We start from the raw sequence: 564,924 nt of genomic DNA, 5'->3' as shown, positions 1-564,924 counted from the left end.
CTTGAGATGACATTTCTCTTGTGATTTGTGGCTCTGAAGGATTCAGCTGCCACTGACTGTCAAATCAGATTATTTATGTAGCTCACGATGTCCTTATCTAGTCATCTACTGTTTTGCAATTTTTTTTAAAGACCCGCAGAGTTTATTCAGCTCCGTGGGTCTTCTCCAACGAATCAAGTTTGTTGGAGAGATGGTGCATCTGAAAGTTTTCGGACTGGGCTTAGGTAACCCTGGTGTAGGACAAACAATATTGTCTGTGCTTGACTGGCCTGATATGGCCATGGGTTTTTATGTGCTGTAAATCCTAATCATCAAAATGAAGAGGAAGTCTGAAAATATATCACTATGTGTATTGAATCTTCTTTGAGTGGAATAACTATAATATAACATTTCAGTGACATTGTAACTCATGGAGGTGCTTATGTCATGAGTGTCAAGGAAGCACTCTGGCTTCAAACTGGCCGAACAGGTTCCAAACAATACTGTTTAATAAAATGGCAGCAGAACATCCAAATCCACAAGGGGGCAGTAGTGGACAACAAAAGACAAAGGGCCGAACTTGTGCAGGTCAACTAAAGTTGATACCACAGTAAGGTGTTGATTATTACTGGTCCGCATTTAGATCATGCCGCACGGCATTTGTTTCAGGAAAGGGCACATTGCGACACATGTTTCATATTAAGTCTTATGGCTGGCAGCTCCGATTACAGGTTGGCCAACTGAGTGAGACTCAAACGTTGCTCCTTAAACAATCCTCGTTTCAGCTCCTGTAATTCCCTGTGCACTGATAAGTTAATGGAAATCAGATATGAGAGGACTTTTAATGGGGTGAAGGGGAACTATTTTGGTCTCTTTTGTACAGCTTTTAGACCCCCACATAAAAGGTCTTTTAGGGGTGGCGGTGCATTATCTTGATTCTGTCTGATGCAGAAGTTGATAGCTTGGAGAAAAGGGCCACAGTTGTTGTCGAGTGACGCATTCGCCGAGGCCGTGGGTTCAGAGGCTGTCAGTCTAAAACAGCTCTCTGTGGTCCAACTGCCGAGTGTGATGGTCAGCAATTACACCTGGAGGGGCTTTGTGTGTGTATGTGTGTGGGCAGCATCTTGGACAGAGCTGCTGCTGCTGGCTGATTGATGTGGGCTGCATGCAGCATCGATCCAGTGCTGTGGACAGCTTCTCCTATTAGCTGTGTTTTGGTCATGTTGGGTCTGGGGTTTTGAAAATTTCAGGTGGCAGAGTCGGAAGAAACTCTTGTAGGTGTCCGTCACATTGAAGAACCCCTCAAAAATGCCTACCGGCATTTTCGGTGGCGGGGAGAAAGAAATAAGGACGATTCTCCGAGCAGATCATCCTACCGGTGGTCATTCTTAGCTGTAATTTCACCCCCACTTCAGCAGAAGTTTACTCACTCTAAGAAGGATTTTCAGGCACTTGATCTCCCTTAAAACGAAAGGGAGGCCAGTCATGGGTTGGGATTTAGCTTTTGACGAAGCCCCCTTTTAATTGGAGGTGTTCAACTTGTGTGCAAGTGAAAGTGTTTATGTGTCTGTGGAGCTTTTGAGCCCCACAGACTCACAGAGAGAAAATGCATCACGGATAAATGTCAGTTTACAGCACGCGGGGAGGGAATTAGGAGGTAATCTTCATCCGCCAGCCTTTCTCTGCACCCGACATGGAGGCAAAGCCGACACCAGACGAGGGTCCAGTCTTCCCGGGGTGTGTTTTGGTGTGAACCACAGGATGCAACTGAGAGAAATCAGATTAGGAGAGTGTTTCGTGTGCATGAAAGCAAAGGAATAGGCAGTAATTTGGGCTCCCACGAGAAGGAATTCTGGCTTTGGTCGTTTTGCTGAGAGAAGTGACTCAAGTGTAAACATTTCAGCATTTTTTTAAATTTTTTTTTCCCCGTTGGAGGCCGGAACTTCAAAGAATTTTTCCAACTTGAATATGGGAACTTGTGTGGGTGTAGCTGAGTAATCAGGATGCTGACTGATTTGCATTGAGACCATATCCTTGTCATTTAAACGAGGTGGGAATAGGTGTCGCACCCCAGGTCAAACACCACAATTTAAATATCTTTAGAATGAAAAGCTTGTTCAGAGGATGGAAACTCATGTTTAATCCAGTTTCTAGCCCAGTGGGAAGCCATTTTAAATACAAAAGAGCTTATTCAAGAGAGACCAAGAGTTTAAAATGCCCCCCCCCCCCTACAGTAGGTGGCAGCACAGGGTGGAGCATGCAAGCATTCAAGTGGTTAAAAGGCAAAAAAACAAATCATTTCCACAGATATCTTACAGCTTATTTTCCATCTCATATGAGTCTGATGATTTCATACCACCAAATTAAAAATAGGCCTATGAAGCACACAAAATGAGACAGAGACTGTTTTTATGTAAGAGCTGACTGCTTTCATAAGCTGCTGAGTCACATAGAGAGAAAATAAACCACAGAAGAAATAAGGACCTTCTTTTTTCCTGATATCAGAAAAATTATAACTGTTCTAAATGTGTGATTAGACAGAAATACGGAATGCAAGTATGTCAGAAAAAAGCACTTTATTCGATTTATTCCATAATATTTCTATTCTACAAGGACATAATCTAATGAAAATCTGCTATTTCATTGTCTTTTGTTATCAGATTTTTTATTTCTACCTTTATCTTTTTATCATTTCTTTCTCTCAAACAATGCAGAGGTCAAGCAAACTTCTGCATCCACACAGAATTGCTCTGACTGGGAATTTATGATTTCTCTTCTTAAACTCAAATTATCATAATTGGGCAGCTTTTCAAAATATCTACTAATTTTAAAAGCATGAAAAGAAATAATCGTAAAACCCTTCCTAAAAATGAGAAAAAGGTCAACATTTATTTAGAAATCTAATACCTTGTACAGGTGAGCGAAATGCAGAAATCTGCAGAACTTAATGAAGAAATTAGAGATGAAAAATATTTTTTGTGGACCTCTAAAAAAGTACGTTAAAAATGTAAAGGTGTCTTAAGATATTTTGAGATAAACTTGATGGTTAAGACGACATATTTTGAAAGCTAAAGGTAAATTTAGAGATGAACTAACAGTTAAATTTAAGAGAGAAGTGCTTAGAAATTTGATAATCGTATTTAAGTGAAGATACTTTTTATTTGAAATCCTAGTATGAGAAATGATTTTTCTTTATGTATTAATTTCTCTCTTTCTTGAGTACACATGAGACTGAGCAGCTTTTGGAATATTAGCAAACATGGATTACATTTTCAGACACCGAAAAAGAACGAGTTATTATTTCAGTAGACAGAGTGAGGTGAGGGGAGGTCTGTGTCCTGTTGGCCGTGTCCGTTACAGCAAAATGACAGGAAAAGTGCCAAGGAGACATTCAGGTGGTCGTGGCAACCTGCCGACACTCTGAGTGACCATGGAGTCACAACATGCCCGCAGTCCTTCGAGTTTCAGCAGACTGGGACTCACGTGACTCCAGATGCTCACATTTGAACAGATGTCTGTTCAAATGTGAGCATCTGAACAGACGCATCTGAAATAGTCGAATAGTTTCGACTATTTATCTTTTAACCTAAAACATGTATAGGAGCCAACAGATGGAGGTGCTTTTTTTTTCTGTGGAAAAGAACGTGAATGAATTATTCAGATTGCCAGTATGCACCTTTGTTTAGCAAATACAAAATCAAAACAGAAATGCAAATGTTTAACTCTGTTTTTAACAATACTGTTATTCTATTTTTCTTGTACCTTGCAATACCCTATATGTTTTATAAAAGAGAGCAAAAATCAATCAGCTCATTAGTGCCAGGTACGTTTTAGAAATTTGTTATCCTTCAGAACTGTATAGATTCAAGGAGAACATCTTGTGAAATAGGATTGTGTTAGACTCAGCAGCTCATGTTATGTTAACCTCTGAACTGCCTATGCTTATCTTTAAGTGAAGCTCAACCTTTGGCCGTCTGCTAATGGTTAATCAGACATATTGCAAATCTGTTGTCGTCCTCGTCTCTTTCCAACTGGACTTTTCCTTGTTTGTTTGTCAATTTTTACTATCTAAGGTCAGGCTTTGTGATGCTCCATTCCAGGAACAGCAAATGGTTGACTCCACACAGAAAAGCATGTGATCATTGTTCCACTGATCAGCTTTAGCAATGCGGGGTTAAAGGTTGAACTCGGAGCCAGTTCAGCAGTATTGGATTCGTCCTGCAGCAACATTTTGGGTCACAAACATCGTGCCTCGATGGGGTTTGATCAGCAGTTTAACTTTTGTGCTGATGTTTCTGGATGTAACATAAGACAGTCATTCAGCATAGGAGACCCCGTTTTTTACTTTTAATTTTGGATTGCGACCTAAAAAGAAATAAGCTACCCAGTGCACTGGGCAGACACTGAAACATGCAGGCATGCAGTCACACAGACAGAAAAATGGGGCAAGGAGAAGGGGGAACTGGCGTTCTCCATGTGCACCCTTTGGGAATTAACCCCTCAGCAATATGGGCTCATTAGTCAAAATGGTCTGAGGCGAGGAACTGAGGGCTGTTTGAACCAAAATCTATTTCCATCCTCTGCTGCCCACTTTGCATCTTCTCTCTGCAGAGACTGAGCAGAGGACGTTAATGGAAGTTGACCCAGCAGATTCAGGGAACCGGACAGGTAGACGTTGAACGCAACATGGACACTGTGTCCAGGGGTGGAATCTGCCGAACGCAGCCGCAGGAATCTATGTCAAGGACAAAGAAGAAAATATAATCTGGTTTAGTAATACAGCTATTACACAAGCACGCGCCCGCATGCCCACACACACTCTCGGAGGAAAATACTTTTTATTTGTTCACCTGCAGCACCAGAAGAACTCTGACTCGGTTTTCTAAATTTCACACCAGTAATCCGGACTCGTTTGATCTACCTCAAACGAGGCAACTATGAATGCGCCTCTAAAATACCAGGGCTGCGTTTTATATGTGGCAGTAGCTGTTGGTCACATCAGGGATAACTGAAATTAATGACAGCTGAAACGTGTGTAGAGATTCTGTCAAGATCGGAACACAAACACGTCTGAAAAGCAATACAGAGGGAGTGTGTTGCACATCATCTGTTTCAGTTATTCCTTACTCAAAGGAAGTAAGGAACACAACTTACTTCCGAACACTTTAGTTGTTTGCAAGTCTTCTAAAAATAATCTGTGACGCTCATTTTTATAGCTAACTGCAGCTCTAATTGAAAAACGTTCCTTATAGTCGTGGTGCCACAGAGCGATGAGTCACATTTAGAGTCGACAACAAAGCACAACATTGTGTGCTATGTGGATTGTCTTTGCTGCGTGTTATCTCATTGTCTTTCCTGGACAGAAACAGTGGCCACACTGTTTCTGTGGCCACACTGTGGCCACACTGTTTCTGTCATTCACTTTGTGTATTCTTTGTTTCTCTTTCTCACAGAACGTACTCCATGACTACGGCGTGCTTCTGTGATGTTTCTGTTTCCTCCTGAGACTGGACATTTCTTTCCACTGTCACCACATGCAAGAAAGCCTGACTCACAGTCTTTGCTCTAAGTCTTTTGTAGAGTTGAGGTCAGCGCTCTGTGCCGACCGTCAAGTTCCTTTCACACCTACATTAGCATTCTTTTGGACTTTGTCTGGTAGCATAAAAAGAGGTGGAAATACTTTGGTTCCCTTTGTAGATTCTAGTATAAAAATGTTTAACATCAAGAAGAAAAAAAGATAAAATGCATTATTTAGCCATTTGATATCAGCTTTTGCTGGTGTCATTTCTTGACTTAGGCTAAATGGCTTCCCACTGTGGGGAACAACATGTAAGGGGAAGCACAAGCATAGACATTAGGTGTCGTCTTATGTTGGATAGTACTATTTAAAATACATTTTCACAAAACACAAGATTACTGTCGAACAGATAAACATTCTTTAACGATGGCAATTCCACATAAGGTTCCTGTTTTTCTTTGTAGAATAAATTTTTGGTGAACCGTGTCTTGTAAGTAGTGAGAAATTGAAAAGGAGGGGCAAGAAGAAGGGATTAACCAAGGTAGCTGTTCACAATAGCAATCACTACGGACTGTAGGACCCAATCTGGAAGATGGCAAAAACAAAATCTTTAAACTGAGAGATTTTCTACTTAGAGTCCTTCTGAACCAATATGGAATGACGTTAAATTAAACAAGTGGTTCATTTAAAAGGAAGACTCAACCCATGTCTACCCAGCTTAAATTAGGACTTTTCTTGCTTGAATCAGTTTCAGCTAAAGGATCAGGCCTTAAAACTGCTTCTTGTTAGAAATAAAATTCAATAGTTTATTAATACCTCTTACTTTACCCTTCTGGCCATAATTATTAGCGTAGGAGAAAGATAATCTTTGTCATTATACATTAAACTGTCGGGGCTGCAGCCACATTTAGTCACATTATTAGAAGCCAGAGAAACAAGTAATGAAGGCAGACCAGCAGCATCATGGTTTCATTTCATATTAGCTTTTGGATCGTGGCGCTTTGCAGCTGCAGTCTTTATTTTTAATGACACGACTCTCTGCTTTTTGAGAGAGAGCAGAGAAATTGGTGTCAAACAGGAATACTTTTATCTTCTTTTGACCGCTGGATCAGGCGCATTTCTCGGCAAATCTTTTAATTAGTCTGAGCGGCGCAGTGACAGCGACACACGGGCCCACTAAGCGCTGTCACTGCAGAGGAGGTGCAGCTGTGTTCTTTGTCAGATTATTGTTGATGGCAGCAAAATGTAAACAACAGATGGTCGCGTTAGCACCTGAACAACATGTCGGCTCCAACCATTCAGCGCTCGGCCCCGGCCTGTAGATACAGTTCCTCTTTGGGCAGCAGCAGAACCTATTAGAAAAATCACTCTGCCTTTTCAGTGGGCTCATTATTACCTGGGAGGATGTGATGATTGCAATATATTTAAAAGGAATACCCGCTCGTCTATCTGGAGCATATGGGCTTAGAATTATTAATGTTGCTTAGTTATGAGTTCATGATCTTGTCTTGTGGAGTTCAGTTTGCCATTTGCTATTTCATACCCTCATAGTTTTGGATGTTTTGTTATCTGATACAAAATGAAGGGGTCGTGTCAAAGGTTAAGCACAATTTGGTTAGAACAATGATCCATAGCACACAAGAAAGTCAGCATGTGAATGAATGGCTCATAAAAAAGACAAACCAAAGGATCTGGTTGACCTAGTCAAAGTCTGGTCCTGCATTCGATTGAGCTGCGGGGTGATATGGAAAATCCCTAAGAAACCCTCCAACGTGGCTGAAGTAAGACGATGTTGCAAACAGGAGTGGGATAAGACTCTGTGCTTTTAGTAGTTACGTTTACATTGACAACATAATTGCACAAGTTGGAATATAAAAAAAAATTAATTCGCTTAATGGAAACATGCTAGTTTAGAAAAAAAAAACGTGCTTTTCGCAAAAACGTTTTTGTACTAGGATGAGGAGGTTTTTCGACTGCGTTGAAATTAGTGTATTTCGCAAAACTGCGACAGAAACAATCTATTTTGCATCACAAAAGTCATGTGATTAACAACCATATGTTACAACTTGTGGAAAAGATGAAGAAGATGACAGGAAGTGGTAGGAGGTCATATCCTAATGACTTATGATGCCACCAAATATATTCACGCGCTTTAACTGTATTTCTTATTTATTGCAAACACTGCAATTGCAAAATTGTTTTTTCAACATTAGTGGAATATTGACAAACCTCGTCGCACATTTGTAATGGAAACGCAGCTACAATCAAAAGATGTTGGTTGATGAAAATTCCAAATGGCTTTCAAGGTTTTCACCTTTACATGAACTCAAAGTAGAGACGTATTGCCCTAATTCTCCAGTTTGGGATAATAATCTGTTCTCTTTTTGATAATAATCTTTTTTTTTTCTTTTTCCTTTTTGTTCTGCGGATTAGTCTGCAATGCTCAAAGCCCTTTAGGAAAGGGGGGTAGGGGGGAAAGTCCCACTAACAACATTTTACCGAGCTCTGAGGAAGACCTTTGATGAAAACATTTGAGCTGAATCCTCCTGTCAGCAGCAGCTCCTTTTGTTTTCACTTTTACCCCGACTTTGTTGTGCGCCTGGATAGAAATGAGGAGTATTAAGCTTGAGTCAATATGGAGCTCTGAGTTTTGGCAGCGGCTAATAAGATGCAGGGAGATCAATATGATGAGAGAGCCAGGGACGACGTGAGGCTGCCACCCCTCCCACCCATCACCTGCGACAGGGCACGCTGCCTGACAGCTATTTGTCACACGGTGCACACAGAGACACTGTCTTCCTCTCTCACCACTTCGCTCTGTCATTGCCAACACTACTGAGTGTGGGTCTAAGGCACACACAGGAGAGTCCATACCGAAAGCCAAATTTGAAAGGTATAGATGTTCTTCTACGACAAATGCCATCAATAACCCCTCTGATCAATAAGTGCTCATAAATCCATGAGTGAAACAATAAGCACAAGTCATGAAAACATTTATGGCAGAAGATGAGAGCCTCAATGATGAAAGCTGCAGAATCGATTGAGCTTATTCTGCCTTGCAAGTGCCAGGGAAAAAAAAGAAAAAAAAAGAGCCAGGAAAATTGATTTTGTAAATTCTCTCTGGTAAAGAATGACTCACACTCTCTTGCCACCTCAGATGATGTGTCAGAAAAAACAGAAAAGTGACAAAACGGTAGCGTGTAACACACAATGCATCTGCACTTTTGAATGAAGAAGCACCTGCAGCATCTGAATATTTATGCCAACGCACAGGAAATTGGTTGGTTTATAAATGCCCTGTCTGTTGGCAGACATTTAGGAGCTAGAGTACATCAGTGGTGAAGTTGCCTGTAACACAGTTCTCCCCCCCCAAGTATACTTCACATGCCTGGATCTAAATTTGTTTGGTTCTATTCTGAGACTTGTGTGGTTCTCTCCAAACCCTCCCAGAAGAAATGTGTCAGCCCGTCGATGGAGATCTGCTTCAGAGTCAGTTATCGTTGCCTCTGCAACCGGAACGCTCTGCTGCCATTAATTTGATATCATGCTATATGTTTGACTGACTGGACGTCAAGGGGACAAAGGCAGACAGCTGGATCCTATACCGTCACGTAAAATACTCTCTGCCTTTAGGTGGCAGCGTGTTCTGGCAGTGGGATCACTGGACGTGTCGGAGACCTTGTGTTTCAATTGGTTCCAACATGGAGCTACCGTGACATCTGTGCGCCCCACATCCCCGACAGTTGCAAGCTATGACCACTTGGCCTCATGCAAATACTCCAATGTAACACCTTTTAAACTCATTGCGGCAGGTTACAGAGAGAATCCTGCTCCCAGGTTATTTGAAGCATCTGCTGCTTGGTTGTCCATTAGCCAGCCACCATTTGGTCTGCCTAATACAAATAGCCAGTGACAGCCAGCATTGTTACAACGCTGAGCTCTTTGCTGACAACAGATTACCCCTTCACCTCAATAGGCAGGCATGATTATCACTTGTGTCTCATTCAACAGCTCTATTGTATTTTAAGATGCAACTTCTTTTTGTAAGTATTTTGAGACATTTTTGTAACGATGGAACCGCATGACTCTTGTCTTTGAAGTGCCATTCAATTGAGCTTCTTGTTGTTAAATAACTCTGAATCCATAAATGTAATATAAATTATTTCTTGATTAAAATTCTAGAACACACCTCCCACCCTGCTGCCACATCAGTCCAGTGCTGCTCATGTAACGCAATGTGTTTATCTCCTTGACATCTTCTGTGTTTGATGAAAATTATGTTAGGTTAGAAACTGTGTACTAGAATGTAAAATTCTCTCGTTCTCATCAAGCACTCTGATAATTCATGAAGGCATCCCCCAGGGCTCTACACTGGGCCACATTTTATGTTTTTACATGAAATCTACCTATGATATTGTCTATTATGCTGGGCTTCGAAAGAATAGAGTACAGATGAGAATGCTGTTACAGTAAGTGCTAATGATATTGAACAGATATTAGTCAGCTGTGTACAGTACAAAAGGATGCATCCAATTCAACTTATTTTGCAAAACTCGTTAGATGTTTCAAGTCGTAAGCGTATAATCACAATTAAAATAAAGTTTATGATATATTAAAGACTGTGTTGTAACTCTGCCATTAAAAATCCAGCCCTAAGATATTTATAAATGTAGTTTCTTTTGTATCAACTGGATGGGGCGTGGGGTAAACTTTTTACTGTCCTTGAAAATCAGTCGCAGGCTGCACAAAATAATTCAAAGAGCTGTTCTACGGACACCCCTGCTTTAAACCATTGTCACATTTAAAATGGACTATTAATCAGTCACGGTTGTGCAAAGTATTCAGTCCATGGGAAAACATTTGAGATTGTCTGCAGGGCCCTCCTCAATTGCATTTGTGTATTGTATTGTTCCTCAGCAGTACACGACAATAATCACAGATCAAACCTGGCAAAAACAATCAAGCACAGCAAAAATAATCGGCAGAATAACAGCGATAAGCAAATTTTCATTTTTCAGTATTGTTGTATTTTGACTGGTCAAGAACAGTGTTAAAATAGGACGGATTGAAAACAGAAAAATGGCCCTCTTGCCGGCCATAATCCAGCTGGAGTTCAGCTTTGCCGTTTAGTCTGATTAAACCTAGTCAACATAATTTGTTTATTCTTCTCTCCGAGCAGAGAGATGTCTTGTATTAATAAGAGTCATATGGATGTTAGCAATAAGCTTTAGTGAAACACAATTTGCTTAAGCACTTTAAGAAATGTGAAGATAGCTTACTGATTTATAACTCAATGTTTGGATTTAATTCCCCCATTAATCGGATCATTTAGCTCAGATTCAATTAAGCTCTATCTTTCTGCTTAGGTGTATCCTTTATCGCCCAGCGTTGCCGTCATCTCTCTCCCTTTTTTTATTCTTTCACATTCTACAAGTCTGTTTCCCTTGACAACCATATCCACTGTTCACAATTATGCACATGAGGTGGATCTCTGGGACAAACAGAGGATAATAAACAGCCAACCTTCTCACCTAAGCTTGTGTTTGTCTATGTGAAGTGGCTGAGGTCAAGGCAGGAGTTTAATTGAATGTCACAGCCCTTTTCTTTTTCTTTTTCTAAATATTTTCGATGAAGGTCGTTTCAGAAATGAACGTGATTGCACAGCGGGACACACGTAATTCAGATTTAAGCCTCCCACTCATCCTGAAACGGACAGAACTGCAAATAGATTGACATTTTCCTCCTCCCTGCACATTCATTCCTACACTCTGGAAGGATCTATTCCTGTAGCGTCTGCAAGCGAAAGTCATTTCTGGTTCGTCAGCACAAATACAATATCCACCACCAGTCACCCAAACGGCGTTTTTTTTTTCTATCCTTCCCACTCCAAACTTTCATTTCCAAGCAGAACAAACAGTCCTTTCTTTCTTTCCTTCTTCCTTTCCCTCCATCCATTTTTTCCCTCATTCATCCGTCAGCGTAATTGCCCTCTCTCCAGAAATAGAAAGGAGCTGCCACAGACTGTCAAAGAGCCAGTGGTTAAAGTGTCCTTCAGGAGACAATTCAAACACTTGGGGAGTTTAACTTGGTTCTGAGTAGTTTGTGCTATAGGTGTTCACACCTCAACTATGTTGGCCCAGTATTTTATTTTTCCCATAGTTGCAGATGTTATGCAAACCTTTCATCTTCAAAGTTAGTTCTTTAAGATGACAAAAATATAGGAAAAGTCCAGCTATTTTACCAGAAAATGGCTTTAATCTGAACATAAATCTCACAAGGAAGAAAATACTGATACCTCATTGTCAGTATTATTGTTGTACTGCATTAGTTGAGAGCTGTCTCAGAGAAATGACTGAAAACATGACGAAAAATATAACGTGTTGCGTCTTTTAAGAGGTTCCTGAGTCAAAACCATCAATACACGTCCAGGAACCTGCCTTCAAAGTAGCTAAAGGCATTTGTAAAGATTGAAAGAAGAGTCATTAAAGGAATGTTTCTCTCTTTTCTCTAATGTTTTAAAGCTTCGGGCCGACACAGATAAATACCTGGTTGTCTTAGCTCCTATGTTTTGGGGCTCGCTGAACCATGAATGGCTTTGTGGAGAAAAACCAGAACAGAAAGAATTCAGTGATTTTGTCTTCAGTGAGCTCCAGTTCTACCTCTATAGGGAATCTGAGCAGACAGGAAAATATCCACTCGATATCTTCCTGTCTATTCTGACCTCTGGATCTTCTTGATCCACTTTGTGGAATCCTACCCAACAATGTCCCACCTAGTGATCTGGTGAATGACTTCCTCCTCACCTGTTCTGTTCTGACAATCTCACATCTCTTCTTGTCGCAGACACTTCTGGGAACCAGCTAAGATTAAATTATATTTTTTAATCTGCTACATCTCTCTTTGGGTTTTCAGAGTTGGTTTTAAGCCCTGCGCCTGAAAATTGCCATTTAACAATTTATAGTTGTCAGGTATAAGGTTAAAAATATTCTAGTGGTTTAAAAACATTTGCAAGGCACCATTTCTTCATAATGTAACTTTAAAATGGGGAACATCATTACTCTGGTCAGTTTTCTGTGTGTTCATACTTTTTTTTATTTCAGGAATATTATTTCACCTTTTTTATATTCTGATAGTTACTTTCTAGCTGACTCTTGACAGAGAATTGCTACATTTCTGTTTGGAATCCTGGCGGTTCAATATCCATCTATGATTTTTTTTCTCTTATCCAAAACCAGGTCATGGTACAAAAGGAATCCCAATATCTGTCTCCTCATTGACATTCAGGAATATTATCCCTCAACAAAGTTGTGGTTCTGCCCATGGGGTGTCTTCCATGGGCAGAACCAAACAAAATGACTACATTTTGTTTGTTATCATTGTGTTTTTCAGAAGCCACGAATTTTGGCGCTTCTTACCCTTCTAAACCAAATCCACCCTTTGGAGAACACTCCTTCCTTGGATTCAGGATCTCATTCTTTCAGTTCTCACAAATACTCCGATTCAGAGCACAGTAGATTAATTTGTTTTCTAGAAACATCGATCACTGCTGCATCCTCTCTTCCAAGCAGTCGGTCTGAACTTCAGCTTTCTCCGCAGTTGCAACCTTACGTGTTTGGCCATTTTCCCCCCACCATTGAGTCTGTAAAATGTATTATGTTGAACCAGACATTAGCTGCTGCAAGAACACCTCCCTCGACAGAAGCAGCATGGAAAGTGTTTTCTAAGATCTCTCTGCTCTGCTGCTATGTCTCACTTTGCCTTCTCCTCCTCCTCCCCTCCTCTGCTGTTTGTCTTATCAGTCAGTTTTCCTTACAGCCACTAGAAAAAAAAAAGAGTAAAATGAGATTTACGTTCTACTCTTTCAACTGATTTTGTGCTGCATGTACGACTGCAGGGTAGAGGTAGTAACACAGAGCTCTCACGTGTTGCATAAGCTTGTGTTTGTGAAGGGAGGAAGCCGTCACCATCACCCTCTCTGTAAAGTGTCTCATCTCTGTCATTAGCCAATCTTGTGAGTCTGCCTCTCTGCCAGCCTTGCTGCTAAAATGCTAATGAGACCTACACACTGCAATTACAAAAAAATAAATAAACACACACACGCACACACCCCCGCAGACACACACGCCAGTGCAGATACACACATCGCTCGTTGTCACCCATTAGGGGGCATTACAGCCCCCATGTTGAGCCCCTGCTTACATCAGCAAGCAGACTCTGGGTTATCATATTAGTTGGAGACTTTTCATTAGACCGATTAAAGTCTAGATGAGAACATTTGTTGTTGGTGTTGAAGAGATGTGAGGGAAGGGGAGGAACTTCATTAAGAGAATGAAAACATGAATTAAAAAAAAACATTAATTGCACCTTCTGATGAAGTTTTTACTCCAAGCTGATGGGAAGTTGAAAGATTTGATTTAATTCACTATCATTTGAAATTCTAGACCAACTAGAAAAACCCAACGATAACAAACAAAATGTAATCAATGAAAAACCAAACCGTTTTGAATCCTTCGACAGGGACTGAAACGGAGAGGCAAACTGCATGTGACAAAAGGCCTCCTCTGTTCTGGCATCAAACCGGGGACGTCACAGCCACATGATAGGCGCCTTCAGCCAGAGCAGCCACCCACACAGGGATTAATGTTTGGGGAAAAAAAAAGTGATGTGGCAACGTACACGCAAAAAAAAAAAAAAAATGTAGTTCAAAGTGGCCACGGATGATTACAGACTGTCAGCTCAATACTCTTTGAGATTCCTTAAGTATTCTAGCAGAAGACAAGGAGGGTATTGAATAAAGAATATAAATTAGTCCCAGTAACACAAAAGTAGAAATATTAAATGATCGACAATGCATAGAGATATATAATTATAAAGAAAGGAAAGGTATACCTGGTAGTTTATTTCTCCCTGTTTGAGGTCTTGTTCTGAATGAATTATTTTCACATGTCTGCCTTCACACACATTTGAACTTGAGTTGTCAGGTTATCGTCCAATGACTGTTGCAAGTATAAGTGGGTATAGATAATAGATGGATGGATATTTGAAAAACGTTTAGCCATAGACAGGTGGTTTGTCGTCATGGTAGCAAGCCAGCAATAAGTGAAAGACATTTTTTTATAAATGTCGGAAACAGTTTGCATTTTGTACACCTATCACCATTCAAGTGTTTGGAAATGTTGAATTTTTTATGATTTTAAGGGATGACCTAATACTTTTGGCAATAGCAATTTATTAATTTCCAATTCATCTTTTAAACCCTATTTGGCAGCCCTCTCGAAGCTACCGCTAAAATATTCCCTCTGGGTATGTTCTGATAGATTTTTTGCCAATATTTGCTAAGTAAAATGTTACTCTTCTTTTCGATTATAAACGACATGTTTCTATAAAGGTTTTATTTTGGTGGTAAATGGCAAGTACAAAAACATTTTCCATTTTTCTGTACAAAGGACAAAACAGTTCTTATTTAGTTGAGGTTCTCAGGAGCGCCTGGATTGGATAAGTTACATTTTTTAGGTTTTCTGCACAATTTCTTTGCATTTACACTTTTGCCAAAGAATGATTTAAAATAAACCTTAGAGCAGTGTTTTTAGTCAGTTGGAGGTATAAATAAATGTGTCAGAGCACAGAGGTTGTTCAATCTTGTTATATGTTTCCAACTTAAGAGATACGAAAAGAAAATTCTTAATCACCAGGCTCAATATTCAGCCTTTTAGCATTTGCTAACTTTGTTCAGCTTTATTTTGCATGAGTGTTGGACCATTACGATTGTTTTAGCATGTGACTTCCAAGTATTTTGATCCATTAGTCGTAAGGTCTGTGCAGCTGGTCTAAGAAGCTGTATCAACTTATTTCTGGCAGTTATGTTTCAGCATTATTTGTTTTAACCATAGGCTATGTACAAATCTAATTTAGTTTTTACCTCAGTTGAACAGAGAAGACCAAAAATTATCAATTAAAAAAAAAAATAAATTGTCAAATAATAGGAAATTTCCAGTCCAAACAAATCCACAATAAAAATGTGTGTTAAATCAAGGGCTGAACTGGTCCATGTCTGATCCAGGACTGGCTTAGCCACTCAGCAGTTTTCAGAGGATGCCATCCATTTTGTCTGACTGAAGCCAAAGATCATGTGCTGCAAATATTTGCAAAAGTGATTATTTATTTATTTTGTAAAATAATAAGATTAGATTTAACTTCCCCAAATGTTTTCATAATCCCCTTCAGTGATCCAATGAAATCTTGGATTTGTTCTATTTCCCCATCTACCCACAGTTTTAACCTGCTATTAGCCCTGCATGCATGCTACAGACCTAGAATAACCCCATATAATGCTGCACCTTATGTTACGTCATGAAGGTTTGATTTCTCTGGATTAAACGGAATCTGATTCAATGGCTTCACATGCCAACATCTCCGTTTTGCACCTGATTCAAAACCTAATTGTTCTTATTTGTATTGCACCACAAGTTCATGCTCTCTAATCCTCTTTTTTAATCACAAAAAAGAGGGTTAGGTTTGTACATGATGGTGAAAGGTTTCATTTATGCTGATTAATCTGCAGGTCTCCGAACATATCCCGCTAAATAATTCCTCCGTGGCAGAACAGCGTGAATCTCACACTTATGAGGCTACATTTTCGGGCATTTCTTATTCAAAACGTTTGACCCTGGCATAAGACTCGCGGTTGTCAAGAGTGTTTGGCCAGGCATTCGTGCTGTTTCGTGTGAGACAGAGGAACAAAATAACCCTGCTAGCATGCAGTTGCCAGGTAAAGCTCTGCAGGGATTTGACTTTGAGTGTGTGTGTGCATGTGTGTATTTTAGAGAAACTGCTAAGGGAGGTTGTGCATGGCAAAATGGTTTTGTTGACTGTGTGGAAAATCAGTGACATGTCTCCTTCTCTGCCTGCCTCTGCAGTGCCTAGAGGCGGGCCACGTGGCTCACATGGTGGCGCTCTGACTCAACGTCTTTGACACTCGGTCCTCTTCTCACCTGATTGCCTCCTCTCTCATCCACTTGTGTTTCCTCTACCGCTATCTCCAATGTCCTCTTGTGCCTCTCTCTGTTTTCGCTCCTGTGTTGACAGAGGCTGAATGGAACACCATCTGCCATGGGCATGCTGCTGCGATGTGGTTTACAAGAGGAAATATTTTATCAGCATTGCTCCTTGCATAGACTCGGACCCGGCACGGCTGCACAAATCCAGGCACAGGCATGCCAAAGTGTGAACATATGAGAGTTGATGCAAGGCTGCTATTCAAATCTGAACCCGGAGTGTAATGAATTTCATTATGATATAGACAAACTGACGTAGGGGGGTGGATGAGGGGGAGGAAGGGTTGGTGGGTGGGGGTAGGAAACAGAAGCCAGAGCGAGAGTTGTTTAATTCTGTCTGAGATGGAAGCCTCAGCCCCACAGTCAGAACATGGAGGCTTGTCTCTTCTAGTTCTAGAGAGCGAAGTGAAATGCCCCGTGGAGGAGATGCTTGGGCAGCAACCAATAGAAAGTCAGTGTGAGCCGAATTCACATGCCTGTGTCAGAGGCGTGGGATTTTTAATAAGGGTATTTAAATCAGGGGGAATTAGTGCGTGTGTGTGGACAATTTGAGTGTCTAAATGTGTGCAGTATTGAAGAAAACGTGCATAGATTGGCCCTAAATTACCTCTACAACATTTACACACTCCTCCATGGGCTGCCACCTTATCGTGGTGGAGGGGTTTGAGTGTCCCAATGATCCTAGGAGCTATGCTGTCTGGGGCTTCATGCCCCTGGTAGGGTCACCCAAGGCAGACAGGTCCTAGGTGAGGGACCAGACAAAGAGCAGCCCAAAGACCCCAATGATGAAGGAAAACTTTGGACTTGGTGTTCCCTCGCCCGGACGCGGGTCACCGGGGCCCCACTCTGGAGCCAGGCCTGGAGGGGGGGCACGATGGCGAGCGTCTGGTGGCCGGGCTTTTACCCATGGAGCCCGGCCGGGCTCAGCCCGAAGAGGAAACATGGGCCCCCCCTCCCATGGGCCCACCACCCGTGGGAGGGGCCAAAGGGGTCGGGTGCAGTGTGGGATGGGTGGCAGCAGAGGGAGGGGACCCTGGCGGTCCGATCCTCGGTTGCAGAAACTGGCTCTTGGGACGTGGAATGTCACCTCTCTGGTGGGGAAGGAGCCGGAGCTAGTGCGTGAGGTCGAGAGGTTCCGGCTAGAAATAGTCGGTCTCACCTCGACGCACGGCTCTGGTTCTGGAACCAGTCTCCTTGAGAGGGGCTGGACATACTTCCACTCTGGAGTTGCCCAAGGTGAGAGGCGTCGGGCAGGAGTGGGCATACTTGTTGCTCCCCATCTCGGCGCCTGTACGTTGGGGTTTACCCCGGTGAACGAGAGGGTAGCATCCCTCCGCCTACGGGTGGGGGGACGGGTTCTGACTGTCGTTTGTGCTTACGGGCCGAACGACAGTTCAGATTACCCACCCTTTTTGGAGTCCTTAGAGGGGGTACTGGAGAGTGCTCCTCCTGGGGACTCCCTTGTTCTGCTGGGGGACTTCAACGCTCACGTGGGCAATGACAGTGAGACCTGGAGGGGCGTGGTTGGGAGGAACGGCCCGCCCGACCTGAACTCGAGCGGTGTTCTGTTGCTGGACTTCTGTGCTCGCCATGGATTGTCCATAACGAACACCATGTTCAAGCATAAGGGTGTCCATATGTGCACTTGGCACCAGGACACCCTAGGCCGCAGTTCGATGATCGACTTTGTCATCGTTTCATCGGATCTGCGGCCGTATGTCTTGGACACTCGGGTGAAGAGAGGTGCGGAGCTGTCCACTGACCACTACCTGGTGGTGAGTTGGCTCCGGTGGTGGGGGCGAAAGCCGGTCAGACCTGGCAGGCCCAAACGTGTTGTGAGGGTCTGCTGGGAACGTCTGGCGGAATCCCCTGTGAGACGGAGCTTTAACTCCCATCTCCGGCAAAACTTCGAACACGTCCCGGGGGAGGTGGGGGACATGGAGTCTGAGTGGACCGTGTTCCGTGCCTCCATTGTCGAGGCGGCCGATCGGAGCTGTGGCCGCAAGGTTGTCGGTGCCTGTCGCGGCGGCAACCCTCGAACCCGCTGGTGGACACCTTCGGTGAGGGATGCCGTCAGGCTGAAGAAGGAGTCCTATCGGGCCTTTTTGGCCTGTGGGACTCCGGAAGCAGCTGATGGGTACCGGCGGGCGAAGCGGCATGCGGCTCGGGCGGTTGCTGAGGCAAAAACCCGGGCGTGGGAGGAGTTTGGAGAGGCCATGGAGAAAGACTTCCGTACGGCTTCGAGGCGGTTCTGGTCCACCATCCGGCGTCTCAGGGGGGGGAGGCGGTGCAGCACCAACACTGTTTATAGTGGGGATGGTGTGCTGCTGACCTCTACTCGGGACGTTGTGGGCCGGTGGGCAGAGTACTTCGAAGACCTCCTCAATCCCACCAACATGCCTTCCACTGAGGAAGCGGAGCCTGGGGACTCTGGGTTGGGCTCTCCAATCTCTGGGGACGAGGTCGCCGAGGTGGTTAAAAAGCTCCTCGGTGGCAGGGCCCCGGGGGTGGATGAGATCCGCCCGGAGTTTCTTAAGGCTCTGGATGTTGTAGGGTTGTGTTGGTTGACGCGACTCTGCAATGTCGCATGGACATCGGGGGCAGTTCCCCTGGATTGGCAGACTGGGGTGGTGGTCCCCCTGTTCAAAAAGGGGGACCGGAGGGTGTGCTCCAATTATAGAGGGGTCACACTCTTAAGCCTCCCTGGCAAGGTCTATTCAGGGGTCCTGGAGAGGAGGGTCCGTCGGATAGTCGAACCTCGGATTCAGGAAGAGCAGTGTGGTTTTCGTCCTGGTCGTGGAACGCTGGACCAGCTCTACACCCTCGGCAGGGTCCTGGAGGGTGCATGGGAGTTCGCCCAACCAGTCTACATGTGTTTTGTGGACCTGGAGAAGGCGTTCGACCGTGTCCCTCGGGGAGCCCTGTGGGGGGTTCTCCGGGAGTATGGGGTACCGGGCCCTTTGATACGGGCTGTCAGGTCCCTGTATGACCGGTGTCAGAGTCTGGTCCGCATTGCCGGCAGTAAGTCGGGCTCGTTTCCGGTGAGAGTTGGACTCCGCCAGGGCTGCCCTTTGTCACCGATTCTGTTCATCACTTTCATGGACAGAATTTCTAGGCGCAGCCAAGGTGTTGAGGGGATCCGATTTGGTGGCCTTAGGATCTCATCTCTGCTTTTTGCAGACGATGTGGTCCTTTTGGCTTCATCAGATCGTGATCTGCAGCTCTCGCTGGAGCGGTTCGCAGCCGAGTGTGACGCGGCCGGGATGAGGATCAGTGCCTCCAAATCCGAGGCCATGGTCTTGAGCCGGAAAAGGGTAGAGTGCCTTCTCCGGGTCAGGGGGGGTGTCCTGCCCCAAGTGGAGGAGTTTAAGTATCTCGGGATCTTGTTCACGAATGGGGGAAGAAGGGAGCGGGAGATCGACAGGCGGATTGGCGCAGCGTCTGCTGTCAAGCGGGCGCTGTACCGGTCCGTCGTGGTGAAGAGAGAGCTGAGCCAAAAAGCGAAGCTCTCGATTTACCGGTCGATCTACGTTCCCACCCTCATCTATGGTCATGAGCTTTGGGTCATGACCGAAAGAACGAGATCGCGGATACAAGCGGCCGAAATGGGTTTTCTCCGTAGGGTGGCTGGGCTCTCCCTTAGAGATAGGGTGAGAAGCTCAGTCATCCGGGAGGGACTCAGAGTAGAGCCGCTGCTCCTTCACATCGAGAGGAGCCAGTTGAGGTGGCTCGGGCATCTGGTCAGGATGCCTCCTAGACGCCTCCCTGGTGAGGTGTTCCGGGCACGTCCCACCGGGAGGAGGCCCCGGGGAAGACCCAGGACACGCTGGAGGGACTATGTCTCTCGGCTGGCCTGGGAACGCCTCGGGATTCCCCCGGAGGAGCTAGAAGAAGTGGCTGGGGAGAGGGAAGTCTGGGCCTCCCTTCTGAAGCTGCTACCCCCGCGACCCGACCTCGGATAAGCGGAAGAAGATGGATGGATGGATGGATGGATGGAATATTTACACACAGGAGCTATTTTCTGCCACTGTCGCAGACTATTTGCGCTACTCCTGCCTGTACTCATACTGAATGCAGACGAACTGGGCTGCTCTTTGTCTGAATTGCTTTCTCATGTAGTTTTCTACACACAGTCCCTTTCAAAGGTTTTCACATCGTCCACTGTGCAACCGCAAGCTTGATTTCATTATATTTTTTTCCAATGAGAACATTGAGAAGTTTAAAGAGAAAAATATGTGTCTTTCAAATTCTATTACAGAGACAAATCTAAAAAGATTAGTATGCATTTGTATTCAGTCTTGCATAATTAAACTTTGTACGAATACTTTTTACAATTACAACTTTGGGGTAGTAGTCACCTACAGACTCACATGTTCAAAAGACTCAGTTAGCCATATTGGTTGGCGAACATCTGTGAACATCAATTTTCAGTCCTGCCACAAATGTTCAATAGGATTTGGGCATGGACTTTAACTGGACCATTCTACCAAATAAATAGACTTTGTTCTAGACCAATCCACTGTACCCATGGCGATATGTTTCGAGTTGTCACCCTTCTGAAAGCTAAACTTTCACCTCAGTCACAGTTTCTGATATAATTTCTTCCAACTTGTATCTAGCTCCATCTTTCCCTGCTGAAGATGAGCATTTTCAGAGTGTGATGCTGCTGTCACCACCCTTGGTCACATGTTTGCTTTGTCACCTACATGGCTTGTGGTTAACTGCAAACAGAACTTCTGATTCTTTTTTTTTTTTTTCAAAAACAACCACAGATTGCTTTTCGGAAGTAAAAGCATGCATCATTAGCTTTCCACTTTACAATATTGCACCACATTGAATGGGTATATCTCATAAAATCCCAATAAAATACGCTGACGTATGTGATTGTCATATGACAAGATGTAAAAAAGTTAGAGTGGGGTGAAAACTTTTGTAAGGCACTCTATTTTTATTTTTGGCTTGCTTGAGTCACCCGACTGAGACATTAGAGAGAAAAAAAAACATTAGCAGAAAAGCATGTAAATTAAAAAAAAAAAGAAATCAGGGCACTGACTTAGAAAAGGAAGAGAGTTAGTGCAGCTTCTTTTCCTCTTTTGCATCTTTCGGATTGTGCACAAACACACCCAGAACAGAGATATTGACATGTGTGTCTTTCAAAGCAGCCCTCATTACTGTGAACATTGCTATTGAACAGTGACCATTAGGCATAATCAATCCCAGAGCTGTAACTGATCTGTTCTCCCACAGTGCGGCAACCAGACATGAAGAAATGTTCAGGGAGATTTCAGAGTAATTGCAGAGATTTTAAAACTCTGCAAACTCTGTAATAATCTACACAAACTACACAAGAGTTTCCAGGGTTCAGCACCCTAAGGACTGCATGGATTGTAATGCATTCTAGTTTGATAATGATCACTATTATCATGTAGCACATTGTCAACAAGTAATAATATTTTGGCAGGGCTCTGTAATCAATCTGCTTATGTACTGCAACTGACTTGTGCTGCTGTATGCCTGAAGCAATTTTGTCAAATAATAAAAACTGTCCAAGTGAATTATTCGTTTCTTCTAAATTTCTTTTAAACTTGGGAAATATTTTCCAAAAATGTTTTAGAAACGCTTGTGGTCCCTCGGATAGTTAAATAAAAATCATTGCTGTGTTTGTTGCATTACTTTTTGTTTTTATGGGAACCTCGAATGATAAAATAATAGGGTTTTGAAACATAATATTATTTGTAGTAATAATAGTAAAACCTACGGAAGAGGATTAGGGCCACCGAAAAAAAAAAAAAGAATTCTGAGATTAAATAAAGTCAGAATTCTGACTTTCTGACTTTAATCTCAGAATTCTTTTTTTTTTTCCGGTGGCCCTAATCCTCTTCCGTAAAACCCAGAATATATATTTAACTTAATTAAATTATTCTGCTTAATTCAGTTGAAATTAAAAATAGAGAATTCTAAATACCCAGGGCCCTGAACACACCATCCTCGCCAGAACTTCCACTGCTCAATTAGATGATTGCGTCAGGTGATGAGCTTCCGTTTAGCTTTGTTTGGTTCTGTAACTCCGTAGCAACACACTGTAAAGTGAGTTATTTCGTCGAAAAAGACGAGTGAATATCAAATATTTGATGTAATTTGGACATATTTATTTGGCTTCACATATTAACATCATAAATGGTAAGTTATGCACTAGCGCAGTAAGCATTGTAGTTTAGTAGTTTAGTTCAAAGGTGAAAACATGTAGGCAGCTAAAGAATATTTCACCTCTGTTTTTCAACAGTCGGTCCACATAAACTAACAGAACTCTGCAACTAATTACTGGAGCCAAAAAGCTGCTCTGGAATAAACAGAACAGCAGGTGCGACTATATAAACATCTGTCCTGGATTTATCCCGTGTTGCTAATCTTGTTTTTAGGATCTGCTAAACCAGAGGTGACAACAGGCCAAGTGAGATGACAGAGTGAGCAGAGGCTGCAGGTGAGTGCAGCTAGGTTTCAATTATGGGGGCTGTAAGTGAGCTATATTCGGACTGATATGCTTTTCACATCATTTTATGGAATACCACATTTGTTTCAGAAGTAGCTTTTATCATACAAGTGCCACTTTATGTACTGGCCTGCAGTGAGCTGTGAACCTGTAAATGTAATGAGAATAATGCTTTAGGACCAAATTTTTGTTCATCAGTTTCAAGCCGGATGCTTTAAATAAATCTTAATTTCTTTCAGTAAGTTTATTTCGCTCCTGAGACTGTTACTGACTCAGAAAAGTGGTGTTGATGCTTGTTTGAGCTGAGTCACTGAAGGTTGGTGGCCTTCGTGGGGGGGTCACAGGGCAAGGAGGTCTACAGCAACGCTGAAGACCTCTGTGACTCTTCTGTTGTCTTGTCTGCCTTGACATTGTTTTATTTGCTTTCCAGTGATACTGGCACACAAGTTGTGTCAAAGAAAACAACTTAATCTGGAAGATGATTTGAAAGATTTTTAAAGCTGGAATTGATTTAAAAAAAAGATTTAGATTGTGTGGAAATCTAAAACCATAGACGATGATGTTCTGGCGTTTTATTCGTTATACTATGTAACAGTCGTGTTCATAAGTATAAAAAACACACATATCAACAGTTGAAAACAGCAATGATTAATAGGTTTAACATGAAGATTTTGAGTTGAATCCTGAAATAATAAAAAGAAATGGAATCAGCACATTCTTTTGGTTAATCAAGAATATAAGCATGTATTAAATGAGTTTTTTCTGATTGTTTTAAACACACATTTTAGGGGGAGGTGTTGCCTTGCTGATGGTAACGTGAATATTAAAACATAAATACATTTTTTTCCCATCCTATTAACACGTGCACACATTCTTTAATGCCGGTTTATGTGGTAGTGATTGGTACACCGTGTTCTGCATCCCAAGGATGTATGTAGGTGCCAGACTGAACTAATGGAAGGAAGCTGAATCCTAAGCAAGGATTTTCTTAATGGAAAACTAATTTTCTACAGTAGAAACATAAGAAGCTGATCAAATGCTTAACAAGACCGTCTATTTTATGTCAAACCAAGGAGATCTGAACAGATAATCCAGGGTATGTCCTTACTATTGTGCTGTTTTTAAAATAGTATGCGAACCATGGTTACCTGATAGTGTACTTATTGAGTGTAAGTGAGAGCAGATGAGTGAGTCTTATTACACAGGCAGACCGCTGCAGCTGCCAATACAGTCTCTCACTGCTCTAGGTTAAATCAAATTTAGTTGACGATTTCTTTAAAAATTAATCAGCTCCAAAGTGTCAAGTTCTCTTGTACCATTAAATAATAATTTAGATTCTATTGCCAAACAATACGCATTGCACACCTTTAACGAGATGCAGCCACCGTCCAGAACATGTCACGGATAAAACGGTAACATACACGTTTTAAAGAAGTATTTTAGTGTTTGCTGTCTATCTCTGTCTCTAAACAACAGACCAACACTCGCATACCAACATCCTTTGGGAGTCAGGTCTAAGTTTGGATGCTGCTAAGTCTTGGCAGGAAACCCTACACCTCTCATTGTCCTCAGGACGCATGCTCTTCACATGACATTTGAAGATGGTGCATTAAGAGGGTGGATGATCTCAGCATAGATTATTAGCAGTGCATATTTGTCTGTAGATTGTGTGTGTGTGTATGTGTTTAATTAAAAGTTAACTGCATTTACCAAGTGCGAAGGTAAACATTCTAGGTGTGAGGCGCTGGATGCCACGGGGTTGAGGAAGAGAATAAATAGGAGCACTTCACAGTGAACTCGCACTGCTGATGGTCAAGGAGAAGGTTTGCATGGGTTGCTGCAGGGTAGTGTGACATTTGTTCAAAATAACCATTGGCTGATGTGCCGTCCTGCAGCTCTGAGTGTGTTGCCAGGTGATGTCACTTCAGATCTGCCTGTGTCGAATGAAAGCTCAAAGGTGACATCAGCGTTTGTTAAATCCTTGAGGTCAGACAACAGTGGGATATTTAAAAAAAAAACAGCTTCATAGCAATCCAAGCAGTTTTATTTCCACAACTAATTAGGAAATGGAAGCGTTTCCATAACTACTGTTGGATGCGACAGAAATTTGTTGGGATCTGGGGGAAGACCCAAACTGTTTACCCTGGCATGCAACAAAATTGGTTAAGCTATTTAGTATCAGTCCTAAAAGTACAAATTGCTGGACTACCAGCATCTCTGTCCATGGTTTTAAATGGCCACGGGCTAAAATGATGTCAGGCAAGAACTCAAATAGAGCACCTTTTCCAAACTTGACTATAACAAGCACAAATTCAAACTGTTCAGCCTAAATTTAAGACTGTATTTTTTCTGTCTTAGAATGCATTTTAGGTTCAGTTTTGACACAAAAGAATAATGTAATATTTTCCATGTTGAAGTCTGTATTCCAAGGAGTTCATGATAAACTAGAGTAACTGAATACATAACTTTGTTGGCATTAGGAAAAACAATCAAACATGTTAAATACAACAGATCAATCTCATGGCACTTCAGCTTAATTTGGTTGGAACAAGATTTAAATTAGCTCTTTGCTTTGACTCAGTTTCTGAAATGTTCAATAAAAATAGAGATGACATGTTTTAACAAATATTTCTTTGCACTCACTGCAGTTATCTCTTTTAGCCCAAGTAGGATTATAAGCATATGATTTGCCATTTGCTTCATTTTAATTACCACTGAGAAAAGATGGGTGGATATTAACTCCATTTCGCCAATACTGTTGTTTATAGAAATATGTAAATATAGAAAAATGGGCTGTAAAATGCCCATTTTTATTAGTTTGGGTCTTGGACACAAATTATATTGATAAAACAAGACAGGCTGATGTTGTTGAATGCCTTCCCCAGTCTAAAGTCACCATGTGGCCATCAGTAGGGGGCTGATGGTCCATACGAGTTCTCAGTGTGTTGCTGAAGCTAAAGTCTGCGAGCCTAAATGAGTGTTTAGAGGTAAACACATGCCGCACGTTGCTATTGATAGAACAACCAGTACTCTTAGGTGCATGCTGAGCAGAACCAATCATGGCAGAAGACTCTCGTGTGTTCTTGCCTTTGTTTTCTTGATTGCAGAAAACGATGCCCACATGTCATCTTCTGATGAATTCGTGTTTACTATCAAGCAGGACGGTGGCAGCAAATAACATTTTCTAAATGATACCTCGTCACATATCCAGGAGCGTGCAGCTGTCAGTCAGTGCCGTGCCGTGACACTTTGAGTGGTGCTGTTGCCATGGTAACGGTGTCCTGATTTCAATGGGTCTCTGCAGCAATTTCTTGCAATGCAGTTTTACTATTTTTATTTTGTTGCTTGGTGTCAGATCTTTAGTTGCGTCAGCGTTGATGTCAACAAATTGACCTGAAGAAAGTCTTTTAAAGCGTAATTGCAGGCGACTCTACAAGTTTGATCCGACTTTAGACGGGCTGTGAAACGTGGTTTCATGTTGTCCTGAGAATTTCAGGCAAAGGATTTACTTTGCTTTGTTTTATTAGACCAGAAATTTTAAACTATGTGTGCATCTCGATGACAGAATGTCTTGGAAAAGTGGCTAAATGAAAAAGCCAACCTTTCTGAGTGCTGCTTGCAAGCAGATTAATAAAGCTGTAGAAAAAGGTGCACAAGTAACATGGAGAACTGCAGCCTAGATGAAACGGTAAATGGTAACATCAATGCCATAACAGAAGATTTAGGATTTAACCTGTAAATCAGAGATCCCATGTCTTTAACAAAAATGGAGAAGTTACTTTTGATCAAATGTTACAGCAAGCCTTGCTGATTTGAGTATAACCCTGATCAGGGCTCCTTTTTGCATGAGTTATAATATCGATGCCGTGTAGCATGGATGTAATCAGTCTCTCCCTCAAACTCTTAAATTGGGTTTTGTTCACAATCCTCTTAACCATGACTGCGACCCTGTTGCCCATGCGTCATGTCTACCACACTTTTTCCTTCCATACGACTTTCCATTAATATGTTTGAATACACTATTCTGTGAGTAGCCAGCTCCTGACATTTTGTGACTTACTCTCCTTGTGTAGGATGTGATTAACTTTCTGCTGGTCAATTTTCAAGTCAGAAATCTGCCTCATAACTTTAAGTTGTAGCATTTTTCTATTGAAAATTGCTGCTTTCTTTTCATCTGTATGAGTAAATGAGGCTTTCTTCTGTGTTGGCCTTCAGCACATCCACTTATAGTTCAGTTTTGATGACTGCACTTGCTGAAATCAACATTAAAACCTCATTGAATGCCTTTCAAAGGGAAACTGGTGCGTGTTTGCCTTCAGATAGGTAAAAATCACTTAGCTTCATCTGTGGAGGATTTATTTTAAAAATCCAAACACACAAAGTCTGTATCTCATGAAAGGAGAGTGAATGTACTGCGTTACAGCTGCAGCTTAACAAAAAACCTTCATTGAAAAGCCACTGCATAATCAAATGACGCCAGCAGTGTCTAACAAAGCGCCTCACTTTATTGTTTGTCAAGGTAGCATCTTTTCATCAAAGATGAGAAGCACAAGACTCTGCAGCGGGTCGGAACAATGCGCTCCTCCATCAGTTAAAAGTAGCATGACTTTCAATCACTGCATCTTGCCAGAGTTAGAATAAGATAAGGTTTGTTCTAAAATATGGAGTGCTAATTAGCACTCCACATAATCTTGCAAGATTACAAGATTATCCCCTATGTAATCTCTCCAAGATTACATAGGGGATGAAGTTTGGAAAAATGGATGTTGATTTACTTTTAGATGCAATCTGTCCTTATGCTTTTAAGCTCAACTTTTTCCTTCTATGGAAGAGGTCAGTTAAACATTTACTTTTAAGAAGGAAAGGAAAAAATGTCCGACCCTTTTTTTCTTAATATGCATAAAGTCAGGCAAATACTTTGGACTCTGAAATCTAAATAACATAAAGTTAACTGAAACAAATTAGCACTCCACATTTTAGGTTTAATTATTTAATATAAAAATCATCCAGCCTTTCATTTTTTTTTTTTTCTCCGAAGAGTTTTTGCGGCGTTAGTGGCTCGTATTTTTTTGACAGTAAGCAGGGTGAGGAGAGGGGGGATGACATGCGGCAAAGGTCGTTGGGACTGGGAGTCGAACCCGCGACGTCCGCGTCGAGCACTAAGCACCAAACGTGGGGCTTGCTAACCCCCTGCGCCACCACAGCACGCCCCATCATCCAGCCTTTCAGATACATTGTAAAATCCCATTGTCAAATATCCCATTTTATAATGGGATATTTTCATGGACTGATGACTTTAAAGGATGAAATCTATTGGCTCTCAGCTTTGGCTTAAAACCCAATTCACCTCAGACGGAACCAGATTTGTTACTTATTAGTCAGCTTTCAAATACATATGATACTTTTCACTCTTTGTGTTTGGCTCAATTAAAGTTCTCATTCCATCTGTAGGAGACAAAATGTGTCTCTGGGGGAACATTTGTCTCCAATTGCATTGTTGTGTATACAGATGCCAATACGACTTGCACACTTGGATAAGTCGTGGAGCATGTGTATGTAGTCAGGATGTTTGCCCCCGGATGGAGGTGTACACAACAGCAAGTGGTTCCAGCTCTAAGAGGAGTCAAACAAAACAAAAATTTCCTAACAGATGCAACAACTACTTATCCCTTCCTCTATTTTTAAATTTTTTTTAATAATCCGTGTTGTTATCAGATGTGCCGTGCATATTGCGTCTCTATGAGGCACAAACTTAAACCCAAAATGAGGGCAGAGGGAAGAATGGTAATTTGAACTAATCCCTTTTTAATGATGTAACACATATATGGCAGCCGCTGATATGCCCTAAAGAATCCAAAATAGGAAAAAGAGAAATACAATCATATTGCTCAAACTTTATTTCTAACAAGTTGCATTCACAGGAAGCAAAATATTCTAAACTACTTGAGATCAATTTAGAAGTTTTAAAGGCATAAATCTAATATGGAGTGTACATACGTCAGTATCATAAGTATTGAAATCCTTTTTTTTTGGTCTGTATTTTCTTATGATCTGCTGATTTTCACTTATTGAATTTCAGTTAGATATACTAACTTCTAAATGATATTCTAATTAGTTGAGATGCATCAGTATTCCCTAAGATCATAAGTTGATAAAATCAGTTTTCTACTTTTTTATGTCCTATTCCTCTGTCAATACTTTGTGTACTTCAATTTTTCAGACTAGAAAAAATTACTAGTTTGTAGGTCTTCATCTGTCATTAGCTTCAAACATTTAATCATCTAAACTTGGAGCACATCAGTAAAAGAGGAGCATCTGAAGAGTACTTAGGACTGGCAGCCTCTAACCCTGTCAAAGTTGCACTCTGTTGAATGTCACTCTGTTCATTTGCTCTATTTTCTTCACAGAACATCCATCAGGGGAGTTGCTCTACATTTTATTCTTAGCATTTATTCTCTCCAGGCCACAGAAATTATGTTCTTGATGTGAGAATACCAAAGGTTCATGGTTCATCTGTCTCCTACATCGACCGGCGACCACCCACCATCCATCCTCTACCTCTCCTTTTTAATGTCAAAGGATGTCAAATTCCCTAATGCACAAAATCGCTTGGTAGTTCCACATGTATACTATAGCCATACTTCTCACCAAAACTGGGCCAAGCACAGAGAAATAACACATACAATGGCCCCTGCTGAGTCTAACTTACACAAACGCATGAACTCATTCACACTTGATTCACCCCATAATGTGTGCTGCAGGTGTGTGAAGTGAGTCCATGCCAAGAAAGCACCTGTGTCCATCGATTGATCCGATCCATTTCTCTTTCTAGCTCATCTCCACTACTGAGTTCACCGCTATTTCCCTCAGTGTCATGGTGACATGTAAAGACACATGTGGCGTCACTATCCTTGTGTGTTCTTGACGGATTATCAGTCCTGAAATAGATCAACCTTTTTGCTTTTCGCTTTCCATTACCTCGCAGTTCTTTTTTGTCTTGTGTATTTATCTCTCTGTCTTTGTTGATCTATTTGAACACAGTTAGTAGCAAAATCTAACGCTGGCGGTCGTTATGTGGATTTGTATCAAAGGTCTAAAAGTGTTTTGTCTTGGAGAGATTACATGGAGGATAAAGGGTTTATGAGGATGTGGTTAACTCTTACTGACTAAATAGATTTGATCTGCAGAGCGCTATCAACTCCTAGTGCACATACATATGTGTGTAGGCCAATGCTATGAAATACTATTTAAAGGCATTTATTTCATGGATGATGAACTACGATAATCAATGATTAATTGATTTCTGGAGTTTTTGCACAAATTTACTAGGCATACCAGTAAATTTAGAGGGTACTGAAGCTAATCTGGTATCTCATTGAAGGTTTGGCACAGTATATCTATATTTAACCTTAGCATCTTATGAACTATCTCAAGAAGGGCAGAGAAATAGACCACAGAAAGCAGTAGAAGGATCAAGTGTCTCAGTGGACAGATGTAGAAGCCAAGAGGACGGGAGCAGAGCTGAAACTTAAGTGCTTGGCACTCTGACAGTGGGTATTGTCAACAAGGAGACACCCCTCCCTTCCTACCCACAGTGAGCCCCTGAAAACTAATTACCAGCATGTCAGATCTTTAGCTAGCTACAGCTATTGCCACAGCTAATGTGACACCCAGCCTTCATCGCAGAACAATGCAGCAGAAATGTTGCATCCTGGGAGCAAACACATGGGGAAGAAAAGCCTTGTCTATCACAGTCACTCAGACAGCATTCACTTGCAAAAAGAAATGTTTAATTGAGTCGCAACGTTCACTTTGGTCCTTTTTGTCTGCCCCAGTCCCTGACATTATAAAGGAACACAGTAAAGATGTTGTGTAATCCTGAAAATGGTAAGGTAGTTCAGGAGTTCAGTCATTTATCATCTGGCAAGTGTTTGATTGTGACTCTATTTAGAATTTCACCAGGTCTATGTAATACATTTTTGCATTAAGTTGTCCTATGTTTTTTGTACTAGTCGGAAAACGTGTGTACTTTACATTTTTTTTTAATGTTCTGATTTGTGAAACATCCATCCACCTGTTATCTTTTACTCAGTCAGTGCTCTGGTTACAGAAACAGCACCATAAACAAAGAAGCCCACACTTCATGGTTGCTTTGCTTTGCCTGACTTAAGTTGTTTTTGCTTCCAATCTTTACTGTATCATTTCAGGCCACAAAGGTCTGGGTCTTGTGATAAAACCTGTTGTCACCGGTCAACTGGGGGTGGTGTCAGTTTTAACCCTATCGACTCTCGACACACACTGCAAATTCACACGGACACATCCCCGACACACAGACCCTGCCTCCCTGTACTCATGTTAACATTCAAAGAAATGAGGATAATGGTATAACTGCATGTGTGGCTTCTAAGAATGCCTTCAGGCTGCATGAATGTGTGGTTTGTGGGGCTTTTTTTTCCTCGTGTGGTATTTGCTGTTAACAGGGAAGACGGCCAGACACATGACAAGTGTGTAAGTAAGTCCAAGAACCACCTGCGCCCCAGTGTGTGTGTGCATAAATTTATTTCTTTAGGTAGGTGTGCCTTCATGTTGAAGGGTGCTCGCCTCATCACTTCACCCATCACTGGATGTTCTGAGATGATCCAGCTATTCTTGCCGGTTTTCCTGTAGTTAATTATTGTCCTGCTGAGTCATTATAGCGGAAAATGCTCAAAAGTAATCTACTTGTTTAAAGAATTGTAATGCTATATTTAAAAAAAACAAAACTTTAGTTTTAAGATTTTGCATTTTTGTACACAATCCCCTTGATGTTTTAAATTTTAAGAAATCTTAAACTGTGGGTTTTATTAAAAAGAGTTTTGTAGTATATGTCATACCAAGATGTTTATTAATGAGAGGAAATGAGATGGACATCTCTCAAGAGGATAACATGAAGCAAGTATTTATTGCATTCCAAAAAAAAATTCTACTTCAAATTATTTATTCCCTTTTAAGTCAACACAGCCAACTTTTTTGGCAAACACTTTTTGCTGACCAGCTTTTTGCCTGTCCTGAATAATTACTTCTTTTTTTTTCCGGAAGGCTTTAATTTGTAACGTTAATACTTGTAGCCTCAGCACATATTTAAAGCAATATAATTAAGAACTATTTAGCCAACAAAGGCTAAAAGTAAGACAAATCAAGAATGTAAGGACACATGGAGAGAGTGACTGACTTTCTCTGAGAGCAGTCTTTGGAACACCTGCTCCCTCTGACTCCACAAGGCCACGGTCTGTGGCCTGTGTTACAACATCTCTCAGAAACTAAGAGCAACGATTGATATGAACATGAAGGCATTGTTAGGACTCTGCTTCAAAAGCTGCAGGCTGCATTTTGATTCCTCTGTTTTATACAATCACGCATCCCACGGCCTGACAGAGAGCAGGAGCTAGGCTGGTTATTACTCATCTTGAGCGGTACCAAACCAGGCTGTAGATATGAATCATAAAGGTGCAAATGGAAAATCCTAGCGGCTATTTTTACTTGCATGCATCCAATTGCAAGATTTGACCTAATTTCAAATGAGATATTGCAATTGTATTGTTTGTGAAGGTCTAGTCAGCTTTTGTTTTTTTGCTTTCTTTTTTTCCCTGGTCAAAAATGTAATTGACTTGTCCAACCCCCAACAAACTTGACATGGCCGATTAGTATACCTGTATTTGTCTAGTCTTTTGCATAAATTCACCTAATAAAGGCGATTTAACAATTGAAGATGTGGAATACTTTAGTATTCTGTCCTAAACATTTAGTGGACACTAGAAACATTACAGAACCAAAGCAAACCTGACACATTCCTCCTTTGACCATTTCTGTCCTCTCAACCTAAAAGTGTCATCTCTCCCTTCTGGTCTTCAAAGTTCTGGGTTTCAACCGTTTTGGAAACGGGCACCAGTTAGACATGTTATAAAGGTGCAATATAATTTAAGTTTTCTTTTAAAAAAAAAAGTGCAAGTAAGTAAGTTTTAAGGCACAGAAGGAAATGTGCCTCTTTTTTTTCTCCATAAATGATGCACAAGAGTTAGACTTCAGAATCTTGGGGTATTCCTGAATGTTTGCACATCCTGTCAGAAACGAGGAAAGAGGAGACGCTGTGTCACATTTGGACAGTCTAGCACGATATGTTTGGTTTTCACAGCAATCAAAACCAAAGCAAAACCAATGTCTTTTTGGCTGAATCTGCATTGATTCTGCTGCATGGAGGAAAAAATTACCTTCCAGCTACTTCAAGTAATGACATTCATTTGCGTTTTCACTCCCAGACAGATCCTTGGATTTGACTATGAATAAGCTGACCTAAATATGATGGAAAAAATGTGTTTTTTATGCTTGTCAAAACTTAATTTCTCTCATACTCTGTGGGTGGGGAGCCTCTCTCATGTAATGAACTAATTTACAGTAGGTAAGAAGACGAAGACAGAGTGCGTCAGCACTGATGATGCAGATAAATCCTATTGGATGATGAAGTCTCAGCTAACATCCAAGATGAAAACTGCAGCAGAGCTGTACAGCTTTGCTATTGTTTGATTGTAAAGATATTGATGACCTTTCCAGCTCTACAAAGTATTGATTGGATCTTGAAACCAATTTTAGCCCAGATTGGAGTCTAACAGTGCCCTTGTAATGTAATATGGAATGCATGTCCCTCATTTGTCATGCTAACCAGACTTATGAGTTAAATATAGAGTCTTCCGGTTTAGCAGAGCAGGGGTTTAAGGTCTATTTTTAGCATTCGGGGCAGCACATGCAAGCTTTCTTTTGTCAAAGCAGATGATGACATTTCAGAAAATCTGAACTGTTTACTGCAGCATACAAAGAACAACATAATCACAATGGATCCATCTACAAAGAGCAGAATTGTCAGCACAGAATCATCTCTTAAAATACTTTCAGTCATTAAACATTACTATCCAATAATCAAAGGTAGGAAAGTGTAAAGATAATTGCCACGTCTTACCAGGAATTGACAATATTGCAGTGTGTGTGAAATGTCATAACCTACCGAATATTGTTTCCAAGCAGTCCTTTTCAATTGCAATATTTCACACATCTGTATTGTGATGATTGTGAATTTCTATATTCTGCAACTAAAAAAGCAAATTTACCAATAACTAAAATAAAAGCAGTACTATGGTGCTTTTACATAATTAAAAATTACATAGTTAAAAATTCAGCAGCTTTTAAGTACAGTAAAATAACATCACATATCAACAGCATTGCATGTGCTACACTGATAAGTTTATTTTATGTTCATTCTTCCATTTTTGTTTCTCTCCAATAAAATTTTTTAGAAGCTTAACAGCCAAATGCAATTTGTTTACCCGTTTAGCTGTACTGCATGTCTGTCAGATCAGTTTTTTTCCGGGAAAAATCTGTAAAGTCTGTGAGATCTGTACGGGTCTCTAAATTGATCATAAGATCAGAAGTTTTCCCTCTTCCTGTGATTCCGTTAAAACCCCGGGAGATGAAAGCAGCGTTTTAGATCGTCACACTGTCAGGAAGGAGACGTAGTGGGGAATGCTAAGGAAAATGATTATTTAATGCTAAAATACACTTAATCTTCCCACATGTGTTAATCACTCGTATTTGAAAAAACAGGCTTTGGGTGACCTTTCGAAAGAGGCCCGAGGAGACAAGCAGACGCCTTCAACTGTTTGTTTAAGAGCATACAAAAGCCATAAAATTAGCATCTCCATGGAAACGGCAGCTGGAATGTGGTAGGAAGAAACTCCAGGAGAGTCGGCGAGATTTATAACAGGACTTCGGTGCGGGGGATATTCGTGCAGGACTGGGGGTTTCCCTCCGATTTGCTTGGACAAAAAAACAGAGCACCTTCGAGGCTGAACCAGGTCTCTGATTGGTCAAAACAACAGAACGCCTTTTTTGCATATATTAAATAGGGAAACACCCTTTTGGTTTATAGTTTCAGGTCAACACCGGAGAAGGGAGAGTTTTTTACCATCTTTTCTCCACGTGGGCGCCTTTGTCTGTCTCTGTGTTCGTTTGTCTTCCCTTGTGTGTTTTTATTTTCATGAGAAAATGCATATCTCTGTTCCTCTGCAGCTTTGTTGTTCATTGCTTTTTATGAGATTAAACTCTGTATTTCTGTGACGTCATCGTGCCTTGCCTTCTCCTTGCCAGCGTGATGTCATCCGCTCGCGACCCGGCTAACAGGAGGAGAGGAGAGCCATGCCTTTTCCAAAATTAAGCTAACCTAATAACTTTCCTTCCTTAACAGGAACCAATTCAAGACAACTCCTGGTGTGCTGGAGGGATGATATAAGACGTCACTGGGGAGGAACTGTGACAGGAGTGTTGTCAAGGTCAGTTGATATACAGTTAATATGAACTAGCATTACTGCAGAGTATACTATATTACATAGAACCACCTTTTTAAAAACACCTGGGTCAAAAATTGAGGAATAAAAGATAGTAATAGTTTTCTTTTGCTTTTGTTTGAAATGTTTCCCATCACATGCCGTTAAACATTAGTAACAGTGATGCATTGTTCATTTAGATTTGTGTTTTGGAGACAAAGTAATTGAGAAAAATCAGATTATGTTAGATCAACACAAAGGATTATGTTGCTGGGTCAAATCTCAAGCCGGTGCTTGGTAATCCATAACAGATTACATTTTAAAAGGAGCCAGTATCATGGGCGGATGGATCTGCAGTGGAGATTGGAAGCAGTTTGGAGATGAGGGCCCTGTCAGCAGGACTGCAGGAGAAGATGATAAAAATCGGTTCCGACCGCGCTCAGTTCTCACATCCACCTCCCACCCAGTGTCTGCATCTTCCTCACCATTATGAGTGTAGTGGTGGGATACAGCAAGGAGCAGAGCAGTGGGAGCGACGGGGAAATAAGATGTGAAAAAGAAGAAAAACAGATATCAAGACAATTTTTCTTTTTTTTTAAGGAACCTGCTCTTGTTGGTGGGTGGTGTTTTCGTGTATTAAAAGTAACTTTATTTTTCTAGTTTGGCAAAAACACATTTAAGAGTACCATACTCCAGATGCAGATGCCGTTATTGAATTCTGCAGTGATATCCGTTATAGTTGACCTGAATGGTCACTCACTTTTTTTTTTTCTTCCATCACAATGTCCCCACACCTATTTGAGCTGTAGTTTCTCAGCCACTAAATATGCACTTTAAATAAGATGTCCTCCCAAATATTGCAGGAAAGCATTTCTTTATTGCACATATTGATTTTGCTTTTTCAATTACGACTCACTATACTGTGCTACGGCAGTATATTTTATAAAAGTTGAGCTGTTTCCTCAAGATTGAGGAAACAGATTTAAAATATGCATAAAAGTGCACTTTGGCCTAAGTGTTTTGTTTTTTATGCTTTCAGAGATATGCATTTATGTAGGCGAATTGTAACAAAATTTTAAAAACCTTCTTTTTTTTTAAATCATGTTGCCCACGGAGATGAGGTGTGATTTTTGAGCTGACTGTGGGACAGTAAAGCAGATCTTTAAGATCTTTATCCTCACAGTGTTGCTGAGGTATCCGTGGAAGTTCATGTGTGTTTTGTGGACATGTAGATGGTTTACGGCTGTGTTTTATGAGAGGTTTTGTGTTGGGAGTGCTGTGGAAATATGGAGTACTCAGGAAAATTTTAAGGGATGTCTGGTCCCTGTGTATTCCTTGTGTTGCTGGGGATACAGATTTGTCTGAGCTTCTCTACCAAACCCGTTGCCTGCGACCGGATCTCAGAAAAGCGACAGACACTAGCTAGATGGATGAAAACAAGAATTCACTGATCACAGAAGAGTTGCAGTCTCTGAGTGTCTCATTCCTAATTGTTTTCGTCATGTCTAACTTTGGTTCATTGTATTTTGAATATTGCATATCCTTTCAGTGGACCAGATCTTATTTGCAGTGTCACTAAACAGTTCTGATTATCTTATTCGTAGTTAAAAGGGAGGAAATGAGGCTCCGTCGCCTGCCAGCTTGGGACTGTAGTCTGTAAGTAAATTAAGTTGATGTTTTTACCCCGAGGCTAAAATTAGGACGCGCATAACCGCATGAAAAGTATATTGTTGGAATCATGATTACATAATTCTGCAACATTCTGAACTCAATTTCTCAAATGACGCTGCCTCTAAAATGCATCAGGAGAAGTTAGAGTGGGCTGCATGCTTGACTGCATTTGTGAGCTTGTTCATGCATTCCCTGTTCGCGTATACAGTTATGTTCGTCTCTCTCTCTCTCTCTTTCATGATTCAAATGCAAGTTTGCAAAGATTGCGGGTAGTTTGGGACTTAATGTGGCTTTCACATTGGATTACGATCACGTCAAACTGCCCCTCCAAGGATGACGCATACACCATCTCTGTCACACATAAAAATACAAATGTATTCAAACACACCACTGAAGTCAGTTGTACTCAATTGCTTTAAGCTAAAATGTCGGAAAGCAGGACTTTGAATAATTTTCATCCTGGGAGCTGTTTTGCTCAGAAAATTATCTATTTATTGAACTATCCAAGACACATTAGTGGAGCAGGTTTCAAACTATAGACAGCTGGCCAAAAGGGAGATGCAGCTGCACAGAAAAGGCAGCCATAGGAAAGCTGGTGTAACTTAGGGTTAAGAATTAGGATGGGTCAGACTGAACAACATTCATAGACTTTGTTTCACAGTTCACTGGTAAGACCTGGAGTCATAGGTCACAAAGGTCAGTGGTCACACGCAGCAAGACAGAATGTTTTATGGGTGGGGGGGTGAGCTGCCGGTCAGCACCTGGTAAGATCCAAGGAGGGAAAAAGAGACCTTCTTCAAACCCTCTGAAGAAGGTTCAGCATGTCATCTGCGTCATGCAGACGACATGCTGACGCAGTCGTCATGTCGTCTGACTTGGAAGAAAAAAAAATTTACTTGGTTAATGTAAATCAACATAAAAACATGTTTTGAAAAAAAAAAAATTGGATCCTTTTAATATTCAACTTAACAACCATACTCACCTGAATCACGTCGGTTGTCATATTTTGATTGGATGTATTGTAATTGACTCTTCAGTTGTATCGTAATGCGTGTATTGATTCAACCAAGTATACTCAGTCTAACAGTCCTTCTTATAATCCATCATTTTGAGTCCAACCTGAAAACTTGAACAAGTGAAGTTTCCATTGAACTTCTGTGCTGCAGTAAACTGTTGGTACAAAAGAGATGCTTCTGTTTGTCCAGATGTCTGCCTTTCTGCAAAACTGCATTTATTTGGATTACCTCTGACTGCAGAGACAGTGGTGTCTTGCTTGGCTCTGCCATTGTCTGCAGACAACTGCTTGTGACCTGCTTAGGCTTCATGTGACGTCTGCTTGGCTGTTGTCTTGATGCCCACCAAATCCATTTACTGCAAATTCTACCCACCTGCCGTCTCTTGCCGTTTTACATTTCATTTATGTGCTGGAATTAATTTGTTTTTCTGTCAAATTATTTAGTATGCATTTTTTGCAATCGTTTCCAACATAACACTATGAACATAATGATGGTTCAGTAGCTTTCTTTCATATGTGCTTCCTGTGTCCACACATTCGCGTAACTGAGAAATGTGCAACATAAATGTGATTTTTATGTGTGCTCATGTGGCTTTATTTGCATATTCCATATTTATGCCGCAGCATGCAAATCAGATAGGCAGCATCTATCACATTTCTCTCACACAGGGAGAGGGTGAGCAGAAAGAGCCTGGAGACGGGTCGTACCTACAGCTGCACAGGACACCTGTCTCCCCTGTAGCTCTGTCGCCGCTCTAAAGCCACGCATGTACACGTCATCCGGAGCACACAATCTGACAGTCTGCTCAGCGGTAATTCCTTCTGTCTCATCACCCCCCACTGACTACCAAGAACCTTCAACAAAGGTGAAACGGAGCATCATGGGGAGTTAAGAGAAACCGCATAGCCTTTCATTCAGTTCTAGTTGCTCAATAAGAGATCATGTTGTACTTCAGGTCATTACTTTCACCAATGCAAGATGCACGCTTTTGAGCGGTTGTGCCGAATAGTCGATGCGTGGTCACATGGTTTTGAGACGTTCGTATTTGCTCACACCTTTCACACCTGTGGACACTCTTCCCACTTCAAGATACATCAAGCATTCTCCATTTCTTCCCAGCAATTTGACAGTCTTTGAATTGTTTTTTTGTTTTTTTTTAGAATTGCACAAATGTACTTAATTCTGCACCATGTCTGATGAATTCTCCTCAAATGTATTCATGCAGCCAAAGCATTCATTGATACAAATGATGTACAACTAAAAATTTTATATGTGTAAAGCTGAAAAAAACATCATTTAATAGTAATAAAATAATAAACCATAGGAGGAACAATGATTTAAAATCCTAGTTTAATAATAATAAAAAAAAACTTATATTGTTGAATATTATTATGATGATATTCCTTATGATTACAGGATTTGGACATATTGATAGAGAATTTTCATAGTATAATAAACAGAGTCTTTATTGGTGGGTTTATTTTGTATTGGTGTCATTCTGTTCTGCTATGAAAAACGTTTTGCATGTTCATACAATTAGGATTGTGCTCCACAGTTTAGGCAATGGTACTTCATATGGCCACGATGCTGAAGTTTGTATCTCATTCAAACTCATATTTAAAACCACTGTAAAAGTTTGGAGTAGTTTTGTTCCAGGTTTTGCTCTTTCTCCTTGTGCTCCAGTACAAAGTGGTGTAACATGATCTAAGCATTAACACCATCATTTAATTCCTTCAGTTCCACTTCTTTTTCTCCTCTGCACCATATAATTACATTTCTTTCCATTAGACACCTCACACACACACCACACCCTTGTCTCAAGGCAGTAAATGTCAGACTCATCACTTTAATTAGGCACCACTGATTTAAATATCCTTCATATCACACATTTAGTCTGCTGTAATAAAGAGCCTGAAGACAATAAACTTCCACTGCCTTTCACACACCTAAATGATTGTTTCTCACTTTCATGAAAGAGCCTCTTTTAATTAGACTGTTATATTAATTACATTTGTGTCACACTCGATTAGCTGTTCTCCGTGATTGTGCATCATAACATCGTTTCAATATCAGTTAGAGGATTTTTTTTTATGTTTTTTTTTTTTTTTTTTAGGGAGCAATGTTTACTTTGCTTTTCCTCTTTGCATACCCTGTATGCATCCTCAGTCCAAAGGTCACTGGATAACAAAATCATTCCTGGGACTACATAATAATTGGCTTATTCATGAACTTCCTTAAATAGAACCTTTCGGAGCGCTGTCACTCAACCGCTTCCATTCACATTTCTCTCTCTATTTCCAACTGTCCTCTGAGCAAGGCGTTTTATTTATGGCTCAGCATTTATGTGGAATAGATTCACTTTGATGATGCAAAGCTCCAGTGGAGAAGACTTGCCATCTATTTTTGTGCAAAAGCACATGGGACTCACGTGCCGGGTAATAAAACGCCCTTGATGTGTGCCCTTTGTCTCGCAGCAAGAAAAAGCCGCACATGCATGCATAATAGGAGGGAAACTATTTTGAGATTTTTTTTTTTTCTGTTCTTTTGACTGTTACTCATTTGCCTGCTGGTGGAAAATAGATGTGAATCACTCACTGCGGCGACTCTCCAACTTCCATTCACTCTCGATGCTCCAAATTCTTTTGTTAGTCTGCTCTTATTTACTCCCATGTTTTTATATGTGGTTTTTTTCTTATTATTATTATTTCTGTCATATGTTGTCCTTCAGTTTAGTCAGAAATAGAATGGACTTTGCTACTGAATATTGCGTACTGGGCTCTAAATCCTTCAGAGCCTCTTGTTTGTGGTTTGACGTAATTCGACTTGGAGAATTTGAACAAAAACCTAAACAGCCACTGATAATACGGGGCAGGTGCGTCTCAGTAAATTAGAACATCATTATAAAGTTTAATAATGTTTATAATTATTTGGGATAGTCGCTATATGAGTCAGTTAGGAGTGATATACAATGTATGTATTTTTTTATAACATCTGAATGCATTTTCTTTGTTTTTTAGTGATTAAGACTTGCAGCAACATTTTCAAAATGCTCCAAAGTATTTGTTTGGATACATTTTTATTTCCTTCATTAAAATGGAAATGACAAAATAAAACCGACCCACTGCAGAAACTATGCAGAAAAGTTTTCGCTTCAAACCAAGTCTCAGTCATGTTTCATTAACGTTAGATTTGATTCACCAATGAAACCAAACTCAACTATAAAATCTAGAGCTTGATGCTCTGCATGACCCAGACCCTGCAATCCACAGCGCTGCAATGTGGCAAGGGATTATCACTGTTGATGCTGAGTTTTGAGGGCAAGCTGGAGACTGAAGGTGCTGCCAGTAAGCCTCTTTAACCTTTATCAGACTGTGGATAGCATCTCAGATGAACTCAAAAGACAGAAAGAAAGAAGTGAGAGGAGTGGGAGGGATAACGAGAGTGTTAAATAGAGTAAAAGAAAGCAGCACACAGTTTGTTGTAAAGCATGTCTCCCTCAAGGAATGAAAAGTTCATGGTTGACAATAAAACAGAGATTGTGTGGGTAGTGAGTACAAAGTCAATGAATAGCCTCTTGTGTTTGTATAAAAAAGCCAAGTCCTGTATAGCTCGTCCATTATGTTGAAATGTTTTCCTTTTTTTTTTTTTTAACCCTTAGAACACTATCTTTATTTTGTTCTACTCCTGGCCGTTTAGTCTGGGTGGCTGTCAGTCTATCAGTCTGGTCTCCTCGTTTCACCGCCCCTCTGCTTCTGCGCTGGACTGATAAGAAAGTGGCTGCCCCGTTTCGGAGGAGAAACCATGGCAACGTATCAGCCACGTGTTGACATCGCAGCGCGTTAAATATAACTGCTTCTCGTGCCATACAACTACTTGTTCTGTCGTTGATCCTCGCTTGGCTATAAATACATGCTTTCCTTCCCATAATTGCAGCTCTAACAGGCTTGTTTGCTTGGAGGCAGGTATAGGAAATGTCTGGGAGAAGTGAATGAGTGCACCATCCTGCAAATCTATCTGCGTTTCAACACTGTGAATGTATACGTTCGCGGCTCATCAGTTTTTCTCATTACAAACCCAATTAAGGAGTTCAGTGGAGATCACAAAGCTCTTTGAGATTATCTCATTAAGGACTTGCCTCAGAATGACCTCCCATATAACAGACTATAATGGTCTCGCAATGCAATTTGATGTTTTAACGTTTTGCTCTAATTAACAAAATGCACGACCAGCAGACTTCCTGTTGCAATTTAAAGAAATTGTTGGTTTCATTGGGGAATACCTAAAGTTAGATCATTGTTTTTTTTTTGTTTTGGTTTTTTTTAGGTAAAAAAATAAACAAACAAACTCAACAGCCAAGTTAAGAGTATAAACATGGGAAATGGAGGAACAGACATGCTCGGCAGTGTTCATAGACTTAAACTCTTGAAGTTTATTCTGGTTTTAAATTGTTGTTTTTTGTTTGTTTTTTGTACTACATACAAATTATAATAAGCCCCCTAAAGAAAACAACAAAACTTTGGAATATTTGTTGGCATAATGACTTCAAACACTCAAGACCTCACCTCAAAAGAAAAGCAACTTCAGAGCCTTACCTCTTAAAAGAAAAAAATATACAATTCTTATCTTTATGCAAGATTAGAACTAAATCCACATTTCAAACACAATTAGAGAAATCTTGCAGTTAAATTCATAAATATAAAAAAGTTAATGCATCCACAGGTGTGTCGTCTTGCTCAACAATGTCTCTCTTTAGGTTTGGTTCAGTCTCCATTACTGCTTTGGGGTTTACCTCATATGTACCACAGCTTCAGAACATGTAAGTATATATCATACATAACATTATGTAGTTCATTGTTTTGCAAGAACAGCCTTAGAACCTTGAAAGTGTGCTGTACTGCTTTAACACCAAGATGGTTGCAGGGGATTCTCTAACTCCTGTAAGTCAACTCATTGATAAACTACAATTATTTTCTGAATGATTTTTGCTTCATGGTAGGGCATGTCATGCAGGCTCCATTTAAGGGTGCTTAATGGAGTCTGTGGTAGGAGTCAAATGAACAGACATGAATGACACAACGGCTCAGATACCAGGCAACCTTAATCCATTCATTCATGGTGTGGATCTGATGTTGCGTTTCCTGTTGTTGGCATTTTTCTGTCAGAACCAGCTTTACCTCCTTTACAGTAGTTCATATGTTGGACTGGAATATGAACATCACCCTTTATAAAAATCCTTTCAAAGCACTGGATGGGTACCTGGGCATCCTGTAATCACTTCTATTCTGAGTTCAAACTTCCGAGTTGGCGTCATCTTTACCCTAAAGCTTATATTTTAGACAAAGATTTTCATCTGGATCTGCCTAAACTTTTCACTAGAACATTGTCACAAGTAAACTGAAGCAAATGTTACCTTCCATTAAAAGGCAACGATTGAATTACTAACACGCTGGATCTTGTCTTAAAAGTAAACGTTTTTTCCTGAGCACAGCTGTCCTTAACTGTCCCTGGTGTTCATTTGGGAGTTTACAAGAGGAAAGTCTTGCTTGTTGTGATTCAGTCTCTTAGCAGCCGCCTCATGTTCACAGCCCTGCGGGTCCCCATAGGCCAGTGTAGGACCATCCAATCAGAGATGGATGCCAAAAGGCTGCCGCCTTGCTTCCTCCAACCGGTAAATGGTCTCAGTCCGGGAAATGCACTTGTGGTAGAGTGAGTGTGCATATACGGTCTGCAGGTGAATTTAATTTAATGATTAAAAAGCTCATGACAATGTAATTTACCTTGTTTGCCTTGTCTGGTGATGTGATCTCAATGGTCTAAACAAACCACTGTGAATTATTGAACTGCAATGCTTTGGACGGCAGCTGAAGGTTTGAAATACCTTTATGAGGACATGACAAATATTTTTAAACATTCATTTTATTTTTTAAATTTAGAAGTTGTTTCTATAAAGACAGCTGCTCATCTTTTCTTGGAATTCAAAGTAGAACAAAGTAATGGTTTCTCCTTATGTAGTTCTTAATGCACAGACTGAGTTAAACTGAATGCAAAATTCTGAGTAAATATAATCAAATTGAGTAGAGAGGAGTTACGTTCTGAACGAAGGAATTCTTTAATCTTTACATAAAAAAAGAATCAAATATAACAAAACCTATGTGGCTTAAGCTGCTAAGGAAAACATACATAGCAACATTTTTCTAACAAAGAGGAATTGAAAATGGTAACACCTTTTAATCATAAATAAATGAGGAAATGATCAAAACCCAAATGAAAGCCAAACTCAAACACCCGAGGATCACAGCAGATATGTCACTATATGCTTTATTCGTTTAATATATTTGGCTCATTCTTTTAAATCTTTTTCCATCGTAGCAAAAGGGGAGGGAGGAACGCAAACACTGATGTAACTGGAATAAATTACAAGACAGAATAGAACACAGAAATAAGTGGCAAGAAAAACAGAACTCGATTTGTTGCCAGTCATTTGATGATTTATTGAGTACAAAGGGGGAAGTTAGTTCAGAAAGCTTTTGTTTTGATGTAATACATTGAATAATAAATGGCAAACTGATTTTGTGCACCCAGGCAAGCTTTCACAATAAAAGTTATTTGATCTGAGCCTTTGGAGTGTGACAAAAAGCCAAAAGCAAAAGAATCCGTTAAGGGTTAATACTTTTTCAAGGCAATCTACTTTATCGCGCCTCAATTGAGTTGATGAGCTTTGGAGTGGAACAAGTAATATGACATTAATGTTGTATCAATAGGGTCTTCCTTTAATGTGCCTTAGGAAATAATTGCTACAAAGTTGTCATCTTTCAACAGCTTCAGAACATGGTAAAACCGTCTCACTAATATCATGTTAACCTTTTCATTTGAAGCCTGTGGACATGGCATCATGCCATCCCAAAAGGTTACAGTCCTGATTCCCAGGAACTTTGATGTTCACATGAAAAGACAGTGGTTAAGATTTGCTATAGATGGACAGATTGAGAGATATGGCATTTTTAAGATAAGCTGAGATTTTGACTTAAGCTCCGAATTAATTTACTTTTTTAGATTTTGTTAAACCCCCATCATACTATAGCATATCTGACTTGCAGTTATTAAACAGGTTATACGAGGTCATATTTCATGCTGTTGCTAACATAATTTGACCTCCTGACGAGCCATGTATTTTTCTGGACATGTCCAGATTCCAAGGCATGAATGTCACAACTAAAACATAATTTATAACCCAAACGCTCCATATTTATGAACAATATTGAGTGCGGAACATTTGTCAAGGTAATGACATTACAAAGGGTCTTGATCGTATCCCATGCATACTCTCTGTGTGCACAATTGAAAAATCTCTCACTGCCTCCAAGAAGAGAGTAATCCAACCCGCTTTCTGATTAATTTAACAATTGACAATAATTTGATGACAAATTAGTGATTGAAAGATTGGGTGCCAGTTTGCTATTGCTTATCTGTAGGAGTCGTTTTATTTCACTACTTTGACTAAGCAAATAAATTGTCAACATTCAAATTATTTTTTTTTAATGAAATTGTAGAATCTTTTGATGTCTATCAACTGGGATTAGTCCACAGGGGTTCTGCTATTTTCCATAATCTTGATAATCTCCCTATTTTTTCTGGGCGTTAGCATTGTAATCATTACGATGTACATTATGTTTAAACAGCTTGAATGTATGGGTTCTGAAATATTGCATGCAAGCAGTCCTATGTGATTTTAAAACCTAATATATCTGCTAGATGATTTTTTTTTTATTGACCTAATAGAGTAGTAATAATTTATCTCATTCACAAACTTTTTGCTTTTTTGTTCAGGCAATCCACAGGAAAGAATTTAGAAATGCTCTTCTGAAAAGTGCTACTCATTGGTATGTATAGGACTCTGTTTAAGAGTCAAAACAAAAATATGATAGAAATTGTTTTTAGAAGGTAGGATTGAAGATAACCTCCAACAGAATCCTGGACACATCCTGTTATTCTGCAGCCCCTTGCAATCTGGTCTCATGGCTGAGAGGGATAATTGGTTGCGTCACTGACAACAGCAGGGCTTCACCTACCCAGCTTTCACTTAAGCTGCATTGCCTGTAAATTGCATAGTGAAATTGCCTTCTGAGGAAGTCTCCTCTGTTATGCAGCGCCGTCTAAACCCATATTCATTCTTTCCTGATCCGAGGTCGATGGATTCCATTGTGGGCTCCTGGTGATCACTTGAATAAATATGAGGCACAGTTTGAATGCAATCTCAATGTTAATTCGTGGAGCTTTTCTGTGATCCAGTTGGTATACATTTATAGTTTCCCCGATTTGCATAGTATACATTAGCAGCCGTGCATGAAAATGCTTAGAAAATCAGGTGATGATGAAACTGTGTCTGCGTAGCTCTGTGTTTAGTGGCATTAAAAACCCCTGTGACCTCAGCTACCCTCTTTTACGTATAATTTCCAGATTGTCTGTTATTCCTCCTAAATGCTCATCCGGCTTTAATGAGTAATTCAGAGACCTGCATGCCCCGGTTTAAGCCTCTCTCCATGACTTAGAACATGCTGGACAGTAGTTATTAAGAGTTTAGGAGAATGGAAAACAGGGAGTGGTGATGATAAGCTGAAGGACGGGTGAAATGAAGGGAAAGGGCGGGGGTGTATTTTATCCAAATAATAAATCTAAATGTGGTTTATTGTAACCAATAGTGTCAGTATAATACTATGTATTTTAAACTGGAGTGTAAAATAAAACCAGTATTTTTAGGAAAGATACCCCACTATTGTCCAAGGTAAAAATGGCAGCTCTTTTATTTGCGGCAGGTTCTGTGAATTGCAAAGCTTTGGGTCTGATGGAAGCACTTTCCCACAGTCAATAATGACCTAGTATTGTATGAAGCCAGGGCAGAAGACTGTTATTGCTTATCCACTTAATGTAAGGTTTTAAATTGAAATTATGGACTTGTCTATTTGTCAAACACAGGGTCGACGACTATAAGACTGTTTTTTCCAAAGGAGTTAAGAATTCTGAAAGTTTTTAGAAGACTTAATGTTTCTGTGTCACAATAAGGGAACAGTCCATTTCTCAATCTGACTGGAACTACAATCACTTTACGTAAATGATTTATAGCAAATTTCCATCCTACAAAGTTGATCTGGCGTCTCATGTAGGGCGGCGCATACAATAGAAGACATTATGAGGCCTCCAATTTTCCTCCTTTGTTTATGTTTCTGTTATTGTTCTAATTTAACAAGAAGCAAAAAATCCACTCTTCCTGCTAACTACTGGTGTGGTGTGATTTTTTTTCCCCCACATTTTGTCAGATAACCAAATAAACTTTTTTGGAATTTTACTTTACAGACCAATACAAAGTAATGCATAATAGTGATGTGGGATAAAAGCAATATATCCCATCTGTTATGTTTATCTGATTGCTCCTCGTTTGTGTCGGGTGGGGTCTGGTGCCAGTGGTCTTTGGGGATGGGCTTCTCAATATGTTTTACAACTAAAAACAACAAAGTGGCATTTATAGTTATTTCGTCACTTTATTTAATATTTTGTAAAACCACCTTTACGTTCCATTGGAGCTGCACGTCATTTGGGATGCGTCTCCATTCCACCTTGGTCTAGAGATTGTTTCCCATTTGTTTTCTGCAGAATATCCCACAGTCAGTCAAACTGGATAGAGAGCAACGGTTAAACATCAGTTTTTAAGTCTTGGCAAAAAGCATAAATTATTTTTGAGCCATTCAACTTTCCACAACTTCTCTTTTTACACTCGCAATAAAACGACACACACATGGCTTCACACCTTTAGATTTTTGTTTACAAAAAATAGTTAGGAAAAAATGTATCATTTTCCCACAACATATTAAAATATGTGCAACTTTGTTGGTCTCTGAGAGAAACATCCTGAGAAGTTCAGCATATTTGAGTTTGTCATTGTAATCTGAAAAGTTTGTGAGGTTGGAAAGCTTTTGGAAAGCACTTTGACTATATATGCCATTTGTTTTAGCAAGTTGAACTCTCCTGGCTACTGTAGCACTGTACATTTCCACTGATGAGATCCAAAATGCAGCCACAGATTAGACATCCAGGAATCACTCTAAATGTTTTAGAAAGTAAAGTTGTAAGAAGAAACGGATGAGGGAAAAATCCTCTTGCATACCTTCCGCAAACTTGAAAAACAACGACAAAAAAAACAAACACTATACATATACCATATTGTTACTTTCAAAGTTTCAGTTGATTTGTAATAGATAGTATGAAGCGGACAGGCTTGCAGAGGTGATTTAAGTCCTCATTTCCTCCAGGAGATTTATCGGTGGAGGAAAAAATGCAGCGACTAGACGGGAATGACCTCCATCTGGGATTATATGTAATTGAAAATGTCCAACTGAAAACCACTGTTGGCTAAATGGCATAATGACTTCAACTCAGTGGCAAAGGGCACTTGCTTGTATTTTCGAGTGGGTAATGTTGGAGAGGAGAGAAAGTAAGAGCAGGAGCGCTCTTGTTCTCCCTCTGAGGGGATTTCTCCTCGTTACTCCTGCAGCTGCTCCGCTCGCCGACTGAGTGGCCCCCTCTTCTGCCGCAGCCCTTCATCTCCCCGAGGTCACATGATTCTTTTAAAACCCCACCTTAGGCCCTTCAACAACTTGTCATCGGGGGTTACCATGGTGACATATGTCATCAGGACCAATGTGGCGTGTTGGAGGTTTATTTTTAACTGCCAGCTTAGCGGGCTGGAATGAGGAACGAGGCGAAGCTGTCAGGAGGTTTGGGGGTGGGGGGAGTTCTGGGGACGTTTAGGAGCTTCCAGTGGGGCTTCCCAGCTTGTAGTGAGATCATGCCAAGGGTGTTCTTGTAGGAATGTGAATCATCTATCTACGTGATCTGTTAATACAATATTATGTCACACTGGAACCTGGAAAGTCAGTTAACAAGTAATCCTGACAACTGGAGAAGGGGGAATTTAAAAGGCTCCGAGTGGCAGCCCGGGATAATTTGTGGGTGCTTTTTCCACTTCCTTTGACACCGAATCCTAAACATCAGCACCTGTTTTACTCGAAACTCTTTTCAGAGGAGCAGGTTTTTGCATCTGTCTGCGTACTAATGTTCTTGTTTGTTGAAGCTACTCGTTTTCAGAACTTTTAGGTCCTAGTAACTGAAATAGTTTCCACGCGTTGTGGTTTTCCATTACACACCCTTTTCAGGGAACCATGTGAAGAAATGAGCCTAATTAAGATTCTCCACTGTGTCACTAAAGCCACCCGGATATTTATGATTTACTGCTGTTATGCTGTGTGTATGTGCCTTTCCAGTGGAAATTTCTTCTTTTTTTTTTTTCATATGTCTTGTGGTCAAAGGTGAGAGTAGGAGTAAAACCTTGCTATCTTGTCAGGGGTGTGTTTATGACTTCATGCACTCGGAGACCTACAGATACCTGAAAGAATTCCAAGTAGTATTTCCAACTCAAACTCTTTTATCATAATAATTCATCTTTTTGACGTAGACAAAAAAGATGAACTAATAGGCATGAGTGAGTTGTGAGGGGAATTCAGATCCTATTAATAAGCTCAAGGAGTCCCTCCATTGAATCACATCCATAAACTTGTACAGCAATCCAGATGGTCACTTTAGCACAGTGCTGATATTACCAGCTTAAGATTGCAAGTTCCAAATCTACATTCAGTTTAGTGCTGTAAAAAATATTTGGCATTTACACATTTTGGCCTTTTTCATTTTGATGAACAACCACCGTTTTTGGTGTCTGATCTTGAGTGGCTACACCAAAGATTCAAGTCAGAAATCAACAAACTAGAACATTAACATGAAGTTCACAAAAAAGTTCTTCAAAAAAAAGTATCATGCTTCAGTCTAATGAAACTCAAGACAGACTTCTTGAGTTCTTTTATGTGTCTGGAATACCACCATACTGAGAGTCAGTATGGTGGCTGACTCTCAGTATGGTGAGTATCATCAATTTTATCAAATGGATGATAAAACGTGGAACAGCCAAAAAGTCATCCAGAAGGTCTCAAAAGAACCCAACACAAACTCCAAAGATCTCCATCAAGCTCCATCAACTGTGTCAGTTGAGATCATGATTTAACAATAATGCTGTGCGAAAATGGAACCCATCAGAGAATTTCAAAGTAAAAAACTCTGCTGACAAAAGCAACGAAACACACCAACACAAAAGTTCCTCTTAGAGCTGGCAGAAACTTTAGTCAGCATTTCAGAAAAATGATCTACTGTGGTGATGGTAGTGTGAAGGTCTGGGGCAGCTTTGTTGCTTCCATACTTGGATGATTTGACGTAATTAATGGGACCATGAATTCTGCTCTCTAGCAAAAAGAAAATAAACTTCTTTTATACTTGATAGGAGAAGTATCCTTGACCTTGGTTTTCTTCTTTTTTTTAATTTTCAAGAGAAACTATGGTAACTCAAAGTGGAGCATACAGTTGGTTATTGAACTATGAAATGTTTAGAGCCAAGAATATTGCTTTGTCAGAGTTTGAACACAAAAAGTTGTCACCAGAATTCTAAGTCCTCTGTGAATAGAGTTGGTGTTAGCATAACTGTGAAAATAAATACTTATGGTTCCTGAAAATACTGCCCAACTGGAGGATGTAAAGGGAGAATGAAAAGTAGAGCTCAGAACCTTGTGGAATAACGTATCTAAGTTTGGGGAAGGTGAATTAGACAGAACCTGAAGATGAACAAACCGTAGCCTGTTGGTTAGATATGATTTAAACCACTGGAAAGCAGTGACCTTGATCCCAAATAGGTGTTCCAATCTTTATTATAAGAAGCTGTGCTTGTGGGTGTCAGATGCAGCTCAGAAGCCCAAAGATAAGCACCAACACCATTGTGTGAAGCAACAAGTAGATCCATTGTGTCCCTAATTAACGCATAGAATCGCTGCCTATCTCTCTCATATATTTTGACTTGCACTGTCAGCCCAGTTTTACGAATAATTATGCAAAGTAGCCGACTTAAGAAAACACTCTGAATGGGTTTACACAATAGATTGAAGTTGTTTTTTTTTCCAGACTCATTCTGTTACTTGATCTCTGAACCCTTACCACAAAACCTTTGTTTTTGACTAACTAGTTGAGCAACCACACGCAGCTCAAACCAGATTTTGGAAGAGATTGTGAAATATTAATTATCTATGTCAGTGTTTTTTTTTATGAAGCTATGTGAGACTGTTTTAGTAGGGGTTATGATATCAGAATAGTTGCCAGTTACCAATTTCAAACTCATGTTTAGCTCAAGTTTAAATAGTTTCTCTCATTTCTACAGTCTTTTACTACTCCGCCTTAACTTTTGATAGTTAAAATCCTCATTTGAAATTGGATTTAACAGCTTAAAAGTAAGAAACGAAGCACAAAGAGAGCCAATAATTTAGCAGTTAAAGTTAAGAGTGACCATTCTCTCAACAATTGTCATCACTATGCTTTATGCTGGTGAACTATGCAGCTGTTGTGTAAAACATGACAGCAGGGAATGGAAGCAGCTGGGAATCTCAATTTTCACTTTAGACAAACCTCAAAAGCCATTGCAAGTCTAAAGTTTTTTCCTTCTCTTGAAGCCAAGAAGCCATTTGTTTTATGAACTTGTGGCCAAAAGTATTTAAAACTGTTCTCTGTAGATGAGAGGAACTCTGCCCTGGTCAGGCATTCAGTTTGACGAATCTCACTCCGTTTTCCTGCACAGAAACTATTTCAGGAAAGTAGAAGTGATCAATCCATCCTTTTTTTTAAATGTGTGAAGCAGCCACACACAAGTCTGACACTATCTCATTAGAAGGGTCTTTTCTGTTCAAACGCACCATTTTCAAACATAAAGCAGCAATGCTGTGTTGTTGCATATACTATTTAATTGGTTTATTTGGTAGGGACAGACATACAGCGACATAGACAAACTGAACAAAACAGCAGTCCCATGTTTACGTCATAGTGCAATAGCAACAGCTAATTCGCAGCACTTGTCCCCATCTCATCAACTGTGCATTTTTTCTATTTTCCAAACACAGAAAATGTGGTTTTATAGTGCAGTTAGGTTTACTTTACTTTTTATTATCAACACTTGATTGTTCTAGAAAGAATAAATAATTCGACTTAAATTTTTTTTTTCTAAAGAAAACTTAGCCTTTTCACTCATTGTTACTAAACATGGCTGGCATTGTATTCTGCATTTCATTTTATCCTTTGTTCTGTGTAGATCCAGCGGCCATGACCCGTTAGTTATAACAACGAAGAACAAAAAGATGGAAGGTGTGCTGTAGGGAGAGTGGCACTTTAACTCTGCTGATGCAGAGATTTTTGTGAAGCGTTCCTTTGTGCCCCGAGGATGTATGTGATTTTAGTTTAATAGCGGCAGGCTTCCACAGAAGAAACTTGCAGCAAAAGGCCATAGCAAAAAGAAAAAAAAAAACATAACTCCCGTACTAAAGCTGGACTAAAATGCTCTTATTTCAGTTATCTCCCTCTCTTGCTCATCTAATGGTCCGGTCCATGCTTACTGATGTCGACTATGTTGATGTCAGAGCAAAGAGCTCAAAGCGGCTTTGGTGGCACGCTGAGTGCAGGGGGTTGGGGGGAGCGATCGGTTGAAGGTACGACATAAAAAGAGAACAAGAAATACGAACACTTTCACATGGCAACACAATGAGTGAAGCATACAAACACTTGCACATCTTACGCTGCAGTTTGTCTTTGGCATATCATCCTGCAGATAAGGATTAAGACACCGCCGCAGCATGGTGCCAGAAACAAATAGCCTGGAAGCAGAAGTCCTGATCAGATCAGCAGAGTGAGGCTCCTGAGAGGAGGTCTGTGTTATGAACCGACAGGAAGTGCCCGTGATGTAATGGTCACGCATGCCACGCCGCAGCCTTTCGCAGCGCAACACAGCCACTGAACTGCAGGCGGACGTTTGTCCTTGAGCGCCGGGGCTGCTGCCCACACATTGGCTGAATAAACATTTGCAAAGGGATTTCAGTGATTTGAGTAAATAACTGAGGTGCCTGACTATTGGGTGGAGTGGTGTTTTACTCCCATCACATTATTCGTCCAAAATGCATGTTTGGAAGGATTTAAAGAAGCTTGAGCTATTGGATGAAATGATTTTGAGAGCTCTTTTCCCCGGCAGTATTAGCACACGGCTTCCTAAGAGGCAAGCTCAAGTACTGACATCAAATTAAAGATAAACTTTCATGGAAAGAGTAGAAAATGGATGCACAGGTGTATCTCAATGAATTACCATGTCATCATAAAGTCAATCTGTTTCCCTATGATAATGTGCATAGTGATTCAACACAATAGAAGTTTCACTTTTTGAACAGAATTAAAAGATTTTTTATTATTCTTGTATACTTGTAAATGAGTGCACCTGCCAGGGTTACACCTGCAGCGCTGGATGGAGCTTTAAAGTGTCTGAAAACCTTTTTCTGCACAACCTCAACAGCAGATCACAGACTTCAAAAGAGCTATCGGTATTTGTCACTCATGTTTGTTAAAGCAAAGCATCCAGGGTTTATGAGTTACATCACAATGAGCGAGATAGAGTTCCTAGATATATATATATATATATATTTTGTTTCGCAGCAATTTAAATGTAAGTTTTTTTTGTTTTGTTTTGTTTTTTGCAATTGTTCTGAGTGGAGTCAGAGTTCTGCTCATTAGGACAAACAAGCTGTGCTGCAGAGATAGCATAAGGGCTATTCACTCCTCCCTGGCACTGAGCTGATAGTAATACCAGCCTGAACTCACACACTGCTGACACACAAGCATCATTCACCTGCCCTGTTCCCCATTTACCTCGGTGCATCACTGCACTGCCAGCAAGGTAACACGACACAGTGCAGAAACGACACAAATGGACAGGGACATCACAGCCCTCGGGTCTTCCCCGGCTGTCAGTCTTATTCACACCTGGTGGATTTTTAATTTTTTTTTAAAACCATTGTCTCTAGCAATATTCCCCGTCTGTGGCGGTCTCCCGCCCAAAGTAATGACCTCATCTGACAGCACAGCTGCCAGTGGGCAGCAGACTGCTTATGAAACCAGCCCATTCTATCCCTAAAATTCTAAGGTTGTGCAACTGGAGCAGGAGCAGCGTGGGCTCGTGTGTGCAAGTTTTATATTTTTTTATTTTTAATGTGGTTGAAATTCAGGGATTATGCAATAGGGCTGATATTGTGTCTGCCAGGGGGAAAGAAATCATAAATTCTGAGCTCCATTGTTCTATTAAAGGACTTTATTTCATACGCACAAACATGTACATATGACCTCACACACATACTCATTTTGAAGTCTGACCATATGTGAATAATAGATAGCAAAGTAATGTGTCAAAGTCCTTGGTGTGGCCTGGAAAGAGAGTGGAGATTAAATGTGCACCAACACTGACCTCAGCCAGGTCATATTACACACCCACAAATGCACAGATGCACGCAATCCCATGCATGCAGTCTGCTATGATGGCATTGCTGACCAATAAAATAAGCGGCAGTAACCAGAGCTCAACTTCAGTATAGATTTTATTTATTTATTTATTGCATTTCCCTTTATGCTTTTCTGAGGTTGGTCACAATTTGACTGAGCTGCGGAATAAGCATATTTGTTGTTGAGTCTAAACCAATTTTTGTTAAAAGTAATTAGGGATGAAAACCAGCTGCTCAGATGTGTTTCATGTTTGAAATTCTGAAATGCAGAAAAGCTGCAGCTGCCATAATACTGAAATCCTTATCTTTGTGCTTTGTGTTGCGTTTTGTCTGCTTTTACAAAATGAAATGGCCAGGAGGGAATTAAATTTTTCTTTGCAACATAATCTTCTAAAATCCATTTTGCACTGAATGTTCAGCACAAAGAAAGTAAATTTGTTACACTGAAAACTGACGTGCCATGGTTCTGTTTGACACAGACAAGTTGTTAAACATGCAACCTATGAAAACATTATTTTTTTCCAACATTTACAATCACAACTAAAGAAAATTGGCAGTAATACTTCTTAAATCTCCATTCAGTTATGACGATTCCATTATTATTTCACCCTTGCTTGTCTCTTTTCCTATATTATGCATTATGAACATAACTCACCCCAAATTGTTACACCTTGAGATCTCACTATTCTTGTGCTTATTTTTCATCTTTCTGCTTCTTCTCACCTTTTTAGCCAAACACAACAATGACCTGCACATTGATCTGCTCTACAGAACATAATTAGCTCTCCAACGCCTTCGAAGTCTTCCTGTTTTTTAATTTATTTTTTTATTTTAGAAAAAGGTCATGAATAATGTAACAAGTTTTGCGTCATAATTTGTGCGGGCAACAATGTTGGCATGTTAAGCCAAGGCACCTGATCCTTTCTTCCAATGACATGATGGAATATGTTAGCGGGTGTTAGCTTTCACCAGGTGAGGCTGCAATATTGATGAAGAGGGTGAGGCGGTTTTTCCACTGCCTCAACCGCGAGCAGCTCCTCCTTTTGTTGACGCCTCTGTCAGCATCTGATACGGACGTGGTGCCTGGGCTGCGGCGGCGCTGCTGGGTTTGATGGGTTGATAAGTCGGGCCAACTTGGTGAAGTGGACGGAAAGGGAGGAGCTGGGCATTGCATGGTGTGTATTTTCCATCTGTCATGAAAGTGGAGCAGCTCATTATCACAAAGTGCTCTCTGTTGATCTGACCTGAAACGACAAGCGTGAAGGTGTAGGTTTAAGCAAATGTTCATGTAGTATTAATGCGTCCTAGTCGGATCGTTCAGATGCTGTTTGTTCTTACTACCAATCATGTTTGGGAGTTCAAAGTCAGTGTTTTGGTCCCATTTATTTAAATAAGCTCTTTGTTATGAAGATTAGGTTGCCTGGTTGGGGAACTTACATGGCTCATCTTCCCTTTATGCAGATGATGTGATTGTCTTCTAGACATAACCTTCAGTGTGCAGAGAAGCAGTTCAAAGCTGTGCGTAAAACAGCTGGGGTGAGTTCTGGCCTCTCGAAGTCTGACGTCATGGTTCTTAACCGGAAAAAGGTGCACCACCCCCTATAGGTCAAAGGTCAGTCTCTGACTCAGGAGGAAAAATATCCTAATGTCTTATTCAGGAGTGATGGTAGGATGGAACAGGATATAGTGAGGGATATAGGTGCCACAGAGGCAGAACTAAACAAAGGGACCATGTATCCATCTGGAGACGGACAGAGAGACGATTTTCATCTTGAATGACATTGACTGGTTGGAAACTGAAGAGTCTGATCAGACCTTCAAAACCACTCATATACCATATAATTTCATGCTAACCAAAGTACTTTTTGTGGAAATATTGCCACTATTGGAAGAAATGTTGACATGTGGTATTTTCAGAATCAGTAAGATGTTTGAAAATTAAGTCAGAAGTAGCTCAACATTTGAAAGGAGATAATTAAATGCAAACCATATTTTCGTGAAAGTTTGTGGACTGTTACCTCAGACAGTTAGCCTTGGGCAGGCATTGTCCTTCATCTTCTTCTTCTGTGCTGTTTTGCATTTTGCCATTTTGTTTGTTTCATATAAAAGGTAGAAAAGGGAACCATCTGCAACAGAACTTTGGTTTGCACCCACATCACGGATGTTGCTTATTTTAAAGAATTGGCAAAGGATGCACCAATATAACCTATTTATATAGACTGTGAATGCCTTAGAAAGCTGTTTGGGTGAGGGATGTCTGGGTTTTCCTCAATAACAGATATTGAGTAACAAGTAAAAGAGAATGGATTAATCAATCAGCAGTATAATGCTATTTCTACTTTTCCATCCATTATCAACTAACAAATATATGAAAACATTTTTCTTTCAAAAGATGAGACGTTGTTTGTACTTTTCATCCCAGCTGTCCATCAATCTCAAAAGCTGGAAAGCAATGCCCTGGTTATAGCAGTTAGATTATGTATGCAGCAGTAATGTCTTGATAGTCCAGGTATAACCTGAAAGATAATTTCTCCTAATTTGTCCTTTGGCTTTATATTTTTTCTAGGTTTTGTGGCTGTGGTGAGGCAAGAGGTACTTGTCCTCTTTGTGGATACCTTTCCTGTACATGATGGAATAAATGTAAGCAATTTCTCAAGTGCTATTTCTGTATACTTAATCCACAGGGTTTAATGTCCCTGTTCACAATTCAGCATGCAAGTTTGTGAATGCTTTGGGGCACAGCTGAAGCATTGTCAGCCTTAAATAGGGCTTCTGACAGTGTAGGAGAGGAGCTGAGAAAAAATGGAATCTCAGCAGGGAGATTGTGACAATAGCAAATTAAATCTGAAGGGACCTTGCAGACCGATTATAATAGAGCAACTAGATGTCCATCTGAAGAAGTGGCTTTTTCCTTTTATCATCCTTCAACAACAGACAAGGAAAGTAGGGGTTACTTAGATTTTTCTAAGATGCTGCTTCTTAAAGGAGCTCTAAAATTGCACTTAGACTATCAAAATCCAAGATCCGAGGTCACAAACTTCATGAAAACGATTTGCAGCCTCTTATGAATCTGTCAGCAGGCTTTACCACTTGTGCCTCCAGTGGAATTAACTTCCCATCCTTGCTGTACCGTGATGATTGATTTCAAGGAACTGCCTGCAATCCTGTCCAAGCTGTAGCTTGCAAAAGAATGATTTTAATAACCAAGTTTTAGGATATCTAGTCAAAAAGGTGCCATGCAGGATGTTACTGGTTATTTGCAGTGTGCTTATCTCTACAACACCTGAGCCCTGGCCATCACACTTGATGGTTTGATTAGTAAGACAGTAAGACAGATGGCTTGTTTTATGCCATGCTTGACCGTTACATGAAAACTGGAGCACAGCCAGGTTCAAATAACCTTTTATCAAATACTATGTCAGAGCCAACAAAACCTGCTGTAAACAGCAGCAGTTTTTAGCTCTTTTTCTTTTTTTTCTTTTTGCTTCAGAGACCAAGCTATAAGTTGGCCAATGACACATATTCTTTCAGTTCCTCCATTATAAAGGAGAAGATACATAGAGAGACTGGGCACCTCTTAGTAACAAAATATTTCCCATATTTGTCATTGCTAGTTGTTGCGTTGATTGTGACAACACAGCTTCATTAATTGATTGTTGTTGGTCTCAAAATGCAATTGTGGCAGTGGACCAAAGCAAAAATGGACAACAAACATTAATATTGGTGGTTGGTGAGAATGCTTGTATAACAAAAGCAGAACCTGCAATATTGGTACAAAGTTGAATCTGTTCCAGGTTGGTGTTAGATGAGCCTAAGGAATGGACCTTGTCACGATTCTCAAGACCTAATCGTGGATTTTGTTTTTGCAGATGATGTGGTTCTGTTTACAACTTCAAACAATTCAGACTGCAAAACTGGATTGTTTTGCATACCACTATGAAGCACCAAGGGTTAGCGGTGGCTCCTGCCATTATTCAACAGGATAACTGTGGTTTGCTTCCTCCAGGTTCAGGTTCAGTCTTTGCCTCAAGCTGAGGAGCTAAAGTATCTTGGTGTCTTGTTCACGAGTGATAGGACGGAGTGGGAGATATATGTATATGTATGTGGATCGGAACCTTGCCTGTGTTGATGCTTTACTCTGATATTGTAAAGAAAGAGATTAATTAGAACCAAAGCAACCATCTCCAGTCTGACCTGATCAATTACAATTGGATCATGTCGATCATAACTGAAAGAAAAAGATCTTCATTACAAGTTGTTGAAATTTTATTCCTCTCTAGGAACGCTAAAATACTTAGAGATATGATGAGAAACTATCTTCAGGACTTGTCCTGATGAATTACAACAAGTCATTTTGTGTATCTAACTTTATTTTATGGGTGTAATAAGTAGTGCTGAATAGTTGCTCAGTCTGTTATAGACTGATTGTCAGCTGTCTGTCTACCAGGCAGCTGTTTTTAATGCAGCTGTTGGATGTGAGTGATGACAACACGCATGCCCACTAGGGAAGCATACAGAGCTCTAAATACAGCAGCGGTTTACTGGCTTCCTATTTGTTTCCTTATCAGTGCTGTCTCTCATCACTTTTGACTAACAAAGTAATCCACTTTTGAAGTTTGGCCAACAAAACACCCAAGCCTGATCACTCCGATCTCTTCTTCCTACTTCTCATTATGAATACTACTTCTCAGGCTGTTTCCTTTTGTTTCTATAAACAAATATTACGTTGGCAATTTGGGCCATTCAATTTTAATTGAGGTCAATTGAGATCATCAACTTATCTTTCTTGTTTTTTTACAAGCACATGATAGGGCAATGTGTCAGTGCAGTGACTGTGGCTAAGGGTAAAGTGTCTTTTTTTTCCTCAGATAAGGCTGTAGGTTGAGTTTTTGCTTATTTTGCCGTTTTAACAGGGCTGTAAAACATAGTAATGATGTCTTACATTAGTGTAAATATCTGTGGTGTTCTTGCATGTAGTGTGGGAAGATATTTTCCATAACAAGGAAAAATCCTGAAACGGCGAGGAGTTGCTTGACTGAGTGTCAGTTCATTAAATGGACTGCAGATCCTTGGCCTTATTGAGAGCCTTTGTCCTTGTGCTGTGGGTGAGCCATCTTTCAGGACTGGGTTCATTGAAGGCCCTAGTTATGAGTCATTTGAACTTTAAATATTGTGCGGGTGGGGGGAAATGGGTCAAACCTAAGCCACTAAATAACCTTTTTCTGCTTTTAATAGCTTCGCTTCCTTTTCCCATTAAAGATCAACAAAAAACCCAAAAATGTACCTGCTGCACTGGCATCAATAAATGTTGTTGTGACGTTGAGTTTGACTGATTTAAAGGTTAAGCAAAAATCAGCATGGGAATAATTCTCGCTACAGCTCCGTTCAGCTGACCTGGGTTAACCCGTTTGTGTAATGATTGGAGTCGAATCGTAGGATGATGGTCACCACCATAAAAATTTGGAATAAATGGGATTGCATGGTTTGTACTGTTGCTTTGCAGCATGTATGGGTATTTTTGAAGACTTTAAAAAAAATGTTTTAAATTGCATGTTTTGTAGAGGAATATAATTATATGTGCATTAAAAATCTCTTCTCGTTTGACCATGAGCAGATGGAGTTCCGAGTCTTATTTAAACCCTTATTTATATATTCTATGAGTTTAGGCACCTTTAATTTCCTCCATAGTTTCAATGTTGGACTTTGTTTAAAATAGCTGATAGAAGAATTGCCGTTCAAGTTTATCCAAGAGAATGCAGTTAAATTCTGGACTTGCATCCAATTGAGATTCTGTTGCATGTTCTTAAACAGACCGATCATACTTGCAAACTATCTAGTGGCTTGATTAAGATGACTTTTTTTCACAACACTTTACTCTCTTGCTCAAAACTTGCTCCTAATAATGAGCCCCAGGACTCCCAACAGAGGACTGCACATAAACACCCTGCCTGTCTCGGGTCGATCTGGACGTCCTCCTAATTGCCCTGAAGGCTTACTGGACCTTGGCATTCTCCTCACTCAGCACTTGGAGTTTAGCTGCTCGTCTGCATCAGGGCATGACAGCAGCGTTACTGCTTCGCTGCAACACGTTAACACTAGCTGCGAGATGAGCAGTGACACCAGGACAGGTAATGATGTAAGTGTCTGTGCCGTCACTCTGGCTCAGACTCCCTGTTTAGACATCATCTTCTCTCTATCTTTAAGGACTGATGTTGAAGTACTAAACATAACTCCTAAATACAAGATTTTTTTATATATATATACTGTATATACATACAGTATAACAGATGAAAATTCACTACAGTAAACCCACTGTTTCTTTTAACAGCTGGAAGTTCTGGCTTTGTGAAAGGTGCTCACAAAATTACAGAAAATTGTTGCAATTACAGGCTTCTTGTCATATTGAGTAAGTAACAAAATAAAGGTGCTTTTATGCATGTCTTGCAATGAGCCCGATGGTAAAAGAGCAGTTTTATGTTTAATATTTCCATCACTTTTGTTTGCAAAGTCGGCATGTTTAATGTAATCAGTTTGCCAATTCCTTTTTTGTGTGTGTTGTTTTCTGCAGAATAAAATGGCAGACAGAAGCTTCTGCAGAAATGGTTGTTTCATTTTTTTGCCAGGGTTTTTATTTAAGACTGTTTGCACCTCGTGTCAGTGGATGTTCTGAATAAGATGGGAAGCAGAAGACTTAAGAGGATGTCCTGTAATAAACTAGGATTTTAGAGGAAAAATGTATACAGATGCATGAAATAGGAAGTTGTGGATCAGCCAGCAAAGATAACAGGCTTGAAATACTAGGATTAGGTTGTGTAAACAATTCTGAGTTTTATGTGACACTTTTTTTCCCTCGATTGTGCAGTAAAACATCACAAAACCGCCTCGTCTTCTTTCTATAAATCTATTTAACACATTCAGCTTAGTGGGTCCATTTAATGTTATAAATCATGGGCAGTTTTCCCGTTCTTTAAAAGTACTGGTAGGCATGCATCCAAATTTGTATTACAGATATATTAAGTTGTACAGTCAAAATTATCCATACATATCTAGTTCCCCTTTATGTAATTTGTTTCACTACTATTATATAAAAGAAACATGTAACGCCGCATCTATTGCATTAAATAAGAAATTATATTTTAAAAAAACCCGAAATAAATATTTATTTTTCTGAATATTGCAGGCTAAAATAGGGGAAATGGTAACAAAATCAAGTTATTAAAATATCTGCTTACCTGTTTTAAGATTTTTATTTCCCAGAATCCCTTATTAAATTTATCCCGATCACTTTTCAAGAAGTTCAGGAAGGTTGCCCTTCTCTTTAATTTAATTTCCCCAGAACAAATTGGAGGTTAATTCCTCTAAAGAAAGACAGATCAAATTAATGTAAATCAGTTGCGATGATTACCTCTTCAGATTGCAGGAGAGCAGAGCTAATTAACCCCTTCATACATTCTGTTCCTTTCAAACTGCATTTCTTAATGTTCTTTCCTATGTACAAAAAAAACTTCATTGCCTACTAGTTTCCTTGCTGGATTTTCAGCATTGTCATGCACCTAGAATTGTAAATTACTCCTCTTGTTTTTATGTGAAAAGGCTGCCAGACTGAGTTACACATGTTGCCAAGTGATGTGTCTCTGGCTTTGTATTTTTTGAGTTTGTAATCCTGAGAAACGCACTACAACTTTGTTTGAAAACACAGAAAAATATAAAACGATGATAGACATATCTACAAAATCACATCAATTTGTCAGTTCACAGCTCATATTTTATGTCTGCTCGAAGAGATTTTAAATAATTTGTTTACTGCAGTATGTGGCAAAAAATACTTCAGCCAAAATAATATTGCAGGATTTTAAAAGGTTTTTACTCTGCAGCAAAAAAAAAAGAAAAAGAAAATACGACCTTGGCCTGTGAACAGATTTTATGATAAGAAGCAAGACTGTGAATGTGGTGTAGATTTCTCCAGAAGATATATTTCTTATCCTTTCATTTATTAAAAAAAATCTGTAAATGTAACAACTTTTCTTAACCTTTGATATGACTAATTCAGCTATGCTATGTGAAGTGATCAAAAGTTATGTTAGAAGTTGAAGAACTATCCTGCCCATCACATAAAGAGCAGTAAATTGCAAGAGTCCACTTTTGGCCAAATTCATATGAAATGTTTTAACTTTCCATGGAGTTTTGTAGTAGATTAAGACATGCTTAACTGATTTGTAAGGTCATATAGCTCCTGTTATATCTGCTTTGGAAAAAATGGTAGTCATTGCACTTTTAATTAGTAAGGAAGATTTTCTTAACTCACTGCAACACAACAGTGCCTGTACCTGGAAATCTGTTGGAAGCTTTCGGGTTGTCACGCAGCTCTGAGTTTAGTATATAAAATGATGCCCGAGCATAGAAAACATGATGGCAGTTATTGAAATATCAGTAAGTTTGAATATTCGTCACTCATTGAAAGCTGTACCACACATAGTACCTCATGGCAGCTATTTGTGAACCTGTTCACTTAGTTTTCTAACACGTAAAATGAAGAAACACTTTATTGGTTTGCACGTCTACAACCACAGTTGGCAACAAATGGAAATTTCAATTGTTTTTCCAGCCTTCAAGAACACCGATTACAAATATAGATACACACACACACTATACATACATTTGTTTTGTTTTTTTGTTCTCTATTGTGGCAGCCGCATTGTAATCTATCATGAAGAGTGATTAGGATTAAACTGATCAATGCATGATGAAATATCCTCTGTTCAGTCGGTTGGCTTTGGAAGAGAAAATTAAATCTGTACTCTTAAGATCCCTGTTTTTGCTGTTTTGGTTCAAAATGTTATGTAAAAAAATATTTAGCATAAGAAACCTGAGTGGGAAGGTTTCCATTGACAGGACAGTTTTTCATTCAGATTTTTGCTGTGCCCTATTAACAGAAAAATAACATTATGCTTGAATCCTCATGTCATTTCATGATGCCTTATAAACTGTGTTTTGCTGTGGCTGAACTATAATCTGTGCTCCGTCTATAAAAGAGGGAGAGTAATCCTGGTGTGTCTGATGCTGGAGGACTTATTTGTGTGCAGGCGTGTCGGCGTGTGTGTGTGTCCATGCGCTCTTGTACTCCTTCCCATGTTTGAATGTAGCATTCAGACCAATATCCTCTGTTTCTGTCACATATGCAACAACACACACACAAAGCAAGACTGGATCTGTTAAAAGCCCCTCAGCCCGGTGTCATCCCCCTGCTTTTGTGCTGCTTATGGGTTCTGATTGTCCTAATTTTCATTTTAACCATATTCTCATTTAACTTTTTTTTTTTTTTTTCCACCTCTTCTATGATGTTCTTCCTTCTCTCCTGGACTGTATGTGCCCTTTAACAGCAGGTCATATGGAGTGGACGGTTGCCGTGCCAACAATCTGATGGGCTGTCAAGCAAAGTGCCAGAAAGCCTGCATGATAGCTCAGTTAGAATAATCCACGTCTGCATGATTTTGAGAGATGAAGCCTTATTTTGTAGTAAATTCGCTTTGCCTGAGGGGCGTTCTGCGTGAGAGAAACTATACGTAAATGTCTATGCATATCAGTGCATAACACATGACAAACTGAGACTTAATAAAAGTAGCGAAAGTTATAGAGTGAGGCGGAAAAGTTGAGAGAAATATTTTGAGCATTAGTGTCTGGAGGGTGGTAATGAAATTTGCCTTGACTTTTTCAGAAGATTAAAAATCTTAAATCTTATAATTGATTTTACTTATCATCACTGTTGAATAACCTAAACCGACTGATTTTATACACAACAGAGTATAAAAAACAAAAATCAACTGGTCTTAAACACGATGTTTCAAGGTTTTTTCCAATATTTTTGTGTGACATATACACTTATGTTTAACAGATTGTTTTGTTAGAAGTTCTAATTAACTTATCACAGTTTTAGCTCTAAAGTCCTTCTTGATTTTTTTTTTTTTTTTTTTTTTTGGAAGGGGGATTAAACATCTGTACAATAATGCGTCAAAGATCTGTGTTGATGGAAAACAAAAATCAGTTTATCCTAAATTTATTTTGGAAAATTCCAGAGCTAATGTGTTGTGTACACTAACTGAATCAAGAAAAGCTTTTCATTGTCTACTTTTCCTAAAATAAATTACTTGGTTGGATTCTAAGTAGTTTTCCCTTTCAGTATGTGTTTAATAAGTCCCATCTGGCCAGCAGACAAACATTGATGGAGGCAGAGGGGAAAAAAAAGAGAAAGAAAAAGGATGCATGCTGTGAGATGAAATAAGAAATTGAACAAAAATGTCAAGTCTAAACTGGAAGTACAGAGAATATACAAATTTGTATGCGTGATAGTGAGGCAGAGATGGAGAGGCAGATGGAGCGGGGAGGGGGGAGCAAATTTAGTGACATCATTGGACTTGGTTTGTGTCTGCATGCATGTGTTGAGAGTAGATGTGAGTGTATTGGAGCCTGTGCTAGTTAGGGGGGAGGGCTGCGAGCAAAAGCAGTGACGTATTGTAATCTGCAATACTGAGAAGCCCAGCTGTGCTGAATCTGGGCTTATGTTACGTCATGCAAACTCACATATGCACACGCAGAATATCATGAGTCCTGCAGGAAGGCAGTTAGTGTGGGGAGAGGTCAGGAGAACTATTGCACGTGTGTATCGCGATTGGAGGGCATCATGCGGTCCTTACTTTGGCACGTATCACCTTGATTGCCAGATATCCGTTGACGACGAAGCCTTTCTCTCCCCGCAACCTCCTACCTACGTTCAGCCACTCTCATATGTGTTGCCGTGCACCCTGGAAAGGGCGCAGCAGTGCCAGATGGAGTCGTGGTCAGCCTCATATCGACAGCCATAATTTGGGCCCCACTTTCTCTGGCAACAATTTACCAAGGACTAAAATAACACTCCCTTTGACTGGAAATATGCTCCTCTACCCAACCTTCTGATGGCACAATCTTTACAAAGAGCTGAAAAATACCTATTTACAGCTCCATGACCATATTTGGTGGTAACCTTTGGAAAAAGAAAAGAAGAAAAAACATTCACCTCAGATCACCCTCCCATTTTTTTGATGTTTGCTTTAGCTTCTTTAACCTCATGGTCTTTGTACTTTTGATAAACATCAAATGGCTCAGAGAGAAGAAAAAAAACCGGTAACAAAATGGCTTTACGGTCTGAGAGGTCCAAGGCATTCCAGCTGAAAAGATGAGTGTTCAGATGCGTGTTAACCCACTCAGAAAGTTTATTCACAGCTGCTGTCAATGCATGTTTAGCCTTGAGGCTGCCGCATAAGATCATTAAGCGTGATTGCATAATTATTTTTACTGTACGCATCACACATTAAGCTTATTGATTAGTAGAACAGAATGCGCAAATATGGTGGTGTTGCCCATATTTTTCTTGAGACTACAAGTATGATTAGCACAAACGTTAGACAACATTTGTCCATTTTTCTTTGACTAAACCTGTACAGATCTGGCTGACAGTTTTAATATCCATTGGATGTAATATCTTTTGGGGGTTTTAACTCTTCAACTCTTACAACACATATCTTAATTTTTTTTATATAAATATTGGGTACAGTTTGAATCAATTGTGAATTTTCAGAGTAAAAATTGTACAAAGAGCCACATAAAAACTAGCCTTTCACATTATATTTTGGGATAATTTGAGCATCTTTGCAACGCTCTTTCACACTGAAATCCTCTCTACACATTCACAGAAGTCTGATGTAAGCATATGATATTCAAGCACAGGTGTAGGCAGAGCAATCCTACAGTCAGTTCATGGTATAAATCCCTACGTCCCATATGGAAGCATCATGCAGGGTAGATGATTTTCTGCAGCAGGGTCAAGGAAGTTGGGTAGAGTTAATGAGAACAAGATGGAGCTAAATTCAGAGCAATCCTGGCAGAAAACCAACAAGAGGTTGTAGAAGATTTGTGTCTGGGTGGAGGGCAACCCTCCATCAGGACACAGCCAGACCTACAATTAAAAATATTCAAAATCTAAATCCAAGAGGAAGCAAACAACATAATGAAATATTACAACCTGACAGTCAGACTCCAGACTGAAAATCTCTTGGTATCTTTCAGTCTCCCAGCATCCAGCACAGCTGTTCCATGGCACAATTTGTTTTGCTTAAATACGGAATCTTCTCCATTTCTGATCAAATGTTGGGTTTCAACGGTTATAAAACATTCATATTAATAAACCTCATAAGATGTGGATGTGTTTTTGTCTCTAGTGTTTTGATATTTGTGTGTAAAAGAAGACTCCTCTAATCCATGGTTTCACCTGTGTGTGGTTTTAGTGGCTGATGTTTGGCATGCATTGACTGTTTTTACTGAGTGTTCTTGTGACGACATGTATAGTGGTTCATGTGGGGATGTTTCTGTCAACAGTTCTTTTGAAGCCAGCCATAAAACTCTGATCTTTATCCAGCGCTTTAGTGGTTTGTCAAACATATGTTACAAAAAATATCTCAACCGTGCTATCTGAATGTAACATATTGATGATAATAAAGTACATATTTTTGATGATTGAGTCACTGGCTGGATTTCAGACCCTAAATGTATTTATTAAGCTTGTTTATTTAGTCAAATGTGCTGCGTAATCGGTGAAGCAGCTTGCAAAATGCTACATTTACAAATTAAATCTACATTCTTGAAGTCATGTGAGAGAATATTTTTCATTCTTGGATGTAAACTTGACATAGACAACTGATTTTGCGTTCAATCATAACTTATTGGCAACCAAAAAATATGTTTCTAAAGTTTAAAAGTTTGGAAATCCCATTATCTTTAAAGATATTCTAGGCATAAATAATTTGAACTTTGTGCTAATTACCAATATATATTTAATGTTTATATAAAATGGGGATAGCTGGTAAAGGGGCTAATACATTCAAAGTCTTTAGATCTTCACATGTGCTATTTGTGCTACTGTTGCCCCCTATTTATTTGAGGTATATCATTTATGCCTTAAGAGCTGAATTTGTCTCTGTGATATTCAAAGGAGAAGTGTAGGAGCATTTTGCTGCTCAGCTGGCTGGCAGTGTGCAGCAACATGTTGGGGATGGGTAGGATGATAAAAATCCTGGATGCTCTTCAGAACTGGAGAAAATGGCTCACTCTGATACTTTACCATCTTATTAAAAGAGTTTGAACCATCGGAGCAGAGTGGTGGTGGCTTTGAATCTGTCTTTTTGAAGCCTTGTTATACCTTGATACTTGCCTAATACACAGAAACACATTTTATAAACAATCTTTAGGCTTGTGGCTTCTCTCTTTATTGTTTTTTTCCATATCTAATATCCACAGGGTATGTTTACAAGCACATTGCTTTGTAATGCCGGGGGGGTGCAAAAGAACTTGACTTCCTAAAACCAATCCATCTTTTATTTTGGATGCTTTCGCTATGACTCATAACTACTCATTTGAGCACTTTCACTTTGAAGGAGTTAAGTAGGCACTGTGTTTGGTTTCGTGCCAGCTTAGTATCTGCAGCTTTGGGTCGTGCCTGTTTTTCTTCCACTGCCTCTCGCTGGAGTCTGCAAACACTCCCAGGAGGCCAGCTGTGAACAGCCGAGTCCCCTCTTCGCTTCGCATCCGACTGACTCTACGGTGCCTTCAAATTGTGTACAGTGTCTGTGTTTATGTCCATAACAGGCCATAAAACTATGAATGAGTGCATTGAAATCTTGTTCAAACACACAGCAAACAATGCATTAAGATAGCTAGAAAACGATGGCCAGTAATATTCAGAAAGCATGTTGTAAAACCAGACATAGAAGCATGATATCAAATACTACTATAGTAATGATCTTATTTAAAATCTTACAATACACCTATTTGGTTGTTTATACATGTCTTTCATATTTTGTCAAAATAAATTAAGACTTCTTAGCTTAGTTTCTACATGTTCTGAGATTAATAAGCAACCTGGTGTTTTAAATACAATCACATTTTACAAATATAATGCACAGATTCATGTTGAAGCTGAATTTTGAATTTGTAGAGGCTAAAGATTCCTAGAAATGTGGCCTTTGTCATTTTCTTACATGGTCTTTGCATTGTCAATACCATATTACTGTAAATGAATACATGTGCTGTGATTTTTTTTTAAATGTATTTTTTTTTTATTCTGTTCATTCATTTTCAGTTGATGTAGAAACCGCATTATCCTCAGAATTTCAAGATAATGTAAGAAGAGCAAACAAATTGAGCTTTTAATGGACTCCCGCATGTTTGGATGCATACATAGAACAAACAAACTACAGAAGTGAAATGGGTGAAGCAATAAAATGGAAACGCTCTTATCAATAAGGTGAAAAAAAAGCCCTCACATCTCATTAAGACATGTAAAACTATAAGATTTGTATTTTGGAAAATAATCATTTTTGGTTGGTGTGGCATTGCTGAATACAAGGCATCTCCCATGAGACTATTTAGCCACATAGCACACAATGTCCCTGCCTTGTTTTGAAAAGTCGTGAGTTACTGCCTCGAGATTCTGAAATTGTATCAATTTTGATCCACCGAGTGGACAGAAAGGGAAGGATGAATGGAGAAGAGGAGGCTTATTCATTACCCAGTGAAAGAACGCTGCATTACTAGATGCAGATCATAATACACACACTCTCTTTTCCCAAGAAGGACAACTTTCCCCTCAGGAACCGACTGTACTCAAAGGTTGCCTGTTTATTTGATTGCTTTCCGAGCTCAACCGTCTATCAGACACGGCTGTTTTGCCTCCTAATTCGTGCATGTATCCATGATTTCAGCAAGTTAAGCCAGGAGCATCTTAATACATAAGAATGTAATTGAAAATACATCCAATTTCTCTTAAAAATGCTCCAAAGACCCTCCATTTTGTTTAAGTCAGGCCAGTTTGCTAGCCAGTTAAGCATGATAATATCAGGTCATCAAAGTAGGTATTGGTACTTTTGGTAGTGTGAGCAGGTAAAATATCGTTATTTCCACAATTGTAAGCAGAGAACAGCAAGAAGTGCTGTAAAATGTCCTAGTAGGTGACTGTTTTGATTTGGATTTGATAAAAGCAATTTGGAGCAACTCCAGCTGATGACATGGTTCCCGTATCCCCGCTGACTGGAAACTTCTAGATGTCAAGCAACTTGGATTCTGGGAGTTTGGTTTCCAAAACAAATCCAAAATTTACTTTAATCTGAAAAGTTGCTTGTGTACCTATTCTGGTGACACTTTTTCCTTCCACTCAATTTTCCACTTCCCCACAACATATGGGGGAAGTGGGGATGTTTCAACACTTGAAACAATGTTTCAAGTGTTGCGCCACATGTGGAATTTGACAGTCGTTGCTCATAACTCAGACACATCTGTGTGTGTTGGCTGTTGAAACACTGCATCCAGATCTCAAAGTCTTCTCCGGACTCTGAGTATCACTTTTGCTCGTGCACAATTTTCCACCGCACTTTTTCCTCCCACTTAATACATCTTCTGACAGCACTCTGAAGAGTCTGCTTTTTCCACAAAAGACCTTTGGCGGCCTACCCTCTTTGTGATGGGTCTCAGTGACCTTAACAGTGACGGCAACATTTCCGAAGCTTTTTCTAATATTCTATATTCCTGTGAAGTTGAATGTTGGGGTTTCAGCAGTCAAAGGGCATAATCAAGAAAAACTGTGTTTTACAATGAGCTGAACTTAATATTTTAGATGAAATCTTTAAAATGTGATCCAGAATACATCAACAACAATACAGAATCTGACTCTTTCCTTTATTATAATAGCTTCCTGTCATTAGCTTGAGGGGTGGAGGTGATCAAAATAGATGGACACTGGAATGCTATTCACATGGACAGAGACAGTAAGGTCGTTATTGCTCTGCCCACAGGAGAAAGACCTCTCCCAGGTCTCTTAAGTGCTTCTCCTTCTTCTTCTTCGCCATTATCCGGATCGTCTTGTCACCGCCGGCTGAGTAGAAGAAAGGCTCCATCACAGCACAAGTGGTATTGAGATGTGTCAAAGTCGCAGCAGGAGATGCCTGTCATGGTTGTGGATTTCTGATAGCCCCGTGTCGCAGGGAATCACATTGACTGTCCTTGATGAGCATGAAGGGATCAGAACAGTTTATCTTTAGTGAACATAATCTGCCAGCATTCCCTTGTCCACGATCACAAGGAAGATGGCTGCCGAAAGTTTCCAGGCAGGGCTTAAAAAAACCAAAAAACATTTCTTCTTTATCTGGGAGAGAGAAGCAGAGGCTGCTAATGGAGTTTTATGACTCGAACGCTGCCATACGGACTCCACATTTCAGCCCACAGTAGTCACGCTTGACTGTGTTTGTGCTTGCAGGCTGTGTGCTCACATACCATAATTAGTGTAATGAGTTATTTATAGCCAGCTGTGGAATTAGCTGTGGAATTGCCAGCCGGCCTCGGGGCTGATTAAGTCACTTGCCAATCAATTATTTATGGCTTCCTGAAGACGAGTAGCTTGTCGTCTTTTGTATGCAGTGTCATGGCAACACAACAGGAAGCAGAAAACCCGCGGAGAGGAAGCACACCCTGCGATGGAATCGGCCGAGTCTCCCGTTTGCACCATTCTTGCTCGCAGAGCTCTAATATAAACCATACTTTTATTAGCACCCCTCTATGAACTCACTAGGCCCAATAAAAGGTGTTTATGTTCTGTTTGAGAGAAAATAAATTGGATGATTGAAAAAAGATTAATCCCTGTTGGGGAGACAGAGGAACAGTCTGAGCATAAAAATTCAGCTTTTCTCATGTAATCACTGAAACCAAATAGAGGAGATATTAATTTATCATATTGGCAATAAACTACTCATTAAAAATTGGATTGTTTACTATAACTCTCCGCAGTTCCTCCCCATTTTCTTTGTTGTTGGGAGTTGAATTTTACTTTTGCACTTTTGCATGTTAATACAGTTGGCATAAAACTTGCCCAGAGTGAGTATTTTAGGGTAAATTTCAAGATTAACTTTTTTGGTTGTGCTAAGTCTTTCATATATCTTTTTATAAGAAGAAAAAATACAGTTTTGTGCCATTGACTCGTAGAATTTTTAAAATGCAAGTTTTCTTACCGATAACTCTATTTAGCTAAATTCATGATAATTTGTGGAGTTAGAATTAGCAATAATTTTTTTCTTAAGTTTTTAAGATAAAAACTTAATCTCTCACCCACCTATTCTCCTCCATCTTAGAAGGTAATTCCACTTTAACCTCAAGTTTGTATTCTGCAAAGATGTTTCCGCTGCTCTGTGTTTATGTGAAGCTGGATGGTTTCTGGAGTCTCCATCCACATTCTGCACACGAGATCTTGCCTGGTCTAACACGTTAATCCAATACTTTTTTAAAAAGAACATTATTTTGCATACAAAGGACCCAGGTGAATGACAAAATGGCTGTGACGTTTAGGAAAGGAGCTGAAAAAGAGCTGTTTATAACTCTCGCCCTACCGGACTGTTTCTGATCTGATGCAACTTAACTTCTAATCCGCATTGCAGAAAAGTATTTCCGGTTATATTGCAGGCTTCCTGTGAGGAAGAGTGAATCACCACCCTGCCAATCAAACTAAAAGATTTCTTTTTTCTTTTCTACTCACTCGGGTAATATGTAGATACAAGTTCCTGTCGTTACATTTCCCCTCCAAAATTACGACAGGTAATCAAATAAAAAAATATTTTTGCCTCTGCTATTGTAGGTGCAAACCTCCCAGTCTCCTACCAGCCAGAAAAACACTCTCATGCACCAGTCAGGCATGGAGATAACACACACCAGCTCACCCCAACCACACCAAGACGGTTCTGTTGTTGCTGGTTTTTTTCTTTTCTTTTCCCCATAATAAAGTAACCAGATGAAGTCGATCCTTTGCATGTCAGCGGGGCTAGAGTGACGCTTTGAGATGAATTTCAATCAGTCTGTCTCACTCCCACACAGCTAGTTGGCTTCTGGCTGTGTGGGAGGTCCACAGGACATTGCCACGGGCTGCATCTTCACAGATCTGCCACCCAAATCAAATCAAAAATTCTCTGCTGTCGCCTTTTTCCATCGTTAGTTTTTGTGTTTTTTGTTTTGTTTTTTCTCTTATTTGCACAAAATGCAAAGCTTTAAGTTTTCAAAGTTCCCCCAACACAACATGCGGAAAACCTCCTTGCAGCACCACAGGGTTGTGAAAAGTAATTGCCCCCAGTAAATTTAGCTTCCTCAAATGATCAAGCATGAATTGCATTTTGTATTTTCTGAGGTTATCGTTGTCTGACATGATTTTGTTTATCTGAAACATTAAAGTTTGACGAAGAAAAAAGCGATCCTTAAGGGTGCGAATACTTTTTTTTTTCCACACCACTGGAACTCAGGGAAGCATTTTGTTACCAAATTAAAAAAAATATAGAAGTAATTCCATTTTGAACAATAAACTCAGCAATTGTTGCTAATCCACATATAAGCTGAGCATTTTGTTTTGAAGATTGACTCAACAAAGCATTATCTCTTCATTTTTTTTCCCCTTGTAAATGATTGATGGCGTTTCTGTCACTGAAGGACATCTGTTGGCTGGAAGCTCATCAATCTCAGGATGTCTGCTTGCCGCCTAACCTTGGCCGTGTTTCTCTTTCCTACCTGCTGTCCGCGTGTTTGCGGTCGGCTCATCACGTTCTCATTTTCGTATCGTTTCTGGAGGATGTAGAAGCGGGACTGGGCCGCTTGAAACATTTATATCCACCGCTACGAGATAGAAGCTTGCTGAAATGCGGCATTGTTTGTTCCGACGTTCGCAAAACAAGCACAACACCTATGCATAACCGAATACAAGTGCAAACATTCAAAACAAACAGGTTTATTGTGACTATTCTGAAAGAGTGCTTTGTATGTTCATGTATGCATATGTGTACATAAGAGAGGACCTTTATCTGCAAGGACAAACATGTCTTCTATCACAGGAAGTGATCGCCTGCAACTATTCTTAGTAAGTACACATAAATCAAATCTTCTTAGCTCTCAATATCTGTAAGGACACAGATCCTATTCACAATTATATTTGATTCACAAATACTAATAGAAAACATGGGATATTTTTGTTGGAATCCTTTCGGTCCTGCAGAGCCAGCTGGATTTGTTGTCGTGTCTCGTAAAAGTAAGTCTTAGCCCTTAAAAGTTTCCTTTCGTTACAACAAAATTCTGTGTTTTGGGATTTTATGTGACTGATCGACATAAAGTGGTGCTGCCGTGAGGCTCACGACTTCTATAAAGAAGCTGCAAAGATCTGCTTAGGTGGAGAATCTAGGCAGTTGTGTTGTTACAAGTCTGACCTCGGAGGAAGAGTGACCAAAAGAAGTTTGAAGTTTGCCATGAGGTCTGGTAAACTTTGAGGTCTGCGAACATTGTGTTCTGATCAGATAAAATCAAAAATGGACCTTTTGGCGTAGCTTCAAAATGTTACGATGGGAAACTAATACGGAATATGAAATTGCCCTTTGTAGATTTTGGTTGCATTATTTTAAAACTGTGCATTGCTGTATTTTACATTTATGTGCTGCCTTGCACTGGTTTTGCAGTCCCAATGAAAGGCTATAAAGTGTGTGAAAATGTGAAAATCTGTAATCAACACATACAGTACATGCACCTGTTTTATCACACACTTTTTGTCTCCTGAAAAACAGTCGGCCTTTATTTTTGTATCGTCATTCATTTTCTGGAACTATCCAAAACAATTCAGCTTTTTTTTCTTTTTTTTTTTTACATCTAGTAAAACTTAATTGTCGTGTCTCTTCATTGTCATACATTGACATTGAGCTGGTTCACATTTCTCTTCAAAGCGCTCTCACAAACGTAAAATGTGGCCTTTACCTCTGACATGTTCTCTGTGGCAAGTGAAGAGCGACATGTCCAATCAGCTGCTGGCTTTGTTTGTTACTAAAATTAAAATAAGGGAATTTTGACTTCTCATAATAAGTCTCAGAATTTAAAAATCATTTATTAATGTGCACTCATGCAGCTTTGAAAGAAGCCTCCAGATACACAAACACATAAATAGTCATTTCTCCTTGTTCACTCCAATAAAATCAATCGGAGAGAGTTCAAGGCAAGTGTACGATGGGAACGACAATGTCTTGGCAGTCATTATCCAAACCGAGGGGGCCTGGTTCTCATTACTGTTTATCCTCGCAGAACCTACCAGATCTGTGTACACATATGCACACAAGTTATACTCATGGGTGGCTTCTCGCTAATGTGGGACCTGGTTAAAATGTTTTTGAGTGGAAAACACACAGTGTCAGCACAGCAGCTTATAAAATGTCCCCAGAATTCCTGTATCAGCAGCTTGCAGCCGTTCTCAGAGGGAGGATGAGTGCAGTCTTAAAAATGTATTACACACCATTTGTGCTGCGTATTTCAGCAGCCAGGATGTCACAGCATTTACGTGTGTGTATGTGTATGTTTGTGTGTGTGTCTCTTGCCTACTCCCTCAAAGCTCTATGAATGTGTTGCCGCCTTTTGATCTTCAAATTTAACACTTTCACATAAATGATTGTTTGGTCCCCCTTACAGTAAAAGGAAGAACATGAGACACTTTTCTGGCTTGCTTAGCATGGCCAACCCGCTCACTGCAGACATTTTCATGCATTCACATGACAAAAACTACAGTTTTGTGTTTCATTTGTAATGTACTTGACATGGAATAAGAGTCGCCCGGTTCATCGCCTTGGAAACAGCAGGACGGCTGGTCGAGCTAGCAGCTCTGCATATTAGTGACGTTATCAATTGGGTTCAAGTTAGGATAGACTCAGTATGTTCACTGGCTTCCAAATGTATTTATACTCATTGAGCTGTTTGCACTTTAATGTACTTTATTGGGATTTTACTGTATGTTTTTTTGATGAATAATGTTACATAGCGGTGAATTGAAAGCAATACTTGACATTGTTTTCAAACTTACTCCGAAATCGTCAAAATTTGGCATGCGTTTGATTTTAACTTCCTTTGCAAATTGAATAACTCAATGCTCGTAATAAAGTGACATTTCTAGTTTGCCAAAATTTATGTGGGGGACACGGCAAACATGTTGAGGATTTACTTAAAGATGATCATTTGGCCGACATGCTGCTGTTTAAGAACTAATCTTCTGTATCTGTTCTATTATAATTGGACTCTTGTCCAAATATTATTTTTCTTTTAACATAATCCAAAATTATTTCAAAATATTACAGTTTAGGTTGCCAGATTTGTAGGGCATATTGACAGTGTTTTTATGTGATGAGCAACTTTTGCTCTTTTTTTGTTTGTTTGGATTATTAGAAAAATACTCATAATCTTCAAATAAACCTTATCCAACAACCTTGTGCAGAATTTGACCATTCACTAAAAGTTGGGTTAGAACAAGTGTGAATTTTAATTTTAAACATCAGAAAGCAACTGTTTGTGTCCAGTTTGGTAACTATAACTACTGTAATTTATATAAAGATTTTCCACCTTTGAGACTATCTTACGTTCTGATCTCATATTGTAATACTACATACACTTCATTAAAATCTTTGAACTTTATGCCAGAAAGTTTACTCTGGCAATTATTAATATCTCAAATGTCCTCTGTGCCTGTGTGTATATTTACTTATGTGTTGGAATGATAATGTTAATGAGCAGCGAGCATGTGCCTCTTGGTTATTTATAAAGTGTTTTGTGCTCAAGGGTATGCGGGCCTCCCTCACTATCTTGTTACATTCATGTCCCAGTGAGGACACCCAACACACTCCTGTTGCTTTCCAGGGTTATCCTGAATCTGACAGGAAACGCATAAGCCTTTGGTTACACATTGCTTTAGGTAACCACCAGTTAAAGAAGTTGTTTTTGGTTTGGTTTGCTTAAATCATCATCTTGTGTAAGGTTTCTTTTACGTAAAAGCACACTATTTTGCTCATGAAAAGTAAAAGTGCATCAAGAAGACAGTGTGGACCCCAGAATAAGTAATAATAGATCTTGAGTTATCTGTTTTGAACATGGATGAAATTTAAATGGTGAAACTCTGGGAGTGTTATCATGGTAGCAGCTTGTTATGGTGTGGTCTGGTCAAAGTTGTAGGAAATGAAGCAGAATGAAGCACACTGCACAGAAAACCTTGCTTGCACGCCGTTGTGCTTATAAGATGATCAAATTCTTCTTTACATTCTGGGTGGAACTGATGGTAGAGGTGCGGAATCCATTATGGAAGACGGAATGGTTCAGATGTGATATCAATGGCAATAGCGTTGTGGTATGGTTAGGAAAGCAATTTGAGATAAACCTACTCAGTGAGTACTAGACGGTGTCATCATAAATGTTTCACACTGGGGCGTGCTGTGGTGGCGCAGGGGGTTAGCACGCCCCATGTTTGGAGGCCTTAGTCCTCGACGCGGACGTCGCAGGTTCGACTCCCGGTCCCGACGACCTTTGCCGCATGTCTTCCCTCCTCACCTCCCTTTCTGTCTGCCTACTGTCGAAAAAGTACGAGCCACTAGCGCCGCAAAAACTCTTTGGAGAAAAAAATAAATAAATGCTCCACACTGAACTGATGTGATCCAGCCATGTTCAGAGTTGTCCTGGATGAGGCCCAATCATCTTAACTGGCCTTAAAAGGAGCCGAGGAATGCGATGTCCTTTCCTGGGACAGAGTTTGCTGGTCACAGTGAATCTTGGCTTTTAAGATTAGGGTTCAGCTGGCAGTAAATTTTGTAAAGGTTACAATAACTTTTAAAGGCGTTATGCACAACAGACTGATGTGCTCAGAAATTAATGATGCACACTTGTATGTGTGTGGTAAGTTGACGTAGACAGAGCTGTCAAGCTGTCAGTGAGTGATGCTACCTTTGATTCTATCGCAGGGGTCACATCATCTCTACAGGTGTGCTGCTTCCTGTTGTGTTCCCATGGTGACAGTGCATACAATAAAAAGGAGAAGCCACTCTGGTCTGTTCATAGCAATAAGCTATGTTTGTCCTTCGTTACCACACCATACAGAAACAAATATACACTTTACACTCCACCAGCACCTTGGTGGCGTTTGCTCCATGTCCAATCAGTTGTGTGCACCAAACCTGCGTTTTGAATTATATTGTTGCAGCGCGAATGACGTTTGAGTTACGGGTTTATACGGGTTAAGCTTCTCTGGCATACAAGTTAACTTGCTGGAAAATAGGACACTGTATTGAGATATTTACCAATCACATCACCGTGGATTACCAGATGCAGCCACAGCACATCAGGACATTAGATATGAAAATTAACTGGAGGATTTGCAAACAATAAAAACCTTCCCCCTGATGTCTGTTGGTGCTCAGCTCGGGCAGTGCAGGGCTTCGCACTTGGCGGGAGAAACTGTGCTGATCACCAGAGTGCTGCCATGGATTTTTGGGTCTTTCTGAGGACAGAAGATGTGTTACTTTTGCTAACTAGATTTCACAGGCAAGCTGCTTCCTTCATTTGACAAAACTTTCAGTCTTGAGAATGTGAAAAATTGCACTAATCAGATGAAATATTTCACACTGACATATGAATTATTTGTTCTGCCGTGTCTCCTATCCCAGCTTGTTAACTCACAGGCAGCCATTTAAATCATAATTTCCTCTTTGCTCCAGCAGTCTTTTGTACTTGAAATATTTATTTTTTAATCCACTGCTTCTGTGTCATCTGCACTTTGTTGGGGGAGGTTGGATGAACCGACTGAACTGGGAGCAGTTGAGATTTAAGGCGTTTCATTTTCCCTTGCTGCTGAAGGGAAATCGAGCTTTTCTTAAGCATGCTATTGACTTGGAAGTTCCACTTACGGCATTTTCATTTACAGCTACAGAGATTTTGCTTTTCAAGATGAAAACATATAATCAGAGATTGGAAATAAAGTAAGAAACATTTCTGTTTGTTTGCTCCCACAATTCTTGTTCAAGGAGGAATCTGCCAGTGGTACCTGGGGGAAGTTTTGTCTGTGTGACTCATCAATCACAGTCAGTTGTTAATCAGAGGATCCTTGCTTTTGACAAGTTCAGTCCAGCTGACAGGGGAATTTTTCATCTTGCTGTGTAATCAGAGTGAAGATGTCAAACATCTGTTTCTTCAAAATATTTCATTTGTCGGGGCCAAATGAAGGGTATACCACATATAGATTGGTTTCTCATGAATCGTTTATCCAACTAGCAGATTATAAATGACTGTGTGGTTCAAGAACCGATACTAGCAGCTGAAACTGTGTAAAAATTAAGTTTATGTGGGACTTTAATGCCTTAAGGAGTTATGTGGTCTTGAATACTCTTTAAAGTATAAATTTAGCTTTATTTTCTCCATTGAGCAGCATGGAGAAACTAAATTGTTTCCCATTCTCTTAAAAAGAAAAACCTAATAATGCCTATATGCAGTAGGTTTGCAGAATTTCACTTTAACACTTATCAGTACTTAATTTATTTTTTTTTATTTGCTGACTGAATGCCATGACTTTTCTGGTCCCTAGACAAATTCATACAGTGCACATGTTGCATTGTGCCTGTGGTTCTCAAACCAGGTTTGTTTGAGATTTCAAGCAAAGAACTTGTATAGGTTTTTTTTTTTAATGTTTTAGTTTTCATTTCACAAGTAGATATTGAAGTCCACAAACTGTGCTTTTTGGAAGCCCAGATACAAAAAGGCAGTGAAATTGTTCTATACTGCACTTCTAAACTTAGAAATGTTACTGAGGAGATGTATAAAATTTGAGAATTGTTTTTAGAATTGCAATAAATACATGTTTTCTGGGGGGGGTTTCTGTTCCACTCTTTGCAGAACCATGCATATTTTCTGAGAACTACCTACAACTTTGTTTTTTTTTATTATCTTGAATGATAAGTGAATGAATAACACAATGACTAATACACATCTACACATCTGCAGCCAATCGGTGCCAAGGAAAATAAATGTAACTCATAGATTGGATGATTTGTAATCGTCAGCCAATAGTGCATCAAGCAGCATTGCGCTTACATATCTCAGTTTCTGAAGCTCTATTTCCTTTTGAATATTGTAGATATGGACTATGGGAAAATCCACAAATAGGCCGGATTTTCCATGAATAACTTGGTCACATTTCACAGAAAAATCAACATTGACTGGCATTGCAGAAATTGAACTTATTATTTTTTTATGTAGGGAAACTAGGTTTGCATTGAAAAAATTGGAACCACTGAAATGCTGTGAGATGGTTATGCTTTTACTGAGCATCGCATGCAGAAAAGTGACATGTGAACTGTTCGTGCATGCTTAAGAGCATGCTACTATCCGAGTACAAACTTGTGACTCAGGATGATTTATGTTTTAATTATGATCTTATGGGGTAGAAACAAAGATGTAGGAGATGCAAATCAGTCTTATTATTTCCCTGTGTGTGTTGGGTAATAATACATTTGCTGCACAGTCTCAAACTACCCTGCATTTGTGTCAAGATTTCTTTTCTTTTTCTTAGTTTAGATAAGTGTCAGCTACATGTCTGCGATGTCACAGTCCTCCTCCACAGCTTTCGACTGCTGAAAATCACAGCCATCAATGAAAGCCTGTCCCATTGTTACAGTTTGCTTTTTATCTACTGAGAACTGATTATATGCTTGTTCCACCCCATTTGCTCTCATTTTTTCCTGACAGGCACACTCGCTCTGTATCAACACCTATTTCTCTCAGGCTGACTCATGGTTCACATGGTATTGCTGCCAGAGCATAATCAATTTACAGGCAGATTTGTGCCCACACACCAGTGTTGGCTGCTGGAAAAAAAAAGAAGCAAAGTATGAAGTTTTTAATACAGTTCAATTCAGTTCACCAATTATCTAGAAATGTCATCTTGGGACTCCTTAACAAGACAAAGGGATCCAATTCGGAGGCGGTCAAATCCAGCACTGAAGTGCTGATGTTTTAGACATTTTCCTAGTCCAGCATACCTTTAACAAATGAATGGTTCATTAGGAAGATGCTGCAGAACTTGAGGACATGTTAAAGGTCATAAACATTGCACCAGAAGTAAAATAATATGACATGAAGACAATCACCTAATGTTAAATGTAACACATTTTTAACGAGCCACTTTGTTGCTTTAGGCACTTTGACTTTTGTCATGTTTAATCATCCTCAATTTAATTATCGTTTACCTGATCCCCATGTTCTTGTGTTTAAGAGTGTAATTGCTCCATTCTCCTCCATCTGGTAATGCTCCCCTGCAGTTAATTGGACTTATCTGTCCATTATTTCAACTAATCAGCTCTATGAGTATATTTGCCCTCTTTCATTCACTCTTTATGGAGCAAGATGGCGTTTAACCATCTTTCTCCTGAGTTTCTAATTCGTCTTATGTGTCATGTTTTGGCTTGTTGATATTCTGTTGCTGTGTTTGTTTTTCATTGAGTAAACTTTGGACTCCTAATTTAATAAACTATCATTTCTCATATAATTCTACCTATCTCCTGCCCTTGTTTGGGTCTGCAACTGAAGTTTATTCAGTTCATAAACTGAATTAGCAATATTTACGTAAAAATCAAGGCACCCTGACCTTCGCATTCATCCCTATAAGTCACTGTATTTCCATGAAAAATACATTGTTGCTCTTCACTTTCTAGTTACTTCCCTAAAAAGAAAAAAAATGTCAGTCTCAGGCCAATAAACTTTTTGATGTTCCTCTACAAAGCCTTTTTTTCTGTAGGCTGGAACTGGTAACAAATCGCAATATGTTACAAATCAAATTATCAGTTCATTATGTGAAAAAAGAGTGAAAAATGCTTTCAGGCACTTCAGCAAACTGTTACACATTGAACAAATCATTAACAACAGTTTTTTTTTTTCCCCCAGAGGTCTAGTTTGTAACCTGTAGCAAAACAGTAGAGGCTGTAATGTCTGAACTATTCAAGCAGTTGCAACCAGAACAAGATTTGTCACCATCAAGTCATTATTTTTCAAATGACTTGCAATGTGGATAAGTCCTAACTGTAACATTCCTATGTTATGGGCAATGCGATCATATAAAGGTCGCACTTTAATGAATATTTGTATTTATATTCTCTGAATACTCCATAAAAAATAGACATTTAAAACCAAAAGACCTACCTGACTGATGCTAAAGAGAAATCATACCTCAAGTATTGCAACTAAAAAAAGTAAAAGCAAACAACTTTATAGCTAACAGCAGTTCAACAAATTTTACCTGGATTCACCTTCTTTGAGTCTTCACATCTATCCAGGAGTAAAATATAATCTGGGACAAAATGGCAGCTGACCTGTTTTGGAAACGATTCTTCTCCAAAAGTTGTATTACATCCAGACATTTTACATTTGTTGATGTGTCACATTGCTTAGATAAACCCACAGCTTGTAATGCATCATTTTGTTTTTGTGAAAAAGTTATGCATTTGAAGGGTCAGTGTTTATGCAACTCTTTTCTGATTTATCTAAGCAAAGTGTTACAACCATGAATGTTGCAAACAGGCATTTGGAATCCATCTATTCTCTTTTGCTCTCCTGCATTTTACATCCCTGCCACAAACCCTAATCACATGAAGTATGTTGGGAATCCTTTTCTTCCACACTCTCACCTAAAGCGTCAGCAGCACTTGCCCACACACCAATGACTTAGCTTTTGTGCTCCCGAAGAAATCAATCGGTTGCTACTTAGAAGTGAGAGCGATTTAATTAAATAAATGGAGGACATCGGTTCCAGAGTTGGGGAATACACATGAAATGGACAAGAGCGTGGTGGACAGCACAATCTGTCGTTTGGATGCCCACCCTCAGTGCAGCTGTGAGTCAGTCACCTTTTGAAACACTTCTGACTCCTGAACGCCTGTGGGTACGCCTACACACACACACACGCACTCTCTCCCACAGTCCATCAGGTGTGTGACTAAGCATGCCATTGTCTGTGTAACAGAGGATGAGCCTCAGTAGTTCACTTGTCTCCCCATCCTTGATGTTACACTAACATTTGCACATATTTATACATGCACACACTCTTATTCTCCATCTCTCTATTTCTCTCTCACACACACGTGTATACACCCCCCCACACACACGCACACACACACAAAGCCCTTCCCTGTTTCCCATCTGTCACCCTCTACTCAGCAGACAGCCGTGTCGCCTGTCAAAAGTGCTGGTCATTGATTGCTACTGTAAGAAGGAACGAGTCATGTGGGATTGGGTTTCCAAAGACTGCAGCAAACGGCATGGCTGGTGTGGGGAGTGGCAGCTGTTTGCATATAGTGCTTGTTTTATATGGACCAGCTGTCTAAAAGACCCCATTGTAAGTGGTTACAGACTGATCTCTCCCTAAAAAACGGTCTCTAGAATTAGTAGATTCATTACAGTCAAAAACTATACAGAAAAAACTGGCTTATGTTTCATTTGATTACCTTTTCCAAAACCCACACCACGTTTCAGTATTGTCCGCCAATCTGAATTGCCGGACATAATTCAAACTCTTGTAAGTAGCCTCCTACGTCTCTTTGCCAAATTGGCAACCTGCCTGTGTTTAGCGAGTATTCCATCCTGTTTATCTACTGTTTCAAAAAAGCAACTATAGCTCTTACAACTTTGCCTGATTTTACTGAAGACCTTCAGAGACTTAAATAAAGGACTGTATTATTTTTACTCTTCTCAACAAGGAAGAGATCCAGTTGTCCAACGTTGTACTTGAGGGTAAAGCCAAATCCAGACTAGAAATGCGTCGCTCATGTTCTTCAGTTGACCACGGGATCAAAAATAGAAACAGACATATAAAACCTAAGAAACCCAAACATTTTCCATTTGCTGGTGTAATAATTAAGCAGTACAAACCAAGTTAATTTTGTAATTTAGGTGACATGATTTACAGCAGTACCAGTCTCTTAAACTGCTACTCCTAGCTCCATTGTGGAAAACTGCCATCATTTTAAGTTTAATTTAATGGCAGTTTCATTATATGCATTTTGCTGCAGATGTTAAGATCGTGGAATACAAAGACTGGAACCTTCCATCGTCCTCGTAAATGGATCCCTGGAGTAACCATATTGATTTATTTGAGTAACCCCGTCTTAGCTTTAACGCTACACGGTCATGTCTGGATGAGCATCATGTTCCATGTTTTCTGAGAAAGGATCACTGGCTGACAACAGAAGGAGGAGGAAAAGGAGGCTAAAACCGGAGTAAGTCTCCATGTCCCGCTGCATCCTCAGGTTACTCACCGGCTTCATTTATTATTGCTGGCCCTCATCCATTATGAATTAGCAGGTACAATGCCCCATCGCTTTGGAACCGATGCTACCATTCCTTCCCTCCCCTATCTTTGCTGCTAAGGCCACAACCATCACCGCTGCCGTCCTGCCAGAAACCTCCACCGTGCAGGAGCTTTTCTGCCATATCCCTGGGCTGTGACCTACATAAAAGGAGAACAGGGACGAAGTCTCGCAGAGGTGGAGGAAAGATCAGGTTGGTGAGACAGAACAGACAAGGGAAAGAAAAACAAGGAATGAAATAATGCTGAGCAGTGATTCAGCGGGACGTAGATAAGATTTAAAAAATATTCCAGTGTTATGTGGACTTCACATCTGTTTTATCTAGCTTGGTGTTCCTTTCAGTAAATCATTCCCATTCCACATCAGCACAGTTTATACCTTAAGCAAATAGCCTGTCCTTAAGGATAGCAATTAGCATCTACTAAAAGTGGCACAAAGCCATCTTGCAGCATTTCGAGGACAGTGTTCCTGATAATAACACTAATGATGACATGCAGCTCCTATCCAGTCTCCAACATGACTCTCCTCTGTCCTTTTTTTTTTACCATTTATAGCAAGGAGATCCTTGATGCTGTTGCTGCTGCTCTGGGGAATGTATTTAGTCACTGCTCCCCTGCGTTTGACAGCCAAGAAGCATATGTTTGACATTGGGAAATAAATTGTAAGGAACCCATGTTTTGTTACAGCCTGAAACACATCAGTGTCCTGCTGTTTGCTTGTTCAACCCTGAAGTGAACAATATAAACTGTTAGCAGCAAAAAATACACACATATATTGCAGGGAATCTGGACATCCTCACCACAAGTTCATTGGTTTGTTCAATTATAATCCGGCTAAAAAATGTTTGCCATTTCACAGATTTCTGCCTTTTTTTCTTGTGACTCAGATCAATAAAAAATCTGTTAAAAGGGGGTCTGATGGAAAACCTGAGGATTAGTGGTGGGACTCAATTAAATGTTTTAATCAAGTTAATGACAGGGTCGGTAATTAATTTAAGTTTAATTGCACTTTAATCAAAAATCATATGTATCAACAACAACAAAGAAACCATTTATTTTTAAAACCACATTTTTTGCTGCTAAATTATTAAATAATACAACCCCATAATGAATGCATATGTGTTTTTAATCTATTATTCAGGTTGTTCAGCCATCAAGCGTTTCAGGAACCTCTGATAATTCATTTAACTTCTGTGAAAAAGTACTGCTTTATAAATGTGGACTGTGAACGCTGACAATAGTGGTGGGGACGTCTCTGCTAGCTGCAACATATTTACAATTACTTTCATGATAGGCAGACTCCTTATTGTGCACAACCATAGTTTTTCCAGCATCCCATCATGTTGTTTGTTTGAAAGCAAAAATGAACAGTCATCAGACCTATTTGTGGTGAGTGAAAATGCAACTTTCCAAAAATGACTACCAAACAAAATTGAATAAAGAAAAAAAATGATTCACTGAAAACAGATTTTTCTATTCTGCTCAGGTTATTTGTGTTTTAATTTTAAGGTTTGTTTGTTTGGATTCATTAATGATAAGCTGGAAAAAACAGCAAAATTAGACGTATGTTCAAGGAGCAGATTTGAGTAAACCAAAGATTTGAGATGATGTTTGAGGTCAGTGGAGCTATGATTTTCAATTCCTGAAGGATTTATGTAAAGTCAAGCCGACACAATATCTTCCTTTGCAGCGATGTCCTATAATTTTCCCTTGACAGGTTTTATTTCTCCAACTGCAGTCAGTGCTTATTACAATATGTCCTGCCAAGGTGTCCTTGAGCAGAATCCTATAAGTTACAAAGGAGAACCTTGTTAGATAAGTGTCTGAAATATTCATGCAAAAATATCTCATCCCAGTCCTAGCTCCTTTTGGACAGCTCTGCACAATCTTTCCTTTTTATTTTAGGGTGTGGGTAAAGCTCTAGCATTAGCTCACAGTTGCCATTACTTACTTGGATTGTGCACTCATGGAGAGTGTGACTCTTGTGGGTCTTTTTCTAACTGGGCTATTGGAGCTGGAAAGTAGGATAGCATATTAACTGGGTTATGGTAGCAGTCTACTTCAAAGATCCCCCTAATGCCTGGTCATTTTTTAGAGAAGCTCTCCATTAGATAAAAATTTGTGATTGAAGTTTACATAAAGATTTTACAAATAGACATTTTTGAGTATGGCTGCAAACATTTTGTCTAAATCCTCCACTGACTTTGACTTGAAATATGTCAACCTACACTGCATCTCACATGAACTACTTTCATGTTTAGTTCACATTGATTCAAACTGAATAATTCATGTTCTTGGTGTGCCACTCAAAAGTCACATCTCCTTCAACTAGTTGAAGTTCATTATTCAGTTTTAGTCAAGATATCCTTGAAATGTTTGGAGATCTAACATTTAGAACATTTTGACATATTCTCTTATTTGTTCTCTTTGGCTGTGTGTTTTATTCTCTACTGTTGATAATATGCAGTATGGACCACATCTTTAACTTTGCTTTAAATTTTCTCCAGATCATGGGCTGGAATTTTCCTAGAAGCCTGAATGATTTTAGTGTCTTTCCTGAAAATGGTCACTTCTGTAACCTATGCTCAGTTAGATAAAAAAAACAACATGGATGTAAAGGTGAGTCAAATTTCTACTAGTCATTTAATTTTCTTTTGTCAACTAACTAAAAAAGCTAAAAGCAGAAAAGTATGTTTGGTCTTGGTCAACTTCAAACCATTACAAGTTACTTTCATCCTGTTGTTAATTGACAGAGTCTCAGAAGTCTAATGTGTAAATATCAAAAGATTTAAACGAGTTTATGGATATTCAGAACTTAAATTCATAAAAAATACTTCAATAAAGTTAAATTGAATTGTTATGCAATGCTTTAGGTACATGTTTACCACTATAGAATAGAGAATGGAAGGAACTAAATAGTAACCTCAGAGTAGAAATATTAGCAGCCTGAGTTCTGCCCCTGAAGACATAAATATTATTTGGAACCTGAATTAAAGCTGATTACTGTTTTTGGAAACTGATGCAAGAAAGTTGATTTCCTTTAGTTTGTATAAGTAACATAAAATGTATTCATATCACATGATTTATCTCCCAACCAGAAAAATTTAGCAATTTCAAGCTGACATGTAGAACATAATAAAGCATGTAGCATATCTTGCTCATATCTAATTTAATTCACAAACATAAAACTGAAAATTAGATTATCAAAAATATCAAATTAGCTCTGCCTATTTGAACTAACAATATATTATTGTATTATTTGCATTTCCTGTGCAAATAGAAAACATGGAATTTTTCATTTTTTGCATCATTGCTTCTGGTTAATTCTTCATCTGAGGAAGCATTCTGTCAAAAACAATTGAGTGGATGGGAAAAAAGAAAAATCATCTTCAGGCCTTCAAAATGTCACACCTTTTATGAATGTTATTCTTCACCCATTTTTCCCTCCAACACTGAATGTGTGTGAGTGGGCCAGTCATCTGCCACAGCAGTATTACTCAGTTCAGCTCACAGGACACTTTCCCGAGTACTAGAAACAAAGGCCAGCCTGTTTCTATGGTTTCTCACATACTGGAGATCTGACTGGAATTTTTACATAGTCAAGGCTAATGGATAGACTGGGTCCAGCGCATTTAATGAATACCGAGATGGATGTATGATGATGGAGAGTTTAACGGCCTATCTCTGAAGCAGCTTACAGGGCCTAAATAACATGTGCCTTTGTGCAACTCATTAATAACGTCCAAAAAATGCGCCGAGATGCTTCAAAGGTGCCCAAATCCAAACCCACTCACAAAGCTATGCCCTTCTGTAGGTCAAAAATAAAAAGTCCACCTAAACGACTTTAACAAATATGCCCTCTTTTCTCCAAGCTAATGATGTATCACAGCAGTGATGGATGTTTTTCTAGAGGCATAACTGTGGTAAACTCCTGCTGTGCCCTTCACATGACACGCTAAATCAAACTTTCCATTAACTACTGGCCAGCGAACTTAAAAGGCATATATCAACACTTTTTACAACTTTTTCTGTTCATCTGTGTTCAGCCTTGTAGTTCACAATAGTTGCATTCATTCCCATGGACACAATCGAGAATTACGGCAAATAAAATACAGAATAAATGGGGGATGGGGAGTTATAAAGGAGGCACGTGAATGCCAAAAACGTTATGAGCTGTGCTTAAGAGTGATGATACACTGAGAATACCAAACTCCAGCATGATTGCATAATATAAGGTTCACCTAAGATAATATAAGTGATAGGATAGTCTCAGGTTTGTGTTTGAGTTCCAGTGAAAGTTAATTTTAACACAGTGATTTATAAAGGAAGTATAGAGGAGGTTGGGAGAAATGCTTTAGTGCAGCGGCTTGGAGACTTAGCAAACTGGGACTCTGGGGAGGGATGTAAAAGCACTTTTCATGAACCAAGTCTTCCAGCAGCAAATGACTTGTAACAAAAAACAGTAATTCAAATTGAATTTGATGCTTTCTGAATGTCTACTTACAGTAGATACAGGGACATCTAAGGAAAACTAGTGTGTTGGCTAATGCAGCTTTACTTAGTTTATTGATGTATGCTGCCCCTTTTTAAATAATTGGTAAACTGAAGGTTAAATTTAACACTTAAACATTTTTACACTATTCTGATAAGTGATTTTGGCTACAGTTTGACTGGCATTGTTGTACTGATGTGCAACGGCATCCATAGCTACATTCCTTCCAACAACTCATCTGTACTGCAGAGACCAGCAGTGATTGTGCAAGTTTCACTTTTATGCACACAATCAGTTTGTGCTTTATTTAGAATGACTCGACAAGACATCGAAGGTTCTGAGGACACTACATAGTTGTCATACCTTTCACTCTATTTGCAGTTTTCAACAATACATTTAGTCCTAAACATCACTTCAAGCTAATGCTATAAACGTTGTCCATACAATACAATCAGACTTTATCCTCAGTCAGGAAATAAATGGATGCTTAAGAAAAAGGAGGGAAGAGAAATGGAAATATTTTATAAAAATGACTCATTGTGTAAAAGGATTTTTGAAATCTAGATGTCACCAAATGTAAATATGCCTTGGAATGATTTATATAAATATAACTGACATCAGCAACTCATGGAAAAGGTCACAACTGCAAAAAAAAAAAAAAAAGAAGAAAAATTCCACCTGCTGAGAAAAACAAACTGACCAGCAAAAACTCTGCAAAATGTGAGTAATGGTTAGAGAAAGTTCAACACATTCTTTTTAAAACTGTCTGTGAGTTGACTAATTTATTTCCAGTGCGCACTGTTTTCTTTAAACTTGACCAGACCTCATGCACTTCCTGAATTGCAGTGAACCAGGTCAGCAACATCATGGGGTTGAGGTTTTTTTTTGTTGTTGCTTTGTTTCTGTGTAGTTGCATTAGAACAGTCTTTTTCCAAACCACAAGGCTGCAGCAGTCAGACTTCACACATACTGTGTTTGTCACGTAGCTGATCACACTCCTAGAGATGGCTGAATTGAATTGACAATTAAATTTTTTGTCAGAAAGTTGTCACATGCACTTTCTTTGTGATTTTAACCAACAAATCTAAACAACTGAACTCATTTTTATCTAGAACTTTGCAAAGTTCCCTCGTTCTGATTTAAATGTGGAATTTAAAAACAAATCGTGATTTACTTTGGCATTACAGTGCCTTTTTGTTAAAGCGAAGTGAGCTTTCCCCAGGCAGATCCAGGGTAATTGGAACAGTGGTGAATGATAGACTGGAAGGCGAACACACACATGCACACACACATTTACATAAGGACCCACACAGGTCATTACATTTACCACTAAGCATCTCCATAAGCCCAAGCGGGCATATCTGACATATCCATCTGCTCCGGCGGGATCAGGCTGGATCTACCTCTGACTTCCTAAATATGGGTAAGGGGTATGCCAGCGGTAACATTGATGGAGATGTGATATTGTAATAATCACAGGGTTCGTCACAGAGGAAATAAACCAGGGGTATTATTTTACACCCATTTTCATATTTACTGGAGCAACATGCCACTTGTAATTTATTTACGTAAACCAGAATTATTTTCACTTTAGTTTAAATTCTTGTTAGTTTTTTACCTCCTTTTACATGGATTCATCGAACATGGGTTTCTGTAAGAACATCAAACATTGTTTTTCACACTTCTTTGAAGACCTTTACTTCAACAGTCAAATCTGGATTAGAAACCTAATTTATGTATTACCTGATTAACTACAAAAATTTTGTTTTAGCCGTCTAGCAATGGCTAAAACGATTCTACTCAAGCTTGTAGAATCAAAAGTTCACTTATTTAGAGCTCGACAACATGTAGTAGGCTAAAGAATGTCAAAAAGCAAGTGATCATAGCCTGATATAAAGAAATGAAAGAAACTATCTTATGTTAGTCAGTGTGAACTGGGTTGCAAAGCCATGTCTAAGGCTTTGGTCCTCAAAGAAACGAAAATGAGAACAACTATTACCAGTGGAGAAAACATGAGGAAAAAGTGAAGCAGTGGTGAACCTTCCCAGTAGAGGTTGGGCTAAAAATACTGCTCCAAGAGTGCATTGATGACTCATGCAGAAGGCCACAAAAAAAACAAAAAAAAAAACCAGAATAACATTTGAAGTCCTACAGGCCTCCCTTACACCATTTAATGTTGATGTTTAAAATTCGACAACTGTTAAATTTCTCACAACAAAGCATTTCAGAAAGAAATTATACCAACAGTCAAACATAGTGGTGAGAATGATGGTCTGAGGCTGCTTTGCTACTTCATCACCTGAGCAGCTTCATGTGATTAGTGTATGCTTTAGATCTGCTCTCCAGCGGTAGTGTTTTAGGAAAGTCCATAACAGTTACATGCATCATCTGTATTGCATGCACTGAAGAGATTACTAAAGTCAGCACCCAAAATGGGTTTATTTATCAAGGTCCCAATAGTTAATTCTGGTCTGTTTTGTCACTGAAAGTTGCTCCTTCTATGCATGCCAGTAAATTGCTTCTTAATTTACTGGCATTGAGAAGTTTTATACTCTTTTTCCCTATAAGCTTGCTGACTTAGAAATGTTTTCAGTTTGTTTATCTCACATATAAAACCATCATTTCTAGTTTTTGATACCTTACATCATGCTACATCTGCTCACACATACACAGGGGTTCCTTTGCATCATTGGCCTTAGGTCCCAGTCTGTAACCCTGCCTCACCAAACCTTTTTCCTTTCCCAGGGGAAAGCCCCTATGTGAAAGAAGAAATGGGGAGTAAAGGGCACCAAGTTCCCACTGGATCTCCTCCTCCGTGCCCCATCTGTGCCCAGCCAGTGCCACTGTGTTTCAGCTGCTCCAAAAACTGTGTGCTGGCTTGAGGATGCATGTGCTTTTAATGCTCCCCTCTCTGTACATTCTGTGGGTTAAGCGAATAAAAATAAAAAATCTGATGTGGCACTGTAATTAAGCTGCCATTAATTGTTTTGCCTTGTCCCCAGTGGCACCGCTCAGACTTAGGGGGAAGGAAAAGGCAGATTAATGGGGCTGATGGTCTCTACGCCTTACTGAACAACTAAGCACAGTGAAAGCGATTCTTAATTACTGCCTGTTGCCTCTAAATTACCCAAAAGTCATCTGACAGGAAGCTAATTAGCCCCTAACAGATCAGATGTTTCTATAAATGCTGTAGTCCGATCAAAACCGTGAGGTATTAACTTTGCATAACTTCTGGCAACTCGTTTTTTGAGATTTAACCGCAGCAGGTGTTTGAGTCTTGCCTGTTTGCCGTCTTCACTGTAGCCGGTTTCTAATGGCAGCGTTTTCCACAAACACTGCGCTACGTCTAAATGTGGAATCTCAGGTGGTTTCCTGCCTTGGCGTGAACAGAATCAAGACTATTTATATGCCTTGTATCATATGACATGTCAAATTTTCACTGCCTGAAATACTCTTTCCAGCCTCACCAGCAGCCAGTGTGAATGTAAATACAGGAGATATTGATGAAAACAAAGCGAAGAGAAAAAAATGCAGGACAGAGAAGGAACCCCACAAAGCGCCCTTCTATGGCTGGTTTTCGCACACGCAAATTTTTGCGGCAATGGAATCCTATAACCATATACAGGCTCTTCAACTCACACAATCTTATATTGCGCTGGGTGGGTCACCGCCCTTGCAAAGTCTGACCTCAATAGGCACTTGTGGTGAATTATTGTTTGCAAGTGGAAACTTGGCCAGATAATCTTCCTGCTGCTGGCTCAGGGCAGAGTGAGACCACTGTCTCCTTGCCTGCACGCGCACCCTGTGCACACAGCTTTTGTTTTGTCATCTCTACTTCCAGGTCACGCTTATTTGCTGACTCTTTACCTTTTTTTTTTTTTTTTTACAATAACTCCTTGTGTTTGCACTTCATCTTTCTTTTTCTGCCTCTCCTCCTCCGTCTCGGTTTCCCTCAAAACCTACTTCCCAACAACTCTGGTCTTTATCCTTGAAGGCCACTCACCTCTCCGCGGCTGTTCCTGCCAGTGCCGAGCAGTAAATTCCTGGGCTGGTAGGAAACACAAATATGCACAAACCAAGGGGTGATCAGTTCAATCAGAAGGGACCCTTCATCACCCCCTGCGTCTCCTGTTTCTCCAGGCATTCATTCATACAAAGAGTCTTTGTGGAACTGGTTCTGAGGGATTTTCTTGAGATCTCATTCCACATGCATCATACGTATAATTCGCGTGTTTGTGTGTCTGGTTGCTTTGCCAGTCAGCATGGTGTGAATGATGATCATATAATTGGGGTCTCCTTCAGCAGACATAAACCAGTGTTTGAACCAAAAGAAAAATGTGATTACAGTGATTGTAGCAGACTAATGACATGTTGGTTGAAGAGGGTTTATTATTAAAATGATGATGACCCATCCTTAATATAAACTTTGTCTGACTGATATAGCCACTGCTGTGGTTGAATGTGACTGAACAGTTTAGGGTGAAGTCCTTTAAGACTCATGTCAGCAAGATGATGTCGCATACAAGCTAAGAAGTTCAGAGTACAGAGGTGTGCAAAAGGATTCATATGACGTAAACTTTATTCACATTTTGTCCTTATGCAATCACAAACCTTAGTTGTTTTGTTGGACAGATCAATACAAAGCAGCACATTTGTGAAGTGGGAGCAAAAATGCAGTTTGTTTGCTCTTTAACAATGACTCAAAGTGTGGTATACAGTTGTTTCTAGCCCTTTTTATCTCCACTGATAACACACAGTTGCCTTAAAAGTCAATGAACAAGGGACACACAGTAAGTCAGGGATAAGGTTTTGGAAGTTTAAAGGAAGATTTTATTTTAATGGTTGTCCATCCACCAGGGGTGTGCAACATTTGGTCATTTACATCTTACATGTTAACTCCTAACAACTCTTAATATTTTCTAACAGTTAAAAAATAAGAATGTCTTAGTCAAAAATTTAAGTAAAATTCTGTGAAGTTTTAACTCAAGGTTTGGAGAAAAGAATACTTTTTCAAGGCACAGTGTCAGTGAAGAACTTCTGATTCCCAAACCGTCATCGGTACTGATTCTTGAAAATATGTAATACTATTTTTACTTTTCCTTTACAAAGGAGGAAGCTGCCCCTCTCGCAGCCTCCACGTCAAACTCTGTTCCACATTGCTGAGCCAGTGGAAAATCTGATGTCCGCTCAAGAAACAAAGTGGTGAAGAAAGATTGGCTGACCAAAGGACAAAATGTTCATACGGCACGTCTTCACTGATAGGGACCGGCTTATGTAACCCAAATAATGAGGCATCTTCTTGTTCCCATTTTCCACTTGCCTCGAGGCACATGATTTCCATGAGCATTTCCAACACAGTAGAATTTATAGTTAACTCTTTGGAAATGACAGATTTTGAGGCTTCGTTTTTCCATTCTTTTTGGCTTTTCCATCGTGCTTTGTGCAAAGATCTTCATCAATTCAAAGCCGAAATGCAAGTAGGATGCTGCAGCAAAGTCAGTCTTGGTTAGAATAGCAGACGCATTCATGCTGTGTCAGTTGCGAGACACTTTCCAACTGAACCTGCAATTATTTGTCAAGCTATCTCGTCTCATGGTGTGTAGCGCTCTACCCCAGCAATTAAAGTTCTATGTTAGGAGCAAAAAAAAACACACATACTCACCACAAAAGCAATCTTGGTGCCTACAAAAAAATGTTCTAAACTTTTTAGTTCTCCACCGTTATCTAAAAAAACCATGTGATTCTTTATCAACAAAAAATATAAGTTTGTTTTGAGCGTGTCTGCGATTTACACTGAATGTGTCCACCAGCCCCCTAAGGGTATGGCATGCCTCATCACGAATGCTTACTCAGACTGCATGAACAACACATTTGCATGCACAAAGGACGGTGACACTTGACATTTACTGTAGTTCACAAGACGCTCCAGAGCATCTGGCAAATTTTCACAGAGAAACTAAGTCAACAGCGAGGTTCATGACAACAGCTGTGGAGGGAAATAATCAGTCTCGACCAATTTAAAAGCAACATGGCTCTTGAAGTGTTAAGTGTCAGTAGAAAATATTTTTATCTGGATTTTGTAAATCTTAAAAAAGGCAAACTGCAAATATTTACGAGGGCTCATCTTCTACCTTAATTCTATGAGTTAAAGCTGTTTACATGGATTAAAATTGAGTTTGAGGAGGCTAAGCCAGTGGTTCAAAAATGTTTTGTAACAAGGATCAGATCAACAAATACTAAGAATTAATTGTTTTTCAGAAAGGAGAACAAAGGTTCTCAACTCCTTGCTATGTTTGATTGGAATAATGATTTCTCTTCTCTTGCAGAATATTCTACCCTAATCACAAATGATGGCAGTTGGGCGCCATCCTCAAATTTACAGCTTGCGACCGAGAACACGATTAGATTTGGTTTGATGTTATTCCCAGATCCCATATTTGAATTTCACAGGTAAATAATAACCATAAGCACTTGTTCTTGGGTCACTGTTGTCTGTTTCAGTTTAGCTATAGATCTGTTGAAATGTTTTCCTCTACACATTGTGTTTAGGGTAGTTTTCTATTTCAAGCGTAGCTTGTTTTTGGGTGAAAAGCATTTTTATGGGGGTGGCTTATTACCTCTGCATCAAAGTTTATAAGCTTTGTGTACTTTGCAAATTGTTCAGCCAAAAACAAAGTGCAATCCAAGTACCACAGAACAAGAATCTTGGAGCTAAACTGAACAAGCAATCAGTAGCAGCCCAAGGCCAAATCCAACTAAATTAATCTATTTTTAAAACTGTAACCAAAAACATTGGTGCCTGACAATGAGGAAAGTGTTACGGAAAACTAACAAGTTCTGCATGAGGAGCACTGTTGACATTTAGATTTTAATGGCCTCTGACAATCACTTGCATTATTGCTTTCTGCCTGTTTTTTTTTTCTTTTTTTCTTTTGCATCTTCAAATTAAATTCCACTCATGCACTTGTTGACTTTGTGGTCAGTTATAAGATTAGGAGATCAGGCCCATAGTTGTCAAACAGCTTATTGTCTTAAGTTTCACAAGTACTGGGAACAGGCCACTGCTAGTTTAGCTAAGTCTGGAGATCACAAGTTAATTTCGTTAATCTGGGGTTTTTAGGCGATTACGTTTCTGCCAGTAAATAAAACTCGATATATAATCAAGTCTTTTGTGGCTAAAAAGCAGCTTGTCTCCCACACATAAAGTAAAAATGCGCCGCTTAAAGTCTGCATCTGTCTTCTTGCTTTCAGTTACTTCCATGAGTTCTGCAGTATTTGAGCATGGGATAAAACGGGAGGGATAATGCAGGAACTGACAGACTTATAGGGAGAAAGACAGAAAACGGGCGGCTTCACTGTTTTGGTTGGAGGCATCTGCTCAGGGTTAGCAGACATAAAACTGTACAGACTGGCACTTTGGAAGCCAACTGAACCGCTGAGGGTAAGCTATATTAAAAAAAAAAAAGAAAGTAGTAGCGGACATAAAAATTGATTTATGCTTTATCTTTTATGCCACCACTTTGAAAACCTTGCAAATAAAGCCGTGCAGATCAGCTGAGGCTTACATCGCTGCTGCTGTTTGTGAAAAGGAAAACATCAGCACATGAGATGGACTTTGCTGAAGTTTTAGAGCAGGAAATTGACAGTTCAAAAGGCACACGGGCAGGTACCTAACCCACTCAGGCATGACTGGCTCCAGCATTTCACAGTTTGTTCAAAAGTTTATTACATCTTTTTTGCTAATCTGCACAACTAGACTTGTGGTTCCTCATTTTGCTTTTCGCTAAGCCATAGAAGTCGAATCACACAGTTATTGCGCAAGACTGCCCAGTGGGGGAAAAAAAAGAAGAAAATATATCTTTTTTCCTGTTCTTCTGTTCCCCTTTGACATAAATCTGACACAGAAATTCTGAAGTGAAATTTTCCAGTGTCAAGTTGTACGTACACAAGCACAAACTCATTGACCTTTTCAGATGTTTACACATCTGAAAAGATATGTGACTCAGGGCTATTGTGTTAATGATGAATCCCATTATGTTAAAACGACTAGCGTAATATACAGCAGTTTGACCTTAGCTAAAGTTTGTTTTCTATAGTGGGATCTTAAACCCATCTATTGGCTCACTTGGCTCACTTAGAAAAAGATCATTTCTCAAGCTTGGTCTTTTTGTGAATAGAATTATTTTTCTTTTGCACATTTTGAACTCGAATTTTAACTTTAAAAAGAAAAAACGGAAATTCTTCAATTATTTTGGACTTTAAAATGCTTACAAATACACCCTCAATTGATGGGTAAAGGAAGCAAGTGAGATGATAAGAGTTAATTTATTTGAGTAAATCAATTCAGAAAGTAAAATTTTAATACAGATTCATTACAAACAGTAATATTTTTCATGCATTTACTTCTGTTAGCATTGTGATTGTAGGTTACATTGATGATGGAAACCCAGTTTGTTTTCTTTAAAACTTAGGTGAATGTTGTATAAGACCAATCATTTTTTTAATACAGAAATACTGTGTAGGCTTTCCACAAAATGGAGAACCCGACAGTTAACCTCGACAGAAAATCCCTTCCCTTGAGGCTAATCTACAAAAGGCCTTTATTTAAAATAATTTTTTTTTTTTAAATACTGTTTTTTTCAGGCATATTCATGGAAAATTAAGTGGATGGGGAAACTTGTGGTAGAAAATCATGCACAAACAGGAATGATTGCTGCATTAAAGAGGTTTGCATGAGTGATTTAAGACCTACCACACAGATGCATCTGTTCTCATCACGTCCTCTCTGAAAATGGAACACATCAACTCAGTTCTAAAGTTCCTACACAGGTTCTCTGCATCTAAGAGAATAGACTTTAACATATTTTGATGCCAAGCCATTTTATAAACAAACAAAAGGATTTTTAAGACCTGTTATTGGTCTTCCAGACTGCTGAGGTCTTCCTGTTCTAGTCTTCTCTGCATCTCCACAGTCAGAATCAAACATGGAGTAGCAGCATTCAACTTTTGTGGTCTTCTACCTGGAAAAAAACTTCCGGGAAAAACTGCAAAACTGCCGAAACACTGAGTTGCCTTACATAAAGGATCAAATGTTTAGATTGATCAAATGTTTGATTAATAATAAGTGGAAAATAGATTAATTCTTAACTGGATAGCAATTTTTCATTTGTATTCTCTGACCGTATCCATTCAGTAATGGCTTGTTATAAGCCATAATCATTACAATTAACAAAAATAAATGCTTAAGTCATACTACAGTGTATAATACATCTATACGAGTTTATTTTTTTTAATTGAATAACTGAAATAAAATAAGCTGTTAAATCATATTCTGATTTTTTTCAGGCGCATGCACCAGCAATCATTCCTAAGTGTAGAATATACTTGCTCAGTTAGTGTTTGACTGGTAGCTGAAGAGATTGACGGCAGCTCAGATTGTTACTTGGCGCTGCTCTTCGTGCTGCAATGACCCAGTCAGGGTTATGTTTGCCGAAAATGCTACTTCTCGTGAGTTCTGGGTAATCGCGAATAATGCAGGCATTCAATAGGGAGCAGGAAAAAAAAAACCCCGCGCTACATCATGGAAACAGTGACGTCAGGTTTGATTAAGCGTTGAGGGAAGAGTCTTGTGTTGCAGACAGCAGGACTGCAGAGACAACACAGTGATCTTTCTGTGTGTGCTTTTCACTGGCTGCCTTAAATGATGGAGGGAACTGCTCAATAATCCTGTTATTATAAAGCGATACGGGAGCGAAGAGGGAATACGAGGGGATCATGACGTAACCGTTTCCATAGGCGACTGATATGCTGGCTCGACCAATGGGAATCCACACCATTGGTCCGTACCCATCCTCCTTTTGACGTGCATCACATGTCCCTGGCGGTGTTGTGACAGCAGGAAAGTCGGCAAAGCAAGTTGATTCCCCACAGTGTACTTCCGCCTTCGTTTAAATCCACGTTTGAGAAAGGTTTTCGTACGTAAGTGTTCCCTTACATTGTAAATCTAGTCTGGACAATAAAATCAATAAATTAGTTTGAAAGTTTCGAGATCCAGGTATTAAAAAAGGTTTAAATGTAATTTATCCTCAGAGATGGATGGAGTGCAGCGCATAAACAAACTCAAAATGGGAAAAAAGAGGCTTACAGTATAGCGAAGTGTTGTTTTTTTTAATCTAAAAGACAATTATGTTTATTTATATTTCTGTTTATTTGATTTTACAAGTTAATTGTATACATTTATTGATTTACAGTGTGGTAAAGAGAGTTATGCACCAGTTTGCCTCTGCTAAGTAGAAAAAAAATGTCGATTAGCTTTCGATATTGGAAACTTTAACCATTTTAATGGAATTAAAAACAAGCACACTTAGTCACCTTGTTCACTTTTAGCTCAATTGTAGCGCCATCCGTTTTCATTACTGCACCAAATGGTTTTCTGACGAGCGGCGGTCGAAGGGGAACTCTCTTGACGTGTCAGAAGTCTTTGGTTGTGGCTGTGACAACGCAGTGGGCGGGGCCTTACCTCAGATCGGGGCAGAGAGTCTAGTCTTTGGTGAGACTGAGGGGGAGTGAAGAGAGAAACGGACAGGGATTGCTCTCCAGAAAACGGGAGTAAGTATATTTTTCTGGTTTATTTCCTTAACAGGGTGGCAGAATGGCCACGTGCTAGGAGAGGCTTCCAGGTGTTCGGAAGCTGCATTCAAAACCAGGTGCTGTAAAAAAAATCTTCATTTTGGGTGTGCAGTGATCAACGAGGGCCAGCGTCTGAAAGGGTAACTGCCTACTGTACCGAAGCTAACACCGTTAGCTATCGTTATATCTTGGTTCGATACTGACATTGGGCGTTTCATTTGCCAACCCCAGGTGGCTAGTAGTAGTCGGCGAGGATGCTGCCATCTTCCATTTGCTTGTGCTTAATTTTACGTGACTCCTACTCAGCTCTAGTGTAAGTTTTTGGACTTGTCAATCAATAAGAAGCACATTTTTTTGTGTGTATATCCCTCATTACAACCTGTATCGGCTAAGGCATGTGAGCTAGTCGGCTAACAGTCGAATGTTGAACGTCAGCCAGGAACGGCTTTTTAACGTGTTAAACGTTAACGTTAAACTCACGACGATTACTTGCTTGCTTTAACGGTTCGTGTGCCGTACACTCTCTAACTGCGCTCTAAGCTGAACATTTCCCGTGAAATGTATTGAAATTTAATGGGTTAAACAAATTAACACTAGGTTACTCCATGTAACGTTGTCTGACTCATTTTGACGTCTATACATGGAGGCAGTTTGTGTTAGATATATAGCGTGTTGCCGTTGCTACCTTGTAAATTCGGGGGACAGTGTTCTGTGGATTCCGAGTGCAGGGCAGTCCTCGCAGCTGTCTGTCACCCCAATGCAGCCGTAGTAAACCTGTTTTTGTAGAGGAATAATCTGTGTTATTATTATTTTTTTAGATATACTTTCACTGATAAACAACACATCGAGTCCCTTCTCGAGCTGTCCCCCTTTTACTGCTTTCCGTTCAGGTTAACTTCACCCCTACCGATATTTTTCTGCTCCTGGCGATCAACCGTTATTTAACGGTTGAGTTACGGTCAGCATTAACATTTAGGAGCAGCGGACCTTGAGACAGCCACCCCTAAAACTTTTGCGACTTAATGGAAGCAATAGTATCGTATAGATTATCTGTCGAAATCGAAATGGACTGCAGCCACCGGGCACCTTTTGGTGTGCAGTTGAAGGGATCACTCCTTATCCAATTAAAAAGCACCCGGGCTTGCTTCAGCGCCAGCGGTGTCCCCCTGTGCTGCGGAGCAAGCTTCGTAATCACCCTAAAATGCATGTTTGTTTTTTTACGGTTAAAATGTTACCCTGCGTTTCAGTTATCTAAGGTCTTTTAGTAATCCTAGAGTACAGCAGTTATCTGTGGACTCATTACATAATTTGTAATGACAGCCAAGCCAGAATGTCTTGAAAGTCTTTATTATAGAAATGATAAACTACTTGGATTTAGTGCCAGTCCAGAACAGGAAGGTCTGAATTAGACTTTACAATGCTCTAAGAATAGCTTTTAGATTAATTTATTGCCGTTCTCAGCATGTAGAAATTTAAAAGTTGTTTATTGATTCACTCAGATCATCAGTCAGATCCTCTGAGCTCTTTGACTTCAGACTGTCGCTGTTTGTCACTCAGCAAAGCCAAACGATCACTTTTCTTATTTGTTGCAGTACAATCTCTTTGTTGTGACTTAGGATGGAGAACTCCACTCACCTTGACAGAGTAAAAAGACAGCAGTCGCTCCATTTGCTGCTGTTTTTCTTTAAAACGCCTGATTACTGCTAATGCGAGGGTTTGTTTTGGAAGTTACTCGTCACACCAAAGTGAATTTGGGGATTTGACAGAACAATTGTTTTAAAGTGTTGTTATTATTATGTTGTAGGGGTGTTGTGTCTGGAATCAGGCTGTTTCAGTGTCATGGTGATAACCTTGAGGAGAAATGCAGCAGTTGCACTCTATTAGGACAGAAATTTAAAGCAAAATGTGTAACATGAATTAAGTGGTCATACAATATAAATATAATCTAACATGTAAATGACTTTCTTTTTATTATTTTGATATAGTTATAGCAAAGATAGAAAATAAGCACCATATATGTAGTTTTTGAGTCCTTATTGGTAGCTGTTTCAACTAATTCAGACAGTTCTCACTTTTCAAACAATGCTAGGGTGAACTACTCATGATGAGATGGAGAGTTGATGAGCTCATGTTTTAGAGTCATGTCTCAAATTTACATCGTGAAAACGATCCATATAAAAAAAAGAAAAAACATAAATCTTCATTTCTAAGTGCTGAGTAAAGGGTATTGTTTTAAAAATCCCGGTCATCTTATGAGTAAGGGGACATTGAGTCATGTGAAGTAGCACTGGAAACTAAACATAGTGTGTTGTTGTTGTCATGACAGAATGTGTGGTACCATGAGACAGAATGTATTCAGGATCTCATGTGTTGGGAGTTTTGCTTATCTATCGGTGGAGACTGTAGGGCCAAGGTTATTCCTAGCAGTGGTATTATGTTACATGTCTTTCAAGTTACCCATTACTACTCATTCATTCAAATCTTTCTTAACGTATGGTTGTAGGCATGTCTGGTGGGTTGGTTTCTAATGTCTTTGGAGTAAAAGGTCTATACTTGAAGGAAAAGGAACAATGAATACAACTCCGATGATTTATTCAGAGATGTGTTTAGATTTAATAGGTTTTTTTCCCCCAGACTATTTACATATTTAACATGTTTTTGTTACAGTATTTTCGGGGGAAACATCTTCCTTTCAGCATCACAATTGAACAGAATTAAAGCTCTTTTAAAGTCAAAACTCTTAAAATCCAAGCTTCTGAGTTCTCAAATATTCATATTGTGTATCGGGTCACAGAAAAGTGTGCAGAAAACATTTTCTGCGTGAGCTGTCAGGTGGGGCAGCCATCACGGCGTTGGATTAGTTTCATTCAGCGAAACACTGAGTGCAGGTGGATGTATTAAATCCTTTTGTGTGGAGTCGAGGTGTTGTCCACTTGAACAGGAATTTATTTGTAAAGTACTCTCATGAAATCTGTTATGTCATAGCACTGAGTTCTGCTCGCTGTCATTTTCTATAACCAGTGTTGTTGTTTTTTTAAGAAATTAGTCCAAACCTAATGCCTTAAGGAATACAAACAAGCACAGTGTTGTTGTATTAATTATTTCAAATGTTAGTTGTAACTTATGAGGTACTTCCAGTCCTATGACCTTGAGACTCTGCAGATTTTTCAGAAAACGGCTTGTGTGACTCTGGTCGTCACAAGACTGGACACATTGTATAAAGATGATGCCGGCATCGCAGAAGTACGGTGTCATGGTCGCCCTGTTGGACTGTAATGAAGTGATGCTTGTGTCCACCACCCACCACTTAGCAGGATCCAGTCCCCACACACACACTAACACACGGAACAATTCACGGTGGATTATGGGAGAAGTTGAGTAAAGCATCCCTGAAACTATAACGATTCAAGTGCTGTGCTTCACAGTTCTGATGCTCTTTTACTGGAATGTTGTATTTGGTTTATGCCAAACATGTCCTCTGTTGTGGTGTCTAAATAATAAAATTTTAGATTTATTTGGGGGGAAATAACCTTGTTCTACACGTCTTATTGTCTATGCTCTCTTTGGCAGTAGACTTTGACAGGGAATGTTGGAATGATCTGAAGAAATTTATTTCAGGGATTTGAAGCTTGGCTTGGAAATGATGCTCTCAGCTTTTTGAAAATGACGTTTTAGCAAATAACTAAATAGTTTTGACAGCTACTCATTTCTTTTTTTCTTTTTTGATGTCCCGTTCTTAACCACATTGATTATTTACAAGATATTTTAGTCAAACAGTTCAGGAAATGGTTTACTCATTTGGCTAAGTAGTTTGACGATAAGAGATTTTTCTGTCACTTCGGGGAACAATTGCCTGTTACCCCAGATGAAAGAAATGCTGGAGAGTGGCGAATGTGTTGCTGATGACGCCTCTGACTGTGCTCTCTCATGGATGCCTGACAGCTTTTTCAGACCTGTGGAGAAGTTCCAGTCTTCGGGGTGAAGCAGCACTCCCAGCTGTAAGCAGGGCGGCACAAGGAGGGCTGGGTGTCTCTGCCTGTGCCCTCCACATTTACATGGCGTGACCCAGTTCAGCTACGACTCGCTGCGGGGGGAGGGGGCGGTCTGGGCGAAGCTAAAAATACCACATCTCGCATTAGGCAGCTCCTCGGCAGAGGGATCCCTAGAACTGCTGCCCTCGACTTGCGCCGAGTTGTTGGCACGTGGAGGTGTTCAAACTGCCAGAGGGTTTTCCTTAGCGTGGATGAGAAAGACCACTGCCGTCCCGTCGGCTGGCCGGCTTTCTCTCGCGCAGCCTCTGGGTGGAGGAGGTCTTAGCGAATGTCTGATGTGAGATAACGCTTGAGAGTCACAACTCTTTGCGCCTCAAGGCAAGTCCTCCGACAGACAGGCGAGGCTGAGGCAGGGAAGGGGTTAACTCCAGCCACTGTCATTCAACCATACCACGCCAGCTGTTGGCTTGGAGATCCAATCACAATGATTTTCCACTGTTGTGACATGTGACCCGCTCTGCAACCCTAAACTGAAGCGGCAAAGCAAATGTTGGCACGTCTTCATCTTGGCATTGTTGACGCTTGTAAAGTGTGATCATGTAAAAGAAGGCTGATAAAGTAAGATAAATCAAATGGATCCAGGTCAATAAAACAATTAAGATTGCATTTATTTTTACCAGAAGAGCTGAGATCTTCACCGTTTGTATTGGAATTTGTGCTACATTGAAGCTTTGTGGCACATCCTGTTTTATAAAGCAGTGGAAACTATTAAAACTTAGAATCTATTTTGTAAAATGATGCTGGATGAATGAACTCTAAGGTGCAACATAACAAAAATAGCAATCTTAACCACAATATTAAGACACCCTCAACAAAGCACGAGCCACAAATATTCAACACCTTTTTTATGTGGTAAAAGGAGAAACCACCGTAAGAAGTAATGAGTCAGTCTAGGCAACAAGTTCAAGACCGTTTTCTGGACGTGGCCTGGAACGACCACAAGGCCAAGAAAAATACTCAGCCTTATTTTTCAGTGTGAAGCAAAACAGCAGTTGCAGGAGCGATGAGTTTAACTGAATTTGCATAAAAATATAAAGCATGTATGATGTGATAGAATAGTGTTTGTTTAAAACAGAAAATGAATAATTATTCCTAGGATACTACTGCCATGATGATATCTATATAGATTTAATATTCAATACATAAGTGTTACAAAAATGCGTAAGTATTTTTGTAGTGTAAACACCTAAATATTTAATTATATGTGGTGATGTTCTAGTTTATTCTCCATGGCTGTGTGTTTTTGCTACTGGAAATAATTGTGGATGTCCACACAATGGATAAATATAGCGGCTTTTTTTCAGCCAGCTGACCAGTAGTGAGCAGCAACAGTGGGGTCAGGTGCAGTTCTGTTATTCTCTGGTTCTTACAGTTGGAGAAAACTTCAGTCTTGTTTTTTTTTGTCTTTCAGGCATATTGTAAGAATTTAAACCCTTGAAATGAAATGACAGAAAATTTTAAGTTTTCAAACATTAATGTTTAATATGATGGCATAACCTGATACAGGTAACTAGTCCAGAACAAGTAGCAAAGTGACTTGGGTTTACCTGCTGTTTGAATCGTCAGTCCAGGCAGATATGTCCAAATCCTGTTGACTGGAAACTGACCAAACAAACCTGCTTTTTAAACAGTGCTGTGAAAAAGTGTTTGTCCCTCTAAACTCAGAAATAACTGTTATGAACCAACATGCAGAGCAATTATTTTTGTACATAGGGCCAGGGTGGTTTGACTATCTTTTGCCCTTAATGAATGAAAACATTCAAAAAGTGCTTTTTATATTTACTCAGATTATCCAATATTGAAATTTGTTTTATTATCTGAAACATTTAAATCTGACAAGAAAAAGCAAAAACAGAAATCTGCAAGGTTGACTCTGCTAATGGTACACATTAGTTTTTCACTAGGGAGCTGCAGCATTTTATTTTTATTTTATTTTTTATCAGTTTAAGCAAATTGGGCAAACCATGCATGAATAACTCTCAATGTACAGCCAGAACAAGGTTGTTGTTTTTTTTAAGTTGTTGTAAACACTCGACCCTGTTCAGCTGCAGAAATGTGTTGAAGATTTGCATAGATTCCAGTTGTTACCATTGACATATTTTTACAGTCTGTTGGGTTTTATTTAAAGAACCACATTTGTTCCATGCCAGCTAATTGCTATTACTTCAATCTGTTTAGCTGAACCCTTTGACCAAGAACCTTGTATAAAAGCTGCATTGTGTTTTCATTAGATTTCCAGATGGGAAGGGCTTTTTACGCTCGGTCCAATTGAGTTTCAGATGCGTCTTCTCTTTCACTTCTAATGCTATTTGCCCAACTGGACATATTGCATCTTGGCTCTACCAAACTAATGTGAACACACATGTTGACAATCTAAACTTCATAGATGAACCATCAGAAATGATCTGAAACTGAATTTTATTCTGCTGTTGAATTAGCATATTTTTAAATTAATTGTTTTTGACGTGCGTTAGGCACCTGGTAGTGCACTCCGCACACAACGGAGTGCACTTGTGAGGGCAGGAGCGTCGCCCTCGTTTTGTAACACCCCTATCTGTATGAGTTTATTTATATTCCGTTTTAAGCAGGGCTGTGTGAACTACATATGAAACGTAGTTGTCTCTCTGCCAGCGCAAGGTTGAAGAATTTAAAAGGATATCTGACAGTTTAACCAAGTTACCTGGACTTCATGTTGGTTTCAGTAAAATCTCATTAGCGCAACTTTTAAATTGATTTAAGAAAATTCTGCAGGTATTTATTCGAGCCCTTTATCTCCGTGAAATTTTTTTTTTCTAGTTTTGTATGTAATGTGATTGGCAGCTCAAATATTGACAGTCATGTTTTCTTCCCCGTTGATTAAATGCACCAAAATGAAAATTTCTTCTGTATTTCTAGCAAATACCCGCTTGGTACATATTGTTTCAACTCATTTTTTAATGAGTTGAAACAGATTTTTATGCTAAGCAATGATAAGAAAGCTTTTCTAATTTTCAGTTTTCTTAGGCTATAAAACATAAAAGAAAAAAAAGTGCTTTGATGGAGGTAGCAGTTTGAGTCTAACAAAAAAATGAAGAAATTACAAGATTAAGCCTCTTGAAGCGCCTTATCTGAATTATGAAACTGAAAAGTTGAAGTTCTTGGCTCTGATGCATTTAATGATTAGAAAGTATTTGACCTGCTGATCACTTATCAGAAAGGATCAAAGAAAAAGTGACCATCTTTGATCTCTGCATACCTGATTGGATCGTCCCCGTGATCCTGTTTTATGTTTCTCTTCAAATTCAGCATAAAGATACTTATTTTTTCGGTTAAGAATTTTAAATATCTCTTCAGGAACAACTGGGTGGTTTTTGTGCGGGGGTGTGCGTGTGTGTGGGGGTATGTGTGTTTGATCCAGGGGTGAAGAAATTCAACAATGATGCGAGAATCTAGAAGTCATCTGAACCGCTTTTATTATTTCCATAAAAAGCTTGGTTTCATCCTGCTTTCATTTCTCTTCAGCCTTGATTACATTTCAGCATAACTCTATGCCTGGAAGAGCAGTTTTTATAAAGCATTTTTATACAATAAGAAATTAAATACGTAATTCTTTCATATTTTCTCTTCAGACCTTGATAGAAATGTTCAGGGAAGTCTCCCTAGTTACTGTACAGTGATGCATATTTGTCTGAACTTTATAAAAACAATTCTAATGTCCTTCGTTTTCATGAACCAGCCTCATTGTGTGTGGCTAATTAAGTGGTGGGCTGTAGCTTTGTAGTGTTAGAGTAGAATCTGGCTAATCAGGAAGTCGTGATGATGTTTTAACAGACGACTTTTCCTGAGGTAATTACACTGCAGAAAGTATTTAGGATTTTCTGATTCTGTAGTGCTGCATTATTTGTTTGTTTCAGTGACAAGCCTATAACCTATAATGTTTTAAATTAACTTGTCTAGATATCGTCTAAGATTGCAATATTTCAGTTGTTTCAGTGATAAAAGTGAACATCCTGTTTGGTAGGAGGGTGAAAAGGGTAAAAAAAACATTTTTGAAATGTAAAATCAAATTCTGAATTAAGCAGAAGTATGATATGTTGAGTAGTAGGAAAAACATATTCCAGATTAGAGCAGAGCTTGGAAAAATATGTAAATTGTACAATGGATTCTGAAACTTAACCGCTTAACCAGGCTTCAGCATCTCTACTACTAAAATAAATACCTCTTTTGGACATTAAGAGAAGTTAGCATCCATTCAAACAGCCAAAAATATTACTCCTATGCGGAGTGTAAATGCCCAGCACTTGAAATATAATATCTCTCCAAATATTGCATGCAGTGCTTGGCGTTTCTGAAATCCGATACATTGTGCAGCTCTACTACAAACACCATTGTTTGCACTCTGGTCCTGCTGCTGGGTAACTAAAAACAATTAAACAGCTATTTCAAAATAGGACTGTTTTTTTTCTTCTTCTTTTTTTAGGTTAATTTTTTTCTCTTTCTTTTTTTATAAACCTTTCTGGCTCGTAACAATTAGTGACTCCTCAAGATTATATTGATCAGAGGGAGCTGTGTAGGTGGGACATTCTCATCTTTATTCAGATTGTTTTTGGCGTCTATGGGATTCAATGTTACCACAGACACATTTCTTTTGTCAATCACATCACAGGATGAACTCTACAGCCTTGTCACATGTAGCACAGCTGACTGTTCTCTTGGTTAAACTTTAGTATCTCGCGCTGACAGTGAAGTTTCTCCTTATCTGGTGTCTATTGGTTGGACTTTGTTGGGTTATTGGTGAACACACTGAATCTTGTAAACCTGCATTGCTGTCACCTAATAGATTTTGTAGCTGTGCTTGCTAGTGCATTTACAAATATGAACAATTTTAACAGAACATTAGTTACTGTAATTTGAATTGTCTGGATACAACAGAGAGCATTGTGTAAAATGGCAAAGAACCCTTTTTTCCCCTCATTGAGATCAAATTAGACAAATTTTCATTTTGATGTTTAATTTGGAGATGTATTTGGAAGACCCATTTTGTTCAAAGTGTTACTCACAGTTGTTCTCAGGCTTACAATTTCCCACCTTTTTACTCCATATATAAAACTATATAATTCTATACATTTTAATTGTAGGTTTATCAGGCCATATCTAAACTCATTACACTTTTTAAAAAATAAATATTGTAAACACTGTAATATGTAAGAGTACTATTGTATTCAGATTCGTAGCTTTTTTTTTTTCTTTTTTTTTTTCTCAGAGTTTTTGCGGCGCTAGTGGCTCGTATTTTTCCGACAGTAGGCAGACAGGAAGGAGGGTGAGGAGAGGGGGGAAGACATGCGGCAAAGGTCGTCGGGACCGGGAGTCGAACCTGTGACGTCCGCGTCGAGGACTAAGGCCTCCAAACGTGGGGCGTGCTAACCCCCTGCGCCACCACAGCATGCCCCTGATTCGTAGCTTTTGACTCTGATAGGCATGTGTTTAGCAAATGCCAAATTCCACAACAAAAATCTCTAATGTTAGCGAAGTTGAAGTAAAAACACACTGATGGTCTGAGGTCATCAAGCTGTGATTTGACTTCACCGTTCTGTTTTTCATTTGTGTGGTCCTTCATGGAATATGATTTTAAACATCAATATTTTAGGCGCCAATACTTGTTACACCTTTAGAGGGTTTATGGGTAGAATTATATAAATTCGATTTTCCTTCCAAACTTTAAAGATTATAAGTGTCCACTAAGACAGTCTTTCAGCCTTTAAAGAAAGCACAGATTAAAAGTAGGATTAGCGCACTTCTGTTGAAAAAGGCCCGTTAACCAATTAACATCAATTATTACCAAAAGCTAATAGTGTGCCATGTTATCCTCATGTACTTTGATTTAACAAAGACAGCATTATATTAGGAAAATTTAACAGTCAAAAATGTTGTAAAGATGTAATTTAGTTGTGGTTGAACAGAAAAAAAAGTTGTATCATTTCCTTTGCAAGATGTCTCAGCAGTCCTGTGGTTTAGTCTCGAGTTTCTCTTCCTTTTAGGCAGATTCTAAATGTTTCTTGGTTTAATAAAGAAACTGCAAATACATTTTATATTTTAAATCAACAGTTAAATATTAGATAGAGATGCATGCATACAGGTTTATCTATAAACAGAAGAGTATAGAACTTTAGTTCATGGGAAAAATCTTTGATAATCTGTTTAGAATTACAGGTAAATATTTTAACAGATAAGTTCGAGGGGGCGGGGGAAGTCTACTCTTAATCTGAGAAGAGAACGAATTACTTGCAGGCACATTATGTTCATTAAAGGTATTTTAAAATCATTATAGGACTTCTAATTGATCAAATTAAAAATGTTATTGACTTGTTCTGCCAATTACAAACCAAAAGGGTTATTACACTTGTGGTGCTTTTAGAACCACTCTGGGAATTTCCAAAAGCGAGAATTTCTGTTGTTCGAAAAGCAGATGGCTCATGATTCCTGCTTACTGAAGGTTTTGAGGTGCTTGACAGTTTGGGGCCTCCTTTGTTGCATGTCTTTCCCTTTCACAGTGCTGGAGAACGTTTGAATAGAGAGCATTTCCACACAGACGGGCAGGCCAGTTTAGCATTCAGTCCAGTGTGGCTCGGCATTGAATTCATAAAATAAGCAAAGTCTTCTCTCAAACCGAAAAGCCATCTGGATGGTAGCAACTGTTGCTCCAGAACCTGTACGCAACATGTGGCTTTCGATGCATCAGCACAGATTACCAAGAATATGTGCATAAATTAAACAAGTGACCATCACACACCTTGACCTTTTACAATAAACCAGATGGTCTGTTGTCTTTTTGGCCTGAAGTTTGATGTGTGATTTCTTAAAAAAACAAAACAAAAAAAATCCTCAGTTGTCATGAAGGTTTATTCTTTTCTAGTTCCCCTCAGTCAATGTTGGATGAGCTTCATACGAATCATTTCTAGTGTGTACTGTTTGCAGACTGATTAAATGCAAGATTAAAACTCAGTTGAGCTTTACCCTCCTTTTGTTTTAGTTTTCTCCCACATGGTCACATGACAACCTGTTCATCGATATGGTTGGTCAGAATAATATTTTAATATTTTTCTAAACTAGTGAACAGCTTTAATTTCATTGTCATGTTTGGATCACTTTTGAAACTGGCATATAAAATGAGGATTTTTTTCAAATTCAGTTAAAGTTCACTTTATTTGAGTTCTTCTAATGTAGCTCCCATTTGGGCATTGGAAACACAAGGAGACAAAAGTTGGCCTGTAAACTTAGAGCATAACCCTTCGAATAACAAACATATTTAACGGAAACAAGAAGCATGGTCAGAATAAGTTCAACATGGGAAAAGGATTTTATATTCTTTTAGATTTAAGAGAATGATCTAAATGCAGTTTATTTTTTCTACATTTTAAATTTGCACAGATTTTGAGGGAACTTATTCTTAAAGGGACAAAGGCATAAAAGGTTATAAATGAGTTGTAAGACATATCCTAAAAAAAAAAAGAATATTCTCCACAATGGTGGCGCACACATGCAAATTTAAAATATTACTGACCCTCTAAACATGTGAAGCATTCTTGTGATTAACTTGTTTTTCATCTTTCGGGTTCACAGACAAATATAGCTGGGTATGATTAGCAAAACAGTGGAAATTATTACTGGGTCTCCTGACAGTATTGCCTGAGGGAAGCATTGGTGCTTCTACGGAAACCTTCAAAACTCGGTTTTGTATTTTGCAAGATTCTCTAACATGAAAAAGCCCCATTTTATCAGCATTTCACCGCTGTGGTCGTAATAGCCGTTAATGATGAATACAGTTTTGCAGCTGATTGTGTGGTTGTGTACATAAAGGCTCATCAGTGTTTACGGGGTTTAGTTGATGGAGCCATACTGGCCATGTTTCTCACTTATTTTTAATTGCCACATTCATTCAGCTTTATGCGATCACAAGGTAATGAAAGGTTTCGAAATTAAATGGATCACTGATGGATGAACTTCAGATTTGCACATCTTCTTGGTACATTAGTTTGTTTTTTAGTCGCTTCTTCCATTTAGTACATTGACATGCTAATTTAAATAAGTTATAGCAATCTGTATGCTTTTGATTGGTAAATGTGAAATGTATTTGCAGTGTGCTGGTTATTTTAATTGCCTTATTTTTTAAAGGATTAGTTAGTTTTTTTGTATTAGTTTTACAGTTGTAAAACATTGTTTCAGAGCTGTAATTGTTGTTTTGCTGTTTTCAATATGTAAACCTGAACTTGTTACCTGATTCAGCCTGTTGCAGTTCTTGTATCTCTAATTAATATTCCAGTCTCTTCAAAACAAAGTTATTACCATAGTATCAAACGCTTTGTTTACATCTTGTAGATTCCCAGTTATCCACACCATGGCAATCCTGTGTGCTTGACTAAAGTCAGTCACCCATCTGTTTTTTCCCCCCAAAATCTCAGCTTTCCTTCACTTTTTATTATAGGTTCTGAAAGGACTTAATGACATAGAACAAATTCAAGAAATGCGTCATTTATCTGAATTTTAAACCAAACCAAGACTTGTTCACACGAAGAACAAGTTCGTGTGAATAACTTGCAGCATGACACAAGCCATGCTGCATCCAGATCTGTGCAAAACAAAGCTTTCTAGCGGTAAACATAACCAGTCTACAAGACGACAATGCAGCCTGGTGGTTTGACAACTATTTTCACACTGAAAGAAAGTTAATTGGTCAGCAGAATGCCAAAGTTATTTGCAACCAGAACGAGTAATTTGCTTTGTTTGAAGTTGAATCAGTGGAGAAGTGTGACAAGTACCAATAGAGCTTTTGTAATACAGGACTATTTGATTTGAGGGTATTTTATAACTTTGGCCCTTACTTGATTATGAGTTCAATGTGTGAAATCCTTGTTATGTTTATGATACTATTTGTGGAAAAAAGAAGTTGGTTGTATGGAGTGCTTATTCTACAAAACAACATAAATTCACATAAATCCTCAAGAGTGCAAAGATCAGCGACAACTATCAAGGTTGCTGTTTGTTTGACCCTTTTCTTTTTCCTGACTTGAAGCAAGTCTTAATTACGAGTATGAAAACAAAAAAAGACTGGCCCCCAAAGATGCTCTATTCAGGCTGGGAATATGTTTTAAAGATTCCAATCAGCCTTGCTTCATACCACAGCTAAACGCTTTCGCTTTTTTGAACATTGTGTATCGTATGAGCTATGTAAATAAATTGTTTTCATAGTTGTAAGAAGTATTCAGTGAAAATATCACTACCTTCCTGCTTCTAAAATTAAACTTAACAGTGTTAATGTTCACTCTCTGATAGTTTGCTCTTGTCTTTCAGATCTGCTTGCAAGGTGATCTCCGGCTCTGCGGGCGTTCTTCAGTCACCATGAACGATTAGGAACTCAGCTCTCCAAGGGATATAATGGCTTGTTTTGTAATATCCCTACACCACCACCTGACATGCGACTCCAGCTGCCTGTAAAGGGCCCGTCAGCTGTTTATGGGAACCATCAGTGTATTTGCACTCTTGAGGATTTAAGTTTTTTTTCCCCCTCTCTTTAAAAAGGGACAACACTTTTCTATTTTAGCCCCACTGTCGGGTCAAAGCAGCAGCGCTTTGCAAAAGACTGAGTTGGCAGCAGGAAGCAAGGCAATGGCGAACAACTCGTACAGTGGGGTGAAGAACTCCCTGATGGAGGCCAACCATGATGGGGAATTTGGCTGCACACTCAAAGAACTGCGCTCCTTGATGGAGCTCAGAGGCGCTGAGGCGATAACCAAAATCAGTGAAACTTATGGAGATACTCAAGGACTCTGCAGCCGTTTAAAAACATCAGCTATAGATGGTACAGTATTGCTTTTTTTCCTGTATTTTAAAAAATAACATTTCTAGTAGTGACAGCTATTTAGGAGGTGATAACGTGCAAAAGTATTTTCAAGGCGACTTGTTGCTATATTATAATTACCTTGTCTACACTTCCTTGGAAATGCTCACATGCCAGACAGGTGGCCGGGCGGGCCGGATCTGACCCGGGACCTATCCCGGTCTATTTCAAGGCCGCTGGTTCTGTCCCTCACACCCTCCTTTCACCCTCAGTGTGTATGTGCATGCGTCTGTGTGTAGGCTTCAGACAGACCAGCTGTTTCCCTGGGCACAGCACCAGTCTTCAGGCAGGTCACACTCCCACGTGCGGCAAACCAAACAATGAAGCTTTCTGGGTGTTATCTTTTTGTTCAAGTTATTTTACAGCACCATAAAACAGTTTGTGCTGTTTCTAAATATATTCAGCTTGCAGAATATCCAACTGGGGTGTGCTTGTCATTGGCCCCCCTCCCTCTCCTCTTACCTCTGTATGAATTTGTCTCTCCGTAGACGGTCGGCCTAATCGTCAGAATGACCTTGACTGAACTCTTATGGGAGGGGATTTTCAGTTTGATCCCAGATTAAAACGGCACCACATATTCACTGTAACAGCAACAGTCGGCTGCATGCAGTGCCTCAGAGCAAGGAAAAATCTTCCTGGCCTCCTTCAATCGGACAATAATGTGATAAACACTGCGCTTTACTGCAGCGGAAAACATTTCTCATCGCAGCTACAGTCATTAGCTTACTTTGTGAATCGTGACCTTTCATTTATTGATAGTGGAAGTGGTGTGCCCTGTTTACGTTTCAGCCTTTTTATCAGCCTAGAAGTCTCTGAGCTGTGTGAAGTATGGGGAAAAAAAAGAAACTGCAGGGAAGGAATTTAGTGGTTGACAGTGTGAGTTGTCTAAACATGCATGTCGCTGTGTCGTGTTGCTGAACGTTTGGTACCGTCGTATTACTATAAGTGACATTGCTTGTTTTGTAAATCTATTTGTCCTCATTTGCTCACCACTCTGTGTACTGGTATAACTTAATGAATTAGAATGTCTCAAATCTTAATTCTTTTCACTAATTACATAAAAAAAATAATTCTTATTGTTATTCAAGGGTTTATTTCTGTAAATTTTGACTCTTACAGTGAATGAATAAAAAAAACAAAATTTAGTTTCTTAGAAAAAAATAAAATGAATTTCAATACAGTATATGCACTCAGTACTTAAAATGTGCTCCTTTTTTCTGAAGTTAGAACATCAGTGTGACATAACATGGAGGTAATCAGCCTGTTGCTCTGCTGAGATGTAATGAAAGCCCAGGTTGCTTTGATGGAAGCCGTCCTCTTGTCTGTGCTGTTGGATCTGTTGTCTCCCACTTGAAAATACTTCACAAGTTTAAAGCAGGAACTGGTACCTTTGGCATTGTGAGGAGGTGGCTAGTCCTGAAAATAAAATCATCTCCATTCAGCTTGTCAACAGGGGTGAAGCATAAAGTGGTGATGTGCTGAGTTTTGGGCCACAAGCAACCTGGTTTCAGTGCCTCTCCACATTCTTGGATCTTCATTTTAGATGAAATGCAACCTTTATTTTTATCTGAAAAGAGAACTTTGGATCACACTGCGACAGTTTACTCCCTTTTCGCCTCACCCCCAGTCAAGTGGCTTTGATGTCGCCTCTGGTTCAGAAGTTGCAACAGTTGTAGCCTGTGTCTATGTTCCAGCTCTTGAAGCTCCAACTCCAGTCACAGTCTACGCCAGGCAATCCTCTTGCTAAATTGTTGAATGGATTTTGCATCACATTATGCGTTACTAGTCCACTTGTTTCTCCCACAATTTCCTTTCTCTTAACTTTCTGTGTATGTTCTTGGATACAGAACCCTGTGAATAGAGCAGCCTCTTTATCGCTTGCGTTTTGTGGCTCACCGTCTTTGAGGGCATTGGCATAACGGTCCAACAGTAGCCACCACCCTCAACACTCGCCCACTCATTACAGGGCACTTTTTCCTTTCATGTGTAAGTTGATTCACCAAGACGATGGGTCCTGTGTGCTTTCAACTTTCATATCTGCAATTACAGATGTAAAAGGGTGTGGCTTTTAACAGTCAATGTAACCTACGGGGTTTCCCCGAGGGGAGTTCCCTGGGGGCAAGCTCTGTCACAGTTCTTATGCATGCTGTCCAAATGCGTTCACTGCTTTAGATCTGAGCAGAGCAGAGCACCATCCATGTCAAATTATCTGCATCAGATCATACTATATCTGTTTTGTGGGCTCTCTGCTTCTGCCTCTGTCTGTACTTTGCACCAAATCAGTCTTTCTGTAATTCCTCGTTACCCCTCACAGTTCATAGAGGTAACGGGTTTAGTACTACCACCCACAGTGGATCAAGGGTGTAATGTTGGTGGCTCAGTTTCAACCCTCAATTCGGTGTTGAAATGTTTTAGTTGATCTCGAAGTGTAAAAAAAACTGTCAACCTTTATCAAAAGGTTGGCAGGATAACTGCCTAGTTGGCAGTCTTCCCCACTATGTGTAGACCTTAATAATATCACTGTTATGTATTATTGGCATTATCTGAGAAACTATATTTTTGGGTTTTATTAGCTGTATGACATAATCATCTAAACAAACCAAAATGCTTCAAATATGTGTGTAATTCACATTTTGGAATATAGCTGTTAATTAATTGAACATTAATCAAATTTTGCCAATTTTTAAGATTGTCTGTTTCAATATTCACTGCATCCCCAGTTTTTTTTTCTAAATCCTCAGGTTTGTGAAAGATTATTTAGAGAAAGTTGACTAGCAACTGTTGAATTGATTTCTTTTGCTTCACCCGTGTTGACAATTCGAGTCCCCAGCTACTTCTTAATTCCAAACCTGACCAATTGTTTTTTTGCAGTTTTACTCAGTTTCAGTCCATTCAGTCATTATTGGCATGGGAAATTAAGGCATCATGTAAGATTATAGAGGCTTGACAATTGAAAAGGGATTTATAATTAGTTGGTCAGTCATTTCTCAAAGCTCTTAAGCCAATCCTTTGCTAATCCTTAACATTTCCAAGCTCTCTCTCTTTTTTTCATTCAGTGTATGATTGAGCTGCTGTGGCCGTTAATCAGTGAACTGAAATTCTAACTTTTGACATTTTAAAGTTCAGGGCTTTATGTGGGACTAAATGTAATTCTTTCCCTCCAAAAAAGCTGGAAGTCACATATTCCCCTAGAGTAAATTTAACTTTAATTGCCCTTAATTTGGTAATTAACATAGTGGTGCTCTAAGGAAATCATTCTTACTAGACATGGGCTGGTATGAGATTTTAAGTGTATGAATAACATGAGCAAAAATACATTGATGTTGTAGTATTTCCAGGTGGTGGAGGGACAGCGCTGTGTTAAGGCTCAGCATTGTCAAGCCGATGTGCCGAAATCATCACAGTCTGGTGACGAAAATCTTGTCATTTTGTTTTCAGCCTCATGTCGTCCACCTCTTTTTGTCACAACCTCCCCAGCCAACATTTTGCTCACCCCAGGGCTTGTGAAACTACTGTACGATTGGTCAAAATTTCATGGCTATCTTTATGTGGAAAACAGCTCCAACTACTCACCATCCAGAAAGCAGTTTTCTAGCCAGAGAGAAGAATGGATAGTTTTGAGTAGTAATTATCCCAGGCTGTGAGGTAGCAGGTACTGTTGGACCAAAGCACAAACACCTATTTGGTTTTGGTTTGATGAAGCAGGCAAGCGTCTTACTGATGCCTTCTGTTCTTTTTTCTTTTCCAATAACATGCTAAATAAATGAGACGTTAAAGTTCATCGGCCATTATATCCTCCTCTGATGAATTTGTAGACATTCCTCTCTTTTTACTTCACTGTAGTAAACTACAATCAAGGCAAAACACTTTGTTGTATACTGCAGTGGGAGGACTTTCACTGGAGCTTGGTTCGTCTCGTCTGCTTAAAACGAACGTCCTGCAACCACCTGACCACATGACTGTGAAAATCCTTTTCATTACTTGTCCATTTTCCCTGTTTAGAACATGAAATGTTCCCACAAGAAAAGCAACATTTGAAGTGTCAAAAGCAACTTATTGAGATGTCGACTCTTAAAATCTGCCCCAGTTGACAGGACACAGTGTCTTGTAAAAAGGTTGAGCCTATCAATACATGTAGTCCTGCAACGTGACAAGACCCAACTTTACTAGTTCACTTCCTCTTGCTTCTAAAAGTTCTTGTTGTATAAGTCAGTTGTCAGCTGGGCCTCTACAAACCCATTGTTACACGAGTGAGTATTTAGAATTTAAAGGGGAACTTGCATGTTTGCTATTCAAAATCAGTTTTCACGGAGTTTAACATGTGGAACTCAAAAGTTTTCTGTGGCATTTGTGGAAGTTGTCATTCTGGGAAAGTTCTTCTGTGTGAGCTGAGTTGCCAAAAAAAAAAAGCATGTTCCGTATTTGACATGTTCATCAAATATACTTATTGTTAGACTTTTAGTAGCAATTGCTTTTACTTCCTTATTTTTCTCCTTCACATTAATTAATTTGACTTTTTGTGGTCAAATCGGTCAATCTGCTTCTATCATCAACCATCTATCACATGATGGACAGCATGTGATAAAAGCAGGTTCCTTGTATCCGATAGTCCATATGCTCCTCCCTCCCCACCAATTCAATTGGAAGGGCTGCTAAATGGTAATTTCCTCAGCTGTAGTTCAGGTTCATCGAGCTTGTCATCAAGTCTGACTTCAAAATACTATGAGTATGACTTTTGACAGTGATTATTCATAACCTATGTCTGGCTGTTGTGTGAAATTGAATACAGTGATTGGGAAATGTTTGAATGATTGTCATGGGTTAAAATAAGTAGACTCATGCTGTGTTCATAGGATTTAAAAGGGAAAGTTCCAGCCAAATTAATGCATTTCATTGCGTAGAAAGTAAACGTTTTAGAAGAAGGTTACAAGTTTGGAATAAAACAAAGTCAGAAAAGGAGAACATCAGCAACCATCTTGGCGAAGCAATGCTGCGGTTCTTAAATTTGAGAAATGTTACCCATTTTATTTATATGGTTTTGGGATGGCATTATAGTGGAAATCAATTTAGACACAATGTTCCAGTTGTCCCAAGTATTGAAGTCTCAGCAAAGTCACCCCATGTTAAGGACATGCTGTGCTCAGGTCTCCAAAAATGCTAATTAAATGTTACAGATTTGTACAGACCTCACTTATCTTTTTAAATGATAAAGTTTGGCAGTGCAACTAAAAAGATTTGGTCTGTATGGAAGAATGTCTTTTTTGTCTAGTAGTTCTATCATTTTGTCTCTACAGGGTAAAACCTCAGCAGTTTGAAGTTGCTCCATGTCTGAAAAATTACTACCAACACCTGAAGTTCAGAGACCTGTTGACTGAGCAAACCTCGGCATTAATCCTATTGTTATGTGTTAATGACACATAACAATATGAAATAATTAAGTATGAAATAATTCTCTCAATGTGTGTTTGCAAATTAATGTTTAAAGATGCACATAGAATAAACCTCAAGACCTCAAATAATGTCACATCTATCTGGCTAATCGCTCTCTCTCTCTGTATCACCCACCACTTCTACCATCAAAGTTTTGTTCTTATCAATGTCCACTTTTAACTTTTTCCTTCTGGGTTTTAGTTCAGACAGCCTCGTCCTCCTATGAAGTGCTGCAGACATTAGAGCTAAAGATTTTATCCAGTTTATGAATTGTGAATAGAGCACACAACAGAGAAGATTAAGCATTAAATTTTATCTCCATTGATCAGATTCTTTCCGATATCTAGTGAGAGCTGCATCTTCGTGTTTGTCCTTCTTTACTGTTAAGAGGCCGTTTTTCTGTGTTGTTTCATATTCTAGTTTGCGCTGCTTTTTTATCTCTTGTTTTCTATGAAAGCTGCTGTTAAAGTTAGAGTTTAAAGTTAAAGTTAGGCATTGACAATGTGCTGTTTTGATAAGATTTGGGTCTTGTCATTTCCAGAAATTGTCAGACAGTTTAAGTCTCTAAGTAAATAAACTGGTTTTTGCACATTGGTAAATGGAGCGTCATTATAGGGGGCAGATTTTTATTTATTTATTTGTTTAAACATGTGAAAGACTAACTGAATTCACATTACATAATACCAGACATCGCTATTGGAAACTCATACAGACAAACAGCAGTAATTCCCATAGCATGCATAAACATAATGTAGGAAAATGACTTTTCATTCCACAATTCCTACTCCTCAAAATAATATTGCTGTCCTTGTATACCTTACTAACATGTTGGGTTAGAAGATATGGCTGAAAAACCTATGACTTATAAATGTTTCATATCAGTTGCTATAGATAATTGTCTACCAATTATTATGGATTAGTTTTTTTTTTCTAAATATCTGCAGTTCTGCCACACTGGTGATATGACCCCCTCTGTTTTATCCACAGTTTTCACTCCACGCCGGTTTTTCTTTTTAATCAATTATTGAGCATGGTGGCAAAACCTTAATGCCGCTGCGCAAATTGCTTAACAGGTTGTTGCTAGATAACCAAAGAGTGAGTGAATTAGTTGATGGCCGTGAGAGTTTGGTCAGCTAAAGTCTTTCTTCTGCCTACATCAACCAGAATGCTGTAGAGTTCAGGATCGGAGTTCAGTGAAATTATTGAACATTCAATCAGATGTAATATCTATTGATTGATGTGTCTATCATGACATATATGACTGATTTATTTTCCATTCCTACTAACATATAGCTGCATACACCTAAGACCAATAGTGTCAGTTTAGAGTTTGGGCCTAGACTGTATTAGACCCAGAAATAGGCTAAATAACAGTTTTACATCCTGTAACTGACTATGGATTGACTACCTTTTTGGTTATGCTGGTTCTTTGCATATAACGGCCCCTTTGCAAAATTATGCATATGATCATAACTGTCCACTCCAAAGAGCCCTTGGATGTGAGGGTGTACATATTTGTCTGTCTTGTGTGTGTCGATTATTGGTAAATTGTCCCGAGGGGACCCTTGTTACACTAAGTGTAGAAAATTGATGGATAGATAAATGAGTCTCTGTTTAGATGGAATTTTTCAGGTGACTAATTTCTCACTCTTGACTAAAATCACCTTCCTCTGTTGGGTTGGATGAGAGACTGTGTGATTTAAGTAATGATCAACTGTGACAACTAAAATGAGGGTCCAAGGCCAGACATGGTTTTTATTTTAGTTTTTTTTTGTGTATCCAATGGAGAGATAACACCTTGCTCGTCCTGTCACTTGTATTTATTGCTCTAATACAAAAGGAAAACGGGGTGTAAAATTAAACTGGGTATTAGCTGTCAGCATGTTTTCATTAGAGGCAAACAGAATTAAAGATGATGGTGAGAGACAGCCAGGGAGTAGCAACATGCAGCTAAGCTGGATAAAACTCAGCTGCTTTGTTCTATTTTTCCTTGCTGGTGAGTCATCACTCCCTAACCTCCTTTAGAAAAGTGTTAGTAATTGCGTATAATTTCAAGTGAAACATGTAACCAATAATGCAGAATTCATTTTAGTTTTAGAGACATGATTGAAGGGAGCAGATTAATAAGCAGGATTTAAAAAGAAAAAAAAAAAGAGGCAGTGGCATGCTAATGTCCCTTTAGGTCTGAAAGTGAAAAGCAACCTTACGTTGCCTCACACATCTCCAGGTTAGATCCGAACACTTATGTGCAAATCTCATCCAGGTCCCTGCTTGCTGCTGGGTAACTGAAAAGAGATTGTGAAAGCGGCTTCTCACTCTGCAGACTCGGATGTGGGATATATTTCCTAAACTGTCCGGTTGCGGTACGTTTGCTGATATGAAGCTGAGGTTCATAACATCCCCAGGATGACACAAGTTCTGTGATGCTAGACATATCCAATAACTGGATGTGTTTTTTGGGTTACTGCAGTTGACTTCTTTCTGGTACACTTCAGGCTGTGTAGGAAGTGAACTGGAAACCTGTGCAGCAACTCTGAAAAATGAGAAGCTTGCTTAGATACAGTGATTGAAATGCATGACCTTTCTGGTTTGTCGTGGTTTCCTCAGACTGGGCTCATTTATAACCTGTTAACAAGTTATAGAGCTTTGGAATATGACTTCACTGCTCTAGACGTAGGGATAGGAGCGCCATCTTCAAGGGCTATAAACATAACCGACAAAAACGACTGTCTCACAGATATTTTGAATCTAAGTTACTTAAAATAATTTAGCAATGGTACGAACTTGCTGCGTTATTGGATGTAATGTCCGATCACACGACCAAAACAGTAAAAAGATGAAAAACAGACTTTTATTTCACTGTTTTCCTGCCTGTAAACAACGCGAGGGGGCTGAGCTAACGAAAAGGAGACAAATGGCATGGGTATCAGCGGTTGAGACGTTTCGTTAGTGAGCTAACGAAAAGGAGACGAATGGCATGGGTATCAGCGGTTGAGACGTCCTGATGTTACGTTCTCCAACATCCCAAAATATCTACAAGTTTGCTCCAGACATGTCCATTCTGGTGAGTGTCTAAATTCACTTTGTTGATGATGTGTCATAATTCTTTGCTATGATTTTGTCCAGGTGCACTCATGTTCAGTTATGTTGAGTTCATTTAAGTGGGTTAACCTTGTTTAGGTCGGGCTTATATTTTTTATGTACCATAGTCCGAGTTTTGTCAGTGGACATCGAGGTTATTCCATTATTGTGAAGTAAACTATTTAAGTTTTCAAGTGTTATCAAATTTACAGTATTAATACTGATGTGTGTTCCGATATGTCCTCATCAAGGCAAACCGACGTATGAAATGGATTAGATCAATCCAGACTGGGTTCCAATGCTGAATATGGGTCACTGCGAGGTAAACTCCACAACATCGGACCGACATGCACATCAATTAAAGAGGCGATGCAGCAAGACCGTGGTGGATCAACAAGTGGGGAGCAAGTTACAGAGACTGTTTTCATTATTTACCCCTGAAGAGGTAAATAATGAAAACACAGTAGTGGAGGCTATAGAAGAGGAGCAAGTTCGAGAGGCTGAGGAGGAAACCCAAGGAGAGGAGCTCAGCAAGGCTCGGAAGAGGAACATGAACCATTTGTGTTGAAATATGTGTTCAGTTGGAAGTGGCTGTTTTCTCTCATTTAATAATTTAATGTGGTAAACATTCATGAAATGTTTGTTTCAAGCACTTCAAGTTGCATGTAAACAGGTGATGAAATGAATCACATTTTAAGTAAAAATTTGATATTCAAAATATTTCAGGTAATAAACATACATGTAATAAAAGATTATATTTTTAAATAAACATTTTATGTGATTAAAGTAAACAATTATATAAAAAGACATTTTGCAGTAAACATTTAATGTAAACAATCAAACCAGATGAAAGAGCCCATCTTTAAACATTTAATGTGTAATTAAACAGTTCAGAGTAAACAATAAAGGTGACAAGTAAATGTTATGAAATAGATCACACTTTAAGTAAATATTTGTTGTATTTAACATATTTCATTTAAGAAGTGAACATGTAACGAAATAGATCCTGTCCTAGAATTTTATGTAATTGAACATTACAGGTAACAAATGTGATGATCATTTCAGGTAATACATTTTATGAAAATTAAAAAAAAATTTTTTTAAATAAAATTAATTAAAAACTAAAAAAGGGGTCAAAATGTAATAAAGATGAGTGTGCTTCGTCTATACAGTCTAGTAGAACAATTTCACAGTGATTTTGAGTTAATGGGGTACACAGTTTGGAAGCTATTGAAGAAAACATATTTAATCAAATTTAAAATATTGAATATGACTTAAAATTTTAATAGAGGATAGTGTGCCTCGTGTAATAGCATGAATTACCACTTTTTTGTATCAGTTGGTCACAAGACTAGGCATTTATTTACAGGAGTGTTTGGTTTGGAAATTGACGGCCCCCAAGTGAACCTCCAAACGCTTGAGGAGAGAGCGGTAGAGAACAGCTGGCCGGAATTAGCGTTCATAAATCGGATCAACCTTGAGTTAAACGCCCCTTACTCTGTGGAGCGCAGATATCCAATGTCCAACTTGAAAATGACTTCACTGCAGTCGGTAACACAATGAAAACTCCGGAATAAAGTTTGTTTTGGTCTGTGGCTTTTAAAGATGGCGTAGAGCGACTGCGCGAGACGTAAACGTCATACGCAGTGACGTTGGTTGGAAGCTCTATAGATGAACCAATTTCATGAAAGCAATACATAATCTCATTTTAAGATAAAAGTATGTACTTAGTTACTTTTAGAAATACTCATGATTATAATTTGATTTTTAAAAAGTAAACATGTTTAACATGGTTTCTTTTTATGCATTTATCCCTGTAAGCATGTTCACTTGCAAGTGAATGCATCATAAATAAATCACAGCACTTCCATTTGAAAAACTGAAGATGGAAAATTATGTGTTACGTCCTCACCTAGTGAGAACTGCAAACAACATTCCTACATGAACACACTGCTATAACATCACTGTTATTTTTTTTCTTGTTATATATATATATATATATATATATATAAATATAAAACTATAACAACCAACTGTTTGTCGGTCTAATTTATATTCCAGCACTCATAGTGGAGGGTGATGTGTGTGTTGGGAACAAGTTCACTAAATGTTGCGGATGTAAAGTCACAACACCACTTAAATGAAATGACTTTAATGACTATGCTTGGTTTAATGACTTTGATCCCAAGCTTTTTAACTCGTGTACTTTTTTAAATGTACTATTAGTAACTTCTCTAATTAATAAACATTGTTGTTTCTCAGGACTCGCCGGCAAAGTTAAAGGAAGGAGATAAAAGCTGCTACAAGAGCTAAATGCCTTAATGTGCTGGGCATTCTTTCCTTGGAAAGAGGATTCTTCAACAGTTTTTTTTTTGGGTTGGGCTGTTGAACACAACCAAGCTGCCCATATATATATATAGATATACTGTATAAATTTTACCAGCACCATACCATAGCAACAGCACGTAACGGCTATTTGCTAGGTTTGCAGTTGAGTGGCCGTTTTGTCTGACAATATAATGCATTTATTCCCCCTGTGGTTACCACAGCACACTACCAGCAGTTTAAAAAAATTCTGAATAATTATACATTAATACTGAGAAGTGTAACAAGATTTGGCATGAGGTTAATAACAAAAATGCCTTAATACTCTCCTAAATTGTCTCACAAAGTGCTATAAAGCTACTCCATCAGTGATTTGTTCAGTTGCTTAAGTTTATGAAGGTGTATTCTCTGAGCTTGATGCTATTATTTTAAAGTAAGGAAGGAAGTAGTTTCCTCTTTTTGTTTCTAAGCCAGTCAATAAAGACTGTTTTGTTTGTTTTTTACATCACAAAACCACAGAACAAAATTGAAATATGGGAGCATTTTTGGTATCTGGTTTAAAATGAAAAAGTTATACAGTAACAGATGATATTCAAATGATTATTTTTCTTTTTAACACTGGTAAAACTACAACTGGAAAGCCTTTATTAGCCACTAATGACGCTAGAGCTGACTTACATTTGTTCTCTTCTTGGCCACATCTGTCTATGAACCCTGACTGCCTACTATAAAAGTATGCAGCCGGTCATGACGGAGCTTGGTGTAGCGTCATTCTTTGCATATGTGCGTACGACAACAGAAAGCAACAGAGTCTTTAAAGTTGTAATCTCCTGCATCTTTATACAAGATTCCTCTTGGGTTATGTAAGAATCTTCAGCTGCTTTTCCAGTTCCGGCATTCAATAATGTATTTTTGACAAGAACCTCAATCTCAGCCCACCCCCATCTGCCTGTCAGTTGCAGTTTTATGTCACTACTTATGATCCTGATTTTACCACACCTCCTCTGCTCCACGCTCACACACACACACACACCCACATACTAGACCTCCATCTAGTCTGTACAGTCAGTCGCCCACGCACAGCCAGCATGAACAGGACTAAAAAACTGTCATGCATCATCAAAAGTGTGGAGTCTCTTCTGACTATATAATTGTGCTTTGAATATGGAGGCATTTTGAATGGGTTTCCGCAGAGCGTTCCCTGCGCAAATGGCTCAGTGGTTCTTCAGCCAAGCAGACAATGTGTCAGCGGGACCGCAGTCTTCACGGGCACCAGAGTCTAAATCTGATTCAGCTATGAGTCAGTTGCTCATTTCATTAGAAAGTCAGTTTGTGGGGTCAGACCTGACCTCAGGTCTCACATTGTCTGGAATGCCTGAAAGAGGTGAAAGTGTTTGACTTATCCACTGAATGTGTGTCACTGTCGGAGGGCATTGTCTCCTCAAAAATGCACATGACTCTTTTCTATCTCGCTCGCTGCCAACTAACTGTAGTAAGATTCACTACAGATCTTTCATGCTTGTATTTTATTTTACTTGTGAAATCTCAAGAAAAAAAACCCATTTATTTGAGATACTTTTTTTTCTTTTTCTTTTTTTTTTGTCTCTCTTGCAGGTCTTAGCGGACAGCCAGCGGACATTGAGAAGCGAATAGATGTGTTTGGACAAAACTTAATCCCACCCAAAAAACCCAAAACTTTCTTACAATTAGTGTGGGAGGCGCTACAGGATGTTACATTAATTATTCTTGAAGTGGCAGCCGTAATTTCACTAGGCCTTTCTTTTTATAGACCACCAGATACCGAAAGACAACGTAAGTAAAATGTGATTGATTTGAACGTATTAAAGATACCTTTTTTTGTTATGTCATATTTGTAACTGTATTTACGCTTTTTTTTTCTTTCAAATTATGAAACTAATTTTTCTCAGTGTATTTCAGTATTTAATGTTGGATATGGATTAGTAAAAAAAAAATATTGAGCCCTTCAGAATTCTTGTTTTTGCATATCAGCTAGTAAATTTTGTCAGACATAATTTGTACAAAATGCAGCCTTCAAATTCTTTATTTAAAAGAAAAAGCTGCTTAAACCGACCTGGCCCAATATTAAAGTAATTATCCCCTTAACTGAATAAATGTTTGTCTCTCCTGTGACGACCAGCCTCATAGCACATTTGATAGAACTAGCAAACAATTTATGACATCACTGTGCTGGAATCTGACTGATTTCTTTTGTTTGTTTGTTTTTCTTTTTACACAAATGACCTGTTTTAAGCCACAGCATTTCAGTTGAATTTAAATCCAGATTTGGTTTTGGCTGGTTTTGCCAAAAATTGTTTATATATTTTCAGCCTTTCAAAGGTGGACTTGCTGTTGTGTTTGAGAGCTTTGTGCCTCCTTGCCAGAGAACAAAATTTATGGCTCCATCAATTCCGACTGAAGCAGAAAAGCAGGCTCGGACCATAACACAACAATCATCTTGTTTGATGTTCTGTTTCTGAAGTGCTGTTAGTTTTACACACGTGACGGGACAAAAACCTCTTCAAAGCCCAGATTTTGTCTCATCAGTCCACACAATATTTTTGCAAAGGGATCATCTGGATTTTTTTTTTTTTTTAAGCAAATACGAGACTGTGGTTTTCACTTTGAGGCTCTCTCATAGATGTCATTTTTGCCCTGTCACTTATTGTTAACGTGCAAGGTTGTCAAAAAAGAAAAAATAAATTAACAAACAGAAGAAATCTGTAGAGGGCAAACCTTTTGTTTTTCACAGCACCGTATTAATAAGTGTAGGGAAGATTTGATCGCTGTGTCTCTGCAGATTGTGGGAAAGCTGCTGGTGGTGGACATGATGAAACTGAAGCGGAGGCAGGCTGGATAGAGGGAGCCGCCATTCTTCTGTCAGTCATCTGTGTTGTGTTGGTAACAGCGTTCAATGACTGGAGTAAAGACAAGCAGTTCAGGGGCCTCCAAAGTCGCATTGAACAGGAGCAAAAATTTTCTGTTGTCCGAGGAGGACAAGTTATTCAAATTCCTGTGGCTGAGATTGTTGTGGGCGATATTGCACAAGTAAAATATGGTAAGAGGAGACCGGTCGCAATTTCTTTTTTTTTTCTTCTTTTTTTAGTTAAAGTAAATATAAAACAAGCTGAGATTTATCCTTGCTGTGTTCTAGGTGACCTCTTACCTGCTGATGGAGTTCTTATACAAGGCAATGATCTTAAAATTGATGAGAGCTCACTCACAGGGGAGTCGGACCAGGTGAAGAAAAATCAAGATAAAGATCCCATGCTGTTATCAGGTAATTTCTAGTCTTACTTTAGCATTACTGTCTTGTAAAAGTATTCATGCCTCTTGGATGGTAGGGCTGAAAAACATACTACAATTTAAGCGTTTCATATCGATTGATTTTTTTTTTTGTCTTAATTATCAATATCGATAATTAGATTAGCTTTTGTTCTAGTTATTGATATCAGTAATTGAATCAGTTTTTGTTTTAAATATTGGAAAATTTCCCAAACTGGTGGTGTTACCTTAAACTGCTGCTGTGAATGTTGCTCAACTGATTGTTGCTAGGTAACCAAAGAGTGAGTAAGCTAGTTGAGAGGTTGAGCAGCTAAAGTCTTTCCTCTGCCTACATTCCCCAGATTGCTGTGCTGATCCAGATTAGAGTTCAGTGAAATTATTGAATATTCTGTCAGCTGCGCTATCTGTTGATATTGATAACATGCCTATTATGATATATATTATTGATTTATTGTCCAGCCCTAGCTTGAGTCTACTCACATTTTGTCACAACTTTAGTCACAACTTTCAGTGTGTTTCAATTTAACCAAAGCAGACTGATTATATTCAATGCTATTAATGCATTGAATATATTTCTGACTTTGATTTGTAAAACATTCTGCGCCATCTATTTTTTTCTTCCATTTTAATTATCCACAACCTTGAAAATTAACATAATGCACTTTGAAATGTTTGGGTGAAAAGCAAAAGGAAATGTGAAAAGGCTCAGTGAATATGAAAACATTAGCAGTTTTTAAATGTTCTGTTGAAATGACGTGTTTATCTTGGGAAAGACAAACTTTATGAATCATCTGGTTTCTTTGAAATCGCACCACAGATATTACTTGCTTAGTATTGAATCAAAATATATTTTAACATATTTTCAGTTGTTTTGCATGCTCGCAGTGGTTTGCTGTGCAAAATGACACTAATCACAATGCTTGTTTAGAAGAGATTAACTGTTTTTTGTTACACTTTTTACTATGACTGTACTAATATGGTAACAAAGGGCTACAATATTTGTTAGACTAAACCTTCCTAAAGTATAATCTAAAATGACAAATAGGCAACGCTATTAATTAAAATAGCTTTTCCAAAGGCTACTTCACAATTGAGGCAGAGATTGTAAAAGAAAATTATCAGTGTAAGAATTTTTATGGCATGCAGTGTAGGTATCATTGAAAAGGCCTGTGTCATTTAAAGACTTGTTAAAATAGAGTGAATTAGTATTTCTATCATGTGTCTGAATGTAATTGACTCCAAGCTGTTGGTTACTAATGCCACAAATGTAAAAGGTGGCCACTTCTGTGCTCAGTTTTTTCCTGCAGATAGCTTTTTGCTTCGTTTTGTCTCAGTTCAAACCCCAGTTGACATTGTCTGTCTGAGCGTATATAAATCTTTTCTCAAATGCATTTTAGGTTACAACCTCTTTCACAAAAGTAGGAAAAGACAGAGAATTTATTTACGTTCTTCTGACCTACATCATATGATGTTTTCCTTTTTTGAGTACATGAAGAAAAATCTCCAGAGGAATTTGGAGCTGCTACATAGTTGCAGCGTTTTAGTTCTCTGTTTCAATCGGCACAAATGAAAATGGCTGTTTGATTAAAATGACTTTGATTAAAGGTTTGCCGGGTTTATGCATTAGCAGCAGTTTCTTTCTGGATCATTATTTGTATTTATTAGCTCCATTTTAAAACCTGCATTTATTTATTTATTTTTTCATGTGCAGCTTAATGTGTCACATAAAAACCCGGCAAACGCAGTTTCTAAAGGAAGAGGGAATCTGTGCACCGCAGTTTCAGCTTAACATTTGTACCTAAATTAAAGGAAAAGGCAAAGTCAAACGATGAGGCTATAAAAAGTGTATTTAAACAAGAATAAAATCAGCCAGAGGCACAACAAAAACAGTTGCCAATGGTCTACTGTTTTTACCTTTGATGCTTTTACTGATGCTTTGTTTTCTGTTTAAAGGCACTCATGTAATGGAAGGCTCAGGGAAAATGTTGGTCACTGCTGTCGGTGTGAACTCACAAACTGGGATTATCTTCACTTTACTTGGGGCTGGCGAAGATGACGACGAAGATGATGAGGAGAAAAAGGAAAAGGAGGAGAAGAAAAAGCAGAAAAAAAGTTTGTGGCATTCTTGACTACGTCACCTTTTTATTTTTAGTTTTTTAACCCAGTGTTTTTCAAATTGGGGGCTACCAGAGAGTGCTAACCCTCTTCCCTCAGAGGGATACTGGGAAGATGGGGGGGGGGAGCAAAAATCCAAAAAATAAATTAATCCCATAATTTTTATTTTATTTTCACTTTTTTCATTACAATTTTCATATTATGTTATTCTATATTTTTTTATTCATTAATTCTTTTAATATAAGTTAAAATAATTTATCTAAATGTTATTTATGATGATCATTTTCTGATTTGCTGTCAGTCCAGTTCATCAGACTGATGGAATTTTCAAAATGCCTACTGGCTGATGAAGCTAAACATTGTCAATACACTCTACTTAAAAACTTTAATTTTATTGATTGGACAAAGACATATTTTAGTCAAATGTGAATCATCAGTAATAGACAGTTACAGGATATCTAGATGGAGCTAGAAAAATGCATATCATAAAGTCTGAGTTACAGCAGCTGTAATAACAGTTTTTATTTTCTTCACAATATGACTTCTCAATAATATCTAACATGCAGGACTTTATAAGCACTGCACTTTCACCTCTAATATGAATGGCGTTCAGGATACAATATAATGTCGGAAACCTGACTCAGAAGCAATATAAATGTTCTGATTGTTTTTGATTCGTTAATGATCTCTTTATCCCCTCCCGCCTCATTCCACCCTATTCCTTCCCTCCCGTTCCGCTTTCATCCAATTCCCCTTTATCTCCATTAGACAAGAAACAAGATGGATCAGTGGAAAATCGAAAAAAAGGTATGCTTCATACCCACAAATGCTGATTGATTGCCTCATATTAACAAAGCTACGCTGTTAATTTGGCTCCAACTGTTTTTATGCAATTTTATTTCATTTCTTTTGCGGGACACTGTGTCAGGGTGAAGTTAGTACGGGCTGTTCCGGGCTGTCCGGTGTAGCGTCTGGCCCTCCCCTCTCCCTTCCCTCGTCGTTCCCTGGCACATTGTGCTTTGAGCAGCAGGTGCTATTGAATCCAGTTATAGCGATTAGTGGTGAAGAGATTAAAGCCTTGCAACAATTTTGGGGCCAGGACATCTGCTTTCCCACCCATGTCTCTCTTCAAGTTGTCCCTCATGATTTTTGTTGGGTTTTTTTTTTAGCTAAACTCTTCAGTGGGCAAACTGTAAGAGCTCCACTGTTGCAGTTGTAGATTTAAAGCAATGATATCTAGGCTGTTTTCTGCTAATTCAGATAGCGACCCAGCCTTCTAGCCCTGCTGGGACTTTATGATCGGTCTGTGACCAGAACCCTGGCACTGCTCTGCGGTGCACAGATTCCCTCTCCCTGCCAGGAACCAACAGTAATCCTTTAGACTGAGATTACAGCCACCGTGTGAGTGCAGAGGAAGCCAGAGTGCACAGCAGCTGCACCACCGCTGTGCTTCTAATGCATACAGTCAAATCCATAGCCAGGTTACTGTCTATGGTGGAATACATTAAAAAGAGCCTTTGGTGAATTACGTAGGAGCGCTTTGTGCTTCTAAAAACAACTCGGATCAGCTGTAAAAGACTTCTCAACAGGGCACAATGATTTAAAAAAAATGTGTTTTAAGTTTAAATATTTTGTCATTCTTCCATTTTGACTCTGCTGCATGTAGTAGTAACATATTTTTAAAAACAGCTTCTTCTTCCAAGGAATGCAGCCACAACACTAGTTGTTTACTTTTGCCAGTATTACCTTTAGGAGAAAACATTCTGGCTTTCCACAGCATACTTCTTTTTCCTTTTCTTTTCAAGCGTTGTACCACTTTGAATTTAATTGATAAATCCTATGACTATTTTCAAGACAAGTAATGAAGCAAATGTACTATTTTGATAATTGTATTTAATCTGTTTCTTAGAGTTTGTAAGTGAAGTATGTTCATAGTAAATTGCATTACTTATTTCAAATTACCAATAATTAATGAGCGGGACATTTTATGGTTTTGATTTCTTCATTTCATGATTTAAAGATGACATAAAATTTGATATATTGGATATCACAGCTAGCCTGTGCTTTCTTTACACTTACACTTACTTTCTGACATCTTTACACTTACCCACATCAATTATGATGTGTTTTGGGTATGAGACTAATAAATATTCTAGCACTCAACATTTTGTTGCTTCCAGTTGCTGGTAGTTGTTGTATTTTTCTCTGTGGCTTTAAACTGTAATAGATCAGGCAGCAAATCGGACAGACTTTTATTGCAAAGTTCAGAGAAGACAAAAAAAAAATTATTCCACATTAAACTTTGAATATTTGATGTCGACAGAGTTTATCTATATGCATACCAAATTCTGCTGCTTGCTCTGTGTTTATGGTGGCACAGTTCAGTCCATTAATCTGTTTGCTTTGTTCGCTTTGCTGCAGCAAAAGCACAGGATGGTGCTGCTATGGAAATGCAGCCTCTCAACAGCGATGAAGGAGCTGATGCAGAGGAGAAGAAAAAAGCCAGCTTGCCAAAGAAAGAAAAGTCTGTTCTCCAAGGAAAATTAACCAAGCTAGCTGTGCAAATAGGAAAGGGAGGTGGGTAAAAAAAATCAAAAAAACTTTTTGTCTCAGACGTTGTTCACCTGTAGATCTGCTTGTGATTGGGCTTTGATTTCTCCGCAGGGCTGCTTATGTCAGCCGTTACAGTCATCATCCTGGTGGTGCTGTTTGTGGTGGACACATTCTGGTACCAGGGCCTGCCTTGGGTCCAGGACTGCACACCCATTTACATACAGTTTTTTGTGAAATTCTTTATCATTGGTGTGACCGTTCTGGTGGTGGCTGTTCCAGAAGGCCTGCCACTTGCCGTAACTATCTCCCTAGCATACTCCGTCAAGGTAAATTCTGCTAAGTGACCTTTAGTCAATGCTTGACCAGCTTACACACACCCTTATTAAAGCAAGCAGACCAGACTGTCGAGACGTGGCAAACTGATACCTTTAAGCCATGCTGTGATCGCCTTTGTTTCCCGACAGAGTTCGAAAGATTTTCCTCCTTCTTCTTACAGAAAATGATGTCAGACAACAACCTTGTGAGACATTTGGACGCTTGCGAGACAATGGGTAACGCTACAGCCATTTGCTCGGACAAAACTGGAACTCTCACCATGAACAGAATGACCGTGGTCCAGGTCTACATTGCTGAAAAGCACTTCAGGAAGATCCCTTTGCCGGAAAACATCCCCACCTCAGTTCTAGACGCGCTGGTCCTGGGCATAGCAGTTAATTCCGCCTACACTACTAATATCTTGGTAGGCGTGTTTAAAATAATAAAAAAAAAACAAAAAGTACCCTATATGTAAATTATAGTGTGAGAAACTAGATCTAGAAACATAACTTGGAGTCTCTTTCTTGTATTTCTTTTCCCCAGCCTCCAGAAAAAGAAGGGGGTCTGCCTCGTCAGGTGGGCAACAAAACGGAGTGTGCCTTGCTTGGTTTCTCTAACGACCTGAAGCGGGATTATCGGGCCATCCGCGCTGAAATCCCCGAAGAGAAATTCTTCAAGGTCTACACCTTCAACTCGGTGCGGAAATCCATGAGCACTGTGCTGAAGATGGCAGACGGCAGCTTTCGGATGTTCAGCAAAGGAGCCTCGGAAATTCTCCTTAAAAAGTAAAACCTATTTTCTTTTCTGGTGTCGGCCATGTTGCCTGTAGGTTTTTCTGTTGATGTGAAAGTTGTTTCAGTGCCACGGTTGGCCAGACTTTTCACTAAATTATGTGTAATAGCTTAAGCAGCCAAGAAGTTCAAGTGTATAACACCCAAACCCTTTACTTAAACTAAGCAGTGAGAAAAGGAGCCGGTAACAGCTCCGTAAGCCTCTTAATTAAGCAGGCTCCTTTTTAACCCACAGAAGGCTTAGTGTTCCACCGAATTACCGCAGCACACTACTGAAATGTCGCTTTTCCTGCTTCCTCTAATCTTTATACAATCTGGATCACTTCTTTTACATCTGAACTCCTAAGTTCCCATCTTGTCGTACTTTATTTACATTTATGGTTTCATTTCCCATTTTTATTAAATTTTTTCCAGGTGCTATAAAATTGTGACAGCGAGTGGTGAGCCGAAGGTCTTCCGCCCGCGGGACAGGGACGACATGGTAAAGAAAGTCATCGAGCCGATGGCTTCGGAAGGTCTCAGGACCATCTGCCTGGCGTACAGAGACTTTCCCGCCTCCGAAGGTCAACCTGACTGGGACAATGAAAGTGACATTCTCACCGGATTGACCTGCATCTGCGTGGTTGGCATTGAGGACCCTGTGAGACCAGAGGTAATGACACATTCTGGCGCTACAGTAGAATCATAGAGATCAAAGCAAAATATCATAATGGCCTAGTTAAAGTCCAGAGTTAAAGCCTACTGAGATTCTTTTGCACAACAGAAAAACGGCAACTTGGGCTGCAGTTAAAGATTTCAGTTATTCATTGATCTATTGATTATTCTGACGACTAATCGGATATAAAAATTGGCACATTATGCAGAGTTTTTATATAATCCATTTTATGCAATATTATAATTACATTAAAATATGCAAATAAACAAGTTATTTTTAAATAAGAAAATTGACATTTTATTGCCTAAAATGCATCAACATAGTGTACCTTAGAGCACGCTTGATCATTTGTTGCAAAGGACTCATTAGCAGCTAGAAAATGTTTCTAGCATCAACATGAAAAGATCAGCCATTTGTGCATAACATCAATACAGGGAAGAGCTAATCTACTGGTTATTTTTTTGATAATAAATGGATATTGAATTAATGAATTGATTAATAAATGAATAGCAGTGGTGCTCAATAAGATTTTTTTTGTACAGAATTTGAAGCTGAAACTAAGCCACTTGAGTTCTGGGTAGAACATATTTACAGACAAATGTTTTTATTTTTATCTTAAAAGTAAAATGTATATATTTTTTGTAAAGTTTTTGGCTTAATTACTGCTGAGTGTGTTGATGTTTCAGCAACTGGCCTTTATTTGACTATATGCTGCAGTAAACAATTAATCAATTATTAAATTGATAATTTATTATTAATTGGTTAATGGTGTTGACAGTAATCTCCATCCAATCTCAGCTAGTGCAATTATGTTTAGAAAACATAATTTTCCTTCCACTTCAGTTATACACAAAATAAAATTTGAAAGAGTTCAAGGGTGTGAAAACTTGTGTAAGGCTCTGAACATATCTAGCCCGTCGCAGAGAGAAGTGTAGATGCTACTGAAATGTTGGCATATTTCCCTATCCCTCGTCTGCAGCCTAAATAGTCTTGGAAAGGTGTTGATGGGAGAGAGGATCTGCTTTGCAACTTGACCATGTGACAAAGACTTGGTTGGAATCAAACCGGCAGTTCGGGGTTTCCTTTGCCGGCCGCGCAGGCTTTCTAAGAAAGGGAAATGAGGGTCAGCGCTTTTTAAACGGTTTCCCCTGAGTGAGGCAAAGAGACTAATTTGGACTTTGTAATGTCTCTTTAAGTGCTTGGCTTTCTGTATATTTTTGCTCGTCAGGTGTTCTTGTTGGAAATGATGCAGGATGTTTAGACCGGGATGGATTCAATATCAGTTTTATTGTCGGAGTTTTAAAACCCCCCACTGAACGGCTCCATTTTTTTGTGTGTGTGCCTCCTTCAGGTCCCGGACGCGATCAAGAAATGCCAGCGCGCTGGCATCACGGTGCGGATGGTGACCGGGGACAACATCAACACGGCGCGCGCCATCGCCTGTAAGTGTGGGATCCTACAGCCAGGAGATGATTTCCTCTGCCTGGATGGAAAAGAGTTCAACCGCAGAATACGCAACGAAAGAGGAGAGGTGGGGCCATGATAAATGACTCTGGCTTCAGAAATTCCAGCAGTAGCTGCAGAGAAATTGTATTGAATCTTTATTCTTCACCTTCTCAGATTGAACAAGAGCGTATTGACAAAATCTGGCCCAAACTCAGAGTTCTGGCTCGGTCGTCTCCCACAGATAAACACACCTTAGTTAAAGGTAGTGTCGGTTTAAATGTATAAGTGCATCTAAAATGGTTTTACATTTTATGGCTTGTTTGTTTATGAATCGTGTTCATTTTTTTCCTTTAGGGATAATTGACAGCACAATAGCAGAGCAGAGGCAGGTAGTCGCAGTGACAGGCGACGGTACGAATGACGGTCCCGCCTTGAAGAAAGCTGATGTTGGCTTTGCAATGGTGAGCATTTCTTCGTTTTAAACACTTTCATGTTATCCTTATAAAAAAGATGTAAATGCATAAAAAACACAAATCTTGGGCGTGCCGTGGTGGTGTAGTGGTTAGTGCGACCCATATTTGGAGGCCTTGAGGTCCTCGACGCGGCCGTCGCGGGTTCGACTCCCGGACCCGACGATATTTGCCGCATGTCTTCCCCCCTCTCCTTCCCCGTTTTCTGTCAGTCTACTGTCATATAAGGGACACTAGAGCCCACAAAAGCCCCCTACAGGGGTAAAAAATAAAAAACACAAATCTTTTCCCTCTTGCTGTTTTCAGGGCATCGCAGGGACAGACGTGGCGAAGGAAGCGTCAGACATCATTCTGACCGACGACAACTTTTCCAGCATTGTTAAAGCCGTCATGTGGGGACGGAACGTGTACGACAGTATCTCCAAGTTCCTTCAGTTCCAGCTGACCGTCAACGTCGTGGCCGTCATCGTAGCGTTTACAGGAGCCTGCATCACACAGGTAAACCATTTTGTTAATGAGACCAGCCTGGCCATTGTTTTTCTGCGCTATTCCGCTTGATTCAGATCTCACTTACAGCACAGTCTGGGCTTTCTCCCATTCACTTTGATTCCAAATATTGACTTTGACTAAGAGCCATCTCATTTGGCTTGGCACTTCTCCCTTCACAGTTGAGGTTGGAAAAAACAACCTCCACTGGTTGTTTCCTACTACTTCCTGTTATCTCCTTTGTCGTTTTTGCCAGTAGTAACATCCGGCTGTTGATCACGTGACTTGACTGATGTGTTTCCAATGCAGTTTTGCGAAATACACGTATTTCAATATGGCTTACAAACCACCTCACCTAGCACAGACATTTTTTTATGGAAAACTGTGTATTTTTTCAAAAATGCTGTTTCCGTTAAGAAAATTTATTTTTGCTATTTCAATTCTCACATTTCTATGGTTAATGGAAATGCTGCTACTGTGGAAGTTTTGTGGGGCTTTACATACACAGGTGTGTGTCTTTCCAAATCAGTGCCAATCAGCTGAATTCACCACAGACATATTCCATTTCACTGTAGAAACATCTCAAGGATAATCAGTGGAAATAGCTACATTTTGAGCTTCAACACAGTATTAAGTAAAGGCAGTAAATACTTATGAGAATCTTTTTTTCTTTTCCTTTTTTATTTTAAAAACATCTTTTGCATGTTGTCATGATGGGGGATGTGTGTAGAATTTTGAGGAAAGAGATGAACATAATGCAATCTGGAATAAGGCTTTAGCATAAAATGTGGAAAAAAATAAAAGTACAGTGAGTACTTTCCAAAGGCACTGCAAGTTATGAACTATAAGGATGGCATCATGTTTATGCCCTTCTTTCTCTGCTGCTAGGATTCTCCCCTGAAAGCAGTGCAGATGTTGTGGGTGAACCTGATTATGGACACATTCGCGTCGTTGGCTTTGGCCACCGAGCCGCCAACAGAAGCCTTGCTGCTGAGGAAACCGTATGGCCGCAACAAGCCTCTAATATCCCGCACCATGATGAAGAATATTCTGGGTCACGCCGTGTACCAGCTAACCACCATCTTTACACTGCTTTTTGTCGGTAAGAAGCTTTTTTCATTCTGAATTTGAAAGATACCTTTGTCCCTTTTAAAAACCCTTTTTCTGTCTTGCAGGAGAGAAGTTGTTTAACATCGACAGCGGCAGAAACACCCCTCTCAACGCCCCACCCTCCGAACACTACACTATAGTTTTCAACACCTTCGTCTTGATGCAGCTTTTCAACGAAATCAACGCCCGCAAAATCCATGGGGAGCGGAACGTGTTTGAGGGCGTTTTTAACAACCTCATCTTCTGCACTATAGTCCTCGGCACATTTATCATTCAGGTAAAACCAGAAGGTAGACTATAGAAGAAACAACTTTCGTTTCTTCCAACATACAAGAAACTCCATTGGTACCTGCAAAATAATTGTGTCTTCATTCTGCTCTTCTAGATACTTATAGTGCAGATTGGAGGGAAACCGTTCAGCTGTGTGGCTCTGTCCTTGGATCAATGGCTGTGGTGCACATTCTTCGGCTTTGGCTCCTTGCTCTGGGGACAGGTAGGACAATAGAAGTCTTTCACCTTCGTTCTAGCAATATGTGCTGTTACACTGCCCCCTAGTGGTGAGCCTGCTGGATGATGAATGGTTTTTACAGTCTAATTAAATATGTTATATGATAAAGATACATTGGGGAGCATCAGATATGTTCTCTGGTTCAGAACATCTAACAAAACAATTATCTTTGCAGTCATTGTGAAAAATGATCAAAGGGCAAAAATGCTACTAAATTTCCAATTTTTCATGTTGCAACCACAAGCATAATTTATTTTCTTGCTTTATTTTCTCTTTTTTAACGATATAAAAATTTAATAAACATGAAATTGCCTGTCTGGACAGTGAGTCTGCAAACAGCTGAAGGTGCTTTTTCCATACTACAGATATGTTTCGTGTGAATTATTTATCCCTCTACACGGACTGATGCCTTTCACCTGCATTATGCAGAAGCTTTCATTGGAAAAAAAGTCTTTTTCCACTTCTACTTTTCATGTGATGTTTGACTTTGCTCCATGTTATCAGCAGCATTTTCTTTCCGTTTTATTTTTCATGGCATGTTTCACATGTAGGAAAGAGCCGTCTTCTCAAGAATAAAACCAACTCCCAACTGTTCTTTTTTTTCCCCTTTCTTTTTTCCAGCTCATCTCCTCAATACCCACTAGTCGCTTAAAATTCCTAAAAACAGCAGGCCACGGCACCCAGAAGGATGAAATCCCTGAATACGAGCTGGAGGAGTTGGACGATGTGGATGAGATCGACCACGCCGAGCGGGAGCTGCGCCGAGGCCAGATCCTCTGGTTTCGAGGCCTCAATCGGATCCAAACTCAGGTAATCGTTATTACATATGCCTGCCTTTTACACCCCCCCACACACACACCTTGGGAATCATAAGCCATAAACCATTTAACTCTGTTGCTCTTCCAGCTTAAATCTGCGTAGTGTTCCTTCTCTCTGCATTCTTAAAGAAAGTAAAAATCCCTCCTTTTTAATTCTCTTCTGCTTTTTGAGCTTAAGCGAATTTTGTTGCGCCTATTTGGGACTGAAACCGAGTCCATTTGCTGTAAGCTCGGCTACTGTGGAGGTCTTGATCAGTTTGGACAGAAATCACAGTGGAGCAGTGCACATTGGAACGGATGGAAGGTTTCTGCAGAGAAAAAGAGTGAAATTCCGATCAGATATTTGCATCACGGGTTTCCTCCGATCAGTGCCTTCAAGCCTGATCAGTTCCTTTTCTCACTATACCCAAGTCCAATTTCAAAGTGACATATGTTCTTTGGTTTCTGCTGCCTTTTCTTTATTTTTTTCTCTCTCTTCTCCCTCTCCTCTGGCTGTGTTGTTTTATTTCCCTCTGGGCTTTCTCCTGTCACGCTGTCTGATTCTTTGCAGATGGATGTTGTGAGTGCGTTCCAGAGTGGAACTTCCTTTCAGGGGGCTCTAAGGCGGCAGGCCTCCAACTCCAGCCAACAACAGCACGATGTAACCAATGTTTCTAGCCCTACACATGTAGCCTTTTCTACTACTACCACTACTGCCCCTGCTGCCAACTCCGCTTCTGCCACTGTGGGGTGTGAGTGCGTGTTCTCCTTTAGTGCATGAGACTTTTCTTCTTTTTGTTTTGTTTTCTTCTTCTAACATCTTTCCCTTACTCTCTTTTTCTTACCTAATGTTCAACTTTTACACTCTCATACTTCCCCCTAATGTTCCCCTATGTTTAATCCAAATGACACCAATCTACATCCTCCATACTGCTTTGATAACTCTGCCGTATATAAATGTCCTCTGTAACCAGGTCGCTTCAAGCGTCAAGGTGTTTTTATCTGTGTCATCCTGTTTTCTGTTTTGCTTCTGCTTGGGTCTGAGAAATGGAAACCTTTCACTGTTATCCTGTGGTAAACGGTAGTGGTGGTGGGGTGGGGGGTTGTGTGTATTTTTGTTGATTTATTTTTTATTATAAAGATTATATCCAGAATTCAGCAGGTTTGTCTGCGGCTGCCTCAGTCTGCTCTGTGCCTTCATAGCAGTTATGGGTCTTTGTCGCAGCTCTCTAGTCCCTGGTTGGGTAAATGTTTTGAGTATATGCCCATGATCACGAGCTAAACAAGAGAGAAACACCCATGACACGGAAACGCTGGAAATCTGATCAAGTTCCAGTGGATTTCTCATCAGTCAGTGGTTAAATAATGATCCCTTTCTTTCCGACTGGTGAGGCTGTGGAAAAGATTGAAGTCAGAAGAATGTTCAGTGCCGCCCTGCAGTCAAATAGAGCTATTGGAAGAAAGTTTGTTGTTGTTGTTGTTTGGGATGTATTCGTATTTGCTTTTGAAATTGTTTCGCTGTTTTCCTTAGAGGGGAAAAAAACTATCTAAACCAAATTTGGCCGTATCTGGAAATCGAATTTTCTTCTAAATTTAATAAGTGTTTGTACCACCCTTGGCAGCATTAACTGGCAATGGGTCTTTATTACCATGAGAATTGCTTCAATTCCGCAACATTCCCTTTTTGAGCCTGAACAACCCAATGAAGGTCAAGATTTTTTTTTTATTAGAAATGTAAAATTTGTCAAAAAAAATACAAATAAAAACAATTTGTAATGTGGATGCACTTTTTTACAGCAATGTACTTGAATAGACTTTCAGCCTCTTTTCATCTGCTTCTTTATGCTGAAACTGGATCTTTGTTGTTTGATGGCACCACTTCCAAAGGCCCTTGCAAGGCTTTTCCTCTCACTGACTCCTAGACTTTTTCTCTTTCAGATCTAACCAGGAAGACCTTCTCACCATCTGTGGAGTTTAAATATCTTATACATGTCATCCTCAGGGAATTAACGCACAGTTGAATGTAAAACAATAACCCTCAACATTAACAGTTTTTCCCCCTCGCCATTGTTTTAGGGGGAACTCCATCAGATCAACAGCGTCTTTATTCCCAAACTCGTCTTTACAGATATTCTCTTGTCTTTATGTGAATACTTTTGTGGTGGAATGTGTCCAGTATGGCAAAGTTTTTCCGAAGTGATCTTTGAACTCCACTGACTTCCCGCGTATTCTTCCTTAGATACTGTGAAATGTGTCATGGGCTATACTCAAAGGTTTACTGCCATTGAAATAAAGGTAGCGCTGCGCTCTGCATGGGTTCAAAGTCTCTGGTCTCGTTTGTGAGTTTTCTCCTCTTTGTGCTGTTCTCAACTTGTACACGAGCTTGTAGACATGCTTGGCTGCTGCAGCTTCTTTGTTTTCCCTCCACAAACATAAACTGCAACTGACCACCACTTGTTTTATCTCTTCTGTCTTTGTCTCTACTCTTCATCTCTCTCTCTCTCTCTCTGTCCTTTAGCTCTCTTCCTGTCTGACTCTGATCTTTAATAAGCATGTCCAACAACGATGAACAGTCCTCTCCTTTCCTGATCAAATGAAACAAATCTCCAAGCAAGAGATTTCTGAAAATAATACTAGAGTAAATTTGGGGGGAAAAAAGTATCTTCAGAGGGTAAATTTATATATTAAATTCATGTCTTGCTCTAGAAAAATATTTTACAGGGCGTAATTTCTCACATATCACAACAAAGTTGAGGTTTTCTCACCACAACACCAGGCTGCAAAGGTATTTAACCTCCATCTAAAAGCCTCCAGCTTGTCTCTGTGCAAGAAGATGGATTACATTCTGACATGTTACTGCAGTGGCCATTGACCATCGATGACTTCTCCTCTAGAGAATTTGTCCGATTTGAGCAGATTAAGATTTCCTTTCAAAAGTCACAAACATTTTTTTTTTTCTGTTGGATTAGTAAAAGTTAAACTGCCTTCCAAATGGAATCCTTATGGTAAAATGAAACAGATTTTCTCAAATCTCAGCTATCTTTATCTGTTTAGTTGGGATTTTTTAGAAGAAATGCCACTAATACAGTTAGAGAATATCTCAACTTCTCTCTTTGGCTCCCAAAACATATATTTTTAGCATGTCTCAAAGCATAGAAATTTATCCTGTTATACTTGATATCTGTAGCTGTACAGAAGCCTTTTAGTCACTACATTTAGATTGCCAGTAGAGGGCACATTACATCGAGAAAATTTGGCATTGCACTGCAGCTCAATAAGTTTTTCCATCATTGAGAGGCCGACACCTTTAGCATGTTACATTGGATATTACCACCAACGGCAACACCAGCAGTGAACTGTAAGTATTTCTTGGAGAACATATCTTGTTTCAGAGATTTCTAGGAAGCAGCCAAACTTCCCAAATGCATCAGGTTTCACAACAGGTAGAATCAGTAGCTTTTACTTTCAGTAGCACCTTCCGCACAGAAGAAGGCTGTCGGCACAAGTTAGCACTTACATGTGGTCCGTTTACTGATTGGAGAAATGATTGGGAGTTTTCATTTTTACGATTGACTCGGCAAGGTAAAAATTAGACACTTCAAGTCACCAGCTAATAAATCTGTTTTAAAAAACAAAGTAATTATGAAAAAATAAAGGTGTCTGCTGTAAACTGGCCTAAAAGAAACACTAGTAAAACAGATGGACATAAAGTTTTCACCAAATCTTATCTCAATTTAAATGAACTAACATTCAGAAGTTCTTTCCCTAACATTGAGTGAGAACAACCAGTCTTTGAAATTTCACTTGCACGTGTCTGAGATACTCCTCCTTCACAGATTTGGTTTTCAAAGCCCCTAAAACTCACCTTATTACCGAGACATTAAAACCTTCCGTTCAGAGTTTGTTTTAACTCGGGGCGTTGATCCAGGAGTTGACTTGAGTCTGCGTTGGTATGCATCGCTACTAAAAACATGCCTCTTCCTGTCCCTTCCTCCAGATCCGAGTGGTGAAGGCATTCCGCAACTCCATCTCCCTCTATGAGGGGCTGGAGAAGCCCGAGGCGCGGACGTCAATCCACAACTTCATGACCCACCCCGAGTTCCGGATAGAGGACTCGGAGCCCCACATCCCCCTCATCGACGACACAGACGCGGAGGACGAAGCCCCTACCAAGCGCAACTCTGCCAGCCTGCCCAATGCCTCTCCGCCCTCGTCCTCCCCCTTGCCCGACGACACCAACCCTCCTGCCGCCCCCACTCAAAACCAGAACAATAACGCCGTTGAAAGCGGCAACCACCTCTTCCCGGAGGTCCCCAAATCAGGAACCCCGTCAGCCCCAGGGAGCCCGCTACACAGCCTTGAGACCTCCCTTTGATCTGACCCAGCTCCACACGGCTGCACCCGTTTTCTCACCCCGCCACCAAAAAGCTCCGCTCAAACGGCCGAACACTGGCAGAGGAGAGAACGGAGGTCTGGACAGAGAGTGGAGTCTTGTGTGAGCTTGGCTTGGGCTGAACTGAAAGAACAGCAAACATTCGTCGGAATGTACGGCTTGGTGTGGATTCTTTGATTTCTCTCTCTTTTTTTTTTTTCTTTAGTTTTTCTCTGTTGGTTCTTGTTAATACCCTGCTGCAACACCAGGAACTCGGTCTTCGTTCCACCCTCCTTGGTAATTTTTTTTTTTTATTCCCCATCCCCCCTCCCTCTGAGTTGCAAGCGGGGGGGGGATAAATAAACTCAGATTGAAAGTGACCTGTTTTTATTACTCTAATATTATTGCTGTTATTTGAATTGAGAAGGTGAGGTCCTCCTCTGGCCGTGAAGATCGGGGCTTGTAAGATTTTGAAAGAACTGTTGACTTCTCTTTTATCTGAAGGGTGTTGTATATTTATTTCTTTGGCCCTTCTCATTCAAAACCTATTTCTGCTTTATTGGCTGTTAATATTGAGTTATTTATGTTTTTGGAAAAAAAAAACAGGTCTGTTTACAAAGTTTGTAGATAGTTATTTTTTTTTTTCTGTTTGTAGGCAAAAGAGCTTCCTGATGTATAATTCAGAAAACTGGGACATTAAAAACATTAAGAGGATTATTTCAGATACTGCTGTATTTTCAGGAAAAAAAGGGTGTTTCTATTGAAACTTAACTATTTTTGCCTGCAAGTTTTGTTATATATTTGTCGATATAGAACCTTCTAGCCAAACCGATGAACATAAAGGCTTGTATAGAAAAAGAGGTCCAAGGGGTAAAGGGTGTTTTCACAGGAGACTCAGCTGAGAAGACGATGACGGCCTCTCTCCACTAACATCACTATAAATATTCTTCCATTTCTTTGATAAGTTTCATGTGCACAAAACGTTCTGGATTCTCTTTTCCATTCATTTCGGTGTGTTTGAGAATTTCCACGTGTTCATGACTTTTAAAAGGGATTTTTCGAAGCCGTCTGGGCCTATACTTAACAAGCATCTCACTCAGAATCCAGCTGGGAGTTGGGAGGAACACGAACTCAGACCTCCTGCGTCCGCTTTCAGCTTCTAGAGGTTCTGTTTTTAGATCTGTGGAGCTATGAAGTTTAAATCTTTGTAGTCACAGTTGCATCCTTTAGCGAAGCAGTTAAATCATAGTTTAATTTAACGCTTAAAAAAATCCCCCAACTTTGTAATCACTTTAGTTCAATTTAGGCGCTCCGCCACTGAGTCAGTTTTTCAGTGATACAGTCATTCCGACTAAATATGAATGTGCCTTGGCTACAATAGTGATTTAAATGATCCTGATCCCGTCGTTCACCACTTTCAGGAAACTCACTCTTGTTTCTACAGCTAAAAGCAGGACCAAAACAAAAACCTACACCTTCATTTCAAATGTTTTGAGTGGGGTAGGAAAAATCTCCTCCCTTTGGATGCTTGATAAATATGGATCCTGGTCATTTCATTTCATTTTTTTAATTTTTTTTTTTATAAGCAAACCATTAGCGCCCTGCCAATGTGCAATACTGACATACATTTACTCAGGCATAAAAAAAAGAAATCCATAAAAATCGTTGCGTAATTTAGGGAGCAAAATGTTGTCGGGCAAAAGGAAAATATCAGTTCATCCACTTTAAGATTATACTCTACAGAAAATTTAAGTACGTTTTCTGCTTTTTTAAAATAAATTCTGTTAGTGTTTTCTTCTTAAGCCTGTCCATAAGACTCATTTCACTCATATTAAATGTTTCTGCATTTGGTTTGTTTGTAAAATAGTTTTGAAACCTGATGTACTGGAAACGCTAAAGATTGGACATGTGCATTTTTCAAGAAGAAATACTAGGCATACACTGGTATCTATCTGCACAGGGTACTTTATACATGCTGTACTGTGTTTATAGTTTTCAATAAAAGTTGTCACTGGACGATGGCCTTACTTTATTTTGTTTAGTATGAGTGCCGGTTTGCTGATATCCAGGAGTTCTGCTTCTTTTAGGTGAGTTCTGATTCCACATTTTCCATACATATCGTGACATTATTTAGATGCCATCTGTAACACTTGGAAAGGTAGGTGGTCAAAGGTAGGTTTCCTCCCCCCATCTGTCTTCACATACTAATAGATAAATCTGCTGCTGTTTTATCGATTTCTCATCTTCAAGCTAACAAATTGCACATCTAGTTTAGTGCTGCACTTTCAAATAACTCCACTTCAGAAGGTGTTTGTACAAACTGACTTCATCGTTTGAAACCTCAGTCTGAACAGAACACAGCAATTCCCATTCCGCCCCAAGTGAAAGGTTTTGTGCATTAATCAATGTCTCTAGGATTTAAACTGGGGATCTTCTGCACACCCATTCCTGACCAGATATCACTCTTCAAAATCCAGTTATGTCAACATGTCTTATATTAACCTTAGAAGTTTTAGTGGAGAACAAAAAACAATAGAACAAAAAGCTGAGTTTAAAACAAAGGCCGTTCAGTTTCCTTATTCCTCTTGTTATAAATGGAGCAGATAGATATATCTCCAATCTAAAAGAAAAGGAACAAGATAGCCCAACTTAATTGTTTATGAATAGCACTGAAAACACAATAAATACTTTCCTCAAGCATTTCACAAAGTAAAAGCCACTTTTATCTAAGGAAACTCATTCAATTTAATTACTGGCTTTGCACCAGTTACTCAAATGCCAATTTATGTCGTCAAACTAAAACAGCACACTTAAATCACTAGTTTTATTTGAGAAAGAAATATAAAAAATAACTTTCCCAAGCAATGAGGGCATTTTATCAATATGTAATATTGCAGTTAAGGGTTTCTTTTACGTACTATGGTTTCAATTCCATTTTCAAGGCATTTAATGTTAACTATGTTAATTCAAGCATTGGACACTCAATAATACACCCAACATAACAGAAAATGTCACAATTTCTTTCTTTAGGTGTTGCCATTGCCATAATTGATTATTTTGAAGAAGTTAAGAACACATCAAGCATGATCATATTGGTAATGGACAAAAATAGAGCAGCAATTTTTAAAATATAATATGTTTAAATTAATTAAATACATATTTATTACATTTATTACAATTTTTTACATATTAAAATAATATTTTAATAGCATTTTGTATCTGTCTATTTAATGTAAAACCAGACATCAAACAGGCACAACTTACCACACTTGTATGATTTGGGATATATTTTATTTCCATATTGGTTTAAGAAATTAATTTTTACAGTTTATTTTGAATGCATGCATGTGGAAAAAAAATGGTCATTCTGTTCTTATTTTGTCATATTTTAAGACATACATTCATTAAATACATGCAAGTGAACTGCTGTTGTCCTTGATTTTCTAGAAGTGATTAAGAATGAAAATCACAATAAAAAATAAAAACAAAAATTATTTCAAATTGTTTGTTTTTTCTCACAAAATGAATAAGCTTAAGGACATGAAAATATTTGTTGATTTATAACGAGATTTACCTTTTTTGTTTACTACTACTACTTGTTAGTACTACTACTAGTAGTAGTAGTAGTAGTAGTAGTACATCATTTTATTTTTCAAGAATTCAGCTTCATTTTGTGCCACTACACGTCCAGACTGGTAGATGGCAGTAAACGCCTCATTTCTTGTTTGGCGATTATTCAAAGATCTTCTATTGACAAGATGAGTTGCGCTTTATAAATTGGTTGCACCGTAGCCATCCAACGAGTTTGTGTCTTCCTCTAAAAAAAAAACGTTAGCAGAGTGAGAGCTCTTACTTTTCTCTGCTATGTTTACTTCTTAACTCTCCACAGGAATATCCTCTGCAGGTCTGAAACAGGTTGAAGGTCTGCTGATAACAAGCAGGAACTTTGCAGTAAGTACCGTACTCTGTCTTTAATAAGTCATTTCAGCTGCCTGGACGCAATGCTACCTGCTCCTTTAACTCTAAGCCTGCTTGTCTCGGCTTGTTGCGTTTGTGGCTCAGTGTGTCAGTGGCAGGAATGAGACCTCCTCACCGCTGATCTCAACATGAGAGAGTGGTGGATCCATGTGGGTCTAATTTGCGTCCCGCTCGTGGCCGTCTACCTGCACATCCCGGCCCCTCACCTCTCCGCCACCCTACAGAAGTGGCACAGCGCCGGGGATTTCTTCCACTTCAGAGGGAAGAAGATCTTTTATAGAGGTAGCAGCACTCAGCACGGGGGGCGGGGGGAAGATTAATCTCCAAATATCCACCTGTTTCCTGTCTCACATCGAGATGTTCTTCCCAGACTCCTACGGTGCTTTGGGAAGCTCAGATGTGGTCCTTCTGCTCCACGGCTTCCCCACCTCCAGCTATGACTGGAACAAGGTATGCAGTCTGTACAGCGGAAGCTTAGCATATCCTGTATGAACACCAGGGTTGCCATGGAGGCAGAAGGCAGGAGGTTCATTTTCATCTTTTGCTATATTATTAGTCCAGCCCATCTCTGGTAGTCTCTGATTCTTGCAAGTTCCACATTTGAAACCCAAAAACTGCATAGATTTATGCCATAAATTCATATTGAGCAGCCGTTTACAAAACAGAGATGCATATGGACAAAGGTGGTCCTAGAATGTTTGGTACCCTGGCCGAACCACCTTTCCAAAGCCCCCCATCTCCCTCCTATTCCCTTCTATGAAATAGTAGACAGGCGAGGGGTGACTGTTGGTGTTATGATGTATTTACTTGTCCTGTATGTTTTAATTTGTGTTTTTATTTCTATTTCTATTTATCTGTGGTTTTATGAATACTGTACAGCACAAGGTCATGAATAACATTGTGCAGTAAATATTTATTTGTATGTTTCATAAATAAAATTGACATTGACATGTATTAGGTACTTTTGACATTCAGATCCTCCGGTTGTAAGAGCGGGGAGTTGGGGGATTATACAGTGAGGGGCAGGCGGGGTGGGGTTGCTTGTTGCCCATGTCACCCATGTCAGAAACCGCCACCGCATACGGAATTATGAGTCTGTTAAAATAAGCAATTTTGACGTGGAAAAATGTTTACAAATCCTGAACCGTTTTTCCTCCCTTGCAGATCTGGGATCCGCTCGCACAGCGCTTCCATCGAGTCATTGCACTGGACTTCCTTGGATTTGGTTTTAGTGACAAACCTGTGAGTCTGCATATTTTATTCCCTTATGTGGTAATTATTTTTCCTGCCTCTTTCTTTCATGCACATGTTTCTCCTACTTCCCCTTTTCTGCAACATCCCAGAGACCCCACAGGTACTCCATCTTTGAACAAGCCAGTATAGTTGAGGCCATGGTGGCCCACTTGGGTCTGAGCAATCAACGACTCAATTTGATATCCCATGATTATGGAGATACTGTGGCCCTAGAGCTCCTATACAGGTGATCATTTTATAGCAGGTGTCAAAAGAATTCAGTGGTCGCCATTAGTTTTTTTCTCTTAACTGTTTTTCGCTTTGTTTTTCTCCTAAACTAGGAGTGACCAAAATCGGACAGGGCATCTGAACTTCAACAGTCTTTGTTTAACAAATGGAGGTACAATGTTGGCTTTTTTGGGGGTTATTGTTACGTTCACAAAAGATAGGATGTTTTGAAAAATTAATACAAAACACAATAGTATGGCTATATACTGTATGTATGTGTATATGTGTGTGTGTGTGTGGGGTAGAAGGTTGGGTTGGAGTTATTGATGTATTTAGGGCTGGAATTAGACACGTGTGTAAGGTTAAAGGCAGGGATGTACGTAACCAGTAGTTTCCTTTCAATAAGGTGTCATTTTGGGTCAAATACAATTTGGTGTTCCAACAGAAAAATATTCCTAAGCACAAATTAAAAGGAACTCAAGAAGTGAACTCCAAAATGGACAAAATTAACTCATAGTATGGTGTAAAAAAAGAGCACAACTGACCTCCGAACTGAGCAAAAAAGACTCTTGGTGTAGTATGATGTAGAGAATGAACAAAAATTACTTAGTATAGTATGACCTAAAAAATGAGCAAAAATGACTCATAGTATAGTATGATGTAGAAAAATAGCAAGTATATCTCAAAGTATTGTATGACGTAAAAAATTAACAAAAGTGACTCATAGTATAGTATGACATCAAAAATGACTCAGTATGATGTACAAAATTTGCAAAAAGTGGATTTGATTTTTTAGAACATTTTGACATCATAGTATACTATGTCATTTTTTGACATTTTCGACGTCATAGTTATAGTATGTCTTTTATCTTACATTTTCGATGTATGTCATTTTTTTGACATTTTCAACGTCATAGTATACTGTCAAAAAAAATGACATACTATACTACGACGTCGAAAATGTCATAAAAATGACATACTATACGTCGAAAATGTCAAAAAAATGACATACTATACTATGACGTCGAAAATGTCATAAAAATGACATACTATATACTATGATGTCGAAAATGTCATAAAAATGACATACTATACGTCGAAAATGTCAAAAAAATGACATACTATACTATGACGTCCAAAAAGTCATAAAAATGACATATCATACTATGACGTCGAAAATGTCATAAAAATGACATACTATATACTATGATGTCGAAAATGTCATAAAAATGACATACTATATACTATGATGTCGAAAATGTCACAAAAATGACATACTATACGTCGAAAATGTCAAAAAAATGACATACTATACTATGACGTCCAAAAAGTCATAAAAATGACATATCATACTATGACGTCGAAAATGTCATAAAAATGACATACTATAAGTATGTCAAAAATGTCCAAAAAAATGACGTACTATAGTATAACGTCGTAAATGTCCAAAAAATGACATACTATACTATGACGTCAAAAATGTCCAAAAAATGACATACTATAGTATGATGTCGAAAATGTCAAAAAAATGACATACTATAGTATGACTTCGAAAATGTCCAAAAAATGACATACATAGTACGTCGTTTTTTTGGACATTTTTGACATCATAGTATAATATGTCATTTTTTGGACATTTTCGACGTCATACTATAGTACATCAGTTTTTTGGACATTTTTGACGTCATAATATAGTATGTCATTTTTTTGACATTTTCAACATCATTGTCAACTATGTCATTTTTTTGACATTTTCGACCAAAAAATTGACATTTTCGACTTCATACTATATGTCATTATGTGGACATTTTCGAATGTCATTTTTATGTCATTTTTATGACATTTTCGACATCACGTCGAAAATGTCCAAAAAAACATAATATAGTATGTTATTTTTTTGACATTTTCGACGTCATAGTATACTTTGTCATTTGTTGGACATTTTCGACATCATTGTATTGGATGTCATTTTTTGGACATTTTCGACCTCATGGTATACCATGTCATTTTATTGACATTTTCGACGTCATGGTATGTCATTTTTATGACATTTTCGACGTCATGTCGAAAATGTCCAAAAAAATGTCCAAAAAAATTACATACTATAAGTATGTTATTTTTTTGGACATTTTCGACGTCATATTATAGAACGTCATTTTTTGGACATTTTCGACGTCATACTATAGAACGTCATTTTTTGGACATTTTCGACGTCATGGTACGTCATTTTTTTGGACATTTTCGACGTCATAGTATAGCATGTCATTTTTTTGGACATTTTGGACGCCATACTATAGTATGTCATATTTTGGACATTTTTGACATCATAGTATAGTATGTCATTTTTTGGACATTTTCGACGTCATAGTATAGTATGTCATTTTTCTGGACATTTTCGATGTCATAGTATAGCATGTCGTTTTTTTGGACATTTTCGGCGTCATAGTATATACTATGTCATTTTTATGACATTTTCGACGTCATAGTATATACTATGTCATTTCTTTTTACATTTTCGACGTCATACTATAGTACGTCATGTTTTTTTACATTTTCGACGTCATAGTATATAGTATGTCATTTTTATGACATTTTCAACGTCATAGTATAGTATGTCATTTTTTTGGACATTTTTGACATCATAGTATAGTATGTCATTTTTTGGACATTTTCGACGTCATAGTATAGGATGTCATTTTTTTGGACATTTTCGACGTCATAGTATAGCATGTCATTTTTTTGGACATTTTGGACGCCATACTATAGTATGTCATATTTTGGACATTTTTGACATCATAGTATAGTATGTCATTTTTTGGACATTTTCGACGTCATAGTATAGTATGTCATTTTTCTGGACATTTTCGATGTCATAGTATAGCATGTCGTTTTTTTGGACATTTTCGGCGTCATAGTATATACTATGTCATTTTTATGACATTATCGACGTCATAGTATATACTATGTCATTTCTTTTTACATTTTCGACGTCATACTATAGTACGTCATGTTTTTTTACATTTTCGACGTCATAGTATACTATGTCATTTTATTGACATTTTCGACATCATAGTATATAGTATGTCATTTTTATGACATTTTCAACGTCATAGTATAGTATGTCATTTTTTTGGACATTTTCGACGCCATACTATAGTATGTCATGTTTTTTGGACATTTTCGACATCATAGTATAGCATGTCATGTTTTTTGGACATTTTCGACATCATAGTATAGCATGTAATTTTTTGGACATTTTCGACGTCATAGTATAGTATGTCATTTTTTTGGACATTTTCGACGCCATACTATAGTATGTCATATTTTGGACATTTTCGACGTCATAGTATAGTATGTCATATTTTGGACATTTTCGACGTCATAGTATAGGATGTCATTTTTTTGGACATTTTCGACGTCATAGTTTTTTTGGACATTTTCGACGTCACAGTATAGTATGTCATTTTTCTGGACATTTTCGACGCCATACTATAGTATGTCATTTTTTTGGACATTTTCGACGTCATAGTATAGTATGTCATTTTTCTGGACATTTTCGACGTCATAGTATAGTATGTCATTTTTCTGGACATTTTCGGCGTCATAGTATAGTATGTCATTTTTTTGGACATTTTCGACGTCATAGTATATAGTATGTCATGTTTTTTGGACATTTTCGACATCATAGTATAGTATGTCATTTTTCTTTCTGGACATTTTCGACGTCATAGTATAGCATGTCGTTTTTTTGGACATTTTCGACGTCATAGTATAGTATGTCATTTTTTTGGACATTTTCGACGCCATAGTATAGTATGTCATTTTTTGGACATTTTCGACGTCATAGTATGTCATATTTTGGACATTTTCGACGTCATAGTATAGTATGTCATTTTCTTGGACATTTTCGACGTCATAGTATAGTATGTCATTTTTCTGGACATTTTCGACGCCATAGTATAGTATGTCATTTTTTTGGACATTTTCGACGCCATACTATAGTATGTCATATTTTGGACATTTTCGACGTCATAGTATAGTATGTCATATTTTGGACATTTTCGACGTCATATTATAGTATGTCATTTTTTTGGACATTTTCGACGTCATACTATAGTACGTCGTTTTTTTGGACATTTTCGACGTCATGGTATACTATGTCATTTTATTGACATTTTCGACGTCATAGTGTACTATGTAATTTTTTTGACATTTTCGACGTCATGGTATATATGTCATTTTATTGACATTTTCGACATCATACTATAGTACGTCATTATTTGGACATTTTCAACGTCATTCTATAGAACGTCATTTTTTGGACATTTTCGACGTCATGTTATGTCATTATTTGGACATTTTCGACGTCATACTATAGTACGTCATTTTTTGGACATTTTCCACGTCATGTTATGTCATTATTTGGACATTTTCGACGTCATACTATAGAACGTCATTTTTTGGACATTTTCGACGTCATGGTATGTCATTTTTTTGACATTTTCAACATCATGGTATACTATGTCATTTTATTGACATTTTTGACGTCATAGTATAGTATGTCATTTTATTGACATTTTCGACATCATACTATAGTACGTCATTATTTGGACATTTTCAACGTCATACTACAGAACGTCATTTTTTGGACATTTTCGACGTCATGTTATGTCATTATTTGGACATTTTCGATGTCATACTATAGAACGTCATTTTTTGGACATTTTCGACGTCATGGTATGTCATTTTTTCGGACATTTTCGACGTCATGGTATAGTATGTCATTTTTTTGACATTTTCGACGTCATAGTATACTATGTCATTTTTTTGACATTTTCGACGTCATGGTATACTATGTCATTTTATTGACATTTTTGACGTCATAGTATAGTATGTCATTTTTATGACATTTTCGACGTCATAGTATATATGTCATTTTTATGACATTTTCGACATCATAGTATAGTATGTCATTTTTATGACATTTTCAACGTCATACTATAGAACGTCATTTTTTGGACATTTTCAACGTCATTTTATGTCATTTTTTCGGACATTTTTGACATCATAGTATACTATGTAATTTTTTGACATTTTCGACGTCATAGTATACTATGTCATTTTTTGGACATTTTCGGCGTCATAGTATAGTATCTCATTTTTTTGACATTTTCGACATCATTGTGTAGGATGTCATTTTTTTGACATTTTCGACGTCATAGTATAGTATGTCATTTTTATGACATTTTCGACGTCGTAGTATAGTATGTCATTTTTATGACATTTTCAACATCATACTATAGAACGTCATTTTTTGGACATTTTCAACGTCATGTTATGTCATTTTTTCGGACATTTTTGACATAATAGTATACTATGTAATTTTTTGACATTTTCGACGTCATAGTGTATACTATGTCATTTTTTTGACATTTTCGACGTCATAGTACGTCATTTTATTGACATTTTCGACGTCAAAGTATAGTATGTCATTTTAATGACATTTTCGACGTCATAGTTATAGTATGTCATTTTTTTTGACATTTTCGACGTCATAGTATACTATATCATTTTTTTGACATTTTCGACGTCATAGTATATATGTCATTTTTTTGACATTTTCGGCGTCATAGTATAGTATCTCATTTTTTGGACATTTTCGACGTCATAGTATAGTACGTCATTTTATTGACATTTTCGACGTCATGGTATAGTATGTCATTTTTTTGACATTTTCGACGTCATGGTATAGTATGTCATTTTTTTGACATTTTCGACGTCATACTATAGAACGTCATTTTTTGGACATTTTCGACGTCATAGTATACTATGTCATTTTATTGACATTTATGACGTCATAGTATAGCATGACGATACCATGACGTCGAAAATGTCCAAAAAAACTATGACGTCGAAAATGTCCAAAAAAATGACATACTATGACGTCGAAAATGTCCAAAATATGACATACTATAGTATGGCGTCGAAAATGTCCAAAATATGACATACTATACTATGACGTCGAAAATGTCCAAAAAATGACATACTATAGTATGGCGTCGAAAATGTCCAAAAAAATGACATACTATACTATGACGTTGAAAGTGTCATAAAAATGACATACTATATACTATGATGTCGAAAATGTCAATAAAATGACATAGTATACTATGACGTCGAAAATGTAAAAAAACATGACGTACTATAGTATGACGTCGAAAATGTAAAAAAAAATGACATAGTATATACTATGACGCCGAAAATGTCATAAAAATGACATAGTATATACTATGACGCCGAAAATGTCCAAAAAAACGACATGCTATACTATGACATCGAAAATGTCCAGAAAAATGACATACTATACTATGACGTCGAAAATGTCCAAAAAATGACATACTATACTATGACGTCGAAAATGTCCAAAATATGACATACTATAGTATGGCGTCGAAAATGTCCAAAATATGACATACTATAGTATGGCGTCGAAAATGTCCAAAAAAATGACATACTATACTATGACGTCGAAAATGTCCAAAAAAATGACATACTATACTATGACGTCGAATATGTCCAAAAAATGACATACTATTCTATGACGTCGAAAATGTCCAAAAAATGACATACTATATATGGCGTCGAAAATGTCCAAAAAAATGACATACTATACTATGACGTCGAAAATGTCCAAAAAATGACATACTATAGTATGGCGTCGAAAATGTCCAAAAAAATGACATACTATACTATGACGTTGAAAGTGTCATAAAAATGACATACTATATACTATGATGTCGAAAATGTCAATAAAATGACATAGTATACTATGACGTCGAAAATGTAAAAAAACATGACGTACTATGGTATGACGTCGAAAATGTAAAAAAAAATGACATAGTATATACTATGACGCCGAAAATGTCATAAAAATGACATAGTATATACTATGACGCCGAAAATGTCCAAAAAAACGACATGCTATACTATGACATCGAAAATGTCCAGAAAAATGACATACTATACTATGACGTCGAAAATGTCCAAAATATGACATACTATACTATGACGTTGAAAGTGTCATAAAAATGACATACTATATACTATGATGTCGAAAATGTCAATAAAATGACATAGTATACTATGACGTCGAAAATGTAAAAAAACATGACGTACTATGGTATGACGTCGAAAATGTAAAAAAAAATGACATAGTATATACTATGACGCCGAAAATGTCATAAAAATGACATAGTATATACTATGACGCCGAAAATGTCCAAAAAAACGACATGCTATACTATGACATCGAAAATGTCCAGAAAAATGACATACTATACTATGACGTCGAAAATGTCCAAAATATGACATACTATAGTATGGCGTCGAAAATGTCCAAAATATGACATACTATAGTATGGCGTCGAAAATGTCCAAAAAAATGACATACTATACTATGACGTCGAAAATGTCCAAAAAAATGACATACTATACTATGACGTCGAATATGTCCAAAAAATGACATACTATTCTATGACGTCGAAAATGTCCAAAAAATGACATACTATATATGGCGTCGAAAATGTCCAAAAAAATGACATACTATACTATGACGTCGAAAATGTCCAAAAAATGACATACTATAGTATGGCGTCGAAAATGTCCAAAAAAATGACATACTATTCTATGACGTCGAAAATGTCCAAAAAATGACATACTATATATGGCGTCGAAAATGTCCAAAAAAATGACATAGTATACTATGACGTCGAAAATTTAAAAAAACATGACGTACTATAGTATGACGTCGAAAATGTAAAAAAAATGACATAGTATATACTATGACGTCGAAAATGTCATAAAAATGACATAGTATATACTATGACGTCGAAAATGTCCAAAAAAACTACATGCTATACTATGACATCGAAAATGTCCAGAAAAATGACATACTATACAATGACGTCAAAAATGTCCAAAAAATGACATACTATACTATGATGTCAAAAATGTCCAAAATATGACATACTATAGTATGGCGTCCAAAATGTCCAAAAAAATGACATGCTATACTATGACGTCGAAAATGTCCAAAAAAACGACATGCTATACTATGACGTCGAAAATGTCCAAAAAATGACATACTATACTATGACGTCGAAAATGTCCAAAATATGACATACTATAGTATGGCGTCGAAAATGTCCAAAAAAATGACATACTATACTATGACGTCGAAAATGTCCAAAAAATGACATACTATACTATGACGTCGAAAATATCCAAAAAATGACATACTATATACTATGGCGTCGAAAATGTCCAGAAAAATGACATACTATACTATGACGTCGAAAATGTCCAAAAAATGACATACTATACTATGACGTCGAAAATATCCAAAATATGACATACTATAGTATGGCGTCGAAAAAGTCCAAAAAAATGACATACTATACTATGATGTCGAAAATGTCCAAAAAAATGACATACTATACTATGACGTCGAAAATGTCCAAAAAAATGACATACTATACTATGACGTCGAAAATGTCCAAAAAATGACATACTATAGTATGGCGTCGAAAATGTCATAAAAATGACATACTATATACTATGATGTCGAAAATGTCAAAAAAATGACATACTATAGTATGATGTCAAAAATGTCAAAAAAATGACATTTTGTATGACATACTATGTCTAAAATGTCATAAAAATGACATACTATACTATGACGTTGAAAATGTCATAAAAATGACATAGTATATACTATGATGTCGAAAATGTCAATAAAATGACATATTATACTATGACTTCGAAAATGTCCAAAAAATTGACATAGTATGCTATGAGGTCGAAAATGTCATAAAAATGACATACTATACTATGACGTCGAAAATGTCAAAAAAAAAAATGACTATGACGTCGAAAATGTCTCGTAGTATTTGTCTGAAATATGTGCTTTTAAACTTACCTGTTTGTTTTGATGTAAAAATCATGGATAGTCCTGACATTTTGATTTCCAACAGGAATATTTCCAGAAACACACCACCCACGGTTGCTGCAGACAGTGAGTGAATCTGTCTTCTTCATACTTCTCAACTCATTTTAAGTATAATATTTTATTGTTTCCAATTATTAATGGGGAATAGAAAAGGGATGGACATTTTTCATTTTTGGCTGACCTGTTTTTAATCTCTTCCCATAAGCTGTTGAAGGACTCAAGTATTCTGGCAACATTTCTGACGCGCCTCACCAACTTTATGATCTTCCAAAAGGGGTAAGAGGACCAGTGTTTTTAAAATACATTACAAGATTAATGGATTGATGAAGAAATAAGACTTTCTTCACATTTTCTCCTTGATTGGTAGCGTTAGAGAAGTATTCGGTCCCTACACTCAGCCCACAGACGCAGAGTTCTGGGACATGTGGACAAGTTTACGCTACAATGACGGCAACCTGGTTTTGGACAGGTGATGATGTGCTTATGTGCTCATTGTTTCTGGTTCACTGACAGACAGTTGACTGAATGTGGGGCTTCTATCTTCTTAGTATTCTCCAGTACATCAATCAGAGATTTCAACATAGAGATCGATGGGTGGGAGCGCTCACATCCACGCATGCTCCATGTAAGTGGTGCTTGGGTGGAGCAAATTCTTTGTTAAAAAGGTGTTTTAACCTGTGATTTTAAGACCCTTGTTCATCTCCACAATGACCATCATGTCCTCCCCCTTTTGTGTTTCAGTGCACATGATCTACGGACCCCTGGACCCTGTCAACCCCCATCCACAGTTCATCCGTCTTTATATGTGAGTGATCATGCCTTTACCTCCATACACATTGCTTTGCAAAAGTGATGTTTAGCAAAAACATTCTCAGGTGGTAACATGTAATTTGTTAGAATATTTTATAAAGGTAAATTAAAATACACTTTACTTGTATTTTATTCTTTCAGGCATTTGGTGAAAAGGTCAACAGTCACCATTCTGGACGACCACATCAGTCACTACCCACAGCTGGAGGATCCCACCGGTTTCCTAAAGGCTTACTTCAATTTCATTCACTCTTTCTAACCAGATCGCAAACGCATGCCTATTGTGAGGTATCAAAATCAGATGCAAAATAACTTAAATTATTTCTAACTACCAATTAAGAATGTTGACTAACTTAAACGATGAAGTTAAGTCTGAGGAAAGAAAATCATGATTTATAAACCTTGAGATAAATTATAGTCATAGTGAGCATATCTGTTGAACACTATCCTGCATTGTGAATTACTTTTGATATAATTTTCTACATTCTTCAAAAATAGAAATGACTTAAAATAAAACATTTTCTTTAAATAAAATTAATTTTCTTAAAAAAAAGTTTAAAGTTGCATTTTGACCAACTTTATTGTGAAGTTGAAAGAAACAAAAAGATGGAAAAACCAAAAAGTTTTAGTTTACATAGAAGATATAAAACATTTGTACCAGGAATCACAATAACGAGTTAAGCTTCAGGACTGAGGAAATGATGGATAAGGGCTGCCGCATGCTTTGTGTCATTAGTTGGCACATATTTGTAGTTCTAGCCTACAGACGCAAGGATTACATCGACAACAGTCTCCTCTGTGCTGCGAACCGTCACTTGCATGGTGACGCCATCAGCCAGCGCCAGACGGGCCCGAACCAGGACATCGTGACCTCCTCGGAACACACCTGGACAGAGAAGGCGGGTAGAATCCGGTCACCAGAAGAAACAGGACAACTTAAAATTGTTCTGAGTCTAAAAGATGATATGTGATGTATTCTGGTGTCTTTATTTCAGCAAATCATTCTCTAAAAATTAACTTTCATCCAGGAATCAGACTCACCAGCAAGAAAGAGAACATGAGAGTTCTTGTTTTCAGGAACTTTGTCAGAGCGTTCACAGGGCTGCATTCCCAGGAAGCTGATGATGTTACCCACCGCCTCTGTTGTGATACAATACACCAGGCATCACATAATGTGTAATTAAAGCACACCTTGATGTGCACAAGCGTCAGCTTTCCTAAAATGTTCAAACTGTGTACCATCTAGTGTTCGCACAGATGCCAGGGCAAATGTTTCCTCCTTCTCATTTTCGTCTCCCACTTCCTCCCATGCTGCGCCAAAGTTTGGTTTCAGAACTTTCTGTATGTGATCTGCGACCGTCACTTCCAGGTCCTCCAGCTGAACAAATGAGAATTCCAATTCAAACCTCAGGTTCAGGCAGATGAAGCCATTTTACCAGCTCCAACTTCAGTTCTACATACCACATATTCATCATCGTAACCGTCGTCATCAGGCTCTCCTGTGTTTGGGTCACAGTCTCTCACCAGGTACTTCATTGTACAGCTGAATGTGCAGGACACTGCAAGCAAACGGAAACCACAGTTGAACTCTAAATCATTAAAATCCAGGGTTCCTAACACATTCTTAGGTTTTGCTGGTTCAAATTAATATAGTTTTTGAAGTTGTATAAACTAGGCCATAAAGATGGTAGCGAGGCTGCTAAATTAAAAGAAATATGAATGTTGACATGGTACCACTTCTATCTGTACATCTGTAACTGGATGGTGTGCTTTGAACTTGATGATTGGGGCAATCAATACATTTACAAAAGAAAAAAAGATTAAATTGACCAATAATGACAAAGTTGCTCTACTAGACATCAATGAGGGATAACAAAATGCTACGGTTGGTGGGTGCCAGGTTGGAGGAGGGGATGCATCATGATTTCTATCACTATAATGTACTTATATTATCTAACAAAAAGAAAATAAACAGATTGAAGCATTTGGATAGAACAAAGTACCTCTATACTGCAGGATTCAGACACTGAGACACATAAGTAAACCTTATGATTGCATTGACAAACCCAGATTTGAGAAATTTGTTACATGAAGTGTGTGCATCAACTAGTGCATCCAAACAGTTCCCTTACGATGGATACTGTGATTTGATATGATAAATTCTAGACTTTTCCAAACTGAACCCTGAGCGGTCCCAGTAAACGTTCCTACCTGCAGTGGGGTCATCGTCAGGCAGCCGCACCAAAGTGTAGGAGGAGCCGGGCTGGCTGTAAGGGAGGCTGGGGGCTGGGATGTAGTGCGCTACCTCGTAGGCTTCTGATGGCTCCATCTGTACTACCACCTGCAACAGACAACAGTTCAGTCTTGGCACATAATAATCACTTGTTCTAAATAAGATTCCAGCCAGCATTGGACCAGACATTGGAAAAATGTTCTGGTCTCCAGCAGGGAGCAGGACTACCGTCCATCTTTTAACAAACCTTTTGGAGCAGCTGGTCGTTCAGCGTGTTTGTGCAGTCGAACTGGAACACCATGTGTCGGGCGAATGTGTGCTTGATGCAGCGAACCACGTATTCCGTCTCGGCCTCCGTCAGCTGTACCGGCTCTGACGACTTGAATAATGGGCCGAGAGCCTGGAATTCTGGGATGGAAGCAAGTTGTTCTGCAAGAAGGGGGGAAAAAAAATTAATAAATGAACGTTAAGGTGAACGTTTTGATCAATTATCCAATAAAAAGCAATAACTGAAGCGGGTCCATCTGTCTTACTTACCCTGGTAGATGTCTTGCCGTGATGGAGCCAACTTCTCTGGCAGTTTGCTCGTAGCAACAGGAGCAATTTCTAGAAGAAAAACAGACGAACTCAATGTATTTTGTGCACAGCAATATTCTGTAATTTAATCTGAATGAAACAATGTGGTCTTACCCATTTTCTGCTCTGTGATTGGAGTGGTGGCCAGAGGTACAGACTTCATGTCGAAAGGCTTCTCCGAGGGCTCCAGGGTGTACTGGTGGAGGGACTTCTCCAGGCCAGGAATGGACACGGACAGACCTGAGACACAAGGAGGACACGTCAACACCTGATGTTCTGATTAATTGTAGAGTTTATCTTGTAAGCTTCATAAATGCCGATATTTACCATTAAAAATATAAGCAGCATTCAGAGCTTTCTGCTTCTGCTGCAGCACGTTCATGTAGAAAGTAGCTCTGTCTCTGACCTCGTCATCGCTGTCCATCATACACCTGTGAGAACAGATCATATTAATCCATGATCAAATTATTACTAGGCATTCAACATCACTTTGGACATAATATTTGCAGTTTGTTGTTTTCTCATGCTGATTAGCAAATAAATCAACATGAGCCGTCTTTTCTAAAAAAAAAAAAAAAAAAAAAAACTCCATTAGTTTATGAAATGAGGAAATAGTAAATTAAGCAAACTGGTTTTATATTCGTTGATTTCATCCATTTTTGAGGCTTCATTAAACAAAGTTCATTCACAGTTCAACAGAGTTTAAATTTCCAACAAATATGCACTTGTATGATAAAGAAAAAAAAGGAAAGGAAAGAAAACAAAAACATAAAAACAAGGCCTCACCTCTGCATGAGAACCAGGACGCTCGGCAGCAGATCGTCATTCTGAGCTCCAAATTTAGCTAAAGCGCTCACAGCAGCTGAAGGCAGACAAATACAAATGGCCAGTTGGAGGTAATCAGATTACTAGACCAGATTTCTAGGCCGCTGATCTTTATGCTGTCTCACCTGCACGAACTGCCTCACTCTCCAGCACCACCCGGTTGAAGATGAAGCGGATGTACTTAGAGGGCTGTGGGGTCCGCGGCCCCTCTTTACCCAGCAGGTGCAGGATCTTGGTGGCCAGCACTGTGTGCTCACAGTCCTCGATGAACTCACACAGATGGGCCAGGCCCGTCTCTTTGCTCTCAGGGTTCTCCTCGATGATGCTGATGATGCAGTCCACAATAGCCCGCTTGTACTCGAAGCCGCCCTGCAGTGACAGAAGTGATCAATACGTGTGGGAGGAGGTCCGCACTGCTACAATAATCAGAATCATAAACCCAACTTTCGAAGCTTTAGAAATAGTGGAATAAAGATGATCGACTTACGTCGTCTCTCAGCATGTTGGACAAGAAGTTCATCATGACGCTGTGCTTCCTGGGATACTTCTGACACAGGGCACTGATGGCCTGAACGACCACCACCTGAAGGAACAGAAGTCATAAAAAAAACATTTTAATACTTCAAATTAAAATAAATCTAACCTTTCTAATACCATTTTCATCAAATCAAAGATTTCCCACCTTGAACTCATCCGAAATCTCAGAGACAAAGGAGGAGATCTGCTTCATGAGGCGGTCCACGCTGCTCTCACTGCCAGTCTTCAGCAGTGTGGTGATGGCCAGGGTGGCGATGCTGCGGTTGGAATCGGTGATCAGGTTCTCCAGGTCCAGGTTGCAGGCGGTCACAGCCGACGGGTGTTTCATGGCCACCTGAACAACACATGAAGGACTCATAAAAATCTGTTAAGGACTTGCATCCGAGATGTCAAAACGAGAATTTACAAATAAATACGAAAAGGGCCAACGTGTTTGTGGCCTTAACACTTCCGATTGTTAGAGGTCTTGCACTAAACTGTGTCGCCTAATATTGTAAAATGAAGAGTTGTACCTTGTTGAGGGTCCTGACAGCAGCATATCTCAGGGCTGCTTTAGGGGAGCTGCAGAAGAGCTGGAGAACTGAAGGAAAACACAAAATGTCATTTTTTTATGGCATCTCTGAATCTTGATTTATTTCTAATGTCTATATTGGATTCAAACAGAGAGTAACAATTGACATTACTTAATTTGAATTTGTATCTGTCTGCATTTCTGTATAAAAATTGGATGTTTTTATTTATTGTAAATTTTCTTAAGACGACATGAATTATCTCTCTATGAATAAATTGAACTGACACAAAGAAAAAAACTCAGTGTTCTGAATACCAAGCTTTATGAATAATTAAGAGAGCAGGTCACCTGAGACAGCAGGCGCCAGCTCTCTGGCAGTACAGTTGGGCATGTGGACAATGGCGGATGCAGCCTCGTAAACGACCATCTCGTTCTTGTTCCTCAAGCAGCTCTCGATGAAGTCAAACAAGGGGCTGTCGTGACTGCAGGTTGAGACAAAATGAACGTCAACACCAGTTCATTCATTGTGGTGCGGCAGCCATTCTGTCCAGCCACGCTCCGTTCTGCTCACCCGCCCTCCGTCTCGTCCAGCAGTTTGCTGGCGATGCGGATCAGCATGCAATAGGCGAACGGCGACTTCAGGCCAGACTTGGTGAACTTGTTGAGCATCTTGGTCACAGCGAGACGATCGTTCTTCCGGAGGTGATACAACAGGCCCAGAGCGTGGTACTAACAGGGCGAAAAACCAGGAAACAGAATTAAAACCAACAGGTTTTGTTCATGAATCCCAGAGTTGCAGTGATCCACCGTGAGCGTGTCTTTCCTACCTGGACCATGATGTTGTCACTGGAGGCAGCTTCCTGGGCTTCATTCACCCAGCGCTTCACCACATCGTAGCTCATCTTCACCATGTGCTGAGAAAGCAGAGACGAGGTCATCCAACAGCAAAACACACCATTGGATGATTACCAACGACAACACGAGAAATTCTGGATTCTTCTCTTTTTATGGTTTATAAATCATACCAGAGAGGAGACCAGGGCTGAACTGGACACACTGGGCACCTTGTCCACAATAGCCTGCTTCATGTATCTTTCAATGGCCTGCAGCATGGTGGTCTGTGAGGACACAAACCCACACACAAAGAAAATAAATAACACTCCTAAAGAAAAGACATTTCACAACAAAACAGAAATCTGTAAACTGAGATAAATAGAAAACTTCTCTCACATCTGTAATTCTGCACAGAGCTCTGATGGCTGGACCTCTGTACACGTCTTCTTTCCCAGTCATGTCTTTGGTTAAGCTATTAAAGCAAAGACAAACGAGGACAAGACTTTATTAATAAATCATCAAAAAATAAATATAGTTTGTAACACAACTGCACAAGAAAAATCAACTCTGCTGGACTATGATGCATCATTTGACAACATGAAATAGGCTAAGAGGTTTAAAAAAATTTTTTTTAAAAAGCAAACATCATCTATTGACCTAAAGTGGCTCAACAACTGATAAGAATCTTATTGGCCTCAGTTTAAGGCTCTGGAGCTTCAGTGAACTATTAACTGAAAGCTCAGACTTAAATCCAATTGATGTCAAGTGCTAGGGCCTTCAACAGGTTACCCACAATCAGAATCTGAATAAAACCGTTCTGCAAACAGGGATGGGCTACAAATCCTCCACAGACATATAAAGTAAAATCAGACACCAAATGGCAGTTGTTGCCATATGTGACACAACCAGTTACCAAATTTAGGAGTAATTACATTTTTTGCATAGAGCTAGGTAGGAATAAAACTGTAAGAGAGTGAATACTTATGGATATTAATACTTAAATGGACGTTTCAAGTAGACGATTCGTCAACACAAACCTGCTTGTGACAATGATGACATCCTCAGAGATGTTTGCCATCTCTTTGATAGTCAGGTAGCACATCCTCCTCAGGGTTTGCTAAACAACAGAGAAAACCTTGTTTAGATCAAATGTGTGAAAAGTTATTCAACAGAAACGATTAAATGGACATGTCTTACATCATTAGACTGGAACAGCCTCGTCATCGCAAAGAAAGCCTCAGTGGCTTCGGTGGTCCCAAAATGCTCTCCCTACATAAACACAAGAAAGAGAGTGAATAGTTAGTTTTGTCGTTGAAATAAATACAATGCTTAAAAGTTAAACAAGAGTAAATATTTGTCATTTTTACCTGATTGAGAAGGTAGATGATCTTGGTGAGGATATGGAGACATCTTCTTGGATTGATGGGGGTCTCATTGAAGATCCGTGCCTGTGAATGAAAACACCATGGATAAGAACCACTATCTCCTGGTTACAGATAAAAGTCCAGAGCTTATGCTCAAAATTACCTCTTGCAAAACTGCACTCTTCTCCAAGTGCTGGAAAGGGTTTGACCCACTTCCTAAGAGACAAAATAAATGAATTACAAGAAGAATATGGTATTACTTGTTACTCGAATACCAGAAGAAAAAAAGGCATATTGTGAGAATTAAATACATATATATATATATATATATATATATATATATATATGTATATATACATACAGATGCTAGCTATAGTAGCTAAGTGACAGAATAAGATAATTCAGACAACGCTAGCGTGCACAGCTAATGATATGACATAACCGTAAACATGGCAAAATATTATTCGGAATTAAGTGTCACCACAAACAGTTAAATGTAAACTCGATAAACCTGCAGTACTGGTCTCCTTTTGCGCTTTAGGTCAGAATATGTCAATAATGTTCTTCTTAAACCATTGTTGAGGGTCCGGTTGGTTAACTTTAGCTAGCAAGCTAACAGACGAGCACTTAGCATTTCTGTAACGTGTTTCAATCGTAAAACTTATGCCTTCCAATTAACTGTTATATTTAAATCCTTACCAGACTCTTCGTCCTTCTTATCAAACTTTTTAATCATTTTAACTGGAGGTGACGGACGAGGGCGGCAGATGCTCTCAGCCTTGGAAATACCAGGAGCTACTTCCACGTAGCCAAAATGCAGACTGGCTTCCTGTTGGGGGGCGTCCACGTCGACGGAAATGACGTCGTATCATCCCAACTTTTAAAACAGCAGAGGACGCTGTTGACAGTTTTTATTTCTTTTTATTTTCTTTTTAACTACTATAAAAAAGCTTCGAATGCGGTATAATTGAAGTGCCATTTTAACTATTTTTAACTATATTTATTGTTTAACCAAAATAAATCAATAAAGTCAAGGGAACTCCAAATCTTGCCTTTATGTCATCATTTGCTCTACATGTGATATGCGTGTTATATATCTGTAAAAACCCCAGAAGCTTCTGTAGTCCCATTGCTACTAATAGGATTGAAGCCATTTAAGGACTGATATAATGCTAACCATAGATATAGTAAAAATAAGAATATATACCTCAGGTTTTTGATTTACCCAGATCTGGAGTGCAGTTGCTAAAAATGACCACAGGATGTCAGCACTTCTCAGCATCGTGAATTTAGAGGGTGTGCAATTTAAAACTTACATAGAAACGCAGTTTTGTATTTTATCCAAGCAGTTGAAAATATTAACCGGTAGCAAATTTCATAATGCATTAAAATGTTATAACATTAAATGTAGGTAAATTTTTAAGACCATCATTATTTTTTAATATAAAGATTTGAGAACGGGTGGTTTTTCCGAATGTACCTTTTACCGCCATCTACTGGCCAACATTTAAAACGTCATTACTAACACAGACTCCAAACAAATTAAGGCAAATCTGGATTATTGTTTATTTATTTTAGCATTATTTTAAGACACAAAGTAATTCAGATTTACTGATACCAAAACAGCGAAGCTCTAGTTTTATAGAAAGTAAAGTCCTATTTTCCGATCATTTACGATGTAAAGCACTTTCAACTGCCTTGTTGCCGAAATGTGCTATACAAATCATCAACTTGATTGATTGATTGATTGATTGATTGATTGATTGATTGATTGATTGATTGAGTGAACCCATCCATGGTCCATAGCTTATTCTTCCAAGGTCACGGGGAATAGAGCAAGATATGGGGTACAACCTGGACAGGTCGCCAGTCCATCATAAGGCAGCAGAGAAACACAACGGACAAAAAATATATATATAAAAAAATCACTTGTCAGCATAGTTTTAGGGTAATCGATTAAATTAATAGTCATGTTTTGAGACAGTGGGAAAATATGTTATGTATCTTTTAATATTGTATGGAAAGAGGCAGTTGTATGTTGTTACATCTGCTTTATTTGAGGAAAAATAATCCTTTATTGGAAAGTAGAAAAATAAGAGACATCTGATGACAACATACATTCACATGCATTTGCATTTTACTGTATTCATGATCTCTGCAGATGATTTGTACAGTATTTTATTGTCAGCGAGTTGTTTGCGCCACTGTTTCGTGGGGAATTTGAGTAAAGGAAAACATTACACATAAAAAAACAGCAACGACATTTATGCTCGCCCTAAAAACACCAAATCTAAATATGGGCAAAATCCTACATATCTCAATATTTTTTCTAACTTACTTTGCAGACATTAGTGCGCAAAGCTGAAAGAAAACGAAAAACAATCGATAGATTATTGTTTTCTGGAATTAAGACCATATAACCAAGCTAATCACGTGACTTTATAGCACCATATAAAATAGTGCTTCTGACAACTGCAAAACTAAGAATTTTTTATGTTTATTAAAACATATTTAAAATCAAAAGTAATTTAGGCCAATTAAGCGTTATCATAAGCACAAAAACAAAACAAAACAAAAAAAACTTCAGTCTATATCAAATGTTCACTTTGATGTATTTTAAAACTAAATTTAGCCATCTTTAACGCCGTTTCATCAAGTTAAGTCAAATATCAGACAGGTTTCTCGCTGTGCTTTCATTTGTACAACAAAGACGATGTTAATTCACAAACATTGAGATCACTGCAGTTATGATTTCACCTGTTAGCGTGGATATTTTAATGTTCCCCTAGAGAAACAAGTTGTTGTTTATTCGAGGAGACATAAAGTTATTGATTACATTTAGTCATTGCCCTCTGCTGAGTCAAAGTTTCTCCGCGTTTTCTCATTTCCTCCGTCCAATCTGCGCCAGGAGCCGCGCGTTCTCCGCCGCTTTTGCGCGCAGGTTCTTGGCTTTGGCCACGTCAAAGAGGACATTCATGATGTTGGTTGGGACATCCAGGGACAGGGTCAGTCTGCTCCTCCGGTCCCCTTTGATGTTGTTGCGCAGCATCTGCCCTCTGAGCTTCGTCCGACTCATGAAGCGGTAGTTCGCGGGACTTGAAGTCCTTTTTTCCCGACTGGACTCTGCAGAGGACGAGGAGGTGGATGAGGAGAGATAGTCCGCGGACTGCAGGAGGGAAGCCCAGGCATCCACGGGGGAGTAGCCCGGCTCGCTCTCCTCACTTCGAGCCCCCAGAGCCGTGTGGTCGTTGCACAGAAGGTCGGAGCCGCTCTGGTAGAGGCGCAGGCACAGGCTGGAGGTCGGTGCGCACAGGACGGAGAGCAGCAGCAGAGTCTTCAGGGACGACAGCATGCTGTGTCCTCTGGGACGAAAAAAAAAAGAGATGCAGAGGATGGAAATGAGTTAAAACTACTTTCTCTCTACTTCAAAACAGTTTTTAAAGAGAAACAACCCACTTTTTTTTTTGGTGCGAGCAATATTTGAAATATAGCGTTTTATTTTAAGTTAACCCCAATCTGATGAAGAGAAATAGATCCCCCCAAAGACACAAATGCATGTTAAAAACAAACAAAACAAAAAAACCCCATGTATTTACCTCTCTTGTCCTACGATAAAGAATATTCTTTTGATTTGGTACCAGCCTGGAAAGAGAAGCCAACAACCAGAAATCTTCCTGCGAATTTATGAATTTCAAACCCCGACAAACTATCAGTGTTTGGAGATCAACAGTGCGCACAGTCTGTCTGCCCGGCAGAGTGTCTTCCTTGTCCATTCCATTTAGTAGAATACTTCAAACTGCAGTCCTACGCCAGCAACAACGTCATTCCTTTGACATTTTGGTTTTTCTCCGAGTCGTCCCATTGGTCGTCATGCAGTGATGTAGTGGTTGAGGGAGAAAAAAAAAAAAAGAATAATAAAAAAAGTTGCAATCTCTTTTTATGGACAGCAGTCATCACGACTTAGAAAACCCGAGTTTGAAACGAGAAAGCTTTAAACCTGTCAGCACCATGGAGAGCTCCATTTGAGCCAAATTTTCTTACATCAACAGATTTCAATGGATTTGACCAAAAATTTATGTAAGAGAAACGAGTGACTCATTTTTAAATATATGAAGAAATATATATGTTTTTGAAACTGTGGTATGCTTTCTATTCATCTTCTTTTTAGTCCTCGAAAGAAGCAAACATTTAAAAGGAAACGAAGGTGGTTTATGGTCCAAGAAGAGAACAACTCTAAACTGGTTTAAGCCACAGTTACAATGGAATGGTGTAGAGAAAAGCATTTTTAGGAGCTACCTGTGCAGTTTTATTGATGTAACTGAAGTAAAAAGTGTTTGTTCAAAGAACTGAACAAGTGGGACTGAAAGCAGATGCATGTCAAACTTTTTACATACTTTTTTTTTTTGACAAGACATTTAAAACAATCATTCTCCGCTATGTAAAGTCCCAACAGAAAACATTATAGCTATTTGCTGTAAATAGATGTTCAAAGTTAATTCAGGTATGAAAACTCTTTATGTTGCTCAAGTTGGGAAGAAAGACCATTTTCTTAACCAATTTGATTAGAAATCATTATGGTAGGGACCAAGGTAATTTTTACCAAGAGTTGATTTATTAATTAAAACTCCAGGGACTCCCACATAAAAGCTCAGGCTACAAACAAATGCAATAAAACCAAAAAGGCATCAAGATGTGTAGCAGGGCATTAAAATGTGTTTTTGTAAGCAGATGAAGGTGTGGCACTGTGAATGGCAGGCATAAAATGTCATGGTGGGTAATGTGTATGCAAGAACTGAACAAAATGAGGAGTTAGTCTTTTAAAAGTAAGCCAAAAGAAAAACTGTTGAACATTTTTTCCGTTGTGATAAATTGTAGATTTTGAAGAGAATTATACACTAAACTACAGTACAGAGTAAAACAAACAGAACCAATGATAGCAAAGACTGAATCAAAGCCATGTTGAATATTCCTTTTATTAACGTTTTCATTCATAAGGATTGAAGCGGTCACAGCTCGATTAATTACACACTGTGATTGAAGACTTAAGAGTCCTCCCACTTCTCCTTCCCTGCAGTTGATCTCTAAAATTGATTTGCATGGCCCTCTTCAGTATTATATCTTCTGCATTACAGTTCTGGAAGACACTTAGCCTGTTCAACAAGATCTCTTATTTTTATCTGTTTTTATGACAAAAGTGTTGATATTTGGGATTATTCATACAAATGAGTCGGTTATATGAGAAATGTCTGATTGTTCTACTATTGAATTGTTTCCCCGTTTCTTTCCATGCAATTAAATTACAATGAGACAGTAAAAGTATAAAACAAAGCTGTCAGGAGGTTAATAATTGTTCAGCATTTATCCAACAAGACTATTTCAATTAAAACTGGAAAGTAAAAAGAAAGAAAAACTATTTTTCAAGCTTACATGAAGTGCTTTAAAACTGAACATAAAACACTTTGCAAAGATGCTCTCCCAGGAAGCCAGTTCCCACGCAGACTCCACTAGGCACCCATGTCCACCAAGATCTATCAAGAGAGGGAGGCGCTGACCCCCCAGTGTAGCCCCCATGGCAGCGGCCCCACACAACCCCAAAGAAAAGTTCTACCCACCCCAACATTTGGTCAACTCCCAGAACACCAGACATCCCTGCTTTAGAGATTGAAAACTAAATTTCTTTACTCTTCACAGTTATGTTGGACCTTGCATTGGTCAGTCATTTAACATCCCAATAACATGTTGAAATTTGTGTCTGTAATGTGGCAAAATGTGAACAACTTTAAGTGTACCTCTGCCAGGCACTGCATGTTGGATATTTGTAAAGCATTTTGGAGAGTGGGAGTAGATCACGGGGGCAGAATCGTGACCAACACGAAGGAAGCCCGAGGGTGATTGCTCATGTAAGCATTTTCTGATAGCTTGGTCATGTTTTCTACTTTCAGTAATCAACCTAAGACCCATCCAATCAGACATTTCACAGAAATATTGTCATAGGAGTTAAAATAATGTATCAACTCTCCAATCTCTGCCTTTCCACCGTGGTTTAATGTGAGTTTTTAAAAGGGAGGGAAAAGGTCCCAGTTAATGTGCGTCACTCCTACACGAGCGACCACACAGGAATCCCCTGCCACAGCTGAGACTCTATGATGTAGATTGGTTGGGCCCCTGTTGGCCTCTCATCTGGCTCCCAGCCCGACCCACTACACCCCCCACCAAACAAACATATGTGGTGATGACAGAGGCAGCAGGAAACCAGCCACCAGCTTCGTATTTTTGCAGACTGCATCATGTAGGGCATAAGAAAGGTGACCGCGATCTGCAGTAATGAGGTGAAAACGGAATCAGGTGTAGTAAAAATCACACACATAAAACCAGTTTTAATTTTTATCAGTAGCATTAATTAGAATCACATAAAAAAAAAAAAAAACACTCAATCAACGTCAGTTTCACCAATAAAACAAATACAGGAAAAAGTACAGGCTCTCTCATACTGTTGCTCACATTTCAATTCTGTTCACTGGTAAACGTCCAGAAATCAAACTGCTTTCACAAAAAAAATTATAAATAAAAGAAATATAGAAAACAAAAACAGTGTATCTTCAGTAACACCACACTGACGGACAGAATCTGAATTTTCGTCACTGCATCAGCTGTCTGAAGGCAGGTCCTCCGTCAGAGCTGACCGAGTTTCTGTCACTCCGCTCTTTGTTCCACATAGACTCTCACAGTCCTGTTTAGATGTGAATCGGTTTTGGTTGCCACCACAGCCGCCGAATACAAAAGGCCTGCATTCCCCCGACTGGCTGTGGAAATACCAGACCAGAGCGTATTCTGAACAAGCTCCTTCCGACATTGGTAGCAAACAGCGATCGGTCACTGAAAGCACAAGTGAGGTAAAGAAGAGTTACTTTGAGGAGAAAAATGTGGGACTTGCCACATAATTACATTTAAACATTTAACTGATTTACATACTCCGTTTGGATTTATTTTTATACTTAGACATACAGAGAGAAAATAGCGGCGGAGGGAGGAGAAAGTGAAGACACAAGGAAGAAAGGAAACAAAGTTGAGAAAGAGAATAAAGTCTGGATGTGGAAACATTTTTCTACACTTTTCTTCAGCAGCTGGAGCAGCAGCTCAGAGAACAGGACTGAATAAGCTAGGAAGGCCAGTTCTATCATGAACAAGTAGTGGAAGACATCAGAATAACACCACATTTCATGACCCTCCTGGTACTCAGGCTACTGGATTTTAAACACACAAAGGGACATTATCCCCCCAGCAACTTTTAGACAAGTCTTTGCACAGGTTTTCATGTATGAACATATAAGAGCACATTTTTTTAGGGTTTCACAAATTGCAGTAGTTAGAGCATGCAAGTTTTGAGAGAGTCAAGATGTGAAAAAGATTCTCCCATAGTGCCAAATTAGAAACCAACTACAGCATCATGAGCGACCGTGTTTTTCTACAGTAATTGTTGTTTCAAATACAATCCCAGGTAAAAATGTCAAATTGTGTCATTATTGATAAAAAAAAATAAGCTAACTGGAAAAAGTCAATTAAAAACTCATTGCACACCTACTGTTTTTATAATGAACATAAGAATGAAACCATAAAGCAAATAATTGTTGCTGTTATGTAGGTTATTAAAATGTGTTAATTTTTATTCTGTTGAAGGAATTTTCACATTGCGTCCCATGTCATGTTCTCTATTTGTCACTGTATTTACTCAAAATGAAGAGCCAACAAGTAGAAAATTATTTCTGATACTTAAGAAATAGCACACATACATTAAAGCATAAACTGTTTCAGCTCATTTTTTGTGTATGAAAAAGAGTTAAAGTAAAAAAAAAAAAAAAAAAAGGACCGAGCAAACAACCAAAGGAATTGGCTGAAATAGGAAGAAAATTGGAAGTCTTGGCCACTCACTATCATCCTTAGAACCAGATAGTCGTCTTCTCTTCCTCTCTCTCGACTTCACAGCCCATCCCTCATGAGAATCTAAAAACAGAAATACATCTAATCAGAAGCTGAACATCGCGCTGAACTCAGCCATCAAAGACGAACACATAGCCCCTCTCTCTGGACCAGCACCTAATGAGCGCCGGCGGCATTTTGGACTCATTTGAATGCCGTATGAGGGTGTCGTGGAGCGTCCTTTCATTCATTTTTCAATATTGTTATGCAAACTTTAAACTAAAAGTTCTGGAGGAATCACAGCTAATATTTAGGTTCTTGAAGAAATTTTCAAATATGACAAGCATTCAATTTCTTTTTCTTTTAAAAGAGGGGGAGATGGAGTTTGTAGTACTGAAAGGAACAAAACAAAACTAATTTACTGACTGTATTCGGGAAATGTAAATTAAATCAAAATCAATTGTTTGGTGGTCCCAATAAAATTCAACTAGATTACTGAGCAAAAAGTACATTAACATCAATGGTTCTTTTTTATGGGGTAATACATAACAGACCAACATAAAGTAGTCAATAACTCTAGCCTGGGAGAAAAATTGTGCATTGTTGTTTTTTTTAAAAAAAATAGCAAATACAAATCTGTAAAACTTGATGCACATTTGTATTTTGGTCACTCAGAGTGAATGCTTTGCAGAACAACCTGTTACTGTGTAAAAGGTAAACGTCTTTTGAGGTCTATTTCTCCTTCACTCTTCTACAGACCAACATTTTTCCCCAATCGCTCAGGAAGCAGTCTGACATGAAACTGCTTTGATCTACACAATGTCTTTGTAGTACTGGCTTGTACGTTCTGGATTTAGCCTCTAGCAGCCTTAAAAAAAAAAATCTAAATTGAAGTGAGAGAACAACAAAAAAATTACTGGTCAAAAAACTGCACTGATTTAATTTTGCACTGGATTATTTTAAATCAATTGCAGCAGTCGGGTAGGCGAGTCTTGAATCAGAATTTTGCCTGAGGGTCAATTTTTCAAAGTGCAAACACATCAAAATTTATGCAAGAGAAACCCAACTGAGGCGATTTGACTGCTGTACTGTTGGACATGTTACCTTATCAGTGGTAAAGCAAGAACACAGTTCAGATCCTGGTTAAAAACAATACTTATGTAATTTCATGTATAATTTCATAATTACCATGGAATGGAAATATTGGTCAAATGAATAAAATGTTAAATATACATTCATGTGAATTCATAGTCATGTTAGTGCATATTGATGTTTTTTGTTGTTGTTGTTTTTACCTGAAGCTAGAATTACAAATAAAGCAGGACGTGATTTCTGACTGTGGATGTTTTTCATTAATTGGTTTCATGGAGTGTGACTTAGTAATAAAAAGTGTATATTTACATTTCTGAAACATATGTCATGCATATGATGCATTTTCCATTTTTAAGTAGAACTACGCTCAAGTACTTTACGTTATCAGAACAAGTCAGAGCACACTAATGATACCATTTGCTTGAAAATCTCCACCACCATAAAAAGGAACCACAGACAGAACATTTTAAATGTCCAACACACAGCTGCTCCACATATGTTTGAGTTGTGTGCTCATTTAGTCCCACTTTTGGTCACACTGTAGCTGAGCAATCTGTGAGCTTGGCCAGAGGGTTCAAATCTGCTGACATTTGTGTTGCAAGTTTTTTTTTTTTCTTACCAGTGTGATTTCGTGAGCTCCTGGCTTCTTCGAGATTCAGTGGAAGAGTACTTGTAATTTCTTTCATGTTGCTGTTGGATTCTTGTTTTTGAAAGTCATGTCTCATCCTTTCTTTGTGACGTTCAGTCACAGTAGAGATGGTTATTGCTAAATCTTTGGGCTTACTGGTAGTTTTGCTACCAGTTACCACGTACGATGCATCCGGATCCACAGACTTTACCATAAACTTGTATTCCAGTCCTGAAAAAAAAACAAAAAAAAAAAAAACAAGAGTTACACAATCAACAGTATATTATCAAGTAACAGAACATTTTTAATCCAGAACATCTCTTGCATAGAAAACTTTGGTGTGAAACATAAAAGTTGACAAGAAAATGTCACGGTTGCGTGTCTTGTAGGTGAACAGATTTTTTTGGGGAGGCGTCCCTCTTAATTGTAGTCGCGTGTTTGTGAATGACTCTACTGTTACTGGCACCATGGTGTGTGTTCCTCTGAGAGAACATAACAGATGGCTCCACACACAGGGGTGCCATGTTGCTGCCACAGGAGCTTGACAGCAAACAGCCACACACGTGTACACACCAACATGCACACAGACACTGTCAGAATATGTAGACCTCCCTGAAAGAACATGTTTATTCAGTTTTGGACAAAATACAGAGTAAAGTAAATGCATAAAGTATGGCTTCAGCGCCGTGTAGCCTCTTACCGCACTTTTCAACCACCTCCTGGTTGACAAGCTCCTTCACTTCTTCAGCCTTCACAAAGATAAAAGCAGGATTTAGGTGGTCAGTTATTCAAAAAGGTTTTAAAAATGATTCTGAATGGAAATATTAGGCTGACATACTGATAATCCAGGATCTCCTTTTTCCCCCTTTGCTCCTTCCATACCCTCTGAACCCTAGTGGTAATAAAACATGAGCACTTTCACTTTCAGAATTTCCACATAAAGAATAAATTGGCACTGTTGTACATACAAAGAAAATTATGATTTTCTTTCAAAAACAAACATTTCTAACCTATTTTCAACCATTCCAAGTAGTGGCAGCAGCAACATTAAGGGACACGTTTACATGATACAAACTATATTTAAATCAAGTCCAGATAAATAGGCACTGCAAGTATTTATTTGACCACTACACAAATTTAGTAGCAAAAACCTGATAATATAATTACTTGATCTCATGCAACAAGCGGTTGTTCTTAGCTTTTTCAAAAATGAAGTGTAAAAATAAAACATTATCTACACAGAACTCTTTAGCAAAAAATAAAAAAAATAAAGAGAAAATATTTTTAGTTATCTTTATGCTTTTTGAAAGGCATAACTAGAACTCTCAGTAAATAGCTTTGGGTCCAAAGCAGGATAAACCACAGATATAAGGAATGAATAAACAGCTTTCAAGTATAGATCTCACAGTTTCTCCTCGCAGTCCTTGGGTTCCTGGTACCCCCCTCTGGCATGGCCTCGTTTTGCCTCTCCTGCCCCGCTCACCCTGGTTAGTAAAAGTACAAAGAGGAAAATGTATCTTTTGAACAAAACCTCCCCGCAAGACAAAACCCATGACACCCAATCAAAAGCGGAACTGCTCCACACTGTGAAAGACATTTCAGTTAGATGCACCTTTGGAATATCCTCATCAGTATTTTCAAGCCAATCTGTGTTAACACAGAAAGTCCGGTAATTGTTGCTGAAAGGATGTAATTGAGTAAGATATTACTTGAAGGATGCAGACAAAAATAGATCTGTGTGTGTGTGTGCGTGTGTGTGTTAATTTGGGACGTGTCTCCGCTGTCTTCAGAGCCTAGCACACGCTGTCGTTCTCTCACGAAGGCACATTGATGACTGTAATCAAGCGCCGCTCGTCCCCATCACCATGTCACATATTCAGTCCACCCCGTTGTGTTTTTACATGAAGTGGAGAAATTTAGTTGGGAGATGAGAATATTTGGAAGAGAGTCTGTTTGACTCAAATAATATTCTGCTGGATTCTTTTTATGGGGGCTGAGGGGTTAACTTTATAATTTCCATTAAATGGTCATGAGTAAACATTTAGGGACATGTGGCAAAAAGAAAGAAGCACAATCTAAGGTGAAGGTTGCATTTTACAAAATGAGAATTACAAAGACAAAAGGCTTTAAACTCAGGCTAGAACAGGCTGTTTAAGTGATGCACGACTTAAAACCCGGCGACATTGTTGGCCCGTGGTGTTGATACACGTTCAGCCAAATCATACTTAGGTTTACTGTGTTTAAATGAATGAAAGCACAAACTATACAGCCCCAAAACTGGGTTAAAGTACCTTGGGTCCCGTATCCCCATGAGGACCAGGGACTCCGGGTGGTCCCTCATCTCCATCTAGTCCCGGACTGCCAGCTGACCCCTTGAAGCCTGGAAATCCGGGGAAACCTGCAGCACCCTAAATTTTACAAAACAATTGATGTGTGGAGTTTAATTGAGAAAACAAAGATTACTAACACATGGAAAACTAAATATGTATCCAGTGTAATGTTACATTGAATTTACAAACCTTAACCCCTTTCTCTCCTGGGTCACCATCAGCACCATTGGTCCCTCCAACTCCTTTGTCCCCCTAAGATTTTATAAATATAGAAAAAATGAGTGCATGCATCTCTTGAAATGCTGTTGAGTGGAAAAATGAGTGGATTTGTATGTTTACCTTACGTCCTGTGAGTCCATTAAGTCCTGCTAAACCTGCACTGCCAGGCACGCCTGGGTCTCCCTGTTTAGGAGATTAAATATTCGAACCGTTTCATATGTTGCATTTCAGCTACAAACCCAAATGTATTTTATTGGTATTTTATGTGACAAATAAGCACAAAGCAGAGCATAATTATTAAGCTGAAGATAAGAGATACATGGGTCCATTTTCTTCTAAAATGCTAATCAATAAAGTGCAGTCAGCCACACCCAGGCAATCACACATAATCCCCCCAAAAGTTTCTAGTTATGGTGACAAGATGTGAAAAAGTTCAAGTCACATAAACGTTTCCACATTTTGACTCCATATGACACAGTTTACTCTTTAATATCATGAGAATCATAAAGCTAAAGCTAACCTTTTCGCCGTCTTGCCCGGGGTTTCCGGTGCGTCCAGGAAACCCTCTGAGACCCTGGGAAAGGTTGAAGCAAACTGGAAACTCAAGCACATCAGGAAACAGGGAAGAGAATAATGAGCTACAAAGACATAATGGATGACTAAACCTTTTCTCCTTTCTCCCCCATTTCTCCAGATAAGCCAGGTTCTCCTGGACCGCCCTGTGAAAAACACATGAATCAGATACACAACCGTAACAATAAGAGGCTAAATCTATTTAATCCACATCCATAAAATGTCATACTGCAATAATCTTTAGCAAGAATTGTGAGACTAAAACTTGTCAATATTTTGTTTGCATTAAAAGGAATTGCAATTAATGTCCAACATATAACTTGTAACATACATTTTTAAATTCACATAGGGATTCTAATAAGACAATGAGAAGCCTATAGCATGAGAGCAGTGGTTTTATTCAAGTTTGATATTTTTGTTTGATAGTACCTGATCACCCTGCATGCCTTGAAGTCCAACATCTCCTTTGTCGCCTTTGTCTCCATCCATTCCATGCTGTCCGTTCAGCCCCTAGAATGAATAAAAAACTGGAGTTTTTGCACATCATCACTTAATTAACTTCTGGTGTATATAGTATATCAATAACTCTGTTAAGACAGACTTCTTTTACCAATTGAAGATTTAGAAATTATTACTGATTTGTTACCATCACTCCATTCAGCCCTGGCTCTCCGGCTTCCCCCTATAAAAAATTGTGACCATCTTTATCACAGTGCTGTCAAACAGCAATACCCACTGAATCTCATGTTGCTGCATGTCATGCTTACTTTCTGGCCCACCGGCCCTCGCGCTCCAAATCGGCCCAGTGCCCCTTTAGTGCCCGCATCCCCTTTAAGGCCCTGATAAGATTGATCAAAAATGTGTTTATGTGGCAAGTAGTCAGAATTTGAGATGGAAAAAAAACAAACTTGCAAGGAAATACGTGAACAAATTACACTTAAAATGTCAGCACTTCATTTGTTACCTTTACTCCCGGAGGACCGTCCTCACCCTTCTCTCCTTTATCCCCGTCGAAACCTGGCAGGCCCCTCTCACCCTAAAACAACATTTCCAATAACTTCCTTTGTAGTTCTTTTAATACCATCACCACTGCAGCCAAAATGATTTTTTTTCCTAGTAAGCAGATTTACACACGTTTTTTTCTGAATGTAAGCGAGTTGAACAGCCGCTAAACTGTGATGGGTTTCTCCACCGTTGCTCGTCAAACGTGGAGAGGTTTCTATGCATTTAATGGATAAATCCTGTATATATTGTTGCGTCAGATGAAAATCTACTGATGTAAACATTGACCATATTTGATGCATAAAATGAAGCTTCTAAAATCAAACAGAATATTTGCACATCCCATATTTTTGAATAGCCAGTCACAGTTCCAGTAAAACTCATATTTGTCTTTTTTTCAGGATGCCGTCTGAATAAACGTAAAGGATTCTTTCTATCAGTTATGAATCATCTAAACATAAACTACATATATTAGCAGAAAACCATTCAGAGGAATTCCGGCTAATAAATTTATCGTCTTCTTGAAACACTTCATCTTCATCCATTTTCTACATATGGATTAAACTAAAGGTCTGCAAACTCTAAAGTGTGTCATGAACGGTTCTGTAGAATTGAAAACGCATTGAAAATACTTCAAACACAATTTAATTTGCTTTTCAACAGAAGAAAGGCCTACACAATAAAGATGATCTCACCGCGTCCCCTTTGGAGCCCTTGAACCCACGAGGTCCTTGAATCTGAAGTGCGCTCCCCTGCAGGATGGTATTCATTTGTGAAATCATGTCAGAAATAAAATAATAAAAATTAAAAAAAAGGATTTGGGCAAAAAATAAATAAATAAATACATCATGCAAACTGTTTTGTTTTTGTAATATGAAGGTGAAGGCTCTTTAAAATTTAAACTGAAACAGGGTGCAGTGGGTGTAAATTTCATACTCTCTCTCCTCTGAGTCCAGGTACGCCGCGGTCTCCCTGAAAAGAAGCGGAGCTGAGACTTACATATTCCGAAATACAATCATTTTCATCCGAAACGTCAATAAATGTTTCATATTTCATGGCTCTTTGCTGCCAGTAAGCAAAACTCATCATCAAACACAATCTATCTTTGACAAATCTCAAAAGACTCACAAATAATTCCTACAATCATTGACGGAATCGCTCAGCGAAATCTAGAGAGAAAATACATGAGCTGATGGCAGCCAAAGCAGCAGAGCTCCAGTTTAAATGTGAAATGCAATAAGGAAAAAAAGGTGAAGACAATACAAAGGTTGGTCTTGTGAGTACACTTCCAGGCCTTTGTGTATATATTTAATAGACATATCATGTCAGTGTTATCTTAGGGTTATATTTAACTTAAATATTTGGAGGGGAAAAAAATCTGCAGGTTACTCTAGTCTTTGAGTTAGAGGGGAAAAAAATTGCAGTATTGATATATTATTAGGTCGACAGTTTTGAACGGCTTCAGATGAGACTCTTAACTGACAATGAGACAACAGAACCTGCTTGGCAGCAAAGAACAAGACAAAGATAAATGAAGCATTTTTCATTCTGACCTGACTTTACAGATAAAGCAAGTCTTCTGCAAACCTACAGGTTTTTTTTTCTTTTTTTGACGTAATCAAATAGCTTTTCCACAATATGCCCATATTTCAGTCAGGAAATGAGTCTTAATCCGTCATCTTGCCTCAGTGATATCAGTGTCATAATGACAATGTAAACATACTCCTTACATCCCGTCAGCATTAAGATGACAAATTCAGCTTAAATTAAGACAACATAAGGGTTTATCTGCAGCATCATTAAGCAGCTACTTTACCTTTCAACACCAAAATGCTCCATAATCCATACGGAGAAAGTTTAAGCAACATGGCGGCAGTTTTATTTATTTATATTTTTTTGAGTGATGCCTTTTGATACATCCTTCATGGTTTATGGGATTTTGTTTTTAACTTAGTTTTGGTTGTTGGATTAAACTTTTTCTGCTTGATTTTCTCAGATATATATCTTTTTTATATCACACAAGAAAAACATCTGAACCCACTGAGCACTTTATTTAATAAAGCAGAAAGCTCAATACTGAATTTAATAAAAGTAATGACTATAAAAATATCCTAAGTCGTTACCATCTTTGCCAACATGCATTAACACAAAACGTCAGCCAGGAACATATTATTTAAAATTTTTTAAAATAAATATGAGGTAATATTGTAAAAGCCTCTCACCTTTTCTCCTTTGTTGCCACGCAAGCCTTTTGGACCCTGGTTGAAGAATTGAAAAAAAAAAAGAAAAGAAAATCTAACAGATTGATTAGATATTTGTGTCACTTACAAAAAAAGTGAGAAGTTTCTCACAATATGACCAGGGCTTCCTTTAACACCTGCGGTTCCCCTTTCACCCTGAAAAGAAAACTCTCTGTAATTATCCCAAAAAGAACCGACTATGTCAAGTTAAACTACATAAACACATCGACAATAGAAGATGAAAAGATGCAGAGAGCTCACCTGTCTGCCAGGTGGACCAGGAACTCCTCTAGCACCGGGCTGACCTGGAATACCGTCACCCTGGTGAAATATTTGGTGCATTTGAGACGTTTTGTTTGCTCGATGTATTTGTAGTTTTAGTTTTTAGTAATAAAAAACACTGAAGGAATAACAATTAAAAAAAAGAGTAACATACAATGATAAACTAAAACAACTTACTGATGGTACTCTCACTAAGTCTATACTGACTTTTATTCTAGACATTTGGGGGCAGCAGTGACTGTGGGTGTTGGGCTTCATCTTGTCACCAGTAGGTTGCCGGTTCGAATCCCCGCCCAATCTGTCTCAGACATTGCGTCGTTGGAAAAGATACTTCTATTTTAAAAATAATTTTTCTTCAATACAAGGTATAAAAATGGGTTTTGTTCCATTTTATGCATTCAAACATGGAACATGTTCACAGACAGAATTGGAAGTGCATGTGAAAAGTAAATGCTAACTTTATGTTTTCTATGACATCGAGTATCAGCTGATGGGAATTCTGTGCAGGGAGTTCTTAAGACTTTAACAATGGAAATTCTAACTTTTGACTAAGAAATCGAACATGCCATAAACTTACTCATTATGTGTAAGACAAAAAAAAACATTTCTAGGTCAGAGTTGTTACCTTTTCTCCTTTGACACCAGGTACTCCAGGAAGACCCTTCAAAGAGAACATGCTAAATTTGGTTCTGTTCAGGCAATCAGACGAAACAGTATGAAAAGGCTAAAATGTTCCTTAAAAGAGTTGTGATTTTACATGAAAACAAAAACTATAAAGGTAGACACCAGGACATCCTATTCAACGTTCATCCTTCCAATGAGAAATGTTCTCATATTAATGTTTCATCTTGTTTAAATAAAGTGATTTGATTGCCCTTAAACAAGTAAAGTTGTTTTGTTCACAGAATGAATGTGTTTCTACCTAAAACCAAAAGCAAGGACAAGTCTTTGTCTGAAATAACATCACTGAGATGATTCTTGTTGCCATCTGCCAGTCTTCAAAACCACTCAAAGGAAAGTTTGCCCCAGTCTTCACTTTTAGCTGGAAAATGTTTGAGAAGTTTCTTGACTGTTTAAAGTCGCTGCATAGAATCCAAATGAGATGAAGATGAAGATGAAGATCTAGGTCTTGACTGCCCAGGATGTAACATTTCCCAAAGTGTAACATTTCCAGCTCCATGCTTTTCTGTGTTCTTTTTGTTTTGTTTTTTAAACTACTTTTAGCGTCTTCTTTACTTTTTAAATTCCTAAATATCATCCCCCAAAGTCTTTAATGAATGTTTTGTCAGCTTTAATTGTGCAGTTATACAACTTTTGTTTTTTGTTATTGTTAAAATTGATTTTTTTTAAAATCACAACTGATAAACACGTTTGTTTGTTTGCAATGACTAAAGTTAACGTAAAAGACAGAATTTAAAAAAGGAAAGTTTCTTCATACATCAGGTCCTGGTGCACCTCTAGGTCCTGGGGGTCCAGTCAATCCATTCTTCCCTCTTTTACCCCGTTCACCCTACAACAACACACAACGCTTTAACGGAATAACTCTTTCCATATTTTCTGTATTTTTCTATGTTTGAGCTAATTTCATTCCGGAATGAAAGAGAATATTGGATTTCTCTGAAGTGTTTTTGAAGCTTAATATATAATTGTTTACCTCTCTGCCTGGCTCTCCTGTATCTCCAGGAGGCCCCTTGAGTCCTGGGATACCCTGTATTCCTGCATTTCCATTAATACCCTGGATGCCCTGCGCTCCTGGAGGTCCTGGCTCACCTGGCTCACCCTGAGGCCACAATTTGAGGCGTGTTAAAAATGCTGAGAAGAACTGAAAGTTTGGAAGACAAGCACTCAGGTAGGCACTTGTTCCATGTAATGTGATTATTCGGCTCTTTTATCACATTTGAATAATTGCTTTCGGTTCAAGTCGTTCTCGCAAAGGAAAAGCTCAAGCACAGATTTAAATGCGGGAGTGAGTCACAGGACCAATTAATTCCCTGAATTAAAACTGCAATGAGAAACAAAGTCAATTAAAATTAATGTTAAAGAAACCAATCTGCAGGGACTGATTGGTTTTCCAAGAATTTCTAAGTAAGCTATCAGTTAATTGTTGGTATAATATTTGTTTGTTTTCTAATTAATAAGGAGTGAAATTTTACCTTTTGTCCTGGGGGACCAGCTTGGCCCTCTGGCCCTCTATAACCAATACCTGGCTCACCCTTAAAAAAAAAAAAAAAAAAGTCAGGTGAATATGTATCATCTAAACATAGTGGATTACAATTTTTAACAACTTTACCTTTTGTCCTTTTTCACCAATTTCCCCCTAAAAAATGTCATCAGAACATCATGGTTAGGGAAATAAATTGGAGGGTAACTTTTATACAGTAGCCAAATAAGCAAACGCAGAGGAATTTCACATAAAAAAAACAAGGGTTGTCAGCATGTTTAACAAGGGGAATTATTAATGCCTGCTTTAATCTCTCTCAGAGTCATACAGAAGTAGAGCAGAGGAGACATCAAAGGCCTGGATTCAAATGGTGTTACTGACAGGCGAGACGGGAGAGACGCTCTCCCCGAGCTCCGATGTCATTTACTGATGCCGTGTGGATCGGCAGCGGGGCAGCCATGATCATTTTATGAACTGGTGGCACATTTCATTCAGCAAATGTTGACCTTGCTTCATGCTCCCATGATGATGACAACATGGGATTTCAGTGTAATCCGTGTGATAATAACAATGACTCAGTAAATCGTAACCGAGAACTACGGTGCCTTGAAAACTATACACTGCCCCTTGAAAGGGAGAGTAAATAGAATTTCAACATTTTATTTACTCTTCTAGTTGTACAATACTTGGTGCTGGTCCATCACATAAAATCCTAGAGAAATGGATTTGTGGTTGTAGTTGTAATGTTACAAAATGTGTTTTTAAGGCTCTCTGTCTTGACATTTGTGTGTTTACAATTAAACCTCGTTAATTTGAATCAATAAAAACACTACCATTGTATGTTTTAAAGAAAGCCAATGCATTATTAATTAGACCATCTCTGTGGTTGCAGGAAGGGCAGTGATGGCTCTTTAAATTGGTCTTGATTAAAATATCCCTAACAGCCACCTGATGAACTGTCATTTTTCTTTTACATAATGTCAATCAACACAACATCCATGCGGTTAGTAATCAGAAAATAGAAAAGTCGCTTGAGGGAACAGGAAGCAGTTTTCTGCAGGATGCAGCTGAACTCTGTCTCACATTAATGGTCGATCACAACGATCAGGCAAAAGACAAAACAGAACCACAAACTAAATCAAAAGGACGTTTTCTAGAACGTTTTCATAATGTTTTATTTTCACTGCTCTTCAGATGACTGAATATCCACAGTCATTTTTCATATGAGCGACAATTTAATACGAATCAATGGAAGTTTAATGTAAACAGCAGGGGCATTTGCCCACAAAGCTAAACAATGTTAGAATGCACCGTTGCATCATTTTGATTGCACTGCTTAAACATTCCCAAATAACCATCAGGATATTTTAATTTCAGGCCTCAAATTATGATTTTAAAGTGTTCTTGCAGAAAAATACAACAAAATGTGCACAGGATCAAAGTTATGCATATAGTTTTAAACTTTGCTGCTTTCTTGAGTGGAAAAGGCCAATTAACTCATCAGAATTCAAAATTTATGATTTTGAACCAGCTTCACTTTTAAACCTGTAAGACTTGGATACATCTAAGTATTTATGCATTATGTGTTGTATTATAGGTTATCCTTAATGTTGTTTTAATCTTAAAATAAACCAGTAGTCACCTTTGGTCCAGGTTTTCCATTCTCACCTGGCTGCCCCTGTCACAGAAATGATTCAATTTAATGGATCAATGTAAACTATTAACTAAATGTTTTCATTTTAAACATACACAACACATTCAAAATTCAGAAAAGTACATGCACTGTGTTGGCAAATGAGTCATCTGATGTTGCTACAATCTGCACAGATTCTGAAACTCCAGCAATAGGACTCAACAATTTCAAGAAAATATTTGTTATGCTATTGTTAAAAATTACAATCATGTAACCGATTATGATTTACCCCATTTTCCTGAAAAAGCACTTTTGAGTTTTATCCAATGGACACGTACTTCAGTTGTGGACATCAAGAGGAACTGGAGTCCATCCACCTGGCTAAATGTTTATCAGCATGCACACAGAGTGAATGTACCCAACTAAATATCGCCTTCAAGCAATGCTCTGCAATTAAAATATCACTACTGGGACTTAATATATTGTGCAGGAAACTGAGGAAATTATTTTGATCGTTAATTAGATTAATTACATTAACCAGTTGAGCAACAAATTAGATAGTTGAATTGAGATTGTTGGTCTAGAAACAATCTGATGTTTTGCTTCAACTGTTTTTTCTTTATAAATGTTTAACAGGTGAAATGTTTGATTGAGAAGCACGCCTCATTTGAATCATTAGTGTGAACATCATCTGTTGCATCTTGATTAAACATAAAAAGAGTCCAATCCTTTTTGCCAATGTAATGTGTTGCATTGTATGTGGCCCATGAACATTTTGTGATAAAAATAATGTTTAATGGGATGAGTTTCCACAAATGACTACTTTTACACAAACTTTTCCTATTATTCGCAGAGTGAATATATTAATATACTTAGGTGAGTCACCTTTGGGTTTTTACCTTCAGAAAAAAGTACTGTGGAGGATACGGGTATGGCTGTCCAGTTTCTTCACTGTAACCTCCCCCTCTTTCCCTCTCCATCTCCGCCCTCTGCCTTTCCCACTCCTCCCTCTCCCTCTCAAAGTCTCTCTCTGCTTCCTGCTCTGTTCTCTCCCCCTCCACATCTTTCTCCCCTTCCATCTTTTCTCTCTCCGTCTCACGTTCGGCCTCCCTCTCCTTCTCCAGCTCTTCCCTTTCCCTCTCCATTTCCAGCCTCTCCTTCTCTCTCTGCCTCTCCAGCTCCTCTTCGGTTTCTCTCTCGCGATCAACATCTTCCTCCGTCTCCCAGTCGTAGTCGCCACTCCTCTCCTCCTCCACCTCGTAGACTGGATCAGGGTCAGCATCTGGTTCTGCTACAGTTACTCCTTCAGTCAGATCATCTGCTCCAAACATTATCTCTCCATTTGCATCACTGTATATCTCTTTCTCTCCCATTTTTTGCCTCTCCCTACTTGCATGTGCCTGAGCATCGAGATTGTTGAGCTTTCGTCTCTAGAAAAGCACAAAGCAATGTATTTATAAGTAAAAGTAATTCAGAAACCCGTCAAGAGTGTGTTTTGTGCCTTGCTGATCACACACTTACCCTCCAGCTGCTGTAACCTTGCGCTCCAGAGGACGGATTCTGGAAGTAAAATAGGTGGGAAATCTTATTCTCGTTCCACAGTGACCAGGAAATTGCATTTTCATGTTTGAAACTATGAATTTTTTAAAGGAAGAACAAGATGAGAAAATTACTTCTTGCATTTCCTTCATCCGAATTCTTCCACCTGGAGCACCTGGAATAAATACCTGCAATGCAAAGCCATTGCTGTTGTTCAACTATTAATAACTTTCATTTATCTTTTATTTCTTTGTACAAAACCAGCTGAAACTTACGGTTGAGTCATGCCAAAAGGTGTCTCTTTTCACTCTGGTTCGAGGTTGAGGCGCCTATAATGTGACCAAAACCTTTAATAAGCGAACTTCATATTGTAATGATAATGTGCAGTCATGTGAAAAAATAAATCAGTGCACTTCACATAATATCCAGTTCATTATTCAGAAATGTTCACAATTCATTTTTGTTATTTTTGGAAAAGAAAATTTTGCAAATAAAAAAATGAAGCTTGTTTCACGTTTCAGCTGAGAAGTTTGAGGATTTTCCTGCATGTTTCCAGTCACCCCACAGCATCTCAATGGGATCAAAACATTCAGCTTCGACTTGGCCCATAAATTTACTTTTCCCAATTAGTCAGTCAAGCTTTGGTAGATTTACTGTTATGATTTTGGGTTAACGACAACTTCCAAGATCCAGTTCTGCTGCATCTTAAATTTTTCCTCCTTTTGTACAGCTGGCCTCGTATTTTTTTCTCAAGGACAATGCATGTTTGAAATCATTGAGGTCGTAAAGCACGGCAAGTTCAACGCCGTGCTTCACAGCTCTTAAGATGTTCTTTTTCTAGAAAGTTGTAGGTAGTTTCCATACTTCTGTTGTCCACATGATTAAATTCTAGGCTCGTCTATCCAAAGAACATGATTCCAGGAGCACAGGCATCTGTCTGGAAAACGTTAATGTGGCCCAACAAAACCTAGTCTACATGGAAATGAAAATGAACAGACACCTACAAAAAAATCTAGATGATTTTTGTGTTTGGTAGATGAAGCATTTGGACTTGTTGTTTTTATGTGTGTGGTGGATTTTGATAATAATCAAAGTAAAAAAGACACAGACTGGCTCATAGTATTAAACATTTTTACTTAAAAATACATGCACATGGATGTTAAAGACACACAAAGTAATGACAACTTTCACCAGTGGAAACAGTGCTGAATCTATCTACATAACGGCTCAAAACACACTTAATGTCATTTTTATTTAAACACTTTTGAAAATTAGAGAAGCGACTTTTTTTCCCCGTTTCAATAAATATATATATATATATATTTTTTTTAAAATTCTGAAATAAAAGATATTTGATAAAATTGTCAGCGCATGGTAAAGAGAAAACTAAATTACTAAAAGCCATTAGAACAAATCAATTTGGAGTCTAAAAAGGCCAAGAAAGGGAGGCTATGCTGGATTAACTGAATAGACATGAAGTTTTCTTCACTAAAATGTTCTTTTTCAAAAATAAACCTTTTTTAAGGCCATAGATTTGGATCATTATCTCTGTATGGAAAGGAGTCCCCGCTTGTGAAATGTTGTCAGGTTCAGGAATCTTCACCAGTGACTAGTTTTATAGTGTGTAGTCTCTGGGGAATTAAGAGATTTCCTGTTTAAAAAAAATGAGAGAGAGAGAGGTATTAAAAGTAACTCAGGATTTTTTAACCAAATATAATAAATTCTGTATATAATTCTGTGTATTTTACAGTTTTGTGCCATTTCTATGTCAAGCAAGCTTTAAAAAAATTACTCTAAATGCATGCTGCTCAAAAATACTATCTTGTCCCATGGTAAACGTTTGTGCATCGTTATTGAATACATAGATATGTGCACTGTTTAAACTGGTGAAATGTTTAGAACAAAGCAAGATGCCAGCAATCCCACGTCTCTTTGGTGTTAGTATCTAGCAAAATCAAGTTTTTCACATTTTGTCATGTTAGAAAACACAAACCACCAATGTATATTTATTCAGATCTATGTGGAGGCAATGACACAAAGTAGCACATAATAATGAAGTGCAAGAAAACAAAGAATTTTTAAAAAATCTCTTATGAATACTGATGTGTTCCTTGGTCTTCCTGATGCTAGATTACACACCAATAAACTCTATATACTAATTAAGTAACTGCTAAATGTATTTTGTTGCATTTAAGTTTATTTTATTTCAAAAAATAAAAAATTCTGCACTTTTCACTTTTACTTTTAGTGTGCCTTCCACTTCACAATGACCCACTACTTTCGGTGGTCCATTAAATAAAATCTAAATAAATGACATTGGTTTATAAAAATGTCAAATGTTCAAGCAGCACAAATAGTTGTGCAAATCATTGTATGAAGGAAAGTTTTGCATTCCAAGGCATGCAAAGATTGAAGAAACATCCAGGTGAAATATAAGTTGATAAGATTTAAAATAGAAACTGTACCTTATCTGATTCTCCTGTTGCTACCGGAGGAGTGGGCAGTGTCACCTCATCCTGGTTGTACAAGCAGAACAAACTTAAAATTTGGATGTGAATGCAACAAAAGTGAAGCACCATACTGAGTAAAAATGTTGCAATTAGAACTAAAAAGGCCCACACCATTCAAGCCCAAAAGCCTATTTTGCAATTTAAGCAAAAGTAAGTCGCATCAGAATCTAATCGATCCTAATTTGCCCATTTTCCTTCCCAACTGTAGGTTTTATGTAATGCTTCTGAGAAACAGATTCTTAAATAGAAATCCCTTTTAACCGCTCCCTGCTTTGTGGAGAACAAGAATAAACAATGAAACAGCGAGCTTCCCTCCTTACCTTATCTACACTATCCAGAGATGGAGAAGAAGGTGATGTGGTTGTTGTGATAATCTGAGAGGAACAAAATCAAAAAGGAGCATTACAAACATGCTTTCATTTCAATCCCTCTCAGGTATAAAGAAATAAGATGCAACAGAGCATCATCCTGCAACTGGTGGCTGCAGAGTGCAGAAAATATATAGCTGTGATAAATGTAAAGTTTTGATGTGTAGCATGCTGAGAAAGGCAAAGAGTGTATTGAATAAATGAGAGAGAAGGTCAAAGAGAACAGGAAGTGCTTTTGTTTATATCGTCAACTGGAAGTAACCTTGCAATGATGCAACAGCCTAAGTGAATGGCAACTTGCTTTGATTTCTGATTACATGAGACGGAGAGATTAAGAGACTCAAGTCCTAGAACACAAGTACAAGTCAAGACACAAGTCTTTAGGGCCGAATTCTAAGTCAAGTCATTCTACACTCTAAGATACAGAGACATGCAACCATTCATCCACAATAGTAGAAGGAGGTAATTTAAAGTCAATACATGCAATTCTTTAAGAGATAGAAACAGAAATACAAGGGATCCAGACCGCTTAAACTTTCATATTTTGTCACACTAAATTCAGGAGGTTCAATGTATTTTATTGACATTTTAGTCAGACAAATAAAAAGTAGCACTGGTAGTAGCTAGGATTTGCAAGAAGAGAGCCATTGTTAAAAGTCCTGCTGCGGTCTCCCACAAGCTATGTAAGGGACAAAGAAAATATTTGGAATAAGCGTTCTTTTCAGATGAGACCATAATTGACCGTTTTGCCGCACATGTCAAAAAACTAAAGGGCATCATCCTTCTTAGATTCCCAATGTGAAGCATGGTAGTGGCAGCATCATATTATGGCAATGCTTTTCTTCAGCAAGATCAGGGAAGTTGACTAGAGTTGGTGGGAAGACGGATGATAAATGCAGGGGAAAAAAAACAACTATTAGATTCAGCAGGAAACTGGTGCAGAAATGAACCTTCCAGCAGGACTCAATGTACAGACAAAGAATGGCTCAATTAAAGTCCAGACTAAGTATTGAAATATGATGTTTATGGCTGATTTTCATCCAATTTGATTGAAGTTGAGCAATTTTTAAAAGAACAAGTAAAAACTTTGCAGATGTGCAAAGTTGGTACAGATCTACTTCTGAACAGTTTGAGCAGTCATTGCAGCAGAATGGCTTCTGCAGAGCTTTCACTCAGGTGAAGCTTTCCACACTTATCAGATTTTTATTTAAATCATTTTCCTTTCACTAATTGTGTAATATGTTGAGTTGATCCATCACACATTACCCAACGAACACCCAGAGCGATATCTGGTGGTAACGTGGCAAAATGTAAAAAAAAAAAAAAAAAAAAAAAAAAGTTCAGGGAGTTTCAATGCTTTGCACAAAACAATATTTTTGCCAACACACTTGTTTTTTTTTGACTGTCCCTCTTACAAGAGTTGAAAAACTTTCCAGAGAGCAAACTAACTTTCTCTGAATAACACTCAGGGGACATTCCTCAACTACATCAGAGGGAAAAACAAAATAATATATTCCTATATGGGGATTTTCTTTGGGACAAAAAGATAACTTTCATTTTATGGATGTGTCCTTGTGCTTGCTGACCAAGCTAAAACAACACAGTATGCTATCCATAATGAGTAGTTACCTGTGCATCGGTTTCTCTGACGGTGGCTAGAGGACGACTGGAGGTTTCAAACGGGTCTGGACTTTGTGTGAATAGCGGATCCTCCTTATAAAGATGATTATAATAACGTAATTAAATTTAAGAGTTATATCGTTACAATGGCGTTTGTCTATTGTTTCAATAGACAAATAGACAAAACTAAAGACAAAAGTCCTTCATTTTCATCTTGGGAATTCATCTATTTAGACTTCAAGCCGCATGCAAAAAAGCATTGAGCATATTTTACATTAAAAATGAATCATAACATTTATACCCAGTCTAGCTGACATAGATGAGAGCATTCTGTTTGAAGCAAATTTACCTCTCTCTTCTCTGTCCTCTCCAGAGAGACTGTAGGTTTGTCTGGGAAAAGTTCTTCCTATTTCAAAGAAAGAAACAAAAAATTTTTCATCATAACTTTTAAACATGCACACCTTTGGTGCAAAATATACACAGCAGATGCAGCGAGCTGCACTGAAACTAATTCAACCCTAATGATTAAATTCAGGTAGTGGGTGTGTCATTAATCAGCGCTTTCCAGTATTTGTGTGGGCACAGATACTTTTGAGTCCCCAGAAATAACTGGAGGGGGGAAAAAAGCCTCTTTATATCCTCTGAGCTTGAAACTGTAAAATAATCCACGTCATCAACATCACATTTAAGAGAAAGCGTCCAACTGAACTGAGACTGAATTACTAATTTGGTTCAACCTCTGCCTACCTCGTATTCATAAGTATATTCTTCATCGTCATAGAAGTCCTCATTTTCCTCTTCCTTTTGCTTGTGCTCATTATTCATCTTAAGAGAAAAAATGCAATTAGCAACATTTACATCAGTTGTGTGATTGAGAACAAAGCCAAGAAATCGCAAAGCAACCCACCGATTAAGTCAACATTTTAATTGGAAGCACATAGATATTAAAACAGATACATGCTCCATATCATATAGGCACCATTCATGAAACCTGCTGTTAATTGAGGGTGTTATAACTAGAATTAGTTATTTAGTTCTAATTTATTAAAATGTAGTTAAAAGAGCTGTTATTTCTTGTCAGATTATGTTATGTCATGTTAGAATTGCGAAGGAGTTTGTTTTGAAGTTTAGTAGTTGGAGAAGTGTTAGTTGACATTAGGGGTGTAACGATTCATTCGGCTCACGAGACGGAACAACGCAGCGTCCCGCGCTTACGGGGAGACAACAAGATGACACTAACAATATTTTTGGGAACATATTTAAAAAAAAAAAATCAAAGTACAGCCTCTTAAAAAAGTTTAGAAATGGTTATTTGCCACCAACAGCCCATACTTCCCTGACCAGCTGGAGTGAACATAAATAGTTTTAATGTTTTTTTTTAAATTAATACCTTTCAGACAAAATAAACGTCTCACCTCAAAATCAGACGACACTAATTCTCAAGAGTTCATCTCATGTTTTGCATCTATAGAGTCTGGCAAAAGATTAGATGCATGGTTTTCAAGTTGCTGACTGAAAACAGACCAATGCATTTCCTTTCATTAAATTTTATGTCACATCCACTGAGGGTTGTTGGATGAATGTCATGGACAAGCTTCTCCTTTTGCTGGACACAAAGAAAGTAAACTATTATCTGAGATTTTAAGGGTGATAAAATTGCAAACTGCCACTGCTGGCTTCGACTCGGCTGATAATATAATTTGCATCATCAGTTACACCCCTAATTTCTTTGTTTTTGGTCAGTTTAAATGAAAAGGTAAGTTCAGTTTCCATGTTTAGTTTGACACCCTTTAGGACATTTACCAGGCCTTGTCTCTGCCTCTTATGTCGTCCTTTATTTCCTTTGCCCTGGTTAAGAAGTCAACAGTCAGAGAGAGAAAAAAAAAAAGATAAACGTTCCTCATGTTTCTGATGTTGGTAAAATTATGGTTGATAAGTTAAGATTGATATTAACAGCAACTAAGAAGTTAATGATTATCATGGTGAATACAAAAAATATTCAAGATATAATCCAACATTTATTTATTTGAATCACACCACTGGCTTCATGTTTTAGCTCAATGATTTTCTTCTCCATTTATTCAGAGGAATTCATTCATTTGATGCAAAGTTATTGAGACAAAAATCCACCTACAAATATGTTTGTGGCTGATTGAAGTTAAGCCATTCATTACTGTTAAACTAGAGTTATTGCAAACCGAAGTACTGATGTTGCTAAAGCTTTTTAGCGGCAAAAAGAAAATATATATGTATAGGGACTGCATTATATCGACTGCCAAATATGTTTTTCTTCAGTTATATTTTCGGGGTTAGGAATATCTTTCAGGTTAAACTTTTTTCACTGCATATATCTCAGTGCACCAACTCCTGCTCACGTCTGCAACACCATCATTGTTAACTTGCAACGAGATGTCAAGATTAAATCTTTACATGTCTTCAAAAGTTGATTTGAATATTTTTTATTGAATACACGTCATTATGTTTTGTGTAGAATGAGTTAAAACATGAAAGGCAAGTGTGCACCATTAAATATGTGCATTAAATTAAACTGAGTAGTGTTATGTATTTTATGTATATTTAAAGTGTATTAATGAGAAAGCTACGGCAGCTTTACTTTCCCATGTTCCCTGTTCTTCTTCTTTGGTGCAGAGTTCTTCTTCAGTGGGTCATCCTGTGTGAGGAGAACAGTCTCCAGCACAGTTTCAGGCAACCCTGAGACCGTCTAGAGACACATTTACTAAATTTCAACAGAAATTATGGATAATTTTTTATTATTATCAAATTGCATTTTGATATTACTTTAATTCAATATTTAAGGTAGATTTTAGAATTCTAATTAAAGAGTGATTTACAGATAGCTGGTTAATGAAATTATTGAACTGAATAATATTTAACCATAAAGAACAAAAATGACAGAAAACAGAATAACAGCCAGTCACACCCCAAAGCAGCATTAAATTATGAAATTCCAAAGAATGCTGAGAATATTAGGAGTTCCTACCTCCTCAACATTGGTATAGTTTAAGGTAGAATTGACCAGAGTCAGATTTATTTTGAGTGAAGACACTTTGTCCCCATCCCAGTCTTCTTCCTCTGTCCCTTTGGATCCTTTTAATTTGGTGAGTTTCTTCTCTCCGTTCACTGTAGTCATGGTCCATAGCGTTGGACCCTCTGCGGTTTCAATCAAAGGACCCTTCAGAAAAAACAAAATGAAAGACGGTCAGAATGTATGTAATTGGGGAGATAAAAGGGCTCCAGCACATTTCAGCACTACTGCATGTTAATCATGTTAATGGCAACAAAAAGCATGTTGTCAATGTGGAACATATCATGGTTCATTTAATGAAATCTCAGTGGAAATGTATTTATATATCTAGACCTGCAGCTACTGTTGAGTGTGTGTGATAAAGAGAACTCCCATTGTTCTAAATGGTGGATTTGGTTCTTGTTTTGAAGAATCTCTGAAATTATGTTTTCATCTTTCCACCCTGGAAAAAGAAGGGTTTAAATCCAGAAGTAATATCACACTCATGCCTAAAGTCAGTGAATGTAAACTTAACACAGAAACTTGTAGTTTTCCTTATTTTATGAGGAAAACAACTTAGTATTTGTTCATTATTACCAAGTTGAATACTTACAGCTGACAGAGGATCACGCGGCTGGCCCTCTAAATGTTTGTCCTCATCATCTAATGCTATCAGTGGCTTGCTGGTGAGGTCAAATTTCAAAGAACTCTAAAAAAAACAACAAAAAAAAACAATATTTCTTCACAATGTTACATCATGACTGATTTGATTAGCAAAACAAAATTCTTACAGATGAAATATAAAGACACCGAAAGACTAAAAAAGCTGAATTGAAGAGTAATAGAAAAGAATAGAGAGACTGAATATTATTTGAATCTTTCTTATGTCCTTTTGCATTTCATTTTCTTTACTGCCTCAACATGTTTTGGATATAATGTTGAGTTGTTTATATTACATTTCTATTATTCCTGTCCAGGCTGTATAGAAGCCTCTTGGGGAATGAGCAGGAAAAATCCAGATTGACATTACGTACAGTGTACTCAGTGATGACATTGGAGGTGTGAGTATCAGTTTTTTCTTTTTTCTTGGATGTAGTGAGCACTTGGAGCAGTTCCTCTACACCATCCTGCAGCAGCCTGTCAATCAAAGCCTTCAACAAAGGAAGCTGTGGGGAAAAAAAAAAAAAAAAAAAAGTGCTTTGTTTACAATGGATGATGTGCCATCACACCGCTAAAAATTTCATAGACTTATAAGGTCAAAGCTTACCCTTATTCCATAGTTTTCAAACATTTCTTCAATGTCCTAAAATGGAGACAAAATATTTTCAGTGATTCAATCGCATAAACCCAGAGAATGTGTCCCAGAGGAGGAATCACAACGTCATGTGTTCAACCTTCATTTCCAGAGTCTTTCCAGAAGCGCCAGCATCCCCCTGTACAGATATGGATGTTTATAAAGCGCATAATATGGCAGTTTCCATTTCCATGTTTTTCACATATAAATCATCAGTAACTACCTTTTCACCTTTCAGGCCTCGCTCTCCTTTTTCACCCTGAAAAATATGACAAATAAAGCATCAAGCACATATTTCCGCCTAACCCGAACCATCCTCAATGAACAGTCATACAATCTTACCTTCATTCCTGGTGCACCCTACACACACAGAAACAGAGAAGCAAGACATTTTGAGCATGCATCTAATATGCATGACATCAAGCTTGCAATGCTGTTTTTATTCTTTCCACAGCCAGTTTCAACCTAAGGTAAAGTACAATGCAGCCATCGCTCATCGACGATTTAGATTCTATCCAGGCAATGCATGAATTATGCCAAGCGGCAGCAGAAATGACGTGCAATTATTTATGAGCTCCCCATGCTGTATGCAGAAAGATGTTGTGTATATAGAAATAGTAAACTCACAGTAGCTCCTGGTGGACCCATTGGGATTGGAAATGCCTGCCGAATGTCATCAATTGTGGCGCCCTGAACAAAGATAGCTCCACTTAAATTAGTAAATAGTCATAACTGGCTTTTCCTACATGTCCTATATATAAAAACTGGGGGAGTATTATTGGTATTATGGAAGCCACTGTGTGTCGAAAATTGGCAACAAAATTGATTCTGCTCATTTCCTTTTCAAAGTTAACTGCATATAAATCGCTCCATCTGTGGCACATACAACAATAACTTCTTTAAATGTTGCAGAAAAAGTATGTTTTCGTATATTCTTCCTTACAAACATCATTGCTAACCATACATAGAAAGTTCCTGATTTTTAATATTGTTTTTAATCCTTCCATACTTAGAAATTAGTAGGTTTACAACACATAAAAACACACCTAATAGTGCAAATGAAATGCTAAACTTTTAAAGAAATTGCTACACATAAATAAAACAATAATGTAAATCAAGGTACCGTGATTGTCTACTTAAAAACATAATCGCTGTTTGTTTTTGGATGGGATTGAATGCTCAAAAATTGTTGAAGACTTTGCTACTTATAGTTTAAAAAATATATGAAATATTTGAACAAGAAAATCTATTTTACCTCACACTGCATCAATACACCCACAGTTAGGTAAAAGCAAGGTAAAACAAAGAATTAAATGAAACATGATGGAGCACGATTAACAGAATCCCTCACTGTTAATCACTTAAAAGGCCTCACAAATCAGACATCTGCTTCCGGGTTAAGATATGACAATGAAAGCATGGCTTTATTTCTACCTCAGTCGTGACTAGCACCTGCCTACCAGGCGAACCTGGAGGCCCTGGCTCCCCTTTACTTCCATCTTTCCCCTTTAAAAAAGAAAAACAATTAGTTGGAACATCAGTTTAAAGGTGACAGAATAGTGTTTTTGCCACCTTCAAAACGACTCACATTAACTCCAGGATCCCCTCTGTCGCCCTTAAATTTAGAGGAAAATTAACACTTTTCCAAAACAATAAAACAGCCCCAAAATTGTTACTTTGAAGTATGAAGTACCTTTTTTCCATCCTCTCCTTTGAACCCATTTTCTCCCTGTGAGTAAAAACAATTTGAACTTTTTGAAGTTCATGGGGAAAGATGCATAAAATATGGAGTAAGACTGTCATAAATGTAGCTTGCATTTCTCACATCCTTTCCAGACAGGCCTCTCTTCCCATCAATGCCTGGTCTCCCCTGAAACAAAACCAAAAAAGTTAAAATAGAATTTTACATTTGGATTGAACTGAACCCTTTTTGTTAAGAAGAGGCCATCAAGCCCTGAGATTACACTAGCTGTTAACTGAAGAAACATGCAATCGGTACGTGAACCTAATTTGACCATACAGCTTCATCTGGAGGTATTTAAAATGATACTCACTGGAGTTCCTGGTAATCCAGGCATTCCAGCAATCCCTTGTTCTCCTCTCTGTTCATTGACACACACACAACTTCTTTTAAACTTGCTTAATCATAGAGAATATGATTAAATAAACCTAACACACACTAAGATTCTCTGAGCTGCACCAATGCATAACATGCACCAATTCTGCACAAAAAAATATGACATTGTTTCTGAGTGAAGTGTTGATGGCATAGTGGTAAGGGAGCACCAGACTTAAACTCGCTTATTAGTTCATCACCTGTCAACACAAGAGAAACACCTAAAATCTAAACAGTATCAGAGAATCAGTCAGAGCTTTATCCAAGCTTCCAGTTTTCTGGAACATGATTTGTAGTTTACAATTTATTGCCCACTAAGCACCTGAAACTAAATCTGACTAAATGTTTCCAATTCTAAATTAGTTACTTAAACAATTATTGTGTTTGCTAAATGTCAGAATGAGATAATAAAAAAAAGAAACATGTTTTTCCCCAAATCAGGAGTTTATATGCATTTTCTGGCATTATTGCTTCAGTACTTTGGGTCAAAGGTAACAGATTCAGATTTGCAGGCCCTCTTGCTCAAGAACACCCTTTTCTGTTCCGCACCAAAATTTTCTCAGGACCAGAGTCAGGACTCTGTGACAGCTTCCCCAAAACATTTAATTTTGTTGCGGTAATGGTATTTATCCATTTGGTAAACCCATCTGTCATGATCAATGGGTCTTTTTGTTTTTGTTTTTGGCTTAAGTTTTGGTTCAGTTCTGTCATGTTCATTGAATGTAAACTTAATTTATAGAAAGTAAAACAAAAAAATCTTTATCGTTCTGTCATTCACCAAAGATTTAATTAATTTATGTAATCCCAACTGAAAAGTTTACTCTTACTTAATGTCAGCAAGAAAAATAACAGTCTTCTTATACAGATTCTCCAAGTATCTGGTTTGAACTGTACATACAACTTCAGGGTTTCTTAAACACAACTTCTGTAGGGTTCACCAAGTTTGATTTACTACAATTTAAAGACAATGCAACACCAAACACAATACAGTTTAATTCCCATTTCATGGTCATACACACCAGAATATTACAGTATTATAGAAATTTAATGGGAATATTATGAACAACAATTATGTATCATTAGATCACATCTTTCCTCTCCTTTGCAGCATCTTATAAGAATAGTTTCTAATGATAAAATTAATCTCATTATCACAATCTGGACCTGAATAAGTAACAGTAAATTGATGGCTAATTACACAATTTAGATATTAAATTATGTAAATCACATATAAAAAAGCTGCCCATTAAAAATAGATTAAGATTGTAGTTCATATAGCGTATAGTAGGGTTAGTGTTGTTGCAGCTGACTTGATTGTGCCGAGTGAAACCTCTTCAGCCTGCAGCGCTTCTACCTCCTGAAGTGTCTATAGATGCATACATGCATAGAGCTCACAAAAACATTTTATAAAGTAAACATCTTTCCACTATGTGTGGATTGGTCACATGTTAGTTGCTAAACATCTTTCTGTGCATCTAGAAACAATTTTGTACCAATTTGAGAGCTACTTAAAGGAACTATTTATTGTATTTTGTATGTACTTACTGGACCAGGTTCACCTTTATGCCCTTTATCTCCCTACACAGAAGACAAAACATCTTTTATTTTGTTGAGTGAAATGAGAAGTTACAGAGACCTCTTGATTGTACTTTTCAACAATTCAACCTTTATTCCTGGAAGGCTGTCAAGTCCATCTCTTCCAGAGCCCTGCAAAAACAAAATGTTTCATATTTGAAAACATTTTTAACCTAAGATTAAGTCCACAAACAGAAGAATGTTAACAAGGGATTTTATTTTAATTCACCTGCGAATTTCCTGGTAATCCAGGTTTTCCTTCTGGTCCCTGGAAAAAATTTTAATGTTTAAAAAAAACTCACTGATTGCCATCAAATAAAATTCTTGAAAGTAAATATTTATGTAACTGCATCTGTTAGCACTGTTGTTGTCCATTGTTCGCAAATAATTTCAAGCAATTTTCATTAATTGATATGTTTTAAAATCCCTTAAAAAACTGTGAACTTATTCCAGGACGGTTTACACATCTTTGTACCAAACAACAAAACAGAAATACAATATACAGCTGGAGATGAGTGATATATTGATTAGATTCAATGTATTGTCCCAGTTCAAGCACAGCCCTGCCCCACCTATTCCTCATGTTTTTATGTGATCATTCAGCCAATTGGAATTTGCTGTCATCTTATGTTACAGTTTATATAATGGTTATATGATGACATTTCTTTACAAGTTATACAATATTTATTATTAACCTAAAAAAACATGTTTTCTGTAATCAAACAGCATGTGTTCAAAAGTAGCCATTTTGATCACTTATTTTCAGTTTGAGATTAATAGAGTATTTTTTAAATCGAATTTGAATTTAATTACTCTAGAGAATAAGCACCAATTTTACATCCTGTTATCATGAATTGAAACTTTTGAGTTTCACTTTACGTCTCTTAATGATATCTGCAAAAAAAAAAAATAGGCAGCTTAGTTTGGTCTATATATTTAACTTGACACGTAAGGGGACGAATCCTTACTCTTGGCCCAGGAAGACCAGTTTCTCCTCTCAGACCTGGCTGGCCCGGTTCTCCAGGGTCACCCTGTCGAAAACGATAAAAACACAGCAGAGAAAAACTAAGAGTTATCATCTAATGGAGAAAAAGTTAAATTCTGACTGAGGATGCTGAATGCTTTCTGTTCTAGTTACCTTAATAACTCTGGTCAGTACGCTGTTTTCTGCAACAACCTGGTGATTATCAGGACAACAAATCTCATTTATTCCCAAGAAAAACAATTAAAAGCAAATATTGTCAAAACGTTGATATGTTTTAAGGAACGAAAAGTATAAAACAGTGATTCAGATTTGCTTACTTGTGTTCCCGGGGGTCCAGGTTTCCCCTTTGTTTCAATCCCAGTTGCATTAAAAGAACAGGAACAAAGCAACAGTTAGGATCTAAGGCGTCACACAAAACACCAAGTGTTTGCAGCACAAGGGAAAATTAGACTGTGCTTCCAAGGGTGACGCACACAAAAAGCAAAGTTAATTAGCATCGTATCAAATCAGGAATCATGTCTTCACAAGAGGATAAAAGGTTGTGCAGCATTTAAAGGATGACTGACACAGAAGAATGATCAGAAAGCAGCGAAAAAGAGAAACAATAAGCAGCAACATCACTGAGAGGGGGAGGGGCTGCACACGCAAACATACCATCTCTCCTTTATCGCCTTTCTTTCCATCAGTACCCTTTAATAGAATAAATAAAGGGTGGGCGAATAAATGCCTGACTGTTACTAAAAATCTGGGAGCGCAGTAAAATGGAGTGACCATCATGTAATACAACTTACAGGAAGACTTGGTTCACCTTTTTCTCCAGGGTCACCTGGTCGCCCTGGTAACCCCAATGGACCCTGATTAACAACAAATCAACAGAATTAAGCTTTCGATTAGGATATAGTCTTAAACCAGAGCAAACATTGATATAGTATAATTAAAGTTGTAACATAAAGGAATAATTGAGGTAAAATAGGTTTACAGTGGAAAACGTTTATTTGTGCATTTCTTTCAGTTTGACATCTTTACCAAATCTATGCAAACTGAATGTTTGATCCAAACATGTTAATTATTCAACTGAATCACAGATTGGATAAAAATCTGTTCTTTAACTGCCATCGTTTTTGATTGTATTTAATCAAACATGATTGATTAAATACAATCAAACACTTTTGAATTTTCATTCAAATCTGTGTTTTTTGCCACTTATCTCAATTTTAAGAAGGCAAAAAAAAAAACAAAAAAAAAAACAATACCCTTATTCCTCTTTCACCAGGCTCTCCAGTTAACCCTGTGTCACCCTGCAAGGTTCACAAAAAATAGATATTTTACAGCAATATTTCAAGGTATGTCCTAATTGATAATAACTTACTACAGAAAAGCAGAGTAAGATGCTAAAAGCTCAAATGAAACCACATAGACTGACCGTACCTTCATTCCTGGCTCTCCCTTCGCTCCAGGTGCTCCCTATATGGACAAGTAAGAATGAATATTGATGCATTTACCGTGTCGACACATGGCTGTTTGTACAGGCTGCAAGTGAAATCAAGGAAAAGCTAAAGTTGACATTTTCTGACCTTCACTTCAGTGAAAACTTTGTGTTGATGTCGTTGGACATTTGCTCATGTTTTAACAACTAAAAAAACTTGAAATACACCACATAGCAAAAGTATTCACATTTTGGGATTTTATCTGACATCAGAACATAGTGGAGCATAACTGTTAAGTGGAAGAAGAAAGATGTGACTTTGTGAAAATGTTCTGAAAAGAGTGGTGAGAAAATGTATTCAGCTCCCTTTAATTTAAAAATAATTTTTAAATCCATTGAAGCTTGTGGTTAAAACACCACAACACAAAAATTTAATGGGTGTAAATAGTGTTGTACTTTGACCTGAGTTTTGCTAGCAGTCTGCTGTGCTTGGTTGGAATTTTAATCCACTATTACAAATAATCCGATGTAATGAAATGAACAGGATTATTATACTAACAACTCATTTTAATTGCGGTTTAACAGCCACACAGGACTTACTTACATCTTTACCTCTTAATCCTGGTTCTCCAGAATTTCCAGGCAAGCCAACACTTCCCTTCTCCCCTTTTGCACCATCTTTGCCCTAAAAAAAAAACAAAAAAAACCCCCATAAATCTTGTTTTCAACCTCAGTAAATACTTAAAAGTATTATAAGGATTTAAAAATGACCCCACTTTAAAACCTGGTTTAACTAAACCAAGTATTAAACACAGAGAAATTTAAGTACTCATTTATTTTACTGGTAACCAAGTGAATTTTGCTTAAATCCTGTTCTGGTAATAATAATAATGACAAAAAGGTAAAACTTTGTCTAAGCCCTTCACTCTAAGCATCAGGCTGTGACCATCATAAACTATCATAAAGTCTGCCGGTGGTAATAGCTAAATTGCAAGCCGTTAGTGTTAGAGCATCCTTGATAAAATCTGCTGCTTGCTGTGACGGGGAATGAGGTTCTTCAAAAAAAAAAAAAAAAACTCTCCACCTGAAAAATACTGAGAGAACCCTGGAGATTAACCCAACCTTTTCTTTCCATCAGTAATTATTGAGTCATTGTGGGTTTCTGTTATAATAGCGGCCATTTCATATCGCAAATGGTGCTTGAAAAAAGTTGTGAAAATATGATGTACGCGTGGAGAACAAATGTTTTTCAGTATTTATTTATTTATTTTTACTGAGGGAGATTTAATTTAATACACAAGAAGTCTGATGTGTGAAATGTATTATTTCCAAACACAAAGTAAAGCATGGAAGTAAAAAATATTTCAAATCAACATGAGTACAAACTTGTGCTTAGAGATAACTTTACCGAATACTTTAACTGATGTGAAAAAAAAGAGAAACTTATTTCACATCGACAAAATTTCACTGACCTTTGGTCCTGGTTTTCCTGATAGACCAACATTTCCCTAAATATAGCAAAACATTTAAAATAATTTTTTTAATTTATCTATTTACATTTTTTTTTGCTTCACAAGATGAAAACTGTGTTAGCAACTCACCCTCTCACCATTTATCCCCTTCTGTCCTGGCAGACCTGGAATCCCAAAACCAGGACTTCCCTGCATGAACCAGAACAAAACAACTACATTTATATTTCCTCTGCTTCTACTTGAATATATGGAGACAAAAACAATATTTCTTTTTCTTTTCACCTTCTCTCCTTTCTCTCCTTGCTCTCCTTTTATTCCCTGAGGGCCCGTTTGACCAATTGGGCCGAGATCTCCCTGTAGGAGGAAAATGTTCACATACACAACGTGGACACACACTCATGAGTGTGGCAAAGTTTTTTTCCCCCCCTCCCACTCCAAATGATACCCTGTGGACTGACATTAAAAAGGTCCCCTTGAAGCATTCAGAAACCGACCGCAAACCTTAATGAGAGAAATCTTAATTGTGTTTGATAAGCGGACCCAGAGGGCTGAGTGAGTGTGCAAGAATACCCTGAACAATTAATTAGCAATGTTTTCATGGAGCAAAACATCAAAAGCATCACTTCCCCACAGCTCAGAGATGCATCTTCAACCAGTTAAGACAAATAAATTTGGCCAACTTAAAAACACGTGAGGCTGTGGTCTTCCAATCAATGAATAGTTTTAATGGCTTCAAATTTCCAACTAAACTTGTCGACTATAAACATGTGTCCCCATCTTTTCATTATACAGTCATGGTAAACCAATTAGGTTAAAGTAAAGCTAATTTATCTCAGTAACTCCATTCACAAAGCGAGGCATAAATTAAATACACACTGATATTTTCAAGCATCCATTCTGTTGCTGCAGTTGATGCCATTTGGGTTTACAGTGAATGAAAACTTGACATTTAAGATTAGAATATTTTAGGCCAATAAAAATGAATAAAAAATACAAGTTTAATGAAAAGTTTGATACCTACTTAAATGTTATTTTCAAAAAGGTTTCAGCCTAATCTCCAATGGTTTGTAGAGACTGATGTGCAATAGACTCAAAAGGGGAAAGACACACACACCTCCAAATTGCACATTGACCAGGCTTTGAGTGCCCAAATGAAGTTGCAAGCTTCTCAGGCGACAACTGCAAAATGTATTGCTTGTCACAAAAAAGCCCAACATCACATTTACCATAAGATGAGGGGAGGAGGATGATCGGAAATAGGAGGAGCAACAGGAAGGGAAATGGTGGACATGTAATTACACATGTACTCCCTTGAAAAAGAGATTTGCAATCTAAATGGCTAAATTAAAAAAAAAGTAAAATAAATGTAGTCACAAGATGCCACAACTTCATGTTCCGTTAACTTGCTGCAAATATCTCCAAATGTTCCGTGAAAAGCACACAGATTTTGGATTTTTGTGCAAAATTTATTCGAACTGCACTTGTCAAGGTATGCGCAGGCAGAACTTTGCCAAATTAAAACACAAGGTGGATGGTGTGGACGGCTGTGCAATGCATTGCACTCTGCAGAGGCATCGCCCTCAAATGCAACCTTGCATGTATTTGTTGAGAATTCTGATGGTGTTTTCTACTCAATTGGTGAAGGAAGAAATGTGCCATACATAATGAAATGATCCAGATTTTTAATCACAAAAACTCAGCAGTGGAAAAAACTAATTGAAGAGTGCTGAGAGCAGCAATACCAAGATTTCCTTAGTGGTGAATTGGGGTTTATGTTAAAATTATACTGCTTGCAAATATATTGTGTTATTTTACCTAAAAAAAGTAGAATCAATAAAGATGATGATAGAAACTGACTCACCCTGGCACCTTTTTTTCCAGGTGGGCCAATTATCTGCCAGATTGGTTGACAAAAGGAAGGAAACTCAGTGATAAACGCTTTAATTTGTGTTATTTAAATGCATAATTATGTTTTCTTACACCCATCGCAGGATCTCCAGGGGCTCCTCTTTGTCCTTCATCTCCTTTCAATCCAACTGGCCCAATTAATCCCTGGAAACAGTTGAATCAACTTGTCAACGCTGGATTTTTTATTAAAACTTGGTTTGCTGTCTCTATGACAATTCAGTGGTGTAGTCTCTTAAAAGCTGTTGTTGCTCCCGAAGACAACAGTTCAAATCAAAAACAACAGAACCGGAAAAACGACTGTTTAATTTACCCACAGAGAATCAAAAGTTTTACTCAAAATTCTTCAAACCATGTTAATTAGAATCGGATCTAGAAAACCTTGAAAGTGACTTCCTTATTTGTTCATTTCAAAATTTGAGTATCTCTGCTAAGATGATTTACAAGATTAGAAGCATTTCTAGTTTTTATTTTCCATTGAAAAAAGGAAAATAAAAACTTTATTGTATGTGTTTATATTTTTTAAAGTCAGTCAATGAAAACAGTAGGTGTTCTTGTGTGACATCTATATTTTTACTAATAATAAACTTGACTAACTTGAGGTCCTTGTGGTCCATCTGGTCCTTTCTCTCCCTGCTCTCCCTAAAAGAATAATAATAATAAAAAAGAGTTTACAGATTTTACATCTACATGCACACCCACCATTATCAGTCTTATGCATAGCTGAAATAAAAATGATTCAATTTTAGCACAACATAAAGAGTTTTCAATTTAATGAGGGGAGAATACATTACTGAAGGAGACAAACTCACCTTGTCCCCTTTTTCTCCTTTCAATCCCTTTTTCCCCTGAGAGTAAAAATGAGTCACATCAAATGAATCTCTTCATCACAGAGTCTTAGCCTCAGTTAAAAAACGTTGATTATAACTCATTCCAAGCTAGCACAATTAATTCGTATTCTCTGCAGGGTAAAGACAAGCAAAGGTTGTTGCATGAAATCAGCTGAACATAGAAATGAACTACAAACCCGGGGTCCACCCAGTCCCTGGATGCCCTGGTCTCCACGGTCACCCTAGAAGGACAAAACATATACATGTATTTGTTTTTTTAAATTAAAAATATGACATTTTTCATGCTGAAGATCAATGTTTTGTACCTTTGGTCCCTCTGCTCCTGTTAAGCCAATATTCCCCTGTAAAATAAACAAAAACATTCAGAAAAATTGTTATTGTCCAAAGTACATTTGGCACCATTAGACACCTCTCCTGTTAGGACAGTGAACAAACTCTTTTGCTCAGTAGCCTTTCATCATTGTTCAAGGTTGGAGCATACAGAGTGGGAGCTTTGCACCATTTTTTTTTCTGCCAGGCCACATGAAGTGTTTGACTAAAGGTTTGTCCGTCTTATCTGACCAAACCACCTATTTTTAAGTATCAACAGCCTTCATTCTTTTGTATTTGTGATCATAGCACAATGACAACCAATTTGCATTTCCATTGTTTCTTTTCTCAATACTTTTGAAATTGTGCTAAATTCAACACAGCAACATTGATGCTCTACTTATGTACCTTGTCTCCTTTCTCTCCTTGAGGACCTTGGATTCCTTGTATACCTTGTCCGTCTTTACCCTGCAGAAGATGCATCCATAGCAAATTAAATCTGTAAGTCCAAGATGTATTCACTCACAGGTATAAAGGATGTTTTACCTTTTCTCCTTTGTGACCTGGCAATCCTGGTATGCCATCAATGCCAATGGGACCAGGAAGACCAGCAATACCCTGCAGGAGTTTGCATAATGTAACAGTGAAAGAAAAACATTTTTAAAAAGGAGTATTTCAATATTTTTTTTGCCCATTAAATTTAAATATAAGCCCTTCTTTCTTGGACAATGTCTTTTCCCACTATCTATAAATGTAACAATTATGAACTTACATCTTTTCCCGGCTCTCCTTTGTCTCCTTTCAAGCCTTGCTTCCCTCGTAAACCCTTTCAAAAATTAATGAAGAAACCCAGCACATTATATAACAAAGAAAGTGAATCTGCGTTTATAAAAATAGGCTTAAGTGCAAGAATTGTGTTAAAGTAAAATTAAAGCCAAAGAACCAACAAGTCATTTAACACAAGAGAGGCTTCATACTTACTTTGGCTCCCGTAGCTCCAGGATCTCCCTACAAAGCACAAAAATAAAAGCAGCACAGCTGGACCAACGTACCAGAAATATCTCCATTTCTCCCAAATTATTCAGTTTGTTATGTAACACATCAGTGGGTAAGGATAAAACAAAAAGAAATAGTGAAGATCTACCTTCACAGATATTCCTGGTGATCCTGGCGGGCCTGGCTGGCTGGGGAGGCCAGGTGATCCATTCGCTCCCGGTACCCCAGGTGGTCCCTGCGGGCCCTGAGCAACTCCAGGAAATTAGGTTTGAACTGCTCAGCATCACTCAACGCCAAACACTTTCTTTAAAACTTACTGAAGATCCAGGTTCTCCTTTTCTTCCAGGCACAAAATTTGAATCTGTACCAGCTATGACATAGCCAGGCTCTCCCTTTGATACAACAAAAGTAAAAGGTGAATTTTTGCACAACATTCATAAGTCGCTGCAGATATTAATTCAGGAAATAGGAAAAATTGTGGTGAACTCAGTCTGGAGAATTTAGCCCAACATCTGACTTACTCTCTCTCCCCTTTGTCCCTTGGAGCCAGGGACACCTGGAGGACCCTACCGAAGGACAGAGATGAGACAGCATGAAGAGATAAAATACTAAATTAATTTGACATTTAAAAATATCAAAACACACATTTTATAAAACCTAATAATTTCTTTAAATCCATTGTCTCCAGACTTTCCACTAAGATTAATAATTTGTGGTTTTCATATCCCTTTAAATTTGTCACAGTTATGTTACAAGCACAAACTCCTACATATTTTCATCTGATTTTCTGTAGCAGACCAATAGTGCGCAATTAGTGTTTCAAACAAAAATCTGAAAAGTGTGGGTATGTTTACATTCAGTCCCTTTTGCAGAAGCACCTTTTGCTACATTCACAGCTATAAAGTACGTCTCTGGAAACGTTACGCATTCAGAGATGGAAACGTCTTCCCATTGTTCTTTGCAACATTTGTTTTGTGTGTGTGCCTTGTGTACCATTATTTTATGGTACACAAAAATATGGCATTTTATGGTTTATATATTGTCCATATCCGCAACAGCATTTTGGTAGGCCCTCTTGATACATTAAAGAAAAGAGAAGCAGCAGGTGCTAGATATGATTTTTGCTGCATTTAGAGAAAAATAATATTTTATCAAACTAATTCAAGTTCACAAAGTTATTTCAAAACTTTTCTTGATCTCACCATTTCCCCTGGAAACCCTGGAAAGCCCTGAAAAAAACAAAACATGATTTTTTTCAGAATATGTCCATTAACAATGGGATTTATTTATTTCGGAATTTAGTTACCCGCTGACCAGCAGAACCTGGAGGTCCCGTTCGTCCTGGTCGCCCTGGCAGCCCAGGGATACCATCTGTTCCTGGAGGTCCCTATAGATCGAGAACTTTAATCTTTACACAAATGCATAACTTCCTCAGGATTGTTAATAAATAACACATTGAAATAATTTTCTTAATATGATGTGAATACTTCACGTTTGTTATCAAACAGGCAGAAAAGCTGATAAGTTCGTTCATTTTGAAGGTTGTTGCACAAATTGTGGTTTTGTACACTTAAATATGTTCATTACATTGATTTCTGTTGCACATTTTGGCCACCAGAGGGCAGTGTTTAGAATTGACTATAGTTTTACAAAGACTGGGGCTAAAATGCATCTGGGGACTTTCTGTTTGCTCTCCTTGGACATGAACCTGATTTTCATGATAAGGTCACATTTTTGGCAAGAATTTGATGACATGCATGTGCAGTAAAAGCAAATTCAGCATATCTGTTGCCAAGATACAAATGCCCAAAGTATTTGTGACAACTGCTGAAGAAGTTAGCATGATACACTTTCCGGGTCAGAGTTCCTATTTCTAAGTGGAGCGTGGCACAGGTGTTCCTAGGTGTCCCACATAGGAAAACAATTAGTCCTCAATCTCAAATGAAAGGAATTTTGTCTCATCACAACTTTTAAATATGTGCATCACTGTTGATGTGCTCCAGGCTTGAAGACTGTATGTATATTGGGATCAGTAATGTGGAATTTACATTGTTCTGCTGGCACAGTGGGGCAGAGATATTACAATGCATGATAACATGAAAATGCATGTTGGAGTTTGCATGTTGGTTCTTACCTTCTCTCCTCTTTCTCCTTTGGATGATATGAAAGGATCAAACTGTCCAGGGCTTTGCCTAAATTGCTACAAAATTATATTTTATAAAGTTACAGCATGATGAAAAAAAGTCTGAAAAATGCAGAATAAATTAAACTATGAGAAAAAAATGATCAAATATAAAGAGTAAACATACCAAACCACCAAGACCAAAACCGTTTCCCTAAAATGAAGAAAAACAGATTGCTAAAATACCAATTTAAATAATCTAAAATGCTACTGTGATTCAGTTAACACACCTTTTCCCCTTTCTGGCCCTGTTGAAGCATACAATTAAGATGATTATGAGCAGCAAACCAAAACTCAAACTCAGATTTACTTGTTCAATGTGTTGAGGGGTACACACCTTGGCACACTGTGAGGCGCAGGGACCTAAAGGCTTATTCAGCTCCTCTGGGTCTTCAGTCGGAGTGTCCAACTGAGCAAACTGAGCACGAAATGACAAGAAAAGAACACAATGTTAACTCTCCAATGGAGCCTAATGGCATAGAAGGCTTGCCTTTGACATTGGATCTCTCTCTGCATTCATCTCCTCTATCCACTGCTCTGACGTCAAAATGAAGTCAAGAACGGTGACGTATTTGCTCCTGCAGAGCTATTGTTTGTGAGTTTGAAGATGGACTGAATGTCTCCTTTTCCACATGAATAACTCCCATCTCTACACGAATCGAAATTGCACATTCCGGTGTGCTCTGAAAGACTTCTACATACAATAAAACCGCATCATTACCACAAGATAACTGCGATGCTTCGATTGGCATTGTTTTTCTTTTGTGTGTGAAGGGAATATAAACTCATTCCACTCATTGTAGTATGAGAAGTAAGAAGAAAACTATTGAGGCAGTCTTTCCGTTTCTTACCTCATCCTGTAGTTTGAATTCAGAGAGAAGCTCCTCACTGCAGATGCTTTGGATAAATTCTCTCTCTATGGAGGGGAAGTCATCAAAGGTTGGCGAGTAGAAGATATTTTTATAGCTTCTGGGAGCTGCAATTTTATTGAGCTCCTCGATGTCTGCATTGGAAACTCCAACTGCTAATATGCTAACCCCTACAGAGAAATAGATTGAAATTTTCAATGTTGTATACAGCAATGTACCTGCAATAATTCAGTATTCACCAAAGTGTTTAAATAAAATTGAGATATAATTTCTCTATTTCAAGAGTTAAGTTTGTTCACTTCTATAATTAAAAGTGTATTAATATGCTAACATATTTTCTTCAACCAATAAAATTTCATATTAAGATGAACTCATTCAGTGCAGTCGTTGGATGTGAAATATTTTTCAGCAGTTTAAGGAGCACCGTTCAATCATCCAGAGACACAAAGAGTTTCACACAACTGCAAACTTGCAGTGAATGTGAAAGTCATAAACTTAAATCAGAGCTTTTATCTATCAACTATTAGTTGCGCATTCCACAAATCGCACCTTTACGGCTAAGTTGGAATAAGGAATCCACAGATAAAATAAACAATTAACGGTTATATTTACATTTTACCAGACATCATGTATTTTGTGCAGCAAATGTGTGGAAGAAGATTTGGTCTACATTGACATTAGGGGCTTTAACACAAATGAACACCTAATTTTGAAATCATTCCATTTCACAGATTCAGATTTATTCGTATCCCAAATGGGCAATTGATGTTGCAGCAAGTATAAAAACTAAAAGACAAAGTATCAAAGATTAAAAAATAAAAACAAAACATACCAAAAGGACATGAACTACAAATCAAGACATAATGGGAAGAGTACAGCCGTGTATTTCATGATTGACTGACAGTTGCTACAAACACTAAATCAGGTACAAGTCCCCCTACCTTGTACTGCATTAAAAAGAGATATTGCCGTAGGAACAAAAGAGAGCACAATTATATAGTACCTAGTTTTAGTCTATTGTAAATATATAAATCAACTACTATTTTGTTCCATTTTAATTAGTAGAAACTCCACAACAGAATGTCAGCAAGAATAGAACATTTTGTTTTTTAGGTTTTTTTCCTGAAAGCTAAAACTACAAATTAAATTTAACCAGAGACTAATATTTAAAAAGTTGGGCATTATAAAACTTGGAAAAGTACATTTTTTCAAAGGGTTCACACAGCTTTTTTCAGATCCAATCAAGTATTAGTTAGAATGGTTCTTTGGATACAAAAGGTTGTCAATATCTAAGCTCTCAGAACAGACAAAATGTGTGAAATAGGCAAGAACACATTTAAAAGACCCTGTATTATTAAGTTTTTCAGGGATTCAGAGGTTTCCAAAACTCACCTAAAGCCCGTGCAATCCTGGAAGGTGGTGTCACATCATCCTGGGCCCTGCCATCTGTGATCAGAACCAGGACATGGGCCACATCTTGTCTCATCCCCAAAGACTCTTTGAACAGTTCCTGCAGAACATAGCCAATGCCTTTTCCTGAAGACACAAATATCCTAATGTAGTATTCAGATAACTTCTATTTCCAACATGTTGATCTTCTTTAGTTTCTAATAACGGTGTTTATTGTTAAGTCATTTTACTTTGCTTTTTAAAGTCAATTTCATTGGCTTGTGTCAGAAAAAAACCATTTTAAGAGCATCAACATCATAGCAGTAAAGGAGATTGTTTTTTTTCTTCTTCCCTCTACATCAGTGTGGTACATCCTTAAGGTTGTGACATCAATAGACAAATCGCTTTTAAAAGATTTACCTGCCATTTGATGCTGTGGAAGACAGAGAAAAACACGGTTCACCTTTGAGTCGTTTCAGCTCACCTGTTTTGGTGTTGCCACCTCTGTAGCGCAGCCCTCGGATAGCCCTGAGCACAGAGTTTCTGTCTTTGAAGTCACTTAGATAGAACTCAATACGAGGCTCATCGCTGTAATGAACCACGGCAACCTACAAGATGACAAAGGAGAAAAGTGCTCATAATCAGCATATTGGCTTTTTGATCTAATGTAAGAGTGCTGAATGGATAATCACGACAGATGTTTAGTAGTTGCTCCATTTTTTTGTGCTTTCTTCCTTCTGCTAATATTCTCAGTCATCTTAAGTACAAAGCCAAGTAGCTGAGCACCTTTACTTTACCAATTTTTCTGTCTGATTATGTCCAATTATTAAAAAACTTCACAACATGTTACAGTTATTTAATCCTACCCTGAACAAAAAGTATGTTTTGTGAACTACAGTTATCAGTAATATAAAACAGCATCTGCAGCATTAAAACCAGCTTTGAATTTGTTCAAAAATACTTGTAGCCAAAGTGATGCAGGTCTGGGGCTAATTTTCAGCAAATCATCAAGCCAACAAAAGAGAGAACAAGACCGATTTCACTAAGTGACAGACCTGTGTGCCGTGTGCGCCGATAACGGGGAAGTAAGTGGTCACTCGGAAAATGAAGTCTTTCATCTTGGCAAAGTTGTTAACGCCGATGCTTGACGACTCATCCACCAAGAAGACTATGTCTGCTTTGGTCTTCCCACATACTGATGAAACAGAGAAGACATGCCTAACACATGGATGTTTGATATTCTCATATTAAACAGACAGTGAGCAGCATTTCTGAAAAACCTGGCTGTGGTGGAGCTGTTGACTTTGTGGAGCCTGTGGATACTTTCAGTGAAGTGACTGCAGCCTCCTTGGCCTTAGTGACACTGAGCTGGACCGGAGGCTTTTTAGTAGTTATGGAGTTAGCTGGTGGTGCAGCTGTGGGGGGCTCAGTGTCCCTGGCGGCTGGTTGAGCAATGGTTGGGTTGACGACGAAGACGGTGTTGGGGCCAGCTGTGACACGAGGGGGTTTCGGGGTCACAGTTGCACCAACAAATTGGACTGGTTTCACAGGATCATCCTGCCCTACTGAAATTCATAAAAACCATCATTTTTAGTTATAAGGTTAGCCAAACTAAAGAAGTACCTGCAAAACACTTTGGTAAAATTTAATATAAAACAGTTTAAGATTTTTTAATATTAAACTTACAAATTACATCATCTACTAGTACATATATTGTATATTCATAAAAAAACAAGCCTTTTGATTGCATTTAAATACTATACTCATTTTTACTCAAGTCACCCTCGCAGCTATTGGCTGCAATGACTTCAGTGAGATGCTTCTTGTAGCCGTCTACCTCTCTGACATCGGTCTCAGGAACATTTGTCCCATTTCTCACTCGGTCACTCGATCATCACTATCCTTAATTTATTTCCTTTACAGTTTTTACATTTTTACTTTATATCTGTATGCTGTGAGGGCTAGAACCCGAAGAACCTTGTTATTTCTAACAAAAATAATGTTATAATATTAAACATTATGGTCTCTATTTTTTTAAGATATAAAATTCGGCAGTGTTAAGTCAAAATTATGTTTTGCGTGTTCTATGTAAATGTAATGAAACTACAATTTTATTCCTTAATCTAACAATAAGGTTTTTGTGTGTTTCTAAATAAACTGTGCAGTGAAGACAACAGAACAAAACCAAAGTTTATATTTCAATTGCACATACAATTCGTACTGAAATCTAAAATAGAACTTCACAGATTGCTTGTTCAAATTATTTGTGTAAATTCTTACATATTCTCTGATATATGGTGCTTATAGGCCCCTCCACTTCGCCGTACAATGGTCTAATGGAGAAAATGTATGTTCTGCCATACTGCAGGTCACTGATCTTATAGGATGAGAAGGCAGGACCAAGGGTTTCTGTTTTTGTGTCCAACACTAAAAACAGGAAGAACAAATTTGTGACATTTATTCATCAAGAAATTAATAGCAGTGTGTCATTATATTGCGTTTTGCCAATCAAATAATTTCAAAGTCTAATTGAGGTAATTTTTATAAGGAATTATATTCATTTATCAAGAAAATTTAACCACAAGTATGTTATCCTTATGTTAAAATGCAGCACACCCACTTTTATAGAAATTATTGAGACATATAATGACTTTAAAACCACAATTGGTTCAGTTCTCAAATCTCTACTTTGCAGAGGTAATTTAACTTCTTGGGTTTTACTGAAATGTGCAGAACTTAAGTGATCCAAAAACAAAGATTTGTCAACAACACACTGACCTGAAATATGCCTCCAAGAGAGAAGATACCCAGAAACTCCTGCTACACGAGTCCAGTTCAGAACTGCGCTGTTCTCAGTTGTGTTCAGGGCAGCAAACCCTTCCACTTTTGGAAGATCCACTAGATCACAAAATTACAAAAACAGATGCACAAGCTAAATAATATAATAATTAAAGTCTGACTGTTAAAGAGATGCCTCTTCAAAGTTTTTGCCTTCTGATACAATTTCCCCCCAATTTAAAATCTGCACATTGCATTGTAAAGATGTATGGACACATTAGGCAACACGTTTCTGCTCAGTGTAATGGGAATTCAGAACCCACATGTCCGTGCAGTGACCAGGACAGGACTTCCCTCTCTTCCACCAATCATAGGGGAAACCTGGATCTTATAAGCCGAGCTCTCCTGAAGATTGTCCATGGTGAAAGACGTGGAAGCAGCAGGTACCACTTGGGATTTCTCCTTACCCCCTAGAGCAAAAAATAATTAGAATCAAGCATGCAGAATATGGAAGTGTGGAACAACACTGCTGTGAACACTTTCATGGTTGAAACTATAACATGATGAGGCACAGGAGACTAGAATGTTAACATTTAAAAGTGTTTTTATCCTTTTATAAACCAAAACATGCACAAAATGAGTCAATTACAAAATGAATATTAATTTTACGCTATGATAACCTTTTGCAAGTTAGGTGATTATGCATAGTCTACTAATTAGTAGACAAATTGACTTTTCTTTTAAGCAAGTTCTCACCAAGAAAGGGAATCCAGTAGATTTTGTATCCTGAAACTCCTGGTGTTTTCTTCCAAGACAAGGTGAAGGAATTTACCCCAATGTCCACAACTTTTAGCTCCCTCACTGGCTGGATTGGCTCCGACTCTGAGACTTCAGCTGAAAACAGATGTGTTTACATCCAAGTTTGAACTCATTTTATCAAATCGCACTTAACCTGCCATCTTACAGATTTGTTGTAGTCACAGGAGGGAAGTACTTTTCACATGGGCCCAGATTGGTTTAAATAGCTTTTTGTCTTTATTAAAATAATGATTTGAAGCTACTTTCTTGTTCATTGATATAAAAGTTAATGTGAACAGGAAAATATTTATAAAAATATAAGGATTTAGAGTGGAAATTACAGAACTTATGTGAATGCACAACTTCACATGTCAGAAGAAAGTTCATTGCAGAATGAACAGAAAATCTGCTTTTCTTTCATACATGTTAGTTGAGACAAGGAGATATCTGGTCCCTCCAAGTTGCCGTACACTGCACAGATAGTTATTGTGTAAGTGGACTGTGGGATAAGATTCTTGATCTGGTGGGACAGGACACTTCGGTCTAGATACTGGAACTGTGGTTTGCCGTCATCTGTAAACATTGACACAGAGATAATTACAGTTCCTAAAAAATTAGGCAGAGTAGCACACAAAATACAAATTTAAGGTTAAATGGCTCACCTGTGTACCAAGAAAGTTTGTACTCTGTGGCTCCAACAATAGGACTCCACTCCACAGCTATGGAGGTACTAGTGTAAGATGTCACCTTAAAGTTGGACACATAACCTAAAGGAGCTGAGAAAGTAAAAGAGTAACCATTTACAAATTAAGAACAAAACACATTTTTTAAACTAATTTAATGGTATTTATGAATTTATCATATTTTATTTATTTCACCAAGATAAGTAGAGCAGTTTCGACAAGTATAGCAATTCATGGCAGTTAATGAAAACAAAATGTCATTTTTAAACTTTAAACTTTTATGATAGGTTGTTGGATGCAAAGCAGTAATAAGGAACCATCCAATCACAGAGAAGGGTTGTGGACGGAACCCCCCCCAAAAAACAAACAAAAGAACCAGAAACCCTGAGAATGCAATAGTGAAGGAAACTGTATAAAGAATGTAATCAATGCCATGAGAAGCAGGTGAGTCCAATTAACTGAACGAACTGCAGCTGTGAGGGAAAAACATCCAAGACCTGTGACTAGTACAGATTGACTCAACTCAGGGAGCACCGGCAGAAAACAACAAAATCTCAATAAACAAACTAAACAATACCACCCACTCGAGAATCTAATGTAACATGCAAAGGAAATAAGAGCTAGGAATCTGAACACGAATTTTGAATGAAGCATCATCAATATACAAAAAATACCAAACCAAAATAATCCAAACACATCCATGGATTATGAAAAATAATCACATTGACTATCTTCTGTTTCATCTGCTTTCTTTTTTTAAGAAAGATCAAGTTTGTTCTATTCATCAAGTAACTGAACAAAAAGCAGATTTGCTTTAGGATTGCCATGTGTGGGCACTATTACCAAAATATGCATAGAGATATTTGTAAGGAAATAATTAGTATAATATAATGTAGAGTTCATATGTAATGTTGCCATGTTTATTTATAAGCCCTCCTTGTTACACACTGAGAAAAAAAAACAAACTATTAAAAATCAGCCAGAATTTGAATGAGATCAACAAGGTCTTGAGGGGGGTTCTCTGTGGTGCTTCAAGATCACAGTGCGTCCCCAATAAAGACGTGATGGAGCATGAATATCCTGACTGCTCTGAGCATGAAAAACATCCAAGATGAGATCAGAGGGGTTTGTTATTGTGGTGCCAACAAATCTGGTTCCACACAGTGCTGCATGGAGGAGCCTTTTAGCAGCAGTAGTAGCTCATCCATTTGGCATGGATTGGTCATCCAAGAATCTGAACAGGTCTTATGCCAAAAGCTACAATCAATCAATCAATCAATCAATCATGGCCATGCCAGTCAAGCAGTGTTCCAAAACTAATTTATTACAAACACTTTCACCGCCACATTTTGCATACTGTGAGAAAACTCTCTGACAGCATCCATAGCCGTAACTTGTGATGTGTAGTGTGCCAAGCCTGCTTGTCTTTAGATCAGTTTTGCAACATGGGGACCAGAGAAATGCAGCAGAAGTACTCACAAGTTCTAAACGTCGCAGAGATGCCAGGCCCGACGGCGGACCCAAAAAGCACGTATAGAGTCAGGACGTATTCTGTGTCGTGAGCCACGTTCTTCAGCTTGTATTCTGTGGTGCTGCTGTTTAAAGCCAATTGCCTTGGACGATCTCGACCAGCAAATTCTAAAAATGAAATAAATATTTTAGTTTTTCCTTCAAGTGCAATATCCCCAAGTGACTTTTTCCCCCCCCACTTGGTATTATACAAGACTCCTCTGCAATAATTTCCTTTTTTCCCCTAAAAAATAAAAAATTTCCCAACAATCTTCTGGATGGCAGTACTGGCCTAAGTGTTCATTTAGGTGTATGTATTGTTCTTTTAACGTTGCCATTGTATCAATATAGAAACAATGTAAGGAAGTAATTAACCTTGTGGTTTTTCTAGCAAAGAATACTCAGGGGTTGTATGACAAAGCTTGGGAACACACTATTAAATTTAAAGCACAAAACATAGGTAGTACCTGGGGTGGGTCCCCATGCCAGCCTGTATCCTGTGGCCCCTGGGACGCTGTTCCAAGACACAACAGCTGAACTAGTGCTGACAGCAGAAGCCTTCAGAGTTTGAACAGCACTGCTTTCCACTGAAAGAAGAAAACAAAAAAAATACAAGAATGACTAGATATAGAATATACTTGTCAGCCACATACAGCTGAGATATTTACATACACTGTACAAAAATGCAAACTAGTGATTGCAGAGTTGTGTAAACCTAAACTCAGTAACATCTAACAAAGCTATTTTACATGTTTTGACATTGTTGGTGGTGACGGGTCCCTCAGTGTCTCCAAAGATGGGGTTGATTGTGACGATGTACTCAGAGCCTGAGTGCAGGCCTTGGATCATGTAGAAGTTGAAGTTCTCCCCAAGGTTGATGTTCTCTATGTGACCATCTGCAGGACAATAGGAGAAAAAGCGCATTCCAGAATGAAGAACACATTATTAGGAGCGACACAGCACAAAGTATACCAGTGTTTTCTAAAAATAAGAGAGGGTACAGCACCTGGGGATGCCCATGTCAGACGGTATCCTGTTGCCCCCTTGACTGACTCCCACCTTGCTTGGACTGTATCTGTAGTGGCATTCTGGACCAGGAACTGCTTGACTGCTACTAATTTTACTGTTAACAACATTTCAAAGATATACAAAAAACATTTTCAAAGGTTAATGCAATATTTTATTTATAAGTTTTAATTATCCTAAAATATTATTTAAAAAAAAAACTTGTAGGAACATTTAATAAAATTGCTAATCAAATAAAATTCATGCAAAAAAAAATATTCAAAATCTTTTAATCCACTTTTATATGCAGACGCTGAGACCTCATGCAGGCTACATTCCTACTGGCAGATTGTTTTTAGAACAATACCTCCCTATTGTGGAAATGTTGAGGTACTACATAATGGTGTTTACTTTCTTCTAATAAATGTATGACTTAACTTTCTTATAGATATTCTCTTTTTTAAAGCTGATTATTATGAAGGGCAATCAAGTAATAAATATGCTTTCCCCAAAACATGATAATACTGAAGTGTTTTTTCCCTGTTTGAATAAACATTTTATTTCAATGTGAGACACCTACATGTTTTTCCCACTAATGACACTGGTTCACTGGGCCCCTCGGGGTAAACGGCATAGATATTGACGGTATACTTTTTATCTTCTTCCAGGCCGTCAATCACATGAGAAGAGATGTCTCCAGGAAGCAGCTGCTCGTATGCTAATCCTGGTCTGTTGGCTGAAGAGCATCAGAAAAATGCAACAAAATTATCTCCATGATACCATTTCTACAGTGTCTTCCAAAAAAGTATTTATTCCCATTGAATATTTTCAGCTTTTGTCAAGTTGCAAACAAAAACATACATCTATTTTGTTTTTATTTTACCTCATGTGCCCAGAAATAAAATCTATTCCAATTGAACCTTTAGAAGGTGCATAATTCGCCAATGAACTTCACCTGAGATTAATTTAATCTCAATATAAATCAGTGTACAGATCCTGCTCTCCACACTCTCTGGCTTTGATGGAACAGCAGCAAAATAAAGCAACTGCTGAAAGAAAACTCCCTGTTTGCCACATGTCATGCAAGAGGCAGAGCAAACACAAGGAAGAAGGTGCTTTGACAACAGAAGACCAAAATGTAACTTTTTAGCCCACATGCTACACTATGGGAGGCAAAAAGTAACACTTCACATCATCTTTAACACCCTGCCCTAATAATGAGATGTTGTGGTGGCAGAATCATGCTGTAGGGATGCTTTTGTACAACAGAGATAAAGAAGCAAATCAGAATTAATGGGACAATATATACAGGGAAAAATCCCAAATAAAACTAGTATAAGCTAAATTTAAGACTGGAGCAAAAGTTAACCCGAATAACAATAGAATAAATACAATAAAAGCATTTCCATGTGTTAAAATGGTCCAGTCAAAGTCCAAAAGCAATTCAACAGACTCTAGGAAAGACTTCAGTACTGATTATGGGGAACCACGTGGCTCAGTAGTAGTAGAGCAGATGGATCACATGCAGAGACATGTCCCCTGTCCCAATACTGACCCCTGGCCATTTACTGTATGTCTTACCTGTCTCTCTCTGTCCTCTTTTCTGTCCAGCTATTAATGAATAAAGGCCACTGGAGTCACAAAAAACTGTCTAAATTATCTTGTTTAAGGGATGTTTGCAAGGCACTGTTGTAAAAGCACTGTTGCTATGCAATTTGTAAAGCCAGTCATACTGACAGTCAACTTACACCTGGGTATAAAGATCTTAAATCCATTGAGCTTTCCCAGAGGAGAAGTCCAGCCAAGACGTAGAGAGAATAAGCCCTCCTCGATAACGCGGAAGTTTGATACTTTGGGCAACGAAGCTAAAGACAGAAGTGCATTGCTTAGAGAACAGCAGTACAGCAAAGTAATAATAAAAACAACGAAGGCTTTAAATGGATAAATATATGCTGAAATGCAACCCCCACTTGTTTTTACTGTGATTGTTTCAGAGTTGCCGATGAGGTTTGGGTAGACGGCGTAGAGGGTGAGGGAATACTCCGTCTTCGGACTGAGCTCCGTCACCACAGCAGAGCTGACGTCTGCCTTCCGATCCAGCTGTTACGTAACAGGGAAGATCAGTGAAAAATGAATCAAAGAATTATGTTTCAGAAAGAGCAAAGCAACAAGAGATGATGAGGAAAGACATCTAAAGAAAAAGATGCACCAATTATCCAGAGGCAGTTCAATTAGAGAAATGCCTATAAACATAATTTATTATGAATGTATTTTTTTCATTAAACTTCAGGCAATTTCAGGATTTGCTGGCATCTTAATAATTCTATTGATCACATATTGTTAATTTGACAAGATTAGCTACTCTATTTCTGGGATCCACGTTCATTAAATATTCATACATGCATGTTTGTTATTACTGTAATTTTTACTCATAAATACTAATAAAGATTACAGCACTTTTTTTTTATTTGAGGTTCCAGAACTTCACTACATTTTCAGTCCTCTTTCACATTTTAAAACCTAAAAATTCGATAATATAGATTATTATCCTTATTATAATAAGTATGGAAACATAATTAACAGAAAGTAAGTGAGGAGGGAAAGAAGTAATGAAGGACTGAAAGAAGAAAGGAAGGGAAAAGATAGATGTAATGAAGGAAGAAAGCATGAAAGGAAGGGATAGGACAATGAAGGGAAGTAAAGGAAAGAATGAAAGGCAGAAATGGGAGGTGTAGACCAGCATCCTGACCATCTCTCACCTGCCTCTGCTGGTTGAGTAGGAGTTGTCCCCTGGAGCTGAGAGGTGTGACCAGAAGACGGTATCCAGTGACATCCCCGGTAGCCTGGCTCCACGTCAGCCTGAGGGAGCTGTGGGCCAACTCACTCACCTGCAAGTCTCTGGGACCAACCAACTGCTGCTCACCTGCGGTTTTGTAGAAATACAGACACTCAGATGAAGTAAAGAGGAAAAGTATGCTTGGCGCACAAACAGATTAAAGTTTACCAGCCTTAAAAAGTTGAAGGTTCCAAACAATTTTAAATAAAAAGTAGAGTAGACGTTTCATCCTAACACATGACCACAGCAAGAAAGTCATGGTTTAGATCGAAGCAAATTCATGTGTTAAAATGGTCCACTCAAATCTGTGCCAGTCTGTGGCAAAATGCTGTAATTAGTGTTCACAGATGGCCTCCATCAAATATGATGGCGCTAGAACTATTTGTTAAACTAGAGCCTCTAAATGCACACAGCTGTTGCAGATATGCCTCAAAAGACTTCAGAGTATTGACTTAGGTTGTGGTTCTCAAAGATGTTTCACAAATATGAACTTTTCCTTCTTTCCAATAATTTTCTCCTTGGTTAATCAAATGGAATCTGTGGAAGTTTCTGTTTGAAAGATGAAAACATTTGAAACAAGGTCCAGCGGTTACCACTTCCTTTGCAGCTCACTATAATCATATGAAAGTAAAAGCACTGATAGTATTTGTGGAACAAGCTTACGTGGCTGGTTGGTTTTAACAGGTCGTGGAGGTTCAGAAGCACTGAAACATAACCTCCGGGACAGTTTGGGAAGGAGAGTTTCCAGGAGAGAGAAGTCTGCACACTCCAAAAGATGTTCCCCGAAGGGCTCAGACACGATCCTTCTCAACTCGGACACATCGACTCCTCTTACGCCTTAATATTAAAGAGAAAAATGAGAAAAGGGAGTTGGGGGGGAAACAGAGAATTATGAGCAGATATTGATTTCAGTAATTTGACGCTGGAAAGAGAAACAACATACTATTAGGGGAATTGTATGTTGAGTAATCCATATTAGATCATAAAATAATCCACAAATTCACACACAGAACTAATCCTATACTCTATAGCACCAATTTCAAGGCATAAGTGTTGTGGATTTAAGTTTGTGAAAGTACCTCCTGAAAAACTTTAAAATATATGCATTATTAATGTGAATGAAATAGTTTTTTTATGCTAGTCTTCTAATTAAGTGCTTGTGGACATCACAGCTGCAGAGTTTTCATGCAGTGCTGATGAACAGAAGCAGAGAACTCTTGTGTCAGAGGTGCAGATGAAGCACACTGAATCTCCTAATGAAAAATAGCTGCTATTAGCGCACCATCCGCTAATGAGCAGTAATTACCGCACCGCTGTCGCCTCAGAATTAAGTTTGTTTGGTTATGGCAGTGTGCAAGACAAAAAAAAAGGTAAGGATTAAGGCAAGAAACATAGGGCCAAGTTGAGTATCAGGAAGTGAACTTTAACAAATGCATCATAAGTGAGATTATGTTTATGTGGTACGAGTAAATATACACATCTAAATAAGAAACGCAACACATTCATACAAATACCCACACTGAAATCACAAATTCAAATGCATAAGACATGAATGTCTAACAACAAGACATACCTGATAGACCAGCAGAGAACAGATAAAATCTAAAGTTGGTTTCAGCAGTGGGGATGTTGAAGGAATTTTCAATAGCTACTTTCACACTCACCTACTGCAAAGAGTGTAATCCCACTGTCTGCAACCGCCTGGGCTCCAAGGTCGACCTGGTCATCCGAGCGTCCGGTTGTGATCAAAACAACAATCTGTGTTACAGAGAGACAGGAAATTACATACGCCACAATATATTAACAGGTTTATGAATATTTATTCATGCCTTAAATTTATGCCATTTTCATGCTAATTCAGATGTTAATAATGTCATTTTAGAATACCATTTAGAGACAGCTAATGGGAAATATAAAGCCAATAATAAGCATAAAAATTTCAGTGTGATCCAGATTTATTAGCCGTGTATCTGCCCTGAACTTGTATACTCAATTTATTTTTGTTTTGCCTATTTGCTGGGATGACTAATTCGCTAAATCTGCCCTCCGAACAAATGTTCTAAATAAGAAGCCTCCATTGAAAATCGATTATTCTCCTCAAATCCTCCATAGGCGTTGACATGGTTTACTTCTCAGTTACAGACAAATTACCTAAATGGATGAAGAGGAATTTGCAACATTTTCCAACTTTATTCCTGAGTGAGTGAGGAAGATGAGCCTGACAGGTCGGTGTGAGAATGTAGCTGCTGTTTAGCAAATGATTGGAAGAATTTAATAATTCATCCTCCTCTGTTCTTTTCTTACACACACACTTAAAAAATGTGTGTGTAAGAGGGTAACCTGTTATGCTTTACAAAGAAGCAAAAGTTATCAAGTCTTTTTTTGTGACTTTGAGGAAAGAAAATGGATGTGGGTTGAAAATACTTGCAGTTTTCTCAGTACCAGAAAATCTGTTGCAACATTACAAAGTAAAACCTTTTTTGGAGTGATGCATTCCAGAACTGCAGACATGAATAAATATTAAGTGGAATGATATGAACAAGACTACACTTGAAATATCTTGGCTTCAAGAAAAGCTACCATGCAAATAACGCTTTAGAGTGTCTGCTTAATGAAACTAAATCTGTGCTGATGTATTATCTTATTAGAGGGACGCTCAGTTAGTTTAATCTTTGTCAATGACCAATGGATTTGCAGATTGTTTCACATTCACAACCATTTGGAAAGTCGTCCATTATTGACAGCCTGATTGAGCATGCAGAATCTGTGCTGGAAAATCTATAAATTTCCTTTTTTTTTCTTTTTTCCCTCTCCAAACAGAAGACAATGCGAACAGATGAAAATCTGCTGTCAGCCGCAGACACGCGATCAATTTTTATTTCAAGCATACAGCGGGACGCTTTAATCAAATTCACGGCAGTGTGAAATGGTAGACCACTTTGTTTGTTTATGCCACGATGTCCTGTGGAGTACAAATACAGATTCCTGGCAAGTCATTTCCTGTCATGCGGGGCACAGTGCATGCATGTGTTTGCAGCATAGATTGGTATCTTGAATGGTATCTTCCAACTCGTGGTCAAACATGTGCACGTTAGAGGCATAAAACAATTAAATAAAACCAGACAAGTGCAGTTAGCCATGATTAATCTCAACATACAAAAAGGAGTACCTTTGGGGTAAAATCTCGGCTGATGGCAGGGCTGAACACAGAATCTACAAGGAACCGGAGAGCGCTGCCTGTCCTCCTCGATCCTCCACCATAGGGGAGGTTTCCAACAGTTCTGAGCACCTCCTCAAGTGAACTGTAGTCTGTCAAAGCAACAAGCATCCTGTAGAGCAAAGGCATGAAGCAAAACTGGGTCATGTAGAAATGATGGAACAGGAGAGAGCAACGGGTTTCTGTGTGTGTAAAACTTGTTTAGATGACTTCTCTACTGAGAGGAAAAACAAGTCTTTGACATGGTGTCAGGAGTTCATGCTCGGCTACCTCGGAACATCCCCAAAGAGAGTGACTCCGAAGCGAACCCCCTCAGCTCCCACTGCGTTGTCCTGAAAGGAGGACATGATGGCTGAGATGAAGTCTTTGACTCTGAAGAAGCTGGTCTGACCCACACTCCATGACTCATCCACCAGGAATACGATGTCTGCCTGCACCACCGTCCTGCAAGCTAAAAGAACAAGAGAACAAAATAGGTTAATTTAACATATATATAGTGCCTTGCAAAAGCTTTCTCATCCCTTGAGCTTATAAGCATTGTGTTATGATGGAAACCCAAATATTTTATTGTGCTTTAATGCAATAGACCAACACAAAAGTAGAACATAACTGCAAAGTAGAGGGTAAAATTATAAAAGCTTGACCAGCGAAGTTGTGAAAAAGCGCAAACCAGTAATATGGTCCAAGACAATATCAAAAGCTTTGAACATCTCAATCAATCCTGCTTTTCCGAAAGCTAGTCACCATTTAACAAACCATGTTTATGTGCTATATAGATGTATTGTCCTTATGTGCAAAATTGGTAGAGGCACACCAAAAAAGATTGATGTTTTCCTTCCCCATCACAATTATGCACCATTTATTGTTAGTCTATGACATAAATAAAACAGGCTGAAGTTGTGACAAATTATGGAAAAGGTTAATGGGTGTAATTACTTTTGCAAGACAATGTCTATGAAAAATAGGCAAATTTGTCTTTTAAAAATTAATTCCACTTTGTCTAAAAATAAATAAAGGCCTGCTTTATCATTCTGTAATACATTACAGAATTTAATGTAAAAAAACAAACAAAAAAAACCAAACAATTGCAGTTCTTGGCCAAGAAAACGCTGAAAGATTTACAGCCAGGATTTCTTAACTCATAGAATATCATGTCCCCTTGAATGGGTGTAAAAAGTTTGGGGAAAAAAACACCCTTCATTGACAATCTTTTTTTTTTTTTTGTATATTACGCTCACAACCAAAGCATTCATCATCCAGATGAAACAAATTAGCTTGAAAAAAGAAGCAAATCTGTTTCAATGGCTTGAGACATGGATTCCTAAGCTGCCCACCAGAGGACAGTCTTGTTCCACCGTGTTAGGATCATTCCTTCTCGTTTGCTTCAGTCGTGCAGCCACACCGCCACACAAATCCCCATGAATTTTTAATGAGACACAAGTGAGCCAAAGAGACTATCAATATTCTGAGCACTCCAGCAATAAAAGTTTAGTACAGAAATGAGGGACGCTTAGAATAATAAGGTAAACACACCCAAAATCAGGGTCAGTTGCCTTGCTTAACAAATGCATTTAACATGCAGAGTTTGGAGACATTTAGATGCTTTTCAATGTGAGGAGAGCAGTCTGGATACCAGTACACACATGCGCAATCTGCTGTGTCTGCAAACACACTCCGAGTCAATATTCTGGCATTACATATGCAATAAACCAAAGTGACGACAGCATTGATTAGGCTGGCGAATAAAAGATGGGCTTCGCTGATTGTTCTGTAAGTGATTCTCTCCTGTCCTCTATTTGATTACCGAGCTTGCTCCCTTCTATTATCTCGCCTTCTTGCTTTGGCTGATGTCCCAGGATCCACAGGGGCTGACATATGTCTCCGCACCATGCCGATCCAACATTATATTCTCCCTTACACACCCATACATCTCATCAAGGCAGCAAATATCACAAGGAATCCAATTTTTGTGGCTTCTCTCGTGCTGAGCCAACATCTTTGCGCACATTCTGGCTTTGGTTTATATTCAGCAACAGTACATTTATCACTAATGGGTTAAAAACCATTGATTAAATTTCAAAAACTACAACAATGCGCATCCATTTTATCCTTTGAGTTGAGTCTCATACAGTCAAGTCAGCCACGTTTTGCATACATAAGCAGCCAATCTATTCAGTTGGATACACTTTACACTCTGATTTTTTGCAGAAGCACATAAAACGTGGCGGATGCCCCGAGCAAGGAAGCAGCTGGGGGCTTGTGTTTGTCAGAAAAACCCAGACTGGGGTGGAAAACAAGATCAATTATCCAGAAGTTTGTCTGTCTGGGCTGGCAGGCAAGATCGACATGCCAAGGATGAGGACACAACACAAGCTGAGAAATCACAAGTGTTTTTCATTGAAGGTTATCTGTGCGGATATTTCAAAGGTTGTAACCCCATTGTTTTGTACCACCATTGATTTCAGCATTAGAGGTAGCTCAGTGCCTTCAGCATATATACAGCAGGACACTATCGCTTCAGGAAAAAAAAAAAATCTTTAATGATGCACTACTGCATTCAGCACCAACAAATGCAAAAGAAGTAATTTGAATTTTTAAAGTGAAAACATCTTAAAAACTTGAAAGCCAACAAGGTCAGTATAAATACACAAGCTTTAATGCAAACAAAAACAGGAATTGACAAAAGAAGTCAAAATTTTGTCCACAGAATGAAAGCACTAAACAATAAAAAGCACAAATGTTAGTTGGATAAACAGAAAATAACTTTCTAATGCTAATTTCAGTGTCATGCCACTATGTTCAAATGCTCCTTGCATACTTTTGATACAATCCATTTATTGTTGTTATGCGACACTGTTATTTACCGTTCTCTTTCTGTCCTTTCCCTGTTACATCCAGGCTTCATACAAAAGTACAATTTTTAATAAAAGACAGCCCTGCATGTGTCATTTATAACAACTTTAGCAGTGGCATGAAAAAGTGCTTTCCACCATACAGGTTTCTACTGTTTTTGATTTTTTGTCACACTTAGCTGTGAAAATATCTGACATAGAAAACCAAAGGAACTACAAAATGCAGCTTTCAGATGATACTTTCTTTAATTAAAGTGAGAAAAGCCACCCAGACCAACCTGACCCTATCTGAGAATGTAAAAAATGTCCAGGAGCTACCAAAGTTTTCTCCAGCTGTATAGAGCAAAATAGTACCCATTTCTGTGTATTGCAGAACTGCTGTTGGAAAAAAAAAGATTTATACATATCCCTGAGAAGAATGACAATTTGGCTTTTGGGAACTATTACATGTGAAGGAGCATCTTCATTTACGTCTGAGTTATTAATATGGTCCCATAGTTCTTTATGCATCACTTTTAGGGATGTACAAATATTCCCGTCGATACTGAAATTTGGCATAAACATTGCTGCAATTGCCAATAACCGATATTGTTTATATTTTATACGTTTCACTACCCTTTGACACCTTGATAAAAAACAAGCACTCCGCTGAATTTGCCACTGCTTTTCTGCTTCAGTTACACTACCAACCATCTTGCACTGCATCACAATCACATGACCAAACAAATACCACATGACAAACCTTCTGCCCTACCTCTCCAGAAACAAATAGCAACAAGATGGAAATAAATATCAGCTGTTAATATCAGCCCAGTTGTATTTATCGAACCAACACGGTATGTTAATAAATGACTAATATTGGCAGATACCAATGTTTTTGCCGATACGTCGTGCATTCCTCAACACTTTCTACAAATCATATTACCAAACTTGCGATTTGCTAACTGACCTTTTAATGACATCCAACAGCACTTGAGGCAAACTTTCTGTATCTAGAGGATGTATTTGACAAGCTTGCAGAAAGAAGATGTATACTGCACAGGAGGCTAGCAGATGTTTAGTCTGGAAAGAAACTGCAGTTGGTTTAGTGTCTACACCTTGTACTGATCACATGAGGAGATGTAATGAAAGGGCACTCGCACGCTGTGCTCATTGAGAAGAAGAGCATTCATTGGCTCGAGTACCCGACACATCTATCTTACCAAAAAATCCATAGTCATCTATCCAATTGCTAAATAATTTGGTATGATATAGTTATAGCCTAAGAACATAAAAAAAGAGGTAATTTAAAATACAAGTTTCCGGAAAGCGTTTTGAACTCTTCAAAATTATAAAAAGTAGAAATATCTGATGCAGTAAATTGTGTCTTGGTGTTCCAATCAGGTATTTAAATGTCATCCCTTACCTTCAGCTTGGGCTGCCACCCTTTGATGAGTGAGTGAAAAGCATAACAGAAAGATCCAAACAGATGAGTGCGCCATGCTCGTCTTCTCCTCGTTTCCTCCTTCAGTCACCTGCTTCTCCTTTCCAGCTCTTCGCAAACGCCACTTCACAATCAATTACAACGCCTCCATGCTCCTATCTGAAAGTACACAAGATGAACAGGGAGTGACAAAGTAATTAAGGACCCTCTAAGATAAAACAACCCCAGACATTTTTTTACATTTGTAAATATCTTAGAATTATCATGCAAAAGTCCTATTCAAGATTGTTTTCCTTCAATTCTGATACAGTCTTCTCGACAGATATTTCTATATTTACTGTAGAGGTTCTAAACAAAACTTGCAGAATCTTTAGATACTTATGATGTGCAGTTTAGGGTCTTGAGCTCTTGCTGGCCTCAATCACTTCCCTGCAAACAGTTTTACAACCTACTCCCTGAGGCCAGAGAGAACAAAACAGTTTTTAAGTTGTCTAATAGAAACTTGCAAGAGGTCACAAATAAACACAGAACATCTAAAACACTGACTGTAATCTGCTTCAGTTAATGTCAGTGTGGCCTCCACTGGACAGTTGTCTAAACCAACTCTCCAAAATATCAAAATGATCTTTGATTCAAGACTTTTGTGAAAGTAGTCTGTGGACTGAAAATTCAAAAGCATGACTTTAAACTGTGCATTAAACTAATACCATGAAATAACAGGACATCATTTGGGCAATATATGTGATAGCGCGATGAGCTGGAATAATTTTCAGCACCTGGCGGACTTGTCAATCATGAATTATGCTCTCTACAAGAAAAACAGGGTTTGCGACATCAACTCTGGTGCACTTAATTTATGAAACAGAACATTGATCCAAAGCACATTAGGAAGACTACCTAAATGGCTGGGTAGACCATTTCAAAACTGCCATGTCATTACCTTAAACAAACTTTTCATGCCAAAAAAGGTCTAAGAAAACTTCCAATGTAGCTTCAAAGAAGAGTGGGCCAAAATTTCCCCACTGTTATGTAAAAGACTTATTGCCAATTACCACAAATTATAGCAGTTGTTGTTGCCAAGGGTGGAACATCTAGTGTTAGAATAAGGGGATAATTATGTTTTCATTTTGAGCCAAGTTGACTTGGATAGGTTCTTTCCATCCATCCATCAATCATCTAAATTTGCTTTTTGTTACAGGGTCAAAGGAGGGTTAGAGCCCATCTCCTATAATGCATGAAATTATGTTAAAAGTTTTGTTTTATTTTCTATTTTAATCAGGTTGCCATACATCGTATGATATGTAATCATCTGAAACATTTAAGTTTGACAAAAAGGCAAACACACCAGAAATATACTCCTTTAACTGCACTATAGCTTCATATTTTCTAAATTAATATATGAAAAACAAAAAATAAGTTTGACGTACATTTCAGGAAAGTTTCAGGACAGATCTTTTAACTCTCAAGCTACTTCTGTCAGGATTTTCATTGAATTTTTTTGGTTGCTTCCTAAAAATATGACTTCCAGATATTGCTTTACTGTAATAGCCAGAAAAAGAGTGGAAAAAAAACAAAACAAAAAAAAGTTCAAAGAAAACAACAACAAACTTTCAGGAAGCAAAGAAAACCTGTCCATCAAAAATAATTACAGAATTTGGAAATATCGGCAGAACTTTCAACATTTTTAATTTAATTTAATTTCAGAGTCCGCCGCCTTTAATTTAATTACCGCTTTCTTACAGTGGAATAGCCAGACAAATATTTGAAAGGATTAATTACAGAAACCAGAATCATTTGAAAATCAATGGCATAAAGTAAAAGCTCGAAAAATGTAAAGACTGGAAGCTGGCCATGGGATGCAGATCTATGCTTCTCTAAAAAAAGGGGGCTATCCATTCATTCATTAATCATGGTCATGCCTAATCCTGATTGGCATGACCATGATGTTTTCCAATTGTATTGTATTACAATGTAATTAACTACAATGTAATTAATACAATGTATTAATACATTGTATTAAAAACCAAGGCATGAAACATTGTACCTACACTTATAAATTTGTGGAGTTTTTTCTGGGCTAAAATGGTGATAAGGCATGTTTCTATAAACGCAGCGCACAATAAATGCTTGGGTTGAGCAATGTCTAAAAATCCCTCTGTGTTACAAATTTATTTTAAACGGTATTGTTCTACTTTAGTTTGCAAATTCAGGTCAAGCATTGTGCTAATTTATCAACAAAATAGTTTAATGAATAACATTCACATAAGCAAATGCAATCAGCATCTAATCAAACTAAATCTTTAGTCAGTACAGCACACTTGCCAAGACCTCACACAGCACTAATGACTTGTTAAAACTCACACTGAATGAGCTTACCATTAACGAGAAGAAAAAAAAAAAAAAAACTCCTTTTAAAACTCTGAACTGATCAAGAGAATTCCTGCTGGTATGTTTTACATTTGGTTGCCAATTCCCACATACCTTGCAAACATGTGGATGTGAGTTACACCAGCATGTGTAAATGACTAACATCAAAATGAGCTCTGCCTTCACTCAGCAACATAAAAACGTTTTTTAAAAATTTACTTGAGCCTGAAAGAGTCACAACCCATCTATCAAGCCAATAGGCTTCATAAACTTCCACCAGAGAGCACTTCAGTGGTAAATCTATATGATTACAGTATAAAAAAAGCCAAACAAAAAAACAACAAAGAAAAATGTGAAATCATTTGAATTCCAGAAAATGCCTCCATGTGATTTGACCATCTGGTCTGACTAGGCTAGAATGGCTGAAGGCTGAATAGTTTACAACTACTGCAGATGGAAGTGAGAACTGGGAGGGCATGAACAGCCAAGGAACTTCACTTTCCCTCTCACATACCAATGCAGATCTAAGATCTGTCTCTGCATGCATCACTTTAGTGTTATACTGCAGGCAGGACAAACTCATGTCATTATAAATGGCAGGTAGGGGATTACTTTCTGTGTGCCGTGTCAGCTAGCAGAATCTTTTAGCCTTAGACAGGTTTTAGTTTAAGAAAACATTTTCTAAGTGTATTTTAACTGACAAAAATTTCCTAAAACAAACAGCTACAGAAACTACAATTTAAAAAAAAAAAGATACAAGATGTTTAGAGTATTTTAGTGTTTAAAAGTTATTATTCAAACACCGTTAAGTTGTGGAGACAAATTCCAAGATCTTACCATAAAACCAAACTTAATTTTTATGGACAAAGTTGACTACAATGTCTTTTCAGCCAACAAACCGCAAAAGCGTGATGTCCATCACCACAGATTAAGCTATGCATTCCTGAGCATATCTGTACTGTTTAGCTGACAAAACTGAAAAGACTGGACCCATGATTGTGAAGTACCCCAGATTGAAGTAGTATTCAGCGCTAGCAGTCATGTCTTGAAGATGTCAACAGAACCAAAACAGCAAACATGACATTCAGAAGTTACTGAACCAGAAACCCCCTAATTTACAACTATGCATTGACAGCCTAAACACAGAGATTTTTTTTTTGTCCTGAGAATGCAGACATGAACATGCTCCAGTTCAATAAAACAGATTTGAACTGGATAATCAAACTCACAAGACCACTTCAGTAACTCCATGAGATTAAAAGTTTTGTTTATTGTCCAACTGCTGGCAGGACAATCATACACTCCTCCTGAACATTTTTTAAATACACTACAGCAAACACACCCTGAGAATTTGAGAATGATGGTTGGACAACACTTTCTGATCCAATCTATGATCCTCTTCCTTTCATGAGCTGCGACTGCATCACAATGCCAAGAGTTGGCATTTCAAGGTTAATCTTGTTCATTTCTGGCACCAGAGTAATCTTTAATTACTTCAGGGACCCCTGCTACCGGGATCGACTGATCAATTTGAAGCAATGAACAAAGCAAAATTCTCCTATTGAGTCTTAAAGCTGAAAGAAAAATGCACCTCTTTAGATATGAAAATAATGCTGTTAGGTTAAATTAAACTAAAAACAGATTTTCAAATATGACTTTGACAGTGGTTACATTCAGGTAAACTTTACAGCCGAAACCTTTGAGCCGCTCCTTCAAAGCAATGAGTTGATGTGTTTCAGTGACTTCCCTAGCCAAAGGCATATGAAGTCAATCTCCCAGCAATGCAGACCGTTTCTATTATTGGCTGCCAACCGGTGCAAAAAATATTGTTCATGAAATCTCTCCAGTGGCATTACTGGTTAAGATACTTGTCAGTATCTTAACACTTTAAGTATATTAATGTGTATTACTACTTACAAGCAAAACAGCAGATTTGGGAAGTATAAACAAACAGAGCAATGTTTAGCCTCTTAGCTTAAAATGTTAGCATGTTGACAAGTGTAAAGAAATTTGGAAAATGCATGTTTGCAGTCTGGTCATAAATCAAAACAACAAACAGAATTAGAAAGATTGTGTTGTGGTAATTCATTCATTGTAGATCTATTTTCTACAAAATATCTTGCAGTAAGTCTAGCGGTTATTTAAGTGTTAACCGCAGTGTTCCTCCAAATACCTAACTTATGACCAGCATGGATGTCAGACATCACCACTGCTCATAGCAACAATGCCTCAAGACATTCCTGCACTGTCTATAATCATAAGTCAAATAAACAGACAGATGTCCTCAATGATCCCTTTGTGACTACATCCTGCTCTCTTACCACGCTGGTTTCACAAGAATTTTTCTGCTTTGTCAGAGAGAAAGTGCATTTATTGTGTTTGTGGCTTTTAGTTCATCGCTTTTCCATGTGGATTAAGTAATGTTACAAAATGAGGTTTACCACCCCTAGCCTTTATTCCCACCCCTCCCCTTTTATTTCCTATCTCAATTTCTCACACACACTCACACATACACACTTCACATGCCTGCAAGTCTAACTGCATGTCAGCTATTTCTACATAATGGCATTTTCCACCTCACCACTTCACAGGATGGATTATCCCCGTAGGTGGGAAACTGGTGACAGTGAAGAGACACACACATGCACACACACCACTCTGAAGCTACTGCATACATTGGCAGATGTCTTTGGTGCAACACATCAGATCTACAGCTGGTTCACATGCCAACAAATACAGGCACACACTTTGATAAGACTTACAAGTTGCAGATTCTTGTCAAAGTAACAATTTGCATTTGAACTCAACCAACCAACCCTGGTAAGTCTATGCACAGACATAAAATACCCCCCCATTTACCCTACATATAGTTTCATCTTCTGTCATTGCTCTCACCAACAACTTGATATGCACTACAGTTGACACAACTGCATAATGCATCTTCTCTTTTAAGCCTGTGTTGAATTTGAATGGGTAGATGCACAACCAAAAGCAAATGCACATGTGGACTGGGTAACAGCCCGGCACAGGAGACTGATGTACGAATCTTAAAAAGATAGTAATTTCCACTAATCGTTTTATCTTTATTACAGACAAAGAGAAAGGTAGGAGCACATTACGGTCCCTGGCCTTTAGAGGCATTACTTATTTTGACAGAAATGTACCTTTTCTGTTCTTTAAAGACAGAAATGTACCTTTAAAGAGCAACAGAAAAACCTCAAAATCAGAGTTGCTTGCATAAATTCAGAGGTTCTGTCTGCAAGGGTTTTGTGATGTTGAAATGTATAACTACTCTGACATAGTATATCAAAGAGAAGTCAAATTATTGGGTTTTACATGTAACCCTAGAATGGGCTACAGCTTTTTCCACTTACCAAGGAAGACATTTCCTTTTTGTTAAAAACAAACAAAAAAAACAAGATAAAAATGCATCCAAGACTGTATCCTTTGCTATATAGATGATTAAGAGAGAATAAAGGGGTACATCCATATGTATCAGAGCAACAGAAGGTTTATGTGTTGGAGTAAATGAATGAGTTTCACTGAAGAGAAAAGTTAGTGAAAAAAGGGGTGGAGGTAAAGCTGCGGCAACCTGTTGGATCCAAGAGAGCTCAAATAACAGAGAAGGCTGGGAGACAATTTACATAGAGGAGGAAATTGGTTCCAATTGTGGATAAGCAATGACACTAAATGTTGCATCATGAAATGCATGAATGCAAAAATAAACTGCAAAGCTCAAACATATTGATGCAAACAGTTGAATTTGTGGTTAAAAAAAAAATCCATCAAAACCTGTTTGCAAAACTCACTTGAATGAATGTTTAACATGTTGGCACAAGCAACCAAGATTTCAGAACCCCAGGCTACTTTTTTCCCCTGCATTTCAATTCACAGGAGTTTTTTTTTTTTTTTAGATAAATATAAAAGCAAAAGATGAATCACTGTTTGACTACATAAAAAAGAAAAATCATATACCCCACCTTAGCAGAGCACTTTAATTTCATAATGAACATTGAATCGGCACAACAGACATAAAATGTGAAAGTGTATCAAAGGTCTACTTTTATTCTTTATTTCATGCACTCAGCATTTGTATGCTCATATATAAAATGGCTCGCAGAGCAAATAGTGACCCAGAAGAGTAAAGGGAAGGAAGAGGATAAATCTGTCATGTTTTACAAGCTGTTGGTGGTTTTACTTGCACGTGTGGGTATGTTTTTTTTTTTACATGTTTAGGGGCATTGGGTCATTTTTAATGATGGACCTGAGGAATGTGGTGACCCATTTAATAGGGCTTCTCCAGCTGTCAGCGCCGACATGTTGTAAATCTGCACACACAACCAGGGGGCGGGGCTTGCTGATGAGAAGATTCAGAGAGCCCTTAGTAAAAGGGGACAATACATCTGATTACGCCACTTCAGTATTTTCTGAATGGGTGAGTATTCACTGTAGAGTCATTCATTTCAGGTTTGAACATTTTTTTACCCTCCCTTTTCTTTCACATGGTTCTGAAGCTAAGCCATCATCAAAAGCCCAATGCCTTCGTACATCTCAAATTGTGTTTAAGAGTGGTTGTATCTGAGGGTGCTGTGGTGGCGCAGGGGAAAAGCATTGGAAAGCAGCCCAAGCTGAAGGTATTGGATGTTCTACCTTCTTGCATAAAACGCCACAATGATCTCCAAAATCTCTGAGAAATGCAGCAGGACAGCCCAACGCACCACAAACAAACCCAGACATGGGGAGCTAGTAAGTCTGAATGAGAGATGGCATTCCAACGCAAGAAAAAGGTGTAGTAAATTTGTCTGGCTTCAGGGTCGTCTGTGTATTCTCACTGCCCCACTGCTGACCCTGACCACATGTTCGGCACATCAATCAGGACAACTCTCACTAAAAGAGGTCACAGAGTTTGAGCAAAAATGTAGTAAAATGGGCTCCGTGCATGAGGAGAAATATCTACATATCACTGATCTAACTGAAAAGCTAGATCAGCAGAAATCCAGCTTGCTTACATTTTGTAAACGTAAGAGTGTAGTGTGTGAATTTATAGAGTTATTAATTAGACAGAGTGCATGTGAGTGTCCATACATTCACAAGATTTACCAAATATGTTGTCGGAAAAAGTAACATAATATTTTTCTATAAAACTCACCAAAATTGATTAGAGTGGGATTTAAATAAAATTTTCACCAAAATAACTACCACTACACTGCTGACTTAGAAGGAAAGCAGTTAAAACGGCTCAATGAGAAACTAAATTAGAGAAAAACCATGACAGCAACTACACTTGCTGTTATGTGGAGGCAAAATTATCAATCATAATGGACATGGAGGAACAGAAATATGAGGGCCGGTCGGTGAGGAGTTAACCTACAGCTGACTGCATGTGGACTGATTCTATCTATTAATTTATTAAACTAATGATCCTCTGGGAGCATTTATGGGAGATAAAAGGTGGAATGTGTTCAATACAAATATTGCAATATAAATGAAGGACCCAATCACAGAGACCAACCATCGGAAAAATGTGAGTTTTTTAACAACAAGGAAAATTAGTGGGGAAATCACAGGATGAGAAGGACATGAAGAGCGACAAGTTCCAGTCAAGATCAATGAAAACCAGGGAGCTCAGATACCAAAGTGGGAGTGGAAAATTACACTGAATGCAGGATTCTGTTGAAGTCGAGTACTGAGCAGGAGAACTGAGGGAAGCAGACTAATTAACAAAACACAAAGGAATGTTAACTAAGCACAAAGAAGAACAAGATTGACACTAGAGAATCAAAACTCAAGAAGAAGTAAGAAGTCAAACATGAGAACTAACATGACTTAACTACAATAAAGAACAGAGAAGGAAAAACCCAAATGACAACCAAGAACTCAGGATCAATCACCCCCTTCAGTGCTCCATTACTGGCCATGCCACTGATGTTGTTTGAAATATAAGTACATGTTATTACAATAAACTACTTGTATGGTTTTCTAAGAGACTGTCTACTCAGCATGTCTGCCTTCTGGCAACTGTTCAAAAAGCTCCTACTTCTAATTTGATCAAACAGGCATGTAATACATTACAGACATCTTTTATTTCTCCTCCTTTTTCCCCATTTTGGCTTCACTGGTTCCATCAGGTTATGAATCACAATCAAACATTACATAAGCTGCTGCTTGCTCAGCTCTAATTGTCCAATTTCTCTCAAATTATGTTGAACTCTAGCTCTGACTGGAAATTAAGAGTTATCCCTTAAATGGTGTCTTGTAGGATGTGTGGGAAAATTATTACAGTCTTATTGGCTCATTCTAAAACAGGAGCCAGACCTTGATCGCTCTCTTTACAGCACTCCGCTATTCTTCTCTCCAAATCGGGACATATCACCTCCTGCTGCAGTGTGACATCTGCCTCCGAGGCTTGTTTTCCCATGCCGCCATTTCATTAGCTTCCTGCTTCCTTTTGTGTGGCGTTAATGCAATTGTTGACAGTGTGACAGCATGAGACGGGTGTCAGACAGATTTGATGCTGGTATCAGTTTTTATTTAATGCCGTCATGTTTGGGTTTCACACCGGGGATGCGGGCAGCCTCTCTGCGGCTTGAGGCTATTACAGTTGTGATCCACATCCATAAAGCATAAAAACTGGGCAGAGTGCCCACCGTTGTCAGCTACAAAAGGTCTCCTCTGTGCCAGTGCTTTTAGCACTTCAAACATACGTAGAAACATATGTGCCCTCTTAGAGCTGAAGTGCTTAAACGCAGCATATGCCACAGTTTGACACAGAATGGGGGGAGAAAAAAAAAACTAAAGCTGAGAAATATGTATATGCAAGCAGCACAAGAATGACTTAGTGGTTACAGAAAATCTCTCCTGATGTATGTTGATTTTAGTAACCCTGACTCTTTTTGACTAAGAGTGAGAAGGCAGCCGTCATGGCAACAGAAGAAAGCAGCGGGTGCAGCATCGTATCTGTTACTTTTCAGGAGGATGAGCTGCAGCAGAGCAGGCGGTGATACACCACCCGTCTGAGCTGGAATAATTTGAAGAAATGCAAAAACTGTTTTCTGCTTGATCGGCCCTGATCGATGACTGGGTTGTCAGAAAAGGGAAAAGAAAAATTTGATTATTTTCTGGTCAGTGAATGCACCATACACTTTTCAGGGTGGTTGCTGTTAGTACCTAAGATGGACTCCAATCAAACTATTTTTGTAGTGTGACCATATACAGGCCTTTCGTACAAGAATCCGCTCCAAAATAGCTTGATTCATTACAATTCTGGGACGAATTAAATCATTTTTCTGAACATTTCCTTTTGTATTTGCTGAAGTTATCTTTGTCTGTTGTGATATGTTGTGTCACCTGTGTCTTGTTCCAGTTGTCAAGGCTCTGTAAATATTCCAACGTTGATGATGACAGAGGAAAAGAATTTCAACTTCAGTCCAGATGATGGAGGCCAGAGGGCGTAGCGGCTCATCTCGATGACAGAACCGTTTCACACATTTCACTTGTTCTGCTTTCTCTCTTCATCGGACCTGTTATTAAAGGAAGGAGATTAAACATTGTGGGTGAAAAGAAAGAAAACTTATAAAAGTCAATTTAGAAATATCTGGTAAACTTATAACTGTGCAATTACTGCTGTTGGCAGCTAAGTATGTTAGAGAGGTCAAACTCAGTTTATAGACATCTTTGTTTCTGTTTTGCCCAAGGTTTCACCCAGAATGAGTCTCAACTTGTCTGAAAAGTGCCTGGAGGACACTTTTGATTGCCTGAACCTGTACCTATCCACCATGACAATTATTACCAGATTATGTGCTCAACCATGCAACAGAATCTCCTATATGATGCCACTTTGATATTTGCCTTGCAGTTACAAAAACTGAAAAGAAATCAGAAAGAACACCAATTTACGTGAAGTAGAATAAACATTACACTCATATTTTCTTACAAATTAAAAATACACAAATTTGACATATTTAACAAATATAGTTCAAACATTGGCTCTCAAAAGTCCTCTAATTCATAAAAAAACCTACATGTGTGATTTCACTATACTAAGATGCCTCAAAAGTTATTTACACAGAACCACCTTTCGCTGTGATTACAGCCTGAAGAGTTTTAGTGTACGTCACAACCAGCTTTGCACATCTAAAGACTCTGGGTCAAAATGCTTACACTGCAAAAAACCTCCTTTCCTTTAATAATCTATTAATATCTGTTTCCGTAAGCTCTGTTTGCTTAAGAGTATATCAAATTTTAACGCTTACAGTGTTTGCGCATGCGACTGACTTCAGCCTTAATAGAACATCAGATCACTATGCGAGTGTGTTTGGCTGACTGATGGAGGAGCTGCATTTAGATTTATAGTGCAGAGAACTTTGTGGAATGTGCTTGTGTTGTGGAATGTTACACAGTAGATAATGACATACAAATACACACGCGCAAACACACCCCACACGCGCACAGGCAGAGACAAGTCTGCTAAGAGCAGGTCACCGGAGCTCAGCAGCAGTACTCAATGGGATGGAAAATTGCTGAAGGGCGAAGTGTGACTATAAAAGCGGTTACTTTATGTGCATAATGCACAAATGGCCACATAATAAATTTGCAAAAGTAATGTTTGCGAATAAACATGACAGCTAGCAGAGACGCCGTTTAATAAATGGTGTTGCACAACATCCAAAACAATGATGAAAATTGATTTACAAAAAATAAACACAGATTAAACATGAACATTTGAGACAGCATTTTTGGTATGTATATTCTGTCGTACACTGTAATGTAGCACTGCTCTGCTCTCTGGTGAAACGGTGTGTGTACAATGCTTTGTTATATTCCACTTTCAACGACAATGGTCTCAGTTTTCCTGATATTTATAAGCTCAGCATGGACCAGTTTTAATCCATAACTATTTGTGCTGATATAATGAACTCATTGCTCCATCTTTTCAACATTTCTAAAGAAATATCTAAACCAAGGCTGAACTCGCACTCTGTCTCCAGATGAGCTAAGCAGAAACTCAAGGCACACCATTTTCTTGTTTCTCTAGAAAAATTCAGTAGGCTGCTAAACTTGACAAAAAAAATAAAAAATCTAGTTTTTCAGACATAAATACCTTTACAGCATTTAAGTCAACAATTGTGTCAAATGTGCTATTGAAAAAAACCCCTTAACTTTAAGCTCATCCACTGAATTCAACCAGCAAATGGTTAATACGTATCAAAATTCACAAGAGCAGAAACATATGGTGGAGACGAAGAATTACAAAGATGGAACACCTGGCAGTTTTCACAACCTGTCATGTAACCTTTGTCGGCATAATCCACCTCCGTCTCTCCCCCCTCTGGTTACAGTATAATGGCCTCTTTTGACTTTTCTCCCCCATTGTGTGTGCCCTTTGAAATGTCCATCTTTGGTTTGATTTAATATACATAACATAGCATAAGGGCACAAGGACAGCAATTTGCAGGACAGTAGGATAAAGAGGAAGTGTTTGCTGAACCCTGTAAATTTACCAAAAGCATATTATGGATATGTATAGTAAAAGCGTACAGGTACAGAACTTACAGCTGAATTTGTTTCCCTTGAACTTTGCACATATTGTCAAACTTTAGTATATTTGATTGACATTTTATGTGATAGATTAGTAAATTAGTAGATTAGTCAGTCACTACAAAACCAGGGAATGTAGTTGAATCAGCTGAATTTGTTTTTCATGATTTAGCTTTAGATTACATTTTTGTGAACTGAAGCTATATAAATCAACTGCACTGAATTTGTTATAATGGATTTTATTCAAGGTGTTGGAGTAAATATGATTTAAATATAAAAAGGGACACTCCAGCTGTCAGATTTGTATTTGCAATGAAAAGTTTACTTTGTATTGGTCTTTTGCAAAACGGAATGGTTTCTTTTGCAGAAAGTGGTAGGAGTCATGTTATGAAAGTCAGACTAACGGCGGAGGAAAGATGAAGAAAAATAAAAATGGCAGGACAGAATCAATTAAAAGAAGGAAGGGTCATCTGATTAGAAAATATTGTGTGAGTTTGTGTGTATGGCTGAGATCTCTGTTGGAGGGCATGGCTGGCATGCTGCAGGTCACACACATGCCTGCAATCACCTAAGCTTCTGGAGACTTAAGGAGCTTTTGGACTATTAGTCTCTGCCTGTTGATGAACCTTTCAATGTAGTCAAGCCCTCAGTAGTCCTCTGAGTATTTTGTCTTCCTTTGAGAAGTATCAAGTCTAGTTAGCTTGCTTACTTAGCTTTACTTGAATTCAAACCCTTGTGTTCTCTGTGAAGATCAAGAGAAGAATAATCTAGAGTGAGAACGTTTAGGAAGACTGGAACTGCCACACTCTGAAGAGCCAACAACTGAGAAAAAGCCCCACAAAAAAGGCCTAAATCAGAAATGCTTCTGGTCAAGGGCTAAAAATCTGAGACGCATTCAAACATCCGCATGTTCTCTCTTTGAAACACTTAGCCGCACGTCAATAACAAACCCACGAGCTCGACGACATGCCCCAGGTATTTCTTCAAGTCCCAGGTGAGGTCAGCTCAGCCTGGAGGGGGTAGTATTCTTCCGATAAGAGGTGTTTGTTTGGACACGTCGACTACCTGCAGAGATTTCCCATTTGACACAAAGCCTGAGGATAGCCAGCCAATCAGATAAAGCAGCAGAGAAAATACAACACAGATTTGTGTAAAACTCCTTCCTCCCCAAATCCCCAGCTTTTATTTCTAAATAAATCTGCAATTGGTAAGAAAAAACTAATAGTTTTAGACATTGCATTTAAATAACTATTGTTTCCACGATCCTGTTGCATCTAAAAGGCTCTGATGAGAAAAGATCATAGTGAGAAACTGTTTGCCCTCTTCTATTTTTGTCACTTGCTTCATGTTGTCTAACAATTTTTTACTTTAGTACAAAGAAATAGAATCTTAAAAATTATTTCTTTTTAGAACCGAATGTTCAAACCAACCTCACTGAAAAAGTAGTCACTCTGGTGAGTCACTATTTAAATTTCTCCCATGTCTGACTTATGAGGTCAGTTAGTGTTTTCACTCTTCTGTGTCATGGTGACCTCTTATGAGTCCAGCTCATCATTTTAGACATTTTTGGGGAATAAATTACTACATTTTAGAAAACTTAAGGTGTCTTCCAAGTTGTTTTGTGTGGCGGCTGACAGTTTCTACCTAAACATCATGTCTTGATATTTGTGCATAAAATGCAAAATGTCCCTGTGGTAACTGTGCATCAAACAACATACAGTAAACAAAAGAAGTGAAATTCTCAGAAAATAACACAATAAAGGGTGAGAGTGAGACATGAAAGCACAAAAATAAGTTTGTCACTGCACTCAACAGAAAACCTTTGCAACAATTACATTTTTGAATAGGATGATGACATTTAGGAACATCTAACTGCATTCCTCGCAGCTATAATCAAATAATGACTAATATTGTGCGACACTTTCAGAGGCTGAAAGATGAAAACTGAAGCACATGAAAACAAGCAGAATATTTATACATTTCATTATGATGAAGTATTGATGTTCGCATCAATATAAGCTTATGAATAAAGCTCTTTTTATTCTCTGCTGAAGTTTGTCTTAATACATTCTTTTATTCAGAATGTGAAGCGGACTTTAAGTCACGTTAAATTTTAATCAAAATAGAGACTTTGATTCATTCACGCATTGTCCTGTGAGCTTACCAAGGCTTTCAGCGAATTATGAAATTACTAAACTGCCCAAGTAAAAAAAAAAAAAACCTACACATAAAGAAAACACAAAAAGTTGTTTTCCACGGTTTCCAGAATACATAATAGATTTAAATTCAAACAGCATAAGGAGGTGTTGGTTTATGGAGAGATACAAAGTGAACTTTTTCTTTATTCACTTCCCAGTGAGTAGAGATCCATGTGGTCACTAGTATGTTCCACCCTGATGCAAGACTTGCTTAAATTTGCTGACCAACTACAGCCTTTTTAGCCCTATAAATGTGTCTCCAGTTTGAACATAACTGTGCTGTGCAGTCAGCAACTAGTTGCCTTCGCCAGTACATACCTTGACAGAAATACTATCACTATAACATCTAGCTTTGCACCGGACAAAACACCAACCTTATTAGTTTTCAATTGCTCTCACTGACTCCTCACTTCACATCTACTTTCCTCTAACCTGAAAAACAAGAGAAGGCAAAAGCATGCTGACTAGCTTTTCACCTTTTGATTCCGTTTATAATGTGGAATGCTCGTGGAATCACAAGTCAGGTCATATAGATTCAGAAGAGACTTCTTTGAAAGAAATGCTGGCGCTTACTGATAAGAGTCTGAGGAGCCAATATAAAAGTAAGAGAAAACCACACAAGGTGCCACTTATGTCAGCTAAGAACAGGAAGTAGATTTCAGAGAAATTGGAAAATTAAATGTTCTCTGTTCAATTAATCTCAATTTCATACAAATAGTATAGTCAGAATTGGGCATAAACATAGAAGCACAGATCTATCTTAGTTTGCATCAATAGTTTAGTGCAGATTAGTGGTGGTAGTACATGGGTAACCCTAAAAGTGGAAAAATTTTCAATCAAAGAATTCAAATATCTAAGTGGTGTGAAAACACACAGTCTTTCTATCTTACCAGGAACTTTGCATTGACTTCCATAAATTTTTCATTCATTCTAAAACCTAAACCTGATACTTATGCTAAGCCTAAACTGAACTCAGTTCATACCTTCGTCCTAAACTTGTCACCTAACCCAAAAAACAGCACTTCTTTTGAGGACTAGGCTTTGGGCCCCTTAAGGAGCAGTGAGTCCTCACAACATAGTATTTCTTGGAACGATGGGCTTTATAATATATCATACACACGCGTACACACGCCCCCACACACGCCTACACGCCTGTGGACCCCCCCCACACACACACCCCCACACAAAAAAAACAATTAGAAAGTGGAAATCGGTCACAAAACTCCCGTCACTGCATCTCAATCATTTAAAACCCTGCAGGCCTTAAAGGAACTTCTGGTCTGGATGAGGCTCTCAGACCTGCACAATAAAATGTCTGCTGTGCACAGAAAAAGCTCATAAAAACTGTAATTAATTGAATTTGTATTCCAAAAAAAAAAACACCAGGTACATATGAAAATGTTTATAGCACTGATGGAAACAAAGGAAGTTAACACAAGCCAAGTCGCTATCTGCCTTTTGAACTCTCTGCCCACTCAATACTTCTGTACATCAAGGAATTAAGTGTTCCTAAGTCTGCATTTTGTATTGATTATCACAATTATGCACTATTACCATCCTATTATCTGCACTGACTGCCTTTAATTACAGTGGAGAACAAGAGGAAGAGTGAAGATGGAGAGGGAGGGAGACGCTGAAAGTGAGAACGAGGCACTACACGGAGAGACAGATGAAGTGAGACGCCGCACCCAACTAATTAAAACAGAAAGTTTTTGTTTCAACGCTCTGACAGGGAATGAAAGTGGAGGGGAATTAATCTGCCTACAGGGAACACAAGCCTTACACACACACACTCAATGGGCCGTGGACTTATAGCAAAAAGGACTGCAGAGTGCTGTTGCCATAGTTACCAACTGTGGCAGCACATCATGCGACAGAGTTAATGCAGAGGTGTGTTTCATTTAAGCTTTCATTGTATCAGCAACCTGACCTCACCCAACGTCTTCAGCATGAGCACGCAGAACGAAAAGTCACGCAGATTAAAACTAAGTGTTTCTATTGGAAGAGATGAAATCTTTGCCAACTCTTTAACAGGTGGAAAACTATCCAAACAGAAAAAGATGAGATACTGCAAAAAGCTAAACCAGGGATGCCCAGTCCACTCAAAGTACTAGCCTGCAACTTTCAGATGCATCCTTTCAACTCACCCAAGAAAAACTGTACTCAAGAGTACCACTAAATCAAAAGGAAAAGACTGACACCCGACAAATTAAGAGTAACATGTTTACTAAAACATTACTTTAGTACTGAGTTTGTGTTTGACAATAATATCATATTTAATTTGTGAAAATTACACCACCAGACAGAAATATAAAATTATGTGCAAATTCTGCTGTATTAAAGGCTGAAATAAAAATATAAAAAAGGTGCAAATAACATGATTACCAGATAAATTCAACACTTTTCCAATTTTTTTTTTTTTTTTTTCAAATGAGTCTTAAGAAACCCATACTTACTGTAGGGCAGGTAATACAGTGGACCCATGTATTCACAACTTCCCACTAAAAAATAAAATCCATGAATACTTGAGACGCCATCTGAAAACACTTAGAATCGACTGTTTTAATAGCTCAGCCACCACATATATCTTAAAGTGGAACAGGGAAGGGGTGTGTCACATAAAATCGACTTATGAGCTTTACATCAAGTTATAATGGAAAACATACCTGGAGTCTTGCTTTGATTCTTTCATGCACATTTGAGGAATCCTTGAATCTCAGCATCAGCATTTAGCAAACACCTGGTGGAAATGTGTGTCTGCTGAGGTTAGAACTACTTCTCAGTCCAACGCTACTAAAAACAATTTTAATGGCATAATGAGAAGCATTGTCATGATGACATGCTGAAGGCAAAGTGTTGGACAAGATTACAAGCTTCTTAAAGAGACAGAGGTCAATTTCCAGGCATCAAATTACAAAGTCAAATTTCTTTTAAGTCATGTTTGGTATATACAGAATTTTTATGACAATAAAAGGCAACAGATACTTGATTGTGTGTGTATATATAAATATATATGTGCAATAAAACACAGAGTGGAGAACATCTCGACAGTCTCGCAGAAACTAAAATCTCCAGTTTTACTTACATAAATGTAATTGTTGGAAGAAAGTTCTGAAATTTCCATAAAGACACTTTTAAGTATTGCAGAAAACATTTGATAGCTAAAAACTACTCCCCCCCCCCACACACACACACAACTCTAAAGAATTAGTAATCATGGTAAAAGTGAAAAGCAAACGAAATGTATTAGCATGCAAGTCAGATCTAAGCCAAACACCAGTTTCTCTATTCAGTTTAAAACAATTATCAAAGACATTAAAAAATAATCCTACAGTATTCAACCTTACCAAATTATATAAGATTTACTGAAAAAAGGGAAAAATATTCTTTAAAAATTGTCTAAGTAGAAGGAATAACTTTATCTATAAAGATCGTCTTTCATCTTCTTCTTGCATCCAATTATGCTTCTTGTTGGACTTTATTCAAAGATTTAAACATATATTTTATCACAATATTATTCATTTAACCAACACACAACTTATAAATAAATATCATTACTGTCTCAGTGAGGTTGTCCCACTCTGGAGCGCTGACATAGAGAGCTGTAATTTTCTGCACCTATATTGCATTGTGGATGTATTCTAATTAAATAAATGAGGAAATCCAAAGCAGCGAAAAAACCAGAGTTCAATCAAATCCGGAAAACATTGATTTGGTCTCTGTGGGATGAAGTGTTTGTTCCTGCTAATCCCTCCTTCAGTGCACTGAGGGTCAGTTGTTACTATTACAGTTGTGCCTCCAACATAGCATTGAACATTCATAGAAAGTGCTCTGAAGTCCACTTTCAACTTTTAATTTTTATGAGTCCTCAAAAACAAATCTCTGTTAAATCAAACAGTTTCTGTGTTGAGATATTGTGGCAGTATCTCACAATATCTATGTTTCTTGAGGTTCTGCTGTCTGAATAAGAAAACAGTCATCAGGGAGTTTTGTTAAAATGGGTGGAGAAGGGACAAATTATTCTAAATAACACTGAAAAACAGCAGAATGTATTCTCATTACTGACAACTCTGACTATTCGCGCAATTATTTTTTTTTTAAAGTGTGAAAAACATTACTCCAGATGCTTATCTTAAATGCGCAGTTAACGACGAAAAGCGACATGTTTGCAGTGTGCCTTTCCTGATAAGAAATAAAGCTCTAAGTTTTGCAGAGATATTTCTATCACACTGATTCACTCCGAAGATAACTTTGCATGACCTGAACGCAACCCCTGAGCTAAAATTGAAATCTGCTGTGTTAGTCAAACTGATGTACTGCTGCTTCCAATTACTTCCTAGCATCCAATTCTGCTTCTAGTTACAACTCCTTCTGGAATGGAAATATAGATTAATTCCCCTTTCCTTTCATTTCTCGAGTATCATGAAACATATTCATAAGACAGAGATCTTCAGCTTTGTGTAAATTGATACCGTGCTTCTGCATATCTGTGCCAGAGTGGCTCAAACCTCCTCACACGTAACCCAGCAGCAGGTCTGTTTTTTGCAGAAAATGTGATCTCCTTTTCTATCTGGTGAAATATGTTAGTTTTGATGACTTATGCCAAAAGGGAGGGCTTACGATGCATTTATTTTTCTGTCAAGACGAATGGAGCTGCATGGAAAAGGTGATGTTCTGCATAGAAATATAACGCACAAAGCCAGGAGGTGTAGATAAAAAAAACCCACAGCTTTCACTGTAACTCATGCTACGCAAGCAATCAAGACTCAGAATGAAAAGCAGGAGCTCTTCACCTGCTCATCCACCTCTCTTTATTCTCGCCTTTGAACAGACTCGCATGCATACCTATCTAATGCAATGCTAATTCACAGGAAGACAACATGTTAGCCCATGATAAGCTGCAGAGGCACAGACTGCAGTGTAAGTAGGTTAGACCCCAGGAGCCCTGAAGACACAGTCTGGCTTTCGAACTTTTAAAGAATTATGACAGTGTTGCAACATCTGCTGCCTCAGAGGAAGAACGACAGTGATGAATGGCCAGGTGTGCCTAGTTGGCGCGCGTGTATGTGTGTAAACTAAGCTGCACACATCGAGAGTGCAGGAGACAAAGGACCCACAGAGTGAGTGTGTGTGAGTAAATCCACATGCACTTACAGACAGGCTGGCTGGCTGAGGGACCGCTTTAATAAGCAATGCATACATCTGTGGCAGATGACAGTTTCTGTTTGCTAAGAATCACTAATTAACGGTGTATGTAAGCATCCATGGCAAGTGTGCACCATGCGAACTGTCAGAGACACACCAGCGTGTTTGTGATGGTGCACCGTTTAATAGCCACCAACCACGTCCCTATGAATGCATGTCCAGATGAATAAATGATCCCCCCCGGAACAGATAAAGATTAATGATGTATTTATCATCCAATGACAAGAGCTTTATGCGGCACATTCAAGATCAGTATCTTGACTGCAGCTGTTAAAGCCCAGCTGATGAGATCGTTGAGCTGTAGAGAATACAATAGCCCTTCACTGTCAGAAAAATAATTGCTACGCCACTGAAACCTGACGTGCGCCACATACTTGTTCTACGATCTGCAGTCAGGAATCTCTACATTATGGACAAAAGCTCTTCAGGACACATGGATACACTGCAGGTGGAAAAAGACAAGACATTTATTCACTGTTGCACATCAGTTAGGATCATCAAAGTTCAAAGTGTCAGCGAAATAAAATATTTATGTTCAGTTTCAATGCTTTCTCTCGACTTGTGTCAAACATTTTGGGTTTCTTCCCATGATCTTTTCACAATAGGTTGCTGGAATTATGGCTCATGCCTCCTGAACTGGTGCAACTTGAGTCAGGATATAGCCTGTTTGTTTGCACACAGTTGGTGCGGTCTACTCTTTTTTTTTTTTTTATCTGAATGAAGTCAGGGTTTTTACGGAAGAGGATTAGGGCCACCGAAAGAAAAAAAAAGAATTCTGACTTTAAAGTTAGAATTCTGACTTTAATCTCAGAATTCTTTTTTTTTTCTTTTTCGGTGGCCCTAATCCTCTTCCGTAGGGTTTTATGTCAGCTATTCTAAAATATGGGCTTCGCGGTCCTTCAGCCACGTCGTCACTTACTTGGCAGCGTGCTTATGTATTTTCGAGACCCATTTGGAGTCAAGTATTAACATTCTGATGTTATGAGTCCATGGAAGCAGAATAAACTGGATACCAAATTAAACATTAAAGTTACCATGCTTTGTGTGAGAAACTAGACTAAAAACAGATATGGGGACGGATTTTAGCAAGTAAGAAAAACAACCGTGGGACAAGCTCACCTGGTACTAATGGAAGCAGCGTGTTGTCCAAACAGCTCCGTCCTCTGCGCAACCTCAGTGTAAGACTTCCAGTTGAGTTTTTACTAAAGGTATGCGTTTCCTTATAGTAATAATTTTGTATCACGCGTCTTCACTGTTGTTTCATTTCTCTCGGTCGGCTCACACAGGTGAAGCTCATCAGCCAAATCAAGTCAGTGTGCATTTGCTGCATCGGGACATTTGAGCATCTACAACTTACGTTGGTTTCTCCACCAAGATGTAGGTGGACTTCCAGGAACTCTTGTCACGGGAGGTATTGTTTTAACATTTTAAAATTAAACATCCATGTTTTTTTCTGTGGTATTTTTTTTTGTTGAAAAGAAGCACATTGTTTTCCAAACAATGTGCAAACTCAAGTATAACCAGACGGTCAAATACAAAAGACGGGACAAACCTGAAGAGGTACCAATGAGAATTTGGTTTTATTTTATTTTTTCTTTAACTTTTTGTTAAAATGTAATAATGTTAGAACACATAAGAAAATGACTAATTCTTTATGTATATTGTTGTTTAATTGAAATATTGCCACATATGAGCTATTGGTTTAAAAGAGAGTGTCACTAATATTTTCAGAGAAAACACAAAGTTCACAATTTAAACTGTCTTTAGCCTCTTTTATTAACAAGTAGAAGCAGCAGTTTTGTGTGTATTCCCTACTAAACATAAAACTACCTTAACTCTGAGATTTATAAAAGCCTGTCAATATTTCCAAATCCAGAATGACAGACAGTGAAAGCTCAACAAGACAAACAAGAGTAGCATTATAGTACTATTTTCTTCCTTCCGTCTTATCAGCAGATTTTCTTGCTCTTACAGTCTAAACGAATCACAGACATATCTGTCTATAATGCATCTCTAAACAAAACACACCTGGGAAAGTACAAAAAATAGAACAGAATAAATCCCAAGGTAATGCTAACTAAGAACATTTTCATTTTTGAAATACAAACTACTTTCAAATATTTTCTGCTTTGTTTAAAAAAAAACAACAACTAAATCTTCTATGAAAATCATCCCTCCACATTTGCTCCTTCGTTCTTTTCGACGGGCCGTTATGGGTAGATTCAAGGTGTCTCAGGTGGCGTGACTTCACGATTCTTATGTCCAGGCTAGACTGGAGGCAGGATGGACCCATATTGCAATCTGAAAAGTTGGAGCCAAGAACAACAGATTGCTCAATTTCTGCATATGGAATGTCAAATGTTTGCACTGCTGCCTGGAAAAATCTGATTTTTTTCATTGGCTACATGTAGAGAAAGTAGCATCGCTGTTGTTCTCCTATGGCTGTAGGCAGTGTTGTCATAAAAACTAGAATTATACTCACATCATCTCATAGCCAATCATTTATGGATTTGCCTTTGGTTTCATGCATTTATTTTCTAGTAAAAAAAAAAAAGTCTTTATTTTCTTTTTATTTCATACACACATGCAAATGTCCTAACTTAAAAAAAAACATACTGACCGTTGAGCATTTCTGTGGTGTGTTCCAATAGGGTTCTCTCTAGAGGTTCAACAGTGCCACCGAGTGACACGGGAACATCTAAAGCTGAGGCGGCACGAGATACTTCTGAGCTGCATGTAAAATAAGATGAAGTAGAGGTGAAAGGTCAAATTAAGTGAAAAACTTGACTGTCCACCTAACTGACTGGCTAGACAAACAGACTGAATCATAAGTCAATGCTAACTCTGAAGGAGCTATAGAGGCATACAGGTCTGATGAAGGAATCTATTATAAAAGTAACTATTAGTTTCCAATAAGTCTGACCTTTGTGGGAGAGTTGCAAAAAGAAAGCTATTGTTAACAGAATTGCATAAGAAGGTCTGTCTGTGGTTTACCAGGAGAATAAGGTTAAAGAAAACAGCACTGTAGTGTAAAACACAATCTATGTGTATGCACAAGTCAAATTTATATGTGTAGCATATATAAATTTATATGCTACACAAATTTATATGTGTAGCATATAAATTCAAAGTGTTTTCTACAAAACATGATGCATAGTCCGATAAAAAGAAATATTAAAATGACAAATTTAAGAAAAATAAAAAGGGAAGAAATGTCAGACACGATAAATCAGTCTTTGGCCTTTATGCAAAAGCTGGAGTAAACAGTAATGATGTCAGTCCTCATTTACATGAGCAACAGCTTCTGCACATTTCAAGCTTTCACGCAGTCTGTTCCAGAGGTGAGGAGCATAAATGTTGCCACCCCTATAGCAGAGTCAACGTTGCAAACAATGTTGAAAATCATGTACCACGTTTTCCTACCAACTAGCGACCTGCACCCGAACGCATCCTGCCTTGTACTCATATAAGCACCAGCCTTCCCTACAACCCTGTAAGAATCAGCAGTGATAGAAATGGCAGGGAAGGCTGTTTTCCTTTCACTTCACAATAATGTGTGATATCTTATTGGTCAATCAAATGAAATTCTAATAAAACACATTGAAGTCTGTGGTTGTAAAGAGAAAAAATGTGAGAAAGGCCCTGTACATCTCATATTTCATTCTAAAGTAACAATGTACAGTTATATATTATAAAAAGAAAATCCACCTTGAGTGTAAGTGTGCACACAGGAATGTCATGACCTGCAGAAGCAATAAAATCTGAATTTATGAGTGGGTGTGCTGGTGTGTAAAAATGTCCAACTGAGCATGTAGAGAAAATGTGAAGACATTTGTCCCCACGTGGCTCATTGGAAGAAAACGAGATCTATAAAATGGGAAAAAAAAGGGAAAAAAACGCTTCAAGGATGCTAATAATGCTTCAGGGTGAGAAGCAACAAGTCTCCTCTGAAAACATTACCTCTCTGTAAAATGAATTAACTGGTTTTACAGTTTAGAGGGTATCTCCAGTGTTGAACTATTAATCCATTTGTTTTTCTCTGAGATTTACACTGGTTGGCTTAAGTCAGCAGTGCCTGAAGTGTGGCCTGGATGGAAAAGTTTTTATTTTTAATTAGTGTAAAAGTATTCATAACAGATTAAAACCTTTGTACAACTGGAAATGTTAGGTACAACACAAAGTATTTATCTTTTAATAAACATGCTTTTTGCATTTCCTTTAATTTAATAGAAGATAGGATGACATCTGTCCAGGGCCTTTTACTCAGAAGACTTTCGTGTACTAAAATCAGCTTTTAAGAAATGTATAAATCTCCTAGAGAATTGCACTTAAAATACTGTATGTTCAGCTTATTGTTGAGAGGGAAAAATATCAATATATTTTTGCCACACAAAAAAAAGGGGGTGGGGAGTGCTGGAGAATCCTCTTTTGCTAACAATTTTCACCAACATGACAAAATATTTCTTATTTATTAGTTTTTTTTTTCCAGTTATTTGTTAATTCTTACATTGTGTGTGAATTGTGAGACAGTTATTTTTTGTTTTTAAGCATATGCACTGACTGATGGCACCTTTTAAATTTCGTTGTTCTTGTGACAATGACAATAAAGATCTATCTATCTATCTATCTATCTATCTATCTATCTATCTATCTATCTATCTATCTATCTATCTATCTATCTATCTATCTATCTATCTATCTATCTATCTATCTATCTATCTATCTATCTATAATGTTATACAAACACCGGTTTAGGTTATTAACTTTACTCCACTGGCTTGGATAAGGGAATCTGGAAGCATTTATGAACATAATTTTGTTTTTCACAGTTTTGTGTTGACTGACCTGCTAATCTCCTGAGTATGGGTACCAGGATCTTGATCACGTTCCGCTGACGCCGCATTTTGGCTAAAACAAGCAAAACTAGGCTAATTAAATTTAGAACCACATATTTCAGACAAACTAGCACGCTTAGCAGTTTTCTAAATATTCCTCTGATGACTGCTTGTTTTTATGGACAGGTTGCCAAAATGAACAACGGCAAAAAGCTCCGAGCACATTAACAAACAGTTGGGCTTAAATAATTTAGACGCCTGGTACTTCACCCTCAATGTCAAACTCATACTGAGCCATTAAAATGCAGTTATTATAGGAGAAGTGTTGCGATTACACTAAATTGGCCCAACATTGAATGCCTACTTTAAACTAGGCCCTGGAGTGAGGTGGAGTGGCTGCCACTTACCTGTACTGTTTGAAGAGGTGGCTGTGCAACCCTGGTTTCTTTCCAACAACAGCTTCCCTCGCCAGCTCCTCTCGCTTCCTCAAGGAGGCAAGCTCCTGCAGAAAGAGAAAAAACGGAAACACCTCGATAGCAGCCAGCTGAAAATGACTTCTTCCTACATCTGGTTTCAGATGTATGTTCTAATTCCACTTGCAGGCTTTGCTGCCATGCTGTGCTTTAAGAGACAAACTCACAATCAATGTTTTTTGACAGCTGGAATCTGCCTGGACTTTAGCTAAGCTGGTTTCGATGGTTGGGCCAGGGAGTGACTCTGATTCTACCGGTGTTGCTGGTTCCTCGACTGAAACAAAGCCTGAAACATTACTTGGAGAGTGTGGCATTCACATTTTTGTTGTCACAGCTTAGTACTTGAACACCAAAACAACCAAAAATAGCAATGGTGGTCTTAGCTTCTTTATGAAGAAGAGAGTTGGAATTTGTAACCTTTAATATAAGAGTTTGGTGACAGCTTTTTTCATTCAACTTGCTGTGCATCATTATGTTTTCTTGGGAACCTAATAACATAACAGCTTCCACTTTGCTCTAAACATGATAAAATAAGCCAACTATCTAATATAAGCCTAATCTCTTTCTTAGTGCGTGGAAATTTACGGTCAACAGTAAATGATGGTTTGCAGGCAAATAAAATCCACCCTAGATATCCTGAGTTGATCACACAGTTGCTCTGATGGCATTAAGTTGATGGGTGCTGCCACTTCACCTTGAATTAAATTAAATTATGAATCAGATTTGAAATTTTTTTTATGAACATTTAGCTTAGAATTTCATCCAAAATACATAACTACTGATATGCCATTTGTATATGTTGTCATTATGCAAATGGCAACATTTGGGAACAAACTAGGGGATACAATATAAAGATGAGTAGCTGGCCATAAGGTAAGATTGACTAACATAATATCTGGTAATTTAAAGCCTAACAATCAATAATCATGTGTCCTTTCACAAAACAAGTATTTCAAATCTTTAAATCTGCTGACGAACTGGAAAACTAAAAAGAGAAACGCCTCTCAAACTACTGTCAGAGGAGAATTCACCGCTGCTCTTCTCTTTTTCCACCTCCTCTTCCTTTGGTTTCTCCTCCTCCTCTCTCGTCTTCTCCTCCTCCTCGTCCTCCGACAGCTCCTCAACAAACATGTAGTCCTTCACTATTTCCACCAAGGCCTGGTAAGCTTCTTCATAGTTATCTAAATAAGTACAGACATAAATAAACACACAAGGAAGTTGGGTCCTGAACAGAGCCAGTGCATCCAACATCAAAGAGCAATGAATCAAAGATATGTAGATGTTGACCTTGGTGTAATGAGGGGCTCGCTAGCACTGCATAAAATTGATGAATGTCTTACACTCACTGTTTGTTCATCTCATTAAGAAAACAGCTAACAGGCTGAGTGCTATCAAGAGGCAAGATAAACACAGTGATCCTGCAGCTAAATGTGGATTTTACCGCAGCAAGTTATTCCACCTACCAATATGCTTAGAATGCACTTAAAGGACATTATGTGTAAAAAGTTTAATTTAGGAGAAATTATACTTATTTGGAATTTAAAAGCAAACACTGCACAAATACATTTTCCTTTGCATTTTACCACTTGGAATGACGTTGTCGAAGAATCCTGGACGTTCTTCATTGGTTTTTGAATAGAGGGGCACACGTTGCACTGCAAGATCAATCTGTGACTGGGTGTAACGATTAGTGCTTTTCATGTGGGTTATGAACGTCTCTATTTCCGTGGGTATAAGCAGGATGTATCGAGGCCTAAAGCAAGTCTTCTTTAGACTGAAAACACCCTGCAAAAAAAAAAGCACAATTGCATTTATTTGACAAATTATTAATGGTGTTAAACTTTTATTCTTAAAGCAGTCCCAGAATACACAGAACGAAATCTTCTTTAGATATTAGTTTTACACAAGTACCTCCAGCTCCATATGTAAACAACAAACCACTCCATAATTTGCTACTTCCTCTATAGCATCTCTGCTGAGGCCAAACAGATGGCTGCCGTAATGCATGGTCAGGAGAAATTTACCCTTACATTAAAAAGAAGAAGAAAAAAGAAGCTTTAGTTTACATGGAAAGCAACAGCAAACATAAATACATACATTCCCAGCATGTTCTGTCAAGCTTAACAACCTGAAGCCATTTGCCCACCCACTGAAATGAACTTTTGACCTGGTAGTCAGGGTGAAATCCTCTTTGTTATTTCTCACCTTAAGGTAAACCTTACAGCCTTAAGATTACTTGTTTTTGAAGGGCTGCAAAATTCCTGACTTTCAAGACGCAACAAACAACTATAAGCATGCAAGTCAATTTAGCATATTGTTAAACCCATAAGTTGTCAGTTTGGTTGAGTAGTCAGAAATGTAAAATAAATATCTGACTTTGGCTATGTCACAATTGATTTAATGACTTTAATGTCAAAACAGGAGAACATATGCAGTTGTGAAAAAATTAGAACACTTCATAATTTTTTTTAAAATCTGTACTCTTTCTGGTTAAACTCTAATCTGTGATTAGAGATGAGAAAAAAAGAGTCTGCCCACCATGATATTACCGCCACCATGTGTCACTGTGGGATCAGTGTGGGGATGTGAGAGAAACCTTATTAGTAATCTGATCGGAATACCCTGGTCCACATGTTTGTTGTGTCAAATTATATAGTTTCAGATTATATCGGTTTTATTTTATCTTGTTTGCGGTCCTTCCAAAACCCAAGAAGTGTTTCAAGATTGTGTGGAAAAGCCCATCTTGGGACTAAAAGGCAGAGCTTGAAGATTGAGAAATTTAAAAATGCAGGACGTCACTGAACCAAAAAGCTGGCTACAGAAAAGTGGAGGAATAAAAACACAGGAAGGATCAAACAGGGGCAGGGATTGATTGTAAATTATCTGGTGCTGGAGAAGACAAAATGCATCAAAACTGCTTCAAAGCCATTCCTGTGTAAATCACAAACACACAGTCCTCTATAAATTATCTCCCACCAACCTTACATAACAGCTGACTTGACAAGACAGTGAAGATGGAAAACAAATGTGTTCAGGACCCAAGGACACATTTGGCTTCTTCCACCAGTCATAAATTCTGATTTCAGATGCTTATGTGTATACCTACGTTATGGGAAATTCTGAGCAGCAATCAGCATACCGTTACCTCTTGTCTCAAATAATTCAAGTGGATTTGATACCTCATCCTTAAAACTGAGTTAAATAAAATTAAATTAATATGGTCTAATGAAATCTCAGAAAAACATTATTATGGTAAAGGTACTGATGGAAAAAGAGCCACCAAGTTAATAGAAAAATCAGTTCACCCGAGAAAAACTAATTATCTCCACAACACATTAAAACCAGCCTGTGAAATCAATTTGAAACTTGCTGAGGGAGACGTGGGAATCGAGCTCACTTAAAACATAATTTATCAAGAATCCTGGGTGTGTATTTTGACAAAATCTGGGAAATATTCATTTATTCTAATTATTTGTGAGACTACAAATGCAAACTACTGCTAAAAAACGCGCCTAAAAGTCTTAATCTTTAGTTTGTCACAAACAAAGGGGAAGGATTCTCACCATGAGAAATAAGTTCTGAAATTCGTCTTCACTGACAAAATGATAATCAACCCCGTTCTCCTCTTCAGGGTAGGGCTGACGTGTAGAGTGACAGATGCTGTGAAATATGAACAGTTAGTTAGTACTTTGAAGTAAATCCACATGCGTTCTAACAAATTCAGTGCTGCAAAAAAGTATTCACGCCCTACAGCCTTCTTTTCTGTCAAGTTAGATTTCAGATAGATTCCATACACATTTTAAAAACAGACTAGGAAAACCCAGATTAAGATTCTTTTACAAAAGGAAAAAGCTATTCAAACTAACTTGACACGTTGTGAAAAAGTAAAAACCCCTATACCCTAAAACTGGATGTACCAACATCAACTGTTGGCAACACTTAGGAATGAGTGTTTGCTTTAATTTAGATTAAACCTGGACTTTAAAAGGGTGACTCAAAATACTTATTTTTTTTCTTAGTGATTGAAACTTGCAGGTGTGCTGTGGATCACTGCCATAGGCCACATAACCTTTGACCCTGCATGAACCTTTTGCCCAGCACACAGTCTCGGATGGGTTTTATTTTACCTGGGCAGATGAATCGACTATCAAGCTTGGCAAAGGTTTTATTTAAGGTAAGGATTATTTAGTTTTATCATTCACGTACATGCATTAATGCACGCATGCATACATTGGCAGGAGGGGAGATGAAACCTTTTTTCCACCTCTAAAAGGAAACAGTCCCTTTGATGGATATTGCGACCCACAAGCTAAAATGCATTCCCAATTACATTAGAATAAGGTTTTCTGATTATTGTTTGGAGAACTCAAGTTTCAATTAAGGGCCATATGGTGATTTTCAGATCAAAACAATTGGTTGTTTCGGTTAAACAGACCAAACACCAGATATGATAGACAAGAAGAATATACGTATTATTAAAAGCTCTATCAGACTGACCCGACACCAAAGTCTTTGCCAAACTCCTGACACAGTCTGCGAACCAAGTCTCCTTTCCTACAGCCTTCAGGGCCCGTCACCACCAGCATTGGGTATGGGGTGTTTGGAGTAGGCATTGTGCTGCACGCAATCAGACAAAAACACACCCTTTCTTCATCGACTTCCATCTTATATGCATAATTTAACACTCGTTTCCCTTTCCAAGGAACATAGGTAAAATACTACCGCAAAATAATGAAAACCACTGCAGACTTTTATCAACTGAAGATCAATGTTCTCAAAAATATAAGTGCTGACACAAGCAAAGTAGATAAGACATCTAGAGAAATCTGTGCTTTATATCTGAAAACTATCTGTGTAAGTTATTTTAGATGTGATGATAAGTTGTTCAGGGTAAATGATAAGTAGGAATAGTAAATTATGCAACATGTTTGTATTTTTAGAAACTAAATCATAAAGCTAGTTCATCTAGCAAACATTTCAAAAATAATAGGTGAAATAACAGGTGAAATCTAACACAAAATATTGAAATACTCATTCAAACCTTTGATAGAGAACCTGTGGCTGTGCCATTTGGTGAACCATGTTTGTGATGTGATCTGTTGCTGCTACTATGTCCATAGGAGGGCCAAACATGTTCAGTGAAGACACCTAGAATTTGGGGTTTGTAATTGGACACATTAAATATTCTACATACACAATTTACATAAACAGTGACATTAATTATGTAGATTCTCACCTTTTCTTCAACAGTGACTTTCTTATTGTCCAGTATTGATAAACCTCGGTAGAGAAAGATGACTTTCAGTCTGTAGTCATGGTGCTCCTAATGAGTATGAATATTTTGCATATTACAAAAGATCCAACAACACTAATTCCATGAAAAAAAAATGTATCTGCAATGTTATGTTCATACTTTTAAAACTTGAAAACAAAATAAATAAATAAATAAATCTGGAGGTTCCTACAAAAACTCTGTTGATATTGCTTATATTAAAGAGGTCAAACTTATTAGCTTCCCATTTGAAAATGTGTTTTTCAAAAATTTCCAAAGTGCTTTTGGGAAACAGCACGTTGATTTTTCAATACAACTTTTCCAAACAAACATTAATTTACTTTACGCACAGAAACAACATTCTTTCCCAAAAAACTATCACGGCCAAAATTATTAGCCCCCTTGAGAACTGACCTTTTTATTTAGTCAAAGCACAAACTACTGTTGTGAAATCATGTAGTTTCACTTTGTAATGCCCACAGCTGAAATCATTGAATCGATAAAGGTAAAAGGTTACCCTACACTTTATTCACAGTATAAAATCCTCACCAAGGGTTTGAGCTCCCACTTGAGAAAACATCATGACAAAAACAAACAGATTCAGTTTAGACTTGAGAAAAAGAATTGATGCTCACAAAGCAGGAGAAAGATATTCAAAGTAATCACAGTGTTTCCAAAATGAAGAAGCTTGAAAAAGCTTTCCCAAGCTTGAAAGAGATGGGTCAAAGACCTAACTATCCAGTTAAATGGATAGACAATTGAATATTGGCATTAGGGGCTAATAATTTTGACTTCAACTGTATTTTACATTCTCATGGGTGAAGACTCTTGTATGTAAATATTTCAGTTACCTGCACAGGGTTTTCCAGCAGATTGAGGTTTGACAGCATCAGTAGATCAATGGCATGTTTTAGATCTTCAATTTCCATAATCTGAAGAAAAAATAATATTTCTTTTGTCATTTGCCTTGGATGCTAAAACTTGAAAAATAAATGTTACCTATAATTACTTTTGATGCAAGCTTTACACATCAAACTGATGAACAGAACAAACAGATCTGAAGAGAATAAACAAAAAAATAACTTAACCTTTGACCTACAGTTGTGTTTAAGATAATTATCTTCTCAAGACCTTCCTCAAGTATTTCTTCACAGAACTGAATCACAGGGCGTAATCAGTTTTTCATCCACTGCTTCTACATTTTGGCTCTTTTTATCATTAACGTTTTAAGAAACTATGATCCCATGTAAAACGGTGACTATTATTTGTCTAAAGTTGGATTTAGCTAATTTTCAAGCCTGTTGTGAACTATATTACTACATTACATATACTGTATGTACTAGATATAATATGGCAAAATTTAGGAAATGAAAAGTTTCTTACTTTTTAACTCTATAATTTTGAGTGGTTTTTTAATGTTGTGTTTATTGAGCTCAATCTTATTTCATAATATATCCCAAATTTTTGATTTTGAATCTAGAGTTGCAAGTAAGAAGGCAGGTATACAATATATACATCTACAAAGATGATGGAGATCGTTCTGTCTTGTTGCTGAAGGTACCTGGTTATTCTCCAAGTTGAGGAAGTATAGATAGCGGAGATTCTGAATTCCTGAAAGAGAGGTGATGCAATTCCTCGACAAATCAAGAACCTGTATGTTCTGTAACTTCTCCAACCCTTCAACGCAGTGAAGCTGGTTTCCCTTCTAATACAAACAGCAAACAGGGAAACATTAATGATAATGTATGTGCAGAAAGTCCTTTTTATACTTTCATTAATAATTCTGTTAGGAATGATCTATACAGTGCCTGAGCTTTGTTACCCTCATTACTGAGCTGAGTGACAGGCCTGGCTCTTTGCTAAATGCTGACCGGCCTGGACTGACAGCTAAACAGCTGTTGAGGGGCTAGCACAGCACGCTGACGAACCAAAGAACAAGACCTGGGCTCAACAGTCTTGTCAGCCTGATTCTCTATCTATTCTACTGACAAAAGTTGTTATCCAACTGCCTGGCCACACCTGGGCCTGCTCTTGCCAAGCATCCTGCCAGACAGAGGGTTGCTGTCAGCAGGGGAGGGTGACCGTGCTGGTCCCTGGAAGCTCTGGGTCGGCACTGTGATGTGCTGGGAAACAGACTGGCTGACAATGCCATGCTGCTTTAGGAGGGCGCATTGGGGAAGGAGCGGGGTCAGGAGCAGGACGAGATGGATGCTGGATGGATAGGGGAATGTGTGCAGGCTGAATTCGGTCCAGGTAAAGTCAAAGACCTGGTCCCTAAAGGAAGCTCCAGAGAGGGGCAGATGCAGCCAGACCAATAGATGCTGACAATGAGAAAAACACGGAGGGCCTAGAAAATGCACACACACCCACACACAGAACGACTAAGAACAGGGGGGGAAAAGGCATGCTGTTGGGCCATATGGTGATGTTTGTTAAGTGTTAAAATGTGGCAATAACCTAAGAGCACAGATTAAGAACAGCAAAGGAGGACAGAAAAAATATGAAACTGAGCTTGTTTCAAAGAAAAGTAAAGTTCAGAAACATTTTCAACATTAGGTAAAAAATAGAGATTTCATTTAAAATAATTCTTAGCAAATATAGATTTATATGTAAACATTGGAAGTTTTGAATGCTGCAAAATAATAAAAACTTACCAGGCAGAGATATGTAATAGGCAAATTGTCCAGGTTGCTGATTTTTGAGATTTTGTTGTAAGCCAGGCTGAGATGGTTGAGCATAGAACAATCTGTAAGACCGCTGACTTCAGAGAGACAGTTGTCTGAGCAAATGATTAAGAAAAAAATCCTTTTAGGTGAACAATAACTTGTTATGCATAAATCAGATTTGGAGTACAAAAAACATCTTTCTGAAAAGATAAGTTGATGGCAACATTTCACAAGTGACATTTCACAGTACTGGCTTGTGTTTTCAGTAAGGCTGTCAACCGACAAATACAAACAACATTTTTCAGGCATCTTAATAAACTAGAATATCTATGTGGACATTGCAATAGGGAAATAACTACTTTAAAAGTAATTGACTAGTTTCTTTTTTATTATAATTAAATGCTTCAGTAAACCAAATAGCATTTTTCTATAAAAGATAAGCGAACTAAAAACAAAAACAAACAAATAATGATGATGGGGGAAAAAAGCCATCCAAACAAACCTGGCCCTACTTGAAAAAGTAAATACCCCCCATGGCTGTGCCACCCAACAACTGATATAAAGCATTTGCTCTCTTTCCATGACTGTGAAATAATTTTAGCCCACTCTTCAGCCTCATACCATCACACTATGTTATTTTTATGACAGAGGTAATGGGATGAACACCTAAAAAAAGATTCGGTTTTGTCTCATCAGTCTTTTTTTCCCCTAGTCTTTGGGATAATCAAGATGTTCCTTCTTCAATCCAGACAAGGCCCACATCAAACTCTTGCTTTTACAAGTCGCTGAAGTTATATTTTGTACCATCAGTACACTCTGAAAGCATTAAAATAAAGAAATAAAGTATAATTTATAGTTTAATGCAGATTTTAGTGAATGGAAACTTCAGACCATAGGAGTTTGTTAAAGCATCAGGAAGCGATGCGATGACATCCACAGTCATTAAAGTGAATGACTGCAAGGATACAGTCCAGATTCAGCTGACGCAGGCAGAGAAAGCCTGCCAGATTCTTTATGTCTGGTATTCGGTTATGGGAGAAATTTGCCACCTGGAAATCAAAAGAAAGTAGTAAACTTTTAACAAACAACTACCAAAATTTGCAATGTACAACTTATTTTGTACATTGCAAAAGAAGTACAAAAAGAAGTCCACTGCAAAGAATTGCAATGAACTCTTTGCAAAAGTTCATTGAAGGGCAGTTAATGCCTTGTAAGCAAATTCAGAGCGACTACAGATGGGCTATGGTAATCCAGGCCTATCTTAAGGGAATAGTGCTAGAAAATGAGGCCCAAGCCACCAATCAAATGTTGTCTTATCCTGTCAGTTCAAGGTCCTGCACCTCTAGGTACCGGAGTGGCTGGAATTGAAAGAAGTTGGAGATTTCATTGTGGGACACATCCAGGTAGATAAGGTGGGGTATGTGGTTCAGGCAGGATATATCTAGAAGTTGTGATGAAATGTATTAAAATTAGAATAAATCATTTAGTCATCATTTGTCAATACATTATACCGCAGGAAAGGTTGGATTATAATTTGCATGTTTGCCGTATTGCACAAAATCATGTATGAAAGTAAATGAAAAATGGAAAAAATGTTACCTTCTATGTTGTTGTGTTGCAGTTCTAGCTTTTCAAGATTGACATACTTGCATAACAAAGATATGTCTATAAGACTGAGATTCTGGAGCAGAAAAGAACACATTTATGAATAAAGTTAATGAGACTTCAATCAATCAATGTCTAGGTTGTAGGTACACATCTCACAGGTATGGATAGGTGGCACAGAACTTGATGCTGCCCGGTCAGATCAAGTCCAAGATGGGATAAACCTTCACACACCATTTCTTCGGTTAACACCCCCTCCTACGGTAACATCAAAAAACATTTTTTTAAAGGATTAGTAGTCCATGCTGTTATGCTCAAAGTTCTTGAGACACCGTCAGATTTAGATTTTTAGCAATTGTTTAAGTTAAACAAAGTGGAAATAATCATAACCTTTTTGAAAACTGTATTGTTTTCTTCCAGAAACAATACCCATCCTTCTTTGGCATTATAACTTAGGAGAAGTCTGGTTCTTTTTCAACTGGAACCAAACATCTTGCTTGGATGAAACTGACATTGCATCTGAATCTGCTACGGCTCAAAACTACTTTGAGTGTAACTGTATGCACAAAATTCACAGTTTTCTATTAAGGTATTTGAAAACAAATATTTTAAGACAGCTGACTTCTGTGAGGTCAACACATATCAAAAAGAGAAAATACTCACCTACTTAATATTTAAAATTCTGCTTAAACAGAGAATCCAGTCTGTAGCCGTTAATGCACTTCTCATAACTTTAAAATAATCAACCGTTAGACCTTTCTATTCAGTTTGGTTGCCTTTAACTCAAAGTTATCTGCATTTTTCAGTGCCGTAACGAGGTGAACATAAAATAAATACATAAAAATACACCATTGTTACTATTTTTTTTTTGTTGAAAATGTTACCGTAAAAGAAAACTATGTGCAGGAGTTTTAAGAATATGTTCCGTTTAGATTTATTCAAGTCAACATAAACATTTTTACCTTTACTTCGACGATTTCTTTTAACGCCTCTGGTTCTTTTAACGTCTCTGGTTCTTTTAACGCCTCTGGTTCTTTTAACGTCTCTGGTTCTTTTAACGCCTCTGGTTCTTTTAACGTCTCTGGTTTGTCCAGTGGCTCCGCGCTTTCCTCTGGAATCGTAAGAAGTTGCTGCTCCTGTAATTCGTCCTCCATTGTGTCAATACACAAATAAACCGCTGACGTGTTTTTGAAAGATAGCTTTTAGAGGAAAACTAAGTGGGTCTAAGTACGCGTCCAATAAACAGCCAATTCTTTGCCTTCCAAGGTTAGCTTATCCCAAGTCAGGCAAAGTTGTGTCGGTTGACTACCATGGCAACCGATCAAAAGATGAAGTGCATTTTGGGCCTTGTAGTTCTTTTGACAGCAACGTTTTAGAGACTTAGAACAAGGTATAAGTAGCAATTGCCTTAAAAATAATACTAGGAGAGAAAATGGCTGGGCTTTCCAAAAAGTATTTACACCTACTGAACATATTTCTGTTCATTAGGTGAATGGAAGTCCGCATTTTCATGGACTTCATTTAAGTTTTTCAGAGATAGACCAAAACAGGAGAAAACTGCAATATGGGGGGAAAAAATGATGGATTGTGTTCTGAAAATGGCAAGTGGTCATTCACGCTCTGTCATGGGGACACAGTAAGCTAAATACAGTAAAGTTAAGGAGACATAACTTTATGGAGGCTGCAAAATACGTGATATTGGACTGAAATTCACCTTCCTGCATACACCAACCACAAAGCTACATACAAGGCAGTAGTTCTGATCAAAGCATATTCATAGTCAAAATTCCACATTAATGAACTTTAGAATGTATGGCATTTAAATATAAAAATGTTAAATATATTTACAATGTTAAAGAAAAACCAGAGATCTTAAAATCTTGGGTAAATTAACGATTCAAATGTAGTTGTTGAATTACCTCCTTACATTTTGATTTTGCACCTCAACTTGATGACATTAAACACCAGAGCTCCAGGGATATTCAGGATTTATAAATACCAAACTATGCCAAGAACATTTTACCAATAATAAATAATGCCAACAACTGAGGCCTCAGGTTGTACGCTGTCTGTGTTTATTTTTCCCAATATGCCACTGTTAAAAGCTCTTCGGGCCTTGAAGTCTGGTCACATAACACACCTGTCAGGTTTAGTGCATCCTCTAGTGTTGGTTTTGGACCAGACAAGCTCCAGATTGAGAATGAAAACATCTCCACTGCTTCGAGTGGATCTATCACTGTCATATGTGATAGATGGTACTAATATAGCATCAACAGAAAATACGATGTAAGGAAAATGTTTAAAATACAAAAATTAATGGAAGAATTTAAGAGATTTTTAAAAATCTTTATTATCATATGCACTGACAAATCGCATGAGGCTAATTTTAAGCAGACCGATTTGAGATTATATATGAGGAACAAAAACAAAAGATTAGAACAAGATCAAGACAAACGTGATACAGTGGGATTCAATACATGTGCAAAAATAGTGTGCATTGAAAAGAAAAACATGACACACAACCTAGTGTAAAAAACCCAAAAAACTATGGGAATTACTTGCATGACAAAAAGATCAGCCTTGCAGTGTGATGAACATCTAACAGCATATGCGAGAGGCACGACACAGTTGGAGAATATTGTATTAAAGTTTCCACATGTGTAACCTTTCAGAACTAATTCTGAAGTGAACAAATGAATGAGCACATCTAGGATTTTGCACCAAGTGTGCATTACAGAGGAGTAGGCAAACCACTCAGCAGCTCCATCGTTGTTTCCCCATCGATTCCAGGCTGTGTCACTAAGATGGATTGCTCTGTGGGCTTCAAGGAGACCTGTGGTGGGACCGCCATATTGACAAGGCTCCCATTTCTCTCTCCTCCACTCGTTAAATACTTCTCTGCAAAGTTAATGAGCGGAAAACAGGGAGGGAAGCGACTTGGGATCTTCTCTTGTTTTCATGGTGCTTGGTTTACTTTTAGGGATTTAAACAGGACGGTATGATTTTAGTTACGGAAATGACTGCTGTAGAAATATTTGAACAAGTATTTATGCCCATTTCTATGATTTTCACGGTTTCAACTTCATGCTTTATTGTATTTTATTATGGTTTTCTGTAACTCTGGCGGAGCCGTTTTCCACAGCAGAGGGAGGAATTTAGTGAGCATTGATGGGAAGGTGGATGAAGAAGACTTGAGGCTGGGGTGAGAATTCACCTTCCAGCAGCACAACAACCCTAAACATTTTTAAAATGTACGGTCACCCAATTTAACCACAGAATTCGACTGAGCTTCAGGTGTTTTTTGAGAAAGTAGGAACAAAAATCCCCAATAAAATAAACAAAATATGTGGTTGTAACATTTCAAAATGTGAAAAAGGAATGCAGTATATTAGACCTGAAAAATATAATTTGAAAAAAAAAAGTTGTGATTTACTCTCCTACACCTTGCACAAGGCAACTTCAGAAACTTTAAAAAAAGCAGACCAGGACTCAGATTTTTGACAACTGCAGATATGATACAATTCTAGGGAAGCTAGGGAGCTCTTTGGGGACCAAACTAAATTGGCAGCAGGCGGAGGAAGTGGCCTCATTCAGACAGTCTAATCTGGCATCTGTTATTGCAAACGGAATCAGTGAGTCCATAGGGGCTGGCAGGAGAGGAGAGATGGAGGTGTAATGGAGAGCAGCAGCTTGGGTTCTAATAGGAAAATGAGATGAGATAGGGCCCGAGTTCAGGTGACTGTCCAAGATGGTGTCGTTTAAACCGGAGCTGTTGTTTTGGAGAGTTGGGGGTTGTTAGCAGGTTTTGGAGTGCAGCGAGAATTTATGTCTTTTAAAAAGTGAAAACTGACAATGCAAGATGCCTGATATAGAAAGTAGACTTGCAAAGTTTGTGGTGGCGGTGGCTGTCATCTAACTTTCCAATTAGAGCGAGTCAGTGCAGCGTAAGCTTATCGATGATCTCCATTTCAAGAAGTGGAATCGTGTACGTCTGTGTCAGCTCTCGACTACAACCCTTATCGTCACATCAGGCAAGAAAACACAAGTGACGCACCTCAAAATAAATTCATACAATCTCACGTCTAAAGCAATCTTTACTCTCTTAGAGATCTCATGGATCAGTAACAAAACAACTGAACACAAAATGCTAGGCAAAGTAATCCCCTCTGTTTTCTTGCTACACTGTGGTGATCTTTTTGTCCTTGGTGGCCTGTTTGATGGCAGCCTGCTCGCAGATGATCTCCTTCAGCCTCTGCAGACGGACGTTTTGGGTGCTCATGTCCCCTACCCCCGTCTGACTGCGGTGTAGCAGAGACAGGGCGTTGATGTACTCAAGCTCTGTGTAGCGAACGCCCTGGTCCACAACCAGGTTCAGCAACTCATCTGGAGTGTTGTACAGCATCTCATAGTACTGCCTGCAAGGAGGGACAGAAAGCAGTAACAGGTTATGGATGAATAACATAACAGAATGACTACAGCTAGTGAAGTTGTGGAAGAATGCAGGGAGGAGATAGAGAAAAACAGACACTTAATATACGTCTGTTTTTCCTCTTCCAGGGGTGAATCAAAGAAACGCGGAAAACAAAGAGAGCACAAAAGCCAGACTAACCACTGTTGCTGTCATGCTCAAATTTTTTTAAAGCGGACATCAAGGGACCCGGTGAAGCTGCTGCTGTGAGATGCAGTTAAAGGGGAAAACATATACAGGCTCCCAATAGCCAAGACTGTTCTTCTGAAATATTGCAGACACACAGAAGAGGAAAGGGACTGTGTGTAGAATAAACAGCTCTTTAATCAAGACCAAACGCCTCAACGGACCATTTGAAAGAGTGCATGAAGTACATACTGATAAAGCGGTAGCACAAATGGACAGCAGGCACCGTTAAACACCACACTTCTGCACAAATTGGATCAAATATGTCAAACAGGATTTGTTTTCTACACTAACTGCATGCGGCTTTTTACAGGATCCTTCAAGGTGGAGTTTTGAACGTTTTATGACTCAGCAGAAAGAAATTATTATTGATGCATTTACTGGTCAATGCACAGCAGAGGAAATACACATTCCTAAGCAAGGAGAGAAGACTCAAGGTAAGGTAGTGCAGCAGGAGATCTCAAAGATATTTTTTGGTCTCGGGCAAAATAGGTCAAACACCTTCGAAAGTAAATGCGTGTTACTGTCTAGCCCTACTCTGGAGTGTATAAAAAGAGGAAGCTCATGTAGGCAAACACTAAAATAGATTTTAGCTTCTAGTGCCGTCAAGGCCTAAATGTTAAGCTTCCACAGTGTAGCTGCGGAAGCAAACTTGGGCAAGAGGACAGCAGCAGTGGTTTGCAGCACAGAAAGGATTTACAGTCAGTTCACCTTTTACAATGCCTTGCAAAAGCTTTTATAACCACTTGTCCTCAGATTTAATAACAATAAACTTGAATACTTTTTTTATGTGATAGGCTAACACTAAGTGGTACAAAATTGTAAAAAAAAAAAAAAAAGGAAAGTAATACATGGGATTCTCTCTCTTTTTTTTTTTTCTTTTTTTTAAAAAAACAATAACAAAAAAACCATAATAATTAAAAATGTATTGTAAGTATTTATTTTCTACTCCACAGTGAATATTTTTTAGAACCAGCTTTTACCGAAATGACAGCTGCATATTGTTTGGAGTATTTCCGAACCACATGTGCACCTGCAGAGACTGGAATTTTTGCCCATCCATTTTTGCAAAATAGCTTATGCTCACTTTGGAGACAATAGTACAAGTATGTGTTGGTCTGACACATAGAATCCCAATGAAACACTTTACAGTTGTGGTTGCAACATTAAAAATTATTCCATGACAACTTCGTATTAATACATCTAGTGGAAACAGGTTGATTATACTATTTGAGTTAGCCAGTATCTGAATTTGTATTTGCAAATCGATAGGGTAATTTGAAGTATTGGATTTGTGTAAATAATTACAGAGAAGGCTGCAGCTGAAACTGCTACAGGGCTTATTTTCTCCTTAGAGGAAGGAAGGGCTTCCTTTATTAGAATAAACTACCAACCTTGGCCAAGGACAGCTGTTGGTCGCCCAACAACAGAAACCCTTGAAGCTTTGTAAGGCAGAAAGCTGCTCAAGAAGGGGAGTAGTAACACTGTTATGATAAATGAAGCCCTTATGTTTCTTTTAAAACAGTTAGCTTTAGATACTTTGATTTTTTGTATTTTGTCTGACAGTTGAAAACAGACTCCGAATTGTTCATGTGAATGCATCTTAAAAGGGAAAGAAGCTAAGCTCTCTGGTGTTCTATATGAAATTCAATATGCCAGTTAAAGGAGAAGAACTAGCTTTAGCACATTTTGTAGAGTTCATTTTCATTGCTAACAAGGCGTTAATGACCACTTATGGAACTTCTCTCCTGCGTCTGTCTTTTATGTGATACCATTTTTTAACTTTAACACTTTAAAACTGGAGAAAAAAACATGAAAAGAGTTATGACGGGGGAGATGAAATAAAGTAGAGCTATAAAATAAACGCCAGATCACTTTGGAGATAAATGAGAAGCAGAGGTGCATAATATCTGTTTTTTGGCCTTCCCTTGACGAGAGACGCCCTTGATCACCAAAGCATTTGCATTCCGTCTCACCCTCCATCCTGCTCTTCATTCCTCTTCAAGGCTTTGTTCATTTTTCTCATCCTTGAATTCACTTTTATGAAAAAAGCTGTTAAAATGATTGAGTATTGCAGACTCACTACTTAACTGAGGTTGAGATGAGACAGCAACAACAAGGGGGCTCATCTCACAATAAAACGAATCATACATTTAATTTTGGATGTGCTTGGCCAACCGTGATTACAACAGCAGAAATTTAAGATTATTGGTTTGCCGTTAAAATACATTTTTCAGATGAAATATTTTGGATATTTACTGAAAGTTGGGGAAAGTGTACTAAAAACAAATAAAAGTTGTGTCTGGGTGTAAACAGTGTATTTACCCTATTTTGTACTTAATAAATCACTTAATCATGCATACATTAGCTTTGGAATGTTTTTGTTTTCCATTTGTGTAACAGCTAAAGATTTTTCCATGTGTTTCCGAGCCATTTTCCAAAAGTATATCAGGGTAAATACACAAATCATTATCCGTCATCTGACTGTAAAGTAGTGGTAGTCTCACTGGTAGTCTTTCAAAAACTTTATAACCCCATTTTCTTGTAAAAAAAAAAAGAACAAAAAAAACTGCAGACCAAATAGAATAGAAAGCCCTGTCTCAAATTTCCCCCCAAATATCTTGAATATCCCCCTTGCTATTTGAGAAAACATTCTGTCGAGACTGTCAGTTTACACCTTTTGGAAGGTGTAAACTGCGTTACATCTGGTATGAAGCTGACGCCATTAAAAACGAAAAAAAATAACCCTACTGTCAAACATGACGATGTTAGCGTGATGAACTGGGGCTACTTTGCTGTTTAAGACCTGGATGACTTGCTGTGATTCTGCAACACCAAGTGGGATTTAATGAATAAATGTCCCAGCTGAAAGGTTGACATTTTAGTGTAATTGTGGAATTAATTTATTAGGTAGCTGAGAAAAGGATGTAATTATGTTTATTTACAGCTGATAAGGGGGTACTAAAGCCTTTGTGTACATGATAGTTCTTGCTGTAAGATCTCATGTGACGACAGCAGCATCTGCAGGAAGAAAGAGTGGCAAACTGTCAGCTGTCTGTTAAGAGTGTGTGTGTTTGTTTGGGGGGGTGAACCATGAGGACTGCTTGCAATCTGAGCTTTGTTCAGCGGTTAGAGGAGGGGGAGGCTGGTCTGGAAAGAAAAAAAAACAAAAAAAAAACACGTGTTGGCGTGTGCATGTTGGTCGATCTATCAATGTGTCTGAGTGATGTATGTTAGTGTGTGCTGAAAACACTTTCAAACAGTTCATTACCCAAGCAGTTGGAAAGCTATTTGCTGAACAGGGAAAGGCTGTTAATAAGATTAAAATCTCTCCGCACCCCACCATCAAGAAAGAAGCCCTTGTGGCTTACACACAAAAACACCCGCCCCACACACACACACACACGTTTCCCTTTGGTGGAGTAGCAACTGGTTAATGAAACAAGTCTTATTTTTCAAACAGCACCACGGTGAATTGTTTTGATTGCCCTCCTCTTTAGAGTCTTTACAGCCCTCAGCCTCCCTCTGTGCACACTCCTCCTTCACCCACACATGAAAACCGCACACAGTAATTTTTTGCCAATTTCCACCTGCTTCCTCCACAAGTCCAATCTATAAGAGTTCTGATTTATTAATCAGCTTCTTTGTATATGTGTGCTGACGTGCCTCCGTGGAGTGCATTCCATTAAATTTTAATTAGCTGCTCCCTACCTCTGCCTCATATGCAAGGAATATTAAATAAATGTATGATGCGACGGCAGCGCGCGACGGACACATGACAATGGAACAAGAGAGAAGCAGTGGCGAGAATAGAAAAGTGGAAGAAAGATGAGATTCAGCACATTTCATTTCCCCTCATTTGTAGCGTATACAATATTAAAGCCATTACAGGCTGCTTCTGTCAGCATGTTTGGGAAAACACATTAGTTAGTAGGAGAAAGATGAGAAAGAGGGGGGAAAATAATAATAACAAAAAAGATGTGCAAGCATGTGGATCAACCTGCCTATCAGCTGGAACCAAGGCTTGTTAGTGCTGTAACAAATACCTCCTGGCACCTTCAACAAGGCTTTCTACTTTGTTCCTCTTACTTTTAACTCATGTCTTAACAGTGCAGCACACACAGCTAATATATTAAGTTTGATGTTCAAAATCAGAAACTATACAAAGAAAATGAAAATAAGGGTGTCACAAAATAAACACAAAGTTATTATGATAACTTTCAGTCATAACTGAAAGTTGCAGGAAATTATGATGTCACATGTGTAACACTAAGCTTATCCCTCACTGTGTAACACAATATCCTATCCACCTACCATCATGTTTTAGGAAACTAGGAATGCTTACTCTCTTCTCCTTTGTGTTGCCAACAAGTGACCATTTATGTGCTCAATATACTTCTGTCTCTAATAAACTGTTTTCTGTTTGCAGAGGTAGAAATTTATGCACACCAGTTTCAAACATCACATGCTCTAGAAATTTGTGTTTATAAAGATTGTGTTTTGTCAGAAAAATGACTTTTTAAATTATCTATATGTTGAAAAAAAAACTAATGGAAATGTAAGAAGCCAGTCAAGAAGCCAGTTCAATGTTGCTTCTGATATATTTTCCTCTAATAAATCTTCCCCTCTGTTCTGATAACAGTAATATCTGACTGTAGTGAATCTGAAAGACTTGTGTGCTGGAAAACACGTGTTACTATGACAACTAGAGACCAGACTCAGTCATGCTCAACCTGAGATGGAGCCTAAGTGTGTTTTTATCAAATGTAATGCTATGTTTAAGGGGTTTATTCATTTATGTCTGCTTGTACGTTTGATTCAAATAGATTGTTAACAAAAATAGAAAATAATCTTTAAAAATACAAGTCAAGGATGATAATATAAAATTTTTACTAAATATAAATTAGCAAATTTCCAAAAGGTGGCTTTGTGAACATGTAACCTCAGTCTTAACGTTCTCTTAGCTCTTTGAACCTAAGGATGATAGCTCCCTCCGCTCCTTCTGTCTCCATCTCCCTCCAGAACAGTGCATTTGTCTCTCCTCTGGTAATGAGCAAAGGTCTGCAGAGACTTGGGGTGAAGCTTCATCAGCAAAGACCAGCCTCATCACGCTGCATCGGCACAAACCTGCGCACGAATACACACGAACCCCTGACTGGCTTAATCAGCAAAGGCGAGTGCCATCATGCTGGGAGGTGTGGATATAGAGACCAAAACGCATGGAGACAGACTCCATCAACAAAGAGCAGCCTTATCACACAACGTCTTGCGCATGCACGCAGAAAACAAGCGACAGAGGAGAGAGGGCGCAGGTAGACGGAGAGGAGGAGAATTTCAATTGAGCCGAGGCGGTGAAGTTGATTGGACTATAGCAAAAACAAGAAAAAGACAGGGGGTGGGGGGTGGGGGGGACAGAGGAAGGAGAGAGATAAGGCAAGAAACACAAGGTGACAAGGATGGAGACAGAAGTGACAGTGTACTGCAACCCAGCCTAAATACAAACGCTTTTATCTGTTGACACCCACTACCTCCTGACATGGCCGTCAACTGTACTTATAACTACAATCTCTGAGGACACACCAGGCTGTCACCTTGACACACATAAGCTCCAAGCCAAAGACAGTTTATTTGCCAACACATTGACTCTCAGAGACGCACAGCCACCAGGGGGGTACACTTTAGGAAACTACAGAGCGCAACACCTTATTGTGCATTACAGACATGTAGATTGGAACACTGGAGCCATTCCAGTAGGAGACAGGTGGGTGAGATGGGATGAACCCTGGGGTGCCTTGACAATGAGACTGTCAGACTGGTGTCTAGGCTAGCTGGTTGGCTAAGCTGCGGCAGATTTGTTGTTTGTGTTATGACAACTCTCCAACCTGCATGCATGGGTTACCGGATGGCTCAGAGCTTTGCTTTTTGTGAATTTGTAATGGTGCTTCAGTCTGCGTCTGAGAACACACTTCGATTTTCTCAAACTAATGGACCATCAGATCTTCATGACAACATGCCATTTTAGGCTTGTAGGTGGCACGCTTCGGGGTTGCTCTCACAACAAAACACCTCCCTTAAAAACGACAAAAGGTCAGTGCCGAGCAAAGGTGATCAGCAGTAAGGCAGGGTAGATGGACAAAGAGACAAAAACATAGATGAATGTATTAAACAATAAGACAGAAATTAAAGCTTGGAAATAGACAGCTTTTTCCATACTCTTCACTGCAAAAACACAAAATCTTACCAAGTATTTTTAGTCTAGTTTCTAGTGCAATTATCTGATCTGATCTTACAGTTAGTGCACTAAGATTACATTTAGTAAAATTTAAATAAGACAAAAGTAACTTACAAGTAACATTTCAGAACAATGGAGCCCTTTTAAGGCAATAATTTCTTAATATTGATGAAAAAGTACTAGTTATAAGGAAGATATTCTGCCAGTGGAACAAGATATTTTTCCCATCTCATAAATTATTATTCTAACTTAACACTAGTATTTTTGTAAGTAGTACTTGTTCCACCAATGTTAAGGAATTACCTGGAGCAGATAATGTAGACCTGTATAATATTTAAATAACATTTTATACTTTTTAATATTTGTGTGTGTTTTAACTCAATACAGTTCTTAAGTGAAGAATAAAAACTAAGTTCTTTTAGAAACACAATCCAATGTTTGCATTGTGAATTACTGAAGTACTAAATAGAAGATAAGGCAAACCTTCATTTTAACTTGAGAATTTGGGCTCTTTGAAACTCGATTCAGATTAAAATCAAGTAATTAACCTTTTTTTAAATATTTTGCTCTTTCAACTGTAAGTCAGGAACATTAATATACACTCTTGTTGCCTATTCTCATCATGAAGCAAAAACTTTAAATACATCTACAAACAAATGAGGACACAGTGATTTAAGTTGATAATGTGTATTTGTGCTCGCTCTTTTTAAAAATGTTGTTATGTGTAACTACTGAGTTTTCTCATGTTTTTCAAGATAAAGGACTCACCACAAACTTCTCATGTTGAACTTATCTCAGCTCTTGTCAAAACAACCCGTCAGCATAAACAGGCAGAGAGAAAGAAAGAGGGAGCGGTGGCTACACTGGACAATAAGAGGTGATCAGTGCAGTGATAAGGTTGAGTGCGCCGTCAATAAACAAAAACACACACTCAGAGATGACTTTGCTGTGACACACAGGTTTGCAAAACGAGTCCTGTCTCTGAGCAGATGGTTGGAGAGTGTGTGTGTTTCTCTAATCGTGTGTGCATGTGTGTTTGACCTTGACATACAAGCTTATGCTGCTGCCAAACTTCTAACTGAGCAACATGAGACTGCTTTGGGATGATACTAATACACCTGCTCACGCACACGCATGCACAAAAACACATTCAGGTGATACCAGCAGGTGCAACATTTACAACTGGATGTACTGTAAGTTTTCACAATTTTTTTTTGCTTTTACAGTATGCAAGCAAGCATCCCACCACAAGGTGACACTGTTTCCTCACCATTTTTCACTCTATGGAAAAAGCAAAAAGTATTGTGAGTGTGCGTGTGTAGGGGTGTGCATGTCTATTTGTTCTGCAGTGCTGACAACCGGGCCCTACTGTAGTTTTAACTCAGATCATTGGCTGTTATGGTGCTCTTGTGCAGGACTTGTAGACACGGTTGCAGCCAAAACACAAAGAACAAATGATCATGCACACACACTGGAACAGAAACAGGAGCATGGCTAAACTGGGAAACATCTGTAGCCAGTCTGTAAAGCAGACATCCCGCTGTGATTTCTTCCTTTGATTATTTGCCATCAATTCTTTCCAGGGGAGGTAATAACAAATATTCTTCTTGTAGTCCAACCAGACTGTTTGTCACTGCTGATTCTGGTTAACCAAAGCCAACTTTCTTAACGTCTTTATTTCAAAACTGCAATGCTTTACAACACCATATTACACACTCAGTTGCAAATCTGTTACATACAGAGTCCTACAGTAAATTTGTTATTTTTCAGCCAATATGAATAGGTGACATCAATAGCATCTCTATGCCAGGACATTGTTTGGGAGGCAATGTAGGAAAACAAATACATATATATATATATATATATGTGTGTGTGTGTGCTGCTGTGTGGTTATTATTACTTTTTGCATGTGTGGGAGTTAGGGCCACACTACAGGTGTGTGTATGTGGGGGTTTTGTATGCATTTGTGAGAGTCTGTATCTAAGGAGCCGGAGGCCGGCCAATCCAAAAAGCCATGAATGTGTAAACAATGAGCTTTGCAATTCCCAATCAACACTTCCACACCGCCCACGCCTCGTAATCAGGAGAGTAGGAGAAAGAGAGAAAAGACACAAAAGCCATCACCCCCATTCCACCGTAATCAAAGCTGACAGGAGGAAGAAATAACATGCTAATCACCTCCACATCCGGTACAGTCCACAACAGTTCAGGTCATTACATTTTACCTCTTTAGTTTGTTTTTTTGGAATGCATTTATACCAAATTGGATAAATAATAATGCCCAAATTCTGCTGGCACACAAACACCAAAGCCGTAAAAAATATGAAATATTTTAAGGTATGTTGAAAGAAGCTAATTAACCCTACAACATGTCACGGTGCATTTTCGGGCTGTTAATTTTAAAATGAATATTTGATGTTCCTTCCTCAACTTGTATCTTTAAATAAATGCCCCTTTTCTCCCAACATTGCTGCATATTGTACATGCTCATTTCAACCAACTTCTGTCCCTGCAATCTCTTCTACTTCCCTTACAAAACACTTAGGAATTGGTGAGAATCTTCCCGAACCTGAGGACTCTCTCAGTTCGTCATGTTTTGCATGACCCTTTCACTCACATAGATGACAGATTCACAAACAACGTCTTGGACACAAAACACAGTGTTGCTGACAGGCTGCTTGACCTTCTGTCGGGCATTGACAATGATTCTTTCGGAACTTGAAAAAATGATATATTATATTTACATCATGAAATGTCAAAAGGAATTCTGACCCAAAACTCCACATTCTGAAGTAACAGGAAGTTATACTGTAGGAGTTGAAAAATTATAGTATCTCTAAAAACTTTGAATACAAAAACTGAGTACTACCCATGTTGAAGATCTCCAAATGCCCCTTATATGTCTTGAAGTTTTTATAGCGTGTAACTGAAACTGCACATTTGCTGTCTCAGTCCTTGAAGAAAGGTGCTGTAAGCTATTTTTCTTGTTTTATAAAGCACTTCCTGATAATACAAAAAAATGAGAAAGAGCTACCTAGCAAAGTCGAGGTCGGCCTCTCTGGACATGGTGATATTGGTGAGGTTCTGTTGAAGGACAAAGATGTTTCTGCACATCTTTTTGATGCCAGATTCACTGATTCTCTTAAAGTATTGGGCCCCATTGATTAGAATGCAGGAAATGAGATGACCAAGACCTGAAAAAAAAACATAGGTTTTATTTGGATGAAAACAGAAGACCGTTGACTAAAGAAGAACAAAACATTTCAAGTGTTCTCAAAAATGGAGGGCAAACTCAGGGTTCCAACTGATTTGTTTAATTCTTTTCAAGAGTTCTCAATCCTTGAAAGGGTAATTTAAATAACAAATGGTTAAAATTATGGACAACTGATTTTAGAGAACAGGTTAAGGTATACAGTTTAAAAGTATAAACATTTTTTCCAAATGCCAATTTCTTCAGATGTGGAAAACAATAAAAATAAACTCTACATTTTTACAAACTACCAAGGGATGCTGAAGTAAGGGAGTAAATTTCACCTTTTGAAATTTCTACCAGGGTCCAGCTTACCTTCAAATATATACTGAAACTTGTGCTGCTGCAAGGCGGCTCCCATGGCTTCTTCAATGGCTGAGATGTCCTTATTCAGTTTGACCACCAGGGGGTCGTAGTCCATGCTTTCCACGTTGGCCACAATGGCATAGTTCCCCTGCTTGGTGAGGGGGATCAGGTAATGGAAACAATGTACCCTGGAGTGGAGTAGAAACAGAAGACCAGAGACAAATCTTGAAGCATATTCAATTGTAAAACTTTGCACTTAATCAGTCATTAAATGCACATCATTCCTCAAACTATCATTTACAATTATATCCCTCAAGAACATTTCAGTCACCTGCTGCTATTATAACAGTCTTCTAAATCGGAATTAAGTAGTTATAATGTGAACTGTCTACCTGCTTTTAAACTCTATAATTTATACGAAAATTCTTCAGTTTCATAAGTATTCAGAATAAATCCACTTATTCAACTATAACTACATCACTGCTGGATATCGTTAAGCCACAGAGAGTGCTGGAGAGCACCGCACTGAATATGAAACATTTTCCTTAAGGGTGTTAAAAGAAAAGCAAAAACATCATGTAAATAAAGAGCACACTCTCAATACTGTTATGTAACCATATATTGTTTTAATACTAGCATATGTATGTTTTGCACCTAAAAAAACAACAACATTGTTTTCAGAGCCTTCAGGACGATGCACTTTAAAAAGAAAGGAATGTAGGCATAAAAATTACAGCTCCTTAACATATTTTGTCAGGGGGCTCAAAATAATTGGACAGTTGCCTCAAATAGATTTCTAATTGGACATTTGCAAGTGACATTCCCTGCAAAGAAAAGTCCTGAAGGATATGCGATTACCTGACCTTTGGTTCACCCCTACATCGGAGAAAGATCGCTGGGCACATCACGAGGAAAAACACTTTGTTGGTGGCTCAGCAACATAAAAGGGCGTTAAGATAACAGTCATAGTTGAGCAAAGTATATTGTTTTTCCCAGAAGAAGAGAATGCTATATAGTAGCAAGCAAACTGAAAAATAATATCAATCATTAGAGATTATCCATTTACATTGCCACCCACTTATCAGAGATTGGGTAACGGGATTAAAAGGCCCAGAAGAAAAAACCTGACATTCCCCAATAACACCCTCCGGTTCATTCTAGAGGACTCAAAGGCATTCTTAGGTCAGAAGGGGTGTAGTTCCTCTGAGCTCTGGGTCTGTCCCGTAAAATTCTCTGAGTGGAACAAGACGAGAGAACCTGGGAAGTGTTCATGAGAGATAGCAATCATATGACTGAACCACCTAAACTGACTCCTTTTGATGTGGAGGAGCAGCGGTTCTACTAAAAGCTAATCAGCCAATCTCTTAGGCCAAGTCTAGCCAAGGTGTGAAACAAGCTGACATCAGCATCTTAGATCCAGGATCTCATACTTTTAATCATAATCCAAATCTCCTCACAATAGATGAAAGTTGGGACATAGATAGCCCAGTAAATACAGAGCTTTGCTCTTTGGATAGGCTCTTTCTTCACTATATTGCAGCAGATAAGGACCCAATCCATCCATAGATCACCTGCTTTATCACTTTCTTGAACCCCTTTGAGGCAGAATCTGACCCCAACCCTGGATTAAGCAGAGTGCCTTTTTCCGGTTGAGAACCAAGACCTCAAACTTGCAGCAACTATACACCGCTCCATGACATTTGTCAAGCAAATGTCATGGCTTGACAATGCTAATAGAACGTAGTTATTACCAAAAACAGCAAATACAATATTAAGATTCCTAAATCAGGCCAAACGCCAAAATACCATTCTGAATGTAGAATTTACTTCCTCACTCCTCTTTTTCTATGTTCTCTTTATACTAACATTTTTGTCTGTGGTTCTTTAGCACCATAAAGGGCCATCTTGACTTACAAAGTCAATACAATTTAAATTCCTTAATCACAGTGTCTAGGGTGGAAGAATATAAAAATGATATGGGTAAATGTCTTCTCCCCTTCGGCAAAAGCCAAAAAACACATTGCATATTGAATACCTCCATCTTCCATCCCTCCCTCTCAATTCAATCGTTTCCCCCACTAAGCTACTGTAGATCCTTTCGTTAACCCCCACCACCACTTTAACCTCACTCATCTCTCCTCCTGCCTTTTCTCTCCCTTCCTTGCCTCCTTCTTTCTTCCTCATGGCTTCATTTAGCTGGTACCACTATCAGGGGAAATTCGCTAGATGGGGAGAGTCAATGGAGTGTAGCATATAGCTAGACATCAGCCTCAGGGAGGGTTTTCAACTGAAATCATCAACAATATTGCATAAGCTACATAATGGACTACAGGGAGGGATGGAAATAGAAGAGGATGATGGAGGACTATTAGTGGTTCTACGGGAGTGAAAAAGTATATGGTGTGGTAAATTAACTTAGACATTGACATTCAAAGCACATACTGAAGACAATGCAGTTCTGAACTGGAGAATTCATTTATGAGGACAAATCATTTTTGGACTTGACAGCATGTTCTCTGTGCTGCTGTGTTAAAAAAGGTCGACAAAACATAACTATATCAAAACAGTAATGTTATGTTCATGCAAATACAAATATGCAGTAGATACAGTCAATGTAGTCATGAGGGGAAAAAAAACAACTTTTACCATACAAGCAACTTCAAGTAAAATTCGAATCAATTTAGTCGATGTTTACCAATTAAGATATAATGTATTTTTGTCATTTACCTTTAATTAAATCATGTTCTTTTCCAGCAATAAGAAAAATAGATCACAGGTGAACGTATAAACATTTCCCTTGAAAAAAGTCGACGTTTCATGGGGTATTTAAATATTTCTTTATCATAACTATATGTAAGTTATGCTGCAGTTTTAGTGGATTAGGCGAAATTCCTGAATGCATTAAGGATGTTAAGTGAAGGCTTAAGCATCATTAAATTCCCAAAGTTAATATGGCACAAATATATAGGAACTTTTGACTGAAATGACAAGGCAACAACATTGTAAAACAGTTTCAAATTCCTCAGTTTTGTTTTCTTACCTGACCTCCAGGTGTAACACCAGCAGACAACGATTAGCGATATCCTGGAAGCCCCGAGACAAATCGCTCAGAGTCTGGAGAATCTGCTCCCTGCTACGTTCGCTCTCACCAAGCACCTGGCTGTCTGCAGTGGATGGACAGGCACCTGAGTACAAGCAAACAAGATACAAGACATCAGACTTCCTGAATATTGCTTAGGCTTTTTCCCAGAAAAAAAAAAAACAGGTTTATTTTTTACTGTGAAAACCTTTAATGTAACACGCACTTCACTGGGATATCATAGCATAAACGTAAATGACCCCAGCTCATTTCCACAACTGTAGCAGCACCTTTAGTTCAACTTCACACATTTGCTGAGTCCTTCTTCAGGTTCCCATACTTTCTTCACACAACTTGTGCTGAGGCAGCAGGAGCATGTGTCACTGTACGGCATTGTAAGCGACACAAAAGAGCCGATTGTGCTTGTGTGAACGTGAGAAAGAGTCTGAGAGCATGATGAGCATAAATTCAGCTCAGGGTAGATCAATGGCCATAAATTAACAAGAGGAGGGAAAGGAGAGAAACTGGCCCCGTCACTCATATGTAAGTCTATTTGGCCAATGAGGCGTGCGTGGATGTGTAAGCAATGTGTGGGCATGAGCGTGTGTGTGTATGTGAACAGAAAGTGACTGTTGAGCAGGAGAATACAGGGGTCCAGGATCGATGTGCCAAAGCCACCTCCCTACTTATTCTTTCTGCCCTTCCGAAGGTCACAGATGAATGCAAGCTGGTACAAATCAACACACACACACACACCCACACCCTGCACGTATGTATGACTAAGCCAGGAATAGTGGTAAACTATTAAAAGCCTACAATAATGTGCCATTCTGTATCAACTGTGACAGATATAAATTCATTTCAATTAGAACATTTCATTAAAAAAACTGAAATAAAATTTAAAAAACTGGGTGGGGCTAGAATAAAATTTTGATGCTTAATTACTGTTTTCAAGTGTTAAAACAAATATTTCCTAAATTATCCCATACAGTAGGGCAAGCTGTGAGTTTTACTTTGAGCTTCAAGCATCCAGTATGCCGAGGTGAGTGAATCAACATCAGTGGAGACAACCTAGCATTTTTTATCTATATTTGAGTCACAGTTGCATTGCTTTTGTAGTAATGGTTCACATATGGCGAATGAGAGTCATGGAACTCAAGCAGTGGGATTTTTCAATATATTAAAATTAATTAATTCAAAAGCCTGGGTTATATGGTGTGTACACTACAGTATCAAAAGTGATATAAGGCAATGCTGGAATGGTACTGTTCTTGGATATCAAGACATCCTATGCACTACTATTAAATATAATGTCTGTATAATAGTGAACAAAGAGATGAATATTTTTACAATAGCATTAAGCTCAGGATAAACCAAATAACAAACCAAATAAACTGTTCCTGTCCTTTTATATGACAGGATTTCCATTTTCAAAGATTATGTCCACTATTCCACTGCTTAGGGTTAGTGAGTGCAACCCCAAGAATGTCAAATCATAATTTGCATGTGCTCAATATGTTTTACTGCCCATACTGCAGTTACTTTAAATGAATCTTTGCAAGATAAGAAACCAATGGCCTTGAGAAAACAGCAGCGAAGCGTATGCTCTGCCTTTCCAATCAACAAAGCAAACACAGCCAGCATTGTGAGTGACAAACTGGTGACAGCTGCTCTTACAGTTTGTGCATCTGACAAAGAGAGATAAAAAGCAGGAAATACTGTTTCTCATTAAAACCTTGCATGTTTGTTATGTGTCGGCCTGTGTGCACAAATGTATTCAACGTATGTATGAACTGTATGTGTAAGCTGACATGCTAATTAACAGTCTCCTTGAGTAAACCTGATAATGCGTGTGTGGGAGGACACAATGGTGCAGTGTCAGACTCATTTGACTACTTGCTGCAGGTAGAGGCAGTGAAACACTTTGTGTCAAAATCTAACTGAATGTAGACAAGCTTCTGGTTTCTTTAAACATATAAAATCCAGCCGACGATGGAGAGAAAAGAAATTACATGAGTCCATCCCTCTGCTGTCCTCTGGTACTTATCTGTTTTGTTTCTGCACGGATCCTAAATTAGATATATTATTCCAGTGGATGTATATATTTTTCGTACATTAGATCATTCTCGTCTACTGACAGGTAATGTTACAATGCTTGTAATATGTTTACATGCACTAAACACCAGAATGCATCTCAACATTCTGGGCTTTTAATTATGAATTTGAACAATTTTCAGGGTGCAACAATAACACCAAGACAAGCTGGAGACTGACTAGAGTGGCAAAAATAAGACTTTAGACTTGACTTAGACTTGTGCCCTAAAGAGTTGACTTGGACTTCCCCCTCAAAGACTTAAGACTTGGAAAACCGTATTTGCTAGCATCTCTGTGTCCCGACCCCATGAGCTACGTAGCACAGTGAGAGGAAGCATGTTTGGAGTAGTCAAGGTGAGCCTTTCAAACATCCTGTGGGGGTGCGTTGCTACAGGAAGTACAATGTTGAAAAAATAATGATGAGGGACTGCCTCCAAATTCTACAACTTCACCTCAATGCAACAGCTGTTGGCTGAACTTGGACACACCGGGGGTTTTTCATCAAGACAAAGATCTCAAACACACATCAAACCTGGTTATAAAACTGATTAGGTAGTATGACAATCTCTGCAATATGCAGAAAAGTCAAATCTTTGACTGAAAACCAACATATTTAAAAAAGTTCAATCACTTCTTTCATGGAGACTGGCTAAATATGCAACCAAATCATCATCTAAAAGTTGGTGAGGGTTATTTTGCACAGATTTATTTTGAACATATGAAATAACTGAGTGCATGTAGTCTTGATTCTCTGCTGTTTTTAAAAGTCCATCTGGATGTTTTCTGTATTATCATTGAACCCTGCAAAAAGAACAGCTCAAATGCATCCATAAAGCTCCACCATCCCACCAAGGGAGAGGATATAAACAAGCTTTTTACCACCACTGCATCCGTTAGAGGCAAATAAAGGATGCAGTGGTTATTTGCCATTTGTTTTCTTAGGTTACCACTAGGACGGCTACATAAAAAGGTTGCATTTTTCATTTTGGGATTAAATAACATGTTACAGAAACATGTAAAGGAAACAACACTGTGAACTCTTCAGGGCTCAGTGTATCTTATTTCCTCTCTTGGCTTGTGGTTGTATCTGTTGGAAAGGACATGAGTAACAAGCTCTGGTCCTGGGGCTGTTTTTCCCCTACAAAGTGTCAATGTATATGCACATGGGTATATGCATGAAAGTGACTTGAAGGCCCGTTTCCTCTCGTGTGCATTACAATCAGTCACTCTGACAGAGGAAAAAAAGGGATTACTGTGGCACACACAGCTGGAGGTCTCTCCAGGGGGTGTCCATGAAATGCACCAGCACAAACACACACACACATTTTAAAAAAAACACTCCGTTTCCTACTGCTGCAGGCCTATGCCGCTTTGATGATGCGAGGGAGGTGTCACAGCATGAGGGGCACCATTAGAGTCGGGGACAGACGGGCAAAAAGAGACGACTCATTGGTCCTGACTGACAACTTTTCTGCTTATTGAGTTCCCTATAACCAAATTGCAAACGATCTTAGTTAGTTATGACTTGTTTTTATCTGCGTGGTTGAACATGAGAATATGTATGTGCATATCCGTGTCTTTTCACGCATCCCAGCGGCACGCATATGCGTGAGTGTGTTTGTGCTCTGCGTTTATCCAATTATTTTTGAATTTCATCTAAGGCAAACGTCTGTTGCTCACCATCTGCAGTAGATGAGGGTGGGAGACATTAAAGAAGGAGATCAGCCACAGAATCTTCACACAGCATGCAAGCAGAAAGGGACATGTAATGCTATACACCTAATTTTACTCTCCCTGTCCTGCCTTACAGAAAGGTGTTACAGAACACATCATCTTGAGAATAACAAAAACAACCAGGCAAGAAGATTGGAGATGTATAAAAATGGAAAAGTACAGGACACACTCCACAAGAATCATGACACACACACTCGGAAAAAACAGGAGACAACGTCTTGCAGGGGTTTAGTGATGAATGATTTCTGAACGACTGGCTTAGAAATAATGGAAGACATTATTTATTTTGCTGCCTCTGGTGGGTGAAGAACATCTGCAACTAAACTATGAATTTCTCTCCAGGGAAACAAAACAGCAGACGAATAGAAATCTGCAATTAGTCTAGATGATTTGTAATACAGAATGATTCTCGTAAAACAGGAATGAATTGAAAGCTACTGAGTGAACAAAGAAAAAGAATTGACGATATACATACAAGACCATCATCTCCAACTTTAACTAGTCTTCCTGGCCGCTGCACTTAATAGAACAACATCTTAATTAACTTCCCTGTCAAGTAAAGTCAGAGGAAGAACACAGCTAAAGGAGAAAGCAATGGACTTGCTGTGGGTGAGATGAGTTATTCCTAAGAGAACATCTTGCTGTGAGGAAACTACAATGCCACATGGATGAAACCCAGAAGACTAAGCTGAAGGTTTGTTTCTCTGCCCACATGTTTAGAAATTGTTGTCGGGCAAGAGGTCTTCAATTCAAACATATAGAACAAAAAATGCCTTGATAAAGTCTTCATACCACATTTTTCATGACACAAACTAAATTGTGTCTACATATTTTATTAGGAACCAGGGCAAAATTGTGACAAAGAAAAAAATGGATGTATTGCTTAAATAAATTACTAATAAAAATCTGAGAATTATAGTTTGTATTTCTATCCTGCCCAACCTAAGGCAAGACTTTGTAGAACAACCTGTTGTCTCTACCAGTTTTACACATTTACAATGTGAATTGTTAAGCCATTCTTCTTTGCAAAACAACTGAGTCTCAGATAGGATGTCTTCTGAGGTTTGGAAATAACTGGAAAATTCTAACAAATACTGACCCTTTGTTATGAAACGTTTCACTGCAGATCTGACTGTATGTTTAGCATCCTTGTTCTACTAGAAGGTGAAGCACAGTCTTTTACAGCCTTTAAGACATTTTCTTCCATGATACCCTTCTAAGTAGCTCCATCCATCTTCTTGTCAACTCAGATTGCGTGTCCTCACTTCTGATCAATAACATAGTAACCACAACATGGCACTCTCTTCATCCAATTTCACAATTGGGATGGGTTTTCAGGTTGATATGGAGTGTTGGGATTTCACCAATGCATATGAGCCAAAACACTGAATCAAACAGTGGTCTCATCTGACCAGAGCACCTTCTTTTCATGGGTTAACTTCTCAAGGCATTGCCTGAACAATGGCTTTCTTGTAGTTTTTTCATAAAAGTCAAATGTGGAGTGAATAACTAATCACTGTAGTATCTAAACCATGTCCTACCTGAGTTGTGGATCTCTGTAGGTACTCCAGGCTTACCATGGCTAGGCAGTCATGTCTGAGTAGGTTTGCAGTTTTACACTACTCTCTCTATTTTCAGAGGATGGACTAAAAAGTGCTTTGTGTGGTATCCAACCTAACCCTGCTTTAGACTTCCTGCGTTACTTCACCCTTGACCTGTTCACTGATATTCTCTAACAAACATGAGAAGTCTTAACAGAACCCCTGAACTTATGCTGAGACTAGAGAGGCCGAAACTAAGATAAGACTATATAAGACTGAGAATAAGTTGCATTTTGTTTACTTTTTAAGTGACTTCTGAAGGCACTAGGTTGCCTTGGATCATATGTAGGGGTATCAGGTAAAGGAGACCACACTTACTGAATTGTTAATTGTGAAAAGTGTTTAATAACTAAGCTTGCTGTTGTAATTTTACACAATCTGAATAATAATACTGCAACAGAGATGGCTGCCATGGTGATGCTGCCTTCCAAGCCTTTGTACTCTTGAATAAATATTGTGAGAGCAGAGGTAACCAGTACTATAACCAGACAGATGATCAGATCCTTTCCTACTGCCCACCAGATAATCACCAACATCCCTGCACACATCAGTACCTAGCACACACATGCAGGCTCTTTGCTTTCAAGACATCTGTAACAATCTCAGAGAGAAAATTCAATTAAAAAGATATTTCAATTTGCATGTGCACATACAAAAACTGATTCATCAGTGAGAAAGTTGAAGCTATAAAAATTCTTTTGATATTCAAGAAAAGAAAAAAAAAACTTTAATTTTGAGTAAAAACAAGAAATGTCTTCTACTGGAGAATGTGGCAAATGGAGGGAGGAAAAGAAAATAAAAGGAATGAGAAAAGAATGAAGCAAAAGAAGTGGAGATTTGGGAAGAAAGAAAACGGCAAAACAAGGAGAGAAGAGGAAAATGACTTGTTCATACCTGACTGCTTTTGTAATATAAAATCCAATTTGGAGAGAAATAGACGTGAGCTATGCGGGGGTGGCGGGTTGGAGGATGAGATAAGGTGGGCACTTTTTTCCCCTGCCATAGCCTTGTCCCATCTCGCACAGTGCACGGCTGTGTACACACACAAGCACACATCATCCAAGCAAACCCACGCACATGTAGTCCGCCATCAGCTCACCAAACACTAAATAATGAACAATAAGGAGGCTGTCCCAGCATGATAAGTTACTGCCCTATCCTTCCCATTAGTGCCACCCGCAGGAATTAATGATAATTATGTCACGTCCCTTTCCCGCACTTTTATTGAATTCTTATCTGTGAGAAGACGAAGAAAGCTGCCTTCAGGGCGAGAGGGAGAGGAAGTGCACAGAGAGAGAGATACGGTGGTGACAAAGTCAAACCCAAATAAGAATATTTTATATTTAATTATTTCATTTTTAGAAGAAAAGTTGCGATATGGAGTGGCAAAATAGCACGAGTTCAATGAGCAATCAGAAGTCTGAAGCCAGAGAGTTGTGACAAAAGGCTGATAAAGGTTGAAGGTCTCTTTATTCCTCTCAGAAAGGTGCATAATTTACCACTCTCTCTGACTGCACACCTAGATATGGCAGTGAACCCCAAAAAGTTTTCACATATAGTGTAACCCGTTCACTACAAAGTTGAGCACTCTTAAGAAAAACCAAACAATTTTTATAATAAAATAGGATGATGATTTGGGTAAAAGCCATTCTGAGTCAGTATATCTGAAAATTACTAACTCTTGCATGATGAGGGGATGCATAAATTAGTGTTAAAAAGCATTAAGAGAGTGCCAAGAAGCTTCACTCCCCTGTCGCTATGGACAGCCTGGTCTGTTAGCACATGGCAGGTTGATACTAAGGATTTTTGCTGCTGAAGCCAAATTCTGACAACCATCTGCAGTCTTATCAGATGAGGATTTTTTTAGACACCATTTCTTTGCAATCTAGTCAGTGCCCCTTGCAGACATGTTCTTATCTTAGCTACAGGAGCAGATCACAGATAGGTCAGCAGCCCATCCTCCTCCAGGTATTACTCATTGTGATTTTTAAGTGGTTATCGACATTTCTCTCTTTTAGATCAACTGTCATCAATTCAAAAATGCTGATTTATAACTTGGACTACAGAGTAATTTGAGTCAAAGGTAAATATTTTAGAGAGAAATCTCTATCCAAAACATTGTCACATTTTTTGGGAGAAAGGTGGGATTAGGGCTGGATCTCAGATCTAAATTAGTTTGAGCACCAATTCAAATTAGTATCAAAGCGATACAGAAAAGGCACTGATTTGCAGTAACAAGTTGAGAAGATCTAGTTAGCCTTTTTAGGTTTAGAAATACACCTTCTTCAATGATAGAGAACCTTATATCTCTCCTAAGGCTTATTTTTATGAAGGGGGTTTCTACCTGCTAAGTAGAAAAACAAACCATTCTCTACTTTTTACGGCCCTTTCACAGCAAAGAAATAATTAAGAATTACAAGCACACATTTGCTGTCTTTAAATAAATAGTGCTGCCCCTTTCTGCTGCCCCACACTCAGCCAAGCATTCAGCCATTTCCACAACAAAGCTAATTCAGCTTTTCCCAATGTAATTCATTAGAAACATAATATAAAAGCAGCGTGAGTCAAGTGGAAAAATCAATCTAAACTTGTACAAAGCCAAGAATGCATTTGTAATGCTCTTTCTTGTGTGTTTTCCAAATTAGAATAAAAGTTTCAGAAATCTCAAACTGTGTTTTAAATAATCCAAGAAAAGAGAAATGCTGAGTTCTGACTGACCTAAATAAGTTCAACTTTGAACTAGAGATGTTCAAAAGCAGTACTGACTGAATAAAAGCACAGAAAATAACCCTTAATTTAGCACTAAATCATTACCTACTGATCACATAGCAAGTTTATGTGCTGTACAGAATTGTTTTCCTTCATTTCTAGATTTCCAATTCCATTGACTGAACATGTAAATAAACAACAGAGGTACAGTAAGAGTGCAATTGGGTGTCTTATTTTATTATTATATAAATTTTTATTTGTCAAAAATGATCAATTTTAAAAATCCCCCTCCCCCAATTTTTATTTACTCCCACCAACCACCCTGGACAGTAAGCCATATTGGCAGCATTTAATTCCCAAAGTCCTTATATAGTAAATGTATTATTTCCTTACAGAAGAAAATGAAGTTTTCCACATTTTTAATAACAAATGTGCAATCAAATCCTCAAAGTAAAATAATAAGTGTTTATTTTACTTGTGTAAAAATGTGGCATATTTAGTTGGTTCCATTCATCTCATAGATAAGAGAAAGCCAAAACTGTTATGAATCTTGTGTCTGAATAGGGTTCAGCAGTTCTAAAGATTGCAAACGCTGATCAGAGTTTGTTATTTACCAAACAGGGTACATTTTTAAAATATTCAACAAAGTTCAAGGTAAAAAATACTCTTAGATTAATAATGACAACAAAATCTAAGTACAAGTGATGGACAAGGGGACATAAATGTTGCACGTTGAGGAATTCAGAAGGAGAGATAGAGCGACATTAATAATATGGTAGGTGATGACTCAGTTCTGAGCGAATGTATGAGTCCTGATTAGGTGATACAATCGAAGACAAGAAGAACCAAGCATAGTAGGAGTTTGCGTGCATATACGTGTGGTTAGAGGGCTCTTTGACAACTCCAGTGAAGAAGGTAATGAGTGTTTTTCATACATACCAACGAGAACATAATGAGGAAAGGGTGAGAGGTGTTGCAACAGACTTAATGCATGCACAGATGGGAAAAAACTTTATTCACACACAGGTCCTGTAATCTGACAATATCATTCTGAAACCTATAAAATAGTGCATAAATCTAATGCTAAACCTCAGTTAAACTGCATGTTATGGCAGTTTAACTGCTGCCATTTACCGTACAAAGCATATAAGGAGTCAAAGGGGAAAGTAAAGTAAGAGACTGTTTGCATTTAATAAGTCAAACTCAAAACAATACTGGGTTTGCTGCAGAAGGAATAAACAACAACAGATGTCTGTGTTGGCGTTATTGTGCCAGACATACGCGGGGAAAGTGTTGCATATGTTTGAGTTGGTTTTGTACATAATAGACTCGGTGCATAATTTAAGTTTGTCAACAGATTCTGGTTTAACTGCTAATAGGTGTACTCACTGGACATCTGAGGCAGATTGGTGAAGAAAGACCTCAGGCGACCAGCGAGCCACTCCATGCTCTCATGAAGGTTAGCCAGAGCCTTGAGGTCGCTGACATCTCGCAGGATCTCGTTTTGGGGGATTAATTTATCTCCCAGGTTCCCCGTCAGAACCTCTGACTCCTTAGCAAAAGCAGCGCTGAAAAAGAAAAAAAATGGTTCCTCACACAATTATTCATAAATATATTGTGTTGCTCTACCATAACATTCTCAGAAAATCCATTATAATTTTGCAATGTGATCGCAAGAAAGTTTGAGGCGCATGAGGTGCATGGAAAACCTTTCCGTGTTATTCCCAAAAAATACCTGCTTTAAAAGCAGATATGTGATGATATGGTCAAAGTTAGTATCAACATTGTATTCTCTGGATAAATGTATATTTAATTCTAGTAAAAATGTTTTAAAAGAAGCAGATTTATTAAGGGAAAGACATGAGGAGTTACTGAATAAAAGCAAACATACATAATCGTGTAACAGTAAGATTTCTGACAATATGAAGTCGATTTGATTAGGAATGTAGGAGTGAATTATTGCCTTGACCTTTAAGGTAATTCACAAGAATAAGCAAAACACGGTAGTGCATGAGTAAGTAGTTGGAAGCCTGAGTGTAGAATGGCAATATATCAAAATTAAAAAAAAGGTATTTTGAGATTATGAATTGTTGGGAGGGGAAATAAAAACGAGAGCATTTAGAAGAGAATGCAAATAAGACATATGAAGTGATGCAAACAAAGATGGACTTAATTTAAAATCACTTGTGGTAGAAGGATGATTAAAAACAGAAAAGACAGATGGAAAGGACTGATAATATTAGAGAATAATGGTACCACAAACTCATAGACATATGGACTGGCCTCCAAGGCCACCAGGATGCCCACAAATTTAAGATCCTTCAAACGACAAATTAAAAAAAAAAGACAGAATATATTGACTAACACTGAGGCGTATTTAGCTTATTAACTGAGCTTTAGTAAAGCACTGGCTGACAGGGGTTAATCCACCATTTCACAGCAATGAAAGCATTTCAAATCAAACACCCTGATGGTCCTCTTTCCTTTTCCATCTCTGAGCTGCTCTGTATGTTTGGGTCTAAAAAAAGCAAGCGTAAGAGACGGAAGCAGAAAGCACTCAACAGGCTGACTTTCTCTGCCATATAACCAATTTATTTATTTACTTTACCATTCCACTTCATCGAGCCTCACTGTTCCCTGCAGAGGTGCACATTCAAAGGCTATTTTGATTAGACTCAAACTCCTTTTCAGTTTTTTATTTTTTTTGTATTTTTTTATTCTTCTTCACTCCCTTCAGATCCAAGGTGCTTAAAAGAGCAATCATGACTTCTTTTATGGGTATTATTTTTGATTAAAAGCAAAATAGAGGTTTAATAATGTTTAAATAACATTCCTAAAAGTGTGGTTGTAACGGTAGATGAGTCCTAATAACTTCTTTACGCCTGATTGTGTTCAGTGCATACCGTGTAAAATCCTCTTCATCTTCCCTCTTCTGTCTTGTCTGTCTGGGTTGCGCCATATTTGTCCAGTTTGGAAGAGACTGGAGGAGACGACTGATGTCCTCATCTTTAGCCCAGGAAGCACTGATGGTTAGTTTTTCCTCACACTGGACTATACCCCTGAAGACAAACACATGAATCCAGAAAAACTCAAACTTAAAATAGTAGAATAAAGAAATTTAGACTTATAGCCCTCAAACTTCTCTAAATCTTCTTATAGTAAACCTTCCAAATATGGGAGAGACATTCCCCAAAACAAGTTTCAGCTTTAATTGTAAAAGCGTTTCCACTCAATTAAATTGCCTCCCAAATTGTTCACATTTTTTTGTTTTATGTTAAAACACTTGTCTATCATTAAAAAAAATCCTGTGAAATATGTGTGAAAAGGTTCAAGGGTTTAAATAGGTTTGCAATAAAACTCACACTCTACATCAAACCCTGGCCATTGAAAATACTACTTAGACACTCTGCAGGTTTTGGCTTTATTGCTTAGGGGCCCCGAAGAGAATGACCTGTGACCCAGACCAGATGGGTTCCCAGCAAGTTCTTTCTTGCATGTCCTCAGCAGTTTATCACTCCTTTTGTTCACCATATCTCCTGGCTTTTCTTTACCTGTAAAGGTGCTTGTTGGTCCCAAAGGAGAACATAAAGAGAGCACTTCACAGCTAAATTTTTTCCTTCCTTTTCTTTCTTTTTTTTTTACCTATAGGCTGTGTTGCAGATTTCCTTGTATTCTTTGAGCTTGTCACAGACCATCTCCAGGAACTGGTTGGAGTACGCACTCAGATCCTGCATCAGGTTCATGAGGTCCTGGATGGACTTTTCCACAACCACAGTGCTCTAAATGAAAAGAGAGAGGCAAAGGAGCATTAGCTTGCAGGTTGTCATTTTGTTGCTTTTCCTTTAGACATTGAAGCAACACATTTGTCAATTCAAAATGCCGTACTTTTGCAGAGTCATATTATCAGATTCCTGTTTAAAAATTTGGCAGTTTTTTACAATGCTGGGAGAAAATAATATGACAATCTAGCAAATATTTACAGAGGCCAGGTTTTATATCTGGAAAGAAAACACCAACTGGATAAATGGATTACAGAATGGGTGTATGAAAGAATAAATGGTAGAATAAACTGCATGTTTGCATGTATGTGTGTGAAGTTCATGTTAGTTTTGATGGTCTGAACCATCAAAACTAACATTAAACTGAGTTTGTTTTTGCTTCTTTATTTTTATGGCTGGGAGACACAGAAAAGATGAGCAGAGAAGGTCATCATACAGGTACGTTGCTGAAGTAACAGCACAGATGCTTCCTTTAATTAACATTATTGAGGGTTTGGTCAGAATCTGGATTTCAGAGGAACACCAAGCTTACAATATTTACAAAATAACATAATTCCAGACAATGTGGACAAGAGCAGCTGATACTGTTTAAGTGAACAAAGACATCTGAGGGAATAAAACATGTCAAAAAGCTAATAAGAGCTAGGTTACAAATTGTGGATGGGCAAAAGGGCTAAAATACATAAATCATTAAATTAATGTACCATGAAATAAACAGGTGTTTAATTATATGCTTAAATTTATTTAATAGACATTTAATTTAATAAATATGTTTTCAAATCATTAAAATATAAATGTTTAATTGCCAATGCAGGTAATTAATTAAATGTGTACTTAATTATTTCATAATTTCTTTTCCTGCAGTGAAAAGGGGTGGGGTTACGGGCAGGGCTAACACTGATTTGTTTCAGGTTCTTTGAAAATCATGGCATCCGTAGTAATGGAGGATTTTCATTAACTTTCCCATAAGCTTATTTTACAATTTGCACCCAACATTGAAGCACAAAATTGTTATCCATACAATTTACTCTTCGACTTTATCCGCCACGTGATCTGGATGGTAGAGATATTTATCCTGCACACAATGATCCACAAAACAAGGATATGAAGTATTTTCCTCTTCCCCGTTTCCTTTCTACATTCTGTTCCGCACCTGAAAAACACATTTCTCACTTTTCCAGAACTCTCAGGACTGTGTCAGAACAACTTTTGAAGACAGATCAACAAACTACTACATACAGAGAGAAAAGATGGACTATATTTTCTGGTAGTGTCGGGTCAGATCAAGTCTGCTGTGCAATGTAACAACAGGTTTTCAACTTCTAAACATGTCACCAGCGGCCAGAATGATGACTCGTGCTGGAGAATTTGTCAGAAGTCCTAATGCTACTAGACGAATGGATGATTCTTTGTGGGTAAGCGAATCGGTGTGTGTGCACATATCTGTTAGTTTTGAACTTTTGTGCCATGTGTTTTTGGAGGCTCGTCGTGATGTGTGCGTGTGTGCACGTCTGTCACGACGCACCCATCACCAGGAGCCACAGCAGAGCTGTGACAGCAGCCATTACAGATTAGCCACTCCTGCGTGACTAATAGCTGGCCCAGGAACAGGAAAGCAGCTTCATATCCCCAGACACATTCATGTAAACACAGAGAGAGGGCAAACTTTTCAAATCACACACCTCTGAGCAACTCAAACGCTGGCAAATAAGATAACAAGTCAGAATCTTCCAGTTTGCCACTTAACCAATCTATCTTACATCTCTAATAATAATAATTACTCACTATAATTGTGGAGATCAGCAGTAGCCCACTCTGCAAATGGCAGTTGCTGTAATAGCAGAGCGGCCATCTCTCTCTCTACAAATAAACACAATTTTTATTCAGCTCACTACTCAGGCTACGAGAATTTAATGTGGACTTCCACTGTTTGTTTAGAAAATGAAAACCTTTATTGTTTTGTCAAAGGTTAATTAAATGGAAATGGCCTTCAGCACAAAGACAGTAAAAAGTCTGACTTTTAGTGATGTCAGCTAAAACATGCATAAATAAAATCTAGCTGTAAATGTAAACGTGACGTAAACCAGTCAACATTTATTTCCAAATGTGAAATGCAAGGAATGAAAAAAATATATTAACATTAAAATATAAATCATTTTCAAAAATTTTGGAGGTCAATTTTTTTTATTTTTTTTTTTCCGGAGACAGGACCAATTTCAAGGTTATTTCTGATGTCAGGCCTGTCGATAACTTTACTTCTATAAAGACCACAAGACATTAAAAAGTTAAAAACACCCTTCATAAAGGTATAAAATTATAATTCAAACTAAAATGCTACTAGGTGTTGTGTTAGAGAAAGAAAATTACAGAAGTTAATTGTTTTGCTGTATCTAATAATCAGAAAACAAACACGATTTTTCATTGTTTGATCAATCAGAGACGTTCAATGCAAACGTGTCCAGTTCTAATCGCTGGTCAACAGATCGATCATCTCTAATTGCTGTATTAATAGGATTTACACAAATTAAGTGGCTCATAAAACTGTGGGTGCATCTTAAACTGAACTAACTGTCCAAAAATAAAAAAAACGGTACCCTGATGGGACAAAATAATATTAATATTAATGGCCTTTCTTGCCTTCAGTTTCTCCTTCATTCATTTTGTCACAAGTAGAGAAGTCTGCACGTACACACAAACAGCAGCTGCTCCACTGAGGAATGTAATGATCCATAGCAGTGCCCATATCCACGGAGTACTAACCATGGCCTCGTCTCTGCCAGGGGAGCTGCCTTTACTGTCCATGCCTGACTCCCTGTCAGCCTGCCAGGGTGGGAAGAATTACACAGACCCTGCAGGGGAGCTCGCTGTTAGGGTAGTTAATGTGGCAGCAACAACACAGCCCCCACTCCCCACACAAAAGTTGGTAGGCAGTAATCACATTCTGTCGCAGAAATGTGATAACTAACCTCCAAAAAGAAATCTGAATAGAATTCAAAAGTCAGCCCTATAAAGAGCAAAATATGCATAAATGTAATTAATGAAGAGATAGAGTGCAACCAACAGCTTACGAGAAGAGGGAACACCTGTTTTCTGTGCACTGATCAAAAGTCATCATGGTACAAACATGCATTAGTGGAAAGAATGATATTATATCATAATCTCAGGTTTAAGGTATATAAACAACACTTTTGGTTTATTCTTGTAACAATAAATCAGCATGCCATTATTAAAGGCCTAAAATCTATATGATATTGATAATAACATTGCCATACTCATGATGCCTTAAGAGGACCATAACAAAGATTACTTGTTTATCACACCTGTTTCACATTATTGAAAAATCATATCAAAAATCCCACCTTGGATTTTACACTATATAAAAACAAAAAAATAATTTTCAAATTACAGTGAAATCCTTAAATTAATTCACAGAAACAACCTTTTGTACTACAGTAAAAATCAATGCAGAAGATCAGCAGACAAACAAGAAGTACTGTTTGTGTCAGACCAGACAAATTCGTAAGACATTTCTGATGTCGTAAACTATAATGAATTAACACAGATGTGCAATTAAATGCAACCTAGCTTTTCCAAGATATGCTTCTACATTTTCAGACATAATGAAAAATGCAAAAATCAATAAAAACATGCGAAAGTAAAAGGAAAATGCGATCCTATTATTGGATTCCTATGGTGTGGTCAAAAAAGTTTATGTGCAACATAATTTATAACACTGTCCTGCAGTACTCATGTCACTGTGTTGGGCCTGCAGAACACAATAGCGGACCCGGTTGGTGAATGGAGAAGAGTAAACAATGGCTACCCGATCCATTACTCCTGCTCTAACAAATGCTCCTGCACTCAGCTCCCTTGTCTAATTTGCTCATTTAACACAGCCATTCGTCTTAGGCTGCAGCAATCATTAAAAAGTAATCAAGGGACAGATTGAGAAAGGGAGGGTTTAGAAGGAGAACGAAAGAGTGCTGGAGAAAGCAACCTCGCTTACATCTCCTCTGTCTTATTTGACTGTTATATAGAAGGTTTTGTGGAGGCTTTTTCATCTCTCCTCCTCCGTTCTAATGTCTCAAGCTTAAAGGTCAACATGCAGCTGATTCATGTGAAAAGAAAAACAAACAAACATAGATCTTATTTAATTCCACTTTCCGGTATTTTCTGGTATTACTCTGCAACTGTGCTTGGTTGCAGTTTGGAGCTACTCTTTCACATCATTACAACATAAACACACAGCGAATCACAGAAAATTAGAGACTGCAAATGGATCTTGGAGTTTGTAGTGGTAAACTCCTGTTGAGAAATGAAGGCCGCGCAATAGTGGTTTAATGACAGCAACACGGCAGCATCCCGAACGGCATCCAAGTGGAAAAATCTGCTAATGCATGGCCGTCGCCACAGAAACCACCTTGAGTTGGTGTTAAAAGTAGTGATTTTCTTTGGTGGAATAAATAAAAGGCACAACAACGGGAACGTCATTATTGCAACGAACGAACGGGGATGTTATTACTGCTGCTGAATTCAGTTGGCTAAATCTACTATCCTCTAAATAAGAGGGTTTAAAACAATGATTGTTTTACCTATTCAAGCAAAGTTAAACCACCTGATCACAAACAGCATGGCAATGACAGCTTTGTGTTGCTCCTGTAATACGTTTACTGGTCTGAATCGGAAACGGATCATGGATTTTTCCCATTAAAACAGCTGGGTGCCCCTCAAGGTTTTGCTGAGGTCAGAGTGTTTAACCCTGCACTGCCTGCTACTTCACCCACACCCTGACCTCAAACCACTGACACGTGTAATGCCTCTGCAATGCCACTCACATGGTCGACCAAGGGTTGCCAAAATAATACACACTCAGCAATGCAAGCAAACAGCCACACATCAGGAGCGCATGCAGAGATAACCTCTGTCCCCTGCCCTCTCCCCCCCACAAAGATTGTCCCTCTCCTGAGTAAAGAGGAGGTGGGCAGGAGTGGGACATGATCTTGACAGATCATTCATCAATGTCGGTGTGGAGCCGTTCTCCAAAGACTCCCCTGACACAAACCGGATGGCATTCATGCTTGTGCTAACTCAACTGCAACACACGCCCCGTTTGAATGTGCATGCATGTAAGTGAGCTAATGTTAAGGTTTATTAAGGTCTTTATTTACCAAGCAAAGTAGAAAAACGTAGCCTCGATGTCTGTCTGATAACTTAAACCACCTTAATGAAATAAACATTGAAGGGTATGTTGTTGAGGATGTACACTACAATGAAATAGTACACAAAATGCTTCCGCAGATTATAGTTTTGATTTTATCTGATGAGAAGGTCACAGAAAAAAAGTCTTTTGGGGAAGTTTTTCCACACGATTCTTCATTGTAAAATGGCTCAAAGTCAGCTAAGAGTAATTTCAATTAATGAGATAATTGTTTGGACTTATTCTAACAGAAGCATACGCTTTGTGTGAAGTCATTTCATTATAACTTTATTTACATATTCATTATCCTCATGAAAGATGAAACGCCACCTACTATTAAGTCTTTTAAAGTCTCCAACAGGACTTCTTGCAGGTTTGTCAACAGAATCTTCCACATGAACAGTGGACGTCTGCAGCGCCTCCTGACTGCTTCTCTGATTAATTGCAATTGAATTGAATTCCTGCCTTAATCATCTCCCCAACTTTATGTCTGACCTGTCTGGTGTAACCCTTGTTCTTTAACAATATTAGTGTTTGCTCACTACTGTTCTCCAACTAGCCTCTGAGGTCTGATTTGAGGTCGTTTCTATTTAGGTTATATTTTTCTTCCACACCACAATTATGCACTACTATGTGCTGGTCAATCACATAAAATCCTGCTAATTTGCTTTGCAGTTTGAGGTTGTACTGTGACAGAAGTGTATAAAAGTGGTGTGCAGACATCTACAAGATACTGTAAACTTTCCAATCAAACATCCTGCTTTGGCTTCAAGGATAATAATATACATCTTCTTTGTGCCTCTTCTTGTTAAAATGTCATCCGATTAAGTCTTTTTCTCCAGCGTGAATTTTTGGTTTTGTGCCAATTACATGGTCCACCAAAGCAAAATGTCAACCCAGAGCCATAAAGTGGAGCAAATTAATGAAATTTGACAACTTCAATGTTCCTGATTTATTATAAAATTGTGCCCTATTGAAAGGTATGTGTGAAATTGATTTGTTCTACAGATTTTATGTGGATTTCATACTAAAACAAAAGGGTGTGACAATCAGGAAGTTATAAGGCTCCGTTTTTTAATACTACCATTCAGCTAAATTGCTGTCGTTGATTTTTTTATCCCAACCAACTTTGCCATGTTTTGCAAAAAAAAAAAATTACTTGTTTTGTATAGGAGATATCTTGCATGTTTTTAGTTGGGTTATTTGTGAATAAATGCCTCAGTCCAAAAACCTGGAGGGTTCTATAGTATTACATTTCCAGGTATAAAAAAGCTCAAATCAAAACAGTTTAGCTTTACATTCATATGTAAAGTAGAAAACCATTCAAGACTGATTTTGATTGTTATTGCTGTTCTCACAACTCCCTCCTGGTACACAACTCATATTTGGAAACAAAATAATTAAACCTTAAAATTCAAACTTCTGAATCAGTGTGCCAGTTCAAGCTTATCAATAGCATTTTAACTTGCACTTTAGGTTGAAACGCATAAAACAATTGGCAACCAATCTATTGCCAATTGTTTTATGTCTTTTATGTTCATATTATCCGTTTTTGGATCCAACAGCTAAAACTACATTTTATTGTGCTTGTACATCATCAAATGATCCGCTTCAAGCTTAAGGGGCTGAAGCTGTTTTAAACTTCCAGTCTCTGGCAGGACTAAACTGACTCTTAAAAGCTCACGATTTCTTTAACTCCAAACACCGCTTTTAGCATTGCAAGTGTTCTAATTGAGAGATGAGGAGCAATATCACACTTGAGCGATTACAGATGGGCTTTTATATCACACACACACACATCCCATCTTCTTCACCCACACACAAAAACAAATGCACGGTGAAAATATGGCACTTCTGCATATGGTAATCCTGGGAATCACCCTAGGGTTCAGATTTGCCATTTAAATCCCAGTAGTGACCCCAGTTCCTCCTTAATAATCATCATATAATCTCCTTGTTTTTCTCCCTACACCTGGTATGGTATAATTGCTTTCTAGTGGAAGAAAGATGAGCATGCTTACCATTCCTTGTCAATTATTATAAATTATGCACAACAAGAACAGAATTAAGCCATCTGTGCTTAGTGTGAGTGAATAAAAACTTCCAGAGACTTGACATGAGACTGAAAGACATATTATACTTTGTTAATTCATTTTGTGAGGGCTGCATGTTCTTTTCTGTGCTCCATTAGCTCCTCTGGTAGCTCGTACATTAACTCATGTACACGCACGCACACACACGCACACGCCTGCACGCACACGCCCGCACGCACACGCCTGCTCACACAAACATAAAAGAATGTCATTTTCAAACTCAGAGCACTAACTTGCTTTAAAAAACTCAAGCTGTTAGTTTTATCAGGCACCCAAAGCCAAAACCTTCCTTCCTTTTTGCAGACCAAAGGGCATGTTTGTCATAGAGCTGACATTTAAACTTTTTTCCCTCCAACCAACTCAGTCAAAAGACAGATTATGTCGTGTTACACAGAGACTCTGTCTGTGGTTGAAATGCATGATGTGAACCTGTAATACCTTTGGCAGTAGCTGCTCAGGCTGTTTCTCTTGCACTGCCAGCCAAGGTGACGTACAATTCTGTGTATTTATAGTCATTATATATAACAACATAGTAGTATGAATACATCAAATCCACAAACAAAGCCCAGCTATGCCCCATTTAAGAGAAAATGGAACATCTCCTTGGCTGAAGCAGGCTGGAGGCCTAGGGCAGCTGGGTTTGAGCCTCAGGAGTACATGTGTTTGGTATGAGATAACCAAGAAAGGTGGGTGGTGAGGGAAAGTTCCACCTTAAGCAGCGAGGATAGAGGCACACATGAGTGACATAAATAAAAAGAGAACTTATCGGGATTTGAGGCCATTTGGTAAAAGAGTGAAATGTAGGTTCTGATGCATTTAATCAAATTTGGAAAAAATAGATTAAAAACAGTGCCTTATTAAAATATCCATACCCATGTAAATTTTAGACATTTTGTCACTTCATATCTACAAATATATGTCATATACCAACTTATTTTGGTATATGAAGTGCATAACTAGGAAGTGAAAGAAAATGTCTTTTTGAAATGAAAACCCTTAAAAGCGTTATGCATTGGAATTATACCCCGCAACTCCATTGTAATTTCAGCTGCATGTTTATGGTCTTTGTCCTGTCAGAAGGTGAATCTTCTGACAGGTTCACCAGGTTCACCAGTCTCTTCTCTTTTTTTTATCCTCGTTTCTCCAGATTGTAGAAAGTAGTAAACATGACTTCTTCATATGGCAAAGGATTTCTTAAGTCAAAATTCCAAAACTAGTCAATTTTGCAATAGGAAGATAAAAATCTGATAATTTCCTTCTCAGCTTTGTGTCAGATGGTTTTGAGGAGCAATTGTCCGAGGCCATGAGGATGCACGTGCTGTTTGGCTAAAACACTGAACTTCTCCTGCTTGGCACTGGTTTGATTAAGTTTGTAGCTGTAATGTGACAAAATGAAGTGAATCAAGCGTATTTTTTGGAGGATCAGCTTGCTGTTTCAGTGAACTCAACTATGTTTCACCAGGATAGAAATGTGAAATGATAAATATCAAATGCTGCAGGTGAAAGTAACATTCACAACAGAATGCCTCATTCCTTTATTACTTGTACAAGTGGTAGAACTATCAAGTAACTCTTTGGACACTACAGTTCATACAGACAGTAAGTATTCAGGCTCCAAACACAATATCTGGGAAATATGTAAACACTTGGATTACTCTTTGAGTGAGATTAGGCCTAAATTATTGAATGAAAATAATTGTTTGTTTCTGATTAATAAAGTGGTGGTCTCAGTGTGAGGAGGGTTGCATTTCCAGTGCCTGTTTGCGAATCTTCCTGCCTTTCACCCCAAATTCTGTCCTAATCAAAGGGCACAGCTGATGCAGCTAACAGGTATTGTGTTTGTGATTGCTGTGTCTGCTGATGGGAACTGGAAGCAGAGAGAGTCCTTAATAAAGAATGCTCCACCACTACCATCTTCACAACATGTGTGTGTGTATGTGGTGGGGAAGGTGAGGCAGGAAGCCAATCAACAAGAAACGACCCACCTTCACCGCCCTCCTCCCCCACAAATAAGCAGCGCCGACACAGATCATCACAAATCAAAAGGTCAGTGTCATTACAGTCATTGGAGGTGGAAGTCTATGTACATGCACAATTAGCCCGTGCATGCCACTTTCTTCCCTCCTGTCTCACACAACTACATGCGAATATGAATTTTAAAAGGTCAACATCATTAGCAGGCCATCAGCAGCCGAACATATCAGCGTTCTAGCAAACTCTCAGGCAGCTGACAGTGAGTGAATGCAATCTGTCCTCATCTGGCTGTGGAACAAGATCTGTTTGCAGACAAAAACAAACAAACAAAAAAACACCCAAAAAACAGGCAAACACATGCACGTGCAAATAACAAATGTGCAATTACAAGGCTAGCATGCAGATGCACAAGAGCTGGTTAGGGGCTATTGTGTGGAGACACTGGGGAGAGAGCTGAATGATGCTTAGCTGGAAAGAGAGGGCCAATGTGTTCAGTAATTATGGCTCTGATGTGGTCTTGGCTAATGAAGTAAACAAGCAGCTTACAAACAACTCATCTGCACTCACTGACTCTTAGAGAAACAGAAGCAGCACACGACTGGGCAGGCAGATGGCTCGTCTATGCTTACTTCAGTGCAACAGAAAGGTGCTCACCTGGCCGCTGTTTTGGTGAGTTTGTCTCATTGCAAATGGGTGGGGCTGCATGTGAACACCGGGAGCATGCTTGTTTGTTAGTGAGTCACAAAATGAGAGTGTAAAAGGGACACTGCAGGTTGGGTGGGTGGGGGAGTGGGTCCACCAAGATTAATGGAGCCAATCTCCAACCTATCCAGCAGAGTGACCATACCCTCCCTATCCTGTTTTATTTGTCTTTTCTACTCCCCTTCTTTCTTTTACCACTCGCCTCTTTTCCCCTCGATCTATCTCTAATTAAATGAATCAATCAGTGGCAACACAAAGCTGGACAGATAGCATCAGTGCATGTGTGTGTGGGTGTGTGTGTGTGAGTGATACCATGCAGCAAAAATGAAAGAAAAACAAAAATAACTATGGTCGCAGCAGATCATACAGAACAAAAAAGAAACAGATCAAGAAACAGAGCAGGCAAGTGAGATGGCGAGAAGGATTAACGGACAAGCGTTTGTTGCTTGGCTACATTTCCAGTCTTTAATACGACTTCTCCTTTGGGAACTTATCTACCCAAGCTGTGCTATCACACTCACACAAATGGACATTAACCTCTCCCATTGAACTATATACTGCCCTTGCCAAACCCTATCTCATGCTCCTACTGGACAATATATACAGCTTATGTCAGGCTCATTTTCATATCAATACAATGTAATGTATACATAAAATATAAAAGCAGTAGTTGACACCACTGGGACCTAGTGATAGGGAAATTCCTGCCTATATTATTATTACATTTTAATCTGCAGAAATACACTGCATGTGTATTTCATATTAAAGCTGCTAAAGCAAACATAAGATATGCTATTCACCTTGACTTTTGTGCAGAGTTTCCACAAAGTGCCATTACCCATTTCTGCAGCAGGAGATATCATTGACAAATGACCAGATAATATTAAAAAATGTATGCAATAATACAGACTCACCCCAAGAGTTAATGTTATGGAAATATTTTCATAAATATTTGGTTTGTGCTGAACTGTGAAGCAGAGGTCGACAATGGAGGAGAGGGGATCAAGAATCAAACCCAGAGAAAACTCAGATGTAATTCTTAGCATTTTAAATGTTACTGTAACAAGAATATTTTTTTGTAGATGTGGACAGTAATCATTGTTCTGTTTTCAATCCATGTTGTAGTCCATTCTAAAAGTCTATATTTTACAGCTAATCAGGATTTTCCTTAAAAAAAGCACCCATTTAAACCTGCCTGTAGTGCCTCAGTACATTTCATTTTTATTTTTCACTTTCTCATTTCAATCACAAAACCACCAATGCTAATAACTTCCCCCAATTTATAAAAATTAACATTAATTTGTGCTTCAGTGGCTGCTGAGAGCAGATGCCTCTATAAAAATTGTGATCCCCTATGGTTTTCTATATACAGCCATAGCCAGGCTGTATGAAAGAGTTTAATGTTGTGTAGCAATATTAGGTTCTTTCCTGCGTATCAAACAAGCTGGGTCTTCTACTGTGATGTGGTGTCTGTTTCTGATAACACCTGGTGCAGAGTGCACCATGTTGCTTAATGGGGCACATAAGGTACGTAAGGGCCCACAAAATATCCCACACACAATGCCCTATATATTTTTCCTTCACAATCTTTTAATAAACATAACTATAAAATGTCCAAAGCAAATTGCAATTGGAAATTGAATTGGAAATTTTGAAAGGGCTTAAATTTTCGTCTTTTCTTTTTTCACAATTGAGTTTTGCAAACAATTTACAATTGTATTTTTCACATAGACAAGAGCAGAACTGAATATTAAGTAATGCTTATTTGTCTTTGTAGTAACAGAGTTGAGGAGATTTACTACCTGTCTGAATACATGTGGCTGAAATAAAGCATATTTTAAAGCAGAGTTCAAAAACTATGTATTTTCCGATGTTTTTTCTAAGAACTAAAAAAAGAGAAAGATTGTAATAAGCTCATCTTTTTCTGGTTTGCATTGAGGAATGCAACGATTATAAGTACTCCATACAGGTCAGTCTAACAACAGCTAAAGCTTTTTTACATTCAGCATAAAAAAAAAGATGTCAAACCAATTTTTTATAAGAGTCTTTCACAACGAAGTGAATAAAAAAAACTACCCTGAGGTTGAAAGTAGTCTACTGTAACAATGGCACTGTGGATGAAGACCATCAAAGAAAACAGCGGGGCGCCTCTCAAACAATAGACCAAAAGCACAATCACAGACGCACAGGTAGCAAACATAGAATAGAATAGAATAGAATAGAATAGAATAGAATAGAATAGACTTTATTGATCCCCAAGGGGAAATTGCATATTTGTTGAAAGCTACTCCATCTCAGGTGATAAATACAAAGTTTTTAAATTATATATATACCTAAGAGTGAATAATAAAGAGTGAATACCATACCAGCATAGCAGCACATACACACAACAATTTCAGAGAAATACCATCCTGACACTTGAATGTGAACTGCAGCCGAGCAAACATGGAAGGTTTTTTTATTTAGCCCAATTAAAACAGGCAAAAAGCCCAAACAAAAGGAGTGTTTTATTTCACTCCCCACTATCAGCGGAAAGGCTCATTAGCCACAGCAGCATAATTAGCAAGATGCTGAACTCCTCGTTAAGGAGGGGCCTGAGCCGTAAACAAACCCCGCTGAACTCCAAACACCCACAGTCCCTTTTCCCTCTGTAATGAACTGCCACCGCTGCTCGCTCCTTGTGAGAAAACAGACAGGAAGGCTCTGACAGAAACAAACAGCCAAACATTAACTTCCAAGAGTTGCTGCACAAAAGACACCCACAGAACCAACAAGCCTTCTCTCTGAGACGTCTCTTGAGAACAATTTTGGCATGAACACACACACACCACTAATTACTATGTAAAATATTTATGTACGTTAAATAGATTTTAAAAATACAATAAGCACAGAAAGACGAGTTTCACAAAATTCAGAGAAGAGAAAGTGTGGCAGCTGAGAAAATCTGGCCAACTGTCTGGATCCCGATTTTGGCATTGTTTTAATCTTCAACCTGTCTGCTTTGGGAAAGAAAAAAGCCCGGGAATAAATGTGATGCAGTCAATGTCAATTCAAATAGACTTTTATTTTGTTGAATTGCATATGTCTGGATCAATAGGACTGGATTGATGACACAACATACAAATTACAATAATCGAATTATTACATAATTTTTAACTACAAGAACATTAGTTTTATCCTTTAGTAAAATGAGTTCAACAACATAGTGCGAGAGTCTTCTAACCATGACTGATGTCTGCTCCAAAACATACATCTTCAAACTTGTCTAAAAGTTGTAGTGTACCACAGAGATCAGCTCAATACTTATTGGTGAATTGCTTTATGGTCAGATCAGACAAACTTTTAGCTATTTTGGCCACAGTGGTAAAAGTTGTGTTTGAAGGTGATTGTCAATCATGACAATGGTAGCAACATGCTGTTTTGCTTTTGTTTATCAATCTATCTTTAAGAAGGGGTAGTTTCTGTTTATTTTCTGATGTCCTTGTGGTGAAACTAACTATTTTGGCAGATGTATCACTAAGCTTTCAATGGTGCTAATTGATAAGCTATGTTAAGACATTTCGGACTTCATATTGGAAGTAAGTATTCAGATTGCACTGATGCATCACATGTTTGATAACTTTATACAAATTTGAATGCGATACTCTGTGAAATGTAACAAATTTCAATAAAATTGATAAAAACACACTGTTTAATGTCAGACTAGCCAAAAAGAAAAAGAATGGCTTAAATGCATCATTAAAAGCACCAAATGTATTTTTGATTCCTGCTTATGACGAATGAATTTAAACTCATTTACGGGAACTGTTCATCACACCATTAATTTGACATTTTAAATAAACATACAGTATACAGTTGCTTGTTTGTATTCACTCATCAACAACTACAAACTGAAAAATGATCAATTATAATTTCAGATGCAGTTACTAATATATTTCCCTGGATACAATGGCATGTTGAGGCCATAAGGAATGTGAGTGTGCGTTCCTCTGAACAGAGATAGCAGAGGGCTGCTAGGTGAGTGTACACAAGAGGCTTGTCCTCAATTGAACCAGGCTGCAGGAGTGAAACGGTGCCAAACAAAACCGGGAGTGTGTTTTGTAGCTTCTCCATAAAAGCTCACATGAGAATATGTGCAACACAAGAATCTCTGTGCAAACATGGAGGTAAAATTAAGACACAAAAAATCTGAGCAGAGCAAGGCTGTAATTTGGCTCTCTTGGTGAAACATGGAGAAGAAATGATAGTAAAGAGAGGAAAGCTGGTGCACATAATACCTGTTAACTGTGGAAAACAATTTTGGATATAAAATAAACTATAACTTATGTTGGGAATAGATTGAATGTTTTTCTGGGTGGTTCTCACCTGAAGCAGAGGTCTCTGGACGCCAACGAACTTCATCGTATCAGCACTAGCAAGAATTTTCAAGGGGTCAGCAGCCTTACTGACTGCTTCGATTTCCTTGTTGATCTCGGTCCGCACCTGGTGGATCAGGGACAAAAGTGTAAATATCAAAGTAATATGAAATTCTAGTAGCAAGGCTGCAGGCACCAAAGTCTAAATAAAACATGTCTGAAAAAATGTCTGAAAAAATTCATCACTTCTTTTACTTTTAGGACTACACTTTAGGGTATGAGAAAACCTTCATAATTATGTGATAACCTGTAGTAAGTTTAAAATGTTGAAATGGAATTTAAAATTCCCAAAATGCCCAAATTATGAATTACATGAAAAAAATCAAACGTCTCTCAAATATAAACTGCTCAAATACAAATCTCAATAAACACAATTTAAATGAGCACAGTTGTCATGACAATGTCAGGCTCTCAAAGACTTTTACAATGGTTACTTTATATTTAAATATAGACTAAAAACCCAAATTTAACTGATTAAGATGGTGTAGAATATCAGACATGTGATTGATAAATAATCATTCAAATTTTCTTGAATCATATGTATCAGAATTTTTATAAGCACAAAAAAAAAGAGTCAGAATTTGCAGGATCAACCAAAAAACAACATGATGTCAAAGTTTTATGAGCATAATAAGTGATCATAGATTTGTTAAGAATGTTACTAGTTATTTCTAAAACTCAAATTATATCTTGGGCAATATTTGTTAAATGATTCTGTCTAAAGAATGAGGAAATCAAATTAAGATAAAAATGACTTCTGTGTTGTTTGAACCTTCCAAACACGTTAGAACCTCTATGCAAGTTTAAATTCTATTAAAAAAAAGAAAGTCCATAAATAAGTCAACAAAATAAACACTGATCCACCTACTTCTTTAAAGTAGCAAATTGATCCTCAGCACCATTCACTTTGTTTTCTAATCAGTTTTTGAGAATTTTAAAGTTTCTCAATTCAGTGTATGAATGTAACCCTACAACAAATACTAATGGTTCAGGCTGTTAAGTTACAAGAACAAACTTTCAAGAACAGACTCTTAATGTGTTTTGATTACAGTGAGTCAGAGTGTTTTTTAGAGAAACAATGACTCATACTTCAGTTTTCTTCTGTAAAACAGTCCCATTATCCCAGAAAACTATGATAATTCAATGAGCCATTGTTGTGGGAGCTGATATGAGTCAGATGGCCTTAAAAGCAAACCCTTGTAATGTTTACTAACCTGGTTAAGAAAAAGGTCATTAATGTAGTAGGTGAGGAAAGTTCGGAGCTGGCACTGCTTGGCTTGGCTGGGTCCCATGTTCATCTCTATCTCCTGGATGAATCTGGGAAGAGAAGTTAACACAAGCAAATATTAAAACAAACTGAAATAAAGAGGTCAGTTTACGCTTAAAAATGTTTGAATTAATGGTAGCAAAGGTAAATGGGCTAGAGGCAGGCAACACAGAACAAGCGCAGTGAATCCAGCATCATTTGGTGAGATAAAATCTAGAATAGGAGCTAATGCTGGGAAGATATAAATGCCTCTAAAAGTGTCTTTGCTGAAGGCAGTTCAGCTTAAGTTCTCTAGTGGAGCTGTTAAGGCTCATTATAGCATGAAACTATAACAACCAAAAGGATGAACAGTGTTAATAATATAAAGCAATCTGAGCAAGAAAGAAACTGCTCTCTGGACTTTTTCAGTACAGCTGAAGTCCGGTTGTATCAGATGGGGGTCAGACAGTAATGTATGGGTTTGTAGAGGCGCATACGAACATCATTTATCAGTGAATCACTGGTCACTGGCCTTGTCTCACACACACTACAGGGCAAACCATGCAAGAGTAAGTGCTTTCTCAAGCGCTCAGTCCATATAAATGCACAAATAAATCAAACTCCTCACAAATAAATTCTTTGACCTGGGAGACATTTAATGTATGACCTAAACAAAGACAAGAAAAATGTTGTGGGTGACAAAGTCTAGAAAAAAAGAAACAGAAACGGACGGGAAAAAACTAGCAGAAGATGAACTTAGGACAGGAATGATGGAGGATACAGTCATTTCTAAAATGCAAGAGAAACCCTGTTTCAGAACTTTAGTAACAAGCAGTGGATGCTGCACTGCAGACAAAGACACTTGCACAATCTATGCATAAGTACAGATGAGAGCAGGTGAATTACTGACTATATAAAGTGAATCCTAGATGTACATAAATTAAAATGTGAATGCACTAGAACAAAAAAAAACAAAAAAACTAAACTACTACTCAGGATTTCCACCTAATTAGTCAGCAAGGGCAGGGGAAGAATGTTTGAGTGTGTGTGGTTGGAGATTGTACCCTTGTGTGTCAGAGAGAGCAAGGAATCTAAGTCCATTCTAAATCCTTCATTGATTCCCATTGAAACTCAACCACAACAGAAAGTTAAGTATGAGAAACTCTTCTGTGGCCTCATTAAAACCGTCAAACTTCCAAAACAATAGGAAGCCAGCTATAGAGCTTAACAGTATAAATATGTAGAGAACACAATTCAAAAGCTTTTCTCCATAGGGGAGAAAAATGCTGACAGCTTCATTCTCAGAAATTGATCTTAGGTGAAAAAAAAAGTTGCCAGTTTAAACGTGTTGTTCTACAATCCATCGCGAGCTGTCATTATTGTCATTGTTTCAATACTCGTGTCAAGATGATGGATTTCAGGAGAGGTGATAATGTTTGAGTAATGAGCAACAGGGACTGGGCAGGAAAACGGCCACAAGCCCCTTCTACTGTATGCTGAGGCAATAGGTGACGCAAGGAAGCTTAGCCATGGTAAGTGACCTAAAAACACAGACAGCCTCTCAACAAAGCAAGCAAAAACTGGAAGGGAAAAAAAAGTTTGGTATGAATGTGTTTTACAAATGATCCAGAAAGAAAAAATGTCCAAACTCATTATCATTACACGTCCTGAAGACGTCTTGCTGATGGCATTATATGTTACAGAGTACACAAAAACTAGATGATGATATCAAATGACACAAAACAACTTAGCGTGCACAAACACTCATTTAAAAACCATCAAACAGTTTCAAAACTCAAAGCAGAAGCGTCTAAACTCATTACAGGGAGTCATTTAGAGAGTCAAAGGCTGAGTCAAACCTCCTACAGAAAGAAACACAAATGACAGCCGCCAGTGTATGACTGAGCTCAAATTTACATCCCTTACTAACAAACTTCATCTAAGTTCATTTGACTTCTGTTTTCTGACTCTCCTTTAAATTAACAGTGAATGAAGCTTATTCTAAGAAGACAAAAGTACATTTTTGAGATGGGAACCTCCAGGGTTGGTTAATGTTATTTACCTAAGCAATATCTTGAGAATATTTAATTGCAACAATACATCTAAAATTTCCAGTGAAGCCTTCAAAGATGATTACAAGGCAGCCAAGCATGCAGTAAAACGTTAAGATATGCAGCAACAAAATTTGACATCAATGCAGAAAACAATGGCCACCCAAGAAGGAAGTAATGATGACAAATTGTCCAGCTTGATCATGAGTTCATAAATTCATCTGAAGAAATAGAGGAACTCAAGAGGAGACGTCTGACAAGCAGTAGCTTGGACACCAGATAAGCCAGCACATGCCCGAATTTTGTGGAGAATCCAGGTTGTTGTTAAACATTTATGACAAAAATTGTCACTGAATAAATATAAAATTAAGCCAGTCTTCATAATGGACTGTTTTTTCTGCTGCACATCTGACAAGGATTTACTCTGATGCACGCTGGGGTGCCACAGCAATCCCACTTCCTCAAACAATTGTGTCACCGCAATGCGTAGTGTGTCAGTTTTCAGTTAGTCTTCCAACAATGTTTTTGTGTGAAAACAAGTAGGAAAAAAGGATGGTTCTTATTGAAATGCCATTACTTCTTTGCTGTGAAATGTCTATGAAAAAAGAGAATTTTCAGAATTTTTGAAGGGAAAAAAAAATTAGGTGTCAAAGTAGAAAAACGGCCTCAACAGAGCAAATTTAACAGAAAGACACTGGAAAAATAAGATGATCAAAGCAAAAACAAATGCAAGTAAATTTTTGCAAGAAAAAATCCTCTACAGTGGCATTAGCGCTAGTGGATTTGAAACAGCTTTGACCTCCTGGTGTCGCCTTGGACTGAGGTTCAGCAGCACTTTTAAAAGCACATCAAATTTGATACAGCTTTGATGTTAAGTAAAATTTTCACAAAGGGCCAATTAGGCTTAGATTTTGTCTCCCTTAACAAAATCTAAACATACCTTTATTTAAAACCTGCTTTTTTGTTTACTTGTGTGTCTTTGACTAATATTTGAATTGGTTTGAAACACTGTTCTGAAACATTAAGTGTGCCAAACATGCACAAAAAAAGGAAATCGGAAAGGGGCAGAGACGTTTTCACACCGCTGTATGTGCATGTTTAATCTAGAACATGCACATTGCGCTCTTTTTCTGTGTGCTAATATATTAATCATATATCTGCATTTGGTCTGTATGTTCATACTTTCAGAATTTTATGTTTTCTGGCACTACAATATGAAGAACATTGACCTTTAACTGAAATCTGTGATAATTTTGCTTGCTTCCCATATATTCAAAAACTGCTTATGATCCTCTTTTAATTAGACCTGAAGTGTGATGTTTGCCATGTCAGCTTCATTGTGAAGTGACAACAAAACACACATCCAAACAGTCATCCACATGGCAGCTGTGTGCAGCAGAGGTGTTGGCTAAGTTGCTAAGGAGAAGCAGTGGAGGCAGCGTAGAGACAGCAGCACCAGCACAGTGTGAACTCGTCCCTGTGTGTGAAATCTTAATAAATTTAAGTAAACAGCTTATCTTCCCTCACATGGATGAATGCATGCCTAAAAGCCCAATGTCCTACTAACATGCGTGGCATGTATTAAACACAAGGTCCAAACAGAGTGCTTTGATACCAGCGGTAGAAGAAGATGAGACGTGACAAAATCGTGAAGTTTCGGCATTGCCAAGTGATTTACTGATCATGATAAATATTGCTGCTGATCACGGGAACAAAAAAAGCACTGTGTTCATAATGTTCAAAAACTCAAATCGCCCAATTAAAATAAAAGAGAACAGATGCTCGACAACATGGTGCTGCAGTCTAGACCCTGCAGCAAAAGGACAAAATCTGTCAAAGCAACATGGCATCGCACTGCCGCGACATACTGAGCAGCGGGTGTCTCATGAAATGTAATACTTTCGAAATAACATGCTTTAATTTTTTTTATTATTTAAAAACAATGAAAGAATAAGGTATTAACTCTGATAATCATTTAGCAGTTTTCAATAAATTAAATGACATCAATGGCAAATCCATCACTCTGACATCAAAGCCCGCACATTGTAGAGAGAAAACCTATGAATATTAAAGATAAAAGACATAAATAAGCCATGGTTTCACTGTGTATTGTTTTTCAAAGCAGATCAAGTTTAACTGCTCTTTTCTTCATTTCGTTTGTCTTTCTGTTCAATTGTCTTTCTCTTTAAGACAGTTTTGCCTCAGGGTTATGAAACTATTTAAGGTGATTTTAGGGTAAGAAAAACTAAGCGACAAGGAAACTGTGCAAGTTATACTGTGGCTAATGAAGACGGACACACAGGAAGTAAGCAAAGACCCCAACGGGCTGTTACTGTTTGTAGGCATACGATTTATGTGGAGATTTTTGTTATGTGGAGATGTTTTTACTTTGTATGGCAATAAACCAATATCTGATCCTTTCAAAAATTATTCTTTCTTCTGCCAATTAATTTAATGTTTAGCCTAATATTTTTGCGTTAGTTAAATCCTTATGAGTAGAACACAAATTGATTACAGTATGGAGAGAAAAGTGAGACAAGCACAGTGACCCCTTTGAAGATGTTTTGCTGAGAGGAATGTGCTGACACCTGCCTGTGCACATAAGTGTAAAAAAATCAGGTCAGAACTGGAAGAAAAACTCCAATTTCAATGGGAAAGCTGAATTTTTTTTCATTACAGTTCAGTCATTTGCCAGTGTGATGAATAATAGGCACTATTGTGTGCTGGTTTGTTTGGTCTCCAAGCTAGTACTCGCGACTTTCTCCACCTCACTGGATAAATCACCTTCAATTTTGAGCTGGAAACTTTGCTATATATTTCACCTTTACATATGAGACTGAAAAATAGCACTACATATGTGTTCAAAATTATTAATTGTGCTATAAAATCAATAATTATTCAAGAAAGTATTCACAATACACCACTGGCATCAGAGAAGGAGTCATGGTTTCCTCTAAACCCCCCACTGCTGAACCAGTTGCACTCCAAAGTCAGTTTCTTAGCAGCACTCCTGATGATTGTCCTTGACAGCATGCAATTATCAGTCATTAGGAAGCAGATGTCAGCGCCTTGGTCTAGAGCAAGATAATTGTAGATGCCATGTTCTATGTGTATGTACATTTAAAAAAAAAAAAAAATTCCTTACAGCATAAAACATCCATATTAACAAGGACAAGGTCTATAAGGAAAAAAATGCCTTTTTAAGGATAACAACAAACCCTATGTTTGATTATCTTTTCAGACAGATGAGAACAGACAAAGAATAATGTATCCAACAACATTTTTGGATTCATTTCCCAACAGAAAGTAAACCCAAGGTAACAAATGCTTCTTTAAATTGAAAGGGTGGGGATCCCATCATCTATCTCTATCTGCTACCGCAGCGTATTACTCGTTGAAAGAGAAATGGGATAAAGACAAAGGTTCAAGAAAGACAGCAGAACAAGAGTGTGCTGAGATCGATTAGGGACTCAGCATCTTTAAATCTCCCAGAATTCCCCTCAGGCACGGACCTATCAGCTATGGTGAATTCTGATTTTGCCGCTCAGAGAGGAAGGCTTGTTCTGTCACACACCAAGGACAGTGCAAACTGCGGCTCTGCCAACAGAGAGAGGACAGAAGGGTGGAGAGAATGCAGGAGTGTGTTGCTGCATACCTGCGTCTGTGACAGATGTCAAATCTATACCTGGTTTTACCAACACATCAAAGCAGCACATTCAAAAACAGCCAGGAGCACTTATCTCTACGATTCCATCATGATGCATAGCACAATCACTCCAATATTCAAAACTCATGAATGGATTTTAATAGCTGGGGACATTTTATGGGTTTTATGGTACGATAAACATTAGCTTTCCTGCCTGATGATTAGTCAATAAGTGCTAGAAATGCAGCTTTCAGTGTTATCGGATTGCACATTCAGTAATGATTCAGTGGTAATTTTACACACTTCAGTAAACAAAACCTAATTATTTCTACAGGGATACCTCATTGATGAGGTAACACCTGAGTATACAACCTGTCAAGTACAAAAAGCAGTTTTCTTGCATCGTATCACTAAATCATTATTATTTTTTTTTTTTAAATTTATAATGATAAAATAATTCATTCATAAGTGCTGCCACATGCTGCTTTGGGTCCTTACTATGCTTTTTGGTCACTCATGCAATTACCACAACCACCACAAGATGGCAGTGTGTCAGCTTCTTCAGTCAGCTTCAGCTGCATGGCCAGTTGACAGAGAACCCGTTTTCCTTTATCACAAACAGGTTTCAAGAAAGAATTAAGATTCCAGTTGGTGTTTGCCAACTGCAGCCTGTACAGAATTTGCTCAAAAGGTGTGTATGTGGTTAAAACAAAACAACAAAAAAAAGTCAGATTTTTTTTTGGAATACGTGACAGTATTGCCTGCGATTAAGAGTGTGTTCATGTGTTTTCATCATTCCCTGATGAAATGCATATGGTCTTCCCACACAACGCCCACGCCTCCACCAGACTTCCCACTGTTTCATGCTCTGCTCTTGGCCCCTGATGCTGCATCACACACACCGAAGGCTTTTCGTGTGCTTAAGGTGTATGTGCTTACAGTCTGTACGTGTGTGGTGCCATCGGCATGTGTCTTTGTGAGAGAAGAAAAAAATAAAACAAAGAGGAAGACAGCAATATGCAAATCTGTATGGAAATTAGGTGAATGAGAGTGTCTATATGCTTGCATATGAAAGTATAAATGGGCTTCATAATCAGAACCTTTACTTTAAACTGTGAGATTACAACAGTGCAATATTAGAGTCTATGCTCAGGTGACCTTACTAAATACAGCCTCCATATGGACTATAATGCCTGCCAGAGAAAAATAGCTGTCTTTATGATAGTCTATTAGTGTTGTTTGTTTCTCGTAGTCTTATGCTTGACCTTACCACATTTTGAAAATGTATTTCACAGAGAATATTTTCAAACGTTCTAAAATCACATGCAGCCTTTGTTACTATTTACTATTTAACACTTTGTGACTATTAGGCTTCAAATAATTTATCTGAGTTACAAAAGTATCTTTTGAATAAAAAATTGTGTATTTAAATATTAACTTATGATATTATACTTAAAAATGTGTGTGAACATTTATCCCAATATCACCAAAGAACCTAATACTGGACGAGTCTTACAAGTTATTTTTGCTGTGAAACTACAGCTTCATTTCAGTTAATTACCACATGATTATCTATTTCTAGTTGAAATAATCAGAAAACAGGTCAGGAAGTCCAACTGAGTTCTTCAAGCATTAGGAATGCCGAGGTGGGTCTTCATCAGTGCAGACAAAGCTTTTGCATAATGTATCATAAAATTTACATTTTCCATAAAAGAGGCACTTTTTTCTTAACTTTTCTTTTGGCAATGTGCCTATATAAATTGATTAAGGACCAAAATGTGTTGATAATCTGTCAAAAGAGAGACAACGGCAACATTCTATCCATTCCTGCTCTGTGATCTTGCAGAAACACACTATTTGTTTTCCCTCTATCTCCTTAGGCTTTATAACTTAGCTTTTGGGTGGGAGCGCATTTTCGGTATTTCTGTTATGTACCTCTTAAATTAAAAAAATGACTTTGGGGGGGTTATTATCAAATAGATTTTGGTCTTTTCAAGTCTTGAGTAATAAAATAATTTTAAAATATATTTAAAATATGTACATTTGCTTAAAATATATTTCTTGAAGGGAGGATCTTTGAGGTCATCATTCATTCCCTCATCTTTAGTAGACAGATATGATATGTGTGTTTGCGGAAAAAGTAAAATAAATCCTTGGGAGTGGTAATGGTGTTCAGTTTTAGCTGAATTTAACAATATTAAAAAAACTAAAGTTGGAAATCTTTCTATAAATTGAATACCATATTATATCATTGGATATTAAATGAATACGTTTTTGGTGGCATTTCCAGATGTTAGTGCCAGATATAATAAGGTTTTTTTTGTTTCGTTTTGTTAACCTGTGTAGTTATCTTGGTAATAATCAAGCTAATGAGTTTTATGGATATGCACTTTCCAAAAGTGCAAAAATGGAGAAAAAAAATTGTAGCAGAACGTCACCACTTTTCTGGTCCTTATAGTTGAAGTTCCAGCATTAAAAGCTGAGGAACTGGAGCTTGGGGTGACTGAATCCCTAGCAAAAAGATTCCTTGCATGTCTGACTTCTAAAGTCAAATCCCTGAACTGCATTCTTCTTCAGCTGAACTAAGAAAACACAGTTTGAGTACTATGATTTCTCTACATAAGCACTATGTGAACACCATCCTTTTAAGCTTAATCATGGGGACCAAATAACTAATTATTCAACAGTGCTTGTCAGAAGAAAAGGCAGAAATGTTTCAACACCTTTTTTTGCTGTGTCATTAAAGGCATTGTTGTGTGGAATGTAATGAGGAACAGACTAAATTAATTCCACATTAACGTGAAAACGAAAACAAAATGAGGTAAACTTGAAAAGGTCTGACAACTTCAAGTCTGCAAACCGCTTGGGACTGTGCCCTCACATGTAATCGCCCGCTTTGGCATTTATATCTCTGCACATATTTCTGTCAATACGTGTGCATGCACGTGTGTGAATGTTTGCGTGATTCTCGGTGTGTGTGTGTACTGGCATGTCGCAGTGTGGTGCAGACCAATTAAAAAGAGGAGATTGATGACCGGGGGCTCTGAGAAGCAGCAGCAGCAGAAGCAGACAGCCGCTTCCTGCAGACAACAGGAAATGAGATGGCCTTGTTTAGCTGACGCTGCCAACACCAACACCACAGAGCCTCAAAGACAAATCACCACCTTACAGCCGCTATTGGCCTAGTCCTCCATCTTGCTACAGCATGCTCCCCACCCTCCATCTCTTTATCTCCCTCTAATTGTATCGAAGAGTGTGTCTCACGTTAGTCCTTTCTGCAGAGCGGTAATGTGGTCAAGGTGCTCTCAGGTGTGCACAGTGGTGCTAGCTCAGTACTTCTTTCTTTGATTCCTAAATGCCAACTAAAGCCACCCTGAAGTGCATGTCTGCTCAGGGATAAAAAAAAGGTTTGATGCTGGTTGTTCTTTATTGTCAGAAGATGCTAAAGTCTCTCACAATTGCATATAAAAGAAATTAGAAATAACTTGAAACTGCATGCTCAGCTGGTCTGGACACAACAACATGTCATTTAACCAGTTCATCATTTTTTATCTGCAACTTCCAGCAAATTTCCTCAAGACTGAATCACTTAGAAGGTTAAAAAGTTCCTTTAGGAGCTCAGGTATCCCTCAGTGTATGGGAAAATTGTACAAATGGTGATCATGGGGATGAATATCATATTATTTTTTTGTTTTTGAAGGCATATTGGAGCAGTTGAGTATAATTGTTATAATCAATAACAATATTCAATAACAATAACTGTTATTGAAATAATTATGCAACGTTACAGTTTTACTTTAGTGTAGATTTTCTTTGGTTCACACAGTTTTAAAATGAGATATAAAGGATGCAAAAAGTATACTACATAACTAATATATACTATTTATACACCTGGCCGATATAGATTTAAAGTGGAAGAGGTTTGCTTCTGGCAGGTAATGAGCTGGGCATCTTGCAAAATGTAATACAACACGGGGAAAGAAATGCTGCATCAATTTAAATATATGCAATCATCAATAATAAATGGAAAATTATTTATTGACTTTACAGAAATCAAAACCTTTTTATACTTGCTGATCAACTTCTTGTATTTCCTCTGATATTTTGTCTTTAGTGATGGGGTTGGAATGTCTTCTTGCCATCAACCTAATCTTTGACTCTCACTGATTCTCTATCAGCTCCCAATCATTTATCTGAATATGCTCAACATGAAGAAACATACCACTATATAATTAGGACTTAAAACCTACAACACATGAGGGGTATGAGTAATCCTGGGCTTTATTGATAAAAAGTGTGTCTGTTTGCATACACTTGAGCCAGTGTGAAAAATTTTTATACTGTGTGCTGTGCATTTGAGAAATGTACCAATACCCTGAAACCTGTGCAAGAAATGCAACCCCCCTCTGAGAAAAATAGAGACCCTCTCCCATTTATTTTAATGGCAGTTAACAGATGTATTTTTGCCACTTTCCTCATTTGCTGCTATGTGAATAGAGGACGGCTGTGGGACCAGAGAAGAGAATCAGCTTTCTCACAAGCAACATTGAGCCATTAAGACCACAGAGAGGCAAAGATGCCTGGATGTCACAATGGGAGTTTGCTGGGACTAAATTACTGCTTTTGTGCTCACTGTACAATATAAGTCAATACAGGCAGAGAGGCAGGTGATGGCCCTGTTTGTGACAGGGGTATGTGGGTGAAAGGCCCCTTTAATTGCTTATTTTCTAGATAACGGCCACCAATTTCTTCGCTAAGACACAATTCTATTGTCAGAGGGCCAGGTGCAAACAACAACTGCTTCAGGTCTTATTGTATTCTCCTCATGACTTCGGTATTTTAAGTGTTCATCTACTGCTTACAAAACAAGCCTGATTAACAAGCATCACTCTAAGTGGCCTCCCACAGAGGGACAGGACTCCTTTAATAAAGTAAACTAGGAAGTTAAAAGCGGAATATCAATTATTCCCAGTGCAAATGCTGACATTAGACAAATCAATTTGTCCTGTTACAAAACAGAATCCACAGAGAAAAAAAAACTGACCTCACACTGCAAAACCAAGGGAAAATGTCAGGAATCAATCGAGAACTACTTCAAGGTTGTCAAGAAGTGGTGCGGGTGAGGTGGTGAGGCAGAGGCAGCGGACCCAGGAATGATGAAAAATATGAGGATTTAATGAAAATAACTTGTCCAAACAACTAACAGCAGGCACGAGGAAACACTGACAACACAGAAGCTAACATTGACGAGGACCCGACGAGGAACAAGGAACACAGGTGGAGTTAAATACACAGGAGGGTAATCACAGAGACGAGACACACCTGGGAACAATCAAGGGGAGGACAGGACAACGAAGAGACTTAAGGACACAAAAAACTCTAAATGAACACAGAAAACACAGATCCTGACAGTACCCCCCCCTCAAGGGCGGCTACCAGACGCCCAAAAAAAAAAAAAAACACACAACAAGGGTGGGCGGAGGGGCGCCGGATGGGGGGCCAGAGTCCAGAAAAAACAAAAACACAACAAGGGTGGGCGGAGGGGCGCTGGACGGGGGGCCAGAGTCCAGAAAAACAAAAAACAACCCACCATCGTGGGCGGAAACACAAGAAGGGCCAAGAGTCCAAAAACAAACAAAAAACTACCCACAGGGTGGGCGGAGGCAAAGGAGGCAGGAACCACGGAGGTGGTCCGGCGGTCGTCCGCGGCGGCGGGAACCACGGAGGCGGTCCGGCGGCCGTCCGCGGCGCTGGAGGCGGGAACCACGGAGGCGGTCCGGCGGCCGTCCGCGGCGCTGGAGGCGGGAACCACGGAGGCGGTCCGGCGGCCGTCCGCGGCGCTGGAGGCGGGAACCACGGAGTCGGTCCGGCGGCCGTCCGCGGCGCTGGAGGCGGGAACCACGGAGGCGGTCCAGCGGCCGTCCGCGGCGCTGGAGGCGGCGATGATGAGTCCCGGGGGCCGCCCACAGACGGCGACGACGAGCCCCCCGAGGCAGGGTCTCTGGTGGAGCACAGGGGGTCTCAGTGGGAACGCTGGGAGTCTGAGTCGGAACACTGGGAGTCTTATGAGGAACGCAGGGGGTCTTGGTCGTCGGGGTCTCGGAAGGAACGTAGAGGGTCTCGGGAGTCGGTGTCTTGGAGGGAACGTAGAGGGTCTCGGGAGTCGGGGTCTCGGAAGGAACGCAGAGGGTCAGGGTCTCAGGAGGAACGCTGGGGGTCTCGGTCTCAGGAGGAACACTGGGGGTCTCGGTCTCAGGAGGAACGCAGAAGGTCAGGGTCGGAACGCAGGGAGTCTCTGAAGGAACGCAGGGAGTCTGAGTCGGAACGCAGGGAGTCTCGGAAGGAACGCTGGGGGTCTGGGTCTCGGAAGGAACACTGGGAGTCAGGGTCTCAGGAGGAACGCTGGAGGTCAGGGTCTCAGGAGGAACGCTGGAGGTCAGGGTCTCAGGAGGAACGCTGGAGGTCAGGGTCTCAGGAGGAACGCTGGAGGTCAGGGTCTCTGGAGGAACGCTGGAGGTCAGGGTCTCTGGAGGAACGCAGGGAGTCAGAGTCGGAACGCAGGGAGTCAGAGTCGGAACGCAGGGAGTCAGAGTCGAAACGCAGGGAGTCTCGGAAGGAACGCTGGGAGTCTGGGTCTCGGAAGGAACACTGGGAGTCTCGGAAGGAACACTGGGAGTCTCGGAAGGTGCGCCGGCTGGAACGCCGGCTGATTCGGCCTCGGGTGCGCCGGCTGGAGGTGAGCCGGAGCGGAGCCTCGGGGCCGGCTGCGGGGGCGAGCCGCAGCGAAGCCTGGGAACCGGCTGCGGGGGCGAGCCGCAGCGAAGCCTGGGAACCGGCTGCGGGGGCGAGCCGCAGCGAAGCCTGGGAACCGGCAGCGGAGGTGACAGCTCCGGAAGGCGACGAGGGGCCGGGTCCACCGGCGGCTCACGTCGCTGTCTCCGGGCGGCCTGGGGTGCGCCGGCTGGAACACCGGCTGATTCGGCCTGGGGTGCGCCGGCTGGAACGCCGGCTGATTCGGCCTGCGGTGCGCCGGCTGGAACGCCGGCTGATTCGGCCTGCGGTGCGCCGGCTGGAACGCCGGCTGATTCGGCCTGCGGTGCGCCGGCTGGAACGCCGGCTGAAACGGCCCCGGGTGCGCCGGCTGGAACGCCGGCTGAAACGGCCCCGGGTGCGCCGGCCGCACCGGTTGGGGGTGCTGGTCCCGGAGGTGGAGCTGGATCCGGGCTGGCGGAGAGACTGTGCGGCTTGGGAGGCAGAGGTTCGCCAGCCATGACGGCTAGAGCCGCCATACGCTCCCACTCTGCCTCCCTCTGCAACTCCACCAACCCCGGGTGCGGAAAGCGAGGAACCCAGTAGTCCAACAGGAGCCCCAAGCGGATGGCGAAACCGAGCCGTCGGATGGCAGCGTACGGCTTGGCCATCGCCTCCTTATACTCGCTGATCGTTTCCGTCAGCTCCTTTATATCTTCTGGGTCCATGATATAAAACTAAAAAATAGCGTGCCTCACCGTTCGTCCTGGTCGGGTCCTTCTGTCAAGAAGTGGTGCGGGTGAGGTGGTGAGGCAGAGGCAGCGGACCCAGGAATGATGAAAAATATGAGGATTTAATGAAAATAACTTGTCCAAACAACTAACAGCAGGCACGAGGAAACACTGACAACACAGAAGCTAACATTGACGAGGACCCGACGAGGAACAAGGAACACAGGTGGAGTTAAATACACAGGAGGGTAATCACAGAGACGAGACACACCTGGGAACAATCAAGGGGAGGACAGGACAACGAAGAGACTTAAGGACACAAAAAACTCTAAATGAACACAGAAAACACAGATCCTGACAAAGGTGACCCCTGCTGAGAGACTGCAGCTTTCCCTCAAGTATTTGGAGAGTTGCTTCTCAGAAAGAAAAAGTTATAAGAGTAGAAATCAAAGCGTAAAGAAGCAGCCCTGTCTTCTGGCCTAATTAAATATACTACTCAAACTAAAATGCCACAGAGGCAGCGAGAAGGCAAAGAGGAAAAGAATCTGTGCCACTGCCAAACATCTGAAAATAGAGGTGGGAATGATTTTCTTTTATTAAAAAAAAGCCATATAAGTCTTACAGATACATAGACACAGATGAAGCAAAGGCAAGAAAACAAGCGAATGAGCTGCTACCATTGTAGACATTAGCAATATATGCATACACTAATATGCATCGCTATTTATTCTAGGCAGAGTTGATGGGAGATGGTATAAACTACTGGGCCAGGGAAGGACACTCATGGTTCAGTGAATGACTCAGCAAGCCTGAAATGGCAACTATTCCTGAGAGAGCCAAGTGTTAAGGCACTTTTCAATTCGCCTGAAAAGTACTGAGAAAAACACTTAACCTGCAAACCAACACACAAAAGGTTGCAAGCTATGATTGACATGAGTCTATTTTGGCCCAAAGGGGGGCAAGTGAATGGAACGTTGCCCTGAAGAGAGCAGCAGAGTAGAGGGCAGTTTTTTTTTGTAATGTTAGAAAAACACCCTCATCTTATACTGCAAGTCCTGTGAGCCTTGGTATAACACTGACTCTCTAGTTCCCAGCCAATATACACCATTATAATACATTAATCTTTTATACTATAAGGGTACGTCAAATCCACCCTGGGTGACTCATGCCTGCATACATATACCTAAGAATACTTATTCATGCTATTGAGGTTTCCTGAACAATTTTAATGATGTAATTCTATACATTTCTAGAGTTAAATCAGCTCAGTCTATGTTTATGGATAGATGGAAGGCTAGGTGGATGGATGGATAAAAACCCTGGTAATACTTTAATCATAGCCGTAGTTCTCAAGACTGTTTGACTGATCCCCGTTTAATATCTGCCTCAGCTGTTCTCCGTCTCTCCACTCTCCATAGCCTCTTATTCTCTGTAACATTTCAGCCGGTCCCCTTTAACCTCATCTTTCTCCCTTACCCTGCTCTCCTCTAATTCCCATTCCTCCTTCTATTTTTACTTCTCCTTCTGTGTTATCTCTATGTGGCACCACTTCATACAACTCCCTCCCTCCTTTCCAGACCTTTTCTCCACCTCTCGCCTCTTCTCTCTCAGCCCTCAGTTCCATTTAGGCCCTTCTGTTGGTGTAGGACTTTCCATCCTGTGGCATCCTGGTAGTAAATTGAAATGGTTCTGGGCGCTCCATTGAAGCCTGATTGAATTTAAAAAGAGAAAGTGCCATAAAGAGAACCACTGGTGAGAGGTCTGTAATACACTGAAGGGCTTCCCAAACTATGACAGTGTTGACAGAGGACTAGAGAAGGAGAGGGCACAGGAGGTGAAGAAGAAAGTAAAGGAAGTACTAAGGGCAAATCAAGGGTAGAAGGAAGAGACGGAAAGAAAATGAAAGATGGAGAGAGAGAAAAACTGAAAAGAAGGAGAGGACATATAATTGAAAACATATAAAACTCTTCTGCAGCCTATTACCCATTGCACACAAGCAGATACAAACACAAAAAAACTCACAAGTGTATACCCTTGATAGTGACACCTCACAGAAATGCCTCAATCACGGTTTGCATGGCCTGGAGGGAACGAGGTGACAGGTCTCATATTGGAGACGGCCAACAAAATGCAATTCCAGGAAGTCAGCTCTAGGGCTGTGTGTCTGTCATACCTACAGCTCCGATAACGCACCCACACATCACATTACGCCACAGAAACAGTCGCCCCTCGACAAGCAGGGGGCGTCAGCTGAACGAAAGTGGCAATACTTCCCCACACACCCAACGATGTTTGTGGATACATTACTGGCAAGGGGGAAAAGATGATGTTAAGGGTTAAATTATTCATTGATCCCTTCATAGCCTCTCCGAGGCCGGCTTTTTGTAATGCCATGTCTTCATCTGAGTGTGAGCCGGTGTCCACCAGAGAGGGCTCTCTGGGGGAAAAGGGAGAGAGAGAGACAACCTTGAGCTAGAACTGACCTTTAACTTTGAGTGTTTCACTTTAAGAAAGTGACAGGTGTGGGGGGCCACGTGTGTGAGTGGCGAGCTTTTATGCACTTGGCCATATGGGTAAACAGAGAGCCTGAATATGAAATATTTCAAGTATCAAGATTACCAAAGGGCACTGAGGAGAACGGGAGAGGAAGATGACGGCAAGGGGAACAAGGAGAGTGGACAGGAAGAGTCCCTGCTGGGTACATTTCAAAGCAGACCATTGGGTTTTAAATGAATTAGCAAGATAATTAACTATAAATGACATAAATTATTTAATCCAATCCATTAAAGGACCTGATAATTATACAATCAAAGAGTAAAAGGGGTGAAATGCAGGCTGGATTTAAATCTGCAGAAATGCCCTGTCCATGTTTAATTTAATAAGCATGAGTGTTGGGCTGTAACATAAGATGATGGAAGTGGCAGCTTGCTAATCAGTCTTATTTTGAGTTGGTGTCTAAAACAATATGTAGAGTAAAAAGCAGAGGCTGAGGTGAAGATGTGTCTCAATAAAATTTAAAATGTTGGCTGCAGAAACAGCAGCTGATATTTAAACAGAAAAGTTTAAATATGACATTTTAATTTCAATTTCACATAAACGTCCTACATCTATAGACACGTAGCAGATGCAAAGGTATTCTAATTGCTCAAATATGCATACTTGTTAATCTTTTTCTTAAAAAAATAATATATATAAATCTGGAATGACAGTTTTGTAGCAACAATTATGGCTGCAAGTCTTTTTGATCCGATCTGACCAGAAGATCTTCTTAGTTACTAGCCACATCCTCTATATGTCCTGTTGCGAACTGCAAACTCAACTTCTTAGCACGTTCTTTCAAAAAAGATTTTCTTGTTGAAACCTCTTTCATAAAAGGCCAGATTAGTGGACAGCAAAACTAATAGTTCTGCCACCTGAGCAGTGGATCTGTGAAACCTATTTAAAGCCACCTATACTGTTTCCCTTAGAGATGCTCTCTTTGCCAGCCAGTCAGCAGTTTATGTGGATAGTCATGCAGATGTGCTATATGTGCTATGCTGTTTCCATTTTTTGGATGATGGATTGAACTGTGCTCTGTGTGAAAACTTGTATTAGAATCCAACCCTGCTTTATCCTTGACCTGTGTAGTGTGGTCCAAGAGGCTGCTTTCAATTGTATTATTAAATAAATAAATAAATCTCATGCAATAACATGAAAAATGTGAGTTAGATAAAAGTGTAAATACTGTTACATGTACTGCACTTTATGTACATGTTATAGCTTAACCTTTCAAAAATGGTCACTTGTTCAAGCCTCACAGTGGCTGAAACATTTTAACAAATGCACTCATAAAAAGAGCTGTGAATGGAGTTCTGCGCGATAGAAGGTGGTCGGGCTTGTGGAAAGAGAAGCATGAAGGTTGAGTAAAGCCTACTTGACATCAGCTCTCCAATGTCGAGTCAAAAAAAAAAAACTACAAAAAAAGTCTCAGGCTGGTAAAATGCTATTTGAATGGTTGGGTTTTAGCCTGCAGCTAAGATTGCCAGAGAATCTGCTCTTGCATTCAGTGGGAAACTTAGTCCACCACTGTGAACCCAGAAACAATAAAAGTTCTGACTTCGATGAGCTACCATGGGTCTTAAGGGCCCTGCAATGTAACCCTGATAATAAAGGGCCAATTTAGGGAATATGTTGCAGTGTTTCAATCTGCCTTAAACTGTAGAATCATAGATGAAGCAAAGATGACACACTAAGAGATGAAAAATACAGGGTAAAATTGCCTTAAGCACACTTAAAGGGCCATAAACATCAAATAACTCACAAATCATCCAACATTTGACATCAGTTTCCAAATCAGACGCCCCGTTTTTATATTGAACACTTTTTAACAGTATTTATCCTGTCACTGAATGCCAGAAGACTGATCTGTTGTTGTGGAGTTTCGTAGCATCAAAAGCACAACCATTTAGCTTATTTTAAATTTAATCTGTGTGTATTTTTCATCACTTTCCTACAGTAGGGTTAATCACAAAAATTTTGTCATGAGTACAGAATATTTTCCTCAATGGCCTTATTTCTCATCTGATCGCTTAAGCTTGAGGTATATGTCTCACAATGTGGAACTTAATTAGATTAATATTTAAAAGAGCAACAGGAAAGAACAGTTTTAGTAGTTTACAATCATGTTTTATGCAAGATTTGCATAAAATTGTAAATCAAATCAATTTGCTTCCTTTGCAGTCCCCTTAAGTACATCGTCAGATGGGGAGGTTTACCATGACACCAAATGAAGAGCAAAGCACACCACCCAACCTCACTTAATATCGAAGCCAACAATGACCTACTTCACAGGAACATCAATCGTGCAGGAACACAGGGAACTACAGAAACTGTGAAAATCTAGGACCAGGTCTCGTCGAAGATGTCAACGCCTGCCCCCCCACAGAGCCGGTGTTATCTGAAACTACGTCCAGAATGTTGGAGTAAAGAAGACAGAATGATCTGTCAGAAATCATTACCTAAAGCCCATTTAAATCCAGTCAGATCAGCTTGGACATTTCTGTTGGACCAGAATGAGCAACAAAACTGCACTGACTCATTTGTGAATAAAGCTGTTTGAACAACAAGATGGCATCCCAACAACATTGTGACTATATTACAAGCTCCCTCTGGATGAAGGGGATTTTTCTTTTTTGACTTGACAGCCAACCAACACCTACCCTGACATTGCTGCCCAACTATTTATTGCTCACAGATAGGGACTTAAATTTGAATTTCTAACAAGGAAGGAAGTTTGCATTTTTTCCCAACTGAGAACCTTAACCTCACATGTAGACGCTACAGAACATGCTGAAGGTCATGCATTGAAGACGCAAACAAAAACATTCACTTTTTTCTTTTGCATATATGAACAGAATTATTGAACATAATATATGAAAATACTTTCATATGCCAACTTTTAATGAGGAGGAAGCAACAATGGTGTATTTCTTTTCCTTTCTCAAAAACCTATTTACCAACATCAGCACCTCACACCAAGGCTCTGAAACTGACAGTAACAACTCACTGATAAAATGAGACACAACTGATCCATTTTACCTGTCTGCATGACAGCTGGCGGCCCACTCTCTCTCCCACGCTGAGTCCGTCTTGTGGGCCGAGAAATGACAAACTAACCTAATTATCTAAGCAAGTTTTGATTATGAGAGATTCTGGTTCAACAACAAGCTGCAGGATGAAGTCACTGCCATCCCTTTATAGTGCTGAAGCTGACAGCCTTGTCTCCTGGGAGAAAGTGGAAGTTGCTGTCTGTGCTGCAACATGTGGGGAACTGAGGATGAAAATGCAATGGAAAGGATTTCAATACACCTGTTTTACTGTCTGTACATTTGTTATAGAAAAATATCTAAAATACTGTTAAGGGTTGTAATAACATTGCTAAGAGGTTTTTTCTGCTATGTGCTTTTCAACTGTTTATGTACACTGCTTTTGGCATGTAAATACTTATGACTTTTGTTTTCTCTGTTTCTGAAATAAAATTATTTTAATTGTTTTTATTCTGTTCTACTTAGTTGTAGTCTTCCAGTCAAAGACCAGTTTAATCTGTTGTCTATAGCTATTGTGCTGAAGCAGTAGTTGGAGCTCTTATTACACAGTCAGCATTCAATTAGCAGTTTGGAACAACCACTGAAGTCATGCTGATATATATTTTTGGTGTCCTACCACATAGTCAGACAACATTTCACCAAAAAAGCTCCTGCAGAGGTATTCGTGCTAAGAGTAACAAAACCACAAAAGTTCGTTTTGGGTGAAAATATCATCATAATAAAACAAAGCAAGTTTCTATAGTAGGGCTTTTAATATGTTTGGTTAGTGTTGAAAGTCCCAAATGTGAACCAATAATTAGCAAAACTGGAGTGAATGGTAAAAAAAAAAATAAAAGATGCCATTTTGACAAAGAGATTTTTTTTTAAGTTGCTTAAAGTTGTGGAAAAACAGCTTTGTTGGTAAACTTGTTTTACAAAATTAAGTTGTTAAAGCTTATTGAACTGGACATATTGAATGCAGAATTCTTTTCCAGCCTTTACATTTCGTTGTTTACTCAATTGTGCCAGTGTCACTGTAAAAAAATAAATAAATAAAGCTGAGAGACCGGCGCTATCTCTGCACCAACTCTTAGCTGGTTCAAAGAAAAGCACTGGTGTCAATACTGTAGTTCCAACTACTAATGTATGCTAAGCTTTTTCTGGGGTAGAATATTGATATTAATGTTAAAAAATAAAGCAATAGTGTGATTTTTTTTATTATTATTATTTGTATTGTAACAATTCTAAAGAGATGCACTGACAAGTGTTGAGTTGGTATAGGTTATTATCTGCTTGTCCTAAGACAAAAAAGTAAAAGCCATTCAGCAACAACATAAATGAAAGAAGTGCTCCTAGCACATGAATAATTATCTCCCTGCCTCTTATTTCCCTGCTGTTTATTTTGTATTATTTTTATTTCAGTTCAATCAACAAACACCATTTCTGAAGTGGTTTCAAAACACTTTCTGCTCTGCTGATACCTGATCAAGTTGAAAAGTCATAAATGCTGTGAACAATCATATTAGCAATCACCGAATCACCGTGAATGGGAATGGTGAAATTAGGATACTTTTTCGGGGCTACTGAAATAAATGATGTGATTTGTGTTGTTGAACAGGTTCCTTACACATCCAAAATTCAGAATAAAGGAGAGAAAGGAACAAGCACTTGCTGAGTGAGATGTTTCTGGTGACATAACAGTGTGGAGCTCAGCTGGCTTTAAGAATGGAAAACCAAGTCAGCCTTAGTTTAACACTGTAGTAGAAGAAATTCCTAATGAAATCACCTCATAATCTATTTAGCAGTGATTATGGTTAGGGAAGGTATGCGAAATTGATCTGTTTTTAAAAAGAAAACAAAAACATTAAGCTTTCATTGGCAGACTGTTTTTCTATGGGTTGGTTTCCGCCGATAAAAATAATGTGATTAAGGAGATTTCAAGTTTAACATTTAGATGACCTTCAGACAATTATTTGTTCAGATTTTTATCAATAATTAAATTAACGGATGCCGACTCGGGTCCTTTTAATAACGGGAATGTTTTATCTTTGTATGAACACCCGTGGGAGAGCAGAAGATGAGTCTGTGAAAGAAGAGAGCCAGATGAACAAAGAAGACAGTCTGAGCAATAGGATGAGATGATGAGAAACTGAAGTGAGGCAATTAATTAGGCATTAGGACCCATTATCAAGCTTTGGGGAAGCATATATAAAACATGTCTGCAAACAGAAATCCGGTATTTTGTTCACATCATGTCGCTTAAATAAATATTATTCTGCGATAAAATGACATTCTAAATCTTCCTATAAAAAGTTGATGCAGCTTTAACTTTCACAGATTTATAAGAATAGCACCCGCCTGTTCAAATCTCCTTTGTACTGTACATAAAGCAGATGGTGCCGTCTATGCCGTTTTAAACCACCAAGACCCAGCGGACTAAATTCATATCTCTCACATTTCTATCTTTCAGTGTAACGAAGCTTTTGCCAGCCCACATCCTGGAATGCTCTCATTACTGTACCTCGGTGCTGTTGCCAAGGGAGCCGGTGTGATATTCAATACTTCTGTTACCCATCCCTCCAACCTCATTTACACTTGACACCTGACATTTGCATAATGGCCTTGCTCTATCTCCCATCTACTGAAATCTGGGGTGGAGGTGAGGCAGATACACAGTGCGTATGTGCTAGCACGCTCCTGCTTGTTTGGTTGTGATGAGCAGGTATGCCGAGCAACACCGAGGCTGTGCATATGGGCGCGTGATTGCGTTGCAGGCAGGGGTTAAATGACTTCCTTCTTAATTTAGCTCATTAAGCCCCTGGAGAGCTCAGAGTGCACCATATTGGTTGATTTGGGACGATTTGCAGAAATGCTGACAGAAACATGTAAATGAGAATGTTAATCAGGGATGCCATGACCCTCATAACTCAAAAGCAGTATCAGAGTGCCAGGAAAACTGAGGATGGATATGAATCTTTGTCCTTGTCACGATGTAAGAATTGGGACACTGGTTGGCTGTTCTGAAAATGTCACATTGCCCCAAATAGCTCAGTACTCTGAAAACAACATTTGGATTAAATCTGAGCACTGTAGAAATACCAGAAAGGTTTTTGTTACTTTTTTTATTTAAGTATGAACTTAACTCTGTTCACTGGAAAATTATAAATTGCCATTTATTAAGTCTGCCTTCAGATTAGAAGCTGTTATGATAGATTAAAAAAAGACTCAATATGCCAAAGGCACCGAAAGCAAGCAGGCAAAAAATAAACTTCTGTTCAAAACAGAAAAATTCTCTAACTTTCTAGATATTACTTCAGAGAATAACATTAAACACATTTTTTCAAACAATTAAATTAAGATTTTTGCACTGCATATTTACAGTTATGGCTGCTGTAAAGGAAGACTCGTGACAAATGGATAAACAATTTCATCACCCACACACTGAGCTAAAAGAAAAGAAGCTCCAGTGATCTTTTACATGCATAACCTTTTTAAATTTAAGCCAAAATGTAGCTATAGCATGTTAAACACTTGATATTCAGCATAAGAGCCATGAGATAAAATAGTAAAACATCAAAACCACACAAGCAGTATTAACAATACAATTTTAAAACTTGTGATAATATTTTTGCTTGGAAAAAATTCTTAACATTGGGGGAAAGAAAAAAAAATAAACAAAAAAAACAGTTTAGGTTTTACTGTACACCTATGTTATAAAGACTGGGTTGTTCTGACCAGAAAGCCCATGTTTGGTCGTGCGTTGTATTTTGAGAATACAAACATATTTTGAATCTTCCAGTGTTGGAAAGGTCTAACACATCTGCAAATGCAATCCCCTCCTAAATCTCCCCTCACTACAATCCCACGTAGATGAAAATGTTCAAAAACACAGCAGAACCTCTCTCCTACAGCTATTATATTTGCATATTCTCCAAATAACAGGAACAGAATATGCTTCTTATAAAGTATCAATTTGTCTCAAATGCTATACTGTACACGTGGGCCCGCCCTCCTCCACATATCCCTTATTATATTATTATTCTCCCCTATATCCCTTCAAGCCAGAAAGCTGGTAAACTGGAGCTGAGTGAAATGTCGTACTTAGCAAATTGCATTTGAAGCCAAGGGGGAATAAATACTACAGATAAAGACTGCTCTAATGTGCTCGGATCCATTAGAAATCTCATATTCACACATAGCAGAAATCACATTACAAGATGCCCCTAATGTTATTTCTCAGGGTTTTTCCTGTAGAATCTTTTGCAAGGCTGAGACACTAACATCAAACAAAATGGATTTTTGCTGGGGGTTTTTTCTTTCTTTTTCCCCTCACCTCTCTTCTGTTGTTCATTCCCTTTTATAGTTTGTTCTGGTAGAAATCCCACTAAAGTCATTACTGCTGTAGATGCTTGTTCTGCTTTGTGTGGATGTAATAAATCAAGAAAAAATGGTTTTTTGTGATGAGACCCCCCGCCTCCCACCACATACCCGGTACAGAGCTGTTTCCTCCACTGGTGAACTATTTCTTTATTAAGCAACAATGTTAAAGCAATTAAATCAATCCGGGCACAGGGTGGCATTTTTTTCCCCCACAAAGAAAAATGTTGCAAAACATTGTTTATTTTTAACATGTCATGAGGAATATTCATTTATAAAAGTAAAAAAAAATAACCCACCCCAGAACAAAAACACTTTTCAAATCTCCGGAAAGCATGTAGGAAAATGTGTAATGTTGAAACGTTGAAAACAAGAAAAACTTTTCTTATATATGTATACAAATCTGGATTTGGTTTCTTCGGCTGGGCATCAGGTCTAAGCCAAAGATGAGGAAATTATAAAGTATTAAGAATGCCAGTAAACATTGCCAGAAAATTGTCCTCATTCTGCTATAATGCTGAAGATGAATGTACAATGTTTTTATATTCACATAATATTTGGATGTGAATCGAACCAGTTTGACTTTTAAAGCTCCTTGGATTGGCTTTCACTGAGAACTGGTGCTGCATAAATAAGCCGAACAGAAAACTGTATATTTTTCTTATGAGTACAATACAATTAAACAAACAAATTACAGTAAAAAATCTCAAAACATAAAATCTTTTTTGCTATCTTATTCACTTGTCTGACAAATGTGTGTGTGTTGGGGGGATAAAAGTCGATTCTAAATTAGTAAGTGTGAACGCTATTTAGAGTTTGTCTATTTAGCTACAAATATACTGAATGCTGCAGTTAGCTGATACCATCTATCTTTGAAAATAATTAACCGTCCACAAAGATAGATTTACTTATATAACCACCAATTAGGAAGTAAATAATCCTTTCAGAGGGCGTTGGGAGAATTTTAATGAGTTTTAATGACTTGTTGATTGGTTGGTGGGTTTTGTTTAGAGAGGTACACAGAGCAGATGGGCTGGAGAGAGCTTAAACACAAAATGCCTTCATATTATTCTTCCATCATCCATACGCCTTTAATACTTGGAGAATATTATGTTTTACAATACCAGAGCAGGCAAATGTGTGTGTGTGAGAGCTGAGCAGTGGGTCGAGGCATGTGTGCATGTATGCTTATCTGGAGCTCCGTTCAGCAATCAACCAATACCCCCCGCCCCACTTCAACACACACCCACGCACACACAGGGCTACTTCAGAAGCCCAGGCCCCAGACAGGGTGAGCAGATCAATCAATTACATCTCTGCTCCAGCAATCAAACAAGGTTATTATCAGGCAGCAGCTCACCGACCTGGAAAGGCCTGGCCAATCAAAGGCTGCTGTGATGTGGGGGCTGGCACTCGCTCATGTGACAGTAACACAGAGTGGCAGGTCATGTTGTCAAAGGAAAGAAAGATAGGAAAAGGAAAGATGGGCAACCGAGGCTGAATTCAAAGGGAAAGAACACAAGGACGTGCGAGAGACAATAACAAAAGAATTTCTGTAAATCACCTCATCTCTTGCAGTAAAAGCTGTGCTGCAGAGTTGCCGTGTATCATTTCTCTAGATTTCCGTGTTTTTAATGAGAGGTGGAGTGCTGTCATACTGCTCATCTTTGTAAGGTTAGATCGTACATCAGAAAAATGAAGGGAATGGCAGCAAAGGTAGACAGAGGTTTGACAAAAACATTTTCCTGTGCTTCTCTGTAGCTCAGTAATTCTCTTGGCTGCGGCTCCCACTGACATTCATTCGAAGAGCATTAAGGGCATTCTGTCCTCCCACTTCTGTCCTTTCATAGTTTCAGGTCGGAGGAAGAGTATTAGGCTTGATTAAAGTAGAATACAAGAAATGAGATTCTTCCATTTCATAAAATTTCCTTTTGGTAACAAACTATCCTGTTATACAGATTACTAAAATCTCCCCAAAAAACTTAATCCCCTTTAAAAGCAGCCACCAGGAGCCAATAAGGCACTATGGGAAATGACACTGAAGCGAAGAGCATTATGTTGGGTTACCATTTGTCCAAGCACAATTTCAACCTCTAATCTGACCAGTCAACTATTCCCAGCATCCACTATTCTTCCCCACGTAAACCTTCAAACCTCCCGGAACCTATAAGCCGACTTCATAAGAAGTCCACTGCTGAGACTAGACCCCCTTAAGCTACGACTGACGACTGTCTGCTTGAGGTGTCTGTTGGACCAGTTGCCCAGGGAACCCAGTCTGATTCCATTATGGGATAGATAAACACAATCAATGAGTTTATCCACCTTCAATACCCAGAGAAAAGACCCCCACAATGATGGATATAATCTCTTGCACAATATCTAGTGTGTGTGGGTGTGTGTGTGTGTGTGTGCGTGCTAGAGTTTAGATATATGTCATACCCACAGTGTTTATGTGAATCTCCTTGCAGGATTGTGCCAGTAAGACAGCAGAAGAGGAAGATCTCTGCAGCTCACAAGAAAATGGCTGAAGCTTCACTTTTGAAAGTGATAAAAAACAGTGCTAGTACGTACATCATGGTGTAAGATGGACCTGAAAACCCTAAAAAATTTAACATATAGTGTAAATCGTGACCAGCAGGAACAGTTGGCATGTTCATCAATTGTGTTGTGTGTCGTAGTCAAATCACAGATTTAATTTCAAATTCAAGACAGTGGACATGGGGCCACAGCCGTCCATTAAAAACTAAAATCTGCAAATACTTGAACAGCGGAAAGCATCTTAGTACTACTTCCGCCCATACAGCCAATCAGCGCCAAAGGAAAGTAGATGGCACTCCTTGACTGGCTGCTTTCCAAGTGGCGTCCATTAGGGAGTCAAGCAGCATCTCATATAGGTATCTCAGTTTCTCAAGCCACAATTTCTTTTGAATATCTTACATATGCTTTACAGAAAAATGTGCAAATCTGAATAATTTTGAGTGATGTTTCACAAAAAAATAAGTGAAAAGGTGAAGTAGCAAATACTGATCTGCACTAGTCCACTGTAATTTAATCTCTGTGACTTTTTAATCCTACCCTTAATGTAGACTGTTCATCTTTAAGTTATTTACTCCACTATTTAAGATCCATTGATCCATTTTTATTTAACTCCCTCAGACACCCACAAATTAGGTTATTTGTTGGATTTAACAGTCATTCACAGGGTTACATAAAACACAATGACAGTTCTCTGTATTTCAACATATAATTTAGCATAAGATGGGCTTGTAAGTAAATATTATTATTTATTAAGTTCTGAACACTATGATATCCTTGAGTAAAATACCATCATTCAATATTTGGGTATTTATTGATGGGTCTTTCATATGTGAATTAAACATAAAGCTGAAAACTGATCAAATGAAATGTTACAATAGTAAGGAGCCTCCCAAGATATCAACGAAAGACAATGACTATATTGTTAGCCTAAGGTTGGACGAAAAAAAAAAATTGTCAATGTTTGTTTCTCTGCAGACTTTCTGAAGTATTGCTATTCTTATCCCTTCATTCTGCTTTTCTTTCCATCATCTTTGCTGCTTTATTTCTGTGTATCCCTCTTCAACCTTTCCAGGGTAAAACCCACCCTTTCTTGAATCTGCACTACATTTTTAAGAGTTGCTGGTAAAAAAAAAGAGAGAGAGAGAGAAATAGAAGTGCTGTTTACTGAGGAAAATCCTCAGAGCGAGTGAGAAAAGATTAGAAGAGAGAGCAAGGGCTGGCCGAGCAAAGCTTTATGTGCACGTATGTGTGAGCAGGACTTAAGGCTAAGCCATCCAGGCTGCATTTTAATAGCCTACATACAGACATCTCTCAGAGGTTGATGACAGATGTTGAGGGAAAATGTGTCCTGCGTTAGTAATTAAAAGGCACTGGTCTGAAATGAAAACAGAGACCCAACAACAAACAACTTAGGCATTCCAGCTTCACTGCAGAGAGCTCTTTTATGTTTGAGATAAGTGATGCAGAGGGAGTCGCAGATAAACTGTTAAATCACTAATTTATTTCAAAAATGTGTTTTAATCTACTAATATATTCTTTTATGGAATACATTTACAGATTTCCATTGGATTGCTGTACTTTATTGACCCTTACCGCAGGAGTTGGCTTTTATGCTATCAATTGTACAGTACAGCAAGCAATCAGTAGAGTAAGTGCCTAATTGTCGTTTTAAATGCAAAAGTTAACATTTGTCAGGTAGCCTGGAACACATGAGTGACTGCTGTAACATCCAGTACAATACAATGTTGGTGTGAACATCGCTGCAAAGCACCAAACTGAGAAAGATATCAAGATGACTTGGTTGTTGGACAGAAATCACTACTGCTTCATAAATTTTATAATGTCCCTTTAAGATTTCAAAAATTATTCAGCAGACGCTCACATAACTTGTCTACTTGTGACTTTTGTCTAAACCAGCTGGCAGCTTTATTTGGTACGCCAGTTCAATTGCTCATTAAAAACAGATAGTGACACCAGTTTAATGGGTGTAGACACTGACTTGTGATGAAGAGGACTTGATGTAGCAAGGAGTTTACATGTTCTCTCTGTGCATGTGTGGGTTCTCTCTGGGTACTCTGGCTTCATTATACAGTATAAAAAACAATCTATTAGAATCCTTGGTATCTCTCCTTAGGTAGATGTCTGTATACGACACAGTGGTTGTGAATGCCGGTGTTTACAACTTCCGCTGAATATAATCTCACCTTGAAGCAGTTGGGTTACAGCAGAACATAGCGATCGGCATTCCTGTCAGCTACAAACAGGAAACTGAGGCTACAATTTGCACAGGCTCACCCAAATTGGACAGTAATAGACTAGGAAATATGCCACGTCTGGCAAGTCTTGATTTCAGCTGCAACATTGAGTTAGCAGGGTCATTGTTTAAACACGTCTCTGTCCATGTCCATCTCTTCTTAGGAATATTTTATTCATCATTTGATGGTTAAACCCAGCTGAACAATTTATCATGTCACAAAACTCAATCTCAAACTCTTTTAATCTTCAGGAATTCACTGTACTTCAACGGCCTTCGCAGTTGTCAGATCTCAAACCAATAAATACCTTTGGAATGTGAAGGAACAGGCGATTTGCATCATAGATGTGTTGGACCAATCTGCAGCAACAGTATGATGAAACACCATGTAGTTGCACATACTTGGCGTTATGTCAAAACAGACTTGAATCTCTAAGGAATGTTTCTGACACACTGCAAAATCAGTGGAATGAATGTAGTGAGTTTAGGTAACAAAATAAATAAATAATAAGAGAAACATATGCAATTAATTTTTGAACAGTAGGATTCTCAATAAGCCTGCACATTGCTACCCTCTATTCCAGGGGTGGGCAATCCTGGTCCTCGAGGGCCGGTGTCCTGCAACTCTTAGATGTCTCCCTGATCAAACACACTTGAATCCAATAGCTGAATCATCTCCTAAGTGCAGTCGAGTTCTCCAGAGTCCTGCTAATGACCTCATTATTTGATTCAGGTGTGTTGAAGTAGAGATACATCTAAAAGTTGTAGAAGACCGGCCCTCGAGGCCTGGAGTTGCCCACCCCTGCTCTATTCAGTTCAAAATAAAGTCACACCATTAAGCCTTTTCACGTGTCATGTCAACAAAAAAAATGTGAAAAGCAATTTAAAAAATAAATTTCCAAGTCAAGTGCACAGCGTAACAAAACACCTTGAGAGAAAAACCTTGTTTAGTTTATTACATCTATTTTACATCTGCTCCAGCTCTTAGTCCTTTCTTGGCATATTGCGCTACAGAAGAAGAGGAGTTGATAATTATATGAAATTAGTGCAGAATCACTGTGCGTGTCATTTTCACCCCAGGCTACACCAGTGGGAGGCAGAGCCTTTCTGTCCCTTTTCTCAAATCTCTGCTACATCCACTCCCATCGCTTGTCCCATTGTGCTTCTCTTTGCACCCCCCACAGGCACCTTGTCAATCTCCCAACCTCTGACTCTTTCCCTACACTCACACTTTTAAATCCAAGCATGGACGCTTGCATCAGGTGTAACTTCATGTATCAGTATGATTTCAAATGTGAAACCAAATAGGAGAACAGAAATGAAGACTTTACAGCAGGAAAATTAAAGTCATTTTTTTTATTTTATCATGTTTCAACAGTATGTTGAATGGAAACATTAAAGAAAAGAAGAACCTAGATTATGTAGTATACAATGTATTCAGAGTTATTTAAATATGCCAAAACAGAAATCTGATAGCTTTCCTTTTATCTACGGTAATTAACATCACTATAGCTAATTTTTGGAAATCATTAAATCATTAGAGGTAGTATGACTAAATAGACCACATACCTTTATTAAAATAAATTAAATCAAAAATGTTCTTATCTTATATTTCTCCATTTCTCCATTATTAATAAGACATTGTATTATATAACCATTTTTTTCTCACTGTCTCAGCATTTAGGGTTAAAAGTGGGTGCAATAAAGAAATGCTGAGTGCGTATTTTGAGAAATCTATGCCGTTTACGTTGACGGTTCAACATTTTATACCTGACTATTTATCAGGTGTTTTGTGAAGAAGTGAAAAGAACAGTGCATGTGCATGTCTTCTAAGCTGAGAAAAATGACTGACAACAAAACCGGAATCAATATCAAAAGTTGGATGGGTAGAAAAAACTGGGCCCTAATTTTGGGTAGAAGTTTTGCAAGTAAAAAAAATCAAAATAATAGTTTTAACTTGAACACTCTTACCCAAAAAATCCATCAAAAATATAAGAAGAGATTAGTGTCAGGTCCTTTAAGGAAGAATGTGTTTAGAGTTGCACCCAGTTGCTATTGCTCCAGCCACTGTACAAAGTTGCTGTTGCAAAAGCTTTCACCATTCAACATTTCAGATGAAGGCAAAACAAAAACAAAAAATAGAAAATCACTGCTTTGTTTTGAACAGTACTGAAGGGCATGCTGCTCTAAAGAAAAAAGGCCACCTGCTGCTGCACAGCTGCAGTCAGCTTTCTGCTGGTGTGTCTGCTTAAAGAATACACTGCTTACTACACCTGTGTGCGCTGGGCATTAAAACCCATCCCTCTTTTCAGCTCAGCAGTTGCACAGCCTTAGATGTGTGTTTCTAAGTGCGTCAAGAGGAGAATCAGCATGATGTCATTCTTTTTTTTTTCTGCCTGAGGCGTGCAGACCTCAGCAATAAAAAAACAGAACTGTGAAAGTGATTTGTTGACTCTCGCTGTAATCATCCAACTAAAATTATAAACAGTGCTGCGCAAAAGTGTTCGCCCCCTAAAAATGTTCCCTTTTTTGTCAGACTTAAATGTTTTGTATAAAACTGATTTCAATAATGGATAAAGGTGACCTGAGTCAATAAAAAAAGAGTTTTGAAGTGATCATTTTATCTATTAAAATGATCACTTCAGGTGTTCATTTAAAAAGCTATTGAAACCAATCTGGCTCCGTGTGAAAAATACCTCCTGGTTGAATCATCAAGCTGCTTTACAGTAATCTTGGTTGACCTACTTCTCTTGGTAAGGTTCCCCACAGCTGTATTTTTTATTTAGTTGTGGATTGTCACTTGCTTCATCCTAAAGTCTTAGGAAGGGCTTTGTAACATTTCCCAGAACGATCGATGTCAATAATTAAACGTCCCACCGCCTTTGTTAAATAGTTTTTTCCGGAGAACCAAGCCGGTTTGGATAGCTGCTTTACTGAATTAAATCAGAATTAGCTAAATCTGAAAAATTTAAGTGTGACAGAAAAAGCAAAAACAGAAGACTCTTCTCACAGAACCATAGCTGAAAACTTTCTTAGCCATTTCTGTTTAAAAAGTCAGAAACACAAACGGGCATATTTGAAAAACTCACACACACACATGCACACATAATTGCTTAGTTGTATTTAACTACATATTGTATTAGCACTTTAAAAAATTACGAAGGTCACTGGCTGAGAAATCTCTTTGCTGGCTGTGAGCATGCATATTCGTTCCTCGTCACTCTTCGGATTGTTAACAGGGAAAGATTGGAAGCCTGCAGAAACTTTTCAAAATGCCAGCTTCGTCCGGAGATGCAAATACCACCCAAATGTCAGCAGAAGACCCCACAAGTCAAACTAAATTGGCTGCTAGAAGCACAAACACTTCCTTATGCACCATATTTGTGTGCACGCCACTTTATAGACAGAGCAGTGAACTGGAGAGGCACCGATCAGGCTTTTCCTGGCCGATATGTCTGTATGGTTTTCTTATAGCTCTCCCCTGCTGATTTCCATTACAATAGATTCAGATTTTTTTTTCTATTTAAAGTAAATAATGTAGTACAGTTTGAAACGAGAGTGCATCGTGCTGTTGGTGGATACTTGTGATCCATCAAAAATGGTGTAATTTCGTACTTTTGATGGATGTTGTGGATTGGGTGAAAATAATCAGAATTTCTGGTATTTGATCTGCTGAAAAATGCCCAGTTCTGATGTCTGGTTAATTACACAATGTATTCAAAGTATAGTTATTTCAGACAACCATATAGAAACACAGTAACAGTAATTGCAGCAAAAAGAAAACAGCTTCAAATACTGATCAATCTTATAAGTCCACTCCAGCTCCTTTCTCTAAAATGAATCCATGTTCCGGCATTCAGCCAGAGGGAGGAGGTGATAGCAGCGGGCTGATCAAAGCAACCCAGATGTCCCTCACCACCTCAAGGTGTTTCCAAGGGAGCCTGAGACCGTCCAAAGGTGGAATATATAAACCTGCAAGCATCTTCTATATTAGGAAGGCAAAAGAGACTTGTGAACATATAAAAATAAAAAGTGTGACATCACTCAATTTAAGGATCGAGAACTTAATACAGCCTCTATAAACATTTGCAATCAAACATTAAGACTAGAATGTTTTATCTCCCACGCACTGACACTAATCTTTCGACCCCCAGCAGCTTTTGCCATTAATGCTGCCATGAGTGGCATGACTGGCTGCAGGAGATGCAGTGATCCATCAGTGGAGTGCCAGAGCTTCGCCATTAGAAAATCATCTGCAAACAACAGCGCTCCATTGGCACTAAAGGCCTGGAGAACCCAGGTGGAAGAGAGAGAAAGAGGAAGAAAGGAGAGAGCCTCGTGTTCAACCTCAGTTTGCTTTGATTGATATGAACCATTACAGACAACACGGGAGAAGCAGGAAGGGAGCTAGTCACTCTTTTATTTTTGGTCATTTATTCAGACAAAAGCTTGAAGATAGCGATGTTAATATGGTCTGAATGTCAGGGGAAAAAAACAAAAGTGCGAAGCATTGGGGCATGGAGGCAGTTTGCAATGCTTTAGGAACATGACATTACCAACACTCCATATAGAAGGGGAGACACAAACACAAAATTTTAGCTTCTATGAACTCACTTCTAAATATGTTGGGGAAGAAAATAAACATTTCTGCAGTCAATTCTTTGCAGCCTTGTGATAAATAATAATAATAAAAAAACATTTGTGAGAAACTATTGGAATTTTTGAAAGTATAAAACAACCATAATTTCACCCAGTCTGGAGCTTTATGGTAAATCCTGCCTCATGGGGCGAAGATCATCACGAGAATGGTGATGGATCATCCTACAACTAGACAGCAGGAGCTTCTTAATGAACTGAAGGCACATGGGACCAGAGCCCAGCACAGCACTGGTAACGCACTATATTGTATAATACTAGAATTAAGAAGGTCCCTTCTATAAAAGCAGAACGTTGATCATTTAAAGAAGGTGGTGTTGTCAAAACAGACCACAATGTGTCTCAGCTAGGTCTGAATTGAAATGCTGAATTCAGAACAAAAAAGATCCAGACACATAAGCATGAAGGTGGAAGCATTATGCTTTTGGCTTTTTCTTTTCTGCTAATAGTAAAAGATGGCTTTAACGCAATGGAAAGCCACTGGTCACTCATGTGTCATAAACTCTTTAAAGAAAATCTTTCATCACTCAACCAGAAGACTAAAGATGGAACTTGGTCATTTTCAAGCTTAAGTCAAGATTAGAGGCACAACAAGGTATTGGAGTAAGTGGTCTTAACAGCCAGTGTTCAAACATAAAGCCTACAGAAAAAAACAGGTTCAAGGTTTGAGTTGCTAAGCAGCAGACATGGGGAATTTAAAAAGCTTCTTTAGAAAAAGCAGATTTCTCAATCAGGTATTAAATCATATTTTTAAATTCACCAGGACAACAACTTACATGTTTCCCTAACTGTACATAAAAAAACTTGGTTCTTAATCTTCTTTTTCTTAATCTAAACAGATAACGTGTGTTCAATGCCTATTAATCAATTAGACGAAAGCTGTCAATATAACTCAAGCAGAAGGAGATGTGAGATGGTTATAGCTACTGAAATGCAATCTGTTTGCTGGCCTAATTTGATCCAATTTATTTAGAAGCCCGTTCCACAATTTAGCAGTAGAGAAATACAACTATATATTTTTTTTTTGTACTTTTAAATAGTATATTTATTCACCATTTGGTATATTAAAACCTTTGTTAACCACCCAAACTACAGCAAATCAGAGAAGCAAAACCCATTTTTATGCATTATAAAAATACCAAATGCTATAAAATCCTTTGCATGTTTGGCCGTTTGTGGAGGAAAGCAACATCCCATTATAATGGATCCTAAAAGGTAATGCATCACTGCTTGAATGCCAATTCAATCAAAGGGTTTCGGTATTAGATTTACTCTGCTCTACTGGGACTATGGCACTGTCCAGAAAACTACCAGATATACAGAATATTAACACAGAAACAGACAGTTTTCAGATGAAAACAATCTAGAAAGAAAATAAAGCAGAACTGGCAGTCAATCCCAATTTAAGGTTTGTATGGAAGAACAGACGTGACATACATCGTTTGAAATCTTTGATGTATGATACTCTGTTTAACGTAAAACAGCTAAAATCAATACCTGGTCACTGAGAGGCCGCGTAATATCATTAGTTTTACATTTTAGTGGTATTGAGTCATGTCCCAGGCATCATAGGTCTTAAGTAGCCTGACCATCCTTCTCTGTCAGACCAGCATGACAAAAGAGACACTTCACACAAGGAGGCAACTTGTACAAATAATGAGTACAGTCTAAAAATATCTGCAGTTAAGAACACAGTCTTATCATTTAGACTTTACTGTTAAATCCTCCATTTTCTCTCCTAAACTTTTTCAGTTATTCTATTTATTTATTGTTTTTTGCTGGTTCTGTGCTAAAACAAAAAAAACCCCAACAAAATCAGATTCTCTTCTTTATTCATTTTTTTTGGTGGGAAATATAGGAAACTGCTCTTTGATTTACCTTAGAAGAGGCTGGAAGATCACAGTGATGTTCCTCGCTCCTGGCTTACACACAAACTTCATTTCTCCGCCTTCGATCAGGTTGTCATCAGCACCACCTGAAGCACAGGAAACAAAGGAGTTACTTAAGAATATTAAAACAGGCAACAGGAAGTACTAGCACTGCAGTGAAACCACCAATAAAGTTGCAGTGAAAATTAGTTTGGTCTGAGTAGGACAAGATAGGACTCTTCTATTTGCTTCACATGTTTAAAAATATCCCAACATATACACAATTCTGAATACTTAGCACTTTTTTATATCTAAACACATCAAGACTTCATCCACTCATTTTATTTTGTAAGGCAGGGTGCAGCACTATAGTGTAAATTTTTGAAGACATTCAGTAACTAGAACTAGAAAGTAACTACAATTAAATAAAACAGACTGCTGTTTGTCTAGGGATGAAACAAATAATTTAATCTGGGTCCTTTTACAGGTTCACTTAGGTCTATACCTGTTGTTAGGTGACTAGTCCTTCAATAAATGTTAGTTGAGAGTAAATAAAACACAAGCGATGTTTAGTGGGTCTCATTTTACAGTAAAATAGGATATAACCACCTTAGACGCATTAAACACAATGCTTAGCCTAATGGAGATTAGTCTTCCGCCGTTGTGGACATATAACTGCGATAGACAGTGGGTTTTAGCCTCAGACCACTGGCAACAATCAATACTTTTAATCAAACCTACATTAGTTTAAAAAATAATGATTCAAAAGATTTAATCGTTGCAGGGGGTACAGTACACCCAAAGCAGACGCATCACTTAATCAACATGGCTCTCCATCACAGATCTAATTGCATCTTACATGCTCAGTCCCCTTCACGCCCCTGCGTCAGTGTGTGGGTGAACCCTACAGCCAACAGGGTTAATCAGAAAATCATTGCCAAGTAACATCCTGGGGGTGGGTGAGCCTACTGCAGACAGGGGAAAAGGTGAGATCAGAGGGGAGACAAAGGACACCAAAGCTCATTACCTTCACTCATCCAGAAGTAATCAATAGATTTGACAGAGAAAGAAATTGCCACGTGTTGTCGATATGGCCGAACACAGAGTGAAAAGGACAGTCCGTGTGTATGTGGGCTTGTACTAATGTTTTCAGAGAATATCACGCTTGAGCACAGGCACACGTGTTTACATATAAGTTCATCGAACAGGAGCATGAAAGCTAAAAGGTGAGCAGCAATACTCCATTTACTATTGTTGACAATTACATTCGCGTTGCGTAGTAAGATTGGACTCAAGAAACCGGAACAAAGGGGCAAAAACTGACGCATCAATGGGTTTTCAATTTTTTGTCGTCTGGTTTTTTGATTTTGAGAAGAAATGTAAATATCAAACCAAGATAGTTTGAGTAAATACAAAGAAGTAGTTTTTCATAAAATAATTTCACTTATTGAGTAAAACAATTTTAAAAAAACTGTCCAAACTACCTGTAGATAACAGAAAAAGTAATTGTTCCCCCTGATAAGCTACAGTGATATACCAAGTATTTAAGATCATTTTGATGAGATAGACCCTGGATTGATTACTTGAAACATACAAATAACAAATCACTTCCACAAAAGCCTGTATGATAACATGAACCAGGCTAAAGAATCTGAAAAGGCAAAACATCATGATCAGAAAAAAACAGAAAAAATGGCAGCCTGCTGCCATAGAAACACAAAGAACTTGTGCTAAGTAAGCACAAACACCAATTAAGTGCTGGAACCAATTTAGTAGAAAAGACACCAGTGAGAGTTGTGAATTGACACCAGTGCTGACCAAAAAGAACACAAAGGCCAGTCTAATGTTTGCTAAAAAGAACACCTAGATCTTTCCCCACTTTTTGAAATATATTTTGAGGACTAAATAGAACTTCTTGGCATCACGAGAAAAAGAACATCAATTGTGACACAGATTTGTGAAAAATGATAGAACCATGAGTTCTGCTCTGTAATACAAACCACTGGTGGTAGTTGTTGTAGAGGAGGCACAATCAGTTTGGTTAAGGAGCTGTTACTTTTTAATGCAAGACCAGGTTGGTTTGGATTGTCATTTTTTGCATTTGGTAAATAAGATAATTTGAGAACTTCATTTTGTATTTACTTGATTTATTTCGGTCAATTTGTTTGATGTCTTCAATTATTTATGTTACAAATTAGCAAAAAAAACCCAAAACAAATAAATCTGTAAGGAGACAATTACTTTTCCACTGCAGAAAAAGTGAAGATAAACTGTATATATTTCTTTTGACTGTGTGCATGTGTTTCTCATTCTGCTGTTTCCATTTGTTTCATTGCCATGTTTCCATGATGAATATGGGCCTTGTGAAGCTCATGTGCTTTAATACAAAGACACCAACGGTAGAGAAGCCAGTTCTGTATTGCCTACCTAACCTTGTATTCAAATGCATATCAGTGCATTGTCCCCTGTGCTGGGCTCCTTAATACATTTCTAATGGAACAAGTTTTATTTGACAAGTGTGGCAGACAACACGCCCCGTACTTTCATTAAAATGACAAGAGAAGCTTTCATTCCTGTTCCTTGCTCTTCAGTCAAGGGTTTCTGATTCTGATCTGTTGCCGTGAAATTTCCCTGCACGGTGAGCCCACTTTCTTGTTGCTATGTGCAGACAACGATGTGGTCCAATTCACTCAAACTTTGCCTTTCTCCATCACACTATACATTCATCCTACCTTCAGTGCCAATTCAATTAAGACTCAATTACAGACTCCTAAACAAAGCTGCCGCCACCGCGCTCATCCTCCTTGCTTCATCATACCCTCTGCTTTTCTCTTTCCCACTCACCGATCACTGGTGTCGAAACTTTTTGTTTTGTACGTCTCTAACTTGCAAACATTCAAGTTGCCATGAATAAAAATCAACATGTCACACACTCTGGGGGAAGATAGCGTTACTTGTTTGCTCCAAGAGCCACATCCAACCGGAAACTGGAAAAGACACACAAACACACGCTGCGAACAGACTAGCGTTTATGCATTCCCAAATGACGGCGACCAATTTAATTTCATGCTCTAAACATCTGCATCCGTGTCAGACAAAGGAGCGAGGCAGAGACCTCATTGATCCGACGGGTCTGGGACCAGCTGCCAACAGGGCATGGCGCTGATGAATATTAATTAGAGGCATTTTAATATGCATGGCATTTTTCAGAGCTGCCACGACGTGACAGGGTGGCTCCGGTTTTTAGGTCAGGATGCCACCAAACTCCAGCCAGTCCTGTCTCGATACAGCCCACTAAAGTTTGATTTAGTGTGCAAGGGAGCCAGTGTGGTTCAATCTGTGTACTTGGGTTGTGTGTTTGTGCCCATTTGTGTCTCCTGAGATGTAGTCTGATTGAGGATTAGCGAGGGGAGCGTGTGGAGGTGGCATGGCGCTCAGTGAGAAGGCAAGTGAGATGTGGGCAGGAAGAGGTGACAAATTCTAATGTAGCCAAATCTGCCTGAAATCCCCCTCGAGGGCCACAGCTCTTTCTGCAACACCTGTCCATACACCCAAGTAGACATGTCACACAGGAATCCATTATAACACCCCCGTGTTACAGAGGCGCAACAAAAAGAATGGTATACATGGTCAGTGACTTTAAATACACACATATGGCAGAAATCCACTCATAAGAAATGTGACACGCGGTCAAAAAAAAAAGCAACACCAACACAAGCTAAAACCCACTCCCACACACAGCGACACCCATCGAGACTCCTGCGGCGTCTAACCATGCACTCCCCAGCCCACAACTAATCAAGTCAGGCAGTGACTTAGTGAAATTGCATTAGCTACACTTTCCTGGGTTTGATGAGAAACAGTCTGATCCTGTGATGAATTTCAGCCCTCCCCAGTTTTAGACGAGGAACGGATGAACTTGTGATTCCTCCTTTAACAGTCTTCCATGTCCCCCGAGTCCACGAGCGTGTCTGTGTACATTAAAAAGTCTGAATAAGGGGCGAGATGAGTAAAGCCACAATGCCAGGCAGAGGACAGGTTGTGATCCTCATACTGCGAGTGCTTTTAATGCAAAATTAGGTGGAAAAAAGCTGTCAGCTAAGTATAGAATGTGAGTTTATCTTTGTTATTACATCTAGTAAAATTATGCCTTGCAAAGGTTGCTACAGTAACTATTTACATATAGTTTTACATCCAAAAACGTCAATACATTGTTTTTGATTGGAAAGCAAAGTTAATCTCAGGGTAGAAAAATTACATGGTTTTCCAATTTTTGTACAAATAATCTAAAAAGTGTCCTTGCTGTAATTCCAGTTAGCAAACTTTAGGGGCGTGTATCTACCAGCTTTGTACATCTAGAGACTAAAACCTTTCCCCACTTGACTTTACATGAAAACTCAAATGCTCAGATTGGATAGAGAGGCTCTGTAACCATGAATTTTAAGGTCCTGCCACAGATTCAGTTGTATTTAGACCTGGACTTTGACTAGGACTGGCCTTCCACAGCATGATGCAGCCACCACCGTGGATGGAAAATATGTTCAGGATGATGTGCAGTGTAGTATACCTGTGAAAAACACTGTTTTGCAAGTTGTCCAAACACAGTTGTGATGTGACAAAATGCAAAATAGCTCAGGTAGTATGAATAGTTTTTCGAGGCATAATGCATTTTTATTAAACATCTACAACAGTTTTGAGTGTGAAATGTTTACATGACCTCACCGTAGCCTCAAAAATGTTCAGCAAATACTCCCTCCAGTTGGCATATTCTAATCCCACCAACACTGTTTCACTTTGAACAAGATACAATACAGGAAATTATTAATATTTATTTTTCATGCTGTTGTCATACCAGCAGTGACAGATGTGAATTCATAAAAATCAGAACCCCTGAGATGCATTGTGTGCAACAGTGACACTTTCAATAATTAATATAACTCAATTTACACCTGAATTTATTTATACTATAACTTATTTATGCATTGTATTCTCAGCTGTGGGGTGGATTTGATCTCGAGGTTGGTGGAGCAAATACCTTTCCATCAAATTAATTTTAATAATAGAAGACTCTCATTATGCCCCAATCAGACATGTAGAAGGTTTGAGTGGAAGAGGATGCCTGAAATTGACCAGAGATTCATGAATTATTGACACAGGATCCTATCTTATTAATTGAGCAGGTCTCAGTTCTGTGAATAAGCAGCCGCCTGAAAGTGAGCATGCACATTTAAATGCAGCTGATTTGTACGGAGAGAATGTGGCCTGAATTGATCACACCAAAACTCATTTTCATAGCATAAAAGCTACAGATAAATGAGACTGTTCAGGGTGAAAATTGAATTATCCTATATATATATATATATATATATATATATATATATATATATATATATATATATATATATATATATATATATATATATATATATATACTGTATATTCCCAACTATTTGGACAATTTTGATTTAAATATGCAGAACTTGCGAACACCAGATTGGGGGAGGGGGTGGACAAGAACTGCCTCGTATTTGCTTCTGCAAACACTAAAATTTGATAAACAAACTATAAAAGTACTAGTTCTGCAGAAACCAGCTGATCAAATGTTACCTTATACATTTGGGTGCTTGTAGAAATAAATGATTTCCACTTCTCTATGTTCAATTTGTATTTTAAAGAAGTTATAAAATTTTTTGCAGCAGCAGGGATAAGGTTGATTAACAACCTTACAACTTGAATGCAAAAGTCAATTTGGTTTACAGTCATATCAGGCGCAAAAACACATTCAGTAAGACGCAGGTTGACATATGGAATCACACAACAAAGTTCAATGTCACTTGTTCAAGGCTCATAGATATAGAGGATATCTATTAATTAATATCAACAATTGTAGCAAAAAAGGAAGAACTGTCTACATTTCTTCAGGTTGGGTGTTTGAAGACATGGTCTACACTCTGCAGGGCAGACAAAGGGAAAAGAGGGATCAAAAACAATGCTTTGAGTCTTTGAAATGACCCTCACATATGGCTTTAAAATCGTGTTGCTTTTATGTTTGAAATAAAAACTGTGCAGAGTGATGGAGGTTATAAATATTTCATAGTAATCCATTCCTCAAAAGCAACAGCAATTTCTTGAAATTAGAGCTTTCAGCAGAGATAATCTTCAAATACAAATAATTGTGGTTCAAAACTTTGAAAGAGTCTATTTGTATGTTCTGTTAATTATGTACCTTACGTACATCACGGCTGTTAACAGATTTCTTTAAATTAATCCAGGAATATATATCAGGATAACTCAGAAGCAGCCTTTGTTAGCAAAAGTTAGTTTTAACTTTACAGGAAAGACAGAATGGCTTAAATAAAAAAAACAAATAAACACATTCTATTAGACGTGTTAAAAGTGGTCATCACATGTCTGAACATAAAAGGGGTAATAAACGTAATACTTACAGTTTATGTGGTGCTTTTATCTAAATTGCTTTTGGCGAGTAAATTTAATTCCTCCAATGGAGCCCACTATCCCCCAACTGGCCATGGAGATCCTAACGCAATTCAACACTCTTTTGTTCTTGAAATAACAGTGAAGTAAGCAGAAAGTCAAGTTGTAGGTGAATGTGTTTGAAGATATGGGAGAAACAACCACCCGGAAAACTAAGTGCCATCACATCTTTGATTAGACCCAGCAGGGAATCAGGCAGCTTCAGTGCACTCCTCTACATTACTGGAAGGACCTGTTGCATGCTGGGTATACCAGAGGTGTGCCTGTGTATTTAACAGCTCAGCTGTTACAGTGTAGATGTCAACGTCTGCACAGCCGCAAGTTCCAAATGCCCTTCTTCCAGCAGTCTTACCCTCCTCTATCCATTTTTCATTTGTTCTTCTCCAATCAGCTAGTATGAGATTAAAAGTAAACACAGGGGTGACAGGCAAAGCCAGCAATTATGACAGGTCCATGCTGATTAAAATTAGCCTCAGGCTTTGAAAATAAACCAGGTTTCTTCTTACTGATTAAATGTCTGCACGGAGTAAACTATTATAACCCACTCCTTTTCTCCCTGTGTTGTCCTCTGCAACTCTTTGTGTTTTGGATTGAGATTACATTTCCCACTGTGTGTAACTGAACAAATCACAGATTTTGCCCTTGTCAATGATTTCACCCAAAGGGGTTTGAAGTGTGGTTAAGTCTGTACATGTAATGGAGCTTTGATTAATAATTATTTCTAAAAGGAACAAAATTGATCAAAGTCATAAGGTATTTTTATTATTATTTCTTAGATCCAACCCTCCGATTCAGATTTTGACAAATGTTGACTTTTTCCCCCAGTCCACATTTGGGGAACAAAAGATAGAAGACATAAGATAGAAAATGTGACGCATATTCTTCGATAGATGGCTGAAGTTTGTTTGCAACAAAGATTAAGGTAATACCACTTTATCCTATCGACATGTAGCAATGTGAGTTCCTCCAGCTAGTCCTAGATGATTTCAACACCATACAAATCTAATAAAAGAGAAATTTTAATATACTTGATCAGTTAAATAGTCCAAACTTTCTATAATTAGCACACTTCTGCATGTTTTTTAGTTTATACAAACCACATAGCAATGAGTTTCTGATTCATCTACTGAAATACTCAGATGAAATGAATACTAAATTGATTCATGTAATGATTTTGGTATCCGTGTGTGTCCCTACCTCATGCTGTGCCAAACTGGCACTTTTCTACTTTGCTTGTTTGTGTGCTTTCACCATTTAAGGAAGCAGATGAATGAATGATTATGTCAGTGCAATTTCAACCAAAGTTGAGACGCAAACTGCAGACACTTCAGCTGAATAAGAAATCTTCGACAAGTTTTCAATACAAAGCTCCACATCTGCTGCTGCTCCATCTGGACAGTCTGCCTATACTTGAGATGAGTGATGGCGGGCGTGGGTGTGTGTGTGTTTGTGGGGGGGGGAGGGGGGGGGGGGTGCGCATGATGCCTCTGACTCTACTAACAAGATAACAAGATCCCTTTCTAGTAGGTGCTGAACTTTAAGGTACCACTACTGCCATATTTTAAACCTTCATTTTTTTTAATTTTTTTTTTTAACCTTTATTTAACCAGGTAAACCCCATTGAGATCTAGATCTCATTTTCAAGAGGGACCTGGGCAGATTGGTAACCCTTGCTACTCTGATATTTATCTGCGATTTAGAAAGTTTTTGACCTTATCTAAAGTCAGAACCATCTGTCATTACAGTATCGGCTTTGCGATACTTGACCATCAACATCAAACAACAATCCAGAGTTTGTATAATTATGATTTATTGAACTATTTCAATATCACAAATATTTCTTGTGCTTAAACCAAAACATTTCATAATGGTTGTAGTATATTAACTATTATGTCTAACCTTGGATGACCTAAATGTTATTCAAGGTCCTTTTTGTTCAGAATTACAGCACTTTATCCATCTTTGGGCTCCTGTACTTAGGATCTTTACTCTAGTAGATGTCACAGCTGTTAAGTGAAAGTGAAAGAATCATGACCTAAAACAACTTGTGGTTTTACGTGTCTCAAAAAATATTTAAAAAAATTAGCAAAAGCTATCAAACAAAAAGAGGTGCCACATGGCTCATCGATAGAGCAGGCACACCATGGGGAGAGGCTAGAGCCCTTGATTCCCAGCCCCAGGCCATTTACTGCATCTCTTCCTCTTCTGTCTCTGTCCTTCTCTTGTTCAGCTACTGTTGAATAAAGGCCACTAGTGCCATAAAACCTTAAAAAAATGGAAACAAAACTGCTGTAACAGCCATCTTAATGATACTGATACCAATACCAAACCCCTCAGGTTTATGAAATTGTGGCTTCCAAAGCACAAGTCAAAGAGCAAATTTAATTTGGGGGATTTTGAGGTGCTGGAAAACAAAAAACTAATTTTTAGGTTACAGACCAAACAATTCCATCAGTTTAATCAATGCCTCCAGTTCAGTAAATATCTGGGGGCTGGTTATTTAAATCTCTAAAATAATTTCCATCCTCTTGCTTTATCTCACTAAAAGAATACAGCAGGTTTGATGAGTTACTCTACAATCAGAAACCAACACTGTTGTTAAAAGTTAATTTTCCATACTTTTCCCAAGCGCCGCTCGAATTTCAGCAACAAAACAACTATAATTGAATAACTGCGCCCACAGCACATGATGATTTAACAATGTGTGCATTTGTGTGCACGCATCTCTGATATTGTTTTAAGCATTATCTTATTACATCTATTTACAGCCAAATTGAACATGATGAGCCAGAACAAACAGAATAACTGCTGCTAGATAAGACATGCTGTATTGTGTATGTGTGTCTTTTTTCACAACAAGAAAAGATCTGCAGTTACTATTCTGAGTAATGGAGAGCCAGGAAAAATATGCACTTTGCATCTTACATATTCACCTAGTTATGCTTCAGTTGAAGTCAGAAAATACAAAACAAAAAGGCATTGAAGACTGAATAGACATCATGTTTCTTCAGATGTTCTGGTAGCATATTGACTGATTTCATGCATGCATGTGAAAAACCTTTGATCAGAAACCCCACGACAACTACTGATGTGACATCTTAATTGCTAATGATCCACAAGAAATGAATAGAATAAAATAGAATTCAACTTTATTGTCATTGCACTGTCACAAGTACAAGCAACGAGATGTAGTTTGCATCTATCCAGAAGTGCTCTACGAGATATAAATATTTATTTACAGATGTACAAGACTATGTATGTATGGACTGTAAGGGGTTATAGCAAGAGATATAGATATTGTGTATAAATATAAATATGGGAGCTATATGCACAGATTATACAGATTATAATGGTACTGTCAAATGAAAAAAAATCTCATACTGATAATTTGATATGATTCTGCCAAGACAGAAAAAATGATTTTGTGGCCTTTCCTTTTGAGGAGGTCAATTACAACCACAAAAATATACTTAACTGTTTATTTCTTGCAAACTCCAGTTTTAGTTTAAAATATAAAATTACCAAAGCTTAATCATTTCTGTCTATTAAATCATTAACGCGCAACAATGAATGCTATCCGCAAGCTTAGGGCGATAGTATTTAAGTTTCTTGCAATGGGAAAAGTGTCAGGATCTGTGTTTTTCTGTGTTTATTTAGAGTTTTCTGTGTCCTTAGTCTCTTCGTTGTCCTGTCCTCCCCTTGATTGTTCCCAGGTGTGTCTCGTCTCTGTGATTACCCTCCCGTGTATTTAACTCCACCTGTGTTCCTTGTTCCTCGTCGGGTCCTCGTCAATGTCTAGTCTGTTCGTCGTCGGTGTGTCTCTGTGCGAGCTGCCGTGTACTGGACTTATTTATTATTAAAACATCATAATTCATCTTACCTGGGTCCGCTGCGTCTGCCTCACCACCAACACCACCCGCACTTCATGACAGAAGGACCCGACCATACCGAACGGTGAGAATGCAGCATATGGCCCAGCACGACCAGGAGGCATGGTTCCAGCAGCAGTTGGAGTTGGCTCAGCGGGATCTCTACAAGGACGTAGAGATCCTGCCATCTCCGCTGCTGCTGGAAGAGATGGGACTGGTGTCGGACTACACCCTGGCGATTAGCCAACGCCAGATGCTACCAGTCCCCACCCCAAAGCCCTCCGGATTCGGCCCCCGCCGTTACTCACGCCGGGGGAGACAGCGACGTGAGCCGCCGGTGAACCCGGCCCCTCGTCGCCTTCCGGATCCGTCACCTCCGCTGTCAGCCCGGAGACGGCGACGTGAGCCGCCGGCAGACCCGGCCCCTCGTCGCTTTCCGGAGCCGCCACCTCCGCTGCCCGCTCGGAGACAGCGACGTGAGCCGCCGGCAGACCCGGCCCCTCGTCGCTTTCCGGAGCCGCCACCTCCACCGTCAGCCCGGAGACAGCGACGTGAGCCGCCGGTGGACCCGGCCCCTCGTCGCCTTCCGGAGCTGTCACCTCCGCGGCCGGTTCCAAGGCTTCGCTGCGGCTCGCCCCCGCGGCCGGTTCCAAGGCTTCGCTGCGGCTCGCCCCCGCGGCCGGTTCCCAGGCTTCGCTGCGGCTCGCCCCCGCGGCCGGTTCCTAGGCTTCGCTGCGGCTCGCCCCCGCGGCCGGTTCCAAGGCTTCGCTGCGGCTCGTCCCCGCGGCCGGTTCCCAGGCTCCGCTCCGGCTCGCCCCCGCAGCCGGCCCCGAGGCTCCGCTCCGGCTCACCTCCAGCCGGCGCACCCGAGGCCGAATCAGCCGGCGTTCCAGCCGGCGCACCCGAGGCCGAATCAGCCGGCGTTCCAGCCGGCGCACCCGAGGCCGAATCAGCCGGCGTTCCAGCCGGCGCACCTTCCGAGACTCCCAGCGTTCCTTCCGAGACCCAGACCCCCAGCGTTCCTTCCGAGACTCTCTGCGTTCCGACTCAGACTCTCTGCGTTCCTCCTGAGACCCTGACCTCCAGCGTTCCTCCTGAGACCCTGACCTCCAGCGTTCCTCCTGAGACCCTGACCTCCAGCGTTCCTCCTGAGACCCTGACCTCCAGCGTTCCTCCTGAGACCCTGACCTCCAGCGTTCCTCCTGAGACCCTGACCTCCAGCGTTGCACCCGAGACCGAGACTCCCTGCGTTCCACCCGAGACCGAGACTCCCTGCGTTCCACCCGAGACCGAGACTCCCTGCGTTCCACCCGAGACCGAGACGCCCTGCGTTCCACCCGAGACCGAGACTCCCTGCGTTCCACCCGAGACCGAGACTCCCTGCGTTCCACCCGAGACCGAGACCCCCTGCGTTCCACCCGAGACCGAGACCCCCTGCGTTCCACCCGAGACCGAGACTCCCTGCGTTCCACCCGAGACCGAGACCCCCAGCGTTCCGACCGAGACCCCCTGTGCTCCACCAGAGACCCTGCCTCGGGGGGCTCGTCGTCGCCGTCTGTGGGCGGCCCCCGGGACTCATCGCCACCTCCAGCGCCGCGGACGGCCGCCGGACGGCCTCCGTGGTTCCCGCCTCCAGCACCGCGGACGGCCGCCGGACCGCCTCCGTGGTTCCCGCCTCCAGCGCCGCGGACGGCCGCCGGACCGCCTCCGTGGTTCCCGCCTCCAGCGCCGCGGACGGCCGCCGGACCGCCTCCGTGGTTCCCGCCTCCAGCGCCGCGGACGGCCGCCGGACCGCCTCCGTGGTTCCCGCCGCCGCGGACGACCGCCGGACCACCTCCGTGGTTCCTGCCTCCTTTGTCTCCGCCCACCCTGTGGGTAGTTTTTTGTTGTTTTTGGACTCTTGGCCCTTCTTGTGTTTCCGCCCACGATGGTGGGTAGTTTTTTGTTTTTCTGGACTCTGGCCCCCCGTCCAGCGCCCCTCCGCCCACCCTTGTTGTGTTTTTGTTTTTTGGGCGTCTGGTAGCCGCCCTTGAGGGGGGGGTACTGTCAGGATCTGTGTTTTTCTGTGTTTATTTAGAGTTTTCTGTGTCCTTAGTCTCTTCGTTGTCCTGTCCTCCCCTTGATTGTTCCCAGGTGTGTCTCGTCTCTGTGATTACCCTCCCGTGTATTTAACTCCACCTGTGTTCCTTGTTCCTCATCGGGTCCTCGTCAATGTCTAGTCTGTTCGTCGTCGGTGTGTCTCTGTGCGAGCTGCCGTGTACTGGACTTATTTATTATTAAAACATCATAATTCATCTTACCTGGGTCCGCTGCGTCTGCCTCACCACCAACACCACCCGCACTTCATGACAAAAAGATTTTAAAAGGATGACACACAACTGTGTATCTAGATTTTACTTTTCACCTACCTGAGGTCAGCAAAATTGCAAACCATGTTAAAAATCTATTAGAATAGCAAAACAAAGAAAAATCAAGGAGATAGAAAAATGTTTGTTCATCCTAGTATCCTACAATAATGCTGCAATCTCATCTTTTCTAAGTCAGCAGCCAAACACCCATCCCTACTTATATTTATTATACACAGCGGAAATTATACAAGAGGAAAAAATAATGAGAGCCAAGGGGAGCATCAATAGTAGCAAAGCAGACTTCCTTGACATTCTAGCATCATAATCCTGTAATAACCATTGACTTTTCCTGCCGACAATTTTCAGTTCTATCTAATGCATTTATGAATATAATGAATTATAATCGCAAGGTCAATGGAAGTCAAATATTGATCCCTCCAAAAGATGAGGGATCAATGATTATCCTTGAAATCTGCTTAGAAGTATGAAAAAAAAGTTACAGGAAAAGACATAGCTGACAAGACAGCCTATTGAATTCGGAGCAAGAATTAATGAAAGGTAATTGAAGTGCATCCATAAAATAACAGCGTAATCTTTAAAGGTGTCATGTTTATTCACCTCAGAATGAGTGACACAAGTATCTGCTGAGACAATGAAAGGGCCAAGCTCGCATTACTTTCCCCACCGAGCAATCCCAGTCCCCAACGGTGTAGCATCACACATCACTTGGAAGAAACATCGTGTCTGGTACTACACCTTCCAAACGCGAACATGCACACCTATGCGAGCACATGCCTTTTAACATCTGCCGGCCTCACCTGTAATATCCTGCTCACTATCACCTCCACCCCTGTATCTCCCACTAGACACTTTTCCATTTGCACCTCATCTCCCACTGTCCTCAATTGGGCTGTACAAATCAGCTTGACAACGAACGCCACTTCTGGTCTCATCTCTCTTCTCCCCCTCCCTTTCTCAATGTTCAGTGTTCTGTCATGGGGATATGGGGCTATTATACATAAACAAGAAGTCCCTAATACAGAACAGGCTTTTTTTCTGCAACAAGACCTACTATTAGGTATTAAAGGATGACTAGAAAGAGAGCTGTTTGTAACTAGATTGCTTGCTCAGGGAGACCCAGCCAGACTGTTCTCTTTGCCAGACTCGCTGGGAACAAGTCAATTTGAATATCAAAAGGGAAAACAGTGAATGTGTGAAATAGATTTCGAACCAAACTGATTATGAATACGTCTTGGAAGTGAAGAGGGAATGAAAGCTGGGAGCATTGGGAATAGGACTTTTGTGCACACGCTTGCAGGAAAAATTTGTAAGTCCAATATGTGCATGTTTGTTTATGTGCAAACGTGCAATGACAGGCGGACTGAGGGCTGCTATCAAAAGGGGAGGGGTTGTCACTTCAAACGTGCCCTGGGGCAAGGCAATATTGTACAAAACACAATGAAGGTTCAGGATACAAAGAGGAATAAAATATAAAAAAAGGCAATAAATGCATTACAGGGCACTGTAAGACTGCAGCAGTTATTAGGATACATTCACACTTCACCTCCCAGATGACCGCTGAGGCCTACACACAGCAGAAAGGCAATAAAAAAGGAGAGACCAAACATCTAAAAGTATGGAGGCAGCAGGGACATGCAGAGGAAGATAGGGGAATGGTAACACGGCTATAGATGGGAAAACGTGTTATTTTCATCATTTATTCATGGAGATTGTGATTGAATCTGGATCTGTACTCTGCAAAGGACACGCATGCACATCCAACACAGTATATACACATTCATTTACACACAGACAGCCATGGGAGCGGGTGTATGTAACGCCAACACACACACACACACCAACTCTCCGGCTTGCAGCTTCAATACATACATTCAGATCACAAATTCCAGATGTGGCCACATATGGAGCTGTAATGAAGTCTTCAGATGAAGCACTGGACTAATTGAAGCATACACAATGAGGAGTGCAATTAAGTCTCCTTGTGCGTTTGTGTGTGTATTTGGAGCATGTGAATGAGGGCTTGTGCAGCTTTATGTGTGTGTAAAAATGATAGATGGGAGGCCCCTACAACACTCAGGAGAAATGAATTACATACATTACAGATTAATTTCAAAGCCATTAGAGTTGTGAGAATGCAAAAACATAACATGACTATATTAATACAACTGCTTTGTTTCTTAGTTACAGAAACTGTGGCAACTTCTGCAAGGGGAAAGGCAATCATTAGTGAACAATTTTAGCAGCAACCACACTCTGAGATGCATCTTTTCTACTTTACTTTTTGACATTGTGCAGTCATTGAAACTGTTTGACATGCAAAGCAATTTGTTTTTCTATAAGAAATAATATTATGTCAGAAAGAAAAGTTAATTGCTTTACTATTGTTGAATATTTCAATAACAATATAGTTTACAATGAGCCCTCATTTCTCAAGCTGTTTTCTTTCTTTACCTTCATCTTTGTCGACTGCAGAATGTCCACCACTGAAAATATATATCCCAGTGTCGCCATTGAAGGCAGTAAAAATCACTCGTACAGGCAAAACATAATTCGGCATGCACAACTTGTAAGGCTAATGCTTGAAATATAATATTCAACTAAATTTAGCCTTTGAGCAGTCTTTTGCAATTGCAATATAACAAACTCCTGATATCACAAATCCCTGATATTGCAAGAAGATTACAATTTAGTTTTATATTACACACTGAGATAAAACCATAGATGTATAGAAGTAACTATGTGGTAAAAGGAGTTCACGCCTATAGAGAACAGCTACAGGCGCAGTTTACTACTTTAGTATACTAAAGCTGTCATTTGTAGAGGGTTTCCCAAGTAGTTTTGAACCATTGCTTCAACAAAAAAGTGTTTTTTTTATTTCAGCTTGAAATTTGGTCTATGAAAATGAGGTCATTTTCAAACCGTTGTCACTGCTTTTACAGTCTAGCAGTGGCATGACAAGATCTTATGGCTTTAACAGTTCTCATCAGACAGTCTGTCTTGTTAAGCTTATGTTTCAGTTGAGTTGAGTTTATATAAACCCTGGATTTGAGCGAGTACTTTTAACTCACAACTCTAGGTTTGAGGCGCACACACACACACATCACATCTTTGAAATGTACATTTCACTTTACGATTATTCACTTTTGTTGGTCTGTAGCATAAACCCCCAAAATATATTAAAGTTTGGATCTGTAACCTAAATGTAAACAAGTTTAAAGTGTGTGAATAAATCTGCTGGTGGCATGCTGTTCTATTGAAGAGTTTCACATTTTTGCCCAACATAAAAGTAAGTGGTGCTCAATCTAAATAATTTTGCGGTCTACTATGTTAGTCACTGTTTTTATGCATTTAATATTAGGGCATAAGTGGATGCAGGTGGAGGAAAAAGTACAGGAGCAGTGGCAAAAAGCCTTCAAGGCTAAGTTTCTTGGTGTTGGAGTTAATAACTGCAGTGAGGTGAAGTAGACCACTGGAGGAAAAAGAAACGACTTTAGGAAACACCAGGCAGGAGACACACATGACTAATCTTTAAGTGTAGAGTAATCCCAAAGCCGAAAGTATTCATCAACTCAATCTCTATTTTCTAACTCTTTTCCTCTCCCTCCCTGCCCACTAAGTTTAATTTAAAAGGAGGAAAAAGTCCCTTTCCACAAAGTCTCAATACATATTTTTTTAATTTCTTCCCTCTGAAGTCTCTTAATGGCTTCTTCGCTGGACCCTGATGAAAACAATGACTTTTAACCTTCCTCCTGCTCCCTCCCTCCCCCCATCCATCTCTCCACTCCCTCCATCACAGTCGACTTATTTCACTTTCTAAATGATTTCTTACTCTTTCAATCTCTTCTCAGCCATTCAGGCCGAGGCTCGGGCTCACAGACGGTGCTACACATTGTGACAGGTGAAATGAAAGCCAAGAGGAATCTCATCTTCTTATAAGCGCTCCGAGGCATTCAGTCAGTCAAAAAAAATTTAGTTTTCTACCTTCTTTCTTAGGCGCTGACAGATGGAAGAAGAAAAAATGAGGCTTTATGTGGAAACTATTTAGAGTTTTCTTTTATCCACAGTTCATCAATGCTGCTCTTCTAGTTTATATTTACATCCTTCCCACTTTTCCTGTTACAGAAGGAAATAAAGGAAGGATTGCAATGTTTACCGTGACTGTATGTGCGATTAGCTAATAATGCAGCTTACACTTTGGTGAAAAGGTATTTGCTCCTTTAGAACTTTGTTCTGGTTTCCTTTGTTGCCACACTTTAGAACATTAAACAAAGCTTAATGGTGAACATAGATAGCATGACTGAACACAATACAGAAGTTTACAATAATTTAATTCATTAAAGCGAAAAAACTATTCATACCAATCAGAGTCCATATATTATATAGTTTGGGGGAAAAAAATTATGAACCAATGAGACAAAAACATTTTCAAAGGGGTCAGTCCACAAAAATCCTGCCTAAAACTAAAATAGTATATTAATGATCAAACAAAAGTGGTGGTAGTATGATGGTCTGGGGTTGTTTTGCTACTTTGGGACCTGGACAACTTACCATATTTGACAAAACTATAAATTTTGATGCTCACAAAAAAGAAATAATCTTAAAACAAGAATCTCTGACAATACATTTGTGATGGTAAAATGAATGAACGTTGAAGCAAAGCACCAAGTCAACCTCTGAATGGCACACGTAAAAGTCAATACAATGAAGGTTTCGGAGTGGTGTAGTTAAAGCATAGCCTTAAATCTAATTTAGTTAATCTTTAATAAGTTGTTCATGCTTGAAAAACTCTGCAATGTGAGAAAATCTGTAGTGGGCTAAAAACATTTTTACGGCGCTGTATTTGTGCATATCATTTTTTTACCCATCAACAAGGAATTGGATAAGAAAAAAAGTAAGGCAGCAGACAGCAAACATCGCCATCAGGCATCGCTGATTGAAACCTCAAGGTCACAGGCAGACGCACAGAGAGCCAGAGAAGAGAAAAAACAGAAGAGGTTCGGGCAGCAGCACCATTCAGGCTCTCCAGGGTCCAGCTGTGTAGCTCACTTACTGAGCTATTTTGTGCGTGTGAATGTGTGAGCGAGAGCTTTTTAAGGGCTTCTCCCTGTAGGCGGATTCTGCAAAGTCACCCTGTTCTCTGCATCTCGTCAATCTCTTTCTCTATCGCGGCTTGGCGCTCCACACTCCTGTTGTCTGCCTTTCTTTTTTTTTTTTGTTCCTAAGTGCAACTCCTCGAACTGTGACATGCCCTTTCTCTCTCTGAGCACCATTACTCCCTCCTCTTTCATACTTCCAATTCCAACTCTTCACCTCAATCAGCATCTGAGTGAATCCCTCCACCTTTACAAAGTCTGACCAAACCCCACCACTTTTAACTACTCAGTTCTTCCAATGCACTATACACAGAAATCTTACCATTTTACAATCTGAGATTCACCTCTGCTGTCCTTTTATCTTCTCTCTTATCACCAATGTTTCCACAGTCAACTTATTCCATTTAGATTACTTCCCCACATCTTTATCTTGCTGTCAAGTATTAAACTCTGCAACTTCATCGCGCACTCCTCAGTTCATCTACCAGTCCCCCTCCTCACCTTGTAATTCTCCGCTTTTGCTGTAAAGTTCTCGTCTTTGTTCTCTCAGGTAGGCACTCATGCTGATTGCATGGGACGATGACTCAAACCTGCGAATAAAACAAAGGATTCAGTAATAATTAGGAATGTAACTTAAGGTTGAGAGAAATTGCAAAGAATTTCAGGGCTGATATTCATCAATTTGTTGACACAAATCTACTCATTTAAAAGATAAACAGTTATGCCACATTATAAAATTAAACTGGTAATAATATTTATTTGATATCAAAGATATTTTAGCTACTTGGCAGTGATCCCTAACCCTCATGAGAACAGACGTTACACTTAAATACCCACTATAATATGCAGTTGTCAAGTTGACTTCTCTTTAACTCAGAACCTTTCTAAACTATATAAAGCCTTGTTTTGTCATTGTGCATGTTGGTAATGAAAGATTCTTCAGAGTATAGTAAAGCTTTTCTCTCTCTGGGTAAATTTAAAGCAAATTTATGGATTTATGTGACATTAGAATTATACTGATATTCTTAAACTGTCCCTTGCACCTGCAATATGTTGACACTAACTTGTTTTGTTTTTATTATGCATTTTGATGCTAAGTATTATGTTGTAACAATGTGCCCTCTTAACCACCTTCTTGCTTTTAAAAAGCAAGAGTAATCTCAAAGGACCTCTTGATTTATTAAAGGTCAAAACAATATTAAAGCTTAACATCGATATATTATTTGCACAGATACTTTTGGTTTGATTAGTAATAACAATAGCTTTAACAAAACAACAAAATAATGGTATGTAAAAGGTCAATTTGAAAGTGTTAACCTAATCATGCTTATTCCCAGCTAACCTACAACCTAAAACAGTTGCACTCTGTTGTCCACAAAAGGTCATGACGACATGACCTTAAAGATTTCTTGATTTAGGCTCAAAACATCCGAGGTTTCAGTCATCATCCTTTCTGCTATGTCATTGATCAATGGATGGACACTGCTTCTCATGCACAGATAGATAACTAATATTATTCTGTGTACTATATCTAGAGTTTATTGTGGCTGAAAAAGAATGATCTTTCAATTCCTGTTTTTAAAGAAAAGAGGCGGAATCGCAATAAAGTTGACCTTGACCTTGTGCACACAGTGAGATTTTGACATTCATGCCCAGGATGACTTTAAATATTTGACCATATCGTTACATGTGAAAACCTATATGGTCTTTCAAGCCAAGAAAGGGATTCTTACTTGAACAGTGACTGTTTGGCACGCTGGGGTTTTTTCTTGGCGAAGAAGGCAGCAAACTCACTGCCGGTGCTGGCATAGGAGAGCTGAGCCGACTGCTCAGTGGAACTGCGGCTGTTCTTCACATCCAGATACTCCATCAGCAGAACCTTAAATGCAAAGAGTGTGTTAGGTTAAAGGTAAAATAAAGGCATGAAGACATTTCGTGTTTTGCTTGTGTTATGTTTGAGAGAAACAGGAACTGTCCTTCAGCTATGTGACATAAGCTCTTGTGCTTCTGACAAAAATTAAAGAAAGAAAATCATTTGGATAACCACAAAACTTCTGACAACTTTTTGGATAAGTACAACAAATCAGTTTTTTTTTTTAGCCTTTTAAGTATGTCAAGTATTTCAAGAACTTTAGCTTTTGACACATATTTCTGTATTTATATCTAGAGTCAAAAACAGGTGTGGCTTCTGATCTATTAGAAATGCAGCCTAACTGATGCTATTGGTTTAATGGAAAATCATATTTCATGACAAAAAGAAAACCTTAAGAAAAATTGTAATCCATTGACATATTATGTCTCAATCCTATTACATACCTTAAAAAAGATCTCAACCCTAAGATAGTCTGCAGACATGACAGGAACAGTCTTTTTTTCCCATTTCAGTTCCCTGATCTGTCTGCATGATCAATGCTAAAATCCATCAGCTTCTGATCATGCTTCATAAAAATCTTATCAACTTCTAACAATAGTCTGAAATAAGCACATCGAAATTCTGTCCAGACCCAAAAAAAGTTCGCTTCCTCTATCATTCTATCTGTACATTCCCTCCGTTTCTTTCATTTGCTCTCATTTTTCAAAGTCTCTTTGAGCTTCAACTATCATTTCTCACATTTCTATTTTTTCCCCCCCGTTTCTTGCTCCGTCTTCCCTTGGTTCGTATTTGCCTCTCTCTCGCCCACCCCTCATTCCTCTCACTGCGAATGCATATGTTCCAAAATAGCCTCCCATATCTAATAGCTTCATAATTTATCAGGGCCATTTAGCCTGTGTGTGTCTAATTCTGAAAGCGCAGTGTGGGTCAGCCCAGAATGGGACAGGAGTAATGGCTGAGCAGATGGAGATCCATCCCGACCATAATGATGTAATTAACGCTGTGCAGAGCATTCCCTGTCATGCATGGGAAAGCCTAGGGTTGATATCTGATCCAACACAAAGAAGCAACCATATAAAGTGAACTATGTAATGCAAGCAGTTTTCTTTCAGAGATTCTGATAAGCTAATAAAAAAGATCTTTTAAAGGAGGGTTAAAACTATCAAGTCAACTTTAGAAACTTTTAAGAGATCTTGTTTCAATTAAATCAGTCTGGGCTCTTTGCAAGTGTTTACAAATTTAACAACATGTGTTAATCCACAATCTTTTACCAATTAATCACTCCCCAACACAGTTCCCCAATCACAACAGCCGAGCTTGACGCCATATCACACTTGCCGACCCAAAACTTGCAGCAACGTGGTGACCACTTGCCACTGGCCCTGTGCTGCAGCTAATCCCATCAGTGTATTAATTACTAATGATGAGCTGACGGAGTGAAACTCCCCCCCCCCTACTTGCTTGCAAGCTAACACCCAAGCGGACTTAATGAAATGCCATTGCTGGGCTGATGAAGGGGCTCCGACCCCTCTTAAATTGCATTAGCCCAGAGTCAGAGTGAACTTTGCAGGCAATTAACCGGACCGTTAGGACACAGAGAGTGATGGGAGGCGGATGATAAAAATGATGGAGGGAATTAGAGACAGAGAGATAATGATGGGAAAATAATTGTTTTATGGAAAAATTGTTTTAACCAAAACTTACTATAGAGATCATGTTGGTATAAATGAACCAACCCCTTTGAGACTCTTTGTTATTTCTCTTTAATAATCAAATCCTGCCACAGTTATATTCTATAGAACCAAAATAAACTCTTCAATTACAAATTGATCTGGTTACAAAGTTCCAGCTACATGTTGCCTTTAAGCCTAAAAGGAAGATATGGGCTTAACACATTTTAATATGCTGCAGTTATTAAACAAAAACATGCTGTTTTGATGTTATTTGTGTTTGAAGAAAATAACATCTATCTTGATTGTTGTCACATATTGAAGACAATCAGTATTTGTTGGAGTCCGCCTTGTCTTCATTTTGCTTTGTCATCAATTGTTGGGAAACGTAATTTTTTTAATGTCAGTTTTGTCCCATATTTTTCCACATTTCTTGATGATAGTACTATCTGTGTACCATGGTAAAATACACAATTGTAGAAATATTCTTCAACCCTTCTCCTGACTGATGCCTTGTACATTAAACAGAAACAATGAATGTGGAAACAGTTTCTGTGACTAATTCTAACATTCACCTTTTAAAGATTCCAAAGTTAATATTATTAAAGAAAAAGTAAAAAATTGGGAGGTACAGAACTTAAACTGATTGAACACAATGGTGAACCTGGATATAAATGCTATTATCTAAAGTCTAAAGCTGGGGTTGAATGAGAATGCATAAAAAGATAAGAAATTCAGAAACAAAAGATAAAGACAAGATCAGCAACATGATTGTGGTTACCAAAACAAAGAGTTGCTTCAGTGACTGCAAGAACATAATACAAACGCACAACTACACACGCATACACACACAAGTAAACAAATTCAATTGCCCACATTGATAATTAGTAATTGGTCCCAGAGCCCAGTTCCAAATGGGTGCCTGTTCTAATTTAGTTAAACCCCTGGAGCTTTGATAAGGTCTTACGCAAGCAGCACAAGCACTGAAGACCTTGAAATGAGGATTCACAAACATTACACAACTGTAATCTTTGAACTCTCTTCTTCTCTTTACACCCAGAATTTAACAAGCTTTCTAAATTTCTGTCCTGTTAGAATAGCTAATGGTGAGAATCAGTGAAAACAAAAAGCATATTGCATCTGCAATGCTTCTAATTTAGTTGTATCCTGATAAGTATCCTTGCTTCTATTAATTAGATCTGATGACTTTCATTAAAAGGTCAGAGAGAGTTGATTAATAAAACAGCAGAGGAAGAAACAAACCAGCTAAATTCACTAAAAATTAAAAGTCACGAAGCAACAAAAAAAAAAAAAAAAAAAAAAGCATGTAATCATGTAGAACATGTGCAAATTTATCCCGGCAAATTAGACGGCTAAGAGCAAGGACTCAAAAGTGCATGTTTGAGTGCGTGCGTGTAGGCGTGTGTGTGTTTGTGTGAGACGGGCCACAAATAAAAATAACACATCTCTGCAGGGCTTCCTTTACAATCATTTCCACCAAAACTATTCAATCAAACTCGTTGTGCAAACGAATTGCTTGGGTCGCGTCCCAAGCTCAAATCAGTCCGCTGCCTGAGTGCAAAGTTAAATTAAAATGGAGAGAAGCTTAATGGAAGTCTGCCGCTGTAAATCATTAGTCATCTATTCGTTCATCGCTAAAATGCCCTGATGCTTTCATTCATGAAGCCAGCGCGTACTCACCTTTTATTAGGCCCCAACAGCCAAAGAATTAGAGCAATTAGGAGAACATTGCTCAAAGCTTTGCAGGTGAGCACTTGACATAGGGTAAACCTAGCAGTTGGTTGGCTGAAATTGAAGGCGGATATATAATTTTGTTTTCACATATTTCCTGCTTCCATCCATCTCTGTGTTCAAGAAGTCTTAAAAGCAGCCGAGAACAATGTCTACTTTGTTCCTTTCTCAAGGCTTAACAGAAATCGTCTGTTTTCTCGCTAAATCCCTTGGCAAGCGTCTTGTCACTAAACATATTGACTGATATCCCCGGCTGCTAGCTTGAAGTTTAAAGCTGCAAGTGTCCTTGGCCGTCAAAGAGGGGCTCTGTATACATCCTGTATTGATTGTGCTCCAGAAACTTCAATAACCTTCACGAGTTGTGATGGAGCTCCAGCAGCAATTCTCTCTCAGCACCAGACTCTTGCTAAAGCAGCAGGGGTTCCCACCTCGAGCCGGCTGCAGGCAGTCGATCTTTTGAAGGCTACCTTGTTGACTGGAAGGAACGGAGAGAAAGATGTGGAAGCTGAAAACTTCTGTCCTTGGTACAACCCCAACAAGTTCTGTGGCCATGTGTGATTATTGTTTAAAACAAAGGAGACAAATAGATTTTTGTTGCACTAAGTGTAATGTACTAAGTTCATTAGCGGCAGAGTTTTCCTCAACAAATTCTCTGCAATACTGTCACAATTATACGTAGAGGTACAGATGTCCACATACATCCCGAACAAAGCTTGTTTTAATCACCAACTTTCTGGATGGATATTTGAACACTCTTCTCAGTATTTGTTAAGTTTCTAAAAATTGATTGACTATTCCTTACATTTTGAACTGGCTACTAACCAGGGATAAAAAATAATAATAATCATGTGGAGGTAGTGGCCACTGAAGAAGCTTTTGGTGTGCAATTCAAGAAATAGAAAATTGGTTAGGATAACAACCAATAAACATAAAGGCAACAAAAACTGAAAACTGCTGGAACACTGGTGTTACTGTCGACAGTGAGGCAGCTTCATAGACTCAACTTTAGCAATATTTCATTGCCGGCGGTATTGACGCAATGCACCAAATTATAAAAATGTAATGTTTTGAAATGGTTAAAGCAACTTCGACTTCTAGAAGTGCTTAGACTTGCCTGTTTTTGATGAGAGCAATTCTAAAAATCCAGAATTGTGGCAGCATGGCGGCTCTGTAATGTTGGTTGTGATTTGTTCTTTTTGTAGACTTTAGTTCAGGATTTCTTTAAGATGTATTGCTTGCTTGGACAATTGTTCCACAAGTGGATGGATGCTTTGCAGCTGAAAGAGTTCATGCTCTTACTTATTTTTACTTTCAGGTAGTTTTATGATGTATAACCATGGCAACAAGGTATTGTTTTTTTAAATGAGTCTTGATTCTTCTACAAGCATCTGACAAAGCCTGCAGTTACTTTTATTTAGTAGATGAGAGGTGGTGGTGGTGGATCGGGGAGTTGCTGAGAAGAAAGAAGCCTTAGAACAGCATCATGGTATACTTCACTGCACTCCAGCAACACATAAACATGATAATGCTCTGGAGGACATAATGAACATGACATTTTGATTAAAATGTCGGTCAAGAACATGGTAGCAATGTCTGTACTTCATATCCAATTAATAGAGGCTTATTGTCTTCTTGATTCTCTCTGCCACTTCAATTTGCTTTATATTCTGTCTGTTGAGGAGGCAAAAAGTAAGAAAAAAAATTCAAAGCCTCTTCTATATGTTGACACAAACATGACACAGCCTTTTGTGTTGAGTAATCTGTGTCGGCAAAGGGATTAATTTATGAAACAGATTTAGATTAAACCACAGGCTCTCTTCTCTTCCACATGACACGTAAACAGAGGAGCATTACCAGAAATACAAGAGAAAATACAACTGAGCGTTTACTGGAAATGTAGAAAGGCAATGCAATAAAACAATATTCACAGAAACCATCAAAAAGGCATCCATCTTAGCACTCATGTCAGTAAATGTTAATAAACATTTCAAGGTCTAATCTGAACTTGATATTACAAGAATCTCCTCTTTCAGAATATCGATCATCGGGATCCGTCCATATTTTCGGATGTAGTTTCTAAAGTCCCTCTGCGTGCATAAGAAGCACCTCATTAAAAGTGAAATTTGCACTCTGGTCACATCCCAGGAGCAGACAATGGACGTGGCATGCAGGCAAATAGCCATAAATCCTTGCAGCGTCCGTAAATGGCAACCTAATTAACAAACTTCCAGGCATCAGACCAAACTGTAGACAAGGTGAAAGGGTGATGGACAGGAGCAGCCACAGACACCTTACTCTAGATAAAGATTGGGCCATCTTAATTGTGAATCCATGTTGAGGTTTGTGAACTTTGATCTTTAATAAGCCGATAGCCAATTGTCTGATAGCTTGTAACTTTTAACATAACTGTGAAGAAATGCAGATGTTTCTTTGCAAATAATTTCACGTAAGTATCGTCTTATTAGAAGTGTGAGGCCAACAGACCAGCTTAGCAAGTAAACAGTACACCTGAAAAGAAGAAAAAGGCAACAAAAAGAAGAGTATGCATGCAGGCTTTTGCAGCAATGTGGTGCTGAATGTTTAGAGATGTAAATTCACTGATCCCGCAGATAATCAATAAACATACTCACAAATTCATCAGAGAGCGATTTGAAAAATTGCGCACTGGCTTTAAAGTACACCTTCCTACATCAATACCACTGATTACCCTGTGGTTTTTTATGCTTTGAATCAATACTTCCACACTTAAACGACACAACCCGCAGAAGTATCTTGGGCCTTTCTGAGCAAGGATTAGAACTGCTACATGAATCCTGACTTTCAAAAGCTTGTTTACCAACTCCACTTTCTAAACCTACCAGGCACACATTGATGAAAGTCGCTTCTCTGCCAAGGCCTTGTAGCTGTGTGCACCCTATGTTTCTGTCAGCTCCTGCAATCGTCTGCTAGTATGTCATGTGTAAAGGTCAACCTGGTTTCTGCACCTCTCCATGTGAAGGGGGGGAGAGAAAATAACACCTATCAAAGGTTTCTGTGGATGTCAAATACAAGAAATGCAATGAGAAGCAAGAGTCATGTGGGGATATAATAATTTTTTTTGTAAATGGGGGCTTGGTAGGAGTAGTCAGTAAGTAAATGGATGTAGAGAGTGTTTTCTGTGAGAATTAAAAAAGAGCCCAGAACTATTTATACTTGACACCTTTGAATATGTCATTCTATGGCTAAATTGAATTTTGGTAAGAGTTTTTTCATCTCTTCTGACGTCTTATTGTGTTATGCACTTTTGTTCAAATCTTTGCATTTAAAGCAAAAAAGGGACAAAATCTATAGGGGTTTAACAAACATTTAAAGATGTCGAAATTCCATATTTCTCTACATTTAATATATAAATGGGTGGATGGAAGGACAAATGAATGGGCAGTAGGACAAGCAGATAAACAGATGAATGGCAGAGAGAAGCAACAGTAAATGGACACAAAAACATGAAGAGAAAAGTGGAAGCCTGGATGGAAGAAAACTTAAAACATAACTTAAAAATATCCAACACAACAGAAACACCACCTCCAGACAGAACCAACATGACGAAACTCAGGCCTGTGCTGGTCTTAAGGTCTGAGATATCAGCTGGATCACTATCCAATAAAACCTGACAGAGCTGGTGTGGGAGCTGTAGGAATTTAATTTCTCTCATTGCTGACATGTGACACTGTAAAACAAAGAGCTAAATGAAGGGGCGAGGGGAATTATGGGAGTTCGGAGAAGAAAAAAAAAGGCAGATAATAAGATTAAGGAGGAAATTACAAGGACCAAGAGGGAAATGCAGAAGGTATTGAGAAATAGAAATTGTGATACAGAGGCAGCAGGAATTATGCTGAGGAAGCAAAGAGCAAGGGAAATGCAGAGTGAGAGAAAAAAGAAAAAACAAATGGATAAATGTGGGTCCTTCTTATTGATATTATCAGTCACAAAATAATAACACAAGTGACTGAGTAAGAAAACCTCATTTCACATAATGAGTATTTTAATCAAGCGATTCTATTATCTCACATGAGAGAGCCAAGAGAGATTGGAGCCACTGGCAATTGTGTGCTGGCTGTGGTCAAATACTGTGGAATGGTTTCCTGCCATATAAAACTGTACTCATACAGCAGAGCAATTACACTGCATGCCTATGTACCGCTAAAACCCTAAAAAATACACACACAAATACCCCGAAACACTCTTCGTTTTGTGTCTTTATGCATGCCAGCTGGAAAAAGCTCAACCTATTGGAGGCACAGTCTCATTGTGGGAGTTAGACATGAAAGGGCTTTCAATTTCACTCGGCAGAAAGCATTCCATCGTTTTATTTATTTTTGCTTTTACGTGATCGATAGAAAGAAACACTGGGCTATCAATTACCACGGCAGCAGCCAACACGTCCAAGTCCTCCACAATAGAAAAGCTCATTTTCGCCTGAATCTTGCTCACCGAACATAAATAAACTGAGGCACTTTCTACGCTTTGTGCCGATATGATGTACATGTGAATGAATACATAAAATAGTATTTAACTACACTTTTTCTAATACATTTGTTGAAAACTGCCAGATAATTGCTGCAAATGACAATTTAAAGACTGTCCGTGAAGAAGCTCCACATGAAGCACCATATTTTGAGATATTAACACACAAAAGGAACAAACACACATACACACACCAATCAGTCTGAGAGCAACAACTGTCGCCGATTTTCCACTGAGAGTCACTGCAGGGTCATTTCAACAGCTGTTCATCTCCCTCAACCAATCAAACAGGAGCAGGGGGATCAACAACCAAGCATAAATACATGCCAATTAAAGAGCCTAAAATTAATCCAAGCAATCAAGCCTTCTTTATTTTCCTAACCACATGAAACAATAAGTAGCTCCTCTGTAGGTTTCAAGGTTTTACAAAAGAACTCATTTTTTTAATTAACCAATTCTTACCTATTTCTTGCAAAGGTAAAAAAAAAAACATGATATGACTATTAGTCCAAGAACTAAGCCAAAAAGCAGAAGCAGTGGGTGAAAAAGTAATTATACCTCCACAGCCGCCATAGAAAATCGGGGCTAAGCAGAAGCCAGGTGTTGCCAATCTAATTCCCGGCGATAAACTAATCATTAGCAGGTGTGGGCTCATATTTAAAAAATTATGTATCAACTATGTTGGAAAGCTGTTGGGTGGGATCATTCAGGTGTGTGGTGCGCCAACGTAAAGCTAAGACATTAGCAATAATATCAGGTGAGCAGCTTTATACAAAACTGTGAAAGGTTATGGAGGCAATTTAAACTTACTGGGGTTTTTCAATCTACAAATCAAGTAGGAAAAACTATTAAAGAGAAACTTATTTTTGGCAAGCCATGCTGAATATTGCTCATAAAAACTTTTTTTTTTAAAAATCCACGCCAAGAGTGCTGCAGCATTTCCCACATCGTTTAGACAAAAGACATCAAACTGGAGAAAGAATGAAGACCCATAAGAATTTACATTTACAGGTTGCCAGTAGCTTTGCAGGCACGACTGAGAAAAAAGGAATGACAATTTTTGGCCCACATGCAAAATGCTGAGTAAAAAAAGCTAAAACTGAACATCAACCTGAATGCACCATTGTAATGGTGAAGCATGGTGGTGGCAGCATCATGCTGTGGCAATGTGACAAAATACAGTATATCTTTGCGCAAATATATAGGCCCAAAATTTCTCTACATTCAATAGGGGCCACTTTGTAACTGGCCTTTTAGCCTTTATTAAATTATACCAACACTACATAAATATGTAATGCATTGGTGTTACTATCACTTTATAGTACCTAATTTTAATTTTAGTACCTTTACCTAATTTTCAGGTTCATGACAGACAATGACTAAAATTTTATACTTAATTTATGTTGTAGCATTTAGTAGATTTTAATTCAATTTCATTTTATTTTGCTTTTAGACCAGGTGACCTCCAGTTACCTTGGCAACTGGAGGTAACAGGTATAACTTCAATATCATAGGCAACTACTGTGATGAATTATCAGTTCCATATTTAATACTAATGCAAGTACCAATGACTTTAAACTATATTCAACCTTTGAACACTTTAATTTGAACTGGCACAAATAACTATATTTGTTACATGTTTTTCTTTTGACTGTTGCAGAAAACTAACCTGCAGCACTGCCTGGATCTTGGCAGATACATCAGCCTGCTCGTAGAGCTTGATCCTCTCCTCATGGGTCACACCCGGAGTGTGTGCAGCAATCTGCTGCATGTGGGCCAGCACCACACTGTGAGCCTGGGCAACCGCCTTGAACTTGTCAAACAAAAGCTCCAGCAGTTCCAACAGCAGCCTGCAGAGGGAGCCAGAGAGAGAAGTATAAAAGGGTGAGTGGGGCAATGAGCAGAGAGGCAGGCAACGGAGGGATGGAGAGCACTTGAAGAAATACTCAAAGACAAAATGACTTTATAGTAAACAACAATACATAGACCTGCTCCACAAACTGTTTTTATCTTATGAATTTAGAAATTAAAATACAGGTTATGTAAACTGAGATGAAGTTTCACAGTTCAGTTTTAATGGCCAACTCTCTTGAGCAGAGACTTCAGCATTTTTCCCCCGTGTTAATAACGCAGCACCTGGATGCCCCTAGAAGGATCCAAATGAAAAGCCACTCTCGTTAGCTCTAAATGGCTCTGCTTGAAGTAGAGAGAGCGCATCCAAAACCAAACTGACCTTCTACTACATCTGAGTGCCCTACTTAGCGCTGAAAGCTCACAGTTGCTTCATCTGCCCTAATGCTTTCATACAGACTCTGCTGTACCTCCTTTTGGCACCAGGACGGAGCTTTTGAAGTAAAGAGGGAACAGAGGTTATGTTAGATGAGACGGATGATGACGAGTAACTACTTTATTTTAAAGGGGGGGATTACAGTTGATAATGAAATAATGACACCGTCTATGCCACATTTTTTGTTGCAATTTTTATCATTTTAATTAATTTCTTCTCTACCTGGCAGAATGGATATCAAATGTTTGGTACTAAATTTCTGTCAGCGTATTAATTCCAACAATAAAAACTGAATAAATCGGGTGTGTCTTCAATGAGAATTTAATGCAATTATATTACGCTAGATCTTCCTCAACAGCCCTTTATTGCTCCTTTTTGGTTATTTACAAAGTAGCTGCTAGAGTGTCTCGTGCGATTTTAGCTCTTGTTCCCTTGCACCTTTCAGCAAAGTAATCCATTGGGAGGTGCGGGTCTTGTAAACCATACTTAGCAAAGTTATTTCTTTACACTTTCCTTGCCACTTGGCTATAGCTCAGAGCGTGCTTTGTCCCTGCTTACGTCTTACACCGTGCTGCTATCTGCTGGACTGTCTCATGGACATTTTCTCATAAATTAAACCTTGGATGCCGCCTTCTGAAGTAGTTCCCCGCATTACAGAACTTTGTTGCCTTCCTTCAGGCCACCTTTTTCTGAGGAGGAGGATACTAAAATACATCAATAATGCAAAAACAAAGACCGGCATCATTATTCAGAAGTACAGCTGAGGAGAAAAAAGAAGATCCTGGGGGTTAGGAGATAACAGTGTAAACTGATCCCTGAGATGGTAAATTTATGCCCAAAGCCTTACAAAACATAGTGGAGACTGAGTAACTTATTTCTATGCCATACATGCCTTTACGCAGTGCCTTGCAAAAGTATGTAATATATATGTAAAGTTTTTCCAAAGATTTTTACTTTGATTTAGGTCTGACCTTATATTAAGCCACACCAGTATGAATGTTTAGGGTTGTTGTTCTGCTAAAAGTCGAACCTTCACCCCACTCTCAATGTTTTGCTGCCTCTCACAGGTTTCCTTCCAGGACTACCCAGTAAATAGCTCCATGCTTATTTCCTTCAACTCTAGCTGCTTCCATGCTGAAGAGAATCATCAGCACAGTGAGATGCTGAAACCACCATGTTTTCTCCTGGGGATTTTGTATTTCTGGTGACGTTCAGTATTAGTTTTCTACACACATACCATTTGGCACATTGGCCAAAAAAGTTTTGATTCAACCTGACAGGAAAAAAAAAACTTCTTTCACATGTGACAGCTGCATTTTTAGGCTTTCAACGTGTAGTGTCGAGAAGAATGATTTTCTTCTCGGCACTACATTTTTCAGTTACAAAAGGTCTAGACTTGTGAAATGCACAGCTAATGGTCGTCACGTTTACTAGTCACCAAGTCTACAATACGTAATCCATATTATTGAAATGGAAGAAGTAATATACATGGTTTTATTTCTACTTAAGAGGAAATTAATAAAAGCTGGTGATGATAAACATTTAAAATATTGCAAAACGTTCAAAGCATCAAGGAGTATGAGTATTTTTCCAAGACACAATTAATAGGAAGTATTTGCAAGAAAGCATAGATTAACTTTAAAAAAGTGAAATATTTCCTGACTACGCACATGAGAAGGAAAGACATAAATGCATAACTTATGATTTTGACCTTGAGACATTTTTTTTGATATCTTACCATGCTTTCCACATTCGGCTCACTCACTCACTCATCTATAGACAGACAGTGAAGTGTAGACAACCGAGTCTTCCTCATTATCTCCCAGTGGAGGCCATCCTAATCCATATCGTCTGTTCCTTGAGACCTCTCGTCTCATTTCCTCTCAGGATCGAAGCTGACACCAGTCGCTCATGAACAACCGAGAGAAACAGCACAGAGTCTCTAACTAACTGGCCAGCAGCAGGAAAGTGCGTGACTCATTTTGGAAGAACAACAGCGGCATAAAAATTAGATTATCATTAGACTGAGCGTCAGTCAAAGATCATTAAATTACTGTAAATAGGGTTCCGACGTGCTGAGTGAATGCTTGTGAAATATTAAGTGTGCTGGGTCATGATGCCGTCAGGCAAACACGGATATTATTCGCAGCAAGAAGATTTCCAGACTTCTCTGCTGAACAGATGGAAAAGAAGGAAAACGACGACTAAACCATCTCCTATGCAATGTGCTTGTCCAGATTTAAAACTGGCTTTAAAATTACTTTGACTTTAATTTTGTGATCATTCATTGGATTCTCATATAATGGAAAGGGAAAATTCAGGTACATTCTAGTCAGACAAAATGGGTCTTGTTGAGACGTTTATCAAGGACACACACTCACAAGTTTTTACACACATGGCATGTTTCACTTTCACACAAAGTTTAAATCACAACAGTCTCCATCTTCTTTTCTTCATCATATACAACTCACCCTGTAAAGGGTTTCGTCTGAAATATTTCCCAAAGTAAAAATAAAGCAAACGCTCTGACAATGAAGACTTCAAAATACAAAAATACCCACACCCTTCAAACCTTTTTGATACGTTTTGTCACATTACAAGAAGAAACTTTCAGGCTTCAAACCAAAACAAAGCAGCTTGATAATACAAAGCGACATGATTAAGATACCTTTTTTCCCACATAAATCTAAAAACTATGGGTTTTATTTCTTTTTTGTCACTTTTGGAGTTCCATTTCTAGTCATTCTTTTGTTTTGTGTTCAGCCTTCGTTTTTGAGTTGATCTTTTGTGCACCATTTCGTTTCCCCGGCTCCTGTGAACGCAGTTGGTGTCATTTCCCAGCCTAATCTCCTCTGTTTCACTAGTCTTCCTCCAAAGCTGCAGCCTGTTGAGAATCAACTACCTGTTTCTTGTTCACTAATCGCTGCCCCGTTGAGATTGGAGAGGAGGTTCAAAACTAATGTTTTAGTCGGTAGATGTGCAAAACCACATACTCCAAAAACTGTAATTGCAGTGAAACGTTGGCGAAATGCATTGCACAGAAATTCAAAAATAACTTCTCATGAAACCAATTTTCCTGACTATTATGAGCTACATTGCATTGTTTTATATTTTAAAATACAGAAATTTGAGGCAGTAATATTAAACTATGAGTACTTTTGTAAGGCATTGTATTCTAGTGTTGCATGCTGGGAAATTAGTGTCTTTGTGAAAGACACTACCTATAATATTTGTGATATAAAGACAGGTGTTGGCTTCCTGAGACACTTAAGGATAAGAACCAAAAGGAAGTTAAACACTGACACACTGTTTAAGCTATGAAGAGTTTAAGTGTTGCCTGCTGATCTGCAGTGCTATAAAATATAGTGTGCAATATTCAAGACCATTGTTCCCGACAAGTGCTACATCAGGTGGAGTTTCCATAGCAACAAGCATTGACTTTAAATTGAAACGAACATAGAGAGAACTAGCAGTATATGCATCAGAATACAAACACACACAAACTCCAAAGTGCTAAGTGCTCACAGATGTACACATGAAAGCAAATTCAGAAACAATCTGCAGGGCGTCGGACCTAAAACGAGCTACACGGCGGTCTATTACAGCGAGGTCAGATGAGATTCGACCGCCAACAGGAGAAACAAAGCAAACAGGGCTGGAGAGAACATCCCTGACAGAAAACAAGACGTTCCTCTTAAATGGTTCGGGATCAGTGGACTGAGACCTGTGCTTCTTAGGACTGCATACCATGTATGTATGGCTGCAGCGGCTAACGTGACTGCTTTTAAAATGTGGCAGTCCTATAAGGCAGGTGTACAACTGCTGGTTTGTGTGTATGGGTGTGTTTAACCATGACATGTCTTTGTTTAAAGCAGCACAGTGTTTGTTTTCATGGTCTGAGGCCGGCTGTGTCTCCAGCATTTGGTTTCGCTCTGTTTCACACCTGGTTGACTGTCTGACTATGAGAGCTGTGGGACTGAATGCAAAAAATGTTTGCGTCTGCCTTTGCAGTCTGCTGTAAATATATCTAAAAGACCCATGGCAGTCAGAATATTGATATTGATGCGATAATCAACTCTAATGTTTAACTAAGAACCTGCAGGGAGAAAGACAACCCTCGACTCCTCCAATCAATGGACAGCGTCGCCGTCTTTTATTTAATAACACTGGGTAAGGGATCCTAATGGGAATACTATGGTTTCAGAAGAATAAGCAAACAGGCAGCTTAATAAAAGTCTTATACAGATACAATACTGCTGGGAATATAAGTGGCAGTTTTATTAAGATATTTTTTCAGGGATAATACCAACGCTGTTAATAATGGATTTTTCAAATCCAACTGTATTCTAAAAATGAAAATATTGATACTGTTTTAACAAACCTGCTTGTATCTTCTTTTTTTAACCTTTCATTTATCAATTGAGCCTTCTTATTTTTAAGCATGGAGTCCTTTGACTTTTACCATACCTTGGCTGGCTCTCCTGCGCCAGGTTTTCTCCTCTCTGGTAAGCATGATCTGCTATCTGAGTGGTGGATCTCTTGACGATCTGTTTCAGCTCGGGCTCCAGTCGCTCCATTATGGCTTTAGTGGTATCAGGAAGTTTCTTCAGTTTTGCAAGGGCCTGGAGAAAATGACCAAGACTTCCGTTAAAGGAAAATTGTCTCACAAATAAGCACCACCAAAGTATATTGAAATTATACATGGTTTTCAAAATATTTCACAAAAAATATTAAAAATCATGATGTAAACTTGTATTCTGTTCCTTTTATGCATATGAACCTAAACAACTTTGCAAGCTACCTACTCAAAAAATACAAAATGTTTTAGAGCTTCCATATATCAATATTTGCAATCCCACGTTTCACTGTGGGGAATCCGTGTTCAAGCTAATGTCTGTCCATCCATCCATCCATCCGTCCGTCCGATGTTACTTGATAAATTATGCTTTGCATGTAGTAAAATAGATGGGTTCCCAATAACGGTAGTAGGAAACTGCAAATGTGACTAGCTTTATCCTTGAAATTTTCTTCTACACGTTGTAAATAAAGGCCACTGCTGTCACAAAATCTAGAGAAAAACAATGTACACACACAAGTTGACTTTCAATATAGGTGAGTTCTAATGGCATTTGCTTCCACTTCATTCAGTAGTATCAAAGTAAAGCACTCTAAGTGCCAACTAGATTCCCACTAAATTAGATTCAAATTTGAGGTTGCACTATTATTAAATGAAGAGCTATAAATATCTTTGTAAATTTTTTTGCAATTTTTACTGTAGACTTAGGACAAATCTTAATATTAACTGAATCTTAATAGAAGTCCAATCCTGATTTTATATATATTTTTTAAAAGTCCATATACCTTGATGAGTATTCCCATAAACTCAGCGCTGTTTTCCTCTGGATCCACTTCAGAAAGGTCTGCTTGACTCAGATCACGAATGTCCTGCTGCAGCTCGCGCACTAAAATAAAAAATTGGGTACAATTACACAAATAAATCAATAAGATCCCTTTGATGTATTTTCACCAGTATATTCTTCTCGTTTTGTTCGTTTTGTAACAGACCAAACATAAATATATAATTTTCAGTATTTAAATCCTCCAGTTCCATCTTTTAAGCACACACACACACCTGAACCTGTTCCCCAAACACCACCCCCACACGCTCAGCAGCTGAGTTAGCCACATTAGCAGCTAAATTGAGAATGGCAGTATCGAGTGATGCTCTAATTTCCATTAGATGGGGCCTCCCAATTCCCCATCAATGCATGTTAGGAGAGTTAATGTTTATAGCAAGTTAATGGACTTTGGGTGTATTTCCTCTTTTCACCCATTCCAACTGCAGCTTGTGTAATAATTATGACAATTACTATCTACAAATGAGGTGCTCTAATGCTATTAGACAAAATGGAAAGCCAGGCCTCTGATGGAAGCCAGTTGCTATGTCGTGACCGTAGTTGTTAACATGGCGGTATATAGGCACTTACCACCTGGTGGCAGCTAATTGTCAAGAGTTCAGCTGGTGTAATATGAGGGGAGCTTTTACTTTTTAGTCCACAGTGTGAGAGAAGTGAACAGATATTTATCAAGCATTAGAAGCAATTTATACATTTGTGTGTTTACTCATTTGAGGGCATGACAAGGGAGTGCATACAAATGAGAGGACAGGACAGCATAGGAGGTGGAGTAAAAGATGGAAAAGAAGGAGGCTTCAAGGAAAACACAGAAAGAGAAAACCGCACAACTTATATATATATATATATACATACAAAAAGATTTAAATGCATGGGAATGCTTAATCCTGCACAGAAACTTGCTCAGTATCCACTGAGCTAAAACCGATGAGTCGTTAACTTCGAATGCCAAGAGTGGGTGGTGGGAAAAAAGAAAAAAAATGCCTTAATATAAAAAACTCAGAAACACCCAGGGAATGCCAAGTTATTGCTGGATTAACTTTTTTCATTATCTTCTTGTTTGTGTTCCTCTTTGCTCTGCCTGGAAGAAATGTAGTGCTGACTCTACGCCCCTACCACTGAGAAAGACCTCATACATTTCTGAACACAGTTAGGGTTCAGTATTCTCAGCTTCTACCAGTTTGAGTTTAATAGATGGCGCTCCCCCGCTGTGAACGCAGAGACACTGGGTGACTAATGGTACACGTGTGGGGGGGAATGCAGACGGGTGATGATTATATTGTTAGAAAAGAGATGTATATTATGATCATAGCTGAAGATGTTATGACATGTGCTGCAAGGGGAATGTGGGTGTTTGCCTGTGTGCAAACTTTGTGCGCCTATTTCCTGACATCCAAGAAGGGTTTTGTCCTATTCATTTTTCACAACCTTACTAATGACTTGCAAATGGATCTAACCTAGGGAGATGTTAGTATCCTTTTGTTAAGTGGAACAAAAGAAATATTGAAAATGCATCTCCAAGCTCTAGCCTGGTTTTGGAATTCCTTTATGTCTTCATAGTTTTCCCCTGATGTGAATGGACTAAACATAGAAATGTTTGATTTGTAGATTCACCTAAAATACTAAGTTGACAATTTTATCCTTCTCATTCATTATATCAGTCGACTCTAAAAATATATATTTATATATGTATATAGATACCACTGCTGGATCCAGGTGTGCTGAACTGTGAAGAGTCCAGAAGCTTGCGTGGAGTTGACAAGCCGCTCACTTCCAAAACAGGCATCGGAGATGTATCTTTAGTCAAGGACCTGAGAGGAGACAAAAACAGTAAAGTGAATCATCATTTATGAAATATTTTACTCTTCATTACATATTTTAATCTGGGAATGCAACTACATAAAAGACGCTGTAGACTAAGGCTGTTGGAGATCATACTGACCTCTTTTACCAACTCAGTTTTCTTGATTTTTGTATTTTTACTTCAATTTCTGCCAGTAACTTGTCTATTTTGTTTGCTCTCTTTAGTTGACCTTTCCATTCAAAAGTGCTCCTGTGTCTATGTTAATCTATGTCTCCTTCATGAACAAGGGTGCTAACAGATGTAATGAAGCCATGGATATTTTTTGTAATCTTTGTTTTTCCTTCTCATTGAAGGTACTCCTGACCTATCTCTTCTGGGTTTAACTGTGTCTCTGTCCCAGATGAAGTCACTGACACAATTGCTGTCCTCCACGTTTAACTAATTTACTTTTCTTTCCTTCAGACTGGTTTTTATCCGGTGTTAAGCTGTGTCTTTAATGAACAGATATACTGACAAAGCTGTTACTGCCATGAACAGTAAGTCTAATCCCTTTGTTTTTCATTCCCTAAAATGTACGCCTGACTCAGTCTGCGTTTAGTAATATCTCTGTCCACTGGAGTCATTCACTCCATTAACACTGCCAATAACTTTTGGTATTCTTTGTTTATCTTTCCTGTAAAAACTAAACCGGCAGGTCAAGTGCCGGTGCGTTTTCTTTCCTTTACCATGTCGCTTTTCCGTTCTCTTGACCCCCTACCAGACATAGCAGATAACCGTTCATATCACGCTCGCTTCTGCTAGCATTTTCTTTCTGCTAAACAAGAAGGCTTCCTTTTCAGTCACAACATGCCTTCTATGAATGAGGAATTGCTGCAATGTGAACAGCTAGATATAATAACACTGACCTCTTTGGACTGATAACTTTGTACTAACTGGCATTATATTACCAATTGTATCATGTGATTTAGGATTGACTTTAATTTCATTTGAATACTGACTGGATCTGTTGTCCTTTACATAGTCTTTAGATGACATTTGTTGTCAAATAGCTTTTTTGTGGAAAAAAAAACAAAAAAAAACCTCAATGGAACCTGAACTTGTGCAAATAAAAACAATCTCCAGTTAGAAGAAAACACCTTGCATCTCTGTTTGGTAAGGATGGTGCTGCTTTCCAATGAGCCATTTATCAACCCTGAGGTGGGAAGCAAATCCAGGTCCGTTAACTTAAGCGGCATAAACACCGTGTGCCTGTTAAGTGAGTGGGCTGCATGGAGGCTGGTGTGTTGTTAGAGGCAACCCAATACAGAAGGGCCAGAACCTGTCACTAGCTGACCCTTATTAATAAATCATTGTGCTTCACCAACCCACAGCCACTGTAATTATAGCATCCCCACAGATACATGCATGTAAAAGTGCAAACAGCACTTTAAATGAATGCTTTCCATGGAAAACGAAAGCAACAAATGTGTGTTCAAAGCCTGCGGGGGAGCATTATTGTTAATAGGTTAGACAGCGGCATAACGAAAGTTAGAAAATGGCCATCAGGTCACAGTTAACCTCATAGTGGCAGTCAAACCTATTCTGTCATTTAGACAATCAGTGCCAGAGGAAGATGATTTCTCTTGCTGTCAGTATCAAGGAAAACACAGAAGAGGACATGTGAAATAACATATGCATGGTATGTTTCTTAAATAAACAAAGATCAACACCAACTCTGCCAGAAATTACACCTTTTATAATTATGTTTAAGTAAAAAATAACTGGTGTTTGCTCCCAGCAACAAACCTTATGCTTGTCATCTGATTCCTTTGTTGCTTTGCAGCACAGCACCGACATGCATAAAAGGCTTAACTGTTTGACAGTAATGTTTTTGGTTCATTCAGAAAATAATTGGAAACTTTTAGTCAGTTGCCATGACAAGGAAATTGCTTACAATGAATACACACTGAATGGCAAAACTTTTTTTCCCCCCATATTAATTCTAATCTATTTTATTTTACTCTGCTAAGCTTCACAGTCGAATAAGTTCAGTGTTTCAATGCCAATATATTCTATTATAGAGAGGTAATAAGATATAATGAAAATCCTCCATAGTGTTAAACTGCAAATCATTTCAAATTAAGAAATGATGTGTTAAGAGTGACTGAAATCCCCTTTTACCCTGGAAGTCGAGAGGCATTTTTGTCCTTGTTCTTGTGTCCGAGGCGACTGGTGGACTTGATGTAGAGGTGACGGTGCAGCTCGTCGATGAGCACTAAGTGGATGTTAAGCTTCTTGTTTTTGAGCTCCAGCCGAAGATCTCCGAGCCCTTCAACCTGAAACAAGGGGCCTTCCAGGGACTCCACGGCTGTCACCTGCAAACAAGCCAAGAGGGTGTTGTTCTTTGCTGTCCGTCATAAACTCTTTGCAAAGAATAGAATAATTACTGAGTGAGCTATGAAGTATCATAACCTCACATTAGACTTTGTTCTGAGTCCACTTTTCCACTTATTAAAAACTTCAAAATCAATTTCTCTTTCACGCCACAATAATGCAATTATGACATTTTTAAATTTTCATGGCAATGAATCTTTTTGTAACTATGTGTTAATGAGGAGCTGTGTGCATCAAAAAAAAGATGATACAGCAACAAAAAGTATATCTGCAAGGTCAGGACAGGCCAGGAGGGAACTGTTAGCACAGAGAGATGTAGGGAAGGGGGGGAGAATATGGTGGGCAGGGGGCATAGGTCAAGTTTGTGCTGATGCAAATGAGACTAAGACCAGCAAGTGGATGAGTTAATGTGCTTCATGATCAGCCTCCCTTAGCAAAATATAATAACTCCCTACGCAAGAAAGACTATACATGTGATCTGTGTGCGTGTACAGTACACACTTCTCAGATGTGTCTCAGTCTAATTATATGTGTGTGATTGTGTGCCAGTAAATCGCAGAACGCATGCAGGGGTGCGTGTGTGTGTGTGGAGGAGAAAATGAGGGACGACTGGTTAACATCATTAGGGAACAGGCCTGTCAGCATAATGAGAAATCTGAACCCTCTTGTGAATTTGCAAAGAGAAGAGAAGGTTTATCACTGGCTTCTCCACTCCAAGCGGGATTTCACCTGAGCACACCTGGATTTAGCGATACAACAGGAACAAGGGCACGAAAAGAGAAGGTCGGTTTTTATAAATGAAAACCCCTGGGATGTAATGCTGCCATTGCAGAGTACAAAGAGAGCTCAGTTTAAATTTTAATTGAAGAGATAAGCCTGGTTTAAAAAAAAACAAAAAAAACGCATCCATACAATGTTAGTGAGACGAAGCCAATGAGAAGGCTGGGATGTTTGTACCTAGCCATTAAATGTCTGCTACAGTACAAAAAGAAGAGTAAGTGCATGTAAAATTAACAATAACTTGAAGAACTAGGTTCGAATTTCTGCAACAATTTGTTAAAACTAACCAGTTTGGGGAAAAAAAGAAATTATGTAAGATTACTGGTGCCAAAGAAGTGTGAAAATTTGCGCAAGAAAGGACAGTTGATCAATTTGAATCCATCCATCCATTTTCTAACACCCTTGTCCCTAGTGGGGTCGGGAGGGGTGCTGGTGCCTTTCTCCAGCTAACGTTCCGGGCGAGAGGCGGGGTACACCCTGGACAGGCCGCCAGTCTGTCGCACGGCAACACAGAAACAGACAGGACAAACAACCATGCACACATTCACACCTAGGGAGAATTTAGAGAGACCAATTAACCTAACAGTCATGTTTTTGGACTGTGGCAGGAAGCCGGAGTACCCGGAGAGAACCCACCATGTACAGGGAGAACAAACTTCAAGCAGAAAGACCCCGGGCCGGGAATCGAACCCAGGACCTTCTTGCTGCAAGGCAACAGTGCTAACCAAACTTTCAATCATATTGTATGGTGCTATAATTTAGCTTAGACTGGATTGTGTTCATGATTTTTAATCCATAAATGGGCTTGACTGAATTGAACTGATTTAAATTGAATTTGGACCAAATATACCAAATAAAAATGCCAATAGAGGGGGAAAAGCAGGAGCAGTGCCACTAAGAAGATATTCAAATATAAAAACGAACAAAATTTTGTTTAAAGGGCTTAAGAGCACTTTCTCGATGGCAGTAAAATGGCTGCCTGCTTATAAAGTAAAGCACATTTAAAGTTCGCATGACAAAGGTAATGCATCCAACTGACTTTGAACTTTTTACAACCTCCTAAAACGCACTGTATTGACTGAGCACAGGTTGAATGGCGTTCCATTTCCTTCCACCCACACAAAAGAGGATTTTTCACGGTCTTGTGGTTGCGCCACCGTTTCTCTTTTTCTCCCTCCTCCTCAGATAACCCCCATTCTAGCAAACTAATTATTAGCAGGTTCCGGAGGAGAAAGATGTGTGGGAGTGACATTGGACGGGAAAGAGGAAAGCGACATACACACCACAGTGCCCGGTCGTTTAGTTGTCAATGCCAACCTTCACCCACCCTGCTGAGAATACTGCAAAACACATCAAATGTGCTACAGCGCACACGTACGCCCGAGTCTGCAGTGGCCTCACAGCACTTAGATGATGCGGGTTGCACCCACTGGACCATTCAAGGCTAGAAATGGTTTCTTTAAAGCAGTGAAAGGAGCAAGGGAATCAATCTTTGGTAGCAGCAGTTTGTAAACACTTGTGTTTATGGGCACATTGGAGGATTCTGAAAGGCAACCCCATCAGCACTGCCTCATGTGTCAATACGTAATACTAAAGCACATTTAAAATGATAAAAAGTTCCACTTTCTCCACACTTTACTCACCAACATGTCAGTGGCGTGAAGGTAATGCTTGCTTGCCATATAGGTCTCGAGACGCTGAGGAACCTGTTTGATGCTTTCAATTTCATCCAGCAGCTGGAGAACATGCTTGTGTTCAATGCCTTCTATCCACAGCTTCCTCAGCTCATCCCTCTTACAGTGGAGAAGCATTTTGCAAGACAGCAGGTTCTCCTTCACCTGCACAACAGAAGAAGAAAAAGCATTAGATAAGAATGTTCCACTGTATCTCAAGTTTAAAGCTATTTTCAGGGGATTTAGTGCTTTCATGCAAACATTAAGTGACTCGAAAAGGATTACAGCATCCACAGCCGTATTTGTTTTTAATTTAGGTAAAAGATCTTAGGCTGAAACTGGAAAAGTCATTGTTTTGAATAACAAAAAAATGTCATTAGAATTTTAGACTAATTTCAGCTGTAAGATTAAAATAACTACAGAAGAAAGACAGGTTCATCTTATAAGATCAAAGTTTAGAATGTGCATCTTAGCTCAATTAAACCAAGTTCTGCTTGGAAACAGCACTTCAACATAAGAATGGCTCAAAGGCAACAGAATGAAATAAAAATAAACTGTTTTGAATTTTGATCACAGACTCTTTAGTTGTTGCCTTGGAATTCATGAAATGCCTGAATTAACAGGAAGTTAGTAAAGAATTTGTTTTATCTCATCTGATTGACTGGGGCCTGTTTTTGGACATCTGGAGTTGTTCACAGCTGGTGGTAGCAGGCGTTTGGGCTGAATCACATAAAAGCAGACAGCCCAACAACTTCACACCTCAATGCTCAGATCTCATCTGAACACAAACATATCAGAACTACTGTTTTAGCAAAAGATTAAGATGGGATATTTTACAATGGCAAATCAGCTCCAAGAACAGTGAAAGGAAACATCGCACTGAAGAGAAAACACGTAATGCCGACAGCTGAACTAATGCAGGCAAAACTTTACAAAATCTGCATTAACACCTGTGGTTAAGTGTGTCTGGATGTGACCAGATCACCCAGGACAGGCATTACTGCAGGTGTGAAACAGGGTTTCTCTTCTTCATACCTGTTTTATCTTATTGCGGGAGCTGGTGATGCGCTCTGTGATGCTCTGGTAGGTCCGGATTGCAGTAGTGAGTTCAGCGTAATGCTGAACAATCAGTTTATCCAAATCTCTATCGCAGGTTTCAAAGGCCTCTTCCAGACGACCCTTCTCTGTCTCTCTGTCCTGCACATCATCGCTGCTGGACAGAGTCCTGAATAAGATGCAAAGCAAGGCAATATGACATAAGTTGCACCTTGACTGATAATACAATAAAACAGGATTCATAAGTGAACAGATTTTAATGTTTGTGCATAGGAAACATCTTCCATGTCATGACTGAGGACAGAATAAATACAGTACCTTGCAAAACTATTCAAACCGCTAAACTTTTTCATACTCTCTCATATTACAGCCACAAACATCAGTTTATTTTTCGGACATTCCATGTCATTGACAACACAAAGTAGTGCATGATTGTGAAGTGTCCCCCTTTATTCTGGTAGCTACAAATAAAATTCAATTCAACCAAATATCTTCCAATGTTACTGAATTAGTAACATTGGAAATTAACCTGTATGGGAAAATAAATGAGTTGAAACCCTTAACATAAACACTTTTATGAGACCATCGAACACATCAAATATTATTTGATGTGTTCGAATTGCTAAAGAATGTCAAAGGCCAAGTAAAAGAAACACCAAGATGGTCAGATCAGACCAAAACTGAACTTTTTGGCCAAAATGAAAAACACTACAACTGGCAGGAAAATAACACAGCACATCACCCTGGTCTTAACAAACCACAATAATGGTGAAACACGGTGGTGGCAGAATCATGCTGTAGGGATGTTTTTTGTTGTTGTTGTTCGTGTGTTACTACACGTTCTATTTGGGCAACAACATAATCAAATGTTGAGAGCTGCAGACAAAATACAGCAATAGTTGCTCAAGCTGAATAATTTTACAAATCAGATTAGAGACATTTTAGTTTCTACATGTACAAACTTGGTAGCCATATCCCATAAGACTTGTAGCTCTGTGTAGTGCAGAAATTTGAGGTTAAAAACCTTGTATTGATTCGGGAAGGGTTTAAAATAAATGCACGCCACACTTAGTATGTGAAAACATTTCAAAACCGTGTACAACACTTGTGAAGTATTGTGTTGGTTTTATCATGTATAAGTTCAATAAAATGTGTGGGAAATGTGGTCAATCAGGGGTTTCAACGCGATTTGTTTTGTTTGTATTATCTGTTTTAGTTTTCTCCTGTGTTTTCCTTGGGTTGTGATGACAATAATAGGTTAGCCATCTATAAATAATACCTCGTCGCGGCTATTATTTTCCTTTCCTCTTCAAAATAAAAACAACTATAATTGTTGATGAATTTCAAGTACTTCTGTAAATGAAATGATGAATAAAAAGCCACAGTAAACGAGCGTTTATTTCTATCTGATAGTTTATAACACAGGAAGGATGCAGCTACCTCCCATGTAGCTTCCAAAAGCTAGCTGTCATCTCGTTATCTGACTGCAAATATACACAGCGAAAAGCTTTTCTCACGTCCTTCCTGCACTGTTAGCCTCCCAGATAAAATGTTAATTAGCCTTACCTTATAACAGAGATAAGAAGACCAGAGGGGTCTTTGTTTTTGTTTACAGCAGTCCTATATTTGCCTGTTTCAGCTGCCATTTTTTCCAGCTGCAGCACTCAAACAGGAAGAAGGGAGCGTGTGGTTGCGCAAGGTGTTCTGGGAGTTGTATTTTTAAAGTGGAAACTAGCCGTTGTAACTCCTATGGCTGCTGAAGTAGAATCAGTAAAAGGATCCTGTGGAACTGATGATGTAACCAGCTCACATGTAGTTACCTTCTCATACCCAGCAACGTAATTTTTAAGGAAGTTATAAAATTAATTACTTCCTGTAGGCTAAATATGCATCCATGCCTACTTGTTCTACGGTTTTCTTCTTTTTTTTATTAGAGTTTGACTTGGGGGCAGAGAGGAGCGAAAGTGATCACAAAAATGCAGACATGTTATGTGTTGTAGTTGTTGATGCTGCTGTTTTTCTTAAGTTCATTAACAATTGAATTGTTTTCCCATAATTTGGAAGAATTTTTTCTCTCCATTTTTCAGTCATAAATAGGATACACATACAGTAATTAGATTTTTCTGATCCCTTAACTCAACTTCTGCTATTTTCTCAACTCTGTACATTGCATTTGAGAATATCACATACTGTTAGAACAGAATACATTGTTTTTAAGTTGGAAAAAAAACCCTGAATGTTTGACAGTGGTGTACAGACCTTATTGTTAAATCCATAGAGATTGTTTTTATTTTAGCTTTTAATTTTTTTTATTTTATATTTGTCCGAAGGTCTGATGCTATTTAAAACATCAGCTCTGAGTGTCCAGGTCTGGAGACACCTATGGCCTCCAGCAGTGGTAAATATCACAAATATTAGACTTCTTACACCTGCAAGCATGAATGAGATGAAAATGTAAAGAAATAGTTCTTTCTTGCTTATTTTTTCAAATTAAACAGGAAAAAAACATGATAAATTGTACAAAATGTGATGCAATTAACTATTCCTTGGTGCTATCATAGATATATTCTAGTATCTAACCACAGAGGATAAATCCTTTATTGTTAGATTTTCACTCTGATCCTCCTGAGACTGACAAGGAAGTGCAAAGGAGAAAGGAGACAGGCAGTGAAGGTCAGTGAGTTAATAGCCAACACCATTTAGAACATATAGAGCTGAGTTTTTCAGGCCTCCTGTGCCCTGTATCTCTCACCATATCTTCTGTACCAATGAGAATGGAAGAGAGCATTGATTCTGGAGCAAAGAAGGTCGATCTCCCGCAGCCTGAGCCCTGATTGATGTGCCAGTGGAATGATGAGATAACATTGCGGGTGATCTTTGTTTCTCAACCACCTCCCCAAAAAACAATTGCTGTGTCATGCAGGACCTATTGTTTGTCTTTAATGATAAAAATGAAAAAAACACTTCCCATTACCAAGTCCAAGTGGTTTCAAAGCTCTTATCACCTCACCTTATACTGACAACTCATCTCCCACCAGTCTAAGTATTCCACCGGGCTACTTTCTCCAACGTGAGCTGCTGTAAAACAGCAACTTCTTGCTCTGAAAAAGTAATGTGTTAAAAGATGAACAAGGTTGTAAAAACTTGTTTGAAGGTCTTTGAATTTATGATGCTAAGTTTTTATTCAGTGAAAATTAAGCAGGATTTTTTTCTCTTCTAATTCATGTTCTCAAACTTTCAGTTTTGTGTGTTGAATATTTGAGATAGCTAAGATGTGCAGAATAATTAAGATAAGCCTGTGGTGTCTTCAAGGCAGATTTCGAATCACTTTTTTTTTTTTTTTTGCCTGTTGGAGAAACAACACTGAAATATCATAATTAGATCAATTGCAGGAAGGAGCATTACAATGATCAAAAACAAGATGGACAATGATACCAATTAAATTAACCTCTAGGTAAAATTTAAGGCAAATCTTAAACATGTATAGCATGGAGGAAAAACTGCTTCTTTCTGATGAACATTACAACTGACTCCACTGAAGAGATGAAAATGAATAAAATAAAGTAACTTTATCAACAAGCATGACAGTAAGATAAATCGTTCTTGCTCTGATAAGCCTGACGTAGAGAGAAAGAGTCTTTTTCACACTCCAACATTCAGTCTCATTGCTGTGTAAAAAAAAAAGAAAAAAAAAGGAAAAACCTGAAGCGTTTCAAAGCAAGCCTCAGGGCACTGCATTAGCAAGAGTGTAGTAATGCAGTGGGTCTTCTTTGGGGAATGACATCACAGTGTAAAAGCCGTTTGAACTTCCTTTACTACAAAACCAATATCATTCAAAGTTGCTTATATGTATAAAAAAGAACCCCATGATGAATGGCTTTGCATTATATACAAATGCCTTTGGTCAGTGTTTATTGTCTACAAGATTTATTAGATCACTGACTATACAATAAGCATGTGTATTAAATTTTTTAATGGGTTTCCACTTTTTCATATTGTTTAACATGATATACACACACTCATGGTTCAAAAAGCCGCCACAAAAATGCAAGAATAGGTATAAAAGAGTTTTATTAAACATGCGCTAGGATATGTGTATAATATATCAGGTTTATTCATATGAGCTGTCATGTTCCCCCTCCCAGAGACCCATCAAACTTCCACCTGCAGTTTTCTGCTCTGCGAGACCGCATGAGAGTCTGTCAATGTAGTTTTACACAAATATATTAAAAACCTGAACGAATGAAGCGACTCTCATATAAATCATGAATAATGCTTTTTCAGTGTGGATGATTGATTCATTGTGATTAATTTTAGGAGTTTTATCACCTGTGAAGTATTTCCATGCATACTTTTTTAATGACTTTATTACAAATATGTTACATTTTTCTTATTTTGGCTCTCTAAATGAATACTAAATTTTCAAAATCCATTAAATTCAATAAAAACTAGTCTTATTTTATGTTTATTTTCTGTTTATACTCATCTGTTCTCATGTTTCATTGTGCAAATCATAATTCCAAAACAGATTTTTGTATTTTTTCAGGTCCTTTGTTACTTTTTTGTTCATTGCTCTATAATGTTTATGGTTGATGGCAATACAAAAGCAGAATAAATTGAAAAAGGGGAAATATTCACAGCAGCGGGAAGCAGGTGTGTGGCATCAAGAAAACAACTAAAATATGGTTTTTAAACATCAGTTATCAGGGTCCAGATATAATACAACTAACAGTGTACTGTGGGGTATTTAGTAGCAAGAAAAAAGAATCATGGTTGCTCTTATTACACAGGTGTATTCCATCAGACCGAGGGAATCCATTACATTTGGAGTTTTAATTTAGTTACAAAACATTTATTAGAGAGAAGAAACACAATGCTCCTGAAAACCAAGTATACATTTCCTTCAACTTTATAGTACTGTCTCACTTTGTGTTGTTGTGAGACAAAATTAGGCTTTAAATGAGTATGTATCATGTATACCTACATTATTTGTGCAAGACACTAATTCTAGCATTGTGTAAAAATATGTTTTACACATTAAAATGAAAAATATAATTAAATGTGAATGTTTTGACTATTTTTAAAAAATGATTGCATGACATCACAGACACTACCAGCCGTCCAAGTTCAGTATATATGGAAATAAAAAAACTAATTGAATATCTTCACGTGAAGCAGGAAAAGTCAAGAACAGTACTGCCGCCTGTCACATACCACTCTGCCCACTTCAAAGCAACAATCAATAAGCATCCTCGATACACAGACGGGTTACTTACTCGACCAATAATGTTGCGCGTTGTTAAAAAAAAAACGTCATGCTACGGAAGTGAGCACTTTCCTGAAGCCGTGTAGTTTGGGCCACATTTGTACTTGGCTGTAGGCAACCGGGACGAAAACAGAAGTGTGTGGTTTTATTGTGCGTTATATGCAGCGCAGATAAGCGACTTTTCTGACACCCTGCGGTCTGACAATGGGAGCAAACAACAGTACCCGCCGTGTTTCATTCGAGTCAGACGAAAACGACAATATAACAGTGGTGAAGGGCATACGGGTAAGTTACAGGGTAGACCTGTTGAAAGAAACAGGTGTTACTTATTTAATTCACATGCAGATATCCTGTCAGAAATGAGGCTGTAAGCTTACGGTGTTAATAGATATAAAACAAGCTAAACTAGAGTGAAAGCATTGCACTCACTCTTCCAATGCTAGAAGTTCACCTGAAAGTAGGGGGAAAGAGATTTGATTTTCAAACAGTGTGAACTTTGCAGCACTGCAAGTTGCAAATGTGTTCAAGAATTGTGGAGTTTAAAAAGAAATCTCGATAAAGAAAGCTTGACCTCATTCTCATTTTTGTTTTGTTATTCCTTTAATTGTCTTATTGTCCAGAGGACAATATGCATAATGTGTTTTATTAGCAGCCTCTGCTATTAGGCTGCCATTACAAATTCACCTGTGCCACTCTCAGTTGATGTTAAATACAGCCTGAGAGGCTTTCGCTGATCACATAACACTTCAGTGAGCTTGACTCTATTATTACTCAGTTGTTAGAGCAACAAGGAAAGCTTTTGTTTAGTCCTGTTTGTTGTCACCCCATAACATTTGTCTACTGTAAGTTGAATGGATTTGCATTTTCCCTGCCAGTTAGATCACGGGTTCTGAGTGAAGATTGGCATTCACTCAGGCCATGTGTACTGCATGTTTTTGATGTTTGAACCCAGATTTTCTATTGAACGTGGAAAAGATATGAAAACATATGAACAGGTGGAGGAGATGATGTGTCTATAAAATGCAGGACACTTCCCCCGAGGACTGTGATTCTTCACCTCTGATTTAACAACTGTTCCTGTGTTGGATTTTAGTGATCATACCAATGCTTAGTTTAAAATATAATATTTCCATTCTGAAAATTGTTGATAGGATTTGAGTTGACAATTTTGGCATGAATATGATTCAAATTTAACTCAACTTACATGTGAATCCTCATAAACAAATAGAATCGCTGCAACACATGCTTAAATGTCTCACAGCTGATTTGTTTAACAGGACACTGGTTTAAAAATAGAGGAAAGGAGCATTTTTTTTGTAGTAGGTGAGAGAGGTTAAATCTTCTCAATAAGAATATTCGCCAGTATTCCAGAATTTTAACACTTCATCATGTATAGCATAAGAAGCATTTGCATTTTCAGAGAATATAAATAATGATCTGTTGGGGGCTAAAATCAGCTAAGAATGCTTGTGATTTCCCTACTTTCTTCTGGCGCTACATTAAGAAGTGATCTAATCTTGTCAAGATAATTGTGGCTGTAACTTCGGAACAGTTTTTTTTCTTTTCTTCTATAACCAAAATGCTGTTTCGCAAAGAATTGGAAGTGATTTTGCTTTCAGACTAGCAGCAGTAGTTCCTCTCATCAGTTACCATTCACTTTTCTTGAAAGGAGACATGATGTGCCTTTTTAAATGTATGCCTCTCTTAAAAATGTTCAAGAGATGACCCAAAGGGCTGGCGTGTGCAGACAGAAACAGTGCAGCATTCACTTTGGATTCCTGCAGGCAAATCTTTTGCTTCGCTTGTAAAATGTTTAGATGACCACCAGATGAGACAGTTTGTGATTGCAGCTTTTTTCCCCCCCTGAACACTGACATTGACAGTGCATGTTTACAGTTAAAACATCCTGCAACATGCTGTTTTTGTACTGGTGTTTATGTTGTTTTCCACTCACTTCTTAGTACTTTACTTTTGCTAAAACAAAATTGTTGGTAAATATCAATGCAGTAAGAAAAAACATTATTGTAACTGTGCATTTCAATATTAATGTCCTGCATCTTAGATTCCGAAAGACACTTTGCCTTGCAGCTGCTGCCTTGCATTTTCAAAGTGTTCGTGTTTCCCAAGCACATCAAACAATCTCTCAGGACTGTATTATTGGAATCAAAAATAGTTTGAATCAGTTGTAAGTGGTTTGCTGATTTACTTTTCATATCTTGCATTACATAAAATGCAATCAAAATGCAGGGCTATGGATTATGAAGCAACATTCCAAGCTTTGAACATTTTACAGAGCACTGTTCAATCCATAATCTGATAATGACAAGGGTAAGGCACAAGCACTTGCTGGATGTTTCCCGTGTGCTATAGGGAGGACACGTGGATGAAGGTTTTTTTCTTCAACGGGGACAAAAGTAAGCTGGTCAGGGTTGATTACAAGGATAAGTGGAGTTAAAAACAGGAGAATCAAGGTAGAAAACGGTAAACGTACAACCAGAGCTGTATTAAAATGCTCTAGGTTACTCTTTATTCCTTTGTTAGAATGGCCTAAGGTGCAAGCTTAAATCCAATTGTCAGTCTGGAGCAGGACCTGAAAACTAATCTTTACAGATGCTCTTCATCCAATCTCACTGAGAAGTTTGGGCACTTGCTTTTTTTTCTCTAAATGTGATACCTGTTCAAAATACTTGCAGCTGTAATTGCAGTTAAAAATGGTTCTACAAAGTATCGATCAAGTCTGTCGCAATCAGTTCCAATCAAATGCATGAAGGTTCAGTTGGAATGAATATTTAAGCAAGATATTGAATGAGCTGTGATTGTTCTATGCAATATCAAAGTTTGATTTTGTGGGAAATCGTGTCATGTACTTAAATTCTTGTTTGGGTATATTCTCCTAAGAGATTTCTTTCTCATTTACAGCTTTCTGAAAATGTGATCAAGCGCATGAAGGAACCCACCACTCCTCCAAAACAGCAGCAACATACTCCCACTTCAGCAACTTCAAAGGGACCGACCCTCATTCCGTCTCCTCTACTGCGACCTGTTCCTCCTCTCGCTGACCTCGCCACCTCCTTGCCTCCCCCTCCTCCTTTTGTAGAACCTGTAGCACCTCAAGCTCCATCTGCTACAGAGTCTGTGGCCACGCCTTCTCCTAAACCTCCCACACAACAGGTAGCAGAGAACACCAAAGCTGACTTGGTGCTTTCTCATTCATCTCCTTCAGTTTCTGCTAACGCTGTTGCTGCTTCTGTTCTTGAGCCTTTAACAACCCTTGCTGCACCCACTCCTGCTCACACTGAACAGTTCACTCCTGCTTCCTGCCATGCTTCTGATTTGGTGGAAACTGTAACTCCTCTTCCACCTCCTCCCTTAACTCAATCCATTGCTTCTCCTCCATCAGTAATCAAACCTATTAGTCCTTCTCAGGCTGTTGAGCCTCTTCCTTCACACGTCTCTAAGTCTGAATCCCTCTCCTCTCCTCCTATTTTCAAACCTATCACCATCCTGCCAGCATCCTTGCTTCCTTCAGGGGACTCTTTGCCTCGGCAGTCTGCTGATTCTTTACCTACAGCTCCCCTGCCTGAGTTTACTGCTTCTTGTGAACCAGTTGCACCTCCTCCCCAGCCCACAGCGGAACCATTATCACCTGCTTCAGTCCCTGAGCCAGTGGCTGTGCCTCAGTCAAGTCCAGTTTCGCCACCTGCTGTGCCACCAGCAGGTGAGTTTCATTTCTCATAGCAAAAAGAATATGTTACAGAAGCATACATCTTTAGAAATATGTTCTAGTAATATGAAGCTGACTGAGACAAAGGATGTGATAAAACTTATTAGGGAAAATGTGGGAGTGGTTTCTTCTGACTTTTGACATATCAGTAACTGTTGTTGGGGCCTGCCATTGCAATGCATAGGACCACTGAAGGCACCTCAAAATAACTGCTGCTTGCTTTCACCGTTAATGTGGCTCGTACTGCTGTGTGCCCCCTCACAATACATATTTCAAAATGTGTGGCTCGATCCCGTGAGGGGATAGTATAAGCACATTTTCTAGTGACCAAGTGCCATAAAGTAAACATCAGATTTTAACTTTTGCAAAGTTTGCCAACTCTAAATTTGTTGTGTCTAAGCAGTGATTCAAAAGAGCTTATGTTTTTTAAACAATAATATTACTTGTTATTAATTTGGTGTTAGAGATGAGCGAGTTTTTTTTCTCGTAATGAACTCCCATGAAGTATAAATCAGATTTTTACTTTTGTGTTGAATGTCTGTGTTATAATATGTTTACCATCAATAACAAAAAAAACAACAACAAATTTTCACTTTTCTACAAATGAACAATTCTTAAGTAGTATAAGATAAGTAGTATTTCAAAAGAGCATAGGAAATCTTAATGTTTTTTGAACAATAACAGTATTTGTTGTCAATCTGTTGCTAAGAGATAAGCGCATTTTCTGGTAACCAAATGCCACGAAGTAAAAATCAGAAGGCAGTGCATTAACATTAACACAAACTTTAGCAGGCAATGCCTTTTCCCTAAAATCAGCTTTTTAGCAACTTTAAAAAAATTTTTTTAGCCATGTTTAGCACACTGAATGGAGGAAGTCCATGTAAGACAACATGTTAGTGATACCTCACATGCTACTGGCAGCATTTAGGCTAACATTAGCATTTTGGCTAATTTTAGCCAAAATGCTAAAATTAGCCAAATTAGCTAATTTTAGCTTATACACTAATTTTAACATACTGAATGGAGTAGGTCCATGTTACCCAACATGCTTGTGACTCTCCATGTGCTATTGAGTACATTGTAGCTTACTTTGGCATTGACGCTAATTTTTAGCATTAGAACGCTTTGTTCCAACCAATGGGCACACTTTGGCATGCCCCGTTTAAATTTCTACAGAAAATTTCTAATTTAATTTGCTAGCTGTATCCAAAACATATACCTCAGAAGCATCTTCATTAAATTCAGTCCTACATAGAGTAAAAACTTGTCTATTATGTTTATGTAATGTTTTTTGGTGGTTATCATTTTGTCTTGAAATGTATTGGACATGGTTTCTGTAACATGTTTAATTAGAAGGCAAAGGTTATGTAGTACTGAACATGCCATAGATTTGTTTTGCATTTCATTTTGTTTGTGCCTATTGTGTGGGTGTTAACTATAAGCCACCTTAAGCTGTTTGCTTCCAACTTTTCACGGCAATTATAATTAGTCTTAATTTAAAAAATTGGCCTTGCAGTAGCTACTGTCATATAGTGATTTACTGCCATCCACCAACTGTTAATGACATGATTAATTCTTTTTTGAATGAAAAAGGTTACTGAAAGTTCAACATAATGATTGGGGACCAACAGCATCTTTAGGACTCTTTATCTACTTATTTATGTATTTTTCTTAGTTTTCTGGATCCTAGCTTTGCTTTTGAAGATTTGTCTCATCTGACAGCTGCTGTAGCTGGGAAAACAAACTGCTTTCCATATCAAGCAACATGACAAAAAGAAATCTGTTAAGAAGTTTCCATACACAAACATCTTGGGCACTGTTCTGACATAGAAAGCAGCTCGTACTTGAGACTCCAACATCAGTTGCACTTAAGTTGCAAAAATAAAACACTTTAGACTTGCTTAATTGTGTGCCCTATAGACTTCAGACTTGATTTCATTGGTCAAGTCTCAAGTCTAAGACTTGAGTCTTAATAGACTCAAGTCTAAGACTTGAGTCTTAATAGTTTGTATCTCATGTAATGAAGAGTGAAATTAATTTGGTATGTGAGCTACAGACTGTGAAAGGCTATGCGTGATTATTAGTCAGTGGCATCCTGGATTATGTAATGTTACATATTTTGTTCATGGTAGCTGTAGTTGAGTAACTTACCTCCAAATTGTCTCACTGCTTGTTGCAGCATTAAGAAAACCTCTCCCTGAAGTTCAACACAAATTTACTTGCTACACTTGTTCTTCTTCATAATGTTGACATTTCTACATTTGAACTTGACTATTTGAATGTAATTTGATTGCTATTCAGAATTGAGAGAAAAAAAAATTGAATGTGGATTTAGAAAATGGTTTCCTGGTATTATTAAAATAGTCTCTTCCAAACTGTATTTAGTGCAATTTATAATTAAGGAGTGGAGAAAGACAGGGATTAGCTGGTGTTTACTTATTCAGTGCAAAGAGGAAAAAAAAAGGAATTGTTGTATTTTATCTGACAGAGGACATTTCAATGTTACCTGCTCATTACACTACACAGAAGCATCAGTGGGAGTAGATTCCTTTTAGAGTAGCATCCATGATGTGCGCAGACCACTCCATCCTTGACTGTGCTCAGTCAGTGAGGTAATTAAAAAAGGCCAACTTATGCCACGCCACACAAACTCCAGTGATTCGAACGACACCTCCACAGTTTAATACAACAAACTTAAAGGGCTAATGAAATTTACTTTTTTAAAAAAAAGCATGTTTTAAGTTCTTAAGAGCAGACTGTGTCATGCCTGCAGTAAGAAACAGAGCTCTGGCTGAAGAATGTCAGACCATTTGTGTAAAACCAAGTTGACAAATACAGATCCTTAAGTTAAGAAAATATTTCAATTTGCAAGACATTTACTAAATTTGAAGAAAGGTTTTAAACAGACACTACTGTGTAGAAGCATGAAAGTGTTGGATTTAGTATGTTTTATTTTCACTTGATCAGATAGGGTCATAATTTCCAGTGACCTTATAAATAATGTAATATCAATATACTATGAGAAAAAAAGTTATTTTGGCCCATGAAGAAAAATGTAATTTTTTTAATAAGTTATAGGGAGTAAGATTAGTTATGGATCATTCAACAGATTTTTGTAAAAAAAAAATATATATATAAAAATTTAAAGTCCAGTAATAGTAGTTCAGTTTGTTAGCAGGTTGTGGCAGGATCCTGCTTAGATTTTAATGGTCCAGTCCCATTGATGTGATGGCAGCAGTTCAAATAGTTTACATAAAAAGGTTTTCTGACCATGTTCAAAACTCTGTTTCTGCAGCCACTCTGAAATACATTCTGGACGGAGGGTTAGGACACTCCAGTGACCTTTCCAGCTCCGTTGACTATCCTCTGGAGACCACTATTGTCTGTTATGTTGCAGCTACCACATTGAAATGCAGGACTTCCACACATTCAATATATTCACAATTTAATGTCATTTATTGCATCACTTCTGCTTTTGTCTGTTGAGTACAAAGGTTTGGTATTTCTTCTTTTACATTGAATTTATTTATTTATATTTATCAGGTTTTCCACACATGAGGTGTTATTAGTTTGAACAGCAAAGGGCTGAGCACACAACCTTAAAGGGCCCCAGTACTCAGCTCAATGGAGGTTCTTTTTATTATTTTTTTATTTTGAGACTGACGGTTCAGTTCAGATTCCAGACACAAGTGGCAGTGCTCAGGCCAAGCAAGAGAAATATATCTTGTAGTATCAGTTATTAAAATGACCTTCTATTTGCTTAAAATGCCATTATGATGCCCCAGTTTGAACATTTTTTCAGATTGAGCTGGTTATTGTGGAAGACGAATAACAAAATGCATTCATTTATCTTCAGCAAGAAAAGCCTGAAGGACCATTGGGCCCCATTGTGAAACTACTTTCATTTTTCTTCATTCTGTAAAAAGTTATCAGTCCTTTGTTTGAGTTAATTAGCTTTGAATAACAGATGATGAGGTACATATGGCATTATCTCATTTAATTATGTAGCAGTCAGCAAGTTCATTATCACTGGAAAGTATCTTCATCTCATGAAAGATTAGGATATACCAAACATTTTATTTTTCATCAATTATTTAGGCCTCTCATTTGAAAGACATGGCTCATATGTTTACTTGTTTTCTTTTTACATTCAAAAACTGAGCAAATGTTTTCAATTTAAATAATGTATCTTACCTTAATCTTCTCATCAGAAAAGACTTCTGAGCCTTGTTTATGCTTATAAATTCTTCGGCTGACTGGTTGCATCAACAAACATCACCCTAAACATCAGTACAGCACTGCGTGAATCCAAAAGCCCTCTCTCACTGCTATAGAACGTAAACAATGCTGACCTCTGGCTACCTTGCTTGGTAAGTTGGGGCTTAACATTTTCAGGCCGACTTCAACTTCCCTCACTGCAAATCAAAATGCATAAAGACAGCCAGAAAATGCCTGAATCCTGTCTTGAGGTGTTTTTATGAAACATCTCAAACACTACACTGACTCCTGTAGTAGGTGAAAGAACCTAAACTACTACAAAAATCAGTGTTCAAGATTTCACAAGAAACTGGGGCAACAATAAAGAAAGAAAAAATGTGTCCACTTGGGGCAACTTTTTTCATAGCACCATTGCTACAACTGTCCTTTAACTTAGCATATGACTCATTCATTATCCACATATATTGTGTGTTGACATTCACAGTATTAGCCTTGGGAGGTCACCTCAAAGAGTTAGAAAGGTACTATGTTCCAACTATTGTATAAGTGGTGAAAAAAAGTCAACTTATTTGATTGGTCATGCTTGGGCACGCTCTTTTTAAGGAATAAAAAAAAGGAAGGTGTGATGAATGTGAATGTGAATCTCGTTAAAAATGTTACAAAGTTCAGCCCAATTCTCAAAGGGTGCGACCTTAATGAGGCAGACATTGATTATGTGTGTCCACGAGAGTTGGGTATCGAGTGAGGCTCTCAGCAGGTCGGCTGTCTCTAAATCATGCCCTGAGTAAGTATGTGTGCTGATTACACCATAGTCAAGGTTGAACCTCCTACACCTTCTCCAATATGCTATAAATATTCATATGCCAGGGCCCACACACAGTCCTGGACTAATAGTCTGTTTAAAAATGTCTCCTGGGGGTAGAAAAGAGAATGGAAAGATGAGAAAGAAAAATTGCGGTGGAAGCGCAAATGCATAAAGTGGACACTGATGAACTACATCTTTGTCTCTTTCAAAGCATCCTTATTATTGTAAGAAAATAACTAAAAGTTTTTCTTTTTTCAATCTGTAATTTGAGATTACATTACCAAAGAAGTCTGATTAGAAAGAAAATGGTATAATTGCAGTTGTACTATCATAAGTTGGAAACCTGCTCTTGGCACTTTTTCCTGTCCTTTTTATTCTTTTTTGCGCATTGTGGAAGGTGTGTAGTGACTCGACCAAAGCGCAAGGTAGAAACGTGAGGAAGTGGTAATGTTACAGATTATGCCCTCCGTGTGGGTCCCGGGGTTAATGAAACTTCTGATGAGAAATGCAATTTGCCTTTGTCTATTATCTCTACTGCCAATAGCCTGAGCTTCGCTGCTTCGCCACCTCCTCTGTGGGTTCTTCCATGTGGCCTAGTGATTGGTGGAATGGAAAAAGAGGGAGACGCATTTAAAAAGATGATGAGCTTTTAATCTTTTTAACATTTACATGTCCTACTCAAGATTGACAAGGTCTCTGTCAATCTGGAATTGTCTCTGACCCAAACAGCCTCCCTCAAGGACCCCAGACAGTGTTTATCATATTACAACCTGTTCTGTGGCTGACCCTGTGGACTCGCCAGCAATCTGAAGCCTCTCTTTGGAAAGCCGGAGAGGAAATGTAGAATTGTCTAAGCTTTCCTGAATTTTGAATGCCTTGGAAATATACTTGAGGCAATGCTCTGTGAATGTATTTTTAATTGTTGATAAAAAAGTACAAATTTCTCATATATATACACAAGTTTTTCCAATAACACAAATGTCAACACAGCATGATGACATATTACAGTGGCTATACACAGGTGTATATTTTGTTACATTTTTGTAAATCTAATTTACAATGTCGTCAATGCAGAAACAGTTATAGCCTGTTTGGGGACATAACCCCCCTAATATCTCCACTCAAGCTTAGTAACGCATTACATGTCGGCGGTTTCTGATCTGTCCCCCATATTTGAAGCCTCAAATGCCTCAATGGTGTTAGTGAACATCAGTGATCAAAAAGGTCTAACGGTGAATAATTTCTTTTTTTTAATTGCAACTGAGTCCATGATGATTTAATATTCACCTAAAATGACTGTATTACCAGTGATCATGGCAGCTCAGGAACAATTTCAGACTCCTGTGCTGTGAGATGAATAGTACTTGGAACTGCAGCCAGACATGATGGATATTATTTTTGGGAGCTCTGGACAGTAGGCTGTCGTTGAGGATTCTCTCTGCGGTGAGAATCAGCTTCCCGCCTCCACTCTTGCTTGTTGTTGTGCTTCCAAACATAAAAGATCAAGTTAAAAAAACCAAACTTTTTTTGTCTGTATTTGAACTTGTATAGGAATTCAGGATTATGTGTTTCTGGCTTAGAGCATTATGCATCATAATTGTTAAAATGTGCCATTTTTATTGTTTCATCCTTTGGAAAGTGCATATTACACAGAATGCACCCTGGTCAAATTTAAGAGAATCAGTAATTTTCCAGTAAGGGAAGTAATATAAAAAAAGTAATATCAATACTGATATTAACATTTCAAGAGAATGTAAGAATCACTTGTTTTATATTGTCATTCCTGTAGTTTTTCCAGATATGGAAAGATCATGACCAGTAAATTGATGAACTATATTCATCAGTACCTTCTTCAATTTACTGACTAAATATTGTATTTAGATCCATGCTTTGGAATCTGGCTGTTGTCTCAAAGAAATTTGTTTTGCATATCTGTAACCTTGTTGTTTTTTCTTTCTGTTAATCTTATTCTAGTAATAATGATGTTTTTCCCAGCTGCTGTTACCACATGTTACCAGGTAATAATAGACTCTGACAATAGGGATTATCCCATCTAACTAATGCAGTAGGAGACTAATCTTGACAGGCTCAGACACTTCCCCCTTCATCACCGCAGTGTTGCAGCACACCGTATGCCACTTCTGCCTTCAGAGCACGTTTTGGCCCAGTCGCCGGCCGGCATCTTTACTTTCATGCTTAATTACCTGCCAAGATAGACTGGTGAGGACATGGAGTCATATACGTCTGTCGTCAATGACACGAATATGTGTTGACAGGGTGGTATTGAACTATGTTTTTTTAGGAAAAAGATGTCTATGTGCCCTTTTATTTTTTTGCCGACTCTATAAAGAAGTATTGGAAATTCAGTGACAGGTTGAGCAGCAGTTTTCACCTCAATGTTACCGTTATTTTTGTTTTGTTGTTGTTTTTTCACTTGTTGGAGGATTAATCTGTGTATAAGGCAAAATTCCTAAACATGAAGATTTGTTATAGACGACGAATATGTGTTTAGAAAATTTAGAAAGTTAAAGTTGTTTTTAACTCTAAGACATTAAGAGTAATTTAAAAATCTATAGTGACTCTACAACACTCCCAAGTAGATAATAGATACAGAAATCCACCATAGAAGATAAATATATATATTTAGATATGATTTATGAAGGATGTGTGCCGAGTATAACTATTGGTGTTAAGGACTATAATGTTTGTGATTAATCTGTTGTACGAAATCTGCAACAGGGAAAATTAATATCCTGTATGCACCTCGTGCTTGGATCATTTTCTGAGTTCTATCTTTTTAATATTGACAATATTTAGATGTGTTTTTCCAAAGATTAATATCTGTCCCTTGTTCGTGGACCAGAACAGAATAGCTTTGCATGGTGGTCTAGTCCATTATACATGATTTGAATTCTGTTGTAGATTTGCTGATGTGCTTTATATCATAAACCTTTTGCATGAGGCAGCTGAGTTGAGATTTGCTATCGATTGGAGGCAGCTGCCAAGTTCCTGTTCCCACAAAAGTATGAAGAATCAGCCTTTATCGCTGTGCTTGACAGATGATATGAGTTGTTTGTGCTGATATGATGTTTGTTTTTTTGCCCAAAGGAACTTATTAAGGCCATTATTCTTTCTTTGTTCTTTGATCTCTTTTGTGCAAAAGACATATTAGAGTGTTTGCAGTTTAATGTAAAATTAGAAACCTAAAACATGCTGATTTTGACCTGGATAACAGGCTTAACTGGGCTAACTTTCTTTCTTTTTCTGACTTGACTGTTGTTAGGCACTAACTGGAGGATGTAGAGTCTTTAAATTATCTGTTGTTTTTCCAGCATCCTCATGACAGTGTTGAGACGCTTATCAAGGACAAGCACACAAAGTTTGTTACACACATGGAATTCTTCACTTTTACACAACGGCCTTTGTAGAAATGGAAACTTAAGCTGACGTAACACATCAGGCGACCAATAGGGGTGTCGTAGATATAGGGAATGGATCGTCCGTTTTTGATCAGATGCTGTATAATTTTGGTTATATTCACTCCACAACAAATTAGCCTGTGAGGGTAAGCGTCTCTCTTTTCTAGCGCTAAAAAAGAATAAAAAAAGTAAACTCTGATTATTCTGTATGGCTGGTTTCCTGTTCGTGTGCTCACACGCTTTTGGTCCGTCGAGTTTAAATCACAACAAATGTTACAGGGTTTAACTTTGTTCCTGGATAGATTTATACAGATCTTAATTCTGCATTGGCTGCAAAACAGCACTGTTAAACATGTCCTAAATGTATTAGTTTTGGAATTCTATTTTTATTCTTTGAAACTATGCATTTAATATGTTGAGCAAAAAAATTCGTTCACTCTTGCCAGAGAGTAATTACGAATTTAATGGCTTGGATGTTTTATTTTGTTAGTTTTTTGGTAGATTGTTATTTTTCCCTAGCTTTGTGTTAAAAATCAATAATTTTTCCCTAATTGTTGCCTCTATATAAAACATGGCTGTGTTTAAGAATTTCTTTAATTTTCTCATTTTTACTCTTTTCCCTCTTTTTCTTTGTCTCTAGTGAATGAAGAGGCCCTGAGGAAGAAGATCACTGATGAGCTGTATAAAGACTTGGCGCAAAAGAGGATCAAAACAGAGCAAGACATGCAAGCATGGTTAGATTCCTGCACACTTACACACAAGTTTTTCTTTAAAATTAGAAATGTTTTTTTCATTTCTAGATGTAATTTTTGTTTTTTAAATTGAAAGCCTCGTTTCCTCATATGACAGGAAATTATACGATTTGGTGTTTGACTAGTCTGTTATTTTATTGTAGGATAACTATCTGGTATTATTATTAGTAAAACTAAATTGCAAAGCATATGTCTAACCACTCAACTATTTGCTCATTTTTTTCTGTTTCCATGCCAGTTCTTTGCTTCAGAATCAAGAAATGTCTTCTTCTTTTTAAAACTTGACCATTTTCCAGTTTCATTAATATTCCAAAAGGTCAGCACCAGACTTTCCGATCCCCACTGTTTCCAATTTACGTCTCTTCCGAAGTACATCAGCTCTTTTCCCTCCTACCCTATCTTCTGTTCTTCTTTACTCTTGTTCCTTTGCAATCAATTAATCATGTCTTAGTAAGGGGAGCACAATGCTGAGATAATTTCCTGGGTGTAGAGGGGGTGATCCATTAGCACAGCCTGATAAAGAAACCTCTTCATGTCCATTCTTTTCTTTTTGTCTTCAGTGAATAATCCTCTGCCTTTTGCTTATGTGTTTATATCTTTTGGCCTGTGCATCCCATATTATCATATCACTGTATTGCTCTGTCTCTTTTTATGTGTCTTTATAATAAACAGGAACGCAAAATAGTAAAGCATACAACTACTGAAGTTGTGGGGAAGGGCATATATATCTATATATATATATAGATATATATGTTTGTTTGTTTTGCTACTTTTTGTATTCCTGCTGCAACTAGTGTCATCCACAGACATGAGTGTATTCTTTTCTTACAGTTTACCAAAATCATAGTGTAGCTTCAGCCAGTTCTTTATGCAAATCTATATTATGATACAAAATAGAAAGCAACATGGAGATATAATAGGTAGATGCAATTTATTTATCTATCTATCCATCCATCCATCTATCCGACCAATCGACCGACCTATCCTTGCATCTACTTGTTTATCCATTGTATTTCTTTGCACATTTTCCCTTACAAGTCCATGTAGTCTGCTGTAAACTGGACATATTTTGTGGATTTTGAACTGCACTGATTTAACAACTACGTATGGCGACCATGTCACCATTTCTGCATTTGATATTTCTGTTGTTTTGATCTTTCTGGGCACCAGAGAAAGACATCTACTCCAGGACATTTTCCTTTAATTCATGACTACACTGAAGATGTAGAATTTGTCCCTAATGTCCTAACACGGGACCATTAGAGATAATGGCAGGCTGTACCAGGAAGACAAACAGGTTTCCTCTTTCAGTGATGATACAGGTTTATTACTCAAAACTCTAAATAAATTGCTGTTCTATTTTCAATAGTTACTTAACTTTATCCTTGGAGATTAAATGTTTTTTGTACATATTTAGGTAAAAAAAACACATTTTTTTTCCTCATTGGTGCCCTGAGCCTATAATTTAACTGCAGTATAATGGTCCCTGTAGAGACAGCAGAGAAGACGCTGAGATGAGATATTTTTTCAGCCTGATTGGAGTAAGGGGTAAAACGCTTTCCTTCTGTGAGTTATAGTGTAATACAGCTCATTTAACAGAACCACTAGGTGCCAGCAGTGAAACTGTGAGACGACTGCACAGTGTAAGCACAGAAAAATGAAATATTACGTGGAAACCTTAGTGGATATAAAGGGCCTTGGAAATTCTTCGTACCACTTGAAAGTTTCCAATTAGGCTTCTAAAGCGCCCAGATTCTTCAGTATTTTCATATTAATATTTTATGTAATAAAATATGGGATAAACAAAAATTAGCTTAAAATGATGGAGTAGAACAGAGGTGTCAAACTCCAGTCCTCAAGGGCCTGTCTCCTGCAGTATTTAGATGTGCCACAGATACAAAACACTGGAATGAAATGGTTTAATTACCTCCTCCTTGTGTAGATCAGTTCTCCAGAGCCTTGCTAATGACCTAATTATTCTATTCAGCTGTGTTGCAGCAGAGGCACATCTAAAAGTTGCAGGACAGCGGCCCTTGAGGACTGGAGTTTGACACCCCTGGAATAGAAGGACAGGTGTACATGCTTTACCAAATTCTTTACAAAAAATACAATGTGCATTTGTCATCTCTTAGTTTTCACTGCGATGTTAGTAGCAAATCTTTTGGGATATACTTCTACAAGTTTAAAACATTTTCTAATTTTGAAATTATCTTACCTTTTTCATGTCACAGTTATGTGCTACTTTTTCTATCGTAATGTGGCAGTTTTGAATTCCTTCACTCAGCCTTCCGCAGTAGTGCAGTGTCAAAAAAAGTTCTTGCGAATTTGAGGATTTGTGGTGTTTAGATTAGGCACCATTCCATCTGTTTGGCTGTAAGACCATAAATGAACTCCAGAGATCTGGCTTTGCATATTTTGCTCTGGTAGAGAGGAAGTAGAAACTCTGAGCTCCGGGTTTATTTAGGTGCAGCCTAAACTAATTTGTAGAAAGGAGCGGGTGCAGAGAGCAGATTTGCTTCTGCCGCTTCTCTGTGAGGCATCCGAGCAGAACGCCACAGAAAAGGATGATAGGGAAGGTGGGATGAGAGTAAAAAAAAAACTCATACTCAACCGTTTCTTCTTCCTCAACCCAGTGCATTCTTTATCACTGTTTGTACTGTTTGACTTTCGACCTCTTAGCTCTTGTCTCTTCCTTCTATTCCTACATTTTTTGCTGTTATTCAGTGTTACTCCATTTCTTTAATTTCCTTCATGTTGGTAATATTCCAACCTTTTATTAAACTCGCTCCCTCTGTGAATATTGGTTGAGTTTGATTGTCCAGCTCAAACACTAAAAGGTTAGTTGTATTTGTCCAAATTCAGACTATTTCTTCAACATTTATTCAAGCAGCTTGTGTGATATAATTGCATGCCTGATTTAAGAGTAAGAACACTGACCTTCTCTGAGAGTTTTTGACTCATTTCACATTTAACCAGCCACCCCATTAAATTCTTTGTTAGTTCTAGATTAGCCTGAGAAAGCTTCGACTTCAAATTTCTTCTTTTTGTGTCTAACATCAGTTCACCATGCTCCTACTCAGAAATCCTCCATTAGGTTACGAAGCAAAGTTGCTTAATCTGATTGGCTGTTACCCTTTCAGGAAAACTCTAGATCTCTTTACATCAGTAACGCCGCACCAGTTGAATTTATTACTTAGTCTTTAACACTTTAAACTACCATTAAGCTATCTTGGACATATTCTCAAGCACAATGTTTTGGAAATTGTGTTGCAAGACTGATGATTTAAAAGACTGATTGGCAGCGTATTTTGTTTAATGTTAACAAAGCTTATTTCACCCCTATACAAGATTATCTTACTGTTTGGGGACTAGGGTCTGTGGACTTTGTTTTCTTGAGTTATTCAGTTTAGCTGTATGTTCTGAACCTTATTTAATTTTACTTCATCATTCTAAGTAAGACTGCCTCAACCATCTTAGATGCATCTAGATCCAGAATGTGTTTTTTTTTTTATGTTTCACTATAATCTACATGTTGTTTTTCTTTGACACTCTGGTAATTTCTCACCATTTTTCTTAAATCAGCGAGTTAATATTAAATGTAACCCCTGTTTTTTTTTTATTTTCCAGATTTTTAATTTTTAGGTTTACATACATTTTGCATTTTAGACCTGCTTCACTGATTGTACTAAGAGGACTTTACTTCAACCAGAGGATGTTGCCTTGTTTTAATTGAAGAACTAATAATAATTTACTTCATTAAGGGATTCTAAGTGCAGTGTACATTAAAAACTTGGAGGCAAAACAATGAGATTTATTGTTCAGTGGAAAGCAGTTGACTTGGGTTGTTCCCATTCTATCATCCAGAATATAACTTTATTGCACTGTTGTATAATCAGATGCAGTGCATGCATGTGTTCATGTGTGTGTCAGGGAGAATGGATGAGTCATTAAATATTCATAGACAGCATTCTACGACATTATTCGTAACATCAATATTGCAGTGGGTGCTTAAATGCTTTGTTTCCAGGGACCTGGGTTGAGCCTGGACTGGTATGCTGGTCTGGCTGAATGCACTGTGCATTACTTTTCAGTAAAAAGTGGAGAAAGGCAAGGAGAAATGGGGGAAGGGAAAAACTGATTGATCCTCTGATTAGAGGGAGTTGGTCACAGCTGAAGATTTCTGTTTTAGAATTTTTGTAAAGGTATTGAGCTTTAAGATTGTGGCACTTCATATTCTAACATTTGACCTTATCTACATGTACATGTATATCAGACTATTTAGTAAGCTGGACTTTATACATTTAATCTAAAATGATACAGATGTTAATTTCTTTCTGTCATATATGTTGTGACTTATTAACTCAGATGTTTAGTAATGTTGTACTCAAATATTTTTTTCGAGGAAGCTTTTCTTTTTTTGATCAGGTGTCAAAGTTGATGGATTTTCATTTCAGACACCTCCAGAAAGTAGTATGCAGCTACTCTGGTATGTCAGACACAGTTCACCCCAATTTTCTCTTCTTCAAATTAATGAAATCTCACCGATTCTGTTTTCCAACTGGCTGTTTGATGACTCCGTCCAGTTACCAATCAAAACAACAGTTAATTATTCAAGATTATCCACTAAGTCTTCTCAGTGCCAGGCTAAAACAGAAAACAATCATCCACTTATCCTCTAAAAGATATGATACTTTCTCATTCTGCCTCTTAGCTACAGTGTTTGCTCTCTCCTTCTGACTCAACCATTGTCTACGTCAACGCCCCCCTTCCTCTCCCAGTGCCAATCTTCTGCAGTCAGATGAAAAATGTGCCCAATATCCCAGAGACAGGGCAATAATGACTGGAAAGCAATAGAGGTGAAGCAGACAGATAGCATCTCGCTAGTGATAGGAGTCTTTGCTTGGGTTAGCACTTGTGAAGCAGTCAATAGACTCTTTTTTTTTTCCACCCACACTTTCCTTTTCTGTTGGAAATCTTCTCTTTCCAGATCAGATTATAGTTATGGGTCACATGTGACTTTTTGGTTGGTCTGTTGGGCCTCGAATAAACAAATAAATAAATACATTTTGTCAAGTTGATGTTAATTTTGTTTCCCTTTGGGCCTCGCAAATAAATTAATTTAAACAAATTGCGTGTTGAATTGAAAAAAAATCACAGACATGAAAATATGGGATCCTTAATGTTTCTTAATCGTGCTGCACCTTTTGACGACAAGTAATTTTTTTGGTTGTTAATATTCTGCGGGACTAAACAAAACAAATAAGAGAATGAATTTAGGTGATTTTTTACATTTTTTATTTTATTTTTTAGTGCAGACTTTGTACATACAGTTAAAATTATTAAAACATCTAGCAGATTTAGGCTTACATTCATCTTTTAATTTGACTAGCATGTTTCCTCTGAATATTAAACAGTTTAATGTTGTTCCTCTTCTGAAATAAAAAACATGAACACAGTCAAATCCAGTTTTGTAGAAACAAAAATATATTTTCGTGCTTTCCTGCACAAAAATATATTTTTAAATTGTGAATTTAATGCAGTTAAAACAATAATTAATAGAACCACATTGCAGGTCAGTGCTGTATTACATTGTAGTCTCTTCTTAATAAATGCTTTCTTCAAACACTTGCACATCAAGCGATTTAAACATTTATTTTAGCTGCAACGCATCCAGTACATTATGGAAACTCAATTGTGATTAAACATTTTTTATCTGATGTACTTCCTTCCTATATGTTCAGCTAAAGGCATATTGGTTAACAAAGGAATGTCAAAAGGTTGAGTTGGCTACATTTGCTGGCCCACACAAGTACCATCAAAAATACTTTTCCATGAAAAATCTTGTTTACTGTTCTCTTTCAGCCCTAGTTGTAGCAGCAGTCAAAGCGTCTTGAGTAGAAGTAGCTTAGATGCATTAGCGGCACACAGGCGGGGAGGCGTGGATTGTGGGGGAAATGGTGAATGTAAAAGGCCATTAGGAGGCTCCCCATGTGTCTGTGTGTGCGTGAGTCAGAGCCTGATGATGGATGGAGTGTGCTGACGTGTGCAGCCCAGTGGACTGTGAGACTGGACATGGCTGGTCTCTCTCTGTCTCCCTCCGTCTCTCCCTCTCTCTCTCCCTCCTCCCTTGCTTAACTTCCTCAGGGCCAAACATGTCATGTTGCCACTGCTCACACTTTCTCTTTACTTTCACCCGTTTTCTTTCCGTCTCCCCGCCCCCTCTTAAATCCTCCGACATTTAGTTGCGATGCAGGGCCGTTTTAAGACTTCAGGCATACTCGAATTACTCCTACCTGTCATCTTTTCAAAGCTACAGGTATGTAGGTGATCTGCTTTTAGCAGTCTGTCCATCACCATTCATCACTGTCTGCATGTTGTCTACATTCACACCTGACTGAGGAAGTAAATGAGATTTTTTCTAATAAAAGATGAAAACCTATCACTTTGAGAGATTAATGTGTGCTTGTAATGGGAAACATAGCAGAGCTAAGAGGTAGAAAACTTGTATAACATTCATGCCTGGAACCAAACATTAGCAGATATGTAAATTCCCATAATGAGGAGTCTAAAAACCTGAGAAAGCTCTAAATGAATTATAACTTATGTGTTTAAATCCCTATGGGGGTTTAAAAGGATAACTATTTTAAAAGTGGTGTCATTGTTTTACAATTTCCCCATCTTTTCTGGAGGAAATTAGTTTTTAATTGGGTCCTTGTTTTGGAACTATGCCGTACAGTCAATATTTTCAGCTGCCCTCTGGAGTGGTCATCAGATGTATCTGTTGTGCATCTCTCTGCATCCTTCTTAGGCTGATGTTTATGAAGATCTCCCTCGCCTTCATTGAATTTGCCATAATTCACTCCACTGCTCTCTCCGTCAGTTCTGTGTTTATTCTGCCTCGGCTTGACTGTTTGATATCAAACACAAGATCACTTTTAGGGGTTTCAGGGATGTTCTTCCTTATTCAATCAAGCACACTGTCACCTAGTTGGAACTGTGTTGCTAGGCAACTAAGACAACCCAGTGACCGGGTTCAAATACTGGTCCTGCGTCTGCAGAGATTTTCCTACGTCTGTTGAGAACACAGCCTCTCAGAATTGATTACTGCCATCGATAATCAAATGGATCTTCTTTGTAACCACTTAAATTTGTTATAAACCCTCTCACAGAGGTTACCTGATTCTCACGATTTTAGGTTTGCCTTTTGAACTTTTTCAGTGTTCATCTGTTACTCCTCAGTGCTGTCCTTCATTGCAACTTTTTTAAAATTACAAGGACATGTCAAGAAAAGCAAAATGCAGGTGGCTCCAATCACCTGCATGGTGACAGATTGACTGCTAGGGATGCAGACAGCTTTTACAAATATTTGCTGAAAAATGGGTCACTCTTCAGAGACCAGTAAATTTCAGGTCGCCGCCATGATGGAGCCCTGCTCTGCTGCATATCACGCCATGACGGGACTCTAAAACAATACAGATGTGCTGCCTGGAGTGATCAACTCTGTGTAGTTGATCTTAATATTTTGTTTGACATCAATGCCAAGAGTTTCAGCAGTCCATTTTGGAAAATTTTGTCTTATTTGGGCTGTTGCCACCATGTTGTTCTAATGTTGTGATGGGAGGAACAAGTGATCACCACGTTCACTAATGCTCTGGAGTCAGTTGGTGCTTTCTTTAAGCATCTCTGTCTCTTTAAAAAAAACATTATTTTCAAAAATAGCCAGTAGCACATGTTAGGAGCACAAATTCTTGGCACCAAACTATCACCATCCTTGGTTATCCTGTGCACTAAATCCCCTTCTCTTCCTGCATTATTTAAAGCTAGAACAGAAAATTTTGGGGAATGCACAGGCATCATATAAACGCCTCTTCTTACATTCTACCTAAGTTTTATTCCAGCAATATTTATTTTCTCTTTATTGATCCTACCCAGGTACGATGCAGAGAAGGCCCGGGCATCAGCACAGGCTCAAGCTGATGTTCAGTCCAAAGTCCAGGAAGAAATATCCAGGATCCTGTCTGTGGAGCGAGCTCTCACCCAAGACAGCCTCCAGCAAGCGATCATTAGGGAGAGGATCAGCAGCGAAGATGAGAAGCTTCGTGCTCAGCTACTCGTAAGTGTTCTTTCTAATATATTGCACAGCAGCTAAAGTGAACATCACTTTTAAGATGCTGCATTGTTGTTGTTGTTGTTTTACCTACTTAAGTGTGTAGATTGTTTTTGAGTAGTAGAGATTGTCTCCTTGATGTAAGTGAGTTTGCACAATTTCGATTTCCTTTCCCTACATATGCTTTTTGAAGAGATTTTATAGATATTATTTCTGCCATATTCTACATTGTAAGTGTAGTTATTTTGGTTAAGAGGAATGATTGGAAAGATTTTAAAGAGGATGTCATGCAAAGTTGACTTTTCTGAGCTTTATGTTATAAAATATCACTATATACCTGGAAAATACATAGTACATCCCCTTAAAAATTGCTTGTGATTTTTCTTTCAATAATCGGGCGTTCTTACACAAGTTTCTTACAACAGTATAGCCCATCAAGTGGCAGCATCATGTTGTGACAGCAGCAGAAAGTGCTATGATTCAGAATAAAGGAAAAAATAATGCATCAATGTAAATAAATGTCCTGAATGAAAACCTGCTCCAGAGCGCTCTTGACCTCAAACTGGGATCAAGGTTTATCTTTCATTAGGGCAAGCTTATGCAGTGTTTTAAGCTTTGAAATGTTTGGTGTTAGCCGCACTGCATCACTGGTACTGTGACAAATCTTGAGTTTGTTGTGGTGCAGGGATATCTTTAAGGAGTAATTCAATTAAATACTTAGACTGTCTCATCTCACTAGCACAAATACACATGCAGTAGTCCTCAAAGCTTCAAGTGTGTACAACAAAGTCAAAGGATCTGCACAGTTTATTGTAAACATTATACACTAAGTGAACCTATTTGCTGTAGCTTAATATTGTCTTGGGCAAATCTTACTCTGTTCATCCCTCGATTGTTATAAAGAATGTTTTCATTTTGTGTCTTTTTTTTTCTCTGTAAATTGCCTTCGCAAACAATTTCAGATGAGCATTCTTACCACATGCAGGCAGTGTATTGTTTACTAAAGAAAACACATTTTCCCTGGAGTGTGGCCACTGTTTACAGGCCTATGCTATTGATTATATAGCTCATTTCACACGCTTATTGCAGTAATAGAAAAATGAATCATTTTGTTGTGACGGAGTAAGAGTGAAGCATGAACGTGATTCCCACCATTGGACAAGTATGTGATGAATCCCTCATATGGAACCGAACACAGACTGAAAACAAAGGCGACAAGAGAAGAATGTTGAGGGAGGTAAAACCATGGTTTGATATTCTTTTCCTGTAAGTGTCCATGAAGAAACTTTCTTAAGAAATTCGGTTTGTGTAATTTAATTGCACCTAAGATGGAGACCATAGAAAGGAAGGGTAAGGAAATAATATTTACTTTCTATGTGTTAAATATAAAGCTGCAGTTAGTAAATTTACAAAGCATTGCCTGCAGCTTTCTAGAGTTCTTAATCTCAAAATTGAAATATGTTTTTTATGAAAGGCATACACACCTAAAGTAGATTTCCTCTATGAGGCAATCTACTTTATTTATCAAACAGTACAGTATGCTCAAATAATTATTCAAAGTAGATTAAAAAATCTCTATCTAAGCAAACCAAGCAGAAGTCATCGAGTCATTGACTTTCAGCATTAACTCCTCCTGGATGAGCACGTAGTGACAAACGCTTGTTGTTGACTATACAGCAGTCCCTTATATTGAGTTTGCATGTAGCTACAGTGGAGAAGAAAAACTACCCTTTAACAGGAAGAAACCTCGAACAGAACCTGTCTCAGTACAAGAGGCCATCTGCCACGGCCGACTGGGGGTTTGAGAAAACACTGGAGTGAATCTTCACTCCAGTCTTCACCCATGCCTGATGCCTCTTTCTGGGCAACTACAAAGTAGGAGAGAGCTCAGACCAATTACAGGAGTTGGCGATTTGAAATCATCAAATGCTAAAATTCCGGATAACAAAGCCCTCAGGATCATAGGGGTACAAAAACCCTCCACCACATTAAAGTGGCAATTCAAAGGAGGGTACCACAATTGTTTGTGTTTATCCAAGTGCAAATATATAAGGCTACCCCTGTGTACACTGTGATAGTATTTGATGTTCCTCAAAGAGGCTACTTTTAGGTCATTAGGAGACTTTCAAACTACACACAGTTTTACAGAATAAACTTTGCCTTCAACCAGTTTACTTATAAAAGTCTTTAATTATTTTGTGAGTTTCTGCCAAATCCAATAGTTAATTTCCCTTCCAGTTTTTTTTCTGCCTCCTCACAATAGGAATAATGTAGATGAAGAATTATTGTCAGACAGTTTTTTGCTATTTTAAGACGCGGCACACGCACTGTGAGTCTGTGTGATAATTTCTTCCATATGAGTGTCCTTTGGAGTGCTGAAGTTTTAATAGAATCCGACGGGTTATCAGTGGAGGTGCAGTGCGGTTTGCAGCAGTCATGTAATTGTCAAGCCAGACGCTTCCACACAGCCAATGTTCTTTTCAACTGGAAATTGACTTTTTTTGCGTTCTTTAAAGACAGCCTCTCACCCAAGACGTCTCCCTCCCTTTGTCATTTCTCTCTGTGTTCGTCAAACTCCAGGGTTGCCTGCTAACCAGAGCGAACTCATTTTTGATGAAAAGTAAAACATGTTTGTCTTTCGTGTGTCTGTGTGTGTATGTGTGCTACATTACATTATTCCTGGCTCGTTTGTGTTTTAGTGTGCGACTTAATTTTTCAGTTTATTCCTTTTTACTAAAAAAGAACAGCAAGGCTAACTTCTACGATACTCAACTTTAAACTTAACCGTGAATTTTGACTTTTCTTTTCAGTTTTACAAGAGTTGCTTTTAACCACACCTCTTATCAAGTACAAAACCCCTTTCATACAGGTAGTGCATAAAAATTAAATACACATTATTGTACCACACATAAGCATCTGTACCTGCCTAAAAATGAGAACTAGTTCTACTTTACAAAGACAATAAATTAAAAATATTAAACGTCTAAGAATGTTTATGGTTTGTTTTACTGAACACAAGATTTATTTGCTAATGGAGATATAAAGGAAGATTTTCCATAGTTTTTTGTTTTGTTTTGTTTTGTTTTACAATGCAAACCAGCTGTAGGACCAGGTATCATCTTTAAGCTTTCACTCAGTAACCCTAAAACAAATTGCATAAGAAGTTTGTTTGGAAGAGTTGAGGTGAGATGTTAAACTTAAAAATACTTATATGTTTAAAAAGCATGTATAACTGTAACTATTATACATGCTAGTGGCAGCAACATGCTGGATTTAACTGAATTAGTTTGAAGTATAACTTATGAAGAATTTTGCTTGTATGATCATTCCATGCCAAAAAAAACAATAATTCAAACAAATCAATAAGTAATGACATTCAGGCCAGAGAGTGTATGTAAACTCCACCAGAATTGAACATTATTACTGGAAAAACAAATCTGTGTACACAGACAGAGCTGTCTTATTGCAACGCTGTTGTGTTCCTTTTTCAGCATGTATCGATTTGTCCCGCTCATTAAGATACAGGTCACGGTGAGTGGTAGGACCCAATACGTTCCCTACTTCTTTTCTCACAATGAGAGTAAGGCTATGAGCAGTTATGCCTCACCATGCTCACCTATAATGGCCTTAACCTCCGCTTGCACAGCCACACCAATTACAGTGACATCCATCCTCGAGATTTGACTCGAGACTTTTGCGTAGACGAAGGTTGGTTAACATTTGTTTTATTGATTTGTTGTGTTTTTTTACATTAAAATTAAAATGTTACAAATCCGGCCATCAAACTGTTGGGTTTTTTAGACGCTGAGTTAAAATAAAGTCTCGTTTGATTTAGGGAGAATTCTTGAGAGAACAAAAATAAGAAAAAAAAATCCTGTGGTTTAATTTCCTTAGAAAACTTAATTTTTAGTTTTTGGTCATAATATACTGTCTGGATTGCAGTTGGACCAGTTCACATTTTGTAATTTTCTCCAGAAATGTAAACTCTTAAAAGAATATGTTTTATTTTGGGTTTGTGTTGTGATGGAGGTCTTGGGCAATATGGAATGTTAAATGGATAAATTCTGCACTAGTGAGTTTAGGCCTCTTGACTGTCAAACTTGCTATTTCAAGTAAATAGTATCGAGACAGCATAAGAGAAATGTAAAATTTATAATAAAGCAATTTGGAAAAAATTGTTTTATTATAAAAAACCTTTTAGTTTTCTTTATTAGAAACCTTTTAGTTTCCTTTATTGATACCTCTATATAATCTTCCGGAGCCACATACATCCTGCCACATACTGGTGGAAATTTGTCAGTCAGGGTTTCACCATAAATTACTGTTAGGCAGTTTGTCTGCATTCAGCTCCAATTTAGGTTATGAAATTGAAGTTCAACTTTTAAAGAGATTTTTACAAAAATTCATATTTGGTACCCTGGATATTTATATATTCCTTGCAAACCAAAGCCATCCATTAAAGGAGGTTAATTTTATTTTAAAAAGATTTGCAAATTGGCCTTTTTTTCATGTACTACTTTTTCTGTCAGTTGCTTGAGCTCTGCTGGGGGGTTTCCACAAGGAAAATTGATCATAATATTAGTAACACTAATTATATATAGATTGTATACATGTTTAACGATTAAGTCCCATTTGTAGTCAGGGTGCTAGATGATTTGTACCACCCCAGTAGGAATTCTTTCCACTCAGTCATCCCCTTCCTTGTCAGGTTGACTGGCAGCCACCAGCCAACAAGTCTACCGGTAATTGAAACTTCACACCATTGTAGGCAGGGCTGTTTGTTGTCGTCGTTGGTAATGTTGGGTTTCTGGGGTTCTGTTGTCTGCAGGGAAAACGTTCGACATCAATGGTCACACATGTAATGCCACTCAGGGAAGGCCACAGCAAAGAAAATTGGAACAAAGGCATACAACAAACATGGGGTTTGTTAGAAGTCTACCATGTAAAAAAGAACTAAATGCATTTATAAAAAAAATATGAATGAATACAAAGCAAATAACATGAATATAAACATGTCTATTATATTAGTGTTCTTGTAAATAATATGTTAACATTTAATGTAATATGTATGGATTCACAAGAGCCATACAAGTCCCATATTCATTCTACATACACCTGTCAGTCCACACATCTTTATTTTAATGAAATCATAGACCTCTGCCATTCTCTTTTTATTTTCAACAATTCCTCTCCCCACGGAGCCACACTGGTCCATTGTTTAATCAATCACTGGTCATAGCATCTCACCCAGAAACAGGGCTCTAACCCTACGGCGGACTTTTCAATCAAACCCAAAGTCATCAATCTTTCCTCACTCCAAACATTGGTTTGGGTGGAGTAAGGTGATTTTGTCTACTACCGGTAACTGGTTCCAAACAGTTAAATTGTACATTTACTGTACTTTGTCCTACTTTTTTTTGATTATTGTGTAACAAAGCTCCAGTATGTTTTAGGGTGCAGATTTACTCCAATGGCCCTGGTGGTAAATTGTTTCGGAATCAATATAAATTTAGCATAACTCAGTCAACATCCAAAATGTGCAACAAACTGCATAAAAAGCTTCTTAGCTATTTATGTGTCAAGTTTTGTTTCAGTGGGATTCTCTACAGATACTCAACTTCCATGTATTTTTTTTAAATAAACTAAGAAAAACTTTGACTTCAGAAAAACTATAAGTTGCATCTGACTACAGGGGTAGCTGAACTATATTTAAAAAAGTGCGACTTATAGTCCATGAAGTACGTTAAGTACAGAAAAAGGTTATTTTGCAAAAGTAAATTGGTATTATATTAGTTTCTTCTGGATAATGTTTGGTAAGGAGCTGTCACTTACCTTACTTAGTGTGTAAAGTTTCATCTTTTTCATTGCTTTGTCTTGAAGGATGTCCATTCCACAATTTTTCACACAACGTCAGGAGTCCTGCACCCATTTGCCTGGCTTGAGCTACCCAGATACCATCCCAGTATAAGGGGTAGACATGAGGTTAGGCTTTAATTGGCAGGGCCTGTTGCTGGCAATCTGCACCTGGCACTCACTCGCTCACATAATTGGCACTACAGGCTTCCAGCAGCAGGACCAGGGTATAAATTTGCTTCGACTGATGGATGGATACTGGAGTCCGGACAGCCTATTTCTGACAAGAGAACTTGTACAGTCAATTTACTGTTCCATCTTCACAGGGTGGTGGGTCCATTTATTATGCATATATTCATCCTCATTTGTACTAAACATTCTGGGAAGTGATGCCAAATCATGTCAGATTTGTGTGTGTAAAGAAATAATTCAATGTGTGTACACCAAACAACAGCTGCCTTACTCAGCAACTCTTGTGTTGCAGATTTTCTATATTTGCGCAGGGTACATATATATCCATATATGTACCCTGGTACATATATGGACCATATATTCAAAATGGTCATCTTTAATATAGCTTTGCTTTGCTTCTGACTCTGGGAGGTAGGTTTGCAAATGTTATGATACAAGTTTTGTAAAATAGCCAAGTGCATATAATGTCATTTCAACATTAATATCTAAACACATATTAATGTTTAAATGGCTTAATAGGTAACTCAATCTTTTTACCTGGTCTTTTTCATATTAGTGGTCTTTCTGTGTTTTTCGAGAGCAGTTTTAATGTGGTTTTAAGTAACGGAACAGTCAGCTTAGCTAACTGTCTGCATACATAATGTAATGGTGTTTGAGGGAGAAATTGCATTCAAGTGTTTCAATAACACCTAGACAAATCAAACAGGGTGTCATACGGGATGAAACTACTGAAAACCAGTGAGAAAACGTGTGGTGGATAAAAGAACCAATATGTAAAAAGCTCATTTTACTTCACAAATTAACTTTTCAAATAAAGTTACTTATAATGTGAAACTAAAAAACAGCATTTAAAGCAATATGCAAATAGGAATATTTAACAAAACCCAATAAAAATAGCATTGTATTGTAAAATATAGTGCATATGTGTACTGCTGCTAGAGAATTTTAAAGAGTGCTACTTAGATGTTGCAACAAGAACCCTATAGTTACCTCACTTTGTCTTTTATTGAACAAACATGCCACTGTGATTTTGTCCACTGCAGTTTTAAAGTGCAGTGGACACTTACTTAAAGTGATTGTTGATGCTCCTTCAATTTTCACAAATGTGTTTTGTTGTTGTTTTGTTTTTTTCACCAGAAAACAGGAAAATGAACATACTTGTTAGAATAAAGTGTATAAAGGTAAACTAAAAGAAAAAGTTAACAGGACTTTAAATCGTAGGCAAGATATTTTTGCAGTTTTGAAACCATCTTTGTAAAACGCCGTCATATGTTAATATTTGTAACTGGTTAGTCTCTACATGCAAAGAAGATTGGCGTCCAAGGTTTTGTATTATTATTTTTAATTAACTAGGGTGTAGTTGGACAAAGAGGTTGGTTGGGCAATTAAAGGGGGATGTGTTTCTGCTGACAAGGGTTGGACAGGCCACACTTCTGACTGTGAACTCCTACTTTTTATCAGGCCTGTGAAAACCACCTACTGGGGACAATGAATATGTATTAACATCCTGTTGGCATACATAATGTAGAGTATCTCTAGTCATAATCATTCAAGCCTTCAGCTGCCCATACATACACTGTCAGGATTTTATACAGGTAAAAAAAATTCATAAGCCACAGGCACATGGAAACAGACAAACCAGCCACATGCCATGTGGGTTGTCCATGAGGTCTAGTGTCAGCAACACATCTCGAGGCTGTGTCCTTTCATACCCATGTTGTCCCTCTCACCTTTTTTTTTTTTTGCCGTCGGTTGTTTTTCCTCATGCCTTTCTCTCACTGGCACTCATTCTCATTAACTTAGCACCCGAGGGACATCTGTTGTCCAAAGGTAATACGGCTCATGGCACTCCCAGGTCAGTTTGTCTGTTCTCTTTTATCGGGTAAAGGAATTTTCTGCCCTCTGTTTAGGATTCTGTTCGACTGGTTCCTCATTTTGCTTCATGTTTTCATCTGACACCCTTCTGTTTTAAGTAACATTTACCTTTCTTGCCTAGTTTAACTGAAGATTAGGTCAAAAATTTAAATGAGCAGATATTTTATATTCCAAAAAAGGAAACGATTACAGTTTTACACCATCTTAGTATTTTTAAATTTCTGTGTTGGTTTTGGCTGTGGACCAAAACTAAACTATCCCGGAAACTTTCAAGAATTTGCTTGTCACTGCTGCTACATTATTTGAAACTCTAGGCCATGTTTCATAGATTTTACTAAGATCAAGTGAGTTTTCAGACTTTGTGTAGATCGAACGTATACCTCGTCATTATTTTGTAACACATGACAACATTTTTGCAAAGTAAAAATACCCAGGCATATTCCATGTTCCCAGATTGCTTCATTTTCATTAGTACATACCCTCCCAGTTGCTTGGTAATGAACCTCGAGCTCCCCATCTCTTTTGTATCTCTTCTGTGTTGGATGTGACAGATGACTTAAGACCTCCAGAGGTTCACTCCCCCAGGAGGTGGGCAAAGGCAACACCCACCACAGAATGATCAATCAATCAGTTTACACCAGAGGCGCCCGATCAGCCAGTTAATCAATCTCTGAGCAAGCAGATGTTGCTGCCGTCCATCCACAGAGGATTGGTAATGTCTCCAACACAAGCTGAGAGACTTGAAATGTATTGCAGTGCAAAGAGATTTCTTACATCTGTCAGCATTTTAACTTTTGTTCATTTTCCTTTTATATATTTTCAAAACTTTTTTATAAATGTTTCATCAATCCAAATCCAATTACACTAAAGCGGTACATTTCAGAAACAGCTTCATACTTACACTGACAGCAAATGAGATGTAAATGTTTGACTTGATTGCAACGTCTGACTCAGCCTTCTTAAAGCCAGCTGAAACAAACAAGACTGTCAGTCGTCTATTGCTAACATCCTACACCTTTGGCACTTCATCTTAATTTGCGATGAATGATCAGCAGTTATGATACATGTGTAAAAATGAAGACGCCCACATTTACCGCCTACTTGTCATGACCTTGTGTCCCGGTCCTACGCAGGTCTGCCATTTGACCTAGTAGGTCATTGTGCCATTTTTTTATTTTGCCTAAGGAAAGAGACCAGGCACAAAAGCACATCAAGGACTATGGCCTCTGCCCATGGTGTGTATGCTCTACCACCCTAGCCACCCATTGCTCCCGAATATTCTTTTATATCATGTTTTTTGTCAATAGGTTACAAACTACATTCGTTTTTTATGTCATTTTCTATGACCTTTAGGTTGTAAAAACAAAATTATCGCTTTTTAATTTAAAAACCAAAACAAATTTCCTACAGTATGCATTATAAAAACAAACCATTTTCTTTCAAAGAGTTATGTTGCTTTTGCTGCTGTTAACAAATTTGTTTTAGCTGGACCGAAAGCAAAAATGACTCTCAGGGTTGTAAAGGTTCCTGACCCCTGCTATAGTCTATTTGCCAGGGAAAATGCTGTGACTGAACAAGGTGTGATCTTGTCAGTCGTAGAAATCATTGTGTTCAGACACAGTTTCTACCAGTTCAGTGAACCAGTACAGAAGGGATGGGAATTTTTAAAAATGTTTTGTAACTACATTTAATGAATCTACAGTCTGGCATTGTGTTTGAGTGAATATTTCTGACTAAAAGAATGTGAACTTTTTCTGTTTGGCTTGTTTGCAATTACCACATTGGACGTATGACAATGAAATACTATTAAAACTGACTAATTAAGCATCAGTTACAAAATGCCTTGATGTCTGATGCTTTGCTTCACCAAAGAGAGTAACATACCTTAAAAATGATCTTGTAGAATTGTGAAAAGCTTTTGAACTCTGGGTGGGAGTAAGTGTGTATCCTTTGATGTCATCAGTGTTAAGCTCATTAACTGACCACACCATAATGGACATGATTTTATTGCCCATACTCCTGAACTCTCCTGTTGAGACTAATAGCTGGCCATGAATTTGAGTGTGACTGGTGCTCAATAAATTCCCATGATGCTTATTAAGCAGCAAAAGTGAATGATCTCCAATGGATTTTTATAGCCTTAGCTGCAAACTCCCGTGTTTTACTGGTGATGTTAAAGATTAGATTGTTATTGTCCAGTAAGGTCAGGTAATATTTTATGCCATCACCCAAAATTGATTTGCTGCTCATGCATTTTAAAGATAATGTTACCACCGATTTTTTTGTAGCAAAAAGCCAAGGGTTATTACGAAGATATGTCTGAAAAGTTTGAGGTATTCTTATACCACTGAAAAGTAGAAATAAAAAAAAACTGCCTTTCATCAAACCTCTCTTCTGATGTCTTGAAGTGTGAAATGTTCCCCAACAGCTGTCAGAAGAAACCGTCTCTTTTTCCAGCTCTGTTGTCATCTATATTCCATATTCACCCTGAATCCTCTCTCCATCCACCAAACACCGTTTCATCCTGTCTACTCTGTGAACCCTCACTTTTCTCCCTCCATCCATCTCTAACCTTCCACATGCCACCTACACCTCTGCTGTGCTAATTAACACCAGAGCATGGTCGTATTGTTCTGCCCCCGTGACCTCCCCGCTGCCAGTGGGATCGTGCAGGACTTGCTGCTCACGGCTTCAGTATTAGTTTGTCATGGGCTCCTGTCGCACGTGAACGTGATAGATGGGCCCCGGTGTGCAGCTCTGACCCACCGTGCTGCATTGCGCACTCGGGTAGTGTGAGGGAGCATTGATTATGATGCTACTCGTGACAGGGGTGAATCAAGGCAGGGACGATGGTGGCAGAGAGGGGCATAAAAGAAAACAAGGTTATGGATGATGTGCAGTTTGTTAATGTGATGAGATTTGATTTGTGCTCTATTGATCACGACATCTCTCAAAATTATTTTCACCTATCATGATTTATAAGCATCTAGCAGGCACACATTGAAACCAAACTCCTTCATTTTATTACATTGGAGAATTTCTGTCATTGAACTGTGAAATGAAAAATGTAGCATGCGCAATGTTGCTTTTAGCCATTAACTTTCCCAAAGTGAAGTAGTGCAATGTTCCTTTTGTTTGTTTGAAATTCAATTTCTTGTAGATTAAAACATTAGAATAAGGATGCAACTTTAACTTTTTTATTACATTTTTGACTTTACAACCATAAGCTGGAAAATATTTTTCTGTGATTTTGTAAGATAGATGCAAAGTAGCACTTTCAAATGAGTTTGCAAATGAAATGCTGAAAAGTATATTAGCTTTCATCCCATTTTATTTTGACATTCCTAAATAAACTCTACCAATTTCTTTTGGAAGTTGCATATAAAGTAAATATACCACCATAAGAAGTTTGAGCTCAGTGTAAACACTGCTGTTTGAAGAAGACTTTAGAGATTGTGAATAAACAGCATCATGGAGACCAGCAGAAAGGTCAGAGATAAGGTTTTGAAGAAGTTTAAACCAGCAGTTCCTGAGCTTTGATAAACTCATGGAGAACTCTATCATCCATCATCTGAAACTAGAGTAAACCACAAACCTACCAAGACATGGTCAGTGGCCTAAACTGACAGGCAGGCTAGGAACAATTTAATCATAGAAGAATCCAGGAGTCCCATGTTAATAACGAAGCAGCTGCAGAGAGCTGCAGCTCAAGTGAGAGAATTTTTTGACAGGACATTTATTAGATGTGTTCTTCAGAGATGTGGCCTTTGTGGAAGAGTGGCAAGAAGAAACCCATTATTGAAAGTCAGCCCTGCGGTTTGCCACTAACTTTCAAGGTGATGGCAAACATGGAAGAAAGTGTTCTGGGAACAAGGTTTTCTCCGGTCAAATGAGACAATGTACTCTTTTGGCCAAAATGCAAAAGACAAGTAAAACAACATTTCACCAACCATGTCATTGCCACCGACACGGTGGTGACACTATCATATGCAGTGATTCAGGGATGAGGAAGCTGCATAATCCTTCGGAGTGGGACAGGGATTCATCTTCTGTCAGGATAATAACCATGAACATTCTACACAACCTACAATGGAATGCTCTGTTAAAATGCCCTAGTCAAATCCAATTGACAATATGCATTGAGCTTTTAAAATTTAAGTTGCTTTATGTTGGTCTGTCACATAAAAATAAAATAAAATGTTCAAGGGTTATGATTGCCTTTTGATACACGGTATATGTCCAAGTTGGTCAAGAAATGTTACCTTTATATGGTTCTGACATATTTTGTGTTAACTGAAAGTGAGCAAATGTATTGCAGCAGGGGTAATAAAGCCTCTTCTTTTAATATTTGTTTTTCCAAAGACACCCATTCATTGCCATACAAGTTAAACATATACACAACTGCATATTCAGACTTTTGTACTGCTGACAGGTAAAGATTATTTTTATTTCGGTCCTTCCACAGACTTTGAAAGGAAAAAAAAGCAAATGTCAGAGTACTTGAAACAACAAAGCAGGTGTGAAAGAAAATGGACTATAAGGGAGCAATTCAGTGAGAGAACAGCCGGTGGGTGGGCGGGAGGCAAGGGGAGGTGGGCTGACGCAGCAAAATCCACCTGTTCTCATCGCTCTCCCAGCCCTCCCCTCTTCAGCTCCTCCCTGCTTCTCCTCCTCCTTGTTCCCAGCCCTGCGTCCTGCTCAAACTGCGGCAGTCAGCTAATTAAAAACACAGTTGTCCTTAATTATTCAGCGGCTTGCTAATTGATATTCACAGAGGCGATCACCGAGCCTAAACGATTCGTTTAATCTGACCACCATGGTCTCACTTTCAGCCGCATGTCACTTCCAGCCATTTGTGTTACCGTACCCTAATCAGAGATGGGATAGAATAAAAATGTTTATTGCTTATTAACAATACTGTTTATTCCTGTGCTATAAAAAGAAATAAAAGTACTCTTGTAAAATTGTATGCATTCAATGGGATATTTTTCTTTCAGTGTCCAGGGTTGGTGCACTGAAAAATTAGGCAGAGTAAAGCTGAGTGAAAAGTGCTTGCCACAGAGCTCAGAAAACTTCAGGTGTTAATATTTTTCTTACCTCAAATGCACGAAAAAGTTACTAAACCTCGAACGTAAATATTTAAGAAGGCGAAGAATTTTTGCGCACAGTTCAAGAGCAGCTATTACAACGCAACTAAATAAAATGCAATTTTTTTCTGTCTGAGAATTATACACAAAAACTCAAAACTTTCCAGTAGATATTTCTGACATTAAAAAAAAATCTGACCAATATAGACGCCCGTCTTTTCAATAACTGTCATTCATGAAGTATGTCAGTTTCTCGATGTGTTAACAATCAGCTTTTTGTACCGCAGGCTAATGACTTTGGCTGAGCTTTAAGCAGAAGTCCTTTTGGCTATCTCTCAACAAATTATTTTTATGCCCTTTTTTCATAAATGCAAAATTTTTCCAGTGCTTCTCTAACACATTCCCCTACTTGTGCTGTTGATCTCTACACTGTGTTACCTTTTGGTTAGTTAGCCTCTTGGATTCTACTTACTTTTCTCTGTTGTCCTGCTAAGCACTTCGAATTGCTTTTTTAGGTTTTTTAGTTTTGGCATACGTTTTCCATTTTCAGATAGGCTGAATAGTTCTGCATATGGTCTACTAAGCTTTTAGTATCGTCTTATCAACTTGCCTCTTTCTTTCCCCCAACCCTACTAGAGGTCTCCTCCACTAGCGACCATTTCTTTTTTTTTTAAGGAGAACAAAAGGTGTATGGTCTGCGCTGAAGTCTGCCTCATTGTTTGGCCCTTAGTGTGATTAGATTATCTTCTAACCCTGCTGAATGGGATTAATCAGTGAGAAAAAAAAATCCCGACACCCGATGTGTGTGGGTCTGGGCCTGTGCGTCGTCAAAAAGGAGGGTCAGCCAGCCCGCCTGGAAACTGAACACATGCACTGGTCCATGTACATATAGACACTCCCATAGACTCTGACAAAAGGAAATTCAGAAAAAGAAATCCCTTGGTACACATTTCTGTCACAACCTCTCCTGTTTTAATGAGCCCTTTAGTCGCCCTTTCAGCACACATTTATCTCTCAGCCTGCTCTCTGTGAGCACAGCTGCTCAGGCTGCTGTGTGTGCACGTGATGATTTGTGTACTGCAGATTAGTGTCTGAGCTTTCTGTTTGCATCTCAGCATCTGCGTGCATGTTTTCTTTAGTGGTAAAATCAACACCTTTAGTCATCACTTACTACCGTAACATTGAGCTTGGACACACTCCCGACAATATAGCAACCCTTTGCCAATTCTACCTCCTTCCCCATCGCCCCTCTCTATCCCTTCAGGCCAAATTGAGCTGTTTGGGGAGACAGTTTTCTGGCACCTTTGCAGGGTAATCCAGACACTTGAAAACTTTTCCATTTTCTCCTAGAGGCAGTGATTGCAGGCTCAGAATCAATAACAGGTTCTTTCTAGTGCGGTAACTCCATAATTTTTAAGGTATACTTCAGGACACATTTACCCAGCACTATGATTGTGGTATGACTGTGTCTTGATTTCATTGTGCACAAAATAAACAACAACACTAGCTGCAAGGGGACACAATAGAGAGAAATGTTTGACCAGAGCAATAAAGCTAGGTTATGTCGGGTTGTTTTGAGGACACTTCGGAGACACCAGCACCCCGGTCCTGGTGTTGTTTTTTTGCCGAGTGTTGTCTTGAGTGTGATAAAGTGTTGCCCTGGAGTTAGTTTTATTCACTGTCTGGCACTATAATGAAGGTGTTTGCCTTTGCGACAGTGTTTTCTGTCTTCCAGGGCAAGCTTGGAGTATCCCCTTGACTTTGAAACTTCCCCCACTCATCTCATGTGAGGACAGCTCCTCTCTGGGACTCCTCATCACAATGCATGCCGCATACAGTTTCGCCTGCAGTGTGTTGAGTAGCTACACTCAGATGGTTATCAGCGTAGTGAAGATTGGATGGGCTAAGGCATTTTTTTATATATTGTATTTTTTTTATGTTGCTGTATTCCCAAGCTTCCTAGAGTGTTCAAACTCAGAACTTCAAGGCTACCCCTGTGTGACCACTTTCCTAATGTAAAAGTACTCTTTAGTAATCTTGTTTATAACTGTAAATAGCCATGCACTTTAGGACTAAACACACATTTTATGGTTGTAAACCACACATGTATTAAGGGTGCATGCACAGGTTTGTGTAGTTGCCAGTGATAGTGTAAACTTGAAGGATGAAGTATGATTACTGAAGCAGAACAGTGTGGCAGCCAGTCACTCCTGGCATTTGAATACTAAACCTTTTCCAAATGTCACTTTGAAGAAAAGAATAAATCAGTGTCTCCTTACTCTTATCTTCCAATGCTTGCCTTATTCAGGAATTTGAGCAGAAGGTGAGTTTTTTTTTCTTCTTTTAGATTTCTTTTCAGTTTGTTTGACTTGTTCTGTGTTGTTTTTTTTTTCTTTCTCACAGCTTTCATTTTTAGTCTGTTTGCAAATTTGTCTCTACAGCTTGGTTTAGCTAGGCCAGTGAGGTAATGATTTTTATTTTTCTTGTGTGGACTGGTAAATATGTTTTGATTAGTCTTTGGCCCTTGTGCACAGGCTGATGTTGTTTATTTTTCCTGTAAGAGGTGATCTATCAGGTCTTATCAGTGCTGTATGTCACAGAGAAAGTCAGTCGTACATTTAGTGAAGGTCACAGTAGAGGGGAGGACAGCAAAGATAGGTAGCCTCGGTAAACATATATGGCAGAACACAATACATGGTCGCTACAAAAAGTGATGCTATCTTCTTGTCCTGATATTTTACCTGAAGAGCACAAGAGCCTGCCAAGGCACAGTCAGGCTCTCGCGCTTTGATGCTTGTGTATGCATCTATGTCTACCTGCATGTTCCTGGGTGCAGGTACCACTACGTCTTAAAACATTTTAATATTATAGAAGAGTTTATTTATTTTAACAATTCATTTCTGAGTTCAATTTGTGCATTTCATTTAAAAACAAATACATTTCTGGATTGGAAAATTATTCTTTTCTGCCTAATGTAGACTTCTTATCTTAAATGTCATGTTTCCATCAACTTTAAATGGAAAATACTCATATTTAACAGAAATATAGCATTAAGAAAATTACTCTGTGTGTAATTTCTCTATGCATGTTTCTCTTAGACAATTGAATTCCTGAAATAATGTTATAATTTACTGAATATGACTGTCCTTTTGCTGCAGTTTTGTGCTATGTATTTAAGTAGGGCTCTTTTTTAAAGACTCGCTTAAATAATCATTTTTTAAAATTCTTGTTAGTAAATTGAAGGGTGAAGTACAAAGCTTTGCTGGTAGATGACGCCTAGTACATTAAACTTTGAACTCTTCAAACCACAGAGGACCCCCACCAGCATTTCACATGCCTCCCCAAATCATCCCTGATACCGAGTGTGGAAGTTTTACTCTGGACCTTAAGCAGAATGAATGAAGTGCCTCTCCACTCTTCCATCAGACACTGACATCTTGATTTCCAAATTCAATGCAAAATTTATCAAAAGACTACAAGAATGTGAGAGTTGTAGCCTGCGTCCTGGTTATGCATGTGTTACGTCTGTTCTTGAAATTCTGAATCCATCCAGGGTCCACGGCTTATGAATTTTCCCCGAACTCTTGAATAGTCTTTGCTTCACAATCCTGTCGAGGCAAAGATCACTTCTGTTGCTTCTGCACCTTTTCTCCACTCACATTCTCATAAACATGCTTGGATCCTGCATCATCTGAGTTATCAGCTTGTTTACACGTGACCTTTTGTGACTATTCCTTCTTATGGAGATTGTACATGACTGATTTAACTGTAAAGTTGGGTCTTCCCCATGATTGTGTTGTGTGACCATAACACTTCTGGGTTTCTTTTTGAATTTATCTATTGCAATATATAAACCTTTTAGTGGTGTTCTAATTCATTGAGATATTCTTGGACAGTGAAGTATGTTATGATACAAAAGGGTTTGATTTGGGAAGTATTTTTATTTATATGTACATATATAAAATGTGTATATTACTCCCATAATTTCCATAGAAACATTTATTTTCCTCCTGTCTGTGTTTTTTAGGCCAAGCAACTGGAGGTCAAGGAAGCAGATTTGAAGAAACAGGATGCTTTTTACAGAGAGCAGGTGGCTCGACTAGAAGAAAGGGTAAGGAGGAAAAAAAACTTACTTCCTACTGATTAATGTCTTTTAAATAGTTTGCGCAACATTCTATTTAACAAAAAGTTAAGTTTGTAAATTAGGTCATCTTTTCAATGTGGTGTCAAAGTTGATTAATTCAACTTGGTTGTGCAGTTGATTCGATGCACAACCTTGTGCATTGAATGATAAATTATTTCTGTGGAAAACTCGGCTCCCTTCACATTGTTTTTTTTTTCTTTTGTTCACTTTGATGTCCTCCTGGTTTAATATCACCCTTCCTCTGAGCATCTGTGTGTTTTTCCTGTTTCCTGTATTGCTGTTCCTTGCATCAACTTTTTCACTGCTGGTTTTTTTTTTTTGCTTGAAGGACAAGAGGTTAAGTCTTAATCTCGATATGTATCCTCATGTCTCTAACAAGTAATGCTACCCTGAGTTTCTCTGACATACTGGAGTCCCATGGACTAGGACAAGGGTCAGCTGCAATGCTTACCACACTTCAAATGACAGCACCACACTGGTCCCTGTGAGAGATTCCTGCAAGGCAGGGGACCAGGGTCAAATGCCCTGTTGAAATGTGCTTAGAAAGGATGCCTTCATGCAGCTCTCAAATCACAAGTGTCTAGTAAGACTATAATGCCCTTGTTAATGTGCTTAAAATTATACACTCCTGCTGGGAATGGGTTTTCTCCCCTTTGGAGGGTGCAAAAAGTCAAACGCTCCCCATAGTGGAAGCCAGATGGAAATTATATGCTGTCGCAAAGTCATTGTGGAGGAGAACCATTCGCACTCTGCTATTATTGGAATATATTATGAATTTCAGTGCAGACAAGTTAAAGTAAGACTCTAAAGATAATAAGACTTTTCTCTATGCAATCGAATGCATCAATTAAGCTTAATTTCGTATAGTATGGATGGGTTGTTTCTCATTACTTGCAGGGTATTCTGCTATCAGTGATCATATAAATTCTCTTTTCATCTCTTTAGATTACATCAGGTTATCACTCAGCCCAAAAGTCTGACGAAAATTTGATTCAAGCCAGTTTCATTTTGACTTGTCAGTGATTCATCCATAAATCCTAGCTTGACTCTTTTCCCCTACACTTATTGGGTTATTACATCACTTGGCGTACTGTTTCGCATACAGGAGCTCATTTGGTGTGGATAGTAAAAGTGATGAGTCCCAAAGAGCGTGGACATTATCGACTTTAAGCGCCGGCCATCCATCAGCCATGTTGGGCTCTGGTCAATATCCCTTAGATCAAAGTGTCAACAAAACACCTTCACACCTCAAAGAGAAACACAAGATTGAAAGAGAGAGAGGTGACGAGAGAGAAACAGACAGAGAGGAATAGATAGACAAAATGGGCAGGCTTCAGGGAAAACAGAGAAATGGTGGGTTTTAACTCAGGCAATGACATGATAGAAAAAGTAACTGGAACCAAAAACATTCTTCCTGAAAATGCACACCTAAACATTATGATAAAGTGGCATTTGTGAGAAAATATGGGATGGGGAAAAAACAAAGAAAACAAAAAAGACAGAAGAGCTTTGAAAAGATTAAATGTCACAAATAATAGAGAACAAGACAGCTTAGAGAAAAGATTGAAAAGCCGCCTGTTGCTGTGTTAAAAATAAGGCTAGATCTGAAACGGGAAGAGGGAAGCACATAAAGGATCATCGAGAAATCTCACGTCATTAATTTATTTATGAAGAAAAAAATACATTAATTTATTTCAAAAACCCAGGTTAGCCATACAAATCTGCACTGAAAACAATAAGATATATTTGTCATTGCATAAAGGGAACCCTAGTCATCAGGTTAGGATTAGATCATCCTCTGTGTAATTCCAGAGATCCATATGGGGGGATTTTATTTGGACACTTTTGATGATGATTTTTTTCTTTTCTGTCTTCATTCCCCCATGCTTTCCATCTAATGTAGGTTAAAATCACTGCTGTCTCCCATTTCAGTGTTCGAACTGTAATCCCTCTAAGTGATGATATGCATGAACATATGAGAGAACATCCATAACGATAGGCATTAACTCAGAAAAGACACAATCTTGTGCATATTATTTCTGAACCAGCATGTAGGTATTGAAGTAGCTGCAGCGTAAAGCGGCGCGTACAACGTACTTATCCAGGTCAAACTGTTTGTTTGTAATGTGCGCTGATTCATCACAGCAATTAAACCACTGACTCCTTCGTAGTTTATATGTAGCATGTAATCATTTTACGTAAAGCGTAGATGATGGTTAGTTTGCAGAGAGTGCCCTTACAGAAAATGCAAGAGATTTCCAGAAATGTGATATGTGAAGTCTGCATTACACTGTTCCGTAGTGGACCTGGATGTAATTATTACATATTTTATTGTGCTACATAGTGTAGCAACAAGTGCTCACACATGATATAAACTTATAAGTGAGGAATTTCTGTGGTAATTTATTTTTTTAACCATCTCAAATGCAGCATTTCTGAATCAAACTGGACATACCATCATGCTTATAGCTAAGGTCCTTTGATGCCGATGATTGATCAATAGTTTTGATGCAGGCTAGTGGAGACAAATTGCTAACCAGCCCTAACCCAAGCATGCGACCTGGCTATTCAGGATGTAAATAGACAAGCCAAACAATGACCGTTTAACCAGACATTACAATCCGTTGAGGGTAATCAGATCAGTAATCTGCTTTACATGCAAATGTGTAAGAGTGGGCTGTCAGTCAACAATACATCAACAGGTCAGCTGACCTTTCTTTAACATCACAGACACATTCAGCTATTCTAAGTTTTTACTTATCAAGGCTCATCTGAAATTCTTCTGAGTCACGTTTCAATGCGGTTGCATTAAAACGTGAGCCTAAAATAACTATTTTAGGCTTCTAAATTTGTACCTCAGCAAAGGCAATTTAAGAGACGAAATGAAAATAAATGATGTGGGATTTCACAATTTCTCCGTGTGTTCACAGAGAGACCCATAAAGCAGCAGCAGACTGAAACAGTTGACAGTTCACTGGCACACCTTTTTGTTTCTGCTCGTTACCTTGTTCAAAATGACTGGACATTTAGAGGAATACAGGGATGTGCTTATTATGGAAATATCAGCTCCAAAAAAATAAAAAATAAAAAAACTACTTCCAGAGAGAATCACTTGCATAGCATCTTGATTTGATTAGTAAATTCCTGATGAGAGAGAGAAGGTGATTGTTTTATTTAGGAGAATTCATACGATCAAAAATGAAAATCCTAATCTTTGGATTATTTCAGGTAGCTAGTTATTTGTTTTTGTTTAATTTTTTTAAGTGTGAGATTTCCTGGTAGATTACATAAACGAGGTCTAAGTGTTGATTGATCCCTTAATCAATAAATTGGATACTCCAGACAAGTTAAATAAACTTTAAATATAGTTTAAGAATGTTTTTTGTTCCATCTATACCAAGATAAAATAAAAAAATTGCCACAAAAGCCATTTTATCTTCTCAGACCTAATGTGTTTGCATTTATGCTCATGAAGACATTTTGTGATTTTTAACTTACATCATAATTTGTCACAAAATGTCAAATTGTTTGTTTTTATATTTTATCATTTTTAGGATAGTAATATAAAATCTAGCGCTGCGTAACATGAACCAAAATCTGATTTTAGTAATAGATTAGGATGTTTATTCAAGTCTAATAAGGAAATATTTATAAAACAAAAAAGAGAAAAAAACTCTCAAGTTGAAGCAGGGAAGCTGGTGGACTGCAAACACAGCTGTAGTTTTCGTAGCCAATCACTGCCCTGTAGTTCTCAAAACATAATACTTCTCACTTCCAAAGCTGTTCCTTTTCCACTTAGATTGGACTAATTTAATTTTCCTCACAGTGCACTGCTAGCCGAATATTATCTCCCATCACTGTTTGTGCCCTCCGTCTGTTCTGGGCCGCTCCCAAATACCTCAGGATTCCCCCCAGCATCGTGCGCACTAGCAAAAAAGAGGCAAAGTGACCAAAAGAGAGCAAGAAGGAGCGAGATAGAATGTAAGTCTGATATATATTACATGTCTCTTCCAATCCAACATGGCCATTCATCAGAGGGGCTTCCAGTGACAGGCCATCACCAGGCTCCCAGACAGCTCAGCCTGCTGCCTCCACTGCTACTGTTCATTGGGGCCACGGCTACCAAATAGCCCCTGAAAACAATATCTATATATTTATTAAATTTTCACTCAATACCTGCCTCGCTGTAAAACAATCTCATATTTAACAATCAACTTGCCAATGTTTTTTGGGGGTTTTTTCCCCACCAGATCGTTTAAAGCCCTCCCTCAACATCCATCTCTGTATCACACCCCTTTTCTTTTAGCTTTTTTCTTCTTGTGCTCTAGTGTTTGGGTTTTTTCTTCTGAATGCCTCAATTTCATCTTTCTTTTCTTTCAGAAAATAATTTTCTTCTCCTCCTGTCTATCTTTTTTCCTTGTATATCGATGGAATTGGATTTTTTTTTTTTTTGCTCCTGTCCTATGGAGGACAATCACAGCAGCAATTGCCATCTCATAGCAAAGCTCCACAGTTCTATGAAAGGAAGAAATACTGGAGAGAGAGCATTAAAAAGCAGTGATGGCATCTGTCTCTATCTCTGTCTCATGGTACAGCCATCTCTTACTCTGCCTATCTTCATTCCTTTCCTTTTTTTCAGTTCTCTTTTCCTCAGTTTGTTTTTCCTAAAACATTTACTTAAAATATCTGTTTTTCTCCAATAGGCATATTTGAGACAGAGAAGCTATGATTCCAAAGCAATTTTTTCTCTCACTATGAAACTACCCCATGTTAATAATATTCTTCGGCCTCAAAACTAGAGCCAGAGCTTTGTGAAGTGACTTTTTTTTATGGTATTAAGTTATTTTTTTTCCTGCTGTTTGCTGGTTTAGTTATATATTGGTATTTACGTGGACTTGTCTATAGAGGCAGTTATCGTCCTTCAACTGCTACAGTCGTTTACATTCTTAAGAGCTCTGGGACAATCTAACTTGAAGTGACTTTTTGAAAAATCTCAGAAAACAAATGCAAATAGGCCACTATTCACTATTTGGCTTGTAGGAAATAAATGCTAGGCTTCACAGCATCTGCATAGTCAGAACCAGGGGTCTCAAACATCAGTCTTCAAGAGCTTCTTTTCTGATCTTTTAGATATTTATTTGCTTCAGCAGAGCTAAATCAAATATTTACGTCAGTGGTGGCTTTCTGTAGAACCTGACTTCATGCCGAGGATGTAGTTCGGACATTTTATTCCAATGAAAAGAACTGTTTCACTAATTAAACTGATGACACACGGTTGAGCTTCAGTTCACGAAGAGTGACTTTAAAAGTTTAATGTGACTTCAGAGATATTGCTGATCAAATCTTGCCCTAGACTGAATGATTCGAGTATAATTTGTCATTTAAAGTGTTTCGTAAATGAAAGTGTGTAATGAAAATGCTTAAAATGTGTAAACCAACCTCTTTGTTTTCTATTTAAGCAAGCTGCAGTAATTTACACAGCTGCTGCTGTTTTAAACTTAATGTTGATCATTGTGGGGCTTCATCCTATGCAAGGCCTTGCTACTTAGCAGCAGTTAAGAGGGAGAACCAATCACTTTATGCAATTATGCGCTTTATTCGTTAAAGGTCGGAAGGATTTTCTTTAAACTGAGTCTGTATTTAAGTGCTGCTTGTATCTTTTCCATATCATTGCAGTACATTAGCAGTAATGACTTAATGTGTGTTTGACACCTGTCTCACTAGTATTCTGCTTTGCTTTGGAATGAACAAAAAACCTCCCAGAAAGCAAGTGAAAACAGATGGAAACCTTTTACATCGTGTAATAAATTCAGCCTCATTCCTATTGCTATTTAAAATCTTTAATCCAATGGCAAGGTATAGTTGGACATCACTGACCAGAACACTTTTAGTGAACAGCGAGGTTGTGTTTGCAGCTGCAAAAACCCTGATTAAGAAAGGTTGGCACAATTTTAACCAGATGCTTCAGTGTGTGTCTTGTCTGAACTAATAAAAGGTCAGGGTTTTTCTTGAAATCAGTTGGGAATAAAAGCAGGATATCACAATTTAAGTCCACTCCGTAATCAGACAAATTATACTCTTCTCTACTGTTGAGTGAGTTACTGTTTAGCCACCAGTGTGCAGGTACACCATTTAGTTTGTGTCTACACCTGTTTCTGTTTTGTCTTTATGTTTTATTTTATTTATTTTTTTAATGTTTTGTTCAAGAAAACAAGTGCATATTTGTGTGTGTGTTTGCAACTGCATAAAAAAAATGCCTTGCAATCACTGACACACACAACCTTTTGTCCTCTCAGGTGGATTAGTGCGCTGATTAGTGCCAGCTCTGCCATTTAGGCAGGTGTTATTACGTTATATTTAGTATTCCAGACACAGACCCAAACTCAGCTCAGGCTTTCTCTCCTTTTCCTTCCAGTGATTTAATCTCAGCACACAGGAGAGGACTTATTCTGGCCTCTTTAGCATCCCTTAAAAAATCCCTGTTTAGTCTCTTGTTTTTACCTTGTTTTTAAAAAAATGTTTCTGGAACTGCATATTTTGTGGCAATTTCCTCAGCAGCACACCATTTAAATATCAACATGTTTTATTGCGTGCCTCAAAAACACATTGTAATTTTTTTGTAGCATATTTCCTCTGAAATATGCACATTTATGATGATTACACATTTCATGCAAGTTGAAATTTGTTGTATTGTATACTTTAGAGGTCAAATTTGACCTTTAAAGTAGTTTTGAGACTCAGCACATCGTGCCCCGGTAAAGTACATTCAGTAAACTGCGGTTCATTTATAATAGTGTCCATTCAAATAAAGAGGACTCCAATTGGTATCAGACCTTTTGTCAGTGTCATGTCCCATCCTCTTTTACCGCTACAGCACATGGCTATTGATCTTTTCAGCAGTGCACTTCATTCTTATTGATCCTCACTGAACTATGATGAATGTCTCTCCTGCTTGAAGGTGAAGTTAACGCAGATGAAACCAAGAAGCTTGAATGTGAAAATGCGTCACATTGCAAGTTTGTAAAGTATGCAGAAGCGTTTCAATGTTGGATGTGAAGTAAACATGTTAGAAGATTGCTGACATTTCTGATTAGTGCAAACAATTGCATTTTGAAAAAATAAGAAAGTTATTCTTTTTTACTCCTTTTGAAGGGCATTTTTTTTAACTAGCTGCATCCTTACACATTTCTGTATAATTTGTAACAGTTTCATAACAAGTACTTCTAAATCCATAAATATTTCACATATCAAGCAGTGTTAAATTACAGATGAAGCTTTCTGAATCAATCTTTTTGCTGCAGTCGTTTTCATTATTGCAGATGCTTCATAATAATTTCATATATCGACAAAAAGTTCATTTATTTCAGTTATTCAATCCAAACAGCGAAACAAATTAAATAGTGTAATAAATGCCATTAGCTTGCAGATAATTAAAAACTCCAAGTCGAGTTTCACAGAAAATTAGGGCGGTACAAAGACCAAAAACAGATACAGAGATGTTATGTTATATATCTCATGAACTTGTAATCAGGCTTTGTTTCACAATGCTTTAAAGTCTGTAGTATGCTTATTGCTCTTTTTTCTTTTTTTTTTTCCGAAACATTTTCCTTTCACTGAACTTTCCATTAGTGTGCTTGATGTGTTACTCAGTGAACAGCTGGTTTCGTTAGCAGTTATCTTTTATGCTTTATTATGGAGGATTTCAATGACTGTATGCTGGGCAGGTGTCAAGTCAACTGTTTGCCCCACTGTCTTCTCCAGGATTGGTCAGGACAGGACGCATTTCTGCCATTAATATACTGAATTTAAGATTTTCATTAGTCGTAAGCCACAATCATCAAAATGAACAAAGGATTGAACTATACCTCTATGGAGTTTCACTTTTTATTTGAATTAATAAAATAAGTAAAGTTTTGCAATGACAACATTTGATATACATACTCTGCACATATTCATGCTAAAAATACTTAGTCAAGGTCCTTTTGGCATGTTCATTTACTGAAGCCAGTGCTGTTAAGTGAATACATGTAGGATGTTTATGTCCAGAACAAAGTGCACAATTCAAAGTTTTCTTGAGCAACTTTAACAAGTGACACCAAAGCAAAGCACCGAGGAATTCCAGCTATCATTAAGTTCTGCTATTTATCACTGTTAAGGTTTTTGGTAACACTTTAGTTGACACCGTCATAAACATGACATAACACCTGTCAGGATCATAATGGAGTCTTTGTGAATGTTTATGACTGTTGCCATGAATTGTAATTCAGTAAAAAAATGAGACTTTAAATGCAAAGTTGCATTAAAATGTGCATTGAAAGTTCACTTAAAGTGTCAACTTCTCTTGTTTCTTGAAGGCAGAAGAAACTAAGGAAGTAGTCCATTACCTTTTGATTAACGATTTAGGACACATTGAGATGTGTCCTTAATGCTTCTCTCAAGTATTAAGTGAACGTGTGTAATAATGCAATATAGTAATTTATTTGAGTTGTTAGAATCATTGAAATTAGTTATGATGTTAATTTTTAATGTCAATCATTTGAGTTGTTGCTGCTGCTGTTGTATTTTTGTTGTTCCTGTGATATCAGTTTGGTCTAACCTGCTTGTTTTTAAATAATATTTAAATACTGGCATTAACATGAGATTCTGGCATTTATCTAAATATGACTTCCTGGGATTCCTGTGTACATTTACCTCACTTATCAAAGAATAATGGATTAGACAAGTCATTTATTTTTACAGCTAATAGTCTTGTCCAAAATTTTCCATGGTAGACTAGATTTTAACCTACTCACCAACAACAAACTAAATGAAAGAAGTAAATGCTTTACATTTGAGGACTCACCATTTCATGAATGTATTGTGCCCTTTCCAACAAAGGAGTATTTGAAATGCTAGGCATTCCCCGACACCTTTGAAAATTTAAACCACTCTAAATCAAGCTATCTCTCATACTTTACAACCTCTCATGATGTGATTATAAATGTGCATAACAGCCTCTGGAGAGTGGCAAGAAGAATCTTCCTGGGGTTATAAAAATGCTCCAGAAGAGAGTGTATATGGCTGTGTTTGAGGAGGTAATTTAGGTGGAGTGGGCTCATTTGCTACGGGTCACCAGGGGATTCTGACCACTCGTCTGTACATTGTTGACTAGCGACCTTTTGGCCTTGAAGGACTGCTCTCTGTTATTACAGCAGTCTTTTGTGAGAAGATAAGCACAAGTTCCTATGTTTCACACTTTCTCACCGTAGTAGAAGAGGTCTGATGGTTTTTGCCTTTGCGAGCTTCATACCTGCGAGACATGTGTTGTGAAAACTTTACAAACATTAAATTTTAATGAGGTTTGAGAGACGAGACAGAACAGAGTTGAGCTAAGCAGAGCACTGTGTCATACATGAAGTACATGTTTCATCTGAAGAATTGTTGCTGGTTTTAGCTTTATGTAGTTATGCTGCTATTATCAAGCATTCATGAGTTTCTTCCTTCTCTGTCTACAGAGTGAGCAGTTCTACAAGGTCACCAAAGAGAACTATAAAAAAGCTGTCGACCAAGTAAATGCCAAATTCAAGTAAGTATGCTCATTGTTCGTTTCCAAAACTAATGACATAAACACTGTCACGAAAAATAACAAAAATGAAAAAAAAATGTGACCACTCTTCTATATAAAACTTTTTTGTATTAACTTTTCAACACAGCTTTTCTCTAAGCTGCGAGGACCTGAACATGACACTGATAACTACAAAGCAGTAGAAAGCTTTAAGAAAGATATCAGGCTCCCCGCTTCTGATTTCCGCTTACTGAAAAGTAATTAACAAATGTCAAAGAAGTCAAAACAAGATCTTAATGATGCAGAAAACTTTTTCTTATTTTTCTCTTTGAGTTGATTTGGAAATATCATCACTATGCTCATCTCATATGCCATTCAAATTGAGCTCCTGCAACTTTAGGAATTACTCCAAAATAAAAGGGACGCTGATCAACATGAGTATTTTAATTTCAAAATCGTTGAAATGTCTTCTTCATATTTCTATTTAGGATTCAAACTTCTGCATTCAAAACTGAAAACCTCTTTTCCGTCTTGCAGGGGTTGCATTCATGTTGTGATCACATGTCTGTACTCCAAAACGATGCATTCACTGAATGTCGTCTGTCTTTATGGGCAGATGAATAGATTGAATTAAATCATGCCAGCCTCATTCCAACCGCAGCACATTTGACCCCAAACCGCGTTAGTGTCATCTGTTAGCTGATGTTAATCATGTGGTTCACTGATAATTCTGAAGAGACATAGACCAATGATAATACTGAAACTCATGCCTGTTTTTGTCACTGACAGAGGGGTATCATTTATTGTGTATCTTTCTGGTTAACAAAAGTAATCTCAAACATAACTGTATGTACTAATTGTGCATTCCTATTGTCTAAGTTTTGGGTTATTTTAGTCAAAGTATTAGCATTTTTAATAGTTTTTATCTGGTCTGTCTGTCTATTTCCATTTCTTTGACCACAGTCAAAGAAATGGACTGTCAATCTATTCACTCGTCCCTCCCTTTGTCCACATCCACCATCCATACAAGAACTGTTGTAATTATATTTTTTATAAATGGTTTAAATGTACCATAAACACTTGAAATTTCACAGGTCTGCCTGTGAAGTCAATCAGCTGGTCCAGAACGCTGCTGCTCGCATTCTCACTAAAACTATGAATATAGTTTTAGTGAGAATGTCTATTTAAAGTCTATTTAAAAGGCATTTTAAATAGACTTTAATAAATCACTGAAAAGCTAAGCACCAACATGCAATAAATATTTGTTGTCACTGTATTAACCTTCCAGACTACTCCAGGTTTTATGACCACTCAGTTTTTATGCTTCACTAATCTGGAACAAGCTTCAATAAAAATGCTAAACTGCTGAAACACTTAGTTCCTTTAAATCAAGGCAAAAATAAATACATAGATAAATACCTTTGAATAATAACTGGAATCTAGATTGAAACTTTTAAGTACTTCTCTTTATCTTCCCACTGCAGAGTAATGTTTTTTGTGAGTTTATTGCGTTATGTTTTTAAACATGTTAAACCCTTCTTGTTGCTGAAATGTGCTTTACAAATAAACTTGGCTTGAAAGCTGAAAAGAATGAAATTTCAACTTGGAAAAAATGAGTAGAAACTCTTCAAGGACAGATATGGAAAGGAGAATAAGCAAACCAGATACTTTATTAAATTGCTTAATATTTTGTGTGTAGGTGATCCTTACCCTATTGATCGTCGTGTTTTACTAATAGATGCAAACTTGTGCCGCACCTTGCAATTAAAAAAACTCAGTTGGAAGGCAATTTTAAACATTTAAGCTGTCATTGAGGTAGTTGAGATCCAACTCGTAAATGTAACTGAAGAAGACACAGAAACCCTCCCCTTCCCTGAACCATCTGTCTTCTTAATAAGAGGCCATTAGACTCCATAGTAATGTAGGGAAAGTGGATGAGGAGCCTGCAGGAGGTGGGGCAAGATTGGGCCTTGGCTCGGAGCGCAACTCTAGGGAGGCTGTGTTGATTGTGTTAGCTTGTCATTAGCCAGCGCTAACACTGGGATCATTGTCTCCCTCAGAAATGTTGGAAACTGATTAGCCTAGCCCACCAGGGCTTTAGCGCTAGACTCGTAGAAGCCAGAGCTTAGACTTCCCAAATCAAATTAAAGAAGAAAAAAAAAACACTGGAATCACATTAGCGCAAAATGACAGCTCTAACTCCAACCAAGCGTCGACCTAATGTGCAGTTAGTCATGTGACATGGGTCTTTGCACGGAATACTGTGATTGGAGGATTTGATTATAGGAGGTGCATTAGCAGGGCTGTGACTGGGTTCCAATGGTGGAAAGGGGGAGGATTTTATTGTGTATGCGAGCTAATGAAATAGCAGGAAGGTCTGGTGTTACAAGATGGGAGCAGAGATGCATTGAGTGGATCAGACGAAAGGGGTTAATTGGATTTAACGAGTGCTGTTTGACCCATTATTGTTTATGTGAAGAAGTTCATGCATAATAGCGCGTTTGTTTGCTCTCGTAATGAGCGGCTTTTGTGTCTTTGCTGCAAGCTCCTGTGACAGACCTTACAGAGATAAGATGCAATCTTTGGCCTCTGTAGCATATTAATAAATATTTTTTTTGTCTCTCAGCGACTTTTGATTTTCACAGTAATAAAAATGTTCTGTTGAAATCATAATAAAATGACTCGATGCCTTATCCATATTTGATCGAATTAACGTTTGGCATGGTAATATGTGGATGTAACATGTGAGCCATAGTTTGGGGAATATCTTTATTTCACACTTTAGCTCCTCTCAGTGCTACTGAAGGGTCTATAAGCGCTGATATTAAGCTACAGTTTATTATAGGGGAGAAGCTGTGTAGGGCCAGATGTGGATGTCTGTCATGGTTTATTACTTTTTCAGACAAGTCAGATATTATAGTAGGTAGGAGCTCAGAGGTATATTACCACCTAAGCTCTGTGCAGCACCTGTTCTTATGCAGGTTCTTTGGGTTGATGCTCTTCAGCATAAAGAACAATTTGATTTAAATGCGACTGGTGATCAAGAAATTAGCTAAAAACATTGTATCTTGTTGAATTCTAAAGTTAGCAATATTGCATTACCTGACCTGATTAAATGCATTCTCATACGACACACTCACAAAATTTACACGTATATGTATGGAATGGTGTAGATATACCATTGCTCAGATTTTTCCCTAATTATCATTTTTGGTATCAGAGGTATGGTATTGTTAACAATAGAATGTTCCAAGAACTCAACTCATATTTTCATTCTTTAAAAGAAACACACAAAAGTCTGATGGCTTACATTTAACCATACATTTCCTTAAATACACTCAAAATGTAACAGATGAGGTTTTCTAGAAACATACATGGAGGGTTGCAACAGTTTTATTTTCCCCATGACACTGACTGCAGATAAGAGTTCCCAGTTGCCTGTAAAAATGCAACTATCTCCTTTGTTCTCTTCTGATTTATAAGCTGCCTCATTTGCCCGTGGTAATTTATCAAAGTAACAGCCACAGATATGACAGTGTCCAGCCATGAATGCTTGACCTTTTGCTCTTCTACATGTATGTAAGATATATGTGAGCTGTGCAGATATTAACAGACACCCGTGGAAGCACAAACTTATTGGTGATGTTAAATAGAACTGTAGCTTGACAGATGTATTGTTTAAAAGATCGGCTGACAAGCATGGAGGCACATTTTTATGTGATTATGAGAAAAGTTGGAAGGAAGGAAAGCCTGGGTCATCCTCAGTTTCCTGTCAGTGGGAACCTTTGACAGAGGTTGGAACATCTTTGTTGAAGGTGTGCGGTCTTTTTTTGTCCAGGGTTCTTTTTGAATTGACATGGGACATGACCATCATGTAGTACTGAGTAGGTGAAACTGATAAGGCTGTGCAATGCAAAGGATGTGAACTCCTAATTTGAACATCTCTATCCCCCTTTGAAGTCTCAAAATTTGATTTAAGATCTTAAAATGTAATGTGTTTCACACTTTGTTTATGACCAAGACTGCACATTTTCAGTTTCCTCTATACGTGCTGCCAGGAAGGATAAAATCTCATTTTATTCAGTCACTCCACTGTCACTCCTCTTTCCCCTACGGCAACATGCTCACTCCCTCTGTCTGTTGTTTGTTTTTTCAGCTCTTTTGAATAAATCTGTTTTTTAAATTTAATCCAGTTGACAATAACAGCTGTCTCGGTCCCTGCTTTGCCTCTCGGCACACACACACAAGCAAAGGTAGAACGAGGAGGATTGGAGCAAAACTTGTTGAATGGTAATGGCTCATTGTTTTTCTGCACTGTCTTTTCTGGACACCAAACCTGTCTTTCTTCTTTATGTTGTATCAGATCCCTCTCACCTACTCATTCATTTCTGTAATGACTTTCAATAATATACCAACCTCTTATTTTCTAGAGATCAAATGTTACACAAAATGATGGGTAAATAAAGTGATTAATACTTGAAAGTGTCTAAATACCTTCGGAATACAGAACTACACCAGTTACAGAGAGAGCTGGAGCTACAACATTATTGTATCCCCCCAAAATGACTGTCAGCTGCAGCACTTACCAGTGAAGTTCCACAGAGCTTCATCTTATTCCCCATGCTGATTTTCCAATCTGTTTTGCCTTTCGGTACCAAATTATGCTGACAATATTTAGATCTATTTAACCAATAAGATCAAAAGAAGACGCTTTTTTTCATAAGGCTAAAGGTAGGACCCAAATCCAGGCAAAATTTAAGACAGTAGATGAAGTGTGTGTTTAAAATGAAACGGAGGAAAGATGGAAATGGGAAAGCATACCAGAAGTACTAATCAGAGGCAAATGGGAACTGTAAGAGTCAATAAGAATACTGATCAAAGGGAACAAAATCCAACAAGCTCAAGGAACAGATCTAATAAACTCACATGAAGGGATAAACTAAATAAAAAACAAGAACATAATCAAAAGATAGAAGAAAACCAAAACCCAAACAATGCCAGTTGATCTGTTTTAATGGTATTTACTCACATAAAACTTCAACTTTCTGTCACCTGATTTTTGTTTTTGCATGTTTGGAGGTCAGAAGATGTATACAACAGCGATACTGCATTTGGCCCTTTTATTCTAGTTTTTTTTTTCTACCATCAATTGTCAGTGCAAACCCTGTTGTCCTGAAGTGTCTTTAAATTTAACAAGCAACATCTGTTGTGAAGTGAATGTTTTTTTCCAAGTAGGTTTGGGTTTTGTTGCTGAGGTAAAGTCTTATTTTTTTCAAAAAGATTTTAAAGTGTCATAAATACTTTTTTAATTCTTCATAAGGACACTCATCACTAATTTCTTTGTCTGGAGTAGCTGTTATGCATTTACAAGTAAGCTATAAAAATTAAACAGCTTTACATATAAATATTTAAGGGTATAAACATGTTGACATAACTAAAATAACATTTATTGATTTATTCGACGCAGTTATTTTAAGAGATGCTATGCTTGTTGTAGTAATAGAGGAGTGTTTTTTTTAGTTTAGTAAGCAGTAGGAAGACAGGAAAGACTGAGTAGCATTTTGACCTTTCTGTCAGTTGAGAGTAGGCACAATTCTGTAGCTAGGCAACCTGGTCACAAGGACACGATGGTGGTCAGCTGAAGAGACAGAAGTCAATAACTGCTTTAAAGGCTCCTCTTTTGGTCTTAAGAGCTTCGTCTTTCCGACTGGGAAAGGCACACATAATTCAAGTTACATCCAGCAACGGGTGGGGGAAGGGGAGTTAACGTATGCTATATACAGCCAGAGAAAACTCCAAGAGTTTCTCCAGCTTGTTTGTTTAGGTCTATAAACTGTAGCAAAGGATACACAAGATTTAGTGTTTTGGAAACCATAACTTTTGAAAACCCAGTATGCCTTGATATCCCAACTGGTCCTCGCCCCTTACTAACTGAATTTACTGACATAGTTTAAAGTGAAGAGAAGAATGGCCATGGATTTATTGTGAGTCTGCGCCTGGGGAATTTTTTTTACCTAGGTTTAGTGAAAAATGTGATTTTTCTAAATTATTCATTTTCTACGATCAATTTTAAAGTCAATCTTTGTCACCACAGCAAAGAATGTCCTTGGAAACCAGATCAGTGCAAAAGTGAGGCAGATATGGGCTTGTTCAGTGATGGACCTTGAGATAGAAACATACAGTTAGCACTTACACAATATAGTTAATTAAAAGATTTTGATGGCAGCATAGTAAACAGAGTTCTTACACTGCTGACAGAAAAATGTGAACTACTTTTGAGTTTGGATTTTTTCCAAATGAACCCAAAATATACTATAAACATCCTCAGCAATCTCCATTTTCGTTACCTTGGAGGCTTTAATAAGTTGAATTTTATTTCATGTTGAGCAAAATCTCAAACTATCTTTTTGCCTGAGGCAAAAAATAGTTTGAGACCCTGACAAGTGTCCTTGTCAGGGTATGCATAAGGAAGGTAAACGCAAACACACCGAACTCCTTCGTTTATCCCACTCATCATTCTTGGTCTCCCTTACAGTTCACTCAGTATAGAACAGTGTTTTCTGTCTTAATTTAAGTCTCTTTCACTCTCTTCTTGTTCATTATTGTCCACTCTTGCCTCCCATCCTCACCCTCCCTCTTCAATCTTTGGCAGTCTTTTATCCCTCATGCTTTTTTCTCTCTTTTCTTCTCTCTCTTCATGTCCCTTTTCTTTTCCTCAATCTCTTATCCATGCTGATGTATTTCTCTGCAGGGGGTCACTTAGGTCCGCTTTTTAAAAGCAGCATGGATTAAACGTGCTTCATTTTTCTCCTTAACTGGATCATTTGTATTTATTTACTTGTCTTATTATTGACGCCTGCCTTAACTAGAGAGAACAAAAATGCCTTTTAAGGGGGAACCGGCACCCTCCCCTTAACCCTGTTAACCCCAGAAAGGACCTAAATGATGATGAATAGACAATGTGGTGACTGGCAACGCAATCAGTGCTGGCTGAGCATGATCTATACTATCAATGGAGCTGCATTTGTTGCTTCTGACTCTGATTGGCGTATGAGTGATGGGAGGAGTTATACGTGAGTTATTATGTGAGATGCGAGCAGATTGAACCATAACGTTGTTTTCTCATACCCTTATTTTTCAGTATTTGTTGTATTGAACAATAAACTTCTGATACAATAGGAAAACCCATAAATCTTTCAAAAAGTAGCTTAAACTTTATTTAAAACTATTCTAAGCTCATTAAAATCAGCCCAAATGCCATTTGATAAGATTTATTTTGCTCTTATCAAAGACATGGCAGGTTTTTAAAGAAAATTGGGCTGAAAAACCTAAAAAAAAGAAAATGTTTTTTTTCTATTTCATCTTCACAGCCATTGTATATTTTCTACACATAACCTTTTTCATTGAGAAACAAGCTCTCTTGGAACATGTCACCTCAGACCTTCATCAACAAAAGCTCCCTCAAGCTGGATAAAAATAGGTTGACTGCACAGTTTACCAAGATCTTACAATCGTCAGTGTTCGTCTAATTTGTTGTCAGTTTAATACATCTGGGCAGACACTGGAGGACAGCTTGACAAGACGCCATCCACTATGGCCCAGATTAATAAATCATTTTATCTCCAGCCACTCCCACTGGATTGTTTGCTTGCTTAGTCCAGGATTCAAAAGAATGTGGGTCCATCCTCCACTTTATGTACCAACTTAGACTAAAAGTGCATTCACACCAGCCTGTTACTTCATTGGCTGTGAAGTTTGCTTGACATCACCTACATAGAATTGTCCTTAGATAGATGCGATGCGATGGTCCACATTAGGGGACAGTGTCGGTGTGGTTCAACCTAATATTGATCACAAAAGATTATTTATGTCAATCAGGATTTAAATACTCTGTTAGCTTAGATAGAAAAGTAGTGAAGGACGGGATGGAGTAAGGATTGAAGTATTGGAGAGAAAGAATGTTTGAATGTCAAAAGGCTTCTCCACTATGTTGTTAAATGGATATTTATTGTTTACAACAGAAACATTTAATGACAAGAAAAACATGTCCTCTATTTGTCTGCCCTTTAAACCTCAAGCTATCAGAGTGACAAAATAACCTATAGATGCACCATTCAGACTTCTCCATTGGTGCCTGGTCTTTTGTCAAAAATCGTTCAATCGTTCATTATTTCACCTCTCTTATTACTTTTCTTCCAGGAGACCCTTTAATGCCGTCCACTGCTGGAGTGGATGACATCTTTTTTTTGTCCGTCTCAAGAGTTGCAACCCTTTGGCTCACTCTATGTTTAGAGCTGTGATGTACCTGAGATTATGACAAATGGCCATGCCTGTTCACACACTTGTCTCACACTATGGAAGCCTGCTGTATCATTAACGGAGATCTATGAATGTCATTTTAGAAACCGATGTCAGAGCAGATGGGAGTCATGGTCGATATATGTGTTGGTTTGAAAAATGGAACCCGCTATTCCGTGTATCGTCTGTTGGTGTCCAGATCGAAAGGAAATCCAGACATGAATCTTAAGGCATGCCATGGCATGTGCTTGATATGTTCTCTAAAGACTGTAGACTTAGACAAATCCTACTAGAAAATGTTTCCTCGGAGGAAATATGCTGACTTGTACACTCTAAAAGTGATACAGGGACACCTTTAGGATAGAGGAATGTGTTAAGGAAGAATGAGCAGGTGATCTATTATTCTTTATTGCATAAAACCATACAAAAACCCCTTCAGGGTTTTGTATGGTTTCTGCTTCTTACCCTGATTTTTCTGTTCTCTGCTCAAGAAACCTTATAAAAAGCACTTAGATCTAGAAATTACCTTTTATGTCCTATATTTCATTAATATTCTTATTTCTAAATGAGCAAACGCATTGGGTAGTTGTCCATTTTCTTTTCAAGATTTTCTGTTTTAGTTTTTCATGACCCACTGTCATGGTTAACTCTTTTTTTATTCCTCTTTTCTTTGTGGTTTTTGACATGCAGCATAAACACACTAATACAGACACCTGAGCCGACCTCAGCCTCCCTTTTATTCGTCCTATCAGTAAATCAGGGATATGGGAATTCTGTGCCTTTGCATGGGTGCGTGTGTGTATTGGGGGTTGGGTTGTATGAGGAGTTGTTATGGAGACCTTTACTGCTACTGATGGCAATAAGTCGAAACCCCTATATGACTGTTCAGATTTACTGTCTCGAGGGGATGAAGTGGGAAGAGCACACTCTTAAACTCACAGAGTGCAAATAGTACACTGTATATGACAGGATGACTATATTTATTTCAGTGCCACGTGCAGTTTTATTAAGCAAGCCATGCATCTCTCTTTGGTTTGAGACGAGGTGTAAAGAACTTGTAAATAGTGATGAGACTGGATCAGGTGATTGAAACTGGGTACTCTACATTGGTCTCAACGTTGCAAATATTGATGTGCCTGTAATTTCTTTCAATGACTGGGAACATGATGTTAGATTAAGAATTCAGCTAATTAATTTGAAAGTAAAACAATAAAGGAGACAGCATAAATAATGCATGAATAAATTACAAGCAAATTAATTGATTTGCCATTAAAATACATTTGTGAATGTTTATAGTGAATTTTACATTCCTTTTGTCTTTTTGCATATAAATGTTATCTCAAACAAATTAGAAAATCACGCAGCCTGGTATAATGAGTCATTGGGACTGTTGAGAAACATTAGAGTAATGCTGTAGATCCATAAATCACTCTCTGAATATATGAAAAATCCATCTGAAGGACAAATTTTTCTCTCCTCTTCATTAATATTCACATAGACATGATTCATGTATACTTCCTAAATATAAAAATCTAAATAAATTTTAGATTTATTGAATTATTAATTTTACAGAAGGGATGTTGATAAGTAAAACAAGGCTTGGAATCAGCTTGAGCATCCAGGACCAAAACAGCTACAGACAGACTTGAGATAAGGGCCTTACTTTGGTCCAATGAGCTGTTTTTCTCAGAACCAATCTACAGCTTTTGCTTCAAAGTTCTGACTGTAGTCTTTCTCTCACCTGTAGAAAACTTGGCTTTGACTCAACAGTCACATTTGAATAAGCATAAAGTAGAAACTTGGAAGGAGGTGATAAATACAAAAGGTGATTGGCCAATACAGCAAGCAGAATGCCTTTTCAGATGTTGTAAAGGTATTCCTCCAGCTTCTAAAGAATCTGGCAGAAACTATTCAAAGGATCATAGCAGAATTTCCACATCTGCGCTCCAATAGTTTTTTTTAAGTCTAATTTTGGCAGAAAACCTGGATTTTATGTGACCATTACAATTTGTTGAAGTCTAGATTGGTGCTTTTAAAATTCAGGAGATGCTCAAGCTCAGTGGTCTTAAATATATTCGCCCATTTGTCAGATGAACACATTAATTAACCCAAACAAAATAAAAAATTATAAAGCGAGGACAAACCAGAGCAGAAAAATATTGATCAGGCCTCTGGCCCTCACTCTTCCTTTTATTCTGTTAAACTATGTAAACATAACTACATCAAGACTTTTGTTTTAGGAACCTGATATGGTGTCCTTGTTTAAGAATGCCAGGCAGCTTTGGTTGCATGGGAACTGGATGATTCATAATTGTTTTGTTATAATATTTGTAAGGAAAGTTTAAAATTCCCACAGTGACTGATGCCATGCATCAGCATTCAAATGTGCTACTGTTGCCACAAAAACCTCGAGTTTAAGTATACAATAACCTTACAAATTAAAGCAACATCCAAGGGTAGTTATTATCTTTATCATATATTTTTAAATAGAAATAATTTAAAGTAGCTTTTGTAATATTTTGAATATTTCAAGAAATGTTCAAATGTAAGGGGCATGTTTCATCATAATTTGCATAAATGACCATGTCTGTTTTTGTGCTTGGCTCATTCTGCTCCACAGCAATCACATAGAAAATGACACGAGAGCAAAATGAGGGAGGGAGGGGAAGTTGTAGTCACTTTGCACCGGCTGTGTGCGGTTGGCGGTAGAAACTTAATGTTAATCTTAATGACAGATGATAGAGGATGCAACATCGTGCTGCAGTGTGTGTGACAGTGTTATTGTCTCTGTGATTAACTCAGCCACGTTCGCGGCCCTTTCCCCTGAGAGAGCACCAGAGATTAAGCATAAATAGAAGTACCTCTGTTTAGTTTTTCATCAAGAAATGCTCTTCATTTCAGTCCACCCCCCTTTCCTTCTCTGCCTACCCCTCTCTCCATTTCTCTCTCTCTCTCTGGGGCCATTACTGGTGATAAACACGGCGGTTTGTATCAGCAGGATGCACCTGGCATTAACGGGAATGCTTAAGAAAGTAATTAGTGTGCTTATGTGGCTCCTCTCCTCCCTGTAGATGCCCATAGGCGGTGTAATAAATGAGCGCCAGGATCCATAGGAATAGGATGGCAGCGATTTCTGCCAGCGCCGTTGTCATCGTTCAGCCCCCCCGACGCAGAGCGATGGTCTTGTCATGCGTTCTGGCAAACGACTGAATCTCGCTTTGATAGATCCGCAAATGCAAAAACCTTTTCCACTCCCAGCAGCGTAATGTTCCAGGCTGCACTGCAAGAGGCAAATGTTGGGTGTTATTTAAGTTATAGAAGTGCTCCAGGACTGAACTCAAAGAAGGAGTCCAATGCTTTGGAATGAATACTTAATCCCTTTTTCTTTTTGCAGAAAGGTAGTTGAGAAAGTAGAGACCACGCTTACATCTATAAGCTAAAAGTAAAGTAGAGTAGCTATGAGCACATTTGTCTGCCTTAGCATTAAGAGTGGAAAGTGAAAAAGCTCAAATTTGAATGGCTACAATCACTCAGACTGCGTTTAGAGCTGTTCTACAAAGAAAGAAAGACGAAAACCATCTTAAATTGACTGTAAAGGCTAAAAACTAAAAATAGGAAATTGCCGATGCATCTAATTGTTGAAGGTTTGGAGACGAGCCCTCATACAAGACTCCATGAAAAAGACCGCATATAGATTTTTTTTTTTCCTTTTTTGAACACTCCAAGCAATTAAGACCATGTGGTGATGGCGCATATGTACACATCTTCATTGCAACAGCTTCCTGCTGCATTGCACCCTGGGTAATGACCCATGCAACCAATCCCACACTTTGTATCCACCAGGGGGGTAATTCCTCTCTCCAGGATGCAAATCAAACATCTGATTCTGACTACGGGGGCTTGGCTTCATCGCCCAATATTCCTTTGAGATGTCCGGAGTTGCTGCCAGGCAAAATCCCTTTGCCTTTCACACCCATGCGAGGCGCGCCTAGTGAGGCAGATGCGGTGTCCTGAGCACTCATGTGAGCAAAACGATGACACCGCTATTAGCATAATAGGCCAAGAGGCATCTGCATGCGTAGTCATTATGGATTTTTATGGGGTGTGTGAACAGAGAGACAAAAGCAGTTACGCTGCACAAGACACCAGTGTCAGTGGAATATCCAGCTGCTGGGATTGGTTAAAACATCCCACTCCTAGATACATTTAAGCCAAAAGTCACATTTAAATACATTTACGACTATGACAAATATGACTTATTGTAAAGTATTTGCACCCCTTTTAGGTTCCAATTAAAGCTCCTATACATTTTATGTGGGGTTTATGGTATCAAAGTAAGAAAAAAATACTGCATGATTTACAACAAAATAAATCATGCAGTATATTCTGCAAAATAATATTCTTCATTCCTGTCTCGTCCCCTTCCGTCTCAAAAGCCAAAACAAGATAAAGCACAAGCAACAGCATTCAGAAATCATTTAACTAGTAAATCCAGCTGTGAAGGCCTCAGAGATTTGTTAGGGAACATTAATTAACAAACGGTAATAAAGACGACGAAGCACAGCAGACATATCAGTGATGACATAAGAGAGAGGTTTACGTTATCATCTGAACATGAGGTAGTAAAAATGCAGACCTAAATCCATCTGAGAGTCTGTGACAAGTTGAAAATTTCTGCTAAATTTGCTAACCTAGTAGAGACATAACCCCAAAATTTTCAACTTCAATAGCAACAGAAGGTTGTCTTTAAGTGTCGATTAAATCGGCTGTAAATCATTGCACACCTCTCTCTTCCAAGATCTTTTAAAAGCTATGCACTTCTTCACACGAAAACCAAACAAAATTCATTGAAGTTTGTGTTTTGCAACTTGACGAAACGTGGAGATATAAATAATTTTGCAAGGCACCGTATCAATAATAATGCCATTCATTATATTCCATCATCTTAATTAGCAACAGATGATACCTTGAGGAAAGACTCACACATGCTAACATGAAGTGATGTGTTGCCTTCAGTATCAACAGACATATTACCATAAAACAGCTTTTATATGAATACCAAGAGATGGGCGATTTGTATGTAAAACAGTCAAGCTGCCTGGTTTCAGATAGATGTTCAGAATCGTTGGATTTGTCCAAACGAGCGATCTGTTATTTTTCATGAGAATTTTTAAGCATATTATGGGTACGAGGAGAGACTACTTTACCAGAAGGGTGTACTTTTTGGGTAATAATTAGCCTCATGATTACCATCATTATTACCATCATTACTTTCCCAGATATTCAAAATATCTGCTCTGAATTACATATTTAATATCAGAACCCCTACTCTGTTCTCTGGCGTATTTCAATTTTTTGTGGGATGAAGCTGTTTTTTTAGAACCCCCTTGGTCTCTCTGGCAATATGTAGTGGTGCAAACAGCAGTCTGTGGACCTTTGACCTTACTTGCTGCAAATAGTGTTGCAAGTTCTTGCCTCAGGTCTTTCAAGCTGGAATGATAGTAATAATAAAAAAGACAGTGGAGGGTGCGGCACACACACATTCTGTAATCTGCAATGTAGCTCAGTGAGCTCTAAGTACCCAATCTCTCTAGTGGTAAAATTGAAGATTTAATATCTTCTGTATTTACGACCCATCTTTAACTGACCCCCCTTTGCATACCGTTTGTTTTGCATTGTTTTTCTTTAAAGTCCATTTGCATTTTATATTATTTAGCCCGTTCTTGGATTCATTCATCAGATCCCCCCCGCCCTCATATCCTCATATAACCAACCTGTTAAAATGCTTTTCCTCTCTCGCTTTCTTTGTTTCCTCTTTTCATCCCTGCAGGAGGTACGAGGTGCATCCAGTCTGTGGAGACCTTCAGGGCCAGATTCTGAGCTGCTACAAAGACAACACAGGAAAAACTCTGAATTGCTCCAACATAGCAGCTCTTTACCTGCAGTGTGTTAACAATGCCAAACAGGTGTGTATTTCCTAAAGTAAGCTGTTCCTTTTAGAACATTTCTTTTGTCTCATCTGAACATCATTTATTCAGTTTCCTCTTGTTTCATAACACTAGTTATACCTAAAATACAGTTATTTTTGTCACTTAGGGCATACAACTGTGTTTTACACACTTAATATTGTTTAGAATGAATTTATGTATCACGAAAACATTGATGAATCAGTGTATTTTTATAAATAGATTAGCTCTTTTCTGCTGTACTATCTGTCTTATATCCTCTTATTAACCAATCCTACATTACTACATGACAGTTGATATAAATCTAGTTGTTTGTGTGTGTGTTAATGTTGTCAATAAATGTGTAGGGCACCATAAATTAGCTGGTTTCTTAACTGTTTGAAAATCCAGGTAATTTAACATGAGACTAATGCAGTCAGTTTGATTTCATTAGTCTCTTTATAATAATCATCTTTTCCCTTTCAAAAGAGTGACAAACATGTGCATGCATCTTCATGGAACAGTAACATGTAAGTTTTGGCATTTTTCATTCCGATAGAGCAGATTTCTGTTTGGTGGAGTCTGTGTGAATTACAAAGTAGTGCCAAATGTCTGTTAGCTGCATCGAATGTTAGGCTTTATTTGGTCCAGCACAGTATTCCTTCTCTAAAAATCTAAACTAATTTGCATGCGGTGCCTTAAAAACATTCACATCCCTAAAATGTTAAATTTTTTCACATTGTAACCACATATTCCAATATATTTCATTGGAATTTTATGTGACAGACAAACAAAAAGTAGTGAATAATTTAGAAGTGAAATATTTTGTAGATTTCAAATAGCTTCCAGCCTCCCTGAGTCTATACTTTGCAGAAGTATCATTCTAACACACTGATATTATTTCATTGTATCTCTGGCTGTATGTTTAGGTTGAACCTCCACTATATATAATTCAATTTTCCATGAATTAAGTCATTTTTTAATTTTTGTCCCTCCTGAATAAAATTATCACTACACTATAATGCTGCCACTGACATGTATAACAATTTGGATGTTATTTGCATGGTTATACAGAGTACATAGAGTTTTGCATTTAGTCCAAAGGTGAATTTTTGAATTTTGGTTTCCTCTGACCAGAGTGCCTTCTTTCACAGTTCTGCAGTGTCCCCCTCTATTACCGGCAGCAAATTGCAAATGTGATTTCTTTTGACTTTCTTTCACCAAAAACTTTCAGGTTGCCACCATTCTAGAAAGGCCAGACTAGTAAAGTGGCTGTAAGAGTAAAGCTGATGAAAACAATTCCAAAGTTTCAGATGTTTATATGTTGAGAAAAATATTCTCGTTCCACTTCAATGTCATGAGCCACTTAGTGTTGGTCTTTCACGGTAAATCCCAGAAAAGGCATTGAACTTTGTGGATGTATCGTGACAAAAATGCAGAGACATTTAAGAAACGGTACTCAATTCTAATACTTTTGCGAGGCACTGGGATTTTCACCCTCTATCAAAGAATAAACTTGTGCACCCATTTCCATAACACAAGCCGACTGTATGCTTTTAAACAGGAGAGCACAGCTTCTATGAGGTTACTGGCGCCTGAACAGATATCACTAAATAGCCTGTTTGAACCTTGCAGTCTGTTTCTGTAATGCCTGCTGACACAGGCGTTCCCTTCGCCGTCTGTTTATATTTAATGTGATAAGTCCAAGTGAGCAGCAGACGCCACTCGGACACCACCGTTCTCTGCTCAATACATGTGCAAATGTTTTTTTGTTGTTTTTTATTTCCCACCCTCTACCTCCCACAGTCAAAACAGGATGGATCTAGTGATGTCACTCAGGCTGATATTAACCTGATTCCCCTTCTGTCTCGCGTTGCCCCCAAAAAGACTCAATTTGCATTCATAGAGCTTTTCTATTAGATTTTTTTTTCCTGCAATTGCATTGTTTTCCCGGAAATGAGGAAAACTGAGTTTTGCCTCTCTCGGTCACTCGTGGGTATTAGTATTAGATCTAAAAGTCAGATGCAGGCACATTTTTAAACTATACATCATGTAAATTGCCCCGATGTTTTATTCATCTCGTGCCGTCCGTGTGTGTTTGCACGCACGCCCAACGCCGCTACCTGTACGCTCGTCAGAATGCAGCGAGGGTACGCTCACATTCTGGCTGCTGTGTTATAATCTTGTAAATTGTTTGGAAGCAAGCCGGAGACGGCATGGTAATCCGCTTGTGTTTATCACCCGGCAGCAATCACGGCGCACTCCTGTTCATCTGGGCTTATCTGTCTTAAGACTTGCTTTTAAAGTCATTAGGTGTAAAAGAGACGGTTCCATGATAAGGCTTTAAAGGAATAATATGCAGAATTACACAGCCGACAGAATAAAATGGGAAGGAATGAAGTAGGGTTTGATATGAGCTGATGTAGCCTCCTGATTAGGATGTTTATGCAGCTTTATCAGAGCCTAGCAGGAACCCGCTGCAAGAACAACTGCCAAAGGACGTTCCTTTTTTTAGCTCTGCAGGTCAGAAGATCCAAAAGTGACCTCTAAACAGTTGCTTCTCATAAGTCGGAGACATTTGGTAGCGCGGCCCAGAGTTTTTTTTCTGACAAAATCGGTTTCCCCTTCAAATTCAAAAGTTGACCAGAACACACAGCGCCACGGGCACTGATAGCAATGTCCAAGCTGCCGTATCGCCACGGATAGCAGCCCAATCCCCCAAAATCCGACTTTGACAATGCTGACCCGTCAACTGGAGACCGTAGCGCCGTCAGCTGCTTGGGCTTTGTTACTGATAATTAGCCTTTTTATCGCAGCAGTCAGTGATAACATTTAAACCCACTTTTACTCCCGTTTGTGCCCTTCACCCCTCGCCACCTCTTCATCCTTTTCCTCCCTTCATTCCCCATCCCTTCATCCCAAGTCACATTTCTAATGTATTCAGCTCTTAGCAGGCTTGATAGCAAACAGTGAGAAAGAGGCAGTGGAGGTACAGATAAAGTCTCTTCTTCCTCTCCCTCTCGCTCTCTTTCAATGAATAGGAGTTTATCGCAGAGGCTGATCTCTCCATCCACTGCTTACCGCCTCATTCCATATTCTTGCTGCATGACTGCCTTTTTGCTCCCTATCTCTTCCTTCGCCACTTTATTTTTTAGGCTGACCCGTCTGTCTCCCCTGTCAGTCTCAAAAGCCTGAGCAAGATGCCCGTCTGTGTTGTCGGGCCGTGTTGTGTTTGCAGGCGCTGGAATGAGAAACTGGCCCAGCACAGTCATTAAAATCCATATCTTGTCTTTAACTATTGCATTGTTGCATTTCACAGTTTATTAAATCTCAAGAGAGTCTGTGTTTTTAATTTATTGTAGCTTCTGGTTTATATTTCGCCAAACAGAATTTCAGCCCTTACAACTTCTCCTACTTCATGGTTTTTTGTCTTAGCTTTTAAAACCGCTGTTGGAGATTTTTTTTATCCCATTTGCTGAGTCAATTATTTGTTTGATAAACTTGACTTTTTCCACTTATTGGAATCTGTCAAAAATGTTCAAAACTTGAAACTAAAGTAATCTTTTGTTACAGAAGCATCATTTCTTCTATTGAAACATGAAGAAAAATACCGATTTTAATCTGAGAGCATTTATGTAATGGGTGGAAATCCCTATGTTAAAGCCCACTGTTATTGAGCTGGCAACATGCAGTAACTCTCAGTCTAAATGCTTTTGGTGACTTAAAAAAAAAATCATCTTTTGATACATTTTCACCAATCAGTGTTCTTTGTTAGGGGTCTACCTGCCTCCCACATCTTGATTTTTCAATGTTTACTTACTCTTACTATTTGAGTTGCATCCTTTGCACCAGACAAGCTTTTTATGGAAATCCCAAAGTTGGGATTGTAAGGACGTCTCTTGTCCACGGCTCTCTTCAGGTGACTGCACAGATATTTCTTTCCGTTCTAGCTCTAGACTCTTGCTTGGTCATTGCAAACCTTTAATCCTGTCCCCATTAAAAGTCATACTTTTGTTGCAGTCTGATGTCATAAAATGAAACTCTTCTTTATTTTCAGCTTTCCCGCTGACACCTTAAGGTTTTGGGTCTCACTGATATTTGGAAATGTTTATGATTTCGTCCTTGATTAAAAAAAAAAGCTCAGTTCCAACTGAGTAAGAGTAACAGCAGCGCAATAGCTGGACTGCAATACGGAAGGAAAAAAAAATCAAATTAAATAAATGCTTGCAAACTAAATTTTTAATTTTCAACAGTTTTCTCTGTGAGTTTAGGTCCCTGCAATTGAAAATAAACATATTTCCAGGGAATTTTGCAAGTGTTGTGTATGTAAGCATAATTTGGTAAAAAATAAAATAAAATAAAGATTAAAAAGAAGACTCTCCATCTTGGATTTAGAGTTGTAATGGATTTAAATTTTTTTTTTACAGAAAGTTTCTTTGGATTGGCTTATTTTCAAGATCTTTTCTATAAATTGTAACTGAAACTGTCCTGCAGCAGTTTCCCTCTAGTTGGTATTCCAGCAGCAACTGTTTTTATCCAATATTTATTTTATGGCTGGTTCAATAGTGTGGGAAATAAACTCAGATTCCTTCAGAGAGATCTCACAGTGCCGTTATTAAGGCGGTCACCGAGGAACAGGGTAGTTTTGCTTCTTCCTTTTTATCTACGTTATACCTATTGTTTATATCTCCTGCTTCCTTTTTCTTCCCTCTCCCTCATCTTCTCTTAGGTGTGTTTTCTTGTCACATCTGCTGCAGAAGGCTGGTTCAAATGGTTATTGACAGGGAGAGCTGGGGATTTGTGCTCGCACTTATCACTAATATGGAATCCAGTGCCCTTGGGTCCTTTCTCTGCTTCCTGAACTCACTTCATCCTCTTCTCTTTTATTGTACTCTCAGGCTTTCCCTCTCTTTGTGTCTTCTTTCATGTGTGAAATAATATCTTCCTCCTCTGTTTGTCTGTTGTGATTTACGTCTCTCTTTTTTTGTGTGTGTTTGCCGCTCTTTCTCTGATGCACTCTCTCCTCTCCGATTTGTCTACAGAACAAGTTGAGGACTGGGGGATAAGGATAAAGTAGGAGGAAGGAGGAGCAATTCTGAGTATATTGGGGGATTATAAAGTAGAGTGGAGAAGAAGAGGTCTGAGTCAGCACCAAGACACGCACCTTCAGAACCCAGTGGAGCACCGAACCAAACTAGAGTCACCGAACACAACACCCCGAGAGAGAAAGAGAGATGAAGACAATAGTTTCTACCTCCTTCCCTTTCCTCTTTTTCCCTTTGTCGATCTCTCCTGTGAGTACGGCAGAGAGGCAGTGATGCTGTGTGGATGTTTTGGAAACACAACGTGGGCGAGAGAACATCATGGCACAACACGACCGAGCCGGGCCGTCTGTTTTACCGTAAACTGTTCAACACCTCCAGAAAGCCAGCCATCCCGATCACGATCACAACCCGTCTCCTGTCACCTGGACAGTTAGAAAAACAAGTAATCATGATAGTAAATGTCAGTCCTACTTTGTTCTCCATAATTTATTGTTTTCCTGCTCCTCATGCACTATAATGTACACAAATAAACATATAAGAGTCTGTTGCTACTCTGCATTTGTTTGTTTGACCTTTGTGGTGATATTCATGTTAGTATCTGTGTTGAGCTTTCACAAACAGCAACTTGTTTGTTTGGAGGAAATAAAAGCAAACCTCTACAGTCTTCGTTTTTTTTCTGATTTCCCCTCACTTTCACTTTCTGATATTAATTTAGACTGAATATTTCCCAATGTCGACCCGTCCAGGCTGTACCCCACTTCTGGCCCAATTCCTGCAGAAGATGAGCATCAGCCCCTCCAAGCAACCCTGCAAGGATAGGTGGGTATAGATTACGAACTGATGAATATTTCTTCAATAATATTCATCAATTCGTTAAAAATGCTAAAATGATGTTTGCTAAATGGCCAAAATACAAAGATTTTTTTGAGGGTAATTAAAACTTCTGAGTTATATTGCAGAATGCCTGTGGATGTATGTAAATTTTTTTATTTTTGACATCGTGAAAAAAAATCGAAATAAATCGCCCAAGATATCTAGGAGACAAATGTGGACTTTGAGCAGAAGACATTGCTCATTAAACTGTGGGTGTGACTTCAGATTTCAGAGACTAAAGTTTTCAAGTATAGTTCTGCTGGGAACCCTTTTTATCATATTCCTAGAAAAAAAAAGTGTTAGAATTTTTTTTCTTCCATTTTCTTAGTTTTGTTCCACCTCTCTATGCCTTCTCCTGCTACTACACTACAACTCTATTCTCGTCTGTCAGAGCATTTTCTTTCTATTAGTTTTGTATTCTGCCAAACTCCCACTTGGATTGAACTAAACCAACAAACTCTGCATGTCGCTTAGTTTTTCCAGTGTGGGTTTAAGCAGCAGTAATTCATTGACTCTTTTAAAGCTGCGCTAATGGTGTGGGCGCGTTGTTAAAAGGGACGCGGCCCGAGTCCGATGTGATCGCAGGTCATCACAGAGGAGAGCTTATCTTAATTCGGCATCAGAAGGAGCAGCTCTGTGATGGACAGGGAGAGCGGAACCAGGGGTGTGTTTGCGTGTGTGTGTGTGTGCTCATCCACGCAAGCGTGTGATTTGTTGTGACTAATCCGCCTCTGAATGTCAGTCAGCTGTCCTTCTGCTTTTTGACTTTTGGAGTCTCAGAGGGGTTACGGCTTTGCTTCTTTTGCTGCGAGTGTGTTGGTGTGTGCATGCGTGTGTGTGAGGAGTTTTCTAAAGGTTCGGGATTATAGATTTTGAGGTTCATGGCAGGTGTTTCTCCAAGGAACAAACTGGGTATTTTTTTTTTGTCATCTTTTGTCGTGTTTTTCACCAAATGCATTTCTTTACTATCTAACAATGCACCAATAATAATCCATTTAAGACTTCATTCAGGTTGTAATTAGATTACATGTCGGATATGTTAAAATATGAACATAATGATGTTAAAGAGACAAAACTATTTTCCAGAGTAAATACCTTCACCAGGATCTCAAATGCCATTAACTGTCTATAAAAATATAACACAATTGTTGAGTTTTGTTCCTCTGGGAAACCATATTCCTTTAGTTTTCTGACATATGATCTATAGTGCCGGTGTGTTAAAGGCTGAGCTATTTGATCCAAAAGGACATAGTGATTGCATTTTTTCTCCGTGTGCTTAGAAGAGACATGTACATAGAGCGACCACTTCTGTGAAGGTTCACAGCTGATCATGTTTCCTCCACATGTCCGATGTTACTTTCTGAGATCTCTTAGCCTCCTTCCTGTTGTCAGTGAAGGTTCAAGTGATTTGAATGACATCATAGTTGTTTTTTTAATGGTAACTGCAGGAATGCTCAGCTTTTAAAATGTCTGGTTGCCTATATCTTCATTTAAAAATTAATTAACTAGTTTTTTGTTTACCCATGTTATATACTGTAGGTGTTAATTTTAGCGTAAAACACAAAGATGAATGCTTTTGAATGCTCTTATGCTACTATTTATTACTAGCAGCTAATAATTAATACTATCCGTTAATATTAACATTACCTGTGTTGTTAGTATAATACTGTTTTCTTTGACTTTACTGTCAAAGAAAACAGTAAAGTTTTATTTGCTCTCCTAGTATTTTTTCTACACTGGTGGCTAAAAAATGTTGCTTTGAAATTTTTACCACTTCAGAAGAGATTCAAATTTTTTTTCTTCATTTGTGTGACACATGGACTTCTCCCCGAAAAAGCTTCATGTTTTTCTACCAGTCTGAGTCATGACCATTGTGCTTCAGATACCCTGAATTTTGATAGTTCTTCTTTTAAAGAGACAGAAAGACCCGCAGAGGTCAACCACACTGTCACTTCTGAGCAGCAGTATTTGTGGAGTATATCACATCGGTGGAGATTAAACAAAACCAAACAATTTCTCACAGATACTTATTGAGAAAATACACAATCTTTCAGTCAAACAGTACCTTGAAAACATATCTTTACCCTCTGACCTTGCCGCATACAAAAGCCATGTTCCATTTCAGATATGCAAGAACACAGTAGACATATAGAAGAACCAACACTTGAGTATTTTGACCTACGTGCAAAAACCTGACACTGGACATTTCCCACCCCAGTGAAATATGGTGGTTGAAACATCTTTCTTCAGCAGAAAGATCCCATGAGTGTAAAATCAAACTTTTCGTCCTTCAGAGAAAAAGCCGCTTTGATCGGCAGAAACCGAACATTTCATGACATCATGTCACTCGATGATGGCAGCAACATGCTTTGGGTTAATCTGTAAAGAAAACATTTGTGACTCCTAACATACAGTCACAGCTGCAGTGGAACAATAACCCATTGGTCTGTCAGATAAAATCCTTGTATTATACATTGTAATATGTGGTACTGCATGGGAAACAAGCGTAAGGGGTGTGAATACCTCTCTAAGGCCCTGTTTATTCAGATTCCATTATATATATATATACAAAAAAGGTTTTATGAGAATCTTTTTTTTCTGACCCTCTCCAACATTCTGCTTTTTTTATGATCTGCGAAATCTGTGGAATACTTATTTTTCATTTCTCCTGGCATCACACTGATCATTTTATCTTCTATTTTCACGAGCTTCTATATCCCCGCAGCCTTCACTGTCTCCTGCTCTCTGTATGAAATGCGTGCCTTTGTAACTCCCACTAACACCAGTTCCCGTACTGGGCTGCTCTCGTCATAAAGATAAAGCTAGAATTTCATTTCGGTGCTTTTATGATATTTCCATCCCATACTGCGTCGAGTCTTTAAAGAAGCTGAAATGAAAAAAAAAAAAAATATATATATATATATATATATATATCACAAAGCACTTAACTCTGCAGCACAAAAGACAACATCCTCCACCATGATGACTAACCACATTGGATGTAATGACCTTCTCTGAGGAAGGAATTGCTTTTTGCTTTAGTCTCCTCAACGCTCGCTCCTCTGCTCTCGTCTCCCCACATGGTCCTCTGCTACTTTTTTTTTACATTTGCTCCCCTTATTTCAATTCTTCTATTGCATCCCTTTCTTTGTTCTCAAACTTTTTTCAAGTCTTTCTATCCCTCACCCTGTAACTTGCCGCTGATACCGACAAATAAAACGGCAGCCTGAGGGGCGGATCTGTTGGAGCTGATTGGCTCTCCTCGCTTGCCAATGAGGTGTGAAACGTCTGTCACGCCGCTTTAGCTCTTCTCCGAGGGCAGCCCCTTGCCTTGCTTTGCATCCGCGCACTTAGCTTTTACACAATATGCTGTGAATGTGACTGAACTTTTACATACACCAATTAAAAACCCATCGTGGAGAAACTCAAATCGGCGATGGCGTGGAGGAGCATGAGCCGATGCGCAGATGCACACAAACAGAAAAGTTCCCGGTTGTCAGAGATGCCAGTGGGCCCTGCAGATGAGAGCAGATTGTCATACACTTCATTCTTGTAATGGGCAGGCAGATGGCAGGCTGCTCTGTAGCCTCTGCTTAAGCTGATGGCTCTATTCATCAGGCTGCTGCGCCCTCCCTGCAGCCCTGCACTGGGCTCACAATTTATGGGCTCCTTTTCTGTCACACTTCCTTCTGCTCCCCCCCCCCCAACATTTCTTATTTATTTCTTACTTTTGTTTCAGCCTGCACCTTCTCTGTTTTCCCCTTGTGTGCCCCGGTGTTTGTGGGGCCGACACCATAAGAGGTTGTTTGGCTGCAGCCAGAACTGTTGCTGCTTGGGGACCTTGGGGTTGGAGTGAACTGTTTTGCACTGATTGGTAAAAGTGCTGCGTGACTCTTGCATTGATTAAGGTTCTGGTCATGCACATGGTGTTTGGAAGCAGGCAAAGATCTTTAGATTACTTTAAATGCTTTAAACCCGCTACTTATTACATTGAAAACATCTATCTGGGTGTGGAGCGTTTACTGGAAACCTATGATCTATTTGGAAATTTTAAGGCAAGCAGAGACTTTTATAATTAGAAAACTGAGCCCAAAAAAGCAGATTTTATATTTGCTCATATTTCAAAGGAGTGAACTGGGTTGTTTTAACATGTTAGTTTTATTTTGAAGCAACAAATTTAAACATGTCTGTTTAATCAATCCAGTTTTCATGCTTTGCTCTAAATAACTCACGAGAAAATAGCTTTGTAAAAATATTTAACTTCTTTTAAACTCGTTTAGATTTTAAATGTACAGTCTTTTGTTTAGTTTGGGGAGAAAATAGCCAGGAAATGACCGTTATGAAGCATTTCTCTCTATAAATTACGGCATAAAGATGCACTCTGTCACAGGATGGTTAAAGTAGCAGTGGACATAGTTTTGGCACCTCATTTAAGTCGTTTATTTTCTCTCTTCTGCAGTTGTGCATAATACAGGCTCGAATGCTCCCTCTTTGAGGACGGAGTTTAGTTTGACTCTGGTGACACTGATTTTTAAAAAAGTACATCTTCACAAAAGAAACTTTAATCAGGCATAAATCACAAGCTTGCTGTTCTGGTGAGGAGAAGGTAAAGAACTATCTGTTGAATAAGTGATGGTGGTGGTGCGGCCGCTTTGTGCGGCTCTGGCTGTGTTTATGAGGAAAGAGGAAAGCGAGGAGAGCCGCAGTGAATGAGAGCGTTGACTCTCAGTTTCCCTCCAGAGATAAAGGAAACGGTAATGAGACCCTGAGCTGCTGCGTTGAGGAGACGGCGGCACCGCCAGGGGATGGGAATGACCTTGACGTCCGTATCAACAGCTGCTCATACGCACTCTCAGACTTGCAGCAATCAAGCAACTTGGTATTATAGACATTCACATCGGAAAGCTTCAGGTTTCTTACCATTTCCTTTGGAAAGGCTCTATTCTGCCTTAAGATCACTGGTCTGAATAGAGGAGAAATAAAAAAAAAATTAACAATAAAGATATGTGCTACTTGTACTGAGATAGAGGCAACAAATTGAATACTTAAATTGTGTCAAAGTAACAATGCTCACCATATTGGAACCATTTCTATACTTGCACTTTTTCAGGCTGTACATAAAATAAATAAATAAAAAGCTTGTCTGGTGCAAAGGATGCAGCTCAAATAGTTTGGTTCTGAGACAGAAAAATCCAGACTCTGACAAGAAATCCATATTTTTATGTGCTTCAGTTTGACACTTTACAGAAACCCTGACCTTATGTCATGATGCCTAACGGTTAATATGTTATTTAGAGAAAGGTTAACTACATGTGGTGTCATTAAAACTGTTTAATTCAGTCTTCATGTGACACAAGAGTACATTAAAATGTTACTATGTTGTCACTAGATACCTCATTAAGTTCACTTTGAGAGCATCAGGTTGGCTCTCTCTAATTATTCAAGGCATAGAATCAACAAAGTGAAGGAAGGCTTTCTTTGAAAACATTCAGCGGTACTGAGATGACAACATCACACACTTGCTGCATGTTCTTCTGCTACTTACCTAAGATCCAAGTCACCCCAAAAGTGCTCTGCTTTTGATTGAGATCTGGGGACTGTGAAGGCGACTGGAGTACAGGAAACCCATCATCATCTTAAAAAAAAAAAAAAAAAAACTGTTTCAGATGATTTTAGCTTTGGAACATGGAGCATTATCCCACCAGAAGTAGAGAGGAGAATATGAGCACAGTGTGGTCCTAGAGGATGGACGTGGTCAGCAACTATACTCAGAATCTGTGGCATTCAAAAGAAACCAGAGTAAAGAATCCAAAGTGTGCAAAGAAAATATTCTTGGTGACTTTGGTGAACCTGCGTGAACTTGCCTCACTTTTCTTTGTTATTGCTTATTTAAGGAAATACTTAAATAGGCAATACTGTGTGTTGTCTATTTTTATGCAGATATTCATGATCTTACAAATCCAAAAAATGCATAAAGCACTGGATAGATTATTTATTTGTAATATTTATATATGTTTTAAAGTAATTTTTTTATAAATTTGCCACTTCTCATTGTAGCTCTTTAAATTAATTAAATCTGTACATTATCAGAGGCTTAGCCAGGGCTTCCAGAAGCAACATTTGTATGTAAAGGTTTAGAAACTCCCTTCATGTCAGTGAGTGACATTAGCAAGTGGTTACTAAACCTGTTACATGGGCCTGCATAAGCCTATCCATCCGTGAACTGCGAGAAGCCAGTTTAGACTAATCCCCACAACTGTATAAAAATTGTTTTCTTAACATTCTGAAGGGGATTTAAATGACTTTATGCTTACAACTTGCCTGTGATGTGGTGTGGAGCGGGAGAACTGGACCATTTAATTTGTCCACAAGCTCAGTTCACTTTGGGTGACTGAGGTTCATTAACTCTCACTACTGTATACGTGCTTGTTTTTTTTTCTGTAAAGATGGAAATCTCTCAAGTCCGATCCCCCCCACCCCTGTCCTCTTCTTCAGTACGTAAATACATCCAGTGGAGGTTAAACACACACACGCACACACACCTGCCGATGCGAGCTCACTGTAGAGACCCACAAAATGATTTATTATTTACAATATGGCTGAAGCCGCTGCAAAATGTGAGCTCTCATGTTGTAAGCAAAGGCCTAGAGGGCAAATACAAATGCTCCACATTAAAACACAGACACACTAGCTAACGCAAGCGTTGTGCTTTACACCTCATTGTCCTATTTATGTAACATGGCTGGAGGCTCTAAAAACACAGACACAGTCTGATATGATTAACTCCATTTTTTGTCTGCGACTGGGTTATATTGGGAAGGTGGCGTCATCCCAAACAAACACACCCATCTGTACAACCCAGGGGACACAAAAAGGCAAAAGGCTGGAAATAAAATATTCTTTTTATACATTTTAAGCAAGATTAGTCTGGAAAGGAAGAAGAGGAGACAGTAAAATGTAAGAGGAAGATGAACGAAGGGGAAAAAGAACATGCAAAAAACTGATGTAAAACAGTTTTTCCAAGTCTTGAAATTATTTCTTAGGGCTCTGCCTCTCATAATCCACTAATATTATTGAGAAACTGTTGTTTTAAAACTTTGTTTTACTGTAATTTTGCTCAAATGTAAAAAGAATCAATAAACAAGATGTTCCTTTTAAACTGTACAGGTTTTAAAGAGAAAAGCAGAAATACTGACACAATAATTGTTTTTTTTCTCATAAAACCTTACTGAAATTAGAAATCTATAAAAGAAATGTAATGATAAATGCATAAAAATGAAAAGGAAAATTAGTTTTAGCTTTCAAGTCAGATCACGCTTTACACGCTGGACAGAGGCTAATGATTTAAAGTCAAATAATTTTCAATTTGCTTTTCTTTAGCTACTTCCGAAGCCCCAAGGTGACATGGATGAAAAAAAAAAATCTCTTTCTCATATATGTTTATATGCACATGGGAAAATAATGTGAAATGAAAAAAGATATAATTTACTTTTTCTTTATTTAGTTTTTGGATGACATCAGATATATTTTGTTAGATATGTGTCCTTCTGCAGCCTTTCTTTACAGTAACCTGAGTTTACAGCCGTTTGCCTGTTTACTGAAGTGATGCATCCTGAGTGTCGACTAATCAAATCCCCTTCATAGACAGAGACTGATGGCTCCATTGGAGCTGCTAATGTTAATCACTCTTAAATATTTATTGGGAGGAATTCTTTAGTTTAGCCTTGACCTTTCCGTGAAGCTCATCACCATGGCTATTGTTAATGCTGATGTCGCTGTGTTTCTACCTAAACGTGGCTGCGACGCCTCGCCCCTAGGCTGGTATTGATTTTGATTGAGCAGATATTGTTCTGTGTTAATGCGCTGTTTGAATGACATTGGATTATCAGGCTGGGTTTGACCCCAGAAGTGGGCCTCCATGTATTGGAGAAGCCCAGGGGCATGATGGGAAATGTTTTATCAATGAGAAGAGCTCGCTGCGTTGAAGTGGCAGTGACGGTAATGGAATCAGACCAATAAAGGGGTTTTCTCAGTTTGTGTCAGCTCAGATCGAATGTTGCGACTTAAATAAAATTGTTATTTCTGATACAAAAAAGTAGCCAACCATCATATTGTGACCTAAGTTGTCTCTGGCCAACTCTCGCACTAAGTCTAATGTGCTTTGGGCAAAACGGTTCTCTTATTATTCTTATATAGCTATAAGATCAGGCTGTATTTTTTGGATAATTGTAGAGGATATAGAGGATAACTGCTTGTACTTCTATCCAAAGGCGTAACAATACCAGCAGCATCAGTTCCAGCACACACTGAGCTCTTTTTTTTGTTTGTTTTTTATAACTTTTTTACTTTTTTCTGGCAACTTCAGATGAAAGAAGCCATGTAAGATACCACAAAGTTTCACTAATGGCATGTGCTTTGGGGTACTAGACATCTTCGACTCCTGGGGAAATGATTGTGCTCTGGCGTTTTAATGAAATCCATTAATCATTCATTGTTGTTCGTTCAACTGACTGAGGCTTTCACAAACTTTCAGTATTCCATTTAAATTACTCCAAATTTTTCCCAATCCAAACTTTCACCCACACTTTGCTACCATCTGTGCCACTCTACACCCCACTCCTTACCATATCCAGGATTTACAAGAAACATTGGGATGCTACTATCACCTACCATAAAGCCCAGGAATAAAAGGGTAGGGTTAAGGGGTAAGGGTTAGAAAATGAATTTGGGGGGATGGCGCAGTGGTGACCCATCTATGGAGGAGTTAGTCCTTGACACGACTGTCATGGGTTCAAGTCGTGGCCTGACAATCTTTGCCGCATGTCTTCCCCCTTCTCTCAGATCCTACCTTCCTGTCCGGCAACTGCTAAATAAAGCCCACTAGAGCTGTGAAAGTCCTTAAGAACAAAAAAAAGTGAAATTTGGTGAAAGACTTTTGAAGATGTTGTCTAAATATGAAGAGTAGCTAAAGCACAACAAGAAAACATAAGAGCGACTCCATGAAGCCTCCAAAAGTTGCGTTTTCCCAGCCAGGTTTTGACCGCATCCAGAGGAGGATTCTTAAGGCTCCTTTAAAATGTCTCTGTAAACATGTGAGAATGGAGAAAACCTGAAGAGTTTCTTTACATAATCACCATGACAACACTTCCCTCTGTCATTCCTGTACATTTTTGCACATGTTTATACCTTGGAAGTGTGGCACAAAAAACGAGAGGATGGATTCCATAATCTCAATGCCTGTGCGCTATTTGAATTAAGTAATGGAAGTAACAACCTCTCTGAAGCACCAAATGCATCCTTTTAAAGCAATTTTATGCCACAAAGTGCATATTTCTATCTGCATCTACTGAATTTGTTTACAACAGAGGAAGGAAGGGAAATATTTCAGATGAGAGCGAATAAAGTCATCCCTCTGAATAAACAGAAAATGTATCCTTGTTAGGGTATTTCTTAAGAGGAAGAATATATTGATTAACCATGCTTTTAGACTCAAAGCAGCCTCGCAGCTTGGAAATAATCAAATTCTGTTTGGGAAGAAGTGACCATAGCCACTTCAAACCTCCTACGCGTCTCAATCAGGCCGATGAATAAAAGATTTGAATTTCAAGTGTATAAATTTGGAATTTTTTTTTTTTTTTTAAAGTAATGATGTTGGACTGCAGAACAAAGCCAAAAGGGGAAAAAAAGGCTGGGTCTCTTTGCCTTTCATCTCACTTTATATCACTTGTGGAGGTGGAATGAAAACCTGCTCAGTTTATTGATGTGTGTCTATCTTCAGGAGTGAGACCGAGGAGCAGGTGCAAACATATTGTCACTCTCAACTTTCCATTTTGAGGTTTTATTCATTGCTTCAAAAGAATAAAAATGTGCTCTTTCTTCTTCAGAGATGTGTGATAAATGGTTTCCTCAACTAAATCAACATTTCGTCCATCGATCATGCCCTAATCCCATGAAGACTGTGATCAGGCCAGACTATTACTCCATCCATTTTAAAACAAGAAAAAAGAAAATACACTCAAAGACCTTCTGCACTGTACATAAATGCATCAGGAATAAATGTGATCTGGAAAAACTCAACGTTTGACATTTAAAGAGCCTGTTAATAGAAAAATAAGACAGTATCTCAGAAAATTAGCTCTTTAGAAAAACATGAAACATTTTCAAACCATCAGAATGACAAATCTACCTTTAACATTTTCTGTTTTAGGTCAGATACCACTGAAAAAGTGGCAACTGACCACACTTCCAGTGTATATACATGTATATACAGTAGATCAGTTTTCAAATTGCACCAGGTTGGGTAAGACAAGTGGCCCCCTTTCATTCTGTATTAATTTTCATGTTTTTATTTTATTCTGAAACATTTAAGTGAGACAAAGATGCAAAAACAGAAGAAATCTGTAAGGAGATAATTACTTTTTTACCGCTGAGCCCACCCTCCCACTTTACAACCAACCAACCAGCTAAGAGAAACACGGGTGGCCCATTAAGACAGATGTGTTTAATCATTTTGCTAAAATGGAAGATGGTATCACCTGTTGCCATGCTTCATCAAATTACTGTACACTCACACAGTGATATCTCCTTATTTAATCAGCACACTGACTGTTGTTAATTTCCAATGATGATTATAATAATAATAATAAAAGCTAAAATAAAATAAATCATGCCCTCATTTGTTAGTTTTCTTCCCTGTGTTCATAAATGCAGGTACCTGGCATACGTTTTTGTGCGGTTGAATGAAACGGAAATATCTGGTGAGTCTGTGTGCATAGATTTGCTGAAGTTTAATATCATTCATATATCTTTTACGATTTTGATGGGGAGTGAATGAATAGTAAGAATTTCATCATATGGCGTAAACACTTTTTTCACACTAAAAAGAGGCAATAAAACCTCCCTTAACACAAAGGTAAGCTGATCACAGGCAAGCTTTGGTCCTCGTGACTGCAAAAGCAGGCAGAATAAACATCATTTGATCTCTACTATCCTCACTTTCAATTCTCTTCTCTCTCGTCTTGTTATATTCTTTACCAGTTTTTTTTTTTAAACCCCTGATCCCTAACATTTTCTTCTGTCTTTTATCATGTCAGAAAGGGAAAAATTAACATTTCCTAAAGCAGCCACTTGTGAAGGTACATGAAGGTAAAAGAAAAGTAGATTTATTGCATCTAGATTTGAGTGGCAGACCTTGAAGCTCCCATAAAAGGTTTATATGTGGCTGCAGTTTCCAACGGAGAGAGGGAGGCATTGAAGAAAGCGTTTTTCTGCTTTACTTACAGACTCTCGCAAGATCCAGCATTACGCTGACATTTCAGACCACAAGAAAAGTACATTTTGACAGTGTATGTCACATTTTTCTATATTCAAATCTATTTTAAAGATAGCAGATTTGGGTAGGTTAAAAAAAAAAGAAAAGAACTGGTGATCTCTTCTGAAGGCATTTCCACGGTGATGCTAAGTGATGGCAGTGTTATGCTGCTTAAATCTAAAGCTACTATCAACTTTAGATACTGTGGTTTTTCATGAAGAAACACAAACTGAGATTATAGCACATTTGGGGAATAAAGTATGACATTTCCACTACAAAATAAAGGAGAAGAGGAACAGTAAATGTGCGTATTTACAGGCATTTTGTATAGCCTTCACAATTAAACCAAAAACTTGACATGCAAGTGATGGGGAGGTTTCTCTTCAGTCCTCATGAAAATACCAGAAATGTTGTTATTTTAGGTTTTCTGATCCAAGAACTTTGAAACATGAGGGAAAACGTAGAAAGCGTGTTAGCTAATCTGTTGAGTAGAGATTTGTTGCAGATAAAAGATGCTTCCTTCAGTATATATATATATATATACTGTATATAAAACTATTTATTTTTTGCATAGCTCTTATTGCAGAATAAAGTTGTCTCAATGCTTATTTTCAGTTTTGACTTCAAACTAATTTTATTCTAAATATTTTTTCAAGTTCCCAGACACCTTATCACAAAGAAGTCATCCCACTCTCCTACGTGTAAAATCTTTGGGAAAAGATGCGTGCTTCAGCAAGAGAGAGATTAAAAACTTACTTATCCAGGATGCCTCGTAAAATGTTTTTTTTTTTTTAAAAACCCATCATATTTATAAGTTGTGTTTATGTGGCTTTTAAACCTCTGAGTGTCATAAGCTTTGTTTACATAAAATCTATTTTCATTTAACCGTGCTCGGTCTTGTGTGCTCCCTTTCTGCAGATCCAGTATCTTAGCTGCTGACACAAAGGGCTGGAAAGAAAAGAGGATAAAATCAAAGAGGAGAGTGAAAAGGTGAGACAGATGAAAGAGATTAGGGATTGATTATCGATCATTGCGAAGTTGGGAAAGATGGAGGAACAAAACCTATTTTCCTTTTTAGTGTTTTTCTTTCCCCCACCTCCCCCCACTCCGGCTCATCGACCTGGAAGAAGACGGTTGGCGAAGGAAGACTACACAAAGGCTTCACACCTTTGTGTCTCCCCTTCATTTGCCCTTTATCACTGTCACTAGTTTGTTTAGATTTCATTTTCTTCCTCATGTTTAGCCAGGCTTAATTAAGAAAGAAGGTTGGAGCAAACAAGGCAACACGAGATAGGAACAAGGATGAAATAACTAAGGAAGAGTGGAGAGAAGGAAAAGAAAACACACACACACACATTTGCAGGCGTGCACTTTATTGATGTAGAACGAATCGGCGTGCGGCAGCGATCCAGCAGTTTCCTATTCCCAAATCAAACAAGCACTCATTAAAACCTCACCTTCCCCAGTCTTTTCACAAATCATTTCCACAAATTCATTTCACGGAAACACATTTCACCCCAAGACAGAAATCAAACATAATCTTATGCTTCATTTCCATTCACACAACACAAATCTTATGAGTGATCACAATAAATCTCTTCCACAGATTTTTTTTTGTCCATCAGCACCTGTTATTGTGAGTGCGGGTTCTTGATATGCTTCAGTAGAGATCGGGACCCAATTATTTTATTTAGCAGACGATGCACGAGAGCATGCAAAAACTAAACCAGCAGCCTCACGCATGCAGGTCCGCAGTCAATAAACCGTTTCCTGTTGGGAAGGAGAGTGTGTGCGTGTTTGTCTCTGAACAGTGCCTGTTCTTTTTCTTTGGCTGAATTTGCGCCTTTCTTTTTCCTCAAGTCTTGTCATCTTTTGAATGTGGAGAACATAAATCCATGTCAGCCGTTGTAGGTTTTGTGTGTGTGTGTCCTTTTGTGATGGTCACTACAACTGTGCGTCTGTGGAGCTTGGAGGGCGTAAGGAAATCAACAAAAGGCAAAACCAAGAAAAAAAAGAGTATTTTGTTTTTGCACATTTTCCCTACTCATTCAGACACACGCCCCTGTATCTGTGACTGGCATGCTGAGTACAGACTGCAGTGCACTGCCCAGCTCTCCGTGTTCTCCTATCGGAAGACTGCAAAGTTAATGAGTTGTCCTGGGACTTCTTAACACTTACACACAGAGCAAAAGGAAAACACATGCATTTTTCTGCCTCTACATCCAAGAGTACTGTCTGACTCGCTGTGTTCTGCAACAGATTTACGGTAGAAGCTTAAAGAAAAGAAAGTGTGGATGTCTGGACACTTAATACCTACAATCTGCCTTGTAATATAAATATATATAGTTACTGCAGTGCTTCAGTTTTTTAATATGGTGCAGTCAGAAGTTTACTTTGACTGATCAGCGTGATTTTTGTATTAATCTTAGGTGTTAAATGAGGCTGAGATGAGTGTGCCAGATGAAGAACGTACATCAATAATAAGACAGCAGGTTGACATTCAAATGCTGGAACTGCCCAAAACTCTATTGAAAATTTACAAACTATACTCAAAACTGGTTCTGTGCCAGAAAACCAAGCAATGTGGCAGAACTCTACCAATTCTGATGAGAAGAGTAGTCAATATTTTGCTAGCATTATTCCAGTAGCTTGCAGATGGCTATCATAAAGACTGTAACTTCTCTACAATTTGGTAAGGGACATCCATCCAAATATCAGGTTGTGTTCGTGTGTGTGTTATGTGTATTAAGTTTCAGCATTTAAGTCTACCTAATTCTTTATTTTTGTATAAATCACTCACTTGGAAGGAAAAGAAAATAGTGGTTCAAATGCATAAATAAAGTACAAACCCAAAGCTCTCCAAAGAGCCACATTTTCTTCCTTAAATTTATTATTTTTATAGAGCATAATCCTCAGTGCGGCCTCTTAGTCGATATTTGCAAGAAGAAACAAACCCATTAATTTCAGACATGCTCTTTCTTTTAAAAGTTAAAATGAAAGAAACTTTTTATTGCTCATTTTACTCCTTTCAACCAGTCCTCTAAGCCTTTTAGGTAAGTGCTTGCAATTGTTAAGTGGTGACTTTTCTTTCTTTCTAATGACCACATCTGCTGAAGCACACACTTCCTCGAAGTGAAACCAAATGGATCGAACATCTGCTACTTCCTGTCTCTTCTCACCCCGACCGGTCCGGGCAGATGGCTGCAGACCTTGAACCTTGTTTTCTTTTTCATTATGTCCCCAAAAACTGGCTCTCCGGAAAATTAAAGTCTATTCCTGAAAGGTGCCTGAAGGTGAGTGATGATGACGAAGCTCTTTGTTTTGTTTTCCTTTCCTCTCTCTCTCTTCATTCATTCATACTAATCCACAAATGCCTTAAAATGTTGGGAGATTATATCAGCAAACAGAGAACAGGTGTAAGACAAAGAACCAAAATGTGGAAGATGTGAAGTGGATATGCAGTAGCCACCTTTTGGAGACACCTCCTTTGATCTGGCTGGCAAACATTGCTCTAACGTCACCGTATTGTTGAAAAATACCAAGGTTTTCATGGAAATATGTAGTATAAGAGACTGCTTTTGATCCTATAAAAATGGTGTACTTTCAACTGAAAGTGGATGTGACCTTCAAAGAGGGCATTGGTAAAGATGTTGGGCATTGGACTACTTTTTTGTCTTACAAAAACATGGGATCACATTTACTGACATGTGGCATTTACAAGTGAAACTGTATCATATATGTGAGAGGCATACCTTTTACTTCCTGTATGTTTCTTAATTGTTTTACAATACACTGTAAAATGAACCACATTTTCTACCTGAACTCTAAAAGTAGGTTTATTTTAGTTCCCTCTCATTTATACTTCTGTTGTAGCTTTAAAATTAGTGGCTAAAGGAATGTACCCAGCTTTGCACTCAGTAAATACGTGTCCCACATAAATGAGGAAGATGCGTGAGGAGGAATATGGGAGCGATCGCTCACACCATTTCTCCACTTTCAATCAATAACACAGTGATTCTAATAGACATTGATTGCATCTGAATCCCAGATCCCAAGTCACAAATGTGATTATAAAATGGCCAGTCTTGACACTTTATTGAAAACAATGAGGCTGGAAGAAGAAACGGGAGGAGGGCAGGGAATGGGAGTGACTGGCTGGGAAAGATGGATTAATCTTCTGCTTGTCAGCTCGCTGAAGCCTCCCCCTTCATCCGTTTCGACTTTGGCCTGTTTGCGTGCACATGGTGTTTATGCAGAAGGCAAATCTGAACATGGTCTGCAAGACATGGCATAATGTGTGCTTTGTGTAGAGATGGACTGTTGAGAAAGAACAACAATCTTTCTTAACAGTCATAGCCTAGCTGTATCTTAATGCTCTAATGTTTAGGTGTGATAAACTATTGTCTCAGACTCCATATTAGATATCAATGTTGGCATTAAGCAGATATAGCTGAAATTGTTCTCTTTCAATCACCAGCTAATTTCTCTGCACAGCTTTAACTTCACAGATGAATTTTGCTGTCCAGATTAAAAGATTAATAAAATCATTATTCAGGTTTGAGTCTTTATTTTTAGTCAGACGGCAACTAATCATTTTAACTCGATTGTAACTAATTACGGCTTCCTACTTTTAAAGCACAAAATGTTTAAGTCTCACACTGTTGGACGATAAATCACTTTAAACCAATTCTGAGTTTGAAACCCAACCCAGTATGCCTGATCAAACTATTGATTGCTTGGTCATCAATTCTAAGGTTTAATTTACAACAAATCACGTAAAAATGTTTTTGTTTTTTTAAACACAAAAGTCGATTAAACAAATATCTCTTAGTTAACTCCATGGCTTGGTTTTCTTCGTCGCACATTGAAAAAATCAACTTAGTGCTGACTCATTTGAGTTCAGTTTAGAGTTGTAGCTTTTTTGCTTGTCATCCTTGCATTCAAAAACACTGCTCATCATTTTAGAAAGATCTCCAGCACCAGCAGGCCGCACCAGATGTTATAAGTACAGGTGGGCGGATGACGTGTAGGAAGTGAGCTGACGTCTGCCGTTTGATGACACCATATGGTGCAGGATAAAGTGAATATTCCTCGAATTCGCAACAGAAACTGAGAGGCAACAAAGTTTGAGCTCATAGACAGATGTTAGGTTTTCATAAAGTCTATGTTTCGATATTTTATAGCTTTATTTGTGGCTATCTGTAGTCCCGGCTCATCTTTAGAGCTTTCTTTTGCAGTATTTTATGTGGAATTGATTTTCAATCATAACAATAAACACTCAACAATTTCTATGCTTCTACATCTGCTTGAATGAATGTGTGTCACCTGTGTAGGTGTTTATACGTGCATGTTGTCTGTTGAATGCAGCAGCAGTATAATCAGATGTTCCCAACCGACCTGCTGGTGTCGCTTTTCATAGTTATGAGTTTTTCCAGCTTAGTTTACATAATTCCCTCTGCAGTGAATTATTGCTAATGGAGCTGTTTTCTCGCCCTTTTTTTGTGACGCAGTTCTAAATTAAAATGTTATTCCACCATTTTCTAAAGTTACTCATCTCTTACTGCAAGCTAATTTCTAAAAGTAATTTGTTTTATGCTTGATTTCTATTCAACAAATGCTGCCTGTCACTTTGGATCGACTGAAACAACTCAGCCTTTAAAATAGATAGAAAAATGTTTTTCTCCTGCCTTTATATCTTATTTTACAAATATCTCAGAATGGGACCAGAAAGTATTGCTTTATCTACAGTATGAAGGATTATCAAAGGCAAGGTGGAGCCTGGACTAAAGCATTAAAGAGGATTTCTTTTGTAACCGTGACCGCAAATGTAAACCACAACCTTGAGCAATAAACGTTTTACATAAAGGCAAGACATGTATGTGTATATATTTTTTGGCGCATTTTCTGCATACAGTCCTTTTTTAAATCAATGACATGTGATGTCTTATCTTGAGCTTAGGGGATTGAGAAATATAAATTTCTGCCATACTTGTGTAGCTTTGGTGGAAAATAAATAGTCAAACGCATCAGGTGTAGCGTTTTGTTCCCATGCCAGGGCAGTCAGAGCCAATGTTTGTTAAAGTACAGCAGTCCCTGCTCTATACACCTCCATGAAAAATGTGCATGTTTCAGTCTGTCACTCACTGCTGTGGCAACACATACCCCACTTTCTTACAGAGTGGAATGGCCCTGAGTGTTTATGACACGGATTCACACATGCATAATTACACCATTTAATGCTCTTCTGACTGATTTGGAAGACAATGTTCAATTTGAAATGTAAATGCACTTCCTCCATGTTCAATCAATTAACGCTGGAAACAACATTTGGATGCAGCACGTTGTTTTGCCTTCCTATTTCTCTTGTCTGTTCTTGTTAATGGCACTCACTGCACATTATCTATTAAGGACTGAATGAAGACTTAATGTCAAGGATGTATAGAGCCGTAATGAAATGCATTTTCAACAGAGTTCAGTGTAAGCACGCTTGACACGTAGCAAGTTGCGAAAATACGATCGAGCTCCCTTTGCAGCATGAGACAACAATCCCAAACTATACAGTATGTTTCATACAGAAGATATAAGAACTAAAACCTATGACAGGTGCCCTCCCACAGAGCCTGATGGGAACATTAGCAATTCAGTCTGGTATTATGTGGAAAGACAGAAGCTATTAATACAGGAGAACATCGGTGTATGGGAAAAACTACCTGCCTAAAATATTTAAATAGTCTTGTAAGTTTGCTTTAGAGTTGTTTTATTTTCTGCAAGTTTCTCAATAAACATTTGTTGAATATATTGAAGGCTAGGTTGAGCTTTTCTGTTTAGTAACATATATCCTACACTGACCTTTCAGTCTTTTGGCCCCAATACTAAGATGCTCTTTGCTGTTTTTGCTTTGAAGGTTCTAGTGTGAAGTTACTCACAGAGTTTATGAGCTAACATCATTCTGCACATGCACATTCATATTCAGTAACTTAGAATACCATTGAAAAGTGATTTATTTCGGTAATCTAATTCGCTTAGTGAAACGCATTATAGAGATTAATTACAAGAAGACTGATTTTCCAAGCTTTTGTTTCTGTTATTTGTAAAGATTTTCTGCTTACAGCAAATAAAAACGCAACAACAAAAATAACTTTGAACTGATCCAATTCCCACATCAAATAGAACTTTGTTTCCCTCAAAGTTTATTCACAATTAAACCACATTTCCAATTGTATAATTTCTCAAGTGTTTGTGTCTGAAAACTGCCTTGGGAGACTCTTCAGATAAAATGTTACTTGATGTGAGCCTTAAGATGTGAACGTCAAAACCTGGACCTAAAAAAAAAACGAACATGAATGTAGGATATAAAAACAGTTAATCAAAAATAATTCGCCAGTGAGTGCACTCCGAAGGGAAAGAGAAAGGAGTTGTGGTGAGGTGTAATATGCAGCCGATGCCATGCTGAAAGCTTCTGGTCAAACTGGTGTAAAATACTGCTGATAGATGAGTATATCTACTAACCACAGTGGTGGATTCCCAGAAGTGCTGACTGCCTTCTGTGTGTGTGGTTTCCTTGCGTGGCGAAAACAGAAAGGATAGACGAAAGAAATACAAGCACATTCTTACACTTGGCTTTCTGAGCTGTTCTTTCTCTGCCTCCCATGCTTTGTTAAAAAGACGAAACTGTTTTTTTCATCTTGTTGGCAAACAGAAAAGAGTTTTGCAGGACAAATCAAGCAAAGAGTTATCTGTCGCGTTTAGTTTCTGAAGCTGCCTCGCTGCCACTGTTTCAAATAGTTTTGGCCCAGCTGTCTTGGATTTCACACATTTAGGATTTGTTTTGCCACGCAAATTTGCTAAGGTTGAAAGAGCCAAGTGCAGACTCCAAGTCAGGAAGCAGATGGACGAAATAAATGTAATAGCTGATTTACTAGCAGACAACACAAACTATAGAAGCTGCTGTTGCAGGTTGTCCAGACATCCGCTGACTAAAAGCGGTGGCGTGGAAAGGGGAACATGATGAAACGAACCTCACAGGAACAAATAAAGACAAAATGGTTGTGAAGCAGAAACAGCACGAGCCAATTTCATTATAGGAGTGTTGGGCAGAAATATTCATTCCCCTTTAACTCTTTTACAATTTTTTGCTTATACAAAACTCAAGGTATTTTAATGAGAGCTTTTTTGATATACAGTACAGACCAAAAGTTTGGACACAACTGTGTGTCCAAACTTTTGGTCTGTACTCAACACAGACCAAACGTTTGGACACACTTTCTCATTGAATTCAATGAGAAGGTGTGTCCAAACTTTTGGTCTGTACTGTATATGTCATATGTACATACAGTATATGTATTATATACATAAAATTAGAACAAAGAAAAACATAACTGGGAATTCAAGGGGAAATTATGCATTCAAGCTGAAAAGTGCGGAGAGCATTTCTATCCTTTCTTCTGGAATCATTACTTTGTTGAGCAACATTTTACTGTAATTTCAGCTTCAAGTCCTTAGAGGTGTTTTTATGAGACAGATGGTAAAATTTTGCCATTTTTTTTATTTTATTTTATTTATTTATTTGTTTTTTTTTAGTGAAGTTACTCAAAGTCAGCAAGAGTTTAATAAGATTGTCTGTCATATAATATTTTAAATCTTGCCACAGATTCTCAATTGGATTCAGGTCTGGACTTTGACAGGACCGTTGTCCTGTTGGAAGGTGAATCTATGTCTCTTGAACAAGTATTCCTCCAGGATTTCCTCTTATGTAGCGTCACCCATCTTCTCATCAACTCTGACCAACTTCCCTGCTCTTCCCAAGACATGAATCCCAACTGGACTCTTATTAACTAATTAGAAAACTCCTGAAGGTAATTAGTTGAGGGCTAAATGGAGGCATGTCCTGGAAAACCTTTTACTTCACAAAAGAGGACAAGTATGAATAAGTCTATCACATAAAATACAATCAACGTACATTAAATTTGTGCTTTTAATGTTGAAAATGTGAAAAAACCTCATCTCTTGACAGAAAGTAAAACAGCAACCAAAGCTGAGCAAGAAATAATGAAAAAAAGCATCCTGAAACTTAACAAAAACAAACCTTTTTTTTTAAAAAAAAAAAAAACAAGTATAGAACACTGCAGCTCTAAAATAAAGATATGAAACCCATAAACCATGACATAAAAATCCATGACAGCAGGTGACTCCCAGAAGACAAAGAACAAAATAAAACACCAGCAGAGTGAAGGACAGTTCAGAAGATCTTATAACTTACCATTGCATTAGGAATTCATTTAAATATTGAATGTTAGGACTGCTTTAATATCTTTTGAGCATTCATTTTCTGAATGAAACCACATTCTGTTAATGGCTGTTATTCCTTCTGTCATCTAAACAGTTGAAAGCACCCACAACTTCAGCCACCACCTATTATGTCATTTCCATAAGTTTCTTTATGCTGCGCAACTTTTATGCTTGGTAGAAGAAGCTTGAGACTCTTGCTAACCTTTCTATTATCATTTTATCTTTGGTTGCTGTTGTTCTTTGCCCCCAGCTATGCCTCCCCCAACCATCTGCAGAATTTATCCCAATGGAGGAGTTTAATTCTGCAGGGAGAAGATGAGGCATGGTCAGGGTGGCTTTGTCTGGTTCTCCATGGACATGAGATTGGCTCTCTAGAGAAATAGCTGGCAAAACATTGAATCACCTGGCCATGGCCTGGATGGTCTATGCACATACACACACATACACACACATGGATACAGCTTTATGGACAGACAGACAGGCAGCTGCTAGCTTGATGGGGAGGCTGATGATACATGGATGAATAAACATTCAGGCGACATTATAAGCCTGCAACACACAAGTGCACGCATTTACACAGAAAGCAGTAAGTCATCAATATGTAAACTAACTAATTATATGACTGGGTGACACAATCAACACACCAGTTCATCCGTTGTCATGCACTGACTCATACACACATCCTAGATATCTAGAATTGTCAGCTTCAATACAATTCACTATCCAGTAACTTCCAACATAGATTGAGAGCTGAAAACCTATTTAGGGTCTAAACCAATGAGATATCACTGTCAATCATTGTGTCTAGACAATGCATACTGTATTAGTTTAGAGATAGACTAATAGATTTTCTACAAAATCAAGTGGATTTGTGTAAAACTAGCTCTTTCGGTTTGTCGGTGTTTTATTTTTTTTAACCAAGGGGAGCGAAAGCTTCAACAAAGAAAAGCAGGAGGGGAAGACACCTTTATGAAGATGGACACACTAAATGTGGCATTACCACCAGCAGCTCATAAATATCATAATCCCTCGGATAGTGACGACTTGTAAATTACAGCACGGGCACGTGTATATATGGAGGGATACACTGAAAGAGATGAATGCCTGTTTTGTGTGTGACAGTCAATGTGTACAAGAAGGAGGACCCACAGGAACAGTACACAACTGTGGGGTGATCCCTGCATCCCCACAGGCTGCAGATAAACCACATACAGCTGTGTTTATAGGGGTTCACTGAGTTAATTCTAAACACAGGGACGCGACGCTGGGTTATGTGTGGGCACACACACATCCACACAAACACAGTTTCAGGAAGACAAGGAGAGCCACTGAAGTAACACAGTGCCAGCTGGCATCAGGAGACAGACACCCGCACATCCCTGCAGCCCACTTGACTGCATTAAAAAGGCTTCATCAGAGCCATTCATAAGTCATCATCTCATTTGCAAGACAAATAGGGAAGTCAGATTGGTCAGCGGATTTTTACAATAGCAAAGCACTGAGATAGCATCCTGTTTAAACGGCGAGCTGGCACAGCTTCTGACCCTACATGGAGTCAGTACAAGGTTGCAGGAGAGGAGAGCCGTAAGCAGGATTTAGGAGATCAGTTTACTTAGATCATCAACTCTAAGCCACTACAGAACTGTTAACATCTTTTATTTATTCCATGCGTAATCATTGTTTAACAATTAAATAAAGAGTGAGACAATAATACAGTGTCATGCAATACGTATTCTTCTGCTACTACGCTACCAGTTGTGGAACACTGTGGAAACACTGCTATGCAAGTCTTTTATAATTTTTTTATTTGTTGTTGTGTTATCATGTATCTTTGTGTTAATGTCTGTGTGGACCATGTGTCTGTTGAACAAATCAATCAATCAATCAATCAAACAAATCTTTACCAAAGTAAAGTGGGTTGACCAGACACATGCAACATTTTTTTTATTTTAATTTATGAAAAAAAAGTTAAATATGCATGAAAACTACAAAAAGTACCACAGCTGATGTAGGTCTTAAATAAAGTTCTTCTGTGGGGGCCTCTGGGTGACCTAAACAGCACCTAGAAGGGTAAAAACATCCTTTTGCATATAGTCTTTGAGTTACTTTCCTTTGTCTAGCGTGAGGAAGAAAGATTAGGACCATGGCTTTGATTAAAGGTCACTGCTACTTTCATGTTGCAAACTATATCAATATTGGTCATCTCTAAGCAAAACTAAAAGTTTAAATGTATAACAATAACAAAGTTTATGTATATATATATATATATATATATATATATATATATATATATATATATATATATATATATATAAATTGGGTTTAATGGTCAATGAATAAGTAAATTAATTAGGTTCAAAAAATCTTGTGTTTAGGTTTTTTAAAGGCTCCTGTGTTTTTCCATATGATTAATTTATGATCATGCAGAGCACAGATATGATCCTGTTCTTATAATGAAAACTAATTCCTATTTTAATTTAATCCAAGGATGTTTGATCTAAACATGAACAAGACGATTTAGGTCCCGCATTTCTGACCTTTTATGAAATGACTATTGTTGCTGTAGATTGCAGAGCCATTGATTTGCTTTGCTTTGAAACTTATCTGATAATTGACAACCACAGTCTGTTGACTTAGCTCTGTTCCATTTATTGAGTAAGTTAATGAACCCAATAGGCTTGCTAGTTTATCTACACGTTTTGTCCTTCAGATGACACCAGTAGATGCCCTCAGAATTGGACACAGAGACCAGACAGTAATAAATAAACATAGACCTGACCTACGTTTAAATCAATGGTTGGTTAAAGACCAAAGCAACTTCTGCAGATTAATCAGCTGAGAAGAGGTCAGTTCTGTGGTGGTGACAATAGGTGTATAAAAGTATATTTTGTACATATTTTCATGTATTTGTTTACTTTTTGTAAGCAAATAAATACACAAAAGTAATGGTAGGTAAATTGCTTGAATTTAGGGGTTTTTTTTGCCCCAAAATCTGCCACTAACACATTTTTCTTCGAACCAGAGAACTTAGACGTATTCAACTTCCTTTAAGTAGGCTAGATCCCAATATTAAGACACTGTACAAAGATTTAATTAAAGCATACAATAAATGAAGAGTTATCACAGGTTCGGTAAAATATAGCAATAAACACAATTCCAATGCAATCTGGAAAATGTGGAAAGGTTTTGAATTTTCACTGGATTACCAAATGCAGATTTTACATGTCTAAGTATTATAGACTTTGAAATTAAACTCATGTACTTGGTCCAAGATCCCCAAATAACTTTTTTGGTCAAATGTATATAGTCACTTATTCAGTACCACACACAGCATGATAATACATGTTTGTTGTCTGGTATAGGCCTGACAAATATCAGTTTTAGTATTTAAAGCCTATTAGGAATCTGGAACCTGGCTCTTTAGTGACTGAAATATGGATATATATATATATATATAAAGTATCTATTGCGTTTATAGGATATTAGGATTATTATTAGGATATTATAGGTCCGATAGTCTATCCTCCAGATCTCATTTTAATTACATTGTGCACATTTCATTTTGAAATAAAATAAAACAATCTTTCTTTCATTATTTAATACAGTAGCAATGCAAAACCAATTGCTGCAAAATATTGAGATTTATTTTCTATTATTTTTTTCCTATTGAAGACTGTTTAGTAAAGTTTCCTTTCAGTACATGTGAGGGCTAGTTTTTAACGGGTTTAATATAATCGAAAAATGTTCTGCTTTCAGGTCAACAGAAAGCCCGGCGCTAGGAGGGTCAGGAAATACGCAGGTGGATTTGATTATTAATTAGAGCTCCGAGTGTTTACACTGTACGAAGGGCAGGCTTTCTGACGTTTTAATAAACATTTGAGTTTTATAAAATTGTAAAATGTTTTGGAACAACTGGGCTAATTTATATGAAAGTTGGATGTGGAAAACGTGAGAGGTAAGAGTGTTGTTTTATGGTTCTTTCTCTGTTCGCTTGCATATTATTCCCCGAAGCTATTAGCTTGTAACACGGCTAACCTAATCATAGGTAAGCTCGTCGTTTTAAGGTCCGTGTAATATAACTTAAAACTTTTTTTCGTTGAAACTTGTTTTCGATACTTACTGGGCAAAATCAAAAGCTGCATTTAAGTAGCGTATTGTTTTTCAAATGTTTGGCTAGCACTTCCTTCCTTTAAATGACGTCAGACACGTCATTTAAACGGACACAAGTCAGTATGGCGGCCTTTGTTTGTGTTGTTGTTTGTGAAATGTTATTAAAATTGGCCAGGTAAAAAACACAACAACAACAAACAGCTGTTTCAGACGGTGGGGTCAAGTCGTACAATATGCATAAAATGGTTTTATAATTTTTGAAATTTGGGAAATTAGCACAACATTCTTGTTCCTTCTTGATCATTATAAAGTGATTTTAATGCCGTATGTTGGTTTTAAATCTTATTGTATTGTTCTGTCACGACTGCTTTAAATATGCTATAACCTTAAAAAATGAAGTTAAGACATTATTACCCTCTTCTTTTCATTGTAAGCAATATGTAAAACCCAGTCAGTACAGTAAAGGAAATTTTACCCTATAATATTGTTTAATGTTTTTTCTTAGAATGTGTTGCCTTTTAAATATTCACAGAAGAATGTCAATAAGTGGAATACAATTGTGTGCAACGTGATGTTAAAGTAGCCATCAGACTTTTATCAGCAACCAGTCAAGTGTTTTGAAGTTTTTCTGATTGCAATGTCTTATTAATTTTACAATATTGCTCTGATTAGATGTTTGGTTTGCATGTTAATATTAAAAACAAAACAAACAAAAAAACTTGAGAATTGTCAAATATGCTATGTCTTTGAAGAAGAATGTACTTTTAACAATTACTCATTTGAATGCATTCGTTTTCAAACGAGATAATTAAGTCTACGAGGTGTACTTGAATGCACCATAAGATTATTATCCATTTGCATAAAAATCTGTGTAGATGTGGTGTGACTAAACAATACAGCAGCACTAGTGTGGAAACACGTCTTTGTGGTGAAATTGGTCTCAAAATGACAAAATGTCAGTGAAATACGGTTAAACTTGTTGACAGAGGAGTGTGCAGGTGTATTTATGTGGTTTGCATTCGGCTGTTTGCATTGGTTGTAAAGACTAGTTGGCCTGTAGGTGGGGCTCTGATGCAGTGTTTCAAAGCGAAAGTCCCCGCTCTGGAAGTGAGAGCAGGGGGACAGGAGGCAGGACAGAGGGAGAGGATGCTGCTGCAGACTCTTTAAAAGACCTTAAAACTCTAGATTCAAAAAAATGTAGCTGGTTTAGGGGTGGTAACTGAATTCCCCATTACTACAAAGGGTTTATTTGGACACTTTATAAACTCATATGGTCATTTTATTTGCAGAATGTGCTTCTTTGAAACCAATACAGCCCATAAAAAGTGTTGCTTGTATAATGTGTAGTCTGTGTTGATGGATTAGTTTTAAATTGCTTTAATGTGCACATAAGGATATTTTATGGAGAATGCTTTATTCCTGTACCAGCATGCAGCTTATTTCGCTGAATACATGATTACATAATTAGGCTTTTGGAATATTAATTGCTTAAAATGCAAAAGGGTGGTGGGGGTGCATTCCCGAGGCATGTTAAATATCATCATTAAGGGGGGAGCAGATTTAAATCCCTCACAACTATGCAGAGGTCGTAATTATGTTGCTGTGTGTGCCTAATCTCTGCCTTTAAATGATCCTGAGATTAGATGCACAAATCCGATGATCTGATCATTTCACCCCTGTATTGTAAAAATTCCATTTTTGGCATTGCCAAATCCCATTCTTAGCGAGATGAACGCATTACAGAAACACTCTCCTGGCATCACTGTACATTTTACAAAGCGTAATACTGCATGTTGTCCCTCTGTGATTTGAATAGTTAAAAACGCAGCTATTAATTGCATAATTTGGTCGATTTCATAAACATGCGGTCATTAAAATGGCACTAGTGGCGTGCTTTAGATCTTGTGAGGGCTACTCCTGCCTTACAAATACTCCTCTTTGACGCGGGCTGTATTGTTATGGTCTAAATGCGCATTGAGCCTCCAGCCAGGCTCCAAGAATTTAAGATAAACCAAATCCCTCCCGCCCTTCGATTTGGGATGTCACTGCGGACGAGGCAGGGACGCAGGTGAAAACATTCGTCGAAGCTCCATCCTCTCGACCCGAAGCTGAAACAACTCTGCTTGCCTTCCTCTCCACCTCTGTCCGTCCCTCCCTCCGTCCTCCCTTCCCTCTCTCTTTCGCACTCCGCTGCAGCAGCCTCAGCACCTCAGTAGGGCAGGAGCACCGCACTGAGTCACATCTACACTACACGCACGCACATTCACGCACACAGACGCAGCCTCCTGCGGTATATCCCGTGTACGGCGCAGCGGCTTTTCCCACGGCATACCAAGTGCGTCCTCGCCGGGAGATGGGAGGTGCGGCTGCCGGGTCTCAGAGCGCTCAAAGCGGCTTGGTGTAGAGCCCTGCTGATCGGGGAATGCCGCTGGAAGTCTGCTGCTATTTCTTTTCCCAGTGCAGGAATCGCATTTTAACTGTGCCGCTGTCCGGGATTTAAAGTGAACAAGTCGCTTGATCAGGATATATCGTTATTCTGAACCTTTCTCATTTTTGGGGAGGGAGTGAGCAGAGTTGGGATTTGCTGTGGAGGTGCCCCTTTCTCCGCAGTGTCGATGCGGTTGTGACTGATATCTGCATAGATTACAGGTAAGGAAATAGTCTTTTTAAGAGGTTAGTTCCATCCACCAGGACTGTTTTATAGCGCTTTTGATGCGATAATAGCCGTAGATCAGGGTGGGCTTCCTACTGCACCAGCCAGGTGACAGGAGGCGTGTTGCACCTGTTCTAGCTGCGCCATGCCCGCTCAGCTCAAGCGATCGGACAGACTTTATCCCGCTGCAGGATCAGTCACCTGTCCCTCACAACAGTATGACTTTTGATATTTAGTACCGCAGAAAACTAAATTACCTGCTACTCCGCTTGATTCGGGACCTTATATTGCCCGAGTCACCTAATTTTTGCGCTGCCAGTGCCCTTCATGTGAGCCGACGAGAACAGCATCCCAAACTGTTAGTCGTCCTCTCTTTAAAATGATTAAATATTCGGTCACACATAGTGCCTAAAGGGATTGAAGTAATGTACATGCCTTGCTTTAAATATAGGGGCGTTCAGACTGCTTGACTTCAAAAGGAATCAGTCTAGACTTTGCTTTAAATTATTGAAATGGTCAAACTAAGTAACGCTCCATTTCCCACGGTCTTATCTGACATATTTAGAGGATATGGCTTTCTGAAAAGCTGCAGTTTCATTTCAGTAAGGTATTATGATTTACGTTGGGTGGATTTTATGCAGACTAAGTCGACATGCTAAGGATAACTTTTCTGCGTGCTCTTTGTTTTCACAATAAATATCAATTATGGAGCAACTTTGTATACATTCTGAAAAACTTTTTTAAAGCTTCCTTCTCTCAGAGCAGTTCAGGTCACTGGGATATACCACCTTCTTTAAGGCTGAATTTAACATCAGAGGCCATCCTATGTTATCAGACTAGACTTTGTCTAAGTTTAATGTCAGTTAATTTTATTGTTGTGGCCGAACTGTTTTAATTTTACGGTACTTGGAAGATTAGACATAAACTTGTTTTAGGAATTCAAATGTTTGTGCAGATTTTAACCCTTTGCATGCTCAAATGGTTAGACTTTTTTACTCTGTCAAAATAACTGTAATGTGGCTTAATATAAAGGGGAAATTGAAACAGATTTATTTAGCATACATTTTTTTTTCACAGCAAATGATGTAGGGATCTTTGACTCAGTACTCAAAGTTAAAAACTAAGAATTTTCTTTTGTTTTATTGGAAGGTCAACCATCACCTTATTCTCCCTAACTCAGGGTCACTTTTCTACAGACTGTCTGCATTTGAGTTTGAAGATTTGTTGGTGCTAAAACTGTATTTGAGATAAAAGTGAAAGACGCATGACATTGCAGACTGTTTTGACATGCTACATATTCAGCCTTGCAGTATGAATTATGTTTTATGGTAAAGTCTGTCTTGTACATTATTCCTTAGCTCTCTTTATCATTATATCTATCCTGCATTCTCTCCTCCGTTGCTCCCACTATTATTTTCACCTCATGCCCAGAAAGCTGTATCTCCTGCCTGTAGATAATGCAGAACCCTGTTACAGCAGTGGCTCTGAGCCCCTCTACTGGTTTCTCTCTCCTTACGTCCACTTTTTTATACACTCGGACTGAGTGTATGATTTCGCTCTTACTCTTGCAAATCCAATTTCGATCATCTTATAATTTTTGTAAAGATCACTATTGTCAAATATCAGATAGTTTGATTCCTATATGCTTCTATTGCCATGAGAAATTGTGTATTTCTTGCTGAAGTTTTGGATTTTTGTTCTTGAAGAACCTGGTTGGATACCACAGTCATAACTGTCTTAAACTTATAGGGAATAACTTGCTGAAAACTACTTGGCTTTTGAGATTCATGTGCATGTATTCAAATTGCATGTTGACTTTACTTTTTATCTCTTATTGTGACAAGTTTTTTTTTTTTAATTGATATCTTATTTTAACACATCTCTGCATGTGTTTACTCATTAGCTGTGTATATTCTGCTGTTGCAGCTGTCCTGGAGCAAAAATATTTAGTTCCAAAGCAGTCCGATAATCCCATTTTGTCATCATTTTGCATCCTTGTCTTTTCATCAAATTCCAACTCCGTGTTGACCTCTGTGAACATAGTAACACCCTCAGCTGTGCTAATTTTCCCTTCCTCTTCCTGCATGCTGTCAATCAAAGGCTGCCATAGGACTCGGAACGGCAGCTTTTATTGGCACATAAGCACCTCACATTGACATACCAGCCCCGGTGTGTCGGCCAATGTTACGGCTATAGCGCTGCAGTTTGACAAGAGCAGGCCTTGTCAATATTATGACTTGCTAATGGATAAACTCTCACTCCAGCCTTGGTAGTGAAGACATTAACTGCGTTTTGGGGGCAGTACCCTTGCAAGAATAAGCGCCACATAAAATCTTTGCAGCGTATTCATGTCAAGGGAAAACTAACTGAATATGAATGGGGAAAATCACTGACAGATTCTCCATAGTGATATAAATGCCTAGTGGCCATGTAGGCAAGATCCAGCGGAAGTGTGTTTGTGTGGCTGAGTGTGGGTGTGAATGATGCATCTGTGAATGGCTGGCGAGGCCCCATATGAATACTTCGGTCACAGAGACGTATCGTCATGTCAGACTGAATGATGCGTCTGTGAATTAGACCTGAATGGAGTTCTCTGTTTGTTCTCATTCTCTCTCCCTCTGTTTCCCTCCCTTCCTCCTTCCCTCCCTCCCTTGTACACACTTACACCCCTGTGGGCTGTGACAGGACTACCAGACACAGGCCAGTGTCCAATTAGGCTCGCTCCTCTCTCACGCCACCCAACACCACAGAGGAGATTGCAAATTGTATTTCTGTGTCCCCAACTGTTCTTCCTGCCGTCATGTGTCTAGCATATTTCAAAGCAGTAAGAGACAATGACAGGGATGTTAACCTGAAAGCAGGTTTTAGGTGGTGTGATTCTTCCCCTTTTTTTTTTTTTTTTTTAGCTTTGATAATAGTTTGTTTCAATGCCTTAACCTTTTCATCTCTCTTATACCTTTTCACCTATAGTGATACTACTATCAAACTTTTATTAAAAAATGAATGAGAGAGAAAATCACAAAATTGTGCATTGCTAAAGTGGAAGACAAATTGTACATAAAAGTGCTGCCTGCATTTGCATTCGAGTCAACACTTTTTAGAACCACTTTATGCTGCAGTTCCAGCTTTTGGAGGTGTGATACGTCTCTTTCACTTTTGGACATCTAAACATCAATGAGGTTGCAATTAGATTTTTAGGTCTCAGCCTTTGACTAGGACATTTTAACACAAGTGTGCTGTGATCTGAACAGTTGTGTTGTAAAACTGGCAATACTTGTTTTGTTGTAATGTTAAACTCTGACTCTGTGTCAAGTATTTGATAGCCCCTAACTGTCTAACAGATTGCTGTATTTTTAGCTCCATCCACCTTCTTTTCAGCTTAGACAAACCTCCCTCTTTCTGCTAAAGAACAGCTTCCCCATAAATCTGATATGCTGCCATCACCATGTATCACAGTGGGGATGTTTTGTTCAGTGAGATTTGCCCCTTCTTCAATATGTTTCCTATATGAATAGTGAACTGCATTTCTTCTGGCGTTATTCAGCAGTGGTCTTGCTTCATGCCATGCTTCCATTAAGGTCAAACCTATGGATTGCACCGCTCAGATAATTGATTTCATGTAGAAAAATGTATGCTGCATTAAAGGAATAACAGTTTACAAGTATGTAATTAAGCCTTTTATTATTCACCACTGCACTACATATTGATGTCTGCCCCAGCCATGACAGCAAAATCCAAACTGAGGATCTTCAAACAAAAAGATTTGTGAATGCTGTGAGAATAAATTAATACATGAGATAGCATCCATTTTAATGAGAACCGTTGCTCTCATCTGAACAGTAAAGTCAGCATATGCTTCAAAACTAGAAAGATTTGTCTGTGTATATGTTTTTATTGTTAAGAACATCTCTTGACTGCAGAGTCCTATTAAGATGTCACTTGGCTTTTTTAAGTGGTTTAACACATGCACATGCTCTATCACAGCTGCACTGCTTTTCTTTCCTCCCTCTAGTATTCCCTGGCGCTATTATTTCATCTTATTACTCAGTCCTTCTCTCTCACAGTTTCTGCCTCTAGCTTTCCCCTTCTATATCTTTCTTCCTTACTCAAAGCGCATAACTTTATCTGTGTGTGTGTTTGTGTATGGTGCCAGGCAAAAAGAGCAAAAAAAAAAAAAAACAGATTGCTGTGACATTGGAATGACCTATGAGGAAGGGTATAAACAGAGAAAAGGATGTTGTTGTAGACGGGAGGCAGAGTGATGTGGAAAGGCACCAGCGTATCAGTGGGTTTGCCAGACTGCTCGTTTTGATAGGACCATATTAGGCGTTTCTCCCTATGATTCATATGGAGCTGTGACTCTGATGTATAAACAGTTCTCTCTGATGCAGCGGCAGTTGATGTGCTGTGGCATATTGGTTCTATGCTTGTGTATGTCAAGCCAAGCATGACGAGCAGTAAATTAGTTTTGTTTCAGATGCATGAAATGATGAGAAAATTGCAGACTGTCTTAGGGCTTTTTTCGCACTTACATTCACTCTCATTTGCTCCTTCACTGGTGCCCTAAGTCCACGCAAGGATTAAGTTCCTAATTCTGTTTTCATCCTGGCCCTTGCAAAGAAATGTAGAAATTCATGCTGTAGCACACGCACACGTACTTGCATGCTCCATTAGTCCAGATCAGAAAGAAACCCACTCTACTAAATATTCTCTTGCTTCTCATCTGAACTGATTTTTCCTCCGATTTGCCCAACATGCTGCATTGACTATTTTATTGTTCATCCACTAAACCTAATTTTAAAATCTGTTAACTCTGAGAAGTTTTTGTACTTTTTAAAACTTTTTAAAAGTTTGTCATTCTATAATTATTAACACAAATTTATTTTATCATGGTTTTAAGGTGGTTTACAAACACCGAGACTTAAATGCAACAGTCTAAAAAAATAACCCTGCACATCACGTTGAACAGACCGCACACAGTAAAACATGGTGGTAGCAGGATCACATTATGGAAATGGTTCGATTTGGTTGGGACAGGGAGACCGGTCAGACTTGATCGCACAATTGGAAGCAATATAAAATCTGTAACGGGGTGCAAAATACTTGAGACAATAAAAGCAGAGACCAACTCTGAATATACAGTCAGAGCTAAAAAGGTTGGGCTTACTAAATTCATGGTTTAGCACAGTTCAGAGAAAGCCCAGGCATAAATCTGATTGTGGGTAGACTTAAAAATTGCTGTTTACACTTTCTATCCAATCTGGGTTTATGCTTTTATGCACAGAAGAATAAAAACAATAGGATACATATTAAAATGTTTGCCTTTGTGACAGAGGTATAAATCATTTTCAATTCACCATATTCTTGGAAAAATTGCTTGTAGGTCAGCCTTTTCTTGTTAGTTTGAGAATCTAGAGCTTAACCTTTTCGAGCAACAGTGCATGAAGCCTCTTCAACATTCTTTCAAAGGTTGTTTGTGGTGCGTTTGCTCCTAAAAGTTACCCTCATCATAGGCCTCAACTCTTCTTGAACTTTATTACTTTGCTGAAGCTGTGGATTGACCTTAATAAGTGGTGCTCTTTAGAAAAATTGAACTTGTTTCAGCTTGAAAAGAGAATCGATGCTCGATGTTTGGTGTTGAAAGAGGTCAGTGACTTCCTTTTTAGTTGTGAGCTCTCAAAGCATCGTTTCAAAGTGGGAATGTTAAAAAAAGACCCAAAAAACCCCCACATACACACACGAGAGCTTTCATTTTAAAAAAAAAACCCAGAATGCAGCCAATAACAACATAGCTGAGAATAGGTCTGCAGTTATAATTTACTTATTGAAATGTGGTATTGCTCTCAGTGACTGTTTGCAGACTTCTATAATCAAGTATACCAAGATTATTACTATATTTTATTTACAGAGACAATTCACTGTGCTAGTAGGAGGGATCCTGCAGGTTTCCTTTGAGAATTTAATGATAATATACCCTTCTATTTTTGTCTCATCCCCATGCTGTTACACTCGTTCTTTTACCTTGACACTTTCAGTCCCCCCTCAGTGTCGGTGAACATCAATATTCAGTGCTAGCACAGTAATTGTAGAACAGCAGGTTTAAGGGGAACCCCTGCTGCTTTTTTAGCCAGAAGGTAGTGAGATTGAGTGAGAATCAACTCAGTGTTATTCCTTCTTTATGATAACTCCACCTCTTCCTGTGTTCTCCCTGCCCTAAGGCATGTTGCTGTCTCGCGGCATAACTTGAGGAATGTTACAGAAAGAATTAGCGAGACTTACACAGGGTTTTGCGTTTTTATTCTTTCTGTGCAAGACTCCGCTTTGCCTTTCCTGAGTATCTTTTTTTCTGTTGATAGGATTTGGGGTGGCTTATATCTGTGCAAAGGCATTGATTGACTCGCAGCCAAACTCGCACCAGAAAGTTGGAGACTTTTTTTTTTTTTTTTTTTTTGCTCACTTGGCATAAAACCTTGCATTTATCTTTTCAGCTAAGTCTTGGACTTTTAGCAGTTTAGTCATTGCAGTTTGAATGAAGAGCAAGATTTGAATGTACAATTTTGGACTTATATACCAATTAAAGTCTTTCCATATTTAGTCATTAATCAGTTAAATAATAGTTTGTGATTTTTTTTATTAGGGTTCCAAAAGCCTGGGAATTTTAAAATTGGATACTTCCTATGGAAATTGAAATGAGTAATCTTGGAATTTAAGATGGAGAAGTCTGGCCTTAAATGCAAATTTTAAAGTAAACAGAAGAAAGCATATGTTGTTTTGACTAAAAACCTGTTTTTGTGCAATACATTTGAGTACATCTATCCATGGGTCTTGAACTCCAAATTTCAACGGTTTGACTTTTACAACTTTTAGAGGTCTCAACAAACCTGAGTTAAATATTCATTTCATTAGCATAATTCTGTAAAACTTGATTGTATGCTGAAGAGGTAATTCAGCCATTTGATTCAGGTATCTGGTGGGCTAGTGACACATCTAATAGTTGCAGAGCCCTCGCCCTTGAAGACGGGAGTTTCACCCTGCTGATTCATACTATTTTGCAATCCTGCTTACTGCAGGGGCATTAAAACTATGCCAACTACATCCTCTTTCGGCTCACCAGAAATTCATCATATCATCTGAATTTACAAACTGATGTAAAAATTGCTTGAGGGTTTTATTCCTCCCTTCAACCATTTTCTCTTCTTGTCCCTTCGTTCTGCAATTGTCATGGCAGTTGTTCCAGCTGAGCTTTGACTGAACTGTTGTGGGTCCGCCAGGCAGATGTTGAAACCAAATATGCAGGACCACACATGTGTTCAAAAGGGTTTTCTCCATCTCACTTCAAGCTTAAAAATGACCGTGACTCCATGAAAAGCCAATGCACGGCAGAAGAGGGGAGAAGAGTGTGGAGAAATGCTAAATAACAATTTTGCATCCTCTTGCTCGCTGCTTTATATGACTTTTGGCTTGAAAGCTTGTCTGATGTGTTTATGCCACAGGCTTGGAGCTGGAGGTAAAAGGAGAAGCATTTAGTAGTAGGTAACCAATAAGTAGGGATAAGCTGTGAAAAGTTATGTAATCAAGTGTAAACTCTGTTTATCCATTTCTCAGTTGGTGGTCTACTTCTCACGTTTGACTCGGGTGAAGAAGGTTTTGCTTGTAAATTTAGTTAAGAGTTTTGATTTCAGGTAAGTTTCTTACTTGAAAACATTACATGGTTTTTAGATTAATGGAAATAGAATAGGTTCTTGGTACTTTTTGTACTAATCTTTGCCATTCCTCTTTGCGTCTTTTTTTTTTTTTTGCTAATGTGCCACAGTTTGTATTATTCAAAGTTTAGACATGTCTTTAGGATAAAAGAAATTTGAGCTGAAACAGAAAACTCTGTTTAAGCTCTGTTAAACAGAAAGTGTTAAAACAGAAAAGGTTTAACGCATGTGTTTTGAGCAAAGAGTTTGATTTAAGAGTTTGATTTTAAACATGTTTTCCAAATTTAGGTTTCTCTTTTATTTCTCATGTTTCAGTTGTAGAGTTTATTCATCTAGATTTCAAAAGTTTCTCTGCTCCAGGTGGCAGATAGAATCTGTTTAAAAAGTATCTATACTCTCGTTTTTACATTTTGTCACATTACAATTGGCACTCAATGCCGATTGTGATGTTGTAATACTGTAATTACTGTCGTAATACTGGAACATATTCTTTATCTCATATTCTTTGCATTCTTTTGCTTTTTATTTTTACAGGTTATTAAAAAATGCTTGGCCTTCAAAGCAGATGATACTTTTAAATGAGCACACTTGTTTTAGCTAAACAAAATCCTTAAAAAAGCAACTATGTTTTTATTTCAATTTACATTAATGGGCATAATTATGCTGCATAAATTATTCTAATGCAATGAGTTGACTAGTTAACCATCAATATTGTAAACACTTTCATTTCTAGCTCACAGTGGGCTGCTTTCCATAATTACAGACAATTATTTAAAATAACTGGCTATTATTACCTGCTATGACTTTATGACAACATTGGTTTTACTGTTTGGATGTGTTTGTCAAAAATGGTGCACAGAAATAGATTTCCATGTGTGCACAAGCACATTAAAAAAAAAAAATAATTTAAGCACCTGATTATATTTAGTTTGTAGAGCAAGTTAAATATCAAGTCACTTAATCATAGGCATTTCTTGTAATAAATTTCTCATTTTCACTTTGACCTTTTATGGAAATTACACATCCACTTTGCCACTTCTGCTCGTTTATCAGATCCGGGTGGTAGCAGTTGTACGGCACAATTCACTGAATGTGCTTAAAACTGGAATATCTCAGCAGCTGTAAGGGCACATTTGACACATCTTGTCAAACTGCTCATTTTTCAGTATTCTGAGATGGTTACAGTCGAGGCTGCAAGTCTCTGCAGGTGTAGACATTCTGTCTTCCCTGGTGTGTCCCACATTTTCCATCTATCCCACAAGGCATAGACTGAGGTAATGTGTCCTGGATAGGGATATGAACAGGAAGACAAATTATGACATGATTTTTTTTTCCCCCATCAAGAATGTAGTTTGAACAAGGCTGTATGTCTTTTTCTGACAGTGAAAACTAAAAAGTCGAGATTGAAAATGCATCAGAGGTACATTTTCAGTAAATGTATCAGTGTCCTTCCGCAACTTTAGTTTGTGCAGTGGATACACTGCAAAACACAGTTTGAGGTATTCTTGGTAAATGACCGTCAGTCATTGTTGTCAAACATTCTGTGTAAAAACTGATATCCAGTATTGTACTGTAAATTTTAAAACTGAGAATCAGTTTTTATGTTCATGGTAAGTGATCCAAAATATTGTAAATGTGTTGATGAAAACATACGAGTGACTCCACAAAGATGTTTTTATATTAGAATTTTAGTTTGCAGTAGTTCTACTAGCTGTCATAGCCAAGAAGTACTGCAAAATAAGATATTTTAAGATCTTTCTCTAAGTTCTTTAATGCAGTACAAATATTACTGTAACTTGGCATACAGACGATGATGCACTTTTGGAAATTATTTTCAAGTACAAATTAAACAATTTCTTGTAGAGAATGAAAGTATGTAATTTTATAAAGTTTTCTTTTTGCTACCTTTTTGCCTTTTTTGTGGAAAATGCAAAAAAAGGCTTTGGAACATTCATTTTATGCATATATTTTTTATTTTGTTTTAATTAATTTACTATTGTCTATTACCATCATTTATTGTAGGCAGACATTTGTGATTTCTTTTTCCCTACTGTGACATTTGATCTATGAATATTTTTTTCAGTGAAATTCTGGTAACCATATTTGCCAGTGATTTACTGCATAATTGCATGGTACTGCTAAGCTATAGTTTTTCTTTAAGAAAGTACACTTAAACTGACACAAGTGCCATTTTTTAAAAAATGTTGATGTCATAATTATGACTTACTGGGTTGCATTTCCCTTAATAAATAGTATTTTCTGTCTTAGTGGAACAATAGGAGCTTAGGAGATGGTAAAGTAGAAAAAAATAACAGATTAATAATGGAACAAGCAGCGATTCTTGTTCCAGCTGTGCATCACAAACCAGAACTGGCATCTTAAAGACTTGACTTCTAAGGATTATGAGGGAGAGCTGTAATCCATGTGCTTTGAGTAAACCAAATCATCCACTGCTCTGATGAGGCTCACAGATGTGCATTGTGATCTGCTTTAGTGTAGATTTGTGTGTTCCTCTGAGTTTTTGATGGTGTTTTATGGAAGGTGTACAAAATGGAAAAAGTGACTTAAACAAACAAAACCATTCTCATCCTTTACCTGCATGTAGTTTAGCACCTATTTTTGGTTTTGTCTTTTGACGATTTATATCCAAGTCTGTGTGAAACTACAAAGTCATTTAAAAAAACTACTGTAGAAGCAGATTTAGAGATGCATTAAAACAGCTGTTTATCGTTTTTAGCATAATCATCCCACAAAGCCTTCAGATTTATCAAGCTTCCCTGTCTAAGAAGTTAATTTCAGAGGTCAAGTCTGTTTCAGCAACTACCTGCTATTACTGCATGATTTAGAAAGAAGGAGCTAAAATCTGGATGAACATTAAAAACAAACTGTCACAAGATATTTGAGCCTAGGCAAGTCTAATCTTGTAATGTGAACTTGTTAAAAAACCTGATTTTGCTTGAGGGTTGCTTCAGAAGCAGTCACTTTAGCGTGTCATTATGGTTTTTTTTTTCTTTCTTTGTTCTGGTCCCTGGCGAGCTCAAACCTGTTGAAAATTAACACCTTTTTATGATATCTGATACTGGAATGATAAATGTGTTAAGGATTTTTTGATGGGCAAGTGTTTTTAGCAAAACCAGCCTTGTATTCACTCACTCAGTTATTCGTGTACATCTGTATTAGCACTAATTGCTGCTGTATTTTACTGATCTCTCTAAGTTCTGTTGCAGTGACATTCTCTTTTTATTTTACTGTTATCTTTTATTTATTTTACTGCTATCCTGTTATCCAAAGCTGATTTATTCAAATAATGCGTTGAAAGTTGTCTGCACTGTCCCTCAAGGCACCAGTAGTCTTAAACTTGTCTGTACCTGGTCCACAACTCCTCCGCATCTTCTCCCTGAAGCCCTGTCATTATGTCTACATGTTGGTACTTTTCGCTGAAGGTAATTTGGCATGTTTATACAGAAAATTAAACCGTGTTATTCATGTTTCCTGACTTTAATTAGTCTGACCCATTTTTATGGTCCTGTACAGGCTTTTTCACAGAAGAACGTGAAGAGATAAAGTTGCTGCTGGTTTTCCCTCTGATTTTAACAAAACTCAACTGTCAATTTCTTTTCAAACACATTTGTGTGTATGCTCTGATGTTTCATTTCCTCACTGACAGCGTAGGCTTTAAATACAAATGCAAACAAGCCCTGCTGTTTTAGCTTATGTGTTGGCTCAATTCCAAATTTAAATGGGAAATCTTATTATCTCAAACAATGTCTTCTTATATTTGTGTTCTGGTGGCTACCCCCAGAATTGGAGAAGCTAAAATTTAATTAAAGAAACTCCACATTAAAACATAGCTTTTTAAAGTTTTTTTTTTTACTTTCATGTTCTTGTGCTGTTGTGCTTAGAGGCAATGCTTTGGTGGATTATAGTTCTAACTCATGGAATACAGTGATGTACAATAGTAAAGCATTTTCGTTTTGTACGGGTGCTTTCGTTTATGTGGTGCATCCTTTAATATATTCTCCTGTTTGGTTCTTAGCCTAAGCTCCTTTTGATATCTGCATTTTGTCCCAACTATTTTCTTTGATTCTGGGGCCTCATTTTGAGTTGTTTTTTAACTTTCTCTCTTAATCCATTAACATTATTTCCACTATGTGAATTGTTTATTAAGATTGGAGCTTCATTTGTTACAGCTTGCAGTGTGACTAGATTGTCTGGATATTGCTGAATAGAGAAGGTGAACATGGTATATCTGTATGTCTAAATGGAAGGTTTTATGATACTTATGGTTGTGAGTTGATGCAGAAAGATAACATTGCTGGGTCAAAAATCTCTTGAAGGAAGAATATGTAAGCTGCAAGGTTAAGAGTTGTCTTTAGATCAGAGTTGTCATGTATTTAAGAAACAAGCGAAGAATCCCAGTAGACTTGTACCTCAAGCACTTAAAAAGCAAGGTTATTTGAGTCCATCTCACTGAAATACACAGTCATACACAAATACACTATTATTTGGCCTTCTTTCAGTTTTGTGTGTCATTTTACCTCGAAGGCTAAAACAAGTCATGATTAGTCTGTCTTGATAGGGAAAAGGTATGTTTCAAACCAGTTAAAAAAAGAAGTAACAAAATTGGGTAAGGAGGAGACGAAAGGCTGCTAAAGAAAACGTTACCACAAATCTCACTCTAAAAATACCGCCCTGAAAGGAGAGGTCATACTGGGTAGGTGTAATTTTTACATGCAGTTTAGCATTTTGCATTTAGTGTATCCAGACTGGGATATAATTATTGTCTTGATTTGTTTGATGGTGATTGATCATTATAGCTCCATGAGTGAATCTTTGTCATATATGATCAGATGTTGATGATCAGATATTCATTAATTTCACTATATAACTGGTTCTCTGTTGTTGTTGTTCTGTGCCAAATTTGAGATTCCCTCCTCTCAGGCACTCGGATAATGTCTAACACAATCAGAATGAGGTGCTAATGGCAATCCTTCAACTCTATTAATGACTTTAGAGATCTAGATCTGCACAGATAACGCTCTACCAATCACAAACCACATCAGTACCCACTTCAGCCTGAGCCAAGAATGTGAGTGTGGAGGTCTCAGTGTGTTCATATGTTTGAATAAACTTACTGTGAAACACAAAGTTGTTTGAGTGCAATTTAATCAGTGATACTGCACTGTCACAATATTAAGATTGATGATGACAAAACAAAGTGCATTTGAACTCTATCATACAAAGGAGGATTTGTAATTCCCACCATATGTAAGAACAAAGACTGTAAGCAGTGTCAAAATCTGAGCGCAGCTGAATGAAAAAAGAAAAGATTAAAAGCACATACAAGGAGTTTCTGTTTTTATAAAAATTGCATGTAATTTTTTTTTACTCTTTCCAATAATCAATGGATTTTTTTATTGGTTTTACAGCAAAGCTTTGTTATGATTTCCGAACAGCTTTTTGCCTGTCTCTACTGTCATGTTTACAGTTTATCTTTGGTGATGAAGGAAGGCCACCTTGCCATCACCCTAATTTTTAACACCTTTAATATTTTTTATTCAATTGGTTTGAACTTTGACTAAGCTACTTAAAAATGTTCCACTCTAATCTTATCCATCTCATCGAGATTTCTGATGAGATGGATAAGACTGGCAAAAGCTTATAAGCTAATAAAACGAAATGAAGCGTAAACATAAAGCCAAAAGGTAATCCATGCTTTGGACACTTTGTTTAAATTTGTTTTGCTCACTTTATGGATTTTGCTAAAAAAAAAAAATTGAAGATTAGAATTTTTCATGTTGCCACTATTTTTTTTATGCTTTTCAGAAAAAAAATGGCATTAATGTACAATAGTCCAGTCTACAAGTGATTAAAGCATAAACTATGTAGTTTTTGTGTGGACTGAGAAAGAAATGTTTCACTGAAATACTAGCTTTCAGGTTAGACTTGAATCAAGCTGACTGAGTTCATTCCCAGAGCTTGCTGCTTTTGTTGCTTAAGGTTTTTCTCACTGAACTTCAGAATCAGTTTATCGTTGCTATAGCAAACCAAACAAGGTTGCCTTGGAAATTAATCTTGTTTTACATGTAAAAGAAAAGCGTTTTGAGATATAAAATCTTTTAACATTTACTGTTCTGTGAACAGAAAAGTATATTTGGAATAAACTGAGTAAACACTCAGATGATTTCCCTTGGAAATTGTTGTTTTTAAACTCAAATATTGCTTTAAATTATTCATAAATTGCCATTGAGGCATCTTGATTCTTGTAAACATTTTTGATTGCGACATGTGTAGTCATGATGTTCGCCTTTCAGGCTGTGTTCTTGCATTTAGTTGACATATACCCAGTTGACAACAGCTCTGTGGTGGATTAGACCTCCTAACCTTGATCTTGACAGGGTATCTTGTGACAGTAATCCATGCTGCTAATCCACGTCTTGATGTAAACACCAAGGACAACCCGCCTTCTATTTTCTGTCCTCATTTTTCCCCTCCCTACTCCTGCCTTTCTGAAAGAAGTGAGTTTGCCATCTGTTTATTGTATCAACAGGGGTCAGTTTTGTGGTGCTTATGTTGGACCTACTCTGTCCCTATTCATTACTTAAACTGTTGTCTTTTAAATGAAAGGGCTGCCCAATTATTATCCTACATAATTATTATATCTGGCTACGATTAATAATAACATTGATCAATTTTATTAAGGTGGAGCTGTGTTGCTCACAATAGCAATGGTCTAATTTTTTTAATGAATGAAAACAGTTGTTCGCGTCTACTGTAAAAGTGAAACCTATTGCCTTAAATGCATTCCGGAAATGAAATATTGACGTTTGTGTTTTTATTTGAGGAAATAAGTATACCCTTTGACATGCTGTGAAATTATTTGGCTTGATTGTATTATTTATTTGTAAAATGTTTTATTACATAAACAGAAAATCCTGTTTTGTGGTCAGCCAAATTTGTGTGTACTTGAGGCAGAATTGTGATGAAGTGTGTTCTGCTCTGTGGTGTCATGTTTGTGTTTGTGGATTAAGAGGCATGTGTACAAACATGCATTTCTATGGATATTCCGGGCCATTGAGGGACTTAGTTTTCCTGCAGTCCCGGTGGGTTGCTACAATTCATAGCAGGGCTTACTACTCTGTGTGCCAAAGCACAGCAGGCAGGCAGACAGACTTGGTTGAGTTTGGTGGGATGGGGAGGAGGTCTGGAGTCTCCTCCAGTCACTGCATCCCCAGATCTAGGACACACAACTTTACCTTCTAGTTCTTCCTTGTTTCTTGTTTTGCTTATTTCTATTTCTCATTAAAGTGTAATTTTCTGAATATTTTATGGTGTCTTGATATGTAGTACCACTGAAGACAAGCTTCCTCTTGTGCTACTACAACCAAAACTATCTTGCAGATTATTGTCTCAGGTTAATGACACAATAAGCTGACATGATAAAAATATCACATCATTGTTTTTTATGGCAATATCAAAATCAGTTTTATTAAAGTAAAAATATACACAGTGTATACTGTTTGCTTTATAGCTACTGTAAAGTATAAGGCAAACACAAGAGTAAAAATAGAGTTATGTTGTTTAGGTAACTTTTTATTTTTGTTTTTATGTATTCAAAAAGCCACCAATTAGCATACAGAGGGAGGAAAAAAAAGAGAGTTGCCAAAAAAGAGAAGATATTTCATACGTCAATCAAGTGATGTTTATCTGTCATTTCAGTCAAACAGAAAGAAGAGCTGTCATCTAGGCTGTTGGACAGGGGGAAATACGTTACTCACATACAGACAAAACACAACCAACATTGTGAGCTCAAAAACCATTTTAAATAACTTGTTTCTCAGAAAGCACTTTGATGCCTGAAAGGCTAATTTTGGGCACAACAACCATCAGAAAATACATAATAGATGTGACAGGAACCATTTTTACTTTGGCAACATTTGAGCTACCACCAGAGATGACAGTAAAAAAAAAAAAAAGACGACAAATAGGCTTCAACAAAGTAACCCCCTCCTATGAATGGTCTGATAGATGGGGGAAGCGTTTATGTGAGAAATTACTAGGAAATGAAACGGCTGCCAATTTCTTTTGGAAACAGCTTACCTTCTCACAACAAGAGCAAAAAAAAATTCAAAAATATCTTAGTTGGAAGCCAGCCTTGTGAGTAAACCAGGATTATGAGATGAGTGGGTGAAAAGTGGGGTAATTACAGAAATAAAAATGCTGTTGTGTTTTAGGGCAATCTCTCATGCATTTAAAGAGAATGAGTGGCAATGTCTCATACTGGGAATAAGAAAAGGGTGGCACATACATACACAAATAATAAATGATAAAACAAGAGTCGACTGACTACATACACAAAGATCAGCCAATTATTAGTAAAGGCTGCAAGATGATAGAAGACCACAGGAATGTCACTGCTAATAAACTATCTAGAAATTATCCAAATTATTGGCGGAGAATTGTAGCTCTACTAATTTTAGTCAAATATCTATGTATACAAAAGAATACGTATGTTAAATGTTTTTTGCATTTTCTTTTCCTAGAGTGCATTGTTTTTGCAGCATTTTGTTAAAAAAATGTTGACCCAAATGTTGCTATTAACTCCTCATTTCCAATTTATCATGTAATATTTACCCATTGGTTAGAAGTGACACCAGCATCACAGAACTTGCAGATTTTCTGGATTCTGCATCCCGTTGTTTATTTATTTTTTATGGGTTGGCATGTAGTGTCACACTTTTCCGAAAGTGAACAAAATATATAGCTTCCATACTGTCAATTTGCATTTGCTTTGAGAAATCATTGTTCCTCCTTTTTATCTCAAGTATTGCATCTGAATTTATAAAGAATGAAAAAAGAGCAGAGAAAAAGTCAGACACTAATAGCACGTGAAATTAAAGATCAACTATGCTTTAGAATGTCAGTCCCTCTTTATGCCTGTGTGTATGTGGGTGTGTGTGTGTGTATGTGCATCTTGTCTGATGTATAAATCCTCAGAACCAGAGCAAGCTTTAATTAATGGAGTTTGATGATTAGCAGGCATAGGCAAACAGCAGTTAAATGAGCCCCCCCCCTCCTTTCCATCAGTGAGGATAATTGCGTCTCAGCAACAAATTTATGTGGCAGACACGCTGCCTTTGCAGGGGCATCACTGATGAGGTGTTTTTAGAGCGTTAATGCTTTACAACTGCCAAACTTGCATTTCTCAAGGGAATCTGCATGAAGCTTTTGTCTTGTTTTTTTTATAGTGTGTTTTTTAGTTTGTAGCTGTAAGCTGAGTGAGAATGCAGTTGTGTTTACAGTATACACAGGAGAATAGGTGAATATAAAGGATTACCAAGCTCCCTCTCTCCCTTCATCATCATGGCTCACACTTTATCCCCTTTAGTCTAATTTCTCAGATTCCTTTGCTTTTGCTATTTTCCTGTTTTTATTCACCTACAGGAAAATGTCAGCTCAGATTTGCTTGACCATTCATCTTCTCAATGTGAAATTAATATTCTACTCCTTTTTTAAATTTTTGACTTACCTTATGAACTGAGTATATGGCCAACAGTCTTTAAGATTGCAGCAGCTTTCCTAAGGTCCCCTGTTTAAATCGTGATATGTGAGGTAGCTCTGACTAGGTGACACCAAGTGTAACTTTTTGGTGTATCTATAAATCATTTTGCGTGAAACAAAAAAGCACTCCAGATGATGTATCCCTGTGGTACAACATGGTACTCATTCTCTCTAGATCAGGAGTCTCAAACTCCAGTCCTCGAGGGCTGCTGTCCTGCAGTTTTTAGATGTGCCACAGGTACAAAACGCTGGAATGAAATGGCTTAATTACCTCCTCCTTGTGTAGATCAGTTCTCCAGAGCCTTGCTAATGACCGAATTATTCTATTCAGGTGTGGTGCAGCAGAGGCACATCTAAAAGTTGCAGGAAAAAGGAAAGCGGCCCTCGAGGACTGGAGTTTGAGACCCCTGCTCTAGATGCTTTTCTTCAGTGGGACATACAGTAGAAGCTGATCAGAGTTTCCATGCGAGTCGGGAAGTTAGTCTTAAAGGTTGAAAAATCATTTGAGTGTGGTTGAGGTCCAAATTCCAGCAGGATAAATGATGGCATATTTAGTGCAAAAAGGCATAGTCAAAGTAGACCTACCACTTTTGGGAAAAATGTGGAAAGATTGCTGTTCAGACCATCTCCATTCAGTCTGAGCTTGAGCCATTTTGCAAAGAGTTTTCATTAATAATTCAGCATGTAGATGTCCAAAGCTGTAAGAGACACTTCACAAAAACCCTAAGTAGTGGGTGGGTTGTTAGGGGACTCAATAAAAATACACACCATACCTTTCAGAGTATTATCGGTAAAATAAATGAGAAAAAAATCCATGGATATTTATCTCTTTTAAAAACACAGTAGAACTGGTTGTAGTTAGATGAAAATATATTCCCGGGGGGGTTTACTGAATGCTGTATCTATGCTTTAATCAAACATTTTGCCTTTTACTTAGCAGGTTTAGCTTTCTGAAACCAATCTGGGTCTCAGTTTAATTCATCTGCCTTGCAGAGTTATTTTATATTTTACTCTCTTGGTCTCCATTTTTTTCTCACCTTGCAACCTCATTCCTTTGTTTCAGCTATGCTAACAATGCTTCTTTGCACACACATCAGAACATGCCTCACCTATCTCTGGATCAGTTTGTATTCCCCTCATCATCAGCTCTGGACCTCTTATCATGTGCTGCAAACTAGCTATGCTTTGCACTTGCTCTCTTTATGTCTTCATGGAGAAATTGAGAGTGTCAATTCTGTTGAGAGGTTGCATTTTCCTCCACCATGCCTGATGAATGTTTGTATGTGCCCTGAAATGAGATCTGTGGCAAGATAATGCTGGATATTGTCTGCAGTCATTGGTTAGGAATGTTCATGATGTCTAATCATAGTAATGATAATAAATTTGGAAGTTTAGATTTGTGCTTTGTTGTTTAGAAATTAAGTTTTAAAGCTTTTATGTAGCTTTATGATTTGCGGCGATTTACCTTTTTTTCTCTTATCAGTATTCCTTCACAAAGATCAAATTTATGTGAAAACCAGTTATGTGAGATTAAATTAATGTTGATACATCTTTTTTGGCTGGAATATCCCTTATATTGATTCTTGAATGTATTGTTTACAAGTAGTTCTATGCTTTACAAGATTGCCTTCAGTAGTGTGAATTTACAATAGTTGTATTGGTAATGGGGAGGTTGTGCAAATGACCTTAGGTCTAAAGGGAAGCTTATTTTTGCAACTGCCAGCATTTCCAACCTAATTGTTCCTCTTTGGCTCATAAACCTCCCTCTTTGTGTGTGGATATGTGAGTGTAGGTAATTTAAAGAGCGAAAGATGGTCCTTTTTCTTTGCTAGCAGTGTCAGCAGGTAAGCTGCCCTATTGGGAGAGAAGAGAGAAATCGCCAAAGCATGCAGATTGTTACTCCAAGGGGAGAATCAATTAGGGGCATGGAGGCTGGAGCAGAAAGGCAAATAAAGATGGAGAGAGGCAGGAGGTCCATGCAGAAAGATGCTGCAGAGCCATGCTGATCACCTCCGTTGAGACGATGCATTACTCTTCCTGTTTTTTGTCCCACTTTCTGTACCTGATTTAATAGTTTGACACAAAGCAACAAATTAAACAAAAAACTTATCTTATTTCATTTAATTTTTGTCTTTTTTTGTCTAGCTCATTGATCCAAGTACAGATTGCTTTAGGGTCTCTAACACATGGCATGTACACCTGTTTAAAACTTTTAATTTGCTCTGTTTTAATCTGTGCCAGATGAAATTAGAGTAAGAACCACTTTATTTAAAAGTAATTTGTTGGTAATATTTGAGTTCATTTCCCAGATTTCACTTCTTTTTTCTCTTCCTCTCCGTAGGTGCATAATGACCTTCATCTCAAAACGGGCTTGATCCTGCAACGGTACTGGACTGTGCCTCTGTCCCTCTCCTCAACCGTCCAACCATCAGCACAGCCATGACATCTCAGTCAAAAATACGGACCTATTTTTTCTTTTGCTGCTTCCTGTTTAGTATGGTGCTTCCTGCGGGATCACAGACAGTGGTGCAAGCCCCACAGGCCCACAGTGCCGGATCCCAAGTGATCACAGCGTTGCTCCAAGAGGAGGGGTATGCCTCATTTTATGCTGAGGACCCGCAGTGGACATTTAACCATCTTGCTGTGGACTATCGCAATGGCAACGTTTATTTGGGAGCAGTTAATCGCATATACAAACTGTCTCCAAGTTTGAAGCTTCAACTGTTCCATGAGACTGGTCCAGATGAAGACAACCGCAAGTGCTACCCACCACGTATTGTTCAGCCTTGCAGCGAGCCACTGACACTTACCAACAATGTAAACAAGATGCTTTTGATGGACTACAGGGAGAACCGGTTGCTGGCTTGTGGCAGCCTCTACCAGGGCATCTGCAAACTCCTCCGTCTAGATGACCTCTTCAAACTGGGAGAGCCCTTCCACAAGAAAGAGCACTACCTCTCTGGTGTGAATGAGAGTGGCTCTGTGTTTGGTGTCATTGTTTCCTATGGCAATGCTTCTCCAGATATGTTGTTTGTAGCCACAGCAGTCGATGGTAAACCAGAGTACTTCCCTACCATCTCTAGCCGAAAACTGGCAAGAAACTCAGAGGAAGATGGCATGTTTGCCTACGTCTTCCATGATGAGTTTGTGGCCTCTATGATTAAGATTCCTTCGGATACATTCACAGTTATCCCTGACTTTGACATATATTACATTTATGGCTTTGCCAGCGGGAACTTTGTCTACTTCCTAACTTTGCAGCCCGAAATGGGAGGTGGACCTACCACAGGTTCCTCTTCTGCTGGTCGGGAACAGGTATACACATCCAAGATAGTTCGCCTTTGCAAGGCAGACACAGCATTCATCTCATACGTCGAGGTCCCAATAGGGTGCATAAGTGGCAATGTGGAGTACAGATTACTTGAAGCAGCCTACTTATCGAAAGCTGGTTCCATCCTTGCACCTTCACTGGACATGGCCCCAGATGACGATGTGCTTTTTGCCATCTTCTCAAGAGGTCAGAAGAGGCGTCCGAGGCAGGCCCCTCAGGACTCTGCTCTGTGTGTTTTTTCACTTCGAAAGATCAATGAGAAAATCAAGGAAAGGTTGCAGTCCTGCTACAAGGGAGAGGGCACACTAGATCTGGCCTGGCTGAAAGTCAAAGATGTTCGCTGCAGCAGTGCGGTGAGTATGCTAGAACAAAATGCAAATGTGAGATTTTTGATTGATGACATGATGGAATTTCAGAACCAAGTTAGACATCTAAGAACATACTGCACTGCAAGTGAAATTTGCATTGTAATTTCTCAAGGTTTCTTTGAAGATTTTTGATTTTCCTTTTTCATTTAAAGCATAGTATGTGCATCTTTAAAATATACTTAACTGGTCATAAAAAACAATTCACATATTGTTTCTAGTTATTCTAATTATATGCAAGTGTCTCTGGGGAATATTAGATGTGATTCTCACCGATGTTTCGCTAACGAGCTCTACTGCACAAGGGGAGTTACCAACACAATGTTCTTCAGTGGGTTCATAATCCCTCCAGTCGCAATGAGATGTTAACCATCCACTGCCTGTTTGAATCTGCTCACCCCTTAAACAGTGCAGCTGAACAGTGTGCCAAATTACCATAATTTTATTCTCCATAACAGCATTACAAATTCAGTGGTTCAGTTCATTTGATTTCTCTCTTTACGCACATAACAAATAAGGTTAAATTGGGTATTGGATGCTTGGGCTACCTTCCCCAGGAACCGCACTCTTTTCTTAACTACTCTTCTCTTGATGCTGCTAAATGGTTAGAATAAAAAACCATTTCAATCAAAACTGTATAACTGTATGAAGTAATTTTAAATGCTATTATCCAGGAAGTGATGACTCTGTCATAGCCATAACTCTGAAATATAAATTTCATCTTGATGGTGCTGAGAACATATTATCCTGACCTCAGTCATGTACCTACTCTGAGACATTATGATGTTGACCCCACTTGTGTTTGGTTCTCAAATAACTGTGTTAATCTATTAATCTGTCTCTGGCACAGCACACGTGCCAGGATGCTGTTCTTTGCAGCTTGAGGGCCTGATAAATCATGCCTGGGGTAGAGCTGTCGGCAGGGAGAGTAGAGAGTGAGGTAGCTCAAAGAGGTTAGCGGTGAGAAATGATGCCATTTAAACATTGCAGCAACGTCAGTGCATAAATTAGACCCTGCTGAACAAGTGACATGGACTCAGGGGATAGATGAGTTTTGACACTCATGAATGTCTGTATGTGCAAGTTTGGCTGCTGAAAAAACAGACATAGTTAGAATGGGGCAAAAAAGATTCTGTACCAAGACAGAAAAAGTTAGTCTGTTTCATTTTTTTTTTTTTTTTTTACCCCTCCAGGGGGTCTTTTGTGGGCTCTAGTGTCCCTTATGTGATAGTGGGCTGACAGGAAACAGGGAAGGAGAGGGGGGAAGACATGCGGCAAATGTCGTCGGGTTCGGGAGTCGAACCCGCGACGGCCGCGTCGAGGACTCAAGGCCTCCAAATACGGGTCGCGCTACGCCCTACGCCACCAAGGCACGCCCCAGTCTGTTTCATTTTAATCCACATTTTTATTTATATAGAAATATTCTTTTTAAAAGCTTCTTTAAATGGAGTAAAGATTATGTATATTTTTATCACACTAATGAATGATATGTTTGATTGCACTTGAACAATCAAAGCTAACTTGATTTGCCTGCAGGCATGGTTCTTTTGCTAATGTCTCACGGTTTGTGTTTATGAATGTTTGCTTGTTACTGTCAGATTAATTTCTTTGCTACTTTAAATGATGCGTGAACAGAAATGCTATGTCACACATCACAGAAACGTACTTTAAAATAATGACTCTCAAATTGTGCTGAAACAGCCATAAACACGCATTGTTCACTCTTACACATTTAAAATGCCATATTGCTTTGAGAATGGAAGATGACAGGCTGGTTTTTTTGGTTCCTGCTCTCAAAAATGCTCTAGTTAAGGAATCAGAAAATCACATGAATATCAACTAATGTGCACGCTAATTAGGGCTGTCCTTGTTACTGTCTAGAAAAATATTGAATTTCATTATTTTGCAGGTCTTAATAAGTACAGTTCCTTATAACTTATTGTGCTTTTTGTCCTCCCTCTTTCTTTTCCCCCTCTTTTCTCTTTTGTATACTTCCTTTTTGTTTCGCATTCCATGTGTCTTCCTTCCTTCTATCATATTTCTCTTTCCTCTACATATGTTCTGCTTCCCTTTTAATGATGAACTTTTATGTTTTTAATTGAAACAACTGAGAACTGTAAAAAAAACCAAACAGAATCTAGAAAAATCTGGAAGTTTTAAAGAATTGCACTCCATGTAACAAGCACTCCATGGTCTACATTAGGATTGTGATTATAAAACTTAACCCCTCACCAATGACATTCATTGCATCGCTAACCATTTCCCTTGATTCAAACATGCATGTTATTTCACCTAGAATTTCTTACAGTTAGCCTATTTTTTCTCTTTAAACCTGAAGTTAATAATTAACTAAGCTTCTATAAAGTTCTTGCAACACGTAATCTAAAATGCACAAAGCCCTATTATTTTTTCTGAAGATTTATCTGACCTCACATATTGGATTTTACTGTAACACATTGGATACTGAGTAGTTCAAGGTCACTTTGTTAGTTTGGACAAAATGAGTCTTTGAACCCGATTTTAGAAATGCAAGTTAATAATAACTGTATACATATTTCAGGGTGCAGGTTGCAGGTTTTTAGCTGATCACCAATAACCCCTAACATGCAGACTCTAACATGCAGTTAGCTAGCTAATGTTAGCCTGTGTTTTTTGCAGGCAGCTCTTGTTTATTGTAAAACACTGTCATCCCTATTGCCACTAAAGTCAGCATCTGGTCAGAGAAAAAGAACCACACACTGTTTTTGGCCTTTGGTCAGGATGCGATTCTTAAGGATCTAGTACAATCAAATTGACAATCTTCATGTCCTTTACAGTGTAGACCAAGGGATAGAGTAGAGACAGCTGTTATTATTTTTTAATGACGGACTGCATGTGGGGGCTGGGTGTGAGAGGGAGCTAAGATGGTACTGAGACTTGTATTAAATAGATTCCCCTTTATCTTGCCCTCTTCATTGCTCAGTATCTTCTTTTATCTCACACCCGTTCTCCTTTTTTTGATTTCTCTTGCACTTTTATTTTATCAACCTTTCAAACAGCATCATATTTTGAACATGATGTGTTTTTCCTCCAATTAGGGAGAGGACGAACAGCCCCAAGGCTCATTAGAGCGGGCTAGCTGTGTAGTCAAATACACACACACATTTTTGATAGTGAAGAAAAATATTCATATTTTGTGGTCAGTCCTAAATACTTTGTAATGGATGATGGGCAGAACCAGGATATTTTCTGTACCATCACTTTAGTAACCCGTTAGGATTAAATAAATAAGGTGCCTTGCAAAATATATTTACACTTCTGAAATTTTTTCACATTTTATCACTTTACACTTTACATTTTTGTGATAGGCAAACTCAAAAATAATTCAGTCCTGGAGGGGAAGAAAGAAGGATAAGTTGGGCTTAAATTTTTTTAAAACAAAAAAATCTAACAAATATGGGTTGCATGATGCTACCACCACCATGTTTTTACATTGTTGATGGTGTGTTCAATGGTGTTCTAGCACAAAAACTCAGGAAGATACATAAGCAAGTACAAAATATGGACAACTCAATATTTTTAAAACACAAAGTTTTCCATCACACATCTGGACAGAACCAGATGTGTGTGCCAACTTTATCATGTTTTTGAAAAATTATCAGTGCACAAAGCAAAAAATAGTTAACCAAAAATAATCACACTAAAAAGATGAGGATTAAAACATGAATAGGCTGCATGAACCTTATAATATAATATTATACACTATAAATTGTAGTAAACACAAAATTTGAACATCTTAACATAATTTTATGTGATCTTGTTTAAAGTACACTAATTATCATAACATTATTTTTTTAACCCCTTATTCATATCACCAAGTTACACCAGTAAGTTCCACTGGTGTAACTTATATGCAAGTGTTTTTAGGATGACAGTTAAGGGGGTAAATTAAATATTTTACCTCAGGTAAACATTTTAAATATTTGTTTTTTATAATAACACTTCTATCTGTAGTCTGTTATAATCAATCTATTAAAGCAAGTGTGTGCTGGGACACAAAGCTGCTGTCTTTGTTAGGGCTGTATAAAACATTTGCCCCTGCCAGACCTTTGATGCTTCACACCATCTTTAAGAGGCTCTCAGTCATCACTGGAGAGAGGCAGAGAGAGAGTCAGAGAAGAAAAGGAATGTACAGCAGAGGGGAGCGAGGATACATGGAAAGAACAAGTGTGTATGTGAAGGGGGGTGCTTCCTCTTTGCCTCAAATGGCCATGCTTGGCTGATCCACATAATGCATGCTCAACAGTATAAGTCTGCAAAGGGCCTGCATCCATAGATCATTGTGAAGTGGCATGTGACCTATAAAAAAAGCGCTGCCTGTTCCCTCCATGTTGACTGTGTCAGCAGAAAAAAACAGAACAACAAAACAGCAGGATTGCAATAAATTCCCTCGCTTTTTTTCTCTCATCCTTGATTCAGTGCTTGCATCCTCGGCCACTTTCTTCCTCTGCCTGTTCTTTTCATCACAATCTTAAAAAATACTAGCCTTATGTGTCTCAATCCTTTTGATTCTGTTCACAGATTCCTATATTTCTTACAACAACAATTTCTGTAAGCAGCAAAGGAAAGCCTGCCACCCTCAAAGACTGACGGGAAAATTACAAGGTCGTTCACAAGTCTCTGACAGGCTACGGCCATCCCTTCATCCCTTCTAGTAATGATCATTAATTACATGTCATTAACTAACATGCCACGGGCTATTCTTCTACATTTGTTATGTGCTACCGACTTCACATTCTGAATTCTCCCCAATTAATTAGATTATTCTAGTTGGCCGCTGCTGTTTCTTTGACTCTCTTTCTTGATCTCCAACAGCCCTTCAACACATGGACATCACCATTTATTTGAAAGGAGCTCTTCTGCTTTTAAATTCAGTCTTCTCCTGGCATTCATCTTAAATTTTCTTTACATTTTTTCCTATTTAAGTTTGGTTACTTGCTTGACCAGCCTTTGAATGATGATAACCTGTGTGCTGGTCATCTCAATCTCTCCACTGTCTGATTGTGGAGCTTAATCAGTCACTGGCTACTGCTGCGGCTGATGAGTCAGTCTAGGTCACATCCTCAGGAAGGGAAATGCTAGCAGATTCATTAAGGACATCCAGACTGCCACCCCCCCCTTTCTACTTCACCTCACTCCATGCACATATCCGCTATTCTGCTCGCTGGCTGGCACGCTAATTAAATCTCCTTACATGATACCACTTGCTAAAGGTCAGAATCAATCACAATATCATTATTTTGTGATTAAACAAGTGTCTTCTGCTTTCTTCGTCATACTCTACCGTTTTAACTAAAAAAACTGTGTAAACTTCAGCTTTCTCTTCTAGGTGTTGGTGTATTTTCTTCTCTGCATCACAATAAGAGGAAAGTTGAAATATATAACCTTAACCCAGATTATCAAAAAGGAGCCCTGAAATAACATCTAAAGTGCTGCAGGCCTCATTTGCCTTAACTGATTCAATTCAGTAAAAAGACTACACAAAAATGCCATCAATTGTAGAGCTCCAATGTATTTCATGTCTGTGGAGGTATTGCATCCTTACGATAAATAAAACATAGAGCATCATACTGATAGTCAAACTCAGTGGTGGTAGTATGATGGTCGGGGACTGCTTTGCTACGTTAGGACTTAATGAAATCATGAATTCTACTCTTTAAAGATCCAGTCTGTGACATGACCTCAAACCTTGAACTGTCCATGTTCAAATCCCAATATGGATACATTTAAACAATTTGGCAAAAGAGAATGGACCAAAGTTTGTCCACAGTGATGTAAAAGAAAAATTTTGAGTTATTGCAAAAGATTAATGGTAGATTCTGCCTCTAAGGGTGGCACAGCAGTTATTAGATTTAGGGAGCACTTGGATTTTCCATAGTGGGCCACATTGTTTTGGATATCCCTTTTCCCCTAATAAAGTCATAATTTAAAAATTTTATTTTTTTCTTTCCTTTCATTGTCTGATTGTTCAATTGTGTCAAAAAGCACAATAAAAAAGCAAACACAGATAGACTATAAGGAGTAAATGCTTTTACACAGCAGCAAATAGTTGCATTAAAACAAGTCAATCCACTAAACCCCTACTTTCTTTGTAATTGACTCACTACGGCTGTTTCCCTGGTGAAATGTTTTATTTTCTGTTCGTTTTTGCTAAGAATAAAATGTTCTCTCTTCTACAGAGAGGTAAAAGCCTGTGTAGTACATTATAAAAAGAAAAACATTGAATCATCAGGAGAATGATGTGCCTTCATAAAATTCAGCTCACCTTCCAGCTTCAAGGTTGATTTGTGATTTGGATTGTTTCCCTTCACCATCTTCTAACCTTGCACCTTCCTCTATTTCTGTATTTTCCACCTCTGCTGAAGTGATGTCTCACCCTGTCATGCTGTGTTATTCCTGATTTGATACATTTTTTCCACCCTGCAAATATTTATTTGTTGTACCTGCATAACTAATGGTTGGCAGATGAAAACATCAGCAAACATGAACGAACAGTTTATCATGAGACTGTCTCATATTGCTGATTTACTTGCATGTTTTTCCTGCAGATCACACAAGTAAATCAAGTTTATTGTATAGCCTTACGAGTGTGTACTCAGCATAATTTACACACATGAATGCCATTTAATGTACAGATTTTCAAGCTGTGGTCATTTTGTTAGTGTACCTTTTTAATCCATCTTAAAATCTTACATTTGAATAAATAACTGTGAGGTAGATGGAAATCAGAAACTTTATAGTTTTTTTTCCTCTTTAATTATTGAGTGAGTTTCAGTATATCTAAGTTATGTTTAGTGACAGGTGTTGCACACTGTGTGGATATGCAGAGAGCACATTTCTGAATACTGCAGAAATGGGCTTAAAGCCGAAAAAGATTAATCTGATGAAAAAACAGTTTTAACATACAACTCTAACTGCATATCCTAAAATTTCCTTGTTGTTTTTACCTTACACAATTTGATGCAACAAACATAAAATCAGCTTTCATGTAAGTGTATCACACTTGACCTCATAATTCTGGTCCTCAGTGCCAACTGTTATGCATGTTTCAAACATTGGCTCAGGATATTCTTGTTGGATGCCATGTTAGGATGCTAAAAGTCCTGTCAGAAAATGTATTCAGTGCTCTATACTCCACATTCAACTGTTAGTGGTTTCATAACAAACTCAGACCGATTTTAATGGCAGCAATTCGGCCACAGAATAGTAGGTGCAGAGTGTAAATCTTAGGAATCATATAAACGAAGCATTTACTAATAACTAATAACTAATAAGCAAATTTAATTTACTTAGAACCCTTCACAGGTAAAGAAGCACAAAGTTATTAATTCCGCAGCACGACTCATAGTTTCTCACTGTTAAGAGAAAATCTAATGTTGACATAATTTTAGCACATTAAATACAGCAAACCCATTTAGTCATGAAAGAATTATGCAGTGCCTCCAATCATCTTAGCAGGTTGGTCATTTAGCACAGCAGGGCAAGAGGAAAATACTAGTTCCCATTTGGCAAGTCACAAAAGGAACGTAAAGCATGCTGGAATCCATTTTTGTAATTCCTTTCCTTCTGTCTATACGCATAGTTTTGAAGATTAATTTGTGCACAAAAATATATTACAATTTTTAAAAAATTTTTACAAATCACTTTTTTTGCCTAAAAGTAAGTCAATTAAGTACATCATTAAAAAGTGCCAGCATAGTACATTAATGTTTTTTAAAATATGTTCAATTTTGACATACCAAGTGTTGCTGTAGTTGATAGTGTGCCTTTAATTTGGTGAAGTTACAGCGAGTAGAAATAGTCCTTACAGCAGTCCAAACCCAGATTAGGCCATACATCAGAGAATGTTAGAGTGCTGATCTCTTTCACTCCCCCACTAATCGCATTGAGCAACTCTAGCTTTCTTGTGCTTGCTGCCCGCTCTCTTTTTTTTCCACACTCTGTATCTACTGATCCCCCTGCACGGTCCAGAAGAGAGCCCTTTTTGTGTTGGTGCTGGCAGCCAGACACAAGCAAAGAGATGGATACGGCTGAGAGTGACCTGATTCTGCATCAGAGTCTGGCCTCTGCCCAAATATAGACTCCCTTCTCCTGTTCTTCTGTCTTTATGATGGATCTATCAATCTTTTGGAATGCTTTACTTACTTGGACAAACATTTGTTCCTTTTTGGACGTTTGGCAAAACATAACTGAATAGAACAAAATAGATTAAAAGTTTGTTCTTTGATTCAAATGTCTCCAGAAATTTGACTCACTTATTGGACATCTAGAAAATCTTTAAATATTTAAGAAATATGCAGGTAGCACATGAGACAAAGTCAAGGTCAACACTGATGCCATTAGCTACTTGATTACAAATTATGTTTTAGTTTTAAAAAACCCCATAGTGTCTACTTCCTGCTTAACCTGAAAAAATAATAAAGATGATGGGTAACCTGAAGAAATTTCACATACAAGATTTTTTTTGTGTCCCATTTAGGCTGAGTTCAGATAATTAATTTCTTAATGATTTGAAGTACTTGCTTTTTCTGAAAAATTAATTAATCTTTGAATAAATGAGGGGAACCTTGTTATCTCTGGAGGAAGCATTCAATCATCGAAGGCCCAAATACTGCCAATTACTCAGTTTTGTTTCTGATAGATCCTGTTAACCTTTAAACTCAGCAATGATGAGCTGTAATCTGTCATGTCCTCAGCTATAACTGATGAGGACACAAAGAGGGTGTTTTTTGGTCTGTCACATAAACGAGGAATAAGACTGAATAGATCAGAACATTGGCACTGGTTGCTGTTAAAACTTATTATAAGGACTGATCTTGATTCTCATCAGCAAACCATTACTCAAACATAGGACTACAGCAGGACTTGGAGGACAAAATGTTCATTCCTGAGAACAGATTCTTCTTAAAAAATCTCTGGTTAAAGACAGGGGAAGATTTGGTAACTTGTGGAAAAGTTGTCCTGCATAGAAATTTGTCTTCTGTTTATTCTCAGTTGGTCTATGTCCATCTTCTTTTTATTTTCTACCTTTATCTCAAACCTTCAACTGTGTGACATCTTTCTGACCCACATTTAGGTTGTCTATATCAATCATTCATCCCACTCCATATGACCCTATGTTGTAGCCTCCAGCTTGTGCCCTTAACCAGCAATGTTCCATTTGTCTAATGAAAGCAGACCCCATATTTCCTGTATATCTTGTTCTAAGGGCTGATGATGGCCCTCTGTGATAGGTTGAGCAGAGACCATGGCCTTGCACGATTTATCGGAAGCCCCCAGAGTGCACTTCGAGGAAGAAAAATGGAAAATGAGACATAAACAACAAGACCTGTCTCCCTTCAAAGGCATTCCCTCAGACTTTTTCATAACCTTTAGGCAGCTTTATATTTAAAACAATTTTGTATCGAAGTCATTTTTCATTCATGCACCTTGTTTTGCTCTACCTGGGATATTCCTTTTGCTATAAAGCATTATTTTAGTGTTATTCTATTTTGTATCAGGTTTACTGGTTTTAGCCTGAACACAGTGATATGAAAAAGGTTTTTGCTACCTTGCAAGTTTCTTTTGTTCCTAAGACAAGTTTGGTTATTTCTCTTTTTCCCTTGGATTTGTTTGTTTCATGATAGATAAATTATAATTTGCTGACCCATTTAGAATCTATTCGCAGCAGCAGCATATTAATCTAGAATGTACTTTTCTAGCTTTAGTTTGTTTCCCATTTGGTCAGTCATACCACGGTTATTGTGCCCAGGTGGTGAACTCAAACGTTTTGCAGTGATTTGCCTGAGTGCAGAAAAGGCACAGATTTTTTATTTTTATTTCACTTTGAACCACTTTGGTGTCTTGCTGCACCAGCATTTCAGCAGTTTCTGTTGTATTGGATGGACGGTGGGGAATAGAGCCTGACAGAGCAGCCTCCGGCTCATTTGAAGAACCAGAGCCTGACTGCAGTCTTCTTCCATTCTCTAACCTGTTTTCATTTTTTGCTGCCTCCAACATAAGAAACTGAGGAATACCTGATATAAGTCGTATTTCTAATGAATTCAGGTTATGTCTGAATACCAAAAAAAATGCTTGTGTTGACACGATGTATGTATGATTGAATTTAAATAACTTTGTAAAGTGTCTTGAAATTATGTGAATTTGCACTATGTAAATCAACTTAATCGGACTAAAATTCTTTTTGAAACACATGTTCCACTCACACTAATAGCGATTAACATGTTAACATGTTTTTTAATGTCTGTTGCAAGTTTACGTTGGTAAGAAAAGTGCCTTAAAACTGTATCGCAAAGCATTTTGAAACATTTCCCATCTCGTTTTTCTTACTTGTGATTTTTCTTTGCTCTGTTGCAGCTCTTAACCATTGACGATGACTTTTGTGGGCTCGACATGAATGCGCCTCTGGGTGTGTCTGAAATGGTGCACGGCAAGCCTCTCTTTACAGACGCCATTGACAAAATGACCTCTGTGATTGCCTACGTCTACAAGAACCACTCACTGGTCTTCGTGGGCACAAAAAGTGGACGAGTCAAGAAGGTAAAGAGCAGACTTTGGGTTGAGTAAACTGCATTATAGATAGTTTAATCAATGGGAGCCGAGATTTGGTTTCTCTCTGTTAGAATGTGTAGTAAGAGCTGGGAATTGGGAATACTGGATTGGAGAATGGATAGTAGTAGAAAGGCAGATTGACTTTCAGGCAAATCAGCTGAATCGGCTGTATTTGCAGCATGAAGGTGCGTGTGCTTGAGTGAAAGAGGGGGAGAGTGAATGGTAGTGCGTGTCCTTTACTGAAGAAGAAATTGTGTATATGTGTGTGTGTTTTGAGGAAAGGGAATCACTAAAGCCCCTAAGGGGGTTTTATTTCTACTGCCAAGCGCATCTGATATCTTTCAGACCTGCTCATCCCAGGCACCGTATATCACGCATACACACATGTACACCTGGAATCAGGAGGATCCGCTATAGTTTTCCTTTACTTTGGACTTGTATAAAATCCAGAACCCTGGGGGCAAATTGTTGTACACATCAGCATGTTCCAGAATTGATTAGACAAAGTTTATTATCTCTTGTGAGGGAAATTAAGAAGTTAGAATGAGATGAAATGCATAATTTATTAAGTAATTTATGTACCTGATAATAGTATACAATGGAGCTCCAAGGAATCATGTAAATCACACCTTTTCACTGAGGCAATTTTAAAATTGTAACATGGATAATCATTCAGACGCCTTGTTCCCAATACATCTAAATAATATGACATACAACCAACTGCCTTTAGAAGTCACCCAATACCCTGGAGAAAATCAAATACAGGCTACAACTGAGATTTATTTTTTCAAAATTTAGAAAGTTTTTCTTGTACTTGACAATTATTCACAACTCTGTTGGCATATCACAGAAAATTGCACTTGAATACATAAAAGATGGTGGTTGTAATGTAATAAACTGTTGAGGTTATAAACACACATACGAGGCACCACAGGAAGTCAAAATGTTCAGTGTGGCACTGGTAGTAAAAAAAAAAAAAGGTTGAAGTTAGTAATGTTTCCAAGGGCATTTTCTAATACCTTCAACTGTAACTGTCTCTCCTTAAGTCTCATGTCACACTCTGTGCGAATTCAGAGCCCTCGGCTAAACAGGATTTGTCCCCTCAGAGTTAAGAAGTGGAGGATAAGCTGGGTTTTGGAGTGTTGTTGCTTCCACCTTAGACTGCCTTCATGCCCCTGTGCCCTTTTGTGTGTGGCAGACCTTTTCACAGCTAAAGGAACGATGCACTGGTGCAAAGTATTGCAGAACCTTTTACCCTATGCACTTTTACATTGCTGTCTCGCAGGTATATGCACCCAGAGATTATAGAGACTCAGTCAAACTAAATCAAATAAGAGATTGGCATGACCAGTGAGCTGAGACAGAGAGAAGAGATTTTGCAGAGATTTATATATTCTAGATATGAGGTTTCTGAAGCAAAGAGTATCAATGACTTGTAAAGTGCTAAAACATATCTTTCTTTAGTACCCTTTTCTTCCAGGTTGTAATTTTTCTATAGCTACAAAGGTGTATTTTTAGATAAATGAATATGTGACATATGAAATCCTTTTTAATATTCACATTTTGTCTATAAAAATAACTTGGTTATAATCAGAAAATTATATTGTTAAAAATAAATACGCTTCTTACAATTTTCTGAGGTACTAAGAAAGCTGGAATATTATGAGATTTTCAGTATTTTAAAGATCTGAAGAAATATTGGGGAGAAAAATTAACTACGGATTAATATTTGTATTTCCAGAATTTAAACTCCATCTCTCTCCATCTGCCTTTAAAGGGACCTCATCGGAAAAGCTACCATAAATTCATAGATAACTTGATTTGTTTTAGTATTTATCCTTTATATTTGGCTTAAAAATGATTGCAGACTCTGCATATCAGTGTGTGAGAATATATGGAAATTCTGACATGAATAAAGTGTAGAAACACTTGATTTTCTAGGTAGCCCGTCTTTAATTAAATATTTTAAAATCAAATTAAAATTGTACTTCGCAGTAATCTGTCAACGGGACGTTTTAAAAATATTTCTAGGAAACCAAACAGAAATATCCAGTTATATAAATATGGTATATTCAGACAAAGACCCCTTTCAGACACTTCCACAAAGGCAATCAATATCATGTGTCAACATAGGCGTGCACACACAGCACCATTACAATTCCATCCTTCCCTCCCTTCTACACACTTCCCCTCCCCTGTCATTAACTGTATACCATTAGATGACATCACAGGCAATAAAAAACAACAACAAGACAATAAAAAGTCTGAGCCGAAGTCCACCTCCTTCATCAGTGACTTTATAACCCCTGGACTAATGGATGTTGATTTATACTCGGCCCTCCACCTTATTTTTTCCATCCTTTAGTCCCTGCCCATTTCTCCTTCTCTGACCAGCTCTCTCACTGCTCATCTTTCAATCTGCTTTTTTTGTTTTATATGTGGTGTTGTGACAAACACGTCACCTTGAATAAATCAAAGAATTACAGGAAAAGAGTGGACATAATTTAATTGAGTCCTTCTTGGGCGGGTTAAATGTTCCTGTTTATACTCTCACGTTTATGATATCACGAAGTAAACTGAGCAGGAAGTAGAGTAAATTAAATTCAGTTTGCTTGTAAAATTGCGGAACGTAATGGGGGTTAGTGTAAAATTTCTAAAGTGCAATGTGAGTCCTGTATAAGTGGAAATAGAAATAACTCCAGTATGTCTGTACTAATTGCATAATTTATTCTCTAGCCCTTCACCCATCCATATTAGCACAAGTCATTGTTAGTCCTGACCCTAAATTCATCCTCTTAAGCTCAACTGGAAATTGGTTGCAGATTTACTTGTACATTAAAAGTACAGTAGCCTAAATCCTACAAAATTTCTACCTGTGAGATGAAGTAAACAGAGCACAAGACTAGACCAAGACCTCTGAGTAATCTAGACGAGCAGTCGGGTCTACATGTTTCTGTGCCTTTACTTCCATTTTACTTTAACACAGCATTGAGCTCTTTTTAATTGAAATGCCTCTTAGTACTCAGCAAACTAATTTTCATGTGATTCTTATTTCTTTTGTTTTATGTGTTGCTTCCCTCATTCTTCAACATTCTCTTAATTTTTGTTCTTTCTGTTCGATTCATCGCTCTGCCTTCTTCTGTCTACTTGTCCATGGCTGAGCAGAGCTGCTGTGTGAGATCTCTTTGATGGCTACCTCCTGCTTCTGGAAGTGTATAAACCATATGGCTTCTGTCAGTCTGTCTGTCGATCAGTTTGTGTGCTCGTTGGTCTGTGATAAATATGAGAGGAGACGAAGAAGTGATGGAGATAAAAGACTGAGGCAGGGTTAGGTTTAAACCCATTTCCCGCAGGTCAATGCACAACAGCAAGTCAAGGAGAAAGACTTAACCCCCTACGGACTTCGATTTTGTTCATGGTTATCTGATCGTATAACACATTGGTGTGATGGATAACTGTTGATGTTGAGACAAATGTGTTATAGTCAAAGATTACTAGTCATTTTTTAAATGTGCACAGATGGATGCATCAGTGATCCATTATGCCCATGCAGAAGCTAATGCACAAACTACTGGACAGAAGCCGGCCAGTTATCTGCATGGGGTCGAGGCTTGAGAGGTAGACTCGGGGACAAGAGGAAGGTGTGGAGGGAAAAAGTGGAGAGAAAAGAGGGCAAAAAGATGAGATTGAGAACTACCTGCTGAGGTGCTAATGCATCTTCCCTCTGTCAATCCCAATGGGGGAGCATTGGTGCTCAATACAATGAGCAGCTAACCTTGAACTTGACATCGACAGTCGCCCAAAAATTAGCAAGCTGGAACATGCAGGGCTGGAACAGGTTATTGTGCCTTTATCTTAGGTATTTCCAAGTTTTTAACTGCTGTTTGTATATATGACTTGAGGAGTATGGAAAGCTTTAACCTGCATATTCAAGTTTTTGCCAACTGTTTCTTTTTACAACTGTAACATAAGAGGAAATAAGAAAAGCTTTCAAAATAAGCTTTTATAGCCTTGCTGCTGTGACCAATCATTATTTTTTATTAAGGGCAGCAGGGACTTGATGGCCACATGTGACAGAGCAGATGCTGTAAAATGGAGCTTTGCAGAGTTTTAAAGCAAACACAAAATTTTTAGAGTTCACATTTTGAACTGCCTTCTGGCCTCTTATATTGGCCATTAGTGCCATTAGTGTGGGTAGCATTACTGAAACCACATTGTATGTGCATTTCCTTGAGAATATAGATCCTTACTTGAACTCGGAAATTTCAAAAAGGCTGCCAATACTTCCAAAGCCATCATAACAGACAGAGGTTGAAAGCTCAAAAGATTAAAGCCAAGCAATTTTGCTGTAACATGTGCAGTCTTCCCATTGTCTGCTGAAAGTTTTATTCTCCCTTGTTTTCTTGCAGCCTCAATTGCAGTAATTGTTTTATTGCTATAATTATCTGGGGAAAAAAATATTGCGATAAGAATTTTGATTGTATGCAGTGACATACAGTCTGAAAAGAATGGAAATATTCTTGAAATGTTTATCACTTTGGTCACTATCAGAGTAAGTACCACAAAATATTGTCATATTGTACATGCTACCCATCTGTAGCACAGATGCATCTCCCTGCAAAAAAACATGAAAGTAGTTAGACACTGAAGGTAGCTAAACTATCAAATCCTGTTGACTCTTTACCTGCATGTCCACAGAAGAATGTTTTTAAGGTGACCGGTTGGAATTTATATATGGTGCCTTCTTTGGTTAAAAATATAACAGCTTTTTGAGTTTCCAATGACCTGTAATCAGTTAATTCATTCATATTAAACTAAAAATCTCATGATTTCTGTCAACAGCCAGTTTCTTTGTTGAGCTCCATAATTATGTACGCTCAAAGGTATATGGACTGGAAATGCAGTCATAATAGTTATTTTCCCAATTGAAGAGGAAAAAAGTACCAAAATGAAAAAAGATGAACATAAAATAAGCTACAAGAATTTGGATCATGATGAAGCAAGATTATTAGAAAAGATGCTAGAATGAAACAAAGGTAAGAATAATGAATGTTTTTCTAAAGCTATATCTTACTTTAAGGAAGATTGGCTTTGTAAGGACTCATTGAGCTCTGTCATTTTATCGTGGCAGAGGTGAGAAATGGGTCAGTTCAGACACTGAATTGTGAATGTTTGCTGTCGAGAAGGGAAAGGTCAAAATCTCACTCATGCCTCAACCTCTGTCAATTTCTGTTTCATACTCTATACAAGCTACCCTGACTTGACTGCATTATTACGTCTCTCTCCAACTACAGCAATCACTTTATCTTTCACTATCGGTCTGTCAGATCCCCCTATCTATATGAATGAACAGGTCGTTTTCATATGGCCTTCTTTCTATTTATTTATAGATACATGTATGAGTCTTGAAATATTCACAGCTTTGGACCAGTCTCATTTTGTGCACTGATTGTGTCCTTGATTTGTACGCATGTGTTTGTGTGCATGCATGACATGCTGGTTAGCTCCAGACACAGGTTATTGAAATAGGCTGAGCTGAGCTGTGGTCAGTGGAGCAGAGTATTAACTGCTTAAAGCTAATGATGAAATATGTTTTAGTGCTGCCAGGCTTCATGTGCGTGTATGTAGACGGTACTTTATGATCTATACTGCCACCCGTTCTTGTGATGCTGTAAACACAATGCAGCTCAAGTGAGGCACACGCACGTGTGCATCCTATTATCACCATTGCCAGTAGCCATTACAACCCCACCCAGCTGTCCATTCAATCCTTGCAAGTGGCCTAAACCACTGCATTATTCAGCCAGTATTCCCAGAATGTCAATGTTCTCCTACTGTTAAGTATTCCTCAGCAGTCTTGCTAGTTGCCTTGGCACTTTGTGTGTTTTGCTGCTCCCACACCAGATAGTGCAGCTTGAGTTGCCATGGCAGCAAAGGCTGCTCCACAACCACAGGGTATATAATGTATAGGGAAAGGCACTCAGGCACATGTGTGAGTGTATTTTGACACATTTGGTTTTAAGTGTCAATTTTGCATAGAGTGCATATTTGATGCATAATGATCTATGAGAACACTATTATCTAAAAGCTGGTTTTCTCTCAAACAGGTGGCAACATTTTTCTTTCACTGCAGTAACCGATGCATGTTATTCTAGCTAGACTGTGCTGCTTATCGTAGAGGTATGTCAGAACAAATCAGTCAATGGAAGCCTCTGGCGTCCTCCTTCACTTTACATCCCTATTCTGAGGTTTTATATTGCAGTATTATTACAAGCCTGCTGTTTCACCATCATCCCCTGATAAGTCCTTAGTGTACAAGGTTGGCTTAGGCACTCTGCCAAGTTCCAGTTTCTTGCCTAAATTGAGGGAACTGGATGGTAGTTTGTATTTATACATGTTGGTGTACATATAAGTCAATGCTGTGTTGAAAAATGTAGGACATAAGCCTCGATAAACTTTTTGTATTAAGTAAAGAAGCAGTGGCTTTGGATGTTGCATTGTTTTTTTTTCAGTAGTAAATATTAAGTAAGTAAATATTCCTTAATTATTTGGATTAGGGTGAAATGGAACCAAAAGGGGGAGAATAAGGCACTGAAAAAATGTATGTATACCAAGGTGAGTACATTTTGTCCCTTAACCATTTTTTGCTGATACAGGTTTTGTAATTTCATACCTAACTTTATAAACTACCAAAAGAAGCTGTGCCAAAGAACATTTTATACTTGCTTTATTTCTTGGTTATTTAAAGTAATTATTTGCAATTTCCTCCATCTACTTAAAGAAAAAGTGACTATGACTTGTATAAATAATGTCTACCTGAAGGAGATCACTCATAGTTAATCTGTTTAAGTAAGAAGTCATAATCAGTATTATTGACATAAGTCATTTGGCCCAAATACAAACAGGGTGTAGACTAAAATGTCAGAAAATAAGAAAAGTTCAATTTGTCACATTGACAGTTGAACATAAAACGACATGCAATGATAAAAAAAACAAAGATGAAAAAGAACATTTCCACAGAAGATAAAAATATAAGCAAAACAAGAACAGTACAAATACCGTAGAATAGTTAAATTGTAATTATACGATTTAAATTTCTGTCTAGCAGTAGTCCAGTGTGATTTGTTTTCTGATTTGAAATAAGATTTCATAGCACGAATAGACAGGGATGTAGAAGGGCCAAAATGTTCCCTGGTATTGTTGGATTGCTCTCCAGCTTTCTTGGTTGTTGGTCAAACTTTACAAGTGATGTTTGCAAATACAGCTGGTCAGTATGTGTATATGCAGATGGCATTCTAGTATTTCTAACCAAGTTATTATTTTTGCACATGGTTTTCAGAATCCAACAGTTTCATAGCTCATACTAAGATTTTTATTTTCGAAATGGGAAGTGGTACAGGAGCAGGTGAAAAGCCATAGAGGAAAGCACAGTACTGAAAGGAGAAAAGGGTGTAGAGGGCAAAATTACCAAGCAAAAATAAAGTAACTAAGCTGCAGGGAGAAGAAAGTCAAAAAGGGTAAAGTGAAAAGGTGAAAGTGGTGAAATGGATTTTTATGTTCATTTCATTCACGCGGGTCTGCTCCTACTGAGAGGCGAACCAGTATGAGGCAGTATATTGAGCTGTGAGTGATTCAAGTGGCTATTCACTACAATGTGTATGTGGATTTAAAAGGCTTGAGTCAGCCGAGATGTGAGTCAAAACGGCAAACCTTGGTCTGATCCTTGTGCGCCCTGGCAGTTTGAACTTCAGCTGACTCTTGTGTGTTGCTGCTTGTTCAGGGTTAAGATGAGGTTAGCTGCTGAGAAACATGAGTCAAGGTCTGGGGACATAAACAAATCAAAGAGATGCCACATAATATTATGCCTTGCTATGCATTGGTTAAGCACAGGCATTGTAAACCCCAATTCAGTAGATAGTTTGTCTAGATTGTCTTTGAAAAGCAGCAGCTCATCAAATTAGATACCCACATCTTGCTTCTTGTTGTAGACAACTATTGGGAAACTACAAGTTGAACAAGGAAGACTTGAACCTAAAGAAAACATTCCCATATTTTCTTTCTTCTGTGGCTCTCACCTTATAAATATGATCATCTATAGTCAGTAAGAAAAGCATACAGTATCAGTCTTGGGTTTCTTCAGGAAAACAGCTTCTTTAATGACCAGCATTTAATAAGTTTGTATTCAATTATGTGTTCGCAGGTAGTCAGTCAACATTCCGACGAACATTGCATTTCAAGCATTTTTGATGGTCTGACAATCTTCACAAATCAACAATCTTCTTGTTTTGTTAATATCAAGATACTAGGAAAACAAAATCATTTTATATGAATCAAAAATACACAATGAAATAATTTCTTTTTTATGTGAAGGATATCGATCAAGTATTGTCTTATTTTAGATTATTCTTTCTGGTGAGAGAAGCAGCATCCTCAGCAGTTAGTCCACTATTCGAAATACACCATTGAAAATCATCCTCATCTAAAGCCATTAAAAAAACATTGTAATAGTTTCTGGAGCCAAAAATTGCCATTTCTAGGACTGGGCATAATTTCTGAGTCAGCTTTTTTATTTTATTTTATCCAAGTTGTCTTTCAGTTCGTTAATTTTCCTGGACTGAAACTTTGTATGTTGGAATGATTTTATTTTCCTGAGCTCTACTGTAAGGAAATAAGGTTTTGAACAATTACCAAATTTCCATAAGGGTTTGTGTTGATTGTTATTTGGTAAATTATAAGTGTATGTAACTACATCACATCAAAATTAAAAATAATCATTAGTTGTTCTGTTTTATGCATTGGTATTTGCTTTAGTGCCACATCATTGCCTAGTGGTAGTTAATTTGTAGACCTGCTAGAAAAAAATCAATGTGTTGTCTAGCACGTAATCGCACAATATATTAATGTGTAGCTGAGATGGATGGCTGTAATCCTGCCAGCACAGACTGTAATTTTCCATCAATGCTGAGCAAAAGACAAATTTGTATAGCTATACACCAGATGAGCATTTAAACTGTACAAAGAATAGATAATAGAAGAATTACATTAGGCAACTCCTATTATTTATTTTTCTGGTTCATTAGCTGAAAAGCATTGTCGGTATTGATAAATTGCTTTCATTTTCTGTTTTCATCGCATTTTAAATATCTTGATTTATAATCACTTCTCTAAAAATCATTTGTGTGGCCAATTCAGTAATTCCTTTCCAATAGTTCATTATGCATTAAGCATATTTCCACAATACCACCTAATTTATTTGGTTTTATTGATGATAAAAAGCCCCCTCATACCTTTGTCTTGCTTCAAATGTTTTTTTTCTGTATGTCCTTGGTTCTTCACTAAGTGATTTATGGCTCCATTTCTGCAGCTCTAAAAGATGCACCACTGCAGGTGAGCCCTCTGCAGCCCTCCCCTTTCTCTCCACACTTCCTTCCCTGCACGCCTGCAACCAATCACTGCACACTGTTGGGCACTTGGGACATCCAGAGTCCCCATCCACCTTTTCATATTCCTGTACCTGTCCTCCTTCTTGCCATGTCTTTCTCTCTCTTTATTGGATAGTGTTTCTCACAACTGGGTCATTCTTTCCACTCCCTGCAGTAAATATCAGCAACCACTCAGGCTGGGCAAAGCTACACTTCATAGCTTAGTATAGCTGCAACAGAGACTTCTGAGCAAGTTTTTCCAAAGGAGTTGTTTTGTATTTATTGCTCTTGTCTGTTTTCTGTTCACCACACCCCATAAAGACTGTAAAACATGTGTGTGAGAATCATGTACACATTAGAGGTCCCTATGAATTTGCATACTCACAAGTGTTTTCTATGAGAGTTGTATTAGACACCACATGTAAGAAGTCACTTGTAACCATTAGCTTCTTCTCACATCACCTGCTTGTTTATTTGGGTTTATTTGCACATGCGTGTGTTTCTCAGCTTCTCCTTCCACTTGTCTCAAAGACACACATTCACATACAAACTCTCTAATGCCACTGCAGCAGAGTTGATGATTTGCAATTTTAGATTGCTGCACTATTAAGCAGATGTCTATGTAAACATCTTTAAAAGGATCCCTGGGTCTGCCTTTTTGACATTGAGGCGCAGAAGTGCACCTCAGGCACCAAAGCGACTTTATGCATTCAGGGTGTGGAGTAGCTGAAAGTGCCAGAAAAGATTGAGAGTCAATAAATGAGATGCAAGGAGGAACAGACACTGAAAGAAATGGTAAGAGAGATAAGATGGCAGAAGCACATAAACTGAAAAAGAAATTAACATATGTAATCTTGCACACCTATTCTCAGTCTTACCTTTTTTTCCTCTTACTTCCTCTACTTGGCCCTTTCTTTTTCCATCCTCAGCACAGACCTTAATAAGTGGATTTTTATCTCAGCTACACCATCCCTCCCAAAGGCTTATGGGTGTTTTTTCTTCTGTGCTGCATGAACAGAATTGTAATTGCCAGTCCACAGTCAAAAACAGACATTTTTAAAGGAATATAAAAGAAATAGTTTAAAAACATAGAAATCACAGTTATTCAACTGATTATTTTTAGAAAAAGCTATTTTTTTACATTGGCAAACTAGTTTACTTTGAGATTAGTAAGAATTACATTACAGTCAGTTCTTACTATCGGACATATACCTGTACACTGGAGAAGTTCATCTAGCAGAAGTTATTGATTCTTCATTAGAAAGGCTTTATAAACTACATGCCCTTTGTGTGGGTTTACCCTTTCTTCCTGACAGATTCCTAAGTTTTTTTTAATTTCCAGCTTCATTTTTTACTCATGATTAGATTGTTACCCATTACATATATGACTCAGGTTTGTAAAAACACGTCTTGTGTACGTTCCAACATAATATCTAACATATCTTCATTGAGGATTTTTGCTCAAGAGTTAAAGTTTTACATGTTCTGGAAGTAAAAATACGCTGACATGTCAATTTACACCACTGCCAGTGACATGTTTGCAATATGTTAGCTACAGAATTAAACCGTTAATTTGCATTTCTGTCTTACTACATGTTTAACATCAATAGGGAGCAGTACAACGTATGTTTTTGAACACGGCCCTTTTGTTATTTGATTACAAAGAAATGCACTTTTATTACCTTTTGTTTCTAATAGTTTTCTCTGGAGATGGCAATTAGCATGTCTACTAGTTTTCTGAACCTACTAGTTTTGTAAGTAGGGAAGCTGTTCATTACTTAAGTTTTTAATTCTCTAAGTATTCTCCACTAAATTTCTCTCCAGTAATTTTTGCTCGAAGCAAGGTCATTAATAGTTTTTAGCTGTGCCTTACTTAGCTTTGTATTTGCCTTTATGAAAAGTTACAAAAATTTCTTCTGAGATTCTCAAAAAGCAACCACCAATTCTATTTGTAAGCAACCATGTATATATTCAATAAGTCTGCAGTGAATCTTTTCACAAATTTCATTAGAGCATCACTTAGTAGGCTCACAGACTCCTCTTCAATCTTACTCTTGATATACGTGTTATCAGATGAGTATGTATGTGGATTTTGTTAGAGTATTGGGAGTACTATTTCTCCTGAAATATATCAACACAAATTGGAAATGATCCAGTTATGTTCTCTGGGGGGAGGGGTGGATGCAGTGTGAAGCCTGTGGAACAACATGTTCTTCTATTTGTCACAGCATTGTCTGTCAGGATGACTTCAACCAGCAACAAATCGCTCAAAGCTACTGCAGAAGTCAAATATCTTTAGGGTTAGGATAATTAACTTGCTCACTACATAAGACACTGTAGTGTTCGTTCCTCCTCCTCAATATAGGTTAATTAATTAGGAAGTATTAGGAAAATATGTATCAAAACTATGTTATCCATTTGTAAAATATATTAATAGCAACACAGTTATACTGTGAGTTATAACAGAGTATAATGTAGTGATTAGTAAATATTTTGAATGCAGTCTTAAATTAGCCATGAGTGTAGTTATGCAACACCAAATCCTAGAGCTGCGTATGTTGGCGTACAAGGGTGTGTAACTATGTCCTTGTGTCAACGATATCTGCAAAAATCCTCGCAAAAACCAGCACTGTGGATATTTTTAGCCTTTTTTGTTCCATGTCCCTGATTCCTGACACCAGAGCAACCTGGGAAATTTTACTTCAAGGACACTGATGTGCACACAGCTCCAACATCAATTCTCATATTCTCTGTCTATATATTGTTAACTAAAACCCACGGCACCATTTCATTTACTACATTCTTCCCTGAAGGGCAAGAATTTGCTATATCTAATCAACCGCCCTCCTCTCATTAAAGTTGAGCTACTGCTACAGAGAACGAGGAAAAACCCTTAGTCACTGACTGTGTTGAATATCAATTAGAGAAAGCATTTGGGTATAAGCAATGAAAACGGGAAATGCACATGCATTTAATAGGTAATAAAAAAAAAATTAAGAAAGAAGAGGCCTAATTAAGATAAACAGATGTTGAGAGAGAATCGTTTTATTCCATTTTTAAATCTCAGCCATCATTTAATCTTTATTTTTTTGTGAATTTGTCTGTCTGGCTAACAAAGCCATGAGAGATCCAAGCAGACACGTGGCTGTTCCATCTGGTTTAGCTCTCCAGATCTCTCCTCGTTAGACGATTATTGCCGTTTAGTCTCAGCTTCCTGCTCCTACAACTGGCAAACTAACGAAACCACTGTCCTCCTCTCCTTCTGCCATCACCATCATTGCTTTGCTGTCGCTCCCAGTAGCAGCTTAACTGTAAGCTAAAGTTCACACCAGTGAACTTTGCAACCTCACAGAAAGTGCTGCAATAGCACCATATACTTTTAGCTCCTCACTTGTGCAACTGAGAGAGATTGAACTTTGCTTGCACCCTCTTGTTGTTCTTTACAATAAATGTAATGAAAAAAAAATCTATTTCTAATATATATTTTAAAAGACTAAACAGCAAAATCAGCAGGCATCCTTGTTTGATTGGACTGTATTATTTGGACAAATGTGCTTTTAAAGAAAAATGCTGTTATGGCTCTATTTATGTTCACAAGTACCTTATGTTGTGATACAATGCCCTACAGTTTAGGCTGTAATTCCCAGTCAGCTTAGCACACTACAGATGTAACTGTGTGTTGGCAGACACCCTTTTTCACACGGCGTGGGCAACAGACTTGGCTGATGAAGACACACCAAGGGAGACACGTTCTGAAATAGAAATGTCAGCCGTGCTTACTTGCATGTAGATGGATGCAGGATAGCAGGCAGGTGGCAATAGATTCCAGGGTTAGAAAAAGAGTCACTTCTGTTGTTTTGCCTCACAGATCTGCCCACATTGATTGGCTGTTATTGCTGATTCTTGGCAAAGATTTCTGTTAGATTTTGAAATAGCTTGTTTTTAGTTTAGATTGCAGTTGCTTCACTAACTTAATTGGACTCTGCCAGTTAAAAAGGTGCTGTTGATTCAGGTTCACAATAATTTCTGTTGATAATGTAGTGAATTATTTACGCAACAGCCAAATTAGAGGGAGCAGTGAAGGAATCCTGGTCTCCAGTTGTGTTTTTCTTGTTTTCAGTGATGGTCCCTTTTGTCATGTGGTTTACTTCTAGGAGTTTTAAAGAAGCATTCAGGCCATGAGACAAGGCACTGCATAATATTAGGTTCAAAAAATAAGAGAAGAGATGAGATTGCTGCAGCATGTTGGGGCTTGGGGGTTATGGCCTATACACACTAACGTGGTAGTTTTGCAAAATGGAGGGTTTCTGCTTCATTAACTCCTATCTGATAACTGATTTTTTTTTTTTTTTAAATAAATAAATTCTCAAAGTGCTTCCTTGCACATGACCACTATTACTTTTTAAAATAGAATCCATAACAGTGGATCCAACATATTTGGCTTTTTTGCCGACTGAAAAATATAAAGATTACAGTTTCACATGACTTGTTTCTTCAGTTCTTAAGTGGTTCTCAAGCCGATAAAAGCCTTGAAAATGTTTATTTGCTGTGAGTTTTTTTTTTTTACAAGTAGAACAGTTTCATAAAGCTGTATTTTTAATGCACGTGGACTTTCTTCAGCATTAACAAGATCAGATTTGATAAAATTAAATATTTTAATTGAGAACTAAAGGAATCAAACACAACCTAGAACTAATAAAAACCCAGGATATAGCCCTGTAAAGTCAATTCAAAACTGATAACCTTTCTATTACTATGTCAGTTAAGCTTTGCTTTTCACATTCCTTTGCTACTTCACGTTTCTATACTTTGAACTTTTTTAAAAGGAGACTTTCAACTAGATTTACTCAAGAGTCCTCAGTTGGAAATTGTTAACATCACCATCTTTTTTCCTGGTTAAGCAAATGATAACTTACTCCTGCTACATAAACACTGGGATGTGTTTGTCTGCATGCACTTACCACACTCAAACACTTAACTTTCTCATACTAAATGGCCACTAATTCTCTGTATCAAGGGATTATGCATAATTGATTTATGGATGAAGAGTGAATTTACTCATCAGTTGAGAGAATAAGGCCTTTTCTCCTTAGAATGATGTGCCAAACTATTTTCTTCTATATTCTCCTCTATGGGAGGATGTTTACTATATCCTATAAGTACAGTTTTCTAATTCCCTCTATGTACGTGCAGAGCAATGATGAATGGCATAATCAGCAAACTGGCACCACTAGTGACTGCTTCACGTAGTAATTTCAGACATATGTTTTTGTAGAAAATGTTTTGTTTTGCTTCTCATTGAAATAAACTGCTGTTCCTTCATTATCAATAAAAACATTTAAACCCTTTGCATGCAGAATCAGATATTTGCCGCTGTTAAATTAGCCATCCTCAAACAGATGTTACACATTTTGGTTCCTCTTGGACCAACTGCTTCAATACCTTTCCATGCGTTTCCCACTTATCCTCCTTTGACCACAAGTTAACTTTGGACTTACATTCTAGGACCACAGTTCAGGTCTTGCTTCTTCCTTAAATCACTAACCCAGCCGGTTTGTGATCAGTTTGACCCCTGTCATAATTCTTTGGAGCTTTATTTATGTCAACGACATACTACTTATTTACTCTGTATGTCCAAAGGTTTTGTATACCCCTTTAACTTTACCACATTTTGTCACCATATAAACACAAGCTTTAATGTATTTGATAGTGTGAATTGTTTTTCACTTGTTAGTTTATTGGACTTGTATGCTTTATACATAAATTTGTTGTTTAACTAAGGGGTTTTTAGTAGAGTTCTGTGTGTGATAGTTGTGTGAAATTTCTCTCGTACTGTCAAACCGCAATCAGCTTTTTTGTCTCGCCCTCATCTCGATTGCATATTTTCTCTTGTAGCTCAGTGTGTATTGTCAACAGAAACGTGAGCCAGCTCTGAACAGCAACTCATCAAAGGGGATTCATAGTGCTACTGCAGTAAAAAAATAATCTGTCCATTACAACTGCAAACAGAGTATCTGTTTCACAGCAGCTTGATGGTTTCCCAGACCCCTTGTTAATAAATGTCTGATTTCTGCAAGAGTTTTCTCTGCAGTAATAACAAATTTGGACTGCTGATATTGTCATTCTCTGTTGCTAGGCAACTGTGTGCTACTATTATGGGATTTAGTGAGAACTGTAAAGGGACATGCCTGCAAGTGATTTGGTTATAACATGCGTATTTGCAAAGTTATATGGAATGGATAATATGTAGCCATTTTGCAAATGTGGGGATTTGTTGGAAATAAATAAATCTAAGTCACTTACTGCTAATTTTAGTGAAAGAATTTATTTGGACACATATTGCACTGAATCCTTTCCATGCACATGCAGAAACAAGTATGAACTCCCCCTTTACCTACCAATACTAGTCGGTTTATTGCTTCATCCTTCTTACTTAGTTGTTTCTCAGGTGAACCTTTAAGCTTGAAAGGCCATCCATTAAAAAGTAACACCAAGTTTTTCTAATGAGCAGTGCAGCACAGAATTTCACCAATGAGCTCTCTTTAGGACTGGAAGAGGGAATGATTGATGGCAGTGAGTGGCAAATTTGCATGCCAATGGGACAGTGAATAGGCACTGATGGGGAGATGGGGTAATTTTGTTTTTCTTTTTCCTGCTGTGGGGTAAAATGACTTGGTGCAAGATTTTCCTTTTGCCACTACATTTTCATATTCTAAATCAATTACAGGACCCGGAGCATTGCACATTTAATATAATGAGAACTGTAATGGTTATGGTATTTTGTGATTAAAGTTTTTCTTAGTAAGTGTAATCACTTTAATCACATGTGCTGCCCTGAAAGATCTATTTGAACTTCAGTCTGAGAAATTCAAACCTACAAAACATTAGCTCCAAGAGTGTGACCTAAAGCTAAAGATTTCTGTTATTGCACAAGTGTAAAGTAGATCCATTAAAAGCAGTGAAGCATAAATCACATGTTGTGAAAATGACTTATAGCCTATGTCATGGATATTTTTATGGATGCGTTTGAACAAGCTGGAGCTTGCGTTTGGTCATAAAGTGAGGGAAGTTTTCACAGAAAGGTTTTACTGGAAATGAATGCCTGTAAAGACAATGGAAAAGGTTGTGTGAAAGAGTGTTTTTATATCTATGTGTGTATGTGCATGTTGTCACGGCTTCTGTCCAGTTGATAAATGAGCATAGAGACTGAGAGAAGATGTCTATAAAAGATCCCAACTATACATACCATTTTTTACCATCCTTTTTTAAAATTTCTATTCATTTTCTCTAGGTAAAATCTCTGTTTTCTATTTTTCTCTCCCTGGTATGCTGCAATTCCTTGTTGCAATATTTTTTTGCATATCTGCTATCTTTTTGGTGGTAAACAAATGTGTGACTATGATTTGTCTCTGTTAGGAATAACTAAAAAGATAATTATATAACAATTAAATGTAGAGAGCCCAGAGTTTCTATAATCAGTCAACTGTGAGATCCAAAGGATGCAGGTTGAATTGATGTCGAACTGTTGAAACCCTTCCCGCTGCAGTCTGTCATGGAGTTTACACCTGTGTGCAGTTTACAACAAAATAATAAAGTTATTTAGAGGAGGAAATAATGGTTGGCGAGCTGCAAAATCTGATTTCTTTTCCATGTTATCAGGAAAAAAAAAGAACAAAAGGCGTCATGGGACATGTACACATTGCATCAGACCAAAGCAGAGTAGGAGCAGATTGAGATGCTGAGGAGGCACATTCTGTTGGACCAAAACACTGGACAATTGCTGCTCAAAAATATCCATCCTGCTTTATGTCCAAAAAAATGGTTTCTGCAAGTTAGATGGGGCTGTTTTCTGCAAAACAAACACACCCATGAAAATCTAACCTTTCGCACAATAGTTTTGCATGTAGAGGGGGTCGAAAAGTTCGCCAAAGGGTCACAAAAAGGTCCACACCACATGAGGCCAAGGACATAATTATGCAATTTTGCTCATATGACTGTGACAAAGAGAACTGATTTCATTTTAGCAGTTGGACCTAACTATACAGAGCTCTTAAGGATGATGCTATATTAAGCACACTATTTGCCCTAACACCAGTACCGGTGATCTGCTTCACATGGATGGATGATGAATGAATGAATGAATGAATGAATGAAACATTCTTAATAATAATATAAATAAATAATTATAATAAACTGTAGAAAATATAAGATCCTAAGTAAACCTAAAATGTACTTTTCTAAAATAAAATGAAATCAAGTTCTTCTGGAAGAGCTGACAAAATGAAGCCCAGGATTAATTAATTTTTGTGTTAAGACTGCAATTTAGCTGCTGAAATACGCAGTGTTTTTGCTGTACTGGTTCTTTCTTCTAAATTTCTTCTCATTTCTATCTCTTCTTTCTGTTGCATCTAGACGTTTACCACAGTAATAGTGAAATATGTGTCCCCTAAAATCAGTGCAAAAAATAAAGGGGCAGCTTACAGACAACTAAGCAGTTTAATATTAGATAATCAAAGATCTTAATAAAACAGTGCAAATGATATTATAAGAAGTACCTCTATTACCTTTTGTTTTATCCACTTTGAAAATAATATATATAATATATATATTTTCTGGCTTTAATGTTGGCTTTGATGATTGTAGATCCCCCCCCCTCCCATATTCAGCCATCAGAACTCAGCCAGCAAACCAAATATGTGCTGTACAGACAGATCCTAAATGTCTCCCAGTTCTCAGCCTTTGTGTCATGGCGTTTTGCCCCAGTTTGTGCCAACCGCCCCACACTGTGCCAACTAAAACCTCCCTCTGTACAGACTAACTCACATGAAGCAAGCATCTACATCCCCCTCAAACCAGCTGAGATGAAAAGCCAGTGGATCACAACGGTTAAACTTTGATCAATCTGGCAACAAGTGTAAATAGGTTCTTTAATAGGGATTTATCAGGAGGCTGCTGTCTCTGATTAGACATTTGCAAACATGCGCACATCCTTCTTTTTTAAAAGCTATTTTTGCTGCAACATCCAGATGTCGAACCAATGGGACTTTTACCTGGGATGCAATCTAAAAAGCTTAATTTGCCTAGAGTGGATACAGAGATCTGACAGCAAGAGCAAAAGCAGGGTCGCATAAAGAGGATTACTGTAAAGAAAAAGAGAGTTGAAAGACGGGCCTTTTGGCAAAGCAGGGGAAAAGTAGCAAATATATTACAAATTTTGCATTCAGTCACAGATAACGAAAAATGAAATGATTTGGTGAAGAGATTGAGGCAGAAAAGATTCATAGTTAGCTTCATATATTTTTCCCAGAATGAAGTCATGGCTGCTTGTGGCTGTCTCAGTTCTGTTGTATCCTGTCATATCATGCCACTGCTCAGATTACAGCCCTTTTGTGATGTTAGATTTCATTCTAAATGAGTCTCAGTCCAATTCTAATCCACAAATTAGTGTGCCTTTCTCTCCCTAAACTCCTTAGATTTCTATTGCCAAAACCTGATTACATCGCTTTTATAAGCCACAAAACCCAGTGGTGCTGTGGCTTTCCAGTTGCAAGCCTCTTATCTGTCTGACGGACTAATGAGTTTGAAGCTGACCACCAATAAAGGCAAGATGAAGTGAAATATCTGACCATATATCAGTCCATGGTTGTTGCTGCTTTAAAAAAATAACGTGGTGATTAGGAAATTAAAGATTCAAAAAAATTCCTTGCAGGAGCGAGGATAAAGTTTAGAAAAATCTAATTTGTTAAATAATTCTTCCCTTTTTGGTACCACAGATAAGTATGATGCCGTCAACCAACTTTTGAAATCTTTCATAATTTAGTTTGAGAGCGTCTGGATCGTGCATCAATATTGCTGCTATGTTGTGATTTATTGTTGTTAAAACATACAATGTAAGCTGTGCAAAACAGCTCTGTTCCAGTGGTTTTAGGATAAGCTGTGTGATCTGTGGTGATTTGTTGTGGCATTAACAGCACAATTCTGTTGTGCTTCACAATAGATGGTAAGTAAATGAGATCAATAAAACCAATCCAAATATTGTGATGGTAGTTATTGCAATATTTGGACAGGTGGTTAAATTTGTGTACATTGAACACAAATTTACACAAATGTACACAAATTTAACCACCTGTCCAAATATTGCAATAACTACCATCACAATATTTGGATTGGTTTTATTGATCTCATTTACTTACCATCTAGTCTTTTAAATGATAAAGGATTTTTAAAATTATTGTTCACAATTACTAGTACTATTTATACACTTATATGAAAACATTAAAATTAGTTTCACATAAACTTCAATGACAACTTTATTAGCTAAATTCCCATTCAAGGGAAGCTTTCCTCTCAAAAAGTGGCAGACGGATCGTTTCCTTAAAGCAGTGAGATATTTCCTCTTCTTTGTCTATGTATTAGTTTACCAGCACTAGCTAGAGATCTTCTGGCCATAGCAGAGCAGATATGAATGATTCCTCTTTAATGAAATTATCCTCATTCATTGGGTTTGGTTTCCCTTCTGTTAAGCTCAGTCATAATGGACATGTGTTTATCTAGCCAAGGTCATGCAGTATCAGTCTATTGTTGAGCTCCTCGAAATGGTCCTGACCTCAACCCTCACCTTAACCATTCAGACTTGACCCCTGACCTCTGACTTTGTGGTTGTTGCAACACCATTGTTGTAGCAATGAGCATGGCAGAAAGTGAACTGCAGCTGCCGTGGCCGCTTCTTTTAATTGGCTGTTTTGGCTGCTCTATGTTTTTTGAATCTCTTTGATTTTCTTCCTCAGACTTTGGCTCGCAGTTTTTATAAAATTAAATGAGCTTTGCAGTTGGCATTTGCTTTTTGGAAAGCTGCACCCTTCCCACCATGTTCAATTATTTATTCTGAACTCCTCACTCCCTACAGCTGTGGAAGCTAGAACACACACACATACTCGGATTCCGGCATGCAGCTCTGTAAATACATGTGCCATGTGCTGGCAAGGATATTTCTGGGGCTTTGTTTTGGGAGGGAAATCTGGCAGTTTTAGGATAGACGGTGCAATACACAAGTGAAAGACTATTATTGGAGATGAAGGGAAAGAGACTTCTGCTTCCCTCCCTCTGCCTGTATTTTTTTTTTTAGCAGTTATGACATAATATTCTACACTTAAAACCTGTTCTCAGATCAAAAATACCTTCTTTTAATTTTTTTAAGACTCCAGTGGTGCCTCGCTTTTATTTTCCTCCACAGTGCCATCAAAGAGATCACCAAACTTTTCATCTTCCTTCTTTCCCCATTGGTGTATCCACCTTTTTATGTCTAAGCCAGCCTCATTTTTCATTCATTTTGTTTGGTCCTCTTCAACATCCTTCATTTTCCATTTCTTTGCAGGTTATTTGGTGTTCAACCCTGTGCGACATTTTATGCGATTCGTCCTCATATGTTCTCTCTTTTGGTTATTTCACTTCTTTGGCATGGGTTGCTAACTTTATCTACCTTCTAATTTAGGGTGACATGGGATTTCAGGGCCAATCACTGTGCAACGGTAAAAAATTAGGCTTTGGTTCAAACAATGTGTTTCCTCAGAGACTTAACCTTTGATCCAAAAAACAGTAAATTGTTATGCTTTGTGTGACATAACCTTGACCAAAGCTTCTGAATTTGCTCCTTCCAAACAGCACACTGCCATGTGTGCCTTTTTTAAGCAGTCAGTACACGAAATACTCAGGCAGAGGTGTTTTGTCACCATGGAGGTGGATGGCAATAAAAAGAAAAGCATGTGTAAGGACCGGAGATGAGTCACTGAGACATAAGGACTGCAGTTAGAGAGAGGAGAGGAAATTAGACCAAATGTAAAATGAAAGTAAATTATAAGAATTAAGAAACACAAACTGCCAGCAAAAGCTGACAAGGAAGGCATGACGAGAAAAGATGGCTTAAAGGGTGTTTAACAGACAGAGGGCTCCTGATGTGAGTCATCCAGGCTGTGAGTGATGGGTCACCATGGACACGGCAGTTGACCCTGCACTGATGCCCAGCCTATTGATCCTATTAAAACAAAACCGCTGTTTCTTTTAGTCTTCCTTTATGGTTGCTTTCCTGTCCAACTGTATTAATCATGATTAGATCACTGCTCTGAATATATCTCTGCCGTTCTCTTTTGTATGTGCCATCTGCTTGTAAGCATCAATTCTGGCCTTGCTGCCTGGCTCGATGCCTTGGTATTTTATCTCCTGCGTTATTCTTTAATGGTTTGCTGTTTGTGCTTTATAGTTTCAGCACCACAAATGAGTGGTTAAATTCATTATTGGGACATAATGCCTTGATGTAATTTAATACATTTGCTAGGAAAAAACAACATCCAAAGTCTTGGATTTCTACTTAGGCTACAAAGGCTTGGTAGTCTAAAATACATGATTAAATATAGAAAGTACTAGAAAATTATAAAAAAAAATGTAACACCCTAAAACCAATAATTTGAGTGGATATAAGAATACAGTTTATTTTCTCTTCTCCCTCCCTTTTAACTGCATTAGCTTTCTGTACCTTTACAACTAAACCGAAGAGTAATTTTCCTGTCAGTCTTACAGGTATAGCACTTCCAAACAACACCAGTGTTTCACATGTCGGCTAAAGAGGGTAAAAAAATTGTCTCTGAATTAGTCAGCATGTCAGCAGAGCTTAGCATATCTTATTGAAATGGGATTAAATAAACTACAATACTTTTTGATAATAGGCATTTTTGGCTACCTGTTTATGGATTTTGGATATTCTCGCTTATAAAGGCAGATAAAGCTAAAGATTCAGTCAATTCTGTTCACAAGCCAACTTCTTATTGTATGTGAACATTTTGTACAATTTATTCTTTAAGTGTTTGTATTATATAACTGACCGGTTTGTGCATATTTGTGCCTTTTGTACTAGTGATTACTAGCAAATCAACATGATTGAGGTCTGACAATCCTCTTTTGAAATTAAACTAAACAATTAAAATGTTTATAGTAAAACATACTCCTGTTTACTGGTTTACGGGTATTTTGTGGGTCATGAGCTTTGCTTAGGTTCTACTACTGAAGATTCCTGACCGTATTGGACATCAGGTTTAGATGTAAGCACTGGAACACATACTTTTAAATATCCCAAGAAAACTATGATATCCAGAACATATCCAACAATAACAACGTGTTGTTTAGCAAATATATTCCTTAGTCAGAATTATTGACTTGTCTTATTTTCTTATGCAAGTCTTTTCTGTGTTAAAAGCACACATAAAATTTGCAAAGATTTTCTTGCCATTTGTGCTTACCTCAGAGGCCGTTTGTAAATTATGTAAAGGTTATCATCATATTAATATGAATTTAAATATCTGTGTGAAGAAGTGCTGTCCAATTACTCCCTAGTGTGATGTGTAATGAGCCCCATTTTCTGTGAATGCAAAAGGTTATCAGGCACATGCGATGGATTATTCTCACTCCCGCTATTACACATACACACAAACTTCCTCATTTAAAGCTGTTTAAGTTATTTCTGTGGAAAGTATCCTCAGTGGCAAAGGTTTACCATTCAGTGCTGAGAGTTGATTAGAGGTTGATTTAATGCTCTCCAAACAATGAGCTGTTGTTTATTTCCAATTAGTGTGATGGATGCAGACCATTACAAACACAACAGCCACCTCCTGCCTTTTCCCCACTGTCCCTCATATCCTTTTCTCTTAAGGACTTTTTTTTGTTGGATGGCACTTGCATAGTAACAACACACTTTGATGGGGGTGTTGCCATGGGAGAAGGTTTTAAGCTGAAGTTTTTGTTCACCAATATACCTTAATTGGATGTTTACTTCTTTGAAGATTGAACTTGGTTCTTCTTCTAACCTTGTCTTATTCATTAACTAATGATCTTTGGATAGCCTAAAAGTTATTTTATAGATTAGTGCAATTAGGGTGTTTTATAAAAGACATATATATTTGATCTAATTGGATAGAAGAATCCCAAAATATCTTGCATGTCTTGAAAAAGTATCTAAACTTCTTGAACCTTTTGACAAAATTTGTCATGTTGCTTTTACAAACTTGTTCTCTATACAGTCTATGCAATACTTTGTTTTATCCAATAATTTAGAACAAAGAATGGCAACACCTTGGAGATGTCTCATTGTTTCCAAGGTGTTGTTTTGGATAATGCAGATATTTATTGGAGCTGAATCATTTTATCTATGAAATAGAAAGTCCAACAAACATTCCATCATTTTAAACTGAGAAGCTCTCCAAGCCTCATGTACATGCAATTTTATGCATTTTTGATCTGCAACTTCAACAAGCTCTTTTCCTCTCCATTCTGGCTTCAAATAAATTTAGATGATTTCCCGTGTCATTAAATGCTGAATCTGACTTGCAAATGGTCTGCTTGTGCCATGTATAAAGATGAAACGAATGCATAGTTGACACATACACACACACACACACACCCGCACACCCCCACCCATATATCCAGACATACAACAGCAGACAGAAAGCACTTGGCTCATGTTTAATTAAGCGATTTGGGAGACAGTAATAGGACCAATACAGCAAAATCGCGACATGCATTTTTTTTCTGAGAACTTCTTTTTTCTCTGCTCAATTTCCTGCGACCCATAGGGGGCAGCACATATTGGTGGCCCCTTTTGTCCAAAGTCAGCACGACCAAGATAAACATCCTCTTGGATTATTTCTTTCATTCTTTATCTCACTTTCTTCTTCTCCTTTTTCTTTACCCTCTCACCCCCCTTTTCATCTTCTTTCACACTCATTCCTTCTTGATTCTGTCTCTTTCTTCCATCTCAGCGATGAAAGCCTCCCCATGGCTCCTTTCACTCCTCTTGAAGCAGCTCAAATGAGGTAGCTTATCTGATGCCCCCCCTCCATTTTCAAACAGATAGACAGAATGCACACAAATAAACACGTACACACATGCAAATCAACACAGCTGTTTATCTGTACCTTTCTTGCACACGTACATATGCACCTTATAAGGATATGCAAGTTTGGATAATAAGGAGAACACCCTTACAGACATGCGTACGGCATGCCTTGGAGGCATGGCATCCCCAGTGGGATATGTGGAGCCTTGGCATTGTGGTAGAAGGTGCCTGGCGTCTGGTCCCCAGGGGTGGTGGCTTCACTCTGATGTTGGGTTATTGGACTCTGCGGAGCAATGTCTTTTGGTCTGCTCTGTGGGGGGGCATAAGGGAGGGCACGCATATGATGGCTTTTATTAAACGGTAATCCCACCAGCTGTTGTTCACCCATACATTTTCCCTTCCCCCAATTCTCCTTTTTCGTTCTTCAGTTTTTCCTTCTTACCCTTAGAGACTTCCTTTGAAATGTTCCCATTAACATTACTTTCATATTTACATTATCAGATTTGTTTACTGCTGTAGGGAACATGTTTTGGAGCTTCAAAAATATCTGCGAAGCTGTTATTTTTTAGCGTAGACGTTTAATCTTAATTGGTAATTTTAAATCTGTATGATTCAACTTCATATTTCCTCTTGTGAGCCTACTGGAGCCTATAATCTCTGCAAAGACCTGTCTAGATTTGTCACATTTTTTAAATAAATGTTGTGATCCTTTTAATGGCGGACAGACTGTTGGTTTTGATGACAGATGTGACTGAACTGGGTCTGATTCCTAGGTCAGCGAGGATTAAATGGATTGAATGCTTCACTGGAGCTTAGGCGTCACTCACAACTCACTTTAAAGGTGCATCACGTTTCATTGCCTGCTGGGCATGATGCACCCCACAGTTTTGATAACTTCCTTGCATCTTTTAACATTTATTTCCTTATTTACTCCAAAATATTTGTGTCAAATTGAATTGAACTACTTTTGCTCTTTCAAGCAGGAGTGGTTAGTCAGTAGTTTGTGCAAGGTTCTTGTAATAGCAGTCACAGCTTTGATTCCCTGGTAAGTCGGTACACACTTTAAATTCTTGGACACCGTATTCATTTGATTCTTTCTGGCAAATCCTATCAAGTTTTTGGATGGGGCGAATCTTGGATCAGACGTCTTCAGGGCTCTGCACAGATGGTATCTGGGCTTTAATCTGAGATTTTGCGAGGTCACTCAAGGACCGTCATATTTCTTTTCAGCCAAAGTGGTTCCTCTGCTGAATCACAGCTTTGTACCAGAACTGGAAAGGTTTCTAGCCATAAAAGGGGTTGTCTTTATATATCCAGAGAGAGATCACAGTAATGTTGTTACCTGTTTTTAAATGTCTTGTTCTTCAAAATACAAGCATTGGATTTATTCAAAACATTGAGTAATATTGACTTGTTTCTACAATTTTTCCATGAACAAAAATTAATAGTTATACTTTTCATTGGGTATTGATTATAACGATATAGTATTCATTTTCAAGATTATTCATAGCAGTCTTTTCTTTCGTTAAATTGGATGTTTGACTGAATAGTCTTGAGACATTTGAGACTTCATAATAATGACCTGTGAACTTTGACTTTCCAACTTTATAATGGCTAATAAAGGATGATTTACAACAGCAACCAGCTGTCAGGTTAGACTCTTTTTTTTAAAATTATGACAAGAGTGTGCATTTTTGTCACAATAACAATTCTACACGACAGAAGACTTACTGGAAGAGTACTCAACATTTTGGATGAGTTATCAGATTTGCTGATTTCGAACGTCATTTTTTTTACAAAATATATAGGCATGAACATTCAAAACTGTATTTATAATTTATACTGTATCTCTTTTCTATGATCTGTGCCTTAGGACATCTTCATTGTGCCACTGGCAGTCTTAGACATTTTTCAGTGAAAATCTTTTTAGATTCAGTAAATTTAGAGAATGGAAAAAAAGGCAAAAGAAAATGACACCAAACTTTCAACAATGACTCCATGTAACAGTGTTTCCTGTGTTCGGATAATGTGCCATGCCCTCGGGGTTGCCATTATTCAATGGAGATGTCTGTCTGTGCTTTACATGTGCCAACAGAGCCTTTAATGTACCTTCAGATTTAATGAGTCAGAGTGCAAAGGATAAAAGTGCAGCTGTGCACAGGCACCTGCACTCACACACGACCCCTGTACCTGCAGCTGGCTACTGATGGAGCTGCTCTCTACCCAGGAGACCTACTCAATGATGGGACACGTGTGTGTCTCTCTCTCTAATTAGCCCAACCCCTCCAAACGCCAGCTTGCTACCCTTTGCTCATTTCCTGCTCCATAACAAGGATGAAGATACTGTAGTTTCATCTGTCTTCATAAATCAAACTACCCTTCTTATATCACCATGTAAGGCTGCCTCCTCCCTTTTTTCCCCTTGTCTGTCACCCAGGATGTGCCGTCCCATCTCGGCTCTTTCCCCCAGGCCCTTGCGCTGTGGAGGAAGGGCCCAGGCTTTGTCTTCCTGTCTAGACCCTGACATTAACCACAAGGGTAGAGAACTTAATGATGGGTTCAGCAAATGTGCTTACTGGCTCTAAACCATATGGGTGTGAATGCATATGCTAACACAGGTCCTCACTCACCCGTTATTGTTTCTGCTCTTTCATTTTTCTGTCTCCTTTTATTTTTGTGACAGGAATGACATGAGTGCAGTCTGTTCACCATATCATTATCAAGTCCCCCACTGTACCTATACACATGAGCAGATAATTAAAGATTATTTTAAGTTAATTGTCATGCTGTTAAGTACGATATTAAATTCAGTAAAGTACGTTATGTTCTCTTCAGCTGTCTAAATAATCCAGAAAAGTAGTTATACAAGTTGTAAGGATTGTTTGTTGTTAAAAACCTTGTCATCGTTTGTTTTTCCTGACTAAACAGAATGCATTCTAAAATTATGGGGGAAAAAATTATTGAAATAGAAATGGAAAAATATAATTTGTTTGCCATTCTTATTGTTCTATATTAAGCATTACATTTGAACTCCATTCCCAGCTGAAACTGTTAGATTTTTTATAATTTCATTATCTAAGGTAAACACGGCAACTTGAGGAAGATTATGAAAAAAGAAAAACATTCTACATTTCGTTTTGGGCTAAATGCAACATAACAAGCTTGCACGGTCTCATTAAAAACTATATTGACACAATGTTTCTTATGCATGAATCTTATAATACTTGAAAATTAATGACTGAATAACCTTAACAAGGACTCTGAGGAAGATTTACACACCAGACTATGTAGAGAGAGGTTCACCTCAGTTCCACCTGCAGCGGAGTCAGATTTTGCACTATTTTTATAAACTTGGCTTGTTTTGGAAAAAAACTTGTTATAAATCAAGCATGCTAAGGAGACACTGTCCCATTCTTTTATCTGTTGATATTGCACAGCTAGCCGAAGTGCAAGGTCAGCAGTTATATGTAGTGAACAGAAAATTAGACTTTTTGTGTAAAAGTAATTTAAATGTCTTCTAAAGGTTGTTTTACAAAAACAGTTTGCAGTCTTAACACATTTAAGACTTTTAAGTGTATTTTATTTAATCCTTCCTTTAGTCTCCTCTGCTTTCTATTTACTATTTGTGACCTCATTCTTTATGTGAATTTTTTTAAATTTTTTTAGTTGGCAGTAAAATTACCTTGAACATTGACCAGCTGATTCATAAACATGCCTGATTTTCACTCCTGGCTTCTGCTTTCAGCTGGTCTTCTAATGAGGTCATAGATAGTTGAAGAACACACATAATTCTCTGTCTTGTGTGCTCACACGGTTTTATTGGGCCCTGCCTGCATGTCTGTCTTCTACCTAATGAGCAATGTTGGACAACCAATGCAATAATCATATCTCTGGTTCTGTATGTGCTTGAAGCTGTCAGCCAATCAATTCTTGTGTAAACCGTCCAACTAATTACAAGCACAGTCATGGTGAAGGAAAATTATTCTTGGAACTTTATGATTTTGTTGTTATAATAAGATTATTGAATCCAAAAATGAATTTGGGAGGCTGGGATGCCTCCTCTAGTTTTATATTCTGCAGTCTGATTAAAAAGTAATTTCCTTAAAATTGAGGAATTCTGTTAAAAGTGGGAATTTTTGGAACAGAGCATGTATGTTTTGGCTGGATTTTATTTGGCGGAATTTCACTCTGTATTGTGAAACAAGCTGAGATATTTTGGGTTTTTTTTTGTCTGAAGGTGTCTAGAGGGAAACCAGGCTATGAAGTTGTCTTTACCTTTCTCTTAATATTACCTGTAATATCTATGGGATTTTATTTAGTTCCCTACTTTACTTGCACAAGCTACATTGTGTTAACTCAAGCGCAAAAAAAACCTAAAAGATTATTTCAATAAAGAACAAGGCTTCTGATGCTTTATCAAATCCTCTTTTCTTTTTTCATTCCCTTAATTTATATAGACTTCTTTTTTCTGAATTCTTTGTTAGACATGCAAAGATATTCTGAAAACAATCTATTCACATAGATGAGTGGAATACAGCTTCCAAAAAAGAACATGTTTAATATGAGATTAAAGAAACTTTTTAAGCTAAATTTTCTTCAGATATGAAGTCAGAATCAATAAATCCATTCTAGGTGTCATCAGCATATGGTTTACATCATTAATATGATTGTGTCTCACTTAACTTACTCACCAATGATGATGTTCAGGATTCTGACAGCGGTTGATATTTTGTCCCCAAAGGAGTTTCTGCAGTCGTCTCTGTTCTCAGTTAGCGTTGCCTTTAACGTTGCCATGCTGTTCTAAAACCATGTCACCTGAACATGTTACTTTATCGGGACTTTTATATTATTTATCTATGAAGGGCTTTCTGACTTTATGCAAGCGGTTTTAAAAAAATTCTCAGTTATGTACATCTCTCTTCGCCTGAGGGTCTTTGCAATGTGGGGTGGTGAAATGACTCATTAAGAATGAATTTATATTCTGGCGGTTCCATGTAATTTCACAGACAAATCTAACTGAAAGAGTTGTTTGCAGTTAATAAACTACACACTTTGACTGCAATAACATGCAGATTTTTCAGCTTTTCGGATGATGCCAAAGAAATCCAAATGTAGAAAATGGAGTTGCAGAAGATGATTTGTTTTATGTGGTACAGCTTAAGCCTTGGAATCTGCTTTCAGTAGTTCACAGCATCTGTTGTTGTGACATTAATTCATAGTGAATTGGTCATTGCAGTATGCACTGATTTTATTCATTTAATTAGCTGCTTAATGATGACTGGATGTTAGTCACAGCTAAGTTGACCTTTTCACCACTAGCTCTCTGTATCTCGAAGCTGTTATGCTCACAAAATCAAAAATTGCAAAATGTTGTCTGTTACTTTCTCAGGCTAAAGTTTTGCAAAAGAACATTTTATTCCAGTTTTAAAAATATCCCCAGACAATGTAATAATTCTGGCCATATTAAATGGAACAAAACCTATAATATCCTTTGAAATCTTTTCAAATTGCATAAATAAGATATTTCATTGACATGCATTTTTTAAAATTATTTCCCATGTTCCTGATCAAAAATAGTTATAATGCATGCCACATTGTGCATTAACAATTCAACACACACTGTTTTTAATTACTGCCTTAACAAGCTCAAGATTTATTTGTTATAAAAAATATTTTGAATATTTTTAAGTTGCTCAGATATGTAAATTCCTCATTTGAAATATATATACTTCCTCTAAAGTGCAATTTTTGGGCTGAATAATAAATTAGTAACAAAGCTTATGGCACTGATAAAATGGTGTGTTATTAGTTGAAAAATGTTTCTCACTTTTAAATGTGTAAAGTGGACAAATGTATTACATTACTAGTTGCTAGATCTCTAGTGAGCATGTGAGTTCTTTCATCCATAGTGTAAATAATGAAACATTCATCTTTTTCTGAACATAGTTTTTATTTTTATTCTGCTTGTATTTTTTGGTGGTGTTTTTGGATTGGCAACTGTATATGCTCCATGTGTTTAAATATGTTTTTGAGTGGGTACATTATGCTTATCATAGTGACAGTTTTAATCATTTGGCACACAAGGCACATGTGCACTTCCTTCCACACTTCAGGGAGCATGTCACTTGGTTTGACCTGTGGAGTTTTGGCACCAGATGTCTCCAGCTGGTGCCGAAGGAAGCATATGTTTCAACTATGTCCTTGTGTCTGTGTGTGTTTCTACACTTTCAGTAAGAATCTGTGTTTATCTTACCTTATTGCCTTTGTCTTTTCATTTCCAGTTCTCTGTTGGTTCCCATTTTTTCCCCATTTACTTTTGTCTTTTTGACAACCAGTCATATCTCCTCCATCTGTGTTTTCAGTGACTTTTGTACATAAGCAAGGCCTCTGTGCATTTATGTGTCCTGACCAATGTTTTAATTTTTATCTCTGTTGATTTGAGTTTCACTATTACTTTAAGAGAAACAGAAATATTTGTCAACTCTCCAAACAATGTATTGCCCAAAAAGGGCTATGAGAGATCCACTTGAATATTCAATAATACAAGAGCTCAAAACAGGATTAGTTTTAAAAAAAAAAGAAGATTTCAAGTTACTTTTGTTACAGCAGAACTTTGCAGCTTCTCATTCTCTCCATCATTTATGAGGCCATTTATTTTTCAGCAAGCAGAAGGATGTTTCTTTATTTTGTACCTCTGAATAATTCAGCAGCTTGTTGTGATAGATGCCCACAATGAGAACATATAGCAACACTTGTGTGTGATCTTGCATATGCACACACCAAAACACGCTGGGATTCCCCTTTGTGACCTGTAGGGATTCTTCTTCCATTGTTTATTGCTGTACATGCCTCCCATGATAGAAAAAGGTGAGTCACTGACTTGCCTGATCTTGTGCTGTTTTGGAGTGGCACCTCTTTTTTCCCTACCTTTGACAACATCCGTTTTCCTATAATAATAGGAGTGTGTGTACAGTTCCCACCACATCTATTTACACTAGTGGTAATTATGTGTAAAAAGTCAAATTAATGTTTTCCTGCTGTAGTATTATCCCAAACTGAAACAAAAAGAATAATGCCAGCCGTTTAGCTTGACTGAATTTACTCAATGAGGAAGAAAGAAGTGCTTCAAACAACAGTGTTGATGGCATAATTATTGGTAATGCTGCTGGTAATAGTTAACTAATACCAGGAGGGCAGCAATATGCCTACAAAAATATGCATGCAAAAATTTTACAAATATAAACTCACTCCAACTAAAATATTTCATATACTGAAAGACTGCAGAAAAACTGCAATAATAACTTTTTACTCATTTTATATTGCAGGTACAAGTATGGCCAATCTTTTTCCATTCTTCCTTCCCCCCAAACGCATCTCCATCTTGGAAAAGTTGTACTGTCTCCTGAGATTCCTTTCCATTAAGCTGAGGAAAATAGTTTTTGTTCCACTGTTTTTGTTTACAGTTTGCGACTTTGTGGCACCTTCCACCCATTTCCCCAGACATTATAGCAAATTTGTCTGTTTGTCTGAGGACGCATATCTATATTTCCATCTTGTCGCAAAATTTGAGCAATAATTAGAAAAATGGTGGCTGCAAGCTAAGGCAAAATGATTCCAGATGCTGACAAACTTCACTTGCCTGGTGTATAAGAACAGCTAAAGCTTTAGCTTTACTTCAGATGTACTTAAACACTATTCTGATCAGTTTTCTGAGAATCAAATATACTCTTACTATTAAAATTTAACACATTTTTTCTTTATTTAATTAAGTTTTACATAAGATGGATTAATATAGTATCGTTAGTGATGTAATGTAGACATACTATATGTAGGCAACAACCAACATGTTTAACCAACCAGTCTTTAAGTATCATTCATAACTGGAGAGACATCTGAAATTTAAGTCTTTGGAGTCAGAAATCAAAGCTATGTAATGCTTTTTTATTGCCTTGCTAGTTGATGATAGAATGCCCAATCCAGTTAGTGATGCTGTATAAACTAGGAGAAAATTTGAATCCAAGCTAAAAGCTAAAATATTAAGATTTAACTCTTAAATTTACATTTATCACATAAGCTGTGTATTCTCTGACAACAAGGACTTGGTTCCAAAAATGTGATAATGACTTCATTAAATAGCACAGCCTGACTTTGAGTCAAAGTTAAGATTTTCCAGCCCTAGTCCACTCTCGCAGCTCATTAATTGTCCAGATCCCTTCCACTCTCTGCTAAAGGTTTGGGTACAGTCTTCTCTGTTCCCGAATAGTTTAAGCAGCCTGACTCCCTGGAGATCAATTAGTAGTTTATAGAAGAGAGGAGAGAACAGGGAAATTGCCTGTCTTAGTGGTTCTGATGTGTCACTTCCAACATTTTCTTAATTAAGCCAAAAATATCTTAAAAGATTTCTCTTCTAGGGAAAAAAAAAAGTTTTTGTTTTTCTTGTAAAAAAAATGTTAGTTTTTAATAGTTATGTAACATTTTAGGAAAGTAATTGACTCTATTTGAAATGATATAACTGAAAAGAAGCATCAGTGAAGATGCAAGGCTTTCTTCCAGAGGAAAACAAAAGTATTAGACTGGATTTAAAGAAGTTTAAACTTGCCTCAGTTGCTCTAATTATGGTGTTTGAAACCCTGTTTTTGAGTCAGTTAAACAGTTCAAACAAACATGGGGAAATGCTGCTGAAGAGCTAAAGAAAAAAAATGTTTTTGCCTACCATTTTGTAATCTAACTTAAAATGCTTTTTGTGTAGGTCATGAGTAAATTTTTTTTTTTAAACTTGTTCAGCATCGTGGTTGCAGCCCAAAGTGTTCCTCGGGGCGACACCAGAACTGCACCATTTGGTGGTTTTTGCAAGCAATGATTTCTGAGTATTTGCATATTGGATAACTTCACATCATGGAAACCTTCATAACAGTTGTGGCCATTTTCACATCGCATGCACAATGCTCCAGCTGCAAGTCTCGTTTGGTATTGTCAAAATAAATGAAATGCTCCCAGTCCCACAGCTCCAGAAACATAATTGAATTTGCCACAGTTATTTGCCCAAAAGGTTTAATTTTGTTACAGCGGTGGCTGTTTACTCTTGTTATATTCCTCATGGGTAACCATAAGCTCTTTAATGTCATGAATTTATTATGGAGAGGGCTCTACTATTACTGCGGCAGTTTGGTCAAGGATCAGTGAATACTGCAGAACTTGGAGACAGAGGCTGCTATAGAATGGGGAGCCTAGAGCACAGACATACACATGCAGTCCATAATAACTTGGCTTTATCTGGTCTCCAGATGGAAGAGACAGAGGGAGAGTGAGGAGTTGATAAAAGCAACTTATGTTGTAAAGAAAAGGAGTGAAAAGAAGAATTGACAACACTTTGCTCAGTTAAGTAACAAACGTCCCTACAATTGGTTATCCAGCAAAAAAAAAAATATATATATATATTTTCCACTCATTTATTACCCTATTCCAGGAATCAGTTGCCCCTTTCCTATTAGTAAAAATATGCAACAAAGTATTCTCACCTTCTATTACAAATCACTTCTTTAGACTAAGAAATATAATGTAACTTGTCATCTATACCTTTCTCTTTATTTTGTTAGATTTATAATTTCAAGAGGGGAGGTCATATAATGTCTTCTGTTAAACACACAATTACTGCGAATATTCTTTCGGAAATATTTAATTCAAATATCAGTTTGACAATTAGCATAAAGTTATGGGAAAATTAAAGGACACACAGATGGATCTCTCTTCCTATTCACCACAAAGACAGAACTGACAATGCACAAGGAAGGTATAAATAATGTAAGAACTGCAATTGAGATTCTAGAGGCCTCACTTTGTATGTCAGTTATTAAAGTTTATGATGGCCCCTAGTAGAAAAATATTATTCAGTTGGTTTGAAAAGGTTGCCTGAAGATGGCATCTTCTCTAAAAAGTATTACCACACCACATAGATTTGCAAAGTTGGATTTAAATTAAACTCATAACTCTGGGAATAATATGCTTGGAAATAAAAAGGACAAAAGCAGACATGTTTAAAAATGTGCAGGATCATATTTAAAAAAAATACAATGTAAAGCTTTGTAGCAGAGGCAAGATTGTTTGGGCTATTTAGCACTACAGTAAGGCATTTCACCATGTTGTCATACCCATGCTTTTAAAGGATACACTGCATACATGTATAGATTTTTACTAGCAGTGTTTTCACTTAAGCTAAGTGTGTTCAGAAATTGCCAGGAATTGAAATCTTGAAATCTCCACAGGCTTTCTGAGCCCTGCTTCCTCACCCATAAACACTGTAACTACTTTCTCACCCACTGCTTAACCTCTGACACAAACATGTTGGGAGAAAATGGTGAACACTTGAACCGTGGGAGGCACGGGAGCAATGACCTTATCATTTTCTTGTACACGATACCATTACTATTCCTGTTTGTTACTCCCTGTGTTTTGACATGCCCCATACTTTGCCTGAATATTTCTACGTTTTCCAGCTTTTTCTGTTTTCTTACAAAATCAAAAAAATTTCCAGAACTTTAAAGTTAGATTCTCAAATAAGCCTACATCAACTAATGTTTTTCTTAATGAAAATATGCAGTTAATTTCCCAGCCTCGTCCCCCTCCCTTGGTAATTTCTGCATGTTCACTGGACCTGAACCCTGACTTGTGATATCTGATAGTTTATTTTCATCATTCTTAGAAGGAATGTTATATTCCTTTCATAAAAGGAGTGGTATTATTAATACATGAATAGATTGAGTAACCTTGAGACTCCGATTCCAACACTTCATGCTCTCTTCACCATTGCCATGGCAACGCTGCAGCAGCTCCTTGCAGCATATGAGAGTTTTCTCAGGAGCTCAGCACAGTTTTCATTCCAGTGGGTTTTGTTTTTCTCTGAAACTTCCCATCTGCATGCGGACACGACCCAACAGCTTGAGCAGCCACTGCAGAGAGATACAAATCTGGCTGAATGTGTTTGCATATACAGGTTAAAGATGGTACTATGAATTTTGCATTTTCAGGCTTGTGACTATGCGTAGCATTTGTCTGTCAGTGAGGCTTTATGTAAACCACTTTAATTTGCCTTTTGAAATTATCCAGCCTGCCGTATCTTAGAAATGCAACAATTTAAGCTATGTCCTCCTTTTTCAGTCTCTGATTTTTGTGACTTGATTGGAATTTTTGTCTTTAAAAACTATATCATAAGGAGGTTGTTCTCTGGATATGGTATATTGTTACCTTAACTGAGATTTCATAAAGGATGCCAACATTTCCAAATGCAGCATGATCTATGAAAGAGATCTGAAGGTCAAAGATGGGGAAAAAAGCTTGAAAGAAATCAAACAGAGAACTTCTGCTTCCTCCATCCTTTCTGTTAGTTCAAGTTCCTCATTCTGCCAAAGTCTGAATAAAGCACAGAGTGTCTCAAGAAGCAGTTACTTTTTAAATACTTTTTGATATTGTTTCATTTTTAAGTATCTCACTGATACTGAAAGTAGCACATTTTTAATCTTCACATCTCTCATCTTCTTATGTGAACTTTGATAACTTAAAGTTGTTTCAACAAACCTTGGAGGTCTTGAGATGACAGCTATACTTAATTGGTTCAAGCTTTTTTTCTTTTGGCTTCATGTATCTTTTTATCAAAAGAGGTGCTGTGCAAATGTCTCAGACATAACAGTCACTATTGGGGAGTGTCACCTAACAGTATTTTATGGGGTTGCAACTGTATATTAGAAGTTTGACATAGTTTTTATTGGCAATGCAGTGAACAGTAGATGAAAATTGGATGATTTTTGTCAACCCAACATTAACAACAATAAATAAAGTCCAAGAAGGCTGAACAATTGTAGGATATTAGAAAAACATGCAAAAGCATTATTATGTTTGAGGTTTGGAGATGAGGTGATGGGTTTTCCTCTTGAGTCAATTTGGAGTAGAACCGCTTCTCCTCATTGAAAGGAACGAGGTTGGTTGATTCGACCAATTGATCAAGATTTCATCTGGGTGCTTCTTTTTGACAGTATTCTGGAGATATCCCACAAAGAGGAGACCTTTTGGGTAGACCCAGAACTTTCTGGTAGGACTATATAGGTCTTGTGACTTGGAAATTCATTGTGATTCCTGATAATGAGCAGAAGTTGATAAATAGATGGATATCTATTGCAAAAACCCAAATTTTCTTCACTCTTTTCATTCACTAATATGATAATGCGAATCTTGGATAATTTCTAGTAGTTGCAATTATGAATCTTTGTTTAAACTGGACACTCTCCACTTTGTCATCAGCATTTTTTTATTGACTAACCAGAGGGGTTTTAAGGCCTTGAACTGATCTACTTGGACCTGTCCTGTGTGTAACCATTGCAACATGAAGCCAGAAGCTTGTACTGTGTCTCTCTGCAGTTTTAGCTTAGCCTTAACCCTGGAGACCTTTTCTACAAAACTACAGTGAAGCAAACATTTGGACATGACATAAACAGTTGCCTCTGTGGATTTTTACTTCTCCAACTTTCTCTGCCACTAATCCCCTATTGTGCTGTTCTCCATTTTTATTCATGTCACATTCCTGCATTTGTCACCCAAAAACCTTGCTCTGTTGCCTCTGCTTGTTCTTTCATTTTTCCTTCCTCCATCCTTTTATAAAGTGCCTCCCATCTACCCCCACACTCCACCCAGTCCTTACTATTCCTTCCACTCCCTCCTCTTCTGTATCCTGCTGTACTCCATCCAAGCTCCCGGTTTCCACCACGTATCTTTACCCAGGCAGCGCTGCCAACAATTAGAACACATTACTGCCAATTGTGCCACCTGCGGCCGCCTGAAAGGCTGAAAAAGAGAAGAAGAGGAGACGGCACAGTGCCAGTGGAGGTGGGTTGGGTGGGTGTTTATGTGATGGGGAGGTGGAATGCTTTACAGCTTTCTGGATGCTGCCACAAAGCACTGTGTTTAATTACCAATAAGCACTGGTTTAATCAGGGGCCTGAATGCTTCCGGATGGACAGGCTGCAACTGTCGTTTTCTTTGTGGGGGGTTTGGACATTGTGAAACTGTAGCTGTGTGCCTGCATGCATGTGCAAGAAGACATGGCTTGGTTGTGGAGGTGTGTTTCACAGGTTTCAACAAGCAGTGGAGAGGATCTTTGTTTGAGGAGGCTCACCATTGCATTGACAATAATTTGGTGGTTATGAATGACACAAAGATGGGATATTGTGAGAGGATCTGGGTTTGTTTGTTTATACTCTTGACACCAGTATGATGGCCAAAGGTCTGGATCACATCACACTAAACCGAGTATGTTGTGTGCTGCTTCAATGAAAAGCTTTTCTCTCCTTTTTTGGGTATCTTGTGGTGAAAATGAGAAGGTGTCTGTGATGAGATTTAGTCCATAGCCAAAACCAATTCACAACCACTCCACATTACACAGGGGCTTTATCCCCCTAACCTGCCCTCAGGATGACACGCCTGAGTCTCCCACGCATCCACACATAACCACACACATACAGAAAACACGATAGAATGATAGAATCACGGTTGCATCCTGTTCTTTGTCGTTCATTAAAATGGGAAAAGACACTGACTTTTAAACACAGTGAGGCTGTGTCTGCCAAGTTAATGTTGGAGCTGTAATGTTTTCCTTCGCAGGCCAAAGCCAGTGGCCAGATGAGAATGTAATCCTCCATTGTGCTTTAAATGGATCAACCTTCAAGCTTAGTGAAAGCAGAGACTGCAGGGACAGACAGATACAGTTGGTATTTTCAGTGTTTACTGTAAGTTCTACTCCAATACATGGTGACTGGTTCACCACTGCTGAGCTTTATCCTGGAAAATATATTCTAGACTCTTCTTATAGACAAAGTGTAAAAAAAGAATTTTTCCAATCCAGAATGTTGCCAAACTTCATTGATCCAAAGTATATAAAATAATATCTCTAAATACAACTTTGATCAGCTTTTCATAACAGCATCATTTCACTGTTGTGCTTTATGTCTTTTGCTGTATTTTTAGTCTCAAAATGGTCATTCAAAAAATAATCTCTGAAAACAGCAGACTGTCACTTTAGCCAACTTTGACTTACAGAACAATTACTTGATGGTAGTTTTGCTTGTTGTTATTAAATGTACTGTATTACAGTGTGAGGTGCTCCTGCAGTCAGATGTGAGCCAACAGGCTGAATGTACTTGGCATGCAAGGAGTGTATTCATTGCAGTTGAAGACAAATAACAATTATTGCATTTAAAAAGAAATTCTTTGTAATACTCATGATGTGTACATTGCATTTGTGTTTCCTGTACTTGAAAGTACAGATATTGTTAAAAAAAACTACACACTCTCGTTCCTTTTTTTTGTGATGACACAACTTGAATGTCCAGAAGAGGGCACTAATATAACCACCTTAACAGAGAAAAAGCAATGGATTCCTTCAAAATATTAGCCAGTACTTCAAAGATCAGTATTTGTGTACAGAATAAACAATTTACTCATGTTTAATTTTGGATTTCTGTTGACCACAATGGGCCAGTCCAGGAGATCGTTGTAGATGGGCTTTATCTCTGTTTTGGTTTAGAGGGCATGTGCAGAACAGCTGCAGTGCACGTATTACCCTCCCCAAAGAACAAATGATGTTCTTTCACTGCACTGTGATCCACACTTGCATTTGAACCATGCATATGTCTGATGGGTCAACCCCGCTTATTTAAGAACAGATGTTTTGAGGTGCTCTGCTGCAGTCACTGACAGGCAGTTTTCTTTTGCCCTCACATTTATCTCTACTGTTCCATCTCCCTGTTTTTTTCCTAGCCTTTGTTGCTCCCTCCCCTCTCACTTAAAGGCTTCTCTGGAGTCTTGATGAGTAATTGCTCAGGGCTTCAGTGAGAAGAAGGGATGGAAAAGAAAAAAAGAAGTGTATGAGAACATGAGAAATGGAGCAGGAGTGAAGGGATGGTGAAATGAGGAGAATTGTATATATGTGTGTAGGATGTGTGTGTGTGTGAGTTGGTGCACCTTAAAAGGTATATGTGCATGTGGTTGGGTGTGAGTAGAGAGATTGTGAGTGAGGCACAAGGGGATCATTGATCTGCTGAAAGTGCAATGTGTGTGCTGAATTAGAGGAGCAGGCACAGAGCTTTGAGCTTGTAAAACACTCCTGCAGTTATAGCTCTTAGCGCTCTGTGTCTGTCTTTCACTCACACTCGCGCACACACCCCAACATGCACACAAATCTATATTTGGGTGTTGCTTACACTATCCAGACTGAGTGAAAGGCCTTTTATTTATGTCTTTTCTGTAAATTGGAGCCTGTCAGCAAGTTTATCTGAACTGTGTAAACATGGCTGCTTGCAAAATGGATTAAACATTAGTTATCTCACCCAATGTGTAACACAAAAGTATCAGCAAATGACCGAAAACTTTTTTGACTGATATGACATATTGTTCTTATAAAATTTCAGTTAGAAAGTTATACATGTTTTGTTTTCTGGTTTTTTTTGTACTTAGAATATGAAAGTGCTATTTATTTCAATTCATTTGTCACGATCAATAAAGCTGTCACACTGTTATCTATCCATGCAGAAAAGATAACAGTTTCACACAGTTGCATACTTGAATACAAGCTAAAAATATGTATTAAAATTCAATTTTTTTTCTAAATTAAAGCTTTTCTTACAATGTGGTGTCACATTGCTATAACAACATGACTTTGTTTAGTAGAAAGAAGTTATAGCTATTCAAATGGGAATAGGTATGAAAGCGAATTCTAATACTCTGAAACTGTTACTGAAATATGGTTTGAGTTTCAAATACTTAAGCAGCTGAACAAAAATAATAATTTCTCATTAAACTTAAGACTGACATTTATGAAACCGATGTTTGATTTGTGGAAATAAACAATTTTATGTTTCTTTTCCAAATATAAACATAAAATTCTATTTTTGGTCCAAATAGATCGTAATATGCTTTGTAAGTGCAGTAAGCCAAAGCAAGTGAATATTTACCAGAGTATATAAGACATCTCTGTACAATAGCATGTGATTTACAAGTATTATATATTAGTCATTGCTATAACATTACATTAACTCTGTTGTAATGCAATAACTTTTTTGCTTTTCAATAAAAACAGTTATGCCATGATATTTTTCAACGTGACAAAAAAAAATGTCGCCTTGGCCGAAATGGAGCTAACCACTTGATTATCAAGTTTAAACCATGTTCCAAATCACATAATATTTTTCAGTCAACCAGGTTGGTCAATTAAGGTGACTTTTCACCTTTGTCATTTAGCACCATTGCCAGACATATTACTGTTAGGCAAATGAACAGAGCATTATAACTCACAATGGGCACAATCTGCCCAACATGCATGCGCAATCAATATTAATTCTCTTATCTGAAGCTCAAGCTCCATCCCATTGTTTAACTATTCAGTCACATGTCACCTGCTTCAGCCTGATTGCAAGTGTGACATGCCAGATTAGTGTGGAAACCGTTAGGGAGACTTCAAAGCAATCAGTGCTTATCTGCTGCTGTGGCACAGTGGAAGTCCTTGACAAGAAAAAGGAAGGTATTATAACGATGGAGACCAGAAACATTCATTGATATAAATACTGTCACAAGGATTGAAATACTTCTGTCAATAATTCTATCTGTTCATAAATATTAGCAGAAATCCAGGTTCTTTTGCTGCAGCTGAAAGATTTTACTGCCTAGTTTCTTGTTAGTTTTCTTTTAAAAAAACAACAACAATGCACTCTGAAAATATATTGTCTGAAAAACTGCATTCTGTTAAGTGAAACACTTCAGCCTTATCGATTTGACATTTTGGGCTGTGTCTAAAGCTGAAATATTAAAATATGCTCAGCAAGTTAAGGAGGCTACGCTTAATTAGATAATCTACTTAGAGGAAAGGAAACCCATATTGTCATAAATGATGAGACACAGTTGAAGGCTAGTTATTATTCTGTAATTAGAGACATAAATGAGCTGACCACTTTTGTCTTGAGTGGTTTCCCATTATGAATATTAAAATGCTGTTTACCACTGTCATTGCAAAGACCCTTATGAACTCATTCGTGACATTAATGAGTCACATCATGGCAGTGAGAAACAAAAACATGTGGAAAAATAACAAAATTGAAAATCCTGGAAACATGTCTAGAGCATTTAGATCCAAAACCCCAACCCATCTGCTAGTGTCCATTAACATAATGAACTAGCTCCTATCTCCATACAAATGACTGCTTAAAGCCGTAAGAGCGTCTGGCAGCTCTAATGTAGTGTCTCCAAACTTTCCTTGGATGACATATTGATTGTGCCAATCAATGGGACTAAAAAGCCATAAGTGCATCTGGTAACCATAATGGTGGCACTTAAGAGAAGAATGCATGAACATAATATTCACTACACATCATTGTTTCTGATGAAGGAAGGAGGGTGATGTGGACTGAGGAATGTGGTGCTGGGGAAGATGAAGTGGGAGAAAACAGGATGAGGAAAGTGGTCAATTAAAAAGCTCGAAAGGGACTGTAGGTGGAAGTAAATATTGATATAATGATGGAGAGTAAATGAATTAGATATCTGAAAAGTAGTTATTTCCAGTTCACTTTGACTTGTGCTCTCTCCTCAAAGAAAGATTCCCTCTAACACTCGTGTGTCGCTGATCACATTTCCGATCAAATAATAGGTGGTGGTGTGGTTTCTGCCTTGTCTGTGTTTTGTTCCTATGAGCCAGTGATTGATGTGCTGGTAAGCTGTGGTTCCTGCTCTCAATCAGTGTTGACTGTCCACCCACTGTCTGTCCAGCCATGTATTCCTCCCTCTTCTTATTCTTTGTTCCACATTTGCCACTGAGTGGTGATTTGTGTCAACCATTCTCTGACATACAGACTCGTTTTTGAATATGAAGGAGAGCAGATACTGCACATTAAGCATGACAGCACATTGATCCTCATCTCTTTCTGATAGAAGCCAGGAAATGAGTATGTTGTAGGAAGGAAGCAAAGTACTCTGTGAAGTGAGTTTTGATTTTGAAAATAATTAATTTACCCAAGTTATTTTTTTAAATAGATTTTTCTTTTTCTTGCTATAAAACTTTAAATATATATTTTTCTCTTGTTAGTCTAATGGCAGCCTCCTCCTCCCTAAATCCATGTTGTTTCAGGAAGGACATTGTCACTGATGCTGCAGTGCAGTATTGTCTTCCTAAAACATTTTGTAATGTTCAACATTAATAGATATGTTGCTATGAAAGAAGTGCCAAATATTTATATGTCAGAACCCATGTCAGGATACAAGACCAAGTGGATAAAATCCAATTATCCCTTCAGGTCTGTATTTTCCAATACATGGTGAGTTAGTAAAGGCTTTTATATTCTGACAATTCAAGCTTTGAATGATAAACATGGGAATTTGCCTCACAGGGCTAAGTAACCTGGATCTTTAGATTCATATTCCTAGAGGGGTTCTGACTTTTGGTATTTGTATTTATAGAAGTTTGTCAGTCAAGAAAGGAGCAAAAGAGAAGAAAAAGATAGTAGGAAGAAGAGCAAAGGGCTGTTAAGTGAAAAACCCTCAAACCTAATCCTTAAAAGATGGGATCACTTAGCTCTTAGATATTCTACCACATTGAAAAGCCTTGAAGGCTTTGTGTGACACATTCCCAACCCATAGACTCATGCATGTTTTAGAAGGGTTTACTTCAAGAGAAGGGGGGTTGGGGTATTGACCGGTCTGGGATACACAACAGCCCACCACGGAGTGCAGAATGGAATAAGAGCCTCCAAGAGCTTCTCTAAGGAAAACCACGTAACTAGCACCTGTCAAATCTCATACTCCACTATTCCCACCTCTTCCTTCTACAAGCTTTCAAGAACTCAATGCTAGAAAAAAAGGTCTTCATGTGGCCTGATTGACTTTTGATTTTAACTGTTGTGTCTTACTCAATCAGGCCTGAGATTTAAAAATGTCCTTTATATTTTGAATGAGTTGTGGTAAATGGAAAAGAACACCCACTTTTGCCCATTTAAGTGCTCTTCTGTACCAGTTGGACCTTGCCCCACATATGTGACATCCACAAAAATTGATTTAAGTGTATTTTGACTTTTGGTCCTAGCTACTATCTACCCTGCATTTGTCTAAGCATATGACGCTATCGATTTCCAAAACCACTAACCGTCCCGACCCCACCCACCTACCATTCACTTCAATGTGGTGAACACTTCAGCTTGTTGACACAATATAGATGACCTAAACACAAGAGGGAGATTATCAGAGATCGGGTATCACATTTTAGCAGCCCTTCTGTCAGGATTCATTATGTTACGTCCATTTCTTCCTTGCAACAAGTATTCAGTCATGTCATTGAAACCCAAACAGCTTTTGTATTGTGTTGGTTTATACCACTATAAACATCTTGTTTGTAGTCCAAATAGTTTTGATGAGTTTTTTTTTTTTTGAGTTGCAAAATATTTGATAAATCCCAGAGTATCAGTATTTTTGTAATAGCTTCTAATTGATTGAGGCAGTGCCTGAAAAAGACAGGCTACTGTTTTTGGTTTGCAATTACTGCAATTACAACTAGAATTTGTCATTGTTGGGGGCATTCCTACAAGTCTGGAAGTTATTAGTTTGTCACCTGTTTATCCATCCATTCATGCATACAGCCATCCATACAAGTATACATGCATTTTTGTGTATACTTTAAAAATTGGTTAAACACAGAACTCTGGAAAGTGACATTTTCATATTTGTAACCCTGTTATTTGATTTATTTTCAAACTTGTAAACTCAATTTGTCTTTAAAAATGAAATTACTCCTCAATACTAACGTTTCCTTTAAATATCCATTTCAAACGGTTACAAAATAAAGAAAAGTGATACTATTTATAACGCGTCATAACCTCTTACTACAGTATCTTGGTCTTCACTGAGTTTTACTACACAGATTAATAAATCCCTGTCAATGATGTCCTGAGGGCAAACTTTTATGCCTGACCCCAGTGATCACTAAGTGGTCTAGACACATTCAGCTGTATGACACTGAATCGCCTTGGAAGGTCAAGGGTTAAACACAATGCAGAGGAGTGAATAATTGCCTCGAGAGTCACCCCTGGGGCAAGGTCTTGCTGGCACGCAGCCTTACACCCACAACCACACATGGGTAGGCCCTTAGCTTTATGTATGCATGAGTTGTTGCTACCATTACCTAAACAATGGAGCATGTCAGCAGAATAATTGAGTGATTGCTCTGGTCTTGTGTATTTTATTGCCTTGTATGACTCCATGAATATAAGCTGTTGTACAGATGTCTTCATTAGGTGTACCTTCAGACATGCTTCCCGTAAATGGGCATGGTGACAGGGGTCAACGTCTGTTGTGTTTAAAAAATATAGACAACATTAAGGCCAATTAAGGCTATATCCAACTGTTCGTGCTAAATATATTCAGTATTTACATCTGCTTTGCATCATTTCTATATGAGGTATTAGGCAAACTGAGTACAGTATTGTAGGACAGTTGAGATTCTAGATGATAGCAATGTCAGTAAATATTTAAGAGGGTTAAGAGCTGCTGTCCCCCCAGGCATGATGGGCCCGGAAGATGTCTCCTCTGATGTGGTATTGGTGCATGTTTGTGTACTATGTGGTGACCTAAGCTTGCATTTTTGACGCCTCTTCATGTGTGCATGTAAGCATGACCCCTCCTCGCACAACCCCACACACACGCTAGCGACATCCGACCTCAATTTAGAGCCGGAGGTTGCCTGAGGGAACAGAGTGAGCTGAAAAGAGTCCGACAAGCTCATATGTGTAGAAACTGGACATTGGTTGCTATTGATGCCAAACAAAGAACTCTGTCTATTCTTCATCTTTTCATCATTCACATCTTCAACTTGGCCATAGAGTCAGCTTGTTTTTCAGGACTTTTTTATATCTAGTTTCATCATCTTCTTCCCTTGCTCTCCTTTTGCATCCTTTGTGTTTCCTGTTACACACTAACATAGATGGCAAATGTGACAAATATGTCTCAGCTACAGTTGAAACTGAAGGCCTAACTTCAGTTTCAACTAATAGTTTCAACTAACAGGCTCTACTGGCCTATTATGCGGTCAAAGAAATAGGCCAGTAGAGTTTTACCTAACTGCACTTGTCAGTTTAGAAGATGAATTAATAAGGAGTATTTTTTAAATACTTTCAAAAATGTTAAAACATGTGCTATATGCTTTCACCTTCCCCCACCCTCATATCAAGCAAATCAGACTTGTAGCAAGCAAGACAGATCCAGGAGCAGATGCACAGGTATTTAATTAGGGCTGACTGCAGCTGCTGCTGTTTATTATGCAGAAGTTGTGGAGCTAAATGTCTAAAATACACAAGAAAAATATGTTCATAGGTCAACCATTTGTTAAAAGGGACCTCCCAGGGGAATATTACTTGTGAGTAGTTGTTTGAACAATGAATCAGTTTTCATAGCATTATATTCCCAAAACATCTTTTTTTTCTGTGCAGGGTTGCAAAAACATTTCTACCACATGCGGTGTTGCAGCAGCATGTTGTTTTTTTTTCTGCGCTAGGAATGTTAGTGAAAAACCAAATTTCAATCCATGCAGCAGATACAATTTTGGCACATTCATACAGCATGCATAAAAACATTTTTTTGTGTTTCTGTTTGCAGTAGCTTTTCTGCCACTTGGGTCTCACATTTATGTTTCTCTATACCTTTTACTCAGTTTTCTTTTGAGGCATTGGTGGTGGTGTTTTTACTCCCACTGCATTTCTTCACATCCATTTGTCTTCAGGTGACAGCATCTCAGCCAGCTGGTAATACTGCGGTGTATTCTGTCTGCTCTCTGTTGGTTTGAACACTCACAGCGGTCTGATAGTGATTCTTCCCAGCTTCCAAAACATTCAAGAACTTTGCCATTAACAACAGCAGACATTTAACAGCAGCTTTAATTTAATAAATTAAATTAAAAGACTGTAAGCTCAAAGTGTCACTACATTGCTAAAATTGTACCCTTTTACAGCTTTCACAACTTATTGTGAAGCGGTCATAAGACTTGGCTAGGTTACTTTTAATATCTTTGTTGTTCGATGTATTAAATTACATCTCCCATATCTTTTAGTCATGAAAAGTTGAGCTTTAATTTAATATTGCCCGAGTTTTTGTTATTACCATCTTGAGGCAGCAGCAATGACTAAGATAAGATCAAACAATATTTGTTTAAAGTTGGTGAAATTCTTCTATATTTGAAGCTCCAACAGTTGGTGTCTTCCATCCATTTTTACTCACTCACATACCTTAACTCACAGGCTCTTTTCTTGGAGCACATGGATGTATACAATCATGCACACTGACATTTCGTGTTGCTACGTCTGCAGAAAAAGTATACTTTGTTTAAAACAAAGCATTTGCAATTCATTTGTTTGTTTCCTTTAGGTCCTCTGGTCATCCAGTTTTTTTTTTCTGGGTTACATGTAATTAGTGCAAGATACAGTACCTTTCTGCTTTCATATGGTCTATTCTTTGTTTCATACAGCCATAAATATCCATATGAGCACAGTGGACCTTAACATACCCTGTCCATTTACACTCTGCATTAGGAACTAGGCTAGCATGATTAATGTTCATGAGATGATCCATTGCTATTCCCTTTTCTAGTGGGTCCCACAGGAAAACCTCTGCTCTCTGTTCCACATTGGTCGACTCTCTGTCTAACAGCCTGCTGCATACTGAATGGTTACGCTGATGAATGATTAGCATGAAGCCTTGTTAAATGATGGCCAATAGATCACGTATGCCATAACTAGAGAGGAAGACCTAACGGAAGTGTATAGGGAGAGAAAATGTGTAGCTAATGTGGCTCTACAGCAGTTTGACTATTACCCTCTCTGAGTCCAGAGCTGCTATGTCTGTATTATTTTTCCCAGGTGAAAGTTTATTAATCTATCTCATCACTCCATTAACAGATGTGAATTCAGTTCCCATCCTCTCAGTGCTCACAGCAGGATAGTTGTTTCTCTAGCTGACTGATGCCTCTTCTCAGTAGAGGTGTGTGTAGCAGTGAACCTTACTTCCCCTTTGTTCCTGATCCAAACCTTCTGTATTCCCCATTTAGCATATCTGAGCCTTTCCTGGCACCTGTGTCATGTTGCAGTGCTGGTTGCTGAGGTAGTGCTTTGGCCTTGGCAAGACACAGACATACGTGCTCCACATCAAACACCGCTCACCTTGGGTCCATTCCATTAACCATCAGCAGCCATTTCCACATCTCTGAGCATCCCTTTGCATTTCCTCCACTTCCTCTTCACTTCCTCACTTTCTATCACCCGTTTTGTCGTGGAGACAGCCGTAAAAAGCAGCCTCATTTCCCCCAGCTATTTCCCCAAGAAATCTAAATGAAAAGATACTACCAACCTTTTCTCCCTGCTGCCACACCACTCACCATAAATGCTGACAAGAGACTTCAGTACCATCCCTGACCTTTTACAGAGCTCTCAGAACACTCTTGCACACACCATTGCTATTACTGGCGGTGAGTTTGAATCAGCAGAGTCTAGGACGGTGTGGAGGAATGTAAT

The 564,924-nt window shown here is 38.3% G+C and overlaps 9 protein-coding genes and 2 long non-coding RNA genes across 26 annotated transcripts in view; 6 read left to right on the top strand and 5 right to left on the bottom strand.

The window, feature by feature from the left end:
- The first annotated feature begins 34,596 nt into the window (after window positions 1-34,596).
- On the top strand, window positions 34,597-39,558 carry LOC116736520 (uncharacterized). The gene is made up of 3 exons (XR_004342598.1): window positions 34,597-35,397; window positions 36,996-37,047; window positions 38,747-39,558. It is a non-coding gene; the product is annotated as an uncharacterized LOC116736520 (long non-coding RNA).
- Window positions 39,559-98,753: 59,195 nt separating this feature from the next.
- atp2b1a (ATPase plasma membrane Ca2+ transporting 1a) lies at window positions 98,754-144,588 on the top strand. Of its 4 annotated transcripts, none has more exons than XM_032590105.1 (22): window positions 98,754-98,868; window positions 112,269-112,776; window positions 125,266-125,463; window positions 126,470-126,727; window positions 126,824-126,949; window positions 128,908-129,066; window positions 129,838-129,876; window positions 131,491-131,646; window positions 131,734-131,948; window positions 132,119-132,361; window positions 132,481-132,722; window positions 133,143-133,380; window positions 134,735-134,914; window positions 135,004-135,091; window positions 135,184-135,290; window positions 135,606-135,797; window positions 136,674-136,887; window positions 136,961-137,172; window positions 137,281-137,388; window positions 138,025-138,213; window positions 138,772-138,861; window positions 142,198-144,588. In XM_032590105.1, the coding sequence occupies exons 2-22, from the start codon at window positions 112,584-112,586 to the stop codon at window positions 142,573-142,575; spliced, it is 3,825 nt and encodes a 1,274-aa protein (XP_032445996.1). In that variant the 5' UTR covers window positions 98,754-98,868; window positions 112,269-112,583; the 3' UTR covers window positions 142,576-144,588. The 4 variants fall into 4 exon arrangements, with proteins under 4 accessions (XP_032445996.1, XP_032445998.1, XP_032445997.1 ...); XM_032590107.1 differs by having other exon boundaries at window positions 138,772-138,950; window positions 142,198-142,344; XM_032590106.1 differs by lacking the exon at window positions 138,772-138,861.
- Window positions 144,589-146,387: 1,799 nt separating this feature from the next.
- Window positions 146,388-158,495, top strand: mest (mesoderm specific transcript). The gene is made up of 12 exons (XM_032590110.1): window positions 146,388-146,523; window positions 146,635-146,832; window positions 146,921-147,000; window positions 147,715-147,792; window positions 147,894-148,030; window positions 148,125-148,183; window positions 157,044-157,084; window positions 157,224-157,294; window positions 157,386-157,487; window positions 157,567-157,643; window positions 157,760-157,823; window positions 157,970-158,495. The coding sequence occupies exons 2-12, from the start codon at window positions 146,679-146,681 to the stop codon at window positions 158,085-158,087; spliced, it is 981 nt and encodes a 326-aa protein (XP_032446001.1). The 5' UTR covers window positions 146,388-146,523; window positions 146,635-146,678; the 3' UTR covers window positions 158,088-158,495.
- On the bottom strand, window positions 158,383-165,559 carry copg2 (COPI coat complex subunit gamma 2). Its single transcript, XM_032590109.1, has 24 exons — window positions 165,408-165,559; window positions 164,872-164,924; window positions 164,712-164,792; window positions 164,542-164,613; window positions 164,382-164,461; window positions 163,741-163,816; window positions 163,536-163,628; window positions 163,338-163,424; window positions 163,082-163,239; window positions 162,859-162,992; window positions 162,512-162,579; window positions 162,145-162,333; window positions 161,950-162,045; window positions 161,588-161,831; window positions 161,424-161,499; window positions 160,965-161,068; window positions 160,752-160,877; window positions 160,599-160,667; window positions 160,309-160,490; window positions 160,040-160,169; window positions 159,290-159,387; window positions 159,068-159,206; window positions 158,870-158,968; window positions 158,383-158,714 (listed from the first exon to the last, which is right to left on the bottom strand). The coding sequence occupies exons 1-24, from the start codon at window positions 165,442-165,444 to the stop codon at window positions 158,584-158,586; spliced, it is 2,622 nt and encodes an 873-aa protein (XP_032446000.1). The 5' UTR covers window positions 165,445-165,559; the 3' UTR covers window positions 158,383-158,583.
- Window positions 165,560-166,742: 1,183 nt separating this feature from the next.
- Window positions 166,743-168,518, bottom strand: ucn3l (urocortin 3, like). Its single transcript, XM_032589493.1, has 2 exons — window positions 168,305-168,518; window positions 166,743-168,070 (listed from the first exon to the last, which is right to left on the bottom strand). The coding sequence occupies exon 2, from the start codon at window positions 168,058-168,060 to the stop codon at window positions 167,590-167,592; it is 471 nt and encodes a 156-aa protein (XP_032445384.1). The 5' UTR covers window positions 168,061-168,070; window positions 168,305-168,518; the 3' UTR covers window positions 166,743-167,589.
- A 1,145-nt stretch (window positions 168,519-169,663) lies between these two features.
- Window positions 169,664-244,952, bottom strand: col7a1l (collagen type VII alpha 1-like). 6 transcript variants are annotated; one of them, XM_032589488.1, is made up of 109 exons: window positions 244,876-244,952; window positions 238,032-238,204; window positions 228,300-228,476; window positions 224,313-224,493; window positions 223,995-224,154; window positions 222,490-222,583; window positions 221,489-221,662; window positions 220,749-220,912; window positions 219,960-220,089; window positions 219,738-219,854; window positions 218,570-218,725; window positions 217,991-218,107; window positions 217,734-217,880; window positions 217,452-217,571; window positions 216,955-217,113; window positions 215,455-215,568; window positions 215,216-215,365; window positions 214,751-214,888; window positions 214,318-214,464; window positions 213,995-214,114; window positions 213,497-213,643; window positions 212,497-212,781; window positions 212,272-212,411; window positions 211,701-211,824; window positions 211,220-211,363; window positions 209,810-209,997; window positions 209,296-209,376; window positions 209,189-209,206; window positions 209,086-209,112; window positions 208,911-208,976; window positions 208,083-208,163; window positions 207,979-208,005; window positions 207,298-207,342; window positions 207,094-207,168; window positions 206,925-207,020; window positions 206,762-206,788; window positions 206,553-206,606; window positions 206,327-206,398; window positions 206,189-206,248; window positions 205,777-205,812; window positions 205,648-205,692; window positions 205,433-205,468; window positions 205,218-205,262; window positions 204,696-204,767; window positions 204,577-204,609; window positions 202,998-203,069; window positions 202,845-202,904; window positions 202,716-202,751; window positions 201,848-201,928; window positions 201,246-201,281; window positions 201,071-201,115; window positions 200,609-200,671; window positions 200,472-200,507; window positions 200,135-200,161; window positions 199,971-200,009; window positions 199,801-199,863; window positions 199,062-199,100; window positions 198,923-198,964; window positions 198,803-198,835; window positions 197,196-197,243; window positions 196,967-197,011; window positions 196,835-196,870; window positions 196,730-196,756; window positions 196,576-196,647; window positions 195,769-195,831; window positions 195,484-195,501; window positions 195,365-195,400; window positions 195,242-195,280; window positions 195,115-195,150; window positions 194,882-195,013; window positions 194,461-194,556; window positions 193,824-194,015; window positions 193,437-193,544; window positions 192,626-192,670; window positions 191,570-191,647; window positions 191,172-191,228; window positions 190,832-190,915; window positions 189,155-189,208; window positions 188,790-188,840; window positions 186,600-186,653; window positions 186,459-186,512; window positions 186,307-186,345; window positions 185,685-186,215; window positions 184,795-184,830; window positions 183,282-183,308; window positions 183,145-183,204; window positions 182,646-182,771; window positions 182,430-182,501; window positions 181,617-181,652; window positions 180,971-181,030; window positions 180,821-180,865; window positions 180,692-180,727; window positions 179,406-179,441; window positions 179,165-179,221; window positions 178,432-178,503; window positions 178,235-178,306; window positions 178,114-178,149; window positions 177,897-177,977; window positions 177,560-177,613; window positions 177,415-177,468; window positions 177,015-177,077; window positions 176,865-176,927; window positions 176,637-176,753; window positions 175,752-175,829; window positions 175,184-175,237; window positions 175,046-175,094; window positions 174,337-174,576; window positions 172,638-172,709; window positions 169,664-171,584 (listed from the first exon to the last, which is right to left on the bottom strand). In XM_032589488.1, the coding sequence occupies exons 3-109, from the start codon at window positions 228,373-228,375 to the stop codon at window positions 171,355-171,357; spliced, it is 9,081 nt and encodes a 3,026-aa protein (XP_032445379.1). In that variant the 5' UTR covers window positions 228,376-228,476; window positions 238,032-238,204; window positions 244,876-244,952; the 3' UTR covers window positions 169,664-171,354. The 6 variants fall into 6 exon arrangements, with proteins under 6 accessions (XP_032445379.1, XP_032445378.1, XP_032445381.1 ...); XM_032589487.1 differs by lacking the exons at window positions 238,032-238,204; window positions 244,876-244,952 and adding an exon at window positions 234,059-234,235; XM_032589490.1 differs by lacking the exons at window positions 192,626-192,670; window positions 238,032-238,204; window positions 244,876-244,952 and adding an exon at window positions 234,059-234,236.
- LOC116736750 (uncharacterized) lies at window positions 205,882-208,167 on the top strand. Its single transcript, XR_004342664.1, has 3 exons — window positions 205,882-206,012; window positions 206,212-206,281; window positions 208,079-208,167. It is a non-coding gene; the product is annotated as an uncharacterized LOC116736750 (long non-coding RNA).
- A 4,423-nt stretch (window positions 244,953-249,375) lies between the features above and the next one.
- Window positions 249,376-263,844, bottom strand: lrguk (leucine-rich repeats and guanylate kinase domain containing). Of its 6 annotated transcripts, XM_032590042.1 has the most exons (21): window positions 263,438-263,837; window positions 262,635-262,733; window positions 262,470-262,551; window positions 262,211-262,311; window positions 261,838-261,919; window positions 260,859-260,983; window positions 259,766-259,909; window positions 259,056-259,136; window positions 258,169-258,255; window positions 257,974-258,080; window positions 257,430-257,549; window positions 256,496-256,592; window positions 254,844-254,957; window positions 254,516-254,717; window positions 253,964-254,113; window positions 253,100-253,206; window positions 252,867-252,961; window positions 252,470-252,532; window positions 250,245-250,354; window positions 250,107-250,161; window positions 249,810-249,925 (listed from the first exon to the last, which is right to left on the bottom strand). In XM_032590042.1, exons 1-20 carry the CDS (start codon window positions 263,627-263,629, stop codon window positions 250,127-250,129), a joined length of 2,193 nt encoding a protein of 730 aa, XP_032445933.1. In that variant the 5' UTR covers window positions 263,630-263,837; the 3' UTR covers window positions 249,810-249,925; window positions 250,107-250,126. The 6 variants fall into 6 exon arrangements, with proteins under 6 accessions (XP_032445931.1, XP_032445932.1, XP_032445934.1 ...); XM_032590040.1 differs by lacking the exon at window positions 250,107-250,161 and having other exon boundaries at window positions 249,376-249,925; window positions 263,438-263,834; XM_032590041.1 differs by lacking the exons at window positions 250,107-250,161; window positions 252,470-252,532 and having other exon boundaries at window positions 249,376-249,925; window positions 263,438-263,838.
- A 956-nt stretch (window positions 263,845-264,800) lies between these two features.
- Window positions 264,801-386,632, bottom strand: exoc4 (exocyst complex component 4). The gene is made up of 20 exons (XM_032589445.1): window positions 386,553-386,632; window positions 384,966-385,155; window positions 383,901-384,095; window positions 381,265-381,458; window positions 379,002-379,111; window positions 377,248-377,348; window positions 376,354-376,508; window positions 371,269-371,449; window positions 361,535-361,680; window positions 360,303-360,391; window positions 341,986-342,082; window positions 307,509-307,611; window positions 306,245-306,361; window positions 291,777-291,913; window positions 291,038-291,193; window positions 289,524-289,702; window positions 279,958-280,102; window positions 276,927-277,105; window positions 276,396-276,555; window positions 264,801-266,890 (listed from the first exon to the last, which is right to left on the bottom strand). Exons 1-20 carry the CDS (start codon window positions 386,630-386,632, stop codon window positions 266,653-266,655), a joined length of 2,952 nt encoding a protein of 983 aa, XP_032445336.1. The 3' UTR covers window positions 264,801-266,652.
- A 3,666-nt stretch (window positions 386,633-390,298) lies between these two features.
- Window positions 390,299-457,924, top strand: chchd3a (coiled-coil-helix-coiled-coil-helix domain containing 3a). 3 transcript variants are annotated; one of them, XM_032589812.1, is made up of 10 exons: window positions 390,299-390,537; window positions 393,172-393,423; window positions 393,877-393,970; window positions 403,059-403,152; window positions 411,103-411,283; window positions 428,312-428,395; window positions 437,923-437,993; window positions 452,101-452,236; window positions 452,705-452,745; window positions 457,258-457,924. In XM_032589812.1, exons 1-10 carry the CDS (start codon window positions 390,457-390,459, stop codon window positions 457,265-457,267), a joined length of 1,044 nt encoding a protein of 347 aa, XP_032445703.1. In that variant the 5' UTR covers window positions 390,299-390,456; the 3' UTR covers window positions 457,268-457,924. The 3 variants fall into 3 exon arrangements, with proteins under 3 accessions (XP_032445703.1, XP_032445701.1, XP_032445702.1); XM_032589810.1 differs by having other exon boundaries at window positions 393,172-393,970; XM_032589811.1 differs by lacking the exon at window positions 452,705-452,745 and having other exon boundaries at window positions 393,172-393,970.
- Window positions 457,925-484,920: 26,996 nt separating this feature from the next.
- Window positions 484,921-564,924, top strand: part of plxna4 (plexin A4) — a 222,602-nt gene continuing 142,598 nt past the window's right edge. The window contains exons 1-3 of the mRNA XM_032590154.1: window positions 484,921-485,491; window positions 505,101-506,443; window positions 516,851-517,033. Coding sequence (XP_032446045.1) covers window positions 505,199-506,443; window positions 516,851-517,033 — 1,428 coding nt within the window. The 5' untranslated portion in view covers window positions 484,921-485,491; window positions 505,101-505,198. The remainder of the gene's footprint in view (window positions 485,492-505,100; window positions 506,444-516,850; window positions 517,034-564,924) is intronic.

This window comes from Xiphophorus hellerii, chromosome 17 (assembly GCF_003331165.1).
Source record: "Xiphophorus hellerii strain 12219 chromosome 17, Xiphophorus_hellerii-4.1, whole genome shotgun sequence".
Taxonomy (NCBI): Eukaryota; Metazoa; Chordata; class Actinopteri; order Cyprinodontiformes; family Poeciliidae; genus Xiphophorus; species Xiphophorus hellerii.
This window is presented reverse-complemented; position numbering and strand designations above follow the sequence as displayed.

What these genes read in the sequence shown, in the direction of transcription:
- copg2 (XM_032590109.1), bottom strand. Translation starts at nt 165,444, where the DNA reads ATGATTAAAAAGTTTGATAAGAAGGACGAAGAGTCTG. An exon ending in GTCATCATTGTCACAAGCAG is followed by an intron (nt 163,817 to 164,381) that starts GTTTGTGTTGAC and finishes TTGCTTTAATAG; the next exon opens with CTTAACCAAAGACATGACTG. An exon ending in TGCTGCTTATATTTTTAATG is followed by an intron (nt 160,878 to 160,964) that starts GTAAATATCGGC and finishes CTTGTGTCTCAG; the next exon opens with GTCTGTCCGTGTCCATTCCT.
- ucn3l (XM_032589493.1), bottom strand. Translation starts at nt 168,060, where the DNA reads ATGCTGTCGTCCCTGAAGACTCTGCTGCTGCTCTCCGTCCTGTGCGCA.
- chchd3a (XM_032589810.1), top strand. Translation starts at nt 390,457, where the DNA reads ATGGGAGCAAACAACAGTACCCGCCGTGTTTCATTCGAGTCAGACGAA. An exon ending in CAAGTAAATGCCAAATTCAA is followed by an intron (nt 437,994 to 452,100) that starts GTAAGTATGCTC and finishes TCATCCCTGCAG; the next exon opens with GAGGTACGAGGTGCATCCAG. An exon ending in GTGTTAACAATGCCAAACAG is followed by an intron (nt 452,237 to 452,704) that starts GTGTGTATTTCC and finishes CCCTTTCAAAAG; the next exon opens with AGTGACAAACATGTGCATGC.
- mest (XM_032590110.1), top strand. Translation starts at nt 146,679, where the DNA reads ATGAGAGAGTGGTGGATCCATGTGGGTCTAATTTGCGTCCCGCTCGTG. An exon ending in CCAGCTATGACTGGAACAAG is followed by an intron (nt 147,001 to 147,714) that starts GTATGCAGTCTG and finishes CCTCCCTTGCAG; the next exon opens with ATCTGGGATCCGCTCGCACA. An exon ending in ACCCACGGTTGCTGCAGACA is followed by an intron (nt 157,085 to 157,223) that starts GTGAGTGAATCT and finishes TCTTCCCATAAG; the next exon opens with CTGTTGAAGGACTCAAGTAT.
- col7a1l (XM_032589488.1), bottom strand. Translation starts at nt 228,375, where the DNA reads ATGGCGCACTCATCTGTTTGGATCTTTCTGTTATGCTTTTCACTCACT. An exon ending in GATTACACTCTTTGCAGTAG is followed by an intron (nt 221,663 to 222,489) that starts GTGAGTGTGAAA and finishes TTTAATATTAAG; the next exon opens with GCGTAAGAGGAGTCGATGTG. An exon ending in TTGGTGAAAAAGGACAAAAG is followed by an intron (nt 183,205 to 183,281) that starts GTAAAGTTGTTA and finishes TTTTTTTTTAAG; the next exon opens with GGTGAGCCAGGTATTGGTTA.
- exoc4 (XM_032589445.1), bottom strand. Translation starts at nt 386,632, where the DNA reads ATGGCAGCTGAAACAGGCAAATATAGGACTGCTGTAAACAAAAACAAA. An exon ending in TCCAGAGACCTCTGCTTCAG is followed by an intron (nt 291,914 to 306,244) that starts GTGAGAACCACC and finishes CTTTTCATTTAG; the next exon opens with AGCACTGTGGTTGTGGAAAA. An exon ending in GTTTCAGTATATATTTGAAG is followed by an intron (nt 276,556 to 276,926) that starts GTAAGCTGGACC and finishes TTTTTTTTTCAG; the next exon opens with GTCTTGGTCATCTCATTTCC.
- atp2b1a (XM_032590105.1), top strand. Translation starts at nt 112,584, where the DNA reads ATGGCGAACAACTCGTACAGTGGGGTGAAGAACTCCCTGATGGAGGCC. An exon ending in AGATCCCATGCTGTTATCAG is followed by an intron (nt 126,950 to 128,907) that starts GTAATTTCTAGT and finishes TTCTGTTTAAAG; the next exon opens with GCACTCATGTAATGGAAGGC. An exon ending in AGGACCCTGTGAGACCAGAG is followed by an intron (nt 133,381 to 134,734) that starts GTAATGACACAT and finishes TGCCTCCTTCAG; the next exon opens with GTCCCGGACGCGATCAAGAA.
- lrguk (XM_032590040.1), bottom strand. Translation starts at nt 263,629, where the DNA reads ATGGAGGACGAATTACAGGAGCAGCAACTTCTTACGATTCCAGAGGAA. An exon ending in AGCCACTCCGGTACCTAGAG is followed by an intron (nt 261,920 to 262,210) that starts GTGCAGGACCTT and finishes TTTGATTTCCAG; the next exon opens with GTGGCAAATTTCTCCCATAA. An exon ending in TTCAGAACTTATTTCTCATG is followed by an intron (nt 254,958 to 256,495) that starts GTGAGAATCCTT and finishes TTTTAATGTAAG; the next exon opens with GGTAAATTTCTCCTGACCAT.